At 39.1% G+C, this 444781-nt stretch overlaps 5 protein-coding genes across 11 annotated transcripts; 1 reads left to right on the forward strand and 4 right to left on the reverse strand.

The window, feature by feature from the left end:
• Positions 1–902: 902 nt before the first annotated feature.
• mmadhca (metabolism of cobalamin associated Da) lies at positions 903–8371 on the reverse strand. The gene is made up of 8 exons (XM_041781752.1): positions 8301–8371; positions 7788–7831; positions 5646–5787; positions 5324–5541; positions 5077–5182; positions 4870–4988; positions 4704–4790; positions 903–1636 (listed from the first exon to the last, which is right to left on the reverse strand). The coding sequence occupies exons 2-8, from the start codon at positions 7797–7799 to the stop codon at positions 1418–1420; spliced, it is 903 nt and encodes a 300-aa protein (XP_041637686.1). The 5' UTR covers positions 7800–7831; positions 8301–8371; the 3' UTR covers positions 903–1417.
• A 95865-nt stretch (positions 8372–104236) lies between these two features.
• Positions 104237–129615, reverse strand: rnd3a (Rho family GTPase 3a). The gene is made up of 5 exons (XM_041781875.1): positions 129326–129615; positions 128985–129072; positions 112911–113020; positions 109155–109289; positions 104237–107048 (listed from the first exon to the last, which is right to left on the reverse strand). The coding sequence occupies exons 1-5, from the start codon at positions 129473–129475 to the stop codon at positions 106800–106802; spliced, it is 732 nt and encodes a 243-aa protein (XP_041637809.1). The 5' UTR covers positions 129476–129615; the 3' UTR covers positions 104237–106799.
• A 34182-nt stretch (positions 129616–163797) lies between these two features.
• LOC121506052 lies at positions 163798–172677 on the reverse strand. Its single transcript, XM_041781550.1, has 4 exons — positions 172351–172677; positions 167762–167856; positions 167538–167629; positions 163798–165699 (listed from the first exon to the last, which is right to left on the reverse strand). The coding sequence occupies exons 1-4, from the start codon at positions 172547–172549 to the stop codon at positions 164535–164537; spliced, it is 1551 nt and encodes a 516-aa protein (XP_041637484.1). The 5' UTR covers positions 172550–172677; the 3' UTR covers positions 163798–164534.
• Positions 172678–173089: 412 nt separating this feature from the next.
• On the reverse strand, positions 173090–260387 carry LOC121505966 (R3H domain-containing protein 1-like). Of its 7 annotated transcripts, none has more exons than XM_041781421.1 (27): positions 260252–260387; positions 246442–246601; positions 235709–235907; positions 227260–227277; positions 226616–226705; positions 217445–217568; positions 216154–216232; positions 212949–213008; positions 212352–212492; positions 210760–210868; positions 210500–210595; positions 208239–208264; positions 207859–207912; positions 205206–205438; positions 202163–202426; positions 201521–201663; positions 198965–199093; positions 197691–198050; positions 197375–197504; positions 191571–191728; positions 191213–191343; positions 184767–184870; positions 180117–180298; positions 179313–179469; positions 176147–176244; positions 175080–175164; positions 173090–174233 (listed from the first exon to the last, which is right to left on the reverse strand). In XM_041781421.1, the coding sequence occupies exons 3-27, from the start codon at positions 235865–235867 to the stop codon at positions 173941–173943; spliced, it is 3423 nt and encodes a 1140-aa protein (XP_041637355.1). In that variant the 5' UTR covers positions 235868–235907; positions 246442–246601; positions 260252–260387; the 3' UTR covers positions 173090–173940. The 7 variants fall into 7 exon arrangements, 6 of the variants coding, with proteins under 6 accessions (XP_041637355.1, XP_041637353.1, XP_041637354.1 ...); XM_041781419.1 differs by having other exon boundaries at positions 191213–191346; XM_041781420.1 differs by lacking the exon at positions 260252–260387 and adding an exon at positions 252750–252896 and having other exon boundaries at positions 191213–191346.
• Positions 260388–260589: 202 nt separating this feature from the next.
• On the forward strand, positions 260590–444335 carry zranb3 (zinc finger, RAN-binding domain containing 3). Its single transcript, XM_041781425.1, has 22 exons — positions 260590–260707; positions 263013–263215; positions 281477–281495; positions 281770–281948; positions 288707–288938; positions 303257–303342; positions 307346–307517; positions 319246–319380; positions 328226–328345; positions 333481–333600; positions 336554–336733; positions 339462–339635; positions 342317–342761; positions 357705–358019; positions 370206–370339; positions 395306–395410; positions 403073–403215; positions 416182–416322; positions 426080–426217; positions 430570–430762; positions 440643–440774; positions 441451–444335. The coding sequence occupies exons 2-22, from the start codon at positions 263070–263072 to the stop codon at positions 441547–441549; spliced, it is 3408 nt and encodes a 1135-aa protein (XP_041637359.1). The 5' UTR covers positions 260590–260707; positions 263013–263069; the 3' UTR covers positions 441550–444335.
• The last annotated feature ends 446 nt before the right edge of the window (positions 444336–444781 follow it).

The following is a 444781-nucleotide window of genomic DNA, read 5'->3' on the forward strand; positions in this document are numbered from 1 at the left end:
ATAAAATACAAATTATTGTTTTCCCCCACATTCTTGACTTTTAATGATTTTTTTTTTTTTTACTCTTTAATTTTTCAGGTTTTTATGGATTAACAAGGATATTTCAAATAATCAAGCTGAAGTTTACATTATTATACTGGGGGAAATCTGCAGACCTCATACTGGTGGGCCATTTAGAATACAAATATGATATGATCTTACGGGCCAGATTCGGCCCCCGGGCCCTGAGTTTGACACCTGTGATTTACAGGGTACTTAAGAGGGCACTTTCTCAATTTCTGTCTATCGAGAGGGCACTTGGTCAACTTTTAGTTATTTAGAGGGAACATAAGAGGGCACTACAGCAACTTTTGTCTGTTTAGAGGGCACCATATTGTGTCTATTGACCATAGGGACATACAAGAACATTTTGGCTGTGATGTCTGAAACATTAGGTCACCAGGGCGGCTGAACCACTCAAAAGGACAAATACAGGTTTAAAGAAAGCTGATGTCAGGAGAGAAAGGGTAAACTTTTTCATATTCTCAGACCAGATGTTGGCAGAGCATGACACAAAGCTGCCACTAAAGGGGGAAAAGGGGAAGAGTTCTGGGGCCCAGTTCTATGACGGCACCCATGGAGGTCAGCAATGGTCCATCCTACTTTAAAGCAATGACAACTACATTTTATTTCAACCTAAATACTGACCATCAAAAAGCAGCAAAAATTCTGGACGACACTTTCAATCCCATCCTTAAGCCTCCAAGAATAAATGCCCAAAAGGACTTACATAAAGATCTAAATAACACAAACCTCCAAGATTTTTTTCTGAATGTTTTATTTCTAATTTTGTGTCCCTCCTTATGGAGAACACTTCTCTAGGAAGGAGTTAACATTCACATCTAAAAGAGATAAAAATGCAGTGTGGAGAAATCACTTTATTTGTTCAGCAGTTCTGAATGTCACAACTGAAAGAGTATCCAGTTTTCTTTAGCGTCTGTGCAACAAAAGAAAAAACAATACTGTGAGTATTTGCATGTGGCCTGATATGATCCAGGTAGGATCATATGCTGGCGATGAGTCCAGGACCTTTTCACAGTAGCTTCCTAGAGCTGCCTGAGGTTTCCATTTCATCCCTAGTGTTCTGAAATATAAAACACATATCCTGTCGTTCTCTCACGATTTTCTATGTCTACTGATTGAGTTCCTCCCTGGATACAGAGCACGACCAGCCTGGTTTGTCATGTGACCTCCTGTCAGTCAGGCACAGAATCGAGGTCTACATTTGTCAAGTCCTTGTTACAGTAAGACAAACGTTGCACAACCTTTCACAGACACAATCATGTAGCAACAACCACATCTCGAGTTCCAAGCATTTTCAAACTATAAATAGAGGCCTTAGGTTTGGATAAGGTTCAGTGGAATATATAAAAATAAACTATTCCTCATCATCTTTGCCATTAGAAAGTCCTTGCAGTCTCGCAATAGCAGCGCTGTGAGTGGGTGCGTTGGTGAAGACGGTCCCCACAAACAAAGGTGTTCCTCTCAGGATGTGGCGGATGACCGTGCAGGAGCCTGACGCTTGGATGTGGAAACCCAAATGTCGCAGCTCCTCTTCTGTTTGCAGCGGGGTTTGAGTTGACGGAGACGCGAAGAACTGTGGGGGGGAAATAAAATCATGGTGAGGGCTTTTATACTGGACTGTCTTTTGTATTTGACATGAAATTATGGTTAATTATCAATTCTGCTCTGGGGAAAATTATTCTTTATGCCTGGAATCACACTACTGAGCTCTTAAAGGGAGGGTAGAATCACCTCTTAATATAACACAAATGTAGGACCATGCACTGTATGACCTAAGACTGTATAATCTGGATCCCTGAAGAAGACAGGCTGTGCACCCACTGCAGCCAACAGGAGGCGGAAACACAACTCCCCCTTCTAACCACCTTTCCTTTGTAGGAGGACGTCAGAGTCAAGTTCTAGCCACTTTTCACCAACAAACAAAAATAACTCAACAGTATAAACAACAAACAGAAGCTTCTAATCTGCTGGGTTAAGAGCAACAGTGTGCAAATGTTGCAGCACATTACATGAGCCAGTGTTTCCCATCAATTACCTCGACCATTGTCTATTTTTTACCGGCATTTACTCCATCAATGTTACATTTTCATTAAGCTAACGTCCTGTCTGCTTGGCAGTGAGCCTGAACGCCCAGGCTATTTAACCAGAGGCCCAAAGGTCCTTTTTTGTGGCCCCCTGAAAGATACTATATGCATAATCTCTGCGCCTAAAAATCTGACCATTTTGAAACACTCACCACACCACACTCCACACCACACTCGCCATTTTTACAGGAAGTTAAGCTCTTGTTTGAAATTGCAGGCTCTGCTCAATAATATCTCCTAAAGGTGTATTTACTAAACAAAAAAATCAATGTTTGGTTTTCACCATGGGCTGCAATGAGAATAGGCAAAGCCTGTGTGAAGTCTGCCGTTTGATTATAAACATAGGGCCAGGTAGGTTTTTTCCTTAATAAATAAAATCATCATTTAGAAACTGCATTTTTTATTTACTTGGGTTGTCTACTGTGATAAATATGCAAAAAAATCTAGAATCAGAAAGGGGCAAATCCTTTTTCAGATGCTTTTTCAGGAAGTAGCCCCAATTCCAAACTAACTGAATAGCCCTGCTGTCTTCACACAGGAAGTCACAGCACTGATATCCCTTTTTGTTTATTTGGGTGTTTGGCTGGACATGTTTGGGTGATGTCCCCAGAGGCTTAACTGTCGACAAACTGAAGCTGATGGGGTTTGAGATGGAACAAACAAACATTAGTTTGGTAGAATGCTGTGGAAAGGGTGAGAGCGGGGGCTGCTGGTGCATCCTTTGGAAAAAACTTCATGGCGGATGAAACGCTCGCCACTAAGTCTGGTTCTAAATGCCTGTTTCAAGGGTTTTACCTCAGCCACTTTATTGTGCTTGCTGATGGTGGATTGTTGCGTCTCTTGAAACGCGAAAGAAAAGACTTTTATAGTCTAGGCTAGAGATGTAACACTTTGAGATATTGAAGGTTCAGTAGTACAGTGGTTCTCAACCTTTTCAGCCCGCAACACCCAAAATAAAGGTGCCAGAGACCAGGGACCCCCGCTGTACCTGAAGGTGGTTGAACACAGCCATGCAAAGTCAAGAATAGTCGTGTGCAGACAAGGCTGCACATAACGGAGGATAAAGAGGGGGGTTTCTGGGACCCAGCCAAACTGGGGGCCCATGGAGGTCAGCAAAATCATGGTTCATTGTGAAGTTAAGCTGGGAAAACCCTATTTTATATTTGACCATTCTAATCAAAGAAACAAATATCTTTATCTATTAATTTGTGTACTAAATAGCATTTTTTAAAAATTACAACTTTTATTTAAAAACATATTTCAAATTGGTTAATAATGGAAAAAATGGTGGAAAAGGTCGTGAAATTGGATTTTTAACAAACATAAATGGGTAAAAATGGCAAAAATGGGCACAAAAAGTGATCAAAGGGAATTAAAAAGCAACCGAAATGGCTTTAAGGAGCAAAAACTTTGTGGAAATTAGGTGGAATGGGATGAAAAATTGATATAAACTGGAAAAAATGGGTTAACTATGGTTTAAATTTGCTAAAAGGGGTGTGAAAAGTGGTTAATAGTGGCAATGATGGGTCAAAAGAGGCACAAATGGGACAAAATGGCAAGAATTGGTTTAGAAGTGTCAGAAAAAGTGGTGGAACGGGTTTAAAATCGAAACAAATGGGTGTTAAGTGGCAACAATGTGCTAAAGTTGCAAAATTCCTATTAAAAAGTGACTGGAATGGTTAACATTTGGTAAAATTGGTGTAAAGTGGCAACAATGTAATTGAAAAACATATATTCCGTTATTCTAAGGCATCTGGTGACCCCCTCTTAGTTACCCGAAGGCTGAGAACCACTGCTATGGTAGACTGAGAAACAATCATGTTATCATGACACTGACGCCTTTGGCTACACCCCTGGTTCATGTAGAACTGAATATAAGGCTGCCTAGGCTGACACGATATTCACTGCCAAGTTAAATCAATGATAAATGTGGTATTTATGGCAAATCCTTCACAATTAAAGTCCCTTGTTGTTTTCCTCGGGGGCTTTTATCTTGAATGTAGTGCATTCAGTAGCAGCTTACTTTTACATGTCATTTTTTTTGTTGAAAATGTCACATTTGTTGCTTCCTGCTGCAATAGTCCCTAGTAGAAAAATTAATCACACATTAGATTCAATTGCAATATGGTTTACAAATCACAGAAGTTGCAATATTTCTCTAACCTGAAATGTGTCTGAATACCAGTGTAATATATTCTTTTACTGCACTAGCAGAGATTTTATGCCCATTATGCAAACATTCAAGTGTCCCCATTGGCTCCACATTTGGTACTATTTCACCTCTTTCTTCAAAACAATGACAAAATTGGAAAAAGGAACCAGCTTTCAATCAAAATCTGGTACCCATTCATCGCTAAAGGAGCTAGCTCACATCAGGACTCCCTTGTATGTCGTCTTACCACTGTCTGCCTTAAAAGTATGCCTATGACTAAAGGAGGGAGAAAAGCCGTTAAAGAGACGCTGCTAGCCTCTTATCTTGCCTCCGTTCATCCCCATCACCAGCAGCTTCACAGCACACAGAATGCAAGGATACCAAGCTAACAGAAATCAACTTACTGCTTCTCCTGTTGTCGGGTCGATGAAGTCCGCCCAGTAACCTGCCGTCCACAGAGCGAAGCACATCTCCTTTGCACCGCTCACAAACTGCAACAAGAAGGAGACGCCGTCAGCAGCTGTTCAAACATCACATCACATCTCCAAGTGTTGAGAGAAGGGAGCTAACTTTGCTTAGCAGCTTTTCTCTGTCCTGCTCCTCCACCTCCTCACACCGACCGCTCCTCTGTGTCACCGTCACGACTGTGATTGAAGTGGTGGGCGCCGAGGGGAAGAGCAGCTCCAGATCTGAAATACACCAGGAGGCGAAAGCTTTCAACAGACGATTCCATGGTATTTCTATTTTTGGTTGAGAGGACAAACAGCTGTCACTTACCTTTCTTTAATAGTTCAGGACAGGAGTTTATGGAGCAGTCTGTGCCCGTCTGATTAAAATACTGCTCCGCTTTATGGACTCTTGTGGATATAGGTCCAAGTTTTCCCTGAAAAAGACAAGACAAACAGTGCTGTTTAGGTTTAAAATGTTAACACAGACATTGCTTTAGTTGGAGAATATCCAGCCAATGAAGTCTCTGAAACCCTCAGACTCCAAAGTTAATAAATGACTAGTAACAAGAACTCACCTGGAACTCATGAACAAACTGGGCGAGTATGAACTGCTGTCTCTCTGCACTGCTTGGAGCCGTGAGTACATCAGGTACCGTCCTGTGGACTGGGGTCTTCTTTTGGTCCGAAACACCGTCCAAGTGGCAGTCAAAGCCGACGTTGCCCGGTAACTGAAAGCGCTGGTCCTGAGGTCCGAATGGTCCCATGCTCTCATCAGGCCATACTGTCCTTGGACCTAGGGAGCATGAAATTTTGAAAACATTGACAAAAGCCACATGCATACTAAAGACTGACATTACATTTACCTTTAATAAATGCAGTATCTACTTATTGACTCACCTGAGTCTGCAGGTGAAACAGCTATGTAAGGCTCATCTGAGCTTGCAGCAGAGAAAGTTCTGGTTCTACCCACACGCAGAGCAGCTAAATGTTGATGTCCAGATGCCTGAGAGAGGACCAACCTGCCCCGACCACACAGCACCTGCATTAAAGAAGGGCAAACATCAACAACAGCAAACAGAAAACAGGAACGGAGTTTACGCCATAGAAACCGATTATTTTTGTCTTAATTAGACCGCTTAAACAATAAACAGGCTAGTTATAAACTGATCAAGACAAGTCTGAAACATCCAGGCTAACACATTTATAAGGATGTAAATACACATAATTTAAAAATCAATACAAAAGCACAAGACATGAAAAAAAACAACACAAAGAGTGTGCTAATATCGCAGGAGACTGACAAATACAACACAAATAGAACAACTGACATGATTAAGCTGGTAAACAATGCTATGTTTAGAAGCTTGAGGCGATAAAGCATATTGACACACACTCTGAAGTTGGCTAAACAAATGCAGGAGCCTCTGGGTTTACTACGTTTTGCACAGGTGAGGATTAGGGCTGGCATGTTAACAGTTGTAATGATACAGCTTTTCAGAAATGTGAATGAAAGCTTTTATTAAGTTGCACCAAGTTGTGAAAATTCTGTCTTTTTTAATAGCTTTCTGCATGTGAAAACAAGAAACTAAGATCATAATAGTTTTGGACTTTATTTTAATCAGCTTTAACTTTTTGTTTTAAATCAAATCAGCCAATTTACTCTCTCCAGAATCAGGCGTACATGTTAGTCAGTTTTGTAAGCAGAGAATCAATTTTACGTTCATTTTTTTGTAAAGCTTAGTTTTATTTAATTTCAGATTACTAACATGATTTTTACATTTTTATGTTGCTAATTTTTTTAAAATTTAAACTAACCATAATATAACTGCATTCACTTAATTCTGGATGGATTTGTTTTGATATCCTTTATTTTAAATAAATACTAATGAAAGTCTTACAGAATGATTTTTTATGGTCATTTTGTCTTAAAGTATACTAACTGCTTTATTATTAACTTTGTAGCATAAAAATATAATAATGAAATAATATATAATACTATATATATATATATATATATATATATATATATATTTGCCTTTACTTGATTTCTCTATTATCTTTTTGAGCATGTATCAGAAAATTAAAAAAAAATATGAGTACTTGTTGTATGTAAATTGAGTGATGGAAAAATGAATAAAAATGTAAATAAAAACAAATTATGCAGCATAAAATTAAAAAGTTTAACTTGAATCTTATAAAGAAAAAAAGGATATTTTGCACTTTCAAGGGTAAAAACTGAAATAATTGAGTCATTTGTTTGTAAATTACTTCAGTCTAGTTTCTATATAAAAACCAGATAATAATAATAAATAACAGTCAAATATCGCGAAAAAAAAACGCACAGTGTACTCTTTGTGATACTTGCTACATCATGAGTTACTAGCTTAAAAATAATAGCTTAAATCTTACAGAAAAAAATATCATCAGTTTCAGAAAATATTAACAAAATTTCAGAAACGTAAACTGACACTAAAAGAAATTGAAAATGAATTTAAGAAACAGCTTGAGAGCACATTATGTTAAGTGCAGTGGGGAAATACCGACCTTCAGAGCTACAAAGCATGGAGCTACTGGCCATAAATTTTTTTCATTATTTTTGAGTCTGAAATAGTCTGTTTCGTCTACTGATATGTTGACGACTGAGTATATTCTTCATAAATGTCGTGCTTTGTTAATTAAATTCGGTACTTTTCTGGTTAGAGCAGACATACAAACAAGACGAAGAGTTAGCTAACTGACGTTACGGTTTATATGGTTACCATGTTAACGAGCGTCTCTAGCTTTACAACGGATGAAGACGGAAAGGTCCCAAAGCATGCCCCTCTTTAAGAACTTTATTAAGAACAAATGTAATGAGTATTGTTGATAGTATTCTAAAAAAGATGTGACCATTCGTTTCGAACACTTTCCATTTCAATATCTGTAAAAAATGTACGCAAGCCAAACACGTATTCAGCTAAGAGTCACCAGTTAACACGGTCACTCTTCCAACCACAACACCTGGCATTAAGCTAACTATTAAACTACTGTTATACTTACACTGCTGGACATTGTGGTTCGTCTCCGTCTTCTACTATCTTATCCTGTTGTTGAATAAAACAATATTTATTAAAACAAAACCGTTATAGAGCAGAAATACCAAGCTGAAGAGGGCTTACATTAAAGTTAGCTAGCTCAGAGTTACCTGACATGATGCAATCGCTACGTGCATTTAATAAACTGCTAAATCAGCACGTTTCAAAGCCACCGCAGATTCAAAAGGTGACTACAGATGACTTGTAGAAGAGTTATATCGTTGTAATCTGTGTAAGGTTAAACGCAAACTAAACAGCTTAGCAACTGCTACAGCTAGCGCTAACCCATAAGGTCAGCTGGTATCTTGTTTGGATACTTTCCCTTTTTAGCCAGTTATGTACACTTCCTGATCAGAAAACACCACAAACTGAGCAGGTGATAACGCGGACAATGAACGCTTTAACACTCTGTATAAGAAAAGGAAAAATATAAATCTGGTAATGAGATGACATTAGGAAAAGTACATGTTGTTCTTACCTGTCAACTTGCACGTCCGCTAGTCTTATCTTCAGCTAAACAACGACGGGAAGTGACGAGGGACATACTACCCATGCGCAGTTGCGTAACAGTTACATCACTGACATATTTATGCATTTTGCCATAATATGAATTAGGAAAATTTCCTTTTCATATCTGTAAACGTGTTACATTATTTTAGCTAATCTGAGAACATAATAATTTCTTTACAGAGTTTATACCAATGCTGCACGTGCTGGCCATTTACATCATGGTCCTTGTGATTACGTTTTCCACCACAAGATGGCAGCAGACTAACAGGTATTTGAACCAAGACCAGAGCTACAACAGCAGGTCTGCAACTGGAAAAAGAGCATACAGTACTGTGCAGAACTCTTAGGCATGTTTGGGCAAAATTTGAGGCTGCAGTCAGGCAGAGATGGTGAGTAAGCTGCCTGAGGTCACTATCAGGCTGGAAGGAGGATTGCCACAACCCAGGTCGTGCTCGGGATTATTTTGCATACTACCAGAGGCATGGGAAAATAATCTAATGAAAAAATAACAGAGGAGACACCTTTAGGGAGGGTCAAAGGTCAGATGTGACAAGTAAGCACAGTCTAGGGTACTGTCCAAGTGGATATTAGGGTAGCCACAAGCCCCTGGTCAGGCTGTGGACGTCCCAAAGGCCTTGCAGTCTCCAAGGGTATTACCAGGGGTAAAAAGGCCTGGCCAAAAGAGATACTGTCAAGCTTGATCTCAGCTGGTGAGCGACACACATGTGCACCCTTGAGTCAGAGTGAGCATTGGTGCAAAATTGAAAGAAAATCTTGAGACATCTTGTCACTTGCAGGGTGTGAACATAAGGCCAACTCTGACCTTCATAATCTAATGATTTCATTCTTTAGTGAGGAAGGACATTTTTGGAAACTTCAAGGACAATTCCTCAGAGTGTTCTTGAGTTGTATTCACAAGTGAGAGATGACATAAGGCTCAAAAACCTCTACATCTGACCTTTAAAAACTAACCAGTTCATGAGTGAATTTTAATGCAAAGTTTGAAGAAAATCCTTCCAAGTGTTCTTGAGATATTACATCACTAGCAACGGATGATCATGAGCTGAAAGTTTTTGCAAAATTTGATGAAAATATGAAACAAAATACTCAAAATATAATATTGACAAGAAAGGTTTGGATTGAGGCCCAATGGCATTGACCTTTCATCTCTGATTCAGAGGGGATATTTCTGAGAAGCTTGAGGAAAATATCACAAAGAATCATAGAGGAAAAACATTCACATGCAAGGAAGAGCATCAGGCCCAATTATCCTGGCTTTTGACCTCCAAAATCAAAGTAATATCTCCTTAAAGCAGGTTGGACGTATGTGTTTAGTTTCTCAGTCAGTTCCTCATAGAGTTCTTGAGATATAGCATTCACAAGCAAGAAAACATGGGGCCTGCAGACCTTCACCTTTGACCTCCTAATCTGTTCATCCTTGAGTGCAAACTTTGAAGAAATTCTTGAACAATTCTTAAGAAGTAGCGTTCACAAGCAATGAACTTGGGCACTAATGGCCATGAATATTTAATTTGGGCCTCCAAATTATAATCAGTACATCCAAAAGTCAGAGTGGACATATGAGCAAAGTTAGAGGACAATTCCTCATAGACTTTTGAGATATCTCATTTAGTAGAAAGGGCTGAACATGACGTGCAATGACCTGATCCACTATCCTTGACTTCCAAAGTGTAACCACTCTAACATCAGGCCCAGTTATCCTGGCCTTTGACAGACAAAATCCAAGCAGTTCCTCCTTGAGTCAGAGTGGACACTGGTACGAAGTTAGAAGACAAATCATCTAAGAGTTTTTGTCATATATTGCTCACAAAAAAAGGATGAACATGAGGCCCAATGATCTAAACCCTCAATCCTTGCCTTCCAAAGTCTAACTAGTCTATTCATGAGTCAGTGTGGATATTTGCGCAAGTTTGCTGTTGATTCCTCAGAGAGTTGTTTAGTTCTAGCATTCAAAAGCAAGGGATGAACATGAGGCCCAATGACCGGACCCTCAGTCCTTGCCTTCCAAAGTCTAACCTGTTCATCTGTGAGTCAGTGGGGATATTTGAGCAATGTCTGAAGTCGATTCCTCAGAGTTGTTAAGTTCTAGCATTCACAAGCAAGGGATGAACATGAGGCCAGCAGACCTTCACCTTTGACCTCCTAATCAGTTCATCCTTGAGTCAGAGTGGACATCCATGCAAAGCTGGAATATATTCGTTTGAAGTATACATTAGACGTGGGGTTCACAGTACTTGCCTGAGCAGACAGATGGATGTACATGTGGGCAGAAGGATGGACAATCTGAAGGCAAGTTGCCTATATCCTTAGTTTTCACTGCCATGGAGGCATAAAAAGATACATTAGTGTTTCCAAGCTTTTAATTTAACTTTAAAACTGTCAATGTAGGCTGTAAACAACAGCTAATTAACACTTGGTTTGGCAGTTCTCTGTTGAATTAATTAGGAGCCTAATTAAAGGCCTGAAATGTTAGATACCAAATCATCTCAATTTCAAGTAAATAAGCAAAAAGGTGACCCTCTGTGTAAATCTGACAGTCAAGGCAAGCAAAATGCACTAATAGCACTTTTACTAAAGTTCCTATAACTCTTAGATTGCATTGAACTTTACCTTGCCCAACCTCGTAATAATATCCAGAATCAAAAGACTTACTGCGTTTGTTCTGAGTATTTCCCAGGTGGGTAACAGTGAAAAAACGCTACACATGCTCAGCGAAATCCCCTGCCTCGATCAATAAAGTTTTAAAAACAGAAAAGAGGAATTGTCCTCAATACAAAAGTGTCATTTGCTCTCAGAAGTCGAGTAGGACAAGGACAGCGTGTAAAGTACAATTTGCTGGCGTAGACACATCTCTTTAGCTGACTTGGACAGGCTGATTGACACTTTCTCTGAGCTGACAGGATATGTAGTGGGAGTTTACCCTGGGACCAGCATGCCTCACTCACTGTGGGCAGCTGCAGCAACGTGATTGTGTGTTGTGTGAGTGTGGTGATGAGGCATGTGGAGCTGCACGGAGCTTTGGCTGTCAGTACATCTCCCACAGGATCATTTGTAACAGCAACACTGCATCCAACCTAGATGGAGCCCCTGCGGGATGTTACACACACAAACATACATGCACTTCTACACAGCGGCATCTGAGAGCAGCCGCTAAATGAGTTCTTCACCTCGGGCTCCCTTCTTAGTGTGGCTGTATTGGGGTAAAAAGCAGAGTATTGGAAAGATGGCAGAATCAAGACAAGTTGACCCCAATGGTAATTCAATACAGTCTATTTTCAGTGAGATATACAGTCAAACTTCAAATATCCAATCCCAGTTTAAGGCCTGGTTCCTTTTACAAGCAGGATATTGTTGTATGTTTTGACAAATATGTATAGGCCTCTATGCATTGAGTGTTGAAAATGATGAATGTTACAACCATTCCAACAAAAAAAAAAAAGAATTATTCATTATTATTCAGCTGGCTTTAGGGATAGAAAACATGAATTATGTTTGAATTATGAAAACAAAGTGTATTCTATTTTTCTAATGTAAATTTTGAACACTAAAGGTTCATATAGATGGGTGTGTACATCAGACGGTTATCAAGCCTTGAAAAATTACCTTATAGCTACCAAACAAAGTTGGCACAATGCAGTCAGACAGTGCTTCTTGATTTTACATGATCTTCCACTGTGTGGCTGCGTTGCTGTTGTTCCTCAACACTTCCACTTTCCAATTATATCACTTACAGTTGACAGTGGAATATCAAGCAGAGGTGAAATTTTATGAACCATCTTATTGCAAAATTGGCATCCATCACAGTACCATGCTTGATGTCACTGAACTCTTCAGAACTACCTGTTTAGTATCACAAATGTTTGCAAATGGAGGCTGCATGGCTAGGTGCTTGATTATCTACAGCTGTGGCAACAGGACTGATTTAAATACCTGAATTCAATAATTAACAGGTAGTCAAATAAGTTTGTCCATATAATGTATATCAATATAACGATTATCTACATTTGCCAAAGCTCATGTTGCTAAAGCTAACTTTGCTTTATTGGTTTACGTACTTATGTTAACTACATAGCTAGCATTTCTAAACCTTAAGTTCATGGCGCTCAAGGATGTCTACACTTACAAAGCTGAGGTTCTAAGACATCTACGTGGCTATGTAGCTATGTTTGCTAAAGCTCACATTGCTAATGCTAACTTAGCTATATTGCCATATGCGCTAATGTTAACTATGTAGCTAACAGCTAAACCTAAAGCTCACAAACCTCAAACAATACCAATATCTATACTTCTGAAGCTATGCTATTGACATAGTTACGTTATCTATGCTGCTCATGCAGCCACCTTAGCATAGCTACATCTGTGAAAGCTCAAGTTGATAAACTTACTTATCAACATTGGCTTACATGCTAACATTTATTACAGAGCTAGCTTAGCTGAGTGGATATTTGAAAAAGTTTTAAGAATATCCTTTAGCATTTACTTAAAATATAGAAATGACAAGAAAGGGATTATCATGAGGCCTTGGATGTTTAACTCTGCCCTCATTAAAAAAGGCTGAACATGATAGACACTTGTCTATAAAACTTTAGTCAGTACGTCCTTGAGTTGGAGTGTATTTTTTTGATATTCCTACATAGCTGCGTTAGCTTCAGCGACATTTGCTAAAGCTCACATTGCTTAAGCTAACTTAGCTACATTGGCTTACATGCTAATGTTAACTACAAAGCTAACAGCAAAATCAAAAGCTCACAAAGCTCAGATATATATATACTTATGACGCTATGTTATCTATGTAGCTACATTATTTATGCTGCTATATAGCCACCTTAGCATAACTACATATGTTAAAGCTCAAGCACACTGACTTATGTGCTAATGTTCACTACCAAGCTAACAGCTAAATATAAAGCTCACAAACCTAACTAAGCCTAACTAAGCTAACTGCTAGCTTGCAAGCCGCCACTGTATAGTTAGCTTATAGAAAGAGATTAAAGAGCATTCTAATCTTAACCAAAATTGGGTATTCACATTTTAAACTGTTAAAGCAACATGCAAATTCACAAAATTAACAAACAAGTATAAAGAAAAAGAAAAAGAAACATCATAAAGATACAAACAAGCATTCTGTGTTACTTTTGTGCATCTCTGGCTGTCGTCAAACCAACATGGACATGATCAGTACAATAACATGAAGTATAAAAAGTTGATTCATTGAGTTGGTTCAACTAACCCCGGCCTTTTGTACAAGGGTTAATTACTTGAAGTTACTTTGATAATGCATTTAACATTCAATTCATGCATGTAGCTCATAGCATAGACTGCATCACCTCACCTAAAACCCCAGAAGAAAAATGAAAAGAAACAAACCATGGGGAGTACCAGTGAGAACCACATATTTACAGACTATCAAGAAGATAATTTATTTGAATTCATGTGGAAAGTTGTCATGTTTTCACCATTTTCACCGTTTATTATGAGACATAACAGGCCCAATGAAACTAGCATATTATCACCTAGTGTAGCAGGGTCAGACATACTTTCATTATTAAATCAGTTCTCCCCCTAGTGCTTGTATAATGGGATCAGGACAGAAGTTCAATTAAATGGCCCAATGGAGCTGTAACTGTAGCTCAACATAGAAGTGCGGGCACACGTACTGAGTGTTACACAGCGGAAAATAATAGGCCAAAAGATGAGGAACAATTGTTTCTGTGGCACAATTTCCTCTGGACAGCAGTGACTGGATTTGTGTCTGGAATTCGTAAGTGCCTTGAGAGTTCAAGACAAAGCCATGAGTCAGACGAGGATTTTTATTGCTGCGCTGTCACAAGATCTTGTCTGGAATCAGCACTTTCCTATCACCAAATCATAACACTGTCAAAAAACACATATCCATGTAACATATTCTGAGCCACCTGGCTGTGTCAGCACATTATTAACAGTGTTCACACCTCGACTAATGATACAGTGAGTGTCATTAGAGTTAGATTTCATATTTTCTCAGCACAGATGACTCGCCTTTTAGAGTTGGGTTATGTTTCCCAACACCAACCCAAACTCACTGTTGTTCTCTGGTGCATGTGTAAGGTATTTTCAGGCTTTTTGTCCAGTCGTTATTTTAACCCTTTTTGTTTGTCTTTGAGAAACTTAAACCTTATCAGACTACATGTCATCAGTTGGCTGGTTAAACTAACACTGCAAAGCAAATGGATTGGCCAGATTCCATGTCTATCATCAGGCAGGTCCATCCTGCAAAGCTTTAACCTGAGACAGTTAGCTTCCAATAGGGGAAAACATGGCAGTAGCTATGGGCGTGGCTTAGTTGTACTGCAAGCATGTAAACAATGGCTGCCCCTCCTCGATCCAGTAATGTTTTTCTCCAATTTCATGGAAGTGTTTAATAAAGACTCCCTGCAGGACCTTTACTGACACAAACTTCAGTAGCATCCTTGATTTATTTGATCTATATAGCCACAATTCCAAAAAAGTTAGGACACTGTGTAAAATGAAATAAAAACAATGCAGTGATCTCATAACCCACATTTTTATTTGGCTAAAGAACACGGAAATCAAATCAGATGTTAACTTTAAGACATTTTCACATTTCATGAAGAAAAATAACTAAAAAACAGTTGGGACAGGGCACCAAAACAGCTGGAGGAGCTTTTTGTAAACAATCTGCAAAATATTTGGTGCACAAAGCCAAACAGTCACTATTAGATAATAGTGATCTTTGGGCCCAAAGGTCGCACAGCATTAAAAATATGCATGATGCTGCTGTACTTTAAATCACTGCCTGGGTTCAAGAACCCTTCCAGAAATCATTGTCCACACAGTTTGCCATGCCATCCACAAATCGAGTGCATAACATTACTTCTGGCAGGCCACGGAGTCAAGCGCCGCCATAAATGAGATCAGCCGATCTCACGCAAGCCTTCATCAGCTGCAGCACCACAGCATGACAACGTGGTCCTGACTGAAATGGAAGTTAAAGCTGTATCATGCAAAGAAGGAGCCATATGGGAACACAATCCTGAAATGTCGCCATCTTCTCTGGGTCATTTAGAATGGGGTGAAGCAAAATGGAAAACTGTTCTGTGGTCAGATGAATCAAAATTTGTTATACTTTTGAGAAACCATGGATGCCATGTCCTGGGGACTAGAGAGGGACCATCAATGGGACAACATTCTTCTCCCAAAACTACAGCAGCTGGTCTCCTCACTTCCCATATGTTTACAGACTGTTATTAAAAAGAGGGGATGCTACACAATGGTAAACATGGCCCTGTCCCTACTAGGTGCCTTTTTTTGTTGCACGCCCGTCGTTTTCTTATGTTTCACATGCTATGACAGAATTGGGAATATTTGCGGCTCCACTTAGTCTATCAGTGTTCTTCCACTGACAGGAAACCACTTTGAGACAAAGTTTGGACAAGTTGTTCTCCACAGACGACTAGAGGCTGTCAGTTCAGAGTATTTCCCACAAGCCGCAGATTTTCACTCAGACTTATTAATGAGGAGAGAGGATGAAAATGTTTGAAAAGTACTAGAACTATGACACAGTCTGGACTTTTTCTTGTACTATCAGAGGAGGCAATTGAGTTGTAATAGAATAGTTGAAACCTTCATGAAGAGTGGGGTCCTTTGGTTCAAAGGAGAAGTTTTAACATTTTAGTGTAGGCTTGCAAATTTAACTGAATGGTCTGACCTGATCATTACTGCGCCCTTTATGTCAAGTACATTCAATCTTCTTAGACTGAATTATTAGCGACAAGGCCAAATCTACAGCTCCCTTTGGATGTGAATATTTGAAATGACAGCAGTTTCACCCTTAAATTGATTTAACAATCCTTTGAGTACAGAACCTAACATTCATTTTCATACCTGTGTCTGCTTCCCTGATTGACCTGACTTCCTAAACACGGCCACGGTGGGCACTGATGCAAAATGCATGAGCAACCCCTCCAAACTTGCATAATTATATGAATAAAGCTCATCCACAGCGCTTCCTCATTAGTGACTGTAAACCTCAGGCTTGCACATGGGATTTAATTGAACAGTTCAGCACTACTGACAACGCTCGGAGCATTTTGGAATGCATTCTGACAAATAAGCACCAGGTGCAGTATATGGAAGATGGTACATTTTATGATAATATCTTTAGAAAGTAGCACACAGGCTCAAGCTGCTGCAGTGAACAACTGTGGAGATTATCGCCGGTTTAATATTCTTCCTCAGAAGCCAGATTAAAAATGGCTGCTAATTAATATGGGGAAAAACATTCCAATAATGATAAAGAGTCTAAAGCTATGCAATTATCTCAAGCTTTAGGGAAAGCAGTGCTTATATTGCATTCAGATGGATTCAGACAGGCTGTAGACAGAAGAAGCTGTAAATGAAGAAGTCAGCAGAACAAATTAGAAAGACAAAAACTGAGTTCTTGAAAAGTACTAAATAATATATAGCTTGTCAAATACATTTTTATGTGTAGCAATATCATGGCTTTCTCCCTGCAAACTTGACCATAGTCATTCACATAAGATCCAATATAATAAGATAACTTATGCCCATGTTCCCACTGATTTTGTTGTGTATATAGCAGGTGCTACAACATATATTCTTATCTTTGTACGTGTAAAAATGGAGCAACATGGCTGCACATATCTTTAAGACAGTCTGGCTGAAGAACATCTCTGACGACCCCTCTTGCAGATGCCATCTACGTTGGAACAGAAGTGCCGCGACAATGGAATTTACAGTGTTAGATTTTTTTTTTTTTAATTCAGCTTTACATTGCAAACATTACAGTCCAATCAACATTTCATAAATAAAACAGAGAAAATAATTAGCTAGAGTAGCTATGTTAGCTTGAGCTAAAGCTACCCTTGCTACAATAGCTACATAATTAATAATACAACACATGTCAATGTAGCTAAGTTAGCTTTAGCAATTTTAGCTAAAGCTAACATAGCTACACATGGATAAGGTAACTAAGGTAGCTTGCCCTCCATAAGCCAACGGAGCTACATAATCTAGGTCTGCTGTTCTGAATGTTTTTATGTAGGGGAAGCTTTTTCGTGTAAGCAGACTGTTTACTGGCAGACTACCCCAAATGACTGGGCAGACTTAAATTCAGGCTAGTAATGTAGCATTTTGCTACCAAACTTTTGCAGACACAACGTCTGACATTTTCATTCCTGAGATTACCACATTGCAAACAGACTGATAAACATTTTTTAAATAAAACAGAGGAAGGGATAATCTAGCCCAGTTATGGTAGCTTGAGCTAATGCTAACAAAGGTATGCTAGCTACATAAATAATAATATAATACATGCTAATGTAGCGAAGTCGTTACATCATAGATAAGGTAGCTATGTAGATTATGTAACTGCTTTGTGAACTTAGCTTTAGCTTTGTCATCTATATTGCTTAAACAGCTAATGGGCTACATAATCTAGGTCATGAAATAACCACATTGCGAATATTACATAAAAAGCAAAATTTAATAAATAAAACAATAAAAAAATCAGAGCTCTAATGCAGGATTGAATTATGTAGCAACTTATTTTAGAACAAACATTGGCTCTTTTTAGCTTCATTAACTTTAGCTAACAAAGTTATGGTAGCTGTGTAATAAACGCTACTACATAAGCCAGTGTTGCTAAGTTATCTTTAGCATTGTGAGCTTTAGCAAACATAGCTAAAGCTAACATAGATAAGGTAACTACTAAACTAACAAAGCTTTATGTTGGTTTAGCTTCAGCTCTGTTAGCTTTGTCAGCCATGTTATCTACATAATTTATGCAGCTAATGGAGCCAATAACATTGGCTTTAGCAAATGTAGCATAAGCTAACATGGCTAACAATTAACATCATTTACTTGAGCTAAGTCAGCTATGTACCTACATTACCTGTGCAGCTTACGTAGCTGCCATAGCTTTGTCAGCTTTAGCCTTAGCAATGTTAGCTTTAACAAACATTGTATATAGCTACATTAGCTATGTTAACAACAAAGCTGTGTTGCTACATAGATACATTAGCTATGTAGCAACACAGCTTTGTTGCTAACATAGCAACATTAGCTTTGGCAACCATAGCATAAGCATGCATTGCTAACACTAGATATCTACACATTTGTTTAGCTTTAGCTACATCAGGTACAGATCTATGTCACCTGTGCAGCTTATGTTGCTAATGAAGCTTTGCTAGCTTTAGCCTTTAGCTTTGTTAGAGTGTTTTCATGGAGAACAAGCTTTAAATTGTATTACAAGTACTGCAATTAGGTTGTGCAGGTCAGGTTTTTGAATTCCCCAGAAATACATTAAAGCATGTTATTGCGAGGTATAAATAGGGTCTTAGACCTCTGGGGGAAAGTGGTCTACCAACAGACTGATCAGCAAACAGAGCAGTATTTTTATCCCTGGATAATGACCCAAAATTCCTCTAAAAACAAGGCTTCTAATGGCCTCCACTACAGAACAACACATCTGCTTATATATTGTTAGTTTGTGTCAACTTTTAACTCCTAAACACGCCACAGAGTAGATAATTTCTGTAGAAAATGTAGTAGAAAGGCTGTTTTTGTAGTCTACTTAGACTCACTTCATCTGAGTCCTACTCAATGGCAGTAGGTACAAGCATTTTAGGAACTTTTAGGCCTTGAGCCACTTTAATTCGGACACTTAATAAGCCCTGCTTCTTGGATAGTTTCCTCATTAGCTCCATTTAGCCCGTCACACCACTCTGCTCTCCAGGAACTTCCACTGACTTTCTTTACACCTAACTTTGCTCACTCTAAATCAGGAAGTTTCAGGAATAACAGAGTACTACCAGATAGGTGCTTGCACCTGATGCTCATTTGTCAAGGTCTGCTCCAAAACGCTGTGAGCGATGTCAGTGCTCCTGAACTGAGCAATTAGGTCTTTTCCCAGTTGTGCGCCTGGGGTGCTGCAGCCGCTAATGAGATAGCAGTGGGTGTGTGTGTCTTCTGTTACATTGGGCGCATAAAATTATACATATGCATAGAGGGCCTAGAGGTCTGGCTGCACCTCTAGCACCACTTGACTGGCGACTAGTTGGGCAGATTTGAGTGTGCTGCTAAATCTTCACATCCCTGAAAACCCTTGTTAATATTTGCTCAGTTTTATTTTCCTCACTAGTGCTAACATCCCACCTGAAACAGCTCCTTTATGCCTAAAAGGGTTCATTATCATTCAAGTAGTAATTATAGGGTAGATAATCACTACACTTTGCATACCAAACCACTCAAGCATGTGGCAACCTGATCATTTACACCGTTTTACATATCTTTACATGCCATGCATGCCTACAGAGTCAAAGATAGGTAGAGTGTGATAATACCATCCTGATTTCAGTGGTAGGTTTCTGAAAAGATGGAAGTAACAGCTATAAATAGAGATATGATTGGACGTCTATTTCGGACCACACTGGGAAGAGAGTTTTTTAAAAAAGGTGCATGTTATCTCTTTCCTTGTTGAACTGGATTTCCTTCAGGATCCTTTTAAACCTTTTAAGGTAACACTTTATTTCAGTGGGCCCTTATTACCAAGTCATTTTATAGTAATAGGTGGTAATCTCTCAGAATAAGGTGGTAATAACCTTGTGATAAGTTGGCATTTTACCAAGTAACTCAGAAATACGGTGATATTAAGGAAGTATTGTCCTAGTAATAATGTATTAATTATCAAGTAGTTCCTAATAATATTGCAGCAGTTCTCTGGTAATTAGGTGGCCCTCTAATCCTAACCCTGAAAATTACTTGAAAATTATTCAGAAAGGACTCACTCTAATTTAGTGGGCCAGCTAAAGAAATTACCTGGGAATCATCAAGCAACTTATGTAGAAAATTGTCACCTTATTTCAAATGAATAACTTGGTAAAATACTACGTAATTAGTGGAGCATTACCATGATATTATATGAGTTAGGGTAGGGGTTAAGTTGGGGGGGGGGGGGGGGGGGGTGGTTTGGGGAAGGATAAGAGGGTTAGGTTTAGGGTAAAATATCACATAATTATCAGAGGAGTGCATAAATATTACAAGGGTTAAGGTATTATGGTCAGGATTAAAGGGTTATCTTTTAGGGTTAATATCTTCTAATTACCAGAGAATTGCTACATTATCACAAGGGTTTGAATCGCTGTTAGAGCTGAAAAACCACCTAATAATCATAGATTGACACAATATTACATGGGTTCCAGTTAGGTTAGGGTAAGGGTTTGAGAGTCAGGGTTAAGCATCATCTAATGCTTTTGCAACATTATGAGTGTTGTGGTTATGGGTCGAGGGTTAGGGTTAGGGTGAAATACCACCAAGTTACCTGCTGCCACAATATTATCATGGTCAGTGTAAAGTGATAGAGCTAGGGTTAGATGAGCAAAGGTCATGGGTAGTTAGTATGACTTTCCTGCATGACCCTCATTTGCAGAGACGTCTTCAAATTCTCTGAATCTCTTGGTGATTTTATGGACGGCAGATAGAAGATTTACCCTAAACCTAACCCTCTAAATGCACGTTGAGGAATGCTGTGAATTGACTATGGGACTATGTCCCCTTGCTGTCTTATAAGATTGCTCTTTTCATAACCAGTCATGGTACTATCACCTGCTAACATTTAACCCTCTCATCTGTGGAATGTTCAATAGGTAAAAGGTGTCTTTTCTCACCGCTGTCCCAACTTTTTTGGAACGCGATGCAAAAAGCGCCAAATTCAGAATGTGTGTATATAATTTTAAAAAATTAATTTCACATTTTTTATAACATTAGAAATCTTGTCTTTGGCTGAATTCCGTTGAATATAAGTTGAAAATGTCTTGCAAATCAGTTTTTGGTCACTTTTTACACAGTGTCACAACTTTTTTGGAATTGGAGCTTGTGCAAAAGCTTGGCTCAGAGTGCAGTTTGCTAAAGCAATGCAATTGGCTCCACTGGTAGCCTTGGATAGTGAATAACGACAAGAGAAGCCTGAGCTGCAGACAAAACCGTGAACTGGCTTTCTTCATTAAGAGCTGTAAACTTTGGATCACATTCTTGACTGAAATAGAATTACTCACAGGACGTGTGAGTTATTCAGCCAGCTCTCTAAAGTACCGGAAGCTGTACACTCACACTAGTTGGTTATCATGTGAGAGCAGCTTTGGATCTTTCTGTACAATTAGACTATTGATGGGTCAGTATTAGTAGATTGTTGCACCGCTAGTATCATTTTTCAGACTTTCTTTCCCTTTATTTCATTGAATGGACTTGATCTTGTATAGTGTTGTTCTAATCATCTGACTACAGGTCACACTAACCCATTCATGCCACATTCACACACTGATGGCAAACATTGCTATGTAGATAGCCTGTCTCTATCAGTTAACCCCATTCATACACAATCGCAAGCCTCTGATGAAGCAGTGGGAGCAAACTGGGTTTTAGTGTCTGGCCCAAGGACACATCAGCAAGTGACCGTAGGAGATGGGGATTGAACCCACCGTCACGAGATGACTCACTTCATTGCTGGTGGTTCACAAGATTCATTTTTCAAATAACTGTTAGTGTTAAAAAAGTCAATAATTGGTGATTAACAGTTAAAAAAATACCATAAGATACAGTAAGATACCATGTGAAACCATGCAATACAATACAAGGCGATAGGATATGATTCAGTATCATACAATATGATATAGCAGCATAGCAGCCAATGACACAGAGGTATTCTTTGCAGCATGAGATGGTGCATTGTCATACATGAGGATAATTTTGCTACAGAAGGCATGGTTCTTCTTTTTGTACCATGGAAGAAAGTGGTCAGTCAGAAACTATATATACTTTGCCGAGGTCATTTTCACACCTTCAGGGACCCTAAAGGGGCCTACCAGCACTTTCCCCAAGATTCCGTCCCAAACATGACTCCGCCCCCTCCTTGCTGACGTCCCAGCCTTGATGGGACATGGTGGCCATCCACCAAGCATCCACTACTCCATCCATCTGGACCATCCAGGGTTGCACGGCACTCATCAGTAAACAAGACTGTTTGAAAATGAGTCTTGATGTATTTCTGGGCCCACTGCAACCGTTTTTGCTTGTGAGCCTTGGTTAGGGGTGGCTGAACAGTAAGTTTATACACGACCATGAGCCTCTGGAGGATCCTACACCTTGAGGTTCATGGGACAGAAACCTTCCTCATTATGCCTTTATCTGCACGAACCCATCTGTGCTCTGAATCAGCCACAAATTTCTTCACAGTACAATGATTATGCTTAAGTTTTTGGGAAATATCTAATGTTTCATTCCTTGAGAGAGATCCTTTTTCTTTCCCATATTGCTTGAAACCTGTGGCCTGCTTAATAATGTGGAACATCCTTCTTAAATAGTTTTCATTTAATTGGGCTCACCTGGCAAACTAATTATCACAGGTGTCTGAGATTGATTCCAGTGGTACAAAAAGCCCTGAGACACAATAACATCCATGAGTTTAATTAAAAAGCAAAAAACTGAATGTTTATGACACTTGCATAATAATTTGGACCGGGGTGTAAAGCACATTTCTGTAATAAATGGTGTAACTTATCGGGTTATTCAACAATCAAATATTACAGACAGACTTTGTTCTGGGTGCACAATATAAAAGCTTTGCAACTGGAGGCCATGGATGGTGCAGAGCTGACTTTAATAGAAATATAAATTGAAAAAACTTGATTTTCATTCAGTAGGAGCAGAGTATTCATGGTTTATAAGGTCAGCTCAAGCCTTTGGTCAGATGAGTTACAACAGCACGATGAAACTTTGAAGGTCAGTCAGGAAAGAAGGAAGATAATTTAAAACAGACAGTATATTTCCACTTTGACGCAGCAGAGCTGGAATTCATATTTCCTCCTTTCTTATCTCTTGCCTTTTAACCGGGTCTTGATTGAACATTTTTTGCTGGGGAAAAATGTAGTTAAATCCCACCCACTGACATTAAACTCTGCCAGTGAGACAAACTCTGCCTCTTGAGCCTCTAAGCCTGGAAGAAATGTTTGTATAACTTAAACTCTGATTCTCATGTACATCTGTGGTGTGGGTGTCACAGCTCATCATATTTCAGGGACCAGAGGTTGGGTGACATTTCTGAAGGCACGTAAAACCTTGCCACTGTCTCCCAGCTCTGTCTGTTCAGATTACAGCGGCTGTGTGCGTGGTGCCGACAGGGAAAGCTGTCTCAGTGTGAGTAAAAATAACCAACTTCTATCATGTCTGCTGCACAGAAAATGGAAAAAGACAACATGACTTCAGTGAGCATTAACAGAGGCTGGTAAGTACCAGCTTGTGTTAAATTGAGTGTGTATTATGATCTCAAAATGCAGCAAACAGCTTGAGTACTAGTGAAGAGATTATCTACAGTTTGACAGTGATGGCACATTTTTCAGCTTCTGAAGCACTCTTAGAGGAGAACTGCATTAAACATGTTTCATAACATTCCCTGTGTGCTGAAATATAATTTCAAAATGTGCTTGTATGCTGTAAATCAAAGACTTTTCTCTCATTTTATCAGTATTCATGGCTACCATTACACCATGAAGACAAAAGAACACTACAAGCAATTCAGAAAAAAGGTTTTTGTAAGGAATAACTCCAAGGATGGATGCATATCACCATAATCAGACCATCCCCACTGTGAAGCATGGTGATGGCAGCATCATGCTGTGGGGATGCGTCTCAGCTACCCGATACTTGTATAGATGACTGTTCATTTTGATTTTCTGAATGTCCTCTGATAAGCTATTCCTTTTAGTTGTTTCAACAGTATCTTAGTTTATCAGTATCCATGGCTACCATTACACCATGAAGACAAAAGAACACCCCAGGCAACCCAGAGAAAAGGTTATTGAAAAGTATAAGTCAGGGGATGGATACAAACAGATATTCCAAGGCACTGAACATCCCTGGAGTTCAGGTAAATCCATCATCAAGAAATGGAAGGACTATGGCACATGTTTAAATCTGCCTGGATCAGGACGTCCTCACAAACTGAGTGAGCATGCAAGAAAGAGACTGGTGAGAGAGGCCACCAAGACACCTATGGCGACTCTGAAGGAGTATCAAAATGGGCTCTTTGGCCATCAGACAAGACGCTATGTTTCAAACACACCAACCCCACTGTGAAGCATGGTGATGGCAGCATCATCCTGTGGGGACGCTTCTTGGCAGCTGGCCCTGGAAGGCTTGTAAAGGTAGACTGTAGTGTGAATCTCAACACAGGGTCAACACAGCACCAACTACCAGAGTCTCGGCCTGGTCTGGACTCCCCAAATGACAAATCTCAAGCATTCAAATGTGGTTTTAGAGAGGACAAGTTAATGTGGCTAGCTCTTAGCTAACCACTAGGTGCTTTTTGGTTGCAGTTATGGTCCAGCCAGGTATTTTTTTTTACAGTGCACATTGTTAAACGCTTGCTTTGTTGCAACAAAATCAACAAGTGGCTCCTTAATTTCTGACGTCCATCTAACTTTATGCTTCCTGTTTACTATTGTTGCCATGGCTAGGTTGTCATTTTGTGTCCTTTTATGGCTAGCTTGTTTCCTGATTCCATCCCACGTAACAATTCTGCTCATGCCTGTTTAAACATGTTTAATATATATGATCTCAAGTCGAGGCCCCTCCAATCAGATCAGAGAGAGAAAAATTCACCCTAAACTCAACACAGGATAATCTGGCAAAATAATCTTGAGGACCATCCAATAATCAGGCCTTTGCTGACCTTGGTTGGAATGGGGGAACTCAGGCTGACAATTTGCATGAATTCATTTCCATCCAGCAGAATTTGCCTCATAAGCTCTGCTAGCTAAGTTTGCTAATATTAAAAGTCAAAGAACAAATAACGTGTTGTAATGGTAATGGATCTTATGATATCAAGTTTTCTCTTGATTTCTCTCCTAGATCGATAATTCCTCTTAAATTTCCCTTTGTTATGTTCACTGAAAAGTGTTTGTTTTCAAAACAACAATGCATGTAAAGCTTAACAATGCAACAAAAGTCAGTGGTGTCAGATGGGGCCCCCTTTAGGGGGGTTCCCACTGTCATTGCAAATTTTGCACATTATAAGCTACTGCTGTGGTTTGAAGTTTGGGCCTGGGACCTTATGCAGTTGCCTGCCTTGTCTGTTGACTAGCATTGAACTTTTTAAATATCATGACAGCCTTGTGTCTGCTGCCAAAATGTTTAATTTGATTACTCCTCTTGCATACGCTGCACATCAAATCTATCGATGTGGACTCTTTTAACTTTCATATATGTTCCTTTTTTAAAAGCTTTTGAAAACTTTGGATGCCATCCAGAAACATTAACCCTAAAGAGTTCGTTTAAAATCCTAACACGTTTGTCCTTAAGGGCAAAAAATGTCCACTTCCCCAAAACTGCTGTAAAAATATTATACATGAATATTTCTTCCACTTTGAATGAGTCAGTCATTTAGGACTGCTTCAGCCTGAAATAAACATTTCAAATATTTATTATATTTGAGGTATTTTAACCCTTTAATTCCAGTATGTTTAAACAACTACACTGTTTTTAACAGAAAAAAATCCATAAAATACTTATCAAGAGATTTTTGATTATTATTGTTATTATAAGGCCCTAAAATTGGCAGCAACTTTGATGCATTGTTATTTTTTTTTTACACTTAGTGTCAAAATGACAAATAATGCCAGCTTCCTAAAATATATATATATATATATATATATATATATATATTCCATTTTAAACGAGGCAATCTTTTAAAGCTACTTCAGCCAGAAATATACATATTAAATATTTATTATATTTTGGGGATTTTAACCCTTTAAAAGCCAGTATGCTTACACAACTCATCTGTTTTTAATAGAACAAAACAAAATATAAAAATTCACACACAATTTTTATTTACACACACACCATTATCCTACATCAAAAGTAACACACACTTATCATTTCGGCACCCTTGCAGAAAAAGTGTGAAATTTTGCATCATGCTTTGAAAACGAAAAACTGGCGCCATCTGGTGGACAAATATAAAATTTAAAATTGAAAACCAGGAGTCCAACATGAAATCTTAATATAAATGAATGCATTAAATAAATGTTGAATCAAAAATGGCATTTTCAATACTTTTCAATGGGACATTTTATGTCCTTAGGAACAAATGTGTCGTTTTTGTGTAGCTTAGCCATTTTAGGCTAGTTTAAGGAACTGAGACGACAATTCTGAAAGAAATTAAAAAGATGAATATCCTCTGGCAAATTTGAGCTGTATTCATTCAACACAGCCAAAATGGCTTGGAAAAAAACCCCTGATGCATATACAGTATGTATATGTTGGCTGATGCAGGCAATGGTGTCTGCTTCTATTTTGTCCATCCAGGCCCTATGAGAAAAATCTCTCACACCTCAGGCTGAATGACCCATAACGGTACTGTGATAACTCTATGGCGGACAGAGGGTGTGGACGGGGCCGCGGTCAATAATGCCCTTATGTCCTGTTCTTTCAGTTTCCATCCAAAGCAACAGAGGATCATGGGCCTTGTCACATCTGGGAGGGTGGCATGTTGGTGTGAAAGGAGGTGGTGCTGTGAACCTGATACAGTTTGATATGGGAGATGAGTTTTCACACTTAATGCCCGATGGAAATATGAAAGCCAATCCCAGTGAACTGGAAAAAGAAAACAATTCCTATAAAGAACAGATCCCCCAAGACAATGATATCACGTAAGATGTTATGAAAGATTCAGTCAGTGCGTACACATCTGAGTCAAACAAGCTAACAGTGTGGACCTTAACGTGTATTGATGTGCTCATGTCAGCTGTCTCTTTGGCTTTGAGATACGCTACGTTGATTGCCATCCAGCCCAAGCCACCTACAGAAACCACATGGGGCTTTGAGACAATAGAAAATGTATATTAAGTTCATCACTATAAAGTCTCTACAAACTGTAATATCTCAGTGACACACATCAACAGTTACACCGAGCAGGCCTCAGCACAAAAACAATTAAATGTGTGAATTAGCCGGAAGACAACTGCCTGACATTGTTAAACAGGAAGACAGATAATGTTAGCAGACAGCTGGAGGTGCTCCAATGAGTTCATCACACACCAGGCACCTCAGGGCTGATTTAACTCTTCACGGTTGGGTTACACACACCAGCATGATACTGCGCCGACGGGCGACGCACCTTTGAGAAACAGACAGCGACCACATGAGCCAAGATTTAACTCTCAAAGGTCAGGGACTTAGCGGTTTATTACTCATGTTTGTGATATTAGGTCAAATATAAGGTCAGTGGGAGGGCAAAAAGGAGATACTGCACAAGTTTACTGGTGATTACAATAAAGTGCAGTTTTCAACAGGATATAACACACAAGTGTGCATTTATTAACAGAGGAGATAAAGTCTGGTGTGCATTAATTTAACGCATACATTTTGTATAAACTTGAATTTTTCTACTGGTTTTGGGGTTCAATGAGAGTTTGTGGGGAGAGGGCCGGACTACTGCCCATGAGGCTGAAAACAAAGGGGACGAAAATGTTCTTGTGGAGGGTTTTGGTCCTGATGGACTTTAGCCACCTGCCAGAGGGGAGGGCCTCAAAAAGTCCATGTCCTTGGTGAGGGGGTAGGCTGCAATTTTACCAGCATAGTGACAGTAGATTGCAGCAAATCACTCTCTCTGCAAAGAATGATATGCTGTTGAAAGTCTAAGTCAGTGGGCCTCACGTTCCCCCCTTTCTTGTAAATGGCATAACCCAAGAATGCTTTGAGAGATTTTGAAACTTCAATAGCTGCGTAAATGCTCAGTTTGACTGAAGGATGAATTGATGAGGTTTAGGAAGTCAGGAGTAAAAAGGCAGTCGTAGTGTTGGGCCTCATGTTCACCCTTTGCTTGTAACTGCAATATCTCAAGAACACTTTGAGGGATTTTTGTCAAACTATGCACAAATTTCCACTCTTACCCAAAGATAGGCTTATTGCATTTTTGAGGTTGTAGGTAAAGGTCAAAGTTATTGGTCCTTATGTTAATTACTTGCTTTTAAACACAATATCTTACGATCACTTTTGGGGGGTTTTGTCGAACTTGCACTAATGTCTACTATAGCTAAAGATCAAATGGGTAGATTTTGGAATTGTAGATCAGTGGTTGGGGTCACCAGGCCTTATGTTCATCCCTTACTTGTAAACATGATCTCTCAAGAACACTTTGAGGGAATGTCTTATTACTTTACACAAATATTCACTCTGGCATGAGGATGAACTGATTGGATTTAAGAGGTCAGTGGTCAAAATTCAAAGTCAGTAGGGTCTCATGTTCATGTCTTTATTGCAGTTGCAATATCTCAAAAATACTTTGAGGGATTTTCATCAAAGTTTGCACAAATGTCCACTCTGACTCAAGGATAAACATATTGCATTTTTGGGGTCATATATCATAAGTCACTATTTTGAGCCTCATGTTCACCACTTGCTTCTAAACGGAATAACCCAAGGATACTTTGAGGGATTTTATTCTTCAAAGGTAGCATACAGTATATACCCAGTCTGACTCAAGGACCAACTGACATATGTCAAAAGGCATGGTCATTAGGCCTCATGTTCATCCTTAACCTTAAGCACATATCTCAAAAATAATAATTCTCCAAATTTAGCAAAAAATTCCAGTCTGACATGAGGATGAACTGATTGAATTTAAGAGGTCAGTGGTCATACTTCAATGTCACTGGGTCTCATGTTCATTTCTTTATTGCAATTGCAATATCTCAAAAATACTTTGAGAGTCTTTCATCAAAGTTTGCACAGATGCCCACTCTGACACAAGGATAAACATATTTGGCATTTTGGAGGTCATAGGCCATAAGTCATTGTTTTGGGCCTCATGTTCACCCCTTGATTGCAAATGCGATCTCTCAAGAACACTTAGAGGGGTCTTCAAAATTTGCACAAATTTCCTCAAGGATTAACTGAGAATTCATTCATCAAACAATCTATGAAGTTTGTATTTGTAGCAGAACAATTTCCCACCAATCCCAGGACAAATTACATGGCTCTGAGATATATACTGTGTTACATTATTTAAGAAGACTAAATATTAATCAACATACGTTGACACTAAGTAGCAAAGTTACTGTAGAAGGAGGGACATCCCTTTAGCGGTTGTTAGTAATGGTTAAAGTCCGAGGTCAAAATCCACCTCAGACCTTCTTCTTCACCCATCACTCTACTTTTAATGTCTGGTGCACGCACACCCAGGGTCGCCCCTGGCCAAAATGAGGCCCCAAGCAGACTCTGGTAGGAGGCCCCCCAACACTGACCTGCTGAGGAGCATCCCCACAGCATGATGCTTCAACCACCATGCTTCACAGTGGGGATGGTGTGTTTGTGGTGTGCAGTGTTTGGCATCCGCTGAACACAGCATCTCGTCTAATGGCATAAAAGCACCATTCTGGTCTAATCTAACCAAAGACCTTTGTTCCACTTGACCATGGAGTCTCCCACATGCCTCTTGGTGAACTCTAGATTTAAAGAGTTTTCTTCAACAGAGGATTCTCTTTGCCACTCTCCCTTTGACTGGCGAAAAACCTGGGTAACATTTTTTGTATCAATGAGTTTGGGTGTTCTTTTATCTTCACTGTGTATTGGCAGCCATGAACACTGATTCCTGGCTGGACCTCTTTTTGTCTAAAAGCCAAATTATTTTGACCATGTTTGATTTATACAATCAATAAAAGAGTAAAACATCCAAGTGGGTGAATACTTTTTATAGGCACTGTACCTTCTTTCCTGTTATGTTTTTATCCTTTATCTAATGGCATCAGATGTTGAAGTTTCCTGTCTTTTCTTTTGTGAAATACTTTGGGCAGCATCCTTGTTAGGTGCCTTGTTAAAAAGTGGCCTTGTTGTAAGAGCAGCTTGAAACATTTAAACTAGTGTCAGCCTGAGTAAACCCAAAGAAACTGATTCCTAACACAAGTCTAACCTAAATCTTTGTAGTAGTAATAATCCCCTCTGAGCGCCCCACTCTTCCCAGCCCTGTAGCCCAGCTAACCTCTGCTCCACACCATCATTAAATAAAAGCCTTGTGACATATCAAAGTGTGCACATGTCCTTTCCTCTTGTAATGACTCACAGCCTATATACCAGAACTCCGCCACAGTTCACTGGCTCTTTGTGCTTTCCCGTCTGCGGGGAGGGTTATTGTGGCGAGCGTTGAAGCGTGGCCATATTGCGTAGCTATTACTGGCTTTGTCTCCTGGCTTTTTGCCTGTATACAGTGCAGGAATGTGTATGTGTGTGGCGTGCTAGACAAGGTGAGGGCGCTGACCTCTCTCAATCAGACAGTTCCAATGATCCGACGAGCTCTGACCTAATTTGGCGGGGTATCTCTGATCCGGTCATGTTACCGTCAGCAAACCTGCATGCCGTTTAAATTCCCTGCAGCTGTTAGTTATGACAGGTGCTGGGAAATCTGTGGTAGGTGGGGAGAGGAGGGTGTGTGAGGCGATCCTGGTTGTTGAAGTCTTGTTTGCATTTTTGTTGCTGGGTAGAAAAGAAAAAAATCAACAGGTCATGTGTTTTTATTTCTTATCTCATTAGATAACCAGTATTCCTGGCTACCATTGCACCATCAAAACAAAAGAACACTCAAGTGATTGGAGAATAAAGACGCCTGTGTCTGGAAGGATCAGTCACTGGTTAATCAGTATTCCTGGCTACCATTGCACCATGAGCACAAAAGAACACTCAAGTGATTGTAGAAAAAAGACCGGTGTCTGGAGGGCTCAGTCAATGGTTAACCAGTATTCTTGGCTGCCATTACACCATGAACACAAAAGAACACTCAAGTGATTGTAGAAAAAAGAACTGTGTCTGGAGGGCTCAGTCACTGATTAATCAGTTTTCCTGGCTACCATTACACCATAAAAACCAAAGAACATTTCAAGCAACACAGAAAGTATAAGTCAGATGATGGACATGAACGTTTCCAAGGAACTGAACATCCCTCAGAGTTCAGTTATCATCAGGAAGTTTCACTGTTGCAGAGAACTCATTCAATCTGGACTAGAGTTTGCCAAAAGGCTTGTGATAGGCCTTTCAGACTGGCAGGTCTGACGCATTCAAACCAAGAAAAAATTGGTCCAGAACCTGAAAATTAACTTTTCTTTTCAAGGGTTTGATTTCCAGGTCTTTAACTACTAATGCAAGGATAGAACAGCTTTACTTCATTTTCATGTTTTTGGTTAAATTTTCTTGAGTAAAGGAAAACATGAAGCTCTAGCACAACCTAGCAATAGTAAACACTGGGATGAAACTGAGGTTGTGTGAGCTGACAGTACTATCAAGTCCCTCACTGGACACTTGAGCCCTAGATTGCATAAATCCACATTATATTCCTTTGTTTTAGACAATAAACCAATGTTTCAGTTTCATACATTTTTTATTAGATTGATTCCTGTTGATGGGAGTTGATTATACTTTCACCTGTAGCAACACTTTTAAACAAACGTCCATCTAAAAGCCAGATATTGATCACTGGAGGTTCTTTTCATTGTCTTACCTATAGTATTATAGATGTGCCTGGGGCGTGACCTCAGTTTAGTGAAGCAGACTGAAAAATGGGAATGGAAGCTAAGCAGTACTACTGTGTTCAAGGACAGCAGCAAACCTATTTTAACCATCTATCAGGTTCAGCTTAAAAGAAAATCAATATCAGAGCTACATTCAGGATATTTTCAATGCTTTAAACATCACTCCAACACTCTACCTCATACACAAGTCTCTATCCAGCCTCGAGTCTCCCTACTGAACAGATCTTTATTATCTTAATCACTCTTTTTTATGAGTTCATCACAATGAAGTCTACTTGTAACAAAATGTAATCATGAAAACTGGTTAACACAGTAAATGAGGATATTCCACCACTGAGAAAAATGACGACAATGTAAAGCTGTCAAACTATAGGGTTTAATTTACCCAATATAAACCGCAATAAAAACTGGCCTATTTTGTGATGGATATTACACTGTGGGCTTGGGACACTTCAGAAAACCAATGTTTGTTAAAATGCATTCAGAAAGTATTCAGACCCCCTTCAATTTTTTTTTGCAGTTTTTTCATATTGCAGCGTGATGCTACAGTTATTTATATTCGGTTATATCTCAGTCAGGTTGGATGGGGATCATTGGTAAACAGTCATTTTCAGGTTTCTCCAGAGTTTTTCCTGACTTAAATGGGATTTAAGTCAGGGCTCTGTGGCTGGGCCTCTCTGGGACATCCACAGAGTTGCCCCTGTGTTATCTTCGCTGTGTGCTCTTTATTATTTAATCAGATTGTATACAAAAAGTTTTTTAAGGAAATTATTAATATCTCTGATAGACAGAGGTCTCACAAAATTATTATCAAATATGACATGGCCAGCTTTAAAGGGTTAACAGGCAAAAATTGGTAGAAAGAGGTAAAAATGAGTTAGGTGAGGCAAAATGGGTAAACAGTGGCAAATATGGCAGGGAAAGTGGGGAAAAGGGGTTAAAAAGTGTCAAAAACATGTTTAATGTGGCAAAAGTGGGTCAAAAGTGGCAAAGACAGCAGAAAAATTGCTGTAATGCAGTTAAAAAGTGGAAAAAATTGGTTAAAAAGGGGAAAAAATAAGTCAAAAGTGGCAAAATCAACAGAATAAGTGGTGAAAATGGGTTAAAAAGAAGCAACAATTGGTTAACAGTTGGTCAAAAGTGGCAAAAATGGCAGAAAAAAGTGGTGAAAATGAGTTAAAATGTGTAAAAATGGTCAAATTGGGTAAAAATGTTATGTAAAACAGATGAAAATAGGCTAATAAAAGTGTCAAAAACTGGCTGATAAGGGGTGAAAAGCAGTTAAAAAGTGGCGAAATATGGTAAAAAGACAAAAATAGCTGAAAATTTGTGAATTGCAGTTAAAAGACGGCAAAAAATGGTTTAAAGTGGGTCAGAAGTGGCAAAAAGCGGAAAAAGGGTGAAAAGTGAAAGTGTCAAAATTGGATTAAAAACGGCAAAAGTAGGTTGAAAGTAGCAAAACAGCAGACAAGTAGTGAAACACAATAAAAAAGGCAAAAAATGGTTAAAGCCTGGTCAAAAGTGGCAAAAATGTCAGGAAACTTGTGAAAATGGGTTCAAAAGGGGCAAAAAATTGTTTAAAAGTGGCAGAAGTTGGTCAAAGGTGGCAAAAATGGCAGAAACAGTGGTGAAAATGGGCTAAAAAGTGGCAAAAAATGTATAAAAATGGGCAAATTGGGTAAAAACTGTGCAAAATTGATTAAGAAGGTTAATAAAAGTGTTAAAAACTGGCTAAAAATGGTGAAAAGAGGTCAAATAGCAGCAAAAATAAATACCTTTAACATCACACTCAATAATAGCTTGACATGCTTTTCAGCTCCAAAATGAAGTAACGGTTAGCCAGGATAGCTAGCATTAATGCTACTGATCCAACACACATTATCATCATCAATAAATCACGACTGGGGAGGGTTAATTCTCCTGGTCTGTCAGGGGCCCGGCCAAATCCATGGGCAGACCTGATGCACCGTCTTACATTACATCACTGCGCCTAGAAATGTATTTTAAGACTGTTGCTGTTCTGTTGCTGTATCGTATTCATGTCTTGTGCTTCTCACTTATATTGGACCTTGATTATTCTCTGTCATCGGCTACAGGCTTTGTCGTCCAAGCTCTCCACATAACTCCATCCTCCCATCCCCCAAACCCCCATCCCCCCATTCCCTGAGGGTTCGCCGTACGGGCATCTCAGCTGTGGAGGAAGCTACCTGAGGATCTCCAACCAGCTACATCAGTATCTTCTGTTCAATCCTCTTTTTAATTCTCTCCTATGATGCCTCACATTTACTAAATTAGGTTTATATCATTTATCTAATCCACTTTCATTTGTAATTATTTTATATATTTGGATCTTTCCCTTTAAATCACTCTGGCATTTTTAGTCCCATGTTCTCCTTTGACCCTTGTTATTTGAGACAATGTACCATAACCTTTACTTTAATGAAGTAAATGCACATATCAAACTCTAGAATTGGATTGTATGGGCATTCATTTTGGAAAAAGGAAAGGCTATAATATGTTACTGTGCAGTAATATCATGCATTCCCCAGGCCTCTAATGAATATGAAAAGAGATGAATTGTATCTGTAAGAGTATTGATTGACCGGTCATTTCCAAAGGTCAAAATAATCCATCTGGATCAGGACTCACTATGAATGAATTTGACTAAATTGAAGACTGTATGCATTCAGTTCATTTGTGTGACAGAATAATAGGATAGAAAGGGAACTGACTCTGATTTTCCCAGCGTTTATATCGAATATTCAGTTACGCTTTCTCACTTGGGATCAATTCCAATTAGGAACATGATCTTAAGGCAGAAAAAGTGAACTCCCTTAAAAGTGGCCGTGAAATGACACTACTACCAGAGGACGTTTTAGGACTGGAGCCTCTCTTCACTTCTCCCACTAGATTAAGGTCATTGATCCACACGGTGCACCTCCAGGTCAAAAATCGGCTGTTTGCCCAATCAATAGCCACCTTACTGCTATCTCTGTGCCAATCAATAGGTCCTACCTGCTTTAATCTTCCAACAGCTCCCTCTCAACATGTAACCCAGCAACTACTGCATCCTCTACAGCAGTGAAAACCCAAAACAAATGTATTCAGGTCTCCTCAAAATCAATGCTACGAAAAACAAAAGCAACGGCTTGATTATGAGGGTACTGCATCTTTTGTCTTAAAGGAAAGATCTTTAAGGCTAAAATTGTTGATTGTATATTAAAATCAACAACAATCCTCTGTTGTACAAATCTGAAGCCAAAAAGCCGGACACTGGCATTAACGGTCAATTCAGAGCAAAGACATGAGCTGGAGCGATCTGATAGTTGGAGCATCAGGATTGACGCCACGCCCTTTCTGAACCCTGTCAAGAAAGCTGAATGAGTTTCATTTATCAACAGAGCTGTTGATCACCACATTACATCATCACTTTTGTTTTTTTTTATCAAATATTTTTTAAAATTAAACTTCTTAGAAAAAATAAAACTTAGAAAAAAATCTTTGTGATTCCAGATATCTATGATGAAAGAATCCAAGAAAGAGAAATAATTATTTGACTTGTATTTTAATTTTAAAGTTTACCTTATGTCCCATCTGTTAACATGGAAACACCATATTTAAGCTGTACTATAACAGAGCAAGGTCATTTTTGCCACATGTAAGCAAACTTTGTTACCTACTGACCTTTTTTGCTGGCATGAAAAAAATAATATTTTTGAATTATCGTTCCAAGCTTTCCTAGAAACAAGAGTTCGGCCGATTACACTTTAAAAACTTTTAATGGGCCCAGTTAGGGATTTGCATTCAGGGGCTAATTTATAATTAAATAATACATTTTTATAATTCCAAAAATATTTATAGTTAAAAGAAAGGATAGTAAATTGCACATGTGGAAGAATAAAAATAAATAAATAAATACACAGAAAAACAATCTAAGTGCTCCAAAACATCATAACTAATGGCTAAAATGTTTAATTTGGAAAAATAATGCCATGTTATAGTATTGGCAGCACTGTGTTTTTTCATACTTCTTTTTGAAATGCATAAAAAAGGTCTTTTTTAAGCATTAAAAAAAAATGCAAAAATTGTGACCACCCCACAATACAAAATACCCCATCAATGTCTAATATAAATGCAACTTAATAATAGAAATATATAGGCCTACTTTTGATTTATGAGATAACTGCTAAATATTGCTGAATATGCAAGGTTAAGCTAATTTTACACTTTTTTGTCCTTGGACCACAGATTGCAGCAGTTTGTTAGAATGGCCTGTAGACAGCTTTATTCACATACCCAAATAAGGCTGTGCCCAAAAACAAATTGTAAAAAAAAAAAAAAAAAAAAACATAATCGCTTCTAAATGTCATTTTTTTTAAAGGAACATGTTTTGAACATGTTTTTGGTTGTGACAATTTACAAAAAGGGGCTAACAACCAAACATGAAATATGAGCTACCTCAGAGTTTCATCAATCATTCTGCTCTTGATAAAGAAAGATACCGTGGAAATTACCCTTACAACCCTTACTAATAAAAATATCAATGTATTCTCTTACGTGTTTGTACTGACTTCTAAACTGTTGGCTGTCAACTGTCAGTAATTTGGCACACACTGCATGTCCTCCATTTCTTCTGCTTAGCTAAGCTAAGCTAAATTAAGCTAACTGCCTTCAGGAGCTAGCTTTAGCAGAAGGCGGTGTTTTTAATCTAAGCTGCATTGAAATTACTTTATTATTTGAGTCCTGAAATGTCTTAGAGAAAATAAAATTCACATTAAATTCAATATTTCCTTGCCTAAAGTAGCCTTCATGTGAAAATAGCTTTAGTGTTTCTTTAGGGCTAGTGTGAAGGTAAAGCTAGTAAATGGTTAGCTCGCTATAACTAGCTTGAAAAGTAACAGCCAAGCTCTGCCAAAAAAAAAGGTTTATTAAAAATTTTTGGAGAACTTTTAAATCATTGGTAGGCAGATAACTTTTATACTTTTTCTTTTTAAAATGCATTTATCCTTTTTTTCTGTTACAGTGGATCGGATGCAGTATTTAGGCTAAGCTATGCTAACTAGCTCAGGCACTAGCTTCATATCTGGCATAGCTTGACAACTGTCAAACTTTTTAGCATGAAAGCTATCATGTTTTTAAAGTGTAGAATAACTCCTGTGGTGTTTTCTACCTTAAACCATAATCAGAATTCTATAGAATACAAAAAACAACATTCTTTGACTGTAGCATGTTGCACCTGCTAGCTAGAAGCTTCCACTCATTCTATTAGGACTGCAGCATCTTGGTGCATGAATGTATTAGCGCTTCTGTGTGTGTGCTGTGCGTCCTTCACCATCCTTTGAAACACACAGTGCTGCCACCCAGCCGAGGGGCTTTGTAATGTGCTGTCAAAACCTATTTACCTCCTTCATCTTGCCCAGCTGCCACACCATGAGTGCACATTGGGGGGTTGTGAGCTGTCTGTCACGGCCTCTAACTGGGTGGCTTTCCACAAATTCATCCTTTCCCGTTTGTTTTATGAGTCCATGGTCGCTGGTTAAGCGATTATTGCTGTGGTTTTTCTGCTTGCTGGAGATTACTTATAAAACTGAATTGATAGGTGAATTTGTGGCTAATTCTTGAAGATAAACCTGTAGTCTTCATGTTTTTATCCCACTCAAAAAGTGTCCTTTGTAAAAGAGTATATTCTGGTTGAATAGATTTATTTTACTGACAATCACTTGGACCTCTCCTTTTAATGTGGAAGAGTTTAGTTGTAATAGCATACCCATTGAAACCAGTTGACCTGTGCTTTTAAAGTCCCTGTAAAATGATAAAAACGTTTTTAATTTAAAGTTTGTTGTATGACAGGCTATGTGTTATGAACCACCGGGCCAAATTTAAGTCATAAAAAATATCTTGAAGTTAAAAGAAATCAAGCTTCAATCAATCAAAATCATTAAAAATGGGGCAGTAAAATCTGCTCTAGCAGGATGTGGGTGTGTCAGTTGAATGAGCTGAAGCCACGCCCACTAAAAATGCTTCTGTTTAGAGTGCAGTTGCCTGGCTATGAGCCAGAGCAGAGAAACAGATGTTGGGGACTAAATTTACTGTTTTCTGGCAAAAAATGCTCAGTGATTTTATATCATTGTAGCATTAAGGGGGCGGGGTAATTCTCCATCAAGACTGGGGATGTCGGGTGCAGATATTTGTCCTGCCCACATTAAACCAAGCCGGAGAGGTGAACAACTTTCTAAAACCCTAAATCAAAAATCAGTCACACATAGATCTCAGTGTTTTCATGTGTACAGCAACCTTATTCCAACATATCTATTGTGTAAAGACAAAAAGCAATTAGGCATGTTTATCTCACTGTTTTGCAAACACAAAACTTAGTTTACTCTAATCATTTTCATCAATACAAAACATTCAAAAGGATGTTGATGTTACAAGCCAAAAAAGTAATAAAAAAGTATTCCGCTGGGCATCCAAACAGTAGACAAGTGGAGGTTAGTAACTAGCTGCAGGACATTATTCAGCAACTTCTTTTCTAAGGAAGTGGTGGAGATCAAAACAGAGCCAGAACAAGATGGGTAGAACATGACACAAGATTAATTAATGCATCAAGTGCAGTGGACAATGGCCTGTTTTTATTGCTTATTGTGCTGCCCCCCAAGAGGCCCAAAAACATGACAGCACATTCATTTGTCACACTGACTGCATGTACATGGACTTGAGTATCCCGGTTTCTGTTGGGTTTTTGAGTATCCCAATTTCTCTTTGTGAATGTAAACACAGTTATGATAAAAACCGGGATTTGACTCATAAATGGGATATTCAAGTCCATGTAAACGCAGTCACTGTTAATCAGTAAACATGTTGTAGGCCTGTCAAAAATTTAGGTTCCTAATAATGAGAAAGCATTACATTTGCAGAGTTAATCACAATTTTTGACCACATATTTAAACTTTAATTGTCTAAAGTTAAGCCACTTCCTGTGTGCAATGCTAATATTTACATTACATATTTACATTACAATCTGTGCTTAGATATTTAGTACTTATATTAGTGCAAAGAACAAAAGGAATGTACAGAAGTGCATGTAAAAAATGACTCACCAAAATCCTCATAACTTTGCGCTTTTCCGTAGTCCCAGTTTAGCCACTTCCTGTGTGTAAGGCTAAAATATACACCAAACAATTTTGACTTTAACATTTTGTACTTAAATTAGTGCAAACAGCAAAAGAAATGTACAGGAGTGCATGTACAAAATGACTCACCAAAATCGTCTGAACTTTTCTCTTTTCAGGAGTCCTAGTTTAAGCTACTCCCTGTGTGCAATGCCAATATACACACAAGCAATCTGGAACTTTACATTAAGTCCTTAAATTAGTGCAAACAGCACAAGAAATTTGCAGAAGTGCATGTACAAAATGACTCACCAAAATCCTCAGAGCTTTGCGTTTTTCAAGAGTCCAGTTTATCTCCTTCCTGTGTGTAATAGTAATAAATTCAGCAAGCAATGTGGACTTTACATTTATTACCTAAATTAGTAAAAACAGCACAAAAAAATGAACTGGAGTGCATGTACAAAATGACTCACCGAAATCCTCTGACCTTTGCACTTTTCAGGAGTCCCAGTCTATTTCCTTCCTGTGTGTAATGCTAAAATACTCACCAAATAATCTAGACTTTTATGTGTATTACCTAAATCAGGGCAAACAGTACAAGAAATGGACAGGAGTGCATGTACAAAATGACTCACTAAAATGCTCGGTATTTTACACTTTTCAGTTGTCCCAGTTTAGCCACTTCCTGTGTGTAAGGCTAAAATATACACCAAGCAATCTGGACTTTTACATTGAGTTCTTAAATTAGTACAAACAGCACTAGAAATGTGAAGGAGTGCATGCACAAAATGACTCACTTAAATGCTGGGAATTTTGCACTTTTCTGTAGTCCCAGTTTAGCCACTTCCTGTGTGTAAGGCTAAAATATACACCAAGCAATCTGGACTTTTACATTGAGTTTTAAATTGGAACAAACAGCACAAGAAGTGTACAGGAGAGCATGTACAAAATGACTCAGTGAATTCCTCAGAACTTTGCACTTTTCAGGAGTTCCAGTTGAGCAACTTCCTGTGTGTAATTGTAAAATGTACACCAATCTAGACTTTTACATTTATTACCTTAATCAAGGCAAACAGTACAAGAAATGGACAGGAGTGCATGCACAAAATGACTCACCAAAATGCTGGGAATTTTGCACTTTTCTGTAGTCCCAGTTTAGCCACTTCCTGTGTGTAAGGCTAAAATATACACCAAGCAATCTGGACTTTTACATTGAGTTTTAAATTGGAGCAAACAGCACAAGAAGTTTACAGGAGTGCATGTACAAAATTAATCACCAAAATGCTCGGAGTCCCAGTTTAGCAACTTCCTGTGTGTAAGTAGCCTCCTTAACCTCCTACGGCTCAGCGTCCTCATATATAACACATTAGATTTTGGGTTCCCTGTACCATTACTCTTTCTTTTTTTTAGGCTAGGAGGTTAATTGTGCAGACGTTCATTTGCTGAAGCTTGTTCCCAAAAACAGTACACCATATCTGACAGACGTGTCCTTCTCTCATTCATTCTGTAGACAATTGCTTCATGAAGGTCACACCAATCTCATCTGCTGCTTGGAGAAAATTAAGCCAACCGTCTGGATGTGCAGGCATGTGTGGAATCTATTATATCCTGCTTGGAGGAGCCTTGAATGATTGTTTGTGTAAACGCTGTGATGCACTGCTTCACCGTCTTCAATCGAGTCAGCTTCTTTTCAGGCGTTCCTTGCAGAGGTTAAAAAGAATACTGTCCTTTCACCTGTGCACACACAAACGTAAACCCTGCATTGCCTATTCATTCGCTCACACAGACGTGCAAACACACGACGGCAGCTGTAGATGAGGGTCAAGGGCAGGTGGGACCTCGGAGAGACGTTGTTGATGGCCTCTCCAAAACAAGCACAGACGCTTAGGTGCAGAAAGAGAGAGAGAGAGAGAGAGAGAGTGGAAAATGAAAGAAAGCTATCAGTACTTGCAGCTGGATTGGTTGTGACAAGGTAGTGATGGGATAGAGAGGCTCCACCAATATAGAAAGCACTGCCATCAGCAGTTCTGCGCCTGCAGGTAATGGGCAAATAACACAAATTCACTTCCTCGCTGATGCACTCACTACGACACTTTGATTCCTAGGAGAGTGCTTTCCTTTGTCGCAGCACAAAGCTACAAGGGTTGCTGGGAGAAGCAGCCGCATTCGGTCGCACCCCGGCAGATAAACTTCCGCTTTTGTCTCCCTTGCTGCTGCTGCTTTTCCTCTGCATGTTTTTCGCTGAGTGCCCAAAATGGAAATAAAACTTGTAATTTCAAGAGGCTTTCCTTCCCCTCAAACACAAAAAACAGCCTTGATATAAAATAGCTCTGATTCATTTTCCCCCGACAGATGGAGGTGAAGCGCCTTTTTCCGATTTGCAGTAACCAGCCGCGCTTCACTCAATTACCCGGTGGCATTTTGGTGACCTTGTGCGAGATAGTAATGACCTCGCTGTCCCGCTGAGCTCTTCTTTTTTACATTTTCCTCCCTTTTTTTCTTCCAGGGGACAGATAGTCCTCCATCACAGCACAAGCTGATTGATGCCTTAGATGCCTGACCTCATGTTAGACAAGGATGACAGCAAATCCATTCCTAAGTCTCTATTTCAACATTTTTTTCCAGGCTTGAATCGATTTAAATTCAAAGGAAATGGGATTTTTTCCTGTTAAATATTTACAAACCCACACACTGTTTTTCCCTCTGAATATGAGCAATCATGGTTCAAAAACAGAGTGTCAAAAACATGCTGAAAATAATCCATCAAACACATTGACTGTATATTAATATGGTAGACACATCTCCATCTATTTCAGTGGTGCAAAACTGAAGCCAAAATCCCCACCATCATTCAAAGCATACAATAACCTAAACACTTAAACATCACAGCAGAGCACCGTCTTTTATCAGTTTGAGCTTGGGGATGTTCATTAGTTTGATGCTAACACATAATGGGAAATCCCATTAACTAGCTAACAGAATTAGCATTGCAATCGCCGCATTGTATTTTACTTTACTCAAGAAAAATACCACATGCACCTATACTTACAAGCATTTATCTTCTAAACTATGGGGAAACTACATTAAACCTGCTGACTTGGCATGCTAGCCTAAAGGCTTGTAATGCATTGGGGTGCATTAGCTCCCCTTGCGCTAAATGCAAATGTCAATAGAGATCACAAATTAAACTTATTTTCTTGAGTATGGCTGTATTGTTAGTTCTGATGGTAACAGTTTTTGAAGGATTAGCAGTAATAGCCATGTTTGACGTCCTTACATTAGCATTAGCATTAGCAACCAAAATTATAAGAAATAGAAAGGACTTATATTTATGTGCATCGCTCCTTTAAAACTCTGTCTAGATTTTAGATTAGTCCTTTTGTTACTCACTGAACTTGATGTTCTTGTCAAGATAAAATAAATTGAGTTAAAATAAAATACATGCATATGTGTCCTCTTTGGGCTTCCATACAGATGCACTGTATATTCATGCATTATATATTCTCATCAGATGCTACTGCCGAGTGTGTATCTCCACATAAAAGGCACCTTCTCTCACAAAACATTCACTTAAAATTCAGAACACTGCTTGAGACTGAAGCAATGAAAACAGAAGAAGTCAAATATTACAGCTTGCCAAGCTCCTTGCATAATAAGATTAGCTAACGCACAAAATAAATCATATTTTGTGTTTGATTGTTGTCTCATTATATCAATCTGCTGTTGCTCTGTTTGAGATGAAACCCTGTCCCTCTTCAAGGGAGAAAACCCAGACACAAACAGTTCAGTGTTAAGCTTCTGTGAAGCATCAGAGACGTGACCTAGGATCTTGTCCTTGGTCAGGGGAGGAATCAGTCAGTAGTCATGATGCATGTGCATGATGAGTTCAAAAGATCATTGATCTGAAGCTGCAGCAAACATGTTTTTTCTCCTCATAGTAACATTCTGCATCACTGACAATGAGCAGGGCTGCTTATATAACAGCAGGGAAATCACTCATATTTCCAGCTGCAGAATAAGACACTAAAACAAGGCAGATATTGTAGTTGTAGCACCTGAAACAGTCCTCATTAGACTCTGAAACTGTGCACTGTGGCATGTAGAAAACGTGCTACATTCAACCTGCTGTGCTAAAAATAGGCTCACATTTATTAATTAAGGAGGAAAATGACAAAAAAGGACATTCAGAGTCAGTTGGGGCACCTATGGTTTATTCCTGACGTGGAGTTTTTTTAATCATAGGTGAGTAAGAAAAAAGCTCAGTGCAATGGTTAGTCATCATTTCTCCTCCATCATCCTCATCCTGCTCTTTATCCCTGCTTTCTTCTCCTTCATCCTCATCTTTCACTCTATCCCTGCTTTCTTCTCCTTCATCCTCATCTTCCTCTCCATACCTGCCCCCCCCAATCTGGCTCTCTATCCCTAATTTCTTCTCCCTGCTCCCTGACATCCTCACCTTGGTCTCTGTCCCTGCTTTCTTCCCCTACATCATCCTCACCTTGCTAGATATCCCTGCTTTCTTCTCCAAACTTCATCCTCATCTTGCTATATATCCCTGCTTTCTTCCCCTTCTTCATCCTCATCTTCCACTCCATCCCTTCTTTCTTCTCCTTCATCATCCTCACCTTGCACTCTATCCCTGCTTTCTTCTCCTCCATCTTCCACATCTTTATTTTAGCCTACCTTCTATCAGGGCCTGTTCTTAATGCATCACTGGGGATGGACTATACTTTTTGGGCATCCCAACAATTCCAGATAAACAACTTATTTTGAAGGTATGAATTGCCTGTGAAACAAGCAACATTCACACTGCAAATTTATTGAAATAAGCCATTACATGTCATTTTAAGAAACTTACAAGGTAAGATTCATATCTTGAAATAAGATGTGGGTTGTTGAATGAATGAATTCTTACCATAAATTAGAAAAATGCACTTAGCAAGAGTTGGGTTTTTGCTGAGAAAATGCTGATCTTTATACTGAAAAGTAATTCCTGTAATCTCTGTTATGTAGTTCTTACATTATACAATGATGATGTTTCTAGGAATGACTTTGTGTTACTGTGTCTTTTCACCCCAATTAGTTGTAATTTGTCTCAGCTGTGATCATCTCCCTCATGCCCTTTCTTCTTCCTTTCTGGCAGTTTGGGAGTAATACGCACTATTTATGCTAAAAGCTTTAAATCAGCATGCATCATGGATGTAGGACACAAATGCACTGTTTGAGAAGAACTAATAAAATGCAAGTAGTGCAAGTAGACAAATAGTGCATTTCTGCATATTCAGCTAAACTGGATTGTATATAATATTTCTGTTATTCAAGAAATATAATAAAGGAATGCTAGCTTAACTTATCCGCTCTGATTTTACCAGGTGATAAAAAGGAGGCTTTAGGGGAATTGTCTCCACTCCTGTCGATACACCGGTATATAAAGCAAAGTTGTGGCATGGACTTTTCTGATTTTAGTGATTTCAAAAGTGTCCCAACTCCCAAATGTCCCAAATGCTCAATATCAGAGAGCCACTTAGTGTTCAGTGTTAGTTTATACTGTCCTAAGCTCTTTTTTCCCTCATGGCTTCCATGCTGGTGACATGACTGGAAGCTATGGACTCTGCCTCAAAAAACGTAAGTGGGCAGGGCCTTATCTACCCCCAGCAAAACATACACAAGCTAAAGGAAGCATCATCCCATTGGTGTAAACACAAAGCTAAGAAAAACAAACCCAGAGGGAGTTTGATTTAACTTTAAGACGGTCTGGCTACAGACCGCAGGTCTCAGCTGCCCCACCTTATTGACCACTGCAGTGAGATGCCGCATTTGTCCAAACGGAAATACAAGCTGGAACTTTCAAAATAGCATTGGATTAAAACTCCAGTTAGCATTAGGGTAAAAGCTAGGGTCAAAGCTAACAAAGCTTAAGTAATATGGCTACATAACTAATGTAGCTGAAGCTAAAACAAGCTAAAGCGAGCAAAACATCTTTAACAAGATAGATAACGTAAGTACTGAGCTAACGTAGCTAAATCTAAACCTTATGAAGCTATGTTAGCAACATAAGCTATGGCTAACATAGCTATTTTGGTTTATATAAAGCAAACAAAGATACGTTTGCTAAACTAGCTATGTTAGCTACATAAACTACGTGGGTAACATAGCTACATAACTAGGGAAGCTAAACTTAAAGCAAACAAAACTATGTTAACTATGTAGAAAAAGTAGGTATGTTGCTGACATAGCTAAATTTAAGTCTAATAGAGCTAATGTAGCTACTTAACTAAATATAAAGCTAACAAAGACACAGTAGCTATGTAGACTAAATAGGTAACATAGCTACATAACTTACATAGCTAAAGCTAAAGCAAACAAAGCTAAGCTAGCTATATGGAGAAAGCAGCCATGCAGCTTACACAGCTAAATCTAAAGCTAACAAAACTATGTTAGCTATATAAACTACATTGGTAACATTGCTATGTTTCTTAATATAAAGCTAACAAAGCTAAATTACCTATATTACCTACATTGGTAATGTACATTGTTACTTGTGTAGCTTAAGTGAGCGAATCTTCGTTAGCTACATTGAAAACATAGGTACATAGCTAGCATAGCTGAATATAAAGCTAACAAAGCTTGTTAACTACATAAACTACATTGGTTACATAGCTACAAAGCTACATTTAAAACTAACAAGAGTATGTTATCTACATTAAGTACATAGGAAATGTGGTTGTATAACTCACGTAGCTTAAGCTTAAGTGAGCCACTCTTTGTAACCTACATAGAAAACTTAGGTACATAGCCAACCTAACTAGATCTAAAGCTAATGAAGCTATGCTAATTAAATAAACTACATAGCTACTTAGCTATTGCTGCTTAAGCAAATGTAGCAGCATTAGATTATACTATATTTGATAACTCTAGCCCCATTTTAGAGGTGATTACACGAACAGTGGTTCACTTTAGCTCTGTTAGCTTTAACAAAAGCTAATGTAGCTACATTGGCTTATGTCTCATTTCTCACTAGTAGTCATGTTAACTCTGTAGCCTGCAGAGCTATGCTAGCTTCCAAAGCTAACCAGGCTAAAGCAAGTTCAGCGTGGTGTAACTACTTCTAAAAGGGTTCTATACATAATCTAATCCCAGATTAGACTTCTTACCTTTTTTCTGTTTCAGTTATGAAATGTTGGCGAGTCTGAAATATCTGTAACGTGTTTATCTCATGAATGTAGCTGGTCGACTTTGTGAATATAGATAGATAACTCTGTGTACAGTTGCAGAAACTCCAGTGAGTTTTCCCATCCACACCACAAACTGCTGTTTAATTCACTTCATCACTACCTCACATTACTACACGACAAATAGCTTCAAGCTGTAGGGCCGTTAAACTTTAAGCCCTTGATGAGTGATGACAGTCATCAAAGTGCGGCTATGATTACAGCCCCCTCACACAAATCCACCTCAGCGCTGATGAGCAGCGATACGAGCGGCGACGGTCATATCTCTGAGCTGTCTAATGAAGTACAGCAGATCAGCGCCATATTTAATCTGTCAGCTGCTGGTGTGTCACTGTGGGACTAAAGTGATGTGACTCTGAACAAGAGGCCTTGATACAGTGGCTTTGTGTTCAGCTGTGCTGCACTGACACCCTGAGGCCTCTGTGTCACTCTAGTACAAGCTGATGAAGTCATTCACAGAAAGATAGCCTGCACAAGGCATATTTAAAGTCATGGAAACAAATGCAATTGTAATATTTTCTGAAGTAATGTCATATTTAATGTTTTATGAAAAGGTTTTTTTTGTGGTGAAAGCGCCACATGCAACAAATTCACCCCAAACTGATGAAACAAACTCATTTAAAAGCAATAAACGGCTTTATCAACATTTTACAGAGTCTGCAGAACGCTGGCTCACTGAGATATCATTTCAAGCTTCCCGGGGGGGAATGTGGCACCGTTCATTTAATCTGTGGCTCCCTGCAACACTTCGCTCAAAGTGGTGGAAAACAAAGGAGGCAGAGAGAAAGGAAAACACAACTCACGTTTCATTAAATCAGTGGGAAAGCAGAAAGCAATCAATGCAGAACACGAATTCGCCGTTTTCTTATCCACTGACTCCAAATTGAAGGATAAGAGATGTTGTAATTTGAAAGCTTATTATTATTCTGTTTGAGTGACAGCTGCAGGGGTTTGTGCTCATAAAAAATCCATTCTGTGAGTAGAAATACGTTTTCATCAAAGTTTGTGTCAATCCTGATAATTACCTATCAATTTCTGGATGTAAAGAGACTGCAAACACTTCCTTATTGATTAAAAGCCACATCAGAGTGAAGATGCAGCATTTCTAAACCACTTAATCAATGTTTTTGAAACGGAACAGAACATAGTTAGAAAAGTTGGACTAATACTTGCTGGTTATGTACCTGACCAGATGTGCTAGTGCTGGACAGGAAAGGATAAACATTTGATCTTGTACCTCCTTCACTCCTGGTGAAGAACTACCAAGACCAAAGTGAATGTTATTAACTGCTCTGACCAAAGGCCTGCAGACCAAGGTCCATGCCAGAAGACCAACAAATCTGGAGGAGCTTGAGAGATTGGCTAAAGACGGACGGGCGATAAGCCTTAGACTGGTTGAAAACTACAACAAAGGATTACAGGAGACAGAAGGAGACACAGCTGACTATTAGCATAAGGGGGCTAATAATTTTCACCCTTGTAGTTTTAGTATTTTGTGTAAAGTAAAATATTGTAAGCATCTAAAGTAAAACAAGGATGTTTAGAAAGCAGTGATGAAAAAAAAATCCTTGCTCTGTTCAACAGCAGTTGGGAAAACTTTTGTAGGGGGCTAATAATTTAGCTAATAAAGCTTATGAAGCTAAAGATAGCATTACCACAATAGCTACTTAGCCAATGTAGTTGCATTAGCTTTAGCAAATGTAGCTTTAGCTGTTGTAGCGGCATTAGCATTGAACTCAATGAAACTAAGTGGCTAACATAGCATATGTAGCAAAAGGTAATGCGGCTACATTCGCTATATATCTAGCTAATGTTGCTACATAAGCTTTTGCAAATGTAGCATACGCTGTGGTAGCTTCAATAACTGAAGCTTTGGCTAAGGTAAAGAAGCTACATATCAAAATGCTAATGTAGAAAAATGAATATGGCTTTATTAGCTATGTTGCTACATTAGTTCTATCAAATTTAGCATAAGTGAAGGTAGCTTTGTTAGCTTTAACTACATTAACTAGCTAGTTTACTTATTACTCACCTTGGTAATGTAACTACATAGCTAATGTAGTAAAAGGTAACATAGCTACACTACTCATGAAGCTAGCTTTAACAAATTATGCATAAGCTGAGGTACCTTTATTAGGTATAGCTTTAGCTATATTACCTACATAGTTTAATAATCTTGCATAGCTTTGTTGTCTTTGTAAGTATTGTAACATCATAGCTAAGATAGCTAATGTAGCTACACTAGCTCTAGCAAATGAAGCATAAGCTTATGGAGCTTTGTTAGCTTTTATGACATTAACTACCTAGCTTACTTAGTTAAATACCTTTGTTAGCTTTTTAGGTAATGTAACTACAAAGCTTACATAGCAAAAGGTAGTGTAGCTACATTAGCTATGAAGGTACATTAGCTTCAGCAAAAACTGCATAAACTTATGTAGCTTCATTAGCTTTTGCTACATTATTTTCATAGCTTCCTAAGCTAACATAACCTCGTTAACTTTGTAAGTAATGGAACTACACTAGTTATGTAGCTACAATAGCTTCATTAGATTTAGCTACATTACCTACATAGCTTTCTTAGCTTCATTAGCTTTAGCCTTAGCTATGTTAAATTGTTTTCATGGAGGGCAATCTCATTTCCAGTAAGCAGACTGTTTAGTCAGCTATATTTTAAGTGCTGTTATCAGGTTTTAGCAGTTCAGGTTTTAACTTTAAACTTTTAATAATGAACTCTGACCTTAACCCAAACCCAACAGGAAGTTTAATCATATTTTGAAAGTTTTAGTGTGTATTTCTGCCCTGACAAAGGCAGTGTCTCAGAGTAGGGGTCTGCAGGAGGGTTGTCTGAGTCTGCGGTCTACAGATAGACTGTCTTGCTGTGATCGATCTTAACAGCAGGGTTTAGTTAACTTACAGACTGTGGGGGATCCAGTACACATCCATGTTACACCACCTGCTTCTATGCAAATTAGTGGAGCCCTGGCAGAATATAGTAGTGATAAGTTTTAATATCTTTACTGACTTTCTCTCTTGATGACTGTCATCAAGACAAGACTCAGGGACATCCAGTAATAATGATTAATTTCTTTTTATATCACTGTAACTATTGCTGAGCTAAATGCTGTGAAGTACCATTAAATTATTTCTAAAACGCAGTTTTATAACCGGCCCTCTATTCAACTCTTCCGGCCTTACAGCGTGTTTTTACCCAGCCATCAGAAAAATGACCAGCCATCATCTTGTGACCCATAAAAACAATGAGCGAGTGGCTGCAGAGGCACCAGATGTGGGCAGGTGTTGCCATGGCTGCTTTATTTCCCCCTGAGCAGGTGGTTAAAGGCAGAACAGTGACAGGTCGCTGCGGGGAATAGTGTCGCTGATGCGAGTGGACAGAGTGTCACTGCAGAGCACGGCGGTCTCCACAGCGGGCTGTCACATCCTGTGACACTCAGCGGACGCTGCAAAGAAGAGATGTCTTTGAAATATTACCAATATACCAGTTTCTTTCATTTCCTGGATTTAAAGAAACTGATTGGATTGATTTATAAAAATGCTTTATGTTTTTTCCATCTCCATAATCAAATTTCACCTTCACTTTTCAACAATAACAATCCTGCACTCCTACATTTTGATTAAATTTAAGCCACCACTTTACCACCTTTAAAAAGCCTCTTATATATCATCACTATGCTCCTGCACCAGAGCCAGAAGTGGTGTACTGAAATGTAGGATGTGTAGTACCTTTACTTATTGAAAAAATATGTTTGTCTTGCAGCTTGGCCTTCATAGTCGACTAGCGTGTGACGCCAGACGTCAGAACAGAAAAACACACTATAACGTTTAAAGTAAAACTGGATTAAACTTCTGATTAGGGTAAGCTGAAGGGTTAGGGTAAGGGTTAGGCTACCAACAGATAAAAGTCAAAACCTGACCTGCAAAACCCTCTCACAAAACTTTAAGAAAGCTGAATAAACAATCTGTTTACAGGGAAAAGCTTGTCCCCTAGGAGACCATGCTAACCCAGCTAACGTAACCAAGGCTTAAGCTAACAAAGCAGCATTTCCTTCGTAAGCTACATAGATAATATAGCTAAATCTAAAGCTGCCAAAGCTACTTAAATTATTTAGATAACATAACTGTGTCATTGATGTACCCAAATCTAACGATAACTAAGCTACATTAGCTTCATTAGCTTATGGTATCTTTGCTTTGGCTACGGCTACATACCTGCATAGATAACATAGTTGAATCTAGAGCTAATGAAGTCACATAGCTAACATAGCTGCATAGTGAATGTAGCCAAATCTGAAGATGACAAGCCCTGAATACATTAGCTCACGCTACATTCGCTTTGACTTTGGCTTTGTAAGCTGCATATTAAACATTAAATATGAGCTAACAAAGCTACTTAAATCACATAGATAATGTAGCTATGTAGCTAAATCTGAAAAATATTGAATATGTAAGCTACATTAGCTTATACTAAATTTGCTTTGGCTTATGCTGATTACATAGCTATATTTCACTAGCTAGCAACATTTGCTAAAGCTCACATAAAGCTTATGTTGCTACACTTGCTCACATAGTGATGTTAACCTAGCTAGCATGGTTACATTAGCTTTAGTTACATTTCCCTAACACTCATATTGCTCAAGCCAAAGCTAATGTAGCTACACTGGCTTTATGGTAACATTAACTTTGTAGCTAAAGGAAGATACATTAGCTTTAGCTACATTTGCTTTGCCTTTAGCAATGTTAAATGTGTAGCTACATTTGCTAAAGGTCACATAAAGCCAAAGCTAACATTGCTACAATGGCTTATGTAGAATTTTTGACTATGTAGCTAGCATGGCTATGTTTGCTTTAGCTACATTCCCTAAAGCTCACTTTGCTAAAGCTTGCATAGCTACATTGACTTACATAATAGTGTTTACTATAATGCTAGAGTAGCAAGAATTTGGTTTAGCTACATTTGCTATAGCTCACATTGCTAACAGTTAGGCTTATGTAGCTACATAGACTTATGAAGTAATGTTAACTGCATAGCTAACATATGGGCTTACATTGTATTGGTATCCCTTTGACAAATGCAGTTGCTGTTCATTATGTGGTGTGTCATATTTTCAGGTGTAGTTTTCTTATTTACATTAGTTCTGTATTACTTACATGTGCTTAAACAACTAAAATCTCAAACATGTGAAACATTAAATCTCTATCAGTAAACTCTTGTATGTTGTCTGATAAGCCTCTTGTTGTGTGGGGACTGGGGTGCGTGATGGTGATTAAATTTCAGCACTTATCTTCATAATCATCACAGCGGGGGTCTGCATTACTCAGAAGATTAAATTCATACGAATACAAACTGATAAAACAGCAGAGAGATCAGACACGGAGAGAGCCAGACGGGGGGAGATAAAGAGCGTAAAATGAACAGATTTACTTTTAAATGAAGTGGGACGATTGGAGTGTTGAATCTATCAGGTCATATTTAACTGCAGTAAAATGCAGCAACAATGAAAAAGTTAGACACTGGATAGTGACGTTCATTGCTGTAATTTAGATGCCACCTGCCTCAGATAGAAGTAGAAGTCTCTTTTTCCTTCACTTTTGTTTATCTCCAGAGACTTTAGCATTCCAATAAAGTACCTGTGTGGCGCGTGCCTTGAATTTAGAGTCGCTATTTAGGAAACAATATCTCCCTCCAGGTCTTCAGAGTTAATAACAAACACAAAAATGCTGCAAGTGTTTACAGGAGGGATTTCTGTATTCATCCAAGCACAAGGAGGAGATTAAGTTTTAGATGCACACTTGAGTTGCTGGGATGGGCTTAGACTGACACACTCTTCCTTTTGGATGTTTGTGATTCTCTGCCTGGGCCTGGGACTGGCCGGACATCCCGACATGGGCCCAGGCCAGGCCGGGAGGACTCATAGGGATTATGATGTATGAAGTTTTAAGCCTGTCCCATGCAGTTAAACTTTTTAATTATTGACTAATGGTGAAAACATGAGAGACCCCACAAATGGCTACAAATAGAAATAAAAAACAGAATTCCAATAAAGTTGGGACATTGTGTATAATCTGAAATAAATTAGAATACACTCATTTTCAGCTTATTTGACCCATATCTAATTGAATACAGCAATAAGACTAGATGTTCAATCTTCAAAATTATACAATTTATTGCTCTTTATATATAAACACATGCCTCAAACAATTTCTAAAAAGTTGGGACAGGAGTTTGTTCGCCACTGGTAGACACTGTGAGCATCTGAAGATGACAAATGTTGAAGTACTAAAAAAGGAAATCTTTCCCATTCTTGCTTAATGCACATCCCAAGATGCTTAGCAGTCTCTGTTGTTGTTTTATGTGCTTTCATGATGCAAAAGGAGACAGATGCTGGCCAGTCTACTACCCAGTGAACCAATGAACACAGTGTCCCACCTTATTTGTTTTTAGGGTTTTCGCCCGGGTATATTTAACAGTTTTGTGTATATATATATATATATATATTTTTTTTTTATTTATTTTTTTTTTCTGGTAAATATGGTGGTCCAGAAGTGCAATGCAAAATTGCAAAGTTGGAAGCACTTTAACATTTCGTAAAAAAAATTGACATTCGCTAAACATTATTACATTTCATAAACAAATTTACATTAGCAAACAAATGTACATTTTACCAAACAAATTTACAAACTCTCAAACAAAATTACAAAGTCTGAAACACTTTTAACATATCTTGAACACATTTACCAAGCATGATATGAAATAACTCGATCTGAAACCATTTTTAATTCTGAAAAAAAAAAAAATGTAGAAAGTCGAGTCACAACTACTATCTCCCAACTTATTTGGTTTTAGAGTTTAACATTTCATTTTTACAACACGGGAAAGACATTAACAAATTTGATAAACAAAATTACAAAGTCTGAAACACTTTAGAAAAGTGGATACAAACCTACATTCTAAAATAGTTTTACAAATCAAGAAAGAAACTGACAAAATCCAATAAAAAAATTACAAGGTCTGCAACACTTTTACAAAACAGAAATGAACAAAATCTGATCAAAAGGAAAAAGTCTGAAACTTGTTTACAAAACTTGACACAAATGATCAAAATCGGATAAAAGTAAAAGGTCTGAAACACCATTTACAAAACTTGAAACAAATAAACAAAATCCAATTAAAAATACAAGATCTGAAACACCATTTATAAAATGACACAAATTAACAAAATATAATGAAAAAAAAAAAAAGCCTGAAACACTTTTACAAAAGTTGAAACTTTGGTCACTTTCCGCATTTTGTAAATTCTTTCTCTGTAAGATAATGTTGTTTGTAAATTTTTCCCAAAAGTTTTAAAAGTGTTCTGCATCTTCTAAATTTGTCTGTATTCATGTTAAAGTGTTTTGTTAACTTCTTTTATAAAATGTAAAATTTGTTTTTAACATTTAAAATGTTTCCTAAAATGTAAAAATGTTTTTCAAAAGTGTTTCCCACTTTGTATTTTTGCTTCATACTTTTTGTTAATGTGTTTTGTAAAGTGTAAATTTTCTTTGTCGTCTGCCCTTCCAGGACACCGTAGATTAGGCTTCATGAATGAAAGTTAACAGCTGAATTTTTCACCCAACGGTTTTCATAGTTTGTTTTCCAGGTGAAGTCGGGGTGAGCTGATGGGTGATCACAGCAGGAATATTCAGAAGAAATCACCATGAGTGAGTGGGTGTGGTGACTATTAGTTAATGCAACCAGAGCATGATCATAGACTGTATAACCTCCTAAGAGTCCCTTAAGAGCAAAAATGATCCATAGATTATAGGATGGTGTTCTTCTAAGATGATCAGATCGCTCTTCATACATCTTATACCACAGGGAACCTGACAGGATAATCCTACAAACATTTAAAAGAATAAAGGAAGGTCAGAGGAGAGGAAATGGGCACAAAATCGGACCGATTATCTCCAAGTGTGTACCCCTCTTAGGTAAACAGAGTCAGAGTATATTTAACTGAAACATTTTCATTGAGTGCAAACACTGAGAAAAGGCTAAAGGGCATCTGCAAGCAACTGACAAGAAGGGGTAAAGAGACTTGTATTTTTAAACACTGCTTGCTGTTGTGAATGCTTTTCCTTGTCACGCTCAGAGAATGGAGCAGGCAGTTGTACCACACAAACCCAAGGCACATTCCAATCAATAGGCTATATTTACTTGCCAAGTTTCATACCTCTTCAGCTCCTGACTGCTCCCTCAGTCAATACCGGGATGACAAGAAAGTCAGCAACAAGGGATTCCATATTCGAGATTCTGCAATTTCACACGTTAGTCGTTTGAAAAATAAATTCATGAAACTTCAATTCCAAATCTAATTTGCCTCACAATGCTTACCTCCCTGGTGACAAGAATAGATTAGCTGGAACGGGACCAGATGTGCAGCAATAAAGTTCAAAAGTGGGAGATTAAATTTCCTCTTCAAGTTTTACAGCAGCAAATTATATTTAAAGCTTCATAAATAATGTATTCATAAACTCTTCTGAAGTTTAACTTTTATAAGTGTGATATCTGTGGTAGGAATTTGTTTAACTTATGGGTACTGTAGTCCCGACCAGCTAAGGTTTGTCTGAAGGTATGTAATGTTCGCAAGAATGGCCTGGAACCCAAGGGTTAATTATGAGGCCTGATGATCTTGACCTGTGATCTCAGACTTCCAAAGTGTAATTTTGTTAAACCTTGAGTCTGGGTCATTCATGCAAAAAGCTTGGTTAAAATCCATCAAAGAATTCTGGGGATATTGTGTTAACAAGACTGCAGTGGGAAGAAAGGGAAGAACATGAGGCCCAATGACTATGACCTTTTACCCATGACCTCCAAAATTGTATTATATCCTCCTTGAATCAGGATGGAAATTTGTGCTAAGTTTGGAGAACATCCATTAAAATATTTTGTGATATTGGGTTCACAAAAGTGCATTGGAAAAGGGGTGAACATGAGGCCCAATGACCTTCAATTTTATCTCCAAAGTCATGAGTTTTTACTTGAGTCAAACTGAACACTTGTACTATGTTAAAGAAATCCCCCTAAGCATTTTAAAGATGCCATATTAACAAGAATGCCCCAGAATGAAGGGATGAACATGAGGCTCTGTGACCACAATCAAACCATTTTGAGATTTTTTTGTGCCACAAAGGTGGCCTGGAAAGCGGGGGATGAACAAGAGGCCCAGTGACTTTGACCTTTGACCTATGAGCTCCAAAATCTAATCCTTTCAACTTTAAGTCACAGCAAACATTTTTGCAAATTTTGATGAAAATGTGTCAAATTATCCCAAAGATATTTTGTTAAAAGAATGGCCTTTAAAGCAAGGGGATAACATTAGGCCCACTGATTTTGACCTTTATTTAATGACTCCCAAAATGTGATCAGTCCATCCTCGGGTAAAGCTAAACAATTGTGTTCAGTTTGGGAAAAATCCTCAAAGCATTCTAGAGGTATCAAATTCACAAGAATGGCCTGAAAAGCAAGGGATAAACATGAGGCCCAATGATCTTGACCTAATCATGTTATCACTTCAGACTTGAGTCAGGACAAAATATTGCATAAACCTAATGTAAATTCATCAAACTGTTTTGGGATTTTGTGCTACAAAGGTAGCCTGGAAAGCAAGGCCACCTTTGTAGCATGTTTGTACATGAAGCCAAGTGACTTTGACCCTTGACCTTTGAGCTTCAAAATCTAATCATTTCAACTTTGAGTCACAACAAACATTTGTGCAAAGTTTGATGAAAATCCATCAAAGCATTCTGAAGATGCTGTGTTCACAAGAGTTGGTTGGGAAGCAGGGGATGAGCATTAGGCCCAATGATCTTGACCTTTACTGAATGACTCCCAAAACGTAATCAGTCCATCCTCTGGTCAGTACGATATTGTGCAAAGTTTGGAGAAAATTCCTCAAAGCATTCAAGGGGTATCAAATTCACCAGAATGACCTGAAAGGTAAGGGATGAACATGAGGCCTAGTGACTTTGCTCTTTGATGTAGGAGCCTCAAAATCTAATAATTTCACCCTTAAATCAGAATGAAAACTCAAAGATTGAAGACAAACCATTTTAAAGGTATTGTGTTATGAGAATAGCCTGGAAAGCAAGGGATGAACATGAGGCCCGGTGACCTCCACCTTTTACCTTTGACCTCAAAAATATAACCAGGGATCTAACTTGCATCTTGCTTATCATTATGACATTTTCATTTTCATTACTCTTGGTCACTTATTTCCATTAAAATACACATTCTAGTCAAATATAATGTTTACCTTATACTTGATTGTACCTATAGGGACTATATCTTGGGGTCCCTTGGAGCATGAGGCCCCAGGCAGTGCCTATAACCCCTTACATCTTGATTGTCCATCTGATAGGCACCTTATATGTCTGGTTAAGTTATTACATTCATGATTTGTCTGTGGCCCTTCTCCCTGTAGGACCCTGGCCCTCTTTGAGAAGGAGTTGGGCCAATCGCTGTTACATGAGCGGGTCACTACAGTTCCAGAGGCTGCAGCCTGCAGAGCAAGAAGCATGAAATAGCCTGATATTCTTTTAGCAATGCTAAAATGTCACAGCATTTAGGAGAAAGCTCTTTAAAGGTCTTCCATGAGTAGGTGGCTAGCACATTTTTTCTTCATTTGGTTCTTTTCAAAGTGGTTTTGCATATAAATATTAATCCTTCCCATATAAAGTCATCATAAAAAAACTCCAGATGATTTAAGACAGGAGGTGAAAAGCCCCAAAACATGTAAATCTGTAAGATGCTAAACTCCCACGCAGCACCTGTTCTGTCTGTGACTCAGCCAATCTGCTGGCTCACTTACACTGACTAACATCTTCTCCGTGTCTCTCAGGACTCCTAAAGGTACCTATGCCCGGTACATTCTCACATGTTTAACAGAGAGCGAGGCGAACCCACTCTCCGGCTTAATCCTGATTTGTTTGTCTTCTAGAAAACACGCCACTGGGAAAATTCAGGCGAGATATGCAGCTTGCTTTTGATAAACCACCACCTCCTCTGTGCCTGGAACAGAGAAAGTCAGCATTTCACTGCCTGATACAACCACACACGACATAAAAGAGAGGAAAATCACCAAAAGCCTCGGTTGGGTTGCTTTATCATTGAAACACAGGGGTATGTAATTGCAGCTGCTAAGGGGCTTTCAGAAGCAATCTGACCAAACCATGTGCACGAAAAGTAGTTAGGTTGTTTTTTATTTGTTAACATCCTTGGAAATAAAAACATCTAACTACAAAGGCAGAAATCTTTTAAGTAGTTCTAGCCTGTGATACAAAATGGGCTATTCTGAAGAGCTCAGTGACTGGATGCCACCTCTGCCATAAGATGATTTAGGAATTTTTTCCACAGTCAACTGGAAGTGATATTAGGAAGTGGAAGAGTTTAGGAACAACGGCAACTCCGCCAAGAGTGGTCCGTATGGGGCGTTCAAGTCGCCAACTCTCTGCTGATTCCATAGCTGAGGAGTTCAGAACTTCCACTGGCATTAATGTAAGCACAAAAACTGTGGCGGGAGATTCATGGAATGGGTTTCCATTGCTGCATGCAACCCTCACATCACCAAGTCCAATGCCAAGCGTTGACTAGAGTGACCAACACTGGACTGTGGAGCAGTGGAAATGGTTTGGCAGATGCTGGGAGAACACTACCAAGACATTTTGGACAATGCTATGCTTCCAACTTTGTGGCAACAGTTTGGGGAAGGCCCTTTTCTATATACAAAACCCTTGAAATATTGTGGAAAGCCTTCCAAAGAGAAGGGAGGCTATAACAGCTGTAACTCCATCATAAAATACATCTATTTTGATACAATGTCATTACAGTCCTTGTTGGTATGATGGTCAGGCAGCTGAATACTTTTGTCCATAGTGTATCTTTCGGGAGTAGTTAGTTCAGACCAAATGCCAGGAATACAAGACTTTTCATGACCTTTCTAAGCATACACAAGCAAGAGTTTGTTTGCAACCTGCAGGACAACCCTAGGGGTTGGTTAACCTTTACCTTTAAGAATTTAACAGAAAACACCAGTGGTACTTCCTTTGTCAATATCCACACTTTAGCGCAGTCCTTTTCAAACAAAAACCCTAGATAAGGCCAAAACCTCAAGGCACACCATCTTCATTTTCTTGCAAAATCCCCTCTTAAGCATGTCTTACAGAATCTCTAGTGGATTTATAGTTTTAGTAATAATGGAGAGACATCTGGCTGCAGACCTCTATGGTAGGGCGTTTTGGGGTCATCTGCCGTAGACCTCTACAACGGGCCGAACTCGGCCATGGGATGGGAAGTGACATACTAACTCTCAATACATTTTAGATTTTTATTCATAAAAATCTGCTGTTGTGAAAAATGGCCACTTATCGTAACTTCTGCCAGTGAGTGGAAAATATACGTCATTCAGTACGTCATTCTGGATCCGGCTGTGTTAATGTACATCATTACCTGCCCCATTGTAGAGGTTTAGCTACGTCTGAACACCCCACCATAGAGGTCTGCAGCCAGATCCTCTGATAATAATGCAAGGTTGTTGAAATTACACCAGTAAACCATTTAGGAACAATTGAACTACACATTTTCATGCTAAAATCGTCCATGTCATCCTTATTCAGACTTGGTGATTAAAGCTATCTGCCGTAAATGTAAAACTTTACGTACCTCCTGCGTGTCATATTTTCACCAAATTATCCAATATGTGTACATATGAAACCAAGTTACAGTTAGAAAATACCAGAAATACCACAGACGAATCATAGTTTTCAATTATTTTGTCTATTTCTAGATATTTTGATACTTTAGGATACTGCAAGTTTTAAACAATTTGTCACAATGGTCATCTCAATCACTGATAGCATCAAAAAATACTAGTGAAAAACACATTTATCACTTGTGGTTGTACAGATTTCCATGGCACACCTAGACTTGCTTTAAGGTACACCAGTGTGCCTCGTCACCCCATTTGAGAACCATTTTTGCTGTGAAAAATACACACATATGATTTTTTTTCCTGTTATGAAGTGGTGTAATTAGTTTTTGGCATCTGTTTTATCAAATTAAATCACTAAAACCATTTCAGAGAAGCACACTGGCAGCCCCATAAAGAAGCCATTCTTCTGTTAATATAAGAAGCAAATGGCACCGTTTGGCCTGCAGCCCTAACATGTAGACGGCCTATATTTGGCTTTTACTCAACAAAAACCATTCATGCTATTGTAGTTTCTAAAGCCATTAAACAGTGAAGCTGAACAAAAGTGCAGTGCTGACATCAATAGAAAAGTGAAGCAGAATTGATGGGATTATATTGCTCACATGATGCCAGAAGGCTTGTATTGAAAAGACGGGCAAATACACGGCAACTATAAGTCAGTGTTACTGATGGATAGAGTAGAGAGAAGGCACAGCCATAAGGAAACGAACAATGATTTAGACAAGCAAAGAGCAGTCATACACAGCAACATAATGCTTGATAATGTTTTATTAATACATTCCAAGTAAAAGGAGCAACAATATGGAATATTTTTTGTGTCCGTCCCCTGACTTATACTTTTCAATACCATTAACTCTGAGTTGCCCTGAGTGTTATTTTGTCGTCATCGTGTAATTGAGTTCTGTCTTTGAGGTAGCTGTTGAATCACTTTATCGTCACTTTAATAATTTAGATAGCTTCAGATACAGTTAGTAACAACACATAGAAAACAGCATGTATTTATAATATATTTTAGCATAGTGAAACATGAGCCAAAGGAATGACTATATTCAAATGACAATTTATGCCATGCTTAGACTTAAGTCCCATAGAGTCAGTCATTTCATTATCAGATGTGCTCAAGTGTGTCAACTGCAGCAACAAAAACATACTGAATTATAAAATATTCTAACAAAAGTCTTGGTCTTAGCTTTATAAAAAATGAATGCTTCTGCTCATAATAATGATTAAAAAGACAACACAGTATAGTGCAAAGAATCCTCTGAACACTACGTTCCTTTAATGTCCTAAAACATTTGTCCCTATGGACAAAAAATGTCCGCTTCACAAAAACTGCTGTAAGAATAATATATATTCATATTTTTTCAACCTTAAATGAGTCAGTCTTTTAAAAATACCTTAGCCTGAAATATACATATCAAATATGAATTATATTGTTGGGATTTTAACCCTTTAAATGCTAGTATGTTTACAAAACTCCACTGTTTTTTTATTGAAATAAACCCCAAAACAAAGATTTAATAATTCCCATAAAATACATTTCAAGGAGTATTTTATGATCTTTATTATAAGGCCCTGAGCTGGGTCAGTTATTGTATTATTGTATTGTATTGTATTTGATGTGTTTGTTTTAATGACGTCTTGGTTTTGGTGATGTCATGTGAAACATATCAAAACTCTTATGACTTCCATGGATTTTTTTTTCTAACATGTCTCATTAATTAATGTTGTTTGGGCATATAGTCTGATTTTGATCTTGTTTAGTTTCTCTTCCCTTGAGTGTTGTCTTGTTGTTGTTGTTTATTGTCTTTATCTTTTGCTGGGTTCTTCTGGTTGTTTTTCTGCATGCCAAAGCACTTTGTAAACTCCTGTTTTTAAAAGTGCTATATAAATAAAGTTATTATTATGATTATGATTATGATGATTATTATTATTGGAAGCAACAATGATTTTGATGCATTGTTGTTTTTTAGAGTGTCAAATTGAAAAAAAAATACTCACATTCAGTCTTTTAAAAATACTTCAGCCTGAAATATACATACAAAATATTAATTATATTGTTGGGATTTTAACCCTTTAAATGCTAGTATGTTTACACAACACAGTTTTTTATCTAAAAAATAAATAAATAATAAATAGGTGCCATAAAATGCATTTGAAGCAGAACTTTTGTTATTATTATTATTATTTTTATAATTATTGTTATTATTATTATTATTATTAGGCCCTGAGCCAGCTCAAGCACTGTCAGCCACATTGATTTTGATGCTTTTCTTTTTTCAGTGTCTGATTAAAAACAAAAACAAATACAAAAAAACACCTCATATTTATGGTCCTACCAACAGAAATTGCGAGCTTCCTAAAATCAGCTGAAAATGATAATAAATGATTATTTTTTTCTATTTTAAATGACTCAGTCTTTTCGAACCAATGAGCCTAAAATATACATTTCAAATATGACATATATTGTTGGGATTTTAACCCTTCAACTGCTAGTATGTTTACACAACTCCACTGTTTTTTATATAAAAACAAACAAAAAACAAAAACAAAAACAAAAAAGTGCCATAAAATGCATTTAAAAGAGTATTTGATTTTGATTATTATTATTTTTTTTATTATTATTATTATTATTATTATTATCATTAGGCCCTCAGCTGGGTCAATTACTGGCAGCAGCATCGTTTTAATACATTTTTGTTTTTTCTTACAGTGTCAGTTTTAAAAAAAAAATAGTCTAACAACAAAAATTGACAGCTTACTAAAATCCGCTGAAAAATATTCTACATTAATATTTTTTTCCTTTTTAAATTAGTCTTTTAAAACTACTTCAGCCTGAAATATATATCAAATAGTTATTATATTTTGAGGATTTTAACCCTTTAAAGGTCAGTATGTTTACACAGCTAAACTTTTCTTGATAGAACAAAATGAAAACAATAATGATTTAATTTAAATTAAAAAAAATTTCAGGGGGACATTTTGTTGTCCTTAAGAACAAATATGTCGGTTTTTGTGTAGTGTAGCCATTTTAGGCTAATTTTAAAAAATCTGAAAATAAATATCCTCTGGCAAATTTGAGCTATATTTATTCAACACAGCCAGAATGGTGTGAAAAAAAAAACAAAAAAAAACAAAAAACAGAATGGCTCAAAATGGCCCTAGAATCTCTTAAGGGTTAATAGAGATGATGATGATGATGATGATGACGATGATGATGATGACGATGATGATGACATGATACCATCAGATGACAAGGAAACTCTACCAACAGTAAAAATAGCAGTAAACAAATGCAGATTTCTAATAAATATTCCCTCATCTTCTCACATACAGAACATGAAATCTCAGGTCCTTCCAGTGACATTGTCAACAATAACCTCAGGGCAAAGTGTGCTCAGTGTACCCACATGCACACGTAGCTGTTTGTGTCTGCGATGAGGGGAGAAGGACGTCATGTTTACACAATCTGACAAGCAAATCTATGGCGGAGGGGGGAAAAAATGCTCAGCCACTGGAGTAAAAGTCTGCAGCTTCAGAATTTAAAAAGATAAGTCTTCCATAAAACACATCACAGATATGACATTTCTGGGTCTCCACCAGCGTGGAAAAATTGTCTCAGACTCGTACAAGGGAAGTCACACGAACTCGCTGTCATATTTGTGCTCTGTGACGCTGTAAATGAGTCAGTTGTGTTCAGGATTTCGGGTTTAAATTAGTCGAGCTGCTCCTGCTGTGTCGAATGATTTTAAAACACATATTATGATTATTCCTAGCCGTGCATTCCCACTCTCTTCACGTCTTTAGATTTCGTTTCGCTAGAAGAAAACTCCTGATTCCTATTTTAGCTCCATAATGTATACATTTGCATTCACTCTGACTTAACATTCACATGTCACCGGCAGGAACCTGCAGACAGGCTTCTGGCATCCAGCGGTCACTCAGGCAACAGGAGCTACGTGTATGTGGAGCAAGAGTCCTCACAGAGAGAGTAAACCCATGGAAATGTTGGCATATTTGGGTTATCTGGGTTCACTGTCAAAGCTGGGAACAAGTGAGGGCAGGCTAAAGAATATCATCCTCCAGGATTTTCTGATATTTTGCAGCATTCATTTTACCCTCTATCTTTACAAGCCTTCCAAAGCTGGCTACTTAGAAGCACCCCCACAGCATGATGCTGCCAATGGGGATGTTTGTGATGTTTGTTTTCAATGATCTTTTCTCTGAGTTGCTTGGAGTGTTCTTTTGTTGTCATGGTGGCCAGGAATACTGATTAACCAGTGAGTAGAAATTCCAAACAGGTGTCTTTATACTACAATAGCTTGAGACTAATTATATTGACAATGACTAATTTATAAAAAACAACAAAAGGGAGAAAAACATCTAAGGTGGGCGAACACTTTTTATAGGCACTGATTACCCCCCATGTAACATGGGATGTGTATGTGGCCTCCCATGCTTCTGGAGCCAGCCTCAAGTGGACAAATTAGGAACTGCAGTGGCACTTCTGCATAGGCTTCATTTGTTTTTTACCACCCGTGGCTGCTGCTTGATTGCAATAATCCTAAGATCAAACCACTGAGATTCATCCGCAGCAGAAAATAGTCCTTGACAAATGCTCTTATCTGTTGAATTTTGCAAGGTTTGCAAAAACAAAAAGAAAAAAAAACTTCTGTTTCCTGTTATGAAGGATTTGCATGTGAAGAAACAACCAGTGGGACTGAGTCAACAACACTACAAAAAAATGTCAATATTAATCGTTTGAAAAGGGCAAATGTGACCTGGGTTAGAGCTAGATGTCAACTCTGGTCTCCTTCATGAAGATCTGGTTTGACTCACACTCATAAATCAACTCGACCTCCAACCTGGGACTAAACCTCAGCAATGACGTCTTTTAAAGCAAAATTTTCCTATATGAATGGGTGATGGACTAAATGTTTTAAAAGACTGTAGTGGCGGCTTGTGTAGGATTCTTTGTGGAGTGTTACCGTTTCTATTGCCCATAAGGAAGATAAAGGGGAGAGCTCTCCACGGCCCAGGAGGTCAAGACAATCATGGTCCATTGTACGTTAAACTGTGATAACATATGAGATTTTTTTTTATTTTTTTACCTGAATAACAACCACCCTTATCAAAGCAACAAATTATTTATTTATTTATGCTGTAATATACAGCCCTCTTCAAAATGTAAACCCATTTTCTTGAAAGATTATTAAAATTGTGTTATATGTGGCAAAAATTTGTTTGAAGTGGCACAGTTGGTTTATAGAAGCAAAATAAATGTCAAAAAGTCTCAAAAATAGCTTAGAAATATGTAAAAACAGGCAGAAAAAAGGTGAAAAGGGGTTACAAGTGGGAATAATAAGTGTAAGAAAGAGTGAAATGTGGGAAAATTAATCAAAAATTAGCATAAAAAGTGATGAAAATGGGTTAATAGTGTCAAAATGGGCAGAAAAAGTTAACAAGGATTAAAAGGGGCAATAATGGTTTTAAAGTGGCATAAACTGGTTAATGGTGGAAAAGGTTTAACAAAAAAAAAAAAAATACATAGAGGGAGGTAAAATTAGTTTAAAAGTAAAATTGGTTCACTTTGGCAAATAAAGGCAGAAAAAGTGGTGAAAATGGGTTAAAAAGTGGCAAAAAATGGATGAAGGAAGTAAAATGGGTCAAAAGTGGCAACAACAGTAGGAAAAGTGGTGATAAGGGGTTAAAAAGTGGCAAATATGTCAAAAACAGGGGTGAATTGGGTAGTAAGTGTTTAAAATTGATGAAGAGTGGTTTATGAAAGTGGCAAAAATGGGTTTAAATTGACAAAAAAATGGTTAAAAGAAAAGAGTTAACAGGCAAAAATGGGTTAAAAGGGGCACGATGGGTTTAAATGGACAAAAACAGCAGCAAAAATGGGGAAAAGTGGTTAAAACGTAGCAAAAATACAGAGAAATTGGCAAAAATGGCAGAAAAGTGGTGAAAAGGTGTTGAAAAGTGGCAAATATGTCAAAAATAGGAGTGAATAGGGTAATAAGTGCGCAAAATTGATGAGGAGTGGGTAACAAAAGTGTCAGAAATGGGTTTAAATTGGCAAAAACTGGTCAAAAGTGGAAAAGGGTTAACAGGCAAAAAATTGGTAGAATTTGGCAATAATTGGTATAAAAGGGCAAAATAGGTTTAAATGAGCAAAAAAGTAGGAAAAGTGGTAAAACAGGGTTAAAAGTTGCAAAAATGTGGAGGAAGTGGCTATATTGGCAGAAACTGTGGGGAAAATGGGTTAAAAAGTGGTAACAATTTCCACAAAAGGGGTTAACAGGGTAAAAAGTGTGCAAAGTGGATGAAAAGTGAGTACTGAAAGTGATAACAATTGGCTGAAAAAGTGGTTAAAAGAGGTTAAAAGTGGCACAAATAAATATGCTCAATATCAGACCATCGGAAGGGCTCATTATCTCGCTTTGTTTGTTTGTTAGCTTAGTGATAACACACTACGGAAAAAATTAAAATTAAATTAGCATGGTTGTATTCTCAATTCAGGAAACCGTTATTAAATCTATATGACACATTTATAAAAAAAGATGAAAGCTATACATTTAACTCACTGAACTAAATGTCTGTCATTCTCCTTGTGAAGAGTGGTGGGGCAATGCTCTGGCGCCCTCTATTGACCAGCCACAACTAATACATGGGCGTGTGAATGAACTCAGGCTGACTCTATTTGAACACCTGTATCATTCTCCCTTCTGCTTATTCATCTCTGCTTATGCTCACTTTTCCTACATGTCAGCGAGTTTTCCCTTCGCCACGCTATCGAGAGCTACTTGAAAGAAGCGTCTGACTGCGACTTTGCTCGCTAAGCCTCTGGATAGACACCCACCGCCGTCCTCTGGCTTTCACATCCATACAGTGAACGAGCCCCCGCCCCTCCTGCCTGAGCAGTGTGTAGGAAGCCTGTGGAAAAGACATAAGAGATAATAACTGAAGTGTCAAAACCTGGAAAGAGATCAAAGCAGGCTGCTGACAAGAAACACTCCCCACAACCCCGGCAGTGGAAGGTAGGGAGGGGGGAATTTACATGTTATGCAATGTGCTGGCTGTCGTATTAACACGCAAAACATCCCTAAAGGTTCTCAATGAAACGTTGCCTTAGCCTGAGATTGAACTCGACAACCTAAAAATCCTTCCACAGATTGAATCGGCAACGTGTAGAAACAAAAACTGAATCCAGCGTCAGCTGCCTGCGTGCTGGAGTTTGGTGTTAATTGATCTTCTATGGTCACACAAAGGGCTCCCTAACAGCAATTAAACGCTTTCACTTTTTTCTTCTGCAACTGTGGACTAATTGTGTTTTCATCAGAAGCAAAAAGAGGAGCCGGGCGCACCTGCAGCGGTTTTTAATTAGTCATTTTTCTGAGGCGCTATTAAAGAAACTATTCTATGGAGAGATGCTGGAGTCTCTTGATGTTGGCGCCTCACTCCCACGTGGGTTCATGCACAGAATGTGAGGACAATAAAGTGTAAAACTCGCAAAGGGATGGAGAAATGACAGCACGCCAGATCTCCTTTTCTTCACTTTGGCACACATCACATCAATCCCACTTCTTCTGAATAAAGTTTTTGTCTGACAGTTTCAAGCTTACCCTTGAAAACTAAAGCAAAGTTTCATACCTCATGTGCCTTCCTTGCTTATTTTTCGCAAGAACCTTCCAATCAAATGAAAAAGTATTTGAGTGGCATTGTTTACTTTATATTCCTATCATTCATCATTTATTTATAGCGCTGTTTTTAGTGAAATATTGACAGCATAGTCTTCCAGCTCTCACTATAAGTAGCAGGTGTCTGTTCAGAGCGAAACAGCATGATTCTGGAAGGAAAAATCTGATTCATTTTCTCCATAATGACACAACAGTAAAAGGCTGTTTATTAATGCATACCTTTTTACAATGGTCCAACTGGCTTTATAAACATTGCACACCTATTGGCTGTATGAATGCGCACTCTAAATGGTTGCATTCATACAGCCATTTAACCTGACACGCCAGATGGATTTGTTTCACACATCCACCTGGGAAAGCTTCAATAGGAAACATTTGAGAAAAGGCACAGACTTTGAAAAAAACTCAGAGTGTGATTGGCTGAACTTTCTGTCCGTCTCGTCTCTTCGGGCCAATCAGAGACACAAAATACGTGACGTAGCTGCTATCGAGCTTCGCGTGCGCAGCTACTGAGGAATAACGTGAAACATGGCGACTATAGACATGTAAGTACTCGACTTTTGTCATTTTTGAAAAAAAAAAACAACTCACTGCTGTTTTTTGTTCTTCTTTTAACAAAGAAGTTTTGTCAAGTTCTGATAAAACTGGCGTTTTAGCAGCATCCATGCTAATCTCTTCCTCCATAACTGCGCCAGCTCTTTACGTTACGACTCTGCTGCGCCTGAAAGTGCTGCCCCTCATCGCCAATTGGTCCTGTTACTTTCAGTCCAGACGGGAGCTTTGCAAGATGGATTCACCAGTGAAAAACAAGGTAACAGGCATCTCCATCTGCTTTGCAAGGTTAACAGCCATCAGGATTACTGTCTTTAAAGACTGCATGAATCTCTGCATGCCTGCAGCCAATAAAAAACTTTTTTATTGTAGCACTTTTTACACGCAGCCAATAGGAGTGCTGTATTTTCAAATCTAATGGAAACCATTTGGCAGGTTGATTGTACACAGCTAACAGGTGCACTAATTTTATACAGCCAACAGGAGCACAGCTTTCATACCACAGGAACGTGTGTCTATTGGCTGCATGAAAGCAGCTCTCTTATTGGCTGTTTTAAAGGAACACTTTTGATACCTGCACTCCAATTGGCTGTATGAATGCAGACTGTGTTATGGTTGTATGAAAGCTGTGGGAAAGCAGGTTTCCTTTTGGCTGTATGAATGCATTACTCCAACTGGTTGTGTGATAGCAGCACCCCTATTGGCTGTATGAAAGCAGTGCTCCTATTGGCTGCGTTCATACAGCTTATACAAGCGCAGCTTCTATATAACGGGAGCATTGTTTTCATACAGCCAACAGGAAGCTTCATAAAAACAGCCAATAGGAACACTGCATTCATGCAGGCAATAGGAGGGCTGCTAGGTGAAAAATGAGATTGATGTTACTGCAATTATTTTAAGGGAGGTACAATGAATTTCGATAATACATCAACTTCAGCTTTAATACATATATTTAAGATTTGATCAATGCAAAAGTTAAGCCCCAGTGCTGCATAGAAGAACTGCTGTTTCAGGAAATCATAAGGTATTTAATTTGATCTGTCTGGCAGGATTTATATCTAGGGACTTGAGCAGCAGATTTCCTAAAATTTATTATAGAGTGAAGTCAGCTATCAGGATGTTTAAAAAGACCGTCCTTCCCTCTCCTCTCTGTTTCTCCCTCTTCCTCTATTTCCCCTTTTAACTTCGCCAGTTTCAGTCCCAGCTGAGAGGAAGGAAAGTCGACGGGAGAGGCAAGAGGAGAGGAGGAGGGAGGATGGAAGGAATAGTGGTAGTGGGGGGGGGGGGGGGGGGGACTTCCTGCAAAAACCTCCAGGAGATGAGCTCCTTCACCCAGCAGACATCCACACAGCTTCAAAGTCCCATTACACAAAAGGTCAAAGTTTAAAGAAACACATTCCCCCTTTCTGACACACAAGGTCTTAAAGATGTACATCCTGTAAGCATGAGGTTGTCCCGTGGGACTGCTCTGTAATGGGAAAATAGATGGTTACCGAAACCAAGGTTATGCTAACCCCAGTACATTTAATTTGATTACTCATAGCAGGCCATGGTATGACCGGTTGTTTGACAGACTGTGGCAGTTTGTGTGGCAAAGTGTTACTTTAAAGGTAATGTGATTCTGTTTTAAACATCTTAAGCTTGTCTAGGTGCAAACCAGATTCAGCAACACATAAAGCAAACGTAAGGACAGTTGAAATGATCGCTATAGGCTAGCTTATGACTGATTATCAACACTGATAGGATGTGTTCATAGGCTTAATGTTTTTATTTAGCTAACCTTCTGAACAAAATCATCCATTATCAATTCATATATTTGTTTATGTACATGTTTTTCTTGTTTTTAGGTCAAACATAGAGGATAAGTAGTTCAAAAGAAGCCATTTACTATTTGATTTTTATCTTGAAGTCCATGCTAGAAGCTCTGAAGATTGGCAATCAGCTCAGCCATGCTGTGTGCTAATGCTAATTTGGCTAGAATTACTGTTAGCATGCAAAAAACAAAAAACATGTTTTACATAGCTAGAAGCTTGTTAGCATGCTAAAACAATCACTGAACAAGAACAAAATGCTACCAATTGTGCTAAATGTCAACATCAGTTTACTAACATTGCCAGGAGCACAATGTAAGCATGCTAACGTTAATTTTTTTTTTTTGCATGGCTATAATATTGTTCAAATGCTAATGTAAGCACTGAACAAGAACAAAATTCCATTATTTGTGCTAAGTGTTAACATCAGCATGCTAACACAGCCAGGAGCACAGTGTTAGCATGGCAAAGTTGAATGTTTTACATGCCTAGAAGCTAGTTAGCATGCTAAAGTAAGCTCTGAACAAGAACAAAATGCTGTCATGTGTGCCTAATATTAACGCCAGCATGCAGACACAGCCAGGAGTACAATGTTAGCATGCTAAAGTTGCATGTTTTATGTGGCTAGAAGCTTGTTAGCATGCTAGGATAAGCACTGAACAAGAACCTAATGCTGTCATTTGTGCTAAATGTTAACATCCGAATGCTAACACAGTCAAAGTCCAACGTTAGCATACTAAAGTTGAAAGTTGTACATGTCTAGAAGCTTGTTAGCGTGCTAAAGTAAACTCTGAACAAGAACAAAATGCTGTCATGTGCTAAAATATTAACATCAGCATGCTAACACAGCCAGGAGTAAAGTGTTAGCATGATAAAGTTGCATTTTTTACATGTCTAGAAGCTTGTTAGCATGCTAACATGAGCATTGAACAAGAACGAAAAGTGTAAAATTTAGCTTAAAGGAAGGTTTTAGCTTGACTGAATGAATCTTATATGTTTTTGTATTGTAGTCAGATTTTATGCTAGTAGCTCTAAAAACCTAAAATTACGCTAAGTAATACTTCGTGCTTAATACTAACATAGGCAAGCTAACAGAATTACAATGGTACAATGTTAGCATGCTTCAGTTAACCAGTATGTCCTAACTGCATACTCCCGTGCTAAATATGAAACATTTTAAATGCAGAAGTGTGCATAGTGCGTTCACAATGAGAAGTATACTTAGTAAACCAAACTCAAAATGTCAGGAAGTATTGTATAACGGCTGACATTGTATGTCAAGCAAGCTAACGCTAGCTAGCAGGCTAGCATTTTAAAAGCACGACTTCCTCGATGTCACCAATGTTGTACTGTTAAAACGTTAGCATGCTAGCTGGTGTTAGCATCCGTTAGCTTGCTAACGTGTTATTAGTAACAGCAGCAGATTTCAATCAGAAAAATGTGATATAAGGTAAAATAAGTTATTTTTATTTAAGTGAATAGTGTTAACATAAAATAAGAGGTACATTTATCTTAAAGTGTGAGAAAACAGCCGTCCCATTTTGGTTATAATTGCTCAACAATTAGCGACACACTTATGATTAACAAAGTCAGCTCCTTGTTAGCATGCTGATACAAGCAATAAACAAGAGGAGAATGTTTTAATTTGTGGTTTAAATTTTACATGCCACTTAAAATGGCAAAAATTAAATAAGTTCAGCTTGTTTTAATCCTCAAAACTTAAAATATCCTTTTTTAAGCAGACTACCTGTAGGCAGCCAGTGTTTCATGTTTAAGTGCTGGTGCTGTTTCCCAACTTTATTTCAGATCACAATGAAATAATTAATAGTAAATGTGTCTTACTTAGGCTGATTATCACATAAGAGGCAGTTGTCTGTGTCATAAGATAAACTGTTTTCTCTCTCTAGTGAACAAATATCAATGATACGCCTCAGGAGAAGATAAATTGAGGTGAGGCAGGATGTGGTCAAAGCACTGTCATCTGAAACAGGAGCTCAGTAGGAGGAAGGGGCTGTATTGATTCCTTTGTGTGTATGGGAGTTTTCCTATGTGGGTTGTTTTACGTGTCCTCCTACTTCACAACGCTAAACTGTTACATGATACGTCCCATAAAATTAAGTGTGAACATAAACATAAAATGATTTAATACATGACGTTTGCTAAGCGTGTATTTTACTTCAGGAATATTTTAAACAATCAGCCAGACAGTGAGAATACAGTGTGAACGGACAGAAAATAGGTTAGCAGGGCTAAGCCTTTCCTTTCTTTGACATAGAGAAGTGGCACTTAAGATTTACTTAATATAACTTAATAAATGCATGAAACCACACAGTATCTCCACATGGCCTTATTTTTACAGCCTGAGCACTTTAGCATCCTCCTCCATTCACTCAAAGTAAATGGTGACACATTTCATGTCATGCCCCCTTGATTTACAGCTCATTTGGTCTTAATGCATTTACCCCACAGGACACTGACTGTAGGGCGGCTAAAAACAACTAAGCATCTTAGGAAACTCTAATTTAGGCTACTTTCTTCTCTTAAAATTGCATGATTATATTAGCAGAGGTGCACAATATGTTGTGTTTCATTAATGGCAAACTCCATGGTGTTAGCATCAGGCTAACAAAGACAAATATCTGAGTCCATATGTGAAAAAATATGCAAACCCCAGAATAATACACTACCCACTGCTGATTATTTTTGCTTTAAGTGGGAATTTAATTTCAATAAAGTAAATATTATCTAATGTAATTTTCAAGCAACCAGTAGAAAAAACAAGTAAGCAGAAAAAAGTTTATGGAGGTACAGCAACAGGACAGCAGCCTTTCCATCTATGGCAGCTCTGTTACAACGAGACGTGGACCATTACAGCTGTAACAAAATAAGAATTTCTCTGGCTTTGAGAACTGTTATGTAATATAATGATCATATTTTAAAAGTATTAAACATAGGACTTGTCCTTTTCACAACCACAGTTCCAAAAAAGTTGGGACACTTTATACAATGTAAATAAACAGAATGCAGTACATTTGCAGATCTCATTAACCCCATTTTTAGTCACTATAGAGCATAAACATTTGTAATTTTGTATTTTATGGAAACTATTACCATTTTAAATTTGATGGCGGCAGCATTTACCAAAAAAGTAGGGACAGGGCTGTGTTTACCACTGTAGCATCCACTCTTCTTGTAAGTCTGGGAAGTGAGTAGACCAGTTGCTGGATTTTGGGAGAGGAATGTTGTCCCATTCTTGTCTGACGTAGGATCTAGCTGCTCAACTGTCCTGGGTCTTCTTTGCCAGATTTGTGAAAGATCTGGACTCTTCTATTGTGAAGCCAGGCTGTTGTAATGGATGTGGTATGTGGTTTAGCATTGAATTGCTGAAATAGTCAAGGACTTCTCTGAACGATATTGTGCTCTATAACCTCTATATTCTTTTCAGCATTGATAGTGCCTATCCAGATGTGTAAGCTGCCCACGCCATATAGGCGCTTATGCAATCCATACCATCAGAGATGCACATAGTCCGCGTAGCACATAATAATTTGGTGGGGCCAAGCCCCGGCTATGAGTCCATAAACGCACCTTGCACGTGCACAAACACAAGCGAAAAAAACACAACCCTAAACAAGCAGCCAGTGAACCTACTGTCATTACAGTGTTGCAGAAATCCCGTGACTAGAAGATTAATACATATGTGGTCTCATACAATAAAATGTAAGATGAATGTTAAACTCACCACTACTTCTCAACTGCTGCCAAAGACCTGTCTCCTTCTGTTGTTAAGCTAAGTGAAGTCTCTGACACTCCATTAACATCCACTGTTGGCAAAACATCCTTGTGTATATGAGCACACATCAAATTATTTATTGTGATACAATGCATCAGACCTACATGATTTATTTACCTGGTATTTTTTTTCTTTCCTTATCTTTTACTTTTCTAGTCCATTTGTGGTCGGGCCGGGCCCTACCAGCCCTACCGGTTCCGCGGTCCGTGGGGATGCAGGCTTTTAAATTGTACACTAATAATAAGCTGGATGGTTCCTCTCCTCTTTAGTCTGCAGGAGGTTTCCAAAACAAATTCCAAATTTTGATTCAACTGACCACAGAATAGTTTTCCATTTTGCCGCAGACCATTTTAAATGAGCTTCCAGCATTTCTGGATCATGTTCACATATGGCTTCTACTTCGTATACCATTTGTGGATAGCGGGTGAACTGTGTTGACAAACAGTGATTTCTGAGCCCATGCAGTGGTTGCTAGTTCAGAATCATGCATGTTGTAAATGCCATGCCATTTTACGTTGAACATTTTCACAATGTTTAGACGCAGATTTTCCATCCATTTTTATTTCCTGAGAGACTCTGCCTCTCTAAAATGCTCCTTTAATACCCAGTCATGTCACCCAAATGTTCCCAATTAACCAAATTAGTTGCAATAAGCAGCTCCTGCTGTTTTTCCATTAGTACCACATACTTTTCCAGCCTTATGTTGCCCCGTCCCTACTTTTTTGAGATATGATGCTCCCATTTAATTCAAAATGAGCTAATATTTTTTCATGAAATGGTAAAATGTCTCAGTTTCATCAACTGATATGTCATTTGTGTTTGACTGTGAATAAAGTATGGGTTTGCGAGATTTGCAGATCATTGCATTCTTTCTCTGTTTGCATTTAACACAGTGTACCAACTTTTTTGGAACTGGGGTTGTACATAGAATAGTCAATTCATTTTCTAAGGCTGTTTCCTGTGAGATTCGTCTTCATTTTTTTGTTGTATGAAATCCATAAATCTGAACTAATCCAGTGACCGCTTCATATCCATGTAATTTGATGCACTGAGGAGCACGTGGCGTAACGTGTCACTCCCCACACTCAGGCCAATTTCAGGCCGGGCGCTCAGATCAATGCTGAATGTGAGATGATTTTCTCCTTTTAATCCAATCCACAAGGTCATGTTTCAGCGCCTGTGCATGTACCAAACGCTTTACATGGATCAATGCAAAGCCAACATGGATGACTGCTGGGTTACGGGTTCTCCTTTGATCCATTATTAATAACGCTGAGGTACTGCCTTTTGCTGTGTTTTCAACCAGAGATTCCTGAGTGGATTTTTTTTTCCTGCACACAGCTTAAAGCTTTCACTAGGCGTAACAAGAAAAATCCTCCTTGGCAAACTTCCTGGAAGGAAAGTTTAAAATGTCACCATTGTAGCTTATTGTAAATGTGCTTGATGATAAATGCTGCAGCCATTAAAGTCAACATTAATACGCCTCTCTCTCGCTCTCATCTTGACCCAGGTGCTGCTGCCAAAACAAAACCTCTCCTTTAGTGCCATCATCATCGTTTTTTATCATCACAGAAGAAAATCATTCTAGGGTGAGTCATTTAATGCTTGTGTTTAGTTCAAGCTACTCTTTTTAACGTCTGTGTGATGCAAAAACAAACCTCTTCACAATAAAAGCCTTAAAGTCCTCTTCAAGTTCAATGAAAATCCTAATTAAATCACACATCAGTGTGACTCCACATTTCAAAGATGTAAAAACAGAGATGACAAAAAGAAGCCTTGACTGGTTTGTCCTTCAGACTGAAGCAGGCAAACAGAAGCACGTAAATTAAAGCAGGTAAACAATACTCAAGGATTAGTTTTGTGCCTGCAAATGTGTGACTCAGATCCTTTATTTGCTTAAGTGGAAAGAAATAAAAAACTCCAAGCCTGGCACTGAAAAGAATATTTGTTTTATGCTAAATTGGTTTGGTAAAATTGGAGCTCAAGATTTTAGTGCTGCAAAACTGGAATTTATGATGATAATGTTGGCAGGTTCGCCATCCAAAATCAGCTGGGTTGGATTTTAGTCAGTGAGTCTGGCTGCAGACTGTATGTTTCTGATGGCCACTTTTACAGACTGTTCATCTGAGACACTGTACATCTCACAACAGAGATTTTTTTCTGATACAATTTATTTCTAATTTAAGATTTTTCATAAGCAAAGTCTGCCAGTTACGTTCATGAAATAACTACACTGAAAACATAACAGACTAAGAAACATTTCATTAAAAAAAAAGGTCAGAGGTTAACTAGACCTGTTTTGGAAGCACTTACATGAACTGTAGCCCACTTTAGATGCAGTTGCTTTAGCTAAAGCTAACATAGCTACGCGAGCTATGTAACTAACATAGCAAATATAGCTAAGTTATCTTTAGCAATGGGAGCTTTAGTAAACATAGCTAAATGTAGATATATAGATAATGTATCTACAAACCTTGTACAGCTGCTTTGAGAACTTAGCCTTAGCTACACTATGTAGCTTTATTAGCTATGTAGCTACATTATGTATTGCTGAGTTAGCTTAAGCAATGTGAGATTCAGCAGGCATAGCTAAAGCCAACTTGGACAAAATTTGATAAACTACCTCTTTAGTGCCCTCGAGCTATGTAAGTGCGCTTTTGAGTGCCCTCCAAGTATCGAAATTTCGACCAAGTGCACTCTGAAGGGCCCCCTAAATAGAACAAATTTGAAAAACTGCCTCTTGAGTGCTCTCCAAGCTACATGAGAGCTCTCTTCAGTGCCCCTTTAAGTGCTCTCTATGTAGACAAAATTTGACAAAGTGTACTCTGAAGTACCCTCTCAGTAGAGCAAATCTGACAAATTTCCTCTATAGTCCCCTTAATTGTTATGCAAGTGCCCTTTTTAGTGCCCTTTAAAGCACCCTCAAAGTTTAGAAAATTTGACAGTGTAATCTTTTTTTAAAGGTTTATCTTGGGCATTTTTGTGCCTTTATATGACAGAGGAGGACAGTGGATAGAGTTGGAAACAGGGATGAGAGCAGGGAAAGACATGTGGTTTCGAACCCAGGCCATCCACATACATGGGACGTGCCTTAACTACTCTGCCACCTGTGTCCCAAAATTTGACAGTGTATTCTGAAGTGCCCTTTTAGTGCCCTTTTTAAGTGCTCTCTAACTAAACAAAGTGTGAGAAAGTGTACTCTAAAATGCCCTCCAAGAAGACTGAATTTCACACAGTATACTCCTGTTACTCTTTGAATAGACAAAACTTGACAAACTGCCTCTTGAGTACCCTCCAAGCTATCAAAGTACCTTTTTAAGTGCCCTCCAAGTTAACAAATTTTGATAAACTCGCTCCTAAGTGTCCTCCAAGCTATGTGAGAGCCTTCTTTAGTGCCATTTTAAGTGCCCTCAAAGTTTAGAAAATTTGACAATGTGTACTCTGAAGTGCCCTTTTAAGTGCTCTCTAAATAAACAAAGTTTGATAAAGTGTACTCTCAAATGTCCTCTTAGCAGACAAAATTTCACAAGGTATACTCTGCCCATTGAGTGCCCTCCGAACTATGAAAGTGACCTTTTTAGTGCCTTTCTAACTGCCCTCTAAGCAGACAAAATTTGACAAGGTGTACTCTGTATTGCTCTCTAAATAGAAAAAAAAAATTGAAAAACTGCCTCTTGAGTTTCCTCCAAGCGATGTCAGTGCCCTTTTTAGTGCCCTCCAAGTATACAAAATTTGACAAAATGCCTCTTGAGTGCCCTCTAAGATATGTAGGTTCCCTTTTAGTGCCCTTTTAAGTGCCAATATAGTATAGAAAATTTGACAATGTGTACTCTGAAGTGCCCTCTAGATAGATAAAATTTAACAAATTTCTCGAGTGCCCTGCAAGCTATGAAAGCGCCCTTTGAAGTGCCCTTTTAAGGGCCCTCTAAGCAGACTAAAATTTGACAAGGTTTACTCTGTACTGCTCTCAAAATAGAAAAAATCTGACATACTGCCTCTTGAGTGCCCTCCATGCTATGTGAGTACCCTTTTTAGTACCCTCCAAGTATACAAAATTTGACAAATTCCTCTTGAGTGCCCTCCAAGCTACAAAAGTGCCCTTTTTAGTGCCCTTTTAAGGGCCCTCTAAGAAGACAAAATTTCACAAAGTGTACTCTGAAGTGTCCTCTAAATAGACACAATTTGACAAACTGCCTCTTGAGCACCCTCCACACTATGTCAGTGACCTTTTAAGTGCCCTCCAAGTAAACAGAATGTGACCAGGTGTACTCTGAAGTGCCCTCTTAATAAACAATATTGGACAAACTGCCTCTTTAGTGTCCTCCAAGCTATGAATGTGTCCTTTTAAGTGCTCTCTAAGTAGACAAAGTTTGATACAGTGTACTCTCAAATGCCCTCTTAGTAGACAAAAAGAACAGCATATAAGGACACGTCACAGCGGTCAGCTGACGCTTCTGAGGAAGACCGCAGATGACAGTTGAAACATGTCAAGGTAAAATAACATCTCCTAAAATAAATTGTCTGAATAAAAGAAACCCAAGTATATTATGCCTCTTGAGTGCCCTCCAAGCTATGAAAGTGCCCTTTTAAGTGTGCTCTGAATAGACAAAGTTTGATAAAGTGTACTCTCAAATGCCTTTTTACTGGACAAAATTTCACAGTGTACTCTGAAGTGTCCTCTAAGTAGTTAATTTTCACAAACTGCCTGTTGAGTGCCTTTCAAGCTATGTAAATACCCTCTTTAGAGCCCTTTTAAGCACCCTCCAAATGGACCAAATTTGACAAACTGATTCTTAAGTGCCCTCCAAGCTGTGTGAGTGCCCTTTTAACTTTTAAGTGCCCCTTTTAAGTGCTCTCTAAGTAAACAAAGTTTAATAAAGTGTACTCTCAAATGCCCTCTTAGTAGACAAACTTTCACAAAGTAAACTCTGAAGTGCCCTCTATATAGACAGAATTTGACAAACTGCCTCTTGAGGGCCCTTTTTACTGCCCTTTTAAGTGTCCTTCAAGTGTGCAGAATTTGACAATGTGTAGTCTGAAGTGCCCTCTAAATAGAACAGTTCTGACAAACTGCCTCTTGAGAATAATTGCCAAAGTTCCCTCTAAATGGACAGTACATGATGACGTATCTCAAGGTTGCCTTTAAATGGACAAAGCAGGGTAAATTGCACTTCATGCTGCCTTTCCAATGTCCACCTCTCAGTGAATGGGCCACATATCTAAGAGCTGACTAAATACAATAGAATGCTATAAACTCTTTGGTGTAAAGTTCTTTATCACTGACATCCTCCCCTGTATTTCATTCAATCAATGGTTAATTCCTCGTCTGTTCTAACAGAGGTGTAGTAGATATAATAATAATAAAAACATTACATCTGTAGGATTTCTGTTTGTTTCACAGTAAATGAAACAATAATTTTTTTAAACTATTTTTGAATAAAGGTGCCCTTTTTATCACTTTTGCCCCTGCCCCTCAAATATCCTGAGTCCACCACTGCTGGAAATAGAAAAAAAATTAACAAAGAACAGCTCCTGCAGTTTTCAGGATGAAATATCACTTTATATATGAGTCGGTGATCACACTGTCTGGAAATGACCCTTGGTATTTTAAGAATGAACGCTACATAAACAGATTAAATGCATTCAGTTTGAACTCAAGGCCCTTGGTGAAGCCATGGTGACCTTTATAATGTAAGGTTGTTTAATTTCTGCTATGACTATTATCTATATAGTCACGTTTGTCATACGCTGGATGGAAAAAGTCGCCCAGTAACACAAGGTAAAAGCGCTCACACAACAAAAAATCATTTAAAGGGGGCATTAAGGATCCCTTTGGGGACCTCTTTGAATGTCAGACATTAAAGCAGCAAAAGGTAATCTCTCATTCCGGCAGCAGCAAATGGAAGTAAGAGATAAGTGCTGGAAATGTAATGACTTTGGTCCACCAGTATGACTTGGTATGCTCATGTTAGCCAGTGCTGTCCCAAAGCATGCACGTGGAATAAACAAGGCAGAAAGGTTTGTGCATTTTCAGCGTGGAAATATCTCAATTCCTGTGGGCCTCATTCAACATTCATCAAAAAAGATTTGTGTGTTTGAAACATCCTCAGCGCTGTTTAGACAATCTCACACTGCCAGGAGAAACCATTTGAATATCTGGAGCTTCATTACCCAGAAATCATGTAATATTAAGTCAGCGATCTTGTATTCAGCAACCAATTTTCTTCTTTGTGGCCTTAGGGAGTGAAGATGGTGGAGTGTTTTGCAGCTGGATTGGGCTATTAGCTGGAGGGAAGGTTTTACAGCATGTTGGACTTTGGAGGTTTCCTATGAACATCATTTAGATGAAAACTATTTCCCACCAGAGTCCATATCTATCATCTAATTATAATAATAAACACACAAAGTGGGGATTTTACACCTACACGTGTTCTTCAGGTGTTTTAAAGATACCTGGTTGGTTGATAGGGGGAGTTTTAATTGCCTTCTGGGCTTTTTGCATCAGGTTATTTCTTAATTTTCCAGATGGCGGGAAATCCCGAGAGTTTCCTTAGAAAAATGCAGAATGACAGCGGGGGTACAGTGTTCCCCTTGTTTAATTGAGTTTCAGTTTTTTGGGCCCCCACCTCGCAGGGACTTTGAGTCATCCATAACCTCGCCGAGGTTTAATTGCTTTTGGCTGTCAAGCACCTTTGGGAGGAAACTGGCAGCTGTACAGGATTCTTGTGCTAGGAGGTACTCAGACACACTTTTCACTGAACTAAAAGGCTTTATCACGCTCATCATGCACAGGATAAGCTAATTTTCAGATTAATAGCACCATGGATACACCGATTCACACGTGTCTGAGTGGCAGTTGTAGCTCTAGTGTTTTAATTTGTACCTTTTTAAACGTGCAATCAAAACATTCCACTCCATCTGTTCTCTGCTTTATGCAATGACGTATTCATGAAACTGAAATGCTAACTGAACTGGTGGGAAATGTGTTTATATCTGCATTTATCAAAATATCAAATTATCTGAAGCTGCAGGAGCTGTGCAAAGGCCTCATGTTGTGTCTTGTTCTGGTCTTTTTTACAGATTATGTCTTACGCTAGAGGAGTCCAAACTTTTCCACTGAGGGCCACATGAAGGAATACATAAGGATGCTGGGGCAGCTTTAATAGCCACAGGATGAGGTACATTAGCAGTTATAAATTAGCATTTATTGCTATAAGACAGGGAGAGAAGTAGCAAAAGCCACAGAGCAGAGCAGGCATCAATGACAACAGAATGACATAGATAAAGTCAGGAGCAGAATGAAGGAGGAGCTGGGGTGGAGGAGGGTTGTAAAACAACAGAATTACATAGACACGGGCCATTTACAGGCCCACCCACAGAGCTGTGTGAGCCCCTGAAAAACCTGTTGAGTGGGCCCTCCCCATGTCAATGCATGTGTGTTGGATCAGTAACATTGCTGCTAGCATTCTTGCTAATAGTTGCGCCATTTTGGAGCTGAAAAGTGTGTCAAGCTATTATTGGGGTCTCATGTTCAAATTATTTATTTATGCCATTTTGAAACCCTTTTCATCCCTAGTTTTCACCCATTTTGCCACGTTTCCATATTACAAACCTCTTTGCAACTTATAGCCCTTTTTTGCTACATTTTCATGACTTTAGCTGCCCATTTTGACACTCTTAACTGATTTTTGCCATTCTTAACAACTTTTCACCATATTTCCTGCCAATTATTGCACTTTTAATACATTTGTTTCCACTTCCATTCCATCTTTGCCACTTTTTAACTGATTTTCACAATTTTTACAGCGAATCTTTGCCGCTTTTAACAGATTTTAAAGCTAGTTTGAACCCATTTTTGCCACTTTTTAACTGATTTTCACAATTTTTGCTAACAATTTTTACCCCTTATAACACATTTTTGCCCTTTCATTCAATTTTTGCCCCTTTTTAACTGATTTACAGCCAATTTTTGCCACTTTTAATACATTTTAACCACTTTCAACCCATTTTAACCACTTTTCACCACATTTCCCACCAATTTTGCCAGTTTCAATCCATTTTTTCCACTTTTAGCCAATTTTCACCACTTTTGCTACCAATATTTGGAACTTTTAACACATTTTTACCATTTCATTCCATTGTTGCCATTCTTTAACAATTTTCCTCACCAATTTTGGCCATTATTAGCAAATTTTTGCCACTTTCAACCCATTTTTTGTCACTTTTTAACTGAAATGTCACAATTTTTGCTACTAATTTTTTTGCCACTTTCAACATATTTTTGCCCCTTCATTCAATTTTTGCCCCCTTGGAGCTGATTTTCATAATTTTTACAGCCAATTTTTGCCACTTTCAACCCATTTTTTTCCATTCTTTAACCATTTTCCCACCAATTTTTGCCAATGTTAGCATATTTTTACCACTTTCAACTCATTTTTTGCCGTTTTTTTTTAACAGCTTTTCACCATTTTCACCCCTTTTTGCCACAGTTTTGCTTTCCAAACCCCAAATTGCTGCTTTATCCCTTTTGGCCCCTTTTAAACAATTTTTGCAACTCTAACCACTTTTCACCAAAGTATGGTGTTTTATCATATAGAATTGTATTGTAAAATTTTATGTCTGATTGCTTTTTATGTCATCATGTTGTAGTTAATTGTATCATACTGTATTGTAAGGTAACCTACTGTATTGTGTTGTATATTGTATCATGGTACTACATTGCATTGTGACTTACTGTATTGTATGGAACCATAGCTTACAGTAGGCAAAGTCACCTGTCCTTCAACTGGAATGCTGGGGCTTCGATAACCAGCTCCTGCAGTCACATGTTGTTGTACCCTTGAGCAAGACACTGAACACCCAATGTGGAGTGAATAGTTGTGAATGGGGTGTAAAAAAGTTTTGAATAGTTAAAGACTAAAAAAGAACTATACAAGGTCAAGTCTATTTACCATGTTGTATCATAAAACAATTAAATCCCGTTATTCGACCCCTATCATCCTTCATGATTGCACAGCAGAACATCAGTGACATTTAGAAAGTTTGAACAAACATTGTCCTGCTCAAAAGTTCCTTTTCTTTACAGATGACTCACTGCTTGAAGAAAAAGTTGCTTCCTTTGTGTTTGCATTAAAAGAAGAGCTTTGATTCTATTCTTCAATGGCTACCCATCTTTTTTTCCTACTCCAAAGGTATCTCCTCCAATACACAAAGGAGTGGTGCAGTTTTTCTATTTCACCTTGCTTTGAACGCTCACAGAAAACAAACTTTTTTTTTTTTTTTTTTTTTGTATAGGAAAAAGCATAGATGCACTCCGGTTTCCTCTCAGCTCTGCTCACTGAGCTGCCGGCTGTTCCCTGCTAGCATGCATGTGAATGTTTCTAATAAGGTTTCTAATAATAGAGCTGCTGTGACTTCTTCCATCTGTGATCCATTCTCAATCTTTGGCTTTTGCACAGAGATGACTGATAGGTGGAGAGTCGGTAGCCTGCACACGGCTGATAAGCCAAGTCTGTGCAACCCTATGGACTCACCTCTAATCTCCACACAGTTTGATTCCAGAGGTGTGTGGACCTCCTAGCCTTGACAGTTTTGTGTTTTTTTTCCGGGCTGTATAGATATTATCAAGGCAGCTTAAAGTGGAGTATAGACAGAGCCTGTTTTTACACTTTGACCTGCCTTTCTGTTTTTGTTAAACACTGCAACAGCCTCAGTGGAAATCATTGCACAACCTATTGGTAACATTAGCTTAAAGGATTTGGCTTTATTGTTTATTAAGTGCTTTAAGGTAGTCTGTGGACTGCAGCTCTTTTGTGTTGTAGGTGAAAAAATGGCAGGCATAAATTCTGCTTTAGCATGTTGTTACCATGTGCATACTGCTTTCAGAGAGAAGAAAAATGATACTAGCCTCAGACGATGAATGCTAATGGAGCTTTTAGAGCACCCACGGGGCAGAGCCCCAGCATGTGCAGAAATCAGCGGATGATTACCAGTGGGATATAATGACTTTTACTGTAGTGTCATGCTAGCAGATCTGCAAGGCTTTATTTATATGTTCCTAAGCTGAAAGCAATGCTAACATGCTTCTGTTTAAGACCAATAATGATCTCAAAGTCACCCTATTTCATTGCAGTTTTATTCAAAGCAAGTTACTCTCTGTTGAAATAAAAACTTTAAAAAATTACAGCCTAAAAAGCTCATACCTTTACCGCATAGACCTTATATTAAGGATACAATGCAGTATTTTGGGAGTGAAGCGAAGAATAAAGACCTCCCACTGCTGATTGGCTGTAGTATCATAAAGCTCACCTCCTTCATGTTGAAGATGGGATATTGGTCAAGAGGTTTTATTCACTAAAGAACATAAACAACATATCAGATGTTTAAACTGAGACATGTTATCATTTCATGAAAAATATTGGGATGGGAGCAGACCGTCAATCAGAAAGGAAGTTTGTCGGTACAACGTAATTCCAGTTCAAGATTTTTTTGTTTTTAATTCAACTGTATTCATAAACCGGCAGTTACATTATGAAACATTACAGACTCAGAAACATTTTATAAATTAAACAGACAAAAAGGTCAGAGGTCTAATCCAGGATTGAATTATCTATAAAGTTGTTTTAGAAGTAGTTATATGAACCTTAGCTTTGTTAGCTTTAGCTTTAGCTAGATCTAGCATACGTTATTAACATTAATACATAAGCCAATGAAGCTAAGTGAAATTTGGCAATATGAGCCTTAGCGAATGTACCTAGAGCTAACTTAGTTAAGAAGAAAGTGTAGCTGCTCTGTGTGCTTAGCTTTAGTCACATTAGCTACGTAGCGTTAGCAATAAAGCTCTGCTATCAATAGCTAAGTAAGCTTTGGCAACTTGAGCTTAAGCAAACAAAGCTAAAGATTACTTAGCAACACAGATAATAGAGATATGTAGCTTGCATAGCTGCTTTGTGAGTTTAACTTTAGCTCCTTTACCTACATAGCTGTAATCTATAACTTAGTTAGCTTTACCCACATGAACTTTAGCAAATGTAGCTAAAGCTAACAAAACTAGGCAGATATCATAGATTTGTAGCTTATGTAGCTGCTTTGTGAGTTTAGTTTATGCTCCTTTATCTTCGTAGCTTTTATCTATAGCTAATCTAGCTTTACCAATGTAAACTTTAGCAAATGTAGCTAAAGCTAACAAAACTATGCAGATATCATTGATACAAATCTTATGTAGCTGCTTTGTGAGTTTAGTTTATGCTCCTTTATCTTTGTAGCTTTTATCTATAGCTAATCTAGCTTTACCAATGTAACCTTTAGCAAATGTAGCTAAAGATAGCTTAGCTAAACAGATAATGTTGATACGTAGCTTATTTAGCTTCTTTGTGAATTTAACCTTGGCTCCTTCAGCTACATAGCTCTGTTATCTGTCACAAGATTAGCTTTGCCAACATGAGCTTTTGCAGATGTAGATAATGCTAGCTTACCTATTTGGATTACATAGATATGTAGCTTACATAGCTACTTTCTGAGTTTAGCTTTAGCTCCTTTAGCTAGTTAGCTCTGTTATCTATAGCTAAGTTAGCTTTGCCAAGGTGCGCTTTAAGCCAACATAGCTACACAGATTATGTAGATACATAGCTTATGTGGCTGCTTTGTGAGTTAGCCTTTAGCTCCTTTAGCTATGTAGCTAAATCATCTATAACTAGTTTAGCTTTAGCGACGTGAGCTTTAGCAACCTAGCTCAAGCTAACTTAGCTATGCAGATAACATAGATATGTAGCCTATAGAGCTGCTTTGTGAATTTAGCTTTAGCTCCTTTAGCTGTGTCTGTTATCTATCGCTAAATTAGCTTTGTATCTGCTTTTCTATAGCTCCATTATCTACATACCTCTATTTGTTACATAGTGTGCGCGGCTGACAGAGCTACATAAGCTACACCTTCTGTATTAGAATGTTTTCACGGAGGACAAGCTTTTATCCTGTGTACTTGGCTTTATAAAACATTTTGTTATCAGGTTCTGCAGGTCTGGTTTTTAACTTTTGGTATCTCAGTCAGCAGCAACACGTCTCAAAAAAGTAGGAACAGTGCCATATGTACCACTGAATGCCATCTACTCTTCATTTAATAGCAGTCTAGGAAGTGAGAAGACCAGGTGCTGGAGTTTTGGGTGAGGAATGTTATCCCATTTTCATCTGATGTAGGATTCCAGCTGCTTAACAGTCTTGGGTCTTCTTTGCCGGATGAAGTGTCAGGTCATTTTACTGGAGAAGGGTCTGGACCACAGGCACACCAATTCAGCACTTGGACTCCTTCACTGTGAAGCCATGCTGTTGTAATGGATGTGGTATGTGATTTAACACTGTCTTGCTGCAAGAGTTCTCTGGATTTGAGCATCTGTTGCTCTAAAACCTGTACTTTTCTGCATAGTGTCCTTTCAGATGTGTAAGCTGCCCATGCCATAGGAACTAATGTAACCTCATACCATCAGAGATGCAGGCTTTAGAACTATGCCCTGATAACAAGCTGGATAGTACCACTCCTCTTCAGTCCAGGATGAGGCTTCTGTAGTTCCCAAAACGAATTTCAAATTTTGATTTATGTGACCACAGAACAGTTTTCCATTTTGCCTCAGTCCATTTTTAATGAGCTGTGGCCAGAGAAGAGCAGTGATTCTGGATCTTGTTCACATATTTCTTCTGTAGTCTTTCAGGTCTTTTAATGTTACTGAGCCTACCAGCTTGATTTTTATTCTAAAGAATAGAAATGTACGTACTAAATTCACATGGTTGTTGACTATTGCAATGGTTCTCAACCTTGGGTTCGGGACCGCCTTGGGGGTCGCGAGACACTGAGAGGGGGTCCCCAAATTCCCTAAAAATACTAAGAGTATTTTTTAAATTGGACTATTGCCTTTTTATACCAATTTTAAAAATTTTCTGCCTTTTTTGCCATTTATAAATAAATTCTTGCCACTAAAGCCTAATGTTGCCTCTGTTGATCCATTTGTTGCCACTATTAACCCATTTTTACCACTTTTTATACCCGTTTTTCCCCTTTTACCCACATTTCACCATCTGATATGCCCATTTTTGCTAGTTTAAGCAGTTTCTGCCATTACCTGCATTTTTTCTTTCTCAGTTAACCCTTTTTGCCAGCTTATATCAATTTTTCATCCCATTTCACCAGAATTTCACAAGTTTTTGTCAATTTAAAGCCATTTCAGCCATTTTTAACTCCTTTTTACCACTATTTATGCCCATTTTTGCCATTGATTTTTTTTGCCAATTTTTTTTGTAATTTATGCCACTTCTCACCCATTTCTTGTACTTTTGAAATCAAATTTCACCACTTTTTCCACCTTTTTTGCAATTATTAACCCACTTTAGCAATTTCTAACCCAATTTTCTTCTTTTTTTTTAATGAAAAGGGATTTATATTTTTCAGAAGGCTATTTACTACCCAAATGATTTAAAAAGATATTTGTTTCTTTGATAAAAGTGGTTATTTTATCAGGTTAAATATAAAACTTTTACCCCCTCTTATGGACAGCGTTGTCTGCACACGTCTACTCTTGAATGTTCATGGCTGTGTTCAGCCACCTTCAGGTACAGTGGGGGTCCCCGGTCTCTGGCACCTTTATTTTGAGGGTCCTGGGCTGAAAAGGTTGAGAACCCCTGGACTATTGTAAGGGGTGACAAGAAAATTTTACCACACAATGTCTTCATCTTGAGCTCTTGAGTCATTCAGAGTAATCTTCGAGTAAATGACTCCTCATGAAACTGCAGGTTAGCACCATGCTGAGCCTGCAAAAACAGCATGACAATAAAACAAAATCAGTTTCATTCTTACACCTGATTGGTCCATGTTTGACCTTGGCAGGAGGTTGATCAGCTTTGTAAACAGTTATGTTAATGACGCTGCAGCTCCACCCGCTGCTCCATCAGCACATGACGGATCCCGGAGGAATTCTCCACCTCTCTTCCCCCCTGCTGAGGCATGAGACACCCTCAGATTAAGGGTGTGGGGCTGATTCCACCTGCATTTGCATTTTGAACCGCTAAGAGAAACAGTTACACGTGCACTTTTAGCATTCAGGAGCATGAGACGAAGACGTATGATGAGTTTAGCGGAGCATATGATAGCTCAAATCCTCCCTTTTTATCACATCTGCATCGACTCTTCATTGTGATCCTCCTGTTTCCACACCCTCATTCAGAAACAATTTAAAAGGCTCTCTGCTGAGCTAATGCATCTGAGTACATTAGGGTCCATTAACAAAGAGCCACAGCAGGGATGTAATTGTGATTTAATAGCCTGAGACAAAGACACACCAATTGTAAGAGACAAGTTTGAATAAGAGGATCATTAAGAGCAAACCATCTTTGAAATGTGCATAAATAGAACTGAAAAGGGACGATATGCTTTACCTCGTCTGTGGTTATTTATGCACCTGGACTCATCTCAAGGGCTGTTAGCCTGTTTGAATGGAGACTTTAGGCTAAAAATTCATCCTGCAGCAGTGAAAAGTTGTCATAGCTTCCATTTAAAGTGACAGAATAGGATGTGAAGGCCTTCAGAGCTCATCAGGAGAAAACAAAATAAGATCCTCTAATAAATTGAGTTACAGCTCAGCAAAACAAACGCACAGCGGGGGTTTCAGCAGCGCCCCAGGAGCGGCTGACAACTGATAAGCGTCTTTGGCTCGATGATGAATAAGTAGGACAACAGGGGGTTATGAAGGGTTGGCGTTTGTGTGGGGGGGTTAGTGGGATGGGGTGCTTATGGGTGGCAGGCATGCCAGGGACCCATCGAGATGATTCATGCTAATCGGGGCAGGTGGGAGTTGTGGGTGCTTTTTATGTGAGGGGTGAAATAAACACAATCAGTAGGAGGGGGAGTCCCCCTCTCTGTCTCAGTCCTAACACTAAAATCTGTTTGTATAGGGCTGATTTCTCTTGTCTATAGGGGGTCTTTAGCTGATGGAGACACTGTAAATGAGCTGAGAGATAAACAGATGTTAGCATCCCCTCTTCTTCTAACCACAGTCTGTAAACAAATGGGGAGTGAGGAGACCAGTTGCTGGAGTTTCAAGAGGAACATTGTCCCATTCTTGTTTGCTGCTGAAATATGCAAGGCCTTCCTTGAATGAGAGGAAGAGCATATTGCTCTAAAACCAGTATTAATAGTGCCTTTCCAGATGTGTTAGCTGCCCACGCCATAGGCACTAATGCAACCTCATACCATCAGAGACACACGCTCTTGAACTGAGCGCCGAGAACAAGCTGCGTGGTCCCTCTCCCCTTAAATCCATGTGACCACAGAACAGTTTTCCATTATGTGTCAGTCCATTTAAAATGAGCTTTGGCGTCCCCTCTTCTTTTAACAACAGTCTGTAAACATTCGGGAAGTGAGGAGACTAATTGCTGGAGTTTTGGGTGAGCAGTGTTGTCCCATTCATGTCTAATGTAGGATTCTAGCTGCTCAACAGTCCTAGGTCTTCTTACTGGATTCTTTGTTTCTATGAGGCACCAAACGTTTCTACTGGTGAAAGGTCTGGACTGCAGGTAGGCCAGTTTAGCACCTGTGTGCTGATAAGAAGCTAGCTAGCTAGCTCTCCTCTTTAGTCTGCAGGATACACTGGTTTCCAAAAGGAATTTCAAATTTTGATTAATGTGACCACAGAACAGTTTTCCATTTTGCCTCAGTTCGTTTTAAATTAGCTTTTCCCAGAGGAGACAGCAGTGTTTCGGGATTGTGTTCATATATGGCTTCTTCTTTTCACAATACAGCTTTCCAAGCATCCAATATTGACCTTTGACCTTGCCCCTTTTTATTACTCCATTTTCTCTGAATCTTTCAATGATATTATATTGGAGATGGTGGGACATTCAAGGTCTTTGCATTTGTGCATTGAGGACATTTTTTTGGTATTTTTCTGGAATTTTTAGACACGTTTTTTTTTTGGAAGATTGTTGAACCTCTGCCCATCTGTACTTCTGAGAGACTCTGCCTCTCTAAAACAGTCCTGTTATACCAGTCATGTTACCAACTACTTGCCAGTTAACCTTACTAGTAGCAAAATGCAGTTCAGGCTGTTTTGATTAGTATAACTTACTTCTACAGCCCACCCTTATTTTTTCCCAAAACATTTAATAAAGCAGATTAAACAGTCTGCTTACAGCTTTTTGACACAACTACATTAGCTATTTAGATAATGTAGCTACATTTCTATGTAGCTAAACTAAAGCAAAGAAGCTACACAAGCTACATAAAAATGTAGCAAAGTAGATAATGTTGCTAAAGTAAATGAAGCTATGTAAGCTACATAGATAATGAAACTATAATGCTAAAGCTAAAGCTTACAAAGCCACATTAGTTATGTAGATAATGAAGCTATGTAGCTAAAGCTAATGAAGCTACATTAGCTAGGTAGATAATGTCGCTATGGATCAAGTGTAGTTATGCATTAGTTACATAACTACATAAGTAATAAAGCTAAAATACCTAACATTGTAGCTAAATATAGAGTTAATAAGGCTGTTTTAGCTACATAAGCTACATAGGTAATGTAGCTAATACAGCTAACAACATAGGTAAATCTAAAGTTAACAAAACTAACATTGGCTACATTAGCTATGTGGATAACATAGCAACAAAGCTATATCTAGGGCTGTGTGAGCTATGTTAGCTACATAAGCTATGTAGCTAACATAGAAACATTGCTAAATCTAAAGCTAACAAAGCTTCTGTAAATACATAACCACATAGGTAATATAGCTTGCATAGCTTACAATGTAGCTAAATGTGAAGCTAATAAAGCTGCGTGAGCAATGTAAGCTACATAATTAATGTAGCTCACACAGCTGTTAGCTACATAAACTATGTAGATAACATAGCAAAATTAAATCTAAAGCTAACAAGGCTATGTTAGCTATGTTAGCTGCATAGGTAATGTAGCTAACAACATAGATAAATCTAGAGCTAACAAAACTTACTTTGGCTACATTTGCTATGTAGATATTGTAGCTGTGTAGTTCAAGCTAATGAAGCTACATTAGCTAAGTAGATAATATAGCTTTGAATAAAAATGTAGCTAAGGCTAACAAAGCATAGTTAGCAATGCAGATAATGTAGCATTGCACCAATCATAGCTAAAACTAAAATGAACAAAGCTAGGTTAGCTACATAAGCTACATACCTTTTTCCCTACTTTTTGAGATGTGTTGCTGCAGTATCAATCATGCCATTTACATATCATTGACATGTTTCTTGTGCATTATAAGTAATGATATGATAAAGGATTTCAGTAGTCTTCCTCCTCGTGACGCTAAAAAGAGCTCAGAAAAAAGGGTTCATGTGTCTTCAGCAGATTGTAAGCGTCTGCTCGCTGTAGCAAACATTATGTTGACTAACATTTTTGCTCCAAACTCGATAAATCTAGAGCTAAAGCGAGCGAGGACTCCCTCCTGACAACATGCTCAGACATGTGTTGAGTCAGCCAACATTTGGCCCCTGACCAAAAAGGCCAAGCCGGGGAGCAGATGGCAAGGAGAGGAGAGATGCAGGAGGTCAGTGGTCTGGATGTAGCCCACAGTGAGGCACAGACATATGGCAAAGCAGACCGGAGAGCAGAGGGAGTAGATTAATCCACTTCATAGGAATATAAAAAAAAATCTGCCGCACACAAAGTCAACTGTTTCAACACAGTTAAATGTCAGTGCTCCGCTGCTTATGCCAAATTCAGCTGAAAAATCTGGCATACGAAGCTTACTGGCAAACTGTGGATCCAGTAAAACGTGACTCATGAACTTCTCTGGTTATTTGGAAGCAACAGTGAAATTCACCACAAATATATTCCACCAAGAAGCAGGAGAAGGTCTTCTTGTTCCCACAGTCTTCTCCAAATATAATCCCCCATGGTGGGCAGCAGTGAGCCAACGTGAAAAAAAGTTTTCAATTCCACTAAAATAAGAGCTAATTTGTCATGTGAAGATCCAGGCTACATAACAGAGTGTTGGTAAAAGTTCAATTTAGAAAAGTTAAATTAAAGATAAAGGGTGGCTGATGAGGGTCAAAAGCCTTCCAAGTGTGGGAGAACTGCGGCCTCAAAGGGGAATAGAAAGTAAAAAACAGAAACAGAAGTGTTGCAAAAAGGAAACAGATGCCTTAACAGCAAGTGAGCAAATACACTAGAGATGCAAAGGGGAGATTCGTGCAAACCTTGAAGAGAATCACTTGAAATATTATTGCCTTATTGCAGTCATGAGAATGACCTGGATGAACAGCTAACCTGAAACATAATGCCACCAGCTCCGGCTCTTTCCATCTTGTAGGCATAAAAATTATTTTATCTAAAAACCTGTCATGAGATCAGCTAAAGCCACGCTAGCAGCTTGTTAGCCTTTGCCAAAGACACAATGAAATCATTTTAATAATAACTAAAGAATGCCCCAGGATTTCCTGTCAAGAGTTTTAACAGTAACCTTGCAAAGCAGATGGATTCAAGCCCACAACAGTGAGGCGCCGCCTCTATCAGAACAGAAATACACGCTAAAAACTTAAAAATAATGTTGGATTGACGTAAGGGTTAGCATACCAAAAGTTAAAAGACAAAAACCTGAGCTGCAAAACCTGATTACAAAACATCTGTAAAGGTTATCCTCAATGAAAAATCTCTAACACAGCTAACACAGCTAGGCTAAAGCTAACATTGGCGAAGTAAGTTATGTAGATAACATAGAAACGTAGCTAAATCTAAAGCTAACAAGGCTGTATTAGCTACATAGGTAATGTAGCTAACACAGCTATGTTAGCTACATAAGCTATATAGATCAGTGGTTCTCAACTGGTCAGGCAACAGGACCAACAACGTCCTCCTTAACAGAAATCATGACCCAAATTGAAAAAAAAGAAAAAAAAAAAAATTCCATGAATGTTGATTAATCAGTCGATAATGGTTAGTCAGTATTCTTGGCTTCATTACACCATGAAGACAAGAACGCTCCAAAAAATGTTGATGTTTGGACTCTAACTAGAAAAACATATTGAACAAAAAGACGGGAAAAAACAAACAAACACAATTACTGAGGGATTTGCATGCGTACGTCTAATTTTACTCCATTTTCCAGAGATAGCATAAGTTTGGTCATTTCTCCAAGAATTTCCTTGTTATCTTGGGTAGATTGGATTTATTTCCCAACTAAAGGGAGATAATTAGGTAGAAATCTTGAAAAAAATACTAAATATTAGCCATAATCATAGGAAAACCTTAATAAATACATGTTTAAAATTATTGTAGGTCCAGGGCTTCCGTAGATAGAGTTTTGCCACTGTTCTTTTTTTTTTTTTTAACCTGGCATACATTCGTGACCCACTAGAAAGAGCTTCGCAACCCACTTTTGGGTCCCGACCCACCAGATGAGAACCACTGATATAGACAACATAGAAACATAGCTGAATCTAACACAAACAAGGCTATATCAGCTAGATAAGCTACATAGGTAATGTAGCAAAAATAGCTAACACGTAGCTAAATCTAAAGCGAACACAGCTATGTTAGCTACATAAACCGTGCAGATCACATAGGGACATAGCTAAATCTAAAGATAACAAGGCCTCTGTAGCTATGTAAGCTGCATAGGTAATGTAGCTAATATAGCAAAAACAGGACTAAATCTAAAGCTAACGAGGCTATGTTAGCCACGTAAGTGTCATAGGTAATGTAGCTAAATAACTAATAAGCTATAGCTAAAACAAATGAAGCTATGTTAGCTATGTTAGATCATGCAACTTGTGCTACAACTAGACCTGTTTCAGAAGTAATGCGAACAGTGGGCGGCTTTAGCCTTGTTAGCTTTAGCTTAGGGTAACGTACTACATTTGCTTTTGTCTTAGAGTCAACCACATACCTAGCAGTGCTATGTTAGCTCTAGCAAAAGCAAAGGTCCAAAATAGGTCTTTATTAACATCATTAAAGCCCTGATTATACAACGTACCTTATTTCTGTTTTATTTATGAAATGTTGCTTCTTTTGTAATGTTTGCATTGTGTTTTTCATGAATGTAGCTGTTAGACTTTGTATATGAAGGTGTTGAATTAAAAAAATATATAAAAAACACAGAAACGTTATACTGGCAAATAACATTCTTTCCTTTCAGACAGAGGTGGTGTCTCACAGTAGAGGTCTGCAGGAGGGGGTGCGCCAGATGCTCAATGGTGTTTTGTGCCATCAGCTTCACCTGGAAGGCAGCATCTCCCTCAGTTGGTGGCAGTACACTGATGTTTCTCTTCTCTGCTATGACTAGATGACACTTTACTGTACCTAGATCAGGTCATGTGACACAGCCAGTAGCCAATCATGCACCGATCATGTCAATCAAGTGACACCTATCACCCTGTCTCAGCCCTTCTCTGATGATTTAGATGTACCTGCAGTAGTGAAAGTGTGGAAGTAAGTTTTGTTTATGGCTAGTGTTCTGTCAGTTTATGGAGCAGACGTGTGGATAATTAAATGGATAAACAGGCAAAAAAAAAAAAGTTGACAAAAGCTTTCTGCACTTAAAGCCATCAGTAATTTTTAATAGGCCAAAGATGTGAGTGTGACCCAACACAGCATGCTGCTACAGAGATGCATAAGAAGGCCATGCTTATAAAAGCTGCAAGCAATATCAGCACATTCTTGGTTACAAAGGACTGTTTGAAGCTGTCAAGGGCTGCAAGAAATATCCATAAAAATGGACTTGGTGAGTTGTGCTTCTCTCTCTGATTTTAAATACAAAGTTTGACAATTTGTTATTGTGAAGTTCCCACCAATCATTTATCTATTTAATTTAAGGTTTATCAGAAGGGTTCTTAAAGTGATGTCCAGGGACTCATGGGCTGCAAAGGCTGGGTCTTTTATAGGCTGGGTCACATGAAGCTCTGGCGCCCTAATGTTTGAAAAATGCTGATAAAGTACTGGATGCCCTTATGGTACATATAACAAGATGAAGTGTCCTCAAGGGTGGACTTCCAGCAGGCAAGATGATAATGTGCCCCCTGGAGGCTCAAAATGTGGTAAAATTTTCCTCTACAGTGCCCCTATAGTGCAAAAAAGCAGGTGCCCTCCAAAGTACCTTCTTGATGTAGAAAACACTATAAAGTGCCCTCTAGGGTGCCCTCTTAGTGGACAATACATGATAAAGTGCCACCCCTTGGTCCTTTTTGCGCCCTCCTAGTGCATAAAACATAAAAAAGTGTCCTCTAGGGTGCCCTTCCAGTGGAGAAAACCTTATTAAGTGCTTCTGGGTGCCCTTCAAGTGCACAAAAAATTAAAAATGCCCTCTAGAGTGCCGTTCCAATGGACAATACATGATGAAGTGCCCATAGGGCACTTTTTTGTGGAAAAATCCAGATAAAGTACCATTAGGGTAACGTTTTAGCAAACAATACATGATAAAGTGCCCTCCAGGGTGTCCTCCAAGTGGATAATTCTTGATAAAGTGCCATCCAGGGTGCCCATCAAGTGGACAACAGATGATATAGTGCCCATTGGGTGCCCAATTAGTAGGAAATACATGATAAAGAGCCCTCTAGGATGCCCCTTTATTGGGTAAACATGATTAAGTGCCTATAGGGTGCTCCATTAGTGGTTGACAGATGATAAAGAGCTTTCCTAGTGGACAATACACAATTAAGTGCCCACTAGGGTGCTTGTTTTATGGATAATAGATGATAAAGTGCCCTTTACAGTGCCGTTCTTGTGAACAATATGTGATAAAGTGCCCACTAGGGTGCTCTTTTTTGGGGAAATACATTATAAAGTGCCCGTAGAGTGCTTTTCTTGCCCTCTTGGTGCCCTTCCAGTGGAAAGAAGATGATTAAGTGCCATTTAGGGTGCCCTCATAGTGGACAATACATGATTGTATGGATAACAGATGATAAAGTGTCCACGAGGGTGCTCTATTTTATGACATACATGATAAAGTTCCATCTAGGGTGCACTTTTAGTGTACAATATATGATAAAGGGCCCACTAGGGTGCTGGTCTTGTGGAAAAACATGATAAAGTGCCTGTAGGGTGCCCTATTAGTGGATGATTGAAGATAAAATGCCCTCTGGGGTGTCCTATTAGTGGACAATACATAAGCAAGCACCCTGGGGGGTGCTCTATTTTATGACAATACATGTTAAATTTCCTTTAGGGTGCCTTTCTAGTGAAAAAAAAAAAAAAAAAAAAAAAGATAAATTGCCCATAGGATGCCCTCCTACTTGACAATGCATGATAAAGTGCCCATAGTTTGTCGTTCTTGTGGACAGTACATGGTAAAGTTCCCTCTAGGATGCAATTCACAATATGCGATAGGTGTAATATGCTAATTCTCTTTCTTGGCCAAGCTCCTCAGAGTACTGTACATGTCTCATCACTAAGGACAACAGCTTCAGTAGAGCTGTCGCCCTGTTATCTAAAGCTGATCAAGGCCCAACTCAGGAGCAGATGTGGGGAAGTCAGGCTCTAATAATTGATACAGACATCAAAGTTGACCTAAACAAAGTCATTGATGGTCAAAGAGGAATTTTACCCTGATTCCAACACCACACATCCTTCCTTTCCTCATATAATTTAGCTAAAGAATGTCCTTTGTAAAGCCTCTCCTGCATATCCACACGTAAACTTTGCCTACTTGTGTCAGCGTTTTAGATTAAGCCACATTTTTCCCATGTTGCACCACCCCATTCATAATGAACTAAAGGCCTGTCATTAAGCCCAAGCTGTTTGCTGGCCCCCAGCCACAGGGAACACGTTCTTCTCTTCATCCTCTTTTCTCAAGACCTTCATCCGAGTCCAGCACAAGCTTTTTCTGTAAAAAAAACGTCTATTGTGTCGCTTTCAGCTCGTCTCTATTTTACAGCTGTGCATGACTGATTGTCTGAGGCAGGAGGATCGGGGGGAGACAATGCGCCACCAGTTTAGACCTATTGATCTAACACGCTCCCAGTCTGTGTCCGTCCCAGCTGGTCCTGCAGGAAAATCAGGGGAAAAAAGAAAATGTGTGGGGGGTTGCAGCTGGTCTCAAAGATGCAGCAACAACTTGGGGAAGCCTATAGGTCTACGTTCTACGGAGAAATTAAAGAGGGCTCTATTGAGCTGTTACACAAACACAGCAGCTCAGCCTTGACTCCACCAGGTTCAATACCAGACATTCGATCGCACGTAAAAGCAATGTGTGGGTGATAGATGAGGATTCTTTCACAATTGAGTTGTTGTGCCTACCATAATTGTTCATACAAGCATTTTCTTTAATTGAAATGAAAAAAGAGCTTCTTTACTCCTACTAGGACTATGATGAATAACGTCACCATGCCTTCCTGCAGATATATTAAGATATTTATTCTCTCTTTCTCTGGAGTATTGGAGAAGGATCTTTAGCTTTATATTAAAACTATTCATCAAAACTGTGCAAATGTGAAAGTTTAACGCCATTTTATGATGGCCAACAAATTTACCGTTGATGGATCTCAAAGGAATAAGCTATAAAATTGACAAAAGCGCCACCTACTCATGCCGTTATGCACTTATTTGTTTCCAATTAAGACAAATGGCACATGAGGATTAGAAGCATCTTTCAGCATGATTACAAAGCTCACAGCGTCACCTGTCAGATTTATGGACGGCAGGTTAAACAAAAGAATATGGCATCTTTTTTTCTCTGGCAAAAGCTACAATGGAGCTCAACCTTTAAATGTGCCAAATAGGAGGGGCTCCCTGTCAAATTCTCTCATAATGCCACCGCAAATACAGTGTGTATGTGTGAGTCATGTCTGTGTAATTCAGTGGGTGTAACGCAGAGTTTTGTAAAAGACCACAAGAGGAGTCTGCAACCATGCTATCTGCTCTGTGAGATAGGCTTTTGATGCAAAACAGTGCTTGAATTTAATGCTAAACTTAGTGGCAACCTGTTGAGAAATGAGGCCAGTGCAACAGGATGGAAACCTGCAGTTCCACAAGTGTCCACTGGGGGCTGGCTGCAAAAGCCTCCAAGTCCCATTAGAACCAATGTCACATGGCCTGTTTGACAGCAGAAATAAAAAAAATGTTTAAACCCTTGTAGAAACATGGTTTTGGTCTGAATAGCTCATGTCTTTATTTGTAAACACATTATAGGAGTTTACATTTCATAACATGTGTTTTGATAAAATTAAGACTAAGTTGGAGTTGTCTTAAAATCATTTAATAAGACACACTTTTAATACTGAAAGTGCTGTGGAAAAGTATTTTCTCACTTCCTGAATTTTTTTTTTGTTGTTGTTCATAATTTCACACTTAAACGTGGCCCCTGTGAAAAAGAAGGTGCTAAATGCTAATGTTAGCTTGTGTGGAACACACACTAATTGTTTTAGATACACTATATGGACAAAAGTATTTGGCCACAACTGTTTATTATTAATTTCAGGTGTTTCAATTAGATCTGTTTCCACAGGTGCATAAAGTCAAACATTTGTTATACAAAATGGGTCATTTTGAAGAGTTCAGTGACTTCAAGCATGGCACTGTGATGGATGCCACCTTTGCAATAAAACGGTTTGGGATATTTAATCCCTGCTGGATACACCACTGTCACCTGTAAGTGATATTAGAAAATGGAAGCGTTTAGGAACAACAGCAACTCAGATACAAAGTGGAAGACCACGTAAAATCACAGAGTGGGGTCAACGACTGCTAAGACGCCTGTTGACTTAAAGTCGCCAACACTGCTGATCCCAGTGGAGTGAAAAATCACGCTTTTCTGTTTGGCTGTCAGATAAGCGAGTCTGGGTTTGGCGGATGCCAGAAGAACATTATCTCTCTGACTGCATTGTGCCAACTATGAAGTTTAGTAGAGGAGGGATAACGGTATGGGGCTGCTTTTTCAGGGTTAGGGCTAGGCCCGCTCTCTCCAGGGAAGGGCAGTCTTAATGCACCAAGACATTTTGGAAAATGCTATGCTTCCAACTTTGTGCAACGGTTTGTAGAAGGCAATATTCTATTCCAACATGACTGTACCCAAGAGCACAAAGGAAGACTATAAAGACATGGTTTGATTAGTTTGGTGTGGAAGAACTTGACTGGTCCACCCTGACCTCAACCCCATTAAGCACCTTTGGGATGAACTGGAACAGAGACTGAAAACCAGGCCTTCTTGTCCAACATCAGTGCCTGACCTCATAAATACTCTACAGAATGAATGGGAACAAATTCCCACAGAAACATTTCAAAATTTTGCCTTCCAAGAAGAGTGGAGGCTGTTATCGCTGCAAAAAAGGGGCCAACTCCATATTAAAGTACATGGATTTGAATACCATGTCTTATGCCTTGAAGATTCAGGAGATTGAAGTTGATGAATTCCTGTAAATGGAAACCGAACTCTGCAGTTTCATTCCTTTAGGCTTTATCCCTTGTGCACCATGAATATTCATTCCAAAATCCAAAGCTGTTATACCAATTACTTTTGAAATATGTAACTATAAAAACATGTCAAAAACATGGCGGGGCCACAGTTAAAGTGATCACAAAAACAGCAAAAAAAAGATCACCCTCTAAGGAGCATGAATGTTGGTACCAAATATCTGTAGCAGCCCATCAAAGACTTGTTGACATATTTAGGTCTGGACTGCATTGCAGAGCAACCAAAATTGCCATTTCTTGAGCCACAATGTCAGCATGGCTACGAAAAATTCCCATTCTGTCCAAGCAGCTGCAAGTCATATGAACCCTACCTTGGGAGAAGAGAGGAAATCACCCACAGTACATCTGCAATCAATGGATTAGGTCACTTTACAGCCTATACTTCTACAGCATGGCTGGGTAGAATGAAGCGTTGTGGGACGTGTACAGTGCAGGACGGGGTGGACTGTGGATTTGCTAAAGACTGATTTTCTGACAGTTTAGCCCACCCATAGGGAGTGTTGTAGAGCTCAGGCACTCTGCTTTAGTGGGATTCCTTACTTATTACAGAATCTGGGTCAAGCTAATACCATTACAGTCTGCAAATTAAGGTTAAATGGCTTCAGAGATGTCGAGGGTCAATGCCGGCCGACAACCGCTGATATAATGAATCAGCAGTGAAACGTTTCAAGGTGCAGGAACAGCTGCCTTTGAGATGTTGAACAAGCATTCAAAAGAGAGTATTTCTTAAAAAGTAGTGGCGTTCAGTGTTGTAGAAGCTCGCTGTGTAAGTGTGGTAATTTTTAATGTGGTTTCTTCTCCACCCTGCCTCGCCCGCCTCGCTGAGTTATCTCCCACATTTCCCAAAATCCATTTCAACATGCTTCACAGAACTTGCCCAGACATCCCAACTCAAAGAACACTACAGAGTAAAGTGAAACAACAAAGGCATGAAAGCAGCTCTTCCAGTCCAGAGAGAAGCTAACGTTCTGTCCCTCCTCCAAATGCTTAACATGTCAGACACACTACATTCTGCTTTATGAGGCTCGACTCTGGGTGGAGAAAGTGTTAGATGATCCAGATTTTACACAAGAGACAACTCCCATGTGTGTCTGCTGATTATAAAAGCTCTAAAAAGAAGCCTTTGCTGTTTTAATAGTGAAGGAGAGACATGGAAATCAGATGCAGCTGTTTTGCCAAAAGTCGGTCCCTCAAGTCTTTTCAGGAAATGTCATAACACTGGATTACAGAAAATGAATGTTTTTGCTTTCCCACTTAAGGTTAGATGAGAATATTGACACAACTTTTATGTTTGTACGATTAAAAGCTCAAACCAGAGGCCACTGAGTTTATAGCTTAGCAGTAAGACTGTGGACAAAATCTGCTAGCTTAGCTCTGTCCTACTGAAGCTAAGGCTGAATACCGATTCTCCCCTTAACCCTCAATCTTAACCCTCAGTCTCAAAATGCACGTTCCCGCGAAGTGCGAGGGCTGTCCCAATTCTCCCGAGAGTTGAGGAGTTGAGTTAAGGAGTGAGTTTGAGGGCTTTATCTCCCTTAAGGTGTTCCTGGAGCTCCCTTGGTATTGAGGGTTACAAATGTAAATTTCTTTGTAGAAAGAAATCTAAAAATTACGAAAACCACTCCAGTATCTCAGTGTAGTGTTATTTACGGATTATTTGCCTTTTTGTAGCGGAACATTTACTTTTATTTTTACAATTGTAAGCCGGTAACCATGCCAACGGGTTTCAACTGGTGTGTCGCGTTAGCTAATGGCCGTGCTATACGATGACTTTCAGCTGAATATGTCCATGGTTGTGGTGTTTATACGTGTTATTTGCTTGAATATTAACATTCTCGTTCTTCTTCGTCTTCCTCTGAATTGACAGACAATGCAGTTTTGGCACATCACTGCCCTCTACAGTCTGAAATTGTAACTGCTATTAAGGGGTGTCCCATTTGTAAGTCATGAGATGGCCCTTACACTTGGTTTTGAGGGGCGAGTTAGGACTAAGGGTTGAGCTTGAGGGTAAGATTGAGGGTTAAGGGGAGACTTGGGACTCAGCCTTAATCATCCTGCTTGATAATTTTCTAAAAGGTACAAAGTCGGATTTCAGTGAGAGCAGCGACAGGCCAGCAGTCATGACTTTTTCATGAAATTTTGGGTAATTTCAGCTGAAGTCGATTCTTGCTTAAATTTGGCAACATGACTGATTCATAAAATTTTGAGTTGTTTCACCAAAGTCGATTTTATGCTCAAATTTGGCGCTAGGTCCACAGTCATGACTTGAGCAATGCAGCTAATGTCGATCCGTTCCAAAAATCCTCCGTGGTCATGACATTTATCATGAAATTTTGAGACGTTGCCAAAGTCGATTTTTCTCCCAAACAGCGTTTTTCCTTCAAGAGACAGACATTATGTTTGCACACAGGCAGATTTGTAAGCCTAAATCCAATCCAGTACATTTAGCAAAAAGACAGACCAGATGAAACTGCTAAGCTAGCTCTGCTCCACAGTAGCTAAATTTAACGCCTGAGCTAACAGCCGCCTAATAAAGTACCAAAACTTGGGGTAAATAAAAACAGACATAGTTGCTCCATGACAGTTTAGGCTTGACATTAAAGACAGCACCTTTATAGGCTAAAGCCTCAGTTAGCTAACCTTGCAAAGCAAGGTCTATGAAGTGTTGTATTTCTTGTTGGGCATGCATCCGTACAATATTCTTTTCTATGGGTGTATTTGGATATTTTACTACTACTGTGTAGTCTAATGAGCATATTCTCACATTTTCATTAAAGCTAAACAAAGAAGTATTTACGAGGACAACTTGTTTTTTCATATTTTAAGATCACTACATGTGTACTGAGAAATACCTCTTTCAGACTGGTCTTTGCAAGTTTCTTTGTTCGTGAGGACCCTCGTCCATTCAGCAGTTGTGCCAAGTAGGCTAATTCTGTTATGTTACTGTCTGTTAGCTTCTTAATGCACCCAAATGTAATTATCAGCTAAAATGCCAACAACAGTACTTTCACTGTCCACTGTAGCACATGACTTCATAGTAGCAAAGCTACAGTCTTTAGGTCACTCTAGGCACCACTCGGGGATATCTGGTTGGTACCTGGTTTAAATCAGTCCACCTTGAAATACAACAAATGAGCTCCAGACATGACAATTGATACCTAAATCTATTCTTAATGTTACTGTAAAAAAACTCCTCCATTTAGCCATAAGGAGCACAGTTGTGCGTCTTTCATCTTTGACATTTATTTTCTACCTGACAGCCCTGTTTTCCTGCCTCTGACAACCTCATACATCTCAGGCTGTATGTATGTGATGAAGTCATAGCATGATGTATAGGCCTGCTGTGTGAGGAAAAGCATTTTGCATGCTTGGCAGCCCCGGGGAATTTACCACAGCCTGTACGACATTGTCTGCTTCCAGTGATACTCTAGCTTTCCAAGCAGGCGAGACCATGCTGTCTGACTCACAGAGAGCTTTTTGTTCCATTCAGCTGCTACAGTACCTACTTTTTACTGAGATGTCAAGGCAGTCAAGGACTCCGGTCCAGCTTGTTTTCCTGAAAAGAAACATTGTTAGGGATGAGGACGTGAATGTCACCACTGTTGTGTAAATGTTAAACTTCTCTGACCCATTTAGAGTAAGATTTACAGTCACAGATTTTCCATATAAAGCTCAGCAAGTACATTACCTTTTATTTGTTTACACTGCTATATGAAACTTGGCAAATGGCAACTCCAGAAGAGCTGGGGCTCCATTCTTCAAGCTAACGTTACGTTAGCAAGCTAATGTTAATGTTTAGACTCATGCCTGGGCAACTTGTTCTGTGAAACTAGAATCAACCAGTCAATCTAACATATCTTGAGATTTCATTAGACTTTTAAATAATTAAGTACAGGTTGTTATGTCCAGCTTTAGCTAATGAAGCTAGCTAAAAGCATTTACGTGTTTGTGGTTGAAGGCCTGGCGTCTATGATAGTAAAGAGCTGAGTCCCCGTTTTAAGCCACTATTTACGTGACTGTTGTTTAACCCCACCTAAATTTACAAGCTCACGCCATCTCCATTAAAGTGGGTCATGTAAACTTTAAAAAACCCAGTCTTGTTAAGGCAAGAGTCGATAATCCTCCAAAGCCCGTCTGAATCCAGTGGAAAATATTGGCTATAACTGTGGGGGTTTTTAGCTATTATGTGCATCCTGCTCATGTCAAAGGCTTTTGTTAGAGGGCAAACAAAAGGTTGAACCATATCAGCTGTTGTGATGTGCAGTCATCATAGATCCCAGGTGAGCCTCAGCTGTGAGTAAGTCCAATTCAAATATTGCGCATTCAAAAGAGCTAGACGAATGTAATCCTTTTACAAAAAAAAAAAAAAAAAAACCTCTTTAATTTCAAAGAGAAAACAGATTTCTACAAAGTAATGTCAGTTGAGTGAAAATATGTTAAATAGACTAAGTGATTGCATAAATATTCACCCCCTTCAAGTCAGTATTCAGTAGATGTACCTTTTGGCTAGAATCTCAGCACTGAGTCTGAGTGGACAGGTTTCAATAAGTTGCTTGGAGTGTTCTTTTATCTTCATGGTGTAATGGAAGCCATTAATACTGAATCATTTAGGATATATTCACTGGACTCAGATGATCCCCATTTCACTAATTGTGAGACTACAACCACAAACTGGCTAAACCTTAGCTGAATTAGGTGGTGAATATTTATTGAGTCACTTATTTTACATTATATCTTTATTTAGTCAACATTACTTTGTAGAAATTTGTTTCACTTTGACATTGAGGGATTCTCTTTAGACTTTGCACAGATGTCCACTTCATGTCAAGGATAAAAATATTTAATGTTGGTGGTGAAAGGTCAAGTTAATTTGGTTTTACATTTATCCATTGCTTGCAATGTGGTAACAGTCAAAGGTCAAGGATATTAGACTTCATGTTCAACCCTTACCTGTAAACATTACACCTCAAGAGCACTTGAGCTTAGCGATTTTTGTCATGCTTGTACTCTGTCCAGAGGATGAAGTGACTACATTCGTGAAGCCAAAGGTCGACTCAGAGGTCAAGATAAGCAGGCCTCATAATCATCCCTTGCCTATGAAAACGCCATCTCAAGTATGCTTTGATGGATTTTCTTCAAACTTGGCACAAACGTCCATGTTAACCCAAGCAAGACGTGATTAGATTTTGGAGGCCATAGGTTAAAGGTCAAGCTCATTGGGGCTCACGTTCATCCGTTATTTTATGGCCTCTTATGAGCAAGGAATGGCCACCACTGTACTTTCACTGTCCAGAGGTTGTGGAGCTGATAACTGCTAGGCAGGAATTCCGATATATCCTGCCGACTAAAGAATACAATAATCTGGCCTCGGAAAGTACTTCCTTCTCAGTAGTATATGGTATTTCACTCCTTCATGTGGTTATCGTCATATTAGTTTTATTCTCAGCACGCTGACACCTGTGAAACATTACAAATCTCTTGACGTAAATGCACAAATGTGCCTGAGATTAAATTGTTTACACCACAGGTGCTGAAGTCCACATCAGGTTTTTAACAACAGGTTTAAACCTGCATTGACCTACATATCATGCCTTTGTTTACCCAAAATCATAGGTTTACCTTAGAGATCACCTTTGTTTATGTAGAACAAGCAGTGAAATTATCATAGCTTTTGATTTTCTTGTAGAAATTCAAGACAATGTCTTTGTATAAGTATAGTAATGTAAGAATAGCATATTTTTCTTAGTCTTACTTGGTTTAACCTTAATGACCTTAAATAAATGGGGAAATAAGATCTTATCATAGTCCTAAAGCAGCAACAAAATATGGCTATTTTAACTCTCCCATTGAAAGATAACACTTTAATTCCTTAGTGTCTTTAAAATGTTTGTTTCAATAAACAGAAAACACATTCTCTTCACTTCCATTGGCATTTATTCTAAAGGGAAAATATATAATTCAATAAATATTGCGGCAACAACATCAGCAAAGACATCTGAAGGTGACATCAACATTCAAGAAAACATGATAATGTACACGGGGGAAACAACAGATTAGAAAATGAAGAGTTTGGACGAATAGAGCAGCCAAATCTGACAGCGTTGGCATTTGAAAAACAACAACAAAAAAAACCTAATTAGAGAGTTTGAAAGTAACATTAAAAGTGCATAAATACTTTGATATTTAAACTGATTTTTAATTGCACTGTTATTGGAGGGAAAACCACACTTTAGAAAAGGTTCATTCAGATTTGACAACATCGTGACAACATAACACTGATATGGACGACTTAAATTCAAAACCAGGTGGGGGGAATTTAATCAGAGTGAAGGCCTGGTCGCACCAGGAAGTGGTCGGAGAGAGTTAGGTAGTGCTAACATGCAAACCATCTCGCTCTGTACGTTTACCAAATTTTGACGCCAATATTCTAAAAATCTTGCGACTTATTTTCAAATCATTTTTAATAAGTTTAGCTTGTATAGTGTTTAAAAAAACCCTTAGCACATCCAATATGATGTCTTAGATTTGTTGACGTGAATTAGCCAGTTCATTAAATGTCACTCAGAATGTTTGTAACAGGTTAGAAAAGTCAAATTACTATACAAGTCTGACTAAAACATGACTTTTTACATTTAACATATTACTTTGAAATCGTATGAAGTGGGATTTTGCAAAAACAGACTTACACACCAAGATATGGTGTGGTTACTCATGCATGTATACACGTCTGTAAGACCAGGTGTTCTGTGCATGGTCCCCAGTCTCCTTGCTAGGCTTTGACATGGAAGATAACCATTATAAACACCAACCATAGCAGAAGTCAGGTTGTTTAGAGCTGTAAAGTTTGTCATGTTTTCAATAAGTTAAGCTAGCTGCTTGCGAACTTGTTAGCAATGAGAAGAAGGCTCACAGTAACTAGCTGAAAAGCAATGTACAGCCATCTACTGTTCCGTCGAGTTAAACTACCTAATGCAATTATAACCATAGCTAAACTTCGCTTTCCATGTAAAGTTGTATTCAGAGACTTGTTGCATCAGCTCAAAAAGCCCTTTTGCTCATTCGTTAAACTATGAAACCCATCCGTCTGGGTCAAAAGATGCAACACTAACCGGCTATGATAACCTTACTTGCAGATAAACTTTGCGTACATGAGCAAATCTAAGAAAAGCAGAAACTTCTAAGGAAATTCCAGCCACTCTTTCTGGTGTGACCTGGCCTTAAGAGAACTTTACCCAACTGCAGATTCTGAACACTTCTGGGAAACACTCAGCAGAGCGCTGTGATGTTTTTCAAGCCATAAAAACAAAGTTAAAATTTAGTTTTCATTACAAATCCCTCCCTAAAGTGCAGTGAAAAAGATGGCTCTAACTGTCTCAGTCTGTTTGGGTTCTCATTTTACACAATTAGTGACTATTATGTCTCTAAAATGATGGTTAATTTCAGTCTTTAGGCCCACTAAAGGAACAGAGAGGTTTTAGAAACCTATTATGCTAGTTATTTTCATTTTCTCATTTCAAAATAGTGTTGCGAATCGGTGAAAATGGAAAGCGAAATTGCATTTGTTTATCTCAAGGAACGGTTGTTGAATCCCTTGAGGCTGAACGCAGCTCTAAGCCCTTTTCTTATGGCGCCCTGTTACGATACAGAGGAGACCATAAAACTGTCAGTGTGGAGAGCAGTTAGGATAATCTGTCTTTTGAGAGTCGTCATGAATTCAGAGTTGTTTAGGGGAGAGAATGGTGGTGTGGCTGGTACAAACATGCTCACAGCTGTGGTGTGGTCATGTTGGAGTCAACAGGATGAAGCTAAAATAAAACAATGATGCAGTAACACACCAATGACTTCACATTATACCGACAAGATATCATAGACAGGGGGGACGGAGAGCGTCAGGTTTCCTCTGTGCATGACTAAAAGAATCCTCTTCTAATCTCTGCACACAGGCTAACAGTAAGAGTAAGCAGGGGCCAGGGTGAGTCACGTCCAAACTACGGCGACGAGTTTTTCAATAAGCCCTCTGAGCTCAAGTCTTTGATCCAGTACAAACAAAAGAACCTCCTTCATTTCGCCCCCCATCGCCACCTTTGGCTCGCTTTCAAAAGATCATATGTTTTAAAACCCCATCTTTACAGAATGACATCACTCCTGCTCACTTCCTGTTGGCGTGGAAAGCCTCGATCGTATCCGCTTTGTGCTCCCAACGGAAGCCGGTCACTTCCTTTTCCTCGCAGGTAGCCCGCTGACAGATAGCTTCCTTGCCTGGTGGGGCGGGGGGCCACATGGGTTGGGATGCTACTATGCATTGAGTTTTCATTGGTGTAGAGTATTCCAGTAACATGTACATGAATTGAAGCTTATAAACCCCCGTTCCAGACAAATAAGGGGTCTTTAGCATGCAGGAGAGAGGCTTGCTCAACAGCTTCCTGCTTGCACTGTGCTCAGTCTTCAATCTCACTTTAATCCCCCTCAGTCTGATCAGTCACATGACTGAGCAACTTTTGGCTTTGTCCTTCCGGAGGTCCGAGGCGACCGCCGCCAGGTCGGGCCTGCCCGGCATGTGTGAAATCCTTTTGTTGCCGCGGGTGGTCTTACTGCGCTTCACGTTTTTGTTGTTTTTGTTGATGCAGGCCAGCGTGGCCACATGGAAAATGTCTCTGACGCTGTTCTCCGACTGCTGCGCCGAGCACTCGATGTAAGGCGCCGAGATCTGCTTGGCCATGCTGGAACCCTGAGGAGGAAGAGGTCAAATATGGTCAACGCTGGATGAAGAGGCTTATGCAGATCTGGTTAGAAAGCGGTTGACGCATTTTTTAGTAGTGGCGTCAATAAAGGCGAGAGGATTTCCGATCTTAAGGATCAGTAAAGCATGCTTACAGTTGAGTACAATGCTGGATAATTCATTAGTGATTACCACCACTAAACTACTTTGTTCAATTCCAAAAAAGTTGGGGCGGGCTGTGTGACACGTTGATAAAAACAGAATTCAACGATCAGATGCTGAATCGGACAGGTTCACTTATTTTGAATTTGATGGCAGTAGCAGATCTCAAAAAGTAGGGACAGGGCAACAAAATAATGGAAAAGTAAGTGGTGCCTATGAAAATCAACTGGAGGAGCATTATGTTCCCACCATAAAATTGCAAAGACAGCACAGTATCATCCAAAGATTTAGAGAATCTGGAGAAATCTCTGAGTGCAAGGTCAAGGTGGATATTGGATACTGGTGATATTTGCTTCCTCAGGCAGGACTGCATTAACAACAGACATGATTCTGTACTGGAAATCACTGCGTGGGCTCAAGAACACTTCCAGAAATCATTGGCTGTCAACACAAATGCAAGTTCAAGCTGTATCATGGAAAGAAGAAGCCATATGCACCGTCTTCTCTGGGGCAAAGCTCATTTAAAATGGACTGAGGCAAACTAGAAACTGTTCTGTGGTCAGAAGAATCAAAACTTTTTTAACTGTTTTCACCTTTTTTTTGCCTCTTTGCATCCATTTAAGCTACCTTTTGCCATTAAATATCACTTTTTTCCTCAATTTTGCCACTTCTTTTTTCTACTTTTCCCTATCATTTGCCAATTTTTGCCCATTTAAGCTACCTTTGCCATAAAATACAATTTTTCTTCCTATTTTTCTACACATTTTTGCCACTTTTATCCCATTTTTGCCCATTTTAGCTACCTTTTTTGCCATTTTTCCCTGTTACTTGGCACTTGTCGCCTATTTAAGCTACCCTTTGCCATGAAATACCCTCTTTTTTCTATTTTTTTGCCACTTTTATCCCATTTTTCCCCCTTTTTCACAATTTTTTGCCAATTCCCCCGGGTAAAGCTACCTATTGCCATAAAATACCACTTTTTCCTATTCTCCTACCCATTTTTGCCACTTTTATACCATTTTTGCCCATCTAAGCTACTTCTTGCCATTAAATACCACTTTTTTTCTTAATTTTTGCCCATTTTTGCCAATCTTTTTGCCTATTTTAGTCACTTATCACTCATTTTATGCCATATTTATGCCTACTTTCAAACCCTTTTTCCACCTTTTCTCCTCATTTTTACCCCTTTTCTCCCATTTTTGCTGCTTTTGACCATTTCTGCCACCTTTAACATTTTTATATTGCTTCTTCAAGCTGTTTTTGCCACTTTTCACCACTTAGATTGTGGCTCTTGCAAAGGTTTTTTTTCAACAATTTGGCTCATTGGTTGATAAGGGTTGAGAAACACTGATAAAGAGGTTTTAGGGCAACATATGCTCCTATCCAGACAGCTTCTTTAGGAAAGACCTTGCATATTTCAGCAAGACAAAGCTACACTACATACCGCATCCATCACAACAGCATGGCTTTATAGTTGAAGAGGTCAGGTGCTGAACTGGCCCGCCTGCAGTCCAGACCTTTTACCAACAGAAAACATTCGGCGCAAAATAAAACAAAAGATCTGGCAAAGCAGACCCAGAAGTGTTAAGTAGCTAGACACCTACATCAGAAAAGAATGGGACAACATTCCTCTCCAAAATCTCCAACAACTCGTCTCCTCACTTCCCAGACATTTATAGACTGTTGTAAAAGAAGAGGGGATGCTACACAAGACTAAACATGGCCCTGTCCCAACTTTTTTGAGATGCATTCCTGCCAGCAAATTCAAATTGAGATGATTTTCATGAAATAGTAAAATATCTCAGTTTCAGCATCTATGTTCTGTTGTGACTAAAATATGGAAAATCATTGCATTCTGTTTCACATTTTACACAGTGTCCCAACTTTTTTGGATTTGGGGTTATATTTGTCTTTTAAAGAATTACCACATAGAGTGATCTTTAAACTGCATACCTGGTCATATGAAACTGGCGTTTGTCTGTGGTTGGAAAGCTCCACCAGTGTGCTCAAATCGGTGCGCAGGTCTGACTTGCATCCAACCAGCAGCATCTTCGTGTTGGGACAGAACTCTTGGATTTCCCCTTTCCACTGTGGAGAAAGAAAAAAAGCACATAATGATGCAACATTCATAGAGGAAATACTGTCTTTTAACAGAAGTGAGAAAAAAATAGGAAATTATCTACCACTGCTGGCAGCAAAAAGGTAGAAAACAAGCAAAAGATCAATATTCAGATCAATGTCCCCATGAGAGAACATGTGAATACACGATGATAAAATGTTCAGATCTATGTAAAAATATGCACATTGGTCAGATCAACCTGGCGCAAAATCCCATGAGTCCAGCCCCCCGTCAGACGTCCTTCAAGTACAAAGGTTACAGCTGCCACTTCCTGGAGCCCCTCACGCTTTCTACCCTGGAAAGGAACTACAAATAATCCCCATGTTTCCACCCTGACAACAATAAATGCTCTGTGATCAATGGCCTTTCCCCTGGGGATTTAATCTGAGGCTAATGTGCCTCAGGGATGGCTGGTCAGGGGATCAAGTTCATTGAAATCTAAAGAGGAAGTTGTTCAGTACAGTGTGTATCACTACTTGACCTTATGCCAGGACCATTGCTAATTCTTATCAAGACGTCTCTTGTTTGATACATGACCTCTACCCGGCGAGGAACACACAGTTTGATCAGGCTTGCTGAACCAACCACACTTATGAGTGGACAGCCCTTTTCACTAGAACTGCTTAACAAATTGGCAATTACAGCTAATGGGGCCAGTGTGGTACCTCAACACATGACATCAGCATTCTAGCTTGGTTTCTTCTATTTGGGGGTCAGTCAAGTAGGGCTGAATACACATAATTAAGTGAGAGTTCTCTAAGTTCTGGACCTGGGGCCAAATTCAGTGTATTTCAGGTCTCTGATGACAGGTCAAACTTAAGAAGAGCATGGTTTCTATTTCTCTAATTCTTCTGGGTGGAATGAAATGGTTACTGTAATGCAAATTCTGATTGGATACCAAGTAGGCATGTGCACATTAAGTTGACTATATGCTCAACCTTGGGAGGCTCTGAACATTTTACACCCTTAAGCCCTTAAGGACCAAAATCGCTCATTTCATACATAGGCTATACAATTATTATACATTCATATATTTTTTAAAGTTTTTATGTTAATCTTAACCCAACTCATAAAAATGTTTAAAATCATAACTTCTAAGTATTTCAGCCCTGCAAATTCCAGGTTCTGTCACCACGCCCCCTTGTGTTCTAGGGGGAAAAGTGAAAGAAATGTTTTTATCCTGGTTATCAGAACCCAGTATATGTCAATTTTGGCCGCATAGATTTTTATGCATCATTATTTTTTGCACAATGCCAAATGTAAAAAATAAAATAAAATAAAAAATAAAAAGGCGACACTGAAGTCCTTCAGTACCAAAATGGCTCATTCCATACATTAGGCTATAAAACTATAACACATTAATATTTTTTAGAAGTTTTTTATTAGTCTTTTAAACTAACGCCCCCTCTACTCATGAATATTAAATAATAACTTTCAAGAAATTTAACCCTTTAAACACCAGGTTCTGTCACCATGCCCCCTTGTGTTTTGGATGGGTAAAAAGTGAGAAAATTAGCTATTTTCAATGTCAACATTGTCACCAATGCAAGTCAGTACCAGAGCTACCACTCAGGCAAATGCATTACTAATATTTTTACATTTTGGCCCTTAACGCAGGTCATTACCCACGCCGCTGAAATCGGCAGGGGGTTATGGAAAGGGTTCCGTATCTTTGTTTGTTTGTATGTGTACAAGATAACTCGAGAACGGACCCGCACCCGTTTGGTTTTTCTCGGACTTCGAAGTTTTGAACACCATGGTAATCAATGGGAGCGTGAGGTCCTCGGTGGCGCTGCTTAGGCGGGGGTCTGCCACCTCAGACAGCCATTCTAGTTTTATGTTTGTGATGTCAGGACTGTTGCGATGAACAGGCTGCAGCTCTGGTAAATGAGCTTTTACTTCTGGCTCTACTAACAGGATGTAAACGAGCACAGTATACACACAGGTTCTTGCACTGCATGGTTTGGCAGTATTTTGAACTAGTACATAATTTTGTTGGTTAATGCTAGTCTCCTGAGAAGCTACAGTTCCCCTTTTAGCCATGCACTTACATTTTGGAGGACCAGTTGTTTCTGCTATCTAGCACTACATCTTAGGTAGAATCTGTGATGTGTCCAGAGGCTGGTTTCAGTTTTCCAACTCTGCTCAATGTGTACCAAAGCTTTTGGACCCTTTGGATAAAGATGTTAAGAACTCCACAGGTAAGACGCACTTAAAATTCAGATCTGGTTCATCAATACAGCATGTCGCTTTCTTGATTTTCTTAGAATATATGACCTTTATCAGAACTTTAGGGCATATTTGGGACAAAAATTGAGGCTAAAGTAAGGAGTGCAATGGCAAGCAAGCCCGCCTGAGGGCACTGTCAGGGCGAGATGCCCTGACAGTGAAGAAGTTTGACCTTGGCTTCTAAGCGGCAATCGTGTCGATGTGATGAGCTTGAATCTGGCTGCCACCCTCCCCCCTCTCCAGCCCAGGGTTGTGGGACATCAGGCTCCGTGATGAAACCTTAAAACTTGTGCATTTGACTGTATCTTACTAGTAGCTAAACATAGCTTTGGAAAAACATTCAATTTTGGAAACGTTCCCTGTAGTTTTCTATCTATAGTTATTAAAAACTATTGATACTGGTGTGAGGATATCGTACACATGACATTGGTGGAAAAAAACATTGATTTCTGGCAATTTGTTAGCTTTGACTAAATTAGACTCTCTGCTTCCACCATGCATTTATTTTCTCTTATTGTCCCGATATTTCACCTGAAAGCAATTGACTTCTGTGGCTTTTCATCAACATATTGGAATAGACCAGATAATGATAAACCTGCCGATACCTGATACTACTTGCTTTCTTGTGCTACAAGGAACTGGCACAACTCCAGTTGGTTTGTTCACTTGTGTCCTCTCAAACTGGAAAATACATAAATCTGACAAATCTGTTCATGAACTACTTTGGACCTGAGCAAACAAACCATATGTGTGAGAAAGTCCAAATTCAACTGAATTGTAGCTGGGTCCTGGTGGTTGCAGTGTGTACTGAGATCATGTCTACATTCCCAACTTTTCATGGATATTTGACTGTAAAAACAGGAAGTTCCTTACAGAACAAGATCAGAACCAGGTTGCAGTAGGTAACAGTCATTTTAAAGATTCAGTCTCATCAAATCCCTCCACAGGTCAGATGACCAACACTGTATGTCTCGCTTTACAAACAGACCTCACTCCAACATGTGGGAGTCAGCCAGTGCAACCACAGTCATCCAACATCAACCACAAGCTGCTCCATGTGAGAAACTGGTGGCTATGAGAGTTTAAAAGGTCTGCGGAGAGAGACTGACTTCCTTCTTTCAGACGCTCTTGGGATTTAACCCCACGACCCTCCAGTCACACTACAGCTTTATTATGCACGTCACGCGATCTGAAGTGACTACAAAGAAAAATTGACTGTAGACTTTTGATCCACTTCAATGCAACATAAGCTGATCAGACAAGAATTTAAATTTAAGGAATGTACGGATTAAAGGGGAGAAGTTCTATAGTGCTTATTAGAGAATGCTTTATGAATTTATGACTAAGGAAATGGTACAAACCTTTTTGAGTACACTGTCAAGGGTTTCAGGACGGCTGATGTCGAAACAGATGAGGACGGCGTCAGAGTCTGGGTAGGAGAGGGGCCTCACATTGTCGTAGTATGGTGATCCTAAAACAAAGAAAAAAGACACAAATTATGCAGCAGAGTTGCTTCAGTTCATCCTTGTAAACTTGTGACCAGCCCTGAGAAAATTACTTATCATGTTTTATTCAATAGGGATCCAGCCTAAAGGATTCTGAGGCTCATTTTAAATGAACTGAGGCAAAATGGAAAACTGTTCTGTGGTCAGACGATAAAATCTGAAATTATTTTTGGCAACCCCGGATGCTGTGTCCTGCAGGCTAAAGAGGAGAGGGACAATCCAGCTTATCACACAGTTCTAAACCCTGCATCTCTGATAGTACGAGGTTGCATTAGTGCCTATGCTGGGGAAGCTAACACATCTGGAAAGGTACTATCAATAATGAGGAGTATAGAGAGGTTTTAGAGCAACATATGCTCCCATCCAGACAATGTCTCTCTCAGAGGGCCTTGCATATTTTGGCAAGACAATGCTAAACCACACACCACATCCATCTTAAGTAGATTGGTATGACTAAGACATAACATCTGGATGGCGGAAAAAAAAAACGTTAAACTGTAAGATTTAAACATCCTTGTCAGTGTAAAGGAAATACCTACAATGAAATAAGAGTCAGCAACCAAGCCTACAGAAAACCTCAGACATGTTTTCTTGGATGTGCTAACACGGCCAAATCACCGCTTTTAACTCTAAAGCATTTCTGACAGTTATTCTCATAAGGCATGATTGCAGCTCAGCCATAATCCATGGCAACCAGGCGAGAAAAACAAATAATGCAGAATCAGTGCAAAAATGTGCTGACTATAATAATGTTGAAGAAATCCTCACCGGAGAAACAGAGAAACTTCAGAGCGAGGGAAATGACTCCCCTTCTCAAAATTGAAACCATGTGTGAGGGGAGACGCCCATCTCTGCGCCAGACTGAAGCATCTCCAGAGAGGAAAAAAGGGGGAGGGGAGGGGTGGCGTCATGTCAAGGTGAGTCAAGATCACATTACAAGGGTTGACCACACAGAACCGGCTGCCAAAAAATCTGGAGAATTTTGTTTTTGGTAACTGAAGGTTCCCCTGGGAGGTCCTTTTCTAAACACAGCTAAGGAGAAAAGGCAGGAATGTGAGTGTCGCACTCACAGACACACGAACCGAGGGATCTAGTTTACCTAATCTAAACAGTCTGTATTGGAGACGACACTGTTTAAACAATCCTCTCTACCCTCCAGGCCCTGGGCTTGCACAACAAAGCGTGACACCAACTGATGTGTGCACAATGAATGTGGAAACCTGAGCCGGATCTATGTCCATTTTCATACTTTCCCAGTGTTAGAGCCAGGACTTTCTGGGAGAAGGTCAAATAGGCTAATTTGGACTTATCTAGAAATCTCTGCTCTATCAAATAGGAAAACAAAGAATACTTAAGAAGAAACATAACCCACTATGAGTGCATCAAAGACACATTAATAGCTTTTTTTGAGTTGGTTACATATCTGTAACTCAACAGACCCAGAACTGAGTTACAGCTTTTTTTCTGGCCCCTGCCTTTTCTTATTCAGCAAACCAGCATCAAAGCTAAGCTACAAAGCAGCTAAAATAGCAGCCACAACTATGAGCATGGAGGATGAATCAACGAGAAGACCTCATACAGCGTTTTGGCAAACTATTGTGTGGTATTCTTTTGAGCCAAAATAAAACAGTAAAAGAAATACAGCAAAGGAAGGCAGAGGCTGCTTGTCGGGTACATGTAGGCACAAACAAATTAGTCTATTGATTATATCAGCTTTATTTACGGTCACAGATGCTAAGTTATCTGCTTAAAACCAAGCAAGCATGCTGCTTTAAAATGCTACAATGAGACAATCAGAAACAAGATTCTTTTCTTCTCAATTGTACTTTTCAATGCTTGAATTCCCTGCTTAGGTGGGTAAGGTGTCAAAGGGAAAAACAGTATCCTACAGAAAAGGCCTATTTATTTACTTTAACTTACAATTATTAACACAAATGATGACAAGTAAACAGGGCTAAGACATGCTCATGATGACTTGGCAAAAAGACAGGATACACCTCTTTGTATACAGGGGTAACAAAGTCGACACAAACCAAAAATCCACACAACCAACAGTCACAGAGTCACTCTGATGACCATTGAACAGTTATGAAGTCACTCTGACGACCACCCAACAGTCATGAAGTCACTCTGAAGACCACCCAACAGTCATGAAGTCACTCTGATGACCACCCAACAGTCATGAAGTCACTCTGATGACCATCGAACAGTCATGAAGTCACTCTGATGACCACCCAACAGTCATGAAGTCACTCTGATGACCATTGAACAGTTATGAAGTCACTCTGACCACCCAACAGTCATGAAGTTTCTCTGATGACCACTCAACAGTCATGAAGTCACTTTGACGACCACCCAACAGTCATGAAGTCACTTTGACGACCACCCAACAGTCATGAAGTCACTCTGATGACCATCAAACAGTCATGAAGTCACTTTGACGACCACCCAACAGTCATGAAGTCACTCTGAAGACCACCCAACAGTCATGAAGTCACTCTGATGACCACCCAACAGTCATGAAGTCACTCTGATGACCATCGAACAGTCATGAAGTCACTCTGATGACCACCCAACAGTCATGAAGTCACTCTGAAGACCACCCAACAGTCATGAAGTCACTCTGATGACCACCCAACAGTCATGAAGTCACTCTGATGACCATCGAACAGTCATGAAGTCACTCTGATGACCACACAACAGTCATGAAGTCACTCTGATGACCATTGAACAGTCATGAAGTCACTCTGATGACCACCCAACAGTCATGAAGTCACTCTGATGACCATCAAACAGTCATGAAGTCACTTTGACGACCACCCAACAGTCATGAAGTCACTTTGACGACCACCCAACAGTCATGAAGTCACTCTGATGACCATCGAACAGTCATGAAGTCACTCTGATGACCATCAAACAGTCATGAAGTCACTCTGATGACCACACAACAGTCATGAAGTCACTCTGATGACCATTGAACAGTCATGAAGTCACTCTGATGACCATTGAACAGTCATGAAGTCACTCTGATGACCACCCAACAGTCATGAAGGCTGATTCTGATAACTTAGCCAACGGCTACATAGGGCTGACATTTTAAACAATGTATTAATGAGGTTTCAAAAGTGAGACTCCAGTTCATTTAACATGGCAAGGCATGTGATTTTTGTTTATGGAATCCTCGCCCATGAGAATGGAGACATTTGTCCAGTTTAAGGGAGAGAACAGACACTCATAAAACTGACTTTTAACATTATGACACTGATGGCTATTCAAAAGGGTCATAACTTTTATGTTTAACTCATTAGCCATTAGAATTGGACTCGTAATAACTGCTAAACTGCATGGTTTTATATTTTAAGCTTTTAAAAAGCTAAAATCACTCCATCTTTCCCATTTACCACCATTCCATTTGATGGAATGTTTTCACAAAGAGAATGGGCGTTGCTGGCATTGTTTGGGCAATTATGGATGGATTCTTATAAATAGCTAACTGGTTAAAGCCCTGAAACCCACATTTCCCTAAGTGTTGGTTCACAAGCCATTCAGACTTAAGCTAAAAAACAGTCTTAACATTTTTCTTTAATAAAAATCATAAGTTCATGACAGCAATGGGTTCTAAAGACGTGTTTTTATGATTTAAGAGGGTAATTTGTGCAACAGATGGCTCTGGCTTAAACCCTGAAACCCGCACTTTACCAAATGTTGATTCACAAAAACCATTCAGGATCCAGCTAATTTCTTTCTTAGTTTTTTTCCACTCTTAAAAAACCTGGAATTCTTTGAAGTTTGGATGCTTGAGCAACAAATGCTTGGATTATTTTTTTTGCCTTCATGCATACATAATGGGTCTCAGATGATATTTCCCAACAACTTCCTGCGTTTCCCACTCACCCCCAGAGGATCTTTGGAAAAGCTGCCTGACAGGTGACACCACCTAAACAAAAGGCCCGATACTGGGCAGCTTTTACAGGAAGTACAATCCAAGGAGAAGCGCGGGATTCCCCACAAGAATGTATTTCCAATTTTTCACAGCTGTCTAAAAATCTTTCACAGCTCTATTGTATTGTTTAGTTTTTTCATACTTTTTCAGCCTTCGCTGCCTGGAGCAAATCACTGGAAAAATAAGACGCTGCGACTGAAAGGGTAAGCTGTGGGGCTGGTTGACATTTTACAAAGAATTGATTGTTTTTACCGATTTGATGAGATGACACGCATGTGGATTGCTGGTTGCAGTGTGTGAGGTCTTGTTTTCAAAGTGTCTCTTGAGAGTGAGCACATATTCCTGTGAATTTACCTGGAGATTAAGGTATTTTTAGCATCTCTGCAAGTATTTCAAGCTGTGCTGCATAAACACAAAAACCGAAGAGCTGTAACTTTCAGAGGATCAGAATTTGCATGTGCCTAAGTGTGGGTCTGTAAATGCTTTTCAGGAGACTTTTAATCAGAGACGCTGCCTTTCTTGTCTGGCGTTTACAGCAGAGTCGTAACTGCATTAGGCCTGCGTCTGAGACCAAATTCTGCTTCGAGGTCATCTTCTTCCAAGGCGGAAAGATAAGAGGAAATCTAACAGGGAACACACAAACATGCACTCACAAAGACCTGGTGACTGTCATCTAATTAGCTCCTGTCATTGTTCCCCCACAGGATCTCTAAATCTGGAAGGAAGACGCACACCCTGTCCACCCTCTTTGTCCTTTAAACACACACTGACACACAAATCTGCAGCCCTCTTGCCTTTTCTTTTTAACACGTCCTCCCTTGTGCCGTGCTCAACGAGAATGAACACTGCTCTGCACAATGACACAAGAGAATACAGCTTAAGGCGAAACAATACCAATCTTCCTCTGTAGTCCCAAGGAAAACTCCAATGATTTCCATGAGTGAGAAGAATCTTAGTCGGTGTATTTTACAGCCAACAGATTTATTCTGAAATTAGAAATACAAAATCAAGAAACAAGCAGTTTCCCCATTCATCATTTAAAAATGGGAATGCAAAACATGAAAATACAAAGCCACGACTGTTTAAGACAGTTTGATATTAAATTCAGAATCAAGAAACAGTAAATGAAAGACTCAATTTTCATGTTCTGTTTCTTTTTTTTATGTTTTACAAAAAGAAATGAATGCGTGAAATTTGGAATTTTGGAAAACAAACTGTTGAGTTTTTATCCGATTATTGTTATATTTCCGGTATTGGCCAGAAACGTGAAACTGTCTGGGACAGAATTCAGTCTCCAGACCAAGGTTGAGAGGAACCCAGGTTTTTATCTTCTGTGAATCTTATTTGCTGCTTTTAATCACCTTTTACATGTTTCGTTCAAGATTTTTCCACTGTGTTTCTTTTTTCCCGTTGTGAAAGTATTTTAAAGTCCTGTGTGAAGCACTTTGAATTGCCTTTTTGCTGAAATGTGCTATACAAATAAACTTGCCTTGCCTTATATTTGGATCAAAAAACGTAAATCAAAGAACAGAAAACTGCAAAACAAAGAGTGTTACAGTCCCAATAATCCATCCAAATTATTTTTTAGAACAAAAGAAAAAACTGTAAAGGGTTTTCATCTGATCATTGTTATGCTTGGATTAAAAATGTGGATCAAAGGACAGAAAACTGCAAAAAAAAAAAAAAAAAAAAAAAAAAAAGAGAATGTTACAGTCCTAATATTACATCCAAATTTCTTTTTGGAAAACTAAAAGAAACTGTCAAGTTTTCATCTGATCATTGTTATGTTTGCATTAAAAATGTAGATCAAAGAACAGAAAACTGCAAAAAAAAAAAAAAAAAAAAAGAATGTTACAGTCCTAATATTACATCCAAATTTATTTTTGGAAAACAAGAAAAAATCTGTAAAGGGTTTTCATCTGATCATTGTTATGTTTGGATTAAAAACATATATCAAAGAACAGAAAACTTAAAAAAAAAAAAAAAAAAAAAAAAAAGAATGTTACAGTCCCAATATTACATCCAAATTTCTTTTTGGAAAACTAAAAGAAACTGTCAAGTTTTCATCTGATCATTGTTATGTTTGGATCAACAAACACAGATCAAAGAATGGAAAACTGCAACAAAAAAAAAACAAAAAATGTTACAGTCCAAGTATTTCATCTAAATTTCTTTTTGGAAAACAAAAACAAACAGTTTGTTATTATGCAAACCAAAAAAGGAAAAACAAATAAAGCCACACTGTCTAAAAGAATAAACAGTATCCTTTTCTTTGATCGTCCTTGTTTTATCCAAACTTAAAAACAGTAAGATGAAAACCGACCAGTATTTTATCCTTCAATTTATTTTCGGAAAACAAAAAACCCCATTTGTCTCTCATTTTATGGTTTTTATGTTTGGTTTTAAAAAAAGAAGAACAAAGAACAGAATACCAACATTATTTTTTCCCCACAACAACAACACCATGCCACACAAATGGGAAGATGAAAAACAAAGCATTTTATAGAAACATTTGTTTTTGGAAAACTGAAACTGGGATTTAGAAAATGAAAAATGGGAAACAGAAAAATAGAGATGGAAAAATGGCAGTGAAAAACTGTCCCTGCATGATTCTTGATATTGAATTTAATATTTAACTGCATGAAACTGCTGAAGGCAGGGATTTTTCATGTTTTGCTTTCCGATTCGAAATGGTGATTAAGAAACATCTTGTTTCTTGATTTTGGATTTCACATTCCCAAATAAAAATCGTTTTTTTGACAGTAGATTTTGAATTTGAAATAAGACATCCAAAATCAAGAAGCAAGCTGTTATCTAATCTTTGTTTAGAAATAAGAAAATACATGGAAAACCATGCTCTTGGCGCAGGCTGGTTATGGTAGATTTTTATCGTGAAACAGTTTTGTTTCCATTTCGCTTTCTTAACTCTAACCCCTCTTTTTTATATGGTCCACTTTTCCCCTTATTGTTTTTGTGTTCTGATCAAAAAAAGAAGATTAAAGAATGGAACACTGGGACTGTAACATTCTTTTTTCCTATACATGCAACCTGCTGCAGGTGATGTTTAAAAAGGATGCTTTTTTGATTCCCAATTGAATATGTTTTGATTTCTTATTTTAAAATGGCAATTTGGAAGCAGCTTGTTTCTTGATTTTGGATGTCTTATTTCAAATTAAAAATCTGCTGGCTGTTAAATATATTGACAAACCTCTTCCAAGATTTAAAAAATGCTCTCCCTTCAGGGTTTGCTAATCTGTTTCCAAGGCTGGTTTCCCCTACAGCTGGGCTGGAAAAACACCAGTTAATACTATTAATATACATGAAACAAACAGGGAAATACATCCCGCTCTATTCATATAATGTGACTCATTATTCAAACATCCAGATGTTCCATTACCACAAAGAAAAAGGAGAAATTTCCTGGTCTGCCCCATCTGGAATACCTTCCTAACTATTTCATGATGTCAAAGATATCTCTTCACACAAACGGTTCACTGACATGGAAATTTACTTCACACAGTCCTGAGGTTAGCCAGCTGCGCCCAACAGTCTGGAGGTACAGCAACAGGTCTGCAGGCCTGCTGATTTACTGCATTGCTAACATAGCTGAGGGGGAGGAGAGCTGGAGGGGGGGCGTTGAGCGTGTGTCTGAGTGTGCGTTAAGCCCTAGGGAGCACCTGTGGTAACAACAAACAGCGACAGGCATGTCCAACCATCCCACACTATTGCACTTAAATATATAACCTCTCAGCAGCCAGACACACTGAACACAAACAGAGACAACAAAGCAATTTAAAGTGGAGTTACCTTAAACAATATATCTTCTCCAGTTGCTGTGGAAACCAAGACATCTGTTGCTGCAAACACTACCAACCTGCCATCATTATTTGAAAAGGTATTAAACTAATATGATGATATAAAACATTACACAACACGCTATTACAAAATGCCAGTACAAATTTAAAGCCACAGCATATAACACTACAGACAATTATTTTTAAAGCTACCATACATGAAGTTTTCATCTCATTATGAAACAGACTGCAAGAACATTAGTGCCTCTTTATGAGCTCCAAAAGCAAACAAGACCATCTGCAACAAGTCTGATTAAGTCTTATCATCATTTTTAATGCTTGAAACAGCTGCCGTGGGGTAGGCGCAACATAAAGGCTGTTGAGACAGCCTTTGTTTACATTTTCAGCAGCATTTTCATTGTTAAAACCAGATGCTTTACCACAGTAGGTGCAAAATTTAACACCAATCAAAAGTTCCTCACAGGAGCTTTAATCTCATCACCATCATCTTAGTAAGTTGTTTATGATTTCTGCATTTGGGCACCAAAATTTGAGCCTGTGTAGGCTGTAATTAGCAGCCTGTATCACCTGTAAATATCAGACTGTATCTGCTGTAAATATCAGCCTATATTGTTAGTAAGTATAGGCCTATATCGTCAAAAAATATAGGCCTATATCGTCAGTAACTATAGGCCTATACTGTCAATAAAAATCAGCCTATATCATCTGTAAGTATAGGCCTATATCGTCAGTAAATACAGGCTTATATCATCAGTTAATATAGGCCTATAATGTCTGCAAATATCAGCCTATATCGTCTGCAAATATCATTCTACTTCTACTGTTCATACCAAGATACCAGAATCAGATGGCTCCATCAGCTGTGAATACTGCAATATACAATGTAGTCAAATGGATTTCAGATCTTCACATTTGACTTTTATGACAAGGTATTGTTACACCCCTGTCACACAGATACATCTCTGACTGTTTTAATTGTTTTACAGGGTTGTTAGCTAGAGGCATTTTCAAAATCATCAGCTAATATAAAATAGAAATATTCCGCATAGTCGTTTTCCTCATCTCCAAAAAGCAGCATGTATTGTGCAGTTTTACGTAAGCCTGAGTGATATTTATCAGTTTTCAGTCTTATAACATATCCCATGACTTGTTTGTGTTTGTTTCATGAAGCGATCTAGGTAGGTGTTATGTGACCAGCCAGTTTACCTGAATTGACCCATCCTTGGTGTGTGCGGGCTGAAATTCATTTTAAATGGCATGCAGACTGAAAATTTCTTCTCCGTACTAACAGCTTCCATATCTGCCTAAATCACATCACAATGTGAGGCTGCTGGATTTGCAAGGTCATGCGAGAATCCTGCCCTGAATGCCTCCAACTATGGAAGTGGTAACGCCAGATTTTGATGGTCAAACTCCTATTCACCATCTTGTCCATCAACCATAATACACCCACAGAAACAAACTCTGTCTGTGCTATTAATGTCTTTCATTGCCATATTAATGATGAATAATTTCTGTGGAGTTTAACTAAGAGTAAGAGAGGATATGGAGGGACAAAAATATAAAGGTGTTCAAGTCAAAGGCTGGACACTGATAAGGTCAGGTGCAACATTGCAAGAGTCCTTCCATGACTTTCTCAGACAGGAAGTCTATTAATCTCTCCCAAGATTCCACTGTCCTCAAGTTTATACACTGTATCAACACCGCCCGCTCAGGGCTGCCTCACATGTCGGCAAATTCCAGCGTGATTCGATTTCCCCCCTTGGAAACAAGGTAAGGCTTTAGTGAACCATGCCACTTCTCTTTCACTGCGTCAAGGATCTGGGCCTGCTGGGTACAATGGGGGTCTTTGTGAAGGAGGAAGTAGAAACCTTTAGTCTGAGGAATGCCAGACATGCGGCTCCAATTCGCTGAGCCCAGAAATGTGATCCAACGCAACAATGGCTGCCGACCGAGGGAAAGAGGGGGCAGAGGAGCTTAGAAAGTGCAGCAAAAAGTTCCACGGTTGAGCTGTCCAGCATGACATGGGAAACAGCACATACAACATGTCCTGGAAACTACAGAAGTCTCGATGCACCATTCTTAAAAGTCCTACTTCTAAGCTTGGCTTTCAAAGTGGGTCAGCTTTTACAGCGCCGAGTCTGCAGCAGTAAACAAAAACAAAAAACTTTCCATTAAGTTCTCAGGGATAAATATTATCAAATGAGATCCCTGGGGTCTAATGAATGGGTATGTTCTAGAGTCCTGAGAAAATACCTTCAGAGGAAATTGTCATCTCTAAATATTCCTAAAATAAGAGGAAGTTGTTTCATGTAGATCAGTTCAGGCAAAGGGAAGCAGTAAAACCATCAACTAAGGCAAAAATGTGAAATTTGCCACATTAGATGGCATTGTGCATGACTTACACCTATTGTCTTCCAGAGTTTTTTAATGTTATCATTATTGTGAGATATCCCAAGCTACTTTGCAATTCCAGCCCCATAAAAGAGAACCTTTTATCCCTAGAGTTCATAATCCCAGCTTTGCAGTTCCACAAGCTTAATATGAGGTATTAGCATCTTTCAGATGTTTTTTTTGACTTCTGTAAATTTATTGTTTTGGTTGAGTGTCACTACTCTCAAAGCAAGCAGCTGTCAGATTCAACAAGCTTTTCTTTAGGAATAAAATCCAACAAACAGGTTCAGAAGTTGACGAAGTTAAAAAGGTACAAAGTTAGCAATTAGCTTGAGAAACGACGTGGAATATTGAGCAGTAAAACGGATTCAGAAATATCAAATTTGTGCCTGGGAAAAGTATGTGGCAAAAATTTGCTGATGTGCTTTTATTTTGAAGGGCATGTCAACATCTCTTTGTTTATGCTCGACTTTTGTTCCGTTTCAAGTCCAAACTAGCCGATAATTCGTGAAAAACACTAATTTATGATTAACAAACTTAAGAAATTTTGGTTGCAATTTGTCAATAAGAACTATATCATCTGCGTAAAGTGTGAGCTTTATGCTAACATGCAATGGAAATTGCCATTAAGAGGCTAATAGACACCACTTCAGCCAGGAAAAGTTTAACTAAAGACATTATCCTTTGACCTGCCAAAGCTATGCCGTGTTTCCCATGCATTCATTCACGGTCCATGTTAACTGCTGATTGGAGAAACTGCTGTAACACTCAAGAATTATGGGTATTGTAGTATATTTTTGCAAAGATTGCAGAGAGGCTGTTTTTTTCTTAAAACAAGGTTAATATCTTGCAAACTTTTGTCTTTTACAGGAGCTCATACCATCGTTTCAAATTCAGGTAGCTTGTGGTAAGTCCAACTCCGATACTTCTAATAACACGGCTAATAATCGAATCAGCTATGGAAAAACGGAATGGGATTTTTGCTTCCTGAAACACAATGTTGAGCCCTATAAAGCCACCCAAGTGTATTTGTTGACTACTTTCACCTATTTTTTTTTTATTCATACATGTCTGCTTGTAAGAGAGGCATCCAATAGTACTTCCCTCCCATAAATGTACCAACTGAGGTGTGATGTCTCATGTTAAATATTTAAGTTTAGATCTAAGCTATGATAATGGAAGATATGGTGAAATAGTCCATAAGGTCAGCGATGTATTTTGAGGAGCTGTATACAACATTTTGCCAAGAGAACCAGAGTTAGCTTCTTAGAAGCTCAGTTGTGCCACTTCCTTCATCATAGCTGTCATAGTTAATTTGTTTCTTTTATGCATCTATGTAGCCAAAAATAAAAATCCATGCAAGTTTTAGAGTCACTAAAGATTCCAGGATCAATCCACTCTAATGGGGTCTTTTTATAGGACTGCTAAATGGGTTTTTTGGGTTAAAGGATGGTGGAAAAGCAATTTAAAGACAACTTTTGGAAAGCATGATTGGAAGTTTCAAACTGTTTAAAACTATTAACTGTCATTTTGAAAAACAAATCTGACAAGTTAAATAAAGGGAAATAGAGGAAAAACCTCAAATTTAAAAGAATTCTAGCCTGGCCTATGATTTGTCGGTTACTTTTTGTTCCTTTCAACTCAGCAAATGAAAAGAGGCTTCAGGCAGACAGGTGCTGAACCACAGGGGTTGCTCTGTTTACCCTCTCTGTCTTCCTATTCTCCTGTTTGACTCTTTGGCAAACACCTTTGCACCTCATTTAGACAGGCAGACAGACAACGTAAACCACTTCCTCTGCCGGAGAAAAGAAGTAGGAAGCATCAAAGGCTGCGCCTCGGCCCCGACGGGCTCCACCCAGAGTCCCAGGAAGCAAAGCTAGCACAGACAAGCAAGAGGGGAACAAATGGAAAGCAATAGAGCAGGCAGGCATTTACCTTAATGACCAGCATTACACCCATCACCCTCCCTTTTAAACCCACACAAACACTCACCAGGCTGCTCATTAGGCCAATCATCATTGCAGAACAAAGACCACCACGGTGTGTGGAGGTGTGGGTTTGGGAGGAGTGTTTACCCTTAACTCTGCATCCTGGGCTTTGTCAGAGAGCATGCTGGGGTCAAACACCTCAGGAGATAAGAGATCGATCGGATTGGCTATGGCCGATGGCCGTCTCTACAAAGGAACCAGTCAAGCCGAAAGCTGTATCAATCAGTCAAGCAGGGAGTGTGCAGGCTTGTGTGAGCTGGGTGGGGGTGAGGATTTAAAAAAGAGGGGGTTGGCTGCATCTCAGACCCACTGATCTAATAGGAACCGCTCCCCCCCCCACCCTTGCTGTTTTATGAAGCAGAGACAAAAAGAAATATGGCTCCAGGCGGCCGGCCAACACAGTGCAATAAAACAAAATTCTCACTCTGGCTGGCTTTCATTTCTTCGCCTTTCCACTTCTAAAACACAGGCACACAAACACACACTGTAGGGGTGGAAGAATTTGAAATCTGAGCTCCTTGTTTTGCTAGTTTGCCTTCCTGGAAGTGAGGATTATCTGCTGATGTTTCCATTTTCATTATCAGAAAAGTATATAAAAAAAAAGCCGCTCTAACTTTCCAAATTGTAAAAATTTGTGTGAAATTAGAATTAGTCAAACACAAGATTATAATAGTGTTGGAAGTTTCATTTGTTTTTCTTTTGGTTTCACTTTTGTACTCAATTTTAGTTTTTACTGCTGGTTTGTTACTTTAGTTTAATTGTGTAATGATGCTTCTTTTTAGTTTAGTTTAGATTATTCAATTGTTAGTTTTTCCAATAAGAATGGGACACCTGTCAGGGGCAGAACCCAAAAGAGCCAGAAAAAACATATATTAGGGATGTGAGCAATTGGCTTGCTAAACCGTTAAATTAGGTATCAATTTAAGCAGCACAAGACACACAATACAGGTCTGATATCCAGGTCAAATGTTCTTTTAAAACTGTGATGAAGCCTCCTACCACTAGTAGCTGCTCTAGCTTTAGCTTCTTTGCTCTCAGAGCGTTCCCCTGGCTCTCCTCTAATCATAAGCATGACTAGTTAGCGGTTGGCATGTCCCTGGAACAGAGCGGTATGGCAGGTTTTTTAATTAGAAAATGGAAATAAAGTTGCATGTATGCTGTAGAAGGCTATACTCCTGTAAAACCACTCAACTGAACTGATGAGCAACCTCATGATGTACGATATTAATCTGCAAAGCGGCGGCGCTAGCTGCTAACTTTAGCCACACTCTACTCGCCACACCAGCCTCATCATTATACCCACTTACAATCCCCTTGTGGTGAATTTGACTCTTTTCTGAGCATTTTCTCCACTTTAAACCAGTTGGTCTCAAGTAGTCTAGAATCAAGACACCACCACCACCTCCTTGGTAACAAATCCCAACCCAAATACCTTAAAAGTTCTAAAACAACCAAATGTTTTAATGAAAAATTACGCAGGTTGGACTTGAATTTGAACAAAAGATGTGATGGAGTAAGTCATAAGACAAATCCTTGTGACTGACTTTGCTACGCACTTTTGGGTTCCGACCCCCCAGTTGAGAACAAAGGCTCTAAACTGTTGGTTAATGCAATTTTAGCTGGAGAGAGAAATAGCCACCTGAGAACATAACTAGTCTAATCTGTAAGAGCTGCCCACCACTAGTAGCCACTCTAGCAGTAGTTAATGGCTCCCACCTTGTTGCCACAATGCTCTTTGCACCAATATAAACAAACGCTATTTGCAGAATTTTTCATGAACCGCGCTATTTTGATCTTTAAAAATAGGGAAAAAGTTATTTGTAGGGCTGTGTCCAGATTTACTTTAATATAACGGAAGCATTTAGTGATGCCACTCAGCACAGGAAGGTGGATATTAGCCTACAAAGAGGGTCGAAGGCCATCGGCGCTACATGCTAACATTAGCGACATAAACGCAGTTATATTTTGCTTTCATTTTTGTGTGATGGGGAATTATACGGCTAGGAACATCCACAGTTTCAATTAGTTTTTACTGCTGATTGGTTAGTGTAGTTTTTATTTTGTGAAAATGCTTCATTTTGGTTTAGTCTGTATTAGTTACAGCGTTACTTTTCAATAGTAAGGAACATTTGTCATAGGCTACTTCTTAGTTTCCATCGTATCAGTTCAAATTTGATATTTAAATACAACTCAAGCCATAAAATTACAATTGTGTGAGGTCTTGACCAATCAAATCAGGCCATTATTTTCATATTTGAAATGTGTTGTAAGCAGGGCTTGACATTTACACTGGCCAACTAGCCAAATACAGGTGGATTTCAGCTGAGGCAGGTACCAGATTGACTTCAACTAGCCACTTTGGCCAGTGGACTTTAAAAGTGTCCCAACCTCAGCATTCTCTGGTGGATAATTGTCTGAGTGAGAATGAGATGAAACCAGCTGCATTTCTGATTTTTTGAATAAAGTTAATTAAAAGTCTTTTTTTTTTAAATATTAGTATAAACTTATTATCCATTAAAGACGGAAATGGAGCATGTGTTTCATCTCATACCAGACGCCCCTAATTTGGCATGTCACACATACTTTCCCATCAACACAATTGTGGCAAGTGGAAAAGCTCAGTGGCTAGTAACTTTTCAAAAACAAGTAGCCACGGTGGCCAGTGAGCAAAAAGTTAATGTCAAGCCCTGGTTGTAAGTGTGTAAATACATGCTATTCACTCATGAGAGCACACAAACTTAACGCGACTACTGTACAAGTCAGTAAGTCAATTTCATATGAGCGCAAAAGTTCTAAACAGTCAAGAAAAAGAAGCCATTTTTATCTTCTACTCACTCACAACAAGCTCACCTAAAATGAAAATCACCTTAGACTTCTCATAGAGGACGAGTCCTTTTGTCAGAGACTAAAACGAAGGATATTTAAGTAAGGATAAGGTATTTTGCATTTTAGCTTAGGTAAGGTTTGGCAGGTTTTGTTTCCTTTACGGGAAGGCAAAATGTTTCACACTGATCCCCACATTCGAGAAAGTTTCCCAAACATCTCCTCTGGAATTCCAGGCCCGGAGACCCGCAACAGCTGGCTGTCGGCTTGCCCCCGCCCACCTCACATACACACCACACCACATGCTCGCACATTCAACATACGCCCTCACTCACGCCTGACTGCTGTGCTATTCACTGCCCGGGCATTGATTGATGGGAAGAGCTGGGTTTGTTTACACACACAACCACGCATTTGTGCTCACGCACACACACGTAGGAGACACAGCAGCTGGTTTGGACCCTGGACGCACAGACAATAAAAAAACTGGAGAGTTAGTACACATGTTGCACAACAAAACTTCCCCTAAATTGGAGGAATTTCAAAGTGTGCTCGCCAGATGTGAGAGCATGTTTTCTTCCCTTTCCTGTTTCTGCAGAAGCTTTGCTCAGCTGGAAAGAATTTGGAAATCCAGTTCAGCACTCTTAGAACTGGTTTAACACAGCTATTATACGAAATGATTTAATGTGGGTAAAAGGTGAGTAATCTGAAGGAAAACGTGTCAGGCTTGAGGAACAACATGTGTTAGGATTAACCCGGCTTTGTTGATTAAAATGGGTCACAGATTAATTTTCATTATTTTAAAATGCAAGCCCCCTTTTTGCTCTAGTATTTCCCTAGTGAAGATAAGGTGACCTATGTTTGGACTGCATGTCCAGAGGGGTCACAGTGCAAGTCACCTGCATGTTATGAACACGTCCGGACATTTCACCACAACTTATTTGCAGTAACAAAAGGTCATATTTACCTGAAGTGTCCCACAAACTGAGCTCAATTCTCTGTGTGTCGATTTCAAAACTGGCTGTGTAGTTCTCAAACACCGTGGGCACATAGCTCTGAAAAGAAGACATTTAGAGGGTTTTAAAGTGCTTTAAACTTCGATGAAAATGACTTAACATGGGCAGGAATAGTGTCAAAAGTATGTGTTACAGCGACATGACGTTCTAACGTATATAACACAGGTACAAGCGCGTGAATGTCCTACGTCATTACTGGAGCATCAGCCTAACTGTCACATTAGTAGCCGTTGGTTAGCATAGCATGTTAATGAAACCAGGTTAATTAGCTCCTGGGTGCACGGGGTCTCACCTCAGGGAAACAGTCCTTAGCGAACACGTGAAGCAGGGCAGTCTTCCCGCACTGGCTGTCTCCCACCACCACTATTTTACACTTCACACTCTGACTGGGATCCATGCCGGATTTCAGAGATAATTTCTGACACGAGCGTCTCTCCTTCATTGATTTCAGTCGGGATTAAGAGTGAAAAAAATACAGTCCAATCCTGCGGAAACGGTCGACACGTAAAGGGACAGATGCGGTGAGTAGATAGGTAAGTAGCGGTGCTTCCCAAGCGTGCCTGTCTGCCTCCACCCCCGGTGTCTCCGCCTGCTCTGAGCCGGTAAATGCCATTTGCCTGTATTTATAACGTCGCACGAGCCAATGGCAGCAGCCTGGAAGAGGCTTGTCCCTCCCGCGAGCCCCCACACAGCAGCCTGCTGGGCCTGCCTCCATAATGGCGCCCCCGTTAGGACTACAATGACCACAACTTTTTCCACTCAAAATTTTACATTTTGAGAAAAGGAAGAGAAGCATTAACCGAACCTTTTCAGTCACCACGTTGACAAGCGTTCATGGAGTTAAGAAAAACGTCACAGAAAAAGGAAAGCTACCACAAGGCAAGAGCTACAAATCAGTCGGTGCCCAGCAAATGCCAGTGAATGTCAATATGTTGAACACACTGCCTTCATTTTATATCCATCTGTTTTCTTATATTTATGAACATGTGGAAAAATTCAAATCTGGGGCAAGGCTCCTCTGCTTCGGGGGAAAAATGACCCAAAACCAAGACGTCCCAAAAACAGACAGGAAGGAAAATGATGCCAGCTTCTTTGTGCAGTGAAAGACTGATAAACAGGAAGCAAACATAGGGAGTGATAAAGCAAAAAAGATAAGGCAGTTATGGAACTAAATAATGACAGATGTTAGATTTTATTTCAGTTTTCTTTGTTTTAGGTAAAAAAAATAGAAGAATCTTAATTCAAAGGGTGGGAAACATATCAATATGAAAAAACATTGTGCTCTAGAGTGTTACATTTTTGGGGCTGATGTAAAAAATATTTAATGGTACCTCTTTTTAACCTCCTCTAACCACTTTTTTAGTCAATTTTCCCACTTTTTTTTAGACACTTTTCATCAATTTTCTGCACTTTCTACCCAGTTTGCCCATTTTTGCTCATTTTTTTCTGCTTTTAACCCATTTTAACCACTTATTCAGCCATTTCTTTTTCACGTTTGAACCATTTTTGCATCTGTTAAGCCATTTGTGCCACTTTCTACCTATTTTTTGCCACTTAATAACTCTTCACCATTTTCTTGCCATTTTTTTTTTGCCAATTTCAAACCCATTTTGCTGCCAATTTTACCTATTTTTGCCCCTTTTTTACTGCTTTTCACAACTTTTCCAGATGTTTTTTGAAAAAATCAAACCTAATTTGCCTGTTTATCCCATTTATGCCACTTTCTATGTGTTTTTTTTTTTTTTTTTGCCATTTTTTTAACCGCTTTTTGGCACTTTTTCTGACTTTCTGCCAGTTTAAACCCAATTTGCCCCTGTTAACACATTTTTGCTGCTTTATTCCTGTTATTTGCCATTCTTTAACCAATTTTCAGGGCTTTCCTGCAACTTAAACTGGAATTTAATTTCCTGCAATTTTCTATTTTTCAATTTTTCCTGCCACTTTCTACTAATTTTTTTTGCCACTTTTTAACAGCTTTTCACCATTTTTTCTGCCACTTTTGCCAATTTAAACACATTTTGCCTCTGTTTACCCATTTTTGCCACCTTCGACATCTTATTTGCCACCTTTTAACCGCTTTTCACCCCTTTCCTGCCACTTTTGCCAATTCAAACCTATTCTGCCTCTGTTGACCCATTTTGCCAGTTTTTACCTATTATTTGCCACTTTTCAACCTCTTTTTACCACTTTTCTGCTATTTTTGCCAATTCAAACCTATTTTGCCTCTTTTATCCTGTTTTGACCACTTTCCTACCGCTTCTCAGCCCTTTCCCTGTCATTTTTGCCAATTGAAACTTATCTTGCCGACACTATCTACTTTTTTCACACTTTTTAACCGCCTTTCACCACTTTTGCTGCCATTTCTGCCATTTTAAACCCATTTTGAATCCATTGATCTATTTTTTGCCACTCTTTACTTATTATTGCCACTTTTAACTGCTTTTCACCATTTTTTTCTGCCATTTTTGCCAATTAAAACCTGTTTTCCCTCTTTTAACCTATTTTATGCCTGTTAACCCATTTTATATTTTTAACCAATTTTTCCCCATTTAAACATCACAACACAAACCCAATCTGTTAAGTTTAAGCCTTTTTGCCACTTTTTGAACCCTTTCCATCACTTTTTCTGCCTGTTTTGCCTCCGGCAACCAATTTTTGCCACCATTTAGCCCTTTTCACCACTTTTTTTGCAGATTTTTGCAGATTTCAACTGCATTTCACTATTTCTTATGCTTTTATTGCCATTTTAAACCCCTTTTCACCTTTTTCTCTACATGTTTTTCCACTTTTTAAGCCATTTATATGACTTTCTGCCATTTATCTTGCTTATGTTGACCCATTTATTCCACTTTAAACACATTTTTGCCACATTTACCCCTTTTTTATTCTTTTTTACAAAAAGGGGTTTACATTTTTACATATCATCTACCAACACATCATCTCGGTGCTTATTTAAACATGATGAATCGAGACAATAACGCTCAAGCTCAACCGCATTATAAGTCAAACATTGTTGTTACTCCCACACTTTAAAGGCTATGCTTATTGTGGCAGCTCCTACAACACCATTTTTGAGCCTTCTTCTGCCAGGTCAAAGCATCTATTTCTTATTCTCATCATTCCTTATATATCTACACATTTCAGTCCCTTCTTACAGAGGATGAGCCCTTGGGCTGCATATTAGCAGACAACTGTGAGCAGATATTGATTGAGTCTGTAGTTGTCTGTCTGCAAAATGGAAAACTAATAAACCCGGTGAACCAGGTGCTGCTTATATCCAGAGTGCATCCTTCCACTGAGGATTCCCTCATTATCCGTGAATAATACACACACTCATAGTGACAGAAAAAACACATTAGGTCTCATCTAGATCCATATGAGGAGACACACTGAAATGGATAAAATGAAAACTAAATTTCCCTGCGGGCCCGATAATGCACCACAGTCACTATTTTCCTCTTTTTTTCGGAGTGTGAGGCACCCTTCTGTTCTCAAGACCTCATCTCTCAGCCTCCAGGCTACTTCCCCAACACGGCATCGCCGCTAATTTTTACAAAAATGGGAAAACAGCAGCGTTCTCGCCTCTGCGACGGAGTTATTGGACTCTCATCTAGCTGGCGGCGGTTTTTACAGTGAGACAGCTCCACCCTGCAGGCTGTGTGATGGGAGTCCCGTCTGTTGTGTGGGAGCTCTGCCTCCAGGACACAACACTGCCAGGAGAAAAGGGAAGGGGGGGATTTTACACACTTTGCTGCTGCTCTGCTATTTGGCTGCTATCTTTGTACCATATGCATTTGACCTCATTCAAATTCTGTCTGAAAATTATGGAGATTTACCTGCACGGGTCGGAGAAGTGCAATTTTTTGCTTCCTTGTTAATCTGCTATCCTTCATGTAATCTCTTATTCCTGTCCAGCCTGCAGAGATCATAAGGGCAACAGCAAAAAAGACACTGAGCAAAATCACATTAACTGAGGTGTTTACACATGCTGCCCCTATGCCCTTCTCCTGTTTTCATTCAGGCTCACTGCCTTTCTGTGCTACAGCCTTCAGCATAACCAGACTGACTTCAGGGGCCAAAGCGAGGCAGTGCTGATCGACGTCATGCAGAACTTGAAGCAGAAAAATCCCTCCTTTTCTGCCAGCGATCACCTATAAGTAGCACATTCAGGTTTATTTAAACTGTGTCTATGTGTTAACAGAAACAGTGGACAACTGTGGGCCTAAATACTGTACATGGCTCCCAGAATAGAAATGAGGGTACCACCTGTTTCTGGTCACATGGTGCTGTCAACATCCTGTACATCTTGTAAATTTCCATCAGGGTATGTGGGCTAACTAATCCTGATTTCCTCACAGGTTTGTACACATGTATGTATGATACTTACATAGTCGTCTTAAATGGCTTTATAGAACAAATCAAAGCAGACATATCCTTTAGAAGTGTAATACAGGGTTTACAAAACATGCACCAGAGCCTCAGCTGTGTTTTCCACATGATCTTGAGGTATCCTTGACTGAAACGTCAATAAGCTCAAATACTGTGTCTGTCCTTTGGGAACCCCTTCACCACGTATGTAGCTCACTGCCTGTCACATTCAATAAAAAAATACACAGATGACCTTGGAAAACGAGGTATTTCTGGTTACTAGGTGAATGCAGGCATGAAGAAATTGAGCCCTAGTTTGACTATATCACACTGCAGTTAGAGAAAAGATTATACAATGGAATTAAAATGGGCAGATATTGAATAAAGATTAGAACAATAGCAAAAATTAGGATGAACACTGTGTGAGGTAAACAGTTTGACAGTATCTATATGAAATTAGAGTCAATGGCAAGATGTAAAAATTGATCCATGAAGTGATTCATATTAAGACAGCTATCTGTATCAATTGAAGTATAAGACTCAGACTTTATGACCTTCAAAAACAGCTTATATTAAACTGGGGAAAACCATGTAAATCCTACCATATTATGCAATCTGTATGAAGCACCACCCATCCATCCATTTTCTATACCGCTTATCCTGTTGGGGGCATTGGGGGGGCTGGAGCCTATCCCAGCTGTCATTGGGCGAGAGGCGGAGTACACCCTGGACTTGTTGCTGATATACAGTCATGGATGAAAGTGTTGGCACCCCCGGAATTTTTCCAGAAAATACACAATTTCTCCCAGAAATTGTTGCAATTACAAATGTTTTTTTTGTATACACATGTTTATTTGCTTTATGTGCATTGGAACAACACAAAAAAACAGAAGAAGAAAGCCAAAATTGACATAATTTTACACAAAACACAAAATGGGCTGGACAAAATTGTTAGCACCCTCAATCCTCATTTGGTTGCACACCCTTGGGAAAAAATAACTGAAACCAGTCGCTTCCAATAACCATCAACAAGCTTCTTGCTCCTCTCAAATGGAATTTTGGACCTCTCTTCTTTTGCAAACTGCTCCAGGTCTCTCAGATTTGAAGGCTGCTTCTTGCAACAGCAATCTAGGTGTTAAATGGGATTTAGATCTGGACTTATTGCTGGCCACTTCAGAACTCTCCAGCTCTTTGTCTCCAACCACTTCTTGGTGCTTTTTGAGGTATGTTTGGGGTCACTGTCCTGCTGGAACACCCATGACCTCTGATGCAGACCCAGCTTTCGGACACTAGGCCCTACATTGCGGCCCAAAATCTTTTGATAGTCTCCAGATTTCTTGATTCCTTGCACACAGTCAAGGCCCCCAGTGCCAGAGGCAGCAAAACAACCCCAAAACATCCTTGAACCTCCACCATGTTTGACTGTAGGTACTGTGTTCTTTTCTTTGTAGGCCTCATTCCATTTTCTGTAAACAGTAGAATGACGTGTTTTTCCAAAAAGTTCTACCTTAGTCTCATCTGTCCACAAAATGTTCTCCCAGAAGGATTGAGGCTTACTCAGGTACATTTTTGTAAACTCCAGTCTGGCTTTTTTATGTCTCCTTGTCAGCAGTGGGGTTCTCCTCGGTCTCCTACCATAGCGCTTCATCTCATTCAGATGACCACGTATGGTCTGAGCTGACACTTTTGCACCCTGAGTCTGCAGGACAGCCTGAATTTATGTGGAAGTTGACTGAGGATGTTTATCCACCATTCCAACTATCCTGCGTTGCATTCTTTTGTCATCATTTCTCTTCCGTCCACATCCAGGGAGATTAGCCACAGTTCTATGGGTTATAAACTTCTTGATTATATTACGCACAGTGGACAAAGGAGTTTCAGGATCTCTGGAGATGGTCTTGTAACCTTGAGATTGTTCAGATTTTTCTACAATTTTGCTTTCTAAGTCCTCAGACAATTCTCGGCTCCTCTTTCTCTTCTCCATGCTTGTTGTGACACACACAGGCACACAACACAAAAGTTGAGTCAACTTTTAGACATTCTAATTGGCTTCAGGTGTGATTTCTAGATTGCCAGCACCTGTTACTGCCACAGGTGAGTTTAAATGAGCATCACATGCTTGAAATAGAACGATTTACCCACAGTTTTAAAAGGGTGCCAATAGTTTTGTCTGGCCAGTTTTTGAGTTTTGTGTAAAATTATGTCAATTTTGTCTTTTTTCTTCTGCCTTGTTGTGTTGTTCCAATGCACATAACTGAAATAAATGTGTACACCAAAAACATCTGTAATTGCAACAATTTCTGGGAGAAATTGTTTATTTTTTTGGAAAAATTCTTTCATCCATGACTGTATAGAGGCAAACAACCAGGCACTCTCAGCTGATTTGCTCTTAGCACTCATGCTGCCTTATTTAAACTGATCTTGCCTGGCCACGCTCTCTGCAAGCTGCTTTTGCAACCCTCCTCCACCCCAGCTCCTCCTTTTTAATGCTCTTGACTTGATCATTGATGCCTGCTCTGCTCTGTGGTTTTGCTGCTTCCTGAATGAACTAGCCATTCAAATAGCTATCCGAAGCATACCCTAACCTACATTACATTGGTTTTATAAACGTTCATTTACCTACCTAAGGTTGTCTTATATATTTCTGTATGTGGCCCTCAGTTGGACACCCCTGAATTAATCTAACGAGCATGTCTTTGGTGGTAGGAGGAAGCTGGAGTACCCGGAGAGAACCCACACCTGCACGGGGAGAACATGCAAAGGCCCTGACTAGGAAGTGTACCAGGAACCTTCTCACATGCTTTTACATCATAACCCCCTCTTTGGATGTTTAAACCTCGATTAATCGTGATGATATACAAAGACACACCTTAATTATGTGTTGCATTTGGGGGAAAAGGTTTGGTACTGCATGAGATAAAATGGGATGACCTTTTCCTAACGCTTTATTACACAACTAGGTCAGCACACATCTACCTTGCAGGACTTAAAGGCAGTTCAGTGTTGTTAAATGTGTTGGCACGCTAAGTTTGGAAAAAAAACAAGGGCTTCTGACACCTAAATCTGGAACAGATTTTTTTAGAACTATAAATTATTTGAATTATTCACGCTGAAAATACCTTAGAGCAGCAATACTGTAGTTTCCAGTGATCTACTCCCATCTGCGTGTTTTGTTAGGCAAGCATCTCTCGCTATCTGTGATATCCAGCACAGTTAGGTCTGCACCAGTGCACATAACTCTTCCTGTGTTAGAGCCTCTCAGAGCGATGATGAAGGGGATTTACTTTATTGCTGCAATGATTTCCCGAAATGTTAAGCAATAATTGAAAATGCATGATAAAAAAATGTGTTTTTAATTCTCCAAACAGGTCACAATATGATTAAGAATGTGTAATAGATAAGAGATTAAAGCCAGGTCCAGAGCGGTTTGGTTTTAGCCAGTGGGCTAGCAGTGCTGGAGGTGTGTGACGAGTCTAGGTCACTGGGTCGCTCTTCCTCTGCACTGACAGCATGCTACCCCACAGTTATCTCTGTCGACGTGCATTCAGTCAGAGGGGCACTGACATTTACTGTTGGGGCAAAACACAGCGCACGCTCACTAGCTTCAGTTTGAGAGGGATTTCCTCGACGGTTAGTCACCGTGACTGGGAAATTAAGGGCAGCTTCAAAACAGTTCAGGGAGAAAAAGCCTACTACATCTCTTTTGTTCTATTCAAAAACAACTGCGGGAAGCATTGTTGTAAATTTCTGCAGCCTAAGCCTCCATAAAAAGATGATTTATGATACCAATCAGAATGCTATAATATAAAAATGCAAATTAAATTCAGTTATAAATCTGATAAGTATAGAAAAGCTGACATCATCTTTAAATCATTTCACAGCGCTGCAGTCGCCTCACTCTGCCTTCCAGCTTTCAGCCTTGATCTTTGTCTGATAGCAGCGGGGTGCTGGAGTATCAGAGTGCTCTGGTTTCAGCGCAAGGAGGGAAGTTATTTCACACCAGCTGTGCCAGTGAGTGACCCTTAATGACATATGTGAGTGTTTGTTTGTGTTTGGATGCTGTATATACTTGATACATGCAGGTGCACCTCAGTAAACCAGAATATGATGATTTATATCAGTAGGTCAGTTCAAAAAATTAACCTCATATATATAGATCACTTACACGCAGAGTAAAAATATTTTAATTTAGCTGATTGTGGCTTATAGTTGATGAAAAACCCAAAATAAAAATGATTTTTAATACGGAAAGGTTGGCCTTCTGAAAAGTTTGACTGAAACCCCTATATGGATAGATATATTAATGACAATGTGTGTTGAATACAATAAAATTAGTTCAAAAGCAATGAATCCATAGTAGCATGAATCTGAATATAAGGGTGAAACAAGCTTTATGCTATAAAGGAGGCAGCTGGGGTGGAGGAGGTTAAGCTTTGCCAGCAGCATCAATGTGGTTCATCAGCATTAATGCAAACAGGGATTAGTGAGAAGTATTTAAATAAACCTCTGAGTTGCAAGACAGAGCTGTGATTGGCCGGAGGTGATAATTGGGATCAGCAGGCCCTCAGCTAATCACAGCTGGGTGTATGACAGTGTTACTCAACCCTGCTCAACCAGAGAGCCAAATAGTTGAAAAATACCTTTGCAAGAGCCACAATCTAAGTGGTGAAATGTGGCAAAAATAGCCAAAAAGCTGCAAAAATGGGGAGAAAATGTAGCAGAAATGGGAAGAAACAGGCGTAAATGGGTGAGAAGTGACAAAAAATGAGTTACAGGTGGCAAAAATGGTCAAATGGTCAAAATGGTCAAAAATGTAGCAAAAATCAGTGAAAAGTGATCGAAATGGGCAAAAAGCAGCATAAAAGTGGCAAAAAATGGCAAAAGGCTGCTTATATGGGCGGGAAGTGGCAGAAGCTGGCAAAAACGGGGGAAAAATAGCAAATGACAAAAGCAGGATAGAAGTGGCAAAAAGTGGCAAAAAGAGGGGGCAAAAATGGGCTAAAAGCAGAAAAAAGTGGCACAAATGGGTGAGAAGTGACAGAAAATGAGTTACAGGGGGCAAAAATGGCCAAAAGTGGCAAAAATGTAGCAAAACATCTGTGAAAAGTGACTAAAACAGGCATAAAAGCAGCATTGAGATGGCAAAAATGGCCAAAAATTTGAAAAAATGGCATTTAATCACAAAAGGCAGCTTATATGGGCGAAAAGTGGCAGAAAATGGCAAAAAGGGAAAATATAGCCAATGCTGAAAAGCAGGAAAAAAGTGGCTAAAATAGGTGAAATGGGGCAAAAATGGGGAGGAAATTAGGAATAATGGGCAGAAACAGGCAAAAATGGTTGAGAAGTGACAAAAAAAATGAGTTACAGGGGCTAGAAATGTTCACAAGTGGCAAAACAGTGGCAAGTATTGGAAAAAGTGGCATTTAGCGGCAAAAGGCAGCTTATATAGGCAGAAAGTGGCAGAAAATGCCACAACACGGGGGAAAATAGCATATAGAAAAAAGCAGGACAGAAGTGGCAAAAATGTGCAAAACGTGGCAAAAATGTGTTAAACGTAGGAAAAATCTATTAAAAGTGGCAAGAAAAGAAAAAAAGGGTCAAAAAATTGTAAATAAGGGCAATGGAAATATGCAGACAAAACAAAATGGCTGACAATTAAGCTTGACAAATCAAGCCTTCTGTATTAGGGTGGGAAACAAACTTGTTATGGTATGCAGTGAAGCTAGAGGAGGTTTTGGAATTATAAGTTTGGCAAATGGGATCAGACTGTTTTAGACTGTAAGGAACACACTGTTTCAATGCTAGGCACACTCAATGAGCACACCTTCTAAACCCCATGGATGTAATAAAAATAGCGTTTTCATGGCCAGATACCTCACCAAGGCAGGAGTGAACCTCCTGGGGATTTTAGAGAACATACTTTCTCTCCGGTATGACAGTTAACTGGTACGATGCTGACAGGTTCTTTCAGAAAGAGCTTCAAGTGTCATAGCCTATGTAGCTGGTCTATGACTCATCGGGACATTCCCTGACAAACCGGGACATCTGGTCACCGCATGTTGAACGAGGTCAAACCTAAATTTCCAGGGCTGACTTCAGATGAGCTAGCTTGGCAGTTCAAATGCAAGGGGACTAAAGGAAATGGGCATTTTGCATGCTGTATGAATGATAAATCTGTTTAGCCATTTCGAGATATCAAGGTCTAAGGTCAAGACAGCTATGCAGTTTTGAATTTGAGAGCAGGAGGGAGAATTCAATAGATTTCAACAGTTTAGGGAAAGGAACTCATTGTTCAGTATATAAAACCCTTTAGAAGCTCCACTGAATGTGCTATATAAGAGAATATGGGTCCCTACAGGAGAATAAAGCCTCAGCAAACATCCAGACAATCATATTTGGTTGTTTGGGTTTATCCAAGGTATGTCATCCAAACTTTCATACTGTGCCATCCAAGTTTCATATAAAATTGAAAGTTGAAAGCTATGAAGCAGAACCCTAACCCTAACCCTAACCCTACATCTACAAGATAGAGACTAAACACAATCTTCAAAGTCCATATTCCATACTCAACAAAAATATAAAGCAGGAAAGAGCTTTTAGGGATGTGGTGGTATCTAATGACAGCTGTTGGACAGCAGTGATCAGAAACTTAACCCTTAAAGAGAAAACCATGGCTGACCTATTGATGAGATAACTTTTGGAGTTTTTTTAAAAAGTTTTGTAAGTAGGGTGATCGTATGTTCTAATTTGACTGGCAATCCACCGTGGACCATGGCCTTAGACTTGGAGGTGCTGACCCACATCCCAAGTGCTTTGCACTCAGTTGCAAACCACCCCAGTACCTTCTGGAGGTCCCGAGCTGAGGAAACCAACAGAACCACATCATCTGCAAAAAGACGGAATTCTGAGGTCCCTGAAACCGGAAATCCTCTTCCCCACAGCTGCGCCTCAGGATCCTGTCCAAGAAAATCATAAACAGAATTGGCGATAAATACGGACACAGAGCCCCCCCCCCCCGTTAATTTTGGCAGCTATTTTCTATTTTAGTCTTAGTTTTAGTCCTTAAATGAAATGCATTTTAGTTTAGTCATTTCTATCCTTTTTAGTTTGAGTCTAGTTTTAGTCGATGAAAACTGTGTTCTCTGCACCCTGCCAAACCTGGGGTCACCGCTTTCTACAGCTGAGAGGCAGAAGAGCTATGATGAAGATGCATAGATGCATTGTTTTTTGTCAGATTTACCCAGAATGGGTAAATGTCCGACAAAAACTAAACTTCATTTCAGTCTTGTTTTAATAAATGTAGTTTTTGTCAGTTTTAGTCATCACAGATATATTTTTTTTGTTAGTTTTAGTCTAGTTTTTGTCATGGAACAAAAGGCTGTCGACGAACATTTTTAGTCGTAGTTTTAGTCGTTGAAAATAACACTGTTCACCCCCCCTAGGATTTCAATTGTTACAAAGGTTACAATTCTAACAGATTTTAGCTTAACAGACTGATGCTAACTTCAGCATGCAAGATGTCCAATGTTAGGCAAGCCTGCTGTGCCTTGGTGCAGCTTATTCTCAGTCTTTAGTCATTGTTTTTAAATGATACCACTGGAATTTCCACATTTTTTCTAGCAACACCTCTGTTCTGTCCATGACATCAGACTTGCACTGCTATATATAGAACTCTTTGGCTGTTGAGTAAATACTAAGATGGTGCCATCTCTCCTATGTGCTTAATTGTATCTGTTATGATTAATTTGATTTTCTTGGATGTGGTCACATAAACGGAATGGAATGTGAATTGGAACAGATTAAAAATCCCGGAATCCACCTGGGAAGATTTCCAAAACTCCTCTTAGGAATTGTGTTGAGAGCCGCTCTCTCTTTTATTTTCCAGGGCATTCTCGTCTGTTCTTTGAATTTTCTGGCAAACGCTATCATGGAATGTAACAGAGGCACGAAATTCATTTTCCAAAGCACACACCTTGTTGCGGCTGATGTGCTGGTTTTTCCGTGTTGAAATAAGCCTTTAATCTCCATTGCTGATAAACATGAGGAAAGTAAGTCTGGGTCAGGCTTTCGAAACTTTTTATTGGAATACACAGTTTCACCGAAAACAGCATGAGTCACCGGCTATCACTCATCATTACAACAGCTAAACTAAGCACCAGTAGGCAGGTTGTATCAGCCTACAGGAGAGCCATAATGTTAGTGAAAAGTCTGACATGGAGAGGCAAGCTAAAAATCTAGTGCATGATTGCGGTAACTGAGTGGAACCCCCTAATGAATCCTAATAAGCTTTTGGTTCCCCATCCTCCCCTCTTGGCATGCTAACACATGACATTTTCTTCTAATAAACCATTAGCTTAATATCCTCTGCCGAATGCTCTGTAGGGTAGAGAGGGCACTGCATACACAACCGTGACGGGACCACACACGGACGTGCTCAGACAGAGGAGAAAGCCAATGATGCGTTAGCCGGAGTACAGTAAGTCTGTCGAGTGTCTCCCGTCAGTCATTAGGTCCGTTCAGGCATGGATACACTGATGTAATGAGGCACAGTCAACGTGTTCGGTCTGTGTGTGTTTAATAGATTGAAAGATGAATCATTCCAAGGTTGACCTGATTCTTTAGGGAAGTTCGAGTGTTTGTGTGCGTCCGCGCTCTTCTGTGCATGTTTGGAGGTTAATGGCGCATGAAATTATGACTTCATTAGCATCTCCCTGAGATAAACCACATGATGGGACAATAATCATATCTGTCAGTAACATGGCAGAATCAGAGGATCCTTCTGAGTCTAATCATAGTAGGACAGCGAAATTATCATTAAAACCGTTTGTATTGTTTTTTAATCATACAATCAATCATCCAGTGAGCTAGTCTGAAAGCAATTTGTTATTAATTTTTACTTAATTCCCTCAAGGACGCCATGATGTCAGCTAACATTACTGGTAGTTGTGACCGTTCTTGAAATGTATACAGCATTAAGTTTCGAATGTGGACATGAGGCATTCTATGAGTGCTGATACAGCACCTATAGTGACATTGTCTTTAAACCATTTCTGTGTAACTTCCCCTACACGGGTCATTGTTTTGCTGGAAAATAAATTTCCCAAGCCGTAGTTCTCTTGCAGATTGAATAAGGCTGTCCTCCAGGATTTTCCTACATTTTGCCTACATTCATTTACCCTCTAACTTTGAATGCCTTCCAGGGACAGCTGCTGAGAAGCATCCCCACAACATGATGCTGCCACCCTCAGACGTCACAGTGGGGCTGTGAGTGATGTATGGCATCTTGTCTGATGGCCAAAAAGCATCATTTTGGTCTCATCAGGCCAAAGAACTTCCACTTGGCCATGGAGTCTCCCACATACCTTTAGCCGAACTCTAGTAAATATTTAAGTAGTTTTCTTTATCAGTGTCTTTCTCTTTGCCACTCTCCCACAAAGCTTTGACTGGTGAAGAACCCAGGCAACAAGTGTCGTATGCAGATTGCTTCCAGTGTTGCATTTAACAGCTATTTTTAATTTATTGTCAGCCTTAGTCCTTAGATTAAATGCCTTTTAGTTTTAGTCACATTTGTGTCATTTCTACCCTTTATAGTTTTAGTCTAGTTTTAGAAAACTCAAAAATGTAGTCTAGTTTTAGTCCATAAAAAGTCGTCACATTTTAGTCTTAACTTTTACTCCAGGCATTTATTTTCTTGCCTAAATCTGGTACCAAACCTGAGGTCCCTTCTTTCTACAGCTGAGAGGCAGAATAGATACAGGTGCATTGCATTTTGTCAGATTTATTCACAGGAAAGAAAAATTCATGGATTTTGAATGTCCAGCTAAAACTAAATAACATTTCAGTCTAGTTTTTTCATCTTGACAAAAACTAAACTTACTCTTAGTCAGTTTATGTAATCAAAGATCTATTTTTCTTGAATCTTTCTCATGGATTAAAGGCTGTCAATGAAGATTTCAAGTCCTAGTTTTAGTCAACGAATAAACACCGGTCTCTTCCATCTCAGCTGCTGAAGCTTGTAACTCCATCACAGTAGTCATAGGTAAGGATATTCTTAAGGGTTTATTTCCCTATTCAGCTAAACGCTCGTTTTAATTTAGTTTAACCGACTAGTCTACAGAGGAGAAAATCCCTAAAAAAACAGTCAAATTTGTCATAGGGTCATTGTGTCAACAGGTGTGATGTTCGCCTGATATACTCTCTACAGTGTGGCTAACATTAGAAGCTAACCTCACCAGCCTTCGTTCCTCTTTGCAGATTAATATCTTGCTTTGATGTGTGACCTCTTTTCAGTTCAGTTGAGTAGTTACACATGAGTTCCACCTTTGACAGCCAGCATACCGCTTAATTTCCATTTACTACTTTAAAAAACTCTCATACGGCGCTGTTGCTACTACACGCTAACTGCTAAGCCACCGCTAAGCTTCTAGTGTCCTTCTTGCACAGTGACTCAGTTTGTGAGGACGGCCTGATCTCATCAGATGCACCACATTCCTTCAGTGCCTTGGAATTTTTTTGTATGCATTCCCTGACTTATGCTTTTCAATAACCTTTTCTCTGAGTTGCTTGGGGTGTTCTTTTGTCTCCACGGTGTAATGGTATCCAGGAATACTGATTAACCAGTAACTTGACCTTCCAGACACAGATGTCTTTATACTACAGGTGATCCCCATTTCACTAATTGTGAGGAACTCTGTTGAATTAGGTCAATCACTCTAAAGGGGGTGAATATTTATAGAGTCAGTTATTTTACATTACATATTTTTATTTAGTTGACATTACTTTGTAGAGATCTGCTTTCACTTTGATTTTAAAGGTGTTTTTTTTTTGGAATGTCAAAAAGCCAAATTATATTGACCATGACTGATTTATTAAAAAAAAAAAAAGTTAAAAAATCTGAGGGGGTGAATACTTTTTATAGGTACTATATGCTGTTTATATGCTGTTATACTGTACATCAGCATTTTCTGAGTGCCAATATACAGTATAACAGCACTCATATTTTTAATTTTGTGCATCCATTTGATTCAGGTGTTCTTAGTATTAACATAACAGTAAATAGTCAATAGTAGGTCATCTGCTGAAAAACTCCTACACAAAAAAGGACGTGTGCTGGAAAAAACTTGAGGTTTTTGGCGACAGTCCAGTCTCTGTCAAGTTGCAGAACTAGTTTTGCTGCTAAGCTGTATGAATGATTAATCAGACAAAAGTTAATGTCCTATATATTTTGTCAAAGTTTTTGTTATGACAGCTGATTTCTGCATTCGTCATGTGCCTTGGCCTCAGGGGAAAGGTCACTTATGACAAAACTACACTGCCCAGTTTAGTTTAGCACTGACTGCATCTTGCATCCATGTAGCCTGGGCTTTAAAACCTTCGCCTGCCTAAATTCCTCATGATCCTCGGAAATGTGCGGCTGCTGTGTTAGGATGTGGTTTTTCTTTTTATAACAACCGTGAGCAGACCCACCACAGTCCCCCCGATGAGTCAAATCCCATCACAGCGCGCTCCACATCTGACGCCGTGTGTGTTTGTGAGATTGACGTGTGAGGTGGAGATGAGGGCGACAGCCAAGAAACCGCCTCCAGTGTCATCCAGCTCTTTATCACTGTAATGATAAATGAGAAGCTCTGCATGTGTTGCGATGACTTGAATGTCAGGAGTGATTTGCCCTCAGATCTCAAATGCACAAAAGGCAAATGAAGACATCCAGTCACATCTGTCAGCAGCATCAGTCTTATCAAAACCATGCAATATTAAGTACAGTTGACTGGTGGTAATGATAACATGTTCTGGTTTAATGTCTTCTTCCATGACTTTCAGGTGATGATGCACCCCCAGTAGCTTCAGGTCATCAGCTGTTTGGCAGCAGTTGATTGTATTTATGAATGCATGAGCACTGATAGCATCTATTTATATCTGATCTTAGAGGGGTTCTAGCTGCTCAACAGTCCTGGGTCTTCATTGACAGGACTACTGTGAAGCCATGCTGTTGTGATTGATGTGGTATGTGGTTTAGCATTGTCTTGCTGAAATAATCAAGAGATGTCGTGGTCCTCTTCAGTCCACAGGACATGGCAGTCATGATTTCTGGAAAAGAATTTCAACTTTTGATACATCTGACCACAGAACAGTTTTCAATTTTGCCTCAGTCCATTTTAGATAAGCTTTGGGCCAAAGAAGATGCCGCTATTCTGGATTGTGTTCACCTATGGCTTCTTCTTTGAATGATACCGTACTGATATTGACGGAAACTGATTTCTGGAAGTGTTTCTGAGCCCGTGCTGATTTCCGGTACAGAATTAGGCCTGTTTTTAAGGCAGTACCGCCTGAAGGCTCAAAGATCATGAGCATCCAATATTGACCTTTGGCCTTCTCCCTGCTCACAGAGGTTTGTCCTGTTTCTGTGACTCTTTTGGAGATATCATGTGCTGTAGATAGTTGGATATTCAAAGTCTGCACAACAATTTTAGACACATTTTTTTACGAGATTTAAAAATAACTGCATTCTGTTTTTTTAAATAAAGTTCCTGCAAAGTGTTTAAAAAAATCTTTGATTTAGGTTTGTTGTATGACAGACCACTGTGTTCTGAACCACCATGGCCAATTTCAGTCATGAAAAACATCTCTAAATTTATAAATTAGCTTCAAAATCATTAAAAATTAGGTAGTAATGTCTGCTTTAGGATGATGTGAGTGTGTTCGTTGCATGAGTTGAAGCCCCGCCCACTCATAAGAAATACAATCCTCTCAAATTAAAAAAAATGTCCCAACCTGAATGGCAGACTTATCGGACTGCTCTGAAGTTACATTTTTCTCCAATTCATGAGACGTCTTTGTTGTTAAGCTGCTGATGAAAACACTTCTTTTCCTGTTGCATTTCAAAATAAAGGTCTTCAAAGATGATCAGGAGGCTTTTATTAAGACAGACTTGGCAGGAATAGAACGTGTCTATCTACGGATACTTCACTAAACGTTAGCATTGGGATGCTAACAGACAGGAAGGATTTAGCTGTTGCTGCTTTGAGAGAGACAAAGCCACAGTCTGCTTCATTTGGCCATCTAGGACTGAAGCCAAGTGAAATCTGGATTAAAACACACCTTCAGCAGGTAAGATGTTGGTTCCTGCTGCATCTGGTTCAAGGGGAAAATAGACATGCACTCCAGCAGTTAGCCTGACCCTTGACATAATGGTGAACTCTGGGCGGAGTGCAGCTGCCTGACCGGTGCTAGAGCAGAGAAGCAGAAGTTGGGGATTAAATTTACTGTTTTCTGGCACAAATCTCTCCATTATGATACGTGAGCTACTGTGACTGATAGATTTGGGAAATTAACCTTTTTATATCATTGTAGTGTTAGAGGGGAGACACTCTGCGAGGAACTTAACTTTCTACACACTGTCCCAACTTTTTTGGAATTTGGCTTGTTTTATTTCCTACTGGAGTCTCTGCAAACCAACTACGTGCATACTGCCACCTACAGTGAATGTTCACATGTGTGCTTGGGAATGCAATATTACTGGTTTGAAACCAGACCAGTAGGGGGGGAGGGGCATTCATGCTCAGGCATGGTACAAAACAATCTTGCCTAATGTAAAAACTCCCTATCTGATGCTTCTGTAATCACTTCTAAAGCACTGTCAATTAAGAAATGGTTAATATAAAGCACACTTGAGGTTATGACTGTGACAGGGACCCCTCTCTGTGGGTTGCCACACAGTCAGATAAGAGCATCATGGACTGCTAACAGCTCAGAGTCTTCTTCTCTTTGTCAGCACTGTGGTGATGCTCATGCTGTCTTTTGGAGGCTTTCCACAGCTCAGCCTGCCACCCCCCCCCCCCCAAACCTACTGGCAAGCCTCAGCACTGTGGCCTGGAAATCAGCACCAGACGTGGCGAGGGATGCAGCAAGCTAAGCCAAAGCATCGCGCCGCTCCAAAGTGATGGAGGGAGCTCAGGCAGGAGGGGGAGGATGGGTTGGTGGGTGGGTGTGGAAGGCGGAGGTGGGATTGTTTCAGCATCTGTGAGTGTGGAATATATGGGAATCCTGCACATACACATATGGGAATATGTCGGTTTTCAAGTCTGTATGGATGCAACTAGACTAAATAAATCCCCAGATAAAAAATGGAGGCATGTTAACCCTCTTACAGCTCAGTCTTTCAGGAAGTTTAAGCCAGAGTTGCGCTTTGGGTTTACTTCAAACCACTAGGGCAGTGTAGCAGAGATTGTGAGATTTTTTTGGAGGCAACATTTCTTTGATCTACTGAAGTGGCCTGAGGTCTGAGCCCCCCGCTGTGAGCTGGGCGGGTGGGTGGAGGATAAGTATGTGGGGTGTAGGTGTGTGTAATTCAACTCATAAAAATCAAGGTTGCACATTGAAAAACTACAGTGCATAGCCTTGTATCGGGTAGTAATTGTTTTAATGAGATTATATGTCAGGGGAGATTTATATGGGAGGCCGTTAGGGCCATAAATCACACCTTTTCATACAAAGCCTGGTGAGTATGAATAAGGGTGTCTATTACAAAGACCTGCATTGTTTATGAGAAAAATGTAAAAGCAAAACGGTCTTTGTGGAATGAAATAATAGTGCATGCATATTAGCATATGTGTGATTACTTTGAAACTTAATTTAGAGTTTTTGATTGCCTGTCAGCTCAAATGAAAATGTATTCTGCACCTTCTCAGATCCTGCCTGCAGCATTTAGACGATAAGGAACATTTTAATCAATTCACAGCATGCTTTAAGGAATTTAAGCCAAGCTTTGTTTGTGTGTGATATATCAGGGGAAGGCTAGATACACAATTCTCGTGCAATTCTGTCTCGTGCATTCTATTTCAAGACTGTTTGGGATGATCTTATTTTATTTTCTGTTCAACCCAGGAAATGGAGAGACAATCTGAAAACAAAGGAATGCAACCAATCTTCCAGAAGTTACAGTGTCTTTAAAGGATGCTTTGGGAATCACAGTGGAAGGCATGCCCTGCCTTTACATCAATGCCGCATGCAATTGAAAAAATCCACAGAATCAAAGAATGAGGGGACAGAAGACAATCGCCTATTTGCACGTATCTGAACATGTGAAGGTTTTTTTAAATCCGCACAATAACTCACTTTACTTGCATGTCAAATATTGTGTACTCGATCAGCTGAAAACTGGAAGAGGTGAGGGGCCTCTTTCTCCTACATCCACCATTTATTTCAGTTGTCAACAAACATGGCTGAGCTTGACCGCACTGAGACGATTGCTGCTTTGTATGTGCTGTGGAAAGCCCAAACCGTCAGAGACGCCATCATGTGTAACAAGCAGTCCGACCTCATAACTCCCATTCCTGCAAGCAAGCTCCTTCTTATTCCTGTGCTGGCAGAACAGGCACGTTGTGTCATAAAGCTCGGAGTAGCCACAGACAGACAACACAAGTTTCTCCTCCATTTCTCAGTTGAATGAACATTTCACATTTCAAACCATCCAACACCCTGAGACAAGCTTGTTCATCCTAAGGACAAAATACCCAGACCCAAGCTGAGCAATGTGGTATATGCAAGTCAGTGCAATGAAGAATGCAACACTTTGTACATTGGAGAAACCGTACAACGTCACAAACCCACTAGCAACACCCCCAGAGGACACGACTCTACCAATGGCTGTCAGGTGACCTCACAGGTCATTTGCACCGCAATGGTCAACCTAGGCTACACATTTTGAGGGCCCGTCCACACGGAGATGAAAAAAATATATTGCCGTTTTGTTTTGCAAAAGTTTACCGTTAAGGCGGAATCATTTCAGGAAATATCCGCGTAAACATGGAACTACTGAGAAGGACAGAAAACAATATAGTGCATATGCCAAGCCTGTAAGTGGCGCTGTAATGCTGCCCCGGAACTACACTAAAAGAGAGAAGAAGATTATGGAGCATGCGTATAAATGTTTAGCCGGACCCGCACAGGCGCCTTAAGAGGGCTACGCAGTGTGACCTAATCGTTTCAAGGAAGACTTGGTTAGCCGTCCACATGGAGACGAAACAGAAGTCTTTTATGAATTATGCACTCTGGGACCTGTTTTCAAAAAGTATCATTTACAGTCACCCGAAACGCCGTTTCCGTGTGGATGAAACGCCAATACGACAAAAAACTTTTGCGTATACACCTAAATTCATTTCTGTGTGGACGGGGCCTGACTCTTCCCCAGTCACTCTCAGAAGTGAAGAAGTCTTGCATATTGTTTACATGGATGACTACTATCAAATAGACCCTTCTTTTAGGGAAAGGATGTATATTTCAAATCCATCTGGGAAACAGCCCATACACAGTTTTTGGGAAGGGTAGAACCTTTCACAAAATCTGGGAGGGTGATTAGATGAATGCTCTATAACATTCAATATGAGTCAGTCAGCATGACAAGCGGCACCAGTTTTGCCCAGTTTGTTGAACAGACCATTCATATACAAAACTGTGCAGAACTTTTAGGCATGTTTGGGCCAAAAACTGAGGCTGAAGTACCGCGTAGATGTGTCGAGAAAGCTGCATGAGGTGGAAAGCAGGGTTGACACAACCCTGGTCATGCTCTGGATGTCCTTGTATAACACCAGGGGCATGGGAACATAATCTTGAAGTCGACACCTTTAGGGTGGAGTAAAGGGATGTGGTCAGTCTGGGTCAGGACCCAAAGGGGGGTCACAGGAATGCCTGGTTAGGACCTGACTGAATCCAGAATTAATGTTATCCAGGCTAGCACCGATCCCTGGGATTATTCTTAAGTGCCCTTCACGCCTAAAATATATTAATGTACATAAGCTACATTTCTGAGTATACTCACATTTTGACTGAAGAGGGGAAATTGTCCATTTGTCCTTGAGGTGGATGAGTTTAAGCATGAAAATTACTCTCAATTTAAATTCAGAGCAGGCAAGAAATGCATCTTGTCTCCAGATGGCAAAGAGCAGATAATGTGTGTTGATGTTATATATGGTAGAAGCAGCTAACTAAGAGAAACACCTTGTCAAACAGTGTTGAGTTCACACAGTTCATGTGACACAATTTTGTGAAGCAGCAGATAGTTGGTGGGCTGAGGGCGTAGCTATTAGGGGGAAATGTCACTTGTCTCTCCCTGTTTTGGGTCTGTCTCCACTTATATAAGTCCCATAAAACCAGTAATGTTGTGCAGATGTAGACATTTTACCCGTGAGCTAACACTATAGAGGGCGCAGAATGCTGAGAATGCCTTTGATCAAGGCTTTATGAAGGGGACGGCAGCTTTGATGATTCTGCTGACATTTCCAGGAGACTTTAAAGACTCAAGCCAGGATAATCAAATCAGTGTGCTTTCTTTCTTCAAGGTTAGGTAGCATGTACGCAGCCAGCCTCTAAGGAGTTTGGTTCTTCATGCTTAGGAGATGCCTAAGTGCTCTCTGAATGAATGAAAGATGATTCATGTGAGCAGAGGAGTCCTTCTGCAGCCATCTTAGTAAGAATATGATGCACATATTCACAATTTATGACATTATGATGAGCTGTCTAAATTAATACTAGCACAATTACAGTGTAAATAAACACTGTTCTACTAGTAAAATGCACTGAACATCTAAGCTTTTTCAAAAGCAGACATACAAAAGCTGATGAAATAGTACGCCATATCTGCTGATACAGGGTTTTTTTTTATAGGATAGGAAGAAGTCAGCGTGTTACTCTTGCACAATTGCTGAGAAAGATCAGCAACATGCAGTTTTTAAGACGTTTCATTTTTACATTTTGGCAGAGGGGATACAAAGCAACTATGTAAAAATATTAAATGACAGCCTAATGATTAAAAAATGTGTGTGTTAAAAATAAATAATGAAATATATTCCAACATTGGCTTTAATTGTGAGTGTAAAGGAAGTTTTTGCACAGTATCATATATATCTTTGAGCATACTATCATGTTGTGTTGTAATAAAACTTATATTATCTGGCAGGAAATAATGTTATGGTATGGTATTGCAATTTATGGATTTGTAGTATGATATTGTGTGGTAACATATGGTATGGTATGGCATGGTTTAGTATAACATGGTATGGTAACATGGTGGTGACATATGGTAAAATAAGGAATGGTGAGGTATGGCATGGTATGGTTATATAGGGTATGGTATGGTGTAGTATAAGGTACGCTAACATATTGTATGTAATGGTATGGTAGCATACGTTATGGTATGGTATGGTATGGTATTGTATGGTATTCTAAAATGAACTATGGTTTGCTGCTGTAAGACATTGTATGGCATGGTATTGTTTGTTATGGTACAGTATAGTATGATAACATATGGTATGGTCTGGTTTGCCAGAGTGAAATATGGTCTGGTAACAGATGGCATGATACACTCCTGATTAAAATTTTAAGACCAGTTGAAAAATTGCAAGTATTTGTATTTTGAACTGTTGGATCTTAAGAAGGTTCTAAGTAGAGCTACCAGTGGACTTTTTTTGTTCCATAACCCTCAGTATCTTTTAAGAAATTCAAAATCACTGTCTTACTGATTCCAACCTCTGCAGCAATGGCGTGTTGCGAGAGGCCTTGCTTATGCAGCTCAACAATCCGACCATGTTCAAAGACAGAAAGCTTTTTTTGCCGTTGCCATCAGGAGGTCATGACAGTGTAAATACCTGACATGAATGGTAATGAATGGTATATGGCATGGCATGTTATGGTATTATATAAAGTGGTATGATATGACATATGTTATGGTATGGTTTGCTTAGGTGACATATGGTTTGGCATGCTAAGTATGGTATGATATGGCATTGTATGGTATGGTTTAGTATAACATATGGTATGGTATGGCATGATAGAGTATGGAATGGTATGTAGTTTGGTATAATATGATAACATAGGGAATAATATAACATGATATGCTATGATATTTTATGGTATATTATGGTATGGTATTGTTTTGTATGCCATGGTATGGTATGGTGTTGTTTGCTATGGTAACAAATGGTATGGTATGATAAGGTATGCTATGCTATACTATGCTATGATATAGAATGATGTGGTTCATATTAAATAGTATGCATTAGTAATGTATGGCGAGGTATGGTATCTTATGGTAGATTATGGTGTGATGTGATTACTGTAGATGTAGCATCATAGGGTACGGTGAAGACTTTGGCATCAGAATTGCAAGCTAGTTAAACTTATATTTCATCAGTTCAGGCCCCCCACGTGCTCACTTATACTAAATTCCAACACAGCATCTTGCCACCAGTTGTTCCTGCAGCTATGTTTAATAGTTACTACCTTGCTGCCACATTGCATCTCAGGAACAGGTGGATTCAGCACTAATTTGTTCTAGAAAATGTGGATAGGGTTGTACTCCAGCTGCATCAAGTCATACTTAAATATAACCAGGCACTGGGACAGTATCAGCACAGGAATGTGGATGCTAATCTGTCAGTGGTGCTAGCACTGCTAATGTTAGCCAAATTCTGTTAACAAGCTTCAGACCAGTTGCCAACTGTTGTCTTATATAAATAATACAGGATTTTGATTGGAGGAGGAGGTAATCATTCTGAAGCTACTCAGCAAGGGAGCTCTTAATACATTGGCTTCACTTTCAGGCGACCGTTTCTCTGTCCATCTTTATATACAGTCTTAACTTCAATTTGAAAAAATAATTGCACATGTATTGACAGAAACATTTTTTTGCATTTTGATATATTGATTATTTTTGACTAAGTGATATCTCTACATGTCAATATATATTTGTTTTTAATCATATATAAAACATTTTCTGTGTATTTTGCTCTGTAAGTGTTGACCCACTGACCTGGTGTGGCTGTCCCTCCATTAAACGGATCTCTGTGGTGGACAATGGGTGTATCTTAGTCCTTTGTCTCAACATTTGGCATGAAGACAGAGCTATTTATCTCCCCCACATGACTGATTGGAGATGCAGACTGCATACAAATGCACTCATCACTCACACACCTGCATGTGCAAACACACCCATGCTGCCACATCCCGTTGGCTCAGTAGGCCACTGATGTATTCACAACCTTTTCTCACACGCTGTCGCCTCTCTCTTCTCCATCTGTCTGTCTCGTTTTACCATTTAGTCCAGACAAACCTAGAAAAAATCAGATAACAGTGGCGTGGAAGGAGCAAGCCTGAGGAATGAATTACACAGGGATTCGTTTTATGTAATCTGTTCTCAGTGCAATTATGTAAATCTTCCCATTGTCAACGGAACAGGATTTTTCAAGGTAGCCGTCATGGATACTAAAATGGCAAAGGTGTCAGAGTCATTACGTTATTTAGATCTATAAATGACTTTATTTTTGAAACGTAAAGGCAGTTGCAGGGTTTTTTTCTTCAAATTAAGATCTATTTCAGGAGTATTTCTACCCTCTGGACACATCCATATACAGTTTAAAGTAAGACAGAGTGCCTCAGATAATCCAGACACCTACAAATCATCCTCAGCCATGCCATCCCACCTGAGAAATGTGTCTCGCTCTCCGGCCTCTGGTCTTTTGTCAGCTAATGGAGCTGGGAGAACGATGGCTGAAATTGAGAATCTCTCCCACAAGGCAGCACCACCAATCATGCGTTTTTTGGGGGGGGGGCAGCTGCAGACAATCACTGCCAAGAACGAAACAGTTCAGACATCGAGCCAATGTCGAGGACAGAGTTTTACTGTGAGGCTTTGTTGATTTCTTCATCTGGATTTCTAGATGTTAAACATTTTGGTTGACCAGCTATCATGACATTTGACCATGAAATCCATAGACTGAATAGAAAGATTACATTTTTTATGGGAGACTGCATGCAGGCTAGTCCAGTACCTGTTGTACCTTAAGCATGAAAAGACGTGTGGATGGATGCATATGTCGGTCCAAAACCTGTCTCAGTATTTGTGCTGCCTTCACAGATGTGCTAGTTACCCATGCCATGGGCACAAATACACCCCCACACCATCACAGCTGGATTTTGAACATTGCCTTGATAGCAATCTGGATTGTTCACAGCTACCTGTTAGACCACAACACACTTTACACTGTTGGACTACAGTTGCAATCAAGTTAAGAGAAGAGATTTTTGCATTTTTCATGCATTTTTATGTGTCTAATGTCTGAGAGATCACTGCTCCGAAAATTTTAATTAGTTATCTAATATTTTTAAAACCGTCATGATTAATTGCTAAAACAACTAAATGTGTATACCTCAAAACAAAGATGAAAATAAAAGTTTTGTACATACGTACGTGTTTTTTTTTTGGGCTACTAGGTTAACAAGCTACTATAGCTGGTTAGCTGGCAGCTAACACGTTGGTAAACCTAGCTAGCTTGAATGTGCCACCGTAGTTACAAGCCTCTAGTTTTCTCTGCTAAGCTGTTGACTCCTTACTGACATTTCTAAACACTTATTTTATTTGATATAAGAGCTTCTTAGAGGGGAGAGAGCTCTACACAGTTATGTTACATCCAAAAACGTGACAGTTGGCAAGTATGCTAGGCAATTTGGGCAACACTCGTTGCGGAAAAGTCTGTTAAGGCTCTGATAGTACCTCTCGATCCGGATCAGAGGTGGGGCGAGATCAACCCCCCATTACGGAACGGTCACTTTGATACAGAACGACGTTGCGGAACGAAGGCGTAACAGACACGGAAAAGAGAGGCAGTGTGAAAGTAGCTTTAGGTTTTGAGATGAAAGTTAGCATTAAATGTGTCTCATTGAAAGTCTTTCTTCAAAATGCATAAGCTAACGTTACATTAGCATTAAATACATCTACTCTTAGAGGTCAACTATGTTGAGATTTTGACTTTTTTTTGTGTGTAGCGCTTAAGCTAGCTGTTGAACGTTTTGATTTATTCTTATAGATTTACTAACTATGAATACAAAATGTTATTTCAGATGCCCTAAAAAATATTACACACAGCCTCTTTGTGTCCAAAAAGAACACCATACATAGACAGCAACAAAAATATTACACATTAATATTTTTCCCACTTTTTTGCATTCATTTTTTCGTTAACGTGAGTTTTAATTAGAAATAGCACATTTTGATTAATTTTGTTATTTAACCCTTAACATGCCAGTTTAATAGCATAAAATCCCCTTATTTTTAATGTAAAAAAAAAAAAAAAAAATGGAATAACTCTCATAAACTGCATGCAAATTTGATTTGTTTGAAAGAACATATGACAACCTTGGAGTTGTCAATGTTGAGCAGCATTTTTGATATTTATACATTGTTATTTTTTAAATTGTGAGATTGTTTGAGGTAAAAAAAAAAAAAAGAAAAAGAAAAGTGGTTTAAATGGGTTTCAATTGGCCATTTTTGGTCACGAGGGTACTGATTGTATATAAAAAGTGTTGAGATAATAACATTTCAAAAATTGATAAATAAAAATGTACCCTCCAAAATCTGTTGTTAGCATTAACACAGCCAAAAAAAAAAAAATGTATTAAAGAAAACCACAAAACAGCCTCAGGAGTCTCTAAGGGTTAATTATAAGCAAACTTAACTGAGGTGTTTAATACTATTAAGATGCTTTGCTAATGGTAGGCAGGGCAGTTTTATGTGTTCAGGTTAACTAAATATGAACTCTGCAGAAATTACCCTCCAGCTAATCCATTTCTCATGGTGATTAGACAAGTATGAAGTTAGTTTGAAATTCCATTTTGTGATCATCTGTCCCACCCATAGTCCTATGGAATGCATGCACATCCAAGCCTGACTCAATTTGTTGAGTCCCTGTAAATAACCCCGGAAAATGGCTGGAATGACAACTTTACGCTGGTCCCAGAGGCCTTGTTTATGTCCGTAAAAAATCTTTGATTTCACACTGATTTTCCAGCATGCCTGAGATTGTATACTTTAAGCTTTTGCCTCCACTTCCCTCAGTCTTTAAATATCCAAGTGCAAAAGTTCTACCCGGGGGGGCCACATGTGGCAGCCGTGTGTTTGAAAGCTGCCGCCTGTGGTGTCGAGGTTTAACAGGCAATCACATTTCTTCTTTACACCCCACTGACTACGAGCTTTCTGAAATGATCAGAGGAGAGACTGATAATTATACTGACACTTCCTGAAAGGGCTCGTAAGTGGGTTTGTACAGATGGTGTGTTGTAATGTGAGAAAACTGGGGCATGAAGCAAATGATATGCAGTACTGTATTTAAAAGGTCAGGAAATTGAAGCCTAAGTCTGCTGTCTTGCAACTCAGGTAAACACTATTATTACTATGAACCCAGATTCAGTGCTCACTTCCTGTTGTATTCTGTGGAAAGGTTAAGTATTAATGATAAAAACAATGAAGACAATTAAATCATGCCTTCTTCACACCAGCTGTGTTCTTTTTGGTCAGCAGTGATTTGGGCCTTGGAACTCTCTCATGGATGCCACTTTTGCCCAGTCTCTTTCTTATCATTGAACTACAAACACTGACCTTAACTAAGTCAAGTGAGGCCTCCAGGTCTTTAGATGTTGTTCTGAGTCCCTCTGGATGTATTTTGGTAGGCTGGCCACCCAAAATACTTCTGTTCCAAATTTTCCCCATTTGTGGATAATGGCTCTCACTGTGAACTTTAGCAACTAAAATAACAAGAAACTCAATTGCAGATAAAAATAGTAATGCCAGTAATTTTTCTGGTTGCATTAATTTGCTACTGTGTGCTAACACCTATACTAATCAGAGGATTAGCTAAGGAAGCTAGCCTGCCTCTGACATAGCTAACCTCCTACGTTCCTACACCATTCCTCATAATCCTGCAGAAACTAGACCTGTTAGCCTCATATGTGGACACTGTGCCATCTTGTGATCATAAAAGCACATTGTACTACTATAATTAGAGATGTGTGTGTCCGTGTCAATTTGCATGCCACCTTGTTAGTCCAATTGTCCTTGACACCGCTCAGATGACTTCTTGGGTGTACCTGTTCAAAAATGGTGCCATAATAAAATCACAAATATGTACAGATTTTCTATTAAACACAAAATTGTTGCACCTTTTGTTTCACTCTTTCAAGGTGGTGCTTAAGTGAACATTTATATCACCATTTCTTGAATTAAACTCACTGTCTGTTACTCTGAATAGTGAACATGGATTGACAGTGTCTGTGCGTGATGTGGGCTTGATCGAGCAGATCTGTTGCTGGTGGGAGTGAATCTACAGCCACTCCTGACACAAACCTGTTCAAAATACAAAATCTCTTCACATTTAATAATTCAAACTTATATATGCCTAATAGTGTTTGTAGTTCAACATGGCATGCCAATTTGAAAAGTTTTATCCCCAGTAACAAGCTGCAACATCACAAAACAAGTTCTCGCATGAGGACATTGAGACTTTATACTGGTGTAAAAATAATGAAATATAGCTTGGGCTGACAGAAAATAAACCATCAGTTTAAGAGCAGGCCTGCCCACAGAACTGGCTAAGCCCCTGACAAACCCAGTGAATGGGCCCTCCCATTCATTATTGGGTTCTGATGTTCTAATAACTTACTGTTCAACTTTTTAACTGCTTTTCACCACCCATTTTCCACATTTGATCATTTTTTGACACCTAGAATGTAATTTTGCTTCTTATCAGTGCTTTTTCACTACTCTAGCCACTCATTTTTGAAAGCAACTTTTTGCCCATTTTTGCCTTTTAACCGCTTTTCACCATTTTCCATCCCTTTTTGCCACTTTTAACCCCTTTCTTAGCCCATTTTTTGCCACTGTGTAACCACTTTTTTATGCCAATTTTCTCCACTTTTAACCCATTCACCAATTTTCGAAGCTCCCTTTTCTTGCAAATATTTAATCCTTTTCCCCATCATGGCTTAACTATGAAGTCTGAAATTACTTTCAAGTGGTTTCGTCAATTTGCCCTTTCATGTTGGGAACATAACTAAACAAAGGTAATGTTTGAAGAGAAAAGGTTTACACTTTGAAAAAGACTATATTTTACTACAGCATAAATGAATACAATTCTTTTTGGTTTATTAGATGAGAGTGGTTATTATTCAGATCAAATATAAAATATGGTCATCAAAGACTAACTTTACAATAAACCCCTTTATCCCCCCTTATGGACAGCCTTGTTTACAAGTAAAAGTGAGTATAAATACTAATTGCATGTGGTGCAAATTGGTCTTCACTTGTCAGGGGTACAAGTGCAATGCAGATTTATCTTCCAAGAGAAGAAAAAAAAATTAAAGGGAATAAACTTTTTTCTTTCAGGATATCCAACTCTGCTGTCCTGATGTAAGGACATCATTTTTTAACTACTTGTTAACAAGGTACAATATTTAGTTATATTTATGAGACCCTAATATTCCAAGGGAGAAGGAGTTATCAAAAATGCACAAAAAAATGAAAGCTCGGGTCTCAGGAGGTTAAAGAAAAAAGCACTTTTAAGTCAACTCATTAAAACATTATGAGTGCATGAGCAAAACTTTACACAAATCTCATTATGCTAATCTAAGGACATGTAAATCATTAGTTACACATGGTCCACATTTACACAATTCAAGGGCTCTGTCTGTTTACATTAAGGGTCCTGTATTGTGAGGCCAATTAAAAATCAGTCGTTCTTTACCACAGCTAATGCACACAAACGTTTTCTTGGTCTATTGCCCCCAATTTCTCCTTCCAGGCTCCTCTATCACGACTATCTAACACCCATGCAACATTTAAGCAGAGCAGCAGGGGGGTGCAGCTCATATCCCTTCCCACTTTCCCCCTCGCAGGCAGGGTGATGATCTGTAAAGAGAATCATTAAGACACAATTTGTGACTGCAACGCGCACACACACATTGCCTGGAGAAAACAATTCATCACCAGCTACCCCATTCCTCACTGCGGAGGAAAAAAAATGCAGAGGCTTGCTGCTTGTCTGGCTAACCTCTGACCACTAAGATGTATGTGCCTGAACAGGACCACCCAAGAATACACAAAAAAGACTGGCTGGAGTGAAAGGAAACAAGCAATGGACATAAATGGTTCTGACACATGAAACAAACTGTCCCCTGTAGTTGTTTAGTTTTTCTTTGTAATGTCTTTTTCTTTTAAATATTTTGTGTTGTTGTAGTTTTTGTCTCCTTGTGCTCCAATTTTGTATCTTTGTAGTTGTGTTCTATCTATTTCTGACATCACCACAAACACACCATCCCCACTGTGAAGAACAGTGGTGGCAGCATCATGCTGTGGGAATGCTTCTCAGGAGCCAGTCCTGTAAGGCTTGTAAAGGTAAAATGAAAGTGGCAAAATATAGGAAAACCTTGAATTTTCACTGTGATATTAAAGATTTTTTTGTCAAAAAAGTCCAAATTGTATTTTAATGCCATATCTTAAGAACACTATGAAGGTAATTCTCCAAAGTTTGCACAAATGTTCAATCTTACTAAAGGAGAAACTTACTGGATTTGTTTGTAATTGGTCATAGGTCAAGATCATTGGGCCTCATGCTCTCTTCCTTTTGAATGTGGTATCTTGAAAACACTTTGAGAGATTTCCTTAACAGTTTGCACTAATGTCCACTCTTACCCAAGGGCCATTCTTGTTCCCGAGAACGCTTTTAGAGACTTTCGTCAAACTTTGCACAAAAGTCCACTCTGACTAAACTGATTGGCAGTTCTGGTCATAGGTCAATGGCCAAGGTCAGAGAGCCTCTAATTAATCTCCTACTCAGGAGCGCCATATCTCAAACATGTTTTGAGGGATATCCTTCAAAGTTTGTACTACAATCCATTCTGAAATGAATCATTTGGACTCTCGTTTCAATAATATCAACAAGGATTAACTTGTTGGATTCCGGTGGTCAGTTCTCAAAGGTCAAGATCACTGGGCCTCATCTTAAGCAGAGATCCCCGTGCACAGCCGAGGTTGTCAGGTGCCAGTCGGCAGCAGGTCCAAAGTAAACAAAGAGAAATAATCCACCGCCTCATGTTTATACCTTACCTGTGAACTTGTTATATCTTAAGAACACTTTGAGGAATTTTCTTCAAACTTTGCAAAATGTCCACTCTGACCCAAGACCATTGTTCACCTCTTGCTTGAGAAAACAAATTACCTTGATAAAGCTCAAACGTTGCACTATTGTCCACTATTACTTGAGGATGAACTGATTACATTTCAGTGGTCAGTTTTTAAAGGTTTAATTCATTGGGCCTCATGTTTATACCTTGCTTATGAACATGTGAATCTCAAGAACTTTGAGGGATTTCCTTTTTCTTTGCATCAATATCTACACTTATGTAAGTCATCAGGCCATGCTGTTGCCCAAGCACCCTTAGAAGGCATCTGTATCCTCCTACCCCTTATTCCTTTATACCAAAACATTGAGGCCCCACTAGACATTTCTAAGTCTATTTGGCATCTTTCGTAATTGTTTTCCCCCCCGATGGTCTTTTGGTTATTTATGTGTACTGTCTGTATCTTTGTGGTTGATTTTTTCATCTCTTTGATGTAACGGTTTTTCTTTTGTATCACTTTGAAATAGTTTATCTCCTTGTAGTGTTACAGCTCTGTTTAGTGTCTTTGTAGTCATTGTTTTCATCTTTTTGAAGTAGTTTTGTGTTTCTTTGTAGTCGTTTTGTATCTCTTTGTTTCTTTTGTCACCTTACATGAATTCTTTGAAGCTAACTTTGAAGTCTTATACCTTGTTGATTTGTGACATTGTAGACATTTTCAATCTCTTTGTCATCACTTCATAACTTTTGTTTTTCATCTCTTTGAAGCCATTTTGTTTTGTTTCTTTTCTTTGTTGTCTTTTGTACCTTAAAATATTTAATTTTTGGTTGCTTTGCATGTTTTTTCTTTGATAAATCTGCCAAAACAATGTAAATACTGAGTTAAGAGGTCTTAAGCTTGCACCACAACCCAATGCTTGGTTTCATCCCCCATCAAATGCCCTTGAAAAAGACACTGGGCTTCCTTTTGCTGGCCTGCTGCTGTTTTTGACCTCCATCATGAAAGTCATACATGCATAATATATTCAAAAACACAATTGCCTAATTATACTTTATGCATAATGGGGATAAAAATGAAAGAGGAAGTAACGGAGCTCCAGTATCAGTCCATGCTTTCTGCTTGTTGACCCCTGTATTTTACTACAGTAACCTCAGCCCCCACCGAAATAATGGGTAATTGTTAAGACGTGCTATCATGGGTGCAGCAGAGTGCTCCGGGTGTTAAGAGGCAGTGCTCTCTCCTCTGCTTGTCTTTGATGAAGGGTTCTTCTCCTGAAAATGTAATTCCTCTCTCCTCCTGGATGTTTTCATTGTATTCGAGAGCTTTCCCTAACGATACCCAGCACTGCAGCTCGGCAACCTCTTCCACTATGTTCCTATGGTAACAACCCAGAGTGAGTGAGTCTGGGAGATGAGTGATTGTCTGTGTTTGTGTGTGTTCATTATGGAAGTGTGGCTTATTTTTACATAATGAATCAATTATCGAGGCTGTGGAGCGAGCTCATTTGAATAATCACAGACAAAAAAAAGGCTGTCCATACAACATGATTTTACTGAGCATCTTCACACATCATATGCATGGATCAGTGTTTCCCTTGGAGAAGGTGCAACACTCTGGACGTATGAGTGTATGTGTGAAGGGGAGAGGGTGTATAATGGGACATCCAACTGACATCATTTGTCTGCCAATCTGCACCCTGCTTGCCAAACCCAGCCTCCATCATAGCATTGGTGAGCAGGGCTATGGCAGCTACAGAGTCTCTATTTTTAAACAGCAAGCCACAATGGAGAAAGTGTCATACTGCCCCCTAGTGGCAAAGTTTGTAATTAAAGAAAGATGGAAACTTTAGGTCACAGGGAGCCTGGAAAGGTTGTTATTAAATCGCATCTATGTGTTAACTTTGAAAATCTGAGTAAAACGAAGTGTCTGTCTCAATAGCCCAGAGGCATAGAGGCCTGCCTGAGTGACTGATCCTATGGCTGAAGGTGACAGAAAACTGACTGGCAATCCAAATGTTCCTGGTTCAAACCTAGTTCAGGCAGGGTTGCTTCATTTTCAAGTCTTATATCCAAAGGAAGTAATGAAAACCTCAGATAGACTTACACCTGTAACTCTTTCTGTAGCCTAGAGGGATCCAGGACTACCAGGGAAACAGCAGGGTCCAGGTTCAAATCTTAACCACACTGTCAGTTTTCAAGATTTGAGTCCAAATAAAGAAGGGAGAATCTTTGGGAGTTTCTAGAAACATCTGTCCCTGTGGCCAAGAGGAAGAGAGGTCTGTGTGGGAGTCTGAAGGTTGCAGATTCAAATCTTACTTTGGCTTGGTCATGTTTTTAAGAACTGAGTCTAAACAAAGAAGGAAAAGCTTTAGGAAGTGTCTGACCATGTGGGCTTGGGAGAGAGAGGCCTGTCTGAGCGTCTGAAGGTTGCAGGTTTAAATCTTAGTATGGTTGGATCGATTTTCAAGCTTCAACCCCAAATACAGAAGTGAAAATCCCTGGAAGACCATTGTGAGTGTCTGTCTCTGTAGGCTAGTGAGATGAAGGACTGCCTGGGAGTTCTGAGATTGTGTGTTCAAATCTCCCCCGTGGCTTGGTCAGTTTTCAAGATTTCAGTCTGTGTTGTCTTGTAATACTTTACAGGAGAATGTAAAAACCTTTGGAAGACTTCAGTGAGTGTTTTCCTCTGTGGCCTTGGGAGAGAGCAGGCTGTTCTGGTAATCAGGAGGTTGCTGGTTCAAGTCCCCCTAAGGCTTGGCGAGAACCTCTGACTCACACTCTTGACTAAGGCTGCAGCAGATGCTGGTGATGACTTAGGCCATCATTTTTGGAAGGTGACGATATACATAATATGGTTGCAAGAAGGCTGACTACACATGACGAGAAGGATAACATCTTTATGGGTGTGGGCAGCTTTCCATTAACTTTTTTTTTTTGCATAACCCCTGCTGATACATGTCACGAGACACGGGGGGGGCATGACCTCCCCTGGCCCTGCTTGATCCAGGTATCAGCTGCATTGGCTTCCAAACCCTAGCCTCTCCTGCGTTGGGTGCTTGTGAGTGTACAGAACTAGTCCACTGCACCACCAGTACCTTTCACACTAGGGGATTTCTCCTGGTGCATTTATCATCTTCATTTGGGATGTTGGACTTTAAAATTCACAACCTCCTCCCTACACTGCAGAGACAGATAGCTGTTGAAGTCTTCCAGAGGTTTTCCCCAAGCCTTAGGAAGACTTGAACCAGCAACCTCCTGATCACCAGACAGCCCGCTCTCTCCCAAGGCCACAGAGAAAGACACTTGCTGAAGTCTTCCAGAGGTTTTTACATTCTCCCTTTAGACTGAAATCTTGAAAACTGACCAAACCATGGTAAGATTTGAACACACAATCTCAGAACTCCCAGGCAACCCTTTATCTCACTAGCTTACAGAGACAGACACTCACAATGGTCTTCCAGGGGTTCTTTATTTGGAGTCAAAGCTTAAAAATTGACAAAGCCATATTAAGATTTGAATCTGCAACCTTCAGACTCCCAGACAGACCTCTCTTCCTCTTGGCCACAGAAACAGACATGTCTAGAAGCTCCCAAAGATTCTCCTTCTTTCTTTGGACTCAAATCTTGAAAACTGACAAAGTGTTGTTAAGATTTAAACCTAGAGTCTAGACCCTCCAGTTTTCCTGGTAGTCCTGGATCCCTCTAGGCTACAAAAAGAGTTACAGATGTAAGTCTATGTGAGGTTTTCAGTCCTTCTTTTGGACATTGCACTTGAAAATGAAGCAACCCTGCCTGAATTAGGTTTGAAACAGGAACATTTGGATTACCAGTCAGTTTTCTATCACCTTCCGCCATAGGAGCAGACACTGGCTCAAGTTTGTCAAAAGCTTTCAGTGTTTTATTTGGATGTTGGCCTTTTAAACTCACCAGTACTGAGTAGCAATCAGTGAGAGGGGAAATTTAATAAAGAAGGTAAGTGGAAAGAATCTTTTTTTCCTTAGAAACTAAGAGGTTTTGTAAATGTATTAGTTTCTAGTTCTACTGAAATAAAAAGAACAGCACAGATAGGAGTGTAAAACTACAACAGTGTCTGTAATAGCATTGGTAGTCACATACAGTACTATGTGATTTAACACACAGAACAACTGCACCATCATGTGGTCATTAGTGGAACTACACTCACCCATGTAGCTCCAGCTACAACATATCCATGGGTTTGTGCTCTAGTAGAGAAATTCTCCTCTTTGCTATACTATAGAAAGTGTGACTGTCTACTGAAGGACCAATGACTCTAACGCTAGAACCTTCACACATGTATAGAACTTCATCAACTAGGAAATTCACATCCTTGCAGATCTGAATCACCTCCTGCTCCTCCTCCTCCTCATAGGCGATCTCATGAACTCGTAATGTCGTCACCCTAGACTCCACCAAAGCCTGAAGGTCTTCCAGGGCTTGCTGGATGCCAGAGGTCACTTCAGAGGTTTGCTTTTCAGTCAAGATTACCTTAACGAGGTCAGATCCTTTAACATAATCAACCGACACATCGAGACCTCTCAGGCATTCATCCAGCATTGTTTTGTCAAATTTTTCAATGTATCTAAATGTGTTTGAATCAACCCAGATGCATGTTTCCTCTGGATCCTCAGACGTGTTTGAAACATTCTTATTTGTGATCTGGGTGAGCTTAGCAGCAGTGGCTAGGTCACTCTGCTCTGATTCTTCCTGATTGTTGATGTTATTGAAGTGAGAGTCCAAATGATTCACTTTTTGGGTCTTTTTCCTCCTGTCTCGTCTGTTGTGGTTGTGTAAAATGTCATCTTCTTGTTGCTTTTCTTTAGCTGATATTTCTGCAGCATGAGGCAGGTCATAGCCTGATAAGGACGATGTAATCCCTTTACTGTTCCCCTCCTCCAACATTTGCTTGTTTTTTGATTCTGCGGACATTTTGACCCTTGTCCGACTCTGCGCTCCTACTTCATCGTAGTTTGTGTCCAAAAAGCTTCCTTCAGCTGAGCCCCTCTCCTGAACTTTTTGCCTCGAGGAATCATTCTGAGTTTTAGCATTTAAGAGCAGGCTTTGGACTTCACCTGTGGTCTGCAGCCCCGTTGATAAGCTGTTTGCTGGCTCTGGCTTAGCTTTAGAACCTCCACGGCTTACAGAGTCGAAAGACTCTCGATGAGATATTACCCTCGGATTAAGAGGAGTTTCTGGTGTTCTGGTGGGAGCAGTTTGGGCTGAGTCAGTGGATTTAAGCTGGTTGGCCCTGTGGATGAGGTCCTTTCTCAGGGCTTGGACGGCGGAGAAAGGTCCCTCAATGGTGGCTTTTCTCTGCTTGGGCAAAGGCAGGAAACGTAGTGACCTGTGAGTAGGGATAGATGGTGTTAATTGCTTTTAATATTAATATATTAGAGACCACTTTTATTAAAGATACATGACTGAAATGATCACCTGGTGAATTCTCTGATGTCTACAGCTGAGAGAAACAAAGTGTGTACGGTGTAGTGTAATCATAAAGGCTAATTGAACTGCCAGCCAATAAATATTACTCACATCAGCGTTAGGAATCAAATTAAAATGTAGCACCTTTGACTGTCACTAAAACAACTCTACGCTTTGCTGCTGCTGTTCTGTTTTCCTTTTGAGGCAGCTGTTTTAAAGCTCTTTGTTGAAATCCTTGTTTAAACCAGTCGGTGTAGTGCTAGTGATTCATTGTGCTGCCGGCTACCTTTTTTCTACTTCTCTGTTCGACAAATTTAAGCATGTTGTTGACTGAATAAGACATTTACAAAACAAAAGAAGGTCCTTTAACAGTAAATAAAAAGTCTTCTCAACCTTGTCACTTCGGCTGAGGTACAAACATATTCTGAGAGAAAAAAAAATCAGAATTAAAGATTAAAGTCAGAATTCTGAGAAAAAAGTCAGGATTTTGAGATTTAAATCAGAATTTTTCAGTGGCCTTAAACCTCTTCTGTACATATGCTCTAATACATGCATAAAAAAGGGCAATTTTATGATAAAAATGTAATACAATTTGGAATTATTAAGAAAAAAACAGAATTCAGAGAAAAAGTCAGAATTTTGAAATTAAAGTCAAATTTCTGTGAATTCTGAGAGAAAAAAAATCAGAATTTGAAGATTTAAGTCAGAATTCTGAGGGAAAAAAAGAGAATTTTGACATAAAAGTCAATATTCTGAGTAAAAACAGTCAGAATTATGAGTTTAAAGTCAGAATTCAGAGGAAAAACAGTCAGAATTTTTACATAAAAGTCAGAATTCTGAGGGAAAAACAGAATTTTGAGATTTAAGTCTGAATTCTGAGGAAAAAAGTCAGAATTCAATGATAAAGTCAGAATTCATAGGAAAAAAAGACAGAATTTTGACATAAAAGTCAGAATTCTGAGGGAAAAACAGTCAGAGTTCTGAGATAAAAGTCAGAATTCAGAGAAAAAAAGTCAGAATTTTGAGATTTAAGTCAGAATTTTTCATTGGCCCTAAAACCTCTTCTGTACATATGCTTTCACACGTCTCTAAAAAAGGGTAATATTATCGCAAAAATGTAATACAATTTGGAATTATTAAGAAAAAAAATCAGAATTCAGAGAAAAAAAGAAAGATTAAAGTCAGAATTTTTAGTGGCCCCAAACCTCTTCTGTACATATGCTTTATACTTATATAAAAAAGGGAAATTTTATAATAAAAATTTTATGCAATTTGGAATTATTCTCAAATATTCTGTGTTTTTGGAAGGCATCTTGCCATCCCCTTTTCAGTGACTTGCGACCCCCATGTTGAGAACCGCTGCTCTAGGATAACACACATTAGAATTCTACCACTACTGTCTTTCAACAAAAGTGACTTTAACCTGAAAAGCCTGATAAACTTTATAAGCAATTCAAGTCTGATGTTAGATTTATAAATCAGTTCAACTAATGATATAGTTCTTATCATTTCAGGTCTGTAATCCTGGTCAAATGCCTAAATTGCTGCAAAGCTGCCAGTCAACAGCTACTGCCATGGTGCTTTAAGGCTCCACTACCCAGATGTAAACAAGCACAGTGAAGTGATCGCACTGATAGTATGGTCAGCGTGTAACCACTGTAAAGCAGGTGCCACTAAGCTTAAAGATTACGTATTTGCAGGTTTTGTAAAATGCAGAATCAGGTCCTTATGGAACTGGGTTTCCATCCCTAGACCTACCTGTGAGTTGAGCGCAGACTTTGAATCAGAGACTCTTGATCACTGCCAAACATGGAAAGATCAACCTCAGCCCTGGAGGCATAAAAATACACCTGCAACACAGAAAAACCCATGAATCTTCATTTATAGAAAATCAACACGCTGCAATTTATAAAACAGGATATCATTATAAAATGTCTCTCTTTTTTTAATCTTTCACCTGGATGACCCGAACTGATACTTACGTCTCTGGTGAAAGGAAACACGGTGAGGGGGTATTCTGAAGGAAACTCGCTGTCCATCATGATCTGTTCCTCCTTTCGCACCACCCTCGCTGCATCTGCCAAGAGTACTGACATGTTCTGCTATGGTCTCTGGTGTCAACACTGTAATGATGCTACTTCTTTTCCTGCTATACTCATTATAAACAAGCATGATGCTGTCAAATTAAATCCCACACCAGCTAGTGGGCATACATACATCCAAGCAGTGCTTCATGTAAATAAATGCTTGATTTATACACCACCTTTTTACATTACCATCATAGAGGCCTCAATTTATCCCCATAGGAGCCAATTACAGCATGAAAAAAAAGATATAATTTATACTGCTTGCAAGATTGTGCAAAGGATTATGTGCAGTTAAGGCTTTTATGTCGCTGATAAGGTTTGTGCAGCTCACATGCTACCATTACATTTGAGCTCAAGTGAATAAGCATTTGATATTCTTCACAGCTATCTTTAAAAAACCCAGAGGATCCTTTAACAACGCTTAGTTCTTTCTGATGTATTTCCAGGAGGACTCTTCAGACCATCTGGATGGGAAATATACTCCGTCTGTTGCACAATTGGAGTTTTTAAAGGCAGTTTTTCAATTTATGACTTTATCTGCTGAAATGTGCACAATCTTGGTGTTTATAATGAACAGTAGCAAAAATACTCATTAAAGAAACCCCCATATAGCCTGTTACCATCGATTACAAGACAGTTTCTAACAAAACTGGACAAATTGGGTTGGGAGGCTATAGCATTTCTTGCCATTATCTTTATTCTAATTAGGAATAACTTGAATTTGGATAAAGGAAAAGATGCATGGTTGATTTTTCTTTACATATTCTGCATATTCATTCTGAATAATTTGGTTCAATAACTTAAAACACATTTAAAATTGCAGTAATGCCATGTGGGGGTATTCAAAGGAAGCAGGATTTTCATCTAAGCCTAGCTGTATAATTGTAATGTATGAGCATAGGCGGAGGTGGGCTGTTGCCCTGAGCCTTAATGATTAAGATGTGCATTCTGAATGTAAATAAGGTGCCAAGATTGAATAAAATAGCATCAAACAGGGATTTCAATAAGAGTCAGCTGTCAGTAAAACAGCCAGCTACTCACTCAATTACAGCCAGCTCTTTTTTCCTTTTGTTGTCTAAAATAGTTTGACTAACCAGATCCCACTAACCTTTTTAGTTTTAGTCGATGAAAACTCAAAACATTTTAGTCTAGTTTTAGTTCATTAAAAGTCCTCACATTTTAGTCTAGTCCAAGCATGGATTTCCTGCCTAAATCTGGTACCAAGTCATGGTAGTGTGTTCTCTGCACTCTACCAAGCCTGGGGTCCCTGCTTCTACAGCTGAGAGGCAGAATAGAAACAGATGTATTTGGTTTTTGGACAGATTTTACCCAAAGTGGAGAAATATCATGGCTTTTGTATGTCCAATGAAAACTAAATTACATTTTAGTCTAGTTTGAGTCATCTTGACAAAAACTTAACTTAGTTTTTGTCAGTTTTAGTCATCACAGATTTATTTTTGTTAGTCTTAGACTAGTTTTTGTCATGAAAAAAAGGCTGCCGACGAACATTTTTAGTCATAGTTTTAGTCAACGAAATTAACACTGTTTGGAATGAGGTGATTTTAGATTAAAAATATTTATTTGTTACTTAAATGACTGTCTGTACTGTGGGAAAATTGATCATATTTCATTTGAAGCTGTGAGGTAAGGACTGTGTTGTAATGCTGGGCAATTGCCTGTGATCAAGATGAATATTCTGAATGTAAATAAGATGCCAAAACTATTAAATTACAACAAACAGGGATTTTCATAAGTGCCATCTGCCAGCAAAACAGCCAGCTACTCTCTTAACTATGGCCAGCTCCTTTTCCCAATTATTTAAAAATAGTTTGACTAAAAAGCAGCAACTTACATGTCCTTACATTTTAGAAGTACTGTAACATGTGACCCCTTAAACGTCTGTGCTACCTAGGGCTGAACAATTTGCAAAAATAATCTAATTGTAATTTTTTCCCCCAGTATTGCAATTTAATATGCAATTATTCTAGGGTTAATCTTATGTATTTTTTGACAAATTCAAGCAATAAATAATACCATAAATAAGACCATGTGTATTGAAAACAATGAAATTATTTCATTATCTGAATGCGAATATGGGGGTGCAACAAGCTTTAAGCTATAAAGGAGGTGGCTGGGGTGGGAGAGGTGAGGCTGGGGTATGACTTTGTGAAGTAAAGCTAGGCTTCATCAGTTTTAGATAGAATGAGCTAACTATTTTTACTCGTATTACAAATGTGATGTCATTTGCTTTTTTTTAAGGCCATTATTATTCTTATGTCACTCATTTTGATTAAGAAAAACATACATAAAACAAAAAAGGAGGATTTTTGTAAACCATAATAAGAAAATTGACACTTGAATGTTTGCATAATGTGCATAAAATCTCTGTCGCTGCAAAAAACATATATATTTATTAAACTGGTATTTTGACATATTTCAAGTTAAAGAAATATTGCAACTTCTGCGATTTGAAAATTGCAGCAGGCCATATTGTGATTTAATCTAATTTGTGCTTAATTTCCCAGCCCCAGTGCAACCAAAACACAAAATAAATGTCTGTAGTGTGGAAAAATCGATCATTTTTTTAATGTGTAGCTGTTATGTAAGGTTTCTGTCATATAGTAAAGGTGGGCAAGATGCACATTCTGAATGTAAATAAGGTACCAAAATTGAATCAAACAGCATCAAACAGGGATTTCGGTAAGCGTCAGCTCTAGTAAAACAGCCAGCGACTCACTTAATTACAGCCAGATCCTTTTCCCTATTGTTTAAGTTGCAGCTTCCTAGTCGAATTATTTTTACTTTTCCTTTCATTTAAGATGTAACATGCAAACTTAAAATGAGGTAATTTTAAATCAAAGTTTCTTTGCTACTCAAACATAAAACTAATGCCCATATTGTGGTAAAATCGCTCATATTTCGCAGGTAGCTGATGAGTAAGGTTTGGGTCATAGGTGGGCAACTGTCTGGAGTCGTCATGATAAAGATGTACATTATGAATTTAAATAAGGCGCCAAGCTTGAGCAATCTTTTTTCCATATTTTTGACTCAAAATAGTCTTACAAATTGTTACTTGCTCTTCCTGTACAGTTCAATTTTATTTTAACTGTCAACTTAAAATGACTAATTCTAGATTTCTTTGCTACTTAAACCCAAACCTAATGTCTGTATTGTGTGAAAATTACTTGTATTTTGTGTGGAGCTATTATTTAAGGTTGGTGGCTTAGGTGTTAAACTCTGAAAGTCAATTCTGGCCGCAGTTGTGCACATGAGTTTTAGGCACGTGGGGCTCCAAAGATTCATCACAGGGTTGGATGTGCCTCAACCTGGGGCAGGAGAGACACGCATGTGGGTTGCTCAGCAGCCAAGGTCAAGCTCAGCTCAACTCTCTTGTCCGGGCTTTTTGCCATGGTAATAAAGCCGGTGGCCGCTGGTGGATTTTGGGCTCTTGGGCCATCCACAGCATGACCAAGAGCTTGTGGCATCCCTACTACCTAAATGTACAGTGCCCTTACTCGCCACATCTATCCCTTACTCCACACTAAAGCTGTGGACTGTTATTTTTTCCACAGATTATCTTCCCATGCCCCTAGTAATGCAAGGACATCCAGAGTGCGAACGGGGTTACGTCAATCCTTCTTTCCACCCAATAGTGCCCCCAGGCATCTCACTGGGAGGGATGGGAATTAATATTTGTTTATATTCATTAATATTAATATTGTTTTTGTGACTGCCTGCCATGTTTATTTCCTCAACTTCACTGTTCTTGCCTTGCAGACTGCCACCCACAAAACGGTGTTTTTCAAGGCACTGACAAGGGAAAAGTTAAGAACTGGTTCTCAACTGGAACCAGTTTTAGATTCCCATCCCTACATCTACACATCACTTCACCCTCAATTTTTTTGCTTAAACATGCCTAAAAGTTCTGCACAGTACTGTAAAATAAAAAAAAACATCATCAGAGAGGACCCCTGGCCCCAGAAATGAGGTTTAAGTGTCACAAAATGCCTCAAATACCTTCATATCAAGTAAAGAATAGGAAGATGGATCCCTGTGGATATGCTGAAACAATAAATTGGGTTTCAATGAATGGTTTGACAACAATACTTGCATATATTTGTTGTTTTTATTAGTCACGCCTAGCCTGGAGACATGTAAAATGGTTCAGATGAGGTATTTGGAATTGTACTTTAGTTATCTGGCTTTTATATTGGAAATGAATGCTTCAAACTATTTTGTGCACTTGCAACAGTCATTTTTAGCTAAATGGGGAAGGGCCTGCTTTTTGCCCTGGGCCTCCAGATTCTCAAAACCGCCCCTGTGAATGAGGGGGGAAACTGGCAAACTTAAAAATAGTTGTTTTTAAAACGCAGTACGTCGTGTTAGCAGAGTTAAAACGTACATTAGCCTGACGTTCACTCGTGTTTTACTACTGTAACCCACACCGTAGCTTAAGTTTAGCTAGTAGCTTCTTGCTATTTTACCTTCAGGTGAGTCAAAAGTGACAAACGCTACTCCGTCCATGTTGGTCGGGTATCGAACCACGTCGACGTCCCCTCCGTGACTTCTTCTGCGCCTTTGGAAGTGAATAGTCAGCTTGTCAATCATCCTGCTGACGGGTAATACTTTGGGTACACCGGACACGACCACCGTCCTGCTTTCGTCGAATGTGTCCGTCTCCATGACGGTTAAAACACCGCAAACAGCAGCTAGCTTAACATGTAAAGCGCGCGCGCTTGTTATTTACCATGCTGCACGCGCCAGCCGTTACTACACAAACGCTAACCGTCCTTAAGCAGCTTTGTTTATAGTTTCACTTTCTTCCTTCCTGGATACCTTTCACTAATAAAGCTGTTGTAGTACACTCTTCAGTCCACTTGGCGTCTCTGTTTCTCTACATTTCACCCTCAGAGAAGCGAGTTCATCCTAAACGGCTAATTCATTCAGGAGGAAATAAGGCTTCCAAGCACAGAAGGCATTTCTGCAATGCCCAAAAGGCATATTTTTTAACTTCAAGGCAACATTTTCTAAAGCATTGCCTCATCTATTGGTTCTTTATCCACATGGTGAAGCAACATCTTCCTCTATGGAAACATTTCAATACCCTCAATGTGCGGACAGGAATACTGCTCGCCTTTGAGAATTTTTCAATTTGTCAAAAAGGGAATAAAAACCACACCAGACACTGAACATGACTCCAAAGTAAAATGACACACTCAAATATCTTGTGCATATAAACATTTTAATTAAATATAAAAGAAAGTGGCCTGGCCGAGTGCAATAAACAGGTACAACGGGTTAATAAAAGAAAATCCAGGCCTTGTATGATTCCACACACACCTCCGTCTCCTACATCACTCAGTGCAAATCCAACATTCACTGTGTATAAAAGTGACTTTAAATAATTCAGGTAGTATATCTATTATTCAGTGTTTATTATTGTATGGGCTCACATTGTACAAGTGCAGCTGCGTGTGATTGTTGGGACCATGTCTTGTTTACCTAACGGGAGATAAATGCGGATCAGTTCCATGAGTTAAGAAGCTACGACACACATGATGGAAGTATTGATTAAAACAGAGCAACTGCTTTGATATGAATGCTCAGTTTAAATGCAGTGATGTGAAACAGAGCACAAACTCCATGATTAATTTCTCCAAAGTGGGCACAAAAACATTCTGAACCAGGAACTCGATGTGGTGTTGTCACATTCATACACTTGCTATTAAAAAAGAGCCACAGTGAGTCACTTAAAGCTGGCAAATGAATCCCAAAGCTCTCCAAACACTTTCCAGCAAACTTAGTTTTTAGAATAAAGACGGGCTGAGAGTGGAGCTCCGCAGCCTCGGACGTATTTCACAAGCAAAACCAAACTGGGACTCGATTTTCCACCCTGCACAGACCTGTTGGCCAGAAAAATTCTAAAATTAACTAAAACGAAAATGAAAGTAAACATTCATTCTTGAAATTTTTGATTTGGACTTGAACCGAGACAGTCCAGACTGAGGCAGCAGAGGCAGGTGGTTGGATGTGCGTTCATGTGGCGCTCCTTCGGTGCACCGAGTTCGTAGCAGCTATGAGCCGGCCTTGTCCATGTCACACAGCTCCCCTTTGTGTCTGGTACTAGTTCGGGGTGTGAAGTTGGCCTGGGGGTTGTTGTATCTTGTGGGAAGAATGGCAAAGATGGAGTATGATGGGGCCAGGTGTCCGCTGGGAGCCTCTCTGGCTGTGTTGCCCAGCCCGGGCTGATGGTCCGACAGCCGCTGGATCAATTTGCCCCCTTTGCACGGCTCTGCCAGGAGGGGGTGGGAGTCTGTACAGCTGATCCCCTGCGGAGGATCTGTCACTTCCAGGATCTGGCTGCTCACTGCAGACATACACAGACAGCACTGTGAGCATCCGAGTAAATAAAACAACTGTCACGGGTGAAGAGAAAAATCAGACCTGCGCCATTGGGAGGCTTCAATAAACTGCTGCTGTAAGCTTTTAAAGCTGCAGGCAGAGAGGCGGTCAAACCTGTCGCAGTCTTACAAGAGAATAATATCTTTCAATTTGAGTTATTTACTTAAAAAAAGCACATTCTTCTGAGTCTTATTCTCAGAAAGCGTGACATTCTAGAGGCAGCAATGTATTGTTGAACTCTTCCCTGACACTTCATGCACAACACATCGGCTGCACAACCCTCCTTGTTTATTGTACTAGAAGGATTGTTGACAAGAGCACCTGAATAATGAAGAAAAAAAAAAATATCTCGGCGAGTGCAAGAATGCGTCGCCATATTTGAAATAATCAGCACATTTCTTTCGGCAACAATACCGCCGGGGCTGCAGGTTCCACTGCCAGGTGTGAATTCTGCCCTGTCTGTGATTTATTCTGCTTACAATCACAAACGGGCGCTTTCTGCACAGCTATGGAGCGCAGCAAGCAAATTTTGACACAATAAAAAAAAAACATGACGTTATTTCAGTTAATCTGCTAAATAGGCGACACAGCAGCTGAGTTTATCATAATGAATCTGAACTGAAGTTTTGTGATTGACATCTAAAGACTTGGAAAACTGCCTGCTTGGATTTCTACCCAGACTTCTCCTCATATCCTACCATATTTACTCCCTCTCAGAAGAAGAAGGTCATATTTTGGCCAAACTAAAAAAAAACACTGACACTAACTCAAGGTTCACTTAACTCAAGCCTCCCTCTGGACTTCCTTTTACCTGCTTGACCTACACTGAGATCTGAAGACAGAGGTTTTCTGCCGGCCTTCCTCCCATGACCGCTACGCCAAACTCCCAGTGGACCCTGAGGAAGCAGAGGATAAAGGTGAGGTTATATTTGGAGGGCAGGGACGAATGTTTGCAGACCTGAGAAGATTAACTGATCATAAACACAGAGACTCTTTTTGTGCGTATTTTAAAGCCACAAAACAAAGCATAGAACAAAACAGATCTAGTCTCACTAGTCTCCTTCTTGCACGGTCACTCAGTTTATGAGGACGGCCTGATCTAGGCAGATTTACACATGCCATGTAATGGTAGCCAGGAGTACCTGTCAACTAGTGATACAGTCACTTATTTTACCTTAGTTGTTATTACTAAATTGACATTACTTTGTAGAAATCTGATGATTTTACTTTGACATTTAAGAGGGTTTTTTTTTTTGCATTTTTTGTCCAAAGAGCCAAATTATACTGATCATGATTGATTTATGAAATCAATTATAGGGGAAACATACAAGGGGGTGAATACTTTCTTATAGGCACAACACCAGTATGAAATGCCACTAAACCTGCATGAGTCTAATTTCCCATTCATCATGTTTTACAAGTGACTCAAAAGTGCTAGAAATCAAAGTGACACAGACCAGGCTGGTACCACTTTTTTCTTTTTTTTCTTTTTTTTTTTTTTTACATATTTTCTCCTTCATTAGATCATTATGTAAAGAATAAAAAGAATTCTGGGTATTCTGATAAGTACATAGATCTTCTGGAGTGATGGTTTGATTGAAAGACTCGTCAGTTAGTGGCAAGTGACCAGCAGAGGCAGGCAGAGCAACTTGTGGACCGTGTCTTTTAGCTTAACGAGAATGATAGCAGGCTAAGAGCTCAACTACCAGGTTATCGCTAGCAGAGGAGCAAACTCTAAAAAGCAAAATGAGAAGGTATCAAAAGAACTACACAGCTTAAGTTTTAGCTTTTTTTTTTCTCTCTGGGAGAGGCCCAGAAACAGACTGCGGCTAACCTACCAGTGCGAGCTATAATCATGATTTTATTTGTATGACTTACCTGATGTTTGGCCACCATGTGGGCTGTGTGAATCAGCGGAGGTCTGATTGAGGGTTTGTACTGCAGAGGTTGGCCCAGGAGGGAGTAGTGCGCTTCACCTAAACGTTAACAAGAAACTGTTAATTTTCTTTCAAGTAGAAACAAAACGACAGAGCATCTACTGTGACCTTGTAGTTCTACTTGTGCCTCAATCCTATTTAAAAACAAATATATTACAAATACAGTACTGGGTAGAGCTTTAAGGCATGTTTGGGCCAAAAACTGCGGCTGAAGTAAGGCGTAGATGTCGTTAGTTAGTCAGCTGCCTGAGGGTGTTATTCTGCGGGCAGGTGGATTGACACAATCCCAGTTGTCCACACCTTTAAATTCAAATTAAAATTTGACATTAATGTGGGTCAAGGAGAGAAGTAGGAATATAAAACATAACTAGTGTATTTCTTTTTTTTTTTTTTTTTTTTAAGATTTATTTTTTGGGCTTTTCATGCCTTTAATTGATGAGGGAGGACAGTGGATAGATTTGGAAATGGGAGAGAGAGAGAGTAGGGAGAGACATGAGGTAAAGGGCCACGGGCAGGATCCGAACCCGGGCCCGCGTACATGGGTAGCGCCTTAGACAGCTAGGCCATCTGCACGCCCCTCTAGTGTATTTCTTTCTGTAAAACAAGGACTTTGTTGCTGATGTCACACATATCTCAATCAATTTCAGGAAATGATTCAAAGTTTTTGAGTTATTCTTTTACTCCCTACTTGGTCTTCATTCTTTCCCTGAGACCATGCTTACAAAATCCAATCAGTGAAATTCAAACCACTAGGTATTTTCCATTGTTTCGAATGGAAAGGAGCACAACAACAACAGACTTTAGAGAACCTATTAATAGTAACAAAGGAGGGCAGGACATCACAAAGAGTCACTTCCGGGTGAGGGCTGAGCTTGACAGAGGTCATCTTGTACGTAAGATTGTACTACATCAAATTTCAGCCAAGCAGGGTGCAGGTGGCCTGGTGGTTTAAGGTGCGCCTCATGTACGCGGGCAACCCGGGTCTGATTCTGGCCCTTTCCTGCATGTCTCTACCCTACTCTCTCAGCCCTGTTTCCAATTCTATTTACTGTCTTCTCAATCAATGAAGGCATAAAAAAGCCCAAAATAAATCTTAAAATAAATAAATAAATAAATAAAAAAATCAGCCAAGCCCATTTGTGTTTTAGCCTGCTAACTGTTGCTAGCTAAGCAGTAGCTAACAAGGCAAGTAGGCTAGCTAGATTATTTAAACTATAAAGACAATATATGCTGATATTTATTTTTTTAACAATTAAAAAAATGTATTTAAATGTTCAAATTAAAATGATACAGAGGTGATTAAATCTCTGTTTAAAAAAGTGGTTAATTGTAATAAGTAAGCTAGCTAGCTATGACAATGGTAATCCTAACCTGGTGTTATGCTAACACCTTCATGGGGACTAAAGCTAAAAGAAACTTTGGCAAAGCTAAGGCACAAGAGCTTTACATATCTAATCAGCCAACTCTAGAAAAAAACTAACCTCTTCTTGTAGGACTAATTAGGAATACTGATTGTTTAGTTAATTTATATCCATTTACTTACATACATTCTCAGTGCAGTGCATTTTTATTAATTCAATTTGTATGTTAGAATGAGCATGTGTTAGCTTTGAGCCTCAATCACTTTGTAGGTAGCAAGCTAACTGCTAATGGCATCTAAGCTAAGATGCTAATTAATTCAAGCGACCCAGCCAACACAAGCAAACAGTAATTTCTTATAGAACTTAAACACATGACTAAATAAGATGTAAACCCACAAAATTTGTCATTTGTTTGATAAAGTGAAAAAAATAATCATAGCATGCTACATGATGTTTGATACTTTAAGTAAGCTAGCAAAACCAGTCTCAGATATAGCTTACATTTTATGGTGATTATATGCACTGAAAGTAAAAAGTTTTAGGGTAAACCTTAAACAAATTTTCTTTAAAGTCCTTGTAAAGTGAAATTCAAGCTTTGTGTCTTAACACAAGCACAGGCATGTTGGAATAAGGTTGCTGTTAACATGAGAAAACACTGAGATCTACAGAACATGTGACTGAATTGTACCTGAGCCCATGATATCACCAGTCTTGATGGGGAATAATTTTTTTTGCACACTGATGATTCAGAAAACCAAGACCAACCAAGACAAGAGTTAGAAATTGTCATGAGAACTAAATCTTAAGTTTCACTTTCACTTTTCGAGAAGCAGTAGAGCCGATCCTACGATAAAACAGATTAGGCAGGTTGCCAATACATTCTACTTCTTCACGATCTGAGATCGTCTTAGCGTGCACCCCTATATACAATCATCGAGCAGTTCATCTCAGTACAGTCTCTTGTTAGCTGATGTCACTGCCAGCTTCATGCTGTGTTTTTGTTCACTGTGAGGTAAATTTCCCAAATCTATCAGTCATGGTGGACTACGGGTCATTGAAAGTATCATAACGGAGAGATTTGTGCCAGAAAACAGTAAATTAATCCCAAACTTTTATCTCTTTGCTCTGATTAGAAGCAATTGTGAGTGGGTGTGGCTTCAGCTCATTCAGACCCCCACACCATCCTAGAGCAGATTTTACAGCCTAATTTTTCCTGATTTTGAAGCTTAATTTGATCAACTTAGATATTTTTTTCAATAATGAAATTTGGCCTGGTGGGTCATAACACAGTGGCCTGCCATTCAACAAACCTAAAACACTGATTTTTTTGGCACTTTACTGGGACTTTAAAAGAAATACACCATATCTAGTTAGCCAAGATAAGCACTTTAGCTACCTGACTCTATAAACAACTCAACTTTGCCTGCTTACCTTTCTCCCACTACATCCCTACTACCCTAGTAACAGAGATAATCTAAGCAGCAATTAGGCTGAAAACAAAACCAGCCAGTAATTTCCTAATCCAATTGTTCAAATGGCTGTAATTGTTACACTGTTAGCTTGAGCGAGAGTCTGAGCTAAACTAAAAAGTACAGAATGGTGCTTAGATAGAAATACATAGTAAAGAGAAATGTTTTGATTAATTTGTTGTGGCTTTTTATTCCATTTAATAATGGATGGAGGCACAAACAAAACTCATGACATTGTGTGTTAATTGAGTAGCCAGGTGGCCTGTGTGGTTCTGACCTTGTCCACTGTGGCAGAAAGCTGTAGGGAGCTGCGGGTGGTGGTGGTGCGGGTGGTGGGCCATGACAGGGATGGACGAGATGCCTGATGGAAGGCCCTTGACGCTGGGCGGCTGGCCTGGCGAGGGAGTGAGTGCCGGAGACGAGGGCAAGCTGCTCTACACACAACACACCGGCAGTGCGGCCAGAGATTACGGGGGGGAAGGAACACAAACACTTTCATTCAAAAAAGCAACTGTGGCCGTTTCCCTCTTTGGCACAGACATTCTGCTGTTGGAGTTGTTGCTTTAATGTACCATTTCATCCACATTAGCCCCCCTAATGTACCATTACACCCTAATGCTGAGGACTATTTTCTCCTCATTTTCAGTTTACGCCAGTGTTGACTTCATTTGCAGAGCCTATTTACTGCGACATTTCACCTGCCTGGAGCGCTGGAGAGGCCAGGTTTGGCTCAAGGGGACAATTCTCACGTCACTGTCAGACTCAGACAACCAAACATAATTGGCTTTCAAATTGCTTTCTTGTGACTATCCTAACTTTCTGACACATACTGTATTGTCTTCTATGGCAAACAATACCTGAGCTGATGTATAATTTAATTTGAAAAGTGGGAATTGTTGTTGTCAAGGCAAAACCTCTGGGCCACTGAGCTAATTAAATATTTTTCTGAACCATAAGTCAAGCTTAATAAGGTTCCTTAAAGGTTATGTGTGTATTCTTTTCACTCCACGGCACAGAACTTTATTCGAGTTGTTTGAAAAGTTGGTTGGTTTTTTTCGATGCACTCGGGCAGTGTTTGTACCTGGGTGTTGTCTGGAGGCAGGGGGAGCTCAGCAGGCCTGCGGCTGCGTGGGTGCTCGGCGCCTGGGTGTTTGTGGCTGGGCTGTTTTCTCTGGCAGGGGGAGGGGGCCCGGGGCTGCTGGCAGGGGGGCCCTGTCATTTGCAGCATCACCATGCTTGTGCCTGGGGCCGGGGGCAACAACCCTGCAAACACATGGCATTTAAAAACAGGAAAGAAAAGCAAGCTGGCGATGAAATGTAATGTTGACAAAAGGGTGAAACTCTTTTATTGTTATTTAATGCTGCACATAAGCTCATTATTTTACGAGTTTTAATGTGTTTTTCCCCTAAAAATGCTATCCAGCTACACACCTCATCTCGATAACCAATTAGGTCTTAACTGCCTTAATTATAAGGGCACATCCGTAGTGGCAATAACAGCCCATTCCATTTGCTGCTAAATCCTCTGCGATGATCCCAGAGATCCAATTATCTTATTAGTTTGTGACGCATGAACGTGACTTCAAAACAAACAATCAGATGCTGACCAGTGAATGAACTGTAAAACAACACGCTAATGTCCATTTAATTAATTTCTGTTTACACTAAATTAGCATTAATTGGTGATCATATTGAAAACTTTGCACAGCCAACTCTGCTGTTGATTTATGAATTATTACCAAACAACAGTAGCAAGGACAATGGATGTTTGGGCTTAATCTGCAGATTATTTCTGGCCCAGGCCTGGCCAATTAAAAATGTTTACTGGTGACGCTGAAGGTAAGGCCGTCGCAAGACCTTCATCTGACCTCATTACTGATGTGCTGGAAATGATGGCTCCCACCGTAGCGCTCATAATAATCAGACATGAATAATAAAGGTCATTAGTAAGGAGACCGCTCCACCTGGGTCTCTGGACAGAGTCTGGGAATCCTCAAAGGCCAAAAAGGAAAAGAAATACATAAAAACATGGCTAATTACACTGATTTCAAGAAACAAAAATGTAGTAGTAAGTTACGAGTTACTTCAGTAATTTATCTCTGCATCTTTTACATATTGTACAATATACATCTACTTCCTGTATAAATAAATACTCTAGCATTGACTTTTTTATTTTATAAATGCCCTGTAGTTTATTGTGGACACAATCAAGGAGAAACAATGCAATCTATAGTAAGAAACATATGAAATGTTGAGTTTTTAATGTCACCTTACACAAACTTTACATCCAGAACTAAGCAATAATTCTCATTACTATCAATAGAGGCCTCAAAAATTTAATATAAATATTTAATTTTTTGATGTTTATACAACTCAAATCCCTCCCTTTTCCAGTCTCTACCGGCATTCCCCAGGGATCCATCCTAGGCCCACTACTATTCACTGTCTATTTACTTCCTCTTGGTCGTATCTTCCATAAATTTAACATCAACTTCACTGCTACGGAGACAACACCCAGTTCTACCCATCAACTAAACCTACCTACAATATCCCACCCACTTACATCTGGAAATGTTTCCAGGAAATCAAATCTTGGTTTTCACACAACTTTCTCAAATTCATCAGTGATAAAACTGAAGTTGTTATTGACACTCAGCCACCTTAGCCAAATCAGACAGTTTTTCCCTCATAATGGCTCATTCCTCAGGTCAAGACTCTGGGTGGCCACAAGCCGTAAGTTATTTGTAAACTATTTTGTCTCACCTGAACCTACTGTCTCAAAAAGTTTGCAGCCCATGTGACAACCACTGCAAGAAAACAAGATGGTGGATAGCATGCTAAGCTAGCTGCGGAAACAATTGAAATGGATTATAAATGGATTAAAAAAACATTCAGTATTGGAGTTACTGCTGTGAATTCAATCTTTAAATGCCCCAGAAAGTCATCCAAGCTTCATGCCTGCTAGAAAAGCCTCTGTAAGGGTTACGAAGGCATGGATAGCGTCATTAGAATGGCACAACGCCAGGCTGAGAGAGGGGGAAAAAAAATCAGTGACAACAGTTTATGGTTCAAAAGATATTTAACTTTTTGTAACCTGTGTTTTCTCTTGTCATCTGAGTTAATGTTGGTCTCAAAAAGTGTTTAAAACAAAATTTTAAATTTCAAATCCCTTGCTGTTGCCGCTGCTTGTTGCACTTTTAACAGTTTTCCTACATCATAATGTGAAATTCATCCTACAAATGAAAAGGTTCATTGTTTTAGCACTTTTTGCACAACTTGCTGTTCTCTAACAAGGAGCTTAATGGCAAAATTCAAATTTCCTGGTTCAATTAGAAATGATATTTAAACAGTCCTCATCATGCTGTTCACATTTTGACATCATGAGACCAAGACAACAGCCAATAATTGATCAACAGTACCTCGCCATTGCGAGGCTTTAAACAGGATGTTCTCAGACGGAAGTGGCCACACGTCACAGAGTGTCATCAGCAGGTTGCAACAGAGATACAGAGAGACTGGAAGAGTCACAGAAAGGCATAGAAGTGGACGTCCTTTGGCCACATCCCACACTGATGACCACTTCATTGTGAACAGTGCCCTGAGGAACCAGATGATGATTTCCACTCAACTCCCGGCACACCAAGTGTCACGTCAGACCATTTGAAACCGTTTACATCAGACGACCTGCAAGGGCACCTGACCACACCACCAGGCACAGGCGTCATCGTCTTGCATGGGGCAGGGTGCATTTATGCTGGACGGGGGACCAGTGGGCCTCAGTGCTGTTCTCTGATAAAAGCCGATTCACGTTGAGCAGAAATGATGGCCGCCAACGATGTTGGAGACATCAAGGAGAGCACTATGCACCAGCCACTGTTAACAACTGAGACTTTGGTGGTGGAGGTGTTACAGTGTGGGCAAGTGTGTCTAGTCAATACAGAACTGCCCTACACTTTGTGAATGGTACAGTGACAAGCCCATACTACCTGAATAACATCATCAATCTAGTCATTGTGCCCCTGCATGAACAACACAGGCCTAATTTCTTCTTCATGGACAACAATGCTCCAGCTCATGGAGGTCGCATCATTAGGGAACGGCTGCTGGAGACTGGGGTACCTCAAATGGAGTGGCCTGCACTTTCTCCAGGCCTGAATCCCGTGGAAAACCTATGGGATCAGCTGAGTCGCTGTGTAGAGGCTCGCAACTCTGTACCCCAGAACCTCAATGACCTGAGGCCCGCCCTTCAAGAAGAGTGGGATGCCGTGCCTCAGCAGACAGTAAGTCAACTTGTGAACAGCATGAGACGTCGCTGTCAAGCTGTGATTGATGCTCAAGGGCACATGACAAGTTATTGAGACACTGGCATTTTTTGTTGTGGTATACCCACCACTGTTGTTGGCTTTTGTTTCAATAAATTGTTTGAGATGAAGAAATCACCATTACATGCTTCTACTTTCATGATACAATATCACTGTGGTGTGAACTTTTTACATTTTCCATAAACTTCACCCGAAAGCCAAATATCCCTAACTTTTTGCGAGCAGTGTTTGACAATGCATAGTGAATACAATAAAATTAGTTCAAAAGCAATCAATCCACAGTAGCATGAATCTGAGGGTGCAACAAGCTTTATGCTATAAAGGAGGAGGCTGGGGTGGAGGAGGTCAAGCTTTGCCAGCAGAAGCAGTGTGGTGCATCAGCATTAATGCAAGCTGGGATTAGTGAGAAGTATTTAAATACACAGCTGTGTTGAGATAAAGAGCTTTAATTGGCTGGGAGCACTAGTTAGGATCAGATGGCCGTCAGTTTATAACTACCATGTCCTGCATGAACTAACCCTAAGCTTAATTTATTTGCTGATGATATACTATTAAAATATGCCCATTTTATGATAAATTAATAAATCAAGACAGAAAAACAATTCCTTCAGGAGTCGGTAACAACAATAGAAACTGGCACTCCAGGAAGCTCCACTTCAAGGATTTATTTATTCAGCAACAAGTGATGTTTCAAGCCAACCTGCTCCTCCTCACACTGGTACTTCCTGTTGTGCAGATCTTCATGTGTCTTTGTGCTTGCTTGTTTTTGATCCAGCTCCTACTAAGGGATGTCTTTTTTTGATTTGCTCTGTGAAACAACAACAGTTTGACAAGCTAAACTGGCAAAAAATATATTCAATTACAACCACAAGAGTAAATCCCATGCTGGAAATGCCTGCGGCTTGATTTAAGGAGTCCTGATGGCACCCCTGATTTCTTACTTTAATAGACTTTAAGTGTGTCAGACAGCATTCTGACTGAGCCGCCGTCATCTAGAGTGTTTTGCAGTGCTGGACCAACTGGCCGTTTAATCTCTGTGCAGCTCTGCGGGAAAAAGGTGGATGTGCAAATCACTTTCACTTATCCGAACTCCAGGGAGCCGTCATCACCACGCCTCACTCTTTTTCATTTTGAAAATCCGCAGTGTAAATCTAATCAGGCGCATACAATGGCGGAGTAAACCCAGGGAAGATTATTTCATTAAGAAGGCCGGGTCGGAGCTGTGTAGGAATACATTCTGCCGTTATTGACACTGAGAGATGAGGGAAAATAAAGAAATGTTGGAGCGCCAGCGCTGATGGGGAATCTCTAGGGCGGCTAATGTCAGGGAGTGGAAAGTGAATACTCTGAAATTACTGCCTTATTCTGCTGCGGATATCTAAGTGTCTGTGGTTTCAAAAGGGGCGTACCTGTATACTGCTGGCCTGGGTGCTGCTGGGAGACGCAGGGGGACGAGGTCTGAGGAAACTGGAGCGGCTCCATCATGGGGGCGGGCAGGAAACTCACTGTCGAGCTGCAAATGAGTAAACAAAGTGTTTTATTCAATGTATCTGGAGGAACGAAGATGACAATAATATATCTCAGGCAGGCTTCCATACACTTTAATTTAATCAAGCTTTTCTGGTTGCTTTCTCAAGATCTGGACTCATTTTCTCATTATTATCCTATCTCTATGCCATTATGACAGATTAGTTTATCTCATCTTTTGATAACAGAGCCAGAAGTCCTGGGATTATGAGTAATTTTTGGTTGTAGTCTTCAGATCTTGACACATTTAGCTCATTATCTTGAGTTAGAAATGCTAGTTTTCACACTATAGTGTGATCTATAGTGTTCATCCTCAAAAATTAACATGGCACAGATGCAAGATCTTGCAAACATGACTGGTAGAGGCAGCTTGAACGTCTAAGTTTAAACCTGTAAAAATTAGACTGGTGTTATAGTTCAACAGGTGACTGTGAAAACTGATGTATCTGTGGCTGTTTGTATTTGTTTGTTTTTTTTATTAAATACGATTTATTTTGACACACTGACGATAAACCAAAAAAGAGACATTTGCTGATGCAGTGACGACATCTATGAATGCAGTTGGCTGAAAGTCACCAGTTAACACAGGTAGTTGCAAACAGCCTGAGCTCTCTGGTGTCCCCTCTAGAAATACAGCCAGGTGTTTGAGTTTTAGGCGTGCAGGGTGCCAAGAAGTCATCACGGGTTCCACAACCTGGGGCTGGAGGGAGGGGGGAGGATGGCTAGAGCCACCTCAACACATGTCGCTTGGCAGCCAAGGTCAAGTGGTGATACACCCGAGGTCCACCAGCATTTTTTAAGCCCCTGGAGCATCCACAGCACAACCAGGGGCTTGTCGGAACCCTTCTACCTGCCTGGACAGTCTCCTAGGCCAGTGGTTCCCAACCTGGGGTCTGGGCAACCCTAGAGGGGGTCCTGGGACCCTGTCTTGTCAAAATTAGAGCTCTATAAACATACTTTTCAAATCATGATTAGAAACATAGTTTATGATGGTGTATCAGGGCCACCCCAAAAGTTCAAAAAGACAGTGAGAATCAGAATATTTTCAAGCAAAAAAGTTTGGAATTTTTGGGGGATTTAATTTAAAACAAACTCAGATTTTAAGGGTTCAAAAAGTGGGAAATTTATGGGACAAACCCAAAATGTATGGGTTTAAAAAGTCTTAAATTTTGACATTAGAAACTCAAAAATTTCAGGTTTTTAAATCTTGAATGTTATGTCAAGTATTTACAAGAAACCAAGCTGATAACAGTGGTTGGTTTTTTCAAATTTTGGACTTTATCTCAACAATTCTGAGTTTTAGTTAAAGTACATTTACAACTTTCAAAGCCAAAAATGTTTGTGTTATTTCTCATATGTTAATGACTTTGTTAAGTGAGAATTTTCAGTTTTTCTTCAAAAAAAATAACAGATCCTCTATATTATGTTAGTTTCAAAAGCGGCCCTAACGCAACATCATAATAATGGATAGTTTCTACATTTTTTTTAAGAACCAGTGTTTGTAGCCCTGTAATGTTGGGATTTTGTCAACGCCAACAATTAAAACTGGTGTTTATTTTTCCAAGTGGGTCCTGGGTGGGCTCAGCTTCTCTCAGATATGAGTAGAGGGCACGAAAGCTTGGGAATGACAGCCCTAGGCCATGCTTATTTGCCACATCCACCCCATACACCCCCCTAAATGTGTAGACTTTGTTATTTTTTTTAACAGATTATTTCCCATGCCCTTGGTAATATGCAAGAACATCCAAAACACAACCTAGCTTGTGTTAATCCTTCACGCCCAATGGCGCCCTCATGCAGCTTACTCGCCACATCTACGCCTTAATGCAGCCTCAATTTTTGGCTTAAAAGTTATGCACAATATTGTATTTTACAGAATCACAAGCCCTTATGGACTTCGTAAATAGACTTGAGCTTTCTTAGTCAACTCCAAGTGCTTTTAAACAACAAAGCCCTGACTTAAATCCCATTAAAAATCTTTGGGGTGAACTGAAAACCACAGTTCATGCCAGAAAACCATCAAATCTGGAGGAGCTTGAGAGATTCGCCAAAGAAGAACGGGCTGGAATTCCTCAGGAGACGTGTCGGAGACTTGTTGAAAACTACAACAAATGATGGCAAGCTGCTCCAGAAAAAAGCATCGAAGGGGTTAATAATTTCGACCCTGGCAGTGTTTGTTTTTTGCGGAATCATTTTGACAGATGATTTCCACCGCTGACGAAGCCTTGGGACCAAAATGGGGTTCAGCGTCTTCAGAATGACCCGGCATGTCCAGAAACCTCCAGTTACAAGACAGCATACTCTACCACTGATCCACAGTTGCCCAAAATCAAAATCTGGACTCATTTATGTTGTCATCTAGAGAGATCAATGCTTATATCCCCATGATAACAGTACCAGTAAAGTATCTCATTATCTTCATTAAGACCACAGTTTAAAATGTTGAGTATCTTCCAGTTACTGTCTTAGTATCTGGACTCACTTATCTCAAACTAACATTTCTGGTACTTACGATTAAAACATTATCTCTATAATATAATAATTTGACTTCAGAACTTTAAAGAGTTTGTAATTGTTAAGCAAGAACACCTCATTTTCAGGGTTACAGCTCCTAAAATATCAGAATTTGTCTGTTTCAGACAAGAAAGTGGCTGTAGGAAGTTGTTAAATGTTGTTTTAACCAAACAATTACCTGGACAAAAATGGCCATATAGTCAACAATACAAACCAAATTTAGTTGGACTTAAACATCCCTTCTAAAACCGTTAAAATGAACTTTAAACAAGACTTGGACCTGAAAAATCTAGTCTAATATGATACTCGCACCTAAGTAGGTCTCAATAATCGCTCCTAAACCTGCACAGACGTAAATCTCCAGGAGCTCTGAGATCTTAGCGCTGCAGTTGGGGTATTAAATTTGAAATTTAAACTTTAAATCCATCTGTGGAATAGCTGCGCTCGGCTCTGTAAGCTACCTGCCTGCGGGGACTCGTGTACAGCTGGTGGAAAAGCGGGCTGCAGGTGGACAGTTGGCTCTCATGGGAGCAGACTGAGCCGCTCCAACACTCGCTGCATAAATCACTTCCTCGCTGACTGCCCTACTAAAGCAGCCTCATTTTACAGCTGGGACAATGAGCGAGTGACCTCTCCTCGTAAAAGTGTGTGAGAGTGTGTCTTTGCATTGTTCTTCAGCAGGTGATGACTGCGAACATGGCTGCTTGTTGTGTATAAGAGCGTGCACAGCGGTCCCAGTAGAGCTCCTCTCACCAGTATCCAGATTGATTGGGTCCGTGGAGGTAGAAACTAATTACATGTTTTGCTTTCTGTGAACTAGTTCTATCAATCAGCTTATAATGAGAGAATATGGTGCTCCACACTTCTCCACAGCAGAGGAGTAATGGAGGGAAATGACTAAAGCTGGTGGAGAGGCTGTCAAGAGTCGACATCCATCAGCTACACCCAGACCCAGTTCACCAAAAGCAGTCAAGTAATAACTTCATTTTTCCCTCTTATGGTGGACAAAGATGACCTCAGCTCAGAGGTGATCTGGAGATTCACCCATCAAACAGTTATTCTAAAAATACGAGGCAACTTTGAACAGAGACAAATCATCAACTAGCTGCAAATTGGATTCAGGAAAGTATGTTTCATCTTGACCTGTTTAAAGCAGCTACAGCAGTCATTATAAAACACAGAGTACAAGCCGGAGTATGTTTATTATCCATGTGAGCCCCACTTCGAGGTAGAATTAGTTTAAGTTTTGTGCTAAAATGTGACTAAACCTATGTTTTTTTAAGCTGAGCACCTAATTTTCCATAAATATTTCCAACAGTTTTCAAAGCCAGTGAAATTGTTAATTTCTTTGCTTGTAACAGGATATGCAGCCATGACAATACATTATAGTTGCCGAAGACGTTACATAACTCCCCCCTTCCTTCCCCATAATTCTCTTTATGGTGTGGCCCAACTAGACATTTCCAAGCCACACAGAGACGCACACACTGCTTGGCACTATTTTGTCTTCTCATTTTGAAATGAGGAGTCCGTTTCACAAAAAACTGCACTTGATAAGGTGTAGTTCTGAAAAAGAAAACTGGCATTTCATTGTCATTGATGAATCTCATATAATGAGGGAGAAAAGCAGTTAAAAGTGGCCCTGCTGGTTGGTTTACCCCTCAGCACTTCTTTTTGAGGGCTCTTCACAACTAAAACCTCACCTCATAAAGTGTATTTTCAACACAGTAAACCATTATTTGTTTATAGGAAATGTCACAAAATGAGGGAGAAAAGCGGTTAAAAAAAGATCCTGCTGATTGGTTTAACACTTGAAGGTTTTTTTTTTTTTTTAAATGAGGACACTTTTCAACCAAAACATCCCCTCACAAAAAATTGTGTTTTCTACACAGCAAACCACCATTTTTGTTTTGGGGATAAAGTTAGCATAATGAGGGAGAAAAGCGGGTAAAAGTGGCCCTGCTGGTTGGTTCAACACTTTGTTCTTATTTTTTGAACGAGGCTCTTTTCAGCTAAAACATCTCCTCCAAAGGTGCATTTTCTACACAGTAAACCAAACTATTTGTTTTGAGGATAAATGTCAAATAACGAGGGAGAAAGGCGGTTAAAAGTGGCCCTGCTAGTTAGTTTAACACTTAACTTACTTTTGTTACTAGGCCTCTTTTCAACCTAAACTTCACTTCATAAGGTGTATTTTCTACACGGTAAACAATCCTTTTTGTTTTGAGGATATTGAGGAAGAAAAGCGGTTAAAAGTGGCCCTGCTGGTTGATTTGCTGCATAGCATTTATTTTGAAATGAGGACTCGTTTCAGCTAACCCCTGACCTCATTAGGTGCATTTTCTACACAGTAAACAACCATTTCTGTTTTGATGATAAATCTCATAAAATGGGTGAGAAAAGCAGTTAAAAGTGGCCTTCAACAAATTCAGTGTAGGCCATTCTAGAGCACTTTAGCTGGCTACCAGTGGCCCCCCAGGGAAGGCCACTTTTTAACTGCTTCTCTCCTTCACTATGTAAAAATGTATCCATGAAATGATGCTTTACTGTTAATACAGTAGTTTCTTTTGAATATCATTTTTAATTAATGTTCTGTTGTTATAATTTTGATTCACCTCTCTTTAATTCTGAGCGTTAAAAGCTCTTGTGACAACCTTTTGGTCTGAGTGGATCTGGCGCCCCCTGTGGACAAAGCAGTAACTCTTATATGTCTGCTTATAAATTCATAAGTAGAACTTTTTATCCTTCTGTCTTTTTGGAGTCAGACATTTAACTCAAAGTGAAATTTTTTTTTGTGAACAAATCAAAGGGAATCTTTGAAGTGGAAAATGCCAACATATGCCATATTTTCCCACTTGTATACCTACTTTGTAGCAGTGGTTATAGATATTAAAGTTTGTAGAAATAATCTTGTTATAAATAGTCTCTATTGCTCATGTGAGTCACATACAGTAGAGGTATCAGTATCTATTCCAGTCAGTTTCATAACAACATAAAATTTATCACTGGAGCTTTAAATTAATTCAGAAAAACAACAAAGGTCTAGAAAACACTTTTCACCATGATAAAAAGGTCCTTTGGAGCTTTAGAAGCCCATTAAATGGATCAATAAAATCTCAGTTATTAAATTAATCATGCTACAACAAAACAAAAACATGCTATATTAACTAATTACTCCCATACATCAACGTATTGATTTTATTGTTATAGATGTTTGGGAGTCTGGCTTGTTAACTCATCTTTGAAGCCTAATTACATTTCTGCTGCAAAGAAAGAAAGTATGCTTTTTATGGCTATGTTTCCACTCAGTGATCACAATGATCTGCTATCAGGCCACACCAAATTCAATGTCTATGTTCTAGCAAGCTGTGCAGCATGCTGAGAGCACTGAGTCTAGTTTGGGCTCCGGTTGAAGCATAAGAGTGAATAAATACCATTCTGCATTATCCAGCTGTGCTAACCCACCTTTGAGAATTTAAACTTAGTATAATTCCAGCGGGAGTAATATTTATGGGGCTGTTATGTTCTTCATCACTTTGCATATTTCTGATTATAATAATGTTCTGGTGGCCAGCAGGGAAGATGTGGGCCTGATGTGTCCCACGGGCCAGCAGTTGATGATCACTGATCAGGTTATGGCTAGGGTAAAGGAGGTAAAATAAAAAATAACACACCACAAACCAAGGAAAAATCTAACATCACTTCCCGCCCCATGGTTGAGGTCGCCCCACCATAGAGGTCTAGGCAGCCACACGCCAATAATTTGAGTTGTTCTTACTGAATATTAACATACTGTTTAATATAGAAGCTGTACCTCATGGTGGTGTGCTGATTAGGGGGGAGCAGACTGTAGCAGGGCTGCATGCCGGCGACCGCCACTGCCCCCTGTCCAGGCTGACAGGACACAAACACTGGCTGCTGGTACGTCTGCTGTGGCACTGAAACCTGCTGGGAAGGAAAAAGAGCAGGTAAAAATGGAACTTGTGGGAAAAACAGCACTTTTCTAGATCATTCCAGTATGCATAATGCAACTTTTTAAAGGTCAAAGAAACAATTAGCTCATAATATCCAAAAAAATAGCTTATTTTTCAGAACTAGAAGCTAACTGCAGCCTCTTTTGGAAAAACAGTCTCTTCTTTGAAGCTTGATAATATTCGGCAACATCCAAATACCTGATAAGACTGCATTGGAGGGTACTGGACCATCATGCCTTGCATCTGGTTGCCCATATTGCTTTGCTGGTTGCCAGTGAGAGCGAGGTTGGCTGTTGGCTGCACGCCCACTACGGTTTGGTAGTTGGACGCTGGGTTTGGCATCACGGCTTGGTGCACTGGGGCGAAATGAGAAAAGGCACAACACTGTGACCGAATGAAAAGAGACCCCTGATAGGAACACGGTGATAATATTAAAACACTGATTAATATTCATGATTCCTGAGAGTCATGGCCAATATTAAAAGCTGGGCTATCAAGGAAGGAGTTCAAGATATCAGAGATTTGAAAGGGAAATATTTTTGTCATTAGAAGGGGAACAAAAGAGATGGAAAGATTTGGAGAGTCAGGGCTTGGTGAGTTGAGCTGTTACAGCTAAGCAGGTTTGAGGCACTTGGAATAAATGAGAAAGTCGATAAATTTGATTTTGCCTGTGGTGGCCAGGGTGGACGAGCCACTCCTCTGCCTGCACAAAACTTCACCGGGTGATTTAATTCAAGGGCTGAAGGAGAAACAGGATCATATTTGTACTGTTCTACTTAAAAACCCATTTAAAGAACCCCAAGAAGATGAAACAAAGTCACACCACTACGTCCTTTTCCACCAGGTCTAAAATGGCGCTGCTTTAGCCCTAGCCGGAGGGGAGGGTTCAAGAATCAGGCCCTTAAATGTCAAGGTGACAAAAAGAGACATTTGAAAATACTGTCCCTAGTGACACAAATGCAGTAATCCCGGTGACAAAGGAGAGGACGTCCTTTTGTGAAGGTGTCTTTACAGTCGGCCGCCCCGGGAGGAAAAGTACAACTAGACAATGGAAGTGCTCGGTGAGGAACAGAGAGCAGGAGGGACTATTTTTATCCACCTTCGCCTCCCACCTTCACTTACAAACCAAGCATGAAATGACCGTAATATCAAACGCACACTTTTTATTCCATTCCAGCGGGCAGATTGGGACTCTCTTTGCTTAAGAAATTACCTCAGCGGGAGATAATGACCCGCTATTCCTGTATCATGCAAGCGTCGTTGACCGTCCTGGTTTAGGAGGAGGACATTTGTGCGAGGTTAAGGATTACGGCCTTCTGTTTTTGGAACTCAATTTGTGACGAGCGTTCGGCTGTAGAAGGATTACCTTGCGTTCGACAGATGAGGAGTTAGGGGCTGGAAAAGAGACCGGTTCACTGTGAGATTCATAGAGGCCTCTCAGACAGCGTTCCGGCCCCGAATCCAGCCTCTCAGGATCAGAGGAATTTTCCTATTCAGTTTACAACTCGGAAAATGTATTCAAATTGAAAGAAATCGTCTTAAACCACAAGACAGCTGACGATATATCTTCCTCATATCTTCCTCAATCAAATTTTGATTGTCCAATATTTAAGCTCTTGTTTTATGCTGGGTTATAAAAAGCCGTTTTGTAATGACTTGACATATTTCTTCCTCTCCTAGCAATAATGTTTAGCCATGCTGCCATCAGTATTGCAACTGATGGCTTCAATTATCGACTTAACTGCCTAATTAATTTCTTGTTTAATCATTTTTTTTCTACAAGTGTCAGAAAATGATGAACAATGCCTTGAAGAGCTTCCTGGAGTGTCATTTTTTAAACTCCTTGTCTAATCTGTCAAACAGCCTAAGACTGTAAATTCTGTTTATTATCTTAGTCAAGAAAAGCTTGAAATGCTCAAACCTGAGAGGGCATATTAAGAATACTAAGCCTTCGTCAGCTCTCCAAACAAATTTACCAGTTTTCAGAAAGCTGACTCAATTTTACAAGCCACACCGAGACCTGATGAATCAAGAAAATACTTAAATAAAACCAGCCTGACAAAGTGAAGAAGGCTAAAAGAGCTAAAAAAAGCAACACAACATGGTACCATCTTAACAAGAACAGAGGAGAAACAAAGTTGATAGCATCTATCAGTCTGGAAAAGGATTACAAAGCCAGTTCTAAGGCTTTGAGACTCCAGTTAACCTTGTGAGGGCCGTTATCCACAAATGGGGAAAACTTGGAACAGTGATGAAGCTTCCCAGGAGTGGCTGGTCAACAGAAATGACCCCAAGGGTGCATTGACAACTCATCCAGGAGGTCTCACACACACACACACACACACACACACACACACACAAAAAAAAAAAAAAAAAAAAAACAGAAGCCCTTTATCAGGCTTTGGGACTTGCAGAAAACACTGAGAGCCATTATCCATGAACGGGGAAAACTTGGAACACTGGTGAATCTTCCCAGGAGTGGCCAGACTACCATAATAACTGCAGGAGTGTATCAGTGAACAACATTGAAAGACTTGCAGGCCTCACTTGATGTTTGGCCATCAGTACAGACCTCAAGCTCAAGCACATTTGACACCAATGAATGGCATAAAAAAGGAGGTTTTGGGGGTGCTGAGTCAACGTCTGGACTTGAATCTGATTCAGATGTTGTGACGTGACCACAAAGAGGCTGTTCATATTTGCTCCTCCAATGGGGCTGAATTAAAACATTTCTGCAAATAGGAGTCAGCTGAAATTCCTCCACATTGATGTGAAAGACTTGCTTCCTTACAGATGTTCAGACAAAGCTGGAACAACCAGTTATTAGGTTTAGGGGGCAATGACTTTCTCACATAAGGCCAGGTAGGTTTGGATGGTTTTTCCCTCTTAATAAATAAAATCAGCCTTTAAAAAATCCCTTAGACAAATCTGTTGTTATTTTCATCTCTAAAATGGCACTAATCATGCTGAGGACAGCTGGTTTAAGCTTCAATGAAGTGTTGCATCTCTTTCCAGCAATCATGTTAAGTTTAGGTGCAACTCCGAGGAACCCTTTTAACTCTAACATCATGTGGCAGTACTGAGGAAGGAAGACAAATCCTCCTTCTTATACACATCAATACAAGCTGCTTCCACAGAATGACCATGACTGCAGCCAAGGCTCTGTGGTGGAGGTGACTGTCTGATGCAAGTGAGGTGAAACATTCGCAGGTTCCTCTGTGCATGAGGACTGAGCCATCACAGAGTTTCCACTGATGACTTATTTATTATGTTTGCTGCGGCATCTTCACCTTTACTCGGTGTTGTATATTCTTAATTAAAGCAAAAACAGCAGGGAAATGAGTTGCCTTTTTTTCCCACTTTCCCTGAGAAATAATTGCTGTCCTTTGCCTTTGTAGGTCAGCTCCATTTGTCCGCTGTCTAGTCCCCGGATCCCCAGCAGGGAAGCCACAATTGCATCCCACAGATGACAGAATAGTGCCGCAGCCACTTACTGACATGTGTGTACAGCTGTACGTGCTGCGGTATAACTCGCCATCGCACCGACGTTTCATCCGGTTAAACAAGCCTGCATGTGTGCGTGTGAAAGAGACCGTGCAGGAGCTAACAATCTCAACTCCTGTGGAGACGGGGAAGTTAAAAAAACAAAACAAAACTGAATAATCAAGTAGATGACTCCCGGGGAGACATCTGAACTCACGAAAAACAAACAAGCAGAGGAAAGAAAGGGAGAATTGTTTGTCCTTCAGTGGAGCCGTCGGACTGCGGCTGGCATAGCTCCCTTGTGTAGAAACAGACAAACAACAGCAGTAAAATACTTTCTAAGGGCTGAGAGTGGAAGTTAACAAAGTCTATTGGTGAGGTATCAAGGCTAAGCTTTTCTCTTGATAATGGAAAATACAAGGAAAAATTTGTTTCTTCACATCAGAGGCCGAAGACCTCATTTATAAATACATTCTTTGATTTGTCTTGGAACTTTTTCAAAAGCCTCCTGAAACACCATGATTCAGTTTATCACAGAAATCTAGAAGAATGAGAAAGATGTTTTTATAGACAGGGATTTATAAGCTTTAATGGGTGTTTGTCCACCTCAGTCCCAGCCTTTAAGATCAATTCAGATATCTTTGTACATCTGTTTACTTAACTTTTTAAAATCTGGCCTATATTAGACTCCTTGAGTCACTTTTTTCCTGTCTAGATGAACCCTACTGACGACTCTAAAGACCAGAGCAATATAAAATATCCATGAGTAAATAGAATTTAGCTAAGGCTGTCTGAGTTCTCCAGTAAATCTTGATGTTCTTTTCATTTCAAGGAATTAGGTTATAGATAATTTTTATCATTAACTGTTATTTTTTTTACAGGCATATGTTTTCTGTTTACATGTGAATTAGCATTTCTTCATCATATTGTATTGTAATGTATCATATTGAATATCAGATGTGAATATCGGCAGAAATTTTGATATCTGCCAATATCGATATTTTCCTTTTTAAGCTAATATCTGCCGATACCAGACCAATAATATCATGCATCCCTTAAAGCTTTGGTTCCCAGCCTCGAGTGGGGGGATGGATGGCCTCTCTGCTCTGAGGTCATTAAAATTAGGTTGACTCAAACCACCTTAAATCATGATAAAACCCATATGAATGGTTCATACCAAGGTCTTTTGCTATTAACACTTGTGGTCTGGGCTACTGTTTTTGGCTTTAAATGATAAAAACAATTCAAATTTGTGTATTTTTGACAGCAATATGCCACTTTTTTCCGTGTGGGTCCTGGGGGGGGGGGGGCAGCTCTGTGAAGGGGGGGCTCAGTGGAAAAAAGGTTGGGAACCACTGCCGTATAGTATCATATTGTATATTGCATTGTATATTGTATCATATATCACATCATATTGTGTGCATGTTGCCCAGCCCTACCCAAAAAGTCTGCTTTTGGTTTTCTCTGTCTTGTTGCAGCTCAGTCTGTTTATCCTCTTATCCACGATGTGAACCAGTCTTTAGTGGCGGTCATGCCAGTCAGTTGTGTGTCAAGTTATGCTCTTGCGCTTTAACGTTGTCATCAAAATAGCAGACCTTGTACTTGGGATCTAGTAAGGTAGCAATGCAGAAAAATGGATGACTATTTGTTCAAATCTTTTGCTAACAGCCTAAAATACAGTAGTCTTTGTCTTGTTTTAACACCACGATCAGCGGCTTAAAAGTCGATTTGGGGCTCTTACCGAGAGGATCACGTCAGTAGCTGACGAGAACGGAAAGACTAGTATCAGCATTTTCAATATAACTGCTGTGCAGTTAAAATTGTAGAAACATGTGTCCGTGTCCTATGTGGCGAGAGTGTGCTTTTATTCCAAGAGGCTTTGCATCATGTAAATGTAGCCTATTACTCCAAATGGCTGAAATGTCCTGATGCAGTCTTTTTAACTTCATTCTTGACTGAATCTGCACAGCCTAGGCAGCCACACACATATATATTGTAATGTATGGTATCATACTGGATTATATATGTGTTGTACTGCATCCCTTGCATCCTATTGCGTCGTCTCATGTTGTATTATGATGTATGGTAAATAGACTTGAGTTTCTATAGTCCTCTTCTACTTATTGACTACTGAAAGTATGTTTACACCACAGGTCATCCTGAAGGCCAAAGCTACCCTCATAGCCAATCCTGTTTATGTGCATCCATGCCACTGACGACGAAGCAGTGGAAGCAAACTGAGGTTTGGATTCTTCCCCAAGCAAACATTGATGAGTGACTGTACAAGCTGAGGACTGAACCCCCAATCTTCCAGTTCAGATGACCAACTTGACCTGCTGAGCCATAATCACCCCAAAAGTATGAAATCTCATCCTGTTGCTTTACTTTGTCTTATAAGGTTGTTATATAAGTATTTCTGAGTATTGTGTCATGAAAAGGGAACTAGTTTGGCATCTATTTGCTCAAGTAGTAAAGAAAACACACTGTTCAAAGATGGGTCTTTAAATATATGGTCCTACCTTGTTGCTGGGGCAGGTTTTGGCTTTGAGGGCAGTTATAGGACAGCGGGTTGACAGGGGGCCTGTAGTGCTGCTGCTGCTGGTTGGAGCAGTGGGGGTGGTGGGCTGAAGAGCAGTAACACGTGGACATCTGTAACAGATGCACAACACGAATTCAAGGACTGTTTGACACGTTGCAAGTCCCATTTGAATGCACATCCCAGCAGCAGGAGGAATAAAGGATTAGTCATAGAGCTGGTTTCCGCTGCAGGAGTGACTCACGGCTCAGACGTACCAAACAGCTACATATAGTTAACACCGTTTTTGTTGTTCTCACCTGCTGGACTGGCTGCTGGATGTATGTGTGCTGCTGCAGTAGCTGTTGGTTCAGTGTGGATCCAGGGAAAGCAGCGGGACCTGGTGTGGAGCTGGGGTATGCATGACCAGGTCCAGGGGGCTGAAGTGGGACATGCTGACCTTGAAGCATCCCTGGGTGTCCTCCTGATGGCCCTGCCACCATGAAGCTAGCAACCTGCTGCTGCTGATGAGGAGGATGGGCGCCCTGCAGCATCACAGAGGAGGGGTGTTGGTGGTAGGCGGCGGGAAAGTGGCGGGCGTCTGGAGTTGGGGCACCACTGTCGCTTGGTGGCTGCTGCGCCAGAGTCATGTGACTGAACTGGGCGTTAAGGGCGTCAGGCTGAAGAGAGAAATAAGCGTTAGCTTTCAAGAAAGACAATTAAAACAGACAAGATACACAAATATACAGCACAAGGGCAATGACAGTCAGAGCCTGGGTCACGCTGCATTTTAATCAATAAATCTGCTCGATACAGTCGGTCCACGAGGGAGCTCATTTCTAAGCTAAGTGTGAAATCAAAGACTTGAACTACATTGACTTTTACTTGAAGGTTTAAACAAATGCGGGGGGTTTAAATCGGACCAAAGCCTGCAGAGAGCAGCTGAGCGGAGAGTGAACTATTTATCTGCACCACCGCTGCATGCCAGTTCGGGTCATTCCTGACATGTTGTTGGAAAAGTAGTGTTTTTAGTCATGGATTATTCAGCGCCAACATCTGGTGATGAATTAAATATTAATGGAACTTTCCACGGGCATAATTAGTCGCAGAGGCATGTATTTCACTAAAACCAGGTCAGAAATGAGGTTAAGTGGATGCATGATCTATATATGAGGGGAGCACTTCTGGCTGGATTTAGATACACCTTTCAGTCAAATAGAATATCAAATAGTAAAATATGAGGGTAAACAAAGGTCAGTTTTGAAGTTTCAAAGGCAAGCAATGATTTTAGATAGAACTCACAAGATCCTGTGTGGAAAACCCAATCTTATACAAGAACGACAGAGTGAAGCCAAATCAGAGTCAGAATTGAAGAAGCACCAAAAAATATGTCATTAATGTGGGAAATTCTCTATACAAATTGATAATGCTCAAACATGATACTACGAGCAGATTTTTGATGACTTTCTTGACATCAGAGCTGACTTTTAAACAGCTCAGACAGAGTCTGTAATAACCCACTAATGAGCCAGGTCTGACAGGAGATGGAGCAGAGGGACGGGTAATAAAAAAATGCAAGAAAGTAGTTCTGTACCACAGTGTATTGTTGGTTAGGACAGACGGGCAGGAACTGAGAAGGAGGAGGAAGAGGAGGAGGAAGAGGATACGAGACCGTTGGGTTGTGGACAGGCTCAGAGGACAGCTGGAGAGGAGGACAGATCGGCTGAGGAGGGAGAGGAGGAAGAGAGGGACAGATGGGAAAGAGATGAGACTGGACGAAGAGAGCTAGTACAAAGGTTGGAGCATCAATTGACCATCTGAAAAACGCTGACACTATTTGTTAGAAATCTATCAAATGACACAAGCAGTTAAAGGAATGTTGTTTTGAACAAAGGTAAATAAAAGACAGCCTCTCTTTTCTATACACTAAAGAATAATTGATCCTGGCATGTTCAATCAGCTGCAGCTAACAAGCTAACAGCTCCATAAGGGGTTGAAAACATTGTGTTGTATTGTATTTCTTATGTTTCACATTTGTTTTAATAAGCAGCCTGAAAGTCTAAGATAATCACTATTTAGTTACGTAAGTTTCCAGCATTTATCATTAAAGCTAAGGCTATATATTCCCGCCAAATTTCTTTAACTTCCTTAAAGTACTATGTGACAACTCCCATACAGAGTTATATATCACATTTAGCTGACTGAAATTTTAGATATATTACAATACAAAATAAGCACTCAGAGAGCGCAGACCTCCGCAATAAACCCTATCTCCCAATAGTGAAGAATCCTTTCAAAAATTCCTGGATCCAGACGGTGATCTGGATCACTCACAAAATCTAATAAGTTCTTCCTTATGCCATTTCTGACATTTCCTGAAAAAGTTATCAAAATCCATCCATAACTTTTTGAGTTAGGCTGCTAACAAACTAACAAACTAACTAACAAACCCTGCTGATCACATAACCTCCTTGGGGGAGGTAACAGAAACTCTATTTGGACAGAAAAAGTCTAAAGATGGGCACACTTTTGCCAGACAACAGCTTTAATTAGTACATTTAAAAACTGTAGCTAACAAGCTAAAAGTGAGCATTAGCATTTTAAGTTTTCTTTCCTTTTAGATGGACACTGTAATGTAAGAAATTCTTATGTAATTAAAAAAGTGAACCTAATGTCTAAAATAATTACTGAACGCAAAATTTAAACAGTTTGGCTAAAGCTATATCTTACCAATGCTAATGCTACATATTTGGCTTTAGCTTTAATGACAAATATACATTTGAAAAACCTAGAATGCCTTTATATAGTCAAAGGTAGACAAAAAAAGGCCTAATACAGTAGCTAGTGGCAAAAAACAACAGATACTGGCAAGTATTATTAGTTAAAAGCTAATGTTAGCTTCATTAGCTGGTTAAAAACCCTGTCAAATATTGCATATCTAATGGTTAAAGCAATTTTGTTTTTAAATGAGCCAGCCCATAAAGATACAAGATAATCACTTGGTAACTACAACATTTATTTAGCTTAAGGACGTGGGCTAAAGCTATGTGCTCTTGCTAATGTTACACTACCAAAAACACAATATACTGTAGGACTAGCTATCAAATAGTGTAGACTGTTTTTACCTTACAAATACAGTATGAAGTCATATCAGGAATATGTATGATAACTAAAATGTTGCAATTTCATATGCGAATGATGACAGAGAAGCTTCTCATTGCTAGTGAATAAAGGAAAGTAATTCCACCTAAAGCAAACTAGCCAATAAGCTAACATTAGCTCTACATAATTTTGCTCAAAAGGTTTTCAAGGGCTATTTTTCATTTTGAGGCTATTTGTTTTAAAAAATTTGCATCATTAAAGCTGACAATAGCCTCATGATAGAGAAAAAATGTATTTTTGTCAAAAGACAGGCTAATGCGACATGCTACCTCTAGGATTACCCTCACTCAAAGTACTATATAGAGAGTGTTTCATATTATAGCAGCAGCTTCTATGTATGTTTTAAATATACTTAACAGTTTAAAATGTTAGTCTTTCATTCCTTGCACTTAATTAGCCAAGGCAAATAAGCTAAAATTAGCTTCCTAAAATGGTTACATCTTTGTCTAGACTGTATTTATGATGTTTCAATGTAACTTGTTTTTAAAATAAGCAGTATGTAAAAGCGTAAGATATTACTTTAAAGCTAGAACTAAAAAATATCAAGCTAAAGACTGAGGCTGAAGCTACATGTTTGAGCGAACATTAAAAGCATTAGCAACACTATCACATAGTACTTAAAATGACAAAGTCCCACAAGCTTTTTCTTTGATTTTGTTATTATACAAATTATGTAATGCTATGTGCTCCTTAACTTTTGAAGTGATGCTAGGATGCTGATATAGACTATTAGCTTGTTAGCCAGTTATGCTAATGTATATCGAAAGAATGCGGATTTCATTCTTAACACTGTTAATTTTATATTTTTCCTTTTGCAAGGTTACATTTTGTGATTAGCCTGCTTTTCTGAGTTAAGGTTCACATGATTTATAAAAAATAATACTGAATGGTCAAGTTTCAGGTTAGTCAGGTTACAGGAAGTTAGAAAAAACATGTTTTGATTGTGAGTGGGGAAAAAAAGGTAGAAATTGAGGCCATGCCCACTAACCTGGGAGTGGAGGTGATTGGTTTGCTGCTGCTGGATGGGGGCAGGGATTGGCTGCTGTGGGGTTTTCCCCTGCTGTGGGTTCCTGCCAGCCGCAGCCGGGTTATAAACAACAGTGCTGCCATCGGGGTGGATGAAAGGCTTTCCTGTCAAATTAAAATGAAAGAAGATAGAAAAAAACATGGTGATGGGGCTTCAACAAGACTAATAATTCAGAATCATACAAAAGAAACCACTCTGACACAGCCAAACATGGTCCATGAGAGAAGAGTCAACAGGAAATTAACAACCTTGGCAGCATTTGAAGTTCAGTTTGCAGCCCGAAAGTGCACAACTGTGAGTTCGGCCGATGATGAATATTTACAGATTCTTCCCATCTGTTCAATGCATTTTGATCAGCATGCTTTGGTCTGACTACTAATTTGACGGACAAACCGAGAGCAGCTCTAATCCAGCCTGTAATTCTGCACCCAAGTCATGAATATTCATCAGAAAACCAGAAAATTACAAGACAGGAAGATTTATTTTAGGAGGAAAATTAACTTTGATTGGATTTGGTTGGCAGAGATGGGATCACAGCCCTTAAAAAGAAGGATCTTGTGCAGTTTTCTTCAGCATTAAAAAAGGAGAATCTTGCTTTATTACCTGTGTGTGGGTTGACCAGAACGCTGCCAGGTGGTATCCCTGAGGCTTCCAGTGGCAACACATAAAAGTTTGGTGCGTCTGATGGTGGCTGTGAAGGGACACTCTTGATCATCTCTTGGTGTCCAGGGACCCTCGTATCAGTTGGGGGGTGTATTAAGGGCGTGCTGGGGATGCTGGACCAGGACGAGCCAGAGGGTGGGAGGGGCAACTGGGGACGGGATAGCGAGCTGGACGAGGATCCAACGCTACTGCACGATTCTGAACCTGAGGAAACAAACAAGGAGGTTTTCATTTTTGCTGCCTGCAGGTTGTTAGTTTTGATATATGTGGGAAGAGTTGGTTATAACAATGAAAGAGTTTCCTCTGGTCTTTTGAGGCGACAGTTAAGTATTTATGCACTGTGTAGGACAATTACCTTGTTAATGCCTAAAAATTACAAACACTTTGAAAGAGATACAAATACTAATACAATAAATTCTTCTGTTAATCCAGATTAAGCTTCCTTTGTTGCATCTAGAACTACTTAATTTTATTTAGGATTTTTGTATTGTCTTAAACTAAAGGTAATCAACTTCCTGTCTGATACAAATCTTTTATTTTCAAAGAAAAACAGACATTTTGGGTGGATCTATGATTATGACCGGAACTCGACCACAGAAGAAGGAGCTTGTTATGGATTGAGAAGGAATTAAGGGAACCATATGAAGTGTAATGTTTGATATCGCAAGGGGAATATCACTTTTGACTCAGCCACTGAGACATTAAGGAGCGATAGCATGCTTATTTTTAAAGTGGTGAAAACATTCAAGCAGTTTTGTATAAAATTCTTGAAAGTTTTAGCAGTTGTTTTGGGGAAAAGCTGTAAAAAACATTCACGCAGTTTTGTATTGAACTAGCTACAGATTTAGCTGTTATTTTGGGGAAAAGCGGTTAAAAATCTTTCAAGCAGTTTTGTATCAAATCCTTGAAAGTTTTAGCTGTTATTCTGGGGAAAAGCGGTTAAAACATTAAAGCAGTTTTGTAGTGAACTAGCTACAGTTTTAGTTCTTATTTGGGGAAAAGCAGTCTAAAAACATTAAAGCAGTTTTGCATCAAATCCTTGAAAGTTTAAGCAGTTATTTTGGGGAAAAGCGGTTGAAAAACATTAAAGCTGTTTTGTATCAAACTAGCTACAGTTTTAGTAGATATTTTGGGAACAGTGGTTATAAAACATTAAAGCAGTTTTGTAACAAATCATTGAAAGTTTTAGATATTTTGGGGAAAAGCTGTAAAAAACATTCACGCAGTTTTGTATTGAACTAGCTATAGTTTTAGCTGTTATTTTAGGGAAAAGCGGCTGAAAAACATTAAAGCAGTTTTGTATCAAACTAGCTACAGTTTTAGTAGATATTTTGGGAACAGTGGTTATAAAACATTAAAGCAGTTTTGTAACAAATCATTGAAAGTTTTAGATATTTTGGGGAAAAGCTGTAAAAAACATTCACGCAGTTTTGTATTGAACTAGCTACAGATTTAGCTGTTATTTTGGGGAAAAGCGGTTAAAAAACATTAAAGCAGTTTTGTAACAAATCCTAGAAAGTTTTAGCTGTTATTTTAGGGAAAAGCAGTCAAAAAAGATTAAAGCAGTTTTGTATCAAATCCTAGAAAATTTTAGCTGTTATTTTGGGGAAAAGCAGTCAAAAAACATTAAAGCAGTTCTTGTCATGGACTGAGAGGGAATTAAGGGAACTGTGAAGTGTAATGTTTGATATCACAAGGGGATGACTTTTGACTCATCCACTGAGACATTGAGGAGCGATGGCATACTTATTTTATAAGATAGCAGCTGCACAGATGCTTTGCAAATTTTTCTTGCAACTTCCTGTACTACATGTAATTGTATAGTATCAAATGAGAGTCGAAGATCCTGACTTTGACCATAGAGTAAAACATCCTTTATCAGCCATATTATAAAGGCAGAAACAATTAACATTTCCCTTCAGGTGACTGAACCGCGTTCTGTCTCCATCACACTTAAGCTCTTGTTTTCAGGTGGAGTTGGCATGCAGCCCGTTACAAGAAAAGGTTATCTGAGGGCTTATAAGGAGGGCGAAAGCAGGGGAACTCGGCTGTTCACGCGAGATGTCTCCTCAACTTATACTCCCTGAAACACAGAGCAAGGGCAGCCGGGCGACTCGCAAACAACTTAAAAAAACTGCTCAGGCAAGAAGCCCGTTCCTGCTGCTGCTGCTACCTCTCTGTTAGAAAAAAAAAGGAGCACAAGATTGGCAAAAATAGAGAAATGCCAGATGGAAACAGCGGCAGGGAGCAGAACGGAGAGCAGAGGCTAACTGAGGTTTTCCACCCCTGCTTTCGCCAGGATTAAGACGACAAACCTGCAGCGGGGAACACACTTTATCTAATCTCAGCCAGTCAAGTAACAAATGTATCATAAAGTGACGGAAGCACCTGCAGCTAGGGAGCAGTGCTGACTTAATCTCAGCAGTGAGCATGGCGCTTCCATTATGCAGGGACTCATCACTGCTTGGCTTTGTAGCAGTATGGTGATTAGCTTTGACAGCTTCCCTACTGCAGAGCGGCCCAAAGACTTTTTGACCACAGCAGGACTGAAAAACAAATGTTCTGTTAAGACATAAGGTGTCTCCAATGCCAGAGGATTTTCCTTGAAGCTCCGTATGCAAAATGTCTATTTTTGTTCCCTTTTACCCGATGTACCATCTAATTAGTGAATTTTTCCACTTCGTGCTGCGACAGAGGGTTTCTGGCTGAATAAATTACCTGCTCACTTCCAGGAGGAAAAAAAAAAAAAACTCTATCTTCATTCACAGTTCACCTGAATAATGTTATCCGCCAAGACAAGAGCCATCAATCACAGGAAGAGCTGAATCTGATGAAACTTGGCGGAAAAACACTTCATTAAAAATGAACTGCTTATGAAGTGCAAGTAGAGCCTTGTGTTTGGTATTTTTCATGTTACTCAAACATGTTCTGAGTCAGACGAGTAAACATGGTATTACAGATTCATGTTCCTGCTCCATCGTACCCGTTTTGGAGAGCCTCCCAGTGCTCTTGCTGCTGGCCGTGCTGTCGCCTCGAACGAGGCCGGGGGAAATGCCGCTGAAGCTGCTGGCCTTGGTGATGGCGGGCCTCGGGGCGAGCCGGTTGGAGCTGTCCGAGCTGTCGGTGCTGCTCCATGGCCGGGGCTCGCTGTGCCGTGGCAGCGTTTCCGTCTCGGAGCTGCTCTGCCGACTGGCGCCTGACCGGCCAGCTCGTAACCTGGTCAAGAAGAGAGTATAATAAATGTCTTCTGCTTTACTTTACAGGCAGTTTTATCAGCAGTTCGAACATGTTATCCAGCACTTATTTTATGAAAGAAACTACATACTGACACAGACAATAACTTTAACTGATTCTTATTACATCGTTAAGTTCATTAAATTGTAAAAAACTAGCCAGGCTGCTGCTAATGCCATTAGCTTTGATATTTGAACTGATTTCCAAATTATCCATGAGGATCTTTGTTTTAGCTGTTATTTTGGGAAAAGTGGTAAAAAAGCCAACAAATAAGGCAGTTTGGTATCACACTCTCTAGGGTTTTAGCTGTTATTTTGGTGAAAAGCAGTTAAAAAACACCAAATTCAGCAGTTCTGTATCGAACTCTCCAGTTTTTAAGCTGTTATTCTGGGGTGAAGTGGTAAAAAATGTTAAATAAAGCCATTTTGTATCGAACTAGCTACAGTTTAAGCAGTTATTTTGGAAAAAAGCCGTCAGAAAACATCAAATAAAGTTGTTTTGTAAACTTTTGAATGGCATTTTGGGGAGAAGTGGTAAGAAAACACTGAATAAAACAGTTTCGTATCAAATACTTAACAGGTTAAGCAGTTATTTGGGGAAAAGCTGTTAAAAAACTTTGAATAAAACAGTTTTTTATCACATCCTTCAAAGTTTCAGCCGTTACTTAGAGGCAAAGCGGTTAAAAACTCTAAATAAAGCAGTGTTGTATCAAACTCTTGAAAATTTTGCAGTTATTTGGAGGGAAAGTGGTTAAAAAACTTTGAATAAAGCAGTGTTGTATCAAACCCTTCAAAATTTCGCAGTTATTTGGGGGAAAAGCGGTCAAAAAATATTCAGTGAAGCAGTTTTGTGTCAAATCCTTCAAAGTTTTAGTTGTTATTTGGAGGAAAAGCTGTTAAAAAAACATTTAGTGACGTAGTTTTGTATCAAACTCTTCAGCGATAAAGCCGTTTTTTTGCGGAAAAGCGGGTTTTAAACATTACATAAAGTCTTTTAACAAACCCAACAAACAAGAAATGTTTAAATTGCTATCTGGCAGAAAAGCGGTTAAAAAACATTAAAAAACAGTTTTGTATTGAACTCTCTAAAGCAGTTAAAAAATATTAAATACAGCAGATTTACATAAAACCCTCCAACAATCAAGTTATTATTTTGTGGAAAAGCGTGAAAAAAACATTAACTAAAGCAGTTTTTTTTAACAAACCCTCCTAAATTTTAGCTGTTATTCTGGAGAAAAGTGTTTAAAAAATTACAGCATTTTTGTATCAAACTCTCCTTTGTTTAGGTTGCTATTTGGCAGAAAAGCATTTAAAAACATTGAAAAAAAAGCAGTTTTGTCAAACCTCTTGAAGCTTTTGCTGTTATTTGAGAAAAATTGTTAAAAACATCACATAGGGCAGTTTTGTATCAAACCCTTTAAAGTTTAAGCTGTTATATGAGGGAAAAGCAGTTAAAAACTTGAAATAAGGCAGTTTCGTATTAAACCCTCCAAAGTTTTTGCTGTTATTTTGGAAGCTGCAAATCAAGTGGCCACTAATATAAGCTTTTTGTTCTTTCCCTTTATCTCCATGAATCAGATTAACACTAAAAATTCTATAACAAGTTTGAAACCAAAGCATGACCAAAGACCCAACAAATATGTCCTCACTCAAATGAAACTGGTGTTAAAACAAATAAATGCACTGGCTAAATAGTCTTCATGCACAGTAAAGCTGATGAATAGTAAATTTGCAACAAAATCTGAAAACATCAGTAGTCCAAAAAGGCCAAAAAACATGGAACTTAAATCTCAAATGATTGTATTTTTGGTAATTTGGCCATAATGATTCCTTCATTATCATATAACTTGAGTTTCCTTTAAGCATCTCTGTTTAATTGTTACATTTCACAGCTCTGATGCAACAAAAGCAATTTTTTCAGCATATCGTTTTGTGGCAAAGAGTGGTTAATCAGGAAAAACACAAAACAGCAGATGCCTGCATAACATATTCCCTTAAAACATGGATGAATTTGCATATTTCACGGCCCTTAGATTAACCAGTTTTTGACATCTTAATCATGGCCTTAAGTCATCCTGTAAGACCCGACATTATGTTCATGCATTCTTCCATACTTTATCATGAAGAGATGACATTTAAAACAAAAAAAGGTTTCATGCTTAATTGGCAAGCTTTGGTCCGAGTAGGCCATCCCACACGGGTACGCCTGGGCAGAAAATCCTATTTAACACGAGCTCTCCCAAGCAGCGAAAACAAATCCTCTGATCAGCACTCCCGCTCCTCAGCCAGCCGATTAAGGCAGACGGTGATTCAAAGGGCTTCCTCTGCCTGCGGTTTTTGCGGCCTCTGAAAGAGCTGAATGATGTGTGACGGGAGGAGAAGGAGGGGGGAGAGTGGACCTACCTGAACATTTGCCGCCTCTGTTGGGTGCTCATGCATGCATCTTCATCCTGAGCACTGAGGGGGAGGAGGAAGAGAGAGGTGTTAGAGAGGAGGCAGGCGCTGACAAAATGAGATATCCACCATTTTAAAACATGTCAGAGAGGACTCTAATTGCCGCTCTGACAGGAGAACTATAAAAGTGATTGAACATCGTTTAAAGTGGAGGCTATCTGAGGAGCCTTGGTTCCACTTTAAAAGGATGAAATGGGTCCTACTTTGGCCAATTAACAGACAATTCATCGTCTATATTAGATATAGCCTTTTTGGAATTGAATTATTGCTCAATGTGAGGTGAAGCAAAGTCAAAGTGTAAATGTGATAAGTGTAGTTTTATAACTTACCTTCTGTCTAGTATGAAGTGATCTCCCTGTGGGGTAAAAGAAAAGTCAGTCATTATGCTATGCTACGTTACACGCTAAGAGCATGCTATGGTCTTTTCATTATTTGGCTGCGTCAGTGCTAACACAAATCTGGAGAGCACAATTTTACAAAATCAGATTTTAAAACTCAAATATCAAAGTAATAGGATCTGTACATTTTTAGGCTGTTTGTGATGAAAAATGCACCATTGAAACCCATTAAAACAAGTTTTTACCCCCCTTCATTGCAGTGAAAAACATGTATTTTATAATATTAGGATTTCATTCTGGAGGCTTTGCTTCAAATTCATACATTTTCTTCAACAAATGTCAGGAAATCGCATGTTTTTTCCCTAGTTTCCTGAAAGTGATTTTTCACTGAAGTGATTTTTTTTTTCAATGATTTTTGTGTCTTTTATCATAAAAAATATCAGGATTTTAGGCAATTAAACATGCATTTAAAGGGTTAAATTAATGAAATTTAGTCTGTATTTGATATTTATGATCAGGTCTGATCTTGATTTAAAAATATATACAAAAAAGTCAATAAAAATATTTAGAAAAAGTATTTTCATTGCCACATATATATGGGGTCCATTTTGGTCACAAACAGGCTCAATGTAACTTTTTTTAATGTTAATAAAAAAAAAAATCATAAAAATCAAACTTGTTAATCATGAATATATTCAAGGCTGTCATAAACCCTTTTAAGGACATCCAATTTTCATGTAGTATACAAATAATATATATAATTTTTTTTGTGTTTTTTTAAATTATCCAAATGTTACGGGTTTTGTGCAGGAAAAAATAGCATTGTTGGGTCTTAAGTTCTCAAGAAATTAATTCTAATTTGATATAAATGATCAGGTTTGATCTTGATTTAAAGTGTTTTTATTGCCACTTATAAATGGGGTCCATTTTGGTCACAAACACGCTCAGTGTAACTTTTTCTTAAAATGTCGACTAAAAAAAGAAAAAAAAAAGTAAAAATCAAACTTGTATGTAGTATGTGAATAATATAAATCTATATATTTTCTGTTTCTTACAATCCAAAATTTAGGGTTTTTTGCAAATGAAAAGGGAATTGAAAGTGTTAAATTCCAAAGAAATGAAAATGTATTTGATATCAGTGATCAGGTTTGATCTTGATTTAAAAATGAACACAAAAAAAGGAACAAAAAATCTGTGTAGAGGAAATCATTGCCAGTTATATATGGGGTCCATTTTTGTCACAAACAGGCCCAATGTAACTTTCTTTAAATGACACATTTTAGAAAAATATAATGCATAAAAATCAAGCTTGTAGCTCATCATAATGTATTCAAGACTTTCAAAAGCCCTTTCAAGGAAATTTGCCAATAGTGTGTGAATAAGCTAGAATTTTAATGCATTTTTTACAATACAAACATTAGCATTTATGCTGTTATAATGGTATTTAAAGGGTAAAAATCCAAAGAAATTAGTCAGTATTTTGTATTTAGTAAGAGATGTGATCTATATTTAAAAAATGCAAAAAGTGGGAAAAATATGAATGTATAGAATTTTACTGATAGCTATTCATGGTGCCATTTTGTCACAAACAGCTTCAATGTAACTTTTTTTTCCCCCCAAATGTCATATTTAAAAAAATAAGATGCATAAAACTGAAACTTGTTGCTCATCATAAATTTAGTCAAGGCTTTCATAACCCCAGTCAAAGAAATTCTATTTGCATGTAGTATATTAGTAATATATATATCTTTGTGTTTGATACAATACAAACATTAGGGTTTTATGTAATTTAAGTGGCATTTAAAGGTTAAATTCCTTAAAATGAACCAATATTTGATATTTATGATAAGGTCTGATCTTTATTTAATAAAAAATGCAAAAAAGTCCCAAAAAATGTACAGTATTTTTTATTGACATTAGTGCTGCAGTGTTACTTTTTAGGGCATTTGAGAGTGGATTATGTTTATTTGTGCATTCATAAACATCTATTACCCTCCAATTATTCATTAATTTCTCATGCATTAGTATTAAATTTCTCATTAGACTCTATTTTACCTGCTTGCAGTTCTACTTGTGAATCTGACATTAAGAATTTGGCTCTAAATCGGATCAGAGCGGTCTAAAAATTCATAAATCCAGCAGTGGTAATTGGTAGCAAGAAATCCACCAAATTTGCACATGAATAGAGACGACACAAAGATTTGTGCAACACAGCCCCCACCCCCCATCCCGCCCACACAAACAGTTCTCACATCATGTGCAAATATCCTTTCTCTGGCTCGTTGGTACTCCTCCTCCCTCTCCTCCATCGATTTGCTCCTCTTGTCAGCTTTCAAACGCATTCGAATCTGGCAAGGACACACCACACATGCACAGACAGAAACACACACACGCGCGCTTCTTTAGCAGCAATGTCAGGGACGCCAGATTGTCCCACTCTTACCAACATGTCAGGAATGAAAGTGACAGCTTGGTGAAGAAGAGGGAGGAAGAAAGAAAAAAAAACACCTACCGTGCTGTCTTCGCGATCAAAGCTGGAGTTGTCACGTTTGAGAATGTAGCGTTTCTGAAAATCGTCCGCCCTGTCATCCTTGATGTGCTCTGAGAATTTCTGATCGGGTCTGTCGGTGGGGGGAATTCACAGGAGTTTTAGTGGCAGCTTAATTTCAGGCAGATGCTGACAGCAACATATGTTAACCAACAAACAGGGAGGGGAAGCAACTTATCTGTCGACTGATTGCAACAGCTTATAGCTGCAGAAAATTCCCCATCAATTATCAACAAAACAGTAGCACAGTAACAAGACTTTATCATGGGGCACTTTAATATGTGTTCTGACTCAGCTCTGCTCTGTTTTAGTTTTCCATGACAGCTGCTTCTCAGTCTGGGGCTTTTTGTCACAGTTAGAAGGCAAATTTTCTTCCTGAGATGGTTAACAGTGAAACAAAATATCATTAATTAAGTTATGGTACTAAAAAGACAAAAGAAAAGACTGAACAGAAATTAAGACTTAAGATATTTACAAAAAAGTGACAAAGAGGGACACATCACAGGCTCTCTGTCTCTCTTTCTCTCCATTATGAGCTATTCGGGTCTCCTTCAGAATCTATGGAACGACAGAACAGCCTACCATTGGTTGTCACAGCCTGTCGCAATGCATTGTGGGATACATAATAGACTAATATGGATAGCAATAGCTGCTAGCAGCAGACACCATTGGTTGACACAGCCCGTTGTAATGCATTGTGGGATTGTAACAGACTAATATGGTGGATAGCATTAGCCGCTAGCAGCAGACACTATTGGTTGTCATAGCCCATGGCAATGCATTGAGGGATATAAATAGACTAATATGGTGGATAGCATTAGCCGCTAGCTGCAGAAGTGATTGAGAAATGTTTTAAAAATTTGAAAAAAAGGACGTTAAATTTTGGATTTACTGATGTGGATTTACCCCTCAAATCCCCCAGATAGTCACCCAAGTTCCAGGCTTGCTAGAAAAGCCTTTGTAAGAGCTACAAAAGCATGGAAAGCATCACTGGAACAGCAAAACAGAGGGCTTCCAGAGGAAACAAAAGTAAGTGGCTACTATTTATGATTCAAGAGTTATGTATTTTTTTGTAACCTGTGTCTCTTCTTGCAGGGATGCACAATGCTGTTGGCCTGGTATTCAGCAGATATTAGCTTAAAAAGTTAATCATCGTATCGGCAGATATCAGAATTTCTGCTGGTAATTTGGCTGTGAATATCAGCCTTTCTCCACTGCAAATTTTTGCCGTTTTTACTATGAGTTTGTAAGGCTGAAACCACAAATCTACGCCAGTTAAGGTCTTTGTTTATTCTCACTAAGTACTCGTATTTGTTTATTTGTACATCCTTGAGCATTAAAGTGTGTTTAAAGAACTGAAGTTTTAGGTCTGGATATTTAAACATCCATATTGGCTCAAATTTATCGATATATATTGGTATATTGGCAGAAAATCCAATATCATGCATCCCTATCTTCTTGTAGTACATACTAAGGATATAGAAAGTGTTTTAACGTCAGATATTAAAGCAAAAACAGTTTATGATAAGAAATCAGATGACATCTGAAGTACTCACATTCTAGTGTTAGTAGTTTTGTTGATCACCACTGATTTTCCACTGGGGTCCACATTGTGGTCCATGCCAAAGTAGGCTGCGACTCGATGTAACAGCATCCTGTGGTAGGACGTCATGGGTGGGAACTTTCTCTCTTGGCTCCTAAAGGGAGGCGCAGAAATTAACTAGACGGTCTGCTGTTATATAATCATGTTAAAATAAATCTAGAAACTTCTACAATAAAAGCAGACTATGTTGACCAGTGACAACTTAATGTTTATTCTCTATAAGAAATGGTGCAGATCCTCCAACCATGGTACCAGACTGCTCAGTATTTAGAACAGCTGGGATGCTTAACAGTTGAACATCTTAATTGAGCGACATCAATCAGATCCCATCTGAAAGACGTGCACATCCTTCTGTCTTCAGATGGTTAAGAACTCCATTAACTCAGAGACAATATTTGGGGAATGTTTTAACTTGACGGACGTTTTCAGTGGGAATTACTAATTAAGTTTTCCCTCTTTATATTTGTGTTTCACATATGCTGAAACAGGTGCTGTGGTATTTGTTTAGGATAGATGAAAAGCTGTATAAGACTGAGTAAATATTTCTTACTCATTATTGCCGATGAAGTCCAAGATGTCCTGTTCCAACTTCAGCAGCATGATTCGATCCCTATAAAAAGTGTCAGACATTCAGATTGATCTTACAGCCTCCACACAGTGTTAGCTTTAAAGAAACAGATCATTTTAACAGTTTGTACTTAATTTCAGAGATACACAGTGTAAGAGAAGAGGACAGGTCAAAAGAGGACTCTACTGCTAGCATGTTAAAGATATTTAAAAAGCTTGTGCAGGCGTAGATGCACAGCAAAATGAAAAGAAGCATTTAGATTATCATGTCCAAGGCAACATGTATAAATGGTAAATAAGAGAGGTCCCAAGACGGAACCTTGAGGAACCCCTTTGTGAATTTGTAGTACCTCTGATGTAATGCCATCTAACTGGACAGCCTGGTAATACTAGCAAGTAATACTAGATGCACTAAAAAGGGATAGGAAAATGCTACTGCTAGCCAGGCAATGTGATTTTACCAACAGGCTAGCAATCTTATTTAAACGGCAGAAGAGAAAAGAGGTATACTAGTGCATCTCAAAAAATTAGAATATCATGAAAAAGTTGAATATTTTTTGTCACTCTTTTCTGAAAAGTAAAGCCATATATAGACTCATTACACATAGAGTGAAATATTTCAAGCCTTTATTTCTTGAAATGTTGACGATTACGGCTTACAGATAAGAAAAGCCAACATTCAGTGTCTCAAAAAATTAGAATATTACATAAGATCAATCAAAAACAGGATATTTTAAACAGAAATGTCAGGCTACTGAAAAGTATGTTCGTTTCTATGCCTTCAATACTCGGTTGGGCCTCCTTTTGCATGAATTACTGCATCAGTGCGGCATGGCATGGAGCCGATCAGCCTGTGGCACTGCTCAGGTGTAATGGAAGCCCAGGTTGCTTTGATAGCGGCCTTCAGGTCGTCTGCATTGTTGGGTCTGGTGTCTCTCATCTTCCTCTTAACAATACCCCAGAGATTCTCTATGGGGTTCAGGTCAGGCCAGTTTGCTGGCCAATCAAGCACAGTAACACCAGCTTTTGGCACCTTTGGCAGTGTGGACAGGTGCCAAGTCCTGCTGGAAAATGAAATCAGCATCTCCATAAAGTTTGTCAGCAGAAGGAAGCATAAAGGTCTCTAAAATGTCTTGGTAGATGGCTGCGTTGACTGTGGACTAACACTAGCAGATGCCATGGCCGCCCAAATCATCACTGACTGTGGAAACTTCACACTGGACCTAAAGCAACGTGGATTCTGTGCCTCTCCACTCTTCCTCCAGACTCTAGGACCTTGAATCCACGTTGCTTGAAGTCTAGTGTGAAGTAAGACTCAGTCTATTTGGGGTATCACCGAGAGCAAAAAAAAAAAAAGCTTCCAACAAAAAAAACAAAAAAACAAACAAAACAAAACAAAACAAAAAAGGAACTATTGTTAACTTAAATAAAGAAATGCAGAATATAGAATGGGAATTGTACCAGTATATAAGACTCAGGCTATTTTTTGGGGATCATCCAGGGGGAAAAAAGCTTCAAACAGGAAAAAAACAATATAAAAACAACCATGGTTAACTTTGATAAAGAAGTGCAGAATCTGGAATGGGAATTGCACCGGGATATAAGACTCAACCTATTTTTGGGGGTCACTGAGAGGGAAAAGAGGGAAACAACCACAAAAACACGTTTTTTAATAAATGATATAAAGGTGCTACTGTGAAATCAGCAAAGTGAGTTTACTAATAAGCTAACAACCTTGTAAAAATATTTTTTATAAAGGCAACTATAGTTAATTCAAATAAAGTATTAATGAATCTGGAATGGCAACGGCATCAGTATATAAGACTCAGTCTATTTTTGGGGTCACACAAAGGAAAAATGATTGCTTACTTTATCAAATGATAGGTCAGAGTTAAGTTGAGCTAAACATCAAGGCTGTATAATTGTGCTGTTTCTTTCATGCCCATTTGACAGGATGTATCAAATCTATTAAGCAGTTGCCTTTTATATGTCGACCATAAACTCTCTGAGATCTTTACCGATGTTATGCTAATGCACGAGCCAATCAATAGGGATATAAAGATGCTACTACTAGCTCTGTAAAGTCAGTTTACTAACAAGTTAGCAATCTTGTTAAAACAGTATCTTAAAAAAATGCAGCTATAGTTCATTTAAATAAAGTACTAAAGATTCTGGAATGGGAATGGCACCAGTATAATGGCACCCTCTGTGGGACCCCCACAGAGGGTGCCGTTATTGCGTTTTTGGTAAATGATGGGTAAAATTGGGCAAAGTTAGCTAATCACCAAGGCTGTATAATTGTGCTGTTTCTTAAATGCTTTCATGATTATTCGACAGGATGGGTTACATCTGTTAAGAACACCTGGGGTTGCCTTTTGATGTGTTTACCAGCAACTCAGAAATCAATGTTGTGCTAATGTACAAGCCAAAAAATGGGGATAGAAAGATTCTACTGCTAGCTAGGCAAAGTGATTTTACTAACAAGCTAGCAATCCTGTCAAAAAGGAAAAAAAAAAAAAAAGGAAAAAGAAAAAAAGCCACCACAGATAATTCAAATAAAGGACAAAAGAACCTAGAATGGGAATGGCATCAGAATATAAGACTTGGCCTATTTTTGAGGGGTCACACAGAGAAAAAATGATTGCGTTTTTGGTAAATGAAAGGTCAAACTGTGCAAAAGGAAGCTTAACACCAAGGCTGTATTATTGTGCCGTTTCTTAAATGTTTCATGGCTATTAAACAGGATGGGTTCAATGTGTTAAACATACCTGGAGTTGCCTTGAATGTGTTGACCAGGAACTCTAAGAATCTATACCAATGCTATGCTAATACACAAGCCAATAAATACGGATTGAAAGACCCTTCTGCTAGCTCAGCAAAGTGAGTTTACTACAGGATAGCAATCTTTTTAAAGTCAACTATAGTTAATTCAAATAAAGTACTAAAGACTCTGGAATTGAAATGGTACCAGTATATTAGACTCCAGTATAGCAGTATATAAGAATGTTTAATGGCTATTAGACAGGATACAAGACGGTCTATTTTTGGGGGTCACACAGAGGGAAAATGCTTCCGTTTTTGGTAAATGATGGTTCAAATTAAGCTGAACATCAAGGCTGTTAAATTGTGCTGTTTCTTAAATGCTTTTATGGCTATTCAATGGGATGGGTTAAATGTGTTTAGCATACCTGGGGTTGCCTTTTAATGTGTTGACCAGGAACTCGTGGAGATCTATACCAGTTGAATCTGTGTAGTCTTGACTGGAGTCTAACCAAAGAGAAACAAACATCTTGTTTTAGTGGGTAAAAATCAAGAAAGCTGCATGCAATTCCCTATTTAATTGAATGTACTTGAAGATGGAAATTGAAATGTTCCATCCTGTTGACTCCACTAATTAATAATAAACAGTAAATAAAATGCCTGTTCTGTATATTAATATGTGAGTTAATCAGCTTGTCAGTCAACTTCTCGTGAAGCAGACTGTAAAAGTCAGACTTGAAATCTGAAGAGAAACTTCCCTGAGGGTGACATTGCTCTGGAATGATTCTATTCAGTGGGTGTTATTGGCTTGACCAGTGTTGAAAAAAAAAAAGAAGAAAAATCTGGCAGCTTGTATCGGCAGCAGTGAGAGCTGCCAGCTGAGCCACTTAAGAAATGAAGAAGTGGTCGGGTAACGAAGTTGACGCCGGAGAAACATGTTCCCTGAGCGGCAACAAAAGGACGGGACCCATCAGTGGGAGTCAGGGGACGCTGGAGCTCGCCCCCTCCCCCCTCTCTGTGGGTGTCTGGTGTCTATAATTGGAGGCTGCCTCATCAGTGGTGTTGCTCCACAGAGGGAAGCAGACACCTTTATGTGCCTGTGGGAATCGGTATAATTGCTTAACACCTTGAGCTTGTCGCAATTAACTGAATCACGCCAATTATCGGCACATAATGAGATATCATTTAAAATGGAGGAGCGCTTTCGGACAAACTGGAGGGCAAAAAAGAAATGTTTAGGACTGAATGATCCGCTGACATGGTAAAGGATATAATTATTAGAGGGCTGTAATTTAGCTGAGTGACATGGATTGTGTGATAAGTATCATTAAAGCATTTGGCTTCACTTCAATACTCTCCCTCCAGAGCCACCTACATGATGCACAAAACATCCATGTATCTAGAATATCCCACACATGTAATTATAGATCTGCCGCCAAGTTTTCTATATATAAAATCCAATTTTTGAAAAGCAGAGCATCCTCGTCGCTGCTTTTTGGGATAAGCAATGTTTATAAATGAGGCCCCAGGTGTTCATGATGTAAAGAAAGCTGAGTGTTAATGGAAATATTTCTGCTCCCTTGACAGTCAGGCGGTCCTGAGGGTTCAAAATCCAACAAATTGTTATGATAAATACGTAAAATTTCATTAAAAAGAACGCAAGATGAAAAGCATACGGAAATACTCCAAATAAATGGAAGAAGATGAGCAGTTTCTCACCTCTGGACAGCATTTTTCTAGGTGTTTTCTCCGATTTGTCCGCCTTATTGCAGCCTTCCTCTTTCTCAGCTGGCTCCTGTGTGCCTCGATCTTCTTTTTCAAAGGGCTTGAGAAGAAATCCATCCTGTTAGGGGAGAAAAAACACAACACACTGTAGCGGTCTTGTTGATTTCTTAATTAAATCATTTTTTCATCAACACGGCTCAAATTTCAGTGCGGTAATGTCAGCATTTTACAAGAGCTTCGAATCCTCAACGTGACCTTGGCGTGTTCTGATCGATGAACAGGCATTAATTTAAAAAGGAGGCATTAAATATGAGGCGTTTTAATTTTCCGTGATCTTGCCTGAGGTTGTGGGTTAATTGGAGAATAGTGTGGGCAAAAGAGGACACTTAATAAACTCTCCTGGTTTATCTTTGAAACCTGTTTCCTTGCTGGCAGTAATGCTCCTTGCTCTGTGAATTCCAATTCACAATGGCAATTAACGTGAGGGATTAGACTGTTTTATCAACCAAGAAAAACACAAAAATGCTGAAAACCCTGCCACATATTTTAGCCGACAGTGCAAAGACATGGCATATTTCTTTTCCTTTAAAAGCTCCTGTTCAGAATGTTTGTTTGCATCAGCTTTGGCGCCCCCTGTGGACAAAGTGTATAATGTATAATTATATCTACGATGAGTACTATGACGAGTAGATGCTGCTTACTTTTTGTAAGCAGCCAGAAGTTCTCAGCTGGTGTGCCCAGGGAAAAACTGCACTATAGAGTCAGTGATACTCTTTTAAAATACTTGTTTTTCTCTGTTTCTCTGTTTGGCCACATTTTGAGGTCTAACGGTGCATCTTTTATTACATAGATCTGAGTGGTTCAAACAAGCAAGGCTCTTTTCTGACTACCTGTGGCTCCTCTAAGTCTTATTTGGGAAAGTAATTCCCCCAGAAAACCTTTAAAAGGGAAGTGTATATTTATATCAGATGAGCACAAGAAAGATATCACTGATTCTTGACAAAAAGGGACAAAACTGATTCTAAACTTGAATTTTATTGCTTTTGTTTTACTACAATAATTTGAAGGAGATATTTGTGTAGAGGTCTCAACTAGCAGATTTTTAATTCAACATTTTTCCCCCGAAATATGGCTTTTTGTATGAATCAAATGGCGTCTTTTTACGTCTATTTAAAAAAACAAGCAGACTATCAAAATAAGAGGAAAAGGTCTGTAAAAGATTTTATTATAATACAACTGTAAGCATGCCGGCGTGACTTCACCATCTGCTATTTTTTTGTCACAAGATAGCATGAAAACAAAGCCACATTTTGCATTTTAGTTTGGAAAGTGTGATTTTTAAGCTTTCTTTCCATTTTTGTTTGATGTCAACAGGCCAAGTAAAACGAAAACAAACAACACAGAATTAAGTTTTCATTTTTGTTAACCCTAGTTTTTTAGTCTCAGTTGACCTAAATGAGTTTAACATTTTGGTTTTAGTTATTTAGTTAATTTTTGTTAACTACAATAACCTTGTGTAAATACAGCTTAGAGCAGGGGTGTCCAAACTGGGGCCAAATGCAACCCTTGGCCCATTTTAAATTGACTGCAGCAAATTCTTTTACATACATGAAAATGGCTCCAGTTAGAACATGAAGCTCGCGCTTATCTGTAGTGTATAGTTGACCATTTTTGTAGCTGAATGATGAGTATAGTTTTGTGTTACCTTGGGGGCTTGTCCGGGACGGTAACACAAAAATATACTTGCATGTCAATGAGAAAACAGAAAAAAAAAAACAGTTTGTGAAAACAGTTTGAATTTATTTGGATTAGTGTATATTTTAGTTTTAGCACTAGGCAGTGCTACTGTGCTAATTCTGTAAACAAACATTTTGACAGGACAATTTATTGATGTGCTTTCTTCGGGACATAAACTGAGACAATACTGTCAATTCTTTTAAACATAGAGCATCATTCTCATTCTGACAGGGGCAGATCCAGTGATGATAGGCATTCTTAAAAGCCTTGAAATGGCTATTTACATTGTTAACCATTAATTAGCCATCTAAGCATATCCAATCATTAAGCACATCTCTGCCTAAACTGGACTGGATTTTCATAAAGGTGAGGTATATAAAGGTGGCTCCACCATACTTGTAACTTTCAGTTTGTGGCCCTCAGTGGAAAAAGTTTGGGCACCCCTGTCTTAGAGCATGGGTTTTAGGAGTCCCAGGGTGGACCAAAGATTTCAGGGGGCCTGCCTTGAGGTTGTCAAAACTGGGTTTGCACACATCAACTAAAATGAAGAGAAAACACTTACTAATATTGTACACAAAGATCTTTTCATAAGAGAGATGTGTAGGCCTATTTTCTCTGGATCTTATCAATTAAACAGTTGAGATTTAAGATTTTTTGTCAGCAATGAGCCACTTTTATCAAGTTTTCTTAGGTAAAAGTGAGGTTGGGGACCACTGGCTTTTAAGTGAGGTTTGTTAAAAGGACTACTCAATTCAAAATATCAAGTAAAATGAAGAGGTTGGCAGAACTGAGGAGCATAATGTTACGGGGGGTCTGGGGTGTTACAGTTATGGGTTGGGCGACAGTGCATAGCCAGTGGAGAAAACCATTATGGTCTGTCATAAAAAAGCAGAACATGAATGAGGTACAGCAACAGAGCGGCAGCTTCCAGCAAGTCTGACAGACAATGAACTACTAAAATGATAAAAACTATAAATTTCTCTTGCTTTGACGACTGTTGGAAATATGAAGTACTGTAGGTTTTCAACTAAATAAATAAATAAATAAAACACAGGAATAGTGATTAAGACATTTCAGTGAGAAAATTCTTTATGTTAATTCAACCTTTTATTGAAATACAGCTCTTCTGTTTTCATTTCTCAGTCAAAAAAGTCAATTGGAAATGCAAATAATGTCGGTTTCAGTAGTTTACTGGCCATTCTTGCACCTACCCCACTGAAACACTGATTTCAGACATTAAAAGTGACATTATTATGATGGTCCATCTTTATGTTGATGGTCTGGTTTGCTTTTTGAGGTCATAAAAAAAGCATTTGTGTTAATTTCAGCCTGTTTCATCGCCAGTGAAAATCCCCTCACAGTAGCTTTAAATTCAGCTGTGATCAACCTCTAACTGAGGGTTCCTAAAATCGACCTGTTCTGCTGCTACCCAAACACCACACACAGAGTTCAAAACTCTCCACTGAGACAGGATCTGATTTGCTTTTCAGGAAACTCAACAAAAGCCTGAAAAGGAAGCCAAAGAGAGGAGAGGGCCTGCCGGTGCGGCGTAAGTGGATTAAACACAACTCTGGAGCATCAGGCGTCTTGGAGAGTGTTTGTGTAAGACATGAATGAAGGAGCGAGAAAAGGAAAGGATGACCTAGTGGCGGGAGTGCAGTTCATGACCAAAAAAGGTCACGAGTTTGATCCTCCGGCAACAGCTGCAAAGCCAGATAATGAGACGCCGGGCTCTTCTTCATTTCAATGCGCTCTGAATATATGTGAAAATGTAATATGCTAATGAGAAACGTGACTGACTAATTGCCCGAGCGAGACTAGCAGAGAGGGAAAATGAGTCTGGGATCGTGTGTTGTGCAAGTGACAGCGACTTCATGCGCCTGTGTGCGTGTTTGTCAAAGCAAAACATTTTTTTTCCTCTCCTGGCATGAAAACGGTGATGTTTGCTGCTTAATGCCACCCTCGGCGTCACGTGGAAGGCGCCTGGTTGATGTGCAGCTGTTGCGAGCTGGCTCATTTGTTTCCTGACATCCATTTACTTGGAGATAAAGAAAAAACAGAGTGAAAATGATGGTCGTGTGAATATGTAATGAACGTGCTGTCAGTCTGAAACAATAAAAGTACAGCGTGTATTCAGACGCTGGGACTATCGGCCATTGATTGGAATTGACAGCCGGGTGTACAGTGTGAGGGCAGATGTAGTTTTTCAGGATGGAGAGATGCCTTTGAGGGCCGACAAATCCATACAGCTCTTTGTTTGTTCTAAGCGCCTTACACTGGAGATAACAGTGCAGAATGGAGGCTCATGGGAAGGAAAACAACAATACAACCAACCACGATACCCTACGTATCACAATATTAAAATAGATCTTTGAATAAATGTAGATTTTTCTAATAAAGATATAAAACTCAAGTTAATGTGGGAACAATTCTTCAACCATAAAAATGCGAGATACCCTTTTTCCTTGTTATCTTTATTCATATAAAGAATAACGACACAATAACACATCTCACAGTTTGATATGTATCACTCATAACTCACTGGGTTTTGATATGTTTCTATTACTTTACTTAATTTCTAATTTCTACAATGAAATAAAACAGAGGTCAATTTTCTGGATAATTACGACTGTTTTATTAAAACTCAACGATAAAACTGGGAAATATCCCTTTTTCTGATTATCTTAATTGAATTAAGGAATATGGACTTAACTCATTAGCCTATATAAGTATCACAGTACTGGATTTATCAAAATATTTTAGACATTTTTCTGATTTTTGTAAAGAAGAAAGATGAAGTCAATCTATTTAAAAAACATTTTTTATTTATATTTATTTTTACTTTAAAATGCAAAAATATCACATAGTTTGTCTTTAATCTCTAAATATTAGTAACATTTTTTAATTTGGGGATGGTTTTAATACTATTGTATCACTAGAGGGAATACTTTGTAATAGTTAAGTTAAAAAGGAGCTGACGTATCATTTTTCTCCCTAAAAATGACACTGCAAGTATCTAAAACAATGAATTATTAAAAATTTAAAAAAGGAAGGAATTTATCTCGTAGCCTATGGCACCTTTATCTGATTTCCACAAGCCTTTCCTCTTTTAGAAATAAAGGGGAAAAAACATTTTTAAATCTTAAAAAATAAGTGTCTCCAAAGAAAGGATTTTAAAAACAGGCTACACATCAAATTATATTAAAATTCATAGCACTCAAAAAGAGAAATTAAATAGTAAAAGAGTTGCAGCTTGCATTTGTGGAATAAGGGTTAGACATCAGGTGTAAATGAAAAGTATTGTTAAATGGTGTGCATTTCAAGAGTTAGGGTTTCTCTTTGAAAGTCACTGACAATTGCTCAAACTTCAAATAGATAGACTAGGATGTTTGTGTTAGGGGTAGAATTAAAAAGACTCTTAGCCCATGAGTCCAAAGCTATTTGTAACCATTTTTTCTTGTGTAGACTTAATATTTTAAACGTCTTGTAAAACACCAACGCTGTTGTGCATCGTCATGCTCTAAACATCTTTTTCTCAGGACATCCTGGGCTTTAAGAATATGTGTGCTGCAGTAATGTCCATTCAATTTTTAAAAAAGTAACAGAAGTTAAAGCTCAAACACTTTTTTGCATATGAACTTGTTCTCCGATGTCTTAAGGACCTAAAAGTGAAAAAACTAATCATCCTTTAATAAAAAGTCTTCAAAATATTCTCAAAATAGTCATGGCGCTTTTATACCTTGGCTGCTGATGAGCCAATATTTAAAGCAGTTCCACAGAGGGCCACATCTCAGGCTCTCTGTCTCTCTTTTTTCTCCTTGTTCTGTATAGGAATGCCAAGTTTGGCAAAGCACGCCAGCCTGCCATTGGTTGTCACAGCCCATGTGACATCCATTGTGGGACAACAATATGGTGGCTAATGCTAAGCTAGCATCAGGCGCAATCAAAAATGGATAAAAGGACATTCAATTTTGGAGCTACTGGTGTGGATTTTTCCTACTAAAGACCCCCAAAAGTCCCCCAAGTTCTAGGCTCACTAGAAAAGCCTCGGTTAGGGCTACGAAGGCATGGATAGCGTCATTAGAACAGCACAATTGAGTGCTTCCAGTGTGAGTCTTTGTTTGTGGAATTAGGGTTAGGTTTAGGCGTTAGGGTTCAATGTAAGGTATTCAGGGGTGTGCATTTCAAGAGTTAAGGTTGCTTTCTGAAAGTCATTGACCACTGTTCATGTTATGATGTTATGCTTAATGCTAACACAATGGAAATTGCTGTAAATAGGCAACAGTGTTGTCTTTTCTACACGCTAATTTTAACTTTAGAAACTACCTTTTTTGCTTAAAAATACTAAGGTGACTGCTTTCTTCTTTTGCCATTTAATGGTGGTTAGCAAACAGTATCACATGCAATACAGCCACCTACTGATGGAAGTTGTACATTGCATCCAAATGCTTGTAAGAATAACAGATAAAACTGGTTTTAACTGACATAAATGTCGTATTAAAACCTTCCAAATTTTCATGAATTGATGACCGTTGAATCACTACATCGCTAGTAACATGACATCCCTAGTTATTAGACACATGCAAACCCACTGGTCATGGGTTTGAAATGGGAATCATACAGCTGAATGTGCTCCTCACTTAGTGTTTTTTCCTTATCCCCATTATTACATTACCTCTCCCCTCTAGGTTAGTACGCCGCTGAAAGAACCCCGACTTGGGCCCCAATAACAGTAGCGGGGGAAATATCAGGAGTATTCAATTAGAGCGCTCCGCAGCTCTCTGTAGCTGACGTGTGGAAATTGTAATTTCCCCGACATGATTGATGGCGGTAATACAGGACGTCGTGTGAGTGCAGACGATGCGAGACTGTTGTGGGAATAACACCGCCCTCTGGTTATGGGGCTGGATGCTGACTGGCTGAAACACCTTGAAAAAAAAAAAACCCATACCTGTGCGTATATATTTGTGTGTGTGTGTGTGTGTGTGTGTGTGTGTGTGTGTGTGTGTGTGAAAGTATGCCAGAAGCTGTGCAGAGCGGCATGTAATGGAGAAAGTTTGATCAGAGGGGGGCTTTGCCTGCAGATATGACGCAAAAAAAAGAAGAGTTGATTTAGCAAACAGACGTCCAGCTCGCTGTTGGGGCCTGCTGCGTTCTGTTTTGATGATGTGATGTTTTCATCAGGCGGCTGAGGCAAGGTAGTTAATCATAGCTGTCAGGCGAAGGCCGCTAATCGAGCATCAGAGGTCTACCTGCAAAATTATAATGAGCTAGAATGGAGAGCGAATCCCTGGTCAGCGTTTTGGTGGTTTGCGTGTGGGCTTTGTAGCTTCTGTGAAGCAACGTCATACTGGGAATGATGGGAGATGAAGTCAGCTTTATATGAGCACAGTGATGCATGTAAATTAATAATGTGGCAGTAAAAAATTATCATGATGTGATTAATGTTACCAAAAATGTCATAACAGCGCCAGACTACCCAAAAATAGCACTACACCTGAAACATGCCATCAATTCAAGCTCTAGATTCAATTAGACACAAAATTCTGATTTAGGAACCAGTTAATCCCCAGTGTGCTTACTGGATTACATCACATTATTGCTTTTTGGTGCTGGAACTGACTGCTTTTAGACAACAGAATGAAACTGCAGTGCTTCATCTCTATCCTGGTTGAGCCTCAGCTGTGATTGGTTCATCTAAGTAGTTAAACTTTTTATGCTGAGATTAGGTTGGGTATTCACAAAGCAATCTGTATTCTTCCCAATAATAATACATCATACAGGAAAATCCTGTTTCAGTTTTCAAAGTCACTCTGTAGACCACTTAAAGACCCTGTAAAGTGAAATCCAAAATTTGTCTCAACACACCAGAAATGTTGGAATAAGGTTGCTGTAAACATGTGAAAACACTGAGATCTACATGAGACTGAATTCTGGGTTTAGATTGTTAGAAAGTTTTCACATCTTTACTGGCTTGGTCTAATGTGGGCGGGGCAAATATATGGGCTGGTGATGTCATCAGCCCATAGTAGGGAATGGCCCCGCCCCTCTAACACTACAATCTAAAGTCTCAGATCAGTTCATCTCAGTACAGTCTGAAATTTGATTTAGGGGTTCGTAACACAGTAACCTGTCATACAACAAACCTAAATACATAATGGAAACGGCGTTTTGGGTGACTGTAAACGATACTTTTTGAAACCAGCTCCCAGAGTGCACAAATCCGTAAACAACTACTGTTTCGTCTCCGTGTGGCCGGCCAACCGCATCTTTCTTGAAATGATTACATCACACATAGCATAGCTCTCTTTAGATGCCTGAGAGCGTCCGGCCAAAAACAACAATGGCGGATTACACGGTTGTGTTCATGCTGCAGAAGCTACTGAGCTTGTTATGGCTTTTACAGCAAAATCTGATGCTCCTTTACCACCACCGCGAACCGCACACACCATATGTTCATAAATCTAACGCTTAGAACAACCACAAGGGCAACTAAAGGAAAGTTTGTGTCAGTTTTCTGTGATCTTCTTCTCTCTTTTGGTGCATTTCCATGGCAGCGTTACAGCACCACGTACAGGCTTGCCATATATACTACAGCATTTTCGGTCGTTTTCAGTGGTTCTGTGCTTATGCGGATATTTCCTGAAACAATTCTGTCTTTACGGAAAACTTTTCAAAACGAAATGGAAATATATTGCTTTTGTCTCTGTGTGGACGGGGCCTGAGCTACTCTGATGACAGCCACATGTCAGAAAATACAACATTTACTCAATAGGCACCTTAGCCATGTTTAATGTAAAATATTCTGCTCACATCTCTACATATTTTACACTTCTTGTCATGTCAACATTCTTGCACCCTTTGCACATCTTGCAAGCATACCATCAATACACACGGACTTGTTTATACTAGAAAAACATCTGACATGTGCTTGTTCATATGTTAATGTTTAATTCTGTACACTGACAGCAAAGCAAACCAGTCAAATTCCTTGCCATTTAAGCTCGTTCCGATTTACTAAAAGGCAAACTCCCGGTTTACTTAAATGCAAGGTTATGACCTAAGAGGGAGAAAAGCAGTTAAAAGTGGCACCAAACCCTACCAGACTGGTTTGTATTCCAGCACGTTCTAAGCTGTGATGCTCACGATACACAATTAACTGGGTGAATTATCAGTGAAACTGTGAACTTGCAGTGATTACAGCACATTATGACCATTTGTACACTGGTATAAAGATCGCACTGGTAGGATATAGCTCGCTTTTAGGTAAAAAAAGGTATATCTGAAGGGTTCATATTACATAACAGCATCAGAAATAAAGCTGACTTGATAGTTCCCACTTAGTCGGTCACCTTAAAAGCATGCTCTCCCTCACTGAACATTACAACTCAGCACCCATAAACTCTGCTAATTCAGAGAGACTGTTACCTGTGGTGCTGCTGACGGCTCAGGGATAGGGCAAGGAAAGGACTCTTCACACACTGCCAGGCTCCGCACCAGCTTTAGCCTGGTGTTGGACTACGGAAGGGGAAGGGGGGGGGGGGGGTTGCAAGTTGGTGGGCACAGTTAAACACCATGCACACTCTTATACAAGTGCATCAATATCACGAGGCATCACAGTGACGAGCAAAAGTGAAGAGGACACATCCAGCGAGCATGATGGATTCTTGCAAGCACATTACACTGTTTTGAATCTTTCATATGATATGTGGGAATCTTCTCTTGAGTGGCTGAGCTTTTAGCTGCTTGGATACATGGCTACCAGTGGCAAAACGCCTTCCCATGGTTAAAGATTAAAATACAGGAAGCACTTTTATATAATCTAGAGCTGTCTGAAGTATTTTAAGGTAACTCAATAGCAATGCAGCAAGCACACAGGAAAATCATTTTGCTTACAGTTTTTCAGACAATCATTGAAAAAAGGCAAATTTTGCACGTCTGGAGTGATGTTTACGAACACAACTTGTCTGACTGCAAACACAAACGTCCAACGCAATCCAAGCAAACAATCCAAGTGCACATATCACAGGTTCGAGCATCTTTGCATGGCATGCGAGTCGAGCGTACCGTACCTTAGAGTACTTCACAGGCTGTCCGGAGGGAAGGGGAGGGGGTGAAGGGAAAAGAAGTGTACAGGAATCATCAAACAAAGCCTCACAGGGTCATTCTGTTATACTCTGCACAGCGTGGCTAACATTAGCAGCTAGCTCCGCCAGCTGTTTCTCTTTGCAGATTTGCAGATCATGCTTTGATATGTGGCCTTTTTACTTCAGTTGAGTAGTTATACATGAGTTCAACCCTCAGCAGCCTACATACCACTTTATTTCCATTAACCACTTAAAAACTGTTATACCATGCCACTCCTACTACACGCTAACTGCTAAGCTGCGGCTAAACTCATATTTACATCCAGTGAAGTGCCAGGGGAAAGCTCAGACAGGGAGAGAGCGGTCATAAACTGAGGCTAAAGCGGTCACTTAGAAGCGAGAGGTTCATTACAGAGCATTAAAGGCTGGGATTTCAAGCCTTTGTTTATAAAAAATGATGGTATTAAGTTTAACCAACTCGTAAATCTTGAGCTGGCTAATTTGGTAAACACTCTCTAAAAGACTGCAAAAAGAAATCTGTTTTTATATTTTGCATTAGGATGTAATTTATCTCAAATCAAGGCTATTTCAATCAGGACCATCTTCACAAATCAAGTTCCATATTAACAGTGGAGCCCTTCTTCGATATCACTTTTACAACTTTGAACTTGAAAGTCCATGTAGAGTTTCTGCCTGTATTTCCTTGAAGATGCCAGAATTGGCTCCCAGAGCTGCTGTTTTGAGGTAATTGGCGTCCACCCTCATAGAGCTTTTCCTTATGGATGCTCCACAGGTTCTTAATAGGGTTAAGGTGGCCAACCATAACTTTTCCTCCCTTTATGCCCATAGCAGCCGAGGCCTCAGTGGGTTTTTTGCAGCATGGGATGGTGCATTGTCATGCATGAAAGTTATTTTACTCCAGAAGGCACAGTTCTTCTTTTTGTACCATGGCAGGATTTGGCCAATTACAGCCCAAAACATCACTCCACCAACTCCTCGCTGACTTTGCAGTCTTGTTGGGACATGGTGGCCATCCACCAACCATCCAGAACCTCATCTATCTAGACTAAACTATCCAGTGTAGCACGGCATTCATCAGTGAATAAAACTGTTTAAAGATACCAGGGGTATCTTTAAAAGATGCCAGTAGAACACGGGATAAGGAAAGTGGTGAGCGTGCCTTTCATTTGGGGTGACAGGGAGTCCCACTGGGGTGTTGGGGTATCAAAATTAAGTATTGATACTTGTGTTGTAATTTGGTCCAGTAGGTAACAACTGTGTTGGTACATTTCGGTACTCATCCCTACCCTGGAGGATCCTGCATCCAGAGGTTCTTGGGACTCCAGAGGCACCAGCAGCTTCAAATACCTGTTTGCCTCTCATGAGTGGATTTTTCCCAGCTGCTTTCTTAATACGATAAATTTGCCTTGCAAAAACTTTCTGCACTATTTCACGCTTTTTGTCTGCAGAAAGATCTTTCTTTTTACCCATATTGCATAAAAGCTTGTTTAATAATGTGGTTTAACCTCCTTAGGTAGTTTGCCTTCTGTGAGTGCACCCTGCCCTGCAGTCTCACTCCTTATATGGGCATAAAAAGAGTGTTTCCCTATGATAATTAGGAAAAATGTGCACATGATTACAGAACACCTGGCATTCATTTGTCATGAATCCTTCTAAGAAAATTCCAAGGAAGGTATTGGTGAATGAGGCCCATTACTTGGAACAAGTGAAGTTTGAATTAAACATGACTGGCCTACATTTTGTGCATGCTTGCACAAGTGGCTCTGCAAAAGAGCAAAACAATTCAGCAAAAAAAGAGAAATAACCTCCTGTAAAGCTGATGTTATTAGGTTGGAAAATAACAGCACAATAGGAAATTCAAGTGGCACTGATCGATGACAAGAAAGTGACTAATTCCTTGTGCAGCATGAATTAATTTCCACAGAGCATATGCTGCTAAAGTGGCTGCATGTCGAGCTATTTTCCCAACTGCAGAAAACAAAAGGCAGACATTTGGCTGCGAGCGATTCGGGTCAGTTTTATGCGTCGCTCGCGGCTCCATTTAGCTGTCATGTGAATCAGACCCAGGCGCTGGAGGTGAGATGCAGAAAAGCAGAGAGAGACCGGATGCCCAACAGTGTGTGAGACAGCTCGGTGCCTTTGCGCTTCACGCACTAGTGGCTGTGTACGTATAAACAGACGGTCTCTCAGTAGCACGCATAGAGGAGCGGAGGAGAGGGGGGCGAGGGGGGGAGGTGAGACCTGGCAGGAGCCATTTCAGTCGGAATTGTAACAGAGCCCAGACCTCTGCTTCCTAATCCCAACATGCATCCACACATACACCGCTCTGTCCTTCGCACCTGTCCTCTAAAAATCAAAAGGACAACCCCTCCCTTCCCTGATTGAGCTCCAGGCCAAATAACACCTATAAAAAATTGAAATGGACCGCTGTTCGCCCATCTCCGCTGCCTGTGACCTGCTGCAGCCACCCTTTTGCTATATCAGGTAATGTGGATGGTGGGAGGTGGGAGGGGGGTACAGGGCTGGGACTGTTAGCGCACCGCTACACCAGCTAATTGAGCGGCGTGGGGCCGGTGGGGAATGAACAATGCCGGCAGGAGATAAAGGAATGGGAAAAAAGAGGGGGAGAGAGAGAGGGAAAGGGCTGAAGTCAGCAGAAGTAGGGCGGCCACCAGCCACCTGTCCTGCCTGCCTGCCGCAGAGGACGGAGCTGTAGAGCTGGAGGCAGATGGTGGCAAAGTCACCCAGTCCCCCCCCCTCATGTTCCTCTGCTGGAATGCTTTTCTGTACCCACATGTCCTCTTCCCATGTTTCTTATCCCCATTTCCTACCGCGCTCAGAGAACATCTAACCCTCACATGGAACGACAAAATAAGCCTCACCACCAACACTGCAAGCAGAAAGGTTAGTTGTTTCAGTGCTCTCGGCGTATCTCTTGACCACAAAATAATTACGCCACGGGGAATTTAGGAAAAGCAGGAGAATGACAGGAAAACAGCAAGATATAACCTACATTTGTAGAGGTCGCAAAAACGCCACAGGAGGCTGGGAAATGTGCAATTATGGCGGGGATGTTAAAAGGAAAGGATGGTTTTGCTCAGGGATGGAAACAGTTGTCAAAGTTTTAAACTAAGGAAAGACTTTTCACTTAGAGAGCACTTTTTTTCTTGTCAAAATATCGCTAGAGCCTTGTGTTAATCCAGATATATCAGAGCAATAAAAAGCATCATTTTCATTCTTGTTTGGTGTTGAATTTAGCTAAACTGTTGCCCAACTGGTAATCACAGTATAAGTGGACTCTGAAATCACACACATTTCCTCTGGGACTTTGATTCTGGAGCTTAAAGTGCTACACTTTCTTGCAGACTGGTATCTATTTAGCATGTGAGCCAACTTGTTTTAGCTTAGCACTTGTAGACACGCTGTAGCTGTTTCCATCTGGAACTAATTGCTTAACATTTGTCTTGCAGAGATGTTGGCTAGTTCATACTAGCTTAGCATAACTTTAGACACACTTTTTGCTTGTTAAGCTAGCTAAATTAGCTTTGTTAAGTAGCATTTGCTCACAGGAATGCTTTTTATTTTGCTATTTTACTTAGAAAACATTTCAAGGTGCAATAAAGTCCATAACTTGTGCATTTTTATTTTCTATTAGCATCAATAGCTTCCTTTATTGTCACTTTCAGCACACTTTAAGCAACTGCAACGTCTCCCTGCAGCCACAGTGATGTTTAGCATGTAAGCTAATTTAGTCTAGCTTAGCTTTGCATAACTTGACATGCTAGGGGTTTAATTTGTGTTTTATCTACAGACAAATCTACGCAAGCTGCTTCTATCTTGACCTTAAAGCTCTACATTTGGAAAACATGCTAGCAACATTTCTTGCAGACACACTTTTTGCTACATTAACTAGCTAAATTTGCATCTTTTTATGTAGCATTTATTCACTGGATTTGTATTTAATACCTCCATTCCCTGTGGACATGATTTTAAATGCAATTAAGTGCATAATTGGTGCATTTTTATTAGCATTATTAGCTCTCTGTATTGTCACTTTTAGCACACTTTAAGCAACTGTAACGTCTCCCAATGTCTAGCTTAGCTTAGCATAATTTGTGTATTTGTAAATTTGTGTTTTTTTTTTTTATCTATAAACAAACCCCTGCAATTTGTTTTTAGCTTGAACTAATAGCTCTAAATTTCAAAAAACATGCTAACAAAATTTCTTGCAGGGATTTGGTGTAAAGTTTAGCTAGTTCATGCTAGTTTAGCATGACTTTAGACACACGTTATGCTAGCTAAGCTAGCTAAATTAATGTTGCCCTTTTACATAAACAATTTAAGATGCCATTAAATCCATAATCAGTGCATTTTTATTTTTCATTAGCATTAATAGCTTGCTTTATTGTCACTTTTATCACATATTACGGGACTGCAACGTCTCCCTGCAGCCACAGTGATGTTAAACTTCACTTTAATCCATGACAAATTCCTTTTTCTATAGTTTGGTTCATGTCACAATGTTTACAAGTTCTTTATCTTCTTTCCATATAGAAGACAGTTTGTATCCAAACACAAAGTCAGTTACCCACAAGTTAAGACAGTATGAAATATACAAAATAAAAGAAAAGCTTTTTTTCACATTTTAATGGAAAAATGGAGCTTAAGGGAGATTAATCGCAAGTTATTCCAAGTTAAGAAGAGTCGTGATGTCCACCAAGGGAAGCTAGCGCATTCTGCAACAAAGGGGGCGCAGTTTCTAACAACTGGTTTGGAATGTACGGCTTGGGTAGTTAGCTTGATGCTAACACATGATAGAAATTGTCGTCTACAGGCTAGTAGAATTAGCATGACAATCATGGAAATTTAAACCTACTTAACATTGTTATGTTAAAATAGGTTATTTTTAAAGGTAACACATGCTCAGCTAGTTATTCAACATCTCTTTGGTTCGTAATGCTGAAGTTGTGTCATTAGTCAAAAGTCAGCTGCTTGTTAGTCGAATGAATCAAGCCAAGTCCAAGGGGAGTGAGCCAGGACACCTGCTATGTGTCTACACTATAGAAATGAAAGAAAAGGGATGCTACAGTGCTTGAGTTGTAAAAATGCCCATTTAGACCAGCTGTTCTTGTTAATTGACGTCAGAATGACAGTTATTTAGCTAAATCGTAATTAGCTAGCATTAGCAACTATAAGCTCATGGTCAGACGTACCGGACTGTTTGACAGCTGCAGCAAAAGTGTTAGTATTTTGTAACATTTTCTGGCCTTTCTAGACATTATTGCTTTGACTCTCCAAAATGCTGTCGAGGCAGTCTACTTAGAAGAGATTCAAGTCAGTTTCTTAGCCTATAGTTTGGAGGATTTTCTTTTATTGTTGACTGGAATGGTCCAGGCATGGACTTCTACCTTGCTGTTTTCTTACCTTTTATTCTCCTTACTGTGCACCCTACGTTCTTTCACCTTCCTCCTCTTTTATCCCTCATTCCTTCAACCTCTTAACCCATCCCTTCCTCCCTCATCCTCCCTCCCTCCCTCTCCCCCATACCGGTGTCATTCTGTTCCTCAGGGTAACACAGACACAGGAAGTTGGTAGATAAGCCAGGATTTGAGCTCCAGATTATCTGCCTGCCTGACTCCCTGGCTCTGCCTGCTTCCAACCACACGGCCAGATTGGCCTGAATCCTATTTTGAGGCTGCGGCCAAAGACACAATCCTTTCCCTTTCCTTGGATTTTGTTGTCTTGACCGCACCAGAAGCGATTTCACAGCATTTGGACTTTTTTTTTCCGCTTTTTTGTGCCTATTCTTCTGAGTACAAATGATTTGAGCACCAGGTTTGGTTTCAAAGGCAAATTAACAAGTGCAAATCTTCTGCAGTCCCAAAGCACATTTGTTGCAGTGACATGGAGACCTAATTAATTAGCAGTTTATTTGAAAGTGATCTCATCTGCACTAAATCCCCAGTAGATCCAACGCTTTAATGTTTCCCATTGAGGATGCACAGACTCATGAGTTTCCAAGACAAAATGATCTTTACCACACACAGAAGTCTCTCAAAAAAAGGGATGTACCATTGTTTAACATTCAAACATTTTCTTGGTAGCACCTTATTTTACTGGGCCCTGATTACCTAGTAATTTTATAGTGCTATGTGTGGTTATCTAGTAAATTCTCAATAATACTGTGGTCATTACCTAGTGAAAGTTGGCACTGTACCAAGTAATACCACAGTAGGACATTAAGGAAGGTTTTTCCTAGTGATAACGTATTTATTATAAAGTAATGCCTAGTAATAATGTGGCAGTTCTCTGTTAATTAAGTGGTATTTTACCTTTATCCCCTAACCCAATCCCTAATCCTCGTAATACTGTGACGATTCTCTGGTAGTCAGGTGGTATTTTCTTTATCCCCAAACTATCCCTAACCCTTGTAATATGGTGGCATTTCTCCAAAAATTAGGTGGTATTTTAAGTTGCTTGATAAGTCACAGGTAATCACAGGTAATTTCTTTATTTTTCCCCACTGGATTTAAATGAGTCCTTCCTGAATAATTTCAAAGTCATTTTTAGAGTTAGGGTTGGAGGTCAGGTTTAAGTAGTATTACAGGGAGTTACTTGATAATTCATAGATTATTACTAGGTAAATACTTCCTTAATATACCATATTTCCAAGTTAATACTTGGTAAAATGCCAACTTATTGCAAGGTAATTACCACCTTATTCTCCCTATTGCTAGATAATTACCACTCAGTACTTTAAAATTACTAGGTAATTAGGGTCCACTAAAAGTGTGAGCATTTTCTTGTATTGCTGCACCAGAATGTTATTAAGTCTTTACACCAAACAGTGGTGCAAGCAACAATTTAGACTGTAGAGAAGAAACTAACTTAGTATCCCTTACCTTAGGAAATGTTTGATTATACTGAACACAGTTAAGTCTTTAAGACTAACTTAACTCTCAGACCATTTTTTTCAGATATAAACTCATACATGAGAGTATTTATTTGCACTGTTGATCATTTAGCTTCCAAATCTCTTGTTTTCTATTTGCTGATCTGGTGGGAAGTGTCATGTTAGTGTCCCATTTTCCCATGACTTTTAGCTTCACTTGTAGCAGCCAACAGCTGGAATTCTCAGGTCACATTAGACTCAACCAATCAGACACATCTCTGCGATACTCAGGGATTGTTGATAGTATTGTGCCTTTACCCAAAATTACAAATAGATCAAGAGGGGTCTGGCTGCACACCACCACTGTCAGGACCCAAGTGATATAATCTGCCAGCACCATGTTTTGCCTTAAACTTGCAAAGCCAGTGGATTGGTCAGATTCCATGTCTGCCATCAGGAAAATCAATCTTACAAAGTTCAAGTCTGAAACGATTATGTGAGGTCTGAAAAATGGACCTGATGCTGACCAATCAGCAATTCAACTGTGAATCATGGTGGTGGCAGCATCATGCTGTGGGGGTGCTTCTCAGCAGCCGCCAACAGGAGGCTTGTGGGGCAAACTGGACGCGCCAAAGTAGAAGAAAATCCTGGAGAACAATGTTATTCAGTCTGCAGGAGAACTACTTTTCTTTGTTTTTGAGTAACAAAAACATTTTTGAATCATTTTGGACTTAAAGGAGCATTTTATGGTAGATGACCACAACCAAACCATTTAGTTTGTTTTTTTAAGGCAGGAAAAAAATCAAATTTTTTGACCCCTAAAAAACATATGCCTATCACCAAATTCTGTATTAGAGCTTTACAGCCAACGCTGCTATGTTATTAGTATAATTTTTATGCCTTTATATATTTATTTAAAATACATGATTTAGATGAAATTGAATCTTGTTTGAGTGTTAAATTTAGCAGAAATTGGGCCTTATTTTGGCTATAGCTACGATTAAAACCCTCCTGGGTCATTTTTGACTCATGAAAATAATAAACCCGTAGCATTTTTTATAATACACCCTAAAATGATGGTGTATATTGATCATGAGGAATGTTTAAAAAGGTGTGGAAGGCAATTGGATCATAATAAAACATTTATAATCAAGTTGTTTCCCTTATAAGGCCCATCACTAACACTATCACCATGCTGACAGCAATGAAGACTGACCCAAAAAAAAAGAAAAAAAAAATCATTATTATTTCAGTGTGCAGATTATACTTTTCAGAAATAATTTAGCTTGCTGAAGCAGCCCAGTTAAAACCATCCAGAATGCCTAGGGTGACAGGAGATCCCCGGGGCAGTTTGTATTTGACATTGACTGTTACTGAATTCTCATGGAGATGAGTTTGGAAGAGAAGTGAAAATGCTTGGTGACACGTCAAACATCCTCAGCGTCTGTCTGACTGCTGGCAACTTCAACCGTCACATTTCTACGAGGTAAAAAAAAAGACGCAGGTGTCGGAGTTTCTTACCTGTACGTCCCTCTTATTGTTGCTGCTGTGCTCCTCTCTGCCGCCCTGGCTCTGGTCAGCGGCCTCAGACTTGGTGGCGTTGTCTTTTGTAGGGGAAACCGCGTCGGCAGCCTCGGACACCTTCATCGTTTCAGTGTCGACTGTATCGGACATTCTCATTGCAAAGTCTTACTGGGAGATTCTGGCAAATACAGAGAACCTGGAAGAGAAAAACATTGCTGTTAGGGAATTTTCTTTACTCTACAGAGAGCTTTAGCGTTGGTGCTTGAGGAGAGCAGTAATGACTATTTACTGTTTTCATGTGTTTTTTTGACGAGAAAGCTTCAATTCCTCAGCAGTAACAACAGGGATTTTCTGCATGAGTAAAAATACAAATTTCCCAAGAAACGGCTGAAAAAATGTTTTTATTTGAAATGGTTTTGGCACTAGAAACATGGGTGTTACTAAATCGACATCAGCTATTAGCTAAATCTTTGTTTTAAGATGTCGGAGCATACACAGTGAGAATAGTTTGTCAAGTAGCAGGTGGAGAGGAGGAGGGAATGTGTGGTCATTTATCAATGCCGCCTCATAGCTCTGCAGCTGTTCATGAGACAATGGACATGATTGGCTGAATCACAGCAGGACAGTGAGAGCAGAAAGCTTCAGTTAACAATCACGAGATTGCTTCCCTGTTTCATGCGAGGGTCCAGAGTCTGGTGCTGGACTGTAAATAAAGGCATAGCATGTTTGTAGGATATAAGAACCCCTAAGGCAAAGGTATCTGATGCATTTAGCGGCCATGAGTTTAATAGTTTTAACAACAACAGCACAACATTTAAAGGCCTCCTGTTTTCTGACATTTCGCCAGAAAACAGGAAGGTGAAAGATCAACAAAGTATTGATACAGGACTGTATTGTTCCCTAGTTTAAGTGGCACAATTATCAATTAGCTTAAGGTTCGTATCATATCAAATCATATCGATCGTATATTCATTGTCATTTCCACCCTTTTTTAGTGTCACGATTTTAGCAAAACACTTTGAGAGGACTGCAGATTTTGGCTGAATGAGTTTTCTTCCTCTCATATCCATAGACTGTAGAAAGAATTTGACTAGCTAGCTGGATTAGCCGGACTCACAGCTTTTGAAGCCAATCTGTGGCGGCTTCCATGTCGCTGTCTCAACCGAACTTTGGATCAACCTAACAGGAGGCAAGACCCCCCCGCCCACTGAGCTTGACTTCCTGTCAGCTAAGCTAGCACTAAAGCCAGCCTTCTGGTGGTAGCCTTCAAGCTATCTGTCACTGCGCCATTCAGTGCGCAGTGAAGTTTTTCCTAAATATTTCTTGTGTAAAAAACAGCTGTTAAACAGGTGTAGTGTACATGACTTCCCGCTGTATTGCAATTTTTTACACTTCCGCACTGGCTTTCAGGACCTAAAGCTGCCACTTTGTCATATCGTATCATATCACATATCGTTTTTTACTGCATTGCTTCTGATCCAAGGCTCTGGAGAAGTTTGCAGATTATGGTTATTCTCTTTAGTATTTCCTATCATATTGTACAGTATCACACTGTATGACTTGATTCTTCCATACTTAATTGGGGTCATTTCCAGCCATGTCATATCTTATCTTGTACTGCACTGCATTATGAGCTACCCTGTAATCAAACAAAATGAAAATCCTGAGAGAAGTTTGCACATTATTTAAATTTTTTGTCATAAGCTGATGTATGGTATGATATAATGATCTACCCTGCAATCTCAGAATCCAGATTTCCCCCCCAAACTTTTGGGTTGTACTACATACAATCAGGAATTTTCACCTATAATCCAAATCCTAATACTGTTCAGACATTGTAGAGAGGATTTTGGTAGATTATAGGATGCTCCAAGGAGATAAATTTCAACAGTTTCGAAGAAAAATTGTACTTGTGTTTAGCAACAACTCTACAGTTAACAAAACAATCTGGAGGCAGTCAAAATGGAGCACAATTTCCTTATGATGAGATCATAATGGCAGCAGATGAACTGTGTGAAGCTTGTAAGCAAAATGTGGCTAACATTAATGCAAGCCCACTCGTCTGTGATCCTCTATGAAGGTTAACATCAGAATCACTGTGCTTCACTGCTTTGGTTATATATGAGTGTAACTAGACACCCTGTGTTCACCTTCATCCCTATTTTATAGATCAGAATAGTCCTATGAGATGCTATCGATGATATCAGTGCATCTTTGTTTACAATGGAATCATGCAGGGGTGGAAAGTAACTAATTACATTTAATGAAGTTACTGCAATGGAGTAGCTTTTTTTGTACTTGTACTTTTTAAAATCACTACTTTTAGTACATTTTGGGGTAAGTAGTTAAAATTTAAAAAGCATAAAGTACTGAGCAAAAAAATAAACACTAAAAGCTAAAATGAGGAAGTTTAAGCTTTCTGCCAACAAAAAGAAAATGCTTTCAAGTTTGACTTCTACAACACACGACAGTCAGTAGCAAATAGTGAGAGAATGATCCCACATTTCATCCTGTTGCACTCTAGGTTAAGAGAGACGTTATAAGAAATAACCTTGTAAGAAATCTAAATGTTCTTGTTGATATTACATGTTTAAGGTCACATATTTTACTCTTTAAAGACACATTTATATTGGTCTCAGAGGTCCCTGAAACATGCCTGTGCCGAAAAAATACTCCAGTATCGGATTTTTGCATTTTATAAAAGCCCTCTGTTTCAACCCTGCTTAGAACGAGCGGTTTCTGTGTCTGTGGCTTTAAATGTTAACCAGCTGTCTGACTCCGCCCCTGACTACACTCGTATCAGGAAATGGATGTGGCTCTCCAGATCCTCTTCTCAGGTGAAGATCAGAAGAGGAGGGCGGAACTTTCTGCCAAGTGGGGAGGGCCAACCAAACCTGGGGGCGGGGCTAACAAATTACGCTTTTTTTGACCAATGATTGAAATAAATGCATGCATTTTTCAGAAAACTGTTGGACTCATTTTTTAAATTCTCAGAATAGCACAATCTTATATAATCCTTGATATAAAACTCAAATCTTTTAGACAATTAAGCACCAGTTTTATAAGTTTTTAATATGCTGATTGCTGTATGTTTTTTTTTACATTAAACATAAAACATAGTGAGAATAGTCTTCTGTGATTTTCATTAAAAAATAAATAAATAACTATAATAATACAAACAATAAAAATACTGAGTTGCCAAAATATTTCCTGAATAAATCCAACTTTAAATGGAGCATGGGGACAGAAAAAAAACTATAAAACTAAAAAAAAATAGACTAAATTTCACATAGTGTTTTGTAAAAAAGCTGTGTTACACAACCTATTTCCAGTCTTATTTATAAGGGCCAAAAAGCTACATTTTCTCCTCTCTCTATCACTTGAGTAAATCTCTGGAGCAGAACTTTTACTTCTACTCAAGTATATTTTAATTAAAGTAACTGTACTTTTACTTGAGTACAACAGTACTTTTTCCTCTTCTGGCATCATGGCGGCAGGACAGTAGCCACTAAATGGAGCTACGCTGGCTGGTTGTTGAGCTACAGTTTAGACGCAGCATTTGATTCTGCTCCATCACTCTGGAAAAGCTAGCAGCTGTTTGCTACTTTCATGACTTTAATATTCTTCATAAAACTTTTATGTTTGATGCCATCTTAAACAGCAGAGTAAATAAATCACAACACATTAATGCCAATGGCGGATCATTAATTGCGTTGCACCTCTTGTCTGTTGCAGGGCTTATCTGTGTTATGCCGTGACCCCCCCCGCCATGATGAAGTGTGAGTTCATCCTGCTGATATGGCCTAATTATGCAGCCAGCCCCCATGCAGCGTGACACACACACAGCCACACACATACGCACGAGAAGGGAGGGCAGACATCTGGTACATGAGAGCTATGATTAATAGGTTAATTAGAAACGGGCACATCAAATTCACTTTGCACATCAAAACTGGATCCACACATGACAGCACTTACTCTGCTCTCCGGTGTGTACGTGACTGGCTGCGTGTGTGTTCCAATCAGCAGGGGCTTCAACCTATTTGCCCGGCAGTGATCAGAGCCATTTTCCTATCTGATCGGCGGCCGGCTGAGACTTGATTGTTTATCTCGGTCCCAGAAGAGCTGAGACAGCGAGCCGGAGCGGCTCTCTTTAAAAAAAAAAACAAAAAAAAAAAAAAAGAAGAAAAAAAAAAAAGGTGGCATCCAATTCCTCTATGTCACAGTAATTGACTTCTAGTGAGGTCCGTCTGCAGTTCTGCCTGGGAAATGTAGCGCTAACCCGCTGCTGCGCTGGGCTAAGAGGTTAGCTTGGGCGCTGGAGAGTCCGATGTTGAATTTCAATGACCTGTCAGAGGTTTGACAAAAGCAACGCAGGCTGCTGCTTTACATTATTTTTACATTCTGAAGGAAAACAGCTTAATACTCCAGAGTGCCGTGCACGCCTCTGAATATTTAGTGTCTGTTGCTGACATTTTGATGAGTGAAGTCTCTTGAGTCGCTCCGTTGAAGATTTGCAATATTGGACAGATATTTTCAAGAGCCAGCCTTGTGATAGATAGCTATTTTGTCCCTCACCGAATCATTCATTCATCCAAACACATTTTATCGTGGGACTGGAGCGTTGGACTAAATTTGGCTGCAGACTTTGATGCATTCAAATTTTCACCGAGTCGTCTCTCATGGCTGAGGTAATTGCACAGTGTGCCTGTTTAGAATCCCTGATGTTTTGACTGCATAAGTAATGCAGCTCATCATTAGATCCTCAGTGTTACATTAAGGAAATGTCGGGGAAGTTAGGGAGTAGCAAATTGGTCTCTTATGAGTGAGGCTGGAAACCGACATCAGCATGTTTTTCATATATATAAATGCATGTATGGCTTCTTTAATATTGTGGAGTCATATTCTGGATGTAATGGCAGCTATTTGCTGTCATCAGTAGATACTAAAATACTGTCTCAGCAGGGAGATTCTCCACTCTCATCATAATAAGCCACTGCAGAATAACTGCTGTGATTAATGCAAATATATTTCTTTCTATGTCAAGAATTAAAGCTCCTGTGTTAATTTTGGACAAAGCAGAACAGCTCACCCCTTGTGTCTGTAATTTGTTATTTCTCTCTTTGTGGTCTTCAACATGGAAATATATCAAAACCTTTGCCTTGCAAAGTGTATAAAAGGCTGTTCTGGTTGCCATTTTTGACTGACACCTACCCCCCGCCAACATTTTTGAACAACAACAAAAAAAAAGCATTTCTAAATAATCAAAAATATGCAGATGATAGTCTTGATTGTTCTTTTAGATCATAACCAAGCAGCAACATTAATTTCAGTCTGTTTTGCAACCATAAAAAACATTACGGGAGCTTTAAAGTCACAGTATGTCATATTTTCCAAGTAGCATTTTGAGGAGTTAGAATAAACTTAATATTCACAAGCAGGTTAAATTAAGTAAATGTTTAATCGCCTAAATATACAAACACAATTTATGTTTATAAACCTAGAACAAATCTTTTATTCTCACTGAGACATCCTCCTTCTTTAAGGAATTAAGCTTCTGTGAAAAACTTTTTTGTGTTGATTCTGGTGCCCCCCTGTGGCCAAACAACATCTTCTCCTGATTTTGTTGCATTATTTTCTTTTTCTATAATTGTGCTATTTTACACAAAATTAATTATCAAAATCTTTGCCATGAAAAGTGTAAAAACAGGGGTGTTTCAAAAATTGTTTCTGACTGGCACCTACCCCCTGCCAACATTTTTTAATATCAAAATGACTATTTCTAGATAATCAAAAACGTGCTGGTGACAGTCTTGTATGTTTTTGTAGATCATAACGAAACAGCAATGCAAAATTGAGTTTGTTTTGCAACCACATAAAAAATCCCTACAGGAGCTTTAAAGGTACAGTATGGACTTTTTTGCTAAGTAGCATTTAGCCAAACAAACTTTTTACATATTGCCTAATTCCAATTTTTCACACTGTACCTTTTCTGTCAATTATTTTCTTGCAATTTCAACAATTAAATCTACTGTGAAAAACTTTTTGTGATGATTTTGGCGCCCCCTGTGGACAAACCCCATCTTCTCCTGATTTTGTTGCATTATTTTTATCTTTTTCTATAATTGTGCATTTTTACATACAATTAATTATCAAAAACTTAACTTTGTTTCACACATCCATCTGGTAAACCCCTTATAGACAGCGTTTGGGAAAGGGCAGAGCCTTTGAAAAAAACTCTGTGTGACTGGATTAACGTTCTGTCACATCTTTACGGGCCAATTAGAGCAACAAAACACGTGACGTAGCCCCTATCGAAGTGCGCCCCTACTGAGGACTAAACTCCATAGTGAACTGCATAACGTGAGCCCTGGTGACTACAGACATGTCGATACACGACTTTTGTCTTTTTTGTCATTTTTGAAAGGAAAACAACTCACTGTTGTTCCTCGTTCTTTTAACAAAGAAAGTTCGTCAAGTTCCAATAAAAGTGGCGCTTTAGAAGCATCGGCACAAATGTCTTCTGCCATAACTGCACTGGCCTCTTGTTGTTGCTTGCATATGTCATGACTCCTTCTTACAGGACTACCCCTCATCACTTATTGGTTCTGTCACTTTCTAACCGGGCCCAAACAATTCAGAAAGGAGCTTTGCAAGATGGATTCGCCAGTGAGAAACAAGGAAATGGGTGTATGCATGTGCTATGCAAGGTTACCCCCCAACAATATTTTTGAACATTAAAATAACTATTTGGACATAACCAAAAATATGCTGATAATGGTCTTGTGTGTTTTTGTAGATCATAACGAAGCAGCAATGTTAAATTGAGTCCGTTTTGCAACCACATAAAAATCCTCACAGGAGCTTTAAAGGTACAGTATGTACTATTTTGCCTTGTAGCATTTTTCCAAACAAACCTGTTACACGTCGCTTATATTCCCAATTTACACACTGTACCTTTACTGTAAATTAATTCCCTGCTATTTCAAGGATTAAAGCTCCTGTGATTATCTTCTGTTGTGTTGATATTGGCGCCGTCAGTGGTCAAACCTCTTGTTCTCTTGATAGTGTATTTTTCATCTTTTTCTGTTGTGTTCTTGAACATGAAAATATATAAATTATCAAAACCTTTACCTTAAAAAGTGTTAAATAAAAAGGCTATTTCGGTAGCTGTTTTGACTAACACCTACCCCCAAAAATACTTTTTAAACATTAAAATAACTACCTAAAAATAGTAAAAAAAATGTGCTGATGATAGTCTTGTTTGTTTCTGTAGATCATAACGAAGCAGCAGTACTAAATTGAATCTGTTTTGCAACTGTATAAAAATTCCTCACAGGAGCTTTAAAGGTACAGTATGGAATATTTTGCCCAGTAGCAAACTTGTTAAAAGTCTAACATAATATTCACAAGCAGATAAACATGACTTATTTTTTAGCAACTTAGAAAAAGCCTTTAAGTCACTCATAGGGAGAGTCCCCTCTGTGGACTCCGCCATGTTGTATTTATGCATATTGTGTGTTTCCACAGCACCACAGAAGGGCCAGAATAACAGATACGCATTTATATGCTTCCGCTATTTACCACCAGATCTAGAATCTCTCTGTTAGATGTCACTTACATTCTCAGCTCTACACACTGTACCTTTACTGTGAATTAATTTCCTGCTACTTCAAGAATTAAAGCTCCCATGAACATCTCTTTTTGTGTTGACTTTGGCACCCCTTGTGGAAAAACCACATATTGTCCTGATATGTTTGTCATTTCTTGTGTTTCTCTTGTGTTTTTTTAACACAAAGATAATTCTTTGAAACCTTTGCCTGGAAAGTGCAAAAAAAAAAATGCTGTTCCAAAAGCTGTTTTTTTTACTGACACCTACCCCCACAAACATTTTTAAACATTACAGATAAATATTCAGACACTACCAGATTTGCCACTGATGGTCTGGCTGTTTTTGTACGTCATAAAGATGCATGAATATTATTTTCAGTCTGTTTTGCAACCACAAAAAAAAAAACTTCCTCACAGGAGCTTTAAATTCAGTAAAGTTAACACTGTACCAAAGAATAAGGTGATTACTTAGTGTTTGTGGAAAAGCAGGTTTTAAAAAGTGTCATGTGAGCATAAAGAGAAACTGCATAATGATTTCATGGAATACTTTGAACATTTTTTTAAACAAAGCCCCACATATTGTGTTATTTTATGTCCTAACCTGTATGTATTAGGAGCAGAGTTTTTTGCGTTTGTTAAAAATCAACATTGTCCTTTTAAGTTATTCCAGAAAAAAAACCAAAAACATCTATTTCAATGCTGAATGTCTTAGCCAAGTGATAAATAACAACAGTGTTGCTGCTATATTCTGGTGAAGGGACTCATTTGTAACTACGGCTATTATCATTTGTCATTTCCAGACACAGAGTTTTGTATTCAGATTGGGGCTTGGAGCTCTACCGTCTAAATGAATCATAAGTGAAGTTATGTTTCACAGACCCAAATAAATCAAAGTTATATTTGAAATCTACATCTGATACAAACTGCTCAGCCAAAGTAGGAAACATTTCAACAATGTGTTTTTAAGCAATGCATTAGAACATAAATGTAGTCTTTTCTAGGGAAAGGATTTTATGCTTCGATAAAAGCATAAAGCTCTTTACACAGTTATGTCATTGCACCATCTTCTACTGCTATGGCCTCTTGGCACCTGATATGAGAAGTAGTTCCACCCTTTTTTATTCATTCCTATTCCTCATTTGTTTCTGAAGAGGCATTATGAAGTCTAAGGATGGTGGGAATGCTGAATTCTGCTCCCTTTAAGCTAAGCAGTACATGGGCAAAGAGGTCAAGATCTCATGTGCTTTGCAGTTTCAACAAGTTTCCATTCACCATTGTTTGCTAATAATAAATAAATGAACCACGTTTTCGAAAATAAAAAAATAATAAAATCTTCAAATGTTTCTGAGAGAAAAGCCAATGCCACACTGGCAAACACCTGCAGTTCCTTGAGTGTCCACTAGGGGCAGATTCCAAAAGCTCCGAAATCCCCATTTGCCCTCATGTTAATCACCAAAAAACACAGTTCTGATCTGAATTGCTCATGTCTTTATTGGCAGACACCTTATAAGGGTTAACTGTCTTATAATCACAATTGTTGGTTATTTAAAGGCCATGAGGCATTCTTAATCAGGGGTGTGGCTTATCTAGCTGACTGGTGTATTGCTACTGCAGCTAGGAGGCCCCACAACTCCACCTTTTTGTCCATTTCTAGTAGAAGTTGAGTGATTATTGGCTTGGATTATTGAGGCTAATATTTAATTGATTTTCATATCTTTTTTTTTTTCAAACTGGCAATCAATTAAATTATATAATCAAAAAGTGCTCTACTTTGGCACCACTGCTAAATGTGTCTTCCCCTCTTATTTTCACTCTCCAAAGTCTCACCAACTGTTTTGTACACAACACAACCTGATTGGCTAGATGTCACAAGCACTTAAGCCTGGGTACCACTGACACAGTATGGAATCAGCTTCTGTTTTCCTGCTGCTACTGTGTTGCTCTGTGCTGTTGCTAATGCTAACAGAGCTTGGGCTAAATTGTTTACTTCCCTTCGATCTTCATTTAATTTCACTTTTGCCACATTAAGCATATTTTGTAAATCATAATAAATGCATACTGGTTTAAAACATTGGTTATCTGTCTCATGAATTATGTATCAGCCCTGACAAACCAATATCGGTTGATTGAAACTTGGTTTAAGTTAGTATTTCAAATTTGTTACTTCCATCGTTGGGCTTCAAAGCTTCCCTTCAAAAACAAATGGATGACACCACTGAGGCTACATCCATGTTTTATAGAGTATATGCATCACCCATTGGACTCTATAGAAGCACTTGGAAGCCAAACACTGGCAACTGGGTACTTTACCTTTCAGCTGAGCTAGAATCACACAATTAGCAACAAAGAGCATACCTGAAAATCAAATCAGACATGCCTCTTATTAAGCATTCGCAGAACTGTTATCCTTAATTTTAAGAAAATTAATTAAAAATTAAGATTAAATTATTAAAAAAAAAACCTTCTGCACAGTTTTTAGAATAAAAAAAGGATCTATGGAGACTAAAAACTTTTTTGCCAAGCTGTAAGCATCTGCTGTGGAAATGGGCTTACATATGGGCTCTAATGGTACTTCCATGACTTTTGGAGTCAGCCCCCAGTGGACACTGGATGGAACTGCAGTTTGCATTCAAGTATTAGCTTCATTTTCAACACTGCTTGTCTGATGGAATACGCTAACTCTTCAATAACCAGTTTTCCTAAAAGTATGCAATATTTTCAACACCTTGATTGTTCTCTGTTTCTCAACTTTTGTGAAAAAAACAAACAAACAAACAAAAAAACAAACAAAAAAATGAACAAAAGACGTCGCATAGCAAGTGGTAGTTCTAGTGAAAGAGGATGAAATAAAAAAATCTATGGAGACTAAAAACATTTTTGTACCAGGCTAAAAATAGGATTTTAATATGGGAACTAATGCTACATAAGTGACTTTTGGAGTCAGCACCAAGTGGACACTGGAGGAACTGCAGTTTGCATTTAAGCATTAGCTTCTTTTTCAACACTGCTTAGTTGATGTAATATGCTAGCTACCATTCTCAAATCTTGAAATTATGCAATATTTTCAACATTTGGATTGTTTTTGGTTTCTCAACTTAACAAAAAAAAAGTTAACATACTTGTTGCGTAGCCAGTGGTGGTTGTGGCGAAGGAGGATGTGGCTGGTGAAGTCGATGAGGCCGAGCCAACCGCTGCCATTCGAAACTTCTTCGGCCATGTCTGCTTCAGCTGCTCTGAACGGCAACCGGGGCCTCCGACACCCTCATGACCCCTGCTGACCTGCAACCAACAGAGGCACGGGGTTAGCGCTGTGGTGGATGGGGTGAGGGAGGTCGGGGGGTCTGAAGCAGCCCTGACATGGGGGTCACAGGGACTGACAGCAAACAGGACGTCAGCAACTCTGAAGTATTTGTGTGTCGGAGCAAAGAAGTAAAAAAGTGTTGTGAGTGTGTATTTCTGGGCCTGTGCGTGCCGATGCGCCATAAATAATGGATGAGCACAGAGATGGGAGTGCGGCGGAGGCAACAGTGGAAGGCACCCCTGCCAACCTCGTAAAAACCGAGCATTAGGAATTCAGAGAGCAGCGGGAGAAGATAGCATTTCTCAGCTGAAAATCCTCTGCCATTTGGTGGCAAATAAATTTCACATCGTCTGCCGTACAATCTCTATTTTCCAGCAAATTCCTTTCTTGCTGAACTACAGGGTGACACTGGTCGGGCAGGACAGGGACCTGAAATTGCCAACAACAACAGAAGCAGCAAAATATTGACACAGTATTTGAGGGAAGGCAATTCTTGTACCAGCTAATGTGATTTCAAGCTGTTAAGCTAAATCGGTGTTTTCCCATGAAGCTTCACTTGGCTGTTTGGTTATATCACTACCTTCATTAGCTCTTCTGCTCTGTTATACTGTGATATAATTGCTTTTTTACTTGCTGCAGTTGCTTTAAGTTGCCAAATGAGGATGATTATCATAAGATTGCAGGTGTTAGTTCAGAGCTGTCTTAATAATTGATAAGTTTGATGTTTTAATCCATCATTTTTATGGTTTTTAGCTCTATAAAATGGAAAAAAATGGTGATAAATTCCAAATTTGAATAATTTTGTCGCAGTTTTTCAAACAGAAATCCCCAATTTAACTAATCAGCATCACTATTATTTGTTCTTCTCATTGTCTCCTCTGCCTCCTTCCCTAATCTCCGCCTCAGTGAGCGGCTCAGGTGCCACACAGACTTTGGCAGGCACCCAACAGTCTTGAGGCCTGGCTGCTGCTCCCAACATGGTCTTAGCGAGACCTCCTGTGCCGGCCAAAAAGGTCAAGTAGAATCTGAGCACGCCTTATAATCTCCCTGCTCATGACACCTCAGTCAGGCGGAAATAAAGATGATGGCTGGGGATGACGTCGACGGCAGTAAAAGCTCAGAATCAGTATTTCTAATTGGATTTTCGAGACGATTAGATGCAAAAATGTCCCCTGTAGGCGGTTACATCTCCTTGTGAATTTGGCAAATGTTCAAGTGTGCCACCCAAGGCAGGATCCATTCATCAACACTGATGTTCTTTAAACTCACACCTGCAGAGTGCAGCTAGCAGCCAGGTGATCTATCACTGTTAGGCGGCCATCTGAAGACAAATTCACCTCTCCTTGCTTGTATCTTTTTTCCTTGTGTAGAAAGATGCTCTCACACTGAACCCCCTGCTCTCCTACGTACCTTTTATCTCTTTTTAAAAGCACCCAGCTATTTCCTACACGCTGCTGTGACACAGACATAATTTCAGTGTTGTAGCTCTAGACTTGCAGGTAGAAATTGGTGCCAACTGAAGGAGAGAAAATGTCTGGAATGGTCAGATGTGGATCCCGCTCTGTAATTCCGTGCTGCTCCTGTCGTTTCGACACGTACAGGGGGGAAAAGTTGCTCTAACAGCGGATTGGCTGAGTTTAGCTACCAGGGGGTTTTATGACCAGAGTTCCTAAGCAGGTGTCAGGACATCACACTAAGCAGGTGTGTGAGAATATGTTAAAAAAAAAATCCTGATTTTATCTTCACATGACCATGATTCCAATTATTCATGATTAAACCATTGCTCTACCATGTAAGGTTTCATCCATAGGAACTGTCGAGTAGAAGAAATGTTAATGTTCTTTGTTACAGTTTAACACAAGAGTGCATGAGGAAAAAAATTATAAAGACTTTTTTCTTTCTTATTGTGGGACAAAGTCAGGATTCTCTAATTAAAGTTGGAATTCTGAGATTTAAGATGGAATTCTGAGAAATCAGAATTAAGAGATTACAGTCAGAATTCCTAGATTAAAGTCAAAATTTGGGAAAACAGTTTAAAATTCCTAGATTAGTCAGAATTCCAAGATTTGAGTCACAATACTGAGATTAAAGTCAGTAATCTGAGATTAAAGTCCGAATTATGGGATTAAAGCCTGAATTATGAGAATTAAATTTGAATTTGAAATGAAAGTCGGATTTCCTAGATTAAAACCAGAAACCTGAGGTCCAAGTCAGAATCCTGAGATTAAAGTCGGAATTCCTAGATTAAAGTCAGAATCTTTAGATAAAAGTCAGAATCCTGAGATCAAGGACAAAATGCTGAGATTAAAGTGAGACTTCTAAGATTAAAGTCAGAATTTTGAGATTAAAGTTGGAATTCTAGATTAAAGTTAGAATTCTGAGATCAAAGTCGGAACTCCTGGATTAAAGTCAGAATCTTCAGAAAAAAGTCAGAATCCTGAGATTAGGTACAAAATTCTTAGATTAAAGTCAGAATTTTGAGATTGAAGTCGGGACTCCTGTAAAGTCAGAATTTGGAGATCAAAGTTGGAATTTCTGGATTAAAGTCAGAATTGTCAGATAAAATTTGGAATCCTGAGATTAATGTCAGAATCTTTAGATAAAAATCAGAATCCTGAGATTAAAGTCGGATTTCCCAGATTAAAGTCAGAATTCTGAGATCAAAGTTGGGATTCCTGGATTAAATTTCGAATCATCAGATAAAAGTCAGAATCATGAGATTTAAGTCAGAATTCCTAGATTATTGTCGCAATTCTGAGATCCAAGTCTGATTTCCTAGATTAAAGTCAGAATTCTGAGATCATTGTCCGAATTCCTGGATTAAAGTCAGAGTCTTCAGAAAAAAGTCAGAAATCTAAGATAAGGGTCAGAATTCTTAGATTACAGTCAGAATTCTGAGATAAAAGTCAGAATATCGGGATAATATTGGGAATTTGAGGACTATAGTGTGACTTTTAAGATTTAGGTCAGAATTCTGACATACTAAAAGTTCTGATTTTTTTCCTCAGAATTCTGACTTGATCTTTAGAATTTTGAGGGTAAATTCAGAATTCTGAGATTAAAGTCAGAATCCTGAAATTAGGGACAAAATTCTGAGATTCAAGTCAGAATTTTGAGATTTAAGTCGGAATTCCTAGATTAAAGTCAGAATCTTGAGATTAAAGTCCGATTTTGGAGGCTAAGTCAGAATTCTGAGATTACAGTCATAATTTGGAGGTTAAAGTCCGAATCCTTAAATTAGGGACAAAATTCTGAGATTCAAGTCAGAATTTTGAGATTTAAGTCGGAATTCCTAGATTAAAGTCGGAATCTTGAGATTAAAGTCTGATTTTGGAAGCTTAAGTCAGAATTCTGGGACTAAAGTTGGAATTCTGAGATTACAGTAGGAATCCTGACTTAATCCCAGAATTCTGACTGTATACCCTGAATTCTTATGCCAAATTTGGAATTCTGAAATCAAAGTCAGAATTCTGACTCAACACTCAAAATTCTAACTTTAATCTCTGAATTTTGATTTCTTTTCTTTTTTCCAGAATTCTATTTTTTTCTTTGCAAAATTCTGACTTTAGAAAAGCTGGAAATTAAAAAAAATACATGTTTTTTTGGCCCTACCCTTTTATGTGTACTTTGACCATAGAGTAATTATTTTTGTTGCTAAACTGTAGAGATGGTAATAATTAATTTTTGCTGATATTCAATATTCTGGTATTTACAAATCAATTTAAGCTCACATCGATGTTGATCCCGATATTTGAATGTAGTTCAGACCTAAAACTTCAGCCCTGAAAAGACACAATTTCAAGTTTGAGAATGAACAAATGATCTAACTTGAGTAGTTAAAATAGATTTTAAAGTGTAAGGAATGATGAGTAAAGAAAATACTTTAGCTGATGTAGCTCTATTGCTAATATTTACAGCTGATATAGACAGATTTTTATTTTAGCCTAATTATATCTGTCAATACATTAAGTTTTTAGGAAATATCTGCTGATACTAATTCACGTCAATGATATCGTGCATCCCTAAGAGATTATTACATATCTCTAACTTTATGGATTTTTCACTAATTTATTTTCATTTGTCGCCTTTTTCAAAGGTTTAAGAGAGTCTAAGTTGGATCAGTGCATGTGTTCCAGATGTTGAAGGTGTAAAATTAACAAGCAAGTGCATTTGATAATCCTGATCTCAGTACCAATCTAACAATCCTGATTCGGATTTTTGCCATAATCGAGCAGCCCTAGCGAGTGTCGTCTTCTGAATGCTAATAAGCACCAAGAATGCTCACATCAAAAGGAAGGAAAAATGTTGTGACAGACAAGGACACAGGGAAACACTGCTGCTTCTAACATTCCTCTACATTCAAAAATCTTGCACAGATTTGCAAAGACGCCCCGCGCCTGCCTGCCTGCGCCTCCGTCAGTATTGTGCCTGAGCTGACAGGGAGTGGTTCATTGGTATTACAGTCACCGCAGCCACCTTTAAGAGGCTCCCTTAGGCGTCGTTCAGTGTCACAGTGCCCATTCACACCATCTTTATCGCTGTGCCCGACGGCGGAACGGCAACCTCGTTCACACACACATTAAAGCTGCCAATCTGCACACAATCATGCATTATTTAAATGTTGATGGGATCGATGAAAAAGGAGGGAGATGCAAATAACACAAGAAGATTTGATTAGCATACGCAAACAATTAATTCCAGAAAAACCCACAGTGGGGTCATGAAGGTGGTCGTCAGCTGAGCTGAGTTAATCATACAGCAGGCTCTTGACGGACCGCTCTCATGGACACTTATGCTGGATGGCAAGCAAATGAGAAAATTTTCAATCACTGTGAAGGCGCTGGAGAACCAGGAGACACACACCTGCCGAAAAGAGAAAAAAAAAAAAAAAAAAAAACAGCCTGACCTTTCCCTCCCACACCTCCGCTCCTCTCTTGTCTGGGCTAGAACCAGTGAAACTGCAGGTGAAGAACTCTCCATTCCCTCCCTGGCTCTATTCTCGGCAAAAGAGCAAGGAGATGAGTCAACGCAGGGTGGAGGAGAACAAGCCGTCACCTTTGTGAGCTTTTACAAAGAAAGAGAGGAAGTGGTGGCGTGTTTCTGCAGAATATTATTCATGCTTTATCGCTGCTGATGGGTGTCACAGAAAAAAAAGAAAAAGGGACAATGTTCGGAGCGGTGCCAAACAGCTGCAGAGGAAACAGAACATTGTGGAACAAAAGAAAACAGCAAAATTACCACTTATGCCTGGCTGATTCCTCAAATTGCAACCGGAGCGAGTGCAGCCAAACATTTCGCCGCCGTCCCAATTAATTCCAGATTTAAAATGAATGAGCTTCAGCAGATGCAGGACATGCACCCAGGCTAATAAAATCAGACATCAAATAAACAGCTAATTAGGCTGCTAATGCTGCTCACGCTGCTGCGATAAAATTGATTTCGCTAACATTTTCTTGCCATTCCTGCTAATTGCGAAAAAGCGAACCCAAGCGCTGACAGGGGAGTGATATAATTGGAGCAGAAAACGATTAGCTTATGAAATGATATCGCTTCAATTTCAGAGGAGGCGGCGTCACTTTAAGGAGAGCGGAAAACATAAACGGGGCTCTAATTGCGCTCTGCCTCCAGGTCGCGTAAGGCGGCGCGAGCGTGAGCGCAGCAGCGGCGCAGCCAGGCATTAATAAATTAAATCCACAGCAGAGCATGTAGGTAATCCATTACCTTTCCCACAGGAGAGCTACCAGGGAATATCAATCTAGCTAATTAGAGGAGGAACAATAAACAGAGAGAACATGCAAGTCTGGCAGTTTTCATCTATGAGAGGAAGAACTCAAAAAAAGTCATTAAAAGTCCATTTGCAGGGAACACCTGCAGAAACAAGAGGGAGAAACACACAAGCTTGGCTGGAGAACAATGCAGCGCCAAGCCTCTTATTGGCTGATCTCGCTTAATTATCCCCGTAATGAAAAGCAGGAGCAAACGATAACGCCGACAGCGATGCTGAATCTGGCGTTGCGCTCTGTTTAACAAGGCAGAGAAAGAGACGGTGCACTTGTTCTTAGAGTTTCAGCCAGAGATTTTTAACAGTGAAAAAAATATAAAAAGGCTGGAAGCTGCAGGACCTACCTGCCCGGCAGCTCTGCCCTCCATCCCTTCTGCTACTCGCCCGTTTAGTTTCCATCGTACAGGAGGCGCAATCTGCTGGAGGGGAGGCTGGAGTCGCCTCCCAGCTCGCTCCTCGGCAGCTGCCTCCTGTTCGCCCGCTCGACTGAGTGAGAGTGTAAGACGGCGGAGAGGGGAGTGTAAAGAGATAGGGCGAGGGAGAGTGGGTGTCACAAAGAGAGAGAGAGAGAGAGAGAGAGAGGGGAAGGGAGGGAGGGAGAGTGCTGTGCGAGCACAAGTCTACCTGCCACAACCCATCAAGCCAGCCAGCCTTGGAGACAGCGCCAAATCAACAGCTGGCCCCCGTGTGATGTCAGAGCCTCGACAGCCAGTCGCTGCAGCCGAAGCCGGCCGGCGCTCGACTGAACCAAAGTCACCGGCTAAATGGGGCTCTTCATTAGCTACTCTGCTTTAGGATGGAGGCGGGAGGGGAGGGGAGGAGGGGGAGGAAAGGGCAGCCAGGGACATGGGATGGATGGGAGGCAAAGCGAAGAAAGGAGAGGATAAGGGGGATCGACATGTCCGCGGCCAGCTAGGTGCTCAAAGACCAGGTGGAGAGTCGATGGGGAGGCGCTGGCCGCTGCGAGGCCGAGCTGTTCACTGGGCTACCTTCCCGTTAAAGCTGGCACCCTGCTTTTTTTTCCTTTTTTTCACACAAGAAGACAAGGCTACAGCTAATCCCACTGACTCAGACGTAAAATACCACCCATTACTGCTAGAGAGAGAGAATACTGCAATAAAACATTTAGCTGGAGGCGAAGCTAAGATAAGCTTAGCGGTGGATCGACTAGAAAACAATGTGAAGAGCAGCTGCTTGTGGGTGATCAAACCGCGCCCCTGTTTCATCTAAATTTGCCTCGGATTAAATGTGAAAAACAATAAGGGGATAGCAGCCTCCATCGCTCCATAAAAGATGAAGAATTCTGTAAGAAAGAGGTGATAATTGAGCTGTGAGTACTTTAGGTGACTGACAGGCTGTCAAAGAAGTCAAACAGGTGCTACAGCTAAAGTCTAGACTCACAACGCAGTGGGCGGACACTGACACCAGCCACCGATCCAATCGGGCCTTGTAATTGTCCCATTCGTTATGCCAGGTCTCTGAAGAATGTATTATTGTGCTTCCTTAATCCCATGAAAAGGTCACTGATTGAACAAACAATTTACGCACAGGAGGATGAATTATTTAACGCCGCAGACCAAATATTATAGGAATGAGAGATTTTTCCTCCTCGGAAGGCGATGAATTATTTAGTCGTCGGGCCACATCTTTGGTGGAGGCTATTACACGCCATCCTCAACCTCAATATCGGATAATGTCATCAGCTCCAAACACACCATAACCTGCGTAATTAATGGTCAACAGAGCAGCGGCGGCAGCGGCCTGAGCAGCTGCGGGTGAAACAGTTTAAGCAAACAATTACCAGCATTTATTTTAAGCCTTGGAGGAGCGTGGACACTCACAACAGGGCGTTTGAGAATTTCACTCAAAAGCAGTGGTTCTAAACTGGTGGGTCTTGACTTGAAAGTGGGTCTCAGGGATAGAACTGCAGCAGAAAGTCAATGATGGAAAGCGAAGATGTGCCAACTGTGAAAACTAGGGCTGATACTGAAGCTCAAAATAATCTATCCGATGTTTCTCATCACTTCTTCTGCAGTAACATTTCTGTTGTGTTTGACCGTGAAAACAGATGGAAGAGAGTCCAACAGGTCACTTCCTGTACCAGTAAAAGCTCTCTTACTTCATTCAGCATCTACAAATACAAATGTTGAATCAATTCAACACAACAGATCAACATAGTCGTTTAATATTGGTTCATATCACATTATTTACCGATGGCTGATGTGGGTCGTGATTGGCTGATAATCATGTTAACCAGTCATGTTTTGCCACCATAACAACTACATTTTGATTGTGTTCTTTAGATCCATAATGATCATTATCATTGTGGAAAAACAGGGCCACAAAAATAACTAAAGAGAATCTGTACAGTTTTGAGAAAAAATGTACACATCTCTGAGACTGAAGTTGTAAAAAATTTACAAAAAAACAGAACTCCAAAGTCTTAAAATAAATTAATAAAGTCTTAAATTTGCAAAAAAAAAAAAAAGGTCATAAAATAACAATTGTAAGAGTCACAAATTTACGAGTTTATAAAGTAATAAATTTAAAGTTAAAAAAGTCATACATTTCTGAGTTTAAAAAGCTGTAAACAAAATAGTTTAAAAAGTTAAAATGATGTAACTGTCGGGGTTAAAGTTGTAGATCTCAATTTTTGAAAAATTGTTCATTTTTTTATTTCAAAAAGTCACAAATATCTGGTTATAATGTCATAAATTAATGAGTTTAAAAAGTTATAAATTTACCGGTTTAAAAAGCTGAAAATTTATGTGTTTTAAAAGTCAGAAATTTCAAGTTAAAAAAGTCGGAAATTTCCAAGTTCCTAGTCAGACATTTACGAGTATAAAATGATGTGACTGTCGAGGGTAAAGGTGAACAGTTCAAGTAAAAAAAAAAAAAAGAGCTGTTCATAAGGTCAAAAGGTCACAAATGTTTGTTTTAAGAATGTGTAAATTCATGATTTTAAAAAGTCATAAATGTAGAGTTAAAAGTCAAAAATAGGATTTTAAAAAAATAGTGAATTTTGAATTTTACAGGTCATAAATTTCTAGGTAAAAACGAGTAAATTTACACGTTTAAAAAGTTTCAAATTTTTGAGTTTTAAAAGTCATAAATTTATGTAATTAAAAGCTGTACATTTATGTGTTTTAAAAGTCAGAAATTTCCAAGTTCCTAGTCATACATTTACGAGTTTAAAATGACATTACTGTTGAGGGTGAAGGTGAACAGTTCAAGTAAAAAAAGAAAAAAAAAAAGAAAAAGCGGTACATAAGTTCAAAAAGTCACAAATGTCTGTTTAAAAAATTAGTAAATTCATGATTTTAAAAGGTCAAAAATGCAGGGTTAAAAGTCGAAAACAGGATGTTTCTTAAAAAAAGTTGTAAATTTGAATTTTAAAAGTCATAAATTCCTTGGTTAAAAAAAAGAGTACATTAACAAGTTTAAAAAGTTCGAAATTTTTGAGTTTTGAAGGTCATAAATTAATCAGTTTAAAAAGCTTTACATTTATGTGTTTTAAAAGTCAGAAATTCATGGGTTTAAATAGTGGAACATTTTTGTCTTTTAAATGTCATAAATTTTAAGTAAAAAAGTCGGAATCATACATTTACAAGTTTAAAACGATGTGACTGTTGAGGGTAAAGGTGAACAGTTCAAGTAAAAAAAAACAAAAGAAGCTTAACAGAAGTTCAAAAAGTCACAAATGTCTGTTTTGAAAATGTGTACTTAAATTCATAATTTTAAAAAGACATAAATGTAGAGTTAATAGTCAAAAACAGGATTTTCTAAAAAAAAAAATGTAAATTTTGAATTTTAAATTTCATACATTTACAGGTAAAAAAAGTACATTTACAAGTTTAAAAAGTTTGAAATTTTGGAGTTTATAAAGTCGTATATTTCCAGATACAAAACTCAGAAATTCATGAGTTTAAAAAGACTTAACTGTCACAGGCAATGGTGTAAATCTCCAGTTTAAAAAAGCTGTAAATATCTGACTTCAAAAAGGTCATAAATATCTGGTTAAAAAGTCATAAATTAATGGGTTTAAAAAGTCAGAAATACACAGTTTAAAATTAAGTAAATTTTGAGTTTTAAAAGCAATAAATTTCTAGTTTAAAAAGGCGAAAATTTCCATGTTAAACAAGTCATATATTCACAAATTTAAAACGATGTGACCGTCGAAGGTAAAGTTGTACATTTCAAGTAAAAAAAACTCTGCATGTCTGACTTCAAAAAGCACAAAATTCAGTTTTAAAATTTTGTACATTCATGACTTAAAAAGTCATGATTGTAGAGATAAAAGTAAGAAAGAATGATTCTTAGAAATTGTAAATTTGAATTTTAAGTCATAAATTTCCAGGAAAATAAGTACATTTAAAAGTTTATAAAGTCAAAAATTTTTGAGTTACAAAAGTCAAAAATTTTTGAGTTTCTAAAGTCGTAAATTTTGAGTTACAAAATTAAAAAATGTATGAGTTTAAAAAGGCAATGTCAAGTTTGAAAAGCTGTAAGTTTGAGTTCAAAAAGTAAATAGGTTTAAAAAGTTGAACATTTATGAGTTTTAAAAGTCATACATTTCAAGTATAAAAGTCTGAAAATTAGAAGTTTAACAAATCAGACATATATGAGTTTAAACAGACATTACTGTCAAGGGGTAATCTTTTGATTTCAAGTTGTAAATGTAGAGTTAAAGGGCAAACATAATTTTAAAAAGTTGTAAAGTTGTATTCTAAAAGTTGTAAATTTTCAGGTAAAAAATGTGAATTTTCAAGCTTGAAATGTCTAGAATGTCTGAGTTTATAAGTCATAAATTTCGAGTATAAAAAGTTGTAAATTTGAGGTCAAAAAGTCATAAATGTACAGTTCAAAAATGAAAAATGTATGGGCTTAAAAAGTTGTTAATTTTTTGTTTTAAAAGTCATACATTTCTGAGTTTAAAAAGTCACAAATTTACACAAATGAAAACTTGGAATTTTTTCAATTAGAAAGTTGAAAATGTAGAGTTAGAAAAAGTTTGAGTTAAAGAGTTGTAAATTCTACAAGTCATATATTTCTGCGTTTTAAAAGTCAAAAAATTACACGAAACAAAACTTTGAATTTTTTAGATCAGAAAGTTGGAAATAGCCTAATGTGTGGAAAAAATTCACAACACATGCTTGCACAAAAACCGTAATCAAATAATACTTTTCTGGACTCTGAAGTGACATTGCCATAACTTGGGGCTATTCAGAAGAAAATAACACGACTCTTGAGTTTAATTTCTCGTAAATGTATAACTTTATTCAGTCATTTACTCTATCATCTCATTAATTTATGGCGTTAAAAACTTAGAATGTTTAGGATTAGAACGTTAGAATGTATGTCTTTTTATATTTGAAAATTTGAAGCTTTTTTATATGTTTTTTAACCTTAAAAAGTGGAGTTTGAGTTCTTTTTAATTTCCTACTTTACAATCTCAAAAAATTCTCAAAAGTTTAGGTTTTAAATTTATGGAGCGGCCCTAACAAGCCTTTGATAACGCTGGTTTTCTCAGACTAGTTGAGAACAACTGCTCTACACTATAATACAAGGAAGGGCATATTAAAATCACAAATGCACAAATCTATATGTTGATATCTACCCACTCCATTAGACGTGATGTCACAATTAAGGTTTGCTGAAAATTTCAGTGACTGTTTTCAAAACCATTTATTTTAAAATGATAGAATCTCTGTTTTTTTAATGTTCAACAGCATCAAAAAATAACAAAACTTTAAATATACTGCATCAGTTTCTTAAGACTGGAGCTTAAGAGAGGAATGAACCCATTAAAAAATGCAATTCAACTCATGCATACTGTTTATATTGCACAAATACATTTGCATATTTGCATATTTTTGCAACTGAACACAAGAGTACCCAACACAAGGAGCTATGGACTAATGGTACTGAAACGGGTGTTGATATGGGTGAATTCTATGTCTCAAAGTCTAAAGTTCTGATGTCGAGACAACCAACATTTCCCACAAAATGCTCTCTCTTTCCATACACATGATTTCTCTAATGGAGAAGAAAAAAAATAAGAAATGTGGTCAGCAAATATATCTGGGCGGCCCACCCAAGTATCATCTGTGCAAAACCCTGCTAAGCAGCTTTTAAAGTAATATTAATGTTATTTGAATTTGCAATAGTATCTAAAAAGTGGCAAAGCTGTAAGGGAAATTCAGATCTTTATACACATTTTTAATCTAGTAGAAATGCACATGTCCATTTAAGTGGGTTTAGAGTGATAACACTGTTTAAATTGCACAAATACATAGGCAACTTTCGAATAATAGTGCAATTTAGACGGTAAGCATTTATTTTGTTAATTTAAATCAGAAAATTACCAACTACTAGGTACCTGGGGTGTCTATCTTTGTTGCTGTGGCATTGAAAAGCATCAATATTTTTATATTTTTACCGGTCCTGTATCTACTTTTGACATTCTAGTATCATGACAGCTCTAAAAATGTGCAGAAGCACATACACAGCGGTTCCCATCCCTGCAAAGATGAACACATCATCTCCACTCTCTAGAACAGCAGCCAGAGGAACTGATCCAGCATCAGCTCTCCACCCACCAGGCTACGCTGGTACCTTAATGAAAACGATAGCATCATGATGCTCAGCCTCACTGGTGGCAACTTGTGAGCTTTCATTGCTATTTCTGGCCATCTCTGCCAAGCTTATGAGGCTGTAATAGCCTGGGTTAGAGCATCCCAGTGTGTGGGTAAGGGCTATTGATTTAATGGGGGAATTATACTTATGATTTATGGGGTTTTTAACACTTTCTATTTATAATTTAACCATCAATGGTTAAGAGAATGATACAATTCTAACACAAAAATACTCACTTTCACTTAAAATAAATTTGCACAATACATTTAGATGGCATTTTTCTATTAAAAAATGGCGTTTTATATTCACTTGGCTTGTTTTGGCCTTTTTCCGTGATGCGTTCACGGTAGCTGCTGCTAAATGTCATCTATTAATATTTGAGCTTGATTAATTAGCTTGACTTCTCTGTGCTCCCATCGACCGACAAAATGCCTCACTGCCAATCTATAGAGACATGAGACCATGTTTGAAAGCGATTAAAGCACTCAGGGAGGATATGAAGAATCAATGGAAAGCGAATGCATCTGTTTGAATTAATCATTTGAGGCGATGTAACTTCAACGCCAGTCAGAGATAGGTTTCGCTTCCAACGCGAAGCTGCATCACCGGACTCCGTTAGAAAAACGGCAACTTTTAGATTTGCTTGTCAACCGCCCAACCCGGACAAAATGTGGCATTTTAATATGTTAGTTTGAACATGTATCTACCATTCGGCTTGTAAATTATTAAACAAATATCAGCGTAACTACCAAGCTAGGGCAGCTTTTTGGAGCAGCTAACAGTTAACCTCACGACACTTGGTCATTGCGGTATATTACGGGGAGACAAAAAGTCAAACCAGGCCTAAAAGTTATTGAATTATGATATGTTTTTAAATGGCTAATGTTCTGTTTCTCGGCCTAAAGCCGAATAAAAGTGTGGCCGCTTACAATTTGGACTCGGTGTTTGCTAGCGAGGTGTGTACTTGCGCCGAACAGCGCAGCATTTCTGAGCAGCATTTGGCTCGGGATGGTTTAGGGGCTAAGCTAACGATTATTACCTGGCTCTGTGGCTTGCTAACGGTTGAAAGACGGCCAAACACCGGCGCCCTGCGCTGTCACGCATTAGCAGGAGCGATGTTTTCAGCTAACGAGCTCGTGTTTACAACTATCCGCTTTGACGTACTGTTCGCTTGCTGGACATGATACTGCAGAGTGTTGTTGTAGCTTACCGCTCTGGGTTTACAATCGGTGAACAGCCGTAGTCTCTACCGAGGGTGAAGTAGCTAGTGTTTGTGGCAGAGTGAAGGGGAAGCAGTGCGGTCCAGCAGGATGGGAGTGTACGTCAGCTCCTCACGTTAGACACGTAGGGTGTTGAAAATATGTCACGTCTTGTCGTTGCTGGATTCGGTTGCGTTGTGGCAGCACTCATGTACGCAGATATCCTGACAGATTTGTCTTATTTAATCGCATTTCTTTTAGCACTGACGTAACGTGAAGCGGTCAGTGTTTGAATTAGACCCCAGAGGGTTTGGAAGTTTCACCGAGTGTCCCTTTAAAACAACGGGCTGTGGACGCCCAGGGATGCAAATCGAGTGAACCTCGGGTTTGCCGCGAAACTTTTCAGTGTTTCAGCTCTGTCTGTTGTGTCACCCATTGCTGACTGCTTCATCCCACTGTCTCGCCGGGTAGGAATACAATAAACACACAAAAATACACCGTATTATCTGTTTTTACGTCGCGTTGATAACTCATTTGATGTCAGAGTACCGCTGCTGAGTCATGTTATCGCTGCAACGCCGTTTATGGCAAAATTAGCCCAGCAGTTAAGAGCCATGCAAAGAGAGGGCAACGTAAACAACTTAAAAATGGATTCATCATGTTGGTTAGTGTGCTAGTTTTTACTGTGAATGGGTTACTTTTGCGCCAGAGTTAAAGAAGCATAAAATAAAGTTACTGTATCCAGTTACAATATTCAAAGCAGCACGTGCAAGGCTTTTATTTCTGTGGGCAGGACACCGCACTTCCGGTTTATGTTGCTAGCTCCAGCTAAAGATGCGCTACACTTAATACACCTTTAAGGCGGTACTAAATTTATTTATCTGCTGTTTACTCGGTCTCTGGCACTCCTAGCTGTCTAAATTTGCTTGTAAATATTTTCAAAGACTTTTTAATACCTGCTAAAGTTGCACAACGATTAAAGACAGTAAACACAAAAATTCAGCTATCATATAACTGCGTAGCACTGACTTCCACATCAAAATATCTCATCTTAATATTTTATTTTTTTAAATACTTACTTCAGAGTCCCTATGCTGGTATTAAATAGAATTTCAAATTTAAGCGTGGGTTTTGTTAAAGTTTCCAATAAAGATTTTTTTGTTGTGCTGATTTTGGCGACCCCTGTGGTTGAAATGGTAAATAGATTTTTTTTCCCTACGTCTCTATATTATTATTATTATTATTATTTTTACATGAAGTCTCAATATTCTCTGATAAAAGTACTAGTTAATTCATTTGTGTAATTCATTTTTCAGCAGCGTCAGTTTATCTTGTCTGGTTTTTTCACTCAGTGGTTCTCAACCTTGGAGTCGGGACCCCCTTGGGGACGTGAGACACTGAGAGGGGGTCTCCAGATGCCCTAAAAAACAAAGTATATATTTCAAAATTATGTTGTTATCACTTTAAACAAATGGTGCCAAATTTGAACCCTTTTTTGTCATTTTTGTCCACAAATTTTTCACATATTTTTGTCAGTTAACACCGATTTTTGTCCATTTTAAACCTTTCCACCACTTTATTTCTGCCTGTTTTTGCCACTTCTTAATCAATTCTTGCCACTTTAGACTAATGTTGCCTCTTTTGAGCCATTATTGCCACTTTTTACGCCCAATTTTTCCTATTTTAACCACATTTCACTAGTTAATATGCCCATTTTTGCTATTTGAACCAATTTCTGCCAATATCTGCCTATTTTTTTCTTTCTTAGTTAACCATTTCTTGCTAGTTTGTATTATTATCATCCCATTTCACCAAATTTCCGCAGATTTTCCATTTTAAAGCCATTTCAGCCACCATTTAACTTATTTTTACCACTATGTATGACCATTTTTGCTGCTCTATCCCTTTTTTTGACTTTTTTTTTTGCCATTTTTTAATGCTTTTGCCACTTCTAATCCACTTCTGCTACTTTTTAAACCCATTTTCACCACCTTTTCCACAATTTTTTGCCATTATTAACCCATTTTAATTCTTTCTAAGGGATTTTACATTTTTGAAAAGGCTATTTAAGACACTAATGATTAAAAAATATAAATTAGTTGTTTCTTTGATAAGAGTGGTTGTTTTTTTCTGTTTAAAAATAGAATATGGATGTCACAGCTTAACTTTACCATGGTCCCCCAGTTTGTCTGGGCCCCATTTCTCCCCCTTTTGGATGGCCTTGTCTGCACATGACTATTGTTGAATGTGCATGACTGTTCAGCCACCTTCAGGTACAATGGGGGTCCCCGGTCTCTGACACCTTTATTTTGGGGTCACGGGCTGAAAAGGTGGAGAACCCCTGTTTAACTAACCCTAACTCTTCTTTGAGTTGCTTGGAGTGTTCTTTTGTCAGCTGATCCCCATTTCTCTAACTGTGAGACAGCTAGCACCAAGTAGCCAGACCTCTGTTTAATTGGGTCAGTCACTTTAAAGGGGGGTGAATATTTATGCCATCACTTATTTTACCTTACAGATCTTTATTTGATTAACTTTGTATAAATCTGTTTTCACTTTGACCCTAAAGAGTTTTTTGTAATTTATTTTTTTGTCAAAAACAAACAGGTTATATTGACCATGACTGATTTATAAATCACATTTAAATCAGTGACCAACCTTCTAAAAATAAGCTCTGTTATGTCTAAAAGATGCTATATTGCATTTACACAACTTCCCACTGAACTGAGCACACATTAGGGCATTTTCATTTGTACATCTGTGTTTTTTTTCCAGCTGAAAACCGGAGTCAGCTGAGTGAGCAAGGGCCGAGAAACTGATGAGGACTTACTAATGGAAATGGATGATAATGGCCTACAGACGTCTTGCTGTGATACAAGATGGTCACAGCAACTGTCAGGCCTTCCTCCCAAGCTCCTGCAGCGCCTGATGCCTTTCCAACGAGAGGGAGTGGAGTTTGCCTTGTCTAAGAACGGACGGTAAGCTTAGTCACCCACAATGCAGCTTTAAAGTGCTTCATATTTTTTGTTAAAAACAGCTCCAACGCTGAAAGAAGACCCTTTGTTTGGGAACATTTAAGCGTATTTCATACCATCCTGTGTTAGCAGTTAGCAGTCTTATCCCCCACTCCACTTCAGCAGTGCTAATATTGATTTATTGCTATGAAGATGCTTTCAACTCAAATCAATAGTGCTGGTGTTTTATAGAACAATACATGTGGCTTCTTCTACCTTCACATGGATGCTTTGCACATAGTTCACCATGAAATACAGGAAGAGGCAGGGTTGTAAGAATGAAGAACGATGCTACTTTTTTTGAACAGCAGGTAGGTTTGAAATAAAAACTTAAATCAAACTTGTTTAGGAAACAATAAAGTAGTTAGGAGTGTGAACTTAACATATTGGTTGAAATACTCAGAATAAGTTGTTTTAATGCATATTTTAAAAAAAAGGTAGTCTTATAGTCTGATTTTAAATATACACTGCTAAGTTTCTAAACACTTTTGTCCCCTTATGTTTCTGAAGTGGAATCCACTTTTATAAATGATAACACTCATTAATGCATACATTTTGAAATGACGTGCATTCCCATTAAAGATTGGGACAGTTGGTAGTGATAAATGATGGAGAATTGTAACACTGCATCAACAAAGGTAATTAAAAGGAAATGTGGAATACAAGCCAAAAAAGCTGGAGTTAAGAAGTTAGAGTCATGATTCCATCTGTTCTGTCTATTTATTTGCTACCGGAAAAACAAACAAATTTCTCTTTCACACGTCTGTGTTTATCCAATTGGCATGTCAAAAAAACGGTAAAAAAACACCATCATGACTTTTTTTTTTACATTGGCTTAATCATCACATCTTGCTGAACTTCCCTGATCTGGTCTTAAAGGTACTTGCTGTGCTATTTAAAAGTATTTACCCCCTACCCGATTTCTTATTTTTCACATTTGTCCCTTGTACATGTCATCATCAAATAAATTTTAATATCATACAAAGATAAAATAAGAAGTTTAGTAGGCCGCCCACCCTTGGGAAGGTTCACCTCTGTTCCAAGATTTTTCCATTTGTGGGTAATGGCCCTCAACATGGTTCTCTGGAGTCCCAAAGCCTTAGAAATGACTCTGAAATTCTTACCAGACTAAATGATGTCTGCGCCTTTGTTTCTTATCTGCTCTTAAATTTCTTTAGGTGGCGCCACGATGCATTGCTTTTTGAGATCTTCTTCACCGTGTCAGACTTTTTTTTTTCACAGCATATTTTTTTTTCACTGCATCAGCAGTCCCTAAGTACATAAAATGTTTCACAAAGAATGATACGCATTCAACACATTTATATAAACTTTAAAAGTTGCTGATGCTGCATTTGGTTGTGAAACAGCAGCATTGTTAACGAGTGCAGTATTTGAACAGTCTGAAATATTTTGAATTGGACATCCAAATGCACTGATTACAGTATTTCCTATGAATAATTGATCATTATCTAGTTATATTTTTAACTCTTTGGTATTAAGGAATCATTTACCAAGTAAAACTGTATTAATAATCAAGCAATTCCTTGTAATATTTTGTCTTTTCTCTAGTAATTAGATTGTATTTTACCCAAACCCTCTTACCTTAATCCTTGTAATATTGTATTTTCTGGTAATGGGTTGGCATTTTAACCTTACCCTCTTACCTTAATCCTCATAATATTGTGGCAGCTCTCTGGTATTGGGTTGGTATTTTATCCTACCCTAACCCTCTTACCTTAATCCTTGTAATATTGTGGCATTTCTCTGGTAATGGGTTGGTATTTTATCCTACCCTAACCCTCTTACCTTAATCCCTGTAATATTGTGGCAGTTCTCTGGTAATGGGTTGGTATTTTATCCTACCCTAACCCTCTTACCTTAATCCCTGTAATATTGTGGCAGTTCTCTGGTATTGGGTTGGTATTTTATACTACCCTAACCCTCTTACCTTAATCCCTGTAATATTGTGGCAGTTCTCTGGTAATGGGTTGGTATTTTATCCTACCCTAACCCTCTTACCTTAATCCCTGTAATATTGTGGCACTTCTCCGGTATTGGGTTGGTATTTTATTCTACCCTAACCCTCTTACCTTAATCCTTGTAATATTGTGGCACTTCTCCGGTAATGTGTTGGTATTTTACCCTTACCATATAGGTTGCTTGATAATTCCCAGGTAATTTCTTTATTGTGGTCCATTAAATTAAGGTGAGTCCCTTCTGACTTATTTTCAAGTAATCATTGTGGAAGGGTTTAATATTATGATATTTCTGAGTTTAATACTTGGTAAAATGTCAATCTATTACACGGTAATTACCACTTTATTCCTGAGAAATACAAAACCCTAACATGGTCGCTTTAAATACCCAGTCCAGCAGTCCTATACATGTCCTAAAATGCACTTGTGATGTGGCACAAAATGATTATGAAGAGTTATTATGAGCCTATTTTACTTGCTAATAATAAAATGTGTTTTCATTTGATTGCAGAAGAAGAAATGGGCAGACAGACAACATCTGTTGTATAACTTATTTTTCTCTTCCTATAGCTGGATCAGTGTGGGATTAAGCATAATAGGAAAGCATGATTACAGAGATCAGTTGCCCAATTATTATTTAGAGTATGTGTGCTGATTTCCAACCAAGCAAAAATGTTGTGATTGCTAGAAAACAGTGGTGTGTGAATAAGTTTGAAGAGGTCAGAAATAGATCCTTAAAAACAATTAGAAGTCCACGGGTTGTTCCTTAGTTGCCCTCAGGCTTGTAAGTGTTTGACTATGTTGTGCATTAGCTGCAGGAACAGGCCAGTTCTTGCCTATTCCCTCTGCCCAGGCCAGTCGATGTTTGCTCCTGTTCTTAGTAAGGTCAGCACAGGGGGAGCCAATCTGAGTGCTGCTGTTGTGATGCGGAGCGGCCATATTGATTCAGAACACTGGGAGGCACTGCTTTGTTACACGGGCGGGTCATGAGTCAATTGGCTCTTGCTGCACCGTGCGGACAGTTACCTCAGTCAATTGGCACCAGTGTGACAGTAAGAGCAGCGCGGGCTGTGCTTCTCTCCGGAGACGAGCAGGAGAGGCATTAGAATGAGACATTAGAGGTGGAATGCTCCTGGAAATAGAACCAGCACTGACAGGAAGTTTGACGTTAAGGATGGTTAGAATGCAAAGTTACCTCCGTCTAACAAGCATAAAATAGCCTCGTCTGTACAGCATGGATGTTTATCAGGCACCATCATCACCTCCATATAAAACACAATGACTGTGTAGTGGAAAATTAATATGGAATGCAAAATTCTCCATTCACATGTTGGCCATTTTGATCTATCTTCCCACTCAAGATGTGGATCTTCATCAGTGTTATTTAAAGGGTAATTTCACACTCCACAGTTCCAGATTGATAATCGTAAAAAAGCTTTAGAGGTGAGACCAATTAAACTACTTATGAAGGACGTTCCACATTATTAAGCAGGCCACAGGTTTCAAGCAATATGGGAAAGAAAAAGGATCTCTCTGCTGCTGAAAAGTGCCAAATAGTGCCTTGGACAAGGTATGAAAACATTAGATATTTCATGAAAACTTAAGCATGATTATCGTACTGTTAAGAAATTTGAGGCTGATTCAGAGCACAGACGAGTTTGTGCAGATAAAGGTAAAATGAAGGTCGGATTAAGAGAGCAGCTGCTAAAATGCCATTGAAGCTGCTGGTGCCTCTGGAGTCCCACCAACCTCAAGGTGTGTAGGATCCTCCAGAGGCTTGCAGTCGTGCATAAACCTACTATTCAGCCACCCCTATCTAATGCTCACAAGCAGAAATGGTTGCAGTGGGCCCAGAAATACATGAAGACTCATTTTCAAACAGTCTTGTTGACTGATGAGTGCCGTGCAACCCTGGATGGTCCAGATGGAGGAGTAGTGGATGGTTGGTGGATGGCCACCATATCCCACATCAGCAAGGAGCTGGTAGAGTCATGTTTTGGGTCGGAATCATGGGGATAGAGCTGGTAGACCCCTTTAGAGTCCCTAAGATAAAAATATAGAGTTTCTGACTGACCACTTTCTTCCATGGTACAAAAAGAAGAACCGTGCCTTCTGTAGCAACATTATCATCATGCATGACAATGCACCATCTCATGCTGCAAAGAATCCCTCTGTGTCATTAGCTGCTATGGGCATAAAAGGAGAGAAACTCATGGTGTGGCCCCCATCCTCCCCTGACCTCAACCCTGTTGAGAACCTTTGGAGCATCCTCAAGCTAAAGATCTATGAGGGTGGGAGGCAGTTCACATCAAAACAGCAGCTCTGGGAGGATATTCTGACATCCTGCAAAGAAATTCAAGCAGAAACTCTCCAAAAACTCACAAGTTCAATGGATACAAGAATAGTGAAAGTGATATCAAAGAAGGGCTCCTATGTTAACATGTAACTTGGCCTGTTAAGATGTTTTTGATTGAAATAGCTTTTGTTTTCATTAAATATGACCTCCTAAAGCTGCAAATTCAACAAATGACCATTTTCAGTTCTTTACAACCGATAAAATGTTTTGAAACTCTGTTGTGCATAATAATGTGAAACAAAGTGTTTTAAGTTTTTCTATTTAAAAAATGTATCATCGGGAGGTTTGTTCACTAAAAATTAAATTATGCTCTAATAGTTGATGACCTGAAAATTGTACTGCCTTTCATGGTTTTCAACTGTTGGCCTATGACCTTAAAATCTGATCAGTTAATCCCTGAGTAAGAGTGGATATTCACAATAAGAAGAAAATCAATCAAAGCATTCTTGAAATATGACTTTTGACCTATAGTGCCTATAAGAAGTATTCACTCCTGGGATGTTTGGCCCTTTTATTGATGTTAGAAATCAGTCATGGTCTATACTAAGGGTCATCAACTACATTTATACAAGGGACAGCTTTTTCTTGGAAGACGCCAAAGGGGCCAGACTTCACAAAAAACAAAATTCATTAAGTATTTAACTCATTTTTGTTTAATTCTTTTGTTATCCTTCAAAAGTATACCTTATTTTTTTGCCCTTGGCAGTGAGCTCAGTCCCGATCGCCTAAACTGTACCTGCCACTAGGGGGCGGTTGCTATATTTTGCCTACATACATCTGGGGCTGGCATTTGGCCCTGATGGTTTGATGCTAAAATGCTTTGTAGTGATCTTTGGGAAAACGGGCAGGAAACCAGTCTATTGTTGTGGTTCTCTGGCAGGACAAACAAGTAAGTTTGAAAAGCTTTAGGCAGGACCAACTGAGCTTCATTAGCCGACGTATTTCTCTTTATTCGTCATTATTCCTTACACTTAAAAGTGTGTGTACATGATGACTTCTTCTGTGTTCAGCTAAGTCCACGACATGTAGTTTCTGCTGTGCAGCTGTGCTCTTCCTAGAACCATCTGTTTTGCCGTGTGCAGTGGGTAAACATTTAGCCCTCCTGCAGGCTTTCAGTACGGTAGTTAAGCTCTCAACCTGCGGTGATAGCTGGGAAGTGTGGACCCACAACCTGCTGGTCGTGCTGTTCGTTTGTCTTTAATTGACAACTGTTTTCAATCAAATCAGCGCTGCACAAGGTTTATTTACTTCACAGTATACAGCAGTTTTCTTTGCATTTGATGCCTGGTCTGTCATTATATATGCTAGCAAGCTTTGCACAAGCAATTGTCTGCTTGCAACACCATGAAGGGGAGTGAAATTTCAGTAGCGTCAGGTTGGGTGATGTCAGCAGCAGCATTCAGCATTCATCTTATTATGATGTATTGGTAGCATTAATGAACACAGTTAGTTAGTTGAATTGGCGCAACCGAAGTGCTATCTATTAGCTCATTAATGGCGATTTCCACTAAAGCCGTGTTTCCATCCGGTCTGGTTTGATTCAGTACGGTTTGGTATGGTTTGGTACGCTAAACCCCAGAGTAGTTTGCGGTTCCACAGACACCTGTGCCCTCACTTGATGGTGAGGGCACAGTGCTTGTTTAAAAAATTACTACATTTTAATGATAACTGCTGTCAGTACAGATTCTCAGCTGATGGAATACATGTACAGAGACGTCTGCGTCGTAACTGCGCGTTAAAAAGTGAATATGTCTAGTCTAGAACAGTTTATATGACAAAATATAGTAAAATAGTTCAAAGCTGCACTGTGAGAATTCGCCACATTAGAAATAAAATAAATAAAAGTTCAGCTGGTGTTCAAATCAAGCTAGATTAAGTCAGAAATCCTGGGTGCGCTGATCTGTTTTTAAACTAGGCTGCAGCCCGAAGTTTTATGAGCATGTTTAACAACCACAGAGTGATGTTTTCACAAGTTACCTATCGTAAGAAGTAGATTAATAACTAGTTACAGTACAGAGAATCAACTGTTCTAAGGCTTTGTATTCAGAAAACTTCAGCATGAATTTAGTTTCACATCCATCATGGATAGACCAGGTTGATGTGAGCCTTCAGGCTCTGCTTTGTGTTCTTAAAATCAGGTCCAGAAATACGTCAGGAAACTTGATCTGTGGCCAGATGTATATATCCATAGACTAGGAAACAGTTTGGATCTCCTTTGAGTCCAAACATCTCCAATTTAAGACATTAGTCCATTTTTCTCTCGTTTTCGCCCACTCCTCACAGAGCAGACTTCCGTGTTCCCGGAGACGAGCAACTGAGCAGCCGTGTCGCGCGCTGATGTGACGTCAATACAACCCCCTATTGTTGTGTGTGTAGCTCCACCTTTTTGGTACGGATAAGTAAGATTGGCACCCCTACGGAAGGGTGCCGAAAAGTGGGACTGTACGGGTCGGTTTTTTGGGACCTTTTCCAACTGGTTGGTTGAAATGACCTATATGTGATAGAATAAAGCTAATCCATTCAAACGTACGTCCTGGTCCAACTGTGGTCTACATCAATTTCAACGCTGCACAGTTTAACACAGATCATTTAGTCCAGTGGTTCCCAACCTTTTATCCTTATGGATAATATCCTACATAATAGACCTGCATACACTAGATCTATGTATACACTATCCATTATAATGATGACTTATTAGCGCCACTGTAGGAAAAAAAAAATCTAGTTAATTTTCTTGGAAAAAAACAAGTTTAACATACTGTTAAAAAAGATTTATATATATATATATATAGATATATATAGATATATATATCTATATATATCTATATATAGATAGATAGATAGATATACAATTTTTGAGATTATATATCCAAACCACTGTTTTCAGTTTGTTTCTTGTAAAATTTTGACATTACTTTTTTTTTTTTAAATTTCAAATTTTTAAGTTCTGTATGTTAAAATTGAAGACATTTTAAACTCTAAAACCTGATTTTGCGTTCTCGTACATATACAACTTTATAATCTTAAAAAATTTTGATTTTTTTCCCCCAAATGTGGAGTTTTTTGCTAAAAAAAATTAATGGGCTCTGTTATTTTATTTTATTTTATTTTGTTTCATTCTATTTTACCTTTTACGTTTGCAGTCACTGTCATACATTATGTTTCCAATAATGATTTAAAAAATTAGATTAACTTTTAATTTTGATGGAGACAGAAGTCTAATGTAGGTAGGGGTTGGGATAATGAATACCCTTTATACCATACCATAAAGGTAAAACATACAATTTTTTTCAATACAAATAGGTCAAAAGGATAATTAGCCTACTAACTACTGGATTTGGCGAACATAATGCTACCTAAGCTAATGTTGCTAACACCAGTTCATATTGATGAAATGTGCTCTTTTTTCCAGAGAAATAATCGGCTAGCTCCAAGCAACAACCTTTGGCGTTGAAAAGGGAAGCTAATGTGGTAGTACAAATCATTGCAGTTCCTCAAGTATCCACTAGAGGGTCGCTCCAAAAGTCCTGGGAGTCCCATTAACATCCATGTTAAAAGGTGCATTTACACAGGTGAAACACAATGTTTACAGCCTGGTTTGAAAATTTTTTTTTGTCTTATTAGCTCATGTTTTTGTTTGTACACACTGTACAGGAGTTGGGTTTTTTTTTTATAAGACATTTGTTTTATTTATAGTAAGGGTAAGATTTCTGCATAAATATGAGTGTGGGGGATCTGACTTGAAAGTGGGTGCTTTGTGTCTGTTTGGGATTATGTCCATGTTTTACACAGTCTATGGTCATTTAAAGGTGGTAAGCTTGTCAGTTTAGCATGCTAGCATGCTGCCAAAATGGTTCTGTCTGTGGCTACCCGATCCGTCCCGGGAACCTGATTTGTACTGCGCATATGCAAACATGCGTCTACATCCGCTCGGCAGCCTGTCAAAGCTAGGTTAGGTTTAGCATTTTAATTTCCACTGGTTAGATTTAGGGGTAGCTCATTAGGGTAGGTTTATATTTTAATTAATTAGCTTCCTGGGGTTAGGTTTAGCATTTATACTCCACTGGTTAGGGTTAGGGTTAGAATTAATTTATGTAAACGCGGATGTAGACACGTTTGCACATGCGCAGTACAAATTGGGTTTCCGGGGCGGATCAGGTAGCGACACTGTCATCTAGTAAAGTCAAGGCCAGTCAAACACAGCGCTATCTAAGCTGATGTTGCTAACACCAGTTGGTTTTAGCATCATAAAATATGATCTTTTTCCAGAGAAATAATCGTCTAGCTCTAATCAACAACCTTTGGGGTTGAAAAGGGAAACTAATGTGGCAGTACAAACATTGCAGTTCTTTGAGTGCCCACTAGAGGGTTGCTAGAAAGTCCTAGAAGTCCCATTAACATCCATGTTAAGAGTAAGGTGCATTTTGACCAAAAAATGATGTTTACAGCCTGGTTTTTAACAAATATTTTAAGTCTCATGTTCTCATAGCTCATGTTTTTGATGGTACACACTGTACAGGAGTTGGTTTTAATTTTTAAAGACATTTGTTTTATTTATAATAAGGCTTAGATTTCCGCATAAATATGAGTGTGGGTGATCTGACTTGCAAGTGGGTGCTTGGTAGCTGTTTGGGACTATGTCCATGTTTTACACAGTCTATGGTCATTATAAGGTGGTAAGCTTGTTAGCTTAGCATGCTAACATGCTGCCAAAATGGTTCTATCATCTAGTAAAGTCAAAGCCATTTGCATACTGGTTCTATAAAAATTGAAATATGAGCTTATTATGTAAAATGCTCAGTTTGGGAGCATTTTAGACTCTCATAAGCATGTGGATTCCCACACAGACAGACAGCAAAGATGATCACAAGCTAAAAATGTCGGTTTTATCGACGGTAATCCTGATCTTTCTATGTTTTGAGGCTCCCTGCTGTTCTGTGTTTGCTCGGTCAATATCCTTGAAGAGCCTCGTATTAAAGCAGCAGCCTCATTTTTCCCGCTACTCTTCAGAGACTCATTGTAGAAGAAGCAGAAATAACATTATTGTTACCCTACAATAGCACGAACAGAACACTGTGAAAGGCAGCCGCACATTTGTTTGTATAATTCCTGGAAATGTAGGATCTCACTACCTGAAGTGGAACCAGACGAGACAGGGGAAAGAGAATAAATGGCAGCCCTTCATTATAAAATAACTCCTGAAATGCACTGAACATAACACATTGATGTCAGATATCTAACAGTGTGGGAGGATCCGTGGGCGGATTTTCCCTTTAAATCTCATAGTTATTGTGTCTTTTGCACATCCAGAGCACCAAGAGCACCGAACCAAAACATCAAATGTTGCTGCAATTCAAATACTTCTGCATCCGGCTGCATCAGAGTGTGTAGGTGGGTGAGTAAATTTATGGAGTCAGACGCGGGATAATGTGAGAACGCTGTGGTACAGTGCGACAATAAAAATCCATGAGATGTGGTTGATTGTATTGTTTTGAAAGCTGGGCATGAGTATGCCTTTTTACTGCTGATATATTTTTGAAACAGGTTGTATATGTAAAATTCAGCCCTCTGAGCCGACACATCCAGGTATTGGAAAAAGCATCAATTTGGTGTAAAAGGACATCCATTAGGACCTCTTGGTCACTTCCATTAAGGCGCCGACTGTGCCTGAACCCGGCCGTGTGACGCACAGTACGTCTGCCGTGCTCTGATTTGTCAAAAAATATGATTGTAAGTGACTGCCTGGGCTTTTATTGAATAAGAGTAGCTCTGCTGATGCAAGAGGAAATCAATAAGACGCCTGTGTTCTCTCTCTGTGTGAAATTACTGAGACGAGTCGGTTCATGAGATGGAGATGCTTCTCTCACATGCATGATGATAGGATTGCCCCACATTTGAACTACTCTGTAAGTATTGTTTATCTCAGTGGTTTCAACCTTTCTTCCTCAGGACCGCATCCAAGAACATAATACTCGAATCTAGGAAAAGCGTGGAGCTCCCAAGACAAGTACACTTCATTTTTAGTTGATTTCATTGACAGAATCCCAACTTAATTGGCCTACATTCACTTGTTTTTGAAAAGAGATCTAAAAACTATACATTATTTTTTACAGTGTATTAAACTTATTAAGAGGTTCTGTTAATTTTCAAGAAAAAACATAAAATTCTCGAATAACAAAAGTAGTTCATTCACGAGAAAAAACCAAGTTGTTTAATTTTTAAGATTATAAAGTCAAAAATCCAACCACTCTCTCAGGTTGGCTCCATGTAGTTTTTAACTTTTTTTTTGTTTATTTTTTTTTGATTTTTTTTTAGTGTTAGAAATTCATGATTTAAAAAACAGGAAATTTTTGACTTTCTTATGTCAAAAAAACTCAGAATTTTTGGTTTTTTTCTCATAAATGTTTGACTTTTTAAACTCTAAAGTTCTGATAATTTTTTGATATTACACTGTTCTAAATTGATTAATTTAAAAGCTTAAAATATTTTAGTCTCTAATGTCAAAATTTAAAACTCTTTAAACTCTAAAATGCTAAGTTTGCTTTTTTTGTAAATTTCAGATTTTATAATCTCAAAAATTGTGTAATTATTGACTTATGAATTAAAAGATTCTATTTTTTATCTTTAGGTTTGCTTCATACGCCCTATACATTTTGTTTCTTATCATGATTTTTATGAATATAAATACATCTAATTTTGACAATGTCAGAGCAGACAAGGTCCTACTTCCCCTTCTAAGAATGTGTGAAAACCAAAACTTTAAACTTCTGAGATTATAAAGTTGAAAAACCACAGTTTTCAGTTTGGCTTCTTGTAGTTTTTTGATATTACACTGTTCTAAATTTACAATTTTAAAAACTTGAAATATTTGTTTTTCTAATGTAAAAATTTCTGACTTTTTAAACTTTGCTTAAAGTTTGCTTTCTTTTAAATATCTGACTTTATAAGCTCAAAAATTTAAAAATCTGAAACTTTAGATTTTTCTGCCCATAAATAAACAGATTCCCTTTTTTTATCTTTAGGTTTTGCCTAGTACACCCTGATTAATTTTGTTTCTAATAATGATTTTTTTTTAGATAAATACATCTAATTTTGACAACGTCAGAGCAGACAGGGTCTTCACCCCCATCTCCACCCTCACCCCTGAGACCTTTGCCTGCCAACAATTATAAAGAGGAGCTGTTTATTTTCTGGAAAAAAAAGTTTAAGGTATTGTCAGGTTTGGAAGGTCATTCATTTGTGAGAAAAAAAAATGTTAGTTTTTTTACTTTAAAAGATGTAAATGTATATAAACCAAAATTTAGATTTTTTTTGAGCTTATGAAGTTGATAATCCAACTTAAATTTTTGACATTACACTTTTCAAATTTATGATTTTGAAACCTGAAATATTTGAGTTTCCAATGTCAAAATTTTCAGCTTTTTAAACTTGGGAAATTTAGAGTTTTCTTGTAAATTTCAGACCTTTGAAAATCTGAAATTCAGAGTTTGCTTTCTTGTAAATAAATGACTTTATACTGTCAACAATTTCAAAATCTTTGCCAAAAGTGATTTTTTTCTCATAAATTAACGGACTCTTTCTTTTTGTTCATCTTTAGGTCAGCCCTGATAATACGCAGTCATGCATTTTTTTTTTAATCATGATTTTTAAAATATATATGTATATATGTCTTATTTTGACAACGTCACAGCAGACAGGATCCTACGCCACCCCTGAGATCTTTGGCGCCCCCTTTAGGGGTTTTTAAAAACTTAAAATAATTGAGTCTCTAATGTCAAAACTTAAGACTTTTTAAACTCTGAAATTTCACGTTTTTCTTGTAAATTTCCGTCTTTTTAAGCTCTAAAATTCAGTTTTCTATCATGTAAATATACGACTTTACATAAGTTAGAAAAATTGATGGGGTTTTTTTTTTCCCAAGTGGGGATTCAGGTCGGCCTTTTCTTAGATATGAGTCGGGGTGGGGCTAAGAGTAAAAGATTGGGAATCATAGTGTTATTTAGAATATATATTCTTCTAATTTTGACAACGCCAGAGCAGACAGGCCCAACGCCATTCCTGAGATCTTTGGCGCCTCTTTTGGGGTTTTTAAAAACTTGAACTATTTCATTTTTTTATACTCAGAAGTTTCATGTTTTTCTTGTTATTTTTTTTAACTTTTTAAGCTCTAAAATTCCGTAAATAGGGGTAAATATACAACTTTACAAGAGATGGAAAACTTGATGTTTATTTTTTCCAACTGGGTCTTCGGGGTTTGGCTTTCCTGAGATATGAGCCGGGGCGAGGCTAAGCGTAAAAGATGACCCCCCATTTTGGGGTTATTAAAAACTTGAAATGATTGAGTCTTTAATGCCAAATTTAAGACTTTTTAAACTCAGAAATTTCCCGTTTTTTTTCTGTTATTTTCTGACATTTTAAGCTCTAAAATGTCAAGTTTCTTTCATGTCAATATACAACTTTTTATGAGTTGGAAAAATTAATGTTTATTTTTTCTAAGTGGGTCTTTGGGGTTAAGCTTTTCTTAGATATGAGTCGGGGTGGGGCTAAGGGTAAAAAGTTGGGAACCTCTTTGTTATTTAAAATATATATTCATGTTATTTTGACAACACCAGAAAAGACAGGGCTCCACACCATTCTTGAGATCTTTGGCGCCCCCGTTGGGGTTTTTTAAAAACTTGAAATATTTGAGTCTCTAATTTCAAAATTTAAGACTTTATAAACTTGGAAGTTTCACGTTTTTCTTGTAAATATCCGACTTTTTAATCTCTAAAATTCCGGGTTTTCTTTCATGTAAATACATGACTTTACATGGGATGGAAAAATTGATGTTTTCTTTTTTCCAAGCGGGTCTTCGGAGTTAAGCTTTTCTTAGATAAAGGTTGGGAACCACTTTATTATTCAAAAATACATCTAATTTGACAACGCCAGAGGAGACAAGGCCCCATGCCACCCCTGAGATCTTTGGTGACCCCCTTTAGTAGGGCCTGGACACCATGGTGGGAACTACTGGTCTAAGGGGAAGTGAAGATTCTTTCAGCAACACTAACTCAAGCAAGTCTAGCTCCACTTTTAGAGCTCTTCCAACACTTGGTACCCTGACAGAAGGGTACCAAAAAGTAGGACGGTCTAGATCTGGTATTTCAGTATCAGTGGAAACGCTGGACTGGACCAGGTCGCTTGGTGGAACCAGCTTCAGACCTAAAAAGTACTAAAGGTTATTGTTTGTTTTGTCTATTTTAAGCAACATTGATGGTGATAGATTCAGGTCAGGGGAATACTTCGTGAATGCCCCATATAGCTCAAGTTAAACTTTCCCTTAACATCCTCTTTTATTTCCTACAGAGCAGAAGCCGTCCACTAAAAGGTACTTAGTTTTGATTTGAGGTTCATTGATAGTATAAAGCGGCGCTGCCCTCTGAACCCATGACTGTATGTTGGAAGCTCCTCTAAGTCATCCTTTAGTGCAGCATCCATCCTCTGAGCGGCTTTACCGCTGACCACCGCTCGCACCTTAACAGTGCTGGGAGATTGGGGTTAGGCACGGGGCCACACAACACATCGGCGCGCAGAGGTCAAAGCCATCAAATCATCGCAGCCAGCCTGGGAGGTAGCCGAGCCCGTTTCCTGACACTTTGGGGCTGGTGGGTTTCAGAGATAACATTAGAACGACGCTGCGACGGCGACCGTGCCGTTGTCAGGCAACAGCACTGCAGCATCCTCGCAGTCTCAAACCGTCAAGACGACACTCAGGTTATTTAAAGGAGGATGATTAATGTGTTGAGAAATGGCAAGCACCTGCCCCAGCCGCACTCCCTCCCTTGTGTGGCGAGTGGGTGTATGTGTGGGTGGGTGTAAGCCAATATGCCCGCGTGTTCGCGTAATGTGATTTTGCACATATGTAGTGTATTTTTGCATATCTCTTCTTTTGTGTTCCTCTCACACTGGCACGCGTGTGTGAAATGTGGATGTGCTCGTGTGCATTGCGCTGACTGGGCCGGTGTGCTGGCAATTAGAAAAACCACCAGTGGCAAGGTGCACATTAATCATGTTCCTCAGCTGAAAGAGAGAAATGGGGCGGAGATGGGGGGAGGAGGAGGTGGAGAAAGAATAATGAGAGAGCGTGTCTGAGGTATTCAGAGCCGCTCGGTTGCACTGTTTGCTCTGACATGATGTTGGAAGCTTTTATGAATAAGCAAGGTCATGACAATAGGCCCAGACCCAGTGGGCAGAGAGGAGCGCTAGTTGATCTTTCTGTACTTTTTCCATTGGGACGACTTCAGCCGAGGCATGTGTCGCACTTTCATTGTTCCCTTATAATCTATGGTATAAAGGTGGAACTAGCTGTAGCTTAAATACACTCTTTTAAAGACACGGTGAGGTGGGAGCAGCTCCCTTTATCCCTTTGTAAATGTCAGCTGTAGGCTAATCTGTAAGGAGAAACAGGATTAGCAAAGATGAATTCAGACTATCAGCCTGCGAGCGAAGGTTGTTACCTTTGTTTCTCTTCTGAGATGATACAGTCTTGGTTATTTTAGAGATCTACGTGTAAAAATCCTAAAGAAGCTTTAAAAAGACTAGATCTAGTACTGAAGACAGGTGAGCAGGAGAGAAATACATCAGAAATGCAATCAAACTTAAGCAAACTGTCCGCTACGTAACCGATTTGACAAGTAATCGCTTCAAAAAAGCTCCAGCCAATTGCAGAATAAAAACACCTGGCTGCCATTGCACCATGAAGAAAAAAGAACACTCCAAGCAACTCAGATCAAAGGTCAAAAGTACACGTCAGGGATACTGGTTAACCAGTATTCCTGGCTACCATTACCCCATGAAGACAAAAGAACACTCTAAACAACCCAGAAAAAGGGTAAATGAAAAGTGTAAATCAGGGCTTACTGTTTAACCAGTATTTCTGGCTACCATTACACCATGAAGACAAAAGAACACTCCAACCATCTCAGAGAAAAGGTTATTGAAAGGTAGAAATCAGGGGATGGATACAAATAAATTAAGGCATTTAACATCCTTCAGAGTTCAGTTTAATCCATCATCAAGAAATGGAAGGATCTGGCAAATCTGTCTAGATCAGGTTGTCCTCACAAACTGAGTGAGCGTGCAAGAAGGAGACTAGTGAGAGAGGCCACCAAGACACCTATGACACTCTGAAGGAGTTAGAAGCTTCAGCAGCTAGCTGGCAAAGAGAAAGGCACTGTTGCAAAAAAAACAGATTAAATCTGGACTAGCATTCACTGAAGATCTTTGGGGGGGGGGCTGTCTGCTCTGACGTTGTCAAACTTAGATGAATATATTGCTGGCTTTGGGCCAAACCCTTGTATCTCCAAAATCACCACTTTTTAAGGAATGAAAATGATTTAACACTAAATTGTTATAGTCAAGCATCTTTGTGACGCTTTTCATTGCTTTACTATCCGTTATAACCCACTGACATACGTAAAAGGTGACTAATTGCACTGATTTATGAAAAAAATGTAAAATCATAAAGTGGTGATACGAGCTCGGAGCCTGACGCCATCAATACATATTCTTTTCAAACATAATGTATGTGGGCGTATAAGGGCCACTCAAAAGACCTTAGAAATACAAAGAGGATCATTTAAAGGAGACTTAATTTAGCCCGTTAAGACAAGTTTATATTGGTCTAAGGGGTCCCCAAAACATGCTTGTGAAGTTTGTTGCTGAAAAACCACTCCAGTATTGGATTTTTGCATGTCTAAAAACCTCTCTGATTCAGCCCTGCTGAGGACGAGCCGTTTCTGTGTCTGTAGCTTTAAATGTTAAAGAGCTTTCCTCTCAGGAAATGGATGTGGCTCTCCTGATCCTTCAGGAGAGGAGGGAGGAACTTTCTTCCAAACAGGGAGGGCAAACTGAACCTGGGGGCGGGGCTAACTCTCCACATGACATCATGAGGGGAAAATGTGAGAACAGCTTGTTTCAGCACACATTTTCTAAAAGGTGGAGAAAGAGAGGGGGGAGAGAATGGATTTTTCTGATTCTTGGGGGGATTGTGGACAGGCCAGCAGCACATAAATTTGATAGAGAAGCCTGAAAAAGTGTATTTTGCATAATATCCAAAAAATCAAACTTTTTGCAAAAAAAAAAAAAAAAGTTTTGAACTTATAAAATTATATATTTACAAGAAAAGAAAGTCAGAATTTCCAAGTTTAAAAAGTTTTTTGAGAGAAAAAAATATAATTTCATTGTTGGAAAAGTCTTAAATTTTGACATTAGTTATGCAAAAAATAGTGAAAAAATGTTTTTTTTTGATTGAGAATTTCATGTTTTTTTCTTAAAAATTAGAAGTTTCTCTTAATTATTTTTTTTCTTGAGTAGCCCTGGAATAATGGATAGTTTCTAAATAGCTCTTTTCCCAAGAACAAGTGTATGTAGGCATATTATTTTGTTTGTGAATTAAAACAATTAAAAGTAATTTATTTAATTGATTTTTCAAGTGGATCTTAGGGGGCTTAGTTTTCTAGAAAGTAGTGGTGGGGGGGGGCTAAGCAAAAAGGTTGGGATCTACTGATCTACACTCAGTACCCCATCATGACAGAGTGATAACAGAATTTTAGAAATTTTTGCAAATACATTAAAACATGAAGACTGAAATATCACATTGATGTAAGTATTCAGACCAATTACTCAGTACTTAGTTGAAGCATCTTTTGCAGTAGATTCAGCCTCGAGTCTTTTTGAATAAGACCCAGGAAGTTTTGCACACCAGGATTTGGGAATTTCCTGCCTTTCTTTGCAAAGAGATGTTCAATAGGGTCCAAGTCAGGGCTCTGGCTGACCCACCTCAGACTGGTAGAACAATTTTCATTGAGGATGTTTCTGTCTTTTATTCCATTCTATTTCCTTCAACCCTGACCAGTCCCCATGTCCCTGCTGCTGAGAAGCATCCCCACAGCTTGATGCTGCCACCACCGTGCTTCACTGTTGGGATTAGCGCTGCCTGGTTTCCTCCAGACATAACGTTTAGAATTGTTTACAGTTTAAAGGTGGAAAGTTTGACTTTATAAATAAGAACATTTCAAGTGTCTAAAGTCACAAATATGCATCTCAAAAGCTCTGGGATTTGGTCCTAAATGTTCAATTTTTTAAAACGACAAAAATCTTTTTTTTCCTTGTGAATTTTCAGCTTTATAAAGTGGAAAATTTTGAGTGTTTTCAGGTGAATTTCACTCTCAATAAACTCAAAAAGTCTGAGTTTACTTTCTTGTAAATATATGACCTTTAAATCCCCAAATATATTTTTTTGAGAATTGAAGGATCCTCTGTATTTTTGGCTCTAAGATGCTGTGGTAATGATAGAATCCCTGAGCAGAGGAGCTACAAACATCCCACTTTCCCCCTTTAAATGTAAGCATTTGTCTTGCTGTTAATTAGAAAGCACAATCATTGCTCTCTTCCACATCTCTATGACAAAAATACTATCTAGAAACAGCATTTATATTGAAGAGCATGGAGAGTTTTTGAACTGAAACGAAGTTCTAGCGCAGACATAAATCGTAAGTGACAGGTTTGTGATATGTCCAAGAGCAGCCGAGCCTGAGATGACTTTGTGTGTCTATTTTCTGTGGCCAGAAAGGTTTGAGGAGTCGGGTTGTGACAGGAGGTTTTCTTGGATGAACTCTTGGACAAACAGGGGCTGTCTGGACCGAGGAAACTGAATAAACGCCTCTCTTATGAATCCTGCTGTGCTGCCCTTGATAAAACCTTACGCTGCAGGAGCTGTTGTCTTCATATGCAAACTATAAATTCTGTCTTTTTATAGCAACCAGGTTTTATTGCCTGCTGATGTTCTCTGCAAAACAATTTCCCAGTCTCCAAACTCATCTGATAAAGTTTTCTCTCTCTTCTTTTGTTTTACAGATGTATGATTGCTGATGAGGTAAGCACACACAACGCTGGCTCAGGAAATCTATTTCCAAAAAAAAAAAAAAAAATGAACCTGGGAGTTCTCAGCATGCCTTCCAAATTAATTTGTCAGCCCCATGCAGCACTCCCACGTGTCTAATCGGTTTTGACACAAGAATCATTCTGAGACCTTATTACTCTTGGGCCTCACATCAGCTCGGCCGTCATATGCAATTTACTGCAGACTCCGCGCACGATTGACTTGTTTTTCTTCCCCCTCTGCCCGTGTGTTGATTTGGTCTGTCCAGATGGGTCTTGGGAAGACGGTGCAGGCCATCGCCGTGGCGTACGCCTTCAGGAAGGAGTGGCCCCTCCTGGTGGTGGTGCCCTCGTCCCTGAAATATCCCTGGATAGAGGAGCTGGAGAGGTGGATCCCTGAGCTGCAGCCCAGAGACATCAACCTGGTGGAGAACAAGAGTGACACCATGTAGGTCATCCCACTTCTACCTCAGTCCCTCCAAATCACCAGTCATGCTATAAAACATTAGCATCTGTTATTAGTTTGATAACATACGGACGGTTTGGTTTGTGCCTGGTGTGGGGATCATGGTTCAGTACCAAGGGGGGATAAAGGGATGAGCCAAGCTGGAGGTCAGCATCATCATGGTCCTTTGTAAAGTTAAACTGTGATTACAATATTTACACATTTAACCCGAAGAATAACCGCTCTTATCAAAGCAATAAAAAAAGGGTTTTCATTTATTTATGCTGTTGTAAAATTAAAGCCTTTTTCAAACTGTAACCCGGTTTTTTAAAATAGAATGACCTTTTTATTTGTAAAGTAAATGATGTGGATGGGCACACTGAACCAAACTATTAAGAAAGTAATGCCAGATTTCATAGCTGGGCCAGAATGTGCACAAACGTCAGGATGCATAAAGTAGAAGAAACTGAGACAACTTTCTAAAAAGAATATAATAATTGTGAAAAGAGACAAAAATGGGTAAAAAGTAGTTTTAAAAAATGACATAAGTGGGTTAAAAGCAGCAATAGGGACAAAAATGGAAAAAAAAATGAAATAATGGGTGAAAAGTGGCAAATATGGGGTAAGTTGACCAAAAGAAGTGCTAAAAATGGACAAAAAGTGGCAAAAATTGGTTGAAAGTGGCAAGATGCAGCTGACAAAGGCAAAATGTTGTAACAAGATGTTGAAAAAATGGGCAAATAGTGACAAAATGAAGCAACAAAGTTGAAAAAAAGTGTCAAAAATGGGTGAAAAGGTGCAAAAATAGGATTAGAGTGGCAACAAAGAGAGGACAAATATGGGGGGAAAATGGGTGAAAAAGGGCAAAAAAGAAGTTGCAGATATGGGCAAAAATAGATGAAAAGTGTCAAAAATGGGGTAAGTTGACAAAAAGAAGTGCTATAAATGGACAGAAAAGTGACACAAATTGGTAAAAGGGAAAAACAATGGTAAAACAAAAGTGTGAAAAAATGGGTGAAAGACAAACAGAAATAGTAAAAAAATTGGTTAAAATGGCAAAATGCAGCTGACAAAGGCAAAATGTTGCAAAAAGATGTTGCAGAAATGGACAAATAGTGGCAACATGTAGCAAAAAAATCGTTAATGGAGAAAGTGTCAAAAAACGGGTGAGAAAGGGCAAAAACAGTATTAAAGTGGCATAAAAGAAGACAGAAATATGTAAAAAATGGGTGAAATGGGGAAAATTGAAGTTGCAGATATGGGCAAAAATAAATGAAAAGTGTCAAAAATGGGGTAAGTTGACAAAAAGAAGTGCTATAAATGGACAGAAAAGTGACACAAATTGGTAAAAGGTAAGAACTGGTAAAAAAAAGGGGGGGGGGGGCAAAAAATGGGTGAAAGACAAAAAATGGGTGAAAAAGGGTGAAAAGTGACAAAATGCAGCTGACAAAGGCAAAATGTTGCAAAAAGATGTTGCAGAAATGGGCAAATAGTGGCAACATGTAGCAAAAAAAATGTAAATGAATAAAGTGGAAAAATGGGTGAAAAAGTACAATATCAGGATCAAAGCGGTGACAAAGTTCCAAAAAATGTCAAAAAGAAGCAACAAAAATTGGTCAAAAAGTGGCAAAAAATTGGGTAAGCTTGCCAAAAGAAGAGGCCAAAATGGGCAAAAATTAGTAAAAGTGAAAAAATGGTTGAAAAAGAGGCAAAGATTGGGTAAAGATAAGATAAGATATTCCTTTATTAGTCCAACAATGGGAAATTCCAATTTACAGCAGCAAAAAAGTGTCTTATACAAAGCAGGTCATTGGCAACAGAAACACAATGGAAACAGAGGACAAATAAAAGTAGTTTTCAAGAACTAATAAATACAAAAATACAAAATATGGAATATAAAAACGTCAACTTACAAAATATAAATAGTATTTACAAACAGTTATGTACAGGTTTGATATATTACAGATTGGGTGTGGTGGAGATATTCATATGTACACCTGTATACACATATACATACACAAATAGATATACAAACGTGTGTACAGATTATACAAAGTCAAACAAGAAATGGTAAAAATGAGTTAGAATGGCAAAATGTTGCAGAACAGGGTAAAAAGTGGCAAAATGTATTCAAAAAAAATTGTAAGTAAACAAAGTGGCAAAAAGAAGTGGCAAATATGAGTTAAAAAAAGAGAAAAAGTGGCCAAAAAATGGTTAAGCTGACAAAAAGAAGTGGCCAAAATGGACAAAAAGTAGCAAAAAAGTGGTATAATGGGTACAATTGGCAAAAAGAGGCAAAGAATGGGTGAAAGGCAGTCAAAAAATGTCAACAATGGTTAAGATGACAAAAGGTGGCTACAATATGCAAAAGTTGCAAAAAGATGTTGCAGAAATTGGAAAATTGTTAAATGCGTAAGAAGGGCAAAAAACGGTATAGTTGGCAAAAGACTGGGAGAAATGGAATACAGGTGGTAAAAAATATGACAAAAATGGGTTAAAGTGGCGAAAATTGGCAGTAAGACGTAAAACTGGCGTAGATGGGCAATGATGGACATGAAGTGTCAATAAATGGATGAAAAGTTACCAAAAAGTAGCAAAAATGGGATAAAAGTGGTAAAATCGTTCCCAAAAGTGGCAAAAAATTGTGAAAAATGACAAAAAGATGTGGCAATAATTATTTTAAAAAAGATTTTATTAATAATAATGATTTATAATTTTGAACATTTTACCCTCTACCTGTACGAGCCTTCCAGGGCCGGATGAGAAGCGTCACCACAGCATGATGCTGCCACCACCGTGCAATTCTTGGATTCCGCCAACCATAGCATCTTGTCTGATGGCTAGTGAGTACCACTCTGGTCTCCAGTCCAAAAACCTTTTTTTTTTTTCTACTTTACCATAGTAGCCTGGTTTTTTAGACATGGTATTTTCATCTCATTTACACGGTACCGGTTGCGCCAAAGCTTTGCATTCCTTCTGTGAATGCGGCCCTGAGTCTCATGTGTCTTGTTATTGCTCTATCTCCCACCAATTGGTGATAATGCACCTAAAGAGATTGAAAATAATGTGAGCGCACTTTCTGTGGAGAGTGAGAGTGAGGCGGTGTGATAGACAGAGAGGCTGCTGCTGACAATTTCATCTCAAACTGTCCCTCTGTGTCAGGAGCCGGCATGGGCCCCGATGTTTGACAGCGCTGACAGACAAATCATGTCAAAGCACCGTCTGCAATATTGAACAAGAGCTGAGATTTTTTTTTCCGCGCGGGGAGTGGAAAAACGCTGTCACAGACAAATGTGCCTCATTTTCACAGCTGTTTATATTGATCCAGGTTTGCAGACTAATGTTGCATACTTTCTTATAATCAGCTCAACTTTCCTGTAGTTTTATTTTTGAATGAAGGAAACTTTCTCTGTGACTTGGAGGGGAATAAAACCTCTGCACCTCACATCTCAGATGAGGCGCAAAGAGGTTGTGAAAGCCTTCGGGGGGAAAAGGCGTCCTTGAACTGGATGTGTTAATGACTGAACGGGGAGGCAAGAAAAAATTATGCAGCACCACCTCTCAGCATTTTGTCTCGCGTTCTTTTGTAGAACATGAACGGCACCTGAGGTTTATTTCAGCTCAGGGTGCGTGTGCGGTAGAGCTGCCGAGGTGAAGAATTAGAGGCTGCCAGATGCTGGAAATGTTTTTGATTTTCTCTGAGATTCTTATTGAGTTTCACGCGGCTGAATGTCGCTGCTGTGTTTGTTTGTTTATCCCCGTGTTTGTGTGAGGACTTTCTCGGAAAATACAGAAATTGCAGTACAGCCCCGGAATGGATTTCTTAAGAGCTAGAGAAGAAGAGATGTAGGGGGAAAAAAAACCTGCAGCCCTGCTTTGTGCATGGCAGAGTCTTCCTTTGTGTGCTCTAACATTTATCAAATCCACACACCCTTTTTAAATAGTCTGGTTTACTTTACCTTGAGGGCTTAGTTGCAGAGTCAATAAACAGTGGTGCATTTAAACAGATGTTTGGTTTGTTTTTACTTTGAGCTGCTGACACACATTTGTCAGTTTAAAGGTAAGTACTGCAGCTACAGCCACACTTTGAAGATAAGGGAGGCAATGCCTTCTTCCTTCTGTATCTGTCCATTTCTTATAAAAACATGTTGTGTTTCAAGAGTTTAAAGAAATCAACCCAACTAAATATCATAGCTGCAAGCCGTTCACGCCCTTAAAACAACAACGAACTGGTTTCAGAATTCCCAAAGTTTAAAAGCAAGAGCAATCAAGCACTCTTGTCATCATCATAAAGCCTGAAGCATTTCAATAACAGTACTCAAAGTTGAACCATTCGTCTTCCATTCATCAGATTGGAGTAGAATTTCCTGTGCATGTTTAAGAGACAGCCCAGAAGGTCTCCAATGCAGTTCATTAAAATTGAGCTAAGACATTTTTAGTTATGAGCAAATGTGATAGACCACACCCACTTTCCTCAATCAATTTGGTTTGATTTGTGCTTGCCTTCGCAGCTATCATCGCAAAGTGGATTGGCTAGATTCCATATCTGTCATCAGGTAGCTCAACCTTAACCCACGAGAACCCACCGTGACACAGGTTTCACATGAACTTTAAATGTCCTGTAAGAGACCTTGCATAGCTTTTCTCTTGACTTAAACCAGTGTTACTCAACCCTGCTCAACCAAAGAGCCGGATTGTTGAAAAATACCTTTGCAAGAGGCACAATCTGAGTAGTGAAATGTGGCAAAAATGGCTTGAAGTAGCAATAAAAGTAAGTTAAAGTTGGCTAAAATGGTCAAAAAGGAGCAAAAATGGGTGAAAAGGGGTGAAAATGTGGAGAAAAAGTAGGAAAAGGGGAAAAGGGTCAAAAGGTAGCTAAAATGGGAGTGAAGTAGGGCTGTCGCGATATGCCAATATTGATGATAATCGTGGTACTAAAAAATAAAATTTCAATATTGTGTTAAAAATGTGCATATGATAATATCATGTAAATGATCCAGTGCCACTTGAACATAGTTTGTTTTCTACATCCACCCGTTTTCTTCTGCCCTGCTTCGTCTCCCTCCTGTAGCACCCCAACAACCCCTCCCCCTTCCTCCTCAGGAGCTGCAGTACCTCCTTAGACAGGTATTTTGAGTGTAATTCATCTGCCAAAAGAGAGAACACAACATATATAAAGTTAAAGATAAATATGATCAATTGTCACATTATTATTGAATTATTTTTTAAATCATGATAATATCGTTATCAGGACATTTTTTGCTCATGATAATTATGAAGTGAAAATCTGATATCGTGACAGCCCTAGTGTGAAAAAAAATTGTTGCAGGTGGCAAAAATCGATCCAAAAGTGGCAAAAACAAAGCAAAAAAAATGAGTAAAATGTGGCTAAAATGGACAAATAGCAGTCAAGAGTGGCAAAAATGGGCAAAAAATAGGAAACAAGTGGTATTTAATGGCAAAAGGTAGCTTAATTGGACGAAAAGTGGCAAAGAATGGTGAAAAGGGGCAAAAAATGGGATAAAAATGGCAATATTCAAAAAAATTGGCAAAAAGACGTGGCAAAAATGGGCAAGAAAGGGGGTATTTAATGGCAAAAGGTAGCTTAAATGGGTGAAAAGTGGCAAAAAAATGTGAAAAAGAGCAAATATGGGATCGAAGTGGCAAAAATGGGACAAAATGGGAAGCAAGTGGTATTTAATGGCAAAGCGTAGCTTAAATGGGGGAAAAGTGGCAAAGAATGGTAAAAAGGGGCAAAAAATGGGTTAAAAGTGGCAAAAATGGAAAAAAGTGGCCAAAAGAAGTGGTCAAAATGGGCAAAAATTGGTGAAAGTGAAAACATGGGTGAAAAAGAGGCAAAGATTGGGTAAGTCAAACAAGAAATGCGAAAAGTTTGCTAAAATGGGTGAAAAATGGTGAAAAGCTGTTAAAAAGTGGCTAAAAGAGTATAAAGTGGAATAACAGTTGCAAACATTGGCTTGATAAAGTATGAAAATGGGGTTCAAAAGTGAATTTAAAGTGGCATAAATGATCATAAACAGTGGTGAAAAGAGGTTGGAAAGCCCCTGTTTTGCTGATCAAGCACACATGCATTGATGTCATCATTAAACTATGACTGTGGAAGGCTCTTTCACTGGGTTTTTGTGTTGAAAAAAAAAACCCCTGAGAATGATTTTTGTTGTTTTAGCTAATTGACTTTGACTTACGCTGTATAAGTACAAATAAAAAGATCAAATTCCGCCACTTTGCAATCAAGACTGGAAAGTAAGTGTATTTTCCAATAATAGATGATAATAAATTAACCACAAAAGCCCAACGTGACATATAAGTAACATTTCCTATCCTTGACATTAGAGATAGGTGTATTTTTTAAAGTCAGAAAGTTGTACATGGTCTACTGAGTCTGTGTAATGCCCCGCCATAATTTTGCTATAACATTCTTACTGACAAAAGTGTTGAGCAATTTTTACCCCTAATATACTATCATATCATCATATTATCATATTTATTTCGTATTGTGATGTGAATCATTTCGTCTGAGACCTATCCCCTCCAGCTGTTTCAGACATTGAAGTCTACTGTACAAAAATAGTCATGTCAGTTATGCTCTTGATGGCTTTTGAAGGTCATAAAGGGACATCAACATGAATCTCAGGATGTTTCATAATGAGATAGAAATTCCTCACAGGAGCTTTAAATGTGAAATGCTACTATATTTCTGAAGTTTTACTCCGTGTACGTGTTTGTCTTTGTCCTTCCAGGGGCATCAGCAGCAGTAAGGTGACAGTACTGGGTTATGGGCTGCTCACCACAGATGCGCGCCCCCTGGTGGAGGCTCTGAGCAGGCAGAAGTTCGCTGTGGTCGTGGTGGATGAGTCACACTACCTCAAATCCAGGAGCGCAGCACGGACCAAACTTCTGGTTCCGGTCATTCAGAGCGCAAAGAGGGCCATCCTGCTCACTGGTACCCCTGCTCTTGGTCGGCCTGAAGAGGTAATATAAATATATTTTCAATCCTTATAAACGTCTTTCTTTATTTTCTTATTACATTTGAGGAAGAAAAGTTTAGAAAGTCTGAAGAACAGTGTGAAGATCATAACAATGCACGCAAAGAGGTCATTTGTGGTTGTTTTCTCAAGACTTATTTAGCTTGACTGCAGAAAAACAGAACATAGAAATAGACTTATTATGTGGGTGATGGAAGCATGCCATATTACTGTCTTTTCTATCAAAGGGGTGCAGCTATGTTTTTCTGGATAACAAGGAAATAATTGTGGTATTTTATGAAAGCAAGCCTTGTTATCTCAAGATAATCAGATAAATTAATCCTTTAAAATTGTTAAAGCACTAAGTTATTCATTAAAAGATTCTTAGAAGAACTAACTCATCACTGAAGGAAAACATGCATTGTTATCTCAAGATGAGAGATGATGTTGTAATTTGGATATGAGGAGATGAAATTCATCTGTAAAATTAGAGAGGAAAAATGGAATTAACTCTTTGTCTTGGGAAAAAAAAAACATTTATAACCAAAACAATGAGAGTATAAGTCACTGGCTTGCGAAAACTACTGAAACCAACATGTTATAACAGGAAAATTAGCATTATCCTTGGCTAACCATGTAAGAAGTTGAAATCTTTTGAGGCGAAATAGCTTGGGTGTTTATTTTAATAAGAAAAGTCAGGATCTTGATATAATCAATGTCTGTTACAGAAAGACAGGCTTTTTTTTTCTCCATAGATGTTAAAAGAAGTGACAGTATGGAGAAAAGGTGATATTCCTGGCTACCATTACACCGCAAAGACAAAAGAACACTTCAGTCAACTCAAAGAAAAGGTTTCAAAGAAGTTTAAGTCAGGGCTACTGGTTGACCAGTATTCCTGGCTACCATTACACTATGAAGACAAATGAACACTCCAGGCAACTCAGAGAAAAGGTAATTGAAAAGTGTAAGTCATGGATACTGGTAAGTCATCATTCCTGGCTACCATTACATCACAAAGACAAAAGAACACTCCAAGCAACTCAGAGAAAAGGTAAATAAAAGAAGTCAAGGGTACTGTTCAACCAGTATTCCTGGCTACCATTACACTATGAAGGCAAAGGTACACTCCAACCAACTCAGAGAAAATGTCAATGAAAAGAAACTGGTTAAATAGAACTCCTGGATACCATTACACCATGAAGACAAAATAACACTCCAAGCAACTCAGAGAAAAGGTTTAATGAAAGGTATAAGTCAGGGAAACTGGTTAACCAGTGCTCACGGCTAGCATTACAACACGAGGACAAAAGAACAATCCAGGCAACTCAGAGGAAAGGTTTCGAAGAAGTTTAAGTCAGGGCTACTGGTTGACCAGAATTCCTGGATACCATTACACCATGAAGACAAGAGAACACTTCAATCAACTCAGAGAAAAGGCAACTGAAAAGTTTAAGTCAGGCTCCCGTTACACCATGAAGACAAAGAAACACTCCAAGCAACTCAAATAAAAGGTGTAATGAAATGTATAAGTCAGGGGTACTGGTTAACCAGTATTCCTGGCTACCATTACACCATGAAAACAAAAGAACACTCCAACCAATTCAGAGAAAAGGTAAATGAAAAGTGTAAGTCAGGGATACTGGTAAGTCAGTATTCATGGCTACCGTTACATCACAAAGACAAAAGAACACTCCAAGCAACTTGGATAAAAGGCAACTGAAAAGAGTAAGTCAGGGATACTGGTTAACCAGAACTTCTGGATACCATTACACCATGAAGACAAGAGAACACTTCAATCAACTCAGAGAAAAGGCAACTGAAAAGTTTAAGTCAGGCTCCCGTTACACCATGAAGACAAAGAAACACTCCAAGCAACTCAAATAAAAGGTGTAATGAAAGATGTAAGTCAGGGGTACTGGTTAACCAGTATTCCTGGCTACCATAACACCATGAAGACAAAAGAACACACCAGGCAATTTAGAGAAAATGTTATTGAAAATTGAAGGCACGGGATGGATACAAAAACATTTCCAAGGTACTGAAAATCCTTGGAGGCCATCGTGCAAGAAGGAAACTAGTGAGAGATGCCACCAAGACACCTATGACTACTCTGAAGCAGTTACAAGCTTCAGCAGCTGCTCGTAGAGACTCTGCATACAACAACTGTTTTCCGGGTTCCTCACCAGTCAAGCTCTATGGAAGAGTGGTGGCAGCATCATGCTGTGGGGATGCTTCTCGGCAACCAGCCCTGGAAGGCTTGGGGTAAAATGATTGCGGCAAAATATAGGAATATGGAGGGCAATCTTGTTCAATATTTATCAGATCAGAACAAGCTCTGATCTTTGAGATAGGAAGGGAGAAGCTACTTGGTAAGAGGAATCTGCTTTTGGTTGTTTCAGTTGGAAGTAGGTTGTTGGCAGTTTTGCTTAGGCTGAACGTGTTAGTTTCACTCTCTCTGCAACAATAGGTGAGGCAGTTGACGCGTGTGGCTCCCTCTATTGATTGCTAAAAGTGTAAACTGCTGGGGCGGAGTTTCACTGTAGCCCAAGCTTTAAGAGAGTTTGAATCTAAATTTGCCAGCAGAACAAGCTCTGATCTTTGAGATAGGAAGGGAGAAGCTACTTGGTAAGAGGAATCTGCTTTTGGTTGTTTCAGTTGGAAGTAGGTTGTTGGCAGTTTTGCTTAGGCTGAACGTGTTAGTTTCACTCTCTCTGCAACAATAGGTGAGGCAGTTGACGCGTGTGGCTCCCTCTATTGATTGCTAAAAGTGTAAACTGCCGGGGCGGAGTTTCACTGTAGCCCAAGCTTTAAGAGAGTTTGAATCTAAATTTGCCAGCTGGGGCGGTTAGCGGCTGTGCACAATCAACTCAATTGTGCACATCTGTGGCATATCTCTCTATATAAGTACACAGACTGCGCTGAAGCGTCAGCGTAAGCGCCAGCCCTTGTGGAAGCCCAATTGTGTGAAGACCACATTGGGTAAAGACCAGCGAGTCTACCTGTGCGAGTCCACTGAGCAAGGCCACAGACAGGCAGCACTGCCTCATAACAGTCTAACGCACCCCAGCAGTCTAACGCAACATGTGCAACCAAAAAATACAAGTCATATATGGGAACAGAAAGAAGCACAATAGTTACAGAAAACGAAACCTGCATCATCTATCCACTTTGCAGAATGCCTCTTTTCCACAACCTTTTATCACAGTTGGCCTCTGGAACTGCCAGTCTGCAGTTAACAAAGCAGAATTCATCAATTCCCTCACTAAACTGTCTAACATTCAGGTCCTAGCCCTGACAGAAACTTGGGTCCGTCCTGAGAACACTGTAACACCAACTGCTCTATCAGTTGATGCAGTGTTCTCTCATACACCTCGCTCTTCTGGCCGAGGAGGTGGCACAGGCATTATTCTTTCTCATAGCTGGAACTTCAGCCAGTTCAAACCCTTGGACAATAACACCTCATTTGAATATCATGCAGTACAGGTCACTGCCCCAATAAAGGCTTACATGGTTGTGGTATACCGCCCACCTGGGGGTCACCTGGACAACTTTATTGTGGAACTGGACATGTTACTCTCAGATATCCCTGATGATGGCACACCATTGGTTGTCATGGGTGACTTGAACATCCACTTGGATAGAGCCCAGGCTACTGATTTTATTTCACTACTGTCCTCCTTTGACTTGAAACTGGTTCAAACGCCTCCTACACACAAGGCTGGTAATACACTGGATTTGATTCTAACTCGCAATTGCTCCACGGCTAATTTGAGTGTAACACCACTTCACCTCTCTGACCACTACTTCATTCAGTTCTCACTTGGCTTACCTGAACTTCAACAATCTACTACTCAATTAAGATCATACCGCAGAAACCTTCAGTCACTTGACCCAACACAGCTGTCTGACGAGGTCTCAGCTGCACTAGCCTCATGTAACGAGTCCTTCACACTCACTGTTAACGAGGCCACAGACACATTCTGCTCCTCACTGACCTCCTCTCTGGACAAACTCTGCCCTCTGGTGTCTAAGCCTATTCGTAATACTCCACCTTGTCCCTGGCTCACTGAGGTCATCAGAACCCAAAGGGCAGGGCTCAGAGCGGCAGAGAGAAAATGGCGTAAATCCAAACAAACCACTGACTTGAGTGCTTATCAGCAAAAACTGTCCTGTTTAACCTCTGCTCTAAAATCTGCTAAGAAGGCGTTCTATCAATCAAAGATCTGTGCTGCCACTGATGCACGCAAACTCTTCTCTGCTTTTAACTCGCTCCTCTCTCCTTCAAACCCACAACCCTCCAGTATGTTGACTCAAGACATGTTCGCCTCCTACTTCACTGACAAGGTTTCTGCCATCAGCAACCAATTCTCTGAGCCTGTCCAACTCAGTTTTCTGCCACCAGCTAGTGATGCATCACTTAGCTCATTCTCTCCACTAAGTGAGAGCGAGGTCACCAGGCTTCTGCTTGACTCTAAGCCCACAACCTGTCCCCTCGATCCGATACCATCACATCTCTTGCAGGCGATTGAGCCCACAATCAGCCCTGCTGTGAGTTGTATCATTAACTCCTCTCTGTCCACAGGTGTTTTCCCAGCTGCTTTCAAGCAAGCGCGGGTTACACCACTGCTCAAAAATCCCACTCTCAACCCAGCCCTGGTTGAAAATTACAGGCCGGTCTCACTTCTCCCATTCCTATCAAAAATACTGGAGCGCACAGTCTTCAACCAGCTCTCAGAACACTTGCAGAACAATGATCTACTTGATCAGAATCAGTCTGGCTTTAGGCGGGCCACTCTACTGAAACTGCACTTTTGTCGGTAACGGAATCACTTCGCCAGCTGGTCAGTCCTCAGTTCTCTTACTGCTGGATCTGTCTGCTGCCTTTGACACAGTAAACCACCAAATCCTCCTCTCCACACTCTCTTCACTTGGTATCTCAGGATCTGCCCTACAGTGGTTTAAGTCCTACCTCACAGGGAGATCTTTTAGAGTATCATGGAAGGGAGGAGTGTCTAAACTGCATGGCTTATCAACAGGGGTGCCTCAAGGGTCTGTGCTTGGTCCCCTACTTTTCTCAATATACACCACCTCACTTGGTGCAATCATCCGCTCCCATGGCTTTTCTTATCACTGCTATGCAGACGACACACAGCTATTCCTGTCCTTTCCACCAGATGACACAACTGTCTCAGCTCGGATCTCATCCTGCCTTGCTGATATTTCTAAATGGATGAGGGAACGTCACCTTCAGCTCAACCTGCCCAAAACTGAGCTCATTATCATCCCAGCCAGTCCCACTATGGAACCGCAGATCAGTATCCAGCTTGGATCAAATAATCTCTTGCCCACTAAGTCAGCCCGGAATCTGGGTGTCATGATTGATGACCAGCTAACCTTCAAGCTCCATGTGGCCTCGATTGCTCGGTCCTGCCGTTTCGCCCTCTACAACATCAAGAGGATCAGACCCTACTTGACAGAGCATGCTACACAACTCCTGGTACAGGCTCTTATAATATCACGTATTGACTACTGTAACTCATTACTGGCAGGCCTACCTGCATGCACAGTTATACCTCTGCAGTTGATCCAGAACGCAGCAGCACGTCTGGTCTTCAACCAACCCAAGAGAGCTCATGTCACGCCTCTTTTAATCTCTCTACACTGGCTTCCAGTTGCAGCTCGCATTAAATTCAAAACTCTAATCATTGCTTACAAAGCAGTAACTAAAACTGCTCCTGTTTACCTGGAGTCCCTCATCCAGGTCTACACCCCTTCTCGCCCACTACGCTCAGCCAGCGAAAGGCGCCTGGTACTTCCAGCACATCATGCTCCTAAGTCACTAGCTCGACTCTTCTCCTCTGTTGTCCCTAAATGGTGGAATGAATTACCCAACTCCATTCGATCTACAGACTCCCTGTCTACTTTCAAGAGAAGGCTAAAGACCCAGCTCTTCAGAGAACACTTTGCACTTAGCTAGGCAATTCTCTACTGTTGTCCCCAGTAGTAGATTGAGTCTCAGCCAGACTATTCTCCACTGCTGCCCCCAGTGGTTGAATGAGTTTCCCAACTATAGTTAGCTCGCACTGTCCTGCTCTACTTCTGGGATTTCTTTGCCCAGCTCTTTGGGAATGATCCAGCACTTGGTACTTGGTAAATAGTTGTTGTGAAGCCTAATGAATGGCAATTAGTGATCCCACATTTTCCTTGATTCATTGTTGCTGTCTAAAAACAAAAAAACAAAAAAAACATAAAAACAAAAACAAAAAAAACAAAAAAAAGAAACTACATAAACAACGTATATTTTAGGTACTCTGCCTTAAACTCTACACGGCAGCACTTGCGTCCAATTGAACCTGAAGCACTTGATGGCACTTACTGATGTTGTTTCTTCTTGTCTAGATCATTGCTTGTGTTGTTCTTGCTCTCAAATGTACGTCGCTTTGGAGAAAAGCGTCTGCTAAATGACATTGTAACATTGTAACATTGTAACATTTTCCGGCAAGACAGTGACCTGAAGCATACTGCAAAAGCTGCACAGAAATGGTTTAAAGATTACAAGGTGAATGTTCATCAAAAGTGAGCATGGGCACTGAGGGCTTTCATAAAGTCTGAGCTCGTTCTCATAAAGAGGGATTAGTCGGTCACTGCGCTAACTCTGGCTTCTCACTGAGGTGTTTCTATGTAAAGTGCAGGTAGATCGCCATGGTAACTTATTCCAAAGCTGGTCACACTCAGATCCAACACTGAGAAAGCCAATTAACTCTCCGCGGCATCACTTATCCTCGAGGATACCGTCGGCTTATTTCAATAACCTTTGTTGTAAAAAAAAAAAAAAAAAACTTCATTTACAAAGCCCGATATGAAGAGACAGTGCACTGCAATAAATGAGACAAGTAATAAAAAGAAGCACACGTGGGGAGGAGGGGGGGGCTATTGAATTTAGAGACAATAAGAAGGGCTGTTCACAGGACAACAGTGTTTGGAGAGCAGCAGTCCTAGCTCTCTCCATAATGATTTATTATATCATTTTTATATATTGAAGCAGCAGCCATGCTCCATCTCTTCAGCTACCGAAGATGAAGAAGACTGGGCGAATAGAAAATCTTTTTCATTGTTGCAAAGAGAAGTCACAATACCGTATCAATAACAAGCACTGTATGTTGACTGCAGCAAAATGATAGGGTAGCATCATGCTCTGGCATTTACACCGCCTCTATCTGCCCTCCAGTCGTCACCTCAGTGCTCAGCAGCATCGTATGTTTAGCTCCTGTAATCTGTTTGTGTTTCTCACATGATTATGGCTTGATTAATTATTTCATAAACAGTTTGTTTGTAAAGAAAATCTTGGAACTCAGTTAATTATGGATATTGCAAAACATCCTGTTTGTGAGTAGTGAAGTTCTTAAGCACATACAAACAAGCCGCTGATGTTATTCATATCCTGCAGTGCAGTTTTGCTTATTAAAAATAAGACATCATTAGTAAAATTGAAAAAATCGACTGTGTTGAAAAAGCTTTTTACAATATAAAGATGTAAGAAAACCAAGATTACAGTAGAGGTTAGAGCCACAAAAACATTAAAGCTCTTGTAAGGAGTCTTTAGCTGTTTGCAAATCAGACTTAAATAATTATTGATGCCTTTTTATGACCTATAAAAGCCAACAAGACCATTATCGACACGATTAACTTTTTCTGTAGTTATCTTTAATGCATGAAACCTGAATGTGGCAGGGGATAGGTGTCAGATAAAGTGGGTAACAGCATGAAACCATTCGGCCCGTATCTGGGCTTTATGGTAGGGAAAAAAACACATAAAAGCCTACTTGGAGTTTGCAAAAAACCCACATGAAAGCCAGGCCAAGCCATGTTTGAAGAACAGTACCCTACCCTTTACAACAGACTACTCAGTGGATAACTTCACTCATGGTGCAGAAGTTCAAACTTAAAGATTGTTGCCTTTTTTGAACAACTATGGCGAAGTCACATGTTTGAAAAACAGTACACTACCATTTACTGCAGACTAAAGCTGGGGAAGTGACTAACTCAGTAGATAACTTCACTCATGGTGCAGAAGTTCAAATATTAAGATTAACACCATTTTTGGAACACCTTTGGCAAAGTCACATGTTTGAAGAACAGTTCACTACCCTTTACTGCTATCTAAAGGAGGGAAGTGAATAACCCAGTAGATAACTTCACTCATGTTGCAGAAGTTTAAACATAAAGATTTCCACAATTTTTTGAACATCTTTAGCGAAATCACGTTTGAAAAGCATTGCACTACCCTCTACTACAGACCAAAGGTGGGAGGAGACTAATGCTGCGTTCGATTGTAATCGGAACTCGGATAAATCCAACCTCCGAATTGGAAAGTGCAATAGAACAGCCCTTGAGCTCGGGACTCCGACTCGGGTAGGGTCCAAGCAGCCCAAGTCAGTCGGAATGACGTAGCAAAATGGTTTTGTGCACCGTGAGAGCCACTTTCTCCTCAACTTTTACTTTTATGTGTCGTCTAATTTAGCATTTGTATTAGTACAGTACAGGCCTCTGCACAGCTCACTTTGATGCCTGTGTAAGTTCAACGATGCATGCAGGATTCCCCTCGCTGGTGCGTTCAAGTCATACTTATAGCATATGACGTTTCTCTTTCTCTCTCTCCCTCAAGTAGCTAATATATTTCCCCAACAGTAATTTTTGATCCTCGGAAAACATCAAAACAAACATCAGCTTACTGCGACCAGCCATGTTTTCCAAGCTTATGCAATGAAACGCATTTACCTCGGAAGTCGGAATTCCACCCGGATTTTTCCAAGTTCGAAGTACAATCAAACGCAGCAGAACCCTGTAGATAACTTCTCTCATGGTGCAGAAGTTTAAACATAAAGATGTTCACCATTTTTGGAATAGCTATGGCAAATTCACGTTTGAAAAGCATTACATAGCATTAGATAACTTCACTCATGGTACAGATGTTCAAACTTCAAGATTGCCCCTTTATTTTGAAGACCTTTGATAAAATCCAATGTTTGAAAAACAGGACACTACCCTTCACTACAATAGGTGGGAAGTGACTAACTCGGTGGATGACTTCACTCATGGTGCCGAAGTGTCTATCATCAAAAACAACATAACAGTGATCATTTCTCAGCAGGCATCATCTAAACACACACGTAGGAAACATCTAAAATGCATCTTCAACTCTTTGCCCAAGGGCACGCTGGGAAAAAAGCTCCAATTTAAAATGCCAGTTGGCAGAGTTTCGATCAATTAACTCTCTACAGAGTTGGACTAACACTGTTGATTAAAAATAACTGCAACACTGCAACACTGGCAGCCATTTAAGTCAGAATGGAGTTAAAATTATACTTTGGGAATTGAAATCAACTCTGAAGTGTAACACTGAGGCTTCAACACTACAGTTTTTGATGTTCAGGCGACGAGCTCTTAAAAGAGCCCTGGTTCTTCCCAACATCTTCCATTTCAGAAATATGTGGTATGAGCCTTGTCCATATCACACCGGATGACACAGACAGATATGCAAAGAGCCCTTACATATTGTTTGCATTAGTAACAGGATGAAAGCGATTAAATAGAGTTTTTCACTTCCTCTTCATGCCATTTTCAATTTTCTACAAATCTCACCAAAAGCAATAGTCTTATCACATTCTGCTGGGAAATAAGATAAAGTATTTTTACTAGGGACTATTTTCAGCTATGGAGGAGACATTTGGTGCTCTAGTTAGTATTTACAGTGCAGCAGCAGGACGGTGTATGTGGGATTAAATCAAAATAAACTACATTGTGTCTGTTCACAGTCATGAATTGACAAAAATGAAGCTCTAAGGCACAAAGGAAGGGAAGAGTTAGGCTGTGATACACAGAAAATATTTGTTAGGAAGATAATATAACAGTTTCTTTTTGTGGAATTTGTTCATCCATCAACAAATAGAATATGAAGCTGTATATTTAAAAGGTCTACATGTAATATGTGGCTGTATTCCAGTTGAGGGAAGAGGGAACATTTTTAGCCAGTGGTCATTTTAGTGGAAATAATTAACATGACGTTATACTTCTCTACAAAATTAACTCAACTTCCCTCTGTTAATATATAATAATATATATTAACATTCTTTCCACTTTAAACAAGCCAGTCTTTCAGAACTACTACAAATATTTATTATATTTTGGGGATTTTAACCCTCTAAAGGCCAGTATGTTTACACATCTCCACTGTTTCTAATAGAACAAAATCACAAAAATCAAATAAGATACACACACACAACTACACACGCCTTGTTTTTTTACACACACACACACACCATTATCCAACAACACTAGCGACACACACTTATCATTTCAGTAGCAAGGCACCCTTCTGAAAACAGTGAAAATTGTGAAATTTTACAGCATGCTTTGAATGGGAAAAAGTAGCGCCATCTGGTGAAAAACATAGAAATTCAAAATTGAATGCTAGTTGTCCAAAATGAAATCTCAACATAAAGGAAGGCGAATGTTTAAGTTAGGATAAATGTGGAATCAAAAATGGCCTTTTCAATGGTTTTCAATGGGACATTTTTTGTCCTTGGGAGCAGATGTGTCGTTTTTTGTGTAGCTTAGCCAGCTAATTTAGGGAACTGAGACTACAACTTTTTTAAGATTAAAAAAGCGAATATCCTCTGCCAGATTTGAGCTATATTCATTCATTTGACACTATTGAAGTAATTTTCAACAAATAAAATGAGGAAAAAAATAAAGTAAGGCAATTCTTGGAAAAAAAATCCAAAGTCATAATAATGACATAAAAATTATGAGATAAAAAATTGTTAATTGGACTTTTTATCTCATAATTTCAACTTTACATCTCATAAAAATTATTTTTATCTCATAATTATGACTATATCTCAAAATTTTGACTTTATATCTCATAATTTCAACTTTTTCTTATATGTTTGACTTTTTGTCTCATAATTTCCACTTTTATCTCATAATTTTGACCTTTTATCTCACAATTTTGACCTTTTATCTCACAATTTTGACTTTTTATCTCAGACTTTAGACTTTTCATCACATAAATTCTACTTTATAATGCATAATTATGACTCTATCAGAAATTTGACTTTTTATTGCATAATACCAACTTTTTATCTTGGGATTTTGACTTTATAACTCAGAATTAACCTTTTATCTCAAAATTATGACTTTACATTGCACAATTTTGACTTTTTATTGCATAATTTAGACTTTTATCTCATAATTATGGCTTTTTATCATCTTATATTGACGTTTTATTTCATACTTATGACTTTTTATTGCACAATTTCGACTTTTTATTGCATAATTTCAACTATATACAACATAATTTTGACTTTTTATGGCATAAATTTGATTTTTTTATCTCATTATTATGACTTTTCATCTTCTTATATTGACTTTTTATCTCAGAGTTTAGACTTTTCATCGCATAATTTCTACTTTTTATTGCATATTTATGACTTTTTATCTCAGAATTTTGACTTTTTATTGCATATTACCAACTTTTTATCTCAGAATTTTGACTTTATATCTCAGAACAACTTTGTATTTCAAAATTATGACTTTACATTGCACAATTTTAACTTTTTTTGGCAGAATTTAGACTTTTATCTATAATTATGGCTTTTTATTGCTTAATTTCGACTTATTATCTCATAATTATGACTTTTCATCTTATATTGACTTCTTGTCTCATTACTTTTCATTTTATAATTTCGGCTTTTTATGGCATAATCTCGACTTTTTAGCTCATTTTTATGACTTTTCATCTTCTCACATTGACTTTTTATCTCATACTTATGACTTTTTATTGCATAATTTCGACTTTTTACGGCATAATTTTGATTTTTTTAAATCTCATTTTTATGACTTTTCACCTTCTTATATTGACTTTTTATCTCATAATTATGAGTTTTCATCTTCTTATTTTGACTTTTTATCTCATAATTATGACTTTTCATCTTCTTATATTGACTCCTCGTCTCATTACTTTTCATTTTATAATTTCGGCTTTTTATGGCATAATCTCGACTTTTATCTCATTTTTATGACTTTTCATCTTCCAATATTGACTTTTTAATCTCATAATTATGACTTTTCATCTTATATTGACTTCTTGTCTCATTACTTTTCATTTTATAATTTCGGCTTTTTATGGCATAATCTCGACTTTTTAGCTCATTTTTATGACTTTTCATCTTCTCATATTGACTTTTTATCTCATACTTATGACTTTTTATTGCATAATTTCGACTTTTTACGGCATAATTTTGATTTTTTTAAATCTCATATTTATGACTTTTCACCTTCTTATATTGACTTTTTATTCCATAATTATGACTTTTCATCTTCTTATTTTGACTTTTTATCTCATAATTATGACTTTTCATCTTCTTATATTGACTCCTCGTCTCATTACTTTTCATTTTAAAATTTCGGCTTTTTATGGCATAATCTCGACTTTTATCTCATTTGTATGACTTTTCATCTTCCAATATTGACTTTTTATCTCATACTTATGACTTAGAGTTCTTTTCTTTTTTTTAATTGCCTAACTTTCACGTTTTTCTTTTTTAAGCTGTGGAAACTGGCTTCCATACAACACAGCCAGAATGGCCTGGAAACAAAATCTTAATGGCACAAAATGTCCCTATTGAAACCACTGAAACCAGAGTAACTGTACTTTTCCTTGAGTATAATAGTCATGTACATTTTCCACTTTTTTAGCAGCCATGAGATACAGAGGGCTGAACAACACCTGAGTGAGGATATCTGAGCCTGAAACTGTCAATTCTGTTGACACTTTCTTTCCCATGACTCAGACTTTAAACGCAGTCGTAGCCTTTTTTTCATTTTTGTCACTTCTCCGTCCTCCAGCCGTTTGTTTCATTTAGTATACGTCGCTTTGAATCCGCCGTTTTGAAGTCCTCTTTTTGCAGGCTCAAAGACATTCTTCTAATTACAGGCTAAAGTAACTTCTCCCTGCATAATGATAAGATAGGACTCGTCTCTGAGATCAGGTTGGATCTGAACTGCATCCGTAGCAACAGTCTGTTATTAATAGCAGTGGACAGCTCACCATAGAATGCCGTTTTTGACCAATCACAACAAATTTCAACAACTAGTTTGCCAGTAATGACATCACTGGTATTATATGACTAAGTTAAAGTGTCTTTGTGAGGCTGATACCGCTGTGGTCTAGGCGCCACATTGCTGTGAGGAAAACTTAATTATTGCCGATCATGATAATTAACTGATGAAATTCAGGCAGCTAATTAATTCCAAAATAGAGTGAAGTCGGTACTTGTAAGAAATCTCAAGAAGGTGTGTCATGGAGAAAGTGTGTTTTACACGCACACACTGGCGCTGCATGTGTGTGTGGTAACGCCATCCTGTCTCTGCCGTTGCCTGCCAGCAGTGTTGAGGTTAGTTTTCAGATATCATCTCTCTCCCTCTCACTGCTGCTCGAATCTGAAACTGAATATAACATTTTATCATCCGCAGCATAAACCTGATAAGCCCTGTCCCTGCCTCTGTGCCAGTCTCCTCGCTGCCATCATTACTCACTGTGGCTCTGACATCGAGTTAGCACACAGCTCAGGGCATGCTGCACCGTTCATGATGTGCCCTCATTCCACCCACCTATTATATCAACAGTGTGAGGGGGAAAAATGCAAAGCTCCTGTTGAACAAGCGCTGAATTTAGAATAGTGCTCTCACTAAGGCTGCTTATACAGATCGCCTTGCTGATGATTACCTGTCATTACCTCAGAAATTGCTGCAAATTCCGGAAATTGACAAGAATGTGGGGTGTAGACACAGGCCGGTTGACATTTGCACACATCCATACTGTATAAAAAGCCCCCTCTTAAAATGCCATGCATTCATTCGAGCTTGTAAAGAATCAGCATCTTTAAACTATAGTGATGCAAATATTTGTTCCTGACAAGTCCGCAGAAGCTGCCGGTCTTTATTCGCGTTCCATTTAATTTTCAAATCAGTTTAATTTTCTTCGCCTTCCTCTGCCTGCACAGCGGTTTGACCTGGTTAATTGGCACTGACACAATTTTCCTGGAAGATGCGCAACACAGGCGCGGTAAACTAGGCAAAGGACAACAAGACCTTGAATAAATTGCTCACAAGATGCATTGCATGACAGTAGAGTAATCGTGAGCACAGGTGAGGTCTGTGTCTAATGCCAAAAAAAGCTCCTGCTACTCTGAGTTATTGGTTTCAAAGACTGAAAGGCAAAAACTTTGGGTAACTTCCTTTTCTTGTTTTTGTACTTCACAGCTGTTCATGCAGATTGATGCCCTCTACCCCAAGAAGTTTGGAACCTGGACTGACTATGCCAAGAAATACTGTAACGCCCATTACAGGTCAGTCTTTAAGAATTAAAGGAAAACTACTTAAGAAGGATGTTCCACATTATTGAGCAGGCCACATGTTTCAAGCAATATGGGAAAGAAAAAGGATCTCTCTGCTGCTGAAAAGCCTCAAATAGTGCAATGCCTTGGACAAGGAATGAAAACATTAGGTGGTGTAGGATCCTCCAGAAGCTTGCAGTCATGCATAAACCTACTATTCAGTCATCCCTTACCAATGTTCACAAGCAGAAATGGTTGCAGTGGACCCAGAAATACATGAAGAGTCATTTTCAAACAGACTTGTTTACTGATGAGTTCTGTGCAACCCTGGATGGTCCAGATGGATGCAGTAGTGGGTGGTTGGTGGATGGCCACCATGCCCCAACAAGGCTGCGACATCAGCAAGGAGGTCGTGGAGTCATGCTTTGGGCTGGAATCATGGGGAGAGAGCTGGTAGGCCACTTTAGGGTCCCTGAAGGTCTGAACATGACTTCGGCAAAGTATACAGAGTTTCTGACTGACCACTCTCTTCCATGGTACAAAAAGAAGAACAGTCCCTTTCTTGGCAAAATTATCTTCATGCATGCAAAGAATACCTCTGTGTCTTGGCTGATATGGGCATACATGGAGAGAAACTCATGGTGTGGACATAATCATCATCATCTAAATATTCAGAGAATCTGGAGAAATCTCTGTATGCCAGGGACAAGGCTGAACGTCAGTATCGGATGCTCTTAATCCATAGGCCCTCAGGCGGCACTGCACTAAAAACATGCCTGATTCTGTACTGGAAATCTCTGCATGGATTCAGGAACACTTCCGTAAATCGTTATTGGTCAACACAGATCACTGTGCCATCCACAAATGTAAGATCAGCATCAGCAGATCGTTCGATCTTCTCTAGGCTGAAGCTCATTTAAAATGAACTGTTCTGTGGTTAGGTGAATCAAAGTTTGAGATTTGTTTTAGTCCTGGGGACTAAAGAGGAGAAGGCTTGTTGTCAGTGCACTGTTCATTAGCCTGCATCTCTGATGGTATGAGATCGCATTAGTGCCTATGTCACAGGCATCTTACACATCTGGAAAGGCACTATCGATGGTCATAATTACATAGAGGTTTTAGAGCAGTGATACTCAACGCATGGCTCTTTTATGTCTTAATTCAAAGTATCATTCCCCAGAAAACCTTTAAACAGAGAAGCTTTGACCCCAGACATTATCCATTGCAAGTCACATTAATCAATTTATTTCCCACACTTATAGAATAGGCTGATTGTCAAAATAAATTGTCAACCTTTTTTGTCTGCATATTTCCATTGCCCTTATTTGCAATTGTTTGCCCCTTTTCCCTTTTCTGCTGCTTTGAATTAAATTTTTGCTGCTTTAAGCCCATTTTTTTGCCACTTCTTTTTGCCACTATCTGTCAATTTTGGTGATTTTTATCCCATTTCCCCTCCTTTTTTTAGACCAATTTTGCCCCTCCTTTTTTTAGACCAATTTTTGCCACTTTTTGCCACTCTATGCTGCTTTTAGCATTGAATTTTCCTAAATTTTTGCTGCTTTTTGCCCATTGAAGTCACTTTCCACTCAATTTTGGCTGCATTTTTGACCATTTTGCTACCTGTAACTAACTTTTCTTACTTCTCACCCATTTCTGCCACCCCATTTCTACCACTTTTCACCAATTTTGCCACTTTTTTGCTCACTTTTGCTACTCTTTGCTGCTTTTTGCCCATTTTCCTACATTTTTGCCACATGTAACTCAGTTTTTTGTCACTTCTCACTGATTTCTGCCACATATTATCCCAATTTTTGCCACTTCTCACCCATTTCTGCCACTTTTTTGCCCATTTTTGCCACTCATTGCTACTTTTTGCCCATTTACCCACATTTTTGCTGCTTTTTTCCCACTTAAGTCACTTTCTACTCTTTTTTTGCCACTATCTGACCATTTTTGCAACCTGTAACTCAGTATTTTGACGCTTCTCACCTGTTTCTGCCACTAATTATCTCAAATTTTGTCACTTTTTACCAATTTTTGCCACTTTTTTGCCCATTTTTTCCACTCTTTGCTTCTTTTTGCCCATTTCCCACAATTTTGCTGCTTTCTTCCCATTCCTGTCACTTTCCACTCTTTTTTTTGTTGTTGTGTTTTTGCCACTTTTGACCTGTTTTGCCTCCTGTAACTTAATATTTTATCACGTCTCACCATTTTCTGCTGCTGATTATCCCAATTTTTGTCACTTTTCACCCATTTTTGCCACTATTTTGCCAATTTTTGCTACTCTTTGCTACTTTTTTGCCATTTTCACACATTTTGCTGCTTTTCACCCATTTTTGCCACTTTTTTGCTGCTTTTTGACCTATTTTGCCCACTTTTACTTATTTTCATTGCCCTTTTAACCCGTTTTTTACCACTTTTCAACACTTAGATTGTGGCTCTTGCAATGGTATTTTTCAAGTAACACTGTTTTTGAGCAACATATGCTCCCATGTAGACAGCATCTCTCTCAGACGAGGCCTTGCATATTTCAGCAAGACAAAACTGCATCCGTCACAACAGCATGGCTTTGCAGTAGAAGAGTCCTGGTTCTGATCTGGGGTGCCTGCAGTCCAGACCTTTCACCAAAAGTAAACATTTTCTGCATAATGAGCAGAAAAATCCAGCAAAGAAGACACTGAACTGCTAAGCACTTTGAATCTTACAACAGACAAGAATGGGACAACAATCCTTCCCCAAAACTCGAGCAACTGGTCTCCTCACTTCATAGATGTTTACAGACGTCCCTACTTTTTAGAGGTGTGAGTGAATATTTTCATGAAATAGTCAAATGTCTCGGTTTTCATGTTAAATATGGGTTTTTGAGATTTGCAAATTATAACATTTTGGTTTTATTTTCATTATTCACCATGTCCCAACTTTTCTGCAAATGGGTTTGTACATGTCACATTTTCTTTAGTAGCTGTTTCTAAATGGTTTCCTGATCTGTAAAATCCTTCTGTTTTTGGTGTTTGCTCTGTTTTTATTCATACACTTCAGCTCCAGGGAGCGGGCTGAATTTAAATGGCTCTCTCCTGCGTTTATTTTTTCCTTTTTTCAAGCGTGTGCTAGAATAAGATGGGCCGTACCTGAGTCTGGAGTGGCGACGGTTCTCAGTCGAGTTTGTTGTCAGAGCCAGACCACAGCTGAAGCCAAGCCTTAAATGCCAACTGGCTGCCAGAAGCTGGTGACGATCAGTTACATGTGTGAACAAACACATCAAATGCATTGTTTTGGATGTCCATCAAAGTCAGCGGCTCGGTCGGCGATGGGCCTGGCGCCATCCCTGATAACACTTTGTATATAATAGCACTAAGTGTGGCTGGGGAATGCCACACACGGGCACATTCAGACAAAAGATCACACAAACGGAGGGACACGAGGCATTGTCATGCTCCTATTGTCCTTCTTTCATAAAAGTGAAGTTTTTTCCAAAAACGACAGCAGCTCAGGTTATAATTAAAGGAGCGTCACAGTAGGACAGTTGCTAGTTCAAATCCCCCACACCAGAAAGAAACATAATTTTAGAAGGAGTGAACCGGTGTTCCTCCCTCAGCAGCGACGAGTTTAAATACTGAAGTGTGAAACAGCAAATTTTGGCAGCAGCTTATTAAGTTTGTCCACACTTCCAGCCAATATGGCAGATAACCAGCCTTTGTGTGGAGGGCCAGTTCTATTCTTAAAATCCATTTGGCTGATGAATTGTGAAAGTTGCCGGCGAGTTTTGGGATAAAGCTGCTGCTGTGGCCATTAGACAAAATAGTTTCCTGCTCTGCAAAGTGCCCGTAAGCAAAAACGGTTCCCCCGACTGCTCCAGCAGAGCTGCTCAGCGGTAAACGATGGAAGGCTGCTGTAGAGCCGGGCAGCTCCCAGGAGGGAGTGTTTAAATGTGTTTAACTATTCCTTCAGGGTGCTGCTGTAAATAAGTATGCTTTTCAAGAAATGCGTATGAAAATGCATCGGCTCTCATTTACAGGTACTTCGGGCCTCGGAGGCAGTGGGACTGTCGTGGAGCGTCCAACCTGGAGGAGCTGCACCAGCAGCTGAGCAAGATTATGATACGTCGTCTGAAGGCCGAGGTGCTGACTCAGCTGCCGCCAAAAATACGCCAACGTATCCCCTTTGACCTGCCGAAGGAGGCTGCAAAGGTATATGACTTTGACTGCAATAATATACTCCTTTTTAATTTCTCTGAAATGTCAGATTCTGAAGCTGAAAAACCCACATAACAGTGACACCAGTCATTTCAAACAAGGAAAATAAGCAAATCTTTACATTAAAGCAGTGGTTCTCAACGTTTGGGGTCACCAGGTGCCTTTAAAAACTAAGGATTTTTAAAAATGATTTCAAAGTGTATGTTTTACCCATTTTTATGAAAATATCTGCATAGAAATAATTAAATTTAAAATAAGAACATGGTCATTTAATGAGATTTATGCTGAAATCAAAATAGCCCTTCCCTGCTGTGATTTATTGATGATTTTAAAGTGTTTGATCAGAAAAATTGCTGCTAGTGTCCTGAATAATAGTTTCCTTATTTTGGAGATGAACAGTGTCAAAAGTATTACTGGGTTCTAATATTTAAAGCAGTGTTACTCAACCCTGCTCAACTAAAGAGCCAGCTTGTTGAATAATACTATTGCGAGAGCCCACACTAAGAGGTGAAAAGTGGTAAAAATGGGTTAGAGTGGCAATAAATTAAGTTTGAGCCAAGGTAAGAGGGGAAAAATGGGCAAAAAGTGGAAAAAATGGGTAAGATGTGACAGAAATGGGGATAATAAGTGGCATATATGGGTGAGAAGTGACAAAAACTCAGTTACAGGTGGCAAAAATGTCAAAAAGCGGCAAAAAATATGTGGAGATGGGCAGAAAGCAGCAAGGAGTGGCAAAAATGTGAGAAAATGGGTTAAAAGTGACAAAAATGGGGATAATAAGTGGCAGAAATGGGTGAGGAGGGGAAAAAACTGAGTTACATGTGGCTAAAAAGGTCAAAAAGCAGCAAAAGATGAGTGGAAAGTGACTTAAATGGGCAAAAGCACCATTAATGTGGGGAATGGGCAAGGAGCAGCAAAAAGTGGCAAAAATGGGTGAAAAGTGACAAAATTCGAGCTAATAAGTGGCAGAAATGGGTGAGAAGTGGCTAAAAACTAAGTCGCAGGTGGCAAAAAATGTCAAAAAGCACCAAAAATGCAGCAAAAAATGAGTGAAAGGTGACTTGAACAGGCAAAAAGAAGCAAAAATGTGGGAAAATGGGCCAAAAAAAGCAGCAGAGGTTGGCAAAGGGGGCCAAAAGTGGCATTTAATGGCAAAAGGAAGCTTTATTGGGCAGTAGGGGTGAAAAAAGTGGTTAAAAAAATGGAAAAAAATGTGGTGGAACTGGACAAAATTGGCTTTTAGGTGGCAAAATGTGTTAAAAATTGGCAAAAACTGGTTGAAAAGGGCAAAAATGGGATAAAAGTGGCAAAAATTGGCAGGAAGTGGCCAATGGGTGGCAACACAGTTTTCCACTCTTTACCCACTTTTTCCACTTTCCACCAATTTTATCAGCTTTTTTCACCAACTTTTGCCAATTTTTAACACATTTTGCCACCTAAATACCAATTTTGTCCATTTCCACCACTTTTTCTGCCTATTTTTGACACTTCTAAACCAATTCTCACCTCTTTTCCCCATTGTTGCCTCCTTTGACCCGTTATTGCCACTATTAACCACTTTTATCCCTATATTTTAACCACATTTTTAAATACTTGTTATGCTCATTTTTGTCAGTTTAAAACATTGGTTCCCAACCCTGGTCCCGGGACCCCCCCAGGGGTGGCACCAAAGAACTTGGGGGGGGAACTTGGCTCTGAGGCTGCCAAAATAAAATTGGTCTAAAACCATGAAACAGCACAAATAAATTTAAAAAATGTTTCTTTGATAAGAGTGGTTATTATTCAGGTTGAATATAAAATCACAGATTAACTTTACAATGGACCATGATTTTGCTTATTTACATGGGTCCTCCAGTTTGGCTGGGAGCCAGAAAGCTTTCCCCTTTATCCTCCCTTATTGGTGGCCTTGTCTGCACATGACTATTCTTGAATGTGCATGGCTGTGTTCAACCACCTTCAGGTACAGTGGGGTTCCCGGGCTCTGGCACCTTTATTTTGTGGGTCACAGGCTGAAAAGGTTGAGAACCACTGCATTAAAGGAACTTTATCTTGCATGTATTTTCCAATATTGCTTGAAACATGTCATAAAAAGTAATCAAATCCAAAATAATTTTCTGTTAGTAGATGTTTAATAATTGTGCAGCACAGTCCTGAAGCATTAAGTCTAAATATCCAGTCTAGTGTCCCATCTGGATTTATTAGATTCATGCTGTTAGGTAAAATTAGATTTTGCTATCTCTCACCTCACGGGGAGTAAATAATTGAACTATAGACCATCTCCTCCTCATCACCATTTGATATTTTGCTCCTGTTTACTTTCACTTTTGTCTAAACTGATTTTAAGAATTGATGAATCACTGTTAGTCATTTATCTAGCAAGAATGCAGAGTATGGCACTTACTGCAAAGAAACATCACAAATGAACGGGTACATTTCTACTCTGGTCAGGTAGATGTTACAGAGAAGATGCTGACATTTCCTAAGAGTGGTAAAAACTAGTTTGGCTTGAATAAATCAATCTCAGCATATTTAAACACGGAAAACTATGTTTCTAAAACTGAAAAATACATGTAGTCTAACTTAAATTAAATGAATTTCCAGAGTTGAACTAACATAGCTAGACAGTATGATTTGAAATCCTAGCATAACAGAAGTTAAATTGTCTACCCTGGATATCCAATAGACACAAGGAATCGCCTGCATGGCATTTTCAGCAAAAGTGAAATGTAGGTTATTTATGAAGTGTACTGAGCTGTAAGGTTTGTCATGTTTTCAGTGTGCAAAATCCTCCAAGATTGTCCTTAAATCTAAAGATAAGGAGCATGTAGTGCTTTGGATATGAGGTAGTACTAGCTGTCAACACTGGGTGGCAGTATGACAAAGCAAGATGCTAATATGTAGATGTGATCTAGGAACGATTGATATTTACTATTATATAAAAGTCAAAGAAGATGGGGCATTTTTTGTTAGGTGTAAGTGGCTTCTTACAGTAGGTGGCGCTCCAGCAAAATCATGAAATCACCATTTTAATGTGTAGAGCAGCAGACCTTGATCATACATGTGAAATTTGAAGCAACTCAGATGTTTCCCATGAGAGTTATGCCAACTTCCTGTGAAACTGGTGAGATAGCGAAAAAATTTGCCATCGCCATTGAGGCATCCTTAATAATATAGTAGGGGACCTTGACCATCCGTGAGAAATTTCAAACAAATCAGATGTTTCCCATGAGAGTTATGCCAACTTCCTGTGAAACTGGCGAGATAGCGAAAATAGTCAGGGTTGCCACCAAGGCATCCTTAATAATATAGTAGGGGACCTTGACCATCCGTGAGAAATTTCAAACAAATCAGATGTTTAACATGAGAGTTATGCCAACTTCCTGTGAAACTGGTGAGATAGCGAAAAAGTTTGCCATCACCATCGAGGCATCTTTAATAATATAGTAGGGGACCTTGACCATCCGTGAGAAATTTCAAACAAATCAGATGTTTCCCATGAGAGTTATGTCAACTTCCTGTGAAACTGGTGAGATAGCGAAAAAGTTTGCCATCACCATCGAGGCATCTTTAATAATATAGTAGGGGACCTTGACCATCCGTGAGAAATTACAAACAAATCAGATGTTTAAAGTGACAGTTATGCCAACTTCCTGTGAAACTGGCGAGATAGCGAAAGTAGTCAGGGTTGCCACCGAGGCATCCTTAAAAATATAGCAGGGGACTTTGACCATCCGTGAGAAATTTCAAACAAATCAGATGTTTAAGGTGAAAGTTATGCCAACTTCCTATGAAACTGGTGAGATATCAAAATGCTTGCCGTTGCCAGTGAGGTGTCCATTAAAAAGACACGCCAGTGTTGGGGACAATTACTGAGGTGACAGTAAGAGAAACTAACAAATGATCCATTTGTGCTACTTCCAACAGTAGTAGTTAGCCCTTTTTGACCTCCAGATGGTTCCATAAGTGTGGTACATTGCATGAATACAGGGTCAAGTACAGTTGTCAGTTACATGACTTAATGGAGCTACAGGAAGCAGCCAAATGTTTAGCCAGCTATATACTAAGCTGTTTATTGCAAGGTATCATGGGGCAAGGAATAAGGTGGACGTAATCCTAAGGGAAATGTACTATAGAAAAAACAAAGCAGCACAAAATGGGGAAAAATCAAGAAATTGTCATTTGTTCACTATGCTTTATCAACTGACTACATTTGTTGTTGTTGTTGTTGTTGTTGTTGTTACATGTCTGAGTTCTGAGAGTTTTGAGGACATTTATTTAAGCATGGCGACTCTTACAGTCCTGTTACTTTAATTATTTCATCCTAATAGCAACCTCAGGGACTTTTGTAACCACACCAGCTCTAACATTGTTATAAACACTGTAATATTCTTTTGTCTTATTCCATTACTATCACCTCCACATGACTGCCTTCTGTCTACAGTGTCAGACCGCTCCACTTCTGAGAGATCTTGTGAGACATGTCAAAGAATTCCCTTGTTTTTTAAACCGCCTCTCTGATGACATATTGCTAGCTAATGAATAAATATTTTTTTAATCGTTTCGACTGCTGACACCACTAAATGTGTTGTTTTTGTCTGCTGACTCTTGACAGCACACTTGAAGCTCTGTGGCAGAGTCCACTTCTTTTCCTCTTGTTTTTTTTTTTTGTTTTGTTTTGTTTTGTTTAAATGAATGAAAGTTGCCCACAAACAGAGCAGAACAGATGGTTCCATATAGACAGCTTTGTGTAGTTAAAGGAGTTTTGTGAATCCAACTTGGAATACTTGGATGAGCAAAGCTCAGAGAAGAAAAGATAGAGATTTAGTGGAAGAGTGAGTTAAGGTTTCCCTCATTTTCTTCGTTTTCTATCATAGTGGTGTTTATCTATAGTAGAAAATTGCTACCAAGAGTTACCATGCAGATGATCAACTATCCTGACAATAATAATCAAAACTGTTCTGCAGGCTGGCCAAAATGCACCAAAATGTGTTTTTAAGTTTCTGTGCGCCCATTCATGGTTTGTTATTTCATGGTTTGAAAAATGTTGCAGTTCCTTTCGTTTTATACTTTGGATCATTGGCCGTATCCCAATGTGTTTATTTAATCGGTCCTCTGTTGAACCGGAAGTTGTTTCTGACTTGCCATCTTAGAGACCATCCAAGAGGCTTTAGCTGGTCTGAAGATGCAAGACAAAGGACTGAAGACTGAAGACTCTGCTCAATCTTTCCATGGGTCCTGGTGGGCAGGACTAAGCCTCGAGGAAAAGACTCAATCCCATGCCATGAAACACAGGAAGTGAGACGCGGCCATTGTCCTGCTGGATATAAATCTTCTCTCAAGTGGTAGTTCTCTTGCAGACTAAATAACATCTTCCAGGACTTTCTTATATTTTGCTAGATTCATTTCACTCTCTACCTTACAAGGCTTTCAGGGCCGGCTGCTGAGAAGCACCCCTACAGCATGATGCTGCCACCGCAGTGTTAAAAAGTGGGGATGGTGTCCACCAAACATGACGTTGTGTTTGATGGGCAAAAGCCCCATTTTGGTCTCAAAGAACTTTCTCCAACTTGACCATGGAGTCTTCCCACCTGCCTTTTGGCGAACTCTAGTCCAGTAGTCATAGGTATCTTGGTGGCCTCTCTCACTAGGCTCCTTCTTGCATGGTCACTCAAGTTTGTGAGAGCGGTCTGATCTAGACATGTTGTGCCATATTCCTTCCATTTCTTGATGATGGATTTAAAGGGGACTTAATAGGCAAAAATTACTTTTTAAGGCTTTTCTAGCAAAAATATGAGCCCTTGGTTTGTCCACAATCCCCTCAAGTACCAGAACCCCACCCCCCCCACCACCTTCTGAAAATGTGTGCTTAAACAAGCCATTCTCAGATTTTCATGTGGGGAGTTAGCCCCGCCCCCAGGTTGATTGGCCCTCCCCGCTTGGAAGAAAGTTCCGTCCTCCTCTCCTGATCTTCCTCTCAGATGGCAGCTGAGAGGAAGATCTGGAGAGCCAAATCCATTAAGCCGCATCCATTTCTTGGGAGGGGCGTGGTCAGGGGCGGAGTCAGACAGCTACAGACACAGAAACAGCAGAAACAGAACTGTTTTTAGACATCCAAAATCCAATACTGAAGTTTTTTTTGTTGTTGTTGTTTTTTTGTTTTTTTTTCAGAAACAAACTTCCCAGGCATGTTTTTGGGACCTCTGAGACCAATATGAACTTGTCTCAAAAGGGTAAAATATGTGACCTTTAACTGAACTCTTAGGGATGGTCAGTGTCTGATTAACTGATTAACCAGAGAACTAGTGATGCTATGAGGCTTTTTTAAGCCAAATTATAATGACCATGGTTGATTTATAAATAATTTTTTAGTATTTCTCTTACATACTCACTATTTTGTTAAATGGAGAAATTTAAAGCTATGCCAGTGATAACGGTTGCCAAATCGGACAGTGGCCTTCAGCGATAAGAGTCAAACAAAGGGTCAGTTTACTGATGTTACTCTGGATTCTGACACATTCTGACTGGCATTTATTTAACTCTTTTCTGGCATTTTATTAAATTATTTCATTTGATTTAAGCCAAAGGGCACCAAAAAGAAACTGCAACCAAAAATGATGGATGTTGCTCTTTTAGTAACAATATGAAAACTGCCTTCTGCTGCTCCAAGACTGAGAACTCTCCTTTAGCCTTAGCAGAGAATCCTCCGAGGTCGGTGTGTGCGTTCATGTATGCGCTCCCTCTCCACCCTCGTAAAGAGGATACCAGGGTATTTGTAGAGTAAATGTCATGTTTTGTGTGTAGGTGTCTACATCTCTTTTAGCATCCCTAAAGTTATGGTTGTGGTTTCTGCCTCCCACGCCAAACTGGATGTTCGTGCGAATGCTAATGTTGATTCGACCTGGCCTAGTCAGTGCGTTCTTCTCTCCGCGTCGGGTCACTCGTGTCAAGGCTACGAGGGGTTATTTTCCCACATAAACAACAACATTCACCATGAAGGAGGCTTTTTGTATCATATCAGCAGGAAAATGAAAACACCAGAGAAGCTTTTCAAGGCTAATTATGCAGCCAGGAATGACACAACAATAAGGAAGTTGCTTGAAAAAGTGATGATGCAGGGCTTTTACTGCAATCTCCCTAAATGTTAAGGGACGCTGTAATTAGGGGCTAAATATGGTGAGTGTTTCTCCATTGCAATGCCAATTAGGCCAACAGAAATACGCAGGGTTGTGCTGGAAAAGTTCATGTCGTGTTTTGTATCCATTCTCGCGTTGCTCTCTTATCTTAGCTTAGCTGAAACAGCAGCTTTGATGCGCCAAATGAGCTCGGAGGTCTTTTGTCTTTGCTGGAAACAAAAAGCACCACTGGCTGTAGCTGTTCATCTTTACAGGTTTTTCCTTTTATTTGTTTGTCCATGACACAAATGTGTGCTTCTTTCTTTTCTTTTTTTACAGGTGTTCGCATGCTGAGAAGAATAGACAGCTCTAAGCTAAATGGACTGGTTTTAAGAGCTTAAAAAGGGGAGATGTGAAGCAGCCAGTCATCCAAAGCGAAGGCCATTGTGCTCAAAATATGGACAATATAAAACATAAAGGACTAGAGGGGCTTTATTTTCTCTAAACAACCTTTTGAAGCGTATTTTAGCGATACATTCTGTCGACCAGGACCACTCACCAGTTCACCCTCATTCCTCCTATCTCATTTTCTCCCTAATGATGGCTTTTATCTTCCACAGCCAGACACTTTTTATGCCCCTCCTGCCCTTTACGTTTTCAGCCGTGGCCTTTCCTTGGCCGTGAATACCATCGAGGGTGGAGTGTTTAGCCACTCAGGGGTTTTTTCCACAGTGATTAAAAAGAAATGCCTGAATGTAAAATGTCTAATTAGAAATAAACACTGAGCGACAGTCAAAAAAAACAGTGTTTATGCAACATCTGAGAGAAGACATAAAGGAAAGGAAGCTCTGCTCCCCTGAAATGTGATGCTATTTATTCATTCAACCGTCCTTGACTTTGACGACGTTTGAATCCCCTGAAATGCTAATGATTTCGCTAAACGGTGCAAAGCTTTCATGTTTCACCAAAACTCTTTTCATTGTACAATCCCACAGCTGTAAAAACCTGCTCGCTGAAAATGTTTGTGTGTCTGCATTAATAAGGCTTTTCTCTGTTTCTCACTCTTTTTTTTCCCTCTCCGACCTCCCTCGCACGCTCGTCATGATGTGTACGCGTGTGCCTCATCGCGCACGGGGCACCTCTTCCTTCAGCTCGCCATATGGTTCACAGTTTTGCATCGTTTGATATGCAGCGCGTTAAGAAAGTGTTCTCTCCTCGTTGGGGTTTTTTGTACACATTTTTGTGGTGCTGCAGCTTGATTCCAGACAGACTGAGAGTTGCTAACAAAACGCTCAAAATAACCTCTAATGATAAAGTGATTTAAAGTTTGGCAATTTCAAAAATGTCAAGAAGATTCTGAAGCACTTAAACATGTAAGTGCATTTGAGTTTAGCACTAAAAGTAGAGGAAACCTGCTGCTCACACTAGAATGGGCTGAATTCTAAACCTGATAAGGATACCCGATACAAACAGAAATCTCTTTACTGTGATGGGACGTCTTTTCAGAAAGGGGTAACTCAAAATTCACATTTATGTTGTTTTTTGTCGATGATAATTTTGCTCGTTTGGTCGCATGTCTCTAAACTGAAATGTTGTGATTTAATTTGTAAATTATGAGGTACAATGGGTTTATAAAACCATGAAGTTTCCCCCTCCAAAACAGCTGGATAGAGGTAATTGTCATTCAAACCAGCCCTTGATCAGCACCACAGAAAGGCACATTTATCCTTACTATCAACAGCCTAAAAGCTCCTTGGACTCGTTTAATAAAAAAATTAAACATCTAAAATAGGTTCAAACATGTAGCTGGATGGAGGTAATGTCTTGGTATGCCCCCCTGAAAATGTCATTCAAACCAGCCCTTGATCAGCAACACAGAGCGACAAATTTATCTAACAGCCTACAACCTCCTAAACTACTAAACCTCTAAAATTGCTCCAATAGGCATCTTAATGGAGGTGATGTCTCAGTATGTCCCCCGAAATTATCATTCAAACCAGCCCTTGATCAGCACCAAAGAGAGGCACATTTATCTTGGTTTTAACAGCCCAACACCTCCTAAGCCTGGTTTAATTAAACCTACTAAACATCTTAAATAGATCCAAATAGGTAGCTGGATAGAGGTAATGTCATAGTATGCCCCCCCCTGAAATTGTGATTTAAACCAGCCCTTGATCAGCACCATAGAGCGACAAATTTATCTCAATAACAGCCTAAAACTCCCTCAGACTGGTTTAATTAAACTACTAAACATCTAAAATTGTTCCAAAATGCTTCTTGATGGAGGTGATGTCTTAGTATGCCCCCCCTGAAATTGTCATTCAAACCAGCCCTTGATCAGCACCACAGCTAGGCACATTTATCCCAGCTAGCAACAGCCTTAAACCTCCTCAGACTAGTTTAATCAAACAAATAAACACCTAAAATTGTTCCAATAGGCTTCTTGATGGAGGTGGTGTCTTTGTATGGTCCCCCCTGAAATGTCATTAAAACCAGCCCTGAACAGCACCAGAGAGAGGCACATTTGTCCTGGTTTGTAACAGCCCAAAACCTCCTCAGCCTGGTTTAATTAAACCTACTAAAAATCTAAAATAGATCCAAATAGGCTTCTTGGTGGAGGTGATGTCTTGGTATGACCCCCCTGAAACTGTCATTTAAACCAGATCTTGACTAGCAACACAGAGGGGCAAATTTATCTTAATAACAGCCTAAAACTCCCACAGTTACATTTAATTAAACTACTAAACATCTAAAATTGCTCCAATAAGCAGCTGGATGGCGGGGATGTCTTAGTATGCCCCCCCTGAAATTGTCATTCAAACCAGCTCTTGATCAGCACCACAGAGAGGAACATTTGTCTTGGCTGACAACAGCCTTAAACCTCCTCATCTTGTTTTGAATAAACCACTAAACACCAAAAAGTTGGTCCAAATAGGAAGCTCACTCTGTGGGAAACAATGAATGATGCAGCTGCAACTACAGAAAAATCTATCACATAAGTGCAGCGAAATTCATGCAGTCAAAATGACTGCCCGCAGTCTTTCTGGGCAGAAGTGATCGTTTCGGCCCAGGCACTAACCTAGGGTCGACGAGGACCCAATTATATCTGGGGGTGTAATTTTTCTGACGGAAGAATTGCTAATTTAGATCTTTTAACACACTCAAAAAGTCACCAAACTTAAAAGAAAATTGTCCATCAATGGAAGTTTTGTATTTTGGTGGATTTGTTTAAGTCCATCAAGCAGGGGCCTCACAGGGGCCCCAAATGTGAGATAGGGGACTGGGTACGAGCTATAGCTATGAAAATCAGTACATGTATGTATCATGATTAGACAAGAAAAAAAGTCTCTTGGAGCCATTCTCTAAAATGTTCAGGAAGCACACTACAAACAACTGAAGTTAAAATTTGGGCTATTTTTTGGGTGATTCACAAGTTTCATATTTTAACAAACTTGTCCTAGGGATTTCATCTGATGAACTTCAGATTTTTTTTGGTCATACTAGACATCCTGGAGATCTAAATTTGTGCGAACTGTGGGTTTTCAACTTAGGGTGGGACGGTGACTGGAGGCTAAACTTAAACATTTTTTAATACATTTTTTGCATCCAAAATAAACCAATAATGCCTTATAACTTTTTAATGCTTAAGTCAGTCATCACCAAACTTCACAGGAAGGATCACACATTGATCCTGAATACATTCAAACATCTATATTAATATTTTGCCACAGCACCCCCTTCTGGCGATTAAACATTTCCACCTCAAATGTTTGAAATTTCCCTTTAAATTTTCAGCCCCCCACCATTCAGCCCAGGCTTATGATTTTTGGTCTGCAGATGGGTCATCATAAGAACTACATAAAAGTCTCTTTGGACCCATGCCTAAATCTAAACAGGAAGACATACGCTGGGGTGTGAGGGCCCTTCAGTGCTGCCTGCATCCCTAGTATTTTATTTGGTAAAATAACTTTTATTTAAAATACAGACACTTTAAGGAAAAGTCAGGCCAGCAGCATTGAGACTTTTATTTCAGTAAAGTGATACGCATGTGAAAACTGTCAAAATGACTGCTGTGTTCTTTCTAGTGTTTAAAGTTTTCCTTTGAGTCCAGATTTATGATAAACAGGGCTAACCTACATGTCGACAACGAACGCAGCGCCTCTCTGGGCGTCTTGTTTATGAGCATGGGGAAACATATGCTGCTTCTCACCGCCCAGCCGCTCCCACTGCGATACTCTCCACTCTCCTATCCCGCCTTAAATACTCCTCGCCAATCACCTTGAGAGCACGCGAGGCGCCTTTGATTTATTGTACCAGCCCGGCTGCTTCTCCATCTTCGACCCCAGCTTGTCACCAGGCGGCTATAATTGGGAGATGCTCATGACCCACCTAACACAGCAGCCCAGTCGGAGGGGGAGGCTTCCTTGGGAATTCTCCATCTTTCTCTCTCGTTCTTTTTTTTTCTTTCTTTCTCTTCCAGGGAAAAGTAGGACACCCAGCAGCACCATTAATTGTTTTGCCCTTTATATCTCAAAAACAGCAGAGAACAAGAGAGAGAGAGGAGTAAAGGACGCAGCCCTCACTGTCTTTGCGCTCTCCTTGCTTTGCAGGAGGCCTCGGCCAGCTTTGCCAAGTGGGAGAAACTGATGAAGGGGCTCGGGTCTGGGGCTGTCGACGTGGAGAACCCGTTCACTCAAGTCATGGGCCTGGTCACACAGATGTACAAGCAAACTGCAATCGCCAAGGTAACACAAGACCAGGTGGTGGTAGAGTTTTTCTGAATCCTCTTATGCGTTTGTATCCAAAAAGCCTAATTCTTCTGTGCCTGTAAGCTCCATTGTTGTCCTAAAACACAGCAGTGAGACACACTGTAGCACTGGGTATCATGTTCCCTCATAAGTATGAACACATACACTGTAGTTTGCTTTGTCTCAGTCTCACAAACACTCTCCTGCTGCCGTAAATACGCACTACAGCACCAAATGTGCATTTATCCGCAGCTTAAAGCACCCCTAGAAAATACAAGACTTCCTCCTGTTTAATCCAGTTTGAGTAACTTTTGAAGAAAATAACATAGCCAAGCTGTTTGGATAAATATAACTGTGATTTTTAAACAATTCTGAATTGAAATAGTCTATTTGTTGCTAATTTTTAATCAGGATAACTACTGGAAACTCGCTGGCATTGGGGATGATTGTTATCAACAGCTTTCTGATATCATTAGTCACCAAAGGGCAGATAAAACCCTTTTTTTGTATTCTTAATCAATCAGATACTGATACTCCAAATGTTGCTCAAATCAAGTTAAACTGAGGGTTTAGACACTTCAGAAAAACTTCAGAAATCAGTTAAGACTTTCAAAGCAGGAGAAGGATCTACAACGTTATTTGGTGTTTCTAAGAGCCAGGAACTGGTGTGAGAAGAGTCATCAAGAACAGATCCACACAGTCCAGAACAAGCCTGGCAGAGGTAGGAAGACCAAGATTTGAAAGACTGGAAAGAAAACTAGTGAGAGATGTGTCCAAAGACCCCAGAACAACTGTCAAGACACTAGTGAGACTAGTAGTCTCAAAGAAGATAATCACTAGAGCCTTGCACAGGAATGGACCAAGAAAAACTCTGCTTCTGTTCTGTGTTGTACTGTTAGAATGTTAGCGTGCTAGCATTAGCATCCGCTAGCGACAGTTCTGCAGAAGAGACACCTCCGAGCCAGACTGAAGTCTGCTAAGGACAACTTTGAGAAGGATTCTGATACTAGAAGCATGCCCTTTGGTCTGATGAGACCAAACTACAGATCTTTGGCCTCCAGACTCAGACCATCACTTGAAGCAACCCTCATCCATGTATTCATTAAGTTCCGTTTTGAATACTGCAACAGAGTCCTATAGGGGGTACAAAATCCTCCTCCTCACTTCCTGCTCCCTTCATGCCCTTGCCCCTCAGTACCTCTGACCTCCTGAAACACTGGCCTTCTTGCTCTGTCCACCTCCAAACTCTGTATCTATGGTGACAGAGCCTTCAGGACTACAGCCCCTGTCCTCCGGATCACCCTACCTGAAAATATACAAATATAAAAACTCCTCAAGCACCACCTGCTCACCACAGTCTACAGCCTCTCCTAACCCCCACCCCCTCCAAATTTAGTGTTTGTTTTTCTCGTCTTGTCTTCTGTGCTTCTCTAAAGCTACCTGGGGTCCCATGAAAGGCGCTATATAAATCCAAGCTATTATTTATTATTACTAGAGATGTTGCTTATGTTTGAAGAAAGAAGAGAGAGGAGTATTACCCAAAGATCACCGTCCCCACAGTGAAACACGGCGGCCCTGGAAAGAATCATGAAGAAAAAAGGGTATGTGAAGATTTTTAAAGAAAACCTCAAGTACTCAGCAGCAAAACTGGGTCTGGGTCACCATTTTGTCTTCAACCACAACAGTGACCCAAAAGACACTTGGCTCCTGGTGAAGAACTACCTCCAGAAGATCAAAGTGAATGTTATTGACTGGCCTGCGCAAGACCATCAACTGATTCCTCAGGAGATGTGTCTGACACTTGTTGAACTACAAATAAACGACTACTGGCTGTTATCCAGCAAAAAGAAGACAAAATTGACCATGACCATAAGATGGGCTGATAATTTGACACCTCTGTGGTGGGGTATTTTGGGCTCATCTGTTGTAGACCTCTACAATGGGGTGACCTCGACCATGGGGCAAGAAGTGAGGTACTAACCTTTGTTGGGTTTTTCATGAGTTTGTGGTGTTGTTTTAATTTTATCCCCCTACCCCATACCATAACCCTAACCTTTAGGGGTTGATTGCCTAACCCTAACCCTCTTTGGGTTTTCCTTAGTTTTTGTGTTTAATTGAAATTTATTTCTCTTAGTAAATTTTTGATTTTTATTCATAAAATTCTGCTGCCAATTACTATAACCTCTGACCGTGAGCGGGACAACATACGTTATTCAGTTTGTCCCTCGGGTTGGGTAATGTACGTCACTTCCCGCTCCACGGTCGAGGTCGCCCCACCAGAGAGGTCTGCAGCCAGATCCTCTTGAATAGTTTTGACCCTGGTGGTTTTTGTTTTTTGTGAAATTATTTTGTTTCTGTGTGCAAATTAAAATAATGTTAGCATCCAAAATAAAACTAGGATGCAATAGAAATAAAAAAAAATCTGGTAATCAAAGTTGTGCCCTTGTAATATATTGAAAAAGCCATTCTTTTGTCACAAAAATGCTTTTAATTGAAACAGTTATGCTCTATCAACCAAATAAACCTTGCGGGGTAAGTGATCAAGTAATGATGTGGCGTAAACAAATGAGCCCGCTCTACGTAATGCCTCTTTTATATGAGCTACGGTAGCCATCTCCCGTTTGAGTGCCAGTTTTCTTTCCTCCATCCTTTGTTGTTATTTTATCTACATTTAAAAAGCCAAAAAAAGCCATTTGGGAGCAAAACACCAAGCTCTTCTGAGCTGAGTCAAATAATCTGGATCTCTTAAAACAATGGTTCCCAACCCCTTTCCTTTGGGTCCACACTCGTATCCTCGTATCTAAGAAAAACTAAGAACCCCCAAGACCCTCTTGGAAAAATTACAAACCAATTTCAGTTTATTTCATTGACAAAATCCCAACACAATAGGCCCATACACACTTGTTTTTGACAAAAGATCTATTTATAAACTATTAATTGTTATGACTGTATTAGGGCCACTCCAGAAAAAATAAAGAGAATCTGCTAATTTACAAGAAAAAAACCTTGAAATTCTCAAGTTTATAAAGTTGTTAATTTATGAGGAAAAAATTGATTTAAAATTCGTAAATGTGTTTGAGCAAAAACTTTTTTCCTACTACTTTTTTCTGTTTTTTTTTTCTTGTTAATTTTAACTCAACACTGTTGGAGATTTATTATTTTGAAAACTTGAAATTTTTGTGTCTCTAATGCCAAAACTTTTTAAACTAGGACATTTCTGAGTTTGTTTTGTTGTAAATATAAGCCTTTGTAATCTCAAAAATTAAAAAACAAGAAATCCTCCAAAATTAGTTTTTTTGTTTTGTTTTGTTTTGTTTTTTTGCTAACAGATCCTCTTAATTTTTCAAATCATTTCAGTGTCCCTTATACACCATCATACATTATGTTTGTAATTAATGATTTAAAAAGAATATATTGCTGGCATCAGGCCAAAATCTCGTATTACCATTTTTTCATAAATTAGTCACTCTTTACATATGTCAGTGGGTTTTAACCAATTTAAAGGAATAAAAAGGGTCAAAAACATGCTGACTCGGATCATTCCGTGTTAAATTTGACAGTGTCAGAGCAGACAGGGCTCAACACCCCCTCGGAGCTCTTGGGCATCCCCCCCAGGTGTCCCAAACCCCAGTTTGGGAACCACTCTCCTAGAAGAGGTGAATTTTCAATCACAGTTAGCAAATTTGGACAGATTTCAGCTGAGGAAATAATGGCAATATCAGAGTGTAATAGGCTAAATGGTGGCAAAACTGTACTGAACTAAACAAGACTGCTTTGTGGAGGCGGACCATACACTTGTCCAGGCTTTTTTAAGTCCTGCCTGCTACCTGTTCTGTGTGAGCTTTTAAAGCTTTTTCTGCCCAAATATTTTACTAGTTTCAGGACACAAAAGTAGCTTAAAATTTAAGTATGTTTGTATTTTCACACTTTGAACTCTTGGCATAGACGTAAACAGCTCAAAACAGGAGTTTTTGGTAGCATTTCTCCATGCAGAGATCACCACTTGCCCCCCATCTGGAGTTCTCCACTGCTGCATGGCGTCATCTGCAAATTGGTCAATTTCCGCCTGTGATCAGCTGATCCCTTGCCTAAGTTTCACCCTCCCCTTCAAATATGGTGACTCCTGGATTTGGTAATCCAATAAACTGGCCAAAAATGTCATTAAGATGACATTAAGGTGTGTCATGTTGAATAATCCGGTCATAAATATTGCCCTGATCAGTTTAAATAGCCTCAGAATTGGCTTAAGATCACAGTTTTAATCCTTTCCGTGTCTCAGGAAAAGGTTGAATTGACGGTACAGCATCATTTTCAGAGCGCTTGGCCAACCACTCAGCGAGATCTCATGGGAAAGCATCGCCATGGTAACAGAGCCTAATGGTCGCCAGTGAAAGCACTTAGACAAAGTAGGGAGTTATAGCAGAGGTATTATTTAGTTGCGTCCAGCCTGGCATGATTACACCTTATCTCAAAGTTACACACCGTACTAAAATAGCATCTCTGTGATGTTGTTGCTATGGAAACGCAGCGGGCTCTCAGTTTGAAGTGATGTTTCTTTTTAATGAGAGAGAAATAAGCAATAAGGGAAGGTGGCTGGGTGCATGTAGTATAAAGAGGGCTGGGGTCAGAGGAAGTATCGGCAAGAATCCAACAAGAACATTTGTAGTTTTCAACCTTTAATCAGCCTTCGGTGTTATAACAATCTTTCATACTTGTGTTTCAGTAAACATTTCCACAAATAAAGTACCCCTCTCCATCATCTGCCATGCTTGAGAGCTGAATTCTTCTCAATTAGCCCGACGCCCTGAGCCATGAGAGGCGCAGCCTCGAGGTTAACGAAGACCGGAGATAACCACCGAATGCAATCATCGACATGCTACTCATTCAGCATGGACCTTTTTTTTTTAAGCTTGGTGTTGTTTGCTGATTGGATTTGTGCTCAGTTTAGCCTAACACCAGCCTTCCTTTCATTACAAAGCCCCCCACGCCCACTCCACCCCCATCTGACGCCCCGGTCTCATTTCCTCTCCTATTGGTTTTCAGAGTCAGACACAGTTTCTCTACTTCACAAAACAAGTCTTTCTTCTGTTTCTTTCTGGATCATGGGGAGGGGTGGAAATGGTGTGATAGATCCACACATCTATGTCACTCCGACGAGCATCGCGGCCCCTGCCCGCCTGCCTGCCAGTCCGCCTGGCGACGGAGCTGCCAAACGCCTTTGGGGTATTTTTATTGCTTTACCCGCCAAGCATCTGCTCCCAATTACCCAGAGAGGACAGCTCTGATGCTGGACTTTAAAGCGAGCTAACGGCCCGCTTCAGACAGCCGAGAAGTTTGTGCACTAATTAAACTCAGCGGAAGGAAGCCGGCGAAGCCAAGCCGTCAGTAATGAGGACCCCCCAGATCAGAACAGGGTCGGCAGGCCTGGCGGAGAGATTCATTATCAGGCGCATCGGCTAATTATCAGCAAGGCAAAGCAGAGGTTCTCCCGCCAGAGCAGGTGTGATGGCTGCAGAGGTTGTCATGTTGCAGGAGGTGTGGAGATTATAAAACGCAGGAAGACCTGTCTCCAAAAAACGTCCAGTAGGAGCTGTGTTTGACTCAAATCAAACCTCACTATTTCTCCCTAGTTGCTGCTATTCTTGGACGCGTTTTGGCCCGCGGCTCCGAAATGAGCCGAGCCCGGATGCTCAATGACACGCTCTTACAGCACATCCACTCTGGCTTCACTGAAGGTAGCAGGGAAAAACGGCCACAGCCTTCACAGCACCATCGTAGGGCGGCAGCGCACGGTGAAATGATAGATACAGATACCTGCAGGCTACAGTTAACTCACTGGCACTCTTTCTTTTCTGGGTTGTTAGCTTCACACTGTCAATCAGGGCCAAATACTTCAGCAGACGCAAGGAGAGCGCTGCTAAATTTGCCTCTGATGTTTTTAAAGCATTGTTGCCATTTGACTTCATAAATAAAACAAGACTAACAGGTTAAAAATGCTAGGAATTAAAAACAAAAATGGTGTTATCAAAGAATAAACCAGGCAAATTAAACAACTCAGAGCTGAACTTCCACTTACTGCAGAACTTCTGGGCTGCTGCTGCCACTTTGACAGGTAACCTGCCTTAAATATCTCACAGAGGGTTATTGTCAAGGCTGGAATTTGAAAATGCAGTCACATTAGGAGTCTAGTCAAACAGGCTATAAAGCATATTATCCCGAAAGTATTACAGTTGATAGCAAAGCCCAATTCCTAAAAAGTTGGGGCCTATATTTTATTCACTTCAGAAGTTGAAAATGAGACATTTTACTCTTGTTTAGCATCCCCTCTTCTTCTAACAACTGTCTGGGAAGTGAGGAGACCAGTTACTGGAGTTTTGGCTGGATGGGAGCATATATTGCGTCAAAACCTCTGTATACTCCTCAGCATTGATGGTGTCTTTCCAGATGTGTTAGCTGCCCATGCCATAGGCACTAATTCAGCCCTACACCATCAGAGATGCAGCATTTAGAACTAAAATGAATCTCAAATTTGGATTCTTTTGACCACAGAACAGTTTTCCTCAGTACATTTTCAATGAACCTCCATCCAGAGAAGACGGTGGCGTTTCTGGATCACATACGGCTTCTTCTCTGTATGATACAGCTTTAACTTGCATTTGTCTCCGTTACAGTTTTTCGTAAAATAAAAGCGATATTTCTTAATTTTCAGCTAAGTAGAATTGCGCTTTGAATGTGTTTCTATTGAAGGGATTTTTGGGCACGAGCCTCGCAATTCTCGTAAAATCTCATCTGGCGAGACTCCGCTGCGAAGAAGCTGGACGCTCAAAACCTGATGCGTGTTGGTACGGTTATGATTCCATTTACAACAGTTGCCTTGATAAATTTGATCAAAAGACGAAGGCAACGGATGATAGTTCAGAGGCAAAGTCCATATGTATGGCAAAGCCACGTATAATGCTGTAAGTATGCTAAGAAAAGTCTTGGTGTCCTTGCTGTCCTTGCTGTCCCCACGTATCATGCCATGTTGTCTCGGAATGAACTAGTCATGTGACACCGTCTTGTAAATGCGGAAAAAGTGTTTCCATTGCACTTTTGTGATATTTTTCTATATCGAAACGCCTGAAAAACCTCTGCATGAGAGCGCAAAAACTTTTTAGTGATATTTGACAGGTTTTCCGAAATTCAGGTGTTCCCATCCATCCATCCATCCATTTTCTATACCGCTTATCCCGTTGGAGGTCGTGGGGGGGCTGGAGCCTATCCCAGCTGTCATTGGCCGAGAGGCGGGGTACAACCTGGACTGGTTGCCAGTCAATTGCTGACATGTAGAGACAGACAACCAGGCACGCTCACATTCACACCTACAGCCAATTTAGAGTGATCTGTTAACCTAATGAGCATGTTTTTGGTGGTGGGAGGAAGCGAGAGTACCCAGAAAGAACCCACACTTGCACAGGGAGAACATGCAAACTCTGCACAAAAATGGTCCTGAAAGGGAGGCGAACCAGAAACCTTCTCGCTGTGAGACAACAGCGCTAACCTCTCCGAGGCCGTGCAGCCCTTCAGGTGTTCCCATTACTATTTATTTTGTGCGCTATTTAGATTTTGCGTATTTCTAAGGGTAATGGAAACGCATTGAGTGATTTCTGGAAGTACTCCTGAGTCAACGCAGATTTTCTGCATGGAGTCATGCCTGTTTTTAATGCAGTGCCACTTAAGGCCAGAAGATCATGAGCATCTAATGCTGACCTTTGGCCTTGTCCCTTGCTTGTAGAGATTTTCCCAGATTTTTTACTTTTTTTTAAAGATTATTTTAGGGGGGAGGGGTTGCCTTCATTGGGATAGGACAGCTGAAGGAGAGAGGAAACATAGGGGAAGACATGCACCGAGACTGGGAATTGATCTTGGACCAGTGCATCGAGGACCACGACCTCCACTGATTGGGACACATCAACGCCCAAGATTCTCTGAATCTTTTGATTATATTATGGACTGTAAAGAGAGGAATACTCAAAGTCTTCTCCATTTCACAATGAGGAACATTTTTATGAAATTGTTCAACAATTTTAAGGCATATTTTTTTTTGCAGATTGGTAAGCCTCTGACCATGTTAATTCCAGAGAGACTCTGCTTCTCTAAAATGCTACTTTTGTACCCATTCATGTTACTGACCTGTTGCCAGTTAACCTAATAAGTTGCGAAATGCTCCTGCTCCCACTTACTTTTCCAGCCCTTTATTGTTGTCCTGCCCCTTCATTTTTGAAATGTGTTGCTGGCATTAAATTCAAAATGCACCCATATTTTCTTGAAATAGTGAAATGCATCAGTGTCAGCAACTGTTATGTTGTTTATGTTCTTTTGTGAATAAAGTATTGAGTTATGAGATTTGCAAATCATTGCATTCTTTTTTTATTTACATTTTACACAGTGTCCCAACTTTTTTTGGAATTAGGGTTGTACTTAATTCTTCCTTGTAGAGTATATTGAAGATTTTGCCATCAGTCTGTGGTTCCAAAGGTGAATTTATTTTGTATCTTGTGTCATCAAAATCCAAACAGCACACACCAATCATATCACCCAGTTGTGAGTTATTGATTTGCTCTCACTATCTGCGAGCTGACAAATGCGCCCCAGTCGCTCTGTGTGCTCTCCCCTTTAAAGTCTGGATTCCTGGCATTCAATAGCGAATCGATCACACAGAAAGGATGCCGCGGTGATTAATTGACTTCTTCACTGATCTAGCCGATTCCTCCGTGTGTGGTCGAGCAGTGAAGTGATGGATTCAGTCGCTACCTTTCATCTGTGTCTATTTCTGTATATACCTCTGTGTGTGTGTGTCCAGGCTGGAGCGGTGAAAGACTACATTAAGATGATGCTGGAGGCAGAGCAGCTTAAGTTCCTGGTGTTCGCCCACCACCTCATCATGCTGCAGGCTTGCACGGAGGCCGTCATCGAGGCTAAGGTAACTTAAGGCCTCCAGTTGGAGCTTCCAAATGTTTTAAATGTAAAGTAAGCATTCACTGTTGTAGCAGCAGTTGAAGCAAATACAGCTAAAGCCACATGACAACTCTGGGACTAATTAAGACTAGACACTGACCTTAATGTAAGCTTTTAAATCATGAGTTTACATTGTAAGTGTTACTAAAGCCAGGTGATTATAGTGGCCCGTTGGGAACCTTTGAGATGGTTTTCTTTTTAAGAATATTAAAACTACAATATTTGATCTTTACAAGGTTTGACTGGGAGCCAAATTATCCACATAAGTTTTCTCCTCTCTAAGACAAATATAAAAAAACAGAGTTAAGCATCTTAAAGTGGTCACAGCTTGTCCAGGTGGGGCTGACAACTATCCTGCCGTGAACATAAACTCAGCTGGTTTCTCTAAAAACTTAAGAATTAGCCATGGGTTGCATCAGCTATGCTGAAGTCAGAAATTTAGCCAAGTTTAAACACAAGTTCTAACTAAAGGCAGAATTTTTTACATTTAAGGTGCACCATCTGAGATAGTTCCATACTAACTAACCATGGAAATAACTTAGCCCTCATTACACAGGGCTGTAATGCTCCAAAGGTTAGACTGTAATGCCCTAATGGTTTGGGGTAGGGCTGTAATTCTCCAGTGGTTAGAGTCAGGGATGTAATGCCCCAATGGTTAGGGTTAGGGCTGTAATGCCCTAATGGTTAGGGTTTTGGGTAGAGGTTATATAGAGTGGTGAAGGAATAAATCCTAAAATGTGGGAGTGAGTTAGCATTTTAGCACTTCTGGTTTCCTCATCTGACAGTTTATGGGATTTTTGACCGAGTTTTCAGTTAAATGCCTGAAATAAGGTCTGTGGTAAAAAAAAGCTCAAGAGAGTTGAACGTTGTATTTGACTACATAAAATACATCTGATGCGTGCCCCACCTTTGAATTCTATATCTTTTCATGTCTTGATGAAGGCGATTGCAAAAGGACAGATAACTAGGACTGCAGCGTTTGTAGGGACCAGATATATCATCACCCCAAGTGCGGCAACTGAGCCTGCCTCTCACTCTTATCAATCAGAAGATGACACTGAATTCATTTGACCATGTTGTAGTGAAATATAGCTTTATATTAGCTTTTTACTTAAATTCCAGGTTTTACTTACAAAATTACGTCATGAATGCACCACTCTATATGTACTGATCCAAGAGTAGGGGTTAAGTTTGGACATGTAGTCCACTGTCAAGACATCTAAGGCTAGGTTTAGGTACAAAGTCTACTGAATATGTTGAAAGTTAGGTTTGAGTTTCAAAAAAAGTTCTTTTTGAACTTTTGAACTTTGAACTTTGAAATTAAGGTTTAGGAATGAAGTCCACTGATAAGTCGTCTAAGGCTAACTTTAGACTTGAAGTCCGATGTCACTAAATTGAAGTTTAGGTTTAGATGTAAAGTTCACCGACAGGACGTCTAATGCCGGCCTTACACCAGAGGACTCTGCTAAAACTCTTAAAAGACTCTAAAAAGACTGACATCTGAGATCCTCTCACATCTTAAGACAATTTGTTGGCAAGCCTTTGAGTTTTTAGTCTCAGACTAAGATTTTGCAAAGACTGTGGGTCACTACAAGACTAGAATACGATTCCTTTTGAGATTACTTCCCATCATGCATCTGGTGGAAATTCACAACAACACTTTTTAAGTAGAGAAAAAGATGTCTAAGGAGATGGAGATTGTATTTGAGTTAATATCTCTTCTAATCTGTTGTTTTTAAGTCATTTACATCGATGATGCCGGTCGCATCACTGAAATACACTGTTACCGTACGACCAGACTGAAGACTTATGACAATATCAGACGTGTTTGGTATTATTGGAATGCGAAGACTGAAGAAAGACCGCCTTAAAATGGCTTAAACCGAGTCTTATGACCACCTTACACCCAACAACTGCGACAACGGGAGCAAGCTGCGACTTTAGCAAGACTCCCTTGATTTTACTCCGACTTTGGAATTTTGTCTGTGACTTTGAAAGTGGAAGAAAAGTCATTTGGTGTGAGGCCAGCCTTAAGGTTCAGTTTAGGTATGAAGTCCAATGACAAGCTGTCTAAGATAAAGGTTAGATATGAAGTCCACTAACACTAAATGAATAATGTAAAGTTTATCTCAGTTTCAGGGTCTGATATGTTGTTTTGTTGTGAATAAAATATGGGTTTATGTGTCTTTTTTACATTTTACGCAGTGTCCCAACTCTTTTGGAACTGGAGTTATAAAGTCAATGGTTTTCCATTGGTTCTTTTTCATGGGGGGTGTAAGAACTTTAGGTTATCCATTCTACAGCAGCACACATTTTCTTTCTTGAACAAAAGTCTTTTTCTCTTCCGGAAAGTAAACTTTTCTTCCTCGACAAATGTCTCAAGGCGGGTTTCACAAGTCATCACAAGCAACTGATATCTGGTAGCAGAGCGGCGGCAACCTGTGAAAGAGTTCAAGCGCGTGTTTGAGCGTGTGGCAGGGGTCGCGGAGGTGTCGGCTGAATGTAATGCAGCGGCAAGACGTGTGATAGCACATTCTTCTGTGAGATGCTCGCTCTCTGGTGGATTCGCACTTACCAATTAACAGAGACGGGCTAAAAAAAGGATCGACAGGCAACGCGCTGTGATTAAGTGCTCAGCGGAGACAAGTGACTGCGATCCAATCACATCGCTGATTTTCTCACCTTGTGTGGAAGTAGATGAAGCTGGTGTTTATGAAAGTTGTAGGTGTTTAAGCTACATTTTACAACTCTAGTTTGATTTCCAAATGTGCTATTTTTTAAACCTGGCAGAACTTTACTCCTCTTTGAGCACATTTGTTGACCTTTATTTTCAGGGAAAAGTCAAACAGACCTCTGTGGTCGATCTCAGCAAGGTTCTGCTTCATATTCATGCAGTTACAATTACATATGGGTGCTTCACAGTGTGCACAAACTCTCCCACTGTTGGCCACTGAGCAGCTCCACAGGAATAACGGGGCTGAATCAAAAGAATGCACTCGCTACGAAGCATTAGCAACACAGCGTATGTCAAGTTCAAGTTCAGGTTTAATGAATATGCAGCTGCCGTCTTTGTTTGCTGCTATAAAATGTTTCAAATGCCGCTTCTACTCATTGTCTGTCAAAGGAGCTGTTTTATCCACTCTACTCCCCGCACCATTCTGTCTGTGCTGTGTTCATTCACATGTGTCATTGGAAGATCCTCAGTGTAGTATTGAGGTTAATGAAATGCTCCCTGCCTTTAATGTTCCTGCACAAGCCTGCACCAGCTTTTTAGAGAGGCACAATGCCATCCCCAGCAAATTGTGCGAACTCTTTCGTCAATTCAGTCGAATTTGCAAACAACCACACTCGCATTATCTCCCCCTGTAATTTGCAGGTGCTTGCAAATGAAAGCCACACTAAACTTTCCGGCATTAACAGCTGTGATGAATAACTTAACACGTCTCTGTGTGGCACAAAAGGCTTGGTTAGTCCGGCCTTTAAAGCTGTACATAAGTTGAATTTTGAAGTGAGGCTATGCTGCTTTTGAAAGCTGAATTACTGCTTCTTCTTTCTGTGAGTGAAATTCCACCACCCTGTATCTGACCCTATGTGAAAAAGTTATTTCCCCCCTTGTTAAATCATGAGTTAACTGTGATCAACCACAGTTCTTGGAAAGCTGAGCTCAGTTTCACTGGCAACACCCAGGCTTGATCACCTCCAGATTTGTAGAAGCTGTCAGACAAAATGAAGTAGGCTACAAGATCTCAAAAAGTGACGTATCGTGCCATGATCCAAAGAAATTTCAGAACAAATGAGAAAAAAAGTGGTTAAAATCTATCAGTCTGTAAAAGGTTACGAAGCTATTTCCAGCAAACCATGGTCAGAGCCATTATCCACAAATGGAGAAAACTGGGAACAGTGGTGAACCTTCCCAGGAGTGGCTGGTCAACCAAAATGACTCCAAGAGTGGAATGATGACTCATCCAGGAGGTCACAAGAGAACCCAGAACCACATCCAAAGACCTGCAGGCCTCACTGGCCTCAGTTAAGGTCAGAGTTCATGACTCAACCATAAGAAAGACTCTGGGCAAAAAATGGCATCGTGGGAGAGTTCCAAGGCCAAAATCACTGCTGACCAAAAGGAACACAAAGGCTCATCTCACATTTGCCAAGAAACATCCTGATGATCCCCAAGACTTCTGGAGAAATATTCTGTGGTCTGACGAAACAAAAGTTGAACTTTTTGGAAGGTGTGCGGCCCGTTACATCTGGTGTAAAGATAACACCACATTTGATAAAAAGAACATCATGCCAACTGTCAAAGATGGTGGTGGCAGTGTGATGCTGCTTCAGGACCTGGACCACTTGCTGTGATTGATAGAACAATGAATTCTGCTGTCTACCAGAAAATCCTGAAGGCCAACGTCCGGCCATCAGTTTGTGACCTCAAGCTGAAGCGCTCTTGGGTTATGCAGCAGGACAATGACCTGAAACATACCAGCAAGTCCACCTCTAAATAGCTCAAAATCCACAAAATTAATTTTGTAGAGTGGCCAAGTCAAAGTCCAGACTTACATCCAACTGAGATGCCATGGTGTGACCTTAAATGGGCAGTTCATGCTGGAAAACCCTCCAACATGGCTGAGTTAAAACAATTCTTCGAAGAAGAGTGGGCCAAAATTCCTCCACAGTGATGCAAAAGACTCATCAGCAGTTATCACAACCACCTGATTTCAGTTACTGCTGCCAAGGGTGGCACAACCAGTTATTAGATTCAGGGGGCAATTGCTTTTTAACACAGGGCCAGATAGGTTTGGAATTTTTCCCCTTAATATATAAAACCTCATTCAGACACTGCATTTTGTGTTTACTTTGGTTGTCTTTGTGAGATATTAAAATTGGTTTGATGATCCGAAACATTTAAGTGTAAATTTGCAAGAAAAACAGGAATCAGAAAAAGGGCGAATACTTTTTCACGGCACTGATAAAATAAGCTGTCTTTAGTTAAACATAACTGATCTACTGAGTTTATAACTGATGTTGGATGATGGACTTATCAGTGTTGATTTTGAGTTTTTCAAGATGTATCCTTAAATATTGCATATTCTGTTGTTTCAGGCTGGTTATATCCGCATTGATGGCAGCGTCCCATCCTCTGAGCGAATCCAGCTGGTCCACAAATTCCAGAGTAACCCTGAGACACGGGTGGCCATTCTCAGCATCCAGGCAGCCGGTCAGGTACTCTCAGACACAGACACTCCTCACTGAGATCTCATGGAGGGCACAAAGCTTTCCTCTGACAACTCGGAAAGAAATGAAAACATATTTACAGAATAGTTTTGACAAAAAAATCTTTTAGTAGGAAAAAGTGTATGTGGTGCTGTTCGTTCTGATGGTTTTCTATCAAATAAAAAAGAAATTGTCAGGCATTTCTCAAGATAGTGTAACAATAGGGACCTGGGCCCAGATCTGAGCACATTTGACCCTGAGGTCCAGTTCATTTGAGCACAACTACTGTGGACGGGCACCGTGCCAGTCTGCTTGTAGAAGTAGACTCGAACATGATTCATGCAGACTCGGGCACAGTATGCAGGCTATGTAAATGCAACCATGCCAGAATACAGGGTTAGAAGAGCTTTAAAGGCAATTCCAAACATCTTCTGTCTTTTCAACAAATGTATCTGCAGAACATGGGCCCATTTCATCCTCTGGGCTCTACAGTAGACATGGAGATGGAAAAGGGCCATTTTAAGGGTCTTTAGAATAATAGAAACATCTGTAGTAGGCTGCAGGGTGGACTCCAATACCAGCACAGAGCATAAATACATGCCAGCATGAGTGGTTGTCTTATCTTTTTTGGGATTCGCAACCAACCATGTGGATACTGTCACATACTGTATCAGACAGAATAATTATGCCAGTGTGCTTGGACTTTGAACAATGTCACTATTGTGAAAGCAGAGCAGTGGGGAGAAGGGGAGGGGGCAGAAATCCCACTTGGGCACGGTACAAAATAATGCCCTTAGATGAGAACTAATGCCTGGTTATATACGTTATATTCTGCATGATATACAATTTCCAGGCTGTTTAAGACCATTGATGAGTCAAGAAGAGCTGGGCAGGGTAGGTTAGAAAGATACAGTGACCCTCCCTGCCCAGGCCATCACCGGGGCACTTTGGAGTAGAGAGTCAAGGGAAAGGCACAGGCCATGCACATTGCTTAGTCACATTGGTCACTACTTGGGAAAGGAGTTGTAGGACGGGTGTCCATCTTTGGGGAGTTTGCAGGACTGAAAGCAGGGTTTAAGGTAAATGGTGCTGTGTTTTATTGTGTTTTCATTGGTTTGAGTTTTTTTTAAGTTTTATTGTACAGCAAGTACATTGTTTCCTACTTTTGGTCCAGTGCTGAAGAAATGAACTCTAAATTTCAGAACTCACTAATCACCAGTGTCTACCCTGGCATTACGAGGGGTTTCTAGACTCCCTCATCAAGTCAGTCCACTGGGTGTGAAAAAGACCTGGTTCTGAGTCCCATGCCTTCTTAGTAGTGGGTTTATGATTATAAGGGTTTTTATTATTATTGTTAGGGCTGTAATGCCCTAATGGTTAGGGTTCAGTTAGAGCTGCAATTACCATATATTGGGGTTAACGCTGTATTGCTCCAGTGGTTAGGGTTAGGGCTGTTATGGCCCAAGGGTTAATGTAAGAGCTGTAATTCCCAACAGTTAGGGTTCAAGTAGGGCTGCAATTCCCTAATGTTGGGGTTATGACTGTTATGCCCCAATGGTCTTGGTTATGGCTGTAATGCCAAAATGGTTAGGGTACGGGCTGTAACTTACCAACAGTAAGGGTTCAATTGGGGTCGCAATTCCCTAAAATTTGGGCTAAGACTGTAATGCCCCAATGTTTATGGTTAGGGCTGTAATTCTGTAACAGTTATGGTTCAATTAGGGCTACCATTGACTAATGTTGGGGTTAAGGCTGTCATGTTTTAATGGTTAGCGTTAGGGCTGTCATTTCCAACATTTAGCGTTCAATTAGGGCTACAATTCCCTAATGTTAGGGTTAAGGCTGTTATGCCCCAATGGTCATGGTTATGGCTGTAATGCCAGAATGGTTGGGGTTAGGGCTGTAATTCTGTAATAGTTAGGTTTAGGGTCAGGGTCTTGGGCAGGGGTTATATTTGTCCTGATCCAGGACTAAGGAGTAGGTTTGTATATGAAGTTCACTGACACTATGTCTAAGGTTAAGTTCAGGTTTGAAATCCATGGACAAAATGTCTAGGGTTAGGTTTAGGTATGAAGTCCACTGATAAGACATCTAAGGTTAGGGCTGGTGTGAACTCCATGTGCAAGTATTAGGGTTGAGTATAGGCTTAATAATCACCAGAAATACATTTGAAGAGTATTGATGACAAGACCAGTAGAGCCAGGTGAAGACGCCTTGTGTGGCAACCTCCCAACCCCCACCTGTTAAGGCTTGTCACTCTACTTTCCTCTTCTCTCTGCCTGGATGGAGGGAAAAGTGGAGGAGAGAGGGGTTAAGAGAGACTATCATCGATGCAGTGGCATGATTGAAATACAGTTGGGATGACAAAGAAAAAGGTTTTAGGGTTAAGGTCAAAGACAAATGTTTTCTGCACTTTTTCAAAGAATGAAAACAGTACTTCATTTTGAATTAAAATGCTCAAAAGCAGTCACAAATTAAACCTCCTGCTCTGGTAATAACTTTGAAAAAATATCAAATTTTATCTTAGAAAAAAAGTCAAGTGGATAAAACCTATGAACACACTAACTCGAGTGCTGAAATTAACTGGAACAGTGAAACTGTCCATCAACAATAATGGGCTAAATAGAGTAATTTAGTTTAAATGAGTTATAATGATGACAGTTGTTGGCTGTACTGTGTCATCTTTTAGAGTTTTCTAGTGGAAATAAATGCTGAACCTGTGTTTTACTGATAATAATAATAATAATAAAAAAACCTTAATGAACTCATTGACACAGATTAGTCAGTGTGAGTGAATATGTGCACCAATGTTATTCATTCCAATTAAAGGAAGTGGGTGCTTGAAGCTCTCATGTTGCAATTAGCAGCTAATATTCTGCTATTAAATCGGGTTCATTGGCTTAAACGTCATTGCACGTGCATGTGAGTAGGCTTCATATGAAGTTGTGTGTATCCTTTCCAGGGTTTGACCTTCACCGCCGCCAGCCACGTGGTGTTTGCCGAGCTCTACTGGAACCCGGGCCACATTAAGCAGGCTGAAGATCGAGCCCACCGCATCGGGCAGACGTCCTCGGTCAATGTGCACTACCTCATCGCCAAGGGCACCTTTGACACCGTCATGTGGGCCATGCTGAACAGGAAGGTAGTGAGGGTGACATTGTTCACCCTATTTTAAGTAGTTGGTGATGTCATACTACATTTGAATTCTGAATTACTGGGGAAAACTCAATTAGAGCCGTTTGGCACCCAAGTAGAATTTAAAATGTAACTTTGACAGTAATGGAAAACATTGACATAACATTTATTTTTACATATATTGCAATAAACATACAGATTATACTGTAAAATCCAGATTATATGCCACACTAGCATTTAAACCACAGTCTCAGTTTTGAGTCTCTCTCAATCCCTGTAGGTTTATATTAACTCTATCTGGATAGCTGTTGTAAAGCAGATCCTAAGGTTTACAGTGCGTAATCCCCAATTCCCAAAAAATCTGGACGTTGTGTAAAATATGTATAAAACCAGATTACAGTAATCTGAAACCTTTTTCACCCATATTCAATTGAGTACATCACAAAGATGAGATGTTAACTGTTGAAACTGATAAACATTATGTTAATTTCTTTTGAAAATATGCACACAGTCTTAATTTGATACCTGCAACATGTTCCAAAAAAGTTGAGACAGGCGCGTTTTACATCATCTTTTCTTCTAACAACATCTTTTCTTCTAACAACACTCTGCAGGTGTTCGAGGACTGAAGACACTAATTGCTGGAGTTTTAAAAGTGGAATTCTTTCTCTCTCTCTCGGCTGGGGTATTTTTTTAACCACGGTTTTGGATATGTCAAATATCAGAAATAAAATTGACTTTTATTTTTGGAAAATATCTTACTTTTTCTTTTTCATAAAAACAACCATTACTTCTTGTTGTCAAACTGATATTTAAAGGGTTAAAATCTGAAAAATATTCAAATGTGGTAGTTTTGGTCAGGACTGAAGTTAGTGGAAAGAATCAATCAAAAAAATGGGGAAAACATATTTTTACATTATTTTTAATATACGTTTTTCACAGTGGACATTTTGTCCACAAATGGCTTATGGGGGTTGTAAATTTGCAGAAAAAACTTGAAACCTTTTTAAAAAAAAATGAATTTGAAATTTTTACTAAGACAGAACCTTCCTACAAAAAATCCTGTTATTTGCAGCGACATAGACAAAACTATTTCAAACTAGAAGAAAGCAACACACACACAAAAAAATATTTTCTACAAAGTAAATGTCAATTTTATTTCTGATCTTCTAACTTCAACGACAATGGTTACATAAAATAACCCGTCCCCCAACATGTATAATATATAAAAACAACAAATTTTTGTTTGATTTTCATATGAAAGAGTGAAGGCATGTATCCAAATTGGCATTTAAAGGGTTTAAACCTGGAGAATAATCGAATATTTGGTAGTTTTGATCAGGACTTAAGTTGGTTGAAAGATTTAAGCCAAAAAAAGTGCAAAATATTATTCTGTAATAGTTTTATAGCAGTTTTCATGGGTGGACATTTTTGTCCACAAATGACTCATTAGGGAATAAAGTTTTAAAATCAGACAATACACAAAAAACAAAAAATGCATCAAAATGTTTGTTGCTAATATTTGACATATCTAGGACTTTATTTATTTATTTATGTTTCAAAAATACCCCAGCCCCCAATTTGTGTTATACAGAAAATAACTTATTTTTTGTGTGATTTTTTTTTTAAATTATTTTTATTTTTGGGCCTTTTCATGCCTTTATTTGATAGAGGAAGGAAAGTGGATAGACTTGGAAACAGGGAAGAGAGTGGGGCAAAGGGCCACAGGCCGGATTCGAACCCAGGCTGTCCGCGTACATGGGTGGCGCCTTAAATCACTCTACCATCTGCGCTCCCTTTTTGTGTGATTTTTATAGAAAACAGCAACACCAGGTATTCAAACTAGCATGTTAAGGGCTTTAACCCTGAAAATAATACAAGATTTGGAAGTTTCGACCATGACTAAGAATATTTTTAAAGGTCTAAGCCAAAGATGGGAAAATATGAATCTGGAATAGTTTTATAGCAGTTTTCACAAATGGACATATTTGTGAATTTTGTTGCTAATCTTCAATATATCCAGGACTTAATTTTTTTCAAAAAAATCCCAGTCCCCCAACATTTTTTATCAAGAAAATAACTCATTTTCTGTGTGATTTTCATATGAAAGGAGACACCAGGTATTCAAACTGGCATTTAAAGGGTTAAAATCTTGAGCTTAATTCAATATTTGGAAGTTTTGATCAGGACTGAAGTTGATTGAAACATTAAAGCAAAAAAATGTGGAATATATGAATCTGTAATAGTTTTATAGCAGTTTTCATAAGTGGATGATTTTGTCCACAAATCATTTTTGTTGCTTATCCTTGACATATCCAGGACTATGCTTGAAAAAATTCCCCAGCCACCTGACATTTATTTGCAGAAAAAATAACTCTTTTTCTGAGTTTTTTCCATTGAAAACAACCATGACTTATTATATAGTTAAACTGGCATATAAAGGGTCAAAATCCCCAAAATAGTCAAGTATTTGGTCTGTTTGGTCTGGACCAAATGAATGTTTTTGCCATGTTTGTCCATGAATGGTTTATTGGTTAGTAAATTTGAATTATACTGGAGGGTTAATACTCACAGATGACAGGATGTGGAAAAAAAGATAATTTTTTTCAAATATATTTTCTTCCCACTTCAGTGTTAACTACCAAAGAAGACTTTTTTACAGCACCAGCATGGATTTTTACAGTCAGAAACATGAAAAAGGCTCTGTGCAGAACTGAATTTCTCGTGTCCTTCAGGAAACGGTGACCGGCAGCACCCTGAACGGCAGAAAAGAATACCTGAAGGCCGATGAGGGCGACAAGGACAAGTGGGAGTTCCTAAACTTCGCCGATGCGTGGACGCCGAGCGAGCTATTGCTGCCGCTGGAGGGAAACTCAGGAAATGTCAAAGAGGACGTGTTCTTTACTCATGTAAGTCCAGGGATAATAAAAGATTTTAAAAATACCTACAAAGGGCTTATTTCAACCTTAATTTCCATGCAAGAATACATTCAGTTAATAGCAAACAGAAAATCTTTGATTAAAAATGAAGGAGGATGAAAAGGTAACAAGTTTACTTACACATAACTTTAATGTAAGTGAAATAAAATCTCTATAATCCCTCCCTTTATATTCATAACAGTTTAATCCTTTTTAAACAAGCATCACTGAATATTCTTGTTAATATCTGTGGAAGTTTTGGAAAGAAAGCAAAACTCTTTTTTTGGTTGCTGTTAAAAAACAACAACACCGTCTTTCATGACAAAGCATCTCCCTGTTTAATTGATGTTCTTAAAGTCCTTCAAAGAGAAAGCAGCCAGATGGTGAATACTTGCATGGACACAAACATACTTATTAATATTACATTTCAAAATAAAGCTATATTTTTATTGAGTTTTAATGATTTTGAAGGCTTCTTTATGGATCGGATTTCACCAGTAAACAAGAAAGAACTTAAGAGCTCATTATACTGAAAAATAGAGGCTGTGTCTGATGTTTCTAAGATAAAGTAGGGTTTTAGCTCTTGCTGTTTTTAAAGTATCCAAAATGCTAAAGCACTTTTCCAAAAACACTTACATAACTCTGAGGTAAATTGCCAACATGGGAGATGGTATCTTTTTAGCTAATTTCTGCCTTCAGTAACTTACTGATGAAGTCAAAATATTTAAAGCAAGCTAAAGAAGTTTTCTTACAAGTTATGTTTTGATGAGATTCAACAGAGAAGTAAGGAAAGCCCCATTCACGCTGGCCTTGGGGCCTCCTGTTATAAGAATGACCATGTCTGTAAGTCTAAAGTAGAAATTCCAGAGCAAATTTTAACCATATTTCAGAACACTGACTTTCTCTGATAAGAAAAACCCAATCTTTAAAGGCATCCCAGTGATTTGAGGTTGTAATCTTGTTTTTTGGCGATTTTTCTGCAGCTTTTTATGGTGAAAGGGACACTAGATTTACAGTGGCCTCTCTGACTCACGCTGGGAGGAATCACTCTTAAAAGACAAAAGTATTAGGACCCTTTGCAAGAAGAGTTGAAGTTTACAGCGCCTATAAAAAGTATGGCCAAGTATGGCTCATGTTTAACATGGAGGCTTTCATTTTGAAATGCTCACCTTTCTCGTTGGGTCACATGATTTCCTTTACCTCAGGTTTTTCATTAAAACAAGGAAACAAGAAAATGGAATTGAAAAAAATCATAGATGGAAAAACGATAAACGGCCTCATTTTTTGTTTTTCCACTTGTGGTCAAAAACGAAAAAATGGATTAAGGACAGTTTCTCTTGTTTTTTTCAGTCATGGTTTCAACCAGGAAATGGAATAAGGACTGTTTTTCGTCTCTTCAGTCATGGTTTTAAACAGGAAAACAGACCGCCAGGAAGTACACTGACCAGGATGCCTCCTGGTTGCCTCCTCGTGGAGGTATTTCGGGCAGGACCGTCTGAGAGAAGACCTCGGGGACGTCCCAGAATGCACTGGAGGGATTACATATTCTATATTCTGTCTGGTCTGGGAACGCCTCGGGATCCCCCAGAAAGAGTTGGAATGTGAGCGACGTCTGGGTGGACTTGCTCAACCTGCTGCCCCTACGACCTTGCCCTGGATAAGTGGAAGAAGATGGATGGACCTTTGGCTCCAATTACAGCACTGAGTCTCTCAATCAAGCTAGCACATCTGAACACTGAAATTTTACTCCATTCTTCTTTGCAAAACTGCTCAAGCTCTCTCAGGTTGCTCGAGAATCAGGCACGAACACGTCTTCTCAAGTCCAGCCGCTAATTCTCTACTGGATTGAGGTCTGGGCTTTGACTCAACCACTCCAGAGCATTAACCTTGTTGTCTTTCAACCATTTCCATGTAGCTTTCACTGTATGCTTTGGGTCATTGTCTTGCTGGAAAATAAATCTTCACCCAAGCCGTAGTTCTCTTGCAGACTGAATTTAAGTCTTTCTTAGCTGGCTGCTGAGAGGCATCCACACAGCATGATGCTGCCACCACCGTGCTTCATAGTGGGGATGGTGGGTTTGTGGTGATGTGCAGCATTTGACGTCTTCTCTGATGGCCAGAAAGCACCATTGTGATCTCATCAGACTAAAGAACTTTCTCCCACTTGACTGTGGAGTCTCCCACATGCCTTTTGGCAAACTCTAGTCATGATTTAATGAGTTTTGTTCAACAGGCGCTTCCTCTGTGCCACTCTGCCATAAAGCTTTGACTGGTGAAGAACCCCAGAATCTCTCCGATCTCAGCTGCTGAAGCTCCTTCAGAATAGTCATAGGTGTCTTGGTGGACTCTCTCAGTAGTCTCCTTCATGCACAGTCACTCATTTTGTGAGGATGGCCAGATCTAGGCAGATTTACACATGACATATTCCTTCCATGTCTTGATGATGGATATAACTGAACTCTGGGGGATGTTCAATACCTTTGAGTTGCTTGAAGTGTTCTTTTGTCTTCATGGTGTAATGGTAGCCAGGAATACTGCTTAATGAGGTAAGGAGTGTAGATTAATAAGAGCAATAATGAATTTAGCAGCATAACAACATTGAAAAAGTGGAGGGGGGGTCTGAATGTTAGCCGTGTGGCAGAACTAACTCCAGCTTGTATCTTTCGTCCTAGTTTGAAAAGGAGAAGCAGCACGACATTCGTGCCTTCTTCTCCCCGAGCGCCGGCAAAGAGAAGAAGAGGAAGAGAACAGAAGATGAAGAAACATCTCCCTCCATGTCCTCAGAGACGACCAGCAGCGGAACAAACTTAGAAAAGGGAGAGGAGAAAGAAAAGAGCTGCTCCCAAACCCAAGAAACTGCCGACGTGGACTTCTCCTCGCAGGTGAAGAGAATCCGGACGCCACAGCCGAGCCCGAGCCCTAGATTTAGGGGAAAGAGGAGGTCGACTGGCTCCGGAAGCCCCAGCGTGCTGTCAATCATGGCCCCGAGGAAGCTGTCCCAGCCTGACCCTCCTACTGGATCGTGGAGCTGTGGGGCCTGCACCTACTCCAACAGCAGCCTGCTGCCTTACTGTGAGATGTGCGAGTTCCCACGCTCTTCTTCTGCTGTTACGTCAGGTAGGATTAAAACACAAGCAGTAACACATCATCTTTCATTCGCTTTCTAACATTTTTCAAACTTTATTTCACGGAAAACAAACCGGATTCCACTTAGAAGAAGACAATAAATCCATCATCTGTTGCTTGAAATGAAGCACCTGAAGCCGAAATCCATTCATTGCTTTATTTTCCTCCCCCCCGTCAATATCAATCGGAGCAGTCTGTTGACATAATACTTTTGAACAGCATTACAGATTTCACCAGATGGAGAAGCGTGATAAGCGAAAGATGGAGGCAGGCTTGCCAGAGTCGGAAATAGCTTGGAGAATATTGTCTCCCTCTCTCTCTCTCTCAGTCTGCAGATGACAAGGACACAGTATAATTCTCACCTGTCAAACTGGGAGAGAGAGAGAGAGAGAGAGAGAGAGAGAAGAGACGCCTACTGTTGCTGCAAACGCCTCGCACAAAGTTGGGAGAAAAAGTTGAGCCGCTTCTCGCTGATATCTCTGACAGCCTATGATTGTATCTCGCAGAAAAGAGAGGGGAGGGAAGTCGTTACGACCAGGCAGGCTGCAGGTCCGCGCTCTTTAAATGTCTGAAGATTGGCTCGGAGATGATTTCACAAAAATATCCACAAATTTGATGGTGTAACAGCAGAAGTCACATTTTGCCAGCATGAGTTTTAGTGTTTCTGCTGCTGCGAGATTTAGTGGCTGTGCTGAATTTAGCCATATCTACTCACATGCATCAAGCTTAATGCAGCTTATCTGTTTTGGCACAACCGCCCACCGCAAATCAGAAAAATACGACACAAAGAGGTGGCAAAGATGATTCACTGAGGTAAAAGCAACCAGAAACGAAGAAGCTGCATAATTGAATAAGAATAAGATGCTTTCTTTGTGCTTTAAATAAGAAAGGCAATGTAACTCTGCCCTAAAGTTTAAAAGAAAAGTTTTTTATTCCAGTTCCTCCTGGAGGATCCTGTAACAAGCTAGCGACTTATAATCCCACCAGTGAGTTCTGGGTCCATCCCAGGATCTCCTCCCTGTTGGACGAGCTCAGAAGACCTCCAAAGGAAGGGTTAGGGTCAGAGTTAGGCCACCAGGAGGCATCCTTACTGTATAAACCCCCTCAACTGCCCTCTTAGGCCAGATTTACTTGGTATAAGCCTGTGGTTTCCAACCTGTGATCTGGGGACCCTAAGGGGGATGCCGAAAATGTCTCGGGAGGGTGTGGGGCCCTGTCCATTCTGACAAACTTAGATGTACAGTGCTTAACAAATTTATTAGACCACCTGTCTCAGAGACCAGCCAGCGTCATGAAGTGCTTTAATGCGGACTCTATCATTTTCAGTGAGCTCTCCACGTTTTCCCATTTTGAACAGGAATGAGGAATTTCAAACTGAATTTACCTTTTTATACCCAAATTTGAGCCGGCTCACTGGGCTTCTCTGAGAAGTCAGAAATGAATCAAGCATAACATTCAACTACTAAAACTCATTTTTCTGTTCAGGAATGCAAGTAAATAACTATAATTTGACATATTATTCAAGAAATAATAACGTGCTTTACTATTTTTTCAGTTTATTTGTAAATCAGTACATTTGAAAATTCATGCATAACAATAATAATTATATTTTAGCATTAAAAATATCATTTGGGTTAAAGAGCTTCTACATATTGGTGTATTAACCATTGCAGGAACATAAAAAATGATTTTGGTAATTACCAATGCTGTTAATTTAGGGCAGCTGTGGCATAAACCTTACTTTGGGTGGTGGTCTAATAAATTTGTTAAGCACTGTACATATTGATGGCGTTGGGTCAAACCCTTCTATCTCCAAAATTGCTTAAAAACCCACCAACATATGTAAAAAAAAACAAACAAACAAACAAAACTGTTCAATCATAAGGAAATGGCGGGCACGCAGATGGCCTAGCAGTCCAAGGCACGACCCATGTATGCAAGCAGCCCGGGTTCAAATCTGGCCGATGGCCCTTTGCTGCATGTCTCTCCCCACTCTCGTCCCGTTTTCGAATCTATCTCCTGTCCTCCTCAAAACAAAGGCATGAAAAGCCCAAAAAATTAATCTTTAAAAAAAAAATGTAACGGTGACACAAAGTTGTTTCCTGACACTATAAATATATGTTCTTTTCAAATCATGATTAGAAACATAACATATGTATAACGATGTATAAGGGCCACTCAAAAGGTTTTAAAAACATAGAAGATCCTTTAAACTGTGAAAAAAATCAAACTTTTTGAGAATAAATATCCAAATTTTTGAGATTATAAAGTCATATATTTACAAGAAAACAAACTCAGAATTTCAGAGTTTAAAAAGTTGTTAATTTAAGAGAAAAACTTAAAATCCCTTACTTTGAAAAGTCTCTAATTTTGGCGAGACTCAAAAAATTTCAAGTTTTCAAAATAATAAATCTGCAACAGTGCAAAGTTCAATGATTTTCCTTTCTTTTTTTTTTCTTATCATTTGACATTGTAGTCAGTTTCCTTATTTATTTTCTTGAATGAAACACAAAAAAGATGGCAAACTGTATGTTTTCTCTGTTGATCTTTTAGTATTCAATAAAAATTCAGTTTGACAAAGAAACAGTGTAAGGTTCAAAATTAGAAGAAAACAAACTAGATGGATTTTTGACTTTATGGATCAAAAATTCTAGGTTTTATCTCATGTACATTTATGACTTTTGAAGTTTAAAAAAAAAAAAGAAACTTTAACGATGGTAGGTTTTTACGTCACATAAGCCCTGTCTTTTCAGAAAAGATTTTCAAAGCAGATGTCCATTTGAGCTAATTAAAAGTCATAAAATACAGATTTTTATCAGCTTGGTGCAGATGTCAGAAATAACACCAGCATTGATGTGTTTTATCATAGTTCAGTCAGATACCTCAGTGTTGAGGTGCAAAAAAGATGTTTAAGTGTTCACTACTTCTTTAACTTCGTCCTTGAATTATCAGAAGTCTGAGCTGTCTTTAAACACATCATGATGTACAGGTATTTCACCTACTTTGGCTCCCTAATTAGCATTTGTCTTGCTGATTTTAACACGGATATCAGTAGCAGTAGGGGTACACCCACCCTGCAGACCGCTTTGACTTCACTGCGGCACACTTGGAGGTGGTACTGGCTGAGAAGTTGCCGAGTGACACACGTGTGTTGTTATGTGTCGAGCTTGACTCTGCCACAACTCCAATCCTGGATTGTGAGCTGTCTCCTTAAGTCTGCTGTGCACAAAGGTTAATGAAGTGTGTTTAAGATATTTTTAAATCCTATTTATAGCGTTTTTTTCAGCTGATTACACAATGTAAACACACCGAGGAAAAACAAAAACAAATGTAAATTAATTTTGGCTTAGACTGCAAAATAATGTGATAAGACGATGTAATATGAATAACATGTTTGATTGGTCCACTCATAAACTGAAAGAATAAAATGAATCTAATGGTTTAAGGAGACTAATTTGCTAAGTGTTGACGTTGACAAAGAGACTACTTGTTAATTAACAGCATTGTTATTAATATATTTAAGTCATCAGAATGCTGAGGAGATCTGTTTCCTCATGTCACATGACCTCTTGCTCTCTCTCTGTCAGCCTGGCAGGCTTGAAGAAAACACTGCGGACCGTTTCTCATGTTGTCTGACTAATTGCAGGCTTCTGCGAGTCAAACTTGAGAGTGGAAGAAGAAGTGTGACAAGAGAAACAGAAAAGAGCAATTCAGTACACATGAAAACAAGAGTTTCAAAATGTCGAAGATGTTCATTTGAAGAAAGAAAATAACTATGAACCAGTCCTATGAACAATTAAGCTGACCTGATGGAGAAACACTGTCACCCTGATGGTCGATCTGTCAAAAGTAAAATGCTGCAGAACTGCAGTGGTAAAGGACAGTATGCAGGTTATTTACAGGGCTAGAGGAAAACTAATCCTCTTTAACTAAACAAAGTATAAGAAAATCTCATAAAAAATCAACCCTTTCATCACCTTTTTCTAACTTTTTGCAACTTCAATAACCAATTCTTGTCACTTTTTGCCATTATTGTCTCTGATGGCCCATCATTGCCACTATCAACCCCTTTTTACCGCTTTTTACGCCCATTTTGCACATTTTAACCACATTTCAATCTTTGTTATGCCCATTTTTTCCATTTTTAAATCCCATTTCAACAAATTTTTGCCACTTTTCATTCCCCCTTTGCCATTTTTTATAAATGTTTGCCACTTAACACTCATAACATGACACTGATGTCACAACAGTTCTCCTTCTAAAACTCTTTGCTATAGGCCTCCAGTAGTCTCTATTGCTGTCTTAACAATGTGTTCCTTGTATATTTTATTTTTTAGTTTTGTATTATTATTTGTTCTTATTAGTATTGTATATACACTTTTATTATTATATTCTAATATTATGAATACATATTAATAGATACACATTTTTATTTTATTTTATTTTTTTCATTTCCTCCCCCTCTTCATCTCTCACTGTCCCTCATGTACAACTTGAATATCACTCGTCTGTCTTGTTATTTCTCAACAATTAAAAAAAGAAAATGATGGAAAAAAAATTAAAATTGTTTGCCACTTAAACCCATTTTTTTGCTTTTTTTTTGCTTATTTTTGCCACTGATCTATTGTTTTTGCCACTTCTAACCCATTTCTGCTACTTTAAAATCCAATTTCACCACGTTTTCCACCAATTTTTGCTGTTCTAACTCGTTTTAATTTTGCTTTTTTGAAATGGATTTACATTTTTAAGAAGGCTATATACACTTTAGCACAAATAAATAAAGATTTTTTTAACAAGATTGGTTATTATGCAGGTTAAATATAAAATATTGATATCACAGCTTAACTTTACAATGGACGATGACCATGGATCAGGGGGCTCCCTAGGCACTTTTATTTTTGGGGGTAGTGGGCTGAAAAGGTTGAGAACCTCTGTTCTTAAGGACTGCATCTTAAGTTTCAATTTCATTTGCAGCCGTGAATCACTGCTGCATCAGGAGGCAGAACGGGTGAGAAAGAAAAGAGCTAGAAGTAAAAATGCTGATTCTACTATAGAACAGCTTTAGCAGATCGCCAATACATTCTGTTTCTTCACGATCTGAGATCGTCCTATCACGCACCCCTAGTGTTGCATCGTATTAATATGCCATCTTGAACGGCATGTTATATCATATTGCCAAGACATAGTAAGAGTCATTGCAGAATTCAAACACTAATATACATGGCTAATTCTAACATGTCTTCATTAATGACTGCAGCCTCTTTAAACTAGTAAAGACATTATTATTTTGAGTGAGTACAGAGGACACATTGGCGATGCTGAAGGTTTGTTTGCAGCTCAGTCCATTGGAAGTGATGAGAGTGCACTTAAAACACACGCAGCACCCTCAGCCTTTTGAGCAGCGAAAAAAAAAAAAACACACACCCACACACTCTCCCACACACACTTTTTTTGACAAAATTCACCCCCCATTTCATGCCACAGCAGATGCTTGATAACTATTCAGCAATCACACTCTCTTCTTTGTCACAAGCGCCACTCTGCATTCACAGCAGCAGGCTGTGTCAGCTCGCTAGATGGGGAATTTAACAACCTGCTAAATTTGTAAATGACAGACTGTGCTGGAAAATAACAACCGTATTTATGGAGATATCTCTCAACTTGGCACTGCAATCCTCAGCTTGTGGAAATATAAGAAAAATAATCAGGTGAGACGTTAAAGTGTGACATGAGAGATGCTATCTCTTCAAGAGTAAAAAAAAAACTTCACAATAACCATGAAAGAAATATGACTTTATCACAGCTTTTTTCAGCAGAGTTTAGAAATGTTGCAGAAAAGCCAACACGTCATGCAAGGACATAAGGGCTTCATATTTAAAGTAATGGGACAGCAGAAGTTTCATAGGCATTTGGCTGTCACTGTCAGTGGATTTGAGCAGTATGGCAAAAATAAGACAGCAGCTGTAGAGGAAGAACAGTCATCATGCAGAAGGATATTAGTCTGTTGCACCATGAGGCACTGGTACCAGAATGCACCGGAATAAAATGCCCAAAATAAGAGGGGTAAAAAGATTTATTTATTAAGATTTAATGGGACACATATTAGAATCTTGAGGTGGAAAACAGAAACAGCACGTAAAAAAGCTGGCTACATAATCTCAAAATGACAAATTGACCCTTAGCTAAAGCATTTTTCCTTGCTCTTGTTGCTACTTTTGCAGTTTGCAGTGAAAATGTTGGTTGTGTTACCATTTTATCAAATATTTTAAAACAATAGATCTTTAATGTTGCACTTGCATGCACAAGAGTAGCATTTAATTAATGGCCACCAATTTTTAAACATTATGTACGGTTGTAGTTAGCTGTACCTTCCTAGCATTAGCAGTTAAAAATGCATATTTTAATAATATGCTGCTATTGTAGAGAATATTCAGGGCAGACAAGAGCCGCTGATATTAGCATAGAGCGTAGCATTTTAGTTTTAATGAACATTACTTAGCTATAATTTCTTTTAAAAGTAAGCTAGTTTGTAGCTGGTAATAACTTAGCTAGCTGTCTTCTGCTGAAATGAACAAATCACGTTTTGTCCAAATGTTTTCCTGTTTCTGCCCCTTTTAAGGGCTAATTACACAACACCGTTTTCTACATTATTGAATTTTGCTTACTGTTGACTCATGCACACAGTTTCATCACTTGGCTGGTTTGAAGCTTTAGGAAGGAAATAAGCTAGCTAGCTAGCATAGTCAGCTATCTTCAAACATTGCTTATTGGGAGCAGAGAATCATACTGAGTTGTCCAGACATGTGTTTCTTTCCCACCACTTCTAGAGGTTAAAAAGCGAATCGTACTCTAAACTACTTATAAACCAATTTTTAATGGTTTTTTTTTTAGCCCGAGAGACGACATATTGTTTATAGTGCTGTCTAAATCCTAATCTTAATAAGAATACTGTCACTAGCTACCATTTTTAAAAATGGTGGGTTGTAACTTTAGGAAGATAATAAGCTAGCTTGCATATTTAGCTGTTGACATGAGTGTTAGCACTAACATAGCATTTTGTCATAGTTAACATTAGTAAGCATATGAAATATTGCAGTGAAAGTGAGGCTAGCTTGAAGCTATCAGTGTGTTCCAATTCGCTTGCTTCTAAATAAAACCATTTTGAGTACTTAAGTGCACAAAGTGTGTTCACACTGAGAAATATACTCAAATACTACTGACACACTGAAAACTGTCAGAGAATTGAGAGTGGAACAATGGACACTTCACACACTCAATAAACAACATAATGGTGATAGAGCAGATGTTGTGCTGTTAGCATGCTAATGCTAGCTAGCACGCTAGCATGTTAACAGCAGAACATCTGCTATGTCACAAATCTTGTATTGTCAGCGTGATAGCTGGCTGATGCTAACCCCAGCTAGCTAATGTGTTAGTAGTAGTAGAAAACAAATTTAAGGGAAAATAAGTCAATTTTCCTTAATTGAATATTTTTTTAACAGACAAAACAAGCAACATAAATAAAGTATGCAATTTAAGACACACTGTTTGCCTTAAATTTATAGCTAGCTTGAAGCTGTATGAAGGAAATAAGCTAGCTAACTGAGTTAACTAACTTTTAACATTGCCAATTAAGAGCAAATAGTTTTTTTGCTATTTTTTCTCCTTTTTAATGGCTAAAAAACACAACACCCTTCTCCAAACTATTTGTGTATCAAACGGTTCTCTAAATATAATACCATGAACAAAATGTTGTAAAATGTTTAGCTTAATAACATTCAATGCCTACTGGCATACCTCTGTAAATACTGCATATTCTGAGCGAATTGTGCGTTCAGACTGAAAAATATACTCAATAACAGTAGACTACTAGCACACGCAAAACTGTCCCACAATAAGTGTGGAACAATAGACACTTTGTACCTTCAATGAACGCCATATTGGTGATGTAACGAATGTTACACTGTTAGCATGATAGCTTGCTAGCTAGTGTTAGCGTCTGCTCGCTAGCTAACATGTTTTTAGCAACGGCAGTGGATTTCAATCAAGAAAATGTAATTGGAAAAAGAAGGTTTATTTTCTTAGAGTGAATTATGTTAACATAAAATACAAGTGACATAAATCAATCAATAATCTCACATAGTAGTGAGTTGAAATTTCATTATTATAATGGCCTAATGTCTGATTACAGCTTGCTGTTAAAAAAAAAAAGCAGAGGAGTTAAACCGAGGCGGTCTAGCTAGCTTAGTCAGCTAACGTCTAACATCACCTTTCAGAATACTGATTTGTGTGAATATTTGCTATTATTTATCTGTTTTAAAGCCTAAAAACACAACATCTTACTCCAAACTACTTATCTATCAAATGTTTTAAAACTGTAGCCACATGATCAAAATTTTGTAATTATGAAGGAAATTTTTAGCTTGATAACATGACTGTATAACCATTGAATGTCAGCTGGTTTGTAGTTTTAAAGTAGCAAAAATGCAATGGTTTCCTTAGTCAGCTAACTGCTAACACTGATTATTTGGAGTAAATACTATATTGTGTGAATGTTTATTGATTTTCCTCCTTTTTTTAAAGCATTTTTTAAAACACAGTAAACCTTATTCAATCTATTTATGTATCAAACAGGCAAAATGTGTACAAATTAGTAATGCTGGTTTATAGCTGTAAGTGGAAAGTAAGCTAGCGTGCTTCATCAGCTAACTTTTAACATGACTTGTAGGAAGCCGATGAAGATGACATTTTAGCCGTTTTTACACAGAGATTCCACAATAAAGGCCAATTCGCACAAAGGTGTAACAGAGCCATGCACGCCCGAAATTACACACACACACCCCGGTGTCCCGTAATCAGATGGCAGCCGCTGCTCGAGCTGCTGCTTTCTATGAACCTCGAAACTCTATTTCTCTGTTCAAAACTTTGTATTTTCTAAATAAAATACGGGGAAACTAACATGAACATTCATTTTGATCGATTAGGTCCAATAGACCTTTTTTCCTCCATGTTTCTAAGTTGGAGGTCTGACTTTAAGCAGTGTCACAGCGCACTATTTACGTCGGAGGTTGAAGACTTCAGAGTACCGAGCTCACTTGAACACATCATGGAACTTTTCAGACACTGCTGTGAGCAGATATTTGTCTGCTCTCTCCTCTACTGTACAGAGTGAGATCAGCTCTCTAACCTCGCAGTCTCTCCAGTTAATCCACATTACTCTTTGTTTTATCTTTGTTTTCTCTGATAAAATGCCGCTCGATTAAACCACGCTGGTTTTTAAATCTCCCGTTTATGGAGAGAGCAGCGCACACTCGCCGTTGCAGAATGCCGTGACGTCCTTTCACACTCGTCGCGGAAAAGTCTGTTACGGCTCTGATACTACCTCTCGATTTGGATCAGAGGTGGGGCGAGATCGACCCCCTATTGCGGAACAGTCGCTTTTATACAGAACAGCGTTACGGAACGAAGGCGTAACAGACACGGAAAAAAGAGGCAGTGTGAAAGTAGTTTTTGTCTGAATGTTTGCTCGTATTTTGCCAGTTCTTAAAGTCTAAAACCACAACACCATTCCCCAAACTATCTTTCAGTCAGACTTCTTAGCCCTGGACAATAACTTGTCATTTTTAGCTGATTCTAAGGAAAGACTGCGGTTCCTTAATGCTATGGTTGCTTAGTTTTAGAAAATGGTTAAATTTAAGTGTAAAAGGACTGTCATGTCATATGGATAAAATATTTTCTTTCTCTCTTTTTTGAGTTTTAACTGCTTTGCTTTGGTGTCCATCATTTCTCATTTAGAATGATCAAAGCTTTCATTAATTGGACAAAAACTTAATTACCACTATATTAGGAGATACCGAGGGCTGTTTTTAATCAAACTGTCATGGCGTATAACCTGTAGAAGACGAGTTTTGTATTCTCAGGTGGATTACTCTGATTTAGCACAAGTAAACAATCAGACTTTTTCTGTTCAACCATTTTTTCAGCTGGAATCTGTGGCGTTGAGTTCCCATGTTGGCAGCTTTTTTTAAGGCCGAGAGCGTGGGCACGGTTCACTTCTCCTGCTCTTTCAGTGGTAGACCAGCAATTTGTCTCTCAGCACCTACTGTGAAAGATGTATACAGGAAAAGGGCAATTTGTTTATCTCCTGGCTCTCTAAACCTCTCTGCTAGCACTCTATTCTTATCCTTGCTTTCCTTTATTTTTTCCTGGAAATTTATCACTTACAACAAAATCTAGTTGAGTCTTTAACTGTTTGATATCAGACGGTATTAGAGGACCCACTGCTTTGACTCTTTCATGTTTCAAGCTGCAGCTGTTTTGCTCCCTACAGACTGCAATAAAAGCTTTCCTGTTCTTATTCAACTACTGGAGTGTGTCAGTTTTCATGTAAAGCCTTAAAAGCCTACAGAATGCTTTCTGAATGTCTTCGGATGTCAGGCTTCCACATATAATTTTGGAACTTTATCAAACCACTACAGACATAATGGGGCCCTGATTGGAAGGGAAAAAGGAGGGTAGACTACTAGATACGAAGCACAACCCTGTAGGATTTCCCAGTTAACATCTTCCTCGGCGGGGACAGCTTAACACAAATTGAGCCGTCTCTCCGCGGTCTCGCTCGGCTTGTTAGCAAAGGGGGGCAGCGTCAGGGCCAGGAGCCCGGAGACTGGGATGACATTTAAGGGAGCCGTATAGAGGCTGGCCTTTTGAAGAAACAAGCCACAGAGAGGCGGGATCACTAATTAGCCCGCTGCGTCCCCGAGTCTCACAACTTACTGTCTTGTTAGATTTCACACCTCAAGTTCAACAAATAATGTGAAAGGATGTGATTTAAATTTAACTTGGAAAGTAGGAAGAAGAAAATTGTATAGCATTTCTTTTGAAGAAGTTCTGTTCTGAAAGTGACATTTACATTTGGGTATTAATAACTTTCTTCTAGCTTGTCTGCCTGTTAACCTTGGTAATAAACATCAGCACTATCAAACCCACAGTTCTATGAGCAGCTGTGCCTCACAATCCAACTTAAAACAACCATTTAAAATCATGTGGATTGGCAGTGGCCTAATCCTTGCATCCATTAACATTTTTGGGGCTTAGATTCTTTCTTGACCTTCACAAAATTACAGCATTTGGCATGAATAAAAATCACATGAACGGTTAAAGAATGAACAAGTGAAAAGGTGCAGTAAAGCTGATTCTTTAAAGGTGTAATATGCAAAATTTAAACATATTAAACATATCAAGATACATATAAATATTATGGAGCAATGGCTTTTGGGGGGGTTTGTTGTTCACAGCTCTGTGTTTACACTGACAGGGCAGCACTTCATCACCTTGTCTTTTTAGTGTAATTTCTATTAAATAAAATATGTAAGGTAAAATAATTCCATTCAAGTCAGTATTGAGTAAATTCACTTTACAGCTTATAGTTTGGAAATGGTGTGTTTTCTTCTTGAGAGCCGTAGTTCTCGTGCAGACCAAATAAGATTGTCTTCCAGGATTTCCCTATAATTTGCAGCATTCATTTTACCCTCTACCTTTGCAAGCCTTCCAGGGCTGACTGCTGAGAAGCATCCCCACAGCATGATGCTGCCATCACCAGGCTTCACAGTGGGGATGGTGTGTTTGTGGCCTAGATGGACCATTTTGGTCTCATCCAGCCAAAGACCTTTCTTCCGCTTGACCATGGAGTCTCCCACACAACTTCTGGCGAACTCTTGACCAGATTTAATGAGTTTTCTTCAACAGTGGCTCTCTGTTTGCCACACTTCCATAAAGCGTGGACTGGTGAGGAACCCTGGCAACAGTTGATGTATGGAGTTTCCCTCCCATCTCAGCTAGTAATAGCTAAACATTTGGTGCACTGGGAGGGAAAGAGAAGGTGAGGGAGAAGCAGAAAATGAGCCGTGGTGAGAGAAGATAAGTACGAAGTGGTCCACCATGACTAACTGAGCCTGGAAAGTGATGATCAGCACTGGACCCTGGTCCATCATCTTCCCCATAGCAGGCTCAATATCGTCGATGTCCAGGTTCTTAGAGTAGAACTGAAGCCCCACTGACCTTGGCTTGCTGAATAGGTTGTGCCAGCTGGCTGTACATCGCTTCATAACACCAATCCTTCAGAATCTCCAGCTATCTATAGTGCAAAGGAAAATGATTAATCAGATGAGCCACTAAAGTGTGAGAGGGCTCGATGATAACTCTCATACTTCTAAGGTTTAGGAGTCAGCAGGGATCATTAGCTTCGTCATTACTAGAAACAGCACAGAATGGAACTTAGGTAGCTAAGTATGGCCAATTCGCAAAACAAAAGTATTTTCACTTTGGTTTAAATTTACCTAAGTAAAAGTACTGTTCTATAAATCTGTTCAAGTAAAAGTATGAAGTATTTCATCTAAAGTTGACGCTAAGTACTGAGTAGCTACTTCAGAGTTATACAGTGTATAAAGTGTCTGTGCTGGTCCACACTACATAAAGTTATACAACACATTTGTTAGTGTTGAATATTTTACAAATATGGCAGAACTGCAGTAACTCTAAAAAAGTGTGGCAAGAACAAAGCAGAGTCAACGTCATGCAAGGCAATGTATACTGATAAAGAATATGCACCATGCAACCTTCAGTCACAGGCAGGGGGTCTAACTCAGTGGATAACTTCACTTATAGTGCAAATGTGTCTCACTTTTAAAACAACAATTCATCAGAAACATCAACAGAAGAACATTCCACTCCACTCATTCTCTTGCTATGTGCTACTATGTAAGCAACAGAGTTGGAAAGTAGTAAATGTACTGATTCAAAATGTTCTCAAAAAAGGATATGTGCCCCAAAAATCTCAAGTGCAGTAATTTAAGCAAATGTTATTAGTTGCCTTAACCCTGGATACAGACTATTGGCCAAATGCCAAATGTTGGCCCCCTATAAACGGCCAGGCTGAAGATGGCTCATACCCTCCAACCAAACTAGAGAGTGGCTACAAAATTAAGTTAATAACCTTATGGCAACAATCCTGCATAATACATGTAGCCAGGATGTTTAAAATTATAAGATATACATTTTAGAAAATCTTAATCTCACTGCTTTTTTTGTCCTGTAATTGTGTTAATTCAGTTTTTTCTAATTAAAACATCTATTTACAGTCTGTTTCACTTATTAAAGATATTTTCTGTTGGAACATGTAAAAACATGGTATTTCTACAGTGACACCTACCCCTGGGTAGGAGTCGTAGCTATTTCATAGCATATGTTCTTCAACTAAGCACATTTATCATTATTCTACCCTGTTTTTCCTATCGTAACTCCTTCAAACTAATTCAGCCTAGAAGATTCAAAATTTAGCACAACAATCAACCAATTCAGGACATTATTGTTGTGAAGTTTCACATTCGTATCATTCATAGTTTTAGAAATATTCTACATTTTGTGCAAAATTTGTGTCCCATTGTAGTGAATGGAAAAAATCTCTCACTTCTCGCACTTTCAAACCTTCTTCAAACCCTTACTGCTTATTCATACATTCACTTAGAAACTCCATTCAAGCTTTTAAATATTCCCAACATATTAGGCTTTTATGATTGGTAGGTTATTTTTTCTTATCATTAATATTATTTTCACAGTGACCTTGCAAAGTTGAGTCAAGTTTTCATCCCTCCTAGACATATTGCATTACTTCAAATGGCATGGGATTTACAGTGTATATTTTTCGCATGCAGAAAAAGCATTAAAGCACAAGCTTTTATGCAGTATTTTAATATCTTTCATAAATGTCTGAGATTATTAATCTTTTGAGACACTCATGTAACAGTTTAGAGCAAGCTTTCAGCTATTTTCTGAATATAGTCATCATTCTTCAGTGATAACTTCTTCAGCTCTTTCAGACACAGCATTAGCAATTAAGCGTCAGCTTTTCCACAATATATTAAACATTTTTTATACATGATGTTATTTAACCTTTACAGATGGGGCATAAACAGTTTAGCACCAGCCCTTAAACACTACATTTCTCTTGTTTCATGGATTATTTTAAACGTTTTGGCGCAGCATTAGCAGTGAAGTGTAAGGTTTTTAGCATGCAGGATTCACAGTTAATTCTGTAGTTAACAATGACAATATGGTAACAATCACTCTTGATTCTGTTGAACTTGTTGGCTTTACAAGTCTTATAAAAGCATCAGTATTCTTTTCATAACCAGCTAAAACTCCTCACTGGGGCTTTAAACCGAGAGATGTGACTGGATGTCCTCTGTTATCAGCTGTTCAAACACCACTCACTGAACCCTGCAGGAGTCCGGCACAGATGCAGCAATTGCCGCTAATTATTTAGTTTAGGTTTGATTGCACATGATGCAGGCAGGCAATTAACAGAACAACGTGACATGAACGTGATTCCTTCTCCCCGCTAATGCTGTTTGCTTCTTGATCCTAGAGCTGGTGAAAGGAGGGTGTTGCAAGTGCTACACCTGCAGCTTTGTGTGTCCACACTGGCATGCTGCTGAGCAAATATCTATGGGATAAACTGTCCTGGTGTAGACCTGAAGAAGTGGACAGAATGAGAGCTGCAGCAAGCAACCAAGAAAGGATAAAATATTGATTTTTAAGCAGCACAAATTAGCAAATGTTAAAGTGCTCTGTAAATATGCTAATCTTCCTTAAAAGGCTTGGGTTTGTTTACATCCTTGGATTTTACACAATCACTTCCTCTAAAATTTTCAGTGAAAGGCTTATGATAGCTAATAACAGCACTAATGAGCCATATTGAGTTTTACTTTCATGTCAGGAGTCATTTTGTCACACTGTCACACTCTTCAGATGATGGATATCTCGCCAGGGAATGAAACTCTTCAAAGTCTGATTACTCTCTGCACATCGGCCAATAAAGTAATCTTCCTCTCTCTCTCTCTGCTTCTCTCCCTCTCTCTTTCTCTGCTGGCCCAGAGCCACCCAGGCCTCAGCGACCCCCCTCCTCATCCGAGCCGGACCGGGCGTGCGTCGTCCTCTCTGACTCCGACAGCGAGCCAGAGCTCAGCCGGGGAAAAGCCCGGCCTCCGACGTCGCGCAAAGACAAACAGAGCGAGGAGGCGGAGGAGGAGGAGGAGAGGGAGAAGGATGAGCCTCAGAAAGACAAACAGAAAGTCGGAGAAGCAGAGGAGGAGGAGGACGAGCAGCAGCTCAAAGGCAAACAATCAGCGGGAGAGCGAGGCGACAATGGCGCCGACGCTGGCGGCTGCCTCCCCCCTGACCACACACGGGGTAATCCCACCTGCAATCTTCTCTTTTTCATATCTAGGGAAATTGGCTGGTGCCACATTGTCACCTGCCCATATAATGCTGTTTAATATCATCACTTCAACCCAATAAGGGACTATATCTCATTCCATATGTGGTTGGGCATTATTATTCTTACTATTATTAGCATCTAGTTGGGGATATTGCCTATGTCTGCGCCCAGAAAGCTACAGGAGATATTGATTTAAACCCACTAATCTCCAGAGTGCAGCTTGATAAGGCCTACCAAAAATACACACAAAATTTAAGGTTCAGACATCCTCCAGAAAGTAACTGATGAGCCTCTGATTGGGTATTTTTTTAATAAAGTGATGTGAGGTCTAATTACATAAAAAGGCACAAGTTCCCTCCCGACACCATCTCATCCTTGAAACACAACCTGCTTTGCCTTCCCTCCCTGTCCTCTCTGGTTATATGTGTACATGTCTGCAAGTCTCCAAGGGATGTGAAAAAACAACTTCCCAATTACACAGTGTGTAATATTGCAAATTAAGACCTCTGTGTTAAAGTACTTGTGTCTCAAAGGGATATGCAAAGCAATAAATTGCGCTAATTACAAAGAACTAATTACACCGTGTGCAATATGAAGAGCTCTATAAAAATTGCCAGACTAGCAGTGTCTAAGAAAAGCCTGTGACCTGGGTGTTGCCTCTGAAATCAAGCAGACTTTCAGGGGCAGAATTATTGAAGGATGAAACTGAACTGGCAGCAATTCAGGGTTGATTTTAAGGCTTCTTTGTAGAGTGCTTAACATAGGAAGGAACATAAGCCATTTAGGTTTTAACAGGCAAGCTATCAACCCCTATTACCCTTTAACATCTGAAGATCAGTGTGAAACAACTTGGCAGCATCCTCTCCTTTCAGAGCCACCTCCATACACTCCCACTTTGACATCTATTAGTGGCCAGAGATTTTCAAGTGGTTAATTTCTTGTCTCCTTTACTACCTGTGCCCCTCCAACTGTCTACAATTCAATCCCACTCCTGCTTCCCCCTGCAGGGCCTTTCGCACTTTGTGTCCCCCTTTCCATTCTCTGAGAAAAAAAAATACTCAAAATGAGTGAAAGACTTGGTTTTTTTTTAAAGCTCTATTTAGACCGACTCTTGGGGAGAGATAAAAGCCTCAGTGTCGATCAGAAATGGCAGCACTGAGGAGACGCTGTTGGATACTAGCTTGGCCCCCCACCTCCTCCTTGGACATGTACTTTCCCTGGAGACATCTTAAAATATCTGCCTCTCTATTTCTCCATCCATCTGTTTCTTTTCCATCTATCTATTTATCTGTAGTTCTGTCAGGCTGTCTATTTGTTCATCAATATGGTGTCTTTATTTCTGCCCATGTAGCTAGCTAGCAAGCTAGCTAATTGGCAAGCTATTTAGCAATCCCTCTACCTCTTCTTGTTTTTTCTTGTCTGTTTGGTTAACTGGTTTTCCTATTACATTCTGCCTTTATGATTTTTTCTTCAAGCTTTAGCATTTGTCTGTATCCCTCTTTACCTCTTATAAACCTCTAAGCCATTTATGGTAAGCTAGCTGTTTGTCAGCATTTACACCATTGTACTTACTTTTTCTTTTCTCTATGATTTGCTAGCTGACTGATAACTGACAACTCACCATAACTACTTTACTTTGTTCCATCTACTTCTTACTCTACATAACTAACAAGCTTGCTAGTGGATGAGCTAGCAAGCTTTCTAGCTCATCAACTAGGTATCTTTCTTTCTCTCTGTCTCTATTTTGGTTGTTATTTGTCTTTTTAGCTACATTTTCCTCAGAGTTGGCTGTCTTTTGTTCCAGCCTTTCAGTTCATCTTTCAGTTGGTCCACGTAGCTAGCTAGCCGTCTGTCTCAACTTAATGTGCTATCGTATGCCATCTATCTCTTTTTCAGTCTTAATGGCTAGCTACGTTTTTTTCTTGCTACTTTTCTCTAAACCAGTCTGTATTTCAGGTGTTTTCCCCCAGTGTTTCTAGACGATTGCCTCGTAATCCATTTAATCATCTTTTATCAAACGATTTTTGCCAGCTCACTAGCTAATTGTCTAAACTTTTCTTAGCCCATCAAACCACCTTTTATCATCTATTTTCACCAGCTAGCTAGCTATCTAGATAGCAGACCGCTAGCTTGACAGCGTTCTTCTATAACTGTTATTTGTGTTGTCTATTAATCCAGGAACTTTTGTTAAACCCTTGTTTTGGTCGTCTTTGTTTTTCTATATATCTATCTACCCAACGGCCCACTATTTTTTTTAACAAATAACTACTATTTTTGTCATTTTGTCAATTTTTCATCTAGCTAGCAAGCTAGCAGGCAGATATGCTAGCTGTCTATCATTTCAGTACTCTTTGTTTTCATTGTTGTTGTTTCAGCTTGTTAGCTATGTGGTTGGCTAGCTTTTTTCTAGCTCCTTGTCTCTAAACCTATCCCTCAATTATGTTCCATTTTAGCAGCTAGCTAGCTTAATAGCCAACAGCTTACTAGCTATCTCTTGTGCTATAGTGCTATTATAATTTTTTTGTGTCTACAGTATTTATCAATGTATCTTTGTTGTTAGCTAATTGTTTACCTTTAGGTCTGTTTTCTGTTTACATTTCTGCTTTTTCTACATAGCTAACTAGCCGATGGTCTTCTACTTTTTATGTGTCCTACTGCCATTTTTTTGCATCTTGCCACTTTTCATCCAGTTAACTGGCTAGCTAATCAGCAAATAAGTTAGCTGTCTTTCTGTCATTTTGTTACTTTTTGTTTTCCTTGTTGTTTCAGCTAGCTAGCTATGTGGTTGGCTAGCTTTTTCTAGCTACTTGTCTCAAAAATCTAACCATCAATTATCATCTGTTGTTACTTGCTGGCTTGCTGAATAGGCAACAGCTAAGTACTTTTTATGTCATCATTTTTTGCGTCTTGTGTCATTTCATCCACTTTTTGCCTTGCTAATTAGCTAGCTAGCCAGCAGATAAACTAGCTGTCTTTGTATCACTTAGTTACTTTTTGTTGTTGTTTTAGCTAGCTAGCTATGTAGTTGGCTAGTTTTTTTTTTCTTACTCTTTTTTTTATACATTTACGACATTCATCTAGCAAGCTAGCTAACTAGCTTACTATTCTGACATCGTCTTTGATTACTTCTGTAGCACTGGCAGGCAGACAGCGGTTTATCCTTCGTTTTCTTACAAGCTATTTTCTTTTTTTTTAAGATTTATTTTTGGGCATTTTTGTGCCTTTGTTAGATCGAGGAGGAATTGGATAGAGTTGAAAACAGAGTCAAGAGTGGTTGGGGGGGGCATGTGGTAAAGGGCCTCAAGCCGGATTCGAACCAAGGCCGCCCGCGAACATGGGGAGCGCCCTTAATCACTAGGCCACCTGCTCTCCCTCACAAGCTATTTTTGTTGCTATCTTTGTAGCTAGCTGTCAGCTAGGTTGATAATAGCATTCTTCCTGTACCTGTTTTACTATCTTTATTACCATGTGTTTTTCTAGTAAGCTAGCTGATGGTTTGATAGCCATTTTCTTGCTATCCCTGTATTTGCTGTTAGGTTTTTTTTGTTGTGTATTTAACTAGCAATGCTTGCTAGCTGTGCCTGATCTGTCCATCTGTCTGTCTGCAGTATTTTGTCTGTCTCTTGATATTTTCAACCATCAATCTGCCTTTTTCTATTGGTCCATCTGTTTTTGTAGCTGTGTCTGTAATCTATCCCTCCATCTGTAAGTCTGTCTGTGTCTTTCTGTGGCTGTGTAGCGTCTGCCTGCTCTCCTGCCTGTCCCCCTTTCTGCCTGTCTCTCTTCCTGTCTATCCCCCTGGTTGTTAGTCAGTTTGTTAGTTACATGCCTTTGCTGTCTGTCTCTGTCAGCGTGGGTTTAGTATGAAACACCGCGGTTGTCCAATAAAAGTGACCTATGGGGTCAGGAGCGATGCCTAATGATTTTCCTCTACCTGCCCGTGGTTTTAGAAGGCAAACCGCAGAGCTGTCGGACGCCCACACTTCTTGATTGCTCTGAGATTACTTTCCTCACAGCACAGACAGGCAATCACTCCTCCTCTAGCTCTCTTTCTCTCCCTCTCTCTCTGTCTACTGTCTGCTGTCTCATCTATCTGCATGACCAAAACATTTAAACATGGAAACACATTCTTTTGGATGTTAGTTCAAACGCTGCAGCAGCATCTGCTGCACAAACCTCCTCATTCTCGCCGTGCACAGTTTGAAATATTTTTTATATCTATATCTTTTGTTTTCGATCCTGCAGAAGATGAGATGACTCAGTCCAATTAGGCATTGTTTTCTTTCTCTCGCAGTAAAATAACAGATAAATCCCTTGGGGTGTTTTGAAGGCACTGTTCATACTGTGTAAGTGACAGTCTAATAAGACGGCTTTGTAAGATGAATTGCCCCCATCGTATAAATGGCCCACTTAATGCAGCTGGCGCGTTCCGCCACTGCAAACAGGGTAAGGGGGGAAAAAACTGCTTACAACAAATATAGGGTGCACAATGCAGAGCTGCTTGGTTTCATTACAGAGGGAGAAGGACAGATAGATGGGATTTTGTGAAATGCTTGTGTCCTAAAATGTTTTGGTGCAGGCTGTAAAAAGCTTCTGTCTGGTCATTTCGGTATTTTCACACACAAAGTGGCCCATTCCATCTGAAGCTTAGAGGAGTGTGTACCAAAGCCAGGGAAATTGCCCCTATGAGAGGAGAAAACATAAAAATGAAAGATACGCTTGTTGTAAGGGATAGGTCAAAGAGAGGAATTGACTTATGAGGATGAGCTCACTCTAAAATAAAAACATTTCAACATCAAAATCCACCAGATATGAGGAACATCAGTGCTGGAATGTGACCACTGCAAATTGTCAAATTGAAGCCAAAACCTCAAATAATAGCTATTTGTGCTGCAGTGCTGCGTGTCATTGAGGGTAGTTTAATATTGATTTTTAAAATACAGCCCGGCTGAAGCTGTTAAAATGAATAATGAAAGAAAACATCATCTTTGTTGTAATCACAGAGTGCTGTCGTGATAGACTAGAGCTGTAGAGATCTATTTCTTGCTCAATGTATCAAGACAATCGGTGGGCCATATTTCACCTTGACAGATTCTTTCAAATTAACTAAAGTAGATATTTTAATCTAATTTGATTGTAATAGTTCTGTATTTTATTTCAAAGCGTATTTAATTTTTTGGCAACCACCTATGAGGAGTGGTTGAAATATTCTGGCTACATATTCCTAAGGCTGTCAGGTTGTCCATCACTGTTTTTGACGGTAGTACGGTGTGCTCTAGTAGGTGAAAAACACATGCAGGAAACAGCTGTTTTGTTTTGATTCTTGGGCAGGAAAATTGCACCCTGCAAGAGCCTGAAGTGGAGAGATGACAGAAATATGAAGATTTAATCACGACCTTCGCACAGATTTGGCTGGACCCCTGAAAAACCCAGAAAATGGGCCCTCCCTAGCGTCCTGGCTAACAGTTATTTGACTTTGGAGCTAAAAAGTGTGTCAAGCTATAATCACGCTGAAATTACTTATTGGTGCCACTTTTAAACCTCTTTTCCCCCATATTTGCCACTTTTGTTAGCAATAGTTCATTGCACACTTTTACCATTTTGGTTGCTATTTTAACCCCTTTTCATCACCCCCTCCCCACCCCATTTGTACCACTTTAGACTTAATGTTGCCACTTTTTACCATTTTTGTCACTTTTTTATGCCATTTTTAATCAATTTTACATTGTAACACATTTTTTGCAACCTTTAAAATCCCATCTACATAAATTTTATACCAGTTTTTGCAACTTTTGTCCCCTTTTTTTCACTTAAAGCCTATTTTTGCCACCATTACAATTTTTTCTCAGTTGCTTTGGTACATTTCTCGAATCATCCTCGACATTTGCAAAACAGTATGCATTTCTCAAAACAATTTGTACAAATAGCAAAGCACCATGGATTACCTGCAAAAGCCAGTCTCTTGCTCAAAATCCTTAGTTCATCTCTCAAAAGTAAATATCTGTCAATGAACATGTAAGTGCCATCAGAATGACAAGTCCTTGTGTCATTGTGTACGGATAAGACAGTCAGATTGCTTTGTCATGTTGTCGATATAACAGTGTACTCTGGAGGGATGTTCGGATGTAAACTATGGCTAGAGTTTTGATGTCAATTATTGTAAATTGTAAGTTACACCTTAGTGTATGTGGGAGATTGATTGCAAGAGACTAGACAAGATTCACATTTACGCTTTTACTGTTTGTACTGTAATTTGTTGACAGACGATGCCATTGCGATACAGAAAGGAAAAGACAGCACTGCATGGTTCAAAGAAAAAAAAACAAAAAAAACAAAAGTAGAAATGTGAACATAGGACAATCTTAAGGAAACCTGTACATGCAGTGCTGAATTACAGGGCAGTCTTCCTACACCTCCTGACGTTCCTGTCTGTTGGGCCACAAATTCTCATCCACATAACAAATATCTTCTCTTGCGATGCAGCGTGGAAAGAATCTTTTAGAGTGTCTTATCCAGCCTCTGCTGGTATCTGCTGTGTCATCACACGCTGCATCCATGGCAGCCAGAAGGGTCATCTGTGTATGTGGCTGGTGATCATATACCTACTTTCCATCTCCATGCTGAGAAAATTCCTTAATCATCAAATTCTCCTCAATCAAATTCCTTGATCATTGGTTGATATAATGCTTCATACATTTCCCTTCATTAGAGAAAGTCAAGATTCACATGGGAGCATTTACCAATTCAAGACAGATTTAGGAAAAAAAGGTCTAATGTAAATGTATAGAAACATGCTTGACATATTATGACAACATGTTCAACCATTTTGCATGTAAAGACTGGATGAACTAATGTCTAAATGTTGTGGGGGGTGAGACTGTTCAACAGAGACCCATTATAATACATTTTGATCAACATGACATAAGCAATTTATAATGTAGGAAACAGCAGAGAGTTGTACATAGTCATTTGCATGGATGTACCAAAGCATTTGCAACTTGTCCAAAGAAATGAGAAACTCCTTTTTTGATGTGCACAAGTGACACAATGATGTGAAGATTGAACAAGTAGTTCTGAGAATTTCAATTCTGATCTGAGAAATGTACCAAAGCCACTGAGAAAAACTGCAATCAGTAACCAAATTTTTGCTACTTTTTATATGCAACTTCTTGATCAGTTCTGCACATTTTTTTACTAAATTTCATTTTTTACCCGTTGTTGCCATATATAAAAATTAACTACCCATTTTAGCTTTTTTTTAAATCCCATTTAACTAGCCTTTATACCATTTTTCGCAACAATTGTCCTGATTTTTTTTTTACTTCCTGCCTATTTTTGCCACTATTAATCAGAATTTGCCACTTTAACCATTTTTGCCACATTTCAATCCTATTTTACCACCTTTGCTGTCTGTTTTTGCAAATTGCAAACTAAGACATTTTGTCAGCTTTTAAACCCTTTCCATGACTTTTGCTGCCCATTTTTGCCCCATTTTAACCCCTTTTCCAACCACAAACATTTTTTGCTACTTTAAAAAATATTTTGCCACTTGTTTTCTTTACTAATTTGTGCCACTTTCAATAGGATTTTTTTTCTTTTTTTTTGCTATTTTTTTCTGTTTTCCCATGTTTGCCACATTTCAAGCTCCTTTACATTCCCCCCATTTTTGCATATATAGAGCCATCTTTGCTTCTTTCAACACATTTTTGCTACTTTTAAAGTCCCATATAACTATACTTTCTACCTGTTTTTTGCAACTTTCTATTTTTTGCCACTATTAATCATTTTTTTGCCACTTTAACCGTTTTTGCCACATTTTAATCCAATTTCACCACCTTTCCTGCCTGTTTTTGCAACATTTTAACCCCAGCAACAATTCTCCTGTCTATTAGTATCACAAGGCTAGTAGACAGGAGAATTGTTGCTGCTTTGAGAGAGACAAAGCCACAGCCTGCTTTTAATCATCAAGGACTAACAACAAGTGAAATACCTATCTGACATACAGCAGGTCAGATGTTTGTTCCTGCTGCATCTGGTCCAAGTGAAAAATAGACAAGCACGCCAGCAGTTAACTTCCCCCCTGACCTTCTGGTGAACTCTAGTCAGAGTCCCATGTCGTGGTATTTCGTGATGATACATCCTTTGTATCTTGTGCAGTGCCGTTTCCCATCCCTAATGCCTCTTTAGCATTTCTTAGAATGCAGGTTTGCAGGGCTTCTAATACATGGCCCATATCAGTTCACAGTCATTGTACAATGACTTTCTGTCATAGCACAAAATGTCTTTTTTCCTGTTTTTGCAGCCCAAACACTGTCTGATTTTGATCCCCCTTCAAAGCATGATGGGAAGGATGTCACTGTGTTCTTCTATCACTCGTCCTCCTTGGTGTGCTAGTACAAAAGCTGATTCTGACCCACAACCAGTAGAGACCTGCTGCAGGGTCACGGCCGCACTTGTTAGATGGAAACCCTCTTGTCACAGACATCAGCCTGTGTCAGTATTTTCTCCCATTAACAAGCTAAAAAAGAAACACGCGCACACATCCTCCTGAACACACACACTAAGACGAGGCAGACAACTGGCCACGCGAAGTGATTTAAGGCGAGTATTATCAGAGTGTTATAGGTCATTGTCTAAATGAAGCGTGGTCGAGCAGCGGCGGTCTCATTTCCACCGGCTGACCTTTTCTTGCTGGATGCTGGCAGGATGAGCGAGCTACATAGCCGACATTAATGACCTGCTCTATCTCTTCTTTTTCCTCTGTTTCTCTCCAACAGGGACTGTCATTTAATCTCTCTTTCTTCCCCTCATTTTTGGCAAATCCTTGACTAAAATTGCAAAACAAATAAATTGGGAGATTTCCTTGCTTCACAGTATTACACAACATGAAGAAAATAAATCAGCATTATGGGAAATATGCTTATTTGAGTCAGATGAGTTTGATATCAATCCTGCGTTAGCATTTCTGTGAGCACGGAGTGACTCAGGATGTTATTAAGACATGATTAAGATGTGTTCAACACCACAGCCTGAAACAACAATAAAAACACTGTTATGAGCAAATCATGACACATCTAATAGCCTCATCACATTAGCATCTAAAACAACAACATTTTGTATGGATTTCCTTCACCTCTGTGGAATCAGAGCTATTGATGGATTGAACTCTGGTGAACTTGGATATCCAAAAGCAAGCTGTCACGAATGAATAAAGAAAAGAAAAAAGCGATCATGGCTTATTAGCTGTGAAGCACATTCCAATTTCTCCAACTCCTGTCAAGAGGGTAAAACTCCAGAGAGGAGTTGTTTGCAGACAGTTATGTAACAGAAGTTGATGGAATACATCTCTCTTGAATACATTGTTAAGTTTTTTGCCCTGTTAGCTCCAGTGCTAATTACCCTTTTCAACTTGCAGCAACTTCACTGGGATGTTTCATCTATAAGACGATGCATTTTAGTTTCACTTTTTTAGCGTAAGGAATAGGCACATTTTCTATAACCTTACAACCCCATTAAAGATAAAAAATGTGAAATTCAGAGGAGATTTATGCAAGAGTCCCCCAAACATACAGCATTTGTGTTGGGTAAACTTCTCCAACCTCCCAGCCACAGTGGCAGACAGGCTCTTAAAAGTGTCATAACATAGTGATTTGAGACACTCTGAGTCAATGAGTGCAGGCTATTTGCTGAAGTGGTTGTCTCCTTGAGTCTTTCCATACCTTCATTGGAAATTAGCATCCTCTAATACAGGCTTGCTTCAATAACAAGGCCTGCCTCTAGTTCAAGCCTGCTTGACTTGAAGGCTTGCCTCTAATACAAGTCTGCTTCATATTAAAGCCTAATACAGTCCAGCTTCAGACTGTATAAATGCCTCCACCTTTAACAAGCTTGCCTAATATAAAGGCCCGCCTCTAATACAAGCCTGCTTAATATAAAGGCCTGCCTCTAACACAGTCTTTCTTCAAATAAAGGCATGCCTCTAAAACAGGCCTGCTCCAAATAAAGGCCTGCCTTATTCAACCTGCTTGACTTTAAGGCTTGCGTCTAATACAAGTCTGCTTCACATCAAGGCTTAATACAGTCCAGCTTTATATCAATGCCTCTACCTTAAACAAGCCTGCCTAATATAAAGGCCTGCCTCTAATACAAGCCTGATAAATATAAAGGCCTGCCTTATTCAAGCCTGCTTGACTTTAAGGCTTGCCTCTAATACAAGTCTGCTTCACATCAAGGCTTAATACAGTCCAGCTTCATATAAATGCCTCCACCTTAAACAAGCCTGCCTAATATAAAGGCCTGCCTCTAATACAAGCCTGATAAATATAAAGGCCTGCCTCTAATAAAAGCTTGATTCATATACAGTAATTATCTATTACAAGCCTCTTTCATATTAATGCCTGCCTCTAAAACAGGCCTGCTCCAAATAAATCCCTGCCTCCAAAACAAGCCTGCTTCAAAAAAGGCCTACCTCTAACACAAGCTTGCTTTTATATAAAGGCCTATCTCTAATACAAGCCTGCTTTATATAAAGGCCTGGCTCTTAAACAAGCCTGCTTCAAAAAAGGCCTGCCTCTAATACAAGCTTGCTTTTATATAAAGGCCTATCCCTAATACAAGCCTGCTTTATACAAAGGCCTCCACCTTCAACAAGCTTTCCTCTTATATAGGCCTGCCTCTAATATAAGCCTGCTTTATATAAAGGCCTGCCTCTAACACAATCTTGCTTCATATAAAGGTATGCCTCTAAAACAGGCCTGCTCCAAATAAAGGCCTGCCTTATTCAAGCCTGCTTGACTTTAAGGCTTGCCACCAATACAAGTCTGCTTCACATTAAGGCCTAATACAGTCCAGCTTCATATAAATGCCTCCACCTTTAACAAGCCTGCCTAATATAAAGGCCTGCCTCTAATACAAGCCTGATAAATATAAAGGCCTGCCTCTAATAAAAGCTTGATTCATATACAGTAATTATCTATTACAAGCCTCTTTCATATTAATGCCTGCCTCTAAAACAGGCCTGCTCCAAATAAATCCCTGCCTCCAAAACAAGCCTGCTTCAAAAAAGGCCTACCTCTAACACAAGCTTGCTTTTATATAAAGGCCTATCTCTAATACAAGCCTGCTTTATATAAAGGCCTATCTTTAATACAAGCTTGCTTTTATATAAAGGCCTATCTCTAATACAAGCTTGCTTTATATAAAGGCCTATCCTCTACTACAAGCTTGCTTTATTTAAAGGCCTGCCTCTAATGCAGCCTGCTTCATAAAACAGCCTGCCACTAATAGATCCTGTTCCATACAGACACTTGCTTCTAAAACCATCCTGCTTCACTTTCCTCTTATATAGGCCTGCTTATTATTAAGGCCTGCCTCCAAAAGAGGCTTGCTTTATGTAAAGGCTTGCCTCAAATACAAGCCTTCTTCATATAAAATGAAAATCCACTTTTATATAAAGTCTTGCCTCTCATACAAGCCTGCTTCATTTAAAAGGCTTATACAAGCCTGTTTAAAATAAGGCCTGCCTCTAATACAAGCTTGCTTCATATAGAAGCCTGCTGCCCTCTACAATGGAATAAAAAAAATGCTTTGCTTTTTTTTGGAGGGATTTTTGGCATTTTAATTATTAACCCTCGGGAGAAGTTAATTAAGCCATATGAACATGGTTTTGACAGTAGTATTTTGGCAACAATTGCATGCAAGATGTTTACATTTGACTGTGTTTGATTATCTCACATTTTCTCATAAAAAGACTGCGCTACAAAACAATTTGGGGTTTTTTAAGAGACATTACAGGAAACAGCAGTGAGAGTGGTAGTAGAGCAATAAGCAACACTGACTTTCACTCTTATCTACAAGAAAATGTCAAAGATAATTCTATAACCCATCCTATCACCGCATCTTGAAAGTAATAATCCTCCATACAAGGCAGTGTTTTCAAGCATGAAGAGTTTATGAATCAATATTAGAATGATCTGCGACAAATATCACGTCTTAATATTGGGCTCTGTATAATAAGGCTGCTGGAGTTTAATGCCTCCTCTAGTCATTGCATCACCAGAGGAGCAAACAGAGGTACAAATAAAGCTGCGCCAGCCAATAACGAGTCAATAATATATACTCAGCGAGATATTAGCCAGCCTCTTTCTCTCTCCCTGCAGACCAGAGAGCTGCGGATGCAAATGACGATGATGAGGGCAATGATGGAGAAGATGCCGACACCGCCCATCCCATCTACCCAGGTCTGCAGTTCTGTGCCAGCCAGTACACAGACCGAATATATCTGTACTCCAAGGTACTGCCTGCGTGACTGCTTGATTGTGCATGTTAAATCATTCTTTTACTCAGCCCCATCTGCAAGGGAGAGGTGTTGTACTGATGGTTTAATCACATCTTTTTTTCACATCGAGTGTATTGAAGGGTTTTGGTGAATATTATGGTAAAGTTAACTGTTTTACGTTGGATTTATTTATGTGGGTGTCAAAAATAATGTAAGGGCAGCAACCATTGTACAACCCTGCACACATATTGCAGCTAAAACATGAGTCACACTTAATCTATGTTGCATACAGGGTTCCCTTCTGGAATATGGTACTGGATTCTTAAAGGATTTAAAACCCTTAAATTGGCCTTTGTAATGGATATTTGTGTCAGTGATGTAGACATTTTGATATATTACAGGCAAACAAGCACAGGTGGAAATAAGCAAAAATTTCAAGGCTAAATTCAATCAAGTTACATCCATAGCAGCACCCGGTTATTGACCAAGCTGGTTCACAATAACACTGTCAACACTTGTTTAGAAATTTAGCCCCAAACAGAACCATCATTGATATAAGAAGTACTGATATTGATTATCCTAACGATACTAAAGTTCATGAGTGGAGTTCAGATTTTGTCTTCACTCACTGTGACTAAAACCAAGGCATACAGTATATTATTCATTCTTGATTATTATTATTCAAAATGTACCAATCTAAGGAAAACCGTGGATGAACAATAACAACAAAGCAACCCAAATAACAATAGAACCCCCACAACAAGAGACCCATGACACATTTGATCACAAAGAGGTCAAACAACCTTAAAACTAAATTCCAACTGGACTCAAAGAACGAAAACCCAAACAACATAAGAACCCAGACGTTTCAAAAAACCCAACATCAATAGAAACCTCACAGCAATGAGCACAAATAATATGTTGACCAAAATACAATCGAGCCATCACTAAAAAAGAACCAAAACAACAAAAGGACTCTAACAACATAAAAGCCCACATACGAAGAGAGCACAAAAATGGACAGAACAACAGAAGAACCCACAGAAAATAACTAAATACTCTAAAGAACTAAAACCCAGGCAACAAAAAAACCCAAACAACAGAACAGTACTTCATCATAACCCAAGTAGCTTAAGAACTCAAATGACAACAACAACAACAACATGCATTTAGATTCTAAAGAAGCCAAAACCAGATGACATAAGAACCAACAACAGATCAATACAACGTAAGAACCCAAGAAGGATAGGACCTCAAACAACAAAAGTAGGTCAAAGAACATACAGTTACTCTCTATAGAACTCAACCCAGACGACATAACAACCCAAACACCAGAACAATTCCCAAGAAGCTCAAGAACACTGATAACATAAGTCAAACAACTTACAGATAGTCTCTAAAGATCCCAAACCAAGACAACATAGGAACCCACACAACAGAACAACATAACATCAGAACCCAAGGAGCTTAAGAGCCCAGATAACATAAGTCAAAGACCTTACAATTAGACTCTAAAAAACCCAAAACGAGACAACATAAGAGTCCACACAACAGCACAATACAGCATCCGAACCCAAGAAGCACAAGAACCTGAATAACATGTAGAACAACAATCATTTAGATTCTAAAGAACCCAAACAACAAATTCAAAAAGAACATATGATCTCAAACACTTTGAGAGACCATGCAAAAGAATAACCTTAACAACAAAACCCAAAGAAGATAAGAACCCAGATAGCAGAACCCAAACAACATACAGTCAGACTCTAAAGAACCTAAACAAAGACATCATAAGAACCCCAACAAAAGAGAACAACACAACATCAGAACCCATGAAGCTTAAGAACTCAGACAACATGATTTAAACAACATATGTTTAGACCTATTAAGAACCTGAACCAAATGTTAAAGAACCCAACAACAGAGCAATACAACATCAAAACCCAAGAAGCATAAGAACACTGATAATTCAAGAACTTAGAGTTAGACTCTAAAGAATTCAAACCAAGACATAACATAATAAGAACCCAACAAAATAAAATGACAAAATCAGAGCCCAAGAACCAAAAATCTCAGACACCATTACTCAGACAACGTATATTTAGACTCCCAAGAATGCAAACCAAGACAACATAAGAACCCAAGAAGCACAAAAACCTTGATAACTTAAGTCAACCAATAAACAGTTAGACTGTTAAAAAAACAAAAATAAGATAACTTAAGAACCCAAACAACAGCACAGTACAACATCAGAACACTAGGAGCATTAGAACCCAAAGAATAAAATCCCAAATAATAACCTGCTGAAAACCAGAAGAACCCAGACACATATTTAAAGACCCAAACAACATTAGAGCCCAAGCAAAACAATAATCCACCTAATGAGTGGCTTATGCTCTAAGGCAGCATGGAATTTGACCAGCGAATGACGTTTTTTTCATGTATTTCTTGCCTTTTTTATATATATAAAACATGTTCTAGTGTTATACATTGTGTCCTCAGGCTTCCGTTTGAAATTCTTGTTCCTGCAGTTTTTAAAGGAACTTGCTGTCAATTAATTAACTGCGAGAAAGAAGCTCCTCTTACTTCCTTAATGAAAGTCTGAAGTGTCTGATATAATATTTTTAATTTTAGCTCTTCAGGCAATATGAAGAACTAAAACTGAAAGGGCATGTATAGTTATTATATCCACTTGATGTTTTGCTCCACGCGAGCTTGTTCCTGTCACTTTCAACTGAACAGTGGAAAAAAAAACATGATTAAATTCTTTTTATAAGCTGGGAGTCTAATTGAGATCACGATGTTTTCATTGAGATAAAACTGGAAACAACAATGCATGTAGAAAATAAAAAGTAAGAGACCTGCAGCTCTTTCACGAATCGCCAATTAGCGCTAAGAGCAGATGTGAGGAAACGGTTGAAGTCGGAATTAAGAAAGTCAAAGATTAAGAATGAAGTGTTTTTTTAAGTAATGTTGATTGAAAGGGAGGCTAATTACTCCAGATGTTTCAAGGCTGTGTATGGTGAACTTAAAGAAGAACAACATACTCTAATATGTCATAATTGGTTTAGCAGAGTGTAAAGAAACTTCATCACAAACCCTGATTCTTTCCTGTCAGAGAAAAAAAACAAAAGCATGTATGAGGCGCTTTCTTTCTCCTTTCTCAGAGATTGATCTAGGCTGTGTGGTAAAATGGGGAAGAAAAGCTCTCTAAATCCATTCATATTCCTTGGTTCAATACAAATTAAAGGTTTAGGATTTACCAGAGGATTACTGATAGGCTTCAACAACAACATCCACCCATTTTCAAGCCTTCCAACTCCTCCTTTTTCACCACAACCCTTGTCTGTTTTTCAAAAAGCAGTCTAAGGATTTTATTTGATATGTTTATACCTTATATAACTTTGGTGGGGTATTCTCATCTATTTTGCGTTCAAAATTAGTTTCCTTGAAAGTACCTTTTGTGTGTCTCAAACCTTGTAAAGAAACCTTGGTAATATTGTTATATCATCAGGGTTATTTTGGCCTACACTACAAAAAGTAAAAGAAAGCAAACGTTACAATGACAAGCACGGATATTAACATAATTTATGAGGAAGGATTGAGTCATAACCTTTCTCCTAGCGCCAAGAAAACTCGATTTTAAAAGGAACTCAGAATCGTAATCATTTTTATTGTCATTGTACAACGTGCAACCTTTCTTTTTTTTTTTTTTTCTTTTTTTGCAGTACCATTTAGTGCTCGACCAGTTTCTCATTTAATATTGAAACTGCTCTGGGATATGTGCTGTTTTTAAGTCTGTTAGTTTTGGTTCTTATTATCCTGAACCGTCTTCCGGAGGGTAGCAGTTGGAACACGCTACCCAGGGCCTTCCTGTGGCAGCGAGACCTGAACAGCTCCTCTAAAGAGAGGAGAGCACAGCCTGTGATCTTCTGTGCTGTGTTGATGACCCTCTGGAGAGCTGTCTTCTCCTGAGCAGTGCAGCTGGAGAACCACTCTAATGTCAATGTCTAATGTTAACTCTAATGTCATCATAAAGCAGCTAGCAGATAGCTAATTAATTCCTTGATATCACAGATAAGAAGGAAACGTAAGAGGTTAGCAGTTAGCGACGTGCAACCCTGGCTGGTCCTGTCTAGATGGATGGAGTAGTGGATGGTTGGTGGATGGCCACCATGTCCCAACAAAGCTGGAACGTCAAGGAGGGTGGAGTGGTGTTTTGGGCTGGAATCATAGGAAGTGATTAAAACTCTGCAAACCTGTGGTAAGGACTTTAAAACAGTGGACCAGTGAAGCTGTGGAGAACCTACAGGCATGCTTGGACTCTACTGACTGGGATGTTTTTAGGACTTCTGCCAACAGTCTGGATGAGTACACAGACGTGGTGACGTCATATATCAGCTTCTGTGAGGGCACCTGTGTGACAGCACAAACTCTGCCCAGCTCAAGTTGGGTTACATGAACTCACAGTGTGACTATGTAAATAACTGTATTTATCTTATTTTATTTTATTCTAATTATTAATGCATGCACCTTACCCTTTTTTATTATTATTTTAATCTTTTACCTATTTATCTATTTTTCTCCCATTTTTATCTGTCATGGTGCATATTTTGCACCAAAGAACGCCAGGAAAATTCCTTGTAAGTGTAAAAAAACCTACTTGGCAATAAACTCTAAAAATTCTGAAATGAGTTGTTAGGCGCCTGACAGTGTCAAAATGACCCCAGCAAAATATGTAGAGTTCCTAACTGCCCATTTCTCGCAATGGTACAAAAAGAAGAACCGTGCCTTCTGGAGTAAAATCATTTTCATGTGAGACAACGTATCATCTCATATTGCAAAAAAATGCCCCAGAGGCCTCGGCTGCTATGAGCATACAGGGAGAAAAATCCTGGTGTGGACACCGTCATCCACTGACCTCAGCCCTGTTGAGAACCTGTGGAGCATCCTTGTAGCACCCTATAATGTAATAAATAATGCAATAAAATATCCTGACTGATATTGTAATAACATTTTTTCAAAACAGATAATGTTGTACTTCACAGATAATGTAATATATATGTTCATTTTCAGTCCAGAGTTATACATTTTGTGTTTTACGAATCTAAGAATACTATATACACTGGATTTGAAACAACAGAATGACTATTGGGTTAAATTGCAGACCTTGAGTACCACACAGCCATATGCACATGTGCAAATACTCAGGGACATGCGACTACATCCTGGTCTTACTGAGTGGGTGATGGGCTTACCTCCTTGAGAGACCAGAATTTCAGCTCAGATAAGCTTCTGAGTAGCACTGGAGACCCCAGGTAACTCTCCCCTAAAAGTTTTCTTACATTTTCGATCGAGTTAAGTGCAAAATTTATTACATTTTCAGGTGTTCTTACATTTTCAGGAAATTATTACATTATAGGGTGTGTAGCGCCACATTATGTAATAACGCCGCATTTTGTAAGCCACTAAGCGGTTAGGGCAAGGTAGTAGGGTTTACCCTGGAGCCCACCTTAAGTCCTAGGGTTAAGGTTAGTTGTTTAGAGCTCTGAAGGGGGGTTAGGTTTAGGCATAAGTCGCTAAGTGGTTAAAGTTAGGGCAAGGCAGTTGGGTAGGGCATACCTTGGAGCCCACACTAAGTCCTACGGTTAGGGTTATTACATAATGTGGTGCTACAGGGTGCTACAATCCTTAAAAAGAAGCTCTGAGGTAAGACAGCAGTTTACCTCAAAACAGCAGCTCTGGCATCCTCAAAGGAAATACAGGCAGAAACTATGCATGGAATTAGGATTTCAACAGGAAAGAGTTGTTATGGTGGTATCAAAGAAGGGCTTCTATTTTTTTTATTTTTTAAGATTTATTTTTTTGGGCTTTCAAGAAGGGCTTCTATGTTAATATTGAACTTGATCTGTAAAATAGCTTCGATTTGAAATTAATAATAATAATAATAATAATATAAATAATAATAATAGCAGTACTAATAACAACAATAATGATAATATAATAATATAATAATATTAGCAATACTACTACTACTACTAATAATAATAATAAAGATAATAATAGCAATACTAACAACAACCATAACAATAATAATAATAATAACAATAATAACAATAATGATAATGATAATAATGATGATCATAAAAATAACAATAAAAACATAAATAATAATCATAATAACAATAATAATAATGATAATTACAATAATACTAAAAATGATGATATAATAATAATAATAATAATAATAATAATAACAATGATAATAACAACAACAATAATAATAATAATCATAATAATAATAATAATAATCCTCTCTCCATTCTCTACTTTACTTCTCCACTTTTTGCTTTAACTCGAGTAGATCTTTGGAGCAGTACTTCTACTTCTTCTGAAGTATATTTTAACCAAAGTAACTGTACTTTTACTTGAGTAAAATAGTCGGGTACTGTCTTCACCTCTGGTAAATGCGTAGCTAATGTGCAGGTATCACAGTCCTCAATATACTTAGTCCCTGATAATGCACTGGCTGAACAACTCCATGGATTTCCAACTATGTTAATAGTATTTTTGACAGAGAACTGGCACACATTTCTTTAAAAATCACAGAAAACTTTAATTGTCTTACAGTGAAAGAATGTTGAAACTGATACATCGGCATCAATATAAACCTAAAAGCATCTTTGGTTGGGTTTGATGTGATTGTTACAAGACTCATTCAAAAACCTCCTGTTCTTACATTTGCTGACTCTGCCAGTACATAATGTGTGCTTTCTCTTATTCTGACGTACTGTTGTCAAAAATGTATACCGCTGCGTGAAATATGAGTCCATTGAGCATCTTGCTGCCATGTTAAAACAGTGATAAACAACAACATAGGCTGCAGAGACGGAGCTCTGCAGGCCGCTCAGGGGAGACGTGTTAGATCAGTCATAAATTCATACAGATCCTCTAACAAGCTGACCAAGAGAGAGAAACAAACAACCAGCTGACAGACACTAGCAGGGTCAGATAATCAAGTAAAATGTTCTCTCAGCTGCTTTTGTCATTGAACTTTGCACCGCTTCCAGACTAAGATAAAGTAGAGTTGAAGCGTAGACTGACTCTGATTACACTCCTGTGCATTCACAGCACTCCTCTTGAGGGCCACTTGCCAACAGACCTCCGTATTGATCGGATTGTGACACTTAAAGGCCTTTTGTTTCATTCATGAGGGATCAGATTCCCTCCCCATGAACGTAGATAAGAGACAAGAGGGTTTTACATAGAGAGGTCCGGAGCGCTGAACTGAATCACCAATGGAATATCACCCTGATGGCAATAGACAAGTGTCGCGCACGCGTGGCTGAGACGATAAGCCGTGGAGATAAATGTCCCCCGCTGTCGTTTAAATGATAAACTGTAGGAATTTGGCTTGAACGCTGTCACATTGGGATAATCCTGGACCAAGGCGTTGAATTCACACAAGGGGGGGCTGCTGGGAGCACAATCGGAGGGTGATTTGCAGCCGGGGTTTGAATGAGAAATATTGAGAGCATTAGGAATTTTATGTCTGTTTCCACACTTCGAACAGTTGTTTTATTAAAGGATCCTCTGTTCCTGCTCTCAGGTGGGTGGCTGCATCGTTTCAGGAGAAGATGGGTAAAACAATTGCCTTATTTCACTCCTTACTCACACAAAAACACACTTTAAGATCACACTTATGATTATGAATAAAATAAAATACAAAAAACCCTCTTTAATGTCAAAGTGAAAACAGGTTTCTACAAATGAATGCCAAATAATAAAATCTATGTAAATATTCAGACACTCCAAGCATGTTTATGCCATTCTTCTTTGCAGAACTGCTCAAGCTCTGTCAGGCTGCATGTATCAGGCATGAACAACTATTTTCAAGTCCAGCATCAAATTTATTATATATTATATATTATATTATATATTATATTTTGGGCTGTTGAGAAGCATTCCCACAGCATAATGCTGCCACCACTGCTTCACAGTGGGGATTATGTTCTTCGCGGTGATGTGCAGCCAAGCAGCGTCTTCTGTTATGGCCAAAAAGCTCCATTTTGGTCTCATCAGACAAGAGAACTTCCTCCCACTTCACCTTGGATTCTCCCACATGCTTTTTTTTTGCCAGATTCAATCTGGGTTTTCCTCAACAGGGGCTTTCTCTGTGCCATTCTCTTTCTGCAACAGTTTTTATGTGCAGAGTCTCTCCCATCTCAGCTGCTGAAGCTTGTAACTCCTTGAGAGTAGTCATAGGAGTCTTGGTGGACTTGGTGGTCACCACGTTTGTGTGGACGGCTTGATCCAGGCAGATTTACACATGTGCCATATTCCTTCCATTTCTTGACTTTAATTTGTATCTATCCCCTGACTTTACTCTTCAGTAACTTTTTCTCTAAGTTGCTTGGCGTGTTCTTTTGTTTCCATGGTGTAATGGTAGCGAGAAATACTGATTAATCAGTGACTGGATCTTCCGGACACAGGTGTCTTTACACTATAATCACTTGAGACACAGTCAGTACACTCAGGCGATCCCCATTTTACTAATTGTGAGACTGCTAGCACCAATTGGCTGGACCTCTGTTGAATAAGGTCAGTCACTTTAATAGCCAGGGGGGTATTTATGCAATTTATGCTCATTTTTGGTCGAAAAAGATGAACTATTTTAACGGTGATTGGTTCAAAAAGTCAGTGCAAGGGCAAAAACCTCCTTAAATACATGGTTACAACCTAATTAGGGGAAAAGCTGTTAAAAAGTTACTCCAACCTTGCCAGTGTGTCCTGTGTTATGTATATCAGCAATTTCCATCATGCTTATTATGCTAATTTTCTGTCAAAAAGACAAATTACTTTGATCACGCTTGGTTCATAGAATCAATGTCACAGTGAAAAAAAATTTGAATATATGGTTACGACCTAATGAGGGGAAAAGCTGTTAAAAATCTCAATGATGCTAATTATGCTAATTTTCAGTCAAAAAAGATGAATTATTTTGACCATGACTGGTTCATAAAATCAATTCAAGGGTAAAAAGTTTTTTAAATAGACGGTTACGGTACAACCTAATGAGGGGAAAAGCTGTTAAAAAGTGGCTCCAACCTTGCCAGTGTGTTCTGTGTTATGTATTTCAGCAATTTCCATCATGCTAATAATGCTAATTTTTAGTCAAAAGATACATTTTTTTGACCACGCTTGGTTCATAGAATCAGTGCAAGGGTTTTTTGAAGTTTGTTAGATACAGCATTCCCAATATGGGGACCACTGTCTTTGTGGCTTCATAACTCTGCCTAAGGAACTTGACGTGTTGCCGAATCATCTCTAATTAGCCTTTGAACAGCACCACTGGCATGTAGCGTAGCTGGCCTCCATTGGTATCCATGACCAATGCAGTTTCAGCCTACTGAGAAAAAAGACACAATGGCAAGGAATGTGTGGCAAATAAAGAAGCTTTTACCCTTTCGAATTAAAGGAAAATCCAAAAGCAAAACAAAAGGAGTTTGGTTTGGTTTCAGTACAGCTACTTTTTAAAATGTCTCTTAGCAGCTTCAGGGTCATATCTTGTCGGTGCTGCTCTTTCAGAGGGTGATCCAATCCGGAGCCTCCTGCTGGACCTTTCCATGTGCTTTGGGTCGCTGTTCAGTCTCTCCTGAAGAGTAGCGCACAGGTCAGAGAGTTCTTTGCTTCTAAACGATGGAGGCCTAACAATCCAACCAGCTATCCCGTTAGCTGTGCCATCCTCTTCATCTGACATCATGTCTGTTGTGACACCCTTCCAGAAGTCTATCTCCTCTTTGGTCAAGACGGCCCTCCTCGCTTCCAGCAGCTGTAAACACGACAATAATTAGTACTGCCATATGGTGTTGAAAGTCAGTACAATTACAACCAGTGAGAAAATTGGAACTTTTCTCTCTGACTGAAACTGAACCTCTGAAATCAAGCAACTGTGTTAGACCAATAATATGCCCCACAGCCTTGGTGCGTGGCCTCAAGCCCAACAATTAACCATATTAACACTCAGCATATCAGAAGCTGTGTTGTTGTTAGGATAGACCATCATTTTAGAATACTTGGTTGGTCATATATTTGATTAAAAATCCAAGGATTTTATACAACAGCTATCAAAACGTTTCAGTAGATTGTTCCATAATTTTTTCAGGTGCCTGGTTTAATGCAGTACAACAGCCAGAAGGTGGCAGTAGTCATTTAAGAGATGATCGATAAGGTCAAGTCAGGGCTCTGGCAGATTTCCTTGCACTTTGCTCCATTCAGCTTTCCCTCAACCATGACTAGTCTACCTGTCCCTGCTGCTTAAAAACACCCCCACAGCATGATGCTGCCACCATGCTTTGCTGTTTGGACAGTATTTGGCAGGTGCCTGGTTTCCTCCATTTGCACTGGGGTGAGGTTTCCATCTTGCCATAAGGCCCATATTGGTGGAGTACTGCAGTGATGGCTGACCCATCTCTATGGGGTTCAGTCAGAGTGCCCGCCAGGTCCTTCTCCTCCAGATTGCTCAGTTTAGCTGGATGACCACCTCTTGGAAGAGTCCTGGTTGTGCCAAACTTCTTCCATTTAAGAATTATGGAGGCCACTTGGGAACATTCAGTGCAGTCCAGCTTTTTTGTAGCATTCCCCACATCTGTACCTTGCAACAATCCTGTCTCTGAGCTCCACATGTAGTTCCTTTCATTCTTCAATGGGGGAAACTGGGCTAAATTTCAAGTGTTTATGCAGAGGGTTTGAATACATCAATATGATATTACAGGATTTTGTAAATTTTTGATAAATATGCAAAAACTGAAAAGGTGATGGGGTCTGAGTACTTTATGAATGTACAGTATTTAACCCAAGTTTCATAAAAGCCTTTTTGAAGAAATGCTGCATCTGTTAGCCCGATAAAAGCTTAATATCCACCTTGCACCAATTTCAAGCTGACGAACTTAGATGTACATCCTGATCCATGTATAAGTAATTGGACTTTCCTTCAAATAATCGCTATTGACTTTAGATGGGTGGTTTTCCTTGCAAATGCACATCCCTAGTTGCCATTAGCCTTCAGACTCAACCTTTTAGCTCCAGGGATAAAGAGCATCACATTTGTACCAAAAATAAAGGGTAAGGAAAGTAAATTTGTTAATGCTTTTGCTGTTTTGACACAAAACCAGTTAGCTTTTTCTAACTTGTAAGAATAAAGGCTGCAAGGGCAATAACAATATCTAGCATAGAGAAGTTACTAGCAGGCAGTTTCCTTGTTAAATACCCTAATGGGTCTATAGCTTGAATTACGGTGCATTTAAACTCAAGAATAACATTACATAGTTCCTACATTGGTCCCTCGAATGTGTCCCATAGTGTATTTTCATTTGTATGTTTCCAATAATGTAGTCCCCGTCATTAGCAATATTACATGCAATGACTGAATTTTATCCATGCAGGTCTTACCCTCTTTCTTCTCTGACGGTTCTTTGCCGCATTCTTGACGGCAACTGCGTGGTCTGCAAGGTCCGGCTGGCTTAACCTGAAGTTCCTCCGGACTGTCTCGTAATATGTCTTACATGCCGCTGGGGACAAAAGACAAGTTAGGCACAGAAAAACAAAGCAATAAACAATACACAACGTGTTGACTGAGTAACTTACATGTCAAGACTCCAGTGTCCACACCTTTCATGTCCCCGCATGCAGCCAGAGCCTCCACCAAATGAGCGGTGACCACCTCGTTTTGGGGTGAGCTGAGTCTATAAAACAGGAAGTAAGTCATGATGATAACCAGTTTCCAAAACATGGGAGGTCAAACTTAGATTTCACCTGGTAATCTTCTGATTGAACACACTAGACAACTCAACCAGACCATGAGACCAGTTACACCTTCAGTTTGTAGTGGCAGTACCAAAGTGGTGATTCCACAGACATGAGATCTAACCAGACTAGTATGACTGAGTTTATCAAAACAAATACGAAGGACTACTGATATCTTCAGTCTTATTGTGGTAGATCTTGCATAAGACACTTGTCTTGTTACCATATTTCCACAAGCTAGTCTTCTTTTTTTTTTTTTTTTTTTTTTTAAGATTTATTTTTAGGCCTTTTCATGCCTTTATTTGATAGAGTAAGGACAGTGGATAGACTCGGAAACAGGGAAGAGAGTGGGGAGAGACATGCAGTAAAGGGCCACAGGCCGAATTTGAACCCGGGCCGCCCGCGTACATGGGTAGCGCCTTAAACCACTCGACCATCTGCGCTCCCGCTAGTCTTCTTTTTAAATTGTCCACTAGGTTCAAGGCCCTGTTGCGTCAGCCGCCATATTTGTGAGGTGTAAAAACACCACTTGTGGTTGTCGAAGACAGTCCAATCTGCAACTGTGTTTCAAATATGTTTGAACTTTACTTTTCAAGATTGGGTAGGCTCAAGTCTATCCACTGCAACATCGCATGGTATTGACACTACATGCTTCAGTATTGTTGAGGCAACAAGCCTTAAATTGTGGTACGTCCAGTGAAATTGAGCTCAACAGAGCCAGCACTTTACTTTCAGTCTTACCCTTGTTCTGGATCGTACTGCTTGGTGTTTCCTTCAGAGTTATGAAGGCGCCTCACAGTTTGCTGTAACACAAAAAACAAAAATGAAAGTCACTCCTGGTTTAAGTAGTAAGTAGGCACTTGTTCCTTGCAAACACAACTGTTTCCAGAAGTTGGTCAAAGATCGTGCAAAGGTAGCTCCCCAAAAATAGCTGAGAATGTGCTTACCGCAATTCTTGGATTATGTACTCGTCTCTTTCTCTTAATCCCTGAACAGCCACCGTCCTTAGCTCTGGGTTCCAAAGCTGCTGCCTCTAACGATGTTAGCCGGGCCTTCACGTCTGCCATCTCTTGCCTCAGTTCAACTGTGTTCTGCAGCACCTGCGTCAACTGCCGGGACAGCCCACTCATAGCACGCAGCAGTCTCCTCTCCAGCTTTGTGGTGGGATCTGTTGAGACTTCGGCAGCCATTCCTTGCAGTTCTTGCAGAGGAGTTTCTGGAAAATGTCGTGCAGCCATTTTGGGTTTCAAAGCCTGTGGTGCAGAATGAAGGCGAGCAGGCTGTGCTTATATACTCTTGTGGAGCCTGACTTGAATACAGTTCCTATTTGCTGAATCAGACACACACAGTCCTGATTTGCATTTGTGTAGCTCACAGCATGCATTTACATGTGAAAACCTTACCCAGTCCAAGAGGCTGTAGGGGGATGGGAGGGCTTTCTCACCCCTTCTCACTGCAGGTCTGTGTCAATTCATGGCAGTTTAAGGCAGTTTTTGGGGCTGGCTGAAAATTCCTGTTAATGGCTGTTCATTTGAACTTCTATTGTGATTTAAAGTGACAACAACTGCTTAAAATCCCACTATTCAAAACACCTTAGTTATTGTCCTCTGATGACTTAAACGTCCTGAAACCTGGGCTTTTGTTTTGAATGCACTTTTAGTTTCTCCCTCCTTTTTGGGACATGATAAGAATAATGTCCCAAGAATAATGGGAGTCTGGCTTTAAACAAGGAGTATAGTTCTCACCAAAATATTATGTCTGTGTTTGAGGACAGCAGATTTGTATTTTTTTAACAAAAAAAAAAATCTCAGTTTGTAAGGAAGTGGAAAATTTCCCTTGAAGTTATATTTCCAAACCATACAAATCTCCCTAGATTCCCCCCAAATTTTCAAAATATTGTCAAACATTCCTGTGAACATTCTTACAGGTTTTTAAAAAACATAATATTTCCCAAATATTTCAGTCAAACTTTCTGAAAAAAAGCCAAACAATTAAATGTAATTTTCTCCCCAGATTCCATTAAAATTCCTCAAATTTTTAGATCAAATTCCACCAATAAATTCCAAACAATTTTCTAAGAATTTATAGGAAAAATGTCAGAAAAATCAACTGAAAAATATTCAAACAAGTTCCCTTAAATTTCCATGAAAATTTAGTAAAATGTCAAAGGATACCACCCCCAAAATAGAATCTAATTCACAAATATTTACAAATAAATTCCCATGAAAGTGCCTAAAAACTCCAGAGAAAATACTTTCAAATACTTCAAAATATGCAAACATATCCCCAAAAATTTCCATGAATATTTCTAACAATTTCAAAGCAAATTCCCTAGACGTTACTTAAAATTTCTCTAGAAATGATTGAAAATAATATAAAAATGTTTGATTGCCAAAATGTAATGTCTTCATATGTCTAACCAGGGTTCCTTGAGGCTAGAGGTAATTTGAGCCAAGAACTTTAAAGTATCGACAGTTAGATGATGTCCAACCAACTTCGCCAGCTACCCCCACCCCTCACACCTTAACAATACCTCAATCTCCATCCAGGAGTCAGAGCCACCCCGTAACAGAGCTGAACCGAACTATAGCTGCCCCTCACCTTGAAGCACTCTGCAGATCAGGTCTAGCTTTTACAGGTATTTTTTAATGCTAACTTTGAATAACACCATTCAACTTAAGCACACGATCTTTGGTCTGCATGTGCAATATGACGTCACCTGCTAAAAAGCCTCTTGGACCCATGCCAAAATCCCTACAGGAAGTCCACAGGTATCATTTTAATTTCAAAATAAGGCTTCTTTATTGGTGCTACATGACTTCAACCTCCTGTAACTGTTGTTTATATTTTTGTGTCTCATACCAAATGTCCTGGAAAGCCAACAGCGTGACACTGAACACGCCTACATGTGAACCTCTCATCCAAGAGCCCCCTACAGATAACAGGAAGTGAACACGTCAAGCTCAGATTCTGAAACAAATGCATCAGTACTGTCACATTATTTGTCCATTACATTGAAGTTTTCTATTACAGGATGCTTCAAGATGATTTCTCGTCACTTAACGCAGGAAGTTGCCATAACTCTCTTGCTGAACATCTGATTTGCTTCAAATTTCAAATGTGTGATCAGGGTCTGCCCCTCTACATATTCACATGGCAATTTCATTGAGGCCCCGTCCATACGGAGATGAATCAAGCGTATACGCAAGTTTTTTGTCATATCGGCATTTCATCCACACGGAAACGGCGTTTTGGGTGACTGTAAACGATACTTTTTTGAAAACAGGTCCCAGAGTGCATAAATCCATAAACAACTAGCGTTTCGTCTCTGTGTGGACGGCTACTCGCATCTTTCCTGAAACGATTACGTCACACACAGCGTAGCTCCCTTAAGGCACCTGCGCGGGTCAGGCCAAAACAATAATAGCAGACAACACGGTTGTGTTCGTGCTGCAGAAGCTACTGAGCTTGTTATGGCTTTTACAGAAAAATCTGATGCTCTTTTACCACCACCGTGAAACGCACACATCATATGTTCTTAAATCCAGTGCGGAGAACAACCAGAAGGGCAACTAGAAGAAAGTTTGTGTCAGTTTTCTGTGATGTTCTTCTACTCTTTTGGTGCATTTCCGTGGCAGCAATACAGCGCCACATACAGGATTGGCATATGCACTACAGCGTTTCCAGTGGTTTCATGCTTACGCGGGTATTTCCTGAAATGATCCCGTCTTTATGGAAAACTTTTTCAAAACAAAACAGCAATATATCATTTTCGTCTCCATGTGGACAGAGCGTGGTTTTTCTCTAGCGCCACCTACTGGAAGAAACAAGCTTTGGCTCTGACATAGCATCTTCTGTCTTCTCCTAATTTTCAATATCACTCCTGTTCTAACACATCAACATTTTGGCATCTTGCTTTGTCATACTGCCCCCTACTGTTGATGAGCAGTACTACCTCATATACACCTTGCAATGTGCTGATTGATTAACATGAAATGGCTACCCTGAGAGGATCTACATGCTCTCTCTGCAATGCTGTAGCACATTGCAAGACTTGCCGACACCCAACATGGTGCGAAGGTCCTTCAGTGCTACTTGCAGCTTTACACCACGTTCCAAATTATTATGCAAATGATATTTTTCTCTGATTTTCCTAAGTAGTCGATGCAAATGAATTCTTTGCAAGATGTCAGAATAGCCTCCCAGAGCTGCTGTTTTAATGTGAACTGCCTCACACCCTCATAGATCTTTAGCTTGAGGATGCTCCAGAGATTCTCAATAGGGTTGAGGTCAGAGGAGGATGGGGGCCACACCATGAGTGTCTCTCCTTTTATGCCCATAGCAGCCAATGACACAGAGGTATTCTTTGCAGCGTGAGATGGTTTATTGTCATGCATGAAGATCATTTTGCTACAGAAGGCACGGTTCTTCTTTTTGTACCATGAAAGAAAGTGGTCAGTCAGAAAGTCTAGATACTTTGCCAAGGTCATTTTCACTCCTTCAAGGACCCTACAGGGGCCCACCAGCTCTCTCCCCATGACTCCCATGGTTTAAGGGTCCTTCAGAGCTGCTTGCAGCCCTAGTTTATTTTTTTACTTTTTTCAAATTTGCAAAAAAATCCCAAATTCTGTTGTCACTTTTCATGATGGGGTACGGATTTAAGACCAATGAGAAAACAATATCTTGGCTTTGAGAAATAAACACAATCAAAAAAGGAAGCAGCACACTGTGCAAGCATGGCATCACAAAACCACGTTAGGTGTTCCTAAGTGTATTAGATTCTTAAAATCACATCTAGTCAGTCTGTTTCCATGATTCATGCTGTTACCATGCAGCTAACTCCACCATTCCCCCGCTTCTACCTGATATTTATTCTACCATAATCCATATAAAAACACGAGCCTCTGTGCAGCGAGTAACACTTTCTAAAGTTGATTTGAATCTCTCAATCCCTGCTCCAGCTGCCAGCAGGTATTAACCTTTAAACTTGATCCTCTCTCCTGTCTCCTTTCTCCATCTACCATTTTGCCTGAAATTGCTCTTGTGCTGAAACTCATTGGTCAGCCATTTTTAGTAAAATGTTCTTGACATCTGGGACCATCACTGTCTTATGAGTGAAGTTAACAATGAAGGTAAGTGGCTTCCCAGGCTTCCAATTGGCAGTAGCCAGAGCTAATGAAGCAGTAATAACTGGGAAAATGTTCTTTATTGGGGATATTTTTTACAGTGATTGTGCACTTCCCTCCAAGCTGCGGCTGTATGATTACCCATAATCACAGTGAGGTGCATTCTTCTGGGTGTATCTACTTTTTTAAATTCCTCTATATCCCTCATTATTTTTGCTACTAATGCATGCGCGCTGTCACAAGAGAAGCATTAGCTTCAAGTGGTGGACATATATTACAATTGGAGGTGGAGGGGGGTGGGCAATGGAGATCATTAACTAATTCAGATAGAAAAAAAAAGATCAGATTACAGAACAGGTTGTAATTAGACTGAAGTCCTGAAAGAAAGCCATTAAAAATATGATTGGAAGCCTCTAAGAAGCACTGCTTTAATACAATGTACTGTAGAATACAATGAAACTAATTGCACATAAATGCTTGAGAACTTGCTGCTAATTATAGACAGTTTCTACTGTCACATGTTCCACAAGAAGCAAATAGCATCCTGTAGCTTCATCTTTCATCAACTACAAAGAGGTTTATTTCAAGAATGACGAGTATTCCTATAAACCCATTATTATATTACCATATATTAGCATATATTAGCAATAGCACCATATGTTCTGTCTGTAAGATTCACATGTAATATTCAAGATTTCCAATTTAAATGTAGAAATGATGACAGGTTGTTGTTATCTACCTTTGACACAAATGTCATTCTTAAATGCATATGCACCGAACATGCATTTAAAAAGCAAGACTGAGTTACAAGAATGCAAACATGAAGCTCTGCTAAGCTGTGTCAGCTGGCTTGTTTGAATTTTCTCAAATGTGAATTTGTAGCTTGCAGAATTTAAGATTATCCAGCAAATGCTAAGTGATGCTGCAATGTTCAAACTTTTGCATGGACGTAGTGTCAGTTGCATCATTTTGAAGCCTATTGATGGTGGCAGGGGTGCGTCTCAGCCCCCTACGCTCTTCAGAACCTGTAGGCATCCTGCCTAACCGTTCCCTCATTTTTGGTATGTCTTTTTCTCCACTTTTAACCCTTTTAAGCTGTTTTCACACATTTTTGCACCTTTTTTCCCAACATCTTTATGCAACTTTATGCTAATTGTAGTCACCTTTTGGCATTTTCTTTTAATTTTTACCAATTTTTGCCACTTTATGCCCATTGTTGCCCATCTATGCCACTTTTTTAGCCACTTTTTACCATTTTTTTTTGCCCTTTTCACACATTTTTGCCACAATCCTTCTTTTCCACTTTTTGTCCATATTTGCCATTTTTGCAACTTTTGAACCGTTTTTGCAACTATATGCCAATTGTTTCCCATTTATGCCTTTTTTTTTTTTTTTTTTTTTTTTTTTTTTTTTTGCTGTTTTGCCCCAATTTTTGCCCATTTATGTCACTTGTTTTATAACATCTTTATGCAACTTTGGCCTCCTTTTGCCATTTTTTTTTTTTTTTGCCAATTTTTGCCTATTTTTGCAACTTTTACACATTTTTTCCACTTTGTGCCAATTGTTGCCGATTTACACCACTGTTTTGTCACTTTTACACATTTTTCTCTAATTTTTGCATTTTTTTAACCACTTGATGCAATTTTCTGTCTACTTTAGCCACCTTTTGCCTCTTTTCAATGAATTTTTGCCCATATAGCCAATTTACATATTTATTGCCAATTTATGTCCATTGTTGCCCATCTATCACATTTTTTTGCCCTTTAAACTCACATTTGCCATTTTTTTCCTTTTTTCAGAAATTTTTGCCACTTTTTTCCACTTTTTTTTCCAATTTCTGCAACATCTGTTTGCCTATATAAGCCACCTTTTGCCATTTTGTGATGCATTTTTGCCCATTTTTTGCCACTTTTCAACTATTTTTGCCAATTTATGCCTCTTTTTGTCCCTTTTTGCCACTTCAGTCAAATTCTGCTACTTTAAAATTCCCATTTCACCACATTTTGTTCCAATTTACCAATGTTTAACCCATTTTTTACCATATAAACCAATTTTAATTCTGTTTTTAGGAACAGGGTTTTTTTTAAGGCTATACACAACAGCACAAATGAATAAAAGAAAGATAATTGTTGCTTTGACAAGAGTGGTTAGTACTTTGGTAAAAAAATACATAAAATATGTGCATCATAGCCCAATCTAACAGTTGACCATGACGTTGCTAATTTCATGGACCCCAATTTGGCTGGGCCCCTGAAAGCTTTCTCCTTTATCCCCCCTTAAGGACGGCCTTGTCTGCACATGACTGTTCTTGACTGTGCTTGGCTGTGTTGAACCGCCTTCAGGTACAGTGGGGGTTTCTGGTCTTTGGCACCTTTATTTTGGGGGTCGCAGGGCTGATAATTGTGAGGACCGCTGCCGTAGGCCTTATCCACCCCACACTCAGCCCTAAAGATGTGAACTTTATTTTTCAACAGATTTTTTTTGCTTGCACCTGGTTGAATTCAAGGACATCCAGAGCATGACCGGGGTTGTGTCAGTCCTCCTTCCTGCTCAGTGGTGCCCTCTGGTGGGCTTATATACTTACCATTATACGCCTTAGTTCAGACTCAATTTTTGACCCAAACATGCCTTAAAGGTCTACAAAGTACTGTGTATTTGATGCAAATATTGCAAATTCATTGTAGAATTGGAGTAAAATGCTTATGTATTTTCAACCAAATGTTACGTTTAGATCACTGATAGCAGTGCCTTTTCCAGCAGCAACAAACTGTGTAAGTGTATACAGGAGAAGATGCCAGGAAGGGAGAAAATTCCTTTGTAGTTTATCATATTTTCTGTTTGAAGGAAGCATCTCTTCTGTACTTGCTGCACTGTCGAACAAAGCAATCTAATATCTGGTCTCACCCTCAAAATATCAAGTATTTCCACTTGTTTGCCCTCATCTTGTTAGTTCACAGTATCATAGCAATATCTTCCGATATCTGAGAAAGTAATATAAGCCGTGAAAGAAATTCTTCTGTTACAGCAACTGAGAAAACAGAAAGACACCCACCTCCTCTGATACATAAAGACAACATTTATTTGATAGCATCAGTGAGGCTTGTTTGCAATCCAGCCCTCCTGTCTAAGTTATATAACTACAAATATTACCCTGACATTTATTCTCGTCAGGCAAGTGAAACAATAACTGGGCTTCATCGTCATTCACTTGGAAGTCAACTGAGCAAGTAAACGAGCGTGGTTGTGTTTGTTTGCTTTGGTTACACCAGTGACTCAACAGCAAATCCCACGTCTCACCAACTGTTTGGGCAGGAAAAACACGAGGAGCCAGTCAGGAGCCTCTGAAGAACCATGAAGGGACTGATACAATGTAGTGCTGCCACTATGCACCAGAGCTCCATTTACTGCTTCAGAGAGCCACTGAGCGTGTTTATGGATCTCTCTTTCTGCAGAGAGAGAGAAAGGGAAAATGTTTCTGTCAAAAATAGTCTCTATTGCTTTGTCACCTAGTAGCGCCTTCCAACAAAACCAAGACTGAGTTTTAATCAGGCTACTGTCTAGTAAAGATAGTCCAACTCACCTATTTCATCATATCATAATGTATTCTATCATATTGTACTGTTCTGTATAATATTGTTTCATATTTTTACAAAGTTACAATGTTATTTAAGAGATGCTTTTCTCCAAAGTGACGTACATTCGAGAGCAAGAACAACACAAGCAAAGATCTAGATAAGAAGAAACATCAGTAAGTGCCATCAAGTGCTTCAGGTCCAGTTGGACGCAAGTGCTGCCATGTAGAGTTTAAGGCAACGCACCTAAAATATACGTTGTTGTTTTTGTGTTTTTTTGTTTTTTGTTTTTGTTTTGTTTTTTTTGTTGTTTTGTTTTATAACAGCAACAATGAATCAAGCAAAATGTGGGATCTCTAATTGCCATCCATTCGACTTCACAACAACTAATTACCAAGTACCAATTGCTGGATTATTCACAGAGAGCTGGGCAAAGAAATCCCAGAAGTAGAGCAGGACAGTGCGAGCCAACTATAGCTGGGAGACTCATTCAACCACTGGGGACAGCAGTAGAGAATGCTCTGGCTGAGACTCAATCTACTACTGGGGACAACAGTAGAGAATAGTCTAGCTAAGTGCATAGTGCTCTCTGAAGAGCTGGGTCTTTAGCTTTCTTTTGAAAGTAGAGAGGGAGTCTGCAGATTGAGTGGAGTTGTGTAATTCATTCCACCATTTAGGGACGACAGAGGAGAAGAGTCGGGCTAGTGACTTAGGAGCATGATGCGCAGGAAGTACCAGACGCCTTTCGCTTTCTGAGCGTAGTGGGCGAGAAGGAGTGTAGACCTGGATGAGGGACTCCAGGTAAACAGGAGCAGTTTTAGTTACTGCTTTGTAAGCAATGATTAGAGTTTTGAATTTAATGCGAGCTGCAACTGGCGTGACATGAGCTCTCTTGGGTTGGTTGAAGACCAGACGTGCTGCTGCATTCTGGATCAACTGCAGAGGTATAACTGTGCATGCAGGTAGGCCTGCCAGTAATGAGTTACAGTAGTCAATGTGTGATATTATAAGAGCCTGTACCAGGAGTTGTGTAGCATGCTCTCTCAAGTAGGGTCTGATCCTTTTGATGTTGTAGATGGCGAATCGGCAGGACCGAGCAATCGAGGCCACATGAACCTTGAAGGTTGGCTAGGCAATCATGACACCCAGATTTCAGGCTGACTTAGTGGGCAAGAGATTGCACCAAGTGAGGTGGTGTATATTGAGAAAAGTAGGGGACCAAGCACAGACCCTTGAGGCACCCCTGTTGATAAGCCATGCAGTTTAGACACTCCTCCCTGCCATGATACTCTAAAAGATCTCCCTGTGAGGTAGGACTTAAACCACTGTAGGGCAGGTCCTGAGATACCAAGTGAAGAGGGTGTGGAGAGGAGGATTTGGTGGTTTACTGTCCGCTGTCAAAGGCAGCGGACAGATCCAACAGTAAGAGAACTGAGGACTGACCAGCTGCTCTGGCCAAGCGAAGTGATTCCGTCACCAACAAAAGTGTGGTTTCAGTAGAGTGGCCCCACCTGAAGCCAGACTGATTCTGATCAAGTAGATCATTGTTCTGCAAGTGTTCTGAGAGCTGGTTGAAGACTGTGCGCTCCAGTATTTTTGATAGGAATGGGAGAAGTGAGTCCGGCCTGTAATTTTCAACCAGGGCTGGGTTGAGAGTGGGTTTTTTGAGCAGTGGTGTAACCCACGCTTGCTTGAAAGCAGCTGGGAAAACACCTGTGGACAGAGAGGAGTTTATGATACAACTTACAGCAGGGCTGATTGTGGGCTCAATCGCCTGCAAGAGATGTGATGGTATCGGATCGAGGGGACAGGTTATGGGCTTAGAGTCGAGCAGAAGCCTGGTGACTTCGCTCTCACTTAGTGGAGAGAATGAGCTAAGTGATGCATCACTAGCTGGTGGAAGAAAACTGAGTTGGACAGGCTCAGAGAATTGGTTGCTGATGGTAGAAACCTTATCAGTGAAGTAGAACATGTCTGGAGTCAACATACTGGAGGGTTGTGGGTTAGAAGGAGAGAGGAGCGAGTTAAAAGCAGAGAAGAGTTTGCGTGCATCAGTGGCAGCACAGATCTTTGATTGATAGAACGCCTTCTTAGCAGATTTTAGAGCAGAGGTAAAACAGGACAGTTTTTGCTGATAAGCAGTCAAGTCAGTGGTTTGTTTGGATTTACGCCATTTTCTCTCTGCCGCCCTGAGCCCTGACCTTTGGGTTCTGATGACCTCAGTGAGCCAGGGACAAGGTGGAGTATTTTGAATGGGCTTAGACACCAGAGGGCAGAGTTTGTCCAGAGAGGAGGTCAGTGAGGAGCAGAATGTTTCTGTGGCCTCGTTAACAGTGAGTGTGAAGGACTCGTTACATGACGCTAGCGCAGCTGAGACCTCGTCAGACAGCTGTGTTGGGTCAACTGACCGAAAGTTTCTGCGGTATGATCTTAATTGAGTAGTAGATTGTTGTAGTTCAGGTAAGCCAAGTGAGAACTGAATGAAATAGTGGTCAGAGAGGTGAAGTGGTGTTACACTCAAATTAGCCGTGGAGCAATTGCGAGTTAGAATCAAATCCAGTGTATTACAGTGTATTATATTTTATCGTATCATATGGTATTGTAACTATTGCAGTGGTTCCCAGTGTGGTGTTCAGACCACCCTGGGGTGGCGCCTAAGATCTCAGGAGGGAGCGAGGGATCCTGTGTGCTCTGACGTTGTCAAAAAAGATGTACATAAATTTTTATAAAACAATAATTTGAAACATAATGTATGACAGCGTATTAAAGCTGACAAAAATAGAGAGAATCTGTTACTTTCTGAGCAAAAAAGTCCCATTTTTGGGGGTGGGGTGGGGCAACATATCTGAAATTATAAAATCGTATATCTACGAGAAGACAAACTCAGAATTTAGCAGTTTAGGGTGCGCAGATGATTGAGTGGTTTAAGGCGCTACCCATGTACGCAGGTGGCCCAGGTTTGAATCCAGCCTGTGGCCCTTTACCGTCTGTCTCTCCCCAGTCTCCTCCCTGTTTCTAAGTCCATCCACTGTCCTTCATCTATCTAATAAAGAAATGAAAAGGCCCAAAAATACATCTAAAAAAAAGAGAAGAAATTAACAGTTTAAAAAATCTTGAATTTACAATAAAAAATGTGAAATTTGCTAGTATGAAAGTCTTAAATGTTGACATTAGAATTCAAAATTTAAAGTTTTTGGAAATGCACTTTGATGGCAGCGTAATGTGAAAAATTATAAGCAACTAAAATGAAAGCAGTGGTTGAATTTTCAACTTTATAATCTCAACAATTCTTAGTTCTGGTTCATGTGTATTTATGACTTTTAAAGTCAAAAATGTATCTTTTTTTTCTTTACAAGTTAATGACTATGTAAACTTTAGAATTTAATTTTTTTTCTTGGAGGTTAACAAATTCTCTTCATTATTTTTTTTTCCTAAAGTGACCCTAATATGCTGTCATTACAACACATGTCTTTGTACTTTTCCAGAGTGGGTCCTGGGGGGCATGGCTTTTCTAAGATTCGGTGTTAAGAAACTAGGTTGGCACCATACCATACCGTGTCACTTCCTGTGGATGGTATGGCAGAGTACCACACCCCATAGTATCCTAATATATAGTGTTGTGTTGTGCTGTATTTTATCATAGGGTACTGTCATGTACTGTATCATATCATATAGGTTTGCACCACACCATACTGTATTGTATTGTATTGTTTTGTGTGGTGTTGTAGCATAACGTACCTTGTAAAATCCCATTGTTTTGTACTAACTTGTTATTATTACATCGTTATGTTTTGTATTGTATAGTACTGTATCTTGATTCATATTGTATCAATCTTATGAAAAGTGCATAGGATTGTTTGTATCATGTCATGTTGGACCCAAGGTGGAATGGTTGTTACGAGGGTTCAACCAATGGGGATCGAATGCAAATAAGTAAATAAATGAATAAGTTGTGTCACATTGTGTTGTAGTGTGTTATATTATCACAAGGCATATGGTATGGTTATCATATGGTTTGAAAATCAATAATCATTTGAACTGTTTTCGATAACCGTGCTTTATTATTACAGTTAATCATGTCCAGACAGTGTGCAGTGTAGTTTGCGTACTGGTGAATGGGAAAAACGTCCACAGGTCAACAGGAGACTTAAAGAAACATTTTAGGGAACAGGAGACGTCAATGTTTCTTTCCTCTGCCTTCACCAGTCCATGGTTGACCTGTCCTGTCTGTTAACATGGAGCAGACAGAGCTAATGATAAAGAGATATTTTGGCTTCATATATGGGAGCACATGCCCCGTCCGTCTTTTTATACAATCTTTGGTGTAGATTTTTTTTAGAGCTGAATACACATTTTCACACCTTTATTGGCAACACCAAAGGTTAATGATGTTATAGTAGCTCTGAAAAGAGTGATGGTGATTCCAGTAGCTGTTGCGGTAATAACCCTTTTCTTTCTCGCTTCTTTCTCTCTTCTAGGACGCTACTCCACTGAACTTGAGCTTCGTCCCTCTGGACATCAAACTAACCAACTGGGACGACCTGCCGGAGGCCTTCAGCCGGCGCCGGGAAAATCAAATACAGGTCTGCCCTTCCCGCCAGGCTGTGTCTGCTGCATGTGCTGTAATATTTGTGAATATGTGTGGGCGTACATGGGGATGGGAGCGTTCACACCGCGGAGACTTACCGATTTAATGAGTCATTACTGTTAAAAAGACTTAAAGGGGAATTCCACTGGAGGTGTTTTAGCTTTTAAAATGTGCCCATATCTCCTTTTTTTGGATTGATTTTAAAGACAAAAACATTCAACCATATGGCTTTGCATAATTTCTAATTTGATTCAAACAGATACTCAGGAGTGTAATTGAAAGTTTTCAGTTTAGTAGCCCATTGGCTGCTTTAAATAAGAGCTTAATTTTCTACATAGATCATTTACTTTGATATGAAAGTCTGTAGGGCTATCTTTTCAATTCCACTGACCCTGTAAAGATGAGGCACAAGGCTATAGATGGTTATTGGGGAGGCGTTTGTGTGTTATTGCCGTGTGAAAGTAATGACATAGCTGATCATAAGGAAGACGAGCAGCACAGCATTGGGAGCAAGAAAGATAGCAGTATAGACATAGACGGGGCCTGAAGGCGGAGAGGTGGGAGGGGGTGACAGAGAGAGGAAATAAGAGCGGGGCTGGTTCGGGGATTCAAGCCAGAAAAGGAGAAAGCACCGTTTCATGAGGGTCATTAAGGGAGACGGATCATCGCCTCGAACGACCCCGCACGCCAACCAGCTAATATTAAATCCTGCAATCTGGCATGGCAGCGACCGAGCGGCTGACAGACGCCCTACCTGTCACCTTGTTTATGTTGGTGTGTAAAACGCAGGCGTGAGCTGCATCCGTCCTCTGACCCATCATTTACGCCCTGTTACACAGCAATTGTCCATCAAAATCGATACTAAACAAGGAGTTTAATGTGCGCGGCATCACGGTCTGGAAGCAGAGGCAGTCAGTATAACAGGAAGAGGCTGCCTAAACAAACCTTCTAAAAAAGATTGTATTTATTTGTATTTCTTTCCTATAAATTTTCCAACATAGAAAGTATCAAGCAGGTACAGCACATGTTCCTGCCTTTCCTATGGTGATAAAGAAAAGCTGAGGCAAGGAGAGAAGCCGCAAAAACCAAAGCAGAGCAGGCATTAGTCTTAACAGAGAGACATTGATTAAATAGAATAAAGGAGGAGCTGGGGTGGAGGAGGGTTGCAAAACAACAGACTGACATTAATGTCAAAGCATGTGTCTTGTATCAGTAGTAGTGCTAGCATCCTGGCTAACAGTTCCCTCATTTTAGAGCTGAAAAAGTATCAAACTATTACTGGGTTCTGATGTTGGTGTCATTTATTCATGGTACTTTTTAACTCTTTCACCACTTTTTCCATCTATTATTGCCACGTCTTTTTGCCACTTTAACCCTTTTATGCTGTTTTCACACATTTTTGCCACTTTTTTCAACACCTTAATGCAACTTTTTGCCAATTTTAGCCGCTGCTTTTTTCTTTATCTATCTTTGCCATTTTGGGCAACTTTCCCCCCTTTTTTCCCAATTGTTGCCCATTCATGCCACTTTTTTTTCTGATATGCCCATTTTTACCCATTTTTGCAACTTTTTTCCCAAAAATCTTTATGCAACCTTCTGCTGATTTTAGTCACCTTTTGGCATTTTTTTTATTTTCACCAATTTTTACCCATTTTTGCCACTTTAGGCCCATTGTTACCCATCTATGCCACTTTTTTGCCACTTTTCACCCAGTTTTGCCCTTTTCGCACGTTTTTGCCACAGTCCTTCTTTTCCACTTTTTGCCCATATTTGCCAGTTTTTGCAACTTTTCAACCATTTTTGCAACTTTGTGCCAAATTGTTGCCCTTTTATGCCATTTTTTTGCTGTTTTTCCCCAGTACTCACTCATTTATGCCACTTGTTTTTTTCAACATCTTCATGCAACTTTGGCCACCTTTTGCCATTCCTTTTTTCAGCTTTATACTTATACTTATATACTTATTTTTTCCAGTTTGTGTCTTTGTGTATTTCTTTCCTGTAAATTTTCCTACATAGAAAGTATCAAGCAGGTACAGCACATGTTCCTGCCTTTCCTGTGCTGATAAGGAAAAGCTGAGACAAGGAGAGAAAAGCAGCAAAAACCCCAGAGCAGAGCAGGCATTAGTCTTAACAGAATGACATTGATTAAATAGAATAAAGGAGGAGCTGGGGTGGAGGAGGGTTGCAAAACAACCGACTGACATCGATGAAGTCAGAAGCAGAATAAAGGAGGAGCTGGGGTGGAGGAGGGTTGCAAATCAACAGACTGACATCGACAGTCAGAGGCAGACTGAAGGAGGAGCTGGGGTGGAGGAGGGTTGGAAAAAAGTGCTTTGCAGAGAGAACAGCAGGCTAGTGTAGTTTAGATCAGTGGTTCTCAACATGGGGTTTGGGCCTCCTTTGGGGGTCGTGAGACACTAAGAAAGGGCTGCCAGATGCCTAAAAAGAAAATAAGAATATTTTTTAAAAGATTTTTACAAATTTTAATGAAAACATATGCATAAGATTAAATAAATACATGGTCATTTGGTGAGATTTATGCTGAAATGATGTTTGAAAAAAATCTATAAAACGTATCTCTATAAAATCTATAAAACGTATCTCTGCACACAGATCCACCTACAGGACTGTCTGGGCCCCTGATAAACCCAGAGAATGGGCCCTCTCCAGTTGTGATTCATTGATATCAATGCATGTGTGTTGGATCAGTAGCATTGGTGCTAGCGTCCTAACTTACAGTGACCTGACTTTGAAGCTGAAATGTGTCAAACTATTATTGGGTTCTAATGGTGAAAATACTCATTTGTGCCACTTTTTAACTGCTTTTCCCACCCAATTTTGCCAGTATTATTTGCCCTTTTCATCAATTTTGCACAATATGCACACATTTTTGCCTCGCTTCACTTATTTTTGCCACTTTATACCAATATTTCCTAATTTTAACCTGTTTACAATACTTTCCCCACAGATTTTATCAAATTTGAACACATTTTTGCCCATTTTAACCTATTTTTGCTGCTTCATAATCCTTTTCACCACCATCTGTGCCCATTTCTTACATTTTCAAGCCACTTTTAAACTTTTCCCACCGCTGTATTTGCCCATTTAGTCACTTCTACACCAATTCTTGCACTATTGTTGCCCATTTTTGAGACTATTCTTTATTCATCATCTTTATTGCCTTCTTGGCTCACCAGTGGACCAAGGTCCACACTTAGCAAATCACCACTATATAAGATAGAGATATGCTGCACATTCAGCTTGACAGTGATAAATCAAAGTGCTTCCAGGTTCCACCTACACAATATCTGAAACTCACACATTAACCCATCTGACCTATGGAGATGGTGGAGTCAACCTCCCACTCTCCCAGTCTGCAGTCCTGAATTTTGACATCGGATTTGACTCCCTGACTTTAGACTAACCTTTGATGACCTCATGGTGCTGTAACCTCGGGATATTTCTAAAGCTTGTCCAGAGAAATTTACAGACTATATGGGTCTACGCCGAGCAGGGTTTCCACCATCCACCATGATGCTACATACATTCTGACTGCAGATCTTAACCTATGATCTCCCTCTGGGCTAAATACAGACAGCTCGATTCCAAGTACTATACAATATATCCCCCTCTAGATAGCTGCATAGATAACTTCTGGGTGAAAAAAAGCATTACCATTCACTAAAGCTCTAGTGAGGAGATCTTTTTACTGGCTATCAAACAGACTGAAATTAATATTGATGCCTCTATATGACCTACAAAAGCAAACGAGACCATCAGCAACTGGACTGGTTATTTCTTTATAGTGGTTTTGACTGCCTAGATCCCCGCCGTGGGAGGGTTAGCCTACCAGAGGGAAATGAGGTTTAAGATATGGCAATTTCATCCATGCAGTTTCTGTGCGACTGTTTAGTGACCTTGCAAAGCCGATGTATCGGCCACACTCCTTGTCCGTCATCAGACAGATTCATCTTGCAAAGCTTCAGTCTGAAATGTTTTTTCTTTGTCTGAGAATGTATGAACAAACCAGAATCAATAGAAGATAGAACATTAGTGAAACATTTGAAGAAAATCCCTTTATTATTTATGCTTGACATGTAGCATGCACAAGCAAAAATGGTCTGGATATGAGGCCCTGCTAACCTTGAAGTTTGACCTATAATAAACCAAATTTTATCAGTTCACCCTTAAGTCAGAGTGGACATTTTTACAAAGTTTGAAGATAATCCCTCAAAGCATTCTTGATTTATTATAAACTTAAGGTCGACACTGCAACTTAAAAAATCTTATCAGTTCACCCATGGGTTAGAGTGGACATTTGTGCAAAGTCTGAGCGGTATCACTCAAATCATTCTTGACATACTGCGTAACAATCAAGGGATGGAGATGCGTCCCATTGGCCCAGACGTTTTGACCTATGGCCTAAAAACATTAACTAATTCACTAAAAAGTAAGAGTGGACATTTCTTCAAAGTATGAACAAAACTCTTCAAGGCATTCTTGAGATACTGAATTTGTAAGAATGACTTAGAAAGTAAGAAATGAATGTAACCAATGACTTTAAAATTTGATCTAAGAAGTACAAAATCTAATCAGTTATGCCTGGAATCAGAGTCGACATTTGTGCAAAATTTGAAAAAAAAAAAATCCCTCAAAGCATTCTTGAGATAGTGTGTTTGCAAAAGAAGCAAGGACTGAAGAGAAGGCTCAATGACCATAATGTTAGACCTATGGCATCCTCACTCTGATCTTTGGTCAGAGTGGACATTTGTGCAAAGTTAGAAGAAATTTCCCCTAAAAGATTCATGAGGTGTATTTGCAAAAAGGCATGAAGATCTGGTTATCCTTGAGTCAGAGTGGACATTTGTACAAGATTTAAAGTAAATCCTTCAAAGCTTTCTGGGAATATTGTGTATGCAAGGATGGCCCAGAAGGCAGGGGGTTAAAGTGTAGGCCCAGTGACCTACAACATCTAAACAGTTCATACTTGGGTCAGAGTGGATGGTTGTTCAAAGTTTGAAAAATTCCCTCAAGATTTCTTAAAATAGTATGTTGGCATCAAGGGGTAAAAATATAGCTGAATGACTTTGAAGTTGAAACCTACAAATCTGGTCAGTGCATCCTTGAGACAGAGTAGAAGAAGTTTGAAGAAACCCATCAAAGCATTCTTGAAGTGTTACGTATGCAAGAATGGCCCAGAAAGCAAGGGGTTAAAGCAGGGGTGTCAAACTCAATCACAGCAGGGGCCGGATTCTGAATTTAGGTCTAACCTGAGGGCTTAACAGGGTCAACATTCAACCACAAACTGTCAACCTCAGTGATAGATTATGGGCAAATTAAAAAAAAAAAAAAAAAAAATTTGAGATTAAAAAGGTCAAAAACATCTGAGGTGAAAAAAATGTACGTGTTCAATAGGTCAAAACATATTATTAAAAGTCAAAAAAAGTTTTTAAAAATTATTATATAAAGTCAAAATCGTGAGTTTAAAATGTCAAAGTATCAGTTTAAATTATACATTTTGGGTCTAAAAGGTAAAAATATGAGATTAAAAGTCAAGTTAGGAGTTGGAAGGTCAATGAAATTTGAAATATTTAGTTAAAAAGGTCAAAATATGATTTAGAATTTAACATTTTTAATCCAAAAAGGTTGAAATATGCAATGAAAGTCAAAATTATGACCTGAAATGTTTAAGATATGAAATAAAAAAGTCAAACCCATGGGTTTAAGCTGTAATCCTGAGATGCAAAATTGAAAATATGAAATGAAAACACAAATATTTTTTCCCCCACATTCCTGACTTTTTATCAGATCATTTTTACCTCTTCATTTTTTTTAGAACTTAACAAGGACATTTTAAATAATCGGGATTAAATTTACATTTTTATTGTGGAGGGAATTAGCAGACCTCATACTGGTGGGTACAATTTAATAAAATTAATACATAATCACACAGGCCAGTTATAACTGTACCACGGGCCGGATTTGGCCTCCAGGCCTTGAGTTTGAAACCCCTGGGTTAAAGAGTAAGCCCTGTGACCTACAAAACCTAATCAATTAATTCTTGAGTCAGAGTACAACTGCTCAAAACTTGAATAAAACCCTTTAAAGTGTTCTTAAGTGCTACATTTGCTAGAACTGGGATACTGGATACTAAGTAACAAAGATAAGGCATGATGACCTTGAAGTCTGACCTATGACCCTCAAAATTTAATAAGTTTATCCTGGGGTCAGAGTTGACATTTTTGCAAGGTTTGAAGGAAATCCCTCAAAACTTTCTTGAGATAGTGTTTGCAAAAATGGCCTGGAAAGTAAGGTAGGAAGATGAGGCCTAGTGCATTAATGTTTGACCTATGACCTCCAAATTGTAATGGGTTCATCCTTGGTTTTGTGCAAAGTTTGAAGAAAATCCCACAAACTTTTCTTGATATCCCATTTACTAGAATGCAAGACTGAAAGACAACCCAAAATGCAAAGCAAAATAAGAATAAGAATATTTTTTAACTGTCATTATCAGAGAATAGATTTAAGGAATCTTTATTCTCTTTAATTTCGTTAAAACATTTTGATACATTTTAACATGTACAGTGCTTAACAAATTTATTAGACCACCTGTCATATTTGTCTCAAAGACCATCCAGCATCATGAAGTGCTTTAAGTCGAACTCTGTCATTTTCAAGGAGCTCTCCAGGCTTTACCATTTTGAACAGGAATGAGGAATTTCAAACTGAATTCACCCAAATTTGAGCCGGCTCACTGGGCTTCTCTGAAAGGTCAGAAATGAATCAAGCATAACATTCAACCAATAAAACGAATTCTTCTGTTCAGGAATGCAAGTAAACAACTATAATTTGACATATTAATCAAGAAATAATAATGTGCTTTACTATTTTTTAATTTTTTTGTAAATCAGTAAATTTGAAAATTCATGGATAACAATAATAATTATATTTTAGCATTAAAAATATAATTTGGGTTAAAGAGCTTCTACATATTGGTGTATTAACCATTGCAGAAACATAAAAATTGATTTTGGTAATTACCAATGCTGTTAATTTAGGGCAGCTGTGGCATAAACCTTACTTTGGTTAGGGTTAGGGTGGTCTAATGAATTTGTTAAGCACTGTACATTTTATGTGTAATAGCCAATAGAATAGGTATATGACTCTAAGAGCAGCAGCAAAGCAAGCCTTGGTTTAAAATCCTCTCTGTATAATGCATATTGACTTTTATCTACAGACAAATAATCTTTGTTGAGAGTAGGTATCATCTATAGAAAAAAACACTCCTGCAGTGTAATATACGCCGGTAAATTGCCCATTAGGCCTTGGTGCTTGGTGTGCTATTTGTTATTTTGCCAGCGGATTTTCTTTGAATCCTTGACTTGGCTGAAAGCATAGAAAGCTCTCTCTTGGCTTGATGGGTTTTATTCAGCTCTCAGGAAAACTGTCTCCTCGTGTGCATTTGTGTGTACTTGGTGCTCTGCAGGTTTGGATTGTTTGTTTTCTGCTCAAATTTGGAAAAAGAAAATTTGCTCTTAAAGAGACTCCAGTATCCAAACTATCAATTTGTGTTGAAGATGAAGGCTCCAGCAGTTTCACTTTTCAGCTTGAAATTGAATATGAAGTGAGGTGACATCCCTCCCTCCCCCATCTACAGGTCCTGAGGTTCGTTCAGGATTGGAGCAGCCTGGCAGCCATGAAGCAGAAACTGCTCCGACGCAGCGGCCTCCTCTTCCACAGCCCAACTCTCGGCCTGCAGCAGCTGGCTGCCGCCCAGCGCCCGCACTCGAGCACCAAGAGGTCAGATTCTGGCTGGAAAAATGTTCTTGAAGAAATCTGCTACTTTGACTTTGAACAGCTTAGCTGTGATTAATTATTCTGGCAGTCATTGACTATTCACTAAGCCCATCTCCACAACATCAGAGCTGGCCTGTCAGGCTTTTCGCAGGTTGGAGAGCTGTGCATGATTCTGTAATAAGAGTGATTCGCAGTGTTTAGAGAGTTTCCAAAAACCAAAATATCAGAAAAAATGATCATTTAAAACAGTGTTTGCCAACCATTTTCCCTCTGAGCCCCCTTATACGTACCTAAGAAAACCTCAATCCCCCCCAAGACCCACACGAAAGGAAAAGCAACACATTGCTGTAAAAAAAAAATCAACATTGATTTTATTGTTTCACTGATAAAACCCTAAAAAACATTGTGCATATCTTTCTCACCAAAAGACCCCCATAAAAACTACTTTACAACTGTTTTATCATGAATTTAGTCAATGTGTGCGGCGTTAAACATTTTAGTTTCAGAGAAGCGTTTGTACATGTTTACTAGAAGTTGCTAGCTTAAACGGTACTTTGCTTTTATCTTTCTAAAAACACGTTTTACAATTTAGCATTCGTAGCTAACCAAGATGGACTTGTATTCATCAAAAATATCAGTCAGTCCTGGTGTGATAGTCTTTCTTTCTTCCACCTAAGATCTAAAACACAGTGCAAAAACTAGGAAAGTTAGCTAACAAACAAAACAGACTGGTTAACTTAAAAAATGAAGCCTGTTTTTATCTTCCTCTTTCTGAAACATTTTAGTTTCAAACAAGGGTTTTTACATGTTAACTAGCAGGTAGAACAAACTTGCTAGGTTAAACTGTATCTTGCTTTTATCTTTTGATACAACAATTTAGCTCTCCAAGCTAACTAATTTTGCATCACAAATTAGTGCCTGACACAAAGGGGGTTTTTTTCAGAAGAAATGAAGTGCCTTGTATGTTTTCGACACAGTGTACAGGCAAGCCAACATATTTTCTTGGCCCATTTTTACATAAAACTGGTTCAACAATGTGGATAAAACGTTCTGATCTATAGCCATTACGCTGCGGTTCTCTGAGCTCTTTGTAACTACAGGAGCCGCTATCACAGAAATCTTACTCTTTTGGAAACATTTTAGTGTCAAACAAGAGTTTTTACATGTTAGCAAGGTGGTACAAAATGCTTGCTAGCTCAAACGATACTCTAGTCTTTTAAAAAACACGTTTTACTTTTTAGCACCCTTAGCTAACCAAGATTGAGTCATCTTCATCAAGAATAGTAGTCAGTCCTAGTGTTATTATTTTTCTTTCTTTTTTCTTTCAAGATTTAAAGCAGTGTAAACAAGTAGGTAAGCCAGCTAACAAACAAAACAGGCAGGCTAAATAACTAATCATGTTTTAATCGTCCTCTTTTTAAAAACATTTCATTTTCAAACAAAGGTTTTGACATATTGTATTTATCAAGAAAATTAGTCAGTCCTTGTGTGATAGTTTTTCTTTCTTCTACTCAAGATGTAAAATAGTGTAAATAAGTAGGTAAGCTAGCTAACAAAAAAAAACAGTCTGGCTAACTACATAATGAAGCTTGTTTTTTGATCTTCCTCTTTCAGAAATTTTAGTTTTAAAGAGGGTTTTTACATGCTAGCCAACAGGTAAAAACAAGCTTGCTAGCTTAAATTGTATCCTGCTTTTGTGTTTTGAAAAACAGTTTTTACAATTTAGCACTCCTAGCTTACCATGATTGAGTCATCTTTCTCTTTCTTAAACCTTTTCTTTTTAAATAAGGGTTTTTACATGTTAGCTAGCAGGTATAATAAGGTTGCTAGCTTAAATGCTACTATGCTTTTATCTTTGAAAACAAGTTTTTTTAAGTTAGCACTCTTAACTAACCAAGATGGAGTCATATTCGTCAAGAATATTAGTCAGACAGTGGCTGTTTTTGAATTGGCCTGCTGCATACTCCTGCCAAACACAGTATGCAGTATGTATTGCGCACTGCGTACTGTGTTCGACAGTAGTATGCAGTATGACTGCCAGTCGGACGTTATTGTGTAGTATGCTTGGCCCGGTTTAGCTGGTTTCCGGTATACAGAAGTATGTCATACCCTGGTCAATATTAAACGACTCTACAGTGTTTTCCATACATTTATGTACAGAAAAAAGTGGGAAGTGTTTTTATTTGATTTTTTGGGAGTTTTATAGCCGTTGTTTTTAGCTTAGCATGTATAGTGCAGTGACAGGACACACTTGACAGCACCTTTCCAGCCGTTACGAGCCGTAACGGCAAAACAAAAACAACAGTGACCTACTACAACTTATTCCACTATAGTACATGTTAAAAGGGTAAGGATAAAAGGTAATGGCACTTTTTGTAACCGTCAGCCACTCTGGTGAAAGTTCCGCCACTCTCCGCTATTACAAACTCTGACCCGGCGCTTTGAATTGTGGGTAACAGTAGGCAAAGCAGACTGGTCCGACGCATACTGTGAAATTTTCCTGAATCAGTACATCATCCGGGTATTTTTGGCATACTGCAACTTTTGCATTTGTTCGCATACTACATTTTGGGCGAATCAGTATGCACTGCTAGTATAGTAGGCCAATTTGAAAACAGCTTTAGTCTTTTCTTTCTTTCTTCTATTGAAGATTTAAAACAAAATGGAAACAAGTTGGCAAGCTAGCTAAAAAAAAAAAAAAAAACGGAACAAACTGACCACAAAATGAAACCTGTTTTTATCTTCCTCATTTTAAAACATTTTAGTTTCAAACAAAGGTTTTTACATGTTAGCCAACAGGTAGAACAAGCTTGCGAGCTTAAACTGTATCCTGCTTTTAGCTCTTGAAAAACACGTTTTACAATTTAGCACTCCTAGCTAACCAAGAGTCATCTTGAGCAAGAATGTTAGTGGTGGTGTGACAGTCTTTCTTTCTTCTACTCAAGATTTAAAATGCAATGCAAAAACTAGGTATGCTAGCTAACAAATAAAAACAGACTGGCTAACTAAATAATGAATCCTGTTTTCATCTTCCGCCTCTCTAAAACATTTTAGTTTCAAACAAGGATTTTAAAATCGATCAATGGATAGTTCTTCAAACAATAAGTCAGTCCTAATGTTTTTTTTCCACTTGCTGTTTTAAACACCTCACTGAGAAGTACAGTAGCCTATGTAAGTGAGCAGAAACCTTGCTAACTGAAAAATGATGCCTGCCTCTACCCTCCTCTATATGAAATCCCTTTTCACATGCCAGACTTTTTGGAATAAATCTTCCCTTCTTTTCATCAATTCTAAACCAGAAAACATGTTTCCCTCTCCGAGCTGAAGAAATAATTTGACCTAGCGCCCCTGTTGTGCCAGCTAGTTTACATTTTTCAACTGAAATAGGGAGATGAGTAAGTTCCCAACATTATGTCAGAAACTGAGGAGAATGTGGGAGATTTCACAGAAAAAAACAAGCAGATTTGTAAATACTAACTGCCCCAGGCGCCGTGGTAGGCTGAATAGTATTTGTGTGGGTGTATCAAAGGGTGTCAGCTGAGGCAGAAGAGAAGATGGGATGCGCATGTGTGCGTGTACATGTGTGTTTTTTGACAAACAAGCATTGTTGCTGGCACACTAATTACAGCTGGCGTGTATAGAGGCAGGGAGAGTTTGCCAATTACAGGGTAGACTCGTGCATGTGTGTCTAAGAGAGAGTGAGAGAGTGTTTCTCAACCGGGGAACGTGTTTGGGTGCGTGAACCTAATCAAGGTGTGAGTAGGAGGCAATTGGCCCGGCTTGATTTGATACCTGTTTGATTTATTCACTAATCAGAACCAATCAAGCTCCAGCATCGGCTCAGCGGGGCGATCACGGCTCACCTTCCCAGCTCTGAGACGCTCAGTTTTCAACGACTTCAAACTTAATGCACTTTGCCTGGGCTTCCAACACTGTGGATATTTCCATCATAAGCCACTCATGATGATTTACAGTGATTTTAGAGGAGTTAAGAGGGTTTTAATCCAGTTTGCATCCTCTCTAAGTATGCTTTATTGCTTTAATTACTGCAACATTCTTTATAAACACTCTGTTTCTTCTATAGCACATTACTGTAATAAAATTAGAGAGCAGAAAACTTCTTTGATGGGTGCATGTGCACACTAATTATCTTCATATAAGAAGCCTTTACCTTTGTTTGTTTAGTTTCACCGGCAGGAAGAAGACAGTTGAGACTTCAGGATTTTTCTTACCCGTCTACAAGGCAGGCGTTCATTATTTCCTGTTTGTAATAATGCAGACATAACCCTGTATGTGAGGTGCACTAGTACATACATTTTTCATCAATATTTATTTGTATAGCACCAATTCATAACCAAAAATTATCTCAAGACAAAGAGAAGGTCTACACCACACTTTATGATATACTATTTATGAAAGAATGAAGAAGAAGATATGGAAAGAGAAAAGAGGGAAATGCAGAAGGAGGGAAGAAGGACAATGAGAAGGGGAGAAGAAAGAAATACAGAAAGAGAGTAGAGAGATTAAGGAAAGGGGGAAGAGGAAGATAAAGAATGAGAAGAAAGAGATGCAGAAAAAGAGTAAAATTCAGAAAAAGAAGGGATATGCAGAAAAAGAGAAGAGGGAGATGCAGAAAGATAGAAGAGGGAGATGAAAGAAGTGAAAGGAGGGAGATGCAGAAAGGGGAAAGAGGGAGATGAAGAAGGAGAGAAGAGGGTGATGCAGACAGAGAAAATACAGAGATGCAAAAAGGGGAAAGAGGGAGATGCAGATAGAGAGAAGAGGGAGATGCAGACAGAGAAAAGAGGGAGATGCAGAAAGAGAGAAGAGAAAGATGCAGAGAGAGAAGAGGGAGATGCAGACAGAGAAAAGACGGCAATGCAGAAAGAGAGAAGAGGGTGATGCAGAAAGATAGAAGAGTGCAATTCAGACAGACATTTAAAGCTAACCTGTTAGACTACAGCATAACCTTATAAGAAAAATGACTTGTTAAGAGTACTTTTACATTACCAAATACTATAACCCTTCACTCCTCTTGTTGGCTAATTTGAAGTAATTTCCTCTTAATTCATTTCTGTCCACTGACAGAGTTCCCATTTAACAAAAATGCTCTATTTACAGCATCAATCAGGAAGTTCAGTCATACACTTGGTTTTAACTGTTGTTTACTACTCAGGTTAAAGGTTGGGCTACATAATCAACCAAACTAGACCATCAAAAAACTTTAATTTCTGTCTGCTTTTTTATATGTCTTATGTGAAAACATACTCGCTATTAATAAGCAGTCACTGGAAGCTCTTGCAGAATAGTCTAACTAAATGGTCTCGTAGTTTTAGACCAGTGCCCTGTATTTACTGAAAAAGATCCTGACTATATTCATGCTTATATGAAATGATTTAATGACCATTTTTCTCATTGCAGTGCAAGTAAATTTCAGTGAACCAGCTGGGGATTTGGACCATCCAGCATTGACTGGACTGTTTCTGTAGCAGCCTGTCTCACTCAGGAAGGTGGAGAATAGCAGCAATCAATCACAGTAGCTTCAGCAGGGCCAGACTGCAGCATAAGCTCGTTAGTTGTATTTCACACAGCTGAGCAGGGCCTGGCCCCGGAGCTGAACCCCAGGCCGGTCTGGGCAGTGGCAGACTGCTGTCTGTGGGCCTGCAGGTACGCTGTCAGCAACCCACTGCCATACAGACCTGAAACAGCGCTCTTACAGCTGTGCTTTAAATGGATACCAGGAGAAAACTGAGTCCATGTGATTTAAAAAAAAAAACAGTTTACTGGTGTGTTTTATGACAATGGCCTCCAACACCAGAGGAGCATCTTTAAAGCTATCAAAATATATGGAACACATATGTTACATAAGTGCACAGTTTATTTTGTTTTTGTTGTACATTCAATAAGAAATTTGGCACTGATATCCTGCAGGTAGCAACCAGGCAGGATAAAACCCTGCTTTTACTGACTGTATCAATGAAGATCCCTTTCAAAAATGGTAAATTCTCAAATTTGGCGGCAGGTCCATGGTCACGACTGTATTAGTCAAGTTGGACTCGTTTCAAAAACTAGTTACAGAAACTGTCTTTATGTTTTTTCACTCAAATTTGGTGACAGGTCTGTGGTCATGACTTTATTGGTCAAATTTGACTTGTTCCAGAAACTGTCGGTTGTTTTTTCTCAAATTTGGCGACTGGCCCGTGGTCATGACTTTATTGCTCAAATTTGACTTGTTTCAAAAATGGTCGATATTTCGCTCAAATCTGGCCACAGATCTGTGGTTGTGACTTTTTGGTCAAATTTAAACTGGATTTTTCCCAGTTTTTCCTTCTTTAATGTGAGGAAATGTTCCTATGTAATTGTACATGGACCAAAGTGTAACCTTTTTTTTAGACTATAAAGTCGAAAAGTAAAAATCCAACCACTGTGTTCAGTTTGGTTTCTTGGGATTTTTTTTACTTAAATTTTTGACCTTAAACACTATACATTTTTATGTTTTCTAGTGTCAAAATATAAGACATTTTAAACTTGGAAATTTTGATTTTTTTCTTGTTAATTTCTGACTTTTTAAACCCTGAAATACTGAGTTTGATTTCTTGTAAATACATACTTTTTAATCTCAAAACTTTCGATTTTTTTCCCCTAATAATGTTGACTTTTTTTGCACAAAAATTCTCCTAATTTTTTTCCTCTTTTAGGTTGGCATTGATACATTCTGATTCTAATCATGGTTTTAAAACAATATATTTACATCTAATTTTGACAACCTAAGAGCAGACAGGATCCCGCACCTCTCTAAGGGTGCCCAGACCCCAGGTTACAAACCAACCTGGGCCATACGTACTCACCACATCGGCCCCCTACTCCACCCTAAAGGTGGAGACTTCATTATTTTTCAAAAAATTATTTTCCCATGCCCCTGGTGTTATGCAAGGACACCCAGAGCACTGCCGGGGTTGTGTCAGTCATCCTCTATGTCCGATGTTGCCCTCTGGTGGGCTTACTCGCCATTACACGCCTCACTTTAGCCTGAATCTTTGGCCCAAACATGCCTAAAAGTTCTGCTCAGTGCTGTAGATTAAATTTCTTGTCTTTGTGCTCTATTCAGTTGAATACAGGTTGAAATGTATTTTCAAATCACTGTATTCAAATGATATCAATCAATGAGGGTCAGGGACATAGCCAGGGATTTTGGGCCCCCAGAAAGAATGTTCCACAGGGGCTCCTTAAGCAAGCAACAAATGTTGCATCATTTTTACAAATATCAACGCATTTTAATGTATTTTTAACCATAATTTCCATAGTTTATGAGCAATATTTTTACTATGGTTAAATTGAATTTTCTTGCATTATTTCGTGGTGCTGGACTACACCATTTGGGCATTTTTAAGGGACAAGCAGGGCCCCCCCAGTATTATTTTTTTGTCTATTTGATGCAAATTTCAGTCTGTTGACCAATTCATTCAGCCGCTTTGATTCAAAAATTACACTAAGAAAATAAATAAATAAACACTTTTCATTGCAGGCTTCTCAGGGGCCCCTCCCTACTGTGGACCCAGGTAATCAGTGCCCATTTTCCCCTCTATGCTATGCCCATGATTAGGGTACTACTGAATGAAAAAGAATTGGTGGTTCCAAATAATCCCAGTCAGGCCTGGCTAAATTAGCAGGCTGCTAGCGTTAGCTTCAAACTTAGCAACACAAAAACAGTGTTTCACAACCAAAGACGCTGGTTGTAAATCCATGCAACTTTTTCCCTCTCTTCGCTTTACCTTTAAGCCTCTTACTGCCACTAAGTAAGTCAGAGGAAATGTTTAAACCTCTCCACAATAAAGAGACTCACCTGTGTAAATATTGGACCACCCATAGTCAAAAAAAGTTGAAACGCCAAAAGATGTCTGCATAAGGACAGAACAGGAGTCACCTCAGTGTACAGAATGACTGTCCAAGTATAGCTTTATAAAAAAAAGCATGCAAACACAGACACTCACATCCACAGTCTCCCAGAAGCGCAGTTGGACTCCAGTTTAGTGTAAGGTATCTTGTTTCATCCTGCCTCTGCTCTGGGACTGTTTGAAGCAAAGGAAGCTTGTGTGTTTGATGGAGACTTACCTTCTTCCTCATCTCCCCTCAGCCTCCACAGAAACTTCTGCTCTTTGATGTGTCTTCCTCCTCCACTCTCAGCCTCCTGTCATCCATCTTTCCTTTATTTTTTTCTCCCCTCCTATACCTTCTTTCCATCTACCTCCCAAAGAAAGTATTCTGTCCAGATGGAGGTGGTGGAAATGAATAAAAATGTCCCCGCATAGCCTGCAGGGCTAGGTAGAAATACTAAATGCACAGTTTAACAGTGGCAACACCTTCCTGTTGAAATAGCAGGGCATTTTATGGCACCTTGGATACAATAAGAACAGTGCACTGAAGATGGGAATGCATCATTTAACACTTCTCGTAGAATTAAACCACCAATTCATATTGAAATATCCTTCTGTATGAAAGGTGTTTATCTGCATTAGATTGCCCATTCACATGCAGAATACAGGTGAATACCTCTGTGAACATTACAGCTGTATAAGTATACACATTACGGCTGAAACATCCAATTTTGTTTCTATGCATTTACATCAGCAACCTTTCAAAAAATGTTAAATATTTAAACCACAGCCACTCTTTTACTGTCTATTTAAATAGAATTAAATGTATTCCCTATAAGTCCAGGAGCCGCTCCAGTTATTGATTTTATATCAACACTGGCAGTGCTACTGTTTGTCCGCCAGCAATAAAGTTTTATCAAACTAAGTTCAGGAATTGACAAAGCTGTCAGTGCAAATGTTTGTAAAATGCAACATTAATTATCGATCTACATAACAATTTGTGAATGGCTTCATCACCTGAGTTGATTGTCTGTGAAACAAGCATGCCCCCGATGGCTGCCTCCTGTCTTTCCATTCTTCTAGTTTTAGAAAGCAGCCATATTGCTTTTCACTTTATTAAAATCCTTTGCTTACTGTCGGTGCCAATAGTACTTTGCCCGCACTGAGATCTATCCATACTGTGTCAGAGCAACATATTGTTGATCTTCTTTACAGACTGGTAGCATAAGGCATGGGGATCTTTATCCACTTCTACAGCTGTTTCAGACTGGGTGCATGGCGGCTGCGTGACAGCTGCGTCACGACTTGATTTTCATTTCAACGTGCATGTTAACTATGATGGCTTTCAGTCTGCTTGAATGTCTGAGGTGCTTGATACGCGCCTCAAACACGCCGGCTGAAAAATAGAAGGTTATTTTTACCAGTCAAAATTGACAGGAAAATGGGGCACAGATGACCTAGTGCAGGCCCACATGCAGCCCAGAACCAACTCAGCCCAGCCTGTGGTCATGCCAGAGATGCAGAGGGCAACCTGTTTCGCCAGTTTGCATAAATTCCCACTGTAATTTAGCCTGTGAATGCAACACTCTGCCTAGCCTAGTAACAGTCTACCTACAATGCACTGTTATTTTGAAGCATGGCTAGCGATGCTGACAGAAATAGCCCCAAGATACCGAGTAAAAAAACAGGTCCCTTTCAACTGCAGCTACAACTGTGCAAATTTAGTTTAATGCACTTTAAAGGAGACATATTTTACCCCTTTAAGACAAGTTTACGTTGGTCTCAGAGGTCCCCAAAACATGCCTGTGAAGTCTGTTGCTGAAAACACACTCCAGTATAGGATTTTTGCATCTCGAAAAATCCCTCTGTTTCTGTTTCCTTGTTTTGTGCCTGTGGCTTTAAATATAACTGAGCTGTCTGACTCCGCCCCTCTCAGGAAATGGATTTGGCTAAATGGATATGGCTCCCCTGGTCCTCTTCTCAGCTGGCAGCCGAGAGGAAGATCAGGAGAGGAGGCCAGAACTTTCGTCCAAAACTGGGGGCGGGGCTAACTCCCCACATGACATCATGAAGAGAAAATCTGAGAACAGCTTGTTTTAGCACAATGGATGAATGGATTTTTCGAGTACTAGGAGGGATTGTGGACAGGCCAGGGGCAAATATTTTTGCTAGAAAAGTCTGAAAACGTGATTTTTGCATGATATGTCCCCTTTATGATATGCCTGGGTAAGATGTGACCAGTTATTTACAAAATTTTTTTTTTTTTTTATGCTATTTATTTTATTTTTATTCAAGTGAACAACACATCACTAATACCTCAGGTTATGTTCAAATACAGCTCAGTTGTTGTGTTTTTATGCACTTTTTGATGTGCATTTGTCATGTTGCCAAATTTAAAAGGGAGACTATGAGTAAAAAGTGCATATTTTTCATCAAATTGATCTATATTGGTTTGAAATTTGACATTACCAGCTGTTTACTAGGCGCTGAACATGTCTGACTCAGCTACATTTCTTGATTTTAGAATTTGACCTTGTTATTCTTGTTTGTTTATTTTAGTTTATTTTAGTTTATTTAAATATACACATCACATATTTTGTACCATCTTGCATCACTAAATAAAAATAATAAAATAAAATGGAATTAAATTAAATTAAATTAAATTAAATTAAATTAAATTGAATAGAATGGAATAAATTAAAATAAAATAAAATAATTTTTACCCAGTTGAATTTGTAATTTAATAGCCCTAGCCTAGTTGTTTAAGGCGTACCTAATGTATGCAGGCATCCCATTTTCAAATCAGGCCTTTTGCAACCCTTGCACTCTCTTATCCCCGCTCCTGACTCTATCCATTATCCTCCTCTATGGATAAAAGTATAAAAAGCTGACAGAAATATCTTACAAAAAATAAAAAGTTGACGGAAAAATTATACAGTTCCTATGATTTTTTAAAATCTTATTATTAATTTTATAGATCAGTCATGGTCAATATAGTTTTGTTTTTTTAATTGAAAAAAAATACAAAAAAAATCTCTACAATGTCAAAACAAACAAGTGAAAACATATTTCTACAAAGTCATTCCAGTTAAATAAAGATATAAAATGTAAAATAAGTGCATAAATATTCAGCCCATTCAAAGTCACACTGGTTCATCAGTATTCCTGGCTACCATTACACCCTGAAGACAAAAGAACATTCCAAGCATCTCAGAGAAATCGTTATTGGAAAGTACAAGTCAGGGGGTGGATACAAAAAAAAAAAAGGTGCTGAACATCCACAGGAGTTCAGTTACATCCATCGTCAAGAAACAGAAGGAGTCTGGCACATGTGTAAATCTGCCAAGATCACGCCATCCTCACAAACTGGCTGGTCGGGCAAGAAGGAGACTAGTGAGAGAGGACACCAAGATACCAATGACTACTCTGAAGGAGTTACAAGCTTCAGCAGCTGAGATGGGAGAAACTCTGCATACAACAGCTGATGCCAGGGTTCTTTACCACTGTTGAAGAAAACTCATTAAATCTGTTCTAGATTTCCCCAAAAGGCATGTGGCAGACTCCATGGTCAAGTGGAAGAAAGTTCTTTGGTCTGATGAGCCCAAAATGGTGCTTTTTGGCCATCACACAAGATGCTAAAACACCAAACACACCATCCCCACTGTGAAGCACAGTGGTGGCAGCATCATGCTGTGGGGATGCTTCTCAGCAGTCGGCTCTGGAGAGCTTGTAAAGGTAGAGGGTAAAATGTATGTTTTAAAATAAAAGGAGGAATTTTATTCAGCCTGCAAGAGATCTACAGCTTGGGAGAAGATTTATTTTCAAGCGAGACAATGACCCGAGGAATAAAATGAAAGCTACACAGAAATGTTTTAAAGGCAACAAGGGGAGTGGTCTGGAGTGGCCTCAATCCAAAGGAGAATTTTCAGCTGGATTTGAAAAGGCCTGTTCACGCCTGATCCCTGTGCAACCTGACAGAGCTTGAACATGACCATGATTGATTTACAAAATCCACTGACACTTTGTCCCACCTCTATTTTTTTTATTATTTTGTAACTAGTAAAATAATGAAATAAAACAGATTTGTCTTGAGTCAGTGTGGAAAAAAACTCGAACTCATTACCAGAGGACTCCTGTTTCTCCTGTGCATTTTGCAGAATGAATACTCTACAAGAAGGTTGTGTCTTAAATAGAAATCCAATGAGTTCGATCAATGCACCTTTAAAGGGCAATTACAAAACTTATTACAAAACAAGATGTGACGCAAGCAGCAAAAAAGGTCACAGTGTATGAGACAATGAGTTCGTATGAGCAGCAGGACTGGTGTTTAGTTGCCAGGTTTGGCCTCTGACCTCTAGTAGAGGAGGGAAAAAAAAGGATAATTGCTCTATAGGGACCATTAGTGTGTTGTATTATCCCTCTGTGGAACGCCTCGATGTTTGATGATTGGTCACTTTTCTTCAAAGACTGCTGCAATTTTCTTCTTCCCAGAACAAACAAGTCAGTGATTCTTTTCTCCCCGAATCTCATGTATTTCCTGTCAACTCTGACATGCTGGGGTCATTTCAATCCTGACCAGATTGGCATGTAGTATTTCATGCAATTTTCAACTTGCCCACCAAGCATCTGTATTACAAGGGCCATAAAAACTGATAGCAAGGTAGATGGATTAGATTAGATGATTGACGATCCCTGTGGGGAAATTAGATTGCCGCTGCAGCAGTAGTAACAGGATTCAGTAGGGAAGGAGGACAAACAGACTACAAGAATCACAAATCAAGCTCCAAAAGTGATCTTTTCAGCACCGAGGCAGTTTTTAGAGCAGTTCTGTAGGTGTTGGTGTGCGTTTCATTTCTGTGGGTGACTCCCAGGACTACAACAGTCTCGACCAGATGACTAAGATTACCGTTCTGCTCGAGCAACATCAAATTTCCCATGTTACCCAGCGCTAATGTTGTCCAAAGAGAGTCCATCTTTTTTGCACCTACTCCCCCGTGCTCTACATGTGAAGAGATCTCTTCATGGAGCTCTCAGGTTATATAACGTCCACAGAATACTTCATTCCCTAACAGCCATATTTATCACATTTTTACAGGTATCTCAGCAAGGACGAGGTGGCCCAGGCCTCCCTGAGCAAGGCCCAGCAGGAGGGAGGGAGTGTGCGAGTGGTCACCAAGGAAAACTTCTTCACAAAGAGGAGGTCTGCTGCTTCACTAACACAGCCTGCCTCAGAGAGGTACGTTAAGAATATATTATCTAGAATCAGGCCAGGAACCTGGTTTTGTATGTGACTTTAACACTTACACAACAGGGATCCAAATAAATGAATTTATTGTTAAGTTTTGACTTTCCTTAAGCATGAGGTCAAACTCTCTGGGTTTGTTGTTCTCAGCTCTGTGTTAACACTGATAAGATGGGGCTTAATGTGTCACTTAGAGGCTCAAACATGTTTCAGAAATGTTTGTTTTTTTCCACTAAACCCCCCTCGCCTCCCAGACGCATCTCTCGCCATGTGCAAAATTGGAAATGAAATGTGGAGGTCCCCAAACCAGTCTACATGTGTTTTGTGGACTTGGCAAAGGCTTACAATCGTGTCCATCGGGGGTCATGTGGAGGTACTGTGGGAATATGGTGTCCCAGGACCATCAGGTGTCTGAATGACCAAAGGGAGGTTTGTGTCGACATTCCTCGATCCCTAAACATGAATCTGTATTACAGATGGCCAGTTTAACTTCCTGTTAAGCAGTAGAGGCTATATCTGTTCAGTTAAAAATGTGTTTGCCTTGTCTTTCTACCAAATAATATGAAAGGATTGACAGTGGTGCTGGTACTCAGGACAGTGAAGCAGTCTCAATAATGAGTGGGTGGATGTTGAGGGTGAGCATGCACAAGCTGTTCTCAGGTCGGCAAAAACAAAAATAACACCCTTTTTGCTCAAAGATATATGCTTATATTTCAGTGTCATCTCTTGCTGAAGCTTTGTGTTTTCTAAATATGTTTGTTTTATTTATAGCAAATGCAGAATCATTACGAACGTGCAGGTGTAAGTGGTAGCTCCTGGATTGTGTCCAGGCTTGTTTGTGGTTTTTTAAAGATGGTTCATGGTCTGTACATGAAAGTAATATCTGTCACGTGGCTTCCTCTTTGGGATTTGGGGTATTTTCATTCCCTGTCCCTTAGCAGTCTCCATGGAGATCTGTATTTGCCTTGTGGGAGCGGCACAAAAGCCTGCTGAGTGTGTTAGTACAGTAAATATAGACCATAATACAATCTACTGGCTGAGATGCAACAGCAAGCTCACCCCAGGAGGGAATATCACTATGGAAACCTGAGGCAAACACATTCTCTTTCTTACATGTACAAAGCAACTGGTGATAAAAAACGCCCGTGGTGGTCGATTAAGTGTCTTAAAGGTGCCATTCAGGATTCAGTATTCGGGCTTTTTATGCCAAAAAGCTGTATGTAACCTGAGGAATTACAGAGTGATTTTTGACAATAATGAGAAAATCTTAAAGGAAGAATGGCTCCAAAAAAAGCTGTTTTGCTAACATGCTAATGACGTAGAAAAAATAAATGCTTCACACAAGCTGAAATCACCACCTTGCTGACATGCCAGCATCGAAAACAATGAAAAAAATGATTTACAGAAAGCTAGCTTTAAAGAGGCCTGATAGGCACTATCCTACTAACATCCTAACTAAAAATTAAAGAAAATTGAGTTTAGGTGAAAAACTGTTTCTCTAGAGCTAATATAGCCATCTAGCTAACATGCTAATGACATAGAGAAAACTAAAAATTGCAAAGAAGAAAATCTTCCAAAAAGCAGAAACCTCCAATTGAATACGCTAGCATGCAGAGAACATGAAGACTTGAAAATTGGGGTAAAATGCTTTTTTAAACTAAAATAGCAACCTAGCAAGCATGCTAACAACACAGAAAACCTGAGATGTACAAAGAAGAAAGCTCCCAAAAAGTTAAAACATCGTGTTTGTCTCAAATCAAATTCTTCTGTTAGTATACCTTAAGACAGTTTTAAAATTTAATACAGAGTATACGTAATCACAGTGGCTTTGAACTGTCGCAAATTACGCAGTGAAAAGAAATATTCCACAAAAACTATAACAGCTAAAACAGCTGCTAATGTGCTAAGAACACACAAAGGCAAAGAAGAGTGAAGAAGAAATCCTTCACAAAAGCTAAACTCACTGAGACGCAAAATTTAAAGATTTGAGAGTTTAGGTGAAGAAATGCTTCTGTAGAACTAATATAGCCACCTAGCTAACATGCTAACAACCTAGAAAAACAAAAAATCACAAAGAAGAATCATGATATGCTGTTTGCATTCTAAGAACACAGAAACTTTGAGAATTGCTTTTTAACGAACATGCTAAAATATGAAAACAAAGAATAGCTAAGAAGAAATATTTCCCAAAATCTAAAAAAGCTTACAGAAAAATGTTTCACAAAATTTTAATTGCCATTTTGCTCACATATCACATTAAAAAAGAAGCGAATTGAGGAGAAAAAGGCTAAAAAAAAGAGTCTAGATCTACACTTTTCTTCTAGCATGCAAACAACATAGAAAAACTAAGGTTAACAAGAAAGAAAGCTTTCAAGAAAGTTTGTGAAAAGACTGAATGTTAGCTATCTTGCTAACATGCTAATAACAAATATCACTTTAGAACAGGGGTAAATAAATGCCGCATATAAGCTTACATAGCTAAAACACTTTAACATACTAAAACCACACAAGTAAAGAAGAAATACTTCACTAAAGCTGAAGTTACAGAGATTCTGGCATTAAAAAAAAATTGAGTTGAGAAGAAGAAATGCTTTTTAAAAGCTTGAAATAGCCATCTTGCTTTTGTACTAACAAAACTGATAAATTTAGATTTAAGCAAGACAAATGCTGAGGCTTTGAAGATTTGCTTTTCTAAAAACAAGTCTGCTCTAAAGCTAATATAGCCACCTTGCTAGCATGCAAATAATATACAGAAACCGACAAATGCAAAGAAGAAAAGCTTCTGAAAAAGGTAAAATTTCATTCTTGCTAGCATGCTAAGAACATTCATCACTGGAGAATGGAAGCTAAAAAACATTTCGTGAAGACCAAAACAGCTCTCTTGCTAGCACGCTAAAACATAAAAAAACAGAATAATGAAGACAAAATGGCTGCTAAAAGCTTAATAGTCAAGTTACTATCATGCTCACAACATAGAAAAACAATACAGCTTAGCTGTTTAAAAATGTGCATTTTTATACAAAAATATTACAAGCTAGCTAGTTTTTGGTTATATAAGTGTTCAAATCAGTAAGCATTGCCAGCTAGCTAGAAAGCTATTAGTCTGTAGTTGCCGTTTTTTTCTTTGTTTTTAAAATTGTGAGTAGTGTCGTTTTCTGGTTTCTAAAGTTAACTTAGATTAGCTAGCTGATTCATTAGCTAGGACATACCCTGTGTCCGAAACCACTCCTTATTCACTATATAGTGCACTATATAGTGAATACACCATTTTGTAGTGGTGTGCGAATTCTGAGTGAGCATTGTTATTCACTGTATAATGTGCTCATTCTATCCCACAATGCATTTGAAAAGTTGTGAACAACCGATGGTCACCAGCCCAGCAATATTTACCATCATGCGTAGTGGTTGCTGCTCTCAAACATGAGGGATGAATGAGAGGAGCACAGGAGCAGATATAAAAACTTTATTTAATACTTTTTTGTTTTTTGGTTTTAACGAAATCCGTAAGAAACTGTTAAGGATTTAAAACAGAGTAACTCTGAGGATAACGAGACATAAGACCATCATCTTTATGCAAAAATCCGTTACATTACACACAAAAATGTAGACTATTTTGCCACTAAAGACACAAGCTTTTTTTAAATTTCTTAATATTTTTATTATTTTGGGGAAATACATCACATCTAGTGTCAATTTTCAGTGAAATTCTACCATTAATTTCAATCCTCAGCCGTTGTCATCAAAATCTATGTGCCGTTGTTGCTAAACTGTGTGAAATTGTGAGACGGCGATGACGTCATTGCTCGTGGCCGGAGTAGTGTCCAAAATCATTTTTGTGTTTTTCAGTTGAGTCCACTATATAGCCCACTACTAGTATATGCTGCTCACTATAGAGTGGATAGGGAGTAAGGAATGAGTGAGTGGTTCTGGATGCAGCCATAGACTGTATAACTTCAACACTCAGCGATAGCTAACTCCTGCTCCTCTTTAGCACCGCCATATTGTCCAAATGTGGCCAGCTCCTGCCCCAAAAGTAAACCAAGGTGGCTACGCCTGTACAATCAATAATACACAAGCATTATAGGACTTTTTGCCAAAATTATATTGTCTATCACCATTTTTAAAAAACGTGGGAACTAGAAAAGACTTAGCCTTTAAATGCAGCAAGTATCAATAAGGGAAACACAGTTCTAATTTTATATGTCATGCAAAACACTGAGTGCCCATTTAATAATAATGAAAGGTGATAGAATACAAATAGCACAATCAATATCTAATAGCACAAGTGCCTTCCTGATTATTAGTGAACTAAGGGTCCATGGACTGACAGCTGGACTGGACTCGGCAGCACCAGATCGTCTTCCTTTTGTTTCTTTTGGTATAAAGCATGAAAGATCAGCTCGGTGGTAAACAGCAGCAGGCATGCTGTTTGCTGAAGCCATGTTGTGCGATTTCTGGGTTTGAAGTATGGTTTTTTAGAGACTTGCCTCATGCTGCGATATTTATCCGCCAACATGCTCATTTACATGGCACATAAATTACACATAATAAAGCTAAATGTACATGTAATAATGTTTAAAGCATCTTAGAAAGTAAGAAAAATACATCCTCTGATATGTTTGATTTGTTAGCTGATTCCCTCAGATTTCACAGTCAATAGAAAACAATATATTTCTGTTTTTCTTCCCCTCAAAAGCACCACGTTTTCACCATATTCGCTGTGGGCACAGCAGTAAAACGTCTATTTCTGTGTCTCTTTCATCCACTAGATGTTGCTGGCACAGCATTCGTCCCTTGGTACTTATAATTTTTGGTGTCTTCTCAATTTTGAAGCAGTGAGATTCCTTTTTAGAGTTTTTTTTTCTTGTCCATTTCAATGATTTAATCTTTCTCTGTAGTGTTCTATCTCTTTGGCTCTTTGTTCCTCTCTCTGTCAGTCTGAATTGTAAACCATGGGGGAAGAAAATTTAGTCCATCTGTCCCCTCCACCGTGGCTCTAGCACCCTGCTGGGACAACATGGCATAAGACCAAAACTAGCAATCCTCTGCCAAAGGGACGGGCGCGCACGTACGCGTGCTTGAAATGATCTGTAGATACATCACCGACGCAATGTACCACACCAGCCATATGTCTGTCCAGTCTGCATCTGCAGCACATGAAACAGGAGCTTTTTCTATTTAGTGAAGGTGTTCTCAGGAGTGTTGTGCTGATGCTAAAAGAACTGCATTGAATGTGGCTGTTGGTTCCCTGAATGATGTCTTCACATTGGTCAAGGTAACTTCCCTTTGAAGTGTAGAGCACAAAGAGCTGAGAATCTGCCACAGCCGTGCTCCATGAATCCAATATATATCCTGAATAGACTGCAAACACACATGAAACACATCACTTTAATAGCATTAGCTGCATTTTTTACCTAAGATCTGAACACTGCACATGTCATACACAGCTTACATACAACTATTTACTTAACTGTTAGCATTTCATCATAATGACGCTGTCAGCCGTGTTGTTTACCTGGATGTGGCTCTGTTTAAGACACTTAAGGATATCTTCACTGAAGGAATTCAGAGCGAATGAGTCATGAAGATGCCAGCTAGCTCACAGAAAAATACGGTGCTATGAAAAAGAATTTGCCTCTTCCTCATTTATTAGTGTCTGATTTAAAATAAGGCACAAGGGGCGCCTTCAAGATTTTAGTTTGCTAATCTTTAACCCATCCAAGACTCCAGTCACCACTGAAGCACCATCTCCCAATCATTTTATTATATGGAAAAATATGTACATTTTTGTGTTTTAGCTTTTTGTGGGGTTTTTTTTGTTTATTTGTTTGCTTGTTTGTTTTTTTGCTTGACTTTTATTTAACAACTCAAATAATTAAACCGGCATTAAAGGGGTTGAAATCCTGAAAATTTTGTGATGTTTGGAGCAAGTTTGAAGTTGTTAAAGAGATATATAATTATTTATATTATTATATAATTATATTAATATAATATATTATATTTATTTATATTTTAATATTTTGAATATATCTGTGTGTACATATATATATATATATAGTGCTTAACACATTTATTAGACCACCACCCAAAGTAAGGTTTATGCCACAGCTGCCCTAAATTAACAGCATTGGTAATTACCAAAATCATTTTTTATGTTTCTGCAATGGTTAATACACCAATATGTAGAAGCTCTTTAACCCAAATTATATTTTTAATGCTAAAATATAATTATTATTGTTATCCATGAATTTTCAAATTTACTGATTTACAAAAACCTGAAAAAAGTAGTAAAGCACATTATTATTTCTTGATTAATATGTCAAATTATAGTTATTTACTTGCATTCCTGAACTGAAAAATGAGTTTTAGTGGTTGAATGTTATGCTTGATTAATTTCTGACTTGTCAGAGAAGCCCAGTGAGCCGGCTCACATTTGGGTATAAAAAGATGAATTCAGTTTGAAATTCCTCATTCCTGTTCAAAATGGTAAAATGTGGAGAGCTCACTGAAAATGAAAGAGTCCGCATTAAAGCACTTCATGATGCTGGATGGTCTCTGAGACAAATAGAGAAAGATATAAAGTGTTCTCACAGTGTGGTCAAGTATGCTTTGGAGTGAATTGTCAAGACTGGTACTTACAAGGAAGAGGCAGGAAACCAAAGTTAACTGAAGCAGATGTCAGACACCTCAAGATCTGAAGTACTAGAGACAGAAGGAAGACCACTGCTGATCTTCAGGCAGAGATGAATGCTTCTAGATCAGAGTTTAGAAAGTCTCCAGAATGACCATAAGCAGACGACTGACGGAACAAGGCTTAAAGGGAAGAATAGCTGCTAAGAAGCCATTATTGAGGCCTGCAAACATCCAGAAACGCCTCAGATTTGCCAGGGAGCACAAACACTGGACTGCTGATGACTAGAGGAAGGTACTCTGGACGGATGAGTCCAAGTTTGAACTCTTGGGTCAGCATCGTCGTGTTTATGTCCGCAGAAAGGCTGGAGAACATTTTGATGCCAGATGCATTGCACCCACAGTGAAACACGGTGGAGATTCCATTATGGTATAGGGTTCCATTTGTGGATACGGCGTGGGCAAATGAGGGAAAATCGACGGTATCATGAACAAGAACGTCTACCACAACATCCTAGTGCATCCTGGAATCCCTTCTGGACTGAATCTGATTGGTCGTGGGTTCTTATACCAACAAGACAATGACCCCAAGCATACTTCAAAGCTGTGCAGAGACTATTTGACCAAGAAAAAGGAATCTGGAGTACTGGAACTGATGGACTGGCCAAGACAAAGTCCAGATTTGAATCCTATTGAACAAATTTTGGATTTAGTAGATTCAAAGATTGATCGCACAAAAGTTTTATCTAAAGCAAGTCTGTGGGAACAGCTAGAAACTATTTGGAACTCAATAACAAAAGAGACTGTGGAAAAGTACATAAAAACAATGCCATCAAGAATGCAAGCTGTTATCAAGGCCAAAGGAGGCCATACAAAATATGAAGTTTCTGGTTATTATGTGTGAAAAAGGACTATTTAGTTGTTTCAGTTTGTTATTTGCCAAATAAATAACAAGAACATTTTTAGTTTTAAACAAGTTTTTAAAATATTTCTAAAATATTTGTTTTCTTGTTTTATGACAGGTGGTGTAATAAATTTGTTAAGCACTATATATGCAGGAAACAGAAACCGGAAACCAGTGATTTTGTTTTATTTATTTTTTTCTTTTTTGATGAAATATTTAAGGAAGAGGAAATCATGTGACACGCCCAAATAAACACTCTCATGTCAAAATGTAAGCCTATATAGCCATTCACAGTGTTTTGCAGTATAATAATTGGCCTATTTGCTCTATACAACATATCAAAAACAATATGATTTAGCGGATTACATTAATAATAGGGCAAAAAATAAAATACATAAAATAAAATAAAGTGAAATAAATATACTATGAATTAATAAGTCTGGCTCAGGTATTTATTCTTGTACAGAGCAGGAGTCAGATTTTCAATTTATGATTGTATTATTGGGAAAATAGTTTTATTTATTAGTGTTTGCACACAGTAAATAACTAAGCAAATTAATAAATAAAAAAACAGAAAGAAAAACACAGTCTGTTGAATAAATAAAAGTTGGCTTGGATGGCTTGAATTTTGACATGAGGGCTTTTATTTTGGAGATTTTCACTTCTCGCAATGAGTCACATGATTTCCTTGTCCTCAAGAATTTCATTAAATCAAGAAAACAAAATTGGAATTGGAAAAACTAAAATTGTAACCCTTTTGAAACTTTTTATTTAACTTGTTACTTGTTTTTTTTGTGACAAAAAAAAAAAGAACAAAAAACAAATTAACGGCTCATTTTACCATTTTTCCATTTTCTGTCAAAAACTTAAAAAAATGTAATAATGAGAGTTTCTCCCAATTTTTGGGTCTGGTTTCAACCAGGAAAATGGATCTGCCTTAAAAATACACTGACCCAGACTGCTTCTGAGGTTTTTGCCACTATTTTGCAATGCAAGAGCACATAATCGGTAACCCAGGCCTGCGTTAGGTCTGGAGATGTTCAGGGCTCTTTTGTGACCTCTTGGATGAGTCGTAGATGCGCTCTTGGTGTGATTGTCATAGGCCGGCCACTTCTGGGAAGATCTACAACTGTATCAAGTTTTCCCCATTTGTGGGTAATGGTTCTCACTGTGGTTCACTGGAGTCCCAAACCCAACCTCACTTTGTCAGACAGTTTCTATTTAAGTTAGAGGACAGGCAGTAATCAGGCCTGGATGTGGCTCAACTTTCCAAAAAATGTTGATTAATGTTATCATTTAAAAACATTAATTTTGTGTTTACTCTGGTTATCTTTGTCTAATATTAAAATTTGAGTGCTCACTCTTTACCGTCTTGTTAGTCTTTACTAACTGTTGTTCAGCTGAACACCTCTTGCGTGGATAATAGCAACAAAATGCTGCACATTTTCACACCTTTTCATTTTCAAAAGATTTTTTCTTTAATGCAAACTCAAGATGTGCCTGTTTACTTGATCTTTTATGCATGTTTTCACGCCATCAGTGTGATAATTAAGGATCCACTTCACCACTCTGCTGCTCTTATTTTGTCTTTTTTACAGGGAGTTCAGAGGATGGATTAATACTCTTGCATCAACTAATGGCAGAAGCAGAGCGTGAATTAAACCTACCTGTTATTTGCCAAGTTTTTAAACCGTAGCTCAATTACTCATAATAGCATCTTAGAGTTTATCTTCCTGTTTATTCTGTTTATCTTCCAAACTAGTGAATGATGTGTTTTTTAGTAAAAGTTTGACAAATTCTGCTGGCCATGGTTATGTCACCAGGGTTATTTCCTCAGCTTATGAAAACTTTCCTTCAGAGCCTTGGCAGACATTACGTAACAGCTCCCATAAGCTCTTTAGTACTCCTTGTAAAATGTAAAGTGCCCCTTTAACATATTCTATCATTTTATATAATTGTATATAATTCAAAAGACTCTTGAAGCCCTTGACATGCTTCAACTTCAGCTGACTCTTAGACAGCTTGAAGCGCTTCAGCTTAAACTCCATCGTAACATCTCTCAGCAAACAAATCTCCTTTGGGGGTTTTTAAGTTTAGGGTTCATGATTCAAATGCCATTTATTATTTAAAAATATGTTTATTTGTATATTTACCATCTTAAAAAATAAAGTCTCCTCTGTAAATGTTATCGTCTTGTATTCTTTCGTGTTTCTGCAGGCAGGACAAGGAGCAGACGTCATCAGAGTCCAGCTTCCTGCAGGCGGTGGACAGCGAGGGCGTCCCCCTGTGTTTGTCCTGCCACAAGGCCTGCTCTAGCACCAGCGGGGCCTGGGACACTCGATTCTGCAGCCACAGGTAATCCAAATACAACCCCGGTTCCAAAAAGTTGGGACGCTCTCTGAAATATATATATAAAAACAGAATGCAATGATTTTCAAGTCTCATAAGCCCATATTTTATTCACAAAAGAAAATAAAGAAGGTGAATGGCTGGAAATAAGTTTTATTCTTTTATTCTATTTTTTAAAGACATTTTGGGGGTTTTAATGCCTTTTTTAAAGAGGAAGATAGCAGATAGAGTCAGAAACAGGGATGAGAGAGTGGGGGTGAGATATGCTAGAAAGAAGCCACAGGCGGGACTTGAACCACATACATGGGGCACAACCTAAACTGCACACAACTGCGTCTAAAAATCGTGGGACACTTTCCAAAAACTGTTCCTCAACGTAAAATTGCAAAGACTTTGAATATTCTCCATCTCCAGTATATAATACCATGAAAAGATTCAGATGTTGTTTCTCAAATACAAGGAAGGATCCTCAGATGTTTCTGAAAGATTCTACGTCATCGACTGCCATCGAACAACATATCCTCCAAATTTTCCCAAGGACTAAGGTTTTCCTTCTCTTCAAAATAAATAAATGAATAGCACATAACAAGAGGAAGCCCGGTCCTTGAGCACTTAATACACTTTAAAATGTCATAATTCCATTGTAAATATTTTATCATCATCATTTATGGCATCAAAGTAAAGCTGGATCTGTAAAAGTAGTATTATATAAGTGTAATTGTATGATGAATACAATTATATGCTGATGATAACATATATAGTACGATGATATGGTGATGTGATATGTTCTGATCTCTGCTGCTGCCGCTTATTGGCATGACATAATCACACATACACTCGCTAGCAAATTTGAGTTCAAGAGTTCTTCCTACACAGGACAGATCCTTGAATTTGAGCAACAGCAAGAGAATCTGGAGAAACCTCTGCACTAAAGGGACAAGGTCAAAGGTCAATATTGGAAGCTCGTGATCATACCAGTATCTGAAATACAACGGATTCAGCTTAAAATGCAGGTATTGGTGTCGGCGAGTACGCAAGTCCATGCACTGATCCGATATCATTTAGTTTTTCTTTATATTTTGCTTCATTTAGCCATGCTGAATGTTAAAACCAGAAATCAATTCTTCTTTGCTGCCAAAAAACAATGCATGCACGAGCTACCGTTTTTAGATAAGTGAAGAAGAACCAAAGAATGGTGGTTCTGTGACAGTTTTTCTCTGAATGGGATCATTAAAATGCCGTCCACACCGGCGCTGTCTCACATGACAAGAAATGACACAGTTTATCAGAAGTTAAATCACTTTCTAACCATAAATGGCTTACTTTTTTTTCCTCTTGAAGCTTGCCAATGTGTCTTCCCATTGACGACATCGATGCCTTTGACTCCCTTGCGGCAGCATTTTCACTGAGCCTGGGACTCATATGACTTTTGGGGACTTTAATGTTTAAATCCACACCAGTAAACATGATACTGAATGTCTTTTTTATCCATTTAAATCCAATTAAAATCATTTATTACCGCTAGCTTGAATGATAACCATCATATTGTTTTCCCTTTGTGAGGGTCCATCAGCCAATGGCAGGCTGTGCTGTAATCATGTGATGCTGCCCAAATAGGGCATAATAGAGAGAGAGATACAGAGCCTGTGATTCAGCCCTCTGTATTATTGTTATTTTAATATTGAGCAGTAAACTCAATAATCAGCAGGAAAACATCTTTGGGGTCACAGAGATGCTGTACATCAGTGATATTCTACGTGTGGCTCTAGTTGTGACATGTGACTCTTTTGTGATATTCTTTTCTGTCTTCATTTTAAATATTATTCCTCCAGAAAACCTTAAAAACAGGAAACTTTTTTGCCGTTTTTCTCTTTTTTTTTGCCACTTTTCACCCACTTAAGCTACCTTTTGCCATTAAATACCCATTTTTCCCATTTATTTGCCCATTTTTGCAACTTCTTTTTGCCACTTTTTTCCAATTTTTGCCACTTTTATGACATTTTTCCCCTTTTTAACATATTGTGCCACTTTTCGTCCAATAAAGCTACCTTTAGCAATTAAATATCACTTTTTTTCCTACTTTTTTCCCATTTTTTGCCACTTCCTTTTTGCTATATGCCACTTTTTTTCAAATTTTGCCACTTTTATCCCATTTTTGCCCTTTTTTACCTTTTTTCGCCCAATTAAGCTACCTTTTTCCCCTTACACACCACTTGTTTTCTACTTTTTTGCTTATTTTTGACACTCTTGACTGCCTTTTTTGCCCATTTCAGTCTTTTTTTTGCCACAATTTTGCCAACTTTGGACCATTTTTGCCACCTGTAACTATTTTTTTTGTCACTTCTCATCCATTTTTGCTACTTTCTGACCTTTTTTCCACTTTTTCTTCCCATTATTGCCCCTTTTCACCCATTTTTGCTTCTTTTGGACCATTTTTGCCACCTTTAACTTATTACTATTACTACTTCAGGCTGTTTTTGCCTTTTTTTGTACTTTTTACCAATTAGATTGTGGCTCTTGCAAAGGTATTTTTCAACAACCTGGCTTTTTGGTTGAGCAGGGTTGAGTTACACTACTGTACATCATGATTCTGTTTGTTGAGATATTTTCTGAGTCAAATATAGGTCTAAAATAATTTGCTAGTGTGCACAGTCAGTCCAGAAAGTTCACACTGGTAGCGGATCAGTACTCAGTATCGGCCAACACCTTGGTACTGGCATCAGTGTGGGGAAGGAAAAAATGACATTGGAACATCTCTAATTAAAACAAGCATGACTCAGTACTGGAAGTCACTGAATTGCATCAGGAACACTTTCAGAAAATATAGTCTGCCAACACAGTTGGCCGTGCTATCCACAAATGCAAGTTAAAGCTGTATCATGTAAAGAAGAAGCCATATGTGAATGCATCCAGAAACGGCGCCGTCTTCTCTGGGCTGAAGCTCATTAAAAATGGACTGAGGAAAACTTTTCTGTGGCCAGAAGAATCAAAATGCTTGTTATCAGACCACAGTTCAGACACAATCTCTGACACAATGGTAAATATGGCCCTGTCCATACTTTTTTGAGATGTATTGCTGCCATCAAATTCAAAATGAGCTGATATTTTTTCACAAGTTGGTAAAATGTCTCCTGAATAGAATCTGGGTTTATGAGACTTGCAAATCACTGCATTCTGTTTTTACACAGCGCCCCAACTTGTCTGGAATTGCGGCTGTATCCTTAAGTCTCAACTGGATATGAATCCCTGCTAATGTATCGTCTTCAGAAGAAGAGTAGCAGAATGAAATCTACCTGACTGGACTTCCCTAGAGCTGCAGTTTTCAGGCTGTTTTGCCATGAAGTTCCACAGTGTGGGCGTTTCCCGTGGGGAAAAGTGACATCAATCCCCATCTTCTGCGTTGTTGTTCTTCTGCAGAATTACCCGCACATTAAAAATCACCGTCAGGGTCATTAGATTAGACACTTCGAAGCAGAAAAACAAACAAAAATGATAAGAGGTATGGAGCAGATGCATGTAAATCTCACAACTCCCTGTTTGGAGCACCAGATGGATGGCTGCAATTGGACAATCCATGCAGCCTTTGATAAGACGGCAATCAAAGAAAAGCATATTAAATGAACTTTCAAATAGTTTTTGCCTGGGATTGCTTCAACTTTTCAGGACTGATTGTTTTCTCTGCCAAAGCCCACCCATCTGGCGCTTTAAAAATTCAATTATACTGAGAGCTTTGAGAGTTTTTGAGCAAAACAAACTTTAAAAAAACGCCACAGTATAATGTTGACTTCACCTTGTTGCTCTGGGATTGCAGAAAGAATACTGTTATGAGCAAAACAGATACCCGTTTCCTCAGCGGAGATAAGCTCTTTAGTTATAATGGCTCTTTTTCCTTTCATTTCATGTTTTTTTTTCAAGATCAACTCATGGTCACTGTATTTTAACACAAATATGAATAAAGTTTCTGTTGAAAAGCGGGGGAAATGCTGCTGATTTAGTCACTGCAAAGCCTTCCTGTCCCTGAGAAAGATGCTGCCTTTCTTCTCACCCACACGGTCAGTCTGAATGAAACCATCAATTAATTTTTACCTGGGAAAAGAGTTATAGCTGTGAATTCCTTTAGTGTTTCTACCCACATAAAGCAGAAATTCAATTCCCTCAAGTGGCTTATAAGTGCTAAATTCAGGTCACTGAGTCAAGGTGAGATGCTTCCCTCAGTGCCTGAATATTAGCAAAAATCCAACACTCTAATCGCACAAATAACGGCTGAGCTCCTTTCAGTAGAATCAGAACTGTAATAGAAAAAACATTAAATTACTCTTCTCTGTGCAGCAAATTTATATTCTGATTCATTCCCATAGGTGCCAAGACGAGTTCCAGTTGCGCTCCAGTCAGCCCTACATGCGCTCGCAGGTGTTTGAAGCCGAGAAGGGTATCTGTCAGCACTGTGGCCTGCAAGCCCATGACCTGTTCCTTAAGGTCCGCAATGCCCCGCCCACCCAGCGCAAGGAGATGCTGGAGAACAGTTGGCTCGCCCAGCTGTCGCTCAAACAGGTCAGAAACAGAAACAGCCAAGGGCTGGTTTTCAAAATATTTTCAGAACCAGAATCTTGAATTTTAGATTTATACAAGCCTGGGTGCTTTGATAGTATGGTTGCAAGGTGTCTGAATAGAACAAGAATGCTGACTAGATATGACTAGAAGTATAAAATATACAAGGATGTGTACAGATTTACATTAGGTAGATGAGATAAGTCAAGATAGCTGATTAGTCCAAACATAAGTTTCTCTCTTTCTATGCCCATAGCAGCCAATGACACACAATGATGGTGCATTGTCATTCATGAAGATAATTTTGCTACGGAAGGCACTGTTCTTCTTTTTGTACCATGGAAGACAGTGGTCAGTCAGAAACTCTATATACTTTGCCGAGGTCATTTTCACACCTTCAGGAACCCTACAGGGGCCTACCAGCTCTCTCCCAGTGGTTCTGGCTCAAAACATGACCCCGCCACCTCCTTGCTGACGTTGCAGGCTTGATGGGACATGGTGGCCATCCACCGACCATTCACTACTCCTCCATCTCGACCATCACAGGTTGCCTCTGAGGTGTTTGGGGCGGAACATGACAACCTCAGTCTTGCCTGAGGTAAAGAAGTTTGGCATTTGTGGTCACTCAGGTCTTAACATCTTTATGGCATGCTTCTAGTTTGAATAACGGATTTCTATCATCAGGCTTAGTGGATATGTACAGTTGTGTATCATCTGCATAGCAATGGAAAAGCCAACTTTTCTTGGGTACATGTAGAGGGGACTCCAAGAAAAAAAAGTTGGAACCACTGACCTGGAACAAGTGTATACAAGGTGAAAAGAAATGGGCCAAGCACAGAACCTTGGGGAACTCCATAGCTAAGTTTGGCATGCCTAGAAGACTTACCAAGACCGATCTGAAAGATGTGATTTAAACCAACGTAAAGCCCTTCCTGTAAGTCTGGGTAAAGTAATTTATCGATCATCACTATCATTTCTTTCCAACAACTTTCCTGATCTTTAATCTCTACTGTCCCAACTTTAAGGTGTTTTTTTATGCCTTTATTTATAGAGGCAGGACGTGGACAGTCAGAAACAGGAATTAGAGATTGGGGAATGGAATGCTGAAAAGGAGCCAAATGCCAGACTTGCTTGGTAGGAATTCGGTTTAGCGCACTTTGGCGCACACTAAAGGTCTCTGAGTGTACCTGCGTTGTAATAAAACATACAGTGCTGTTACATGGCCTCTTCATAGACGACATGCATCTGTTGACAGACAGAAGGTGGCAAAGCTGGCAAAGACATTGTGAGAACCATGTTGACTAACAATATACAGCAATGTTATCACATGTGCATGTATGACTGCTAGCATCTACAGTCTGTTGTTTACAGTCTAAACTGTATGTTTCAGTATGGTGAGATACGGATTTATTTCTCTATCTGTCTGCTAGCCTGAGAAATAACTTGAGTAAGACAACTTTCCTGCACCTGGTAAAGCTGCTAATCATGAGATGCCAATGACACAGACGGCGACACAGCCTAAGGTTATATTGCAATCTGTTCTGAATATCTGCCCGATGTTGTGTGTTGAGATAGAAGGGAGGGAAGGAAAGCATTCTGTTAAAGAACAACTGTGGCTCAGTAGGATGTGTTGGTTTTCTTGCACCTGGACCGTCATTGATTCAATCCCCAGCTCCTACCATCTCTTTTTGGAGATTGGATTGTTTGGTTCGGTTCAGTAAGGCAGCTTCATTACTGACGATGCATTGTTAATGTGTAATTTATTAATGTACTGAAGTGCAGTCACTTGGTATTCAGATACCTTCAAAAAGCATTGTTAATACAAATTCTCAACAGGACCATAAAAGCCTTGAAGCTTCCAGGGAAATGGAACCCAAAACAGTCTGGCATCAGATCTCAGACACCCCCCTGTGCAGATGCTGCACCTATCAGAACAGAAATGAGTACTAAAACATTACAAATAAAGTCGTTTTAAATTTCCATCTAGGGTTAGGGTAAGGCTAAGGTACGGGTTAGCCTAGCAAAAGTAAAAGTCAATAACCTGTTTAGTAAATGCCAGTAACAAGTCTGCTCACAGGAAAAAAGCCTGTCCTCCTTGAAAACTCTCACACAGCTAATGTAGGTTGGGCTAAAGCTAATGAAGCTACATTAGCTATGTAGCTAATGCAGCTAAATCTATACTTAATGAAGCATCATTAGCTTCCTAGCTAAATCTAAAGCTTACAAAGCTATGTTAATTATGTAACTATTTTATCTACATAGCTAACACTGCTACATAATTAACGTAGCTAAAGCAAACAAAGCTACCGTAGCTACATTAGATTATGCTATGTTTGCTAAAGCAAGATCCATTTTAGAATTAGATATGCTGATGGTGGCTTAGGCAGGGCTAAGGCTAATGAAGCTACAGTAGCCATGCAAATAATGTAGCTTTGTAGCTAATGTAGCTAAATCTAATGAAGCTAATGAAGCATTGTTAGCTACCTAGATAAATCTAAAGCTTACAAAGCTGTTAGTTATGTGACTACTTTATTTCCATAGTTAACATAGCAACATAATTAATGTAGCTAAAGCAAACAAAGCTACCTTAGCTACATTTGATCATGCTGTTTGCTAAAGCTAGACCCATTTTAAAATTATTTACCCAAATGGTGGCTCTCTGTAGCTACATTGGCTTAAATCAATGGCTAATTTTATGCAAATGTTTAGTTTGTTTATCACCTTTGTTAGCATGTTAGCATGCTAGCATTTGGTAAACCTGAGTATAGTTGAATTTGACTATTAAAAATCTGAGCTTTGAGTTAATATGAGGCTGCTGCCATGCATGCTGCCTTTTTAAGTAGGCAGTAACAGCTCTGATAGACTTGAATGATGAAGAAAAGCTACAAAATCACATGGTCATAACATCAGTCCTCTGATGTGAGCTAAATCACTGACAAAAGCTCTTTTTCTACAGTGTGTGTTTGTGTTAGTGCATTTATAAAGGAACCCTGTTTGCTCCCTCCCACCCACCCACGCACACACACAGGTTGATCTGCACTCCAGGGGGCCAGCTCCCAGTAAATGGATTGCTGGGCCCATTGATTTTTTTTTCTCTCCCAGTGCCAGGCCTCGACCAGTAAGCCTGTTTGATTTGGCTGGCTGTTATCCTGCAAAGCCAGCCCCTCCTTACACTCGCACACACACATCACCCCCCCGTTACCAACGCCGCCGGCAGCAGCATCAGCGCCGATCGATGCTCCGAGCTTTAGAGGAAACAAACTCAGCCACATGATAAGACGCCGCAGCGGTGGAGGAGCCTCGAGATTATAGGCTCATTCTTTGGTTCGTACTGGGGGTTCTGGTTCGTGTGTCGGTATTTTGGTGCGTGTTTGTGGATTTTTGTGCCTGTGAGCAGAATTTTGCTGTTTCGGTGTGTAGATGTGTGGGTCTGGTGTAGCAAGGTGCATGGTTTTGGCACAAAAGCAGGTTAAATTGACTGGAGAGCGTGGATGTGTATGTGTGAGAGAAAGACGTGAACTCTGCCCCCATGAGCAGGCCTGTTCTTTAAATCTGTTGGGATCAATTCCAGCTCGCTGCCTTAATGTCGACAGAGAAGCTCTCAAAGCAGCAAAATGGATTTTGAGCCCTCAACTCTTCCCATCAGGCTTCTCTTTTTAATTCATTCAATCATCCTTTTTGTTCAACTAGCTTGCTCTTCTTCCCTCCTTTAGTCTGGATTTTAATTTTTTCATGCTCTCCTCTAGTTTTGCTGTTTTTCTGTTCCCTTTCAGAGTAAAGTAAAACATTTTGGTTGGATACAGACTGGAGGGCGGCATGTCTCTAGTTTTTTTCTCTGTGCTCAACTGAAGCTCAGAATTTAGGCATTTTAGGAGTCTGTAGGGCGTCTGGTTTATATTTAATAAGGATATATCCATATATATGTGCTTCCCCTGTGTGAAAAAGTCATTTCCCCTTCTTGTTAAATTTATGAATTAACTGTGATTAAACACATTTATTGGGAGGCTGAGTTCGATTTCATTGGCTTCACCAAGGCTGCCAGACTTGTTAAATCAAGAAATCCCTGAAATAGAACCTCTCTGATAAAGTGAAGTAGGCTCAAAAGGAACACATCATGCTGCAAAGTCGTTGACATCTATCAGTCTGGATAGAGTTACAAAGTCATTTCTAAGGCTTTGGACTTCAGTGAACCACAATGAGAAACATTAACCACAAATGGGGAAAACTTGAAACAGTGGTGAACTTTCCCGGGGTGGCCGTCCTACCTAAATAACTCCAAGGGCACATCGACAACTCATCCAGTAGGTCAAAGATGAATCCATAAGCCATTTCTACAGCTTTGGGATTAACAGCAAACCACAGTGAGAGCCATTATCCACAAAGAGGGAAAACTTGGAACAGTGGTGACCCTGGTGGGAGCCAGTGGCTCCAAAATAACTCTAAGGGTGTACTGACAACTCATCCAGGAGGTCACAGATGAACCCAGTGGCTTTGGGACTACAACAAAAAAATTAAGAACCATTATCCACAAATGGGGAAAACTTGGAACAGTGGTGACCCTTCCCAGAAGTAGCTTGCCTACCAAAATAACTCCATGGGCACATCTACAACTCATCCATTAGGTCACAGATGATCCCAGATGCCATTTCGAGGCTTTGGGATTAATGAAAAACATTGAGAGCCGTTATCCACAAACAGGGAAAACTTTGAACAGTGGTGACCCTTTCCAGGAGTAGCATGCCTACCAAAATAACTCCAAGGGTGCATCTACGACTCATCCAGTAGGTCACAGATGAACCCAGAAGCAATTTCTAAGACTTTGAGACTCCAGCAAACTGCAGTGAGAGCCATTATACACAAATGGGGAAAACTTGACACAGGTTTGAACCTTCCCAGGAGTGGCCGGCCTGCAAAAATTGGTCAAAAGAACCCAGAACTACATCTCCAGACCTGCAGGCTAGTGTTGTAGTACTCAAGAACTGTCTTCTCAAGACCACATTTTGAATGTGTTGGTCTCAGGAGCATTTTTACTCTGTCTTGTCTCAGTCTCGGACTGGGCTTGGGATTTTCCATCAAGACCTGTTGAGACCAACACTGATCTACTATTCTTCGACTTCATTAAGGTGATAATAAGGAGAAGCACTTGCTAAAACGACAAATAGCTATACTTACAAAAACCTGGACATCAGTCTGTCTTATTTCGAGTCAGAAATACCTCTGAACACTTACTTTAGGCCTCATTCACCTGACAAATCTAGATAAACATCTCATTTTCAGATATTTACAATAATTCTGGACATGTCAGTGGCTTTTAAATACATACAAGGATTTATTTTTTTTCAAGAAGTTGAACAAATTCGTTAAGATTTGAAATTTTTGCATGTTGTGCTTTAAAAGAGCTGCAGACTCCATGTTTTTATGTGTCAAATTCTATCATTTTTTTTTTAATTGATTTTTATGGTCTTGGTCTCGGCTTGTCTCGGACTTGACTCAGTCTCAACCCCTAAAAGTCCTGGTCTTGTCTTGGTCTTGTCTTGGTTTCGGTCTCAACCCCTAAAAGTCTGGTCTTGTCTTGGTCTCGGTGCACTCTGGTCTCAGGCAAGTCTTGGTTTCGGATAGTGTGGTCTTGAGTACAACACTACTGCAGGCCTCACCTGACTCAGTTAAGGTGGGTGATCATGACGGCTGGGACTCCAACAAACCATGGTGAGAGCCATTACCCACAAATGGGAAAACTTGGCATAGTGATGGAACTTCCCTGGAGTGGCCAGCCTACTAAAATGACCACCTGAAATAGGTGGTCAGAAAAGAACCAAGAACTACTTCTAAAGACTTACAAGCCTCACTTAACTCTGTTAAGGTCAGTGTTTATGATTCAACAATAAAAAAATGGCAGACATACCTGCCAACACATGTTTTTTCCAGGGTCCTTCTGTGTTTTTGGGCCACCTCCTACCCACCTCCCGTTTTGTCATTTCTACCAGGAAACCGGTGGCACATCCAGTCGTTAGATTTAGGGGGCAATTACTTTTTGTATGTAGTGAGGTTGTCTTTGTCTAATATTAAAACTTGTTTGATCTGAAACATTGAAGTGTGTTTTAAAGGTAATGATCAATGTTATCTAGCATGTTTGAAACTAAGTGTAGCTTATAAACACCCTTTGTTAAGAACAGGTTCTCCTTAAATCCAGTTGGAACTCCAAATGAATATTTGACCAAATAACTGCTATAAAGCAATGCTTGTGTGCTCTTGAATTATTACGTACAAACAGAAGTGTGATCTGAAGTGTTATCTTTCTGCTGATATTGCTCAGATAAGAGACAATCCACAATAGAGTCATCTGACTTTCATCGCCGTTTAGTGCCAACCAGGCATTTCCATACTTCTCAAATAAACTGAAGGATTTACTTTTCTTTTAAAGTGTTAAAATCCTCCTTCTTGTACACTGTGTTACTAAGTCAGCTGAAATACATATCTCATTATCGTCTTCTCTGATGAATGTTAGAAGCTGAAGATACCTAATTTTCAACCTGGGGTTGCAGAAATCATTGTACTTGAAACTCCCTGAACAATCACGACTCGCTTCCTGAATATCACCTTACCAGGTAAACTCATACAGTTCATGCAAGTTTTTCATCATTTAAATCCATTTTTCTCTCTCACTTTGTCATGTTGGGGTACTGAGTGTAGATTAATGACAATAAACATGAATTTAAACAACTTTAGAGTCTGGTTTTAACATAAAATCTAAAAAAAGTGAAAGGGTTCTATATGCACTGTACTATGGTTTCGGTGATATGCTGTACCCAAGTAAAAGTTCCTCATACTGGATTTGCTTAAGAAGCAGTAAAATTCCTGGTGAGGTGTACATTTTAGGACATCATCAGGCCTTGAAGTGAGGTGTTGGGTGTCATATGAAAAAGCATCAGGTCTCAGGAAAAAAGGTGTCAGGAAGAAGGCTGCAGGAAAAAAGGCATCTGAAAAAGGGGTCAGGAAGCAAGGCGTCAGGTTTCAAGAAAAAATGTGTCAGGAAACATGGGCATGAGAAATAAGGTGGCAGATATAAAGGCGTCAGGAAAAGGTGTCAGGAAACATGGCGTCAGGTCTCAGGAAAAAGAGGCGTCCAAAAATAAGGCGTCTGAGTTTTAAGAAAAAAGGCATAAAAAAAAAATGCGTCAGTTCTCAGAAAAAGTGGGGTCAGGTCTCAGAAAGAAAGTCATCAGAAATAAAGGCATCAGGAGAAAGGTGACAGGAAACAAGGCGCTAGGTTTCAGGACAAAAGGTGTCAGGAAACATGGGCATGGGAAATAAGGTGGCAGAAAAAAAGGCATCAGGAAAAAAGGTGTCAGGAAACACTGCATCAGGTCTCAGGAAAAAAGGCGTCCAAAAATACGGCGTCTGAGTTTTAAGAAAAAAGGCATCAGAAAGAAATGCGTCAGTTCTCAGAAAAGTGGGGTCAGGTCTCAGGAAGAAAGTCATCAGAAATAAAGGCATCAGGAGAAAGGTGACAGGAAACAAGGCGCTAGGTTTCAGGAAAAAAGGTGTCAGGAAACATGGGCATGGGAAATAAGGTGGCAGAAAAAAAGGCATCAGGAAAAAAGGTGTCAGGAAACACTGCATCAGGTCTCAGGAAAAAAAGGCGTCCAAAAATAAGACGTCAGGAAAAAGGCATCAGAAAAAAATGCATCAGTTCTAAGAAAAGTGGGGTCAGGTCTCAGGAAAAAAGGTGTCTGAAAAAAATGCATCAGTTCTCAGGAAAAAAGATGTAAAGAAAAAAGGCATCAGGAAAAAAAGGGTCAGGAAAAAAGGCGGCAGGTATCAGGAAAACAGGTGGGTAACACTTTCTATGCCTCCCTGCTCTATAATACCTTTTTTCCTGATGCCCCTTTTCTGAGACCTGATGCTTTTTAATATGACACCTGAGACCTGGGGATTTCCTAAAATGTACATCCTTTCCTGGTGTTTTAATCTAATCTACTAAAAGTTGAAAAAAAATTATTAGTTTAAAATAAACTCAAAGAATTCAGTACTTTTACTCTAGGGTGGAATAAATCTCCAACCAGACTTTATAATGAAGCAATACTTTGTTTTGTAACCACTTTATTAGGCATACTGCTCATTACTGCAAATATTTAATCAGCCAATCACATGGCAGTAAATAATGCATTTGGGCATGTAGACATGATCAAGATGATCTGCTGAAATTCAAACAGGGCAGCAGGATTGGGAAGAAAGCGGCTAAGCAGGTGAACCTAATGAGTGGTTGGAGAGGTGAACATAAGAAGTTCTCCATGAGAAAACCCTGGAATCAGCGCTACTGAAATAGTTTTATTTCAAACAAAAGCTAACATGATAATTGATGCTCTTCAGAAGAAGTACAGTGTATTTGGAAAGTATTCAGACCTCCTGATTTTGTTATGTTGCAGTCTGTTGCTTCAGTCAAAAATTTATCAGTTTTATTCTCATGAATCTACACTTAGTGCACCATCATGACGAAGTGAAAACAGGGTTTTAGAAATTCTTTCAAATATCACATTTACATAAGTATTTAGACCCTTTGCAATAACACCTGAAATTTTTGAAACTCTTCCAAGAGCTGGCTGCCCAGCAAAACTGAGAAATTGGTGGAAAAGTGCCTTATTTATTATTAATAATGATAATTTTGTATCGTTTGTACTTCTATAATTTTTTTAGTTATTATTATTTCTTTCAATTATTAGTATTATTATTGTTAATATTATTGTTTTATGAATTTTTATTTTTCTAAATTATTATTTCTGGATTATTATCAATATTTTACTGTTTTATTTATGTATTATTTTAGTATTATATTATATTTCTATTATATTTTAAATTATTGTCTTTATTTTATTAGTTTTATTCTTTATTATTATTATTATTATTATTATCATTATATTTTTATTTTCTTAATCATTATAGTTATTTTAATATTAGATTTTTTTTTTACCATTATCATGTTTATTATTATCATTATATTTTTATTATATCCTTAATCATTATAGTTATTTTATTATTACAAATTTTTTTATCATTATCATGTTTATTGTTATCATTATGTTTTTTCCAAAACATGGTGCTGCACCTGTCACCAACTGACCTACATATAGTTTGAATGTTTCAGGTTTTTATTTTTTGAGCATTCCTTCTCTTGCCCCTGTCCTAACTTTTTTGAAACATGCTATGGGCATCAAATTCGGAATGTGGACATATTTTCACAGGAATAGTGTTTATCTTATCTTTATGCTGTGTTCATTTGAAAAAAGATAGAAAACTATTGGATAATGTCCCAACTTTTTTGAAATTGGAGTATATAATTCAGTGCTTTCCACGCTGTTTTAAGGCGTATGTATCCTTTTGGATCCTTTGAGTCCCTGTGGCTTATTTAACCTCATTTCTGTAAGGCTGACTTGAAGGTACTCACTGATTAAGTTTCCCTTTAAATAGGACACTATTATTTTGGTTTCAATGGCTGATTGTGAGGCAGCTAATGGTGATGGATATCAGAAAGCCAAACTTCATTGTCAGCCATTTGTCTTAGCATCAGATACTTTTTTCCTGTTGTAGATTTCTCCCATTAGGGCGCCTTGCTGTCATTTGTACTCATGAGGGTTATTTGTTTCCTGTTATTGCAGACGGGCCCCTGCTGTGCAGAGATTTTTTTTAATATGAATAATGTGAGAATTTGTGTTGTAAAAGGTGACTTAAGTTTGGAGGAAGAGATCTTAATTGTTCCAAAAACATAAACTTTAGTATGAAGGATAGTTTTGGAGGGCACAGCTTGTTTTTGGAGCAGTTGGAGAAAACACAGATGGATACTCAGTGTACTAAGACGCCAACTTTTTCATTCTGTGTGTGTTTCCAGCTGAACGAGATGATCCGCGCTCCGGTCGAAGGGGATTTCTGGCAGGTCGACCACATCCGCCCAGTCTACAGTGGAGGAGGACAGTGCTCTCTGGACAACCTGCAGACGCTGTGCATCGTCTGCCACAAAGCCGTACGAGCAACCCTACCGCATCAGTGCACCCATAACAACTGCAACACCGGCTTTTAGAGCCAAGGGGCTTAAGGGGCAAAAGCAATTTGTCTAACATTTAAGGCGCACAGTGGATGGACCTCTCCTTTATCCTCACATAAAAAGAAAACCTCATCACTCATGTTGAGGATCACGTAGGGTGGCAGTAATGTGATACATGGTCAAACGCATTGATCAAAAGTCATACCATCCCTCACAAAGCTGTAATAACATCACATTGTTGCTGCTGTATGACACAGTGATATATGGCGTTTGGTGCAAAAGCTATAAATCCGTCCTGGGAACACTTTCACTTTGAGCATCTTCAGTCAATATTTCATAATCAAAGACAATTCTAAGACCTGATTTGAGTGCAGAGGGTTTCAAAATCAAATACAGCTTTATTATGAGCGTAAATGTGCTTAACTTTCACGCCGTAGAGCCTTTTGTGTCAGAGTGGGTGTCAGTTTGGAAGGAAGCTCTTCATACGTTGACGTGTAGGAACTGTGCCTTCTGATAAGGGGATCCCTGCACTGTTTATGCCACCGCTCAGACACTTTAATCTAGAGATGCTCAATTTATTGACCTCACTTTTTCTCTTCCACGCAGGCTGCAGATTTAACTCTTACATCATCTTCTTTTTTTTCTTTCTCCATAGAGGACGGCGCAGCAAGCCAAAGAGCGGAGCCAGATGAGGAAGAGCGTTGCAGCCTCCAAGGTTGCGTCAGACATCACCAGGTTCTTCGTCAGGAAATGAGACAGAGAGGTTTAGCGAGGGTTGAAGAATATCTGAATCAGACTGTTGGCTTGGTTTCCAACACCCAGGATGAAGACACAGCATGATTATTCACCATCAGGACTCACATTCATGTTTAAGAAAAGCCGCTCAGTCTAACACAGTGGTCACCAACCTTCTGCTGCGAAACGCTAAACAACAAAAACAAAAACATTAAAACTGACAAAATTTTACCAATGTTTACTTTCAATTCATAGAAATCAATTTAACCCACATTTCAGACAGTAGATACAGTTCTCAATCCTTCAGCGTGTTCAGAGGGAGTTACAGAAGCACACAGCCACAGGATTTCTCTTTTTAATCCCTCTCTTCCTGCAGGAATTAAATATAGAAATTAACTTAGACTTAAGAATTTCTTCAAATAATACATGTACTAAACTACAGCAGAGGGTCAGGGACACTGACTGAAGAAATTTAGGATCCAATTTAATTTTTAAATTCTGAAATTGAAGTCAAATTCTGAGATTAAAATTGGAATAATGAGATGAAAGTTGGAATTCTGAGATTTAAGAAAAAACAGAGTTGTAAGAATGAAGTTTGAATTCTGAGCATAACGTTGGAATTCTCAGACTGAAATTGGAATTCTGAGACTTATAACAGAGTCCTGAGAATAGAGTATGAATTCTGAGTTTACAGTCAGAGTTCTGACATAAAAGATGGAATTCTTAGACTGAAGTTGGAATTCTAAGATTGAAGGTGAAACTCTGAGATTAAAGTTTGAATTCTGAGATTAATCTCAGAATTCTGTGATTTAAGAGAGTTTTGAGAGTAAAGTTGGAATCCTAAGATTAAAATTGGAATTTTGAGATTAATGTCAGAATTCTGTGATTGAATTGGAATTCTGAGACTTCAAACAGAACAGAGTTTTGAGAATAAAGCATGAATTCTGATTTAAAATCAAAGTTCTAACATGAATGATGAAATTCTCAGACTGAAGTTCGAATTCTGGGATTGAAGTGAAATTCCGAGAGTAAAGTTGAGATTAAAGTTGAAATTCTGAATTTAAAATCAGAATTTTGGGATATAATTGGAATTCTGAGACTTAAGACAGAACAGTGTTCTGAGAGTAAGGTATGAATTCTAAGATTAAATTCAGAATTCCAACATAAAAGATGGAATTCTGCGACTGAAGTTGAAATTATGAGATTAATGACAGAATTCTGTGGTGTAAAACAGTGTTCTGAGAGTAATGTTGGAATTTTGAGATTAAAGTTGAAATTCTGAGTTCAAAATCAGAATTCTGGGATATAATTGGAATTCAGAGACTTAAGACAGAACAGAGTTCTGAGAATAAAGTACGAATTCTGAGTTTACTGTCAAAGTTCTGACATAAAAGATGGAATTCTGAGACTGAAGTTAAAATTCTGAGATTGAAGTTTGAATTCTAAGATTAATGTTAGAATTCTGCGACTTAAGACAGAGTTCTGAGCGTAAAGTAGGAATTCTGAAACTTAAATTAGAATTCTGTGATTGAAGTTGGAATTCCTAGTGTTAGAATTCTGAGATTAAAGACAGACTTCTGAGAGTAAAGTAGGAATTATGAGATTTAAGTTGGAATCCTGAAATTAAAGTTGCAATCCTGAGATTAACATTGTTATTCTCAAATTGGAGCCAGAATTCTGCATTTAAAGTCATAGCTCTTAGATAAAAGATGGACTTCTGGGACTGAAGTTGGAATTCTGAGGTTTAAAACAGAATTCTGAGATTAAATTTGGAATTCTATGATTGAAATCAGAATTCTGAGAGTAAAGTCAAAATTCTGAGTTTTAAGTCAGAATTCCTTATTTCTAGTTGCCACTTTGTTCTGACTTCATTCTCAGAATTTTGTTTTTTTTTATTCCTCAGAGTTCTAACATTAATCTCAGTTTCAGACTTTAATCTCAGAATTCTGACTTAAATCTCGAAATTCTAACTTCAGTCTCAAAATTCGAACTTTACTCTGAAATTAACTTTACTATCCGAATTCTGACTCTAATCTCAGACTTCAGACTTTGATCTCAGAATTCAGGTCTTTCTCAGTATATGGACTTTATTGAATTTATGAATTATTGCGTTTTTCAGAATTTGGACTTTATTCACAGAATTCAGACTTCAATCTCAGTATTCAGACTTTTTTTTGGTTAATCTCAGAATTCTGACTTTATTCTATTAATTCCGGCTTAAATCTTTTAATTCTGATCTTTTTTTCTCAGAATTTGGACTTTATTGTCAGAATTCTGACTTGAATCTTGGAATTCTGATTGTATTGTCAGAGAAAAGTAAATTAATTTTCTGACACTAATCTCGTTCTGTAGATTTCTACCAGCATGGAGTTTAACGCATCAGGATTATTCTCCATCAGAACTCAAAGTCACAGATTAGAAACACCTTTCAGTCTAACCGAATGGGATAAACAGCGGATTTCCTTTAAAGAGCCTCACTTCCTCCTTCCTCCCCTCGATGACATCAGTGGTTTACTTTAAAAGCAGCGACCACTGCATCAAATGCTAATTCAGCCCCTTCTCGTCCCCGAAACGTCACAAGTGCGGTAGTTTTGATTTATGACGCCCTGCTTTCGCTGGAGGCTGAAATGGAGCAGGTTGTTTAGAGAGATGCGGCTATTTTAAGATTTTGCAAACTTGCTGGGAAAGTTAGCAGGTGAGAGATGAATTAGGGGCTTCGTGATTAAAACTCCACACCAATGTGTCCTCAGTGGGGCCTTCAACAGGTGGTGAATTGTAAATCTTCTCTCCTGAAGATGGATGAAGGCTCAGCAGTGAAATAAAAACCTATTTTCATCTTGTTTCATGTTGTCTTCCTCTTTTCCCACAGCTCGGACTGTAAATACACCAGGACGTTGGTTGTTCTGACAAGCTAGCAAATCGTTTCATCGCCTCGAGTCAGGAACATTATTGTCCATGTCCACGCACATACCTCCTCTTCAGCTGTGCTTGATGATCTGAACAGGGCTAAAGTCAGTCAGGAGGGCTATGTTTAGAGCGCCGGAGAGGAGAGTTACTATGGAAACAAGGCTCCGGGTTCAGCAATGTTGGGAATATTGAATCTGTTCTTGTGAGAGTTATACAATGAGCCAGACAGACATCAGAAACTCCAATCAATACCAGCAGGCTCCTGTGAAAACGAGGCCGCCACATTCCTTCGCAGCAGAGTTTTACCTCCCCTCTCTGCGCAGAGATGTCGTCATGTCACGATT

The sequence above is a fragment of the Cheilinus undulatus genome, linkage group 24, assembly GCF_018320785.1.
Source record: "Cheilinus undulatus linkage group 24, ASM1832078v1, whole genome shotgun sequence".
Taxonomy (NCBI): Eukaryota; Metazoa; Chordata; class Actinopteri; order Labriformes; family Labridae; genus Cheilinus; species Cheilinus undulatus.

Coding starts and splice junctions, on each gene's coding strand:
- mmadhca (XM_041781752.1), bottom strand. Junction 5,542..5,645: donor TGTTTCACCTGCAGACTCAG/GTGAGTCAATAA, acceptor CATGCTCCCTAG/GTCCAAGGACAGTATGGCCT. Junction 5,183..5,323: donor AGTTTGTTCATGAGTTCCAG/GTGAGTTCTTGT, acceptor TGTCTTTTTCAG/GGAAAACTTGGACCTATATC.
- rnd3a (XM_041781875.1), bottom strand. CDS start 129,475: ATGAAGGAGAGACGCTCGTGTCAGAAATTATCTCTGAAATCCGGCATG. Junction 129,073..129,325: donor CTAAGGACTGTTTCCCTGAG/GTGAGACCCCGT, acceptor TCTTCTTTTCAG/AGCTATGTGCCCACGGTGTT. Junction 113,021..128,984: donor CAGTTTGTGGGACACTTCAG/GTAAATATGACC, acceptor TCTTTGTTTTAG/GATCACCATACTACGACAAT.
- LOC121506052 (XM_041781550.1), bottom strand. CDS start 172,549: ATGGAGACGGACACATTCGACGAAAGCAGGACGGTGGTCGTGTCCGGT. Junction 167,630..167,761: donor TGTTTCCTTTCACCAGAGAC/GTAAGTATCAGT, acceptor TCTGTGTTGCAG/GTGTATTTTTATGCCTCCAG. Junction 165,700..167,537: donor AGTCTGCGCTCAACTCACAG/GTAGGTCTAGGG, acceptor CCCTACTCACAG/GTCACTACGTTTCCTGCCTT.
- LOC121505966 (XM_041781419.1), bottom strand. CDS start 235,867: ATGAGAATGTCCGATACAGTCGACACTGAAACGATGAAGGTGTCCGAG. Junction 198,051..198,964: donor CTAACCAACAATACACTGTG/GTACAGAACTAC, acceptor TTCTCTCTTCAG/CCTGACGCCCTTAACGCCCA. Junction 191,729..197,374: donor AAACCTGCCCCAGCAACAAG/GTAGGACCATAT, acceptor ATTTCGCCCCAG/TGCACCAAGCCGTGATGCCA.
- zranb3 (XM_041781425.1), top strand. CDS start 263,070: ATGGAAATGGATGATAATGGCCTACAGACGTCTTGCTGTGATACAAGA. Junction 395,411..403,072: donor GCCGGGAAAATCAAATACAG/GTCTGCCCTTCC, acceptor CCCCATCTACAG/GTCCTGAGGTTCGTTCAGGA. Junction 440,775..441,450: donor GCATCGTCTGCCACAAAGCC/GTACGAGCAACC, acceptor CTTTCTCCATAG/AGGACGGCGCAGCAAGCCAA.